At 46.2% G+C, this 470253-nt stretch overlaps 9 protein-coding genes and 1 long non-coding RNA gene across 22 annotated transcripts; 3 read left to right on the forward strand and 7 right to left on the reverse strand.

The window, feature by feature from the left end:
• Positions 1 to 5546: 5546 nt before the first annotated feature.
• Positions 5547 to 63134, reverse strand: APAF1 (apoptotic peptidase activating factor 1). 2 transcript variants are annotated; one of them, XM_076068112.1, is made up of 27 exons: positions 63070 to 63134; positions 58173 to 58315; positions 56850 to 57045; positions 55593 to 55790; positions 53890 to 54067; positions 52241 to 52353; positions 49827 to 49958; positions 46751 to 46989; positions 45771 to 45938; positions 44362 to 44487; positions 42924 to 43043; positions 39900 to 40084; positions 35882 to 36008; positions 34968 to 35093; positions 32819 to 32950; positions 30951 to 31076; positions 30179 to 30346; positions 28877 to 29005; positions 27820 to 27945; positions 25548 to 25670; positions 24360 to 24482; positions 22955 to 23080; positions 21362 to 21487; positions 13358 to 13489; positions 10198 to 10326; positions 7512 to 7637; positions 5547 to 7310 (listed from the first exon to the last, which is right to left on the reverse strand). In XM_076068112.1, the coding sequence occupies exons 2-27, from the start codon at positions 58308 to 58310 to the stop codon at positions 7041 to 7043; spliced, it is 3882 nt and encodes a 1293-aa protein (XP_075924227.1). In that variant the 5' UTR covers positions 58311 to 58315; positions 63070 to 63134; the 3' UTR covers positions 5547 to 7040. The 2 variants fall into 2 exon arrangements, with proteins under 2 accessions (XP_075924227.1, XP_032812742.1); XM_032956851.2 differs by lacking the exon at positions 63070 to 63134 and adding an exon at positions 62498 to 62602.
• Positions 63135 to 70881: 7747 nt separating this feature from the next.
• On the forward strand, positions 70882 to 108008 carry ODAD2 (outer dynein arm docking complex subunit 2). 2 transcript variants are annotated; one of them, XM_032956854.2, is made up of 20 exons: positions 70882 to 71199; positions 74718 to 74957; positions 75410 to 75567; positions 75889 to 76081; positions 77056 to 77162; positions 80699 to 80835; positions 81471 to 81587; positions 83144 to 83352; positions 85296 to 85433; positions 92194 to 92344; positions 92670 to 92816; positions 94042 to 94251; positions 94648 to 94884; positions 95893 to 96003; positions 97451 to 97605; positions 99731 to 99973; positions 102070 to 102184; positions 104073 to 104261; positions 105324 to 105545; positions 107005 to 108008. In XM_032956854.2, exons 2-20 carry the CDS (start codon positions 74731 to 74733, stop codon positions 107116 to 107118), a joined length of 3180 nt encoding a protein of 1059 aa, XP_032812745.1. In that variant the 5' UTR covers positions 70882 to 71199; positions 74718 to 74730; the 3' UTR covers positions 107119 to 108008. The 2 variants fall into 2 exon arrangements, with proteins under 2 accessions (XP_032812745.1, XP_032812746.1); XM_032956855.2 differs by lacking the exons at positions 105324 to 105545; positions 107005 to 108008 and having other exon boundaries at positions 70883 to 71199; positions 102070 to 102209; positions 104073 to 104203.
• A 1879-nt stretch (positions 108009 to 109887) lies between these two features.
• On the reverse strand, positions 109888 to 189199 carry LOC116943739 (disintegrin and metalloproteinase domain-containing protein 11-like). 4 transcript variants are annotated; one of them, XM_032956860.2, is made up of 26 exons: positions 187714 to 189199; positions 184796 to 184968; positions 174338 to 174414; positions 172339 to 172405; positions 169697 to 169779; positions 164157 to 164220; positions 157584 to 157653; positions 156172 to 156251; positions 154329 to 154397; positions 152368 to 152439; positions 151597 to 151763; positions 148310 to 148394; positions 146245 to 146341; positions 145369 to 145423; positions 143038 to 143137; positions 135033 to 135104; positions 131849 to 131944; positions 127147 to 127227; positions 125386 to 125436; positions 124902 to 124965; positions 121921 to 122026; positions 117950 to 118069; positions 116384 to 116549; positions 112903 to 113014; positions 110525 to 110615; positions 109888 to 110320 (listed from the first exon to the last, which is right to left on the reverse strand). In XM_032956860.2, exons 1-26 carry the CDS (start codon positions 187760 to 187762, stop codon positions 110278 to 110280), a joined length of 2310 nt encoding a protein of 769 aa, XP_032812751.1. In that variant the 5' UTR covers positions 187763 to 189199; the 3' UTR covers positions 109888 to 110277. The 4 variants fall into 4 exon arrangements, with proteins under 4 accessions (XP_032812751.1, XP_032812752.2, XP_032812754.1 ...); XM_032956861.2 differs by lacking the exon at positions 187714 to 189199 and adding an exon at positions 185807 to 187678; XM_076068113.1 differs by lacking the exons at positions 109888 to 110320; positions 187714 to 189199 and adding an exon at positions 185807 to 187679 and having other exon boundaries at positions 112887 to 113014.
• A 5684-nt stretch (positions 189200 to 194883) lies between these two features.
• Positions 194884 to 254721, forward strand: PEX1 (peroxisomal biogenesis factor 1). 2 transcript variants are annotated; one of them, XM_032956852.2, is made up of 24 exons: positions 194884 to 195090; positions 197681 to 197824; positions 202672 to 202755; positions 204900 to 205014; positions 205546 to 206321; positions 208339 to 208458; positions 211621 to 211741; positions 213315 to 213427; positions 218350 to 218444; positions 219958 to 220087; positions 221523 to 221619; positions 225020 to 225190; positions 226313 to 226467; positions 231818 to 232019; positions 239291 to 239457; positions 240195 to 240329; positions 240665 to 240729; positions 243118 to 243260; positions 244869 to 244972; positions 245846 to 246037; positions 247743 to 247979; positions 251263 to 251442; positions 252163 to 252293; positions 252886 to 254721. In XM_032956852.2, the coding sequence occupies exons 1-24, from the start codon at positions 194989 to 194991 to the stop codon at positions 252965 to 252967; spliced, it is 3861 nt and encodes a 1286-aa protein (XP_032812743.1). In that variant the 5' UTR covers positions 194884 to 194988; the 3' UTR covers positions 252968 to 254721. The 2 variants fall into 2 exon arrangements, with proteins under 2 accessions (XP_032812743.1, XP_032812744.1); XM_032956853.2 differs by having other exon boundaries at positions 194885 to 195090; positions 247746 to 247979.
• A 133-nt stretch (positions 254722 to 254854) lies between these two features.
• IFT88 (intraflagellar transport 88) lies at positions 254855 to 314551 on the forward strand. Of its 2 annotated transcripts, none has more exons than XM_032956858.2 (26): positions 254855 to 255616; positions 257346 to 257454; positions 261503 to 261565; positions 262730 to 262786; positions 263608 to 263664; positions 264697 to 264766; positions 265314 to 265383; positions 269439 to 269529; positions 273582 to 273686; positions 275472 to 275574; positions 277546 to 277660; positions 279755 to 279986; positions 281098 to 281168; positions 285820 to 285906; positions 286915 to 287014; positions 287331 to 287417; positions 289684 to 289870; positions 292401 to 292509; positions 295161 to 295311; positions 297421 to 297536; positions 298451 to 298503; positions 301007 to 301072; positions 303387 to 303493; positions 306206 to 306266; positions 308193 to 308303; positions 310876 to 314551. In XM_032956858.2, the coding sequence occupies exons 2-26, from the start codon at positions 257353 to 257355 to the stop codon at positions 311001 to 311003; spliced, it is 2499 nt and encodes an 832-aa protein (XP_032812749.1). In that variant the 5' UTR covers positions 254855 to 255616; positions 257346 to 257352; the 3' UTR covers positions 311004 to 314551. The 2 variants fall into 2 exon arrangements, with proteins under 2 accessions (XP_032812749.1, XP_032812750.1); XM_032956859.2 differs by lacking the exon at positions 254855 to 255616 and adding an exon at positions 255626 to 256506.
• Positions 314552 to 324311: 9760 nt separating this feature from the next.
• On the reverse strand, positions 324312 to 338068 carry LOC116943743 (uncharacterized). Its single transcript, XM_032956874.2, has 3 exons — positions 337900 to 338068; positions 332738 to 333644; positions 324312 to 327369 (listed from the first exon to the last, which is right to left on the reverse strand). The coding sequence occupies exons 1-3, from the start codon at positions 338018 to 338020 to the stop codon at positions 327171 to 327173; spliced, it is 1227 nt and encodes a 408-aa protein (XP_032812765.1). The 5' UTR covers positions 338021 to 338068; the 3' UTR covers positions 324312 to 327170.
• Positions 338069 to 341163: 3095 nt separating this feature from the next.
• On the reverse strand, positions 341164 to 394055 carry LOC116943732 (uncharacterized). 5 transcript variants are annotated; one of them, XM_076068115.1, is made up of 13 exons: positions 393983 to 394055; positions 379607 to 379936; positions 374373 to 374558; positions 365991 to 369353; positions 365062 to 365262; positions 364662 to 364775; positions 363201 to 363259; positions 360089 to 360203; positions 355952 to 356026; positions 354899 to 355254; positions 350787 to 350868; positions 350305 to 350414; positions 341164 to 346391 (listed from the first exon to the last, which is right to left on the reverse strand). In XM_076068115.1, exons 2-13 carry the CDS (start codon positions 379902 to 379904, stop codon positions 346167 to 346169), a joined length of 5184 nt encoding a protein of 1727 aa, XP_075924230.1. In that variant the 5' UTR covers positions 379905 to 379936; positions 393983 to 394055; the 3' UTR covers positions 341164 to 346166. The 5 variants fall into 5 exon arrangements, with proteins under 5 accessions (XP_075924230.1, XP_075924229.1, XP_075924231.1 ...); XM_076068114.1 differs by having other exon boundaries at positions 393780 to 394052; XM_076068116.1 differs by lacking the exon at positions 364662 to 364775 and having other exon boundaries at positions 393780 to 394052.
• A 6334-nt stretch (positions 394056 to 400389) lies between these two features.
• Positions 400390 to 401123, reverse strand: LOC142925148 (uncharacterized). The gene is made up of 2 exons (XR_012942232.1): positions 400970 to 401123; positions 400390 to 400931 (listed from the first exon to the last, which is right to left on the reverse strand). It is a non-coding gene; the product is annotated as an uncharacterized LOC142925148 (long non-coding RNA).
• Positions 401124 to 403122: 1999 nt separating this feature from the next.
• On the reverse strand, positions 403123 to 415260 carry LOC116943785 (myosin light chain 3, skeletal muscle isoform-like). Its single transcript, XM_076068119.1, has 6 exons — positions 415084 to 415260; positions 411896 to 411923; positions 407366 to 407509; positions 406179 to 406352; positions 403913 to 403990; positions 403123 to 403163 (listed from the first exon to the last, which is right to left on the reverse strand). Exons 1-6 carry the CDS (start codon positions 415192 to 415194, stop codon positions 403135 to 403137), a joined length of 564 nt encoding a protein of 187 aa, XP_075924234.1. The 5' UTR covers positions 415195 to 415260; the 3' UTR covers positions 403123 to 403134.
• Positions 415261 to 440439: 25179 nt separating this feature from the next.
• Positions 440440 to 468419, reverse strand: SPAG16 (sperm associated antigen 16). 2 transcript variants are annotated; one of them, XM_032956864.1, is made up of 16 exons: positions 468283 to 468419; positions 463242 to 463288; positions 462396 to 462494; positions 460689 to 460816; positions 460091 to 460228; positions 458788 to 458895; positions 456495 to 456612; positions 453359 to 453428; positions 452305 to 452429; positions 451715 to 451848; positions 450035 to 450178; positions 447456 to 447641; positions 444304 to 444430; positions 443991 to 444056; positions 443754 to 443880; positions 440440 to 441055 (listed from the first exon to the last, which is right to left on the reverse strand). In XM_032956864.1, the coding sequence occupies exons 1-16, from the start codon at positions 468320 to 468322 to the stop codon at positions 440880 to 440882; spliced, it is 1833 nt and encodes a 610-aa protein (XP_032812755.1). In that variant the 5' UTR covers positions 468323 to 468419; the 3' UTR covers positions 440440 to 440879. The 2 variants fall into 2 exon arrangements, with proteins under 2 accessions (XP_032812755.1, XP_075924235.1); XM_076068120.1 differs by lacking the exons at positions 460689 to 460816; positions 468283 to 468419.
• Between the last annotated feature and the right edge of the window lie 1834 nt (positions 468420 to 470253).

Consider the following 470253-nt stretch of genomic DNA (forward strand, 5'->3'; position numbering starts at 1 on the left):
TTCCCCTCCCGCAAGATCTCACAGAAATGCTCAGAAAACCTGGAAACCTGTTCCTGAGGCTCAGAGATCAGATCACATTTCTCCTAAGGATGGTGATAGGTGTGGCGCTGCAAGTTACTTTTTTGATGGATTTAAAGGGATTTGTGATTGATGCAGATTCCATCTCAGGAACCCGCAACCACTCCCTGTTGTTTGGCAGTCTCATGCTCAGAGTGCTGACCACCCCTAATGGTAATTGGAGCCAGAGCCAGTCCACCGGACTTCCTGAATATTGCAGAGATCCAGGTGGTACCGGTCCAGCTCCCGAACAAAGGAGTGGCAGCCTCTCCTCTGTAGTGAGCATTCGAACATTCCATGTGGCCACTCGCAGGTTTTTTTTACCATTTCCAGTGGAACCAGACTTCTGGCTCCACCAAATGGGGTTTGGCCAGGGCCACCAGCACAAGCTTAGATATTTATATTGTGGTTTAGTGGTAATTGAATTTAAGATGGAGGGGTTACCAGCCCCTCAGACCCATCCAGAGACCCCTTTAGCCACTGTGGTGGCTATGAGCACCATGAGGGGAACAGCCGATTGGAATTGGCCTTCACCCCATGGCATTGCTCTCATCTTCAACAACGTTACTGCCCAGCACCACCGAGGAGGTAGGGGTTTTTTTGCTGCAGGTTCACACATACTTTTCACACACACACACTTTCACACACACTCACTTTCACACACACTCACTTTCACACACACACAGTGTGCATGCAAAAGACAAAGATCCCCCGTATATAGCCTATGAAGGCCAGAACGGCACACAAGGAGGTGGGTGGCCAGCACCACGCCCGGCCGCCTTTGTCTCCCCAGTGGCAATGTTTTTACGCACCGCACCAGGTACTAATTTGAGGCTGAGTCGACCTAGAGGAGGCCCAGGATCGGTTCAGATAATCGTCACTGGTGTTGGCCGTTAGCGGGCTGAGTCGACCTAGAGGAGGCCCAGGATCGGTTCAGATAATCGTCACTGGTGTTGGCCGTTAGCGGGAATCAAACTCGGGTCGCCAGGTTCGTAGCGCAGCGCGCTAACCGCTACACCACCGCTCCCCACACATTTACTCCCAGATTAATGCTGGGACTCATTACATCTTGCGAAGGATCTCTCCTGCGAATAAAATAGTTCCATGGTTCGGTTCGCGAGTCGGAAGATTAATTTTTTAGGATGGTTCGTTCATAAGTGCGGATGTTCGTAAGTCGGACGTTCATAAGTTAGGGACTGCTTGCAGTGCTGAAAGTTAATCTGTGATCGGAGCTGATGAAGAAAGTGAAAAAAAAACCCACACTCCTAAACAATGAGACCGTGAGAATAAAAAATGATCACAATATTTAATAATTAAGACCTCACCACACACTTTTTTTCCCTCAAAGTTGTAATGCAATGACTCAATATTGCGTCTTTGACCGTCCAAGATGGGAACAACGACTCAGCTGCGGAGAAGTCCAAGCGTCGGGATATGACAATGGAATTTCATTGCCTGCCATTAAGTGTTGTGCCTCCGGTCATTTCAGATGCATCACCATCAGCCTGCGATAGTGCAGGATCACCACGATTTCCTGGCCCGACCTCTTTGTTGAAGGATGACGTCGTTCACCCGTGATGAGTCAGGACTCTAACAGTTTATCAGCTGTTGCAAGGGATAAACACTGTGACAACGCATGTGTAGAGACGTAAATAGCGTCTCTACGGCGTATAAGCCGACTACAACCACAACTGGTGAATGAGCGCGCACGTGCCTCTCGATGGGGCCGACGGAGACGTGGCGGGGAACCAGGCCCTACAGAGCAGGGTCCCGTCGCAGAGAGAGGGGACGTGCCGATATGTAGTAGCGGTAACGGGGGCCCCGGAGGGACATGTGACGCTGGCTCCGGTTCCGTCGCGAGAGACCAAGGAAGGGGCGTGGCCGGAGGCGGAGTGAGGTGACGTTTGAGGGGATAAGAGGGACGGGGGCGGAGCCATCGTGGATGGCTAACCGTGCGGCGTTGCTTCAGGGGTCTTGGAGCAACGGTCGACGGGGACTCAGTTTATGCAGAGACCCCTTTTGGGGGTCTAGAATAACCCCGAGTGTTGTTAACCCGTAGCCCTGTTCGGTTAATAAATCGTGGTGCCTCCAGACTTCTGTGTGTGCCTCGTGAGACACACACACACACTACACATGGAACTATAGCACAAGGGTTGGTAGATTTGTAAGACCTGTGATGTGAAGTTAATCACGAACATTGTTTATGATTCAAGGTGAACGTGATAGTTCCGTGGGGTGAGGGCTCAATCACCGTTTGACGCGAGTGTGCATTAAATTAATGGTGGACAATCATTTGATTCAAAGGGACTCATTCAACCAGTTTTGTGTGGGACTCGGCACAGGAGTTCTGGGAGTGTAGTTGGGCGAGTTGCGAACAAAAAGAGGATAAGGTGGTTGGCCACTCGCGGTGTTCTTCAAATCTGTTGATACAGGGAGCTGTTACGAAGCTTAGTCGTTCCGCGTACAATTTTGAGCCCGGGTGCAAGGTTGTCGTAAAATAACGCAGGGTCGTCTCCCGTTTTGTTTAGTTTATGGTGGAGATGTTTTGCCAATTGAGGGTAATGCGGTCTAAGTACAATTCAGTGGGGGGGCTGATTGTAACAGGTGGTGTATACAATATGTACGTGACGAATTTATTAATGGGATCACACCCCCTCGTGGTATGATGGAATCGCGTAACTTCAGCGTGTGCGACTTGCTTACGGAGAGGTTGAATGGGGGGGGGGGGTGCTCCAGATTAAGCTTCACACCTTCCGGCATATGAAGCAGACACATTACTTCCAGTTCACGAGTCACGTTCACACGGAGCTCTAGCATTCATATTGAATCAAAGTAATTCTTAGTCAATGTAACATAATTCATACACATTAAGGGTACAGGACTATTAATTATTCGAGTTAAATTACCATATATTTGTGACGATTCATGTTTGATACTTTGTAATGTGGAATTAAAGTCAACACGGGATGGGTTACTTGTTTGCGATTGGGTTACTTGTGTTATGAGAGAGCACACCGACGGGTGACGGAGGACTGCATACCTATTGGCTCATCGGTGATAGCCAATCAGGGCTATGGGTTCCATCTGGGCCGAAGTTCATGGGCGGAGCTCAGGGGGGTATGCGGGAACCATCGGGAAGGTTCTGAGGGGGGGGGGGGGCGTGGTTAGAGGGGGGGGCTTCGCTCCGCCGAGGCGGATATAAGGAGAGGCAGGAGAGGGACTCGGTGTGGAAGCCTGGGTTCGGACCGCGTCTCCTCCACCCTCGTCAGCCATCGACCACGTGGCATCCTCGAGGGCAGCGATCTCCGACGCTGTCAACCAGCGGGGTGCGGGGAACGCGAGAGAAGCCACGCGCAGAGCAGAGAAGCCGTGAGCGCGTGCCCCGGTGTGAGAGAGAGCGAGAGAGAGACCATCTGGGGAGAGAGTGTGAAGCCGAGCAGTCGTAACCAATAAAGACGCAAGTCCCAAGAAGTAGTGGAAGTCGTTTATTACACTTGTTTGGGATTGGGTTACTTGTTTGGGATTGGGTTACTTGTTTGGGATTGGGTTACTTGTTTGGGATTGGAGCAAGGCATGTTGTCTCTGCAGGCTGAGTCGTAAGCCTTGTCTGATAACATTGCAGTCTTTTGTGGGTGCTTGAATAAAGGATGTCTTGGCTGTTCAACACTGGCTCCTGGATCACTCTCTCTGAGCACCGTAGTTGCGAGCAGAGCACAATGCAGAGTAATATAACAAGCTCCCAAGTAAAAAAAAACACTGTGTGGTCTGAGCAAGATACACAACTAAAACAACTTTATTTACCAGGCAAGGCCCCACTGAGCTATTCGCCCCTTTTCAGAGGTGGCCTGGCCACAAATGATAGCTCAACAAAGTGGCTTATAATGTGGAAAATGTAAAAGCAGCCAAATACTATAAACGTCTGACTAAATGTTGTGGGAAAAACCGGAGGACCCAGATAAAAATCCACGCGACCACGGCGAGAACGCGCAAACTCCAAATTTGCAGGCATCAGGGTTGGGCTTGAACCCACGACCTCTTGAAAACTAGGTGAGGGAGATAACATCTCCTAGCCACTACGGTACCCTAGATCACGGTAAGACGCAGGGACTGCTGGTCCAACGAGTGTAAACATTCCTGTTGATGGTTGAGTTTATCTCCCATTTTCCTTTGGGTATGTTGTCGAAGAGTTGAAACTGGGTAAGGCATAGGAGATAACAGTAATCCCTTGCCAACCGCGAATTTACCAACCGCGAGATTTGAGAGCACGCGGATTTACTTGTGTATACAGGACCTAAATTTTGATTTAAAGCTTTCGTGACTGCAGTAATTCATATTCTTAGCTCTTTCGGTAAAGTCACGTTGAAGGGAAACAATAAAATAATAAAATATGCATAAAACAATAAAAATTCTCACGTTTCGACCATAAAACGCTCATCATGATGACCATTTGTGTTATGGTCGAAACGTGAGAATTTTTATTGTTTTATATATATTTTGTTATTTTATTGTTTCCCTTCAACGTGACTTTACCGAAAGAGCCAAGAATATACAGGACCTCTTTACCAACCACGAGCATCTCGGTTTGGTTATGCACGCGCATCTTGAGTCATTGCACCAAGGCGTGAAATCAAATTTGACGTAGCCACAGAGCATCCGCCCCATGTCTCGCAGACAAGCTGGCATCATGAAAGGGGGCCACACTGGTGGGGGTTGATCTAATTACCTTATCAATATCCCCGCAACTCCTATTAGCACGGTTGGAAGGTCAACATATATACATAAACCGCGGTTCAGATGGTGAAATATGGCAATGCCAGAGAAGGAGACATCACAGCTGAGACCTCACATTTGAACAGGGCAGAAAGCATAAGTGATGCTGTTTTGTTGTAACATCTCCATTTATATAAAAGGTAAAGTTGTGATTGTGTGTCTGTTAAAAATGTTTAGCGTACTTCCCGACATGCAACAAACTTGAAATTTGCCATGTGGGTACTTTCCAGACTGTTCACCATGCAAAAAATATAAAAATACACTTTTGTTTTTAGGGGAGGGGGGGCTCAATAATGCATTTTTTTTGCACGGCAAGTGAGCTGTGACGTCAAATCTGTCACGTGACCCTCGCATGTGGAAGCGTAACGCATTGTAGTGTAGTGGTTAGCGCTACGCTGCGCTAAGAACCCGGCGACCCGAGTTCGATTCCCGCTCACGGCCACCACCGGTGACGATTATTTGAACCAGTCCTGGGCCTTCACCTAGGTCGACTCAGCCTCAAACGAGTAACTGGTGTGGTGTTTGAACATCGCCACTGGGGAGACAAAGGCGGCCGGGCGTGGTGAATCAAAATCCCGGGCGAAGCCGGGTAGTAAAGCTAGTACTGTAATAAGATAAGAGATGCTTAGACACATGTAAAGTTATTGGAAAGGGACGTGGTTAATTACCTCAGTGTTAATAGCCAACATCATCGTAAATATCCACACTGAGAGGATATATTTAGTTAAAAGTGTTGATATTTATTTTCATCAGCCATTTCTGCGGTGGTGACAATTGTCCGGTCCGTAGCGACGTGGACCAAGCTGATGATTGCGTCACAACTACAAAGGCATTTTTCGTGATCACGTGGTTGTCAAATGAGATCAAGCAAGGGTTCAAGGTGTTTGTCGACACGGAGAGACACAAATTTGACTCTTGGTGCTAACAGCGACAAATACACATTTACATTTCATGTGACCTTGTTGAGAGAAGCGTTTTGCCGTATTTTGCTTTGAAGCAAAAACTGTACTGAAAACTGCCAACTTCTTCGGTGTCCAATCTATTCACCAATACAAAAATAAAGTACTCTGCCTCATTACAAATTCTCACAGTGATTTTAATTTCCCCGTACCTAACAATACCTATATCATGTGTGTGTATTCGCCTCATGTGCAAGGAGTGTGTTCTCTCAGCGTTAAGTGTGCTTCGGGTTTTTTACACAGCTTATGCGGACTTATCTTTACATTAGGTAGGTGTGCTCTCTTAAGTGTGGGTAGAGTGTTAAACCATTGCGTGCTTTTTCCCAGCTACCTTGTATACTCATTCTCAGGTTTGGTCTTAAAACCCTTTTGTGTATCTTAGCCAGAACGGTACCAGTCACCCGCTGTTGTGCATCTCCCATAACCAACTCGTGACATTTTCTTCTCTGACCCAGTTTCTATGTTCAGCGAATTCCCCTCGTCGCCAACCCAAACAGCACCATCCCAAAGCTCGACCTGTCCCTGCATCTCCGCTGCTTTGCAACTCCGGTTCGGTCCGTCACTCCAACCCACCTCCCACTCTCCCCCCTCAGTTCCATTTTATCGACCTCGCCAGCCTTCTAGAATTGTCTGTATCCCTTCATATCCCAGTAAACTCTCAGCTCCGGTAGCTCCTACTCATCTGCTTTGCAACATTTTCCTCCTGCACTGTTTTCCTCCTCTACCTCTGCATCACCGCTGCCTGCTGCTTACTGCTTATCTATCACTACGCGAGCATCGGGCTCACAATAGCATTCACTAGAAACAGTGTAAAACAATCCGATAATTGCAAAAATTTGAGCCACTGCAGATACAAAAGTTACACTTTTGGTAAAACTTAAAACACGTACAAAAACATTGGAATGCAAATATGGCAAGAGATAATTGGCCAGCCAGGTAGCTCAGTTGGTAGAGCAATAAGTTCGCAATTAGAAGGCTGCCAGTTCAAATCCTGGCTTGGGGTTCGACTCAAGCCCATGATCCCTCCAAAGTCTATAAAAATACGCACCACTTTGTGCATTAGTCAACAGTGGTTATCTTATTGATAGACCCACCCTTGATATAGGAATGTATCATTTACACTGGCTCAGGGCTGTAAACAGGAGGTGAGCACTGCCTCAACGCTCATTTAAGCAGGAAATAACGTTGAAGAGGTCTTCAGTTTACATGACAAAAGCACACTTCGTGAGACATCAACGTGGACTCAAACCCTCGCTAATTTTCAGAGCCAGGCACTTCGGCTTGCTTGAAATTTGCATAGTCAAGTCGCGGAGGTTCCTTTTGCACGTGATTATTCGCCTTGGCTGGTGGGACGGGTCCTGTCGACGCTGTCGGGGCTAAGGGCAGCAGGGACAGCATGTAAAGCAGCCCAATGGAGTCCACGGTGACCAACCGATTTCCGTCTGGGGAGGTGTGCACACGCTTCAGGAGACTCCCTCGAGGGTAGAACGTCTGTAGCACACGTCCACTCTCCACATCCCAAAACTGGCAGACACGCAGATAAGACACAGACACGTGCACACAGACGCAAAGACGCGCACACAAACGCATCGACGCTTTCAAAATATATACAAATACACGTGTACACACAGACACAAATAGACACAAATGCCCGCACGGTGTTACACAGTGATGAAGGCGCAGAGTGCCACACACCGAAGGAGTTGCACATCAGGAATAGCTCACTTTGATGTTGTCAGCTGCCGAGAGTAATATCCGCCCCTCTCGCACAAAGGACACCTGAGTCACCCAGGCGTGATGGCGAGCCGTCGGCTGGCAGCTCCACTTCTGGCCGCTCTCCACACTCCACAACTGCAGCACAGAGCAAACCCACACACCGTTTCACATACCACATGCACTCAATATCACATTGGCCACACCTAAATGTTTGACATACTACACCGCAACTGTTCACATTCCACACCACACCCACACCAACCACACAATATAATGCCTACCCACACCGTAACGTTTCATATACCACACTCACACACACACCGTAAGGTTCCACGTACGATCCTTATGGCGGTACCGCAGGGTACCAAATAATACAGAATGGCCGAGGCAATTAAATATTTTATTTCTAGGACATTATTTTTTCCAGGGGTGCACTTCACTCCGCGACTGGGGTACCAATCAATCCGAACTCAGTGCTACTCCACGATGTCGAAATGCAGCGAGGACGATTGCGCTGAAACCCTGAACGCTCGTACGCGCCGCAGTGGTGCATCGTGTACAGCTCGTCGAGATGAGTCGATTGCCGAATCGCCGACCATCAACAGATTAAAAATGACTGCATCATGGACATTATGCGAGAGCCGGGGTACTATGGTACCCCGGGGTACTATGGTACCCCGGGGTACCTCCATAAGGTTCATATCACAGCAAAGACAAAGATCCACCGTATAGCCTGAACAGACTGTTGGGGCAAGTGCTGTATGCGAGCATCGATGAAGGCCGGCACGGCACACGAGGGGGTGGATGGCCAACACCACGTCCCGGCTGCCTTTGTCCCTTCAGTGGCGATGTTTACACACCGCACCAGGTACTCATTTCAGGCTGAGTCGACCTACGGGAGGCCCAGGACCGGTTCAGATAATCGTCACTGGTGTTGGCCGTGAGAGTGGGAATCCAACTCGGGTCACTAGGTTCGTAGCACAATGCGCTAACCGCTACACTACCGTTTCCCACGACATCACAGCACGCCCACACAAAGACGCAGTTTCAAGCACACCGCACCAGTGCTTGACAAGGGTGACCCAGGCCAGTCTTGCAAACGGGACTAATCCTCGGTTTCTTGGGTTCTCAACTGGTTAAACAGAATATCAGTTTGAACTTGAACTGACAAAAAACAGGCTGATCACATCACATGGGACGTTGTGAAAACCGGTCAGAGTTTGATTGTGTTGAATCAATGCTGCTGAAGCAACGTATTTCAAGAAAGTCACGTGGTTGCTAGGATGTGTAAAAAAACCCACTTATTTTTGTTACATGACAGATATGTGGAGACGTATATACTTTTGCCATACAAGCTGAAAGATACTGCCATAGATGTTGGCAAACAACTCAACACAAGTTGCTGCTTTTCAAATTAAAATACTGCCCTAAGTGCTCTACGTCAGGTAGAGTCCACGTGCTGTAGGAATGGTCACATCAAGAAGGCGTCTTGTTCGTAACCCAGTGATTCCTGACGCCACTCACACCAACACATGACCTGCCATCATCATGGATGATGAAATCAGTTACAGGGAACCACCATAAATGCGCACCACATTACTAGGCCCAATGCACACGTTAACCAATGTTCGGTCTTGGATAATTTTGGCAACATTTTTACGACTTTTTCTTCTCATCATTAACATCACAAAGCCTCCATCGTCCCCAGTGCCCATCACCAACGTCACCACCATCGTGTCCCAGCAGCAAATGCATTCATCAGTTATTGTTCGCGATTTGAATCCGGCATACCGCCCTGATTAATAGTGCTGCTGTATTAACTGTATTAACCATAACACGGTCTGCTTCAGGGTGGATGTTAAAGATCTGGTGATGTCACATAAAAACTGGTAGGCCATCACGTGCTGACGTCGTGGTCCAAATTAGCCAAATTTGAACAGCCCTCATGAATGACACGGAAATGGTACGGCCCATAATCCACAGCTGTTCACTAGGAGAGGAAAGTTCAAGACTGTAAGAGCCATGTGCAATATCGGCATTAAGGCTTTCCTCAAGGACGAATCATTTTGATATTATGGTTAATACAGTTAATACAGCAGCACTATTAATCAGGGCGGTATGCCGGATTCAAACCGCGAACAATAAGTGGTGAATGCGTTTGCTGCTGACATGTGTTTTTCTGTATTTTCTTGTTGTTATTCTGTCTCTCACTGTTCAAATAAACCTACCATTAAAATTATAGACTGATCATTTCTTTGTCAGTAGGCAAACGTACAAAATCAGCAGGGGATCAAATACTTTTTTCCCTCACTGTACTTTATCCCCCTGCCCCACCTGGGTAAACGCACTGGAAACAAGTCATACTTTCAGAATTTTTTAGACTTCATCATGTCTAAAAAAAATTCAAGATATTATTTCACACATAAAATATTACATACTTTTAATCCGCAAATTTAGATCGGATTAGTACAGCCGCTAGTCACATGCTGTGCTTCCCCTGTTACCTGTGATTTTTTAAATGAAAAATAACACAGCTCTTTCCTCCTGTAATCCGTGGCACACTGTGTCGGCCCGAATTTTTGTTTTTTACGGATTATAGTTGTAACCTCCGTGTTGTGCGCCGTGGATTACAGGTTCTGTGACATGATCCCCTCCCTGCACATTAGCGTGGATTATTCGATTCCTGCTGCATTACCATCACGAAACCTTCATCGTCCCCGGTGGCGAGGATCTTTCCGTCGGGGGAGAAACCGCAGCTGCGAACGCAGTCCGTATGCCCCTGTAGCACGTGCAGCGGCATCGCACCACCGTCCAGCTGCCACACCTGGGTACGGTGCGGTGGAAACAAATCACTGTTCACCGTGACCCATGCTCTCATGATACAGACATGTGACCGACGCTCCACCATCACCACGTCCTCAATTCCATTCAACATGTCCACGGGCGACATGAACACACCGAGAACCTTTATCTGGAGCATGTTGACTTAACTTTGAATCTCTTCCCAAAACCTGAACAAAATGTTAGTGTGACCCAAATATAAAAACATCAAAGCGGAAATTATAATTGAAATGTTTACTTTAAGTCCTAGAACTGACAAATACAAGTATTATTCTTTCGATTTAAAGCTTTCGTGACTGCAATGATTCATCTTCTTTGGTTCTTTCGGTAAAGTCACGTAGAATGAGAATAAAATAATAAATTGATAAAATAAAATAACACAATAATATTCTCACGACGTTTCGGCCACAACACAAGCAGCCTTCATCAGGTGAAGGTACGAGACTGTCTGGTAGGACAGCGCTGGAGTGAAAGAGCCACGTTCAGATCACGACTTTTAAGCTGTGTGAGAGGAAACAAAGCGCCTTGACAAAGGAATTAGCATATAATTTAGCATTGAAATGGCTGAGTGATTAGCTTGTGACTGGTCACAGAAATAGCTATGTTAAAAGTTAAAGCATACACATCCGCAGAGGCACCCCTTGACAAAGGAATTAGCATATAATTTAGCATTGAAATAGCTAAGTTAAAGCATACACATCCGCAGAGGCACCCCTTGACAAAGAAATTAGCATAGAATTTAGCATTGAAATAGCTGAGTGATTAGCTTGTAACTGGTCACAGAAATAGCTACGTTAAAGTCAGAGCATACACATTCACCGAGGCACTTAGTACAAATCAAACAGGAGAATTTAGCATTGAAATAACTAGGCGAATTTAGCATTGAAATAACTGAGTGATTAGCTAGTGACTGGTCACAGAAATGAGTGTGTTGAAGTCAAGGCCTACACATCTGAGCTATTCACAGTACTATATAGTGAACCAATAAAAAACTAAAATATAAATTACCTTAATGTTATCAATAAACTCTATATTCTCCAATCAGCTAAGCTACCAACAATAAGTCGTTATATATCACAATGCTATATGGCGAAAAAATGGGTGGATTCTTACCCTCAACTTCAGCACCACGGATAGCTACGGGCCCCGTTCAGACGGACGAGTTCATCCATGGTCGGAACAGAGGAGGGGGAGAGAGACAGTTGCGAGGCGCTATTATACTCCATGTTGTAAACCATACCATTAACCGTGGTGTGAGAGGTATTAAGAGTCAATGCTGGCGAAAGAGCTGCGGTCTGAAGTTCATTGTAAAATACAATTAATTTAGAACAGAAATGGTTTAAAACATCTTTCCAATGGTTACTAAGCCAGAATCCATCTTCTCGGTTGAAATTGTCTCTGTGCTTGTATATGTGAATGGCCTTATGAACGAATGACATTGACTTCTCCATGACGGAAGTTCTTTGCAAACCAACCGGCTACCATGAGAGATTCGTTCATGAGGCCATCCACATATACAAGCACAGAGACAATTTCAACCGAGAAGATGGATTCTGGCTTAGTAACCATTGGAAAGATGTTTTAAACCATTTCTGTTCTAAATTAATTGTATTTTACGATGACCTTCAGACCGCAGCTCTTTCGCCAGCATTGACTCTTAATACCTCTCACACCACGGTTAATGGTATGGTTTACAACATGGAGTATAATAGCGCCTCGCAGCTGTCTTTCTCCCCCTCCTCTGTTCCGACCATGGATGAACTCGTCCGTCTGAACGGGGCCCGTAGCTATCCGTGGTGCTGAAGTTGAGGGTAAGAATCCACCCATTTTTTCGCCATATAGCATTGTGATATATAACGACTTATTGTTGGTAGCTTAGCTGATTGGAGAATATAGAGTTTATTGATAACATTAAGGTAATTTATATTTTAGTTTTTTATTGGTTCACTATATAGTACTGTGAATAGCTCAGATGTGTAGGCCTTGACTTCAACAGTCATTTCTGTGACTAGTCACTAGCTAATCACTCAGTTATTTCAATGCTAATTTCGTCTAGTTATTTCAATGCTAAATTCTCCTGTTTGATTTGTACTAAGTGCCTCGGTGAATGTGTATGCTCTGACTTTAACGTAGCTATTTCTGTGACCAGTTACAAGCTAATCACTCAGCTATTTCAATGCTAAATTCTATGCTAATTCCTTTGTCAAGGGGTGCCTCTGCGGATGTGTATGCTTTAACTTAGCTATTTCAATGCTAAATTCTATGCTAATTCCTTTGTCAAGGGGTGCCTCTGCGGATGTGTATGCTTTAACTTTTAACTTATTGCTGTGACCAGTCACAAGCTAATCACTCAGCCATTTCAATGCTAAATTATATGCTAATTCCTTTGTCAAGGCGCTTTGTTTCCTCTCACACAGCTTAAAAGTCGTGATCTGAACGTGGCTCTTTCACTCCAGCGCTGTCCTACCAGACAGTCTCGTCCCTTCACCTGATGAAGGCCGCTTGTGTTGTGGCCGAAACGTCGTGAGAATATTATTGTGTTATTTTATTTGATCAATTTATTATTTTATTCTCATTCTACGTGACTTTACCGAAAGAACCAAAGAAGAAGTATTAATCTGGCAATGGGAATGTTTTTAGTTCGGCCAAATTTCAGGATTAAAGTCAGCCCAAAAATAATAGAATCAGAAGGTTGTGAGATCAAATCCTGGTTTGAGGCTGACTCAGCCCATCATCCCTCTGGGTTCGATAAATTGAGAACCACTTTCTGGGGAAATCAACAGTGGCTGTCCTAAGGATCGACTCACCCCATCATATTAATGTGGAATTTCCACCACTGGCTTAGAGCTGTAAAGTTGATATGAGGCACTGCCCTGAATGTTCATGTGAGCCACAGGAGACAACACAGTGAGTGTTTGGTTGACTGAGTCCTCAACACGGGTAGAGATACCAACGAGTGAAGTTCACACGAATAGTATAACAGCGCAAAGGTGAAGTAAGTTGTCTTTGCTCACCTGTGCTGTCTTATCGGTGCAGGTGACGACAAAGAGGCCTAGGCTGGGCATCACCTGGCACGACAAGATGGCGGCGTGTGGCTCCTGGCCACAAAATGTCCGCACTAATGACAGCTCGTTCAGGTCCCACAACTGCAAGTAAAGTGGAAAAATAACAGGATAGTGGCAGACACAGCATAACACAGATAGCACATTCAACTATTTCAACTTTAAATTTTGATTTAAAGCTTTCGTGACTGCAGTAATTCATATTCTTAGTTTTTTTCGGTAAAGTCACGTTGAAGAGAAACAACAAAATAACAAAATATATATAAAACAATAAAAAAAAAATTCTCACGACGTTTCGACCATAACTCAAACGGTCATCATCAGGTGTGTCGGTTTGCATAAATTTATTTAGAAAACGGCATATTTATTTATATATATATATAAAAATAACGTTTGCGTCACGCGCAGCGATTGGCAGTTTGCCCAGGACTAGTCCATCTATTTTTTGAAAAGAGGAGGGGGGAGACGAAATTTGTTTTTATGTATGCTGTCTGAAAGCCACTGTAAGCGTGAACAATCAATCAAGAACTGAAATGATTTATCAAATCTTTCCAATGATTGCTAAGATAGAATCCATCTTCTCGGTTGAAATTGTCTCTGTGCTTGTATATGTGGATAGCCTCATGAACGAATCTCTCATGGAAGCCAGATGGCTTACAAAGAACCTCCGTCTTGGAAAAGTCAATGGCATGTGAGCCTACTGAATTAGAACAATGATCTGCTACGGCCGAGGTGTTGGTCCTACCGTGTTTAAGGTCTGCTTTATGTTCACGAATGCGGTCCGAGATATGGCGTTTGGTTTCTCCAATGTAACTACTACCACAGAGGCAACTTAGTTTGTAGACACCAGGCTATTGTATGTCCGGAATCACATCTTTTACAGACGGAACCAGATCACGGATTTTATGTAATGTGTTGAAACGGACCTGGATCTTGTGTTTATTCAAGATTTTGGAGATCTTTTTTGTGATCCCAGCAATGTAGGGTAAAGTGATGGTTTTGAAAGGCTCCTCAAGAGGGTTCTTCTTCATGGTTTGAGTGATAGCTTTGCGGATTGTATAGTCGGAGTAACCATTAGCCCTAAGAGCTTGGTGTACGTGCTTGAGTTCACTGCTTATGTGTTCCTGGTCGGATATGCATTGGGCTCTATGATACAGAGTCTTGATGAGAGAATTCTTCTGTGATGGATGGTGGTGGGAATCCGGTTTCAGATAAGCATCCGTATGGGTAGCTTTCCTGTAGACAGAGTGGCTCATTGAACCATCAGGTCTCTTTTTAATTAGGACATCCAAAAAAGGTATCTTGCCATCTATTTCGACTTCCATGGTAAATCTGATGGCTGGGTGTATGGAATTGATGTGGTCGAAGAATTGGTCTAGAGCAGGCCGGCCATGTGGCCAGATGACAAAAGTGTCATCCACGTACCTCTTCCATAAGGTTGGGCGCAGAGTGGCAGTCTGGATGGCGTCAGTCTCAAATTTCTCCATGAAAATGTTAGCTATAACTGGAGAAAGGGGGGAGCCCATTGGGGTGCCCTCAGTTTGTTTGTAGAAAGTTCCATTCCAAGTGAAGTATGTATTGGTTAAACAGTGTCTCACCAGGGGGGGTACCTCAGTGTTTAGTCCTTGATGAACCAAGTCTTCAATGATTGCAATGGTGTCAGGTACAGGAACCTTGGTGAATAAGGAAACTACATCAAAACTGACAAGCAGGTCGTCTGGGGACAGGGAAATACCCTTGATTGTTGATACCAGGTGAGTAGAATTTTGTACCGCAGAGGTGGTCTTTCCAGTGAAAGGACGCAGGATTTCAGACAAAAAACGAGCTAGTTTGTAGGTGGGGGAGCTGATAGTAGAGACTATGGGACGAAGAGGTGTATCAACTTTATGTATTTTTGGTAAGCCGTATAATCTTGGTGGCCTGGCAGCAGAAGGTTTCAACGAAAACTGTTTAGATTGATCAATTAATGCGGTTGAATCAGAAATTATTTTGTTGGTTTGTGTGACGAGGCTGTTGGTGGGATCTCTTTTTATTTTTGTATAACTACCATCGTCGAGTAATTCTTTAATTTTGTTGTTGTATTCTATTTTATCCATGATGACAGTAGCATTGCCTTTGTCAGCTGAGAGAACTACAATATCATTCCTCTTTTTTAATTTATATAATTCAAAACGCTCATCTTTGCTGAGGTTGCTAGCTGGCATCTTAGCGTTTTTGAGGGTTGCAGCGATTTCAGATCTTGCTACGTCTGCAGCGATGTGACCCAGGCCCCTGAGAGCAACGTCTACTTGGGCAATTATATCATTAACTGGTATGTGTTTAGGTGTGACTGCAAAGTTTAGACCTTTAGCTAAAACGGATTTCAGACCATCGGAAATAGAACTGTTACTGCGATTAATTACGACTTTATTAACGTCTAACTTTTTGGTGTGTGGGTCCGGTCTTTTGTTGAAGAGGAGGTTAAATTTGGAAATCAGGTTTTCCTTACATTTGGTCGACATAGTAGCAGCTGAAGAGGCAGTCATATTGTCTACATGTTCCCAATCCGATGTGGACATTATTGCCGTCAATGATAAGTGTGATTTGTAGAGTGTCTTGTCTAACTGATCTAGTTCTTATCATTGACGGCAATAATGTCCACATCGGATTGGGAACATGTAGACAATATGACTGCCTCTTCAGCTGCTACTATGTCGACCAAATGTAAGGAAAACCTGATTTCCAAATTTAACCTCCTCTTCAACAAAAGACCGGACCCACACACCAAAAAGTTAGACGTTAATAAAGTCGTAATTAATCGCAGTAACAGTTCTATTTCCGATGGTCTGAAATCCGTTTTAGCTAAAGGTCTAAACTTTGCAGTCACACCTAAACACATACCAGTTAATGATATAATTGCCCAAGTAGACGTTGCTCTCAGGGGCCTGGGTCACATCGCTGCAGACGTAGCAAGATCTGAAATCGCTGCAACCCTCAAAAACGCTAAGATGCCAGCTAGCAACCTCAGCAAAGATGAGCGTTTTGAATTATATAAATTAAAAAAGAGGAATGATATTGTAGTTCTCTCAGCTGACAAAGGCAATGCTACTGTCATCATGGATAAAATAGAATACAACAACAAAATTAAAGAATTACTCGACGATGGTAGTTATACAAAAATAAAAAGAGATCCCACCAACAGCCTCGTCACACAAACCAACAAAATAATTTCTGATTCAACCGCATTAATTGATCAATCTAAACAGTTTTCGTTGAAACCTTCTGCTGCCAGGCCACCAAGATTATACGGCTTACCAAAAATACATAAAGTTGATACACCTCTTCGTCCCATAGTCTCTACTATCAGCTCCCCCACCTACAAACTAGCTCGTTTTTTGTCTGAAATCCTGCGTCCTTTCACTGGAAAGACCACCTCTGCGGTACAAAATTCTACTCACCTGGTATCAACAATCAAGGGTATTTCCCTGTCCCCAGACGACCTGCTTGTCAGTTTTGATGTAGTTTCCTTATTCACCAAGGTTCCTGTACCTGACACCATTGCAATCATTGAAGACTTGGTTCATCAAGGACTAAACACTGAGGTACCCCCCCTGGTGAGACACTGTTTAACCAATACATACTTCACTTGGAATGGAACTTTCTACAAACAAACTGAGGGCACCCCAATGGGCTCCCCCCTTTCTCCAGTTATAGCTAACATTTTCATGGAGAAATTTGAGACTGACGCCATCCAGACTGCCACTCTGCGCCCAACCTTATGGAAGAGGTACGTGGATGACACTTTTGTCATCTGGCCACATGGCCGGCCTGCTCTAGACCAATTCTTCGACCACATCAATTCCATACACCCAGCCATCAGATTTACCATGGAAGTCGAAATAGATGGCAAGATACCTTTTTTGGATGTCCTAATTAAAAAGAGACCTGATGGTTCAATGAGCCACTCTGTCTACAGGAAAGCTACCCATACGGATGCTTATCTGAAACCGGATTCCCACCACCATCCATCACAGAAGAATTCTCTCATCAAGACTCTGTATCATAGAGCCCAATGCATATCCGACCAGGAACACATAAGCAGTGAACTCAAGCACGTACACCAAGCTCTTAGGGCTAATGGTAACTCCGACTATACAATCCGCAAAGCTATCACTCAAACCATGAAGAAGAACCCTCTTGAGGAGCCTTTCAAAACCATCACTTTACCCTACATTGCTGGGATCACAAAAAAGATCTCCAAAATCTTGAATAAACACAAGATCCAGGTCCGTTTCAACACATTACATAAAATCCGTGATCTGGTTCCGTCTGTAAAAGATGTGATTCCGGACATACAATAGCCTGGTGTCTACAAACTAAGTTGCCTCTGTGGTAGTAGTTACATTGGAGAAACCAAACGCCATATCTCGGACCGCATTCGTGAACATAAAGCAGACCTTAAACACGGTAGGACCAACACCTCGGCCGTAGCAGATCATTGTTCTAATTCAGTAGGCTCACATGCCATTGACTTTTCCAAGACGGAGGTTCTTTGTAAGCCATCTGGCTTCCATGAGAGATTCGTTCATGAGGCTATCCACATATACAAGCACAGAGACAATTTCAACCGAGAAGATGGATTCTATCTTAGCAATCATTGGAAAGATTTGATAGATCATTTCAGTTCTTGATTGATTGTTCACGCTTACAGTGGCTTTCAGACAGCATACATAAAAACAAATTTTGTCTCCCCCCTCCTCTTTTCAAAAAATAGATGGACTAGTCCTGGGCAAACTGCCAATCGCTGCGCGTGATGCAAACGTTATTTTTTTATATATATATAAATAAATAAATATGCCGTTTTCTAAATACATTTATGCAAACCGACACACCTGATGATGACCGTTTGAGTTATGGTCGAAACGTCGTGAGAATTTGTTTTTTATTGTTTTATATATATTTTGTTATTTTGTTGTTTCTCTTCAACGTGACTTTACCGAAAAAACTAAGAATATTTCAACTTTTTTTATTTATTTACATAGAACTTACCTCACTAATGAGAGGAGGGCAAAGTTAAACAAATTAATACCCAGACTGCCCTAGGTGCCTGCGGGGAACTATATAGACATACCTGCATGCCATTTGTCTGTGCCTGGATATCACTAGATCTTATCAAGACACTTAACTATTTGAACAAAAAATATTTATGGCCCTCGGCAGAATCCCCTCTTTGGGGTCTGAAACGCTTGGGAGTGTCCAAGCCACAGCACACGCTACTCCAAAATTGTCAACGTCGTAGCGAGAAAAGCTATAATTAGGCAACTGAATAGATCACGAACCCTCATTGTAGTTTGTTACCTACGTGAGGTGAGTCGGCTGGCCATGCTGCCCATAAGGGGGTCGGTGTCTAACGAAGTACACTTTTTTTTTTTAAACCTCCCATCCATATCCCCTTTCTCAGGTACGCCTCTTTCATGGGTAGGTTCTCAACACTTTCGCCGTTTTCTCTGGCAGAGGGAATGCGGTGATGGAAAAGTGAATCACCGAGACACCCGTTGAGGGCAATCCCCGCAATATTTATTTTCTCGTTGAATGGAGCTTATCGCTAAACGACATAGGCCTTCCTGAGTGCATATGCATCTGTTTGAATAACTTGACGAAATTTCATCCACCGATAAAAAGCTCGCTCCCTCGGCCCCCATCGTCTGCCTAGATATATATTTTACCTGGTACACCTCAAGCTGTTCCTGCTCAAGTTAGAAACATACCCAGATGGCACACCCCTGCCTCTGTCATGCTGATTATTACCCTTGTCTATATGTGCCCCCTGTTGTGATCATTGATATTGGGTTAAAAAAAACAAAGTTTATTTTACCAGGTAAGGCTCCACTGAGCTATGTAGTTATTTTTCAAAAGCGACCTGGCCATCACAAATGATAGCTCAATGAAGTGGCTTATCATCACGTGTAAATGTATAGCAGTCAAATACTCAAAACGCATGTGTATTCTAAATGTGGAGGGAAAAACCGGAGGACCACACGACCAGGGGGAGAGAGACATGCAAACTCCAAATATACAGCAGGTGATCCACTTCTGTATAACGTACTTCCCACACCGTTTAGGTCGTGTGAGCTATTCAACCACACGGGTGAGTGCAGGTTTTCTTGAAGGTGGTAAGCACAGACATAGGTGCATAGATTTACACAATACCTGTCAAATTAAATATTTTTTTAAAGCAATAAATCTATCTAATGTGAGAGAAAAATCCACGCAGCCATGGAGAGAACATGCAAACTCCAAATATTCAGGTGTTAGGGTCGGGACCAATCTCACAACCTCCTGCATATCCGGCGAGGGAGATAACATCTCGCTACCATGGCACCCAATTATAATAACATGCCCTGGTGTATTGATTGACAAGTAAAGGAGGAATTTCAGAGATAGATTGAAATTAATGAGGGCCTGAGATGAGGGAGGGACTGATACTATTTTTCACTGAATATACGTGTGGCTAAGAGAATAGGAATTTAAGATGTGGTCATATCAACTTGTTACGGTAACCTGGTAAGAGCAGCCGAGTGGACGGATGAGAAGAGAAAATCACGAACGTCGAAAGTCAAGACACTGACAATGACGTGGTGAGAAGCAGCTGATCATAGTTAGGAAATAAATAATTCTACCATAATTTATTAATCGAAAAAAGCCTTTCCAAGTCTCAAGACTCAGCAGGATCTTGGAGTGATATGTTTGACCAATTCTCGTTTAAGCAGTATTTTGCTTGGGAATTAAAGTGGCCGGAGAAAACCCACATTTGTGAAAGGATAACATTTAAACGTCTGTACGGAACGCGAAGAAATTAATAGGATGGGAAGTATTGGCTTTAGCTAACATACACCGCTATAACCAGTCTCGAATGAAATAATTTATTTTGAACTACTTTTGGTGTTTAGTTTGTTGTCCTTCCCCCCGCACCTACGATTATCATGGTTGGCTATGTACGGTGCAAAAGAAGTTCAACATATACATGCAACACGAGGATTAATGCAGCCAAGATTAAGATTTCTAATTCATAGATTTGGCCAAATATGTGTGGTAAGACCCTCCACCACCGACAGCCAAAAAAATCAATTGTCAGACATGCGTTTGACATGCCGATTATAATTATTGTTGCAGTGTTTGGATAAGTTGAACAATATTCACAAATGTATCACTTTGTACAAAGTTTTGCTTGAAACCGGAGCCAAACTTCTTTCAGACAAGATCCAAGAAGTCAGAATAAAAATCAAAACCTAACCCAAAAATACATCTTTAATCAAAAGGTTTTAAGGTTGCTTGACGAAAGGAAAATAAAGGTTACATGAAATGCAACTGGTGACATTCCAATGCTGAAATACTACCCGCAAATTACTACATTTGGTTACACACAGCAACAATGCCAATCTATAATGTGAAAACCTGTCTGGACCCTCCTGAAAAAGGGTTGAGACTCAGCATGGCTTTCCTGAGTAAACAATAAAAGCCTGTACTTTACCCCTCATACAACACCTGAAATAAGTTTTCAGGATGGAGGGTCGGGAGACAGGGACCGAAGATAAGGGGCAAAACAACGGCAGATTAGACGGGAGCCGGACTCGGAGGGGTGGAAATAAAAAATACTCGTCTTGTCGTCCTTTATGTTTTGCTCTTCTTTATGTCAGCTGTGTTTCGGTTAAATCCCTCTCTCCTTTCATCATCCCTTCCCCTTTACTAAAAAAAAGTCACCCTTTCCCTCTTCGGTGAGACCCCCCCCCCCCCCCGTATGGTCTGGGGCAGCGAGCCCGTTCCGCATCTTTTCGTCCCCTTGATTTTCGTAACCGGTTTGACTTATGTTAACGGTGTGTACACATAACGGGCCCGCACATTGCCTCAATAATAATAAAAAAGGCTGCACTTGAATACATTTTGCGAGTGTGTGCGGCTACCGCGGTGAGGCCTTACCCTGGTGGTTCCGTCAAATGAGCAGGAGAGCAGGAGGCTCTGGGACAGAAGGCAGAAGCACTTCACGTCCTCTGTGTGCTCGTCAAGCACGGAGCACTGCCCCCCCCCTTCCCTCCACCTCCACATCTGAGCACAATGGAAGACAATTCATTCAACGTCCATTTATAAGAGCAGATAATTACAATTTCACTTGGAAGTAAGTTGACATTCTCGTAACAATATTATTTGCATTTATGTGGCATTGCTTAAATGCCTCGACGACTCGAAGAGCCTTAACATCCTCGTGGCACGTCCCCACCTTTGACTGCGACTCCATCATTAGATTTTGATTTAAAGCTTTCGTGACTGCAGGGATTCATATTATTGGTTCTTTCGGTAAAGTCACCACGTAGAAGGGAAACAATAAAATAATAAAAATATAAAACAATAAAAATTCTCACGTTTCGGCTGCAACACAAGCAATCATCATCAGGTGTGAAAAAAACCACAACAAGAACATTTTCTCGTGGTTTTCACACCTGATGATGATTGCTTGTGTTGCAGTCGGAACGTCGTGAGAATTGTATTGTTTTATATTTTTATTATTTTATTGTTTCCCTTCTACGTGACTTTACCGAAAGAACCAAGAATATTCATCATTAGAGTCAAGGTCATCATAGAGAATAATTCCCTTCCAATGTCAATTAAAAGTGAAGCCCCTATCTCATGGCTACAGACGGTGCGAAAGTAGTTCAACATGAAGTACATACATAGGTGACTAAGCACCGGCCTGCAAGCAGTGGGCAATAGTTCACCAGTAAGGGGCAATGATTGCTATGTTTGTAATCAAAATTCGTGAGTCATCTGCAAGTAATTTTTTGCGAATTCGGAAAACTAGGAACACAGCGCACACACAACTGCCTACTCGTTTCGAACGACGTAAGGGGATTTTGACGTACATCCGCAGCATTAACCAGGATGGCCTGCCGGATACGTACCACGAGCCTCTGTGACAAGCGGCGAACACACTATCGCTGGGCCATGGCTTATTTCACACAAAGCCTCCTGCTCACTCTTAACACGTCCCATGGACATGAGAGACCCCATGCCGATGTTCCTGTTTTATTATTTACCACTGTCACGCAGCTCATGCACTGCTATAAATTAAGAGTGGAAACATCTAGTGTCTGTGAATCCTCTTATATGCGGCCTATCTTCCACATCGTCACAGAAGAGAGGCGTTCTCCTCGATGTGAAAAACGTTTCCCCTTTGTGTCACAAAAGTTTGGGTGATGCCCAGTGGGGTTGCTGTCATCCGAATTCAGTAAATTTGCAGGTAACTTTTCAGCATCAGAATTTTTGGCCAATAATGGTTACTTATTTAAAAAAAAATTGATATGGCAGGAAACGGGGGATATCACATACAGAACATGGTGGTGTAAGCTCATACAGAACGTGGTGAGATCATACAAACTGTGCACACAGATAGGCGTCCGAATCAGGAATCGAATTCAGGGGCTTCTTGCTGTGACGCACGGGTGTGTATGCACGTGGGAAGTTGAGTGCATGAGAAGTTGAGTGCATGGGAAGTTGAGTGCATGTGAAATCACGCACCCTCAGAGTTGCATCATCGGAACAGGAGAGGAGAACGTGTCCGTCCATCAGGAACTGGCATTGTCTCACGCACTTTGTATGCCCTTCCAAAACGTGCAGGATGTTGCCACTCTCTGTGTCCACAATCTGGTGCACACACACAACAGATCCCTCAAACTATGGGGCAAGTTAAGTTTATTATATTGAACCGGATGAAAACTCTTTAGAGACAAGGAATAGTCTCATTTGCAAGAGGGACTTAGGTGACCAACGCTATGAGAAACTTACGGGGGCCAGCACGGTGCACGGGGGGTGGGGGAAGTGGTGTGGCCTGAACCACTCCTGGCTACCTTTGTCTTTCCATTGTTGATGGTCATGCATTGCACCAAATGCTCGTGTAAGGCTGAATCGACTTAAGGACGAGCAAGGGCAGGTTCAAACATATCTTTTGATGAACATGCATGGCGAGATATCAAATCCGGGTTTGCTGAAATTACAGAAAAAATACAAAGGTTAATTGTATAACCATTACAGACCGTTGGGACAAGTGCTGTTAAGCAAGCACCTTGAAAACCAACACGGTACACAGAGGGGGTTATTGTGGTCACTCTGCTGTTGTCGACTGCTGCACCAGATAGACTGAGTCAACCTAAGGACGGCCTCCAACAGGTTGAGATATGTGCCCGTCATGTCGGAATCAGAATACATTCAGCATAAGAATATTCATTTTTACTGGAGGAATGCCAAATTTCATTTGTGTTACCACGAAGTGAAATTTTCCAAAACGTCCCTGATTACACATTTAAAATGCTAAGGCTACAGTGTTATTGACGAACGAGTTGACAATTAGCTGACAATTGTGATATTTGTGCAAGTGAACCACCGCCAATGCAACATCACCTAATAATTTGGTTAACATGCATTCGTATGTTTCTTCTCTCATTTCTATTTGCTTATTTTCGCACTCCAATGTCACGTGATTTTTTTGTAATGTTGGTGATCCAAATGAGACTATCCTGGCCTCTTAAATTCTCACTGGGTTAAACAGATTAAACTTTAAACTTGTGGCGCAGCGCACTAACTGCACCACTGCTCCATGCACCTTTCCACCGCTTTACAAAGACAAAGATCCCCCTCCTATATAGCCTAAACAGACTGTTGGGGCAAGTGTTGTTAGCGAGCACCGATGAAGGCCGGCACGGCACACGAGGAGCTAGGTGCCCAGCACCACGCCCGGCCGCCTTTGTCTTACCGCACCAGGTACTCATTTGAGGCTAAGTCAGCCTAGGGGGAGGCCCAGGACCGCTTCAGATATTCGTCTCTTATGTTGGCAGTGAGCGAGAATTGAACGTGGGTCCCCGGGTTCGTAGCGCACCACCACAACCACTACACTGTGCTGCGCAATGAAGTCTGCGTGCGTGTAAACCTGCATGATTCCGCTCTCACAGCCCATCGCCACAATTCTTCCATCCCCGCTCAGGCAGCAGCAGCGAACACGCGATGGCAGTGGGTCGCTCACGCTCACCACCTGCCCCGTCTCGTCAACCACCTACACCCGCCCACACACACACAACAATGCAAGTTTCTCTCTTCCCTGCCTCCCCGCCTCTGTCGACCAAGCGTTATGCATGGCTACACCACAGTTAAATCAATCAGCAGTTCGTGGGTGGTAGGGTAAAGTGTGGGTAAGGCCGACCTCTTATAACATCTGGTCAACGTGGTACAGCAGACCAACACACTCTCGAGCGTTCACGCCGGTGGAGGCCGTTCCACCAGCAGCTGAATGAGCAAGCAAATGCAGGGCTGCCCCTGTGCCTTTGACACACGTGTGTGTGTGTGTGATATGTATCATCCATCGACTAAATTTGAGTATCCACAGGTAAGTACGGTGTTAAGGAAGCCACACGACATGGGTTTTACATCATTGCATTACATCATGACCTCATGTTATTGCATAACGTCATTGTTACAGATTTTGCGGGGCCGAGGCTGAACAGCTGTCCGTCTTATTTGTTGTACATGCCGTACTATAATTCTCGCAGGGCACAGACCGTGTAACATCGCAACCACATTCACGTTGCGTCTGTGGCCTGGAGGAGGGGGGTGGGCTGAGCCCCTCCTCCTTCTAATCAGCCCTTCCTCCATCATCTCATTGTCATCATCGTTAATATCATAGGTTACGTAAACTTAATTTAATGTTCCTTTATTATTTATTATGTTATTGTGTAATGCGCTGTATTTTACTCGGTGTTTAGTTAATAAACAGGCAACTTAGTTAAGCTATGATGAGTATGACGATGGCCGTGGTTCCCCCAACCTATTTTCCATATTCCTTGCACTTCACAAACCGCGGATTTGCCTACCGCGGCATTTTCCAGGAATCTGACCCGCCGCGGTCGTCGAGGGATTACTGTATGTCTAAACAATGTGCAATGAACACCAATTCATGAGCAAATGAAATGCAAATGTACGCAAATCGAACGTGGGGAGGGGAAAGCTTGGATCGACTCGAACTTTCCCTTCCTCCCCCCCCTCAACCTAAAAAAAAAAGGCGGCTAAGCGTGCTGACGAACACAGAACTGCACGCAGATCGAGGCGGTCTACGCTCCCATACCCGCAGGCAGTTGTTGATGTCAGGAGCAGCGATACGGAGAGAGCCGTCCTCCCGGAAGAGCGTGTGCGTGTCACGTTTGAGGTACACGCCGGCCGCACTCTCCTCCCCGTTCACCTGCCACAGCTGTGTACACGCACCTCCGATTAGTGCGGCTGGCCACGTACGGTGCGAAAGAAGTTCAACATACATGCGTACGCAAGGGGCGCACGTTTACTAAACCAAAAAATTATTAATTGCTTTTATTTCACCAAGTTAAGGCCCCACTCTGCGATGTTACAGTAAAACCTTGGATTGCGAGTAACTTGGTCTCCGAGTGTTTTGCAAGACGAGCAAAAATTTTAAATAAATATTAATTTGATAAACGAGCGAGGTCTTGCAATACGAGTGGTACATATACGCTTTGTCTGCCGAGCGTCACGTGATCACAACTGATACACGAGTGCTTTGATATACGAGTGCTTTGGTTTCCGGAACGAATTACGCTCGCAATCCAAGGTTTTACTGTATCTCTTTTTCAGAAGCGACCTGGCTATCACAAATGATAGCTAAACGAAGTGTTTTATCATCACCTGGAAATTTATATCAGCAGAAAAAATAACAAACGAACAATAAGCAGAATAATATAATAAATATATAACCACAAAAATATTGATAACTATAAATAAAAATGAACATATAATAAATACTATATACACTACTACAGCAATATACGATTACTACAGTAGCTATATACGCTACTACAGTAATAAATACTATATACGCTACTACAGAGTTCAGAGCGAAGCGGTCAGGTAGAGTGATGATCCAGCATTCATAATAAAGGTTTTTGGGTTAGATCGTGTTTATTTATAAATGTGTCATAACCCTCCACCACCCGACACGGCCAATCAGCAAAAAAAGTGTCACGTTGACAAAAGACAAATAGTTCACTACTTCAGCCCACCGGTGTGTTGAAGAGTGAATCCACATTTACAGTTTGAGTACGACGTTTCGCTGGTAAATACATCCAGCATCATCGGGCAATTTGCCAGAATGGTAAAGCCCTCGCTTTCTCCCGGTTTTATATAGAGCAGCAGGGTGACGTCATCACTTAACTCATATCAGGTGCAGTGATTAGAGGCGGAGGGGGGGTATTGTAAGTATATAATCGATTAGTAATCAGTCATTGGTTATGATTAGTAATGAGTTGTAGATTAGTAATTCTTTAAATCAAAATGTAATGTGTATTATTTAATAATACGCTTCCAGGCCGCACTAAGTCTGTAGCTGTCAGAGCGATTAAAGTTATTCTTATTCCTCTCAATTTAATCATAACCAATGACTGATTACTAATCGATTATATAATTACAATACCCCCCCCCCCTCTAATCACTGCACCTGATATGAGTTAAGTGATGACGTCACCCTGCTGCTCTATATAAAACCGGGAGCCAGCGAGGGCTTTACCATTCTGGCGAATTGCCCGATGATGCTGGATGTATTTACCAGCGAAACGTCGTACTCAAACTGTAAATGTGGATTCACTCTTCAACACACCGGTGGGCTAAAGTAGTGAATTATTTGTCTTTTGTCAACGTGACACTTTTTTTTGCTGATTGGCCGTGTCGGGTGGTGGAGGGTTACGACACATTTATAAATAAACGCGATCTAACCCAAAAACCTTTATTATGAATAATATTGGTCGCGAAAGCCTACGTGTTAAACTGATGATCCAGCACTCACCGATTCAGTCCAGTCACTCGCAACACTGGCAGCCAGACACCTCCTTGTCACTCCTCTCGCTTCTACCATGGTTACTGTTTCCGTGAACTTCACCGATGCCTTCACACCCATGTTGAGGGCTCGGTTTACCAGACTGACTGTTTTATCTCACCCATACCGTGTTCTACCACCACACTGCAGGTCACAACAATGCATTCACTCACCCACCTACATCACCCACTTCCCCATACACCACCCACTTCCCCATACACTCACCCACCTCACACTCACCAACTCCACCACTCACTCACCACACTGCAGGTCACCTCACTTCTTTGTTTCTTCCCTTCCACTGCTCTACTTTGGAATTCCCTACCATTGTCTCTTTTCCCCACCCTCTCATGAAAACCTTGCTCAGTTCTATAAACATGATAACTCTTTAATCTATTTACAACTTTATTAGTGCCATTTGTTTCTGGGCCGCTTCACGTGTTGATCCCTCGGGGCTGTGCTTAGCAACAGTGTAAAAGATAAAAAGCCTTTCCTTCAAGTTCAGAATGAGGGCACTCACGGAGACTGTGTGGTCCTCCGAGGCGGACAGCAGCCACGAGCCGTCGGCTGAGAAGGCGACGCCATGCACCCAGCCCACGTGACCCCGGTAGTCCGCCGTCTTACGGCAGCTCTTGACGTTCCACATCTGAGAGGACGACGCAGAACAGACAACGCGGGCGCAAGGCGAGGTCGGCCCACTGCGCAATCGACCTGCCCAGTGCTGGCCAACGGCTCGCGCAACGAAAAAAGACTCAAGCGCACCCTGGCTTACACATCCAGGAATCTCCCCCCACCCACACACAGCTGTGGAAATGTCCAGGGTTCTCACGTTTCTAATTCCAAATTGTGGCGGCAGTGTGGCAGCACTTGGGCCTCACGGCAAGAAGGTCCTGTGTTCGATTACAGGCTCGGGTGCCTTTCTGCGTCCTATCTAAGGCGATATATAAAAACAGAATTAACAATGATACATATGACTGTAATGGTGGAGATGAGGTGAATTAAATAGATGAGAGGAAGCAATGGCCAATCTCTGATGTGTGAATTCGGTGAAAGTGAAATTGATGGCAGTAAATGATGATGAATGGACCGGATGAATGGGGAATGAATGAAAGCCATATCATGAGGATATGAAGAGGGAAAAGTAATGGTGGCAGTTATGGGGGGAAATTAAGGGGTCGTGGGGCGAGCTAGGGAACAATAAGCGAGTTTTGAGTGTGGAGCAGAAACTTGGTGACCCGCAGGTGACTGCTTAACAGTAATCAATACAGCCAGGTCGCTCAGCGGTAGTTGCGGCTCGCAAGCGGAAGCTTACGAGTTTAAATCACGGTTGGGGTTCTACTCGGCGCATCATCTCTCTCAGGGATTGATAAAACGAATACCACATTGTGGGGAAGTCAACAGCGGTTGCCCTACGGATAGACTCGCCCTCGCTACAGGAATGTGGAATGTCTGCCGCTGACACAGGGCTGTAATAAACACGGGACAAGCACCAACGCCTCGACGTTCGGTTGAGCAGGAAAATCACCGGATCTTCACGAGCGGCGCGCCGCCTGTTCCAGACGTTGCAGCACCGGTACCTCTAGGGAGTAGGAGGAGAGCCCCACGGCGCAGTGCAGGCTGTCGGGAGCGAAGGCCACCGCCAGGATGGTGCAGTGGGCGTGAGTCCTGAGCACGTTCTCGCACGCGACCGTGAGAGCGTTGAACACCTGGCGAGACAACGACGCCGCCCCACAGGTGAATCCCGGCCACATTGGGGGGCCGGCCCCACCTGCTGCCCAGGGCGCAAGGGCGGCGTTGCCGAGCTCGTTTAGGGCCGCGCGCGAGTAGGGGGATTATCGAGGCGTCATTTGCGACAGAGACCTGGGGAAATTCATTGACCAAGGACGAATCGCAACACGCGCGTACATTACATATGCCGGGTAAAAGGTAGAAATCTGTTCGCACCAGACTGCGTGAAAAATAAAGTAATTGGGTGATGGAAATTAACTTGGTTGAGCCTGATATGCAGCAGGTCGTGGGTTCGCTACCGACCCCGACGCCTATATATTTGGAATCTGCGTGTTGTCCCCATGGTCGCGTGGACTTTTCCCTTTATATTTAGAAACATGCGTTTAGATCAGAGGTGGGAAACCTTTTTTTCTGCCAAGGGCCATTTGGATATTTATAACATCATTCGCGGGCCATACAAAATTATCAACTTAAAAATGAGCCCGTTATATTTGGTCAAACATTTAATTAACTCGACCCTAATGCGACGGCTGGAACTGCTTCTCTTTGGCGAGGCGTGTGATGTTGTTAGCCGGTATTGACGATGTCGCTACTCACAACTGCTTTTCCAGGTTTTCTCTCCTAGATTTATTGAATTTCGAATCTGGCCTGCGGTTTCCTTGGCAGGGCCAGAGACCAAATGATTTCGCGGGCCTCATATGGCCCGCGGGACCGGACATCCCCCACCCCCTGGTTTAGATTATTTGGCTGCTATAAATTTCCACGTGATGACGAGCCACTTCGTTGCGCTATCATTTGTGGCCAGGTCGCTTCTGAAAAAGAGCTGCAGAGCTGGGTGGGCCTTGCCTGGTAAAATAAAAAAAAAAACAGTTTATAGTTTAAGGGTTTCACTTATTTATCTGATGACGTCACACATTTGACCAGCTGGCTCGGCGGTAGAGCGAAACGGCTCGCAATCAGAAGGTCGTGAGTTCAAATCCTGGTCATGGGGGTTTGACTTGGCCCGTCACCCCTCGGGGCTCGAAAAAACTTGTACCACTTTTTGGGGAAGTCAACAGTGATTGTCCTATGGGAAGACTAGTCCCTGCCATAGGAACGTGGAATTTCTGTAAACGAGAGATGAGTGCCGCCTCTGGAAATTGACCACTCACGAAGACGATGTTTTCTGCGACGGCCACGATCCGCCTTCCGTCCGGGGACCACGCGCAACTTCGGAGGGCGAGGGAGCGCTCCCCCTCTTTCGTTGCCCCATCCTCGGAGTCGACGCATTCGCGCACGTCGACAGAGCGCTCCTCCTGCCGCAGCTTCACGCTCCACACCTAGGGCGCGGGCGCGCAGACGCAGACACGCGCAGACGCAGAAGGACAAAGATTCCCCCATGTATAGCCGTGACAGGCTTTTGGAGCAAGTTCTGTTAGCAAGTGGCATTTCCGAAGGCTGGCGTGGCACACCAGGTGGTGGGTGGCTAGCACCACGCCCGGCAACCCTTTGTCTCCGGAGTGGCGACATTTTCAACAGGTACTCATTTAAGGTTGAGTCGACCTAGGGGAGGCCCAGGACCGGTTAAAATTATCGCCACTGGTGTTGGCCGTGAGTGGGAATCGAACTTGGGTCGCAGCGCACACAGTCACATGTACACAGACACACACACACACACACGTATTAAACAGCGCAGATACATGTGCACAAGAGTTGACAGGATGCAGTCATGAGCGAAACACTTATGAATGGAACTGGCCAAACATCCCGATGCAGGAAGCTCCTGTAAAACGTAGTTTTGATACTCAGTGAGGCTTTCTTGGGTAAATAAAGATAATTATTTATAAAGAGCATTATTTATCATTTTTTATCTACGCGAGTGGCTTGAATAACGAATGTGGAATTTTATTTGTATGGAGTGCGATGCCATCTGAGTGGCAGTACCTTGAGTGTGCAGTCAACAGAGCAGCTGACGAGACGCTGGTCATCCGGAGAGAAACAGCAGCAGCGAACCGGCCCAGAGTGGCCGAGAAGGGCCGAGCCCTTCCCCTGTTCCTTCCACTCCCACAGCTACGCACACACACACACAAAAAGATACAGATCTCATATCGTCTTAACAGGCTGTTGGGGCAAATGCTGTTAGTAAGCACTGAGGAAGGCCAGTACGGCACACGAGGAGGTGGCTGGCCAGCACCATGCCCGGCCGCCTTTGTATCCATAGTGGCGATGATTACAAGTTCCTAACAGTGACACAACTTAACACTATATTGGATCATTCTTACAAGAGTTATTGTGACCCCATGTTACAGACAAACGGACCATCACAGATAATGCATAAATGCATGCAGCCTTAGCTGGAAATCATCAGCAAATAAAATGCATTCCCTACCCTTTTGTAAAACAAAAATATCAACATGAATATTCTTGTGAACAAGAATTTTAATATAGAACGATAGAATCATGCACGTAATTAAACATACAATGCAACATAAGTGTATGTATAAAGGAAAATAATGGACAAACGACCCCGAAGTACATTCATAATAATCGTTGCATTTATTATGGCATTTCTTATATGGCTCAGCAACTCAATGTGCCTCACATCTCATCATAAATATTCAAAGGGCATTCCCCAGTGGCTGTTCCAGTGCAGCACCGATCTTTCTCAATCTTGTTTGGCCCGCGGACCACTCGGCCGATAAGAACATATCCGCGGACCACCCAGCCCACAACCCTTTGTGACAAAACGCATTCACTTCTCTCTCTCAAGCAAAATCTTTATTGAGACGAGAGGAATCCAATGAGCCATGAAGCTCTTTTTCACAAATACCAGTCATATAAAATTAGTCATATTACTGGAACTTTTTTTTTACGTAGGTGTAGTAACATCGCGGGATGTCACTGTGTAATGCCGGCCCTAGAGAGGCACGGCGTGCGGTGTAGCGACATCGCAGACACCACCATGATGTGGGTGCAGTACCGGCCCTAGAGGGGCTTGGTAAGCGCTGATCGATAGCGTTGGATGGCACCACGCTCTGGGTGCAGTGCCGGCCCCGACACGACAGGGTGTGGGAGTGCCGGCCATGGAAATAGGGTTACTAAGGGCCGTGGCACTCTGGTTGACCCCAGAGGACAATTGACCGGTTAAGTCTACACAGGGGCCCCCCAAGTCGGGGCTAGGGGTGGTCACGTGTCAGGGTCGAGATCCTGCTCGAAGATTCTGGAAGGCGGTCGTGGCCAAGGGCGGAGCCAGCCACGCCACAGGGGATATAATCCGGGTCCCCCCAGAGGGACCGGCGCTGTTGTTCCTCCTGAAGGAACCTCCGTCTACGTTCTACGTCCTACAGAGTCTCCAACACGGGGTCTGGTCCGTTGTAGCTAGTTACGGTGTGCTTAGTGTAGTTATCCTGGTGGTCACCACCATAGGTTGTTATTCTGTAAAGGGGCAGTTGCCCCGTGTGTTGGTGTTAATAAATGTGTTGCCTCCAAAGAGTACGTCTGCAACTCAGTTGAACTCACTACACAGGTATAAGTGATTTTTTTCCACGTCCGAGACAAAAGGTATAAACGTTTTCATTATTGTCCGGATCAACCGGCGTTTGCATCTCAGCCCCGCGAACCACACAGGTGGTACCGGGGACCGCACTCTGAGAACCACTGCTGCGCTTAACGAGGTGACCGAGCACCTGCCCACAAATGGATACGAGGTTGCAGTCGGAATGCGATGACTGCTGCTCGTGTGTAGTCCCCACTGTGTGACCGAGGTGAGCGCGAGCCGAGATGAAGCCACTGAACCCGCGCGAGCGTCGTACCTTGATGGAGGAGTCCTGAGAGCACGTGGCGAGCAGTGGCTTGTGGAAGGCGTGCGCGAACGTGCAGTGCTGCACCTCGCCGTCGTGAGCCCTGTGCGGGCCCAGCAACCGGCCAGACTGCGCATTCCACAGCTGCAGTGCCACCCGCAGCACACATTCACAATACACCACAGCTGAGTTTCACAGAGGATCATCATCCATGATCAATCCACTGCTGAATGAAGGCCTCCCCGAGATGGTGCCGCCGCCACCTTGCAAGAATCCATCCAGCACCTGCACGTGGACGGAGTTCATCGCTCCGTCTCTCAGAGGATCACCCTACAAAGGGTCACGCACATTTGTCTATGCGGATGACCTTGCCCTGGTAACGCGAGCAAACCACTTTCAACAACATCGAATCCACTCTGAACCAAGACCTAAACACCGTCGGGAAATATTTCCGGAAATGGAGTTTCAAGCCAACAGAAAGTGTGTACCGGATTAATTGCTCTTGTGGCAAATGCTATGTTGGTCAGACAGAATGAATGATCAGCATGGAACTTAATGAACACCAAAGGCATATTGCATACTCCGAAATACAAATGTTGGCAGCGTTAGAACATGCGTGCCAACAAGGACACTCAATTGATTTTGATAATGTTGAAGTCCTGTACAAAACTAGTTACTACTGGCCAAGGCTAATTAGAGAATCCATCGAAATTGAGAGAAGTAAAACATATTTTACTCATTCGGATAGCTAAAGGCTTAGTGCTGCAATACACTGTTTAACTGCATGCCTATATAGGTCACCATAGGTCGATGGTGATTAAATGTGAGCAGACAACAATAGGTACCGCGATTTTCGTGCACACAAAAAACAGGCGTGTGCGTGCATAATGTGCATGTATAACGTATGTTGATTACCCTATGAATAGCCAAACCGGTAATGGATATACATTGTAATTTATATGCATATGTAATAAGAGAGAGCCATCTCCTGTATTATTGTGGGGGGTACATTACCTTATACAGTCTACGTTTATCTATAGTGGTCATTACATCTAGGTGAAAGGTGATGGGGCGGATCCACCAGGGAAGCCTCTGGAACGTTCGCGACGGTTCCAGGAGGGGCGTGGCCAGAGGCGGGGCTTAGCCTCCGGGGAGCGAATAGAAGCCGGGGGGCATGGCAACGTGAGGGGTCGGTGTCTGAAGGTCAAGCGGAGCTCCCCGTCGCTGCTGCCCCGCCATCTCCACCTGCCACGTGGCGGCTCGACCTCCGGCCGCTCAGCCGCTCCCTAGCGCGCCGCCAGCCAGCGGCGTGTTGGTGAGCGGAGTGAGCGCCACGTGGCGCGGAGGCAGTGCAGTCACCGGAGCGGGTGGACATCCGCAGAGAGAGAGAGAGAGACGAGGCTGTACCGAAGATTTATTAGTAAACAACTTGAAGTCCTTACCGTGTCGGAGCCACTCACTACACATATATTAACCCACCCCCCCCCCCCGGCCTTCGCACCTGATTGGTTCACAAGTGACGAAACCACATTTATCCCTCTATTAAAGAACGAAACAGGAGGATTTCTCCATAAATCGGGTTGTTGCCTGATGATGCTAGTTGTAATTACTGGAAAAACATCGTACTCGAATTGTAAATGTCGTGGGCTTAGTCTCTAACACACCGGTGTGCAGTACTAGTAACGAATTGGCACGTTTTGTTTACGTGACAAACCTTACTAATTGGCTGTGTCGGGCGGTGGCGGGTTTAACGACACATTTACGCAAACTCACCCAAAAAAAACCTCTATTATGGATAAGATTACAGCGAGTGGCCAGTGCCTAAGAAGGGAAAGCTTAGCAACAACAAGAAGAAGAGTGAGAGCAGCAGCCGGATGATTCACCACCCTCTTCCACTCTCTTGACTCCACTACTCACTCATCAAACGCATTCCACCAAGCTTCCGAATCGTCGTTGGCGAGAATTATATTCATTTATTTGTTTAAAATTAGTAAAAGCTCATACCTTCATTAAAGCCTCTGTTTCAAATGACGAAAGCAATTATACTGTAAATGTAATGGCCTTGGGCTGGCAGAAAAGATATCTCCCTGGAACCTGGTTCACCGAGGAGCAGCTGCACGGGGAAGCCGGCGATGCGCCCTGGCGGGTTTGGTTGACCCACCTTGACGGTGTGATCGGCGGAGCCCGTGGCGATGACCCTCCCATTTGGCGCGAAGGCGCAGCAGAGGACGGGCTCGTCGTGGGCGTAGGTGGCCATCAGCTCCTCGCCCGTTCGGGAATTCCACTTCTGTGTTCCGTACACACAGCACACACCACAAACACTGACAAATGTGCACAACCATTCAAACTCACAACAACCCTTTTTTTCCGCTGACACCTCGGGGACGAGTCACCGAGGGGCCGCCATGGTACGAGTGGGTACCCCGCCAGCTGCTTCCCGTGCCGATTCTGGCCCGGGGCGTGGATGACGTGCGTTATGCATTTCACATCACACCTTAACAAGCGCAATAAAAACGGCATCCAGACATAGTGGGAGCCTTGCGGTGTCGAAGAAGTGTTTGTGAGAGAGTGTGTGAATGTGCAGTGTAGCGGCTAGCGCTCTGCACTACGAACACGGCGACCTGAGTTCGATTCCCACTCATGGCCAACACCAGTGACAATTATCTGAACCTGTCATGGGCCTCCCCTTGGTTGACACAGCCTCAAATGAGTACCTGGTGTGGTGTGCAAACATTATCACTGGGGAGACAAAGGCGGCCCGTGTGCCACGCTGGCCTTCATTGGTGCTCGCTAACAGCATTTTCCCCAACAGTCTGTTCAGGCTATATGGGGGATCTTTGTCTTTGAGTGTACACCAGTTTGTGCGAGCCAACTCAAACACAGCATCACCGCATTGTCTACACGAGTCTCAACCTAATCATTGACATTGTTTTTCTAAAAAGATGGCACCTTGGGCACAAGACAGTGTGGGGAAGGAAGTGGATGAATGTCATAGACAGCACGATGACCAGAGAGGCTTCCGCAGGGCTAAAAGAGAGCGGGTGATGCGAGGCGGCCGGGCGCCCAGTTGTTTACCTTGAGGTAGCCGTCGCCAGCGCACGACGCCACGTATTCCCCCGAGCGCGAGAAGGCAGCGTGGTACACGGCGCCCGCGTGCGCACGCACCACCAAGCGCTGGGACACCGCCACACACGCCTTGTTCCTGCCGCGTGCCAGCACAAAGGGGTGGAAGATAACGGCCATCTCGCGGTCTCACCCCGTTACGCTTGAAGCCACAACGAATGCCATCAGCATGGCGACCGAACGTCAATCGTCGACCTCTCGGTGGGAAGAGCATCTTTAGAAGCCATCAGGGAGCTCCTGCTCAGGACCAAACCTTCCATCAATCACCGTAGTTGTGTACGGATTCGTCATCTCAACATTGAAGGCTTTTTTTTCCGGGCGAAGTGCGACCATCTAGCAAAGATCCAGAAGACGAACAAAATCGACATCCTCGCAAGGTTCCAGCTAGGAATTAGCGTGCCGTCATCACATACACGGCTAGAAGCCGCTAACAACAAGCCATGCCCACTCATCAACATACAACCAAGCAAACGAGTTCATGTGAGAGCACAACAGGGCCTGCAATGCTACAAAGCCTCCAGGCCGATGTAATGGCCACCAGAAAAACAATCCTGAGAGTGTTACTTTCTTTGGCATTTGAAAATCGACTGAAAAAACATAACCATATGTTGAGCTTGGTGATCAACTTAAATACTTTACCGAGTTTATATATTTATATTTAACGATCTGTTTACCTTTCCTACACTTTGCACTCCTCCCGTTTTCTGTATTGTTTTTTGTTGTAACTTTCTGACTCACCCCTACTGGACATCTGTGAAAAAGAGCTTAATAGCTCATCGGATTCCTTCAGGATAAAGATTCTGATTCTGAATAGAGCTAAGCTAAACAATATTTTGTTTTACCAGGTAAGGCCCACTGAGCTATGTAGCTCTTTTTCAGAAGTGAGCTGGCCACAAATGATAGCTCAACGAAGTGGCTTATCACGTGGAAATGTATAGCAGCCAAATACTCTGAACGCATGATGTTGATTCTAAATGTGGAGGGAACAACCGGAGGACCAGAAGAAAATTCCACGCGACCACAGGGAGAACATCCAAACTGAACAGTATCAAGAGCTGCCCGATTGTAGCATCCGTAGCTCTTGTGTAAGCATGAAACACAATACTCATAGAACACACTACACTACTACAAACTACTGATATAACACTACACACGAATACTACACTACACTAATAGTAGCATCTGTACCCTCCTGTGTAAGCGTATAATTAATCAGTGGTGACGTGACGAACAGATCGAACTTCACCAAGTTCACAAAAGAGGGGCTCTTTCATTTTCACTACCACTGGCGACAAGGGGAAACCCATAGGGGTACCTTCATTTTGTTTGTAGAATGTACCATTCCAGGTGAAGTAAGTATTTGTAAGGCAGTGTGCCTTACCAAACCTGGTACATCCGAATGTTTTCATGGAGAAATTTGAAACAGATGCCATCCTGACATCCACCCTACGTTCTTCCTTGTGGAAAATATACATAGATGACACGTTTGTCATATGGCCACATGGACAGACAGCACTGGACCAATTTTTCAACCACATCAATTCCATACACCCATCCATCAAATTCACCATGGAAGTAGAAAACGATGGCAAGCTACCATTCCTGGATGTCTACAGGAAGGCCACCCACACGGATTCCTATCTAAAACCTGATTCCCACCACCATCCAGCCCAGAAGAACTCCCTCATTAAAACAGCATAGGGCACGTTGTATCTCCGACCAGCGCCACCTAGCCAGTGAGCTGGAGCACGTACACCAAGCCCTCAAGATGAATGGATATTCAAACCGCACAATTCGCAAAGCTGTATCCCCAACCATGGGGAGAGAGCTATCTGAGGACCCAATCAAAACCATCACCTTGCCATACATAGCAGGTGTTACCAAAAATATTTCCATAATCTTGAACAAACACAAGATCCAGGTTCGATTCAACACAGTACACAAAATCCGTGATTTGATCCCTTCTGTGAAGGATGTGATTCCCGACATGCAATACCCTGGTGTCTACAGACTAAGTTGTGTCTGCGGTAGCAGTTACATCGGGGAAACGAAATGACATGTCTCGGACCATGTTCACAAACACAAGGCAGATTTGAAACACGGCAGAACCAATACCTCTGCCGTGGCTGATCACTGTTTTAACGCGGTGGGTTCACACGATATTGTTTTTTCAGAGACCAAGGTACTCTGCAAACCTTCGGGCTACCATCAAAGATGAAGCCATCCAGATATATAAACACAGACACAATTTCAACCGAGAAGATGGGTACAAACTGAGCAATCATTGGAAGGATGTTATTAACTAGTTAAGTCATAACATGCTGTGATGTTTCCATCCTTCCTGCCGTTGTTTATCAGTTATTTCCGACTCTCGCAATGTGCTCGTTTGCATTAGCATGCCAATCCCCCTTTGACGTGGCTGCTGTGCGTGCATGATGACGGTGCTGCTGTGCGACTTACGGGGCGCATTTTTCCATTGTGCTCGTTTGCATTAGCATGCCAATCCTCCTTTGACGCAGCTGTTGTGCGTGCGCACGGCGACGGGACTCCTTTGCATCTCTGACCCCGCCTACTTGCCCTTGGGTGACGCCCACCTCAAACCTCTACATAACCTCTGGTTGCAACAGCCCTTTTCTTGTTCAGCAGTTCTGCTGCTGTGTTTTTCTGCCTGATGACGATTGCTTGTGTTGCGATCGAAACGGCGTGATTTATTATTTACTTTACCGAAAGAACCAAAGAGTATTATAACACATTTATCGTTATGGACACTTCAACCACTGACTATTTGCTTACCAAGGAAAGCCTCACTGAGTCTCAAGACTGCCAGGAGGGTCCTGCCAGGTTTACACAGTGGGCAGCAATGTTACCATTTATAATCCGATTGAGTAATTTGCAGTAAAAATTTTGCATTGGAATGTTTTGGCCAAAACCAGTTACATTGGGGGTGTTTTTTTAGTTTTGGGAGGAAACCGGAGAACCCCAAAGGAAACCCATGCAGAGCAGGAGGAAAGCATACAAAACTCCACGCATAATGTGCCCCAGTCGGGAATCGAACCCAGGTTCAAGTGTTGTCACTGCACCACCCTGCTGCCAAATTTAACACAATTTCTATCTAAATTTGAATGTCATCAATAAATTAAGCTGCTCAATTCCGAATTGCAGTAATATTTTAATCAAATGCCGTTCCATTATGCATCATATATGCACCCTGTAAAGCTTAAACAGCAGTCTGGAGGACACGGAGTAGGAAAATTTAATTTAGATAAAATATGCAAGACATGCAGCTTTGAAGTTCACCTTTAAACACAACATGAAGGATATTTAAATAGCAAGATAGTCATTCTCTGGTTTGGGATGAGGCTTCAATTCAAAAGGTTAAATTCGGAGGATTGCATGTTTTGCGACAAGTGTGGTTAATGCAGACTTGATGCCTTGTAAACGGTATATATTTGGTGTTTGAACATCTTAACACGTGTTTTTTTGCAGGAAAACGTAAAACCTCTTCTTATTTTTTCATATCAAATAAACTTATTGACTGCAAAATAGTGCAAATTTTATCATCTTCGAAAGGATGATGGGCTGAGTCTATACGAAATGGAATGTTAACTCCTCTGATTACGGGTTAAGTGCTCTAACCAGCGCCACCGGCGGCCCCTATATATTAACGCATACATGTTGCAGGTGACGGGTGGCTTGTTGCGTCCCAGGATCATGAAAGGTGGAGGCGGCTTTGGAAAGCCATCACCCAGCAGCGAATTCATCACGGTTGATGACGAGGATGACCGTGTACTTCTCTACGCATACAGACAAAAGTCTAGTACAACATATTCACCGGTCGGGTGTTGTTGAAGGCTGTGCCGGCCGAGAATTACGACCGAGCTTGGTAACGTTGCGCCGAGGATGCAGAGAACCGAGAAGAAAAAAAAATATCTAAAGACTCAATGGGGAATGCGGCACGGCCAGCACTCACAGCCAGTCGAGGTAGACGGTGTTTGGTGGGTGACCGCGGGCAAGGCGCGCGCGAGCCTGAGCACACACCGCCGAGCTGTCGGGCTGGCACAGCGCCAGCTGCAGCACGTCTGGCAGCCGCGTGGGCGTGAAGTGGTGTCCATTCACGGACAAGAACGCAAGGAAGTCCTTCCACATCGACCGCTCCTGCACAGAGATTCAGAGCGTGGGTGCGCAACGCAAAGCCAGCGATAGCGACATTGTAACTTTAAATATATGTTAATTTATTTACGATACAGAACAGATTTTTGGGTTAAGCCACGTAATAATCTAGCTTATTTTTTTGAGATTGAGATTAGGAGCACTCCCTTTAAGAGTGTGCTCCTAATCTCAGCTCGTTACCTGTATAAAAGACACCAGGGAGCCAGAAATCTTTCTGATTGAGAGGGCGTCAAATACTACTTATTTCCCTCATTAAAATGCAAATCAATTTATAACATTTTTGACATGCGTTTTTCTGGATTTTTGTTGTTGTTATTATGTCTCTCACTGTTCAAATAAACCTACCATTAAAATTAGAGACTGATCATTTCTTTGTCAGTGGGCAAACGTACAAAATCAGCAGGGGATCAAATACTTTTTTCCCTCACTGTAACTACCTTGCCTGAGATCATGGGTTCGATCCCGATCCTGACATCTGTATATTTAGAGTTTGCATGTTCTCCCCGTGGTCGCGTGGATTATTCTTTGTGTCCTCCGGTTTTTCCCTCCAAATTTATAAACATGCGTTTAGAGTATTTGGCTGCTATACATTTCCACATAAGCCACTTCTCGATGGCCTACCATTTGTAGCCAGGTTGCTTCTGAAAAAGAGTTATATAGCTGAGTGGGCCTTACTTGGTAAAATAAAGCTATATTCTTTGTTCTTTCGGTAAAGTCACGTAGAATGGAAACAATAAAATAACAAAAAATAAAGCTAGTTTAAATAGTTTTAGATGAAGAGGCAGGTGATCCTGCCCCTTCGCCACATAACTCCAGGTCACACTAAGAGGCCTCGATCAGGAAGTTCTTCAACCATCTCTGGTAAGTTTCATCTAATTATTTGTATTTATTAATACAAAATTATGTTAATTTATAAGAACGTGCATTTTTGTACACTTCATATTTAGTCATGCATTTTTCCCCAGGAAATGTTGGCTCGGAACGCAACCACCGATTTTAACATTATGTCCAAGTAATTTCGAGCTTAGAAGCATTTCCCAGGAACGCATTTCGGATATGTATAGTGGGACAATCTCACAATCGAAAAAATGAAAAATTGATCGGGGCTTTGAAACCAAATCTGTTCTCATCCTCTACAAGGACACATTTGATAGCTCCTGCCTTTATAATTTTACAAGACTGTTCTGAAATATTCAAATTAACCTCTAAAGTATTATTGGATTTTCTAAATCCTGTCTCTCATTCTGCCTTTCACGATATCTAACCACTCCACTCATCACTGTGACCTTTACTCCGAGACCGATTATCACCTCCTCTTTCAACTCGGAGGGAGATCCACTGGGCCAAGTTCATCTTCAATACATGTAGTGACTGTGTATGTCACTGTGTGGTGCCGGGCTTACGAAGCCACGGCGAATAATGTGTTGGCATTACGTGCAGCCCGCTTATTGGGCGTAGTACCAGCCCTAGCGGGGCTTAGGTGAGCGCTGGTCAGCACGGAGGCACCACGTACAGTGTGCGGTGCGGGCTTCCGGTGAGGGAGCGAGAGGAAGTGTCAACCCGCCAGGGTTATGTTGGGGCATGATAGGCTGGTTGACCTGCCGACATGTGACCGGATGATATTGGAAGGGGGCCACCGGTGGACAGGGGCCGCTGGGCGGTCACGTGGTATAAAAGAGCTCTCGGGAGCCCTCGGGAAAGAGCTCGAGAGATCAATAAGGTGGGCGGGGTAAGGGGTTCGGGGTTCTTCGTGTTGCTGGTGATGAAGATCCACGTCGGGTAAAAGAAGCCTCTAGCCACGCGGTCCGGGACCCAGCTCGTGGTCCGGGCCGGGAGAGCGAACCGTGTCTAGTTCTGCCGTAGCGTGGCTAGATGGGCATTCAACATCCAAGCGTAGGTTGTGGTATGTTATGTTGAGTTACTGAAATAGTGTTGCTCCCAAGACAATGTCTGCGACTCAGTTGGACTCACTACACATACACAGGTGACGCAGTCGCTTGCCTATCCAAAGAGTTTATTCAGGACCAAAATTCTCAAAATCTGAGACGTTCCACAGCACAGGAGTGCACTGTACCGAGGAAAAATAAACCTCAGACGATTGTCATTCACGCTCTGTTAATGCCCCAAACACGTGCATCCCATCGCTTCACAAATATCCTCGGTTACTCTCTCATCTAAATCACAATGCGATGCTCAACTTTCAATCTTGATAACTTCGGTTGCGTTTTGACATCCATCCTTGTTTGTGTGGCACACCCTGGCATCCATGCATGATCCAATAATCAGATTACATAAATTTGAAAGCACGTTACGTAACACCGCTCATAATTCTTCAAACGTCAGCACCAGAATATTTATACTGGAGGAATCCGATGAGCTATAAAGCTCTTTTGCACAGCCTCAGTGGTCAACTGAGGTCACTTCACTGTGGCCAAGACATTTTTTTTGTTCATGGGAGCTCATTGGACGAAATAACCAGGCGAGGGGATCAAGCTCTTGGACGTGTATAAGATCATGCTAATGGCAAACTAACGATTGTGTTGAGCAGCAATAGCTTTATAAAATGCATATTTATTCCAATATAACAACTAAACGCGTGCAATTCACTCGGCTCTGCTTGACTCTTTTAAAACTTCACTTGCAAATTCCAGCCTCTGTAGATCTGTTAATAACTATAAATCAATGTTGTACCACAATGAGAAAAAGACCCATCCAAACTACACTGATACGGTTTCATAAACACTCCCGGACATTTCCAAGTTCACGGACCCCCAATTGAAAATAGCGGCGAGTCAAGAGGAGGTTGAAGTGCGTGGGGCAGCACCTGACTCGAGTTCGTGATGAGCTCCTCGTGCTGCAGGTAGTCGTTGATGAGGTGAGCACAGCCCACGACTCGCAGTTTGGCCTCCACCCACTCGAGAGAAAAGAGCAGCTCGCACAGCTCCTGCACGCATGCGCGCGCAAGTTAAAGCGTGCACACAGATTCGCTGTTTTAATGCAATGGGACCCCCTCCCCCGCCCCCCCCGCCGCCCCCTCTCCGAGGACAGAAAATGAACAGAAAATCCAGCAGCGTGTGCTCACAGTCATCTCCGAAATTGGCCAAAACGTAACAAAGTTCGAAGGAGGTATGCGAGTCCCGGTGTGATCGCGAAGCTGTGGGGCGTGGCAGTGGTTGCTAGGGATTATATCGTCACTCCCACTTCACAAACCAATCACCGGCCAGGAAGATAACCCCATGCAACATGGCCACCGTTACATCATCGCTCCATGCACGTCAGCCATTGTGGTCGGGGCAAGTATATACGTGTTATTAATGTTTATTATATTTGTTATTAATGTCAATAATTATGTCATTTTATTAATTATCAGTTAACATTGTTTTACTTTGACAATAGAAGTTCTCGCCTCACATCACACGGTTTTTACTTGCCTTAACTCCCTTATGGAAAGAGTTTACGAGTCTTAGCTTACACAATTTCTATAATTGCGCAAGTTGTTCTGTACTCTGGCCCCAGCATCTGAATTTTACCTGTTGTGATTCAGGGCATGAGTTAGTTTATAATGCGGAAATGCAGTACACAGTGAGCTCAGCAGCAGAGCGAGTGGCTCACAACCATAAGGTTGCAAATTCAAATGCTGTATTGGCCCATCATGCTTCCAGGGTTGATAAAATAGGTACCTTTTTGTGGGGGGTCAACAATGATTGTCATATGGATAGACTCATCCCTACCAGTCACCATCTATTTGGGGGTATTGGAAACCACAATATTAAACAAACCAATTAAAATATTTGGGTCTGTTGATAATTGAAAAAAACTGTCATTTCAACTCCATATCGACAACATCTCAAAGAAGATCCACGTAAAATGAGGGTTTCTGTATAGAAACAAGCACTGCCAACTGGTCCGACTATGTCCTTTAGACTGTGGAAGCCACCGCTCCTCCGCGTTTTGATGATTGTGATGTAGCCTCCAGGTGAGCCGTAAATACAACACTCAATGAACTCAGCCCACTATTTCGCCGTGCACTCACATTTGCGCTGGATTCACCACACAAGGCCGCACTATTGTGACCATTAGATTAGCTCAAATACCACGTCATTTGATTCCAGAGCGATTTCAGTTGGGCTCGATTCAGCTTTAAACATCTTGGGGACAATTCTGCGCTGTATCCAGCCAACTCTTTAACGCCACTAGCAAACCCAAGGCCAATAGTTTTCCTACCCGGCTGCACGGAGATGTCTGTGTATGTGTGCACAAACCCTTTTTTGGCCCGCCTCCGCCATGTGAGTCGCCAGAAAGAAGTGCACGTATCCGTCGTCCGGCAGAGAGGAGAAGTTTTTTCCAGAGTGTACAAAGTAGCGATCGACAAGCTTAGCGTGACGCTTCTGCAAGTGCACAGCATCATCTTGAATTATCACAGTTGCTTTCGCATGGCACTCACTTAAATGCCTCAGCAACTCCATTCGCCTTACATCACATCTCATCTTGTACATTTTCATGGCACCCCCAGTGGCAGCTGTCCGTATGTGGCACAATCTGACAAAGCATCTGGCCTGCAAACAACGCATTGGAACATCTTAACACCTGTTTCATGGCCATAAAGGGTAACACCTATTCTTATTTTTCATAAAGCAGAAATTAGTCTGACAGTAGGAGGCGATGATTGCTGCTGTGTACAATTCAAATTGAGTAATTTGCGGATAATTTATTCAATTTCGGACCCTGACGCTGGCACACAATGTCCTACCCTTGCGAATGACACCAGGGGATCTTAAACGTCCATTGTGAAGCAGACGACACGTAGTATTTTACAGGTAACACACTCATGGTAATAACCAGGGCGGCCTGCCGTATTCGAACCAAGGCGGCTTGCCGTATTCGAACCACGACCTCTGCAACAAGTGGTGAACGAGCTACTACAACAACAATACTGTCATTGGTACAGGTTTGTTGTATATTTATTTGAGGTTATCTGAGCACAGGCTCAAAGGCCCAACACGTCAGGTGGGGAGCAACAAATAGCACAATCAAAGCTGTAATAGATCAAAAGTTAACGCATTTCTTGTGGCTCAGCAGTAGTGAGCGGCTCGCAATCAGAAGGTCGCGATCAGATCCTAGTGACTCGGCCCATCATCTCTATGGGTTCAATAAAATTAGAACTACTGATGAAGGAAGCACACAGCGGTTGTGCTATGGTTCGGCTCGTCCCCACTGTGGGAATGTATAATTTACACCACTGACAGAGAGATGTATACAGGAGATGAGTACCACTTGAATGTTGATTTAAGCAGGAAATAACTTTGACCTTTTAAACCCAGATCTCCTACATCATCAGTTTTTATTCCGATTTTGTTCCGATGACGTACAAGTACTAAAGTAAAATTACTTTGTCGGTACCGAGGTTCCCACGAGGCTACACGAGAGGCCATGTCGCACACTTTGGCCTCAGCTATCATAGACTGTGGTCATGTCGTTATGGTTCTCTGCAGTGAGTACAACGTCTTTAAAAACAACGACGCTACGCCTCTATAAATAAAATTAACGCTCAACCGCTTGCGCGTTCCGAGATTCAGCGGTGAATTGGACTCCACCCCTGCAACTTGCAGATATCTTGGAACGGGAAAGAGTTAAGATCGTCGATCTCTTGGGACAAATGGTCAAGTTTCACCTGCAGCACAGCGTGGTTCTTTTCCACCAGGAAGTCGTGCTGCAAGTCGTGCAAGGAGTACGTGAAGGTGTCAGCGTCCTCTTGCTGAAAGGCCAGGGACTTGTCCACCAGGACCTTCATTGTGTCCTCCACCTCCACCACATCCATATCCCACAGCACACTCAGAACCTGCAGGCACACAGCAGAAACTCTCAATTACAGTCACAGCGAGTCACACACACGAGCGGCTGTTTCTGGGGCTCGCAGCCTCTGCGGGTCCGCATAAATTTCAAGTAGGGGCGACGTATCAAATCATTGTGGCGTACATGGGTGCCCCTGGTGTCTCTTCCAAATGAGACCATCCCGGTTTCATGCGTTCTCATCTGGTTAATAGATTTTGAATGTCTGTGTGTCTTTATGCACCCATATCTCTCCGTCTCTTCTGTCTTTCTGTTTGCCCAAATTTCTCTTGGTATCTCAGTGTAAATCTATTTGCGAGTCCCTCTCTCCATGCTCTTCTCCGTCTCTCTCTCCCTGTGTCCCTCTCTTACATGTACATGTCCCTCTCCATTACCTTGCCCGTGTCTCACTTTATCTGTGTCTGTATCACTGTGTGCCTCTCCATGGCCATCTTTCTGGGATCCTCTTTGCGTGCGTCTCTGCCCGTGTTTCTGTGTCTTTGTCTGTTCCTCTTTCTCCATAGCTTCTCTCCTTCCATCTTCCATTTGTATGACGTGGCACAGTAACTGCTCAGAGGGTGGTCAGGTTTTTCGACCGTGCTACTACAATAATCACAACTCTCTTCTGCTTCTTCCATCGCGCTGCTCCAATTTTGAATTCCCTCCCACCGTCTCTTTTCCAAAGTTTTTATAACATTGCTCAATCAGGGGCACGTGTCAACTCTTATCTGTTACACAACTCTGAGAGGGCTGTTTGTATCCGATCGCTTGATGTGTCAGGCCCTTGTCGGCAAATAAACAAAAATCCTGTGGCCACTGTACCTTGGAGGATATTTTGGTGTCCTTCTGGAAAACGACGAGGTCGTTGTAGTGATCCTGAAGCTCCACCTGGAGGGCGGACACGCTGATCTCCATGGCCTCGTCCAAAGCATCGTAGTCGTATGAGGACGGTTTCCGAATGCGCTTGAATTGCTTTTTCTGGAGCTGTTTCAGGTAATAGCTCCAGCGAGAAGGAAAGTCCTTGAGCAGGGCCCCAATAAGAGTCACCACCAGAGGAGAACCTGGTCAAAAGGAAACAGCATCAGCCACTCCCCACCAATCGAAGTGGCTGGGGACTGCGTTGGGCATAGCGAATTATAATAGATTTTTGGGCTTAGGCCACATGTATGATCTGGCCATATTTTTGTCGTGTAGCCCTTGAACCACCCAACATAGCCAAGCATTAATTTTCCACGTGTAGACGCGTTTTAACGCGCCAATTATTATCGTTTCGGCTCAAAGGTAAATTTGAATAAAAATGTTCCCGACCAAATGTGTCAATTTGATATCCGACATTTCGCTTGAAGCTGTGGCAAGCATCTTCAGGTCATGAAAAAAGGTAATTATGACGTTCTGGTTGGCGTGTTTATGCACCACGTGAAATGACTGGACATGTGACAATTTAATGTGTTTGATTACATCACGAAAAATACATTTCCGCAAGGTTTCTACGTTGCCAAACTCAAAATCAATTACAAATCATATTGGCTGCGAAAAAACTATGACGTGTTAGGAGGTCGTGTTTTGTGTTGTCAGTGTAGAGGGCACTCCAAAACGCCAAGGATATCAGTTTACATCATGTGATGGGAGGTTCTTTTTCCACGAGTTCACTTTAAAAAAAGACACGAAGCTGTTGGCACCCAGGCTGTTCCTTAGAGTTCAAATGAAACGTCATAATTAAAATTCGATTTGGTGGAAAAAAAATTCATACAGCAATTATTGTGGAGCCCCTTTCGTTTGTCGTGGTGTGTGGATTTGCTGTGTGTGATGTGGAACTCTTTGGCATCTACAAGTCACAACCAGATTTGCTGAGAACAATCGTATAAGTTTATAAACATGTCTGCTGCAAGTTAATCGTCAGGCACCGCGGAGGCGAGATGTTATCCCCCTTGCCCGGTACACAAGAGGTCATGAGTTTGATCCCGACACCTGTATATTTGGAGACCGCGTGTTGTCTCCCCATGGTCCTCAGGTCCACCAGTGTTGCCATCCACATTTAAAAACATGCGCCGAGATTATTTGGCTGCTACGATAAATTCACACATATGATGATCAGCCACTTTGATGAGCTATCACCTCTGAAAAAGAGGTAACAGCTCAGTGACCTTTACCTGGTTAATAAAATGTATTTAAATTTAGTGTGTGGCACTAATGGGTGGAGAGAGTGCATTATACTTACATTGCTCTTCTCTCTAGTTTGCTTGGCAATGCCATCAATTATGATTGCCAACCTGCATTTGTTCTGTACAACCATTGTAAACCCTCGCTCCCCAAGCAACAAGTGTGGTGCCATAGCAGCTGTATTGAATGTGGCACCATTGAAAAGAAGCTATTGGCTCAATGGGCAAGCTTCCTACCACTCCCTCACGTTTGTCCAACGACCTTCAAAACATTCCAGTCATTTGTAGTTTTGCCACCTGAAAGCAGCAGCAGGTGTTAACTGGCTCCCAGTTTTCTTTTTGTTTTCTGGCATGTTCAAACTTAATATTTTAAGTCGTGGAAAATATATTCCCTCAGGGACTGCGAGCTGTGTTGTGATTCAAGACATATTTAAATGTGCGAATACAAAATGAGCGTAAATATTTTTGTAACCGTTCCGTAATTTTCCATTTCAGCAACGGCAGGGGGGGGGGGGTGGATCTTGCGTGACCAAAGTTAGCTGAGGCTTTTACCAAGTGAGGTGAGGATCTACGGCTTTAGATATAATTTGAGGCCATTGTGTTTCAGCAATTTGTACCACAGTATATTCTATTCATTCTGATGGCACTTGTAAATTCGGTACAGTCATCATCCTATGTAGCAGCCATGCTCTATCCACCACGGAATTAAGGCCTCCTCAAGTCATGGACTTTTCTTATGGTCTCTGTGATGCAACGATTCATCGAGGTGCTGGACACGAGCTGATGGCATCTCTCCATCTCCATGGTGAAAGCCCCTCTGTCTCGTTCCCTCCGTGGTTACTCTCCCATCTAAACCGCAATTTAGTGCTGAGCTGTCATTTCTTTATGAGAACGTCACTTTGCAATTGCATTTGACATCGTGTAGCGTTGTCCGTTTACATATTAGTACAATACTGACCCTATTTCTGTTTAATGTTTCTGCAACTTAAGTGTAATTGTACTTTGCTCAGCGGAAAAATAATTCTGCCCGAGCTAACTTCCGCTGCAGGGAGTTTATTATTTAACAGCGATTTAAGCGAGTGCTATATTTTCTATGTCTTACGTGACAGCTGATTTTGCCCTGATTTCTATTTGCGTCATCGCTACACGTTATTCGACTGGTTTTGTTTTTGTCATTTTGGTGACCTAGGTGATTCTTGTGAATGAGGCTCATCCTGGTCTCATGAGTTCTCACCCAGTTCAACAACATCAACTTGGAACTTGAAATGACTGCAAATCCATCATTAGTTTCATCTAAAACATTTTTATCGGACACCTCAATGGCAGCCATCACTGTGTGGCAGAAGTTGACTGTGCACTGGCCTGCAAGTGAGAATTAGTCTGCCAGGAGGGGGCGATGATTACTATGTGTAATCCCAAATTTGTAATTTGCAGTGTAATCTGTCAAATGTGGCAAACTTGGACCATGGCGATGGCACACAATGGCCGATTGTTTGTATGCCGAACTTCTCTCGCGCTGTGCCTAGCCAACCGTGGTATTATAGCGATATGAGTTTGAGTATTTCATTCAAATCCAATAACAATTGTGCGTTAACCTGTACGGCAGCGATACGCACGGCACCCATGATGCCACACCTAAATGTATGTTGAACTTCTGTCGCACCGTATGTAGCCGACCGTGCTTTTTGGAGGTGCTCGCAGCGTGGAGCCCACGCGTTTGACTCCACGAGAGCGCTTACCTCGGCACTCCGCCACGATGCCTGCAGCCTCCTCGGGGAGGTCCTTGATTTCTCTGCCCACCCACTGCGCCAGCACCTGCAGACACTGTTCCTCCGACAAGCCCTGGTCCATGAACACTCTGTGCTTGGCCCCTTCAGGGAAGATTCAGATCAGGAGTCATCACTGACAAAGCAGCAAACGGATTAAGTTCTATCTGTACGGGGATTGACCACGAATTTTCACCAGATTCTCTGGTTTCTTCCCACACGTACAAAACAATAATTAATACCTCCGATTAGCACGCTTGGCTATGTACAGTGCAAAATAATTTCAACATACATACATAATAGAGTTGGCCAAACATCCCACGTAAGGACCACAAAGCGTTTACCAATTGTTGTTTTTTAAGCTGTTGTTGTTGTTTTTTAAGCTGGTGAGCATATTGGCAGTCTGTAATGTAGACTGTAGCAATGGTTCTTAACCTGAGTGAGCATACGGGCAGTCTATAATGTAGGCTTATTACTGGTTCTTTCAGTAATCAAAATAACATAAAAACCAGGCGACAGTCTACATTATAGACTGCCAGTACACTCACCCAGCTTAATAACCATTGCTACAGTCTACATTACAGACTACCAGTACACTCACAAAACTTAATAACCAGGCTACAGTCTACATTAGGGTTATTTATTTATTATTTTTATTTGTATTCAGTTTATTATTTTTTTTATCTACGTGACTCTCCCGAAAGAACCAAAGAATATGAATTCCTGCAGTCACGAAAGTTTTAAGTCAAAATTTAACCCTTAACTCTCTTTCTGAGGCTCGGTGCAGAGGGATCTGTGTCTTGAGATGTCTCAAAAAGACATAGCAGCCGTGTCTTACTTAAAAACCACAGATGCCACGGGAATGTACCACATGCGGTTCATCCTCGAGAAAGTCAAGCTGGCACCACAGCGAAGTTGCAACAGACCCCGTTGAAATTGTGGAGCCTGGATCAGACACAGATACCCGCCCTCAAGTCTCACGCACATTGCGTGCTCCGACAATCATCGGGCCCACTCGACTCTCCAAGGAAGTCCTAACAACTCTCATGGCCGAGGTTCCAGCTATCGTCAACGCGAGACCTCTGATTCCCGCGTCTAGTGACTCAAGAGTCGTCTCTCATCCCGACTCCTGCTAACTAAATATGAAATACTCACAAACACAACTGTCGGTCATAATAAAGGTTTTTGGGTTAGATCGCGTTTATTTATAAATGTGTCGTAACCCTCCACCACCCGACACGGCCAATCAGCAAAAAAAAGTGTCACGTTGACAAAAGACAAATAATGCACTACTTTAGCCCACCGGTGTGTTGAAGAGTGAATGTGGATTCACTCTTCAACACACCGGTGGGCTAAAGTAGTGAATTCACTACTTTAGCCCACCGGTGTGTTAAAGTGGTGAATTCACTACTTTAGCCCACCGGTGTGTTGAAGAGTGAATGTGGATTCACTCTTCAACACACCGGTGGGCTAAAGTAGTGAATTATTTGTCTTTTGTCAACGTGACACTTTTTTCACTCTTCAACACACCGGTGGGCTAAAGTAGTGAATTATTTGTCTTTTGTCAACGTGACACTTTTTTTGCTGATTGGCCGTGTCGGGTGGTGGAGGGTTACGACACATTTATAAATAAACGCGATCTAACCCAAAAACCTTTATTATGAATAATATTGGTCGCGAAAGCCTACGTGTTAAACAACTGTCGGTATTTGCAGAACATGCTTGCGAACAGAGGCATTCAATAGGTTTTTATAACGTTGAAGTGTTGTGTAAAACGAATTATTACTGGCCAAGGTTAATGCGAGAATCTATTGAAATTTAGAGAAATAACAAATAACTTTAATCATTCTGACAGCTACAGGCTTAGTGCTGCTTGGAAGCGTATGAAGTAATATACCTTACAATTGTATGCCTTGTAAAAGGCATCACATACTAATTAACTGTGATTAACAATAATTTGTATATAATTACAATAAAACCCCTCTACACTCTGCACCTGTTTGGCCCACAGTGATGACTTTATCTTGCTCTATTCAAGACTGGACGCAGGTAGATCTCGTAATAATTCTGGCAAAATCGGCTGATGAAGCTGGATGTAATTACCAGCGAAACGGCACAGTACTCAAATTTGTAAATGTTGTCGATTTACTCTCCAACACACCGGTGTGCTGAACTCGTAACTAATTGGCACGTTTTGTTTACATGACAAACCTTACTAATTGGCTGTGTCGGGTGGTGGCGGGTTAACGACACGTTTATACTTACGCGATCTAACTCAAAAAACCTTGATTGTGAATAATATTGGGTACGAAAGCCTACATGTCAAACTGCTGTTTGCAAGTCTGTGGGCTTGTCAAGGCTGTGGGATTGTCAGTGCCGTGTCTTACCAGTGGCTAGATCAGTGACGCTGCTGTCTCGCGAGGTAAGCAGGACGCGGCTATGGACATCAAACGCCTTCACCACACGACTATCCCAGACATCATCCAGCAGCAACAGGCACCTGCAGCCACAGCAACAACAACAGTTGCCATTCGCAGCGCTTGACAAGGGGGACTCGGTTATCGGGATCAAGAGGGGGGAAGATAAGATTAAGGGAAGGTGACGAGAGTTGGGAGAGGGCGGGGGGGGAGAGACTGTGGGGAAAAAATAATGAGGGCGCTGCAAGGTTCCCGGGAACCTGGATGGTAACTTAACAGCAGTGGTCAACAACGCAGCCTTTAGCATCTGTAAGAGAAGGAGGAGGGTCAGGGTGTTAACATGATATTGGAACTGTGGGAGGGGGCCAATTTGACAGACAGCGGGAAAGGGAATTTCAGACCAAGGGGACAAAATAATACATTGAGCGACAACTTGCGGGGTTGTAGCTGAAATTTTGGTCTTGATAGATGATGTTAAAAAGCGTAGGGGCCAGGCACAGACAGCATCACACTGTAACACAAGTCTACAGTGCTTCGACTCGAGCAGTGTTTCCCTGTCGCTGGGCTGCCACCCCTCCAGGGCTGCCACCCCCCCACAGGGGTGTCACAAAAGACAGACAGTGGAGCCGCGGGAGGACCGTCTCTCCCTATGTCTCTTCCCTCACCAACTCACTCGCTTTCCCCATGTATCTCTCTTTCCCCGTGTCTCACTCGCCGCGTGCTTCTCGCTCTCTCACTCACTCTCCCCTTGTGTCTCTCTGTCCCCGTCTCACTTCCCATGTGTCTCTCACTCTCTCTCCCCTCGTCTCTCTTTCTCTCTCTCCCTGTGTTTCCCTCTCCGCATGTCTTTTTTCTGCATGCTTCTTGACAAACTCTTCATTCTTCGTGTCTCTCTCTACATCTCTCTATTCATGGCTCTCTTCTGCCCCCACCCCTCTCTTTCCTCTCTTCTCTCCTCCCACGCCTCCCCTCAGGTCTCCAACTTAGGAGAATCTGACTTAGGTTGCCAGGTTCATAGCGCACAGTGGTAACCACCGAACCACCACTAAATAACAAACTATTTTTAGTTTAACACGTAGGCTATCACGACCAATATCATCCATAATAGAGGTCTTTTGGGTTAGATCGCGTACATATATAAACGTGTCGTTAAAACCCGCCACCACCCGACATAGCCAACTAGTATGGGTTGTCACGTAAGCAGAACATGCCAATTCGTTACAATCTGAGTATTCTGATTGTAAATCTCCAACACACCGGTGTGCTGTACTAGTGACGAATTGGCACGTTCTATTTACACGACAACCCTTACCAGTTGACTGTGTCGGGTGGTGGTGGGTTTTAACGACACATTTATATGTTTACGTGACATAACCCAAAAGACCTCCGTTATAAACTGTTTTACCCGGTAAGGCCCACTTGAACTATGTAGCCCTTTTTCAGAAGCTACATGGCCACCAACAATCGCTCAAAAAAGTGGCTTATCAGGTGTAAAATTAAAGCAGCAGCCAAATACTGCAAACGCGTGATGATGATTCTAAACGCGGAGGGAAAAACCGGGACGACCCAGAGGAAAATCCAAACAAAGCCTGGCACTCATGTTGCCGTGTGGCGCTCGCCTGGGGTGGTGTCGCGTCAGTATAAGCCTCAGCGTGTCCTTGGCCTGCTCGAGGTTGTGCAGGTCGAGCCGCTCTCTCTCTGGCTGCAGACGCTGGCACAGGTTCTGCAGCTTGATGAGGAGCGTGGGCTTGTCCACCTGGCCCACGCAAACCCAGAAGACACCTCCTGGGAAGCACTCTGCACACGCGCACACACCGCCACACCACACCACGGCATTGCTACGTGCTCACGGCTAGCACTCAAGCGTTCAGGTGTCATCGTGCCCAGATCCTACAGCTGTTGCAAAGTGGACACGCGCCCTCCTGAGAATAATACCGGCTCCCACCATTTACTCTTAAGTCTTCCCTTGGTCTCCGGACTCGTGGAGACCACTCCAGTGCCTGCCTCTGCAATCGACCCTCCCCCCATCCTTCACACGCTTCCCACCCAGCAAAACCGTGCTTGATTACATCATGGGACCTCCTTTGCCAGTACCAACAAATGAGAATAGGTTTTCCCCTTTTTTCTGGCAACAAAACAGGTGTTAAGATGTTAAAACACCAAACTGAAACCTTTTACAAGGAATCAGGTCTGCATTAACCACAATGCTTGTGGTCAGAATGCAAACATAAAACACTCTGATTTCCACACAACTCTCTCTAAAATTGACCAGGCTTGCTGGGTCTTTCTCTCGCCCGGCCGCCGCGAGGTGGATTTCCACACAGTTCTCTCATTGACGTGCTAATTTCTCTGCTCCAGCAGACCCACCTCTCTTTCTACCCCACCCCTCCCTCTCTCTCTCTATTTAACCTCGGCACAGCGGCGTTGGGTCTCTGTGTGTCTATGTGTGTCTCTCTCTGTGTGTCTCTGTGTTGTCTCTCTCTGCTTGTGTGTCTGTCTGTGTGTCCCCGTGTCTGCGTTTTGTCTCTCTCTCAAATTTAGCAATCTTTGGAAGAACGTAATCAACCAGGTAGGGTGTTGACTGTTGTGTTAGCCGACTCTCTGTGTTGGATTGCATTCACTAGGTTTGTTTCCTGCCTGATGACGATTTTTTGTGATGCAATCGAAACGTCGTATTCTACTATTTAATTTATTTTCTTTCTACGTGACTTTACCGAAAGAACCAAAGAGTAATACTCTGATAGCATAAGCATTGTCTTTGAAACTGATTGGTCCACACCAGAGACAGCTTTCTTTTGAGCCTAGTCTCAAAACCTACTCTCGTGTTTGGTTAATTATCTCTACAACAGTCACCTGCCAAGCTCTCTTCTTGTCCTGGCTTGCCACAGAATTTGCAGCATTCATCTCAGACATCTGTGCTCAAATGCCAACTACTTTTGGAGCCTTTCCATGTGTAGCGCCCTGTGAAGGATTGTGTAAGGGCGCTTTATACATTTTTATTATTATTATAAGATCCAGCTCTGCCTCAAATACTCTTCTTTTTACACTCACTCGCCTCTCTTCTCTTCTAAAGTCGTTTCCAAAGTCCATCAAAAACCTGTCGTGCTAAAGCAATACACCTCCCGGTCTCCTCTTCACACCTCCCTGCATTACGGACATAACTGCCCAAGGATAAAAACTCCTCTACCACCTCAATCTTATCTCCTCCTACTGTGTAGTATTTTATGGTTAATTAATTAACCGAGGGAGGGTGGGGGGGGGGCCTGCCAGACTAGAAACGCGAACCTCTGCAACAAGTGGCACTACCGCTGGGCCCTCGTACCTTTCACAAGCTTTGGGTCCCTCACTGCCTCCGCTGCAATGACCGACTTCCCGCAGCCGGCCATCCCGTGCAGCACAACCCACCCTGGCGCTCCGCGCAGCCCCAGCAGCGCCTCGCGCACGGCGCCCAGCTGCTTCGTGCGCTCCACAAACACCACGGGGCGCTGTGGCACGCCTCCCTCCCGCAGCATCATCTCAACTGGTACGCGCACACACACACGCCGTTACATTGAACGCATTTCACAGCACGTTATTCAGCTACTTCGTTGCAATGTTAGGCAATTGTTTTTTCTCGTATCTGTAGTACCTCTGTGATCGCACGATGCACATGTTGGTGGAATGTGGATGTATACTCTTTGGTTCTATTGGGTAAAGTCACGTAGGTGAAAATAAAATGACAAAAAATCACGACGTTTCGGCCACAACACAAGCGGCCTTCATCAGGTGAAGGGACGAGACTGTCTGGAGGACAGCGCTGGAGTGAGAGTGGGTGTCAAAAACCGGTACATGTGGATGTGTTCGTCTGCGCATCTGACACTGGTCTGCTCCCTGAAATGTTCTCAGCATGAAAGGAGCAGAGTTCATGCTCCATTCACCAAAATTGGGAAATGCGAGTTGAGGCAGGCACAGTGTTGTTTTTGTATCATCACTAAACCATCGCATAACCACCAAAAAGGCCTCAGATCCCACCAGCTTACAGCTGCCAAAGGTTAACTCCTGAAGTTTTAATTCAAGCATAACAAGACGTCATCATGGCCAACAACCGTGGATGCCACCCAGCTTTTAGTTAGGGCAGTGGTGAAAATGTAAATGCGGAAGTACCGCTTTTAAACCTTTTCACCCTTTAGCCCAGGTTCATTTTCGTTTCCCTCTGGAAACATCGCACTATAGAAGTAGGAACTTTTCTGAAGAATGCAAGTGTACAAGTCTGGTGTTCTGAGAAATTCTGTAACGGCGTACTGTCAAAAACCGGTACATTTCCACCATTGATTAAGGACAAATTAAAAATAATGAAGGGTTTCAGTAAATTTCAGCTTGAGAAATGTGTCATGTAATCAGTGCACAAGAGCCACAGCATTTCAACAGTGATTCATTTTCTGGGTAGAGGCATTATACTCAATTTTGTGATGACTAAAAACAAAATGCACCTGTGGAAGATACAGCAAATCTAACAGCGCAGTGATCCCTGGCAGACCCACGTGCCCAATTCTGAGTGCATCCCAACCACGGACCAAAATTGCTGCGATGGGCAACTTACAGGCACTGGAGCCACTTTTTATGTGATGATCAGGTTCTTCGGAAGGAGACATGGGGATGGGCAGGAAATCTTGTAGCAATGCAGCCAGATCAATGTAGTTCTCCTTCACCAGAGCATTGTAGAATGAGATGACTGCGTAGTTGTCCTTATTCAAGAGCAACTTCAATAGTTCTGATGCCTGTACTTGGCGGGCAACCTAGGCAAATAAAAACCACTTAAAAAATCATCAAAATATATTATACTGCCTTGATGAAAAATGGACTACACGAGTTTGCTTGTTTTTATGGACTATCACAAAAATGTAAAACATATATATACAAACTCATTGGTTCTTTCGGTAAAGTCACGTAGGTATAAAATTAAATAAATTAAATTAAATCACAAATCTAGATAAATATACAAGACATGAACAATATATAAATGCCACTCTCCCTGCTCACCTATCTCTGTGAACAAAACCTCAAGATGGTAAAAGGTGAATTTTTAAGCTCAACTCATTCATGAAACTAAAGTATACCGTTTACATTTTAATGGTTTACAAATAAAGTTGAAAGCCTTAATGAGTTATCTCTGACCGTCCATCTGTCTGTAACTGTGCGGCACGATTACTCTTAAAACGATGATTCGATACGAGTGAGAGTTCATTTTAAAGTTGTGTTGCTAATAGGGACCCTGTTCGTGTATCAACCAGGAAATTGTATAATCCTGGTCGGGGATTGACTCGGTCCATCATTCCTACCTCCGGGATCAATAAATGCGTACTACATTGCAGGAATGTCGAATTGTCATCACTGGCTCAGGGCTGCAAATGGGAAATGAACACCGCCTTAATGCTCATTTGAGCAGAAAATTACAGCGGAAAGGAGTCTTAAGAACACAGATTCAGAACTGGTTTGAGATAGCAGCGGTACAGACGGTTCAGAAACGTCACGGACGAACCACGAGATTGCAGATTCACTGAGAAAGTGATTTGTTACATGCAAAGAATAGTGAAGGACTGCAGAACTGTTACGTAGGATTGAGAGCCCTACAGCAGTAAAACAGCTGACGCTCCGTGTCTTTGCTATGCCGGTCAGAGGCAGATATATAAACTTCCCAAGGGGAAGGTCCTGAAATTAATACAGCTTGTTACATAGGACACTACGTTAATATATTTTTTGAATTCAATGAATAATCTCTGGTCAATAGAAATAAAGTAGTAAATCTTAGTAGTCTTAAGGGGGAAATTGCCTCCATCGCTCCCGCCCCCCCTCCTCCTTGACTCAGCCACTGGTGGCTGTGTGGGCTGTGCTTCGTCTCAGGCTGCCGTGTCTGCGTCGTCACCTGCGCTCGCAGTTGCTCCTCTTCCGCGTCGGTGAGCACGCCGTCGCTCACCAGGTGGTCGAACAGCAGCACCGGCTTAACGTCGCGCACGAGGTGCGTGCGGTGCTGCAGCAGGCCGCTTCGAGTCCGCTCGTCCATGGCAGCTGCAGCTCGACACACACAGCCACGCATACGACGCGTCATCATCATCATCACTATCATCAGCCATCCACTGCTGGATGAAGGTCTCCCAGAGCCACTGCCACTTCTCACAATCCTACGATGCAAGAGTTTACCCAGCAACTAAAACACGACTTAATTTCATCGCTCCATCTCCCTGGTGGATGCGCCCTCGGACGCATTCCTTTCCTTGGTTGCCACTCCGTTTTTAAGCTCGACTGTGGTCCATCGTCCCTTTGAGCGACTCATCCTGCCCAAGCCCACTTCTCTTAACTATGTCATTAACCTGCGCATGTTCTCAAATCCACGTGTAGTGAGTCCAACTGAGTCGCAGACGTTGTCTTGGGAGCAACACTATATATTTCACCAACTCAATATAACATAACACAACCTACACTTAGGTGTTGAATGCCCATCTAGCCACACTACGGCAGAACTAGACACGGTTCGCTATCGCGGCCCGGACCACAAGCTGGGTCCCAGACCGCGTGGCTAGAGGCTTCTTTAACCCGACATAGATCTTCTTCACCAGCAACACGAAGAACCCCAAGCCCCTCACGGGGGGGCCCCCGTTATATCTGCCCGGGCTGGGCTGGCTCCACCCCTCGCCCCGCCCACCTTCTAGATCTCTCGAGCTCTTTCCTGAAGGCTCCCGAGAGCTCTGTTATACCACGTGACCGCCAAGCGGCCCCCGTCCACTGGTGGCCCCCCTCCAATATCATCCGGTCACGTGTCGGCAGGTCAACCAGCGTATCATGCCCCAACGTAACCCTGGTTGGCTGACGCTCCCTCTCGCTCCCTCACCGGGAGCCCGCACCGCACACTGTACGTGGTGCTTCTACGCTGACCAGCGCTCACCCAAGCCCCGCTCGGGCTGTACTACGCCCAATAAGCGGGCTACACATAATGACAACACATTATTCGCCGTGGCTTCGTAAGCCCGGCACCACACGGTGACATTCACAGCCACTACACACGTACAGGTATTCCTCGATTTACATAAAAGATGCGTTCTTCAAAAAGATATGCGTTAAATGAGAATTTGTAAATAGGAATGGCTTTTGCCATTCATTTAATACCAAAAATGAGGTATGTGTCATTCCAACTCGACTAACCTAAAAATATACAAAAAATATAAAAATAACAGAAACATTAAAACGATTAAATAATACATTTAAAACCAAAATTATTAACTTTTTCAGGAATCAAAAGAACGGTATGATTGAATTACTGGAAAGGTGATGTGGAGGCGTTATCGTTGCAATGTAGGAATACCATGACACTTTCGCAGATGGATGATGCAGCCTCCCGGGTGGTTCTCATTTGATCTAATGGCACATGCCATATGAAATTTCGTAAACGCGCAAATGAGATTTCGTTAATCGAAAAGTGTCCGTAATCTGCGAATTGCGTTAATGCTACATTTTGTAAACCAAATATTCGTAAATTTAGGGATACCTGTATTGCTGTCTGTGTAATTTCAAGCATTACATCTCTCCATGCTTCTTTACAAAACTCTATGTATTTAATTCCATTTTTGTTATGCCCATGTTTAGGACCTATATGTCATAGCAGGTAGTACACATTGAATAAAATTTTTTTATAGGCACATTGGTATCGAACAGGCAACTGGAGACAAGGCTTAGGCTGCAAGAAAACTAGAAGATGAATTTTTTCGGGGCACAGTGCACAATGGGCCAAACCAATTTATGGAATTATCACCCTCAAGAACGGTTTCGACATTCTGGACAAATCCCGTTTTAATTAATGATATATAATATAGGGTAAAGAAAGCACAGTCCGCGATAACACGTGAGATGCGTACGCAGGCTGAACAAAGACTGAGGTGCGTGGGTAGCACCATCGGAGCATCCAGCAGCATCCCAATGCCTTCTGCGATGCTACGCCGAGGCAGCCGTGAAACCGCTTATTCCCACTCGCGCGACGTAGTTCCGTTCGCTCAATCGCGTTATACACAATTCGGATCCGCGTTATAAAAAAAAAAGTGTTCCCTAACATATTCATCCCGTTACATCCAATTCGCGTTATGAAAACACGCGGCGCTATAGGAGAACGGTCTGTACTGAGCTCATAACAAAAACAAGGAAAATTTTTGATTTAAAGCTTTCGTGACTGCAGGGATTCATATTCTTGGTTCTTTCGGTAAAGTCACCACGTAGAAGGGAAACAATGTGTATGTACACTGTGTGCTTACAATATGTACGTGACTTTACCGAAAGAACCAAGAATAAGAACAAGGAAATCAAGTGGCACGCCAAGATCCGGAGCAAGCCAACTACACGTCAGTGTATTCGTGTCTGTCTGTGCGTGTCTCTCCGTATGTGTCCTCCACCCCCCAGGTCAGTGGGGGTGTCTCCATGTCGTCTCTGTGTGTGTCTCCTGCCTGGGCCGTTGATCAACTCTGCATGCATGGCCATGGGAGTCGAGAGGGCCGGCGGTGGGGACCGAAGGGAATCTGCCGGAAAATAATGCACCGCGGAGTCAAATGTGTTCGTGGAGTCAATGGAGCTGTAGGGCCGAGTGTCGTCGCTTTCGAAGTTGGCAGTCGTCAATTGAAGATGGAGTAGATAGAACCGAGGAAAACGATGCGCCAAACGTTATATTGTGCAATACAACAGCACGGCGAATACCCATGCAGGGAGAACACAAGGGGTACGCACAGTAAACACAGTGCACGTACAGTGCTCGCACAGTAAATACAGTGCACGTACAGTGCTCACACGTGTGTGCTCACACACACACGTGTACACACACACGTGTGCGCGTGCACACACACACGTGTGCGCGTGCACACACACACAGATAAAAACAAGGATCCCCCGTATAGCCTCAACAGACTGTAGGGGCAAGTGCTGTTAGCGAGTAGCACCTTTGAAGGCCGGAACGGTACACGAGGGGGTGGGTGGTCAGCACCACGCCCGACCGCCTTTGTCTCCCCAGTGGCGATGTTTACACACCGCACCAGGTACTCATTTGAGGCTGAGTCGACCTAGGGGAGGCCCGGGACCGGTTCAGATAATCGTCACTGGTGTTGGCCGTGAGCGGGAATCGAACCCGGGTCGCCAGGTTCATAGCGCAGCGTTGCGCTAACCGCTACACTACACACGTGCACACACACGTGTACATACACACACGTGCACACACGAGCACACACACGTGTACACACACAGCACACACAAAGATCCCCCGTATAACCTGAACAGACTGTCAAGTGACCTATGAAGGCCAACGCGGCACACGAGGGGGTGAGTGGCCAGCACCACGCCCGGCCGCCTCGTCTACACAGCACACACACACGTGTACACGCACACACATGTACACACACATATTGTACGCACACACGGTACAGTGTAGACACACAGTACACACGCACATGTACACACAGTGTACGCACACATAGTACACACAGTGCACACACACACAGTACACGCAAGTGTACACACAGTACACACAGCGTACACACAGTGTACACACACACAAGTGTACACAGTACACACAAGTGTACACACAGTACACACAGCGTACACACATTGTAAGCACACACGGTACACACAAGTGTACACACACAGTACACACAGTGTACACACACAGTACACACAGTGTACACACACAGTACACAGTGTACACACACAGTACACAGTGTACACACAGTACAGTGTACACACACAGTACACACAAGTGTACACACAAGTGTACCCACACAGTACACAGTGTACACACACAGTACAGTGTACACACACAGTACAGTGTACACACACAGTACAGTGTACACACACAGTACACACAAGTGTACACACAGTACAGTGTACATACACAGTACACACACAGTACACAGTGTACACACACAGTACACACAGTGTACACACAGTACAGTGTACACACACAGTACACACAAGTGTACACACACAGTACACACAGTGTACCCACACAGTACACAGTGTACACACACAGTACAGTGTACACACACAGTACACAAGTGTACACACAGTACACAAGTGTACACACCGTACACACAAGTGTACACACAGTACACACAGTGTACCCACACAGTACACACAGTGTACCCACACAGTACACACAGTGTACACACACAGTACACACAGTGTACACACACAGTACACAGTGTACACACACACAGTACACACCGGACTCGCTTCCCAGTTGCAATTCCACTTCCCGCTCGCGCCGCGCTCCCAATTGGTTGCTTCACAGAATAACTTTATTGAGTCACTCTCACGTAACTTTATTGCTACCGCCCATGATAACTTTATTGAGTCACGTTACTGGGTTAGGGCGGTCGCGGAAGAGCTCGCTCGCGCCGCCATCTGGTTTAGTTCCTTCATAGCCCTGGCCCTGAAGACATCTTGTTTAGTTCAATTACAGCCCGGCCGTGTTCCTCAAGCCATCTTGTTCAGTTCATTCACAGCCCTGGCCCTGAAGACATCTTGTTTAGTTCAATTACAGCCCGGCCGTGTTCCTGAAGCCATCTTGATTAGTTCATTCACAGCCCCGGCCGTGTTGGCTACGTCAGCACTCAATCGTGGTCGAATGTGTTGGAGAGCCTTGATATGAAAATTGCAAGGCTGGACTATATTTTGCACGTGCTGATCAAACGACATTCTGTTTCAGTATGGTGCCGAGGCTCTTTAGATGTGTAGGAAAAAATTATCCTGGAGTGTGCGACCGCCACGCCTTATCCTCCCACACATTTTTTCACCTGAGCCTCGGTGTGTGGGGGGCCGACGTCCACCCTCTCCACTCCCCCCTCCTCCTCGTCGGCCGCCTCTCGCCCGCGCCAGCGCCCTCTCTGAGGGACATCGCTACTCGGCTGGCACACCACCGCCCGGGGTTACCCTGCCACACGCTCACGCACCCCACCGCAACAGGAAAAGGACGAACGAGGTGTGCACGTGCGCGCCCCTGTAGGCGCGTTTTTCCCTCGCTAAGGTTAGCGCTGAACAAAAGGATCGGCGGCGGTATGAATATGCACACACCGCCCCCCCTCGGGTGGGTAAGCCCTAATACGCGTGCCCGCAATGCTAATGCTAGCGGAAAAGGAACGGCGGGAATAGGTCTATGGGGCACGCCTCACCGTTAACGCTATTTTATTACACACTTTTTTTTATTTAACTCACTGTTGTTGTTGTTGTATCCTCAAATCTTGTAACTCAATTTTTCGACTGCGAAACTTGGTATACTTATGTCATACTGATGACAATACTATATTCTATCATTAAAATATTTTTAAACATTCTTTTTTCTATGTTATGTTTCGGCTTGGGTCTAATTGTCCACGCTCAACAGACATTGGATTAAAACCCGATGTGCCAGGCAACCCCCCGCCAGGACACTACGTGGGTGCGCTGCGTGCGGGTGTTCAGTGCGGGGGCCGGGAGGGGATCGCGGCGTTTGCGGAGTTGCTCCGTTTTCGTGGCACCACATAGCCCCCTGAGGTGTCCGTCCCCGTCCCGGGTTGACTGGAGCACCTTGCCAGGGCCGCTCCAACCAGGTAGCGCCGCGGAGTCCGTGGGACTCGCCCGGCCCTCATTGCCGGTTTCGTGGGCGGTGGCTCCGCTGTCCGAGGCTACGGCGGTGGTCTCCGTCTCCATTCCAGAGGCTCCTCCCGTCCTCCGGTGTCCGCTGGCTGGGGAACAAACTCAGTGGCGGAGGGGTTTAAGTGTCGCTGTGCCCGCCGCCTCCTTGCAAGGCCGGGGCCCGCAATGAACTGGGGCCCAGCGTGGCCCATGTACGGCGCGAAGCCATCGGGTACGGGGGGTGGGTGCCTCCCCCACCGGGGCCTCCCTCCACGGTTTTAGTTGGCGGACATTGACCACCGTCTCTTGGCCCCTCTCCCCGCCCTGGATCAGTACCGTCCAGGGGGAGATCTGCCGCACCAAGGTCCAGGGTCCGCGCCAGTAGGTGGTCAGCTTCCCCACCTGTCCGGCCTCTACGCGTGGGGTATGCAGCCATACCTTAGAGCCCGCCGAGTAGAAGGAGGGCTCCACACGGGGGCGGGCGCCCTGCTCTTGCCGCTGATGTGCGGCCTCCCTCTGTTGGTAGGCCCGGCCACGGGCCCCTCGCAGGGTCCCCATCAGGTGCTCCACGGGCTGGCTCCCCTCCTCTGGTTGTGGTGGAGGAACGCCGAACAACAGATCTGCCGGTAGACGAGACTCACGACCAAACATCATTAGGAAGGGGGTCTGCCCCGTGGAGGTGTGCACCGTGGTGGTGTAGGCAAACAGAGCATAGGGGAGGTGGAGGGGTTACCAGCCCCTCGCACCTGTCCAGAGCCCCCATTTAGCCGCTGTGGTGGCTTCAAACGTCCTGAGGAGAAAAGCCAATCGGAATTGGCCCTCCCCCAACGGCACTGCCCACGACAGGTGGTTGTTTTTCCAGACACAGAGAGAGACACAGAGACCACACAGAGACACAACACAGAGAGACACACAGGAAGACAACCCCCACACAGAGAGAGACACATATAGAGAGACACACAGAGAGAGATGCACACATAGAGACACATACAGAGAGAGATACACACACAGAGAGACAAACAAACAGAGAGACACAAACACAGAGACACATACACAGAAACATCACAGCCAGTTATAGTCTGCTAAAAAAACGAGAGCTCCCGCCACCTCGAGGGAAAGGGGCAACGATAGCTGTGTTAGTGAGACACTTAGCCCGTTAATGTAAAGCCATTTAACCTGGTGATGTACTCAGAGAGTCGGAAATAACAGCTGACATAGGCAGGTAGGATGGAAACATCACAGTCAGTTAAGACTTTACTTGGTTAATAACGCCCTTCCAATGATTGCTCAGTTTGTACCCATCTTCTCGTTTGAAGTTGTGTCTGTGTTTATATATCTGGATGGCTTAATGAACAAATCTCTGATAGCCAGTGGGTTTGCAGAGTACCTTCGTCTTGGAAAAATCTAATTCGTGTGAGCCCACAGCGTTAAAAACAATGATCAGCAACGGCAGAGGTATTGGTCCTACCGTGTTTACTTCTAATTTAGCAATCTTTGGGAAAACGTATTCAACCAGGCTATGTGTTCACTGTGTGTGAGCCGACTCTCTGTGTTGCATTCCATTACACTCTCTAATTTTATTAAATTTGTTGTCAAACTTTCTATTTCTCTCTCTCTACATTTTTCCTTGCTTGTCTGTTTCACACTTAATTTCTAATTTAGTAATCTTTGGAAGAATGTAATCAACCAGGCTATGCGTTAATTGTCTGTTAACCGACTCTCTGTGTTGCATTTCATTACACTTCCTAATTTTACTAAATTTGCTTTCTCAAATTTCCGATTTTCTCGCTCTAATATTGCCGTGCTGGTTTGTTTACAGTCCATTGTCTCTCCTCCAGCCACCATGGTCCGGAATTCCACACAACTCTCTCATTGTCCTCTACCCCAATCCCCCCCTCTCTCTCTCTGCCCTAACCCCTCTCCCTATTTAAGGCCTCGACACAGTGGCACAGTCTTTCTGTTTGTCATTCTTTGTAAGAACGTAATCAACCAGGTGGGATGTTTACTGTTGTGTTAGCTGACTCTTTGTGTTGTATTGCATTATATTTCTAAGTTTACTATGTTTGTTTTTTCTCATTCATTCTTACCTGATGATGGTTGCTTGTGTTGCAATCGAAACGTCGTATTCTATTATTTTATTTTCTACGTAACTTCACCGAAAGAACAAAAGTATAAGACCAGATGGCTCAATGAGACACTCTGTCTACAGGAAAGCCACCCATAGGGATGCCTACCTAAAACCTGACTTTTACCACAATCCATCCCTGAAGAATTCCCTCATCAAAACTCTACACCATAGAGTTCGATGTATTTCTGACCGTCATCACCTAGTCAGTGAACTGGAACACGTACACCAAGCTCTCAAGATGAATGGATATTCAGACCACACAATCCATAAAGCTATCACCCCAACCGTTGGGAAAGAACCATCTGAGGACCCAATCAAAACCATCACCTTGCCATACATAGCAGGGGTCACTAAAAATATTTCCAAAATCATGAGCAAACACAAGATCCAGGTTCGATTTAACACAGTACATAAAATTCGTGATCTGATCCCATCTGTGAAGGATGTGATCCCTGACATGCAATACCTCGGCGTCTACAAACTAAGCTCTTATCTGCGGCGGTAGTTACATTGGGGAAACTATGCGACATGTCTCGGACTGTATTCGTGAACACAAGGCAGATCTAAAAACACGGTAGGATCAATACCTCGGCAGTGGCTGATCATTGTTTTCATGTAGTGGGCTCGCGCGAAATTGATTTCTCTAAGACGAAGGTACTTTGCAAGCCCACTAGCTATCAACAAAGCTTGGTTCATGAAGCCATTCATTTCTATAGACACAGACATTATTTCCACCAATAAGATGGGTACAAACTGAGCAATCATTGGAAGGACGTTATTAACCGGTTTAAGTCATAACTGGCTGTGATGTTTCCATCCGACCTTCCGATGTTAGTAGTTATTTTCGACTCTCTGGTTTTACATTAACAGATTACAGTGAGGGAAAAAAGTATTTGATCCCCTGCTGATTTTGTACGTTTGCCCACTGACAAAGAAATGATCAGTCTATAATTTTAATAGGTTTATTTGAACAGTGAGAGACAGAATAACAAAAAAAATCCAGAAAAAACGAGTATCAAAAATGTTATAAATTGAATTGCATTTTAATGAGGGAAATAAGTATTTGACCCCTCTGCAAAACATGACTTAGTACTTGGTGGCAAAACCCTTGTTGGCAATCACAGAGGGTTAGACGTTTCTTGTAGTTGGCCACCACTTTGCACACATCTCAGGAGGGATTTTGTCCCACTCCTCTTTGCAAATCTTCTCCAAGTCATTAAGGTTTCGAGGCTGACGTTTGGCAACTCGAACCTTCAGCTCCCTCCACAGATTTTCTATCGGATTAAGGTCTGGAGACTGGCTAGGCCACTCCAGGACCTTAATGTGCTTCTTCTTGAGCCAATCCTTTGTTGCCTTGGCCGAGTGTTTTGGGTCATTGTCATGCTGGAATACCCATCCATGACACATTTTCAATGCCATGGCTGAGGGAAGGAGGTTCTCACCCAAGATTTGACGGTACATGGCCCTGTCCATTGTCCTTTTGATGCGGTGAAGTTGTCCTGTCCCCTTAGCAGAAAAACACCCCCAAAGCATAATGTTTCCACCTCCATGTTTGACGGTGGGGATGGTGTTCTTGGGGTCATAGGCAGCATTCCTCCTCCTCCAAACACGGAGAGTTGAGTTGATGCCAAAGAGCTCCATTTTGGTCTCATCTGACCACAACACTTTCACCCAGTTGTCCTCTGAATCATTCAGATGTTCATTGGCAAACTTCAGACGGGCATGTATATGTGCTTTCTTGAGCAGGGGGACCTTGCGGGTGCTGCAGGATTTCAGTCCTTCACGGCGTAGTGTGTTACCAATTGTTTTTTGGTGACTATGGTCCCAGCTGCCTTGAGATCATTGACAAGATCCTCCCGTGTAGTTCTGGGCTGATTCCTCACCATTCTCATGATCATTGCAACTCCACGAGGTGAGACCTTGCATGGAGCCCCAGGCCGAGGGAGATTGACAGTTCTTTTGTGTTTCTTCCATTTGCGAATAAAAGCACCAACTGTTGTCACCTTCTCACCAAGCTGCTTGGCAATGGTCTTGTAGCCCATTCCAGCCTTGTGTAGGTCTACAATCTTGTCACTGACATCCTTGGAGAGCTCTTTGGTCTTGGCCATGGTGGAGAGTTTGGAATCTGATTGATTTATTGCTTCTGTGGACAGGTGTATTTTATACAGGTAACAAGCTGCGATTAGGAGCACTCCCTTTAAGAGTGTGCTCCTATTCTCAGCTCGTTACCTGTATAAAAGACGCCTGGGAGCCAGAAATCTTTCTCATTGAGAGGGGGTCAAATACTTATTTCCCTCATTAAAATGCAAATCAATTTATAACATTTTTGACATGCGTTTTTCTGGATTTTCTTGTTGTTATTCTGTCTCTCACTGTTCAAATAAACCTACCATTAAAATTATAGACTGAACATTTCTTTGTCAGTGGGCAAACGTACAAAATCAGCAGGGGATCAAATACTTTTTTCCTACACTGTAGGTAGCTTTTAGGACTCAAACAACAGGATACATCTGAAAATCTGAGATTTTTCATATTAAGGCCCCGAAATTTCAATTTTAAGTGCCCCATAAACATGTTTGTGCTGCGGAGTCCACTTTCTGCCAGGGCTCTCTCTTTCGAGTCGGATCGGGGGTTCAGCCAGAAACAAGCATTGTCTTCCAAATCGTAGACATTATTGAAGCTAAAGTCATTCCGTTATTTGACAACTCTGATGTAGCAATTCGGGTTGCTTCTTTGGGTACACTTAAACAAACTTAATTCGGTTTACCGTGCTGCATTCATATTCGCAGTGGGTGCTCAATATCGGACGCATCACTGTGACCTCTATGCCGTGGCTGGCAATGTCTTTGGAGATGGGAAGACAGTGCCATTTTCATTTACAAGGCTATATTGTCCGTAGATCTGCCCTTTTTTTGTCTGACCTGTTGTTATTAGTGTAGTGGATTAAATTCAGGCGCACACTGGAACTTTGGAGGCAACACTATGTATTAGCTAACACAACAGGTAACACTTAACATAACGACTTAAGGTGGTAGTCACCGTTCCTAACTTAGCTAACCCACGGAGGTACTACATCACTGGACCAGGACAGCCCAACATGCTGCTTGGTCCACTAGCGGAGACCGGAGAGCTTTATCCCAGAGATGACCCAGCAGAACAGCACCGAACAGCCCAGCTCTCCGTCCACACCCCGCTTATAACCACTCCGGCATGGGTGGCTCCGCCCCAGGCCACGCCCCCGCCCCAGGCCACGCCCCCGCCCCAGGCCACGCCCCCTTCCCGACCCTTCGGGAAGGACCGAGCCCCCAACCACGTGACCCCCCTGGGGCCCCTGGCCGCCCTTTATCCGGTCACGTGTCCTGTTGGGTTCACGCAGAGTGTCACGGCCTGACATGACCTTCATGACACCTGCCTACAGCCCCCATACCGAGCCAACACAATCGTGTCGTTCTACTACACTACATCCTAACATTGGACAATACAAACAAATCTGCAACGCGTGTCTGATAATAGTTTTCAGATTTCCCACACAATTTGGATCAAAAACATTTAATGTAGCTTTCCCAAAGTGCCTGGAACCACCCCGTTTCGTGTCTCGGCATCTCCATTCTCTACCATCTCTGTCATTTAAAATAACTCTTTTGTTTAAAAAAATAAATAAAGTGTAAGTGTCAATGTAATTTTACCATGTAATTACAATTTTTTTTAAAAAATCTATAATTGGGGAATGCTTTGATGTTGTCTGCCGGCCGAATCGCCCTCGAAAAAGTGTCTTAGCTTTTTTTATTTATATTGTACGGCTGATGTAGATGCAGAGCAATAACTACAAGCTCACAATCAGTTGGGTCAAGCCAGATAATCGCGTCAGGAGCAGCGGTCTGTATCATCGCCGTGATGTCTCCTTCGTATTTGTGGATCGGGCATTGCGTCGTTATACGTCGTTATAGTCTGTTCTGGATGACCACAGTCGCACACTACCGGAGAGTTTTTTTTAATTTGACAGGAGATGCGGTTTAGGGTAGACAATGAGCTTCGTGGAAGATCAAACCAAAGGGGCCTTCTGCGTTAGGTTTTTCACATGATGAGCCACTTTGTTGAGCGGCTATCATTTGTGGCCAGGTCGCTTCTGAAAAAAAAATTAGTTAATACCTAAGTGGGCTTTTCCCCGGTAGAATGGGGATAGTTTATTTGTATTTGTATGTTTTTTGGGTGATCTTTTTGGCTTTCATGTACTTTTTATTGTTTGTTGTTGTAACATTCTTACCTGCCCCTTACTGGACACCTGTGAAAAAAAGAGCCTGACAGTCCATCGGATTCCTCCTCCAGTGAAGAACGTCAATCAACCAGGTAGGGTGTTGACTGTTATGTTAGCCTACTCTCTGTGTTGTATTGCATTATATTTCTAAGTTTACGAGGTTTGTTTTCTCATTCATTCGTACCTGATGATGATTGCTTGTGTTGCAATCGAAACGTCGTATGCTATTATTTAATTATTATTTTCATTCTACGTGACTTTATCGAAAGAACCAAAGATTAAATATCCTCTGATCACACTCTTGGTTCTGCTCCGTTTGACCTCCATTCAGATCTCCGGGCTGACCCCCAAATAGACTTCACTCGTCTCGGCCAATCAGAGGCGCCGGCCCGCACGCTACACTCGAAGTCTCCTCGTGCTCTAGGCCCCCCCCCCACCACCGCTGCACACGGCCGCTCCTCCCCCCACTGCACTCGGCGTCTCCCCCCCCCCACTGCACTCGGCCTCTCCCCCCCCCCACTGCACACGGCCTCTCCCCCCCCCCACTGCACACGCCCCCCACTGCGCTCAGGGTCTCCTCCCTCCCCCACTGCGCTCGGGGTCTCCTCCCCCAGCAACGCTTTGACGCCGTCGCCATGGAGACGGCGCAGGCGGCGACTTGCCGGCGAGAGGACGAGAGAGAGGTTCCTGGCCGGCTCCGAGCGAGTTTCCTCTCCGTTCTCCTGGCTTCTCCTCCCTCCCTCCTCCTCCTCCTGCTGCTGCTGCTGCTGCGACCTTCTCGCTCGCCTCCTTCCCCTCCAGCGAGGCGTCTCCAACACGCCGTTTGCTGCTGCTGTCGCCGCTGTAAGCGGCGTTTCTCTGAGGCGGCGCCGGTGGCGTGCGGTGCTGATACTGTACAGCGCGAAGTTCCGTCTCAAGTGAAGCGCAAACGTGAGGCGTCACTGTCACACTCTACACACGTTACACGCTAGCTCTAACTCGACACTACCATAGCGTCGCAAGCTCACGTTCACACAACACGACTCGTTGTTTATCTCACTATCACGAGACACGTCTATCTGTGATATCACACTATCACACTGCAACATCGATAACACTTACATTTTGATTGAAAGCTTTCGTGACTGCAGTGATTCGTATTCTTGGTTCTTTCGGTAAAGTCACGTTGAAGGGAAACAATAAAATATATAAAACAATAAAAAAATTCTCACGACGTTTCGACCATAACACAAACAATCATCATCAGGTGCTTTTTCACACCTGATGATGACCGTTTGTGTGAGAATTTTTATTGTTTTATATATATATTGTATTACTTTATTGTTTCCCTTCAACGTGACTTTACCGAAAGAGCTAAGAATAGTTATGGTATTATTTTTGTTCTATTTATCGTGTTTTGCGCCGAGCCAGACAGCAGCTTCATCGTTTGCGCAACGCAACGCCAGCCTGGAGCGCCGCTAGGCGGCCTCGCAGCCTTCAGCAATGCGCCTCTCCGTCTGTCTTGGCACACCAACACGCGGACAGAGTTGTTGGGGGGCTCGTCCCGTAAGCGTCACCTGTGCCGGCCTTGCTGAGCATGGACCCGTAGGGTCAAACCCACGCGGGCCGATCGCAGGGTTGTTCACGTGTGAACTGACTTTTTTTTTTCGCGCGTGATTAGTTTGCTGTCCTTCCACACACACACACCCCGCCCGCACCTCTGATTAGCGCGATTGGCTACGTGGGGTGCGAAAGAAGTTCAACGTACTTACGAGGAATTTGTTTATTGCTCAGGATGAGAGCCACTCCCTTCCGTCCACGTTGACTCTACTGACACACCTCCAGGGGTAGTATGTGTGTCCAAAGTGGGTGCCGTGATGACGGACGGGCAGTAGGCCGGCTAAAGAGATCGACGTCCATCAGAAGACTTGGGTTTCGATTGAAAGCTTTCGTGACTGCAAGGATTCATCTTCTTTGGTTCTTTCGGTAAAGGCACGTAGAATGAGAATGAAATAATAAAATAAAACAATAAAATTCTCACGACGTTTCGGCCACAACACAAGTGGCCTTCTTCAGGTGAAAGGAACAAACCTGTCGAAGAAGTGGCCTTCTTCACCTGAAGAAGGCCACTTGTGTTGTGGCCGAAACGTCGTGAGAATTTTATTTTATTATTTTATTCTCTTTCCACGTGACTTTACCGAAAGAACCAAAGAAGAAGACTTGGGTTGTTAACCTGCACGGCAGCATGGGGGACAGTCGCAGCATGGGAGACAGTTAAACCTTCCTTTTGACTGAGTGGTAGGTTTTTGATGTGGAGATTGAACAAGGTTCAATAATGATATCGACACCCTGTCACATCACGTTCTAAATTATATTGCCTCATCACATGATATATTTTAAATGTTTGTTACGTGTACTGTACTGGTCGTCGGACAAATACGATCACTGGATCGCGCGTTTTCAGATGCGCTTCTGCGGCCGTCTGGAACGAAACTTCCGTTATTAGAGAGCCACTGGAGCTATGCACTTTGAAATCGAGATTGAAAACTCATAGTTCATAGTTCCATTTATTTGGTATAGCCCTGTGAGCCATTCGGCTCTTGAATCGGGTGCAACCGCAACAAACAAAAAAAACATGAACAAGAAAACATCTTAAAGTGACTATGTGTGACTGCAAACAGAAAATCCAGGAAAAAAACATCAAAATATTCCTGAAATAGCACCGTACACCAACGCTGTGTGCAAATATCCCAGTGGGATGCAAGTCAAACAACAACAACCACAAGACAACTAAGATTAAGGCCATCAGTCTAACTCCGTACTACAATAAACAAAAACATGGCCAAACCAAAAAACGTTTTCTAAATCACCAAAATAAAGCCATAAATGCAATGTAACAGTGATCATAGGGACTGTGACCGATTTTTTTTACAATAAACTACATAAATAACATGTAACACCAAACCCTAGAGCCATAGCTGGCTGCATGAGTCACTCCACAACAACAGGAGCATTAGTCGGAGTATCACATTTTTCAATGCACCTTTAAGATCAGCACACTAAATCAAAATATAGATAATACTTTGCAGCGGTCATCCGGAGCGAAACATTTTATTTTATTTTAGGCCACTGAATAGCAGTGGTAGCTAGAGGTGTACAACTCCTCTAGATCAGTTTTGAGTGAAGATCTCATAGGTAAGTGATTCAAGTTGCAGTTTATTTTCAATAGCATTCCAGACCCTGGGGGCATCAATAGCAAAGGCCCTTCCTCCGGTTTTTGTACGGCAATAGGGAATGTGAAGCTGGTAAATGAACGAAGACCTGAGGTCAAATTTGTTCTTTGAAACAGAGAGGAGATCCAGCAGGTAGTCTGCGGATTATTTTTGTAAGTACATCGTGAATAAATAAGATCTGGTGCACAAGCCGTCGAACATTAAGAGATGTTAAGTTTGTCCCAATGTAGAGATCACAGTGGTGAGTCCTATATGGGCAGTTCAATGCAAATCTTAAGGCCGACTGATAGATGGAATCAAGCTTCTTCAGTACAGTACTTGGGGCTGATTTATACACGATATCACAGTAATCAAGTAAAGGCAGTATGGTAGCTTTTATCAATTCCAAACGGAACATAGGGGGGAAGCAGTACTTGTGTCGATACAGAAAACCAATTTTTATTTTAGTCTTTTTACCAATATAATCAATGTGATCTTCAAAATTCAGTTTTGAATCCAGAATGACCCCAAGATACTTATAGATCTTGACTTGCTCTATTTGATAATTATTTAAGGAATGAAATTGTGGAAAATTTACTTCCTGCTTTAGTCCCGGTGAGAAGCATAGCACCTTGGTTTTGGAGGTATTCAGGACTAGTTTAAGAACAACTAGCTGATGTTGTAGTTTGTTGAAATCACCCTGGAGCTTAGCAATCACGTCATCTAGAGAGCGGCCAGCAGTAATCAGTATCGTGTCATCTGCAAAAAGATTTACCCTGGAATGATCCAGGTCAGTGTCCAAGTCATTGACATAAAGAGAGAACAAGAGGGGGCCGAGGATGGAACCCTGTGGAACCCCTTTTGTTATCTTAACACTGTTTGACCTCCAACCATCTGTGAATACAGTTTGGGTGCGAGAAAAGAGGTAATTTTTTTACCATTTTACTGTGTTTTCGGAAAAACCGAGGCAACTTAGTTTACTAAGCAGGGTGTTGTGGTCTACTGTATCAAAGCTTTGGACAGGTGAAGAAAAAAGACAGGCACAGTACTGCTTATTATCAAGGCTACTGTAAATTTGATTCAGAGAGTCTAATGCAGCAGATGTGGTGCTGTATTTTTTTCGGAACCCAGATTGAGAACTTCTTTTTGTGTTTAGTTGTCATTCCGCCGCACCTCCGATTAACACGGTTGGCTACGTACGGTGTGAAAGAAGTTCAACATACAGTACTGTACTGTGTTGGGTATTTTTCTCAACAGGTGTCTCGCCAACATGGGGGTGTCACTCTCTCGTGCAGCTCAGTGGACCTCCGACAGCGCGAGAGGCAGGGTGACTTTAGAGCCCACACCAATGAATGAAGTATTGCTCAACAGTATTGCAAACTATGCTGAGGAGTTCGGCAACCTCCATATTCATGAGGCAGCACTCGAGTTTTATGAACCATTACAGTGGGAAACTTTGCTACAGCCTTCTGATTTTACACAAGACTACATTCCCAGGTATGGTTGATCGTCTTTCACAGCTTCCTTAACAGTTTGTAAGGCTAATTCTTACCAATGATTATTTTCCCCCATCATTTAAAATAGTGTCCTAAATTCATAATGTGTTGTAATGTGTACCAACCGCCAATTGCTACGTTTTCGTGTTAATGTTATGCCATCCATAATATAGGTTTTTTTTGGGTTAGATCGCGTAAATATATAAATGTGTCGTTAAAACCCCCCACCACCCGACACAGCCAACTAGTAAGGGTTTGTCACATAAACAGAACGTGCCAATTCGCATTGACGAATTGTTTAGGTGACAACCCTTACTAGTTGGCTGTGTCGGGTGGTGGCGGGTTTTAACGACACATATTTACGCGATCTAACCCAAAAAAAACTATTTTTTGAATCAAGGTCGCGAAAGCCTACATGTTAAAATGCTATGACATGTTTGCACACTCTGGCAGCGAGACAACGGTCGCATCCAAGGATACGAAACACGATGGACAGCCTCTCCTTTACCTCTCTGGGCAGACTGTCAGTGTGTCCAACTGGAACCACCTCTCTCGGTTACTGCAAGCTTCTGGGCAGCACAAGCTCAAGGAGGTGCAATCCTGCCTGGAAGGTAACCTATCGTATGCTTTAATGTATTCATGAATCTAATATTGCAGGTAATATCTGTCAGATTCAATGCAGTACACATATAAGTACAATATATAATGAAAGTGAAGCAATAAACCGTAGGCCATTCTTTCTACCCATGTCTCCTGCCCAAGGCCACTTTTACTTAATACCTAATTTTACGTCTTTAATTCTGCATATCTTATCTAAAGAATGTAAAACTTAAGATGACAAGGACATGTTGCATCGCATTTGATGTTTCTGTAATGCACGGATGTGTGGATCTATCAAGTTTGATGGGTGATGTGTGTGTTTTACATTTCAGCTAACCGAGATCCAGTGACAAAGATACTTGGCAAAAGTTTTGCCACAGTGGAAGGGGAAGGCCCAGCAGCATTGCATTTGCCAGAGATAGGAGAAAAAGGGGACCCTGGAACAGAGATCAAGAAGAGGCTTCTGGTACTGTTGCAGCAGTTTGACCTGCAGTTACTACAAAGCTGCCTGAAGCAAGTGGCCGAGTAAGAATGATAAGATTACAATTAATCCCATCAATTACATTTTTATTATACTCCAGCCAAGGATATGAATTCAACCATTGCTTCTGGAAACAAGCCTTTCTACTGTTGACATTAGCCTCAGGATAAGTCTTCTGTCCTTCATTGAATAGGCCCACATCTGATATGTTTCTTGGGACAGAATATTCAATGGTATCACAAAGTCATAAGTTCTTCACTTACATCCTGGACACGTAGCTAAGGTAGATTAACTTCAGATGTGCTGGCACTGATTGGCACAGGCTTATTTAATTACTAAGATTCAATGGAAGTTGTAGTTGCATCAGAAGCCACCCTCACTCGAAGATGAAGCGGACAATTTGCTTTTAGTCATTGGGTACATTTCTAAAAATAAAGACAAAAGGAGACATACAGGAGATAAGTGTATAAATACAAATTATTTGCAGTTACTAGAACTGGATGCGAAGTAAAAAGCAGTGGTCAGATGGGAAGATGTTGGGCCTGAATTGGCTTCTGTACCACGAATAAGGTCAGAATAATAATTGTTTACTGCAATAATGTATTTAAAACCTTTTTGGGATACAAAATAATGCTCCAAACTTATTTATTGTAACATCCTAAGCTGGATACTCTTGAAAAACTATCTTAAAGACCCAACGATTCTTGTTTGGATGACATTACAAATATTTATAAATACAAAATACATCCTATACATGATGTATAGGAAATGTGCATGTCAAATTGTGCAATCACTATCAAAAGCTTATACAGTATTATTATTTGTGTAATTCAACCAATTTATCTCTTACCATTTATTTGGCACTGACATCGCACATATTTAGATGTTAAATATGTACAGTAATTTAAACAATACTCCAGTTGTATTGTAATTTCTATCTAAATGGACAGTGTGAGGAAAGAGTACATGTGTTGTTCTTGTGCAGTAAAGATGCTATTGTGCTTTCACGTGTTGGCAGAAAGGTGTCGATGAGTCCTGAAGCAATAAACCGTGAAGTGGAGCTGTTGCAGCCTTTGTCTGGGGACTCCACCAAATCCTTAATACGCAGCATACAACATATCTCAGGTATTGTAGGGATAAATATTTTCTGAATGTTAAATGTGGGACATGACAAGTCACATATCTCCTATATGTACTGCATGAATAAAACCATACACTGACATGCTTTTTGGGAAACCATTATTGTCCACCAAATATTCGACAAAAGGAGAAGCATGTAAGTACATTGGGTTCATTTAGGGTAACATAAAACAAAAGGAGCGGTGTTGTATTATGAACCGTGAACTAAACCATATTTTTCCCTTATGCTTTTGAGTTTGTGGATCGTGGATTTGCCATTTGCGGCTATTTTCAAGAATGTAACCGCCGTGATGGGCAAGGTTTTTGGTATATATGAGTGATTGTGTATGTCACTGTATGGTGCCGGGCTTACGAAGCCACAGCGGATAATGTGTGTAACCCGCTTACTGAGCGTAGTCCCAGCCCTAGCAGGGCTTGGGTGAGCGCTGGTCAGCACGGAGGCAACACATACAGTGTGCGGTGCGGGCTCCCGGTGAGGGAGCGAGAGGGAATGTCAGCCAGCCAGGGTTACGTTGGGGCATGATACGCTGGTTGACCTACCGACACGTGACTTGATGATATTGGAGGGGGGCCACCGGTGGACGGGGGCCGCTGGGCAGTCACGTGGTATGAAAGAGCTCTCGGGAGCCTTCGGGAAAGAGCTCGAGAGATCTAGAAGGTGAGCGGGGTGAGGGGCGGAGCCAGCCCAGCCCGGGCGGATATAACCGGGGCCCCGTGAGGGGCTCGGGGTTCTTCGTGTTGCAGTGATGAAGATCCACGTCGGGTAAAAGAAGCCTCTAGCCACGCGGTCCGGGACCCAGCTTGTGGTCCGTTCCGGGATAGCGAACCATGTCTAGTTCTGTCGTAGCGTGGCTAGATGGGCATTCAATACCCAAGTGTAGGTTGTGTTATGTTATGTTGAGTTACTGAAATAAATAGTGTTGCTCCCAAGACAACGTCTGCGACTCAGTAGGACTCACTACATATATGATAGTCATTTGTCTTTTCTATTATCTGAGGTAGGTAGGGAGGTAGGTGCAGCCCTGCAATTACTGGCTTATGCTACAGCTGGAGTGCAAGAGAGTCCCTTTAGAGCAGTGGTTCTCAACCTTTTGTTGGCTACTAGTACCCCCCCTTGTTGAATTTAGTTTGAACCAAGTACCCCCTTGCCTCACCCAACATGGCTCTGAGAAATAAATGTATATATAAATGGACATCAATATTTTATATTCTTGGTTCTTTCGGTAAAGTCACGTTGAAGGGAAACAATAAAATTATAAAATGTATATAAAACAATACAATTATCACGACGTTTCGACTGCAACACAAGCAGTCATCATCAGGTGTGAAAAGCAACGGCAAGAACATTTGGAAGAAGTGGCGTTTTTCGCATTTATTTATTTATTTTAAACGTTAGCACCACGGATAGTGATTTGACAGTTTATAGCCAACATTTTCATGGAGAAATTTGAGACTGATGCCATCCAGACTGCCACTCTGCGCCCAACCTTATGGAAGAGGTACGTGGATGACACTTTTGTCATCTGGCCACATGGCCGGCCTGCTCTAGACTAATTCTTCAACCACATCAATTCCATACACCCTGCCATCAGATTTACCATGGAAGTCGAAAAAGATGGCAAGCTACCTTTTTTGGATGTCCTACTAAAAATGAGACCTGATGGTTCAATTAGCAACTATGTCTACAGGAAAGCTACCCATACGGATGCTTATCTGAAACCGGATTCCTACCACTATCCATCACAGAAGAATTCTATCATCAAGACTCTGCACCATAGAGCCCAATGCATATCCGACCAGGAACACATAGGCAGTGAACTCAAGCACGTACACCAAGCTCTTAAGGCTAATGGTTACTCCGACTATACAATCCGCAAAGCTATCACTCAAACCATGAAGAAGTACCCTCTTGAGGAGCCTTTCAAAACCATCACTTTACCCTACATTGCGGGGATCACAAAAATATCTCCAAAATCTTAAATAAACACAAGATCCCGGTCCGTTTAAACACATTACATAAAATCCGTGAACTGGTTCCGTCTGTAAAAGATGTGATTCCGGACATACAGTACCCTGGTGTCTACAAACTAAGTTGCCTCTGTGGTAGTAGTTACATTGGAGAAACCAAACGACATGTCTCAGACCGCATTCGTGAACACAAAGCAGACCTTAAACACGGTAGGACCAACACCTCGGCCGTGGCAGATCACTGTTATAATTCAGTAGGCTCACATGACATTGACTTCTCCAAGACAGAAGTTCTTTGCAAGCCATCTGGCTACCATGAGAGATTCGTTCATGAGGCTATCCACATATACAAGCACAGAGACAATTTCAACCGAGAAGATTGATTCTGGCTTTGCAATCACTGGAAGGATTTGATAAACCATTTCGGGTCTTAATTGGTTGTTCACGCTTACGGTGTCTTTCAGACAGTATACATTAATTTTTTGTCTCCCCCCTCCTCTTTTCTGAACATAGATGGACTCATCCATCTAAACAAACTGTCAAATCGCTATTCGTGGTGCTAATGTTTAAAAATAAATAAATACAAACCGCCACTTCTTTCAAATGTTCTTGTCGTTGGTTTTCACACCTGATGATGACTGCTTGTGTTGCAGTCGAAACGTCGTGAGAATTTTATTATTTTATTGTTTCCCTTCAACGTGACTTTACCGAAAGAACCAAGAATATGAATCACTGCAGTCACGAAAGCTTTAAATGAAAATCAATATTTTAACCAATTGTCTATTTTGTGAGGTGTTCTGACAAGCTTGTAACTGAAAACGAATAGAAATAATAAATTAAACGGACGCTCTGCATGCATGACATAATTTGTTCGCACTTGCTGGCTAATCTTGGAAACCACATTGTTTACGATGAATGAGTTTAGAAAGGTCTTTTATATCGTTCAAGGTTACCATATGGATTTATTTTTTGTTGTAGTTGTTTTATATTGACATTCATACATGATTATTCACCAATGACTCTCATGTGTGATATAATTTCACACATATCACCTCATGTACCCCCTAGGACATTGCTACGTACCCCCAGGGGTCTGCATACCCCTGGTTAAAAACCACTGCTTTAGGGCATACAGGTTTCCCTCTCTTTATGCGGTAGATGCGGTCCAACAAAAGGACGCACAAAGCGAAATGGTACAAGACACAATGTCGTCCCTCGTCTGACTGCATAGCCACATGCAGGCCATATTTAATGTTAGGCAATCAGAAAAAAACTCCTATGATCTACAAAGATCACCCTTATCAACCATGTAAATGTTTTTTGCGTATATCAAGTTGATAGTTTATTTTGTTAAGCCGGGTGAGATTTGAAGAGATGGCTTAATTTGTAATATTGACCTGGGTCACCAAAATGACAAAAGCAATGACAAAAAACAGATAAAACAATGAAGCAAATCCGAGCAAAAACATATACATTATAGTGAAAACTACATTGATTTAATGTCTTGTACTCAAAATACCTTTCCTTCATGTCTTACAATAATGTGTTGTTAGATTATGTGTTCTCCAATGGGTGCCGGGCACCACCTTGGAGGCAAATTGAGGGAGACATCTGTTACTTGATGATCAAGCCCTGTGATACCGAGCTCTTGTCAGTCACGTGCAGCACGGTGGGAGTGTTTCTCAATGGGGTGAGTCTTGCATTTTATGCTCACGTGTTTGCCATGGTTATCCGCTTATCAAGTAATTGCTTATAACCGTAGGCTGTGAAACCAACATTTTTTGGCAATTTTCTGAAAATACATTGAATAACACTTTACATATTTTACACGTAAACAACTTAACATGTTCGAGCGCATTGTATTCTATATTGCAATTTTATATTAAATTACGAGCTCTAAAGTATATAGTCTGGCCAAGCGGCTCAGCGGTAGGGTGAGCGACTCACAATTGAAAGGCTTCGAATTCGGTTCCTGGTTGGGGGGTTGACTCAGCCCATACATTTTCTGGGTTCGATAAAATAGGTACCTGTTTGTGGGGATGTCAACTCAGGATAGGGGCAGTCAACACTCGATGTCCTCGCCCCCGACATAGGAATGTGGAATTTCCATCAATAGGCTCAGGCTGTAAACAGGGGAGATGCACAATACCTCAACGCTCGTTTGTGCAGTAAATTACTGACTTTCACACGATATTATTGAATTTAAAATACATGTTTGATTTTGTTTAATTAACCAACCTGATCCAGCTAATTGTGCATTATGGGTAGCCGAGGTCTAACTACCCGTGGTATCATTGTACTTTAACACATGTTTATCTTGTACAGGGGACTGAAAAGGATGGAGATGAAATCATCTACGAACGTAAAAGTGACATTTACAAAGATCTAATTTCTCTGCTAAAGGACAGGTCCCCAAAATTTGATGAGAACATTAAAAAAAAGGTATCTGTCTGTTATAAACATCATACACATTCTAACATGCACTTTGTCAATAGACCTGACAACTCTGGTGAGTTGAGTCATCTCAGAATGTCCAGTAGGGGTGAGTCAGAATGTTACAACAACAAACATTACAAAAATGAGAGGAGTGCAAACTATCGGGGAGGTAAGCAAGTCACAATAAATAAATAATACCTGCCAAGTTTTCAAACACTAAATGGGGGATTTGGGTGAGGCAGTAAGACAGCAACATAAACAGTCCGAGACCACACTAACACAACACAGTTGCACATTGAAATTGTACTATGGATATGTAGTAAATCTAGATTTGAAGTTTTCGTGACTGCAGGGATCTATACTCTTTGGTTATTTCGGTAAAGTCACGTAGGTATAAAATAAATTAAATCACGTTTCGGGCACAACACAAGCATCCGCCATCAGGTGGGACAACCACAGCAAGAAACAATTGCTGAAGTGGGCAAAAGGGCTGCTGTAACAAGAGGCTAGGCAAGAGAGGGGGGAGGAGCCAGGGAGGAGAGACAGAAAGGGGGGGGGGGGGGGAAGTGGAGCGCTGCCGAGTGAAGAGCAGCTAGAAGGGATTAAAGGGCGAGCAGAGACAACATGTCGGGGGGGTGGGGAGGGGAAGAGAGCGGGGCTGGGAGTGGGGAGCTGAAGCAACGGGAGATGCGGATATGAAGGCAACACCATAAAGCATTTAAGGTTTTACCTGGTTAATAACATCCTTCCAATGATTGCTCAATTTGTATCCATCTTCTCGGTTGAAGTTACGTCTGTTTATATATCTGGATGGCTTCATGAACAAACCTTTGATAGTAGCCCGAAGGTTTGCAGAGCACCTTGGTCTTGGAAAAAACTATCATATAGCTCTCAATATTTTTTTTAGTGGCTCAGAAGAAGTAGTGAATTATTGGATGAAATGAGAGCGCGCCATCTAATGGGCGGCAAGGGGTAACCGCACGGCCAATCCCAAGTGGGGATATATCTGGGCCAAGGGTAATGGGCAGAGTCAAAGGGGAACGTGCGGGAACTATCGTGAAAGTTCCACGAGGGGGCGTAGCTATAGGCGGAGCTTAGCTCCGCCGAGAGGCATATAAGCAGGGACAGGGGAGGACTCGGGTCGGTGTGTGAAGCCTCGAGTCCGGACCGCGTCACTGCAGAAGCCTCTCCTCGCCATCGACCACGTGCCGGAACTCCAGCAAGGCTCGCCTCCCGGCACGCCGCCAGCCAGCGGTGGGATCGGGGAGTGAGAGAGAGGCGGGCCTCAACGGAGGAACAGAGAGAATGGCTCGTCCCCGGCCGTAGAGAGAAGGGAAACATACGGGGAGAGTGGGAGTGGGCTGTGCAAGAATTCTATCAATAAAAGACGCCAGTCAAGATCGTCGTGGAAGACGTTTATTGCACAGGGTTGATCGTACTGTGTTGTGTGCATACATGTATTTAAGTTATGCTTTAGTCTTCTGCATTAACCAGGATTTTAATCAATTTGCATTTTTATTCGATATACTGCAAGAAACATTAAGTTGTATTGTTGTTTCTAGGACTGTGCTTTGCACATGGCCTCGCTGTCCTCCCAGCATGGGAGCTCCCAAAAAGGGAAAAAACACAAGAAAGAAGGAAACAACCAAACAGTGACAAAATCCAAAGTGATTTATCCAGAAGCAGAGAAAAAAGCAGTACATGGGCTGATAAAGAACCACAAACCACAGCCTTCTCTAACATGGAAGAACTTGGGGCTTATCCAACCACAGTAAGTTTGAATTACTTAAGCTTAAAGTACTTAGCAGAGTTTATATAATGTCCATCATAATTATCAGCCGTGTTATATCCACTGCAAGATGACAGCCTCGCCAAGTTTTCACCATATGTCATGATCTTGAAGTGCAACGATCTACCTTGCTCCTGTTTATGAGTCGATCTCATTGTTCCATCACCACGTCAGTTATATTCCTCCTTTGGCTGTCACATCTGTATTAGTCTCGACCATTGGCCGTCATCTCTTACAGCGATGGCTCCTGCTTAACGTTCTATCCGATGTCTCTATTTCATGTTCCCTTTCTGCTTATTAGTATAATTCCCAGCATGCATTTTTCCATGCTTATATACTTACTTTTCAGTTTCTGTTCTAGTTTATTTGTGAATGTCCGCATTTCCACATGTCATAGCAGGTAATACACACTGATTAAAAACTTTCTTCTCTACGCACATTTGTGAGTTGTTTTTCATTATCAAGAAAATACTCCGCTTTTCAACATTTTGTGATCCCAGTTCCCATTCAATAGTCCAATTTTGCTGCCTTCTCTATTAAGTGATTCTAGCATTTCCTGTAGTGTATTACCATTGCGCACTATAATGACTATGCCATAAGCAAATCCGAGATGGTCAATGTTTTTTCCACAAATATACGTCTTTGCTTCTCCAATTTAATTTTTGGAAAATATGCTCATGTTGCTGAATAACCTTGGTTATTTCTAATATGTATCTTGTTACTTTCTTCATGTATGGTTGCTCCATTTCTGTTTAAAGTTGTTTTTAATGAATATTTATTTAGGCCTTGGTTTGTGAGAGCTTCGATGACTGGATAAACTTCCACTGAGCCATAGTCTACAAAGGCTTAAACACTATGGTATTTCATATTCATTGGTCCTTTCAAAATCTGGAATCTGATTGATAGCATGTGGTCAATGGTATAGACACCTTTCCTAAACTCGTATTGCATATATGGTTGGTTTGCGTCAATTCTATTGTTTCAAAAAATCTTCTGAAACAATTTGCATACATTCAAAAGGAGCCCAATGAGTCTCTAGTTGTTCAATTAAACTTTCACCATCCTTTTTGAATAGACGAATTATTGAATCATCATTCCATGATTGAGGTATTTAATTGTTGTGTAAATATTGAACAGGATAGTACATTGAAAGTAGGTGGCAAAGGTTAGAAAGCAAACAGCAAATCAGAAAACAACAAAGGGCACGTTGAGGCAGAGGAGAGATCTACAAATAAATGGAAATGATATACTAACCATTAATAAACATAACTTGTAAAATGATCAGAATAAGAATGTAACATCCTTAGGGAGAAAGATTTAACCATATCTCATGATAGAGATAGCCTTATAAAACTAGTGTATACATATATGTGCAGCTCTCTGTGGCAAAATAATGTATACTATTTCATAGGCATCAGACCATTACTCAGATGAAGAGGATGAAGTTCGAGATGTCGCTCCTCAAAAAGTAAATGTTGCTCTTCGCAGTATGATAGAAGGGGAAAGCTCCTGGACCAAATAGTGTTGTGTTCTTCATTACAAGCCCCACTGGTGGCCCCTTTAGTGCAGTTCCAGACGTGCGGCCCCCGACAATACACAAATGTGAAAACACCCCCACCATCATTGTGCTCTCAAACCCCCCATGATTTCAAATGTGTGGCGGCACTCGCACCGATGATGTCTTTTCGGCAAAAGTGGCCCCCCTCTGAAAATGAGTGAAGAACACTCAGATAGTGTAACAGTGGACATCATCAAAGAAACGGGACCAGTTGCTTGTTCACATCATCTCTACATATTACATACAATGGCCACTGCTGACGTTGGGATTATAAGGTTTGCATTGAAGGGTTATTGTATTTATTTAACATGACTAATATGAACATGCTATTTCTCTATTTTGGTGTATGGTCTTATTGTAAATGAAGGGAAACTGGAAAGTCTGCCAAAACAAAGAATCACCAGCATAGCACAAGCCAACAGCAAGACAATGAAAAACTGGATCATGGGAAAAAGAGACACCCATCCACTGCCTCGCTAAGTAAACGGTGGCCTTCTCACAAGACGTGAGTGTGTTTCTAAGTTTATATTTTATTTTATCAGTGCTTACGTAAGTATTCTAATTGTTCAACCACTATATTTTTGGTGATTATGATTACTGCATATGTGGACGATTCACAGTGAAACTCCATTTATCTGGGGGTAAACGGTGGGGGGGGGGGGGGGGGTGAAAGAAGAAAAGGCAATAATACAGAAGGTGTTAAGATGTTCAAACACCCCACATAGAAATTTGCACTTATCAAGGCGCTCATTCATCGAGCTAAGAAAGTGTCAGATGGTGACAGTCTGAGAAGTGAAATTCAACATGTTAAAGAAGCGCTGCAAATAAACGGCTACAATGATGCACAAATCAACAGGGCATTGAATACCAAAACCAAATCAAATAACAAGAGCATTGAAACTGCCCAAGTAATTAAAATGATCAAATACCGTACATTGCGGGAGTAACTTATAAACTAGCCAGATGTTTGGAAAAACAAACATCCGAGTCAGATTTGGCATGGTACATAAAATACAGAATTTAATATCTGGTACAAAAGATGTAACTCAGAGAATCGGAAATAACTGTTGACAATGGCAGGTATGATGGAAACATCAACAACCAGTTAAGGCTAGTTTAGAAGCTTTCGTGACTGCAGGAATTACTCTTTGGTTCTTTCGGTAAAGTCACGTAGAAAATAAAATCAAATAATAATAGAATACGACGTTTCGGTTGCCACACAAGCAGCCATCAGCAGGTAAGAATTAATGATAAAACACAGATACGGAAACAACATAGGCAGACACACATGCAGAGACACACCAAGTGAGACACACCAAGACAAACAGAAGGACAACGAATCTGTGCCGAGGCCTTAAATGAGAGAGAGGGGAGGCCGGAGCAGAGAGAGGACTGGGGAGGCGGACAAACGAGGGGGTCCAGCAGACAAACGGGGGGACAAGGAGGGAGCAGTGTGGAATTCCGAACCACAATGGCCGGAGGAGAGAAAATGGTTTAGAGCAAGAAAATCTAAAGTTTGAGAAAGCAAATTTAGTAAAATTAAGAAGTGTAATGCAATACAACACAGAGGGTCGGTTAACACACAGTTAACGTATAGCCTGGTTGATTAACGTTCTTCCAAAGATTGCTGAATTAGAAGTTAAGTGTGGAACAGACAAGCAAGGAGAAATTTAGGACGTTTGGCAACACATTTAGTAAAATTAGAGAATTAATGTAATGCAACACAGAGAGTCGGCTAACACACAGTTAACGCATAGCCTGGTTGATTAACGTTCTCCCAAAAATTGCTAAAATTAGAAGTAAAGTGTGAGTTGTGAGTAAACCCTCTCCGTAGAGGTAGTTCAAACTAGATTCAAAGCTTTCGTGACTGCAGGAATTACTCTCTGGTTCTTTCGGTAAAGTCACATAGAAAATCAAATCAAATAATAGAATACGACGTTTCAGTTGCAACACAAGCAGCCATCATCAGTTAAGGCTTTACCTGGTTAATAACTTCCTTCCAATGGTTGCTCAATTTGTACCCTTCTTTTCGGTTGAAGTTATGTCAGTGTTTATATATCTGGATGGCTTCATGAACAAATCTTTGCTGGTAGCCCGAAGGTTTGCAGAGTCCCTTGGTCTCGGAAAAAACAATGTCGTGTGAGCCCACCGCGTTCAAGCAGTGGTCAGCTACGGCAGAGGTATTGGTTCTGCCGTGTTTCAAATCTACCCTGTGTTCACGAACACGGTCCGAGACATGTCGTTTCGTTTCCCCAATGTAACTGCTACCGCAGACACAACTTAGTTTGTAGACACCAGGGTATTGCATTTCAGGAATCACATCTTTCACAGATAGGATCAGGTCACGGATTTTGTGTACTGTGTTGAATCGAACCTGAATCTTGTGTTTGTTCAATATTTTGGGAATCTTTTTGGTAACCCCTGCTATGTATGGCAAGGTGATGGTTTTGACCATCTTTAACAAACACAAGATTCAGGTTCGATTCAACACAGTACACAAAATCCGTGACCTGATCCCATCATGCTAGTTATTCAACTAAGCTGTAGACTATGTCTACACGTCGCGGACTGAGTACCTGGCTGTTGGACGACGAGGACGAGGACTTCGTGCAGCTTGCAGCTCCGGAGGATGCGGGGGAGACGCTATTAGCGTAGCCGGGTGCCGGCTGGGCGCTCGATGCTTCGCTGTCGGGAGGCGCACGAGCGTCTCGCGGAGCTCCTCCACACGGCGACTTCGCTATTGGCGGAGTTTAGCCTTGCGGTCTCGCCAGCGACGGAAGGAGCGGCAAGACCACTCGTGAATGGCGACTCTGCCGCCATTTCACGATGGGCGGGAAAGGCGGTGTCGCAGCCCGTGCGATCGGCTGCCATTTTACCGCCTGCGCAGAGCGTGCAGCCCGCCAAACTTGAAGATGCGCAGACGGCGCCGAGGGACAGCCCGGCTCTCCAATGTCGGCTTCCCTTTGTCGAAGACTTCATGGTTCCCAACGACGACTGGATGGCCTTCAAGCGGCGGTTCCTCATGAACGCCAGCTTAGCGAGATGGTCGGATAAGGAGGCGCTGCGAGCAGTACCTGCCGTCCTTGACGAAGGCACCCATGCAGCGTTTCTCGCCATCCCGCCGCTGGAAAGATCCACCCTTACGCAGGCCTTCGATCAACTGGCGTCCATCTACGGGCCTCCGGCGGACGCGTGCCACAGAGTCGCCAAGTGCGTCCGAGTCCAGCAACTTTTGCATTGGGACGAGGCGCTGGCGATTTGCGCTGTGTCCCGCACGGAGCCGGGGACCACCGCATACAGCGGGGCCCCTTACGGAAGACGAGTCGGCTCGGACGGGTGGCGATCGGGGTGATGGTGGCACGCAGCGGACGGGCAAGCGGGGGCGGTCGAGGTCGTCTTCTCGTTCCAGAGGCTGCCGTGTTACCTGCTACCAGTGCGGCCTATCGGGCCATGTGGCTTCGGGCTGCCGCGTCCCACGTCGACGCCTCCCGGCGTGATCTCCATCCTGCTCTCCTCTATGACCTGAGGCGAGTCACGACGCACTCCACACTCGACCCCTGGCCTCACTTCACTCATCTAGCCAATTTGGTTCGCGTCCCGATCGCGTGTCGGTAGGGGAAAGTCCTACGTGTAGTCGCGAGGTGCATCAGCTCCGACCGGGTCAGTGGTCGGAGCTGGCCCATCGAGTTGTGGCTGCGACCGAGGGTTCGTCTACGGTGCTTGGGTCTATCGAGGGTGTGGAGCTAAGGATGCTGAACGACACGGGTGCATCGGCAACTATCATTACAGTCCAGATTTTTACATTCTGCCCCCTAAGTGTCGGGTTCTCGACCTTGTCGATGCGCCATGTGTCGCTGCTGACGGAGGCTCGTTGGGTATCATCAGTCGGATCACGGCCGAGGTACGCATCGCCAATGTTAGCTTGTCGGGACACGTTTTTGTTTCAACGTCCTTGACTGTTCCTTATTTACTTGGGACCGATTTCCTTGGCAGAATGCCATTGGAAATCTGCATTGACCGCGGCTGTTTGGAATTGCCGTGTGGCATTTTTGCCTTCCCCTACCCGGTTAGGTGCGGCTAACGCGACGGTGCAGATGTCCGTGCGCCAAACGGGAGAAATCAAGCCCGGCAGGCGAACGTCTGTTCCCCTCCGTTTGAGGGAGCCGCTCGATTTGGGTACTGCGGGGTACCGAGCTATAGCTCAGACGTTGGTGTCCGACGACCAGGAACCTTGTGTTCAGGTTCGAAATGCTGGGTTGGACACCACGGTCATTCAGGAAAGTACGTGGTTGGCTCATGCGGCTCTGGCATGTCTGGTAGGGGGCGTTGTCGGGAATGCGAGTGCGGAGCCTTGCACGCGACGATCCCGGGATGTGATTAATTTCTGTGCTGTCTGCCCCTCTCGCCTTGAACCGGTCATCGCGCCGTGCGAATTCATCTGATCTCCATATCGCTAGGGCCGAGTGTTGAGTGCGTCCGGCAATCCGGGGCGAGTGGCCGCTGCGGTTGCTCTTGGGAGGGGTGATTCTGTCTCGTCCCCGGCTGCGGTACACTTGGCGTCCCCTGAACGGTCGCGCATGCTGGTTTTGCGGGCTTCGAGGGGGGTGGACCCGCCGGCCTGGCCTGCTGCTCTTCGTGAGGAGCCGGGTCCAGCGGAACATTAACATTCCCTGCGGGTCCTCCAGTGGTGCGAGCCACCTCCCCTATGGGGAGGGGGGGGGGGGCCCGGCATCACGGACCCGCTCAAAGACTCGTACGCGATCCTCTTGCACACACACTCCCTCGGTTGCTTGTCATGCTCGCTGAGTCGCGGCGGTCATTGGTTTAACCTTGCCGCCATTGCGCTTGCGTCTGTCGTTACACGATGAAGTTGGGAGGTCTGATGCTAATGGGGGATCCCGTGGTTCACGCTCTTCTTTTATATTATTGTTAAGATGGTGTGGTTATTATGGTTTTGTTGGTTTCCACCCTTCTCCCTGTTGGTTTGTACATTTGTACATAGTGTAATTTTTGTACAGGTGGGTTGGGGTATTTATTTCTGTTGAGGCACACTGTGTTTTTTTGCTCGTTGCATTTCACTTATTGTTCGTTGCGGGGGGAGTTGACAGCCGGGCCGGCTGGATGCTACGAAGAGGGGGGGAGGGCGGGGGGGTGATGTAGTGACATCGGTGCCGGCCCGGAAGGGTCGTGCCGTTCGATGTTCCTAAATCGTGGACAGCACCGTGTGGGTGGCTGTGTGTAATACCAGCCTTAGAGGGGCTTGGCGAGCACTGGGATAGTGTGGGCACCACGCACAGCGTGTGGTGGGGGCTCCCCCGAGGAGGAGGGGGTGAGTGTCAGCCCAGGGGCAGGGTTGCCCCGGGCCATGGCACTCTGGTTGACCCCGTAGACACGTGATCCGGAATGTCCACACAGGGGGTCCCAGGTGGGGGGACTAGTGGATGATCACGTGTCCGGAGAGAGCACTTGAGAAGGATCGAGAGGGAACGAGAAGGCGGGCGGGGCCGAGGACGGGGCCGAGGGGCAGAGCGGCCCCGACCAGAGAGGGATATAAGGCGGATCCCTGAGACCAGGGTCGCTGCATTCTACAAGCTGGAAGCTCAACATCTACAAGCGGGAAACTCTACATCTCAAGCTGAAGCCTTCCACCTTACGAGGCAACCACGTGGTCAGAGACCCGAGTGAGGAATCCACCCTTCCAAGCAATAACTCACTGTAGTTATTACGGTGTTACGGTGTTACAAATAAAAGTGTTGCCTCTAAAAGGAACAACGTCTGCAACTCAGTTGGACCCACTACACTTGTGTGGCGATCGAAACGTCGTGATCTATTATTTTTTTACCTACGTGACTTTACCGAAATAACCAAAGTGTATGGATTCCTGCAGCCACGAAAGCTTCAAATCAAGATTGACACGTTTATATATTTACGCGATCTAACCCAAAAACCTCTATTATGGATATATTGGTCGCGAAGCCTATAATTGCTAGTGTACAAACATACATTCATTGTATTACGATTACGTGATTTGTGACACATTACTGCATTGGCAGTAATTAAACAAAAATTACATGAACTAATTTGTATGTGCGGTACATCTCAATCTTCATCTGCGCAGAAAATCGCAGACGCGCTTGCCAACACTACGAAATGTAAGACCCTATCCCCGACCATTGTTACAAAAAACTGAAGACATTCGCTAATATTGCTGTGGCCTTAAAAGAAAAATATACAGTAAGAAACATTTCAGGCGAATTCCTCAATGTATGTGCTATGAAGAAGGGCCATTGCCCAAAACGTCACTTATATATTTTCCCTTTGAAGGCCACAGTGTTATTTATAAATGAGTCAAGTTTACTTTTTGATTCATTATAATAACTAGCGGCCAGAGGGTCTTACACATCCTAAGTATTGACAAGCGCACCTGGAAATGTTATGCTCATGACTAATGTGGAGCTGTGCCCCATATGGAGCTTAGTTACTGTGGTCAGCAATGCAGTCGCAGTGTTTTGGTTTACATTTTATTCGTGTCTCTATTTGTTTAATTCCAGTAACCTTTACAGCTTACCTTCAATTTCGCTCACTACTGGAATGTCGCCTTCGAGAGGTTTTTGTTCTCTTTGTTAACTGTTGATACCAGCTGCAATAACCGCCCTAGTTGTTGAGAGCTGTGCTTTGTTTATTGCTCTCTTCAATTACACAAGTTAAGCCATTATCAAAATACAGCATCTCTCTGCTAACATTCTTCAGTCAAAATATTGAAACTGCTGCTCTGAATAAGCAGCATTTGCCAAAAATTACAACTTATTATATCCATGTTACACTTCAGGATACAGAATTGCTAATGTATGCGGTTGTATATCTTCTGTATGTTCGCTACAGCCAACTCAGGCCTTGTTTTATCTCTCACGCCTCTGTCGAATTCTTGAGTTTCGAGTTTATTTGATTTATTACACAGATGTTGGTCCCATTTAGCCAGTTGCACGACACTTTTACAAAGGAGATCCTTGCTACATAAGCACAGCAACATGAACATAACCAGGACATTCGAAGTGAGTGCTTTGGGATTCTTGATACCAGTGTTGGATCTGTCGGTGGACAATGGCGATAAGTAGCCCCTTCCCTTATTGAAATAAAAAAAATGTAGGGCAGTATTTCAAAAGCTGGACAGTTTTGGACCACATCCCCCCCCCCCCCACGCCATCTGGGAAGTTTCCCAGGTCCGCCTCTGCTTGGTGCGGAGTGCATTTGATCTCTTCTCACAGGGGAATTTCGCTGAGATTGGAGGACGAGGATGAGAGTGACAGCTCTAGTGAGAGCGAGGAGGAGGAGGAGCAGCTTGATCGGCGCCAGGAAGCCAGCATGGATCTACCGTCAGAGTACTGGCAAATCCAGAAGCTCATCAAGTACATCAAGGTGACCTACAGTGTGCATTCTATTTGTTGTTGCAACTTTCAGAGCCTCCCCTCCTGGACATCTGTGAAAAGAGCCTCTTAGCTCATCGGATTCCTCCAAGAAAAATAAAGATTCTGATCCTGTTACAGACTTGTAGATGTTCTTGCTCAGATGCATGAACCATTCATATTCGTGATGTGTTTTTCAATCGTAACTTTTTAAACACAGTTACCGAGCACAGGCCCAAAGGCCCGATACGTCAAGCGGGTTGATAGCACCTCCTTAGATGAATTTACTTCCAGCCACTCCCACCATCCAGTTGAATTCGCTTGCATTATCTTTACAGAGTGGGAATCCAACAGCGACGGTGATTGCGCTGTGCTGTATGAGGGACTTCAACTTGGCTCAGGAGACGTGCCAGCTCGCGATGAAGGACGTCGGAGGGTTGGAAGTCCTAATCAACTTGCTCGACACTGATGACATTAAATGCAAGGTAAACACTTGGATTAAGATTAATTTCTAAAAGCGTATTCTCTGTTATAGGGCAGCTCATTAAAAAATATATTTTAAAAGCAGTTATTTGTATTGCGATATTGGTCGCTCTTCATTTACGTATATAAAATGTAGGGCAGTATTTGCACAAGCAAAGTTAACAAAACCACTCAATACAATGGCCAACAACGCTCCCTTTGAATACCAGAAAAATGCATAAACTATGTAATGGGTGACATTTCTCGCAGTGGCCTTCATAGCGCAGAAATAGCCATTACCTGAAACGGGCAGTGTTGATGATTGTTGTTGAGTGTTTTTTAATTTCCACAGGAGCTGTGTATTAAGCATGTAGCGATTCACCCTCCAGCAATTTGACAAATTGCTTTGGGGAACCGATCTGCTTGAAGAATAAGTTTCTCGTCTCGTTTTGACACTGCTGTTCGCATTTCTCATTTCTCTGCCTTTTTTGTACGCTTGTATCAACGTCATTAGCCTCCGTCGTCTATCAACAGAGCATTCGCTTACCGCTTTCATGATCTATCTCAGGTGCACGATTAAATTAGTTCATTGTGAGAGTTCATGTCCATTGATTAATCAGTGTATCGTTACTTGACTGCTGAAGGTAGTAACTACAATGAGTAAACTATTAATTTCTTTGAATAATTTTCTGGAATTGTAAGCACAGCATTTTTGTGAGCGGTAGTTGTCTCAGTCTAAGTTCACAATAGTGGTTGTGACACTGCCATTCATGCAGCTAGTATGTGGACCCTGTACAAATGCAGCTTCTGTTGTGGTGCATGTTAACGTTCCTCATGCATTGATCAAATATAATGGACATTCGCGGCAACATTCAATTTACATAAAATGTATCGAGACACTTAAAGGCCCTACCACTTCCTTCGCCTGCCCCTCGAGCGACACTGAGGTTGCCTCCATGCCTCAGAGTCACAGTCATTTATGTCTCTGAAATGTTGCGCGTTATAATTTGCATGATTGTTTTTATTGTTACTATCAACTCTTAAATTGAAAGTAAATTGCAATGAATACAGTACAACTCATCTTATTTGGAATAATATTGGAGAATGCTATTGTGAATAGGCAAATTTGTGGATGAGGAGTTTTCATTGGTCTATAAATGATGTTCATCATAAGACAACAGATTAAAGGGTTCATTATTTTTATTTCTGAATTAACTTGCTTTTGTATTGTCAATTTCCTGCTTACAGATTGGATCACTTAAAATACTGAAGGAGATTAGCCACAATTCACAAATCCGCCAATCCATTGTAGACATTGGCGGCCTCCAAACTATGGTAAACATCCTGGATTCCTCTGAAAAGGAACTCAAGTGTTTGGCGGCTGAGACAATCGCCAATGTTGCTAAATTTCGGCGGGCACGAAGGACAGTCCGGAAGCACAATGGTATAAAAAAACTGGTAAGTGTGTAATCACATGATCCACAGTGAAGAGGGAATGTCGGATGAACCAATCACGTCACACCATCTGCACAATAGATGTCCTCATGCATACATTATCTTCTCTAATCCTCTTCTTATCCCAAAACAGCAAAGTCAGCTGCATGATCAAGCAGTGGGTGACCTGGCTTCGTGGCAAACTGTGAATCCACAGTTAGAGAGCATGCACAGTGGGGGTATAATAATCCTCATTATCAATCCATCATCATCGTCGGTAATGATTATACCATTTCTGTGATCAGTAGCCACAGCGATCACTTGTGGGTGCCCTTCTTACCCACAATGCCTCTTATCCACAATCACATCTTACCACGATCGCGTGGTAGTTGAGTTACGAGGTTTTTTTTTATTTTCCAGGTGGGATTAATGGACTGCGTTCCCATGCGCTCCGCCAATTTAAGTCCCGCGCAAGAGAAGGACATCGAGGTCGCTCGCTGTGGGGCCCTAGCGCTGTGGAGCTGCAGTAAAAGCAGAAAAAACAAGCAAGCCATCCGCAAGGCGGGAGGCATCCCGCTGCTGGCGCGGCTGCTCAAGTCGCCCCATGAGAACATGCTCATCCCAGTTGTGGGCACCTTGCAAGAGTGTGCTTCAGAGGTGCGTGCACAGAGGGAACGATCAGTTATGAGGTTATCAGATATTTTCTCTGGAGTATTCTAAAGTCGTCAATTATTTTGCCATACGTATCCTATATGTAGGAATGAATGCTTTTCGTGAGGGTACACGTGGTACAATTGCATGCTGTATGCTTAACATTGGCGACTGCTAGTGATGAATTTAAAATCTAAGTTAAACATTCCACAGGATCATGAATCAGAGAATAGAAATGAAAGACACATTTACTTCTGAGAAAAGTAAACGAGCTTGGTGAAGATACATCACGAGAAGGGATGATGGTCAATTGATGAGACTGGTGATGGAACAACAGATAAAGAAGGAAACATGCCTTCGAGGATGACTAATGAGGAAATGTAACGAGAATAACCTGATAACCTACTGATGACGAACGCTTGTTTTCTTCTTGATGACGAACACTTGTGTTGCGATCGAAATGTCGTAGTTTTTTGTTATTTTCTGTTATTTTCTTTGAACCTATCTAAGTGACTTTACCGAAAGACCCAAAGAATAACCTACTGAAAATCCAATGTTCCAGCAAACATTGCCTCCTTTAGAGTCCAAATATTGATTTAACAGGAAAGCCCATTGGTTAATTGATCAATATGATCTGTTGTAAGGCTTCTGTTTTGCCACTCAACTATGGAAGGTATATTATATAATACCAGCCAGGGAATTATATATTTGTAAGCCAAATACTGTATTAGTCAAACACTGCTGCTATTTGTCGTCTCAAATTCTGAGGCCTGGATCCAGTGCCTTGGAGGTAGCTTTCCCAAACTGAGTTAATTGCAGTGGTTAAATAGATGGCCATCGTCATTGTACATCCTCTTATTGAGAGAGAATATGGAGATGGGAGAGGATCTTGGATTTATGTTTTTTGTTACCTCTATGTAATGTTTATCATGGCTACACATTAACTTAGTGCTGCGTTTTCACAGTATATGCGATCATTAAAAACTAAATATAGAATAATATTTGTTGCTATAGGCAAGCTATCGACTCGCCATCCAGACGGAGAAGATGATTGAGGACTTGGTCAAAAACTTGAACAGTGACAACCAAGAGTTACAAATGCACTGTGCAAGTGCCATATTCAAGGTAATCTGCATTCCCAGACTAAACACATTTCATTCAATGCATGTCAAACACTGGGAGGAACATATATACGTTTTTATAGTCAATGTTTTAAGTTCTTTATCATTAAATGACTTCAGAAAAGACTTTACTCCTATTGCTATTCCTATAATTGAATAAAAAATACATATGTTTAATTGAAGAATTAAAACTGGTATTTGTTACTATTTTATACCTAGATTGTTTTGTTATTACAATAGAGGGGATTAGTCTGCTCATATGATGACCACTGTTAATGTCCAACAAAGTGGTACTAATTTTATTGAGCACAGGTGAACGATGCACTCTTTGACGTATCCCCACAAGAAAAAGTCGCAGGGTGTGATGTCTGGGGATCTTGGGGGCCAAGAGTGTAGCGCCAAGCCTGTGTGTCATTTAGAAAACGTCAAACTTGCAGGTGCCAATGTGGCGGGGTGCTTCGTCTTGCTGAAAAATTAAGTCATCGGAATCTTCATCAAGTTGTAGAAAGAGCCATTTCTGCAGCATTTCGAGATACGCTTGCCCGGAATTGTGTTTCCCTCGAAAAAGAAAGGGCCATAGACCTTTCTTTGAGAAATGGCACAAAACACGTTCACTTTCGGGGAATTACGCTCATGCTCTACAGTTTCGTGTGGATTCTCTAATCCCCATATGGGCACATTGTGACGGTTAACTTTACCGCTTAGATGAAACGTTGCTTCATCACTAAAAATCAAACGCGGTAAGAAGTTGTCATCCTCCATGTTCTGTAACATCGTATCACAAAATTATTCACGCTTTCCTTTGTCACCTGCACGAAGAGCCTGTACCATTTGCAACTGGTATGGCCTCATGATTAAGCGTCGCCTTTACATACGCCAGACAGTTGTATGAGGGATCGCAAGTTCTCGGCTGGCACGACGAGTGGACTTGTGCGGGCTACACAGAAAACTCTCTTGAATTCTTCTCACGTTTTCCTCTGAGGTGGGGTGGTCGCCCCGTGCTCTTCCCCTTACATAAACAGCAGCCCGTTTCCTCAAATTGTCGGTACCAACGACAAATGCTCTTTGACATCGGCGGATCAATGCCAAAACGCCGTTGAAACGCACGCTGCACCGCAATTACGGATTCAGTCTTGCTGAACTGCAGAACGCAAAACGCTCCTTGTGTTGCGGGGGTCACCGTCTTGCAAATGACTGAGACTAGGGGCTGTTTGTGCGCTGGGAGAGGCATCTCGTGGTAATCATTTGAAACTCTATGCCCCGCCCTCTCTATGCCCTGCCCTCTCAAGTGGTAAGAGATTCATTCATGGGTGGTTCGTGGTTGCAGAGATATAGCGATTTCAAATCGGGTACATATTTTTAAAACACCCTGTATATGACTACTGTAGGCTGTCTGGTCACTGGATGATGTGAGATGGTGAGTATTAATAAGCAGACTCTTTTCTTGACAGTGTGCAGAAGATAAAGAGACCCGTGACCTTGTGCGGCAATACGGAGGCTTGCACCCGTTGGACATCCTGCTCGGAAAATCGGAGAACAAGGAGCTGTTGGCTGCAGTGACCGGGGCTATCTGGAAGTGCTCCATCAGCCAAGAGAACGTTGCCATGTAAGGAGACAACATGTGTCCTTCAAATATACTTATCTCCACATAAAAAAGTAATAATTAAACAACCCATCAGCCATACAGCCTTCTGGGAGTGCGTAATTTAAACAGCATTGATTTCAAGATAAGCATACTCTGGAATGGTTTCGAGTGTCTTAGCAGAGTCAGGATTGCTTGAATCAATGCTGGTGAACTGCCGATTAAGGAGACATTGCTTATTTACTTTGTTATTTATAGTCTCCACAAAAATTATGATTTAGTATTTTGAGTTTCCACGTAATGTTTTTGTTTAGCATACATTTTGAATAACTTTTCTAAGTTTAAAATGTAGGTTCGTTTGGAAGGCTTTTTCAGTTTAATGAAGTACTAAAATATAGGATTGATATGTAACCAATGTTTTGATATAAATGTGGCTAATGTGACATGCATCACTCTCTAGTTTAGATCAGCAGAATAAACATGTGCATATGTGGAATGGATGAAGTACCTCTGGTTAGAGAGCTGGAAGACCATAGATTTTATAGTTAAAGATCATGTATCGATAATCACATGGAGCGTAGTTTGCATTGCAACGCAGTTATCAATATACGGTTATACCTCAGCGAAGTCTTGGAATTAAGCCCCTTTATAACAAAGTCGCTCGTGGGGGGCTATTTCACCTCCCATTTTTTGCAAAAAAAATCGACAAAATGTAACAAAAATATCCTCAGATATCATGCAAAGCGATTAACAAAAAGAGTAACATTTTAAACAGGTGTCCTGTCAACGTGACCGATCGTGGAGTTTGTTTACTGAATATTATCAGCAGCCAATGAGCGAAGGGCTTCGTGAGTCTCCCTCACTCGGCCCAAACAGCAGCGCGCTTCCCCATTCTTTCCCCTCCTGCCCGCCATTTTACTCGAGCTCCTCGTTGTTGGTAATGTTTGATATTGTTTTTTGCAGTGATAAAGTGCAGTGTAAATCTATCTCTTTGAAACGAAAAATGCAGATCATAAGGAGAGCAGAAGCAGGAGAGATGAAAGAGAAGTGGCACTTTCGTTCGGGTTAGCGCAGTCCACCTTAAATACATTTTGAAGGCCAGCAGATAAAGTACAGGTTACTATGCAACAATCTAGTGACCTTACTGCTACTAAACTTACACGCACGTGAAACGTTGTTATTGGGGAAATAGAGAAACTGCTAAGTGATTGGGTGGGCGATATCACACAGCACCACATGCCACTCGGTTAGGCGCTGATAATACAGAAGGCACTGAGCCTATTTGATGTTTCTCTGAAGTCCTGGAACGTATCGCCATCCTTCCTCTCTTATATTTACCTCTGATAATGAAGTTTCTAACAATGAGGTGATGTCATGGAATTCATCTACTTTGTTAACCGAGGTATTACTGTACAGTATAAATTGTATCTATGAGAACCTTTTTCCGTTATTAAGGTGATAAAAGATAAGAACAGTCTTTATCCTTCCTACCAATAATACATTTGTTAAGATGTTCAAACATTACTTAACCAGAGGAGCTATTCATGCTTTGGTATTTGCATCGTCCTTGTGTTGTTCACCTTTTGAAATTCTTTGCTCTATAGGACTGGTGAGACAAAGCCATGAAGGAGGCTGTCTCTGGTGCAGGTTAATCAGTTTCAAGGACAATGCATACGTTATCAAATAAAAAATTTCTTTGCACACTATACCATAAATATGTGTGGGTAATGCAGACTTAATGCCTTGGAATAGGTGTCTATTTGGTGTTTGAACATCTTAACACCTGTATGATTGCTTTCTCTTTGATCAGTATAAATTGTACTGCTCGTCTGAGACAAATACCACTTTCTACGTTTGGTTATTGTCCTGTAATATGTCGGTGGGAAAAAAATATTTCACAAACACCTGAATCGGATCCATAGAGTTACACTCATGGTTTTACTACGATCGTTGTTACAAGCCACTAAATAATACTAATGTTACAGGTCACTAAATAATACAAATGTTACAAGTCACTAAATAATACTAATGTTACAGGTCACTAAATAATACTAATGCTACAAGTCACTAAATAATACTAATGTTACAGGTCACTAAATAATACTAATGTTACGAGGGCTTCACGGCTGGTGTCTTTGTGTGCTTGCAGTCTGCAGGAGTTGAGGACCATAGAAACTCTGGTGTCCCTGTTAAGCAATCAACCAGAGGAGGTGCTCATAAACGTGGTGGGAGCGCTGGGTGAATGCTGCCAGGAGCCAGCTAATCGTGCCATAATCCGCAAGACAGGCGGCATCCATCCCTTGGTACAGCTGCTCACGGGCACCAACCAACCGCTCCTCATCAACGTCACCCGAGCAGTGGGTGCGTGCGCCATGGATCCTGAAAACATGGGGTGTGTATGATGGATTACTGCACGCGCAGTCACACCCACCCACGCACAAACAACGATGTGAGACCAAAACAAACGCACAAAAAATGTTATGCCTTAATTGTACTGTGGTTGGTTGGCCTTTATACAGTAGTAAATTGTGCTGTGAACAAGGGCCATTGCCTGAAATGATACCTATTATATATTTTCTCGTTTTATGGTGACAGTGTTATTGACAAAGGTGTTGAGTTTTTATTTATAAAAATCTGAAAATTCTAATACGAATTTGTTTCGTGCCATTATTTTCAATTGGCAATAACATTATAAAATATCATTTTTTAAACCCAAAAAATATATTTGAATAATGACAGTGGTATGAATCACACATTAACAAAAATAGCTCAGACTATGTTTTTTTTATTGAGTGACTCATACAATGTATATTCTAAGGGAGCTCAGGGTTTTCTGCTTCACAGGCCTCCCAGAGAGCCCATTAGGCAACCTCTATTAGGGCAGTGCTCGACCTATGAACGCAATTCGTTCCTGAGATCCGTTCGCGAGTTGAACGTGTCATAAGTCAGAATACAATAATGTACTTTATTTGAAATGCTCATGGGTTCGTGTCATGAAATGTGATATGGTTCAATAAAAATGAAAGCATTGTTAAACTCATAAATAAGAAATATTGTACATTTTCATTTAATGCTGTAATGCATACTGTATCGTAAATAAACAAAATAAAGTCACATAAATAGTAAATAAAACATAAAATAAAGGTACATACATTTAAAAAAATGCACTTGACTTTCTTCCTGATGCTGGCTTTCTTGTCAGAAGGGGCGTGATAAGTCACCGCAATTGCACGCACACATACACATGGGGCACGCGTGCAGGCACACACGCAGACACACACGCGGACACACACCAACAACAACTATCCTCCCTATAGCCTTAACAGACTGTTGGGGCAAGTGTTGTTTGTGAGCAGTGCATATGAAGGCCAGCACGGCATACGAGGGGATGAGTGAGTAGCCCTATGCCCAGCAACTTTTGTTTCTGCATTTGAGGTTGAGTCTAGCAAGGAGAGGCCCAGGACCAGTTCAGATAATCGTCACTGGTGTTGGCCGTGAGCAGGAATTGAACTTGGGTCGCCAGGTTCTGAGTGCAGCGCGCTAACCACGCTCACTCCCCGCGCGAGGCCGACTCATTTGATCTCGTGGAGGATCGCTCCGCTGAACAAAATAGTTCCGCGGTTTAGTTTGCAAGTGCGTGTTCACCTTTTAAGTAATTGTTAAAAAAACATAATTCATGGAAGCTGGTGTGTAAGTGTGCATATTCGTAAGTTGGTTGTTTGTAAGTTGAGGACTGCCTGTAATGAGGACTAATTTAATCTTCTTAAGAGCTCATTACGCATGTAAAAATGCCTAAATAACATGAAAAAAAATGTTCATATTACTTTACATACAATACGCAAACACATATCGGTATTGCCACGATTGTACAGAGTGTCACCTATGCATGCTCATATAGAGTCTACATTATTTTACTTTTAAAGCCTTACCTACTCTGGCATTTATCAAAGACATATTTCTGCATGTAGACATCTTATCTTATATTTATTTAGCGCCTTATATCCAAGGCGCTTTATTAGAGTTATAAATGGTACAATGAGGTTAACAGAAGGTGATATGGTGGCATATAAGAGGAGGAGGGGAAAGAGGGGAGGGGGATAGGGATAGTTAAGGGGAGAGAGGTTAGTGGGAACGGGAATTACAGGGGTACCTAGGGATGGAGTGAAGAATGGGCCAGGGAGAAGAGGTGGGCCTTGAGGGATGAGTGGAAACGAGACAGGGAGGGTGCTTAGCTTCATGGTGAGGAGAAGTTTGTTCCAGTGCAAGGGGGCAAGTAGGGAAAAGGAGCGGAACCAGCATTGTGCACAAGGAAAGGTGGGAACTGTGAGGCGTAGGAGGGATTGAGAGTGGAGCGGGCTGGAGGAGACTTAGTATGATTCAAGAGAAGCAAGGTACAGTACCTCTGTACATGTAATAATGTAATCTCTGCCGTTGTAAAGTTGGCTTTACATGTTTTATAATGTTCTGTATTGCTCGTGCTCTGTCTAGTATTATCGATCATCTGGATGGAGTTCGCCTACTCTGGTCCCTCCTTAAGAACTCCAACTCACAAGTGCAAGCCAGCGCAGCTTGGGCTATTTGCCCTTGCATTGAAAATGTCAAGGTAAAACTAAACTAATTTTTACAAGGTAAGGCACACCGAGCTATATAGCTCTTTTTCAGGAGTGACCTGGCCACAAATGATAGCTCAACGACGTGACTTTTCATCATGTGGATATTTATAGCAGCCAAATACTCCAAACGCATGTTTCTAAATGTGGAGGGAAAAACCAGAGGACCCAGACAAAAATCCACATGACCATGAGGAGAACATGCAAACTCCAAATACGGTGGCGAGACTCATATGTAAATGATTAGTGTACAGTTATACATAATCTGCATACATTACAAAGTATAATTTTCAAACCATAAATATATATATCTCTTAACACAGGGAACTGGTTACCTATCTCTTAACATTGGCCCATAGACTAGGTCGACTCAGCCTCAAATGAATACCTGGTGCAGTGTATAAGCATGGGGCTGGCGATCCACTCTCTCTTATGTCCGTGCCGGCCTCCATAGGTACTCGCTAACAGCACTTGCCCCAACAGTCTGTTAAGGCTATACGGGGGATCTTTGTCTGCTAGATAGACCAGTGAATATTTGGTCCTGCCTGGGCTAGGGTTATTATGCCTTTGCATCACAGTGCTCTAGGATTGACATGAGTTTGTTTGCTGTCCAAGTTGTAAATATTGGCTCTGCTCATTTTTGTCTCATGCAGTGGTGCAACGATTTGTTCTGGAATTGAGCGCAATATATTTTGGACAAAGTTCAAACCACTCCAGCATGCTACATTTAGCCCAATTCATAAATATGGCCCCCTATCTCGATAGGCTTGTCTGGTAATATAAATTCTACTAAGTAGCTGATGATGCGTAAGGAGCAGGTAACTCACTCATACAAGCCCTGCTGTATGGACAGTACTGAGTGTCTACACAAGGCTACATTCTGGTCTGTTACAGGTATAGTGAGTCACTTCTGAGACACTATTTTAGGAGGCAACAGCGTTTATTCTACAATATATATCTTACACACTGTTCACACACGGGATAACTAATTACGGGTCAGAGCAGCCAACATGCTGTCTGACCCACGACGCCGGAGACGTAGCACCTCGGGTTCCATTCCACCTGTAGACTGCCCTGATTCAGCCTCGGGGCTTCCCTTTTATGCCCCTCAGTGTGGCCTGGCTCCGCCCTAGAACCTTGCAAGTGGTCCTGGGCCAACCTCCACGTGCCACCTGCCTGGCTCCGCCCTTAACCACGCCCCCTCCTGGAACCCTCCAGAAGGTCCTGGGCCATGCTCCCTGTGTCCCCTCGGTCATCTTTGCCCTACATCCTGCACCCCGGCCCATCACGTGCTTTGCCAGCCGGCCGGGGTGACGTGTCCCCACATGCCCCTCTCTGCCAGCAGCCAGTGCCACACCTCCTAGTGACCCACTACGTGGTATTACATGCTGTGCTGGCTGCTACACCCATATTTCCTTATTCTATTATACCCAGCGCGACGTGCCGTAGTGATCCATTCTATGTCACTACACAGGTAACTCCCACCAGAGGCCAGAATCACACTGTTTGCTTTAACAGGGACCAAAGCCTAAAACGTTACCCAGTTATATGTTTCCAGTTACCTACTAGTTTGAATGATAGTGGTGGTGAATATTTGATTATTTCCATACTTTAATAACTTGAATTTGATGCTGATTTGTTCCACTATCGCTTTTGGCTGAGTAGTTGTTCTTAACACTTGTACTTTGGTCATAAAACGTGCATGGAAGCATACATTTTCTCTATAAAGTGGCATGAAACTAATTATTTGGAATATGTAACAATATATTTGATATACAGTATCTACGTATAAATCCTATCACTGCAGGTAGCTTATTGTTAGAATACTGCTGGTATTATTTTAAAATAACACTGATATTGTTTTCATTGCATGTTGTCTAGGATGCTGGAGAAATGGTGCGATCGTTTGTGGGTGGGCTGGAGCTAATCGTGAACCTGCTCAAGTCTGATGACAACGAGGTTCTGGCCAGTGTGTGTGCAGCTATTTCCAAAATTGCCAAGGATGAAGAAAACTTGGCAGTGATAACGGACCATGGGGTGGTGCCCCTTCTCGCCAATTTGACGAGCACGGTAGGGATTTCCCACAATGATAACACTTTGTTTTTATTTTAACGTTCATCTTTTTTTGTTACAAGAATAATTATAGAGACAAGCAGTAGGTAACTTGATTGTTCATGATAAAGTGTGATGTGCGGGGCGGTGATGTGGCCCAGCGGTAGCAAATTTTCCGCTTGGCACAGAGGTTCGTGATACGAAGAGCAAGCAAACACAAAGGAAAACACATTTTTGAAATACATGTAATTGCGAGAAAATCAGATGCATGAAGTTCACATCCAGTGGCCACCCTGGTTATTCCTGAGGATGTGTGAATCGTAATTATACGCGCCGTCTTCTGCTTAATGGATGTTAAAGATCCTTCGCCATCATTCATAACGAGAAGTCCATTGTGTGCCGGGGTCATGGCCCATATAAGCCACATTCTAAAATTATCCGCCAATTACTCAGTTGGGATTGCACATAGCAAACATCATCTCCTACTGGCATAATAATGCCTACTCGCAGACTGAATGCTGAATAACATGCTGCTTCTTGGAACGACCTTTAAAATGTTTGGGACGAGATGTGATGTACGTAGCTTATCACATGCAATGCACTCTGAGAGACGTGTGGTGTAAAGCAGGGCGTTCTATCTCAAACAAAGCATCATTATTATTTCTGTCAGGTGCAAAACACTGTCATGTAATGCATATTGTCATCTCACCCTGCAGTTGAAAGAAGTCCTTCATATAGATATAAAAATAGAACAAAATGCATATCCTTAATAAGGATATTTATATATTTTTTTTTAAAGTGTTCTGGCATAAGTCAATTCTATTTGAAACCAGGTGAGGGCTTGATGGTATGATTCAGGATGTGAAATGATACAGTAACGTAGCGTACCCTCATCTCAGTTCTTTGTCCGTCCATGGGATGACTCCAGGCTGATTTTGTGGTGCAAATGTGATTCAGTAACAATTCCTCACTCCTCGCGTTTTTGCTTCACGAGGCACTCTTCAGGAACGCGCCTACCGCGTTAAACAAGGAAATTAAACTGTATATTCCATTTCAAACTTCTGACCTCTCATGCCGCAGACGGACGACAAACTGCGTAAGAACCTGGCGGAAGCGATCGCTTGCTGCTGCACGTGGGGGAGCAACCGAGCGGCATTTGGGGATGCCCAGGCGGTGGCTCCGCTGGTGCGCTACCTCAAATCCAAGGATGCGTTAGTTCACCGTGCCACAGCGCAGGCTCTCTACCAGCTGTCCCTGGCTCCTGAGAACTGCATCACCATGCACAGCAATGGAGTGGTCAAGGTAGGCCAGCCAGCTATTTACATTTCATTCCATTCACGCAGGCTGTATTGGATGTGAGGGTTCTTTTTGACAGGAGAAATTGGTGTTGTATGTATGTTGAACTTCTTTCGCACCGTACGTAGCCAACCGTGCTGTTAAAAATAGGTGACGTCCCTGTGCAATTGCACTTTAGAAGAGAAAAGTACAAGATGATTTTGTTGAACCAGGTGAGAATTCAAGAGACCAGGATTAATCTAATTTGCAAGTGACCTGGGTCATCAAAATGACAAGAGCAATGACATAAACACAAGTACAACAATAAAGCAAATAGAAATCGGTGCAAAAACAAGGAAGCATAAATTAAGGGTCGTGATCCATTCATGGGGGTTTTATTTTCCTTTGAGGATGAAAAGGTAAGTGAATTGTATCGAGGAATGAAGCTTCAACATAGGGACATCTTGACAAATGGCTGTAACAGCTACGCTAACACAACGTGCTTTGCATTCACACGTGACCACTAAAGCTGCATCAATCCATTAAAACAGATTCCTATACTCACGATACGTGCATCGAAAAGTGTGCAGAAGAATCGATTCCAGTTGTATTCCTATACATTGGGTGTAATTGTTTTTGGTAATGGACTTCTATACTTTTTTTGTGACTTACCTTTTCTATACTCTGCACTCCGATCAGTTTTGCATTTGTTGTTGTTGTAACTTTATGACCCAGTGCCCCGACTGGACATGTGAAAATGAGCTTCATAGCTCATCGGATTCCTCCTGCAGTGTCAATATTCCGATTCTGAATAAAGATTCCGAGAATGTATTTGGGTGATGAGTGTTGAAATGTTGCAAAGTCAAAGTTACTTCCTGCTCATTGAGGCATTGGTGCTCATCTTCTGTTTACAACCCTGAGCCAGTGGTGGAAATTCCTTTGGTGGAAGGGGGGGGGGGAATGTTACCCTGCTAACTTCCACAAATGCTTCTTCCGATTTGAATTTAGCCAATGGCATTTTTTGGTTGAAAGAAAAATGTTAATGCTACATTTATGTGTGTGAAGTGTCCTGGTAGTGTAGGGGTTAGCGCGCTGCCCTACGAATCTAGCGACCCGATTTCGATTCCCGCTCACAGCCAACACCAGTGATGATTATCTGAACCGGTGCTAGGCCTCGCCTAGGTCGACTCAGCCTCAAATAAGTACTTGATGCAATGTGTAAACTTTGCCACTGGGGAGAAAAAGGTGGTGGGGAGTGGTGCTGGCCTCTCAGTTTGCATCAAGCATCCCGGCCTTCATAGCCGCTCGCTAAACAGCACTTGCACTAACAGTCTGGTAAAGTTTACTATGTAGGTTTTGCGACTAATATGCATAATACAGGTTTTTTGGGTTAGATCTCATAGATATATTAAAGTCTATACGGGGGATCTGTGTCTTGTTGTTGTGTCCTTGACTGCTATTTTTCTGTTTCTGATTTGCTGCAAAGCCACTGGTGGCCATGGTGGGCTCCACCGACACATTTTTGCAGGTGGCGGCAGCAGGCTGCATAAGCAACATCCGCCAGCTGGCTCTGGCCAATGAAAAGGTGCGGTACGGCTGACGTAGCCCTGACATAGCCCCACATTTTGATGTACATGAAGACTCATCCAATATCAGTTGCTCGTGATGTTGCTTTGTCAGGAATAACACATTTGAAGACACATCGTGAGTAATAGGATATTTTTGGAGTCACCAAGATCGTCAATTTTTTTCATGTACTGTATATGGGTTTAATGATAACATTACTTATTACACACTTAATTACAGCCTGATATTCTTGTTGTCATTCAGGAGGTTTGGTGAATATTTATCTAGTACTTTGTGGACATGTTGCACTGTTCATGTGAAACCCTTATTCTCTACTTATATTGATAGTAAAGTGCTTATCATGAAATTTCATAGTACATTACTCTCGATTATCCACGCTGACGGCGAGGATGGCCACTGATAATTCAAAATCGCGGATAATCCAATAATATCAATTTTCCGCATGCTCAGAGATAACATTCCTGCTCCCACGCAGAAGACTCTGCCCACTAAGTGGAGATCAGCAGAGCCACGCGAATCAACATCAATCAAACTCTGCCCACTGTTGTAAAGATATGCAACTACTGTACTGTAGAGTTGATCGCGTGGATTTCGGATTAAACCGGAGCACACATTTGCTCGGTTTAAGCACGTAACTTGTAATAAACATTTCAAAGAATAACAATGGATAACTCTTTTTAGATTATTAATTTGGGCTTAAGGGAAAATCCACAAGTTATGAATAAATCTCGGGTGCATGGTAAATCTGCAAATCTAAACCGTACGCGGATAATCGAGAGTCTACTGTATTTGCATAGCTAATATGGTGTATCATGTTGGGGGATATTCAAGATATTGCTGTTGAAGGAATAAGTTTGTGTTTTTTTATTGTGAAATAAAAGTTAATTGCAAACCCCTTCTAAAGATGCCTGGTGCCTTTGTTGTGCGTCTAAACTGTCACATGTGCAGTTATTTTGGCCGTCATTCCACCACTTTCCAGTAAAAATTATGGCCATTTCGCATAGAAATTGGCACATTCGGCGTTAAATTCATGTTGGGCCGAATTCCGCACAGAAACGCACCCAATTGCACACGGGAATAATTGTCCGTAGTGGGCAGGGTTAGGGCACAGCCAATGGTGGATGATAAGATTCCTGCCAATTGCAAACTATGTACGCCGTCGCGTGGAATCGTGTTGATTGCGCTTGGGCGCGTGACTCGTGTGGGCCATGGCGAGGGCAGCGCTGCCCCACGCGGAAGCCCGCTTCCGTCCCAATCCAATCCGTGTGCGCGCGCTCATCGCCACTATCTCACAAAATTGTTTGCGGAAGATTGTGACGATATATAGAGCGGGCTTTTGTTTCCCTACATGATGTGGGTGGGTGGGTGGATGGCAACGATGTAGATGAGCACTCACAACAAGAAGATGACGCAGATGAAGACAAGGATGAGAGTTATGATGTTTTATGATTTTGATTTAAAGCTTTCGTGACTGCAGGAATTCATATTCTTGGTTCTTTTCGGTAAAGTCACGTAGAAGGGAAACAATAAAATAATGAAAATATAAAACAATAAAATTCTCGCGACGTTTCGACTGCAACACAAGCAATCATGATTTATTGTTTTATTTTTTATTATTTCTCTTCTACGTGACTTTACCGAAAGAACCAAGAATGTTTTATGATGTTGGACATCATGTGTTGAGCATGACAACGATGCTGACGTTAATAATGAAGTTGCTGCTGCTTCTTCTGATAGAGCTTTTGCTGTTGATTATGTCAGTGATGATGGAGAAGAGGTGTTCTCAGGAAAACTTCACCGAGTCCGGTTATGCGTGCCACTGCGGCCTTTTTTCTGCTGCTACACAAGCCTCTCAGTTTAATGTGTGAGTATTTCATAAATACTCACTGGTAACATTGACCATCCTGGCACATTCCCACTACTGACGCGTGTTTTGCCTCTGGACTACGGAGACTGGGAAGAAGGCGACTTGAGTAACAACTGGTGTTGAGGTCACACACGTAATCACACCCGAATAAAGTTTCAATGAGTTTTAATCAAGGCTTTTGCTTCATTGATATCTAACCCCCTGCTCCCTTCCACGATATGTCACATGTACTCTGGTTTACTGGCAAACAGTGCTTGAAAAAAGGTTGAAATGGTTCAACTTTGGCAGAATTCAACAGGTGCAGAGCTGAACGATGCTACGATGGTCACATATCCTATAGCAAAGCCCTTATTGCCTCCACTTTTCAATCAAATTGCTCAAGACTTCCCTTCCGGACCTGTCCAAAGGTTCAAACATTATACAATAATATTATCCAACCCATCAATGACCTTTTGGGCACTTCCATATCCCCCCCACCCCCATCCACGCTTGCTTTTTGGGCATCCACCTCCCGTTTAATATTGGACTCACGAATCCCTCTTTGGAGAATAATTACAGCACCCTCGGACCGTTTTAGTTGAGGCGATGGGCAATGGAAATCGTGCAATCTCCCCACGATGGAGCACCTGGGGAGTCTGTCTCAGGAACCATTGGCAGTGTTTACAACAATGTGGTTCTCCTCTGTCGACTTGTGTTCTGACTCTTCTCTCCATTACGCACACTTTACCAGGGCACCGATCTCTTTCCCCCCCTTTGCTATCCCCCCCTCCCCCCTGGCTCAGCTCTCCCACCCCTCGTCCATTTTCCTGTATCACGGTCAGGGTTCCCAGAGAAGTATATCCCACTTGTGCTTTACGAATTTGTACTTTTACATGACTGAAAATCCTAAACAATGCACAGACATCAAAGATAATACAATTTTTCAAGTTTGTTTATAATTAAACTTTTAAGAAAGTTTACAGTATATTTGCAAACTTAAAAAAAAAATTATTGCCAAGTACACCATAGTGTATACATAATTCCATGCTCTTTGTCAATGCTAAATATGGTACTTTTTTGGAATAATTCAAAAATGTATGTTGCTTTATACCTCAACCATGCATTTAAAGGCATTAACACTTTAAGCATTCTATTTGTAATATTTCATGATATATTTTTTTCAACCAGCAATTATTCACATTGAATCATGCATAGATAATATACAGTTTCGTATTTCATAGTGCAAGGGCTGTACAAAAGTTACGTATCGATGCAAAGTTTTAAAAATATGGCATCAGCAAATCAATCCAACGGCGTTGAAACGGTTTATATGGGTCCTTGAGCAGCATCCCTTCTTCTTGGCGCAGGCCTTTCCAGACGCAACACATGGCAAACATTACAAGCGTGGTTTTAGACTTGCAAGACAAAAGTCGCCCACTCCATGATACGTGCCGGAGCTTACATTGCGACCGAACCTTTTGATAGCAAAAAGAAAAAAAAAACGATTCCAACTGGTATTAGCTCATTGCTTTTGTGTGTGCGATTTAATATATTTTGCTGTCGTGCATCTTACTTAAAACCCCATCCAGTTCCTCCAATGACAATAGAAGCCACCAGGATGGCGCCTGCAATGGATCCAATGATAATATTTGCAGCACTGGGCCCTGAAAATAAAATGACAGTCAAATGGCATCAATGGCTGAGTAAAAGGGTCCTTCGACATGCGCCGACCAACAGTTTAATCAAGGCCAAGAAACATTTTATAAATAAAAAATACTAAATGATATTCATCATCCATTTAATATCTGGATCCTTGAACATATTAACAACATGGTAAAGGCACAGCCCAGCAATTGCTTTCACCACTGCTGGCAGAAGAGCCCCCACTAGGGAACTCCAGAGATCCTGTCTGGAAGGTATTTTGGTCTGCTCTGCTATATGCTTGTGAGATATCTTGGAAGGGGTGTGAGTATCCCATGCTTTACCCCACCACATGCACCCTGCAGATCCATCCACTTGACGTGGTACCCACTGACACTGCTGGGTGGACAGAGGCCGATATAAGACACTTGCACCAATGTTTCAACTGCCGCAAACCGTAAGACTGAACTGGCGACATCCGTATTGCAAGTCCAGTGGTGCTAACCGTTACACCACAGCAGCATCCAGATATAATAATAATTATTATTAGTAGGATGGTTAAAATATTTTATTCCGGAACTGCTTTTTAGGTTTCCATTGAAAACGAATTTCTTTAGAACTGCTTGTTTTATTGTGTTTAGTTTGTTGTCCTTACCCGCACATCCGACTAGGCACGGTTGGCTACGTACGGTGCAAAAGAAGTTCAACATACATACATACGAACTGGTAACAGCATGAAAAAAAAGTCAAAATCGGGAGCCGCCACATTTGTGTAATAGCACACTGGACGTAACCAGAGGACACCCGTTTGGTTCCATCTCCTGGTGCTCTTGTCACGTAGGACCGGATTCAGGTTCTTGTAGGCCCTAGGCACTTCTGTTTCATCGGTCTTCAGTGATAACTTTCTACAGTTGGTACTGCTGCTGTCACTCGCTTGATTGTGCAACAAACATTTGAAGATGTTATTGGTATGAGAATAAAATAATAAAATAACACAATAAAATTCTCACGACGTTTCGGCCACAGTTCTGTACCTTTCACCTGAAGACGGCCGCTTGCGTTGTGGCCGAAACGTCGTGAGAATTTTATTGTGTTATTTTATTATTTTATTCTCATTCTACGTGACTTTACCGAAAGAACCAAAGAAGATGAATCCTTGCAGTCACGAAAGCTTCAAATCGAAATGTTATTGGTACTTTTGCAATGAAAAAAATATTTTAAAAAGTTAATCTCTGGTGAGAAAAAAAATCACATTGACATGACTCCTGACTCTTTGTATATACACTGTGCCTATCCTTGCTATTGCAATATATATTCAAGAAGATATCGTAGACCCTAGGCACAGTGCCTATTGCATAATACGGCCCTGCTGCCACAGCTGAGGCTATTTGCAGGTCGAGCTGCTGCTGCTGCCCAGCCCAAAAACTGTTTCCTGACCCTATCTCCCGCTCGCTCTGTTTTTCTTTTCTTTTCCCTGCCTTATTTTGTGATAAATTCTGTTCATCTCTGGGCTGTCTCTCACTACCTCCGATTTCTTTCCTAACCTATCCCCTGCCCTGCCTGGCCCTCGGTGTTTCCAGCCACCGCGAAGAGCGCTGCCCTGGGCCTCGTCCGTCAGCTGGGCTCTTGCCTGGTGTCAAAGGCTGTGATGATGATGAGCTTGACATCTCAATGAGCCAGTTGAAACACACCACCTTCATAACTATATTAATTACGACTATATGTAAAGGCAAGTTTATATCAATGTACGCACACCTGTAAGGCTAAGAGATGAACGGTTAAAGTAGAACTCTGCAATTGCTGGCTTACGCCACTGCTGGTGGAAGGGGCCTCCACGAGAGCAAAATGAAGATGGTATTTGGTCTATTCTTCCACGGTGGCCAGACCTGTGGGCATACCCACAGTTGACCCCACCACACGTGACCCACTCATCGACAAACTACGGTGTACCCATTTATACTGCTGGGTGAAAAAGGCTGGGGGGGGCCTTTAAGGAAATTTCCCCAAAGGTTATAAATTAGCACGGTTGGGTATGTACGGTGCAAAAGAAGGTAAACATAAACTTAAGCTTTCGTGACTGCAGGGATTCATATTCTTGGTTCTTTCGGTAAAGTCACGTAGAAGGGAAATAATAAAATAATGAAAATTTACCAATTAAATAAAATTAGATTTTATGGCCCAAACGTCGTGAGAATTTAATTTTGTTTTATTTGTATTACTTCCCTTCTACATGACTTTACCGAAATAACCAAGAATAAGTTAAACGTACATACAAACATAACTTATAAATGTACCATTAAAACAGCAGACCTGGAATTGGTTTTTCAGTTGGAAGCGGTGCCATGATGAGTGGATCATAGATGCTGCAGTCGCTCCCAGCCCACTCGTGATCACAAACACACTTGGCCATGTTGCTGCAAATCTGAGAATTCAGGGGCAGTGTTAAAGAAGCACATTTGATTAAATGTTTAAAACTCAAGTAACTTCATATTTTTTGGCATTCAACACAGACCGCGTTCAACCAGCGTGCTGCAGGATTCTGGCTGCATCTTTCTCCACACTGCTCCACTGTGGAATTCCTTCCCATCGTCTCTTCTCCCACCCCCCAAGCTCTCATGATAATACTACAACATCCTAGAAATGTGTGTAACGCGCGTGACGTCACTCCACATGCCCCCCCCCCCCGTCAATAATAAAAATAAAATAATCATGAGCGGGTGGATTTTTACACTTAGCGGAAGGTCGAGCGGAAAGATATTTTTGTTAAAATATGACGTTTCTTGACAGAAAGTTAAACATTAATATACGCAGCACAGTGCTTAATCCGTACATGACGTCACTGCAACAGAGACCCCCCCCTCCCCTCATTAATAATCATGAGCGGGGGGATTTTTACACTCCCCGCAGGTCGATCCGAACTAAAACATTTTTTTAGGCAAATTCGCTTGAAATTTGACGTTTCTTTATTGAAATGTAATAAAATCAATATTTCTACGCAGCAACAAAGTGTATTTGGTGTCTTAATTTATTTCTTCAGCACTTGAAACTAAAGGTAAGTCTAATTTTTGCTTCTAAATTATGATAAAAGTAGCCTAATAGCCCGTCCAATGACGTGTGTATTGCAGTTAATCTGAAATATTCAAGCGAAAATAATGACCCACTCATGATTATTAATGAGGGGGTGGGGCCGGGGTCCACATGAGTGACGTCATCATGCCATGATTATTGATAAGGGGGGGAGCTCCATGTGGAGTGACGTCATCCGCTCATGATTATTGATGAGAGGGGGGGAGCTCCATGTGGAGTGACGTCATCCGCTCATGATTATTAATGAGGGGGTGGGGCGGAGGTCCATATGAGTGACGTCATCAGCCATGATTATTGATGAGGGGGGAGCTCCATGTGCAGTGACGTCATCCGCTCATAATTATTAATGAGGGGGTGGGGCCGGGGTCCACATGCGTGATGTCATCATGCCATGATTATTGATGAGGGGGGAGCTCCATGTTGAGTGACGTCATCCGCTCTTGATTATTATTGAGGGCGTGGGGGCGGGATTCACATGAGTGACGTCATTAGCTCATGATTATTGATGAGAGGGGGGGAGCTCCATGTGGAGTGACATCATCCGCTCTTGATTATTAATGAGGGATTGGGGCCGGGGTCCACATGAGTGACGTCATCAGCCATGATTATTGATGAGAGGGGGGGGGAGCTCCATGTGGAGTGACAACATCCGCCCTTGATTATTAATGAGGGGGTGGGGGCGGGGTCCACATGAGTGACGTCATCAGGTCATGAGTATTGATGAGGGGGGAGCTCCATGTGGAGTGACGTCATCCGCTCATGATTATTAATGAGGGAGTTTGTGTCCTGCGCGTGACGTCACTCCACATGCCGCACCCCCCGTCAGTAAGAAGGTCGTGCGGAAATAATATTTTTTCGCAAATTCGCTTTAAGTTTCACGTTTCTTTATTGAAAGTGAATCTAATAAATGAAAGTGAATCTAATAAATAATTCTACGCAGCACCAAACTGGATTCTTTCTTCAGCACTTGAGACAAAAGACAAGTCTCATTTATGCTTCTATATTTTGGTTAAATAGACATTTCTCGGTGATTTTCCAGATGTTGTATTGCAATCCAATTTATTTGAACCCCAGCGACCGAAAGCAGAAGCGAATAACGTATCAGAGTAGTGAATTATAACAAATTGAATGTCAGTCATATAAAGTGCTACAGTGAAATGCAGTGAAGTGTTTGATGGCATACTTTCGTGCAAAAAAAATTCACTGCCGTTCAATTTACACAAGATACAATTATACACGACTATTCTTTTTTCCCCCCATAAATACTGTATTACAGCTTCCGTCAGAACGGGCAAAGAGGCCAGTAACAATAATAAAGGGGCTTTGAAGTCGTCACGTTCGTGTCGTGTTGCGCACGACCATGCGGAGGACACATTGACAGATCTGACGACACAAATCAAAGCAATCACTGATTTGGTTGTCAAGTGCGGTGCAGTGGTACATGTAACACTGGTGCCGAACAGCAATGATGCTTGGGTTCGATTTCCGACTAGGGTGCCTTTCTGTATGCAGTTTGTGAGTTCTCCCTAGTTCTACATGGATTTTATTTTTCGATTTAAAGCTTTCGTGACTGCAAGGATTCATGTTCTTAATTTTATTATTTTATTCTCATTCTACATGACTTTACCGAAAGAACCAAAGAAGATATATGGATTTTGTCCAAGTTTTCCGCTTTCCTCCAATCGCTAAAAATAATATACAATGTAAGTGCCATTGGCCAACGCATCTCGATGCTGGAACCTTACCAGCAAAAAATGTTGTCAATTGGGACTAACACACAGCAACGTGACCCCCCCCCCCTACTGCGAAAAACTTGGCAGAACACTCCTGAAACATAGTCTTGAGGATGTCTTGGGTAAACCAGCGAAATCAGTTTAACAGGTATTAGCCTAATTTTGGGAGGTTAGATCGTGTAAATATAAAAGTGTCATTAAACCCGCCACCACCCAACACAGCCAATTATTAAGGTTTGTCACGTAAACAAAACATGCCAATTCGTGACTAGGTCATCACACCGGTGTGTTGGAGAGTAAACACACAACAACATTTATAATTCTAGATTTAAAGCTTTCGAGACTGCAAGGATTCATACTCTTTGCTTTTATTCGGTCAAGTCACGTAGATAAAATAAAATAAAACAAAATAAAAAGAAAATCACGACGTTTCGGAGGCAACACAAGCTTCCGTCTTCAGGTGGAATAGTCACAGCAAAAGATCTGTGTAGAGTGATCTTTTGCTGTGACTATTCCACCTGAAGATGGAAGCTTGTGTTGCCTCCGAAACGTCGTGATTTTCTTTTTATTTTGTTTTATTTTATTTTATCTATGTAACATTTATACATTTGAGTAAGACGTTTCGCCGGTAATTACAACCAGCTTCATCAGGTGACAGCCAGAGCTGTGCAGAAATCATCCTCCTGTTTCGGTCTTAAATTTTGGAAGCATAAATGTGATGTCGTCACTTGTGAGCCAATCAGGTGCGAAGACTAGGGGGGGTTAATGTAATAATATAAATTACAATTAATATCTATTATTGGTTGTGTTATTCATAGTTATTCAACATGACTGTATGAACATCACGCATGCATATTAAGCGTAATAATAAAAAAAACAAATCAAGAGACTAATTTTTAATTCAGTATTGATTGGTGCATTGGTGGCACGTCGCCCGTAAAAGGTGAAGAGCAGATTAAATAAGTTTTTACCCCACGTCCTGAGCAGCTGTCCTCTGTATTCGATGGGCACGCCGTGAGGTTTAGGCTACGGATTGCATTGCACTTTTGTCTCAAGCAGATCATATTGTGTCCACAGGGAGCTCCATCTGGAACATATCCCAGGTCCATTCCATCAGCTAGCATCACATGGCCACCACTGCAACAACAACAAAAACGTAGCACACAATGAGCATTTTACAGAGCAAGCGTGTTGGTTACGTAAGCTGGCACACACTGATCTTGTAATGCCTATTGATAAATGTGGACTGCTTTAGGAGACGCATGATTTGTGTAAAAAATGCAACGCATGCATTATATCAGAACACTTACTGACGCATTAACGTCACCGTGTAAATTTTTATACTCAGAAAAAAATAAACGGTCATTCTGAGAGCACGCACACTGAAAAACACGCACAAATTACTACTCCCGTTTGAGTTACTGCATTTAATTACAAGAAACTGCAGTTAGTGGATGAATTTCTTGCAGATCTCTAAAACAAAAGAGTTCATATACCTCAGGAATCGAACTCTTTTTCAAATGAAAAAGGTCCAAATGTCATACTTCAGTGTCTCATCAATGACGCTAATGATCACTCTGTGTTTTATGTATTACTTGGTTTTGCAACGAACTAGGACCCATATCTAACAGAACGTCCTTGTCTATACAAATGTAATGAGAGAGCACACCGACGGGTGACGGAGGGCTGCATAGGCATTGCCGCATCGGTGATAGCCAATCAGGGCTACGGGTTCGATCTGGGCCAAAGTTCATGGGTGGAGCTCAGGGGGGTATATGCGTGATACCATTGAGAAGGTTCTGAGGGGGGCGTGGTTAGAGGCGGGGCTTCGCTCCGGCAAGGAGGATATAAGGAGAGGCAAGAGGCGGACTCGGGGTTCGGTGTGGAAGCCTGGGTCAGGGCTGTGTCTCCGCCATCTCTTCACCGACCACGTGGCAGCCTCGAGGGCCGAAGCTCTCCCGACTCCCGGCGGAAGCGAGAGCGAGGGAAGCCGCGTGGGAATGGAGGAGCAGTGAGCGCGTGCATGCGGCGAAAGAGAGAGAGAGAGAGAGGGTGACCATCGGGAAGAGAGTGCGGAGCCGAGCAGTCATAACTAAATAAAGAAAGGGCGCAAGTCTCAACCTGTCGTGGAAGTCGTTTATTACACAAACATCTCGCAGTTCATTAGCGTGGGTTTAATCGAGCCTAACTCTGTTGATGAGACACTGAATGTCTAAATCGGTCCGAGTTTGCTTGAAAATTCAACTCCCAGAAGGCCATGTACTTTGACTTTTTTTTACTATTTAATATTTTAATTTGGTTAGGTGAATATAAATATGGGAGGAAGGTGTATCTGTTCATTCATTTTGTTACTTACATTCTCCACAACGACGCTAATGATTGAGCAGCCTCACACCTTTCTGAAGACCTCCGACCTCTCGGCCAATGGGTTGAGTCATATTTTGTCATCGAGTAAAACCTTCCACATTGTTTATCTTGCGATGGTCTAAATGGCGATCCATCAATATCCATCCAAAGCAACGCGTAGAACATTTTACCTGCAATCGATGTATCTTCCTTCCTTGTACATCTCCACCTTGGTAATGTCTCCATCCATCTCCCCTACTCGGGGAGGCCATGCGATGCTGGAACAATGCAAGTATCCGCACAGGATGTCACTGTAATGACAAGACACCAACGGCAGCTGAAGTGAATCCAGAGGCATTCAGTTCATCGACATGAACCACGCAAAGGTCCGTATTGCAGCCTGCAAATCCGCCCTGCAGGCAAAGAGTAAAACACTCGGCCAGGTGGCTCTGTGGCAGACCGAGCGGTTCACAATCTTGCTGTGGTTTTCACACCTGATGATGATTGCTTGTGTCACAGTCGAAACGTCGTGAGAATTTTATTTACTTTTTAATTATTTTATTGTTTCCCTTCTACGTGACTTTACCAAAAGAACCAATAATATAATCTGAGGTTGTGATTTAAAATCCTGGTTGGGGGTTGACTCAGCCCATCATCACCCCCATCATAGAAATGTGTAATTTTCATTACTGGTTTAAGGCTATAAATGGGAGAGAACTCCACCTCAATGCTCGTTTAAGTAGCAACTTAACATTCATCAAGAGCTGGCAATGTTGTTCATTACCAAAGAGAACAGCGACTGCAGCTGGGCCAAGCCAGTGTGAGGGGTCACCCTTCCGTATGACTTACAAGGCGTGGTTTCTGCTGTATGGCGCACAGCATGCAATACCCCCTACAATTGCGACAGAAAGCCCATGGTGGGAGCGTGCATCGCTTCTTCTCAGCTAGACATTCGCTCATCGTCACATGGGGCCCAGACCGTACAGCCATTTCAGTCCTCCGCTAAATTTACCCTCCGCTAAGTTCGCATGGCCTCGCACACATTACGAAGTATTTCTAAGCCCAAAGTAAGCAGATTAGCTGGCCTGAATTTTCATTCAGTCTTCCAACCGACATACATTGGCCAAGAAGATTTGCAGCCTCGCACCGATTAGCACGGTTAGCTACGTATAGTGCGAAAGAAGTTCAACGTACATGGTAGAAGCTGTGAAAGAAGTGAACTGTGGAACACACGCTGGGCATTGTGGGTAACCATGTGGGTCGCAAGACTACAGCCAACCTCGTATATGAACACGAGATGAATAAACATGATCCATCACCGATTCTTGGGTTAGGCAATGTAATAATCTGGCCAAATGTGTGTCTTGAGACAATCCACCACCGGACAGAACCAATCAATTAAATTGTCACTTAGTGCATAAGCATTTATCAACGCATCAATTATTTTTTGTTTCCTCTCACTTGCTGGTGAGTTGAAGGATAATTTTGAAATATAATAATTAGTGCGTTGTTAAACACCCGCACGTGTGACAATTTATTTTGTGTGGCTGTGTGCGGTGGTGGAGTGTTGTATGACACTTATATGGCCAGGTCATTCCCTGGCCAAACCCAATAATCTATTAATAATCATAGCATTGACTGTGAAACCATACGTGTTAAGAAAATAAACATGTATGTAGGTTAGAAAGGCCTTGGTGTGTGTGCATGACCAATCCTAAGCTTAGCTTAAAACGTAGGTTTTTGTATCCAATGCAATGATCCATATTTGTTTTTGGGTCAGGTAACATGATAGCGTTACGCCACCTTTCTTGTCATTAACCCTACACCGCCTGACACGATTGTCACGATTATACAGATATTATTAATATATTTATCAAACTGATCAAATTATGACCAATGAAACCCTTTTCTCGCCAGCGACTTGAGAATTTTCATGACCTTAACGTGAATTTAACGCAACGTATGATGACGTTTCGCTCAAATCGCTTTTGAGCTTCATCGGGCAATGAGCTAGGGCATCGAGGGGGATGCTTCAGCTGACTGTATTGTAATTACCCGCCGTGAAGTCCACAGCTTCAAGTACCCGCCGTGAAGGTCATGGCGGGTACTTGAAGCTGTGGACTTCACTATGTCGGGGACACCGGCAGCAAGGTCGGTGTGCGTATGAAGGAACACCAAAAAAACAAACGCATCAGATACGAACAGCCGAATGCACATTCGCACCTCCGACTGGCACGGTTCGCTACGTGCGGTGCGAAAGAAGTTCAACATCATACATTCTGCTGCGGCAGGACGTGCGTGTCAAGGAGATGGACGCACGGTGGATTTCTATCAAGTGGATGTCCTGTGCAAATCCAGTTATGACTGGTAAAGTGTGATCACACAAGCGATTGAGAGAGAGAGAGAAATAAAAACAACTTCAACAGACCAGAGAGTTATAAACAAAATGTCGCATGGTGCCCCAACATCAGTGGCCAGTAAATATTTAAACTCCATAAGAAATCAACAGAACCAACACAACTAACAACATACACGTAAGCTGACAAACGCACAAATCAGTGCCATGAAGCGCAACAGGTATCCATCTCAGTGAAGTCCTTTGAATAAATGGAAAACATCTTTGAAATAATGAACGTATTTGAAAGTAGCCAGTCCTAAATTACCAAGAAAAAAATATGGAATGATGCATTCGGAGGCAGTTGGCGATGCCACGGCGGGTCCTGAGAGCACTGGGTGAGCTGAAGCCGCCTCAGCTCCATTTCCGAGTTCACTGCCTGCCGAAGCTCACAGCAGTTTGAGCAACACCACGTGTTGCATGAAATTCAGCCGTGAAAAGTCTTCAGCCGCCGGCGAGGAGGAGCTTCGTCGGTCACAATTTGATCGGTTACATCGGCACGCGTAAATAAATACTCTCCAGCGCACCGGTGTGCTGAACTCGTAACTAATTGAAAATCTGATTTAATAAAAATTCGGAAACAAATAGTTGGTCCTCCCCTAAGAGATGTAGACCTGTATTCCTAGCCATGGCTCAGCTCAAGCTTGGCTCTGACCCAAGTGAGGCAGCTCGAAGCCACGCTCAACTTGAGCCGGCTCTAGGCACGGTCCCAGCCATGCTCAGGATTTCAATGAGCCGAACCCTGAGCCAAGCCACGGCTGAGCTGCTCACTCACTCATCTTTTGAGTACGACGTTTCGCTGGTGATTACAACCAGCTTCATCAGGCGATTTTTCCCAGAATTGTGGCAAAACTGCCTATTGAGGCTGGTTTTAATTACCTGCGATACGTCCTACTTAAATTGTAAATGTTGTGGGTTTGCTCTCCAACACACCGGTGTGCTGAACTCGCAACTAATTGGCACGGTTTTTTTTTACATGACAAACCTCACTAATTGGTCGTGTCGGGTGGTGGTGGCGGGTTTAACGACACATTTATATTTACCCCCCCCCCCCCACGAAAACCCTCTATTGTGGGTAAATAACATCTTCGTGAATGTAACAATCTTGTCGGGTGGAAGAGGATCAATAACGAGAGTTGTTTTCATAAAACTAGCACGTGCCTTAACTCAAAAACAAATAGGGATCACCCCGTGCTACGTGGGGTTTACGCGGCGAGGATTTTGTGCCAGGGCAGAACCGCCGCACCGCGCCGGACCCCTCTCGTCCCGGCAGCACCGGTCGTCGCTCACCGCCGTTGTCTGCCCGTGGGACCGTGCGCAAATTACCGCGCTCGTCCAGCGGATGCCAAGCAGTGGAGCGCTTTCTCCGCAGGATACGGAGCCTGCCGTCGCTCTTTCGCCGACGCGGCGATTTTTGGCTTTGCACGGGGGGACACCGAGGAAACGTTTTTTGCCGAGAAGGCTGAATGCGAAATGCTGCCTCAGTGATTGCATAACAACAAATTAGCGGGATAAATAAAAAATAAAAACAGGGTATTTTTCACCGTCAGTGATAGAAAACAGAAATATCACAACAATTAATCTGACTGCCATTCGCCAGTAAATATTGGCTTGAGTTTGTCTAAATACTGAGCCAGATGGCACACTCGGCTGCATGGGAATTGTATCCGGTCAATAAAGGGACAAGGGAGCTGAAATATCGAGGGCCTCCTTTCTTTCGCAGCGGCAGACGAGAGTGAGCGATGGGTAACAAAGTTGCATACTCACTCTTTTTGACACCGTATCCAGCTGCTATCACGTTTGCCACAGTTGCCCTTCTCATTGGCTTCGACGTTGAGTTTTTCATAGCAATGCTTATCGGCCGACACCACGCCTGAAACAAGAGAGGGATCGGCACGTGGGACGCAAAAGCATGTAGCGGCACAACGCTCGACGTTACCGCCATGCTTCGTGATGAACGCAAGCACTGCTTTACGCTTGCCGGCAAGAATATAGTCGTGTTCTCCTGTAACGCGGCGGTAGGTGGATTCCTGAAGAACACCGTGTTATGGAAAAATCGCGTTATCATGAACAATATCGGGTAAAGCGCAGTCCGCGATAACACGTGAGATGCGCACGCAGGCCGAACAAAGACTGTGGCGTGTTGGGTAGCATCTAGAAGCATCCAGCAGCATCCCGCCTTGTGTGATGCTATGCCGAGGCAGCCGTACGACTGCTTATCCCTACTCGCGCGACGTAGTTCTGTTCGCTGAAGCGCGCTATATCCAATTAGCATCCATGTAATAAAAAATGTGTTCCCGAATGCATTAATTGCGTTATATCCAATTCGCATTATGAAAAAATGCGGTGTTTTAGGTGAACAGACTGTACTGGGAAAAAAGGGTCCTGAATATAACTGCTCAACCCAAGCTATTAAGACTTTTATGTTTGCATTGTATTCGTGCTGTTCGCCTTTTGCCATTCTTTGGTCTGGCACTGGTGAGACAGGGCCATAAAGGAGGTTGTCACTGGTGTAGGCCAATCCGTTTCAAGGACAATGAATCTGTTATCGAAGCATTTTTGCATGTTTTACCATAAGCGAGTATGGTTAATGCAGACTTGATGCCTTGTGATGGATGCCTATTTGGTGTTTGGACTTCTTATCATCGCGTCTATTCTTGCCGAAAAGGGTAAAAAAAATGTTTTCCATCATCTTGATACTGGCAAAAAAAGACTGCCATAGATACATGTGTAGCGTCGGAAATACATTGCACACGCCGCCCTATGTATACTTAACTGTAGTTGCGGGCACAGGTCTGTAGGGGTACCACCATGAGATAGAGAGAGGGAGCCGGACCGTTGAGAGGCCGAGTTCCCCCTCCGACCCCAGGTGAGGGGTTGGGGGGTTATTCCAGAGCCCCCTGGAAGGTTCCAGAAAGGGGGCGGAGAGTCTCCGAGGTGGATATAAAAGACGGACCTCAGGACGGCTTGGGGACAGTGCTCTGAAGACGAAGACTGAAGACCAGCTAGGCTAGGACCCTGGGGACCCCCGGCACCCGACGTCCTTGTAAGGACCGGGGCCGAGCGCGGGCCAGTGGTCGAGACCCGCACCTTGGCTGGGTCGGGTCAGCGTAGCCTCCCCGAGGTCACCCTTAGCCGGAGGACTCAGAGCCCGTAGTCCCAGTGATAGGTCACGTCAGCCCGGAGGCCATACCTCCACAGGTAGCGGGGGTAAAGGACCTTGTGTTACGGTATTTGAATAAAACGTGTTGCCTCTAAGCTATGTCTCCGGTTTCCTTGGGGACCCGCTACACATGCACTGTTTCTGTAGCAACGTTACAGCATCCGAGAGGGCGACCGCCTTGAACCCGCCCACACTGCACTCCCCACATGTGATAAGGAGGAGACCTTTATACGTAGCATAAGAATAATTATTACGGCCTTTTGTTTCTGTACACGAAGCATAATTGCAAACGTTGGCACATTGAGCGTTGTAATTAGGTAACCATGATTTTAACTAAGGTCTGTACTGTGTAGTAACAGCTGTACCTTCGCATGACGCCCATGAATTATATCTTAACAATTTATTGAGCTCTTCCTGTTTAAATTATAAACTATGAATACATATAGTGCATCCATCTAATTATCGTGTTTTGTACTAAGCATTGAAATGTGTGTGGGAGTCTCAACAGATTCCAAGGTAATTTTCACGACCAATATCCATAATAGAGGTTGTTTTTTGGTTAGACTCTGGTTGTTGCCTGATTATGCTGGTTGTAATTACCGGCGAAATGTCCTACTCAAATTGTAAATGTTGTGGGTTTACTCTCCAAAACACCGGTGTGCTGAAGTAGTAACTAATTGGCACGTTTTGTTTACATGACAAATCTTACTAATTGGCCGTGTCGGGTGGTGGCGGGTTTAACGACACATTTATATTTATGGAGATTCCAAAGTAGTTAGATGTGTCAGTGTGTGTACCCATATAATCAAAGGAGCTCATGTCAGCAGGTAATCTTGGCCCAGTAATGGGAATTCCGCATTTCTATGGCGGAGGCCAATTTATGTATTAACACAACAAGTTTTAACTGTGTAAAAATGTCAGCAGTTTATATACGGCCAAAACTTTTGAACTTAAGAAACCGATGACGAGTGTGCTGCACGTGTCTAATTGGAATACATCAGCTTGCAGAGAATATTTTTGTACTCGGTAAGCATTACGGTAAACTGTGAAAACAAGGCTGTTTAGAACAAAGATTTGCACATTTTAAAATTCCACCATGTTTACCAGTGCATGGTAAGTATTGCATGAACTATGGACGTTTGTGTCGTGGTGCTTGTACAGTCCTGTGGGTAGCGGGGACACGATTTGGATTCCCGCTCACGATCAACACCAGTGATGATTTTCTAAACCGGTCCTGGACCTCCCCCAGGTCGACTCATCCCAAAATGAGTACTTGGTGCGGTTCGTAAACATCACCACTCGGGCATGGTGCTGGCCACCCACCCTTCTCATGTGCTACAGTGCCGGCCTTCATAGGTGCTACTCGCAAACAGCACTTGCCCCAACAGTCTGTTAAGGGTTATACGGCGAGGGGGGGGGGGGGTGGGTGGGGAATCTTTGTCTTTGCACAGTCCTGTACAGAAACTCACCCTGGACACCACTCATTGAACAAAATCACGGATACACGTGGCAAAGAACTGCGAAGAGTACCACCACAGCAAAGTTGGGATTTGCCAAGCACGAACCAATGAAAATCGCTACTCACGAGGTCCCCATATGTACTTGCAGTGTCCATCTCGTGACTTGCACTCTCCTTGAAAGCAGCGTCCCTGGAGTAGGCACAGCGAGAGTTGGGCTGCGGTCAGTCAAGGTGACGGCGGCGGCTCGGTAGCGCAGCAAGGTCACTCCATCGGAAGCACTCGTTGGCTCACAGCATGAAGTGCCTGGGTCACATTCCCGAACCGGGTGCCTTTCTTTGAGGGATTTGTTTGTTTCACCCCTGTTCTGCGTGGGTTTCCTCCGGGATCTCCAGTTTCCTCCCAAAGCCAACAAAAACCGCCACACAACTGTAACTGGCATTGGCCAAACATCCCAATGCTGGAAAGAAATACCTGCAAATGACTCACTTGATATATATTTAAAAAAAAAATCAGGCCTTCCTGAGAAAATAAGTGTAATACTGGAATAAAATAAGATGAAGCTTGCAGTACAATTATTTTAAAGATGATGGTAGCAAGCAAGGATCGTACCTGCTGGTCGTTGCACCAGTATCCATCTTGCTTGTGCACATTTTCTGGACACTAAAATGAGACGCAGTGAAACGACACGGACACAACCTCATCTACACAGAGGTCACGCGCAAAAAAAAATCCCCAAAGCCGCGACGAGCATTGTCACACTCGCACGATGAAATGCAAAGGGGATGGAGCATGCGCTGATATATTTATGAAGTTAATTTGTACATTCATGCACTGAGTCGGACTACTTTTGCAAATGAGACTATCCTTGCCTCTTGAGGTCCCACCTGGTTAAACAAAATAAACGTTCACCGTGAAAGAGGTTCATGCAGTCATTCAACAGAGACCAGTAAGGCGTTAGTTATCAATGTCCTGTATTTAAAAAAATCACAGCAGATAAATGTGTTCACTGCAGGTACATTAGCCGAGGCACTTGCCACAAGCAGTGTGGCAGACCCAGCCTACTGCATCCCAGCGCACTGCTGTGGAGTTTCCATCGCCAGCTTTATACCCCGTAAAGTAAACTGCACTTGGGTTAAACATTCTCCCGTTGAATTCCTGTTGGCAAAATATCCCCGGGTACAGGGCTTCAATTCGAAGGGAGGTAAAATCAGCAGAGCAGAGAGGATTACCGATACATTTGGCATCAACATTAGAGTCTGCAGCCACCAGGGGCATGGAAATAATGAACAACTTTTTGAAAAGAGACAAAAAATCTCAACAGATTTGTCAAGAACACCTCAAAGAATAAAAACGTTAACACTTTGGCCAAAAAGTGCTTCATGTATCAGCCTGAGCTGTTTGGTGATTGAAGGAGGTGGCTGAGGGGCTTGAGGAGTGAGGAGGAGGAGGTTCCATTGGGATCAGGCGTGGAGGTGGAGTTCGTGAGAGTCACTCTGCTTCTTTGGCCTGTCTCTGCGCCGTAAAGAAGGGCTATTGCCTGAAGCGTGGCTTATCATATACTTTTTTCTCTTTACAAGGCCCAAGTAGTAGTGTTTTTGTTGTTGTTATTGGTGAGTGTGTTGAGTGTTTCTGTTGTTGTTATTGGTGAGTGTGTTGAGTGTTTTTGTTATTATTGTTATTGGTGAGTGTGTTGAGTGTTTTTGTTGTTGTTATTGGTGAGTGTGTTGAGTGTTTTTGTTGTTGTCTGTGCTTGTGCACCACTGCCAACATCATCTTTTTTAAAAAGGTGGCTTGAAAATAGACACGGAGGAACACAGAAAATAGCGAAACTAGAAATGAAATGTCCTATATTGTTAAAGATAAACCCCAGAATTTCAAGATATATTGCTGTAATCGACTACCCTGGGTACACGTTCTGCTGCGTGTGTTTTTCCATTTGTGTCCCTCACGCAAGAATTTTCATTTTGACTTTAAATTTGTATGCCATGGTGGCTAGGAGATGTTTACTACCTCGCCTGGTATACAGGAGGTCATGGCTTCTATTCCGACCCCGACGCTTGCTGTATATTTGGAGTTTGCACCCCCTGGTCGCGTGGATTTTTCTCCGGGTCCTCCGGTTTTTCCCTCCACATTTAGAATCAACATCGCGCGTTTAGAGTATTTGGTTGCTATACATTTCATCATTTGTGATAGCCAAGTGGCTTCTGAAAAAAATGTATATAGTTCAGTGGGCGGGGCCTTACCTGGTAACAAGAAAACATAGTTTTAGTTTCGTTTGTAATTTGTAACCAGGGTGGAGGTGGCTCCCACCACTGGCACCACGCACGCACTCTGGCAAAGGAAGAGAGGAGGACACCGTCTGGGGCTCACCTGGCTGGAATCTCCCGTGCACGTTTCGTTGACGTCACAATCGTTCACCGCCTCCCGACACACTTCTCCCCGAGAAAGCAACTGCAGAAGAGGGATTTTTGGTTACCACCAATGCAGGTAAAGTACATTTTGGCCATTCTTGCGGAACGTGGGAATGCACTTTACGTTGAAGTGATAGAAGCCAGAGCTGTGGAAACAAAATTCATTTCCCACTAAAACACCAGGTTATGCGTACGGAACACAAACACGTCCAGCAGTTCGGATGAGAAAGGTTAGAGAGCTGCCACAGCGATGGAACTGCTAGCAACATGGGGAATTGCGATCCAGAGGTCGCCAGTTTGATTAAATCTCGCAGTGCAACAGTTGAAACAATGAGGCAACGTTACTTTCATTCACCATTAAAATCCCACGGAGATCGGTCACCGGTTTCTGACTTTTGAAACCGGTAACCAATTCTGAAAAGCGCTTACCCATTTACAGGTTGTTCGTTGAGCAACCCCAGTGTGAACTACATAGAACAACAACAACAACAAAAATCACACTTCGGTCCACAAAGCTCACAGTAAATATGTACAGCTTGGGCTTTGACGAGCGTGCAAGCAGTTGCACAATTTCTGGCACATGATGCGTGCACAGGTTTCACAAGATCCAGACCTCATCTGTCACGAGCGTGTGCTTGCACAAAACCACATCGACACATGCATTCGCAAATTGCTCATGCAGTTACACTCGTGCAACAAAGACAGAGATTCCCCCATGTAAGCGAGCACTTATGAAGGCCGGAACGCCACACAAAGGGGGTGGGTGGCCAGCACCAAGCCTAGCCGCCTTTGTCTCCCCGGTGGCGATGTTTACACATTGCACCAGGTACTCATTTGTGGCTGAGTCGATCTAAGGGAGGCCCAGGACCGGTTCAAATAATCGTAACTGGTGTTGGCCATGAGCGGGTTCACAGCGCAGCGCGCTAACCGTTGCACTACCGCTCTCCCGGACATACACACGCACACACACACGTGCAAACGCAAGTCAAATACAATTCACACCGAGACGATTGGATGGTGGAAGCAAATTGTACGCTGTCAGAAAAAAGTTGCTTTTCACTGTGCCGAAAACAAAGAAACCATCACAGGGCTCCCTACTCGCACCCGTGGACAATCTCTGGATGTCGTCTGCTCCACTGGCTTCCCATTGCCGATGCAGGACTATCTGATCACCCTGCACTAATCTTCGAGATGCCCTCACCTTGCTCACTCTCTTCCCGTCGACGCCATATTTCTTATCGCCTGCAAAAATCCATTACTTCCGTATCAATTACTGATGCCTTTGCCCTTTCCTTCCTCTCTGTGAGCCCAGCCTCCCCCTTTGTCGAGGAGATTGCTTTGTTAATTCCACTCTTTTGCACATTTTAGATCACCGAGCTCCTCTCAACTCATTTTCACCACGAAGCTCTCCCCATGGTATTCAGTCGAGCTACGGACGATGAAATAAATGGCTCATAAATCAGAGAGGGTCTGGAGGAAGTGAGGTCTTAACCATCCGTCAAATGCTCTTTAAAACATCACTCCGCAACTGCAAGGATCTCTCAAGGAAAATATGTCCGTCTTGCCGCCATGATTGCCACTGGAACTAATACTCCTAGAGTTATATTTGCCACTGTTAATCACCTTCTGAATCCAGGCCAGCAGGTTAATCTCAAACGATCATTGCAATTTGCTGCAACAGTTTGTTTTTTTCCTGACAAAATCACCACCATCGGCTCTTGATTACTGTCGACACCAATGGTCCTCTCTCCCTCCTAATTTCTACAAACCTCTTTTTACCTCGCCTGGTATACAGGAGGTCGTGGGTTCAATGCCAACCCTGACGCTTGCTCTAAAATTTGAAGTTTGCGTGTTCTCCCCATTGTCGAGTGAATTTTCCTCCGGGTCCTCCGGATTTTCCCTCCACATTAAGAATGAACGTGCATTTACAGTATTTGCCTGCCATACATTTCCACGCAACAAGCCCCTGCGTTGAGCTATCTTTTGCGATAGCCAGGTCACTTCTGAAAAAGAGCTATATTGTTCACTGGTAAAATAAAACTAGTTTATAGCTTTAAGGGCACGGTATTAGCCGCGTTCTCTAATTATCACTCTTTCTAAACTTACCACACTCATTGCCAGGTCTCGTGTCCTACTTGCCGCCCTTCTGGATCCTTTCCCCACCGGACAACATAGGCAGAATCTTTGCTTCTTTGGCCCCCTTTGTTTGAGATCTATCCAGCAGACCCCTCAACACTCGGTACGGTTCCCTCCATTTTCAAGACGGCAACAAGTTTCACCACTTTAGATCTATATTCTTGGTTCTTTCGGTAAAGTCACGTTGAAGGGAAACAATAAAATAATAAAATATAAAACAATAAAATTATCACGACGTTTCGACTGCAACACAAGCAGTCATCATCAGGTGTGAAAACCAACGGCAAGTACATTTGAAAGAAGTGGCGGTTTTTATTTATTTATTTTTAAATGTTAGCACCACGGATAGCGATTTGACAGTTTGTTTAGATGGACGAGTCCATCTATGTTCGGAAAGAGGAGAGGGGAGACGAAAAATTTATGTATGCTGTCTGAAAGCCACCGTAAGCGTGAACAATCAATTAAGACCCGAAATGGTTTATCAAATCCTTTCAATGATTGCGAAGCCAGAATCCATCTTCTCGATTGAAATTGTCTCTGTGTTTGTATGTGGATAGCCTCATGAACGAATCTCTCATGGTAGCCAGATGGCTTGCAAAGAACCTCTGTCTTGGAGAAGTCAATGTCATGTGAGCCTACTGAATTATAACAGTGATCTACCACTCGGTATGGTTCCCTCCATTTTCAAGACGGTAGCAAGTTTCACCACTTTGTGAAGAAAGCTGGCTGAGACCTGGAACTCCCCCAGCAATTTCCGTCCAAGTTAAAAATCTCCCACATTTGTCCAGAATACCTGAGCATGTCGTGGCCGCAGGATTTCATCAGAATGTATCCTTTGTATGGCACCACTGAAAACAGCTCTGGGGAGGGTCGCCAATGATTTTCTAACATGTGCAGACGAAGGTTTCCCTAGCAATTCTTGTTGATGTTATCACAACTTTTGATACAACTGTAAAGGAGTTCCAGCCCCGGTTAAGTCTTGAACCTCGTCTTTATTACGTCTTCCGCACAGCGCTTCACACTTCAGGGAACTACTCCGTTCAGGCTCCTCGAACCCCCTTCTATCCCTCCCTTTATTCTCTTCACTATCCTCTCCGGAACTTTCCATGATTCTCCACCAATCCCATTCATTTCTCCCAACGCTTCCCCGACCGACCCTTCATTTCCATTTAGTTTTCCCTGACGACCAATCGTTTTTTATTCCTGCCCGGTTTACAAACTGGGAAACTGAACTAGGCCCAAGATCCCATGGAAACGGTACCAGGCTGTACTCTTTGGTTCTATTCGGTAAAGTCACGTAGGTAAAAAATAAAACAACAAAAATCACGACGTTTCGGCCACAACACAAGTAGCCTTCTTCAGTAGAAGTAGAAGGCTACGTGACTTTACCGAATAGAACCAAAGAGTATGGATCCTTGCAGTCACGAAAGCTTCAAATCTGGTACCAGGCTGTGTCAGCACTGAGTTATGAGAGATGAAAGTAAGAACAAGTGATCTCTCCACGTCTGTCAACTCTCTCCTTCAAATCCTTTACCCATCTCCCTTAGGACTGCCTCCATTTTGTGTGTGTAGTTTCTGTTTTTATGGTATTCTCTGTTACTTTCCCATGCACGTTAATTTTCTACACAGACACACACAGCTATGTTTCATCCCTGTGTACCATACAATTCCCCCTGCCCCTCTCTCTCTCTATCTCTCTGTTTCCTATACCTCTCTATCCATCTCAATCATTGTATATTGCTAGCATATCTCCATCAATTCCATATCTTCCCAAATCTCTCTCTCTCGTTTCCCCCCCTCATTTATCTCTATTCTTCCCTTTGCATTCCTTGCATCTCTCCCCCTCGCCCAACTCGTCGTACGTTTGCCACATCTCTCTCCCTCCATCACGTGACTTTCCCAGCACCTCTTCTCCTTCCTTGTCCTATACATCTCTGGTCGAGGTCTGGGGGAGGAGTTGGTGACCCCTGGCTGCTTCAGGCTAGCCGGGTGCTGCTGTGCGTGCGAGGAAACGCGAGTGAACAACGCGCGTGAACGCGAGCTCCGCACATGATGCACGTGACTAGACGGCTCTCTGCCTTTCCAATTGCCCCAAAACATCACGCGCATCACCACCATCATCACCTCGTCTTATTCCAGCTGCACCCTGACTCCGAATCCACGTCGACGACACGTCTCATCTCCCCACAGCTCTCTCAATGTTTTCAGGATCTAATCGACCTTTCCTCCTTTAATTGAATCTCTCATCACTGACCAGCTCTCCCCCTCTCCCCCCATCTCTATCCCTCTCAAGTCATCTCCCTAATTGTCACGTCATTTTGTTGTTGTTGTTGTTGTTATAATTGAACTTATTTACGTAAACAACATCACGTGCCCACTGTACACATGTTTACCGTAACAAGTCCCTGGTTGTCAAATGTAGCCGGTCACCGTATGACCGCCACTCGCATCACATGAGAAAGTAACTTTTGGCATCACTGCCATTAACAGCTACTTCGTGGACAATTGCAATGCGGTTTACGAACCTGACATTCTGAGTCGCAGCAGAGACCATTTCCACAGAGGGCTTCGTGTGTCAGGGTGCATTTCTTGCAGCAGTTACCACCCATCTTCTCGCATTCCTGAAAAGAATACAAGGACAACGTGTTAGGTCAGAGGTGTCCAAACTGTGTCTGTGGACCACTCGTGATCTGCAAGGCCGTGGTAAGAAGAAATACTATAATTTTAGGCGTAGTTTTAATTATTTTATGTATTTATGTATAATTGAACTTCTTTCGTAACCGTACATAGCTAATCGGAGGTGCGATTTTAAGCGTGTTATTGGTGCATGGGGGTCCCCGACGAGACCCCTGGGTGAGAAATGTGACTCAGCGTGTTAACATTACGAACACGGCGTCGTTGCCAGGCTGAGAGTATCCCCCCTCTACTACCCTATCAGTGCAGCCAGGATGCTTGCAGGGAACCAATATTGTTTGTGGGCCGAATCTAAGCGTTAGGCCTCATGTAGTCAGTGGTCGTAAGAAATGAAGTCGTGGGCCGTTTCTGGCCTTTAGTTCTTAGATTCCACACCCCTGATCTATGGATGAGACATTGAAATGGACTCTCAATGGAACAATGTTTTTTCCTTACAGTGAGGGAAAAAAGTATTTGATCCCCTGCTGATTTTGTACGTTTGTCCACTGACAAAGAAATGATCAGTCTATAATTTTAATGGTAGGGTTATTTGAACAGTGAGAGACAGAATAACAACAAGAAAATCCAGAAAAACGCATGTCAAAAATGTTATAAATTGATTTGCATTTTAATGAGGGAAATAAGTATTTGACCCCCTCTCAATCAGAAAGATTTCTGGCTCCCAGGTGTCTTTTATACAGGTAACGAGCTGAGATTAGGAGCACACTCTTAAAGGGAGTGCTCCTAATCGCAGCTTGTTACCTGTATAAAAGACACCTGTCCACAGAAGCAATAAATCAATCAGATTCCAAACTCTCCACCATGGCCAAGACCAAAGAGCTCTCCAAGGATGTCAGGGACAAGATTGTAGACCTACACAAGGCTGGAATGGGCTACAAGACCATTGCCAAGCAGCTTGGTGAGAAGGTGACAACAGTTGGTGATTTAAATTCGCAAATGGAAGAAACACAAAAGAACTGTCAATCTCCCTCGGCCTGTGGCTCCATGCAAGATCTCACCTCGTGGAGTTGCAATGATCATGAGAACGGTGAAGAATCAGCCCAGAACTACACGGGAGGATCTTGTCAATGATCTCAAGGCAGCTGGGACCATAGTCACCAAGAAAACAATTAGTAACACACTACGCCGTGAAGGACTGAAATCCTGCAGCACCCGCAAGGTCCCCCTGCTCAAGAAAGCACATATACATGCCCGTCTGAAGTTTGCCAATGAACATCTGAATGATTCAGAGGACAACTGGGTGAAAGTGTTGTGGTCAGATGAGACCAAAATGGAGCTCTTTGGCATCAACTCAACTCTCCGTGTTTGGAGGAGGAGGAGGAATGCTGCCTATGACCCCAAGAACACCATCCCCACCGTCAAACATGGAGGTGGAAACATTATGCTTTGGGGGTGTTTTTCTGCTAAGGGGACGGGACAACTTCACTGCATCAAAGGGACGATGGACGGGGCCATGTACCGTCAAATCTTGGGTGAGAACCTCCTTCCCTCAGCCAGGGAATTGAAAATGGGTCGTGGATGGGTATTCCAGCATGACAATGACCCAAAACACACGGCCAAGGCAACAAATGAGTGGCTCAAGAAGAAGCACATTAAGGTCCTGGAGTGGCCTAGCCAGTCTTCAGACCTTAACCCCATAGAAAATCTGTAGAGGGAGCTGAAGGTTCGAGTTGCCAAACGTCAGCCTCGAAACCTTAATGACTTGGAGAAGATCTGCAAAGAGGAGTGGGACAAAATCCCTCCTGAGATGTGTGCAAACCTGGTGGCCAACTACAAGAAACGTCTGACCTCTGTGATTGCCAACAAGGGTTTTGCCACCAAGTATAAGTCATGTTTTGCAGAGGGGTCAAATACTTATTTCCCTCATTAAAATGCAAATCAATTTTTTACATTTTTGACATGCGCTTTTCTGGATTTTGTTGTTGTTATTCTGTCTCTCACTGTTCAAATAAACCTACCATTAAAATTATAGACTGGCCATTTCTTTGTCAGTGGGCAAACGTACAAAATCAGCGGGGGATGAAATATTTTTTTCCCTCACTGTATATAAACAGTAGATTAGCTTTCATTATCCCATTCTATTTTCCGTTCTGTCTTCACATACATTTGAAAATCTTCCCCATTGTGGAAATGTTTGTAATGGTAATGTGTCAGTAGCGTCAGTAGCAGATCCAAGTATGTATGTAGAACTTATTTCGCACCGTACATCTGCAACCATGCTAAGGGGCCATTCATTTAGTATGTATGCATGGAGGGGGGAGGGGGGGTTAACCCAAATGCGTACGCTTGCGTATGAAGGGTCTACTGACAATGTAAGAAAGCATAGGAAACGGGGGGGGGGGGGGTGAAGCCTCGATAATAATTTGTCTACATTGGCCTTCAAATGAGTTAGATAGTCCGGCGGTGGACTATCTGTTCGCTTAAACACGTTCATATTATTAATCCTTGATCGTTTCTGCGTAGATGAAATATCGGCCGTTCAATAAGATTCGGGGGGGGGGGGGTGCGTCAAGCGTGCGTACACAGGTGGGGGGGGGGGGGGGGTGTAAAAAGTACGCGTGCGTACAGGGAGCGGGGCAGGGGTCAAGTTTTGACAGATTTTTGCGTATGTACTAAATGTACAGCCTTGGGCTGTACATGGACTCCTCTACTCACGAACATTCGACACGAACTTTCAGAGATACGAACAAACCAGTCCGTATGTCCAGTTGCCTGTTCGGACCGAGAGCCGTAAGGTCAACCACCGCACAATAGATGGCGATGGTGGCATCTACATCTACAGAACGTGAAGAACCAGTGGCATCTACAGGAGATTGTACAACTTTGAAAGCCATTGTCCGTGTTTAGTGTACATGCGGTACAACGTGTTTGGAATCGACAGAAGTAAAGTTGGACTTACGAAAAAAATCGACTTAGGAACAGACCTCTGGAACCTATGTCGTTCGCAAGTAGAGGAGTCCCTCTAACAGGGAATCAACACACAGAGCCGTCTTCTGAAAAGCGTGAAACACTCACAGCGGAGGAGCCACAGTCGCATTCTTCTCCATGCTCCACAAATCCGTTCCCACATTCTGGAGGCTGCAAGAGCTACAAAACGGCATTAGAACACTCTTAAGACACATTTATACTTACGCAATCTAACACCTTTATATGGAATATTGGTCGCGAAAGCCTACGTTTAAACTTAGAATATTCACGTTGCCACCATTCCCATGAAAATCACTCAGATTCCTCCACGAGCCATCAACCAGACGACCTACCACCACTGTTTCAAATTATTTACATCGTGTTCATCCATCACAGCGCAGGCCACAACAACTCACTCACCCTCTCGTGCACTCGCCCACCCGCTAACCAACTCACTCACCAACTCATGCACTCACACACCCACACACTCCACTCCTTAACTCAACAACCACTGCCATTCGCCACTAAGTGGCGGTGACGTCACCACGACACTTGTGCCAGGCTATGTGCCCCTTGAGGCCACGAGAAGTGTCGAACGCCCGCTGGCAGGAGGTCACGGGGCAGACCCAGATGCCACGGGTCGACTGACTGAGACGACTGGCTGATGCACCACCTGTGCCCCCTACTGGGCCAACCTGCTGTGCTTTAGCCACCCGGCGCTCCGCTCGTTGTTGTAAGCGTTGCTCCTCCGCCCTCCGTTATTGTTGGAGGATCACTGCCTCCAACTGCCCAGTAGCGTCCTTCACGAGCCTCCTCCACAGAGGACGCTCTTGACACCGCTGGTACCAGTCATCGGAAAGTCCACTCAGCTCCACGTCCTCCTATACCACATCATTCCATCTCTTCTCTAGCCCGTGCCGCGCCCGTTTTCCCTCCTCGATCCGGCCAAACAAAAGCTTTTTAGGCATGCGGTGGCTGGGCATGCGGGCTACATGACCCAGCCAACGCAGCCTTGCCTGCCGGAGGAGCTCACCAATTGGACTTTGTCCAGATCTTTCAAGGATCTGTGAGCTCGTCACACAATCCAGCCTGATTAAACCCAGGATGGATCGTAGGCAGGCCAGCCTAAATATTTGTAAATGGCGAAAATGTTCCATTTTGGGGGTCCACGTTTTGCAAGCCAAGAGAAGGGAGGGAATGACTGTGGCCGAGAAAACCTGAAGCTTCGTGTGGAGCTTCCACACCGCGTTACGCAACCGATGAAAAGATAATGCTGCTCAACTGATTCGGAGTGAGATCTCTGCTGTTAAACTGGAGCCGGTCATAAGCACACTGCCAAGGTATGTGAAACTCTCCACTCTCTCCACAACTGCCCTATCACCAATTGGGAGTTGTGGAGGTGGAGTGTCCGATGGTACAAAATATCCAGACAGGTGCTTAGTTTTGGTGGGGCTGATTGTAAGGCCCCGCCTCTTGGTGGCAAGCTCCAGGTTCAGCAGCAGCACCTCCAACTGCTCCTCTGAGTGAGCAGCAAACACCAGATCATCGGCATACATAACGTGGTTGAGCAATAGGGAGCCATCCCTTGACCGCACCCGGGCATCGATCAGCCTCCTATTGTATCTGTACCAGATGGAAAGTCCTCCGGTACAGCTATTGAAGGCTTCACAAACTACATGGTTAAAATATATGTTAAATAATGTGGGAGCCAGAGGACATCCCTATCGCACCCCAAGGTGTACAGGGAATGGCTCTGACTCCCGGCCACGTAGTTTTACCCTGGCCCGCTCACCATCATGAAGGTCCTTAATGATCGTGAGCAGAGGATCAGGGACTCAGAAAACACGAAGAACAACCCAGAGCCCAGGCCTACTGATGGTTGCATAGGCCTTGACCAGGTCAACAAAGCAGAGATGTAGGTCTTGTTGGAATTCCCTACATCTCTGCTGTAGCAGACGGAGAGAAAATATGGTATCTGTGCAGGACCACCCTTTTCTGAAACCGCATTGGGGTTCCGCAAGCCTCTCCCAGGCGTGCCTAGCAAGGCGATGTTGAATAATCCTTGCCAGGACCTTTCCCGGCACACTGAGGAGTGAGATGCCCCTATAGTTGTTACAGTCTGTGTGGTCCCCCTTCTTAAAGAGGGGGACCACCAGGGCATCCTTCTAATCCTGCAGAACCCGTCCAGTGGTCCAGACTGTTGTTATGATGTCATGTACGGCAGTCTGTGCACAAACGCCACCTTCCCTCAGCATTTCGCTTGGGAGATCATCTCTGCCCGGTGCCTTTCCTGGTCTCAGACTCTGGATTGCCCTCAGTACTCCCTCCACAGATGGCACCTCAACCAGCCACCCACAGGCGGTGACTTCTTCAAATATTTGAGGCACCGCAGCCTCAGGAGGGTCATCCTCACTTTGTTCCACGTTGTTTCCTGGGTGAGGGATTTCCCCTCCCCCAGGACCTCACAGAAATTCTCAGCAAATCTGCCAACCTGTTCCTGAGGGTCGGAGATTGGATCACCATTCTTTTCCCTAATGATGGTAATAGGTGTGGCGCTGCAGGTTACTTTTTAGAAGGAGTTAAGAAGTGATTTGTGATCGCGGGCCACTGAGGGAGACTCCATCTCCTCAGCAACCCGCGACCACCACCCATCCTTGCAGCGCCTCATGACTCTCCGAACCTCCAAGGCGAAGGCTGCGGTAAGCCTCCTCATTCTCCGACATGGGATGCTGTAGCCAATGAGAGTGGGCCTGTCGCTTTTTTTCAGCCAGCTTAAACACCTCCTCTGTCAGCCAGGTTCTCTGGGGAGGTCTGGACCGTGTACCCAAAGCAGCCATAGCAGCTGCATGAGCCACAGTCCTAAACCTCGCCCATTTCCCCTCGACATCAGGAGGAGTGGGGGACGATGCCAACCCCAGCCGCAAGCGATGATTAAATTCTTGCTTGCAACTTTCATCAGCTAGCTGAGACCATGCCACTAAGGGTTTTAATGGGATCCTGGGTGTACACCCACCATCGGAGTGGAAGAGTGGCAGGCGCATGTTACAGATGACAAGTCGATGGTCAGTGGGTATATCAGCTCCACGGTAGGGCCTGGTGTCAAGGAAATGGGCCCGTATCCGCTGTTCCATCACTACGTAGTCCAGCAGATATTCTTGCTTGGACCCGGCATGCATCCATGATGTGGTGTGGATGCACCGATGCCGAAACAGCGTGTTGGTAATTACAAGCCCATGGGCTGCACAAAAATCTAGCAGCCTCCTACCGTTGTTATTGAGCTGATCTGGCCCATGCCTTCCAATCACTCCAGACCAGGTGCCAGCATCATGACCAACTCGGGCATTGAAGTCACCCAACAAGTTGACTCGATCCCGAGGGGCTACTTTAGCTAGCACCTGTGACAGGTGGTCATAGAAGGAATCTGATTCATCGGCCTTGCCTGCATCCCTCCACGGATGTTCGTCTTCAGTGGGGGCATAAGTAACCACGACCGCCACTCCTCGCCTCTAGTTGATGGGAAGGCGAGCCCAAAGTAGCCTGGGGCTTACAGCTTCCCACACCTCACCGCCACGTTCTCACGCCCCCTTCATTCTTTTGTTCATAAGAGCCACACCCTGTTGTTTGGCAGTCTCCTGCCCCGAGTAGAGGAATGTCCACCCCTCATGGTGGCAGGAGCCAGAGCCGGTCCACCGGACCTCCTGAACACCACAGAGATCCAGGCGGTACCGGTCCAGCTTCTGATAGAGGGGTGGCAGCCTCTCCTCCGCAGTGAGTGTTCGAACATTCCACGTGCCCATACGCAGTGATTTTTTGTTGTTTCTGGAGGAGCCCCGAGGGTAAGGATTTAGTCTCCTGGCTCCACCAAATGGGGTTTGGCCAGGAGACGTCATAGACGCCTGACTCCTGGGGCCTCCGGCACAAGCTTAATAAGTTTTTTGCATCGTAGTTTAGTGGCAGTTAATTTAAGGTGGAGGGGTTACCAGCCCCTTGCACCCGTCCAGAGCCCCCATTTGGCCGCTGTGGTGGCTACAAATGCCATGAGGGGAAAGGCCAATCTGAATTGGCCCTCCCCCCATGGCACTGCCCACGACAGCATTGCACATCCGGCACCACGAGGAGGTAGGGGGTTGTTAACTCACCCACTTAGCCACCCACTCACCACACTGTAGACCACACCACTCCTCTACTCTTCTTCCTGCTTCTTCCCTAGCACTGCTCAACTTTGGAACTTCCTCCCATCGTCTCTTTCCCCCATCATCTCTTCCCCCCCCCTTCCCCCAAGCTCTTAATAATAATCCTGCTCAATTCAAGACACATACTACAACACCCTTATCTTTTACAACTTTGACACGTGCCGTTTGTCGCTGACCCATTTGACGTTGTTGGAACTTTGGACCTCTGCTCAGCAACTGAGTAACAAAAATAATAAGAATATGATGCTCAATTATGTATTGCTTTACAAACACGATTAACTGTTTGGATGTTGCACCATTTCTAACATAACGTGTCATTGTTTTGCCAATTCATCGTCACCATAATCACCACCATCAGCTATTGCCTCTCCACTGCTGGATGAAGGCCTGAACCACATCATCGCCATCACTCACAAGCCTGCAATGCCACGATCTATCTCCGGATCCAGATTTGCTTGGGACTGTGGCCCGTGGATTTAGGCTGTAGTAAAAGGGGAACAGTTTGTCCATACTTAACCGATGCGTTCACATTAAATGGGTAAGATAGCGGCAAGCCGTGGCCTTACAGAATTTAACACTAAACAAAGCACACGATACAGTGTGTGTGGGCAATCGGACTGTGTCGTGGTTTAACGTTGAGAGCCTTACAAGGAAAAACAATATAACAGGTGACATCTTGAGCAATGGGCCATTCTTCAAAGCACGTAAAATGGAATGTAGCTTTAAGACGGATGACGGCTGACAAACTTAGCTGTTGTGTGTCAATCAGCTCTTCTTTTGTCGCTTGCTACTGCTGTGTCGTACGTAGGATAGACACCGACTCTTGAGAATATTCGTGGCTTTCTTGAGAGAGGTAATGTTCTCGTCCCGATGCCTCTATACAAATACTTTCACTGTGACAGCAACGCTGCAGGCAGTAAACCGACGTTGTCATGGGATGCCGTTTAACGAGTTACTCTCTTTAATCTACATATTACCAACACCGCCCTGTGTAATAATATCCATAATAGAGGTTTTTGAAAAATATTTGTCGCGAAAGCCTACGTGTTAAACTGTGTAATAGTAATCAAGATGAATATTACTTAAAGGTTTGCATTCTTCTTTACTGACAACTTTGAAGACGAATGCTGTCTTCTGTTTCCCTGGTACCTGTCAGTGCATCGTTGGTGTCGTATTTTCTTGTATAAGCTGCTCAGTGTGCACGTGCAGGTTGTTACGATCGAGCGTTCACACTGACACATCATTACTCGCTTTTACATACATTTTACGTCTTGTGTATTTACGTTTCTGACGGTGTTTCGATGCTTTCCGGTTGTAATTATTGCTGTTGATGCAATAATTGACAATCTTTTCTATTATTACATTTTTACGTAAAGCGCTCTAAGAGACGATCTTTTCGCAGAAGGCGCCGTACAAAATAAAGATTGATCGATTGATTTGATGCGGTTTATTTACTGGTAAACTATATGGACACAACTCGAACCAGCACACTGACGCTCTCGCATCAAAGCCAAGGAGAACGTCTCAATCCTCAGATGGGTGTTGGGGATCCGCAACACGTAAGAATATTGTGAGGACACGCACCTACGGTTGCCAATTCACTTTTGGTATACCGACTGAAAACTCAGCTTTTGCTTTGTCCATTCGTTTGTAATTCGTCCAAGTATTGTCGAGCGTTGTATTGGGAAGCCAACGAGAGAGTAGACGATGTTCTGTCAATATAAGTAGAAATGTTGAACTTCATTCGCACCGTACGTAGCCAACATGCTCACCAGGCCCTCGCTTGCTTCATGAGCTCACAAGAGGATTCTCAATCTCTCTCTTCTTCTTCGTTGTCATACGGCTGACGTCGATGTAGAGCAGGGGTCACCAAACTACGGCCCGCGGGCCGGATGCGGCCCGCGACGTCAGTCCATCAGGCCCGCCGACGGTACTTGAATTTGGTTGATAAAACGTATGGAACACGAGACGTGATAAAATTTAAATTTAAATATTATGTTTAGAATACCAGGAGATCTTCACGCGTGCGGAGACCTCCTTACTGCTATGTGCCTTAAATTTACTATTTTAAATGTTAAATTACTGTATCTAGATGTTCTTGTTTATTGCAATGTTTGCTTATTTCGCGCCATCCCAAGTCCTTCCCCGGCTCGTGGTAGCTCCGCCTACGCTCTGACGTCACCATGGTTTCAATGGCAACGTCATGGCAACACGTTACCATGGTTTCCATGGTAACACACACAAATACGCATCTTTCCCACCCCCCCAAGTATTGAACAAAATGATTATGTGGCCCGCGCTCGTCATTCTATCAGTTATCTGGCCCGCTGTGAAAAAAAGTTTGGTGACCCCTGATGTAGAGCAATAGAGAAATGGCTGCAATTTTACATTGAGGTGGTTGATGAGCCAGATTATTGCGTCAAGGAGTAGCGGAGTGGTGCATCACTGCGAGTCGCTTTACATTCCGTGGTGCTGTTCTGGGTGACCATAGCCTCCGCACACCGGAGAGGTTTGTGTGCATGCGGATTAGAGTTGTGGCCATCAGCTTGGCGGAAGATCGAAGCCAGGAACGGGTCTTTCACACGAGGTGTTTTATAATGGGCACAGAGTTACGAGCTCCTTCGGAGCAGAAATCGACATCTCAACATTCTACGGATTCACGCTGTAAATACTACGTACAGTGATTTACACGCGAAGCAATGCTTTTGTAAATAGCCTTGAAAAGTCTTGATGTTGCTTTTTATTCTTATCTTTGTTTTCTCTCAGACGCCAGGTACCTCACTCCATGAAGCACCTGATTGAGCTCTTTCAATTAAATCTCCTTAGCACACCAGATAGATGACGCTCAAGCGCTCCATTTAAATTGCAATCATTTTCCTCTGGGAGATCCATTGGTTCGAAAAGTTGTTTTAAATAGCTCGGTTGGATACTGGAACAGTGCCCCAGACAACGTGTGAATCATTGACAAGATTTTAAGTAAAAAAAAATAATACTAATTATTCTTCATTGCATAATTGTTTTGACTTGTACACCCTTAAATCCATGTAACTGCTTGTCGTTTATCGTGATACGTGTAAGAAACACCGAAGTCCGTGCCCTGTGGTCGCCTGGGTGAAGAAAAGAGTCGGCGACGTCTCTGCCCCAATACTGGCCCAGCCGCGCTCGACGCAGCGAAGGGAACGCGGCGCGCGCCCGAAGGGGGACGAGCGCTGGCACGGCGAGCACGTGGGCGCGTGGGCGCGTGGGTGCGTGGGTGCGTCCTTCACATCGACAACCCCCCACCCCCTCATTAATTATAATGGGTAGGTGACGTCACTCCACATGGAGCACCCTCGCCCTCATTAATAATCATGAGTAGGTGACGTCACTCCACATCGAACAGCACCCCCCCCCCCTCATTAATCATCATGAACAGGTGACGTCCTCCAAATGGACACCCCCCCCCCTCCACATTCGTCATAATTAGCGGCTGACGTCACTCCACATGGTGGGGGGGGGGCGAGGCGCCTCCTCCCCCCTCCTCGGCGTCAACTGACAACCCTCACGTCATCACGTGATCTCCGTCACGCTGTTGTTGAGACATCAAAGTAAAAAGGACGTCGTGATGAACAAGGGATTATAACCTTAAAATGAAATAGGTCTGTGTCACCGCGCCCTTACAAAGTGCACACGAATGGATGCAATGAATATATCACGTCGCGGTCTGCTGTTCGCTTGCAAGGTTCAGATTTACTGCAATACACCCGTCCTTGGATGGGCAAAAAGGCTAGTAGTACTATAGCAAGAGAGCAAGTGCAGAATCACTGAACCGGAATTGATAGCTTGAAAGCATTTCGCGCGGGGCCCTTGAAAGTGCGGGGCCCGCAGCTACTACATTTGTAGCCACTTTTGCTCCGAGGATAATCCGGCACTGGTGGCACCTGTGTGGGCTTGTTGAAGAGGCAGGCGCCACCACCCTGCTGTAGCAGCTCCTGGTATTCCACGAGGCTGCACTGGGAAAACGTCCGTGGGAGGTGGAACCTGGGGAGACACAAACCGAGGCGTTCGTTTACACCTCGCATCAGTTTCAATGCTCTTCTAGATTTGAAGCTTTCGTGACTGCAAGTATCCATACTCTTTGGTTCTATTCAATGCTCTTGTTATTTGATTTGGTTTTGGTATTCGATGCCTTGTTGATTTGTGCATCACTGTAACCGTTCATTTGCAGCGCTTCTTGAATTTCACTTCTCAGACTGTCACCATCTGACACTTTCTTAGCTCGATGAATGAGCGTCTTGGTAAGAGCAGATTTCTGTGCGGGGTGATGGTGTGACTCTGCATTCAGATAGGCGTCAGTATGCGTTTTCTTTCAGAAAAACATTGTGTGTTATTTTACCATTTCTACCCCGTCCGAGCAGAATACCCAGAAAAAGTAGAGTTCTGTCAGCTTCCACTTCCATGGTGAACTGGATGGATGGGTTTTGTTGTTAATGTTGTTATGGCAAATAACAAGAGCATTGAAACTGCCCAAGTAATTAAAACGATCAAAATACCGTACATTGCGGGAGTAACTGATAAACTAGCCAGATGTTTGGAAAAAGAAAACATCCGAGTCAGATTTGGCACGGTACATAAAATACAGAATTTAATATCTGGTACAAAAGATGTATTACCGAAGCTATCAACAGAAGGTGTGTACAGGATTAACTGCACGTGTGGTAAATGTTACTGTATGTTGGGCAAACAGGACGAATGATCAGCACGAGACTAAAAGAAGATCAGAGAAATATTAAATCCTCCCAAATGCAACTGTTAGCAGTAGCAGAACACGCGTGCCAACAAGGACACTCCTCTCTCTCTATTTAAGGCCTCGACACAGAGGCGTTGTGTCTGTGTGTGTCTCTCTCTCTCTCTGTGTCTGTGTTGTCTCTCTCTGCTTGTGTGTCTGTCTGTGTGTCTCCGTGTCTGTGTTTTGTCTCTCTCTCAAATTTAGCAATCTTTGGAAGAACGTAATAAACCATGTAGGGTGTTGACTGTTGTGTTAGCCGACTCTCTGTGTTGTATTGCATTGTATTTCTAAGTTCGCTTGGTTTGTTTTCTTCCTAATGACGATTGCTTGTGTTGCAATCGAAACGTCGTATTCTAAAATTTAAATTATTTTCTTTCTACGTGACTTTATCGCAAGAACCAAAGAGTAATTCCTGCAGTCACGGAAGCTTCAAATCAAGTTTGATTTTTAGAATGTTGAAGTTTTGTGACAAAACTAGCAACTACTGGCCAAAACTAATTAGAGAATCTATCGAAATTGAAAGAAATCAAAATAACTTTAACCGTTTGGATAGCTACCGTCTTAGTGCTGCGTGGAAGCGAATCATCAAATAATACATTATTTAAATGCATGCCTACAAAGGGCAGCGTACTTCAATAAGGATTGCCGTTGGTAGGGCTATTTTAATAAACACAATAGACAGGAAGGACAAGTTCAGAGGGCTCGCATAATGCACATGCATAATGTACGTAGCCTCAGTAATCCCCCCCCCTCACCCCACATTGTGCAAGAGCGCAGAAGGGTGGTCACCACATCTACGCCTCTATATATAGAACGAAACAGACTTCTCCCCAAATCTGTCTGTCGCCTGATGAAGCTAGTTGTAATTACTGGCGAAACGTCGTAATCAGATTGTAAATGTTGTGGCTTGGCTCTCGAACACACCGGTGTGCTGTACTAGTGACGAATTGGTATGCTCTGTTTACGTGACAACCCTTACTAGTTGGCTGTGTCGGGTGGTGGCGGGTTTTAACGACACATTTATATATTTACGCGATCTAACCCAAAAACCACTATTACGGGTGATATTGGTCATGAAAGCCTCCCACATGTTAAACTCGCTACTAAACTGTTCAGGCAATGGCCCTTCTTCAGAGCAATAAAAAAAAATCTAGTAGACTATTGGTACCAAAACGTCACCTGTTATATTTGTAATATTTTAAGGCCACAATGTTATTTATGAGCGTGTTGAGTTTTTAAGTCTAAATCTCGGCTATGGAACCACCGGACAGATTTCTCCACGGGAAACCTAAGTGCTCTCGTTCGTCTTATTATGTAATCATTTCGATCCCGATCCGCCTCCAATAATCGCCCTGGGAACACATTATGCGTTTCACTGTGCCCATCCAATTTTTTGGGGGAATTTAATTTTTCTCATATTTATCTTGAGCCCAATTAGTTTTTTCTCCTATCAATGTTTGCTTGAAATCTTTCATTTTCTTACCCAGAATCCTCCATCATGATGCATCCGTTCCATTTGTCCGGACACTTGCAGCTCGCTGCGAAACAACCAAACGCCGCGTTTAAGCACAAGAGGAGCTGCCGGGCACCGCTTGGGCGCACGCTCAGTTCACCTGGCGGCCGCCGCCACAGGGTGTGGTGGTAAACTGGAGTTCAATTTAAAATTTCGATGTAAAGCTTTCGTGACTGCAGGGATTCATATTCTTGGTTCGTTCGGTAAAGTCACGTAGAAGGGAAATAATAAAATAATACAACATGTACCCTCCTCAAGTCACGTAGAAGGGAAATAATACAATAATACGATATTTTTTATTTACCGAAAGAACCAAGAATATAGAGTTCGATTGTCGTTGAAAAATAAAGCCACCGGGAATCTGCCCGAATGAGCCATTGTGATCGCAACAATGACGTTTTTTTATGACAGATTCCGGTAGCCGCTGTTACATGTTGTCACGGTTTGATCCGGGAAAACAAGATATTTATTTGATTTAAAAAAATAAATTCGGGGAATACACAGTTAAATCAAGCCTTAAAAGGTTAATATGGTCAAAATACTCTTGAGGAGGGTACATTAAACCGTGCATGAAGGATACATCTTTGTTTTATAAATATCATCAGTCATCATCATCATCATCCACGGTTAATCCACTGCTAAATAAAAGGCTTTCCCAAGCCATCACCATCTCTCGTGAGAGCTAGATAGCAGAGGAATATATTTAGAATGGATAATACACGAACGATAGAGGGGAGGGAGATGTATTTGGAAGAGGGTAGAAAAGCAATAATAGAAGGTGTATGTACTGTGCAAGAGGATCGATGTGTGGAAGGGGTAGATATGTTTACAACATTCTGCAAACACCTGAATCATCTGCTGAATGTCTCGGCTCCCACATCATCCCAAGGTTTTGCGCAATATTTTGAGACAGTGTAACAGCCATACCTTCAGGATTGCTATACTGAGAGAAACAAAAACACAATAAATCATCAACATCACCACCACCAACATAGAGCCACGTGTGTATGTTGAACTGCTTTTCCACCGTACGTAGCCAACCGTGCTGATCAGAGGTGCGGGGGAGTAACAAAAAAACAAACAAAAAAAGCAGTTATAAAGAAATAAGTTTTCAATAAACATTCAAAAATGCATAGTTCCAGTGGCTTCCTAATAACGGAAGGGAGAGCGTTCCAGACAGCAACAGTTAGAACAGCCATTTACATCAGCACCAGTCGCATCGGCGCTGCCTAAAACACAATCCTGTGTGCGCTGCTGTGGCAGACTCGTGATAACACAGAACACACACACACACAAACTACGAATAAAGGGCCTTCTCTCAGCACCACAAACAAAACTAAATGGCATTAGGGTCCATCGGCCAATGGGCCTTCTTGGCAATGTGTGTCCAAACCGGCGTTTGTTTAATAACTAAACAGTGCTGATGCGACTTACAAGATCGAAACTGGTCCAGTGTTTTCCTTTCAGAACAATCCTCCAGAAGGCCCATAGCCAGATAGACCCCCAATGTCATGTTTTTTTGTCCCCCCCCCCCCCATGTCATGTGTTGCTGACGTAATGTCTAGAGAGGAATAATCCATTCAGAGCACTGTCAGGGTAGTGCATTACCCTGTACTCGAGAATGATCTTTGGAAATGAATATCACAGAACTACTTGTGAAATCTGTTCAAGCGACCTCTTATCTGCATGAGAGGTCAGCACTCTTCCACCTGGCCTGCTATGGAGAGAATTGTTTGTGGAATGGCAGTCAACTGAGGCAAGCAATCCCAAGGGATGGAATTCATCCAAATTAAATCAAAGCCACATTGGTGATGAAGTCACCACCTCACTACACCTGGCCGAATCACAGACAGCTCCCTGGGTCTCAGGACTATGTTTATTGGAGTGTTCAGTCAATTCCAACTTCACGAGTGTGTTGCATCTACCCAGAAAAAAACCCACGCATACGAAACGTGTATCAAACACCACACTATGAACTGAAAACAAATACAGTAGTCTCTCGATTATCCTCGTGAGGTTTATCCGATTTGCGTGGCTTTGCTGTCCACTTTGTGAGCGGATTCTTCTGCGTGGTAGCAGGAAGTCTTATCACTGAGTACGCGCATCGATCGTTAGTATTTGTTCTAAATCGAAATGGACTTTTGTAATAAAACATTCCTTACTCGAAATTTTAGTTTTGTTCATTAACAAACTACATTTTCTTAACTTAAACATAATTTATATCTATATTAGTGGCTTTTGGCATAGAGATCCACAGGAAATATATATTTTAGCCACGATTTTGAAATATATCCGCGTCCGCCCTCCCCGTCATATATATAAATAATTGTATCTCTTGTGCTAAAAGACAGCTCCTGCCGCATAACATGAAATACAGCCAAAATACTCTCCACAACACCACAGTGGCTAGGAGATGTTCACTCCCTCGCTTGTATACAGGAGGCCATGGGTTCGATCCCAAGCCTGTTGCCTGTATATTTGGAGTTTGCATTTTCTCTCCCCGTGGTCGGGTGGGATTTTTCTAACCTTTTTTCCCTCCACATTTAGAAACATGCGTTTAAAAGTATTTGGCTGCTGTAAATTTCCAAACGATAAGCCACTTCTTTGAGCTATCATTTGTGGATAGGTCGCTTTTGAAAAAAATAATTGCATGAAAAGGGTTAATATTCTGACTGTGTGGCCATTGTGGACATGGACCAGAGTGAGACGAGCCTGAAAGCCTGGCCTTTTAACATTTCACGGCAGTGGAACAAAAGGAGCGATGTGTAACGGTTTCACTTTCATTAGATACATCAGTCAAGTTTCATCACGGTTCACTTGCCACCTTTACCGCTTTAGCATATATACAATGGGAGCTTTGGGATGCCTGCGATGAAGGCCCCAGATAGCGGAGCATTATCCAAGCTCTTACCTCATTGATGCCTCCTCCTTTTGCATTGGAACAAATGCTTCCAACAAACGCAGCGCCACTTCTGCTGTTCAGAAATGTTCTCCCACTAAAAAGCACAAACACATGTGTAGCGGTATTATTGTTCACTTCCCGTGCCGTTTGCCTGTAGTATCTCACACGTGCCAATAGGGGGCGGAAGAGGGGCTGAGCCCCAGTGTTAATGGGCTATGGGCCACGGGGCCCAACGGTAACCGAGATGCAAACCCCAGACCCCAGGAGAGGGGCTGGGAGATGACATCACCCCCCAGGTCCTGCTCGAAGGTTCAAGAAGAAAGGTGTGGCCGGGGCGGAGCGAGCCACGGCCCTGCATAAAAGCCGGACCGCTGAACGGTCCACCCGAAGATCGAAGGGCCTCCTGAAGTGAAGGGCCCAATGGGCAGAGTCGTACCCCTGGCTAGGGTCGGCTCCAGCTTATATACCAGTGAAGACCCAAGCTTCACCCAAGAAGGGTGTAGATTAGCCATTGAGAGGCGTATTAGCCTGGAGGGGCTACCTCCTCAGTGTATCGGGTGTAGGGGGCCGTTCCCCCTTTGTGTTAAGGGATTATTGTTAAAGAAATTACGTGTTGCCTCAGAGAGACTCTCCTCTAGTCATTTAACCCACTACACATGGTTTTGCATCCCGATCAGGTCTTCAGAGGATCACAGAAGAAATTCACCCAGAGGCCCAAGTCAAAGTGACTTCCTGCTCAAATGAGCATTGAGGCATTGGCACTCATCTCTTGTTTACAGCCCTGAGCCGATGCTCTAAATTCCACATTGTCATGGCGGGGAGGGGGGGCATGTCTATTCCATAAGACAACCACTGTTGACTTCCACACATAGTAGTACTAATTTTATCGACCCCGGTGGGATCATGAGGCTGAGCCAACCCCCAACCACGATATGAACTGGCAACCTTCAGATTGCGAGCTGCCTTGCTCTACCACGGGGCCACCTGGCCCGGAGTTCGGAGTTCACACGGTAAAAATGAACTGTTCATACTACTTTGTTAGAACCGGTAGTTGCTGTGGGTGCATTCACAATACGCTGCTTGTCGTCTGCTCCACGCTCCACGGTGGACGTTAAAGATTCCTGACGCCTTCCGAACCGAGTCGGCCACTGTGTGTCGGTGTCATGCTAACAACAACAAAATTGAAGTTATAAAAATTACCCCCCCCCCCCTCCAAATTACTCAATTTGGATTACACAAAGAAATCATCGCTCCCTACTGGCAGACTAATACCCACTTGCAGGCCAGGTGCTGAGTAACCCTTGTGCCACGCAGGAACAGCTGGCACTGGGGGTGCCCTTTTAAAAGTACTGTGCTGAGATGTGATGTAAGTCGCTTTCGTGGCGTCCACAGCACTCTGAGACGGCCCAGACATAAAGCAGCGAGGCTCTATCGAACACAAACTATCGTGGCTGTGATTCTAGCAACAACGAAAAAAGTCAACCTGACTAAAATCATTCAGAGTCTCGCTACGGGTGACGTCTCGCCACCGTGGGCCTGCACGCAGCACCGCCGCTGACCCTCAAGTCTGACAATGGGTAGGAGGGGGGGTGCAGGCAGAAGGCGCTACGAAACCACGGCACCCTCGTGGAAGCGACTCGCGAATGCCGACCAGAAACGTGGCAAGTATTGATCGCGGACGTAGTCAGGTAGGCGAGATCGCAATGGGTCAGGGGCAGCGTGCAGATTAGAAGGGGGCAGGCTATGGACGCAGCCACTGGAGTGGCACCCAGAGGGCGATGGTGCTGGCGGTGGTGATGAGACGGTGCAGGTTGGGTGTCGACTGTGCAACGGCTGCAGACGGTGTCGTACAACGGGAAGGCAGCAGCGAGCTGTGGTGGCATCGACAGCATTGGCTGCGATGACCTCCTGACCTTGGCTGTGAACACCTATAGAAATTCATCTCAGTAGTGTTGGAATATTGCACAAATGACAAAGCAATGTTGCCCCTGGAGCACTGAGATGTTGAGAAAACAATTCGTTTCCCTGGGAAAGCACAAAGCTGTGATATTGTTGTTTGTGCGTGGAAACTTTGAGACGCAGCTGCACATTATCCTTGGAGATGATGGGGCACCACGGTGGAGAGATGTGAATTACCTCGCCAGGTATACAGGAGGTCGTGGGTTCGATCCCAACCCTAACACCTGTATGTTTGAAGTTTGCATGTTCTCCCTGTGGTCACGTGATTTTTTCTCTGGGTCCTCCGGGTTTTCCCTCCACATTTAGAATCATGTGTTAAGAGTATTGGCTTTTGAAAAATTCCACGCGATAAGCCACCTCGTTGAATTATCATTTGTGGCCAGGTCGCTTCTGAAAAATAGTTTAATAGCTCAGTGGGCTTGAAGTGGTAAGATACAAAAAGTAGTTTAGTTTTAATTGTCAATTTTAAAGTGATTTGTTTAACACGTAGGCTTTGAGAAAATCACTGCACATGAATGAGTTAAATGATGACGTCACCCTGCTGCTCTATTTAAGACCGGGAGCAAGTGAGGGCTTTACCATTCTGGCGAATTGCCCGATGATGCTGGATGTAATTACCAGCGAAACGTCGTACTCAAACTATAAATGATATTGATTCACTCTTCAACACACCGGTGGGCTAAAGTAGTGAACTATTTGTCCTTTGTAAACGTGACACATTTTTTTACTGTTTGGCCGTGTCGGGTGGTGGAGGGTTACGACACATTTATAAATATCGCGATCTCAGCCAAAAGCCTTTATTATTAATTTTAAAGTGATTTGTTTACCTTTCCTGTACTTTGCACCCCTATCGTGTTTTGTTTTTACTATTTGTTGTTGAAACATTCTGGACCCACCCGTATTGGAAATCAGTGAAATAGTGCTATAGAGCTCTCCGGATTCCTCAAGTATAAATACATATTCTGATTCTGAAGACAACGGCTGTTTATGTATGCTGTATCGTATGTATGTTGAACTTCTTTCGCACCGTAGGTAGCCAGCCGTGCCAATCGGAGGTGCGGGGAAAGGACAGCAAACTAAACATAAAAAGCAGTTCTAAAGGAATGAGTTTTCAATCTAGATGATGATTTGGAAGTGCATAGCTCCAGTGGCTTCCTAATATCGGGAGGAAGAGTGTTCCAGACGGCCACAGAAGCGCATCCGAAAGCACACGGTGCGGTGACCACCACCGTCTTTGTTCGATGGTTAGCCTAAAAAAAACAAGTTGCTCACCCAGAGAAGCCAATCGGGCACAGTCGTAGGATCCCGTAGCAAACAGGGAGAGGGAATGGACTCACGTGAACAGATGTACTGTGTCACTCCTGCCCGACATGTTCTGCTGCCGGTACTGCATGAAGAGGTGCAGCATATGGAGAGGATCGTCGCTCTCCACCAGCCGGTTGCGGTCCGTCCACGTTTCCATGGACACCAGAACTATCCGAGTGTTAAGCTGCTCTTTATAGATCTGGAGTGAATGTAAAAAGACCGTAATTTTATTGTGTTGCTCCAGCAATGACTCATGCATACTGGCGCATACTAATGCCCACCCTCAGAGCGCCATCATGCCTACACACAAGATGATGATTGATATGAAGTTGTTACGATCATTTATGATAAACAGCGTACGTATTTCATTAAAAATAATAATTGTTCACAATTATTTTAGTTTTCCAGCTATTTGTCACTGACCAGCAAGCTACTGGGGTTAACAGTTTTGTTATTTAATTAGTTACGTATCCGCACGCTACGTGTGATAGCCATGTTATTTATAGATTATGCTGCACACGTAAAATATAGAAATTAATGTGATATTTCAGTGGCCCTTCACTGACAAAATCAGATACACTACCGAGAATATTGAAAACACATTTCTTAATCTTATGTGCCAATGACTTCAGTGTCAAAATCAGAACACAGCTGGTGACGAAAATGAAACGTGTGAGTTTTGTTCGCTCTTCACATTTGAATATTTCGCTTCTCATTTCAGCAGATTCTGGAACTCGTGAGACTGGCCACCGAGCTCCCTTTACCACCACAACGCGCACGAACAGTGACAGAGCGATACTCACGGCATCCACCAGATTCACCACGGACTTAGCAAAGCTGTTCGTGTGCGTCAGCGACAAATGATGTTTCTTAAACTGCAAAAAAAACATATCCACATGCACAACACCATTTCAACAACTTTCTAACCGTGTAATTTTGTTTTTATAATTCACAAACTTCAATCAACGGTTCAGAAAACTTTGGCTGAACAATACACAGAGCCTGCATTCGGCATTCGAGTGAATAACAATCTTTGAACGCATCACACGCGACGAGCCACTCACACCCACCACACCTCATCTCAAACCTTCGAAGGGCAGTCCCCATTGACAGCGGCCCCTGTGCGACGCACGGGCAGCTCAGCACCTGGCTTGCACGCGTGTGCAATGACTGCTGCCGTCTGTAATCCTTATTGGGTAATGCGTGTTACCACTGTGACGTCGGCACTGACGGGAAACCCCTCCTCCTCTGCTGCTGCTGCTGTTACCGGTGAGGATGCGCGCGCGCGCGCTCGCTCGCCCGCCCGCCCGCCCGCAGATCAATCATCCACGGGCTCCTCCGGGCACATCCTGGGGCCTTGTCACCAACCCCCTGATCTGCGCCGCGTCGGCCCCTACGGCCTACCCCAGCCCCAGGTGGTCTCAGGTCACCCCTTAGCACGGCCCGCTGTCTCCCACGTCCATGACCTCACCCGCCGTAACGTCGCCAACTTTTCCACGAAACTAAAACCAGACGTGCATCTCAATCAGCTCAGACTCAGCCTCGGGCTATCAAAATAAACTTCAACAAAATACCGCGTGCATATAAATGTGTCGTTAACCCACCACCACCCGACACAGCCAAATAGTAAGGGCAATTGGTTACCCACAACATGTGTAATTTAAGTACGACGTTTCGCTGGTGATTACAATCAGCTTCATCGGGCGATATTGCTCATGAAAGCCTACAAAGCAACTGCTGCCACCCGAACACATGCCAACTCTTGGGCTGTCCACGTCCAACCCGGACAGGTGACAACCCTGGCTTGCCGCCGAGTCAGCTCCACCCACGATTCTCACCTTCTTCCAGTGCTGCCCGCACTCTGGTGCAACGTCTCGACACTCTTCTGCATTTGGATACTTACAAAAATCAAACTTGTATTGTACACTGTTGTTGTTCTTCTTCTTTGGTTCTTTCGGTAAAGTCACGTAGAAGAGAAATAATTAAATAATACAATATGTACCCTCCTCAAGTCACGTAGGCGAGGTGATGAAGGCCTTCATCAGGTGATGAAGGCCGCTTGTGTTGTGGCCGAAACGTCGTGAGAATTTAGATTGTGTTATTTTATTTTATCAATTTATTATTTTATTCTCATTCTACGTGACTTTACCGAAAGAACCAAAGAAGATTAATCCTTGCAGTCACGAAAGCTTTAAATCGAAATATACTGTTGTTGTTGTTCTTCTTCTTCTCATAAGCCATGACCCTAAAGTGTTTAAGTTCACTCAACTTAGCATCCTTGCCTCGCCTGCTTGACAGCGCAGTCTGCCACGTCACAGCCGAGTTACCGAGTTCTTGGTATATGAGTAGGCAGTTGCATATCCTAGTACCCCCTCTCCAGAGTGTGGAGATATTCTACAGATCACACTCAATGTTTTCACTAAATGGACTTGACAATGGAATAAACATGAGCACTCGATCACGTTCCAAAAATCCATTCGATGGATTTCACAGGATTTTGTCTGCGTGTCCCTCTGTAATAGTCATTGTCCTCAGGATATAGGGCTCGAAAGATGAAAGTAAACAAAGGTATTTGAGGATGATATTAATAATAATAATGGACGTCTTAGCGTGTGAAATCTGCAAGGACAGTTTGTTCTCCCGAGAGCACTGCACGTCCAACAGACACTTTAATTACGTTGTGTAAGGTTAACAGAGGAAAATGTGCCACCGTTATGCGCCAACAAAAAAAAACGTGTTCACATTCACGAAGTGATCGACTCACCATGAAGTAGTCATTCACTATGGCCAGCTCCACATATTTTGTTTCATCATAAGCACTCTTCGTGTCAATCTAAGAAGGAAAGCTTTCAAACGTCAGTACATTTCTGGTTTGAAGTTGTGACTTTGTGAGTATTTTGATATGGCTCATGGTATATTTGTATATGCAGTACTCTTATCCGGATAAATCACATTTAGAGCGCAGGACACAGAGGCCGCACATGAGGACATTCATGTATGTTGAACTTCTTTGCCACAATTCTGAGAAAAATCGCCTGGTGAGGTTGGTTGTAATTTCCAGCGAAACTTCGTGCTCAAATTTTAAATGTTGTGGCTCTACTCTCTAACACACCGGTCCGCTGAAGTAGTAACAAATTGGCACGTTTTATTTACGTGACAACCCTTACTTATTGGCTGTGTAGGGTGGTAATGGGTTTAACGACACATTCATGCGATCTAACGCAGAACAACCTTTAATATGAATAATATTGGTCGCGAAAGCCTACTACTATGTTTTAAAAAGAACACCTTTTGCGATGTTTCATGGCCGTTATTCGTCGTCGTGGCTCGACTCGACCTTGAGAGTGGCTCAGCGCAGGCCCTGAGCCTCATTGGCTTTCTAATGGTGAGTGAGTGAGCTGCACTGCCGTGTCACAGCTCAGGGTTCGGCTCATTGAAATCCTGAGCGTGGCTGGGACCGTGCCTAGAGCCGGCTCAAGTTAAGCGTGGCTTTGAGCCAGCTCACTTGAGCCAGAGCCAAGCTTGAGCTGAGCCATGGCTAAGAAGGCCTACATCTCTTAGGGGAGGACCAACTATTTGTTTCCAAATTTAATTAAATCAGATTTTATGGAATTTTTTTTATCAAACTGGATAATCAGTTGAACCGCCAAACATGAATTATAATCAATGGACCTCCTTTGCCAGTACCAAAATATGATCATAGGTTTTTCCCCTTTTTTCTGGCAACAAAACAGGTGTTAAGATGTTAAAACACCAAACTGAAACCTTTTACAAGGAATAATGTCTGCATTAACCACAATGCTTGTGGTCAGAATGCAAACAAAAGACACTGATAATATATGCATTGTCCTTGAAGCTGATTGGTCCACACCAGAGACAGCTTTCTTTTGAGCCTCGTCTCAAACGGTGTTAGACCAGAGGACCCCAAAGGCATGTTAGACCAGCAGTCGGCTTTGGCGTCCTCTGGTCTAACACGAGGCTCAAAAGAAAGCTGTCTCTGGTGTGGACCAAACAGTTTAAAGGACAATGCATATATTATCAGAGTATGTTTTTTGTTTGCATTCTGACCACAAGTATTGGGGTTAATGCAGACATGATTCCTTGTAAAAGGTTTCAGTTTGGTGTTTTAACATCTTAATACCTGTTTTGTTGCCAGAAAAAATGGGAAAAGCCTAAAAACCTATTCATCTTCTTTGGTTCTTTCTATCATTAATCATAATTTAAATTGATCAACGTGGACTACATCCTAATCGGCGGTTTCAATATATATTATTGTAATGTCTAACGGTAAATTAATATTTAAACAATGGCCTGGTGTGAATCTAAACAACTAACATTGCCAATAATAGATTTGACCTACAGTGGTGTGAATCTATTGCATCTACGGTCGAGTGAATGAAATAGAAGCGACGGTGGTTTGAACCAATGGAATCTACAGTGGAGTGAATCAATCGTATTCATGTGCCCCAAACGGGGTTAATAAGTTATTTAGTGTCCTTATGCACACACAAGGAGACACAAACTCAGCAAATTGTGCAAGTTAATATGTTATGTAATATTAAGTGATGATATAATTGTCTAACTTCCATATAGAAATGCATACATACCATCCTCTTTATCCTTTTGATAGAAATTGTACGGAGTACATCACTCTTCACGTCAGGATCTTGTTTGAGCGATGTGCGTTCTGTATAAAAAGATATTTGTATCAATAAAACACTGAACCACAGCTACTGCGGGTGACTCGTGAGACGCCATTAAAAATCACAAAATGGACACATACACTTACCGACACTATGAACAGCAGTTTCTTAATTCCTCTTAGTGGCTCATGGCCACGAGACAATGCATATATCAGAGCATGTTTCTTTGTATGTTTTGCCACAAGTACGTGTGGTTAATGTAGACTTGATGCTTTGCAAAAAGGTATATATTTGGTGTTTGAACATCTTAACACCTGTTTTATTGCAAGCAAAGTTAAAACCTATTCTTATTCTGGCTCATGGCTATTTATATGTATTTAATTCAGTTCAACCAAGTAGGCAGAGCCATAACAACGTTGCATCCCTTGATGAATGTAATCATGGCCAAAAGTGTCATTGTTGTGCCAGATGGCCAGTTCATCTCACCCAGTAGCCATTGCAATGAACAGCTACAGCCTAGTGACCTCGTCCCTTGGATGCACTGGGCAGTAAACTTGCTGAGAGCCACGCCACGAATCCCACGACACGCGCTGAGCGCCACGCTGGCGAGATCAAATATATGATAGGTGACATTTAGGGTAATGGCCCGGCATACAGGAGGTCGTGGGTTCGATATATATTTGGAGTTTCATGGTCGCATGGATTTTTGTCTGGTTCCTCCAGTTTTTCCCTCCACATTTAGAAACATGCGTTTATTAACATTTGGTTATTATACATTTCCACGCGATGAGCCGCTTCGTTGAGCTATCAATTGTGATCAGATCACTTGTGAAAAAGGGCTATATAGCGTAGTGGGCCTTACCTGGTCAAACACAAAACAGCAAAATAAGACAACGAACGGTATTTCCTTTGTGAAGCCCACCTCTAACCATAACCCTCGCCACGGTATTCCCATCTGGGTTCAATTGTGAATAACAAGCAGTGTCGATCACACCACTCTTCTTATCGATTTACAAAGGGGACGAATAACATGATCACAATTTGCAGCCATTTGTCAATCCACTGCTGGATGAAGGACTCCCCCGCGCTCTGTGGAGCGTGGGGGTTGCTCTGACTATACTTCACCACCGCTGTACAGCGTGGGCTGGTAAAGGAGGGACATGCAGGACCGGTGTCAGACGTCACTTGCTACAGACGTTTGTCGTCACCGGAGAATCAAACCCAGGTCGCCCGGGTTAATCGCGCAGCGTGATAATCGCCGCGCCACCGCTGAATTGCCAAGGGAGGTACAACGCGCACGCACTCACGAGATGCGCGTCTACATGCGGCGTGAGATGCCAAAACGAGCGGGGGAGATGTTTTTGGTCGTTTCTGACCGTAAGCAAATGGCCTGATCGCGGGGCCCAGTCCCGTGTTTCTGTAGACGGCATGTGGGTGTTCCTTGTCCTGCACACATCAAAAGTGAATCATCGAGGGGTTACTTAATTATTCATAATCGTGTCTGACACGTTGCAGTCCGTCCTTGTAAAGCTATAAAAATATATATAAAAAATAAAATTTACAGCCGTTCGTTAAGTCGCTGCTGGATGAAGGCCTCTTCCATAACTGGGGTTCTTTAACCATACTTCACCGTGCTGGTCAGTGCGGTTTGTTTAAAAGGAGGGAGCATGGATAGGAAAATGGCAATTTAAATCACTCCACTCTTCTTGGCGAAATAACATCAACTGTCACCGGTATTTTGATTTAAAGCTTTCGTGACTGCAGTAATTCATATTCTTAGTTTTTTCGGTAAAGTCACGTTGAAGAGAAACAACAAAATAACAAAATATATATAAAACAATAAAAAATTCTCACGACGTTTCGACCATAACTCAAACGGTCATCATCAGGTGTGTCGGTTTGCATAAATTTATTTTGAAAACGGCATATTTATTTATTTATTTATATATATAAAAATAACGTTTGCGTCACGCGCAACGATTGGCTGTTTGCCAGGACTAGTCCATCTATTTTTTGAAAAGAGGAGGGGGGAGACGAAATTTGTTTTTATGTATGCTGTCTGAAAGCCACTGTAAGCGTGAACAATCAATCAAGAACTGAAATGATTTATCAAATCTTTCCAATGATTGCTAAGATAGAATCCATCTTCTCGGTTGAAATTGTCTCTGTGTTTGTATATGTGGATAGCCTCATGAACGAATCTCTCATGGAAGCCAGATGGCTTACAAAGAACCTCCGTCTTGGAAAAGTCAATGGCATGTGAGCCTACTGAATTAGAACAATGATCTGCTACGGCCGAGGTGTTGGTCCTACCGTGTTTAAGGTCTGCTTTATGTTCACGAATGCGGTCCGAGATATGGCGTTTGGTTTCTCCAATGTAACTACTACCACAGAGGCAACTTAGTTTGTAGACACCAGGGTATTGTATGTCCGGAATCACATCTTTTACAGATGGAACCAGATCACGGATTTTATGTAATGTGTTGAAACGGACCTGGATCTTGTGTTTATTCAAGATTTTGGAGATCTTTTTTGTGATCCCAGCAATGTAGGGTAAAGTGATGGTTTTGAAAGGCTCCTCAAGAGGGTTCTTCTTCATGGTTTGAGTGATAGCTTTGCGGATTGTATAGTCGGAGTAACCATTAGCCCTAAGAGCTTGGTGTACGTGCTTGAGTTCACTGCTTATGTGTTCCTGGTCGGATATGCATTGGGCTCTATGATACAGAGTCTTGATGAGAGAATTCTTCTGTGATGGATGGTGGTGGGAATCCGGTTTCAGATAAGCATCAGTATGGGTAGCTTTCCTGTAGACAGAGTGGCTCATTGAACCATCAGGTCTCTTTTTAATTAGGACATCCAAAAAAGGTATCGTGCCATCTATTTCGACTTCCATGGTAAATCTGATGGCTGGGTGTATGGAATTGATGTGGTCGAAGAATTGGTCTAGAGCAGGCCGGCCATGTGGCCAGATGACAAAAGTGTCATCCACGTACCTCTTCCATAAGGTTGGGCGCAGAGTGGCAGTCTGGATGGCGTCAGTCTCAAATTTCTCCATGAAAATGTTAGCTATAACTGGAGAAAGGGGGGAGCCCATTGGGGTGCCCTCAGTTTGTTTGTAGAAAGTTCCATTCCAAGTGAAGTATGTATTGGTTAAACAGTGTCTCACCAGGGGGGTACCTCAGTGTTTAGTCCTTGATGAACCAAGTCTTCAATGATTGCAATGGTGTCAGGTACAGGAACCTTGGTGAATAAGGAAACTACATCAAAACTGACAAGCAGGTCGTCTGGGGACAGGGAAATACCCTTGATTGTTGATACCAGGTGAGTAGAATTTTGTACCGCAGAGGTGGTCTTTCCAGTGAAAGGACGCAGGATTTCAGACAAAAAACGAGCTAGTTTGTAGGTGGGGGAGCTGATAGTAGAGACTATGGGACGAAGAGGTGTATCAACTTTATGTATTTTTGGTAAGCCGTATAATCTTGGTGGCCTGGCAGCAGAAGGTTTCAACGAAAACTGTTTAGATTGATCAATTAATGCGGTTGAATCAAAAATTATTTTGTTGGTTTGTGTGACGAGGCTGTTGGTGGGATCTCTTTTTATTTTTGTATAACTACCATCGTCGAGTAATTCTTTAATTTTGTTGTTGTATTCTATTTTATCCATGATAACAGTAGCATTGCCTTTGTCAGCTGAGAGAACTACAATATCATTCCTCTTTTTTAATTTATATAATTCAAAACGCTCATCTTTGCTGAGGTTGCTAGCTGGCATCTTAGCGTTTTTGAGGGTTGCAGCGATTTCAGATCTTGCTACGTCTGCAGCGATGTGACCCAGGCCCCTGAGAGCAACGTCTACTTGGGCAATTATATCATTAACTGGTATGTGTTTAGGTGTGACTGCAAAGTTTAGACCTTTAGCTAAAACGGATTTCAGACCATTGGAAATAGAACTGTTACTGCGATTAATTACGACTTTATTAACGTCTAACTTTTTGGTGTGTGGGTCCGGTCTTTTGTTGAAGAGGAGGTTAAATTTGGAAATCAGGTTTTCCTTACATTTGGTCGACATAGTAGCAGCTGAAGAGGCAGTCATATTGTCTACATGTTCCCAATCCGATGTGGACATTATTGCCGTCAATGATAAGTGTGATTTGTAGAGTGTCTTGTCTAACTGATCTAGTTCTGTGCGTATAAGTCTTATACGCACAGAAGACAAGACACTCTACAAATCACACTTATCATTGACGGCAATAATGTCCACATCGGATTGGGAACATGTAGACAATATGACTGCCTCTTCAGCTGCTACTATGTCGACCAAATGTAAGGAAAACCTGATTTCCAAATTTAACCTCCTCTTCAACAAAAGACCGGACCCACACACCAAAAAGTTAGACGTTAATAAAGTCGTAATTAATCGCAGTAACAGTTCTATTTCCAATGGTCTGAAATCCGTTTTAGCTAAAGGTCTAAACTTTGCAGTCACACCTAAACACATACCAGTTAATGATATAATTGCCCAAGTAGACGTTGCTCTCAGGGGCCTGGGTCACATCGCTGCAGACGTAGCAAGATCTGAAATCGCTGCAACCCTCAAAAACGCTAAGATGCCAGCTAGCAACCTCAGCAAAGATGAGCGTTTTAAATTATATAAATTAAAAAAGAGGAATGATATTGTAGTTCTCTCAGCTGACAAAGGCAATGCTACTGTTATCATGGATAAAATAGAATACAACAACAAAATTAAAGAATTACTCGACGATGGTAGTTATACAAAAATAAAAAGAGATCCCACCAACAGCCTCGTCACACAAACCAACAAAATAATTTCTGATTCAACCGCATTAATTGATCAATCTAAACAGTTTTCGTTGAAACCTTCTGCTGCCAGGCCACCAAGATTATACGGCTTACCAAAAATACATAAAGTTGATACACCTCTTCGTCCCATAGTCTCTACTATCAGCTCCCCCACCTACAAACTAGCTCGTTTTTTGTCTGAAATCCTGCGTCCTTTCACTGGAAAGACCACCTCTGCGGTACAAAATTCTACTCACCTGGTATCAACAATCAAGGGTATTTCCCTGTCCCCAGACGACCTGCTTGTCAGTTTTGATGTAGTTTCCTTATTCACCAAGGTTCCTGTACCTGACACCATTGCAATCATTGAAGACTTGGTTCATCAAGGACTAAACACTGAGGTACCCCCCCTGGTGAGACACTGTTTAACCAATACATACTTCACTTGGAATGGAACTTTCTACAAACAAACTGAGGGCACCCCAATGGGCTCCCCCCTTTCTCCAGTTATAGCTAACATTTTCATGGAGAAATTTGAGACTGACGCCATCCAGACTGCCACTCTGCGCCCAACCTTATGGAAGAGGTACGTGGATGACACTTTTGTCATCTGGCCACATGGCCGGCCTGCTCTAGACCAATTCTTCGACCACATCAATTCCATACACCCAGCCATCAGATTTACCATGGAAGTAGAAATAGATGGCAAGATACCTTTTTTGGATGTCCTAATTAAAAAGAGACCTGATGGTTCAATGAGCCACTCTGTCTACAGGAAAGCTACCCATACGGATGCTTATCTGAAACCGGATTCCCACCACCATCCATCACAGAAGAATTCTCTCATCAAGACTCTGTATCATAGAGCCCAATGCATATCCGACCAGGAACACATAAGCAGTGAACTCAAGCACGTACACCAAGCTCTTAGGGCTAATGGTTACTCCGACTATACAATCCGCAAAGCTATCACTCAAACCATGAAGAAGAACCCTCTTGAGGAGCCTTTCAAAACCATCACTTTACCCTAGATTGCAGGGATCACAAAAAGATCTCCAAAATCTTGAATAAACACAAGATCCAGGTCCGTTTCAACACATTACATAAAATCCATAATCTGGTTCCGTCTGTAAAAGATGTGATTCCGGACATACAGTACCCTGGTGTCTACAAACTAAGTTGCCTCTGTGGTAGTAGTTACATTGGAGAAACCAAACGCCATATCTCGGACCGCATTCGTGAACATAAAGCAGACCTTAAACACGGTAGGACCAACACCTCGGCCGTAGCAGATCATTGTTCTAATTCAGTAGGCTCACATGCCATTGACTTTTCCAAGACGGAGGTTCTTTGTAAGCCATCTGGCTTCCATGAGAGATTCGTTCATGAGGCTATCCACATATACAAACACAGAGACAATTTCAACCGAGAAGATGGATTCTATCTTAGCAATCATTGGAAAGATTTGATAAATCATTTCAGTTCTTGATTGATTGTTCACGCTTACAGTGGCTTTCAGACAGCATACATAAAAACAAATTTCGTCTCCCCCCTCCTCTTTTCAAAAAATAGATGGACTAGTCCAGGCAAACAGCCAATCGTTGCGCGTGACGCAAACGTTATTTTTATATATATAAATAAATATGCCGTTTTCAAAATAAATTTATGCAAACCGACACATCTGATGATGACCGTTTGAGTTATGGTCGAAACGTCGTGAGAATTTTTTATTGTTTTATATATATTTTGTTATTTTGTTGTTTCTCTTCAACGTGACTTTACCGAAAAAACTAAGAATATGTCACCGGTATGCCATTGTTGAACAATCGTGGTATGCACAGCAAAAGTCACGTATTGTCCAAAGAGCGTGTCAATGACATTCTTGCACTCACAAACACCCACATATACAAAGAACCCCCATATAGTCTTAATAGACTGTTGAGGAAAGGGGCCGTCCATAAATGACGTCACGCACCTGGGGGGGGGGGGGGTCAGACATTTGTGACGATGTGTGACGAGGGGGGGGGGGTTGAGAAATGTGACGTCACATCAAAATGCGCAACTTTAAATAAATATAGACAACACGTTCTACTTAATTAAATACACGTTTTAATAAATGTTTTGTCCCACAACATCAGAGTGCAGCGCCACATTAAATACGCACTACAATGACAACAGTTTAAAGCGATTTGAAGCATGTTTTATTTTTTGGGGGGGGGGAGGGCAGAGCTTTGTGACGTCATATTTGAGGGGGGGTCTGACTTTTTGTGACGCCGTGTGACGAAGGGGGGGGGGTAAAAAATTGTGCATAATCGCGTGACGTCATTTATGGACGGCCCCAAAGTGTTGTTATGAAATCCTTATGAAGGATGGAACAGTACCGGTGGGGGCCAGCACCACGCCCGATCGCCTTTGTCTCCCTAGTGGCAATGGTTACACACCACACCAGGTGCTCATTTGAGACAGAGTCGACCTAGGAGAGGCCCAGGAGTGGCTCAATTAATCGTCACTGGTGTTGGCCATGAGCGGGAGTCGGACCTCGGGTTTCCGGGTTCATAGCGCAGTGTGCTAACCGCTACACTACCGCGACACCAAGCATCTCTCACACACACACACGTGGCCCCAATTTCCCATGGCACTCCTCCGGCTACCAATTGGCTACAGGGTACTTTGGGGAATGAGGCTCAATTGATCCCTCATTGCAAAATCTGGATGACAAATGTCTCGTGAATTTGGCAGAATCGCTTTTGCAGAACTTGTGTAATTCTGCATGAAGTGTTAAAACCAACTCTACTTGAATCAGGCCCAAAAGATCAACCACCCTCGTTTAATAGATGCTGAGCAGACCTTTGAACTATAACATCATATTCATCTTACCTCTATATAAGGAACGAAACAGTAAGACTTCTCCACAGATATGTCTGTCGCCTGATGAAGCTAGCTGTAATTACTGGCGAAACGTCGTACTCAGATTGTACATGTTGTGACCTGGCTCTCCAACACACCGGCGTGCTGTACTAGTAACGAATTGGCCACGTTCTGTTTACCTGACAACCCTTACTAGTTGGCTGTGTTGGGTGGTGGCGGGTTTTAACGACACATATTTACGTAATCTAATCCAAGAAAACCTCTATCATGGATTCATCTTACCTGTTTACTGCTCTTTCTCAAAGGAAGTATCAGGTAAGTAAAGTTCCCATCACCAAACATTCCACTGCAAAATGGAAAACAACAACATCGATTAGAAATATGGTCGTGCATATCTATAGCTTTATACTTTGCTGTTTTGTTTTACAGGAATATATTCCTGAGAATGTTTCAAGGTACTGCAACAACACATTGTTGATCGTAACAAATTAATATTTGGTGACACCGCATCGGCAGTGGTGCACAAGCACAAAATAAACTCCACACATTTGTCAACAGCACTGTGGCCTTAAAAGGAAAAGTACATAATTAATAGGTGATATATATTCTTGGTTCTTTCGGTAAAGTCACGTAGAAGGGAAACAATAAAATATAAAAAAATATAGAACAATACAATAATTTTTTAAAATTATTTTATTGTTTCCCTTCTACGTGACTTTACCGAAGGAACCAAGAATATGAATCCCTGCAGTCACGAAAGCTTTAAATCAAAATTTAATAGGTGATATCTTTGGAAATGGTTCACTCTCGCACAGCAAAGACATAGAGAGCCCCTCTATATGCTGTGAAGAATTTACTTATTTATTATTATTTATCCAAGAGAGGCACACTGAGCCATCGGACTCTTTGTCAGGTGGGCACCGCATTATGTTTTTTTTATTTTCAGATGCTTTAGTGTTCATATGTGTGAGAGAAAAAAACCGGAACGCCGTGGAGAAAATCCACACGTGCAATGGGGCAACACTTACAGGGGGGAAACAGAATGGCGTCTGGTCCACTTGCTGAACGGCCTTCTCCCGGCGAGAAGGCCGTATGGCACTGTGACGCCCAGGATGGGAAGGGAGTTTCACAACGTCCGTGTGCGATTCGCCAACCCTCGTTGCTGCCTCCGCAGTGCTCAATTACACGCCACCTGCGCAGCCACCGCTGTCCAATGAGGGCCATTACCCGAAATGTCACCCGTCATATATTTGTTCCTTTTTTTGCGGCAGTGTTATCGACGAAAGTCCACAGTTTTTTGTGACAAATGATGTACGGTAAGTCCTCGCTTGACACACTTTCGCACAATTCGTTTTCACAATGGCACACTTCGTCTTTGCACAGTGCGACAACAAGCCCCCCCCCCCCCCCCCCCCCGTTATAACGCGGAGCGCGTCCATTAGGATGCGGAGCGCACCTTTTGCGACGCGGCTTCTGAGCGGTCGACGACAAACTACTTTTTTCAGCTACGCGTCTGAGCGGTTGTGGGAATCTGGGCATATGCGCGGGATGATTCAGTACGCAGCGGCGTGGTCTCGTCTCAGTCCTTTTTTTTTAATTGTTACACAACACGATACGCCAATCGGCATTGGAAGGGAACGGAAACTTCCCGAGCAACAACTCGAATTCGACGCGGCAGGACTGTAGAAAGTGGTGGGGGCGGGTTTGGACTCGCTGCCCCAGCCAAGTGTGGACCACGATTAGGGGACACGAGGATTTATATGGGGGAGATCATCTCAATAAAGAATTAAAGCTTTCGTGACTGCATAAATTACTCATTGGTTTTTTTCGGTAAAGTCAAAGTATGTAGAAATACCATAAAATTACATTAAAATAAATCAATCACGACGTTTCGACCGCAACACAAGCGATCTTCATCAGGTGTAAAAAAACAAATAGCACATAGGGTGACATCAATGCAACACATAGAAGGTGTGAATATTTGTCCTCCACAAATGGAAGATCGAGCCACCGGCAAATTTGTGAGTGCACATCACGAACGACTGCCGAAGACAACGGGCAAATTCTGTTTAACACGTGGCACGCTTTCGCGACCAATATTATTCATAATAAAGGTTTTTGGGTTAGATCGCGTTATTTATAAATGTGTCGTAACCCTCCACCACCCGACACGGCCAAACAGTAAAAAAATGTGTCACGTTGACAAAAGACAAATAGCTCACTACTTTAGCCCGCCGGTGTGTTGAAGAGTGGATCCTACAGCATTTGCAAGTCTGGTGGCACAATCAGGGACTCATACGCTCAGCACGCCCGGATGCCGTGTGTGATGGCTTTGCAAAATAAAACGTTTAGAAGGTTGGGGCGCTGTATTTTCCGACTCTTCCGTTATCCGGATGGGCACGCCACCGTCCCAATTAAGGCGCTCCCCGTGGGTGGGAGAGATTTTGTGGCAAAATTAAACTCGCTTGCAATCACCCAACAAAAAAAACGGTTTCAATCGGCTGCAGTGCTCAATGTGCCTTCCAAAAGTCATTGTACAGTTACGGACGTTTCTTTACAGCAAAGATTTACGGTGGTTGTATATGTTACTTGTCTAAATTTACATATTTTAATCTATTTTTATAGGTTTAAAAAAAACGAATACCCTAGAACTCTTCCAAGCATCACCTCCTCATCTGCAAACCCTATTATCAGCAAGGCACAGTGCAGCCATTATAATTTCCATTGTCAATGGCTTCCCCAAGTAAATTGTTGATATATTACAAATGAAACTTTGTTTACGACTGACACCTTGCCCTCTATCTCCTATTTCTACTCTGAAGCGAAATCAATCGACTGTCAACCCCCCCATGGGACCCAATCCCCACCTACGGAGGGCCCGTGTCGACCAATCACGCTGCGATCTTTGTGACACACGTGCACGGCAGCGTGTGCTCACATACACGTTCAGCCACGCACATTAGGGGAAGCAAGTCCACACTGCTGCAGCTCTCCGATGCCCTCTGCACTCGCAGAGGCTTGGGCAATGTGCGAGAGGCCACAATTCTGCACATTGCCCAGCAGCTACAAACTACAACTGAAAATCACTCAACTATTTTTTTTATTTTTCCCAGGTTAGGCCCATTGAGCTATGTAGCTATTTTTCGGAAGCGACCTGGCTATCTCAAAAGATAGCTCAACGAAGTGGCTTATGGCGTGTAAATGTATCGCAGTCAAATACTCTAAACGCGTGATGTTGATTCTAAATGTGGAGGGAAAAACGGGAGGTCCCGGAGAAAAATCCACGCGACCACGGGCAGAACATGCAAACGTCAGGATTTGGGATCGAACCCACGACCTCCTGCATGCCAGGCGAGGCGGTTAACATCTCGCCACCATGTAACAGGCAATACAATTATTGGCCAAAAATCCGATTGCTGAAAAATTACCTCTGCAAATGATGATACAAATCGGCAACAGCAGCAACATCGCCCCCTACAGCGATCATATCGGAGGACCCTCCTGAGCAACATCATTGAGGCTTTCCTGGGTTAAGAGGCGTGAATAACATAAATAAGTTGGTCCTAGTGCCGCGTTTTCACTCAATCATTTAAAGATAGCTCAGCGTGTGAAGCAAGCCCCATTCAAAATCTTACAACGGACAGGCCATGTGCCATCGGGGAGGGGCTGTGAAGGGAGTGGGGTGCAGGCTGACGAAATCACCGCAAGGCCCTCGAAATAATTTATTACCGTTCAATCTCAAAGGGCTTCCCGCTAGCACGCGCGCACGTGTGTGTACATATAGTAGAAACATATATGACGAGCGGTAGTAGCGGTTAGCGTGCTGCCCTATGAATCCGGTGAACCGAGTTTGATTCCCGTTCTCGGCCAACATCAGTGGCGATCATCTGATCGGGTCTTGGGCCTCCCCTGGGTCGACTCAGCCTTAAATGAATATCTGGTGCGGTGTGTAAGGGGCCGTCCATAAATGACGTCACGCGATTTTGGACGATTTTTGACCCCCCCCCCTTCGTCACACGGCGTCACAAAAAGTCAGACCCACCCTCAAATATGACGTCACAAAGCTCTGCCCCCCCCCCAAATATATAAAACATGCTTCAAATCGCTTTAAACTATTGTCATTGTAGTACGTATTTAATGTGGCGCTGCACTCTGATGTTGTAGGAGAAAACATTTATTAAAAAGTCTATTTAATTAAGTAGAACGTGTTGTCTATATTTATTTAAAGCTGCGCATTTTGATGTGACGTCACATTTCTCAACCCCCCCCCTCCCCCATCGTCACAAATGTCTGACCCCCCCCCAGCGTGACGTCATTTATGGACGACCCCTAAAAACATTGTCACTGGGGGCGTGGTGCTGGCCACCCACCCCCACGTGTCCCGACCTTCATAGGTGCTCGCTAACAACACTTGCCCCAATATTTTTCTAAGGCTACACGAGGGATCTTTGTTTTATATAGAGACAGACTCACGTTTGGAATACGGCATACTTCACAAGGTCGAGACCGCAGCATAGCCAAGGCCACTGAGACCGCTATAACTCGCCTTTCATTCCGTTAGACCCTGCATGTGTTGCGTAACCTCTACCTGTCCTCCAGGCTCAGCTCTCACTCTCATCGCCACCTTGGTTGCAAGCCTCTGGGCGTCTATTTGACGTCCTCCTTTGGTTTGCCACCTGCATCCTGCTCTCGTGCTTCAACCCATCGCAACGTCCGCTTCTTTACGAAGACCGCTGACAAGCTCGTGCCGCTCGCGTTATCGGCCAACGAGAGAGGATGTGCCAAGTCGACACCACCGGACTTTCACTTAAAGACTCGCGACCTTTTTTTTTTTTAATCTAGAGTTGACTATCTCACTATTCCACCACCTCAAGTAAAGATTCCACCTTCTTCACTGTATACCAAACCTGGACATGTTTCTCAGTCAACCTGGGTCTATCAAAACTGTGCAGTAAACTTTGATTTAAAGCTTTCGTGAAATGCAGGGATTCATATTCTTGGTTCTTTCGGTAAAGTCACGTGACTTTACCGAAAGAACCAAGACTGTGCAATGATCTGTAAAACGAAGTTCCACGCACCACCACCACCAGATAGATCCCAGTACCAATCAATTCCTGTCACCTGAACGCAGATGCCAATCCTCATACTGGGAGCTTCTTCAGGAACTGATTCGGTTCGGTTTGATCGGTTGCCGAAGAGACCCCCATCACATGGAGCGAAACCTCGGAACATTGTGCCGAACAATGCGCAATGTGCTACGTAAGGACATGTCAGAAAGTTGTACAGCAGGAAGCACCAAAACCCACGCAGCAGATTTCACATCCACACAGCCGAATGTCTCTACCCCCCTTGCCGACTTGAACCGGTAGCCAGAGCGTGGAAGCTGGCTGACTTGAGCAAGTACCGACTGCACGTGATCTGCTGCTCAAGCGTTCCGCTTGTGGAGCGCCAGGCACATCCTTAAGTTGTAACACACACACACATATATATATTACACGTGACATGGGGTGTTCATGAATTAGCCCCGTACATAGTACAGTCGTTATCTGGCTGTCGCCCGATGAAGCCATTTGTAAATTACTGGCAAAACGTCGCACTCAGATTGTAAACGTTGTGGATTTTTGCTCTTCAACACACCGGTGTGTTGTACGAGTAACGAATTGGCCACGTTCATGTTTACGTGACAAACCTTACTAATCGGTTGTGTCGGGTGGTGGCGGGTTTAACGACACATTTATATCCACGCGATCTAAAATAAAAAAAACCCCTATATTACAGTCGTTATATAAACGCACGCATCAAAGGAGCGTTTCGTCACGTACTGCAATCCCTGGCAAGTGGAGATTGCCACGACGGAGAAGACGACTCCACGTATCTTCCCCTGGTAGTAGCAGTGCTCTCCACCCTGCAGCACACAACGGGGCAATGCGTTTACACCGCGCAGAATAACAGGGAAGAGGAAATCGCACGACATATATTAAACTTAAAAAAAACAAAACCTCTTGGTGGACTTGTATATGTATTTCTACTGACCGTGTACCTCGTATTTTTCATTCTATATATGCTGGTATGTGCAATCCAAAGGTTGAACACGAAATTTAACACTCTTCTGAAATTCGTGGTCCGCCAGGAAGTGTCACACTGTGTTGTTGGCCTGACTGGATGTGGCTTCACATAATGTTTTTTCAGGTTTGTTGAATTCTCGTCTCTCATCTTTTTGTTGTATTTACCTCCGTGATTTGTTCTTGACACCTGATGAAGATCGCTTGCGTTGTGATCGAAACGTCGTGATTGTTTTTTGTTTTAATATAATTTTATTGTATTTCTACATACGTGACTTTACCGAAAAAAACCAATGAGTAAAACAAAACCCGTTAATTGATTAATGTCGGTCATATTAAGAACATAATTCCATGGCACAAACCAACTGACTTCTCCTGGGGATATTAGTTATAATGCGTTACAATACGATTTGGATTCACGTAGCGTTTAAAATGTATCACGTCTCGACTCTACAGAAACAGTGGGCATCTCTTTAAAGTGGCCTACCCTCTTCAGTTTGGTCGGTTGCCCTGGTTATGTTTTTTGTGTGCTGTTTTTAATGCATTGGCGCATTGGGATCCTAGGATGGAATGCGCAATTATACAGTTGAATTATTATTATTATACAGAGAGAGAGAGAGGCGGAAGCACTGATGGCTGGGGGCAGTTCCAGACCATGGGAGCAGCAGAGGGGAATGAGTGACCCCCCCACTGAGTCCCCAAATGTAAACCTTGATGTTGATGTTACAGCAAACGAGACTGTTCCATGTATTTGGTACAGCCCTGTGAGCCATTCGGCTCTTGAATCGGGTGCAACCGCAACAAACAAAAAACAAAAACATGAACAAGAAAACATCTTAAAGTGACTATGTGTGACTGTGCAAACAGAACATCCAGGCAAAAACATCAAAATATTCCTGAAATAGCACCGTACACCAACGCTGTGTGCAAAAATCCCAGTGGGATGCAAGTCAAACAACAACAACAACCACAAGACAACTAAGATTAAGGCTATCAGTCTAACTCCGTACTACAATAAACAAAAACATGGCCAAACCAAAAAACTTTTCGAAATCACCAAAATAAAGCCATAAATGCAATGTAACAGTGATCATAGAGACTGTGACCGAATTTTTTACAATAAACTACATAAATAACATGTAACACCAAACCCTAGAGCCATAGCTGGCTGCATGAGTCACTCCACAACAACAGGAGCATCAGTCGGAGTATCACATTTTTCAATGCACCTTTAAGAGCAGCACACTAAACAAAAATACAGATAATACTTTGCAGCGGTCATCCGGAGCGAAACATTTTATTTTATTTTAGGCCACTGAATAGCAGTGGCAGCTAGGGGTGTACAATGCCTCTAGAGCAGTTAATCACCAAGCAAAGTTGACCCACGTTACAGGCGCAAAATACACTACAAAAGTGATGTTAAGCAGCGCCACAGTTGGAGTGATAGCTCATCTGGCACTGATTCGAGACAGAGCAACAAAAACAAAACCCAATACACACTAAGTGGAAATACGAGGACAAAAAAATTACATATTCTTCAATGGGATCACAACCTTGAATTGTATAGATCATTCATTATTTTTTTTACCGCACACACATACTTCCAAGCAGATTCTAGAAAAAGATAAGTGAATAGCAAACACCGCTGTTCCTCGCATTTGTCAACAATGAAAAGGCATTGCATTGTAAAATGATGCAGACATCCAGGCGCTTACAAACTAAGAGCTTAACAAAAAAAGTACAGTAATCTAAACCATTTGTAAAGACGGAATAGCTACAATGACATGTTGTATGAAGATACTAACAAATTACAAATCTGAAGAGGCCCAGGCGCAGGGATACATGGTCACCAAGGCTTATTCAAGGCGACATAAGAAGATATTGTCCAAAATTCAGATTGGAGAAGGGACAGTATTATTAGATGTTATTTGCCATTGAGTTGCACATTCACACTTCAATAAAAATTGAATTTTTAGGATTAATTTTAAGCCGTGCGACAGTGCGTTTGCATCTGGGGGTTTATGAGGACTGCTTAAACATATTGTAATTTATTTTTAAATGTTAAAAGTTTCGTGGCAATGTTTCTTTATGATCTGCCATCGAGAAACAATCGTGTTCCCACCGTGTCGAAGCTCTCATGTCCGCTCCGGTATCGTTGGTCACTCAACTTCCAAAAAATAATCTTCCAAAGGTCAAGCGTAAACTAAAAAAACCCATCCACATCTGTGACATCACTTTGCGATGTGTGTATTAAAAACATTTTTAAAACATATTTCACTAGAATAATCACGTGGGATGGAACATGTGGTGTCCGAGGTGTCGATTGACACATGCGTAATAGCAAACACGTATTGCGATCTCAATTGAATAAATATACTAACATTGATGACATAGTTTCTTACCTTCGACAGCAATGATCTTCCTTCACCGTTAAAATGTTTTTCCATGTAATTTGACGAAAGCAGATCGCTACAAAACAATAACATTAGATAGACTTGTCATTAACCACTTTAATTCTCATGTGTCCCTACAATGGTTCAGGTTTTCATTATCAAACAAGATGCGTGCAATGCATGAACGCGCGTCACTGATAATTCACGTCTACTGACATAAATTCTTGAGAGAATGCATTTCAGCTGGCTTATCATGAAATGATAATCCATTGGTAGTCATTTCGGCCGGATTTAACACTGTTCTAACATTTAGATTAAAGCCATAATTAAACGCTATTATTAACACAGTTTTTTATTTATGTTGTGAAACTATATTATCTTCCGAGCTGAATTTTTTTACGAGCTGATTGTCACAAGGCATTGCGTGGTACTCATTTTTTGTTCACGGTTTTGAGCAAGTGACTGTACCAGCATTCGTTAAACATGCATCGTGCAGTCCACACAAGATCCGTAAGATCATTTCAAAATGATCTTCTTCTCGACATAAACACACATAGGAGTAACACTTTGATGGCGTTACACATGGGCATCGTCAATTTACTTTGAAGAAGACGCTATTGATAGCTTGCATTGACACTCGTATTAGAGCACAAGGACAGACTAATGCATCGTGTATGCATTATTAATTAAGATCCGAGAAAACTGATTAATGCACATTTTAGAGGTCAACCAACCATAAGAAGAAGTTAAATTAAGAAAAGGTTTCTCTACCATTGACCAAACACATACTGTTATCAAGCAGATTGAATAGAAAAGATCAATGAGTGATGGATATCATTATGGCCGGCTTTTATTGATGATGAGGAGCCACGTTCGATTCAGCAGAAACAGATTGCAGTTATACAGGTTCTCACAGAAAAAAAGCCTTATCATAAATATACTGACATTCGCTATCGTTTACAAAGAAGGAACCGCTGCATTGAGATTGTATGAACAGAGCCAGTCGCGGACTGGGACTAGAAACCGATCCAGGCTTTTGTAAACACACCGGGCCCAAATTTCTGTACGATCTCTAAGGTAACCTTTGGGCTGGTCCAAAAAAAACAAATGGACCGGTGAGGAAGTATCTTTGTGGCTGCCGAATATGGGGAGTTAATGTCAACTGAAAGTGTAAATAGGCCATGAAGCGTACACATTAGAGGTAATGAAATATTAAAATGAAAACAATATATATATATTTTTTACTTTGATTACATTTTCAATTTCACCACACCTAACGACTCACCGGCCCTCGGAGTGAACCGGCCCACTGGGCATTTGCCAGGGCCAGTCTTGGCGTGAACAGAGTAATGCAATACGGGTCCCGAGAGTTGAACAAGGAGTAAGCAGTGGTTGTCCTAACAGCTAAAATTAAACAAAACTATTTTTTTAAATTTTAGCAGGTAGCGCTCTCGGAGCTATATAGCTCTTTTCCACAAAAAAATATCTCAACGAAGTGGCTTATTGCATGGAAATGTATAGCAGCCAAATACTCTAAACGCATTTTGATTCGATATGTTGAGGGGAAAACCAGAGAACCCGGAGAAAAATTCACGCCACCACGGGGAGAACATGCAAATTCAAAATATACAGGCGTCAGGGTCGGGACCGAACCCATGAGCTCCTGTACACCAGGCAAGGTAGTTAACATCTCGCCACCGCGGCACCCAGCGGCTGCCCTGTAGAGAAACTGACCCCTATAGCAATGCAGAATTTCCATCACTGGCTCAGGGCTGACCAATGCTAATTTTGTATCGCAATATTTTACTTTGTAGAGAGAATAAACAAATACAAATAGTTGAGCCATCACTGTGATCTGCGCGATCTTCCAATCGTTCTCCATCATGAGCAGGTACCGAATTGGTTTTAGGATCCAACAGCTAGAATTCGATGTGAATGGTAATAAAATTGCAGTGTGTGTGTGTATAACATGTTGAATAGTGGGTAAAGCAAAGCTGTGAATACTCACTGGTTTAGATGAACGTCCAGGATAAATGATAATCCAAACACATTGATGAGGAAGCTAGCTTGGGCAATGTGGAAGACCTGTAATATAATGACACACACACATTCAAACAATTATATGGGTTAAAATTATACTATACTATTAAAAAGAAGACGTATGCGTATACCAAGCAAAATTATATCGAGGATATTCATTCCAATGTCTGGACTAAACGTGCTTCTTCACAGCCTCTCATACTCAACTTGAGAGATTGCCACGATCATGATGTCGTGGTAGCTAAACGTTCTTAAGCTCTAGCGCAGGAAAACTAGCAAAGGGACCGCGATACCGCCGTGCAGAGCAGCAGCCACTGTGGTATCGTCAGTCTTTCTTAGACTTAGATAGGGCGAAGGTACATGCACAACATCTAACGCCCATGGGCAGCAAACACACACCATCCACACACAAGACATGCATGGTTAGTACAGATACACGTGCACAAATATTCACACAGTTGACACACGCGCACGGCCAAACGCATATTTACACAGTGCACACATCCACACGGTCAGCATACGTACAACAACCGCCGTTCGCCACTAACTGGCGGTGACGACACAACGCCACTGCTGTGCCTTGAGGCCACATGCAGTGTCGAAGGCTCACTGAGAGCAGGTCATGGGACAGACCCAGGTGCCATGGGTTGACTCACTGAAATAACTTACAGATGCACCACCTGTGCTCCCTACTGTGCCAACGTGCTGCGTTGAAGCTGCCCGGCGCACCACTCCGTTGTTGCCGGAGGGTGATTGTCTCCAACTGCCCAGTAGAGTCCCACATGAACCTCCTCCATAGCGGTCTATCTCGACACAGCTGGTAACAGTAATTGACAAGTCCACTCAGTTCAACATCCTGCCTGCAGGAGCTCACCGATGGAAATGTGTTCAGATTTTTCAAGGATCTGTGAGCTCCTCACAGGCGAGCATGAATGTTCCAAACCGGTGCAGATGTTCCTTTAGAGGGATTCAGTTTTCGCAAGCATAGAGAAGAGACGGCATTCCTGTGGCCGAGAAGACCTAGAGCTTCGAATGGGGCCAGGTAGCTTCCACACAGCGTTACACAGCCCATGAAAAGAGAATGCCGCTCGCCTTATTCGGAGTGAAACCTCTTCTGCCAAACCGGAATTAGTAATTTGCACACTGCCCAGGTATGGAAACTCCTCCCACAACTGCATGTATGAATGTTGCACTTCTTTCGCACCGTACGTAGCCAACCGTGCTAATCAGAGATGCGGGAAACTGCCCCATCACCAATGGGGTGTTGAGGGGGTGGAGTGTTTGATGACACAAATACCCAGGCAGGTGCTTAGTTTTGGTGGGGCTGAGGGTAAGACCTCACATAACGAGCTTATTTTGGTGTTTCCAAGGTGGTGCTGGCAGCATACATAAACACAGGTACACATCACACACATATAATTGCATCCAAACATAAACTGCATGGACATGCAGTAATTTAATATGCGGGATATATGACCCAGCTAATGCTTCCTCGTCTGCTGAAGAAGTTAACTAATGGGAACCATATTTACATTTGTCAAGAATCTGAGCTCTACACAACTATCCAGCCTGGTAAGAACCCAGTATGGAGCATAGACCTGTCTGAGTTTTTCAAGCAAGCACAGGTGTTCCGATAAAGGGGTCTACCATTCACAAGTGCACAGATGGCAGGGTTAATCAGTCATCGTTGTTGCTTATTTATCCAGCAAGGCCACGGTAAATTGTAGGACTTTTTTCACGAAGATCCTGCATTTTTTTATGTTTAAATATTTTCTGCTAATTAATGTTCATACATGTGGGAGGAAACCGAAGCACATGGAAAAAAACAACATGTGAGGGGACTACGCTATCCCCACACAAATGGAAATAGATATCAATAAGTCCACTTCCTCTACTCCTTCCTCCTGGCGAGCCAGGGTATGGCACCTCGACACCCACGGGAAGGAAGTTTAGCAACATTTGTGCGATCCACCAACCCCTGCCTCCACAGTATTGGACTACAGGCGTGCAATACCACTGTTGAAAGCCATAGAAATCTCCTCAAACTACGCGGTCAAAAAGAGATGGTTGATAATTTTGAGGCCAGAGAATATCCCTGTCGCATCCCGAGGTCAACAGGGAATGGCTGACTTCCTGGTCACGCAGCTTTACGTGGGCCTGCCCACCGTCACGAAGGTCCTTAATGACCGTGAGCAGAGGGTCAGGCATCCTGAACGTATGAATAACCCAGAGCCCAACAATGATGGCTCAAGCTATGCCATCTTCCAGTAGAGGCCGATTCTTACAATGCATAATCCAAATTGATTAATTCGCGGATGATCTTCTAATTTGGACTATGACAATGGCACACAATGGCCTACTCTTGCGATAGATGTCACAAGATCTTGAACGTCCACTTGAGATGCTCCAGTGGTTGCTACAATCTGTGCGGTCCTCATAAAAGTGGCTACCGGGCATTTCCCTCATTCATTCTCACCATCTTCAGTGCCCAACAGCTGAAAATGCTCAGAGGGTTTGCTCGAAATGCGGAGATGCAGACTTAGCGGTCCATTATCACAAATCACTGTTTATGACCTTACCATCAAAACTCATATGTACATACAAATACACACACAACTATCCATAAACACACAGACTAAACATACTCACAACCATGGAGAAAATGAACACACTCAACCATGGACAAAATCCCGCCAGTTTTCGGACTTGGAATATCACTTGAATTATTTATTACTCGAGGGCCTATGGACAGAGTAATGCTCAGCCAGTTAGCCCGCTCCTGCCCATTCACCCCCGCCCTTTTACTGCTAATCTATAAGTACAATGCTGTACGTTACAAGTACAGTCCTGTATATGAGACGTGTAAAAAGCATACCCTTCTCCCAGCGATTCTACGAGTTACTGATATTCCACCTCACGATTTGATTCAACGTTGTTTTTCACATCGTCAATGTTGTGTCCTGCAGTGGCTGCCAGGGTCACGTAAACGTTACATGCAGGTTATAAAGAACCACACACTGGGGGACACGGGCTTGCACACATCACCTTCAGGGTTCTTCAGCTAAAGTTACACTGTGTAAATTTCACGTACGCAATTTAATTGCATATCGGAAGCTAAGCTGGTTTGAGTCTGGTGTTTAAATGGTTGATCACCAGTGCTTGCCAGGTGTTATAGGCATGGGGCTAATTCGAGACCCAAACATTGCACCCTCTGGCTTTGACCACTGGTCCAACCATCAACCGCATCAGGACATCAACCGGCCAGTGCACACATCTCTCTCTGTTCACGAATGGAAAATTAAAGACAGGCCACAGTGGTGTGGCTGTAGCCATGCAACCCAAACCATTGACCATATAGCATACCCATAGAGACACATCGAGACCCAGTGACACGTAGAAACACATCGAGACCCAGTGACACGTAGAGACACATCGAGACCCAGTGACACGTAGAGACACATCGAGACCCAGTGACACGTAGAGACACATCGAGACCCAGTGACACGTAGAGACACGTCGAGACCCAGTGACACGTAGAGACACGTCGAGACCCAGTGACACATAGAGACACGTCGAGACCCAGTGACACGTAGAGACATGTCGAGACCCAGTGACACGTAGAGACACATCGAGACCCAGTGACACGTAGAGACACATCGAGACCCAGCGACACGTAGAGACACGTCGAGACCCAGTGACACGTAGAGACACATCGAGACCCAGCGACACGTAGAGACACATCGAGACCCATAGACTCATACTCATAAAGATACATTCATGATAAGCCATAGTAGCGCAATTGTGGCCATTCAACCCAAACTACGGACCATATAGTAAACCATTGAATTCCGCGCTCCTTCGAAGGAGGAGGAATATCCACACATTACTCCCCTGAAGCCCTCTCACGGCTAGCAAACCTTGGCATTGGCATTTGACTCCAGCACATACTACTGTATCGCAAGAACAGAAGAGGCATTGGGTCTGTGAGGTGACCAGGAGATGTCATTGCTGGGTGCTACCCCCTCGATTTTCTCCCTTGGAGCTCCAACTTCCTCTCACGTCGTTATTTGGATCTGCCAAAATATTTTTTTACCAATGTAGCAGGACTTCTGCTGCTGAAAGAAAAGCCTGGAAACTCGGCGAGGCTTTCCCGAGTAATTTGGCTTATGATCATAAGTGGTGGTACAGTGGTTAACGCACTGTGCGGTTACAATTCTGACCACGGATATCTGAACCAATACTGTGCTATCCCCCGTGTCATTCGTCAATCCGCACTGACAAACAATCCCCATGACAGAGTCAACATGTTTAAGAATCGTATTTATACTGGAGGAATCCGATGAGCTATAATGCTCTTTTTCACAGATGGGATGGAGGGGCCTTCATCTAGCAAAGGACTGACACATGCTGTACTTAAACAAGATGTATATAATCATAAACAAACCTTAATCATTAGCTTATTTGTGATATGTATTATATGCTGCGTCAAACTGAGATCCTCATCTCGTAAAGATTGATTCAGTTATTGATCCAAGCGAGTCTGCTGATGAGACACTGAATGTCAAAATCGGCCAGGTCTTGCTTGCCCTGAATCAAATGCTGCTACAATTATTGCACTCCCAGAGGGCCGTAAAAGCTGATGGGATGTGTTTAAAAAAAGGCGTTTTAGTTTGTGGAGAGACGGTCACGTGAAGGGGGACATTGTCCGTTTGTTTTGCAACAAACTTGCACATGAGCGAGCTACTGTGACCATAGACACGGCACCGCAAGGCCCAGCCCCGGCCTCCCTCCCTGGGGCCCTGGGTAGCTTGGCCCAGGGGAGCCCTGTAGAGCATTGAGGCAAAATAAAAGGCTTCTATTCGCTAGAAGACAGAAGTAGCATTGATGAGGTTAGCTTAGTAATAGGTTTTACCCTTTTAACTGGCACAAAAAACTGACACCTTTATTCAAGGCATCATGTCTGCAATAACCACAACACAAGCAGTCAAAATGCAAACAAAAATACAACTCTGATAATAATATGCACTGTCCTTGAATTTAATTGGTCCACACCCGAGACGGCTTTCTTTAGAGCCTAGTCTCCACTGGTGTTGGACCAGAAGACGCCAAAAGGCGTATTATTATATTTTTGTTTGCATTTTGACTGCTTGTGTTGTGGTTATTGCAGACATGATGCCTTGAATAAAGGTGTCAGTTTTTTTGTGCCAGTTAAAAGGGTAAAACCTATTACTATATCTTGTTACTGGCAAAGGAGGTCTCATAATGAGGTTAGCTTAATTAAGATGAATTCAGTGTCTAATTAGACACCTGTATATCATCACAAGCACCCAACTAAAGAACTCGGCCACATTTAATTTAGCGTTGCCACGGCAACCGCTTTTCTGGCCAATCAGAGAGCGCGATTCTTCTGGAGAGTTACGATTGGTCAGTGACGGACAATCTAAGTGGACAAAAATTAAACGAGTCATGACATGTCACACGTGTAAAATATTTTTGGGATAGCCCGCACCTCCATATACCCCGCAGGGTCTTGTTTTGTTTGTAAAAAGTGGTATACCCCGCGGGTTATATGCGGGAAAATATGGTAGTCTAAGTGTAATCTAAGTTTAATCTAATCTAAGTGTAATCTAAGTGTAATCTAATCTAAGTGTAATGTAATCTATGTGTAATCTAATCTAAATGTAATCTAAGTGTAATATATATTTCTAAGTGTAATCTAATCCAAGTGTAATATAAGTGTAATTTATATTTCTAAGTGTAATCTAATCTAAGTGCAATCTAAGTGTTATCTATATTTCTCAGTAAACGTTATAACCTCAAAAAACTCTCATGGCATCTATAAGCCTCTTATTATTACAGGTTCACTATGTCATACTACGGTTGGCTACGTACAGTGCAAAAAAAGTTCAACATCCTTACAGTATGTTCTATAACTCGGCAGCTGTGTTCCTGAAGAACACGGCATTATGGAAAAATCGCGTTATAATAAAAAAGGAAGTATGGTAAAGCACAGTCCGCGATAACACGAGAGATGCGTACGCAGGCTGAACAAAGACTCGAGGCGCATGGGTAGCATCTAGAAGCATCCAGCAGCATCCCCAATGCCTCGTGCGATGCTATGCCGAGGCAGCCGCACGACCGCTTATTCCTACTTGCTCGACGTACTTTGTTCACTCAATCGTAGTTCTGTTCACTCAATAATTTTGCATCAGCGTTATATAAAATGTGTTCCCTAATTCATACATTGCGTTATATCCAATTCGTGCAATGGAAATACGTGGCGTTATAGGAGAATACACTGTACTTTAGATTAAAATTTTCATTTTGTTATAATTCGCAATGCGAATGGAGTGATTTGGCATTCAATCAGCCCACAATACATCTATCTCTTTATGGCCTTGCCCCACCTTATCTCGCCGCTCTCGCCTCTTTCCATGTGCTCTCTCATCCTCGTCGCTCCCAGTCTTCTCTCTGTCTTTCTCTCCCTCTCTGTCACTCCACCCTGTGCTCAATCCCGTTTTCAGTTCTCCCTCCTTGCACCACCCTTCCACTGGAATCAACTTCCTCCCGTACGTTAAGCAGTCCTCGCCTCCATAACCACCTTCCGTTCCTCTCGTCAAGCCTGACTCACCTCTTCTGCTCCGCACATTCCCTTCCTCTTCCCTCCCCTCGCCCCTCCACCCCTTACAGTCGCTCCCCTATCGCCCTTTCGTGATCCCCAATTACCCCGTCTATCGCTGTCACTCATTCCTCTACACACCTTGAAGCACCCCCCCTTGCCGACTCCATCACACCATTCTGTGTCGCCGTTTTGTAAACTGTGTCATCAAGAGAGCGCCCTCATCAAGAGAGCGCCCTCGAGCGAGGGCGCTCTCTATAAAGATGACATTTTATGAGATTCTATGGAAATATCCAAAATGTGGAATTAAAGTGCACCAGTTTTGTTTCTATCGAGCACTTGGTTCACGTCGGCGCGGTGAGTAACAACTCTCGTTTGGCTGTCCCATGGTTAACCCTCAGTCCACAGTAACCTCCCCACGTATAGATAACATACACAAACTCAACACGATTAGCACGGTTGGCTACGTACGATAGGAAAGAAGTTTAAACATACATAGAACAATGCCGTGACCTTAAAAAGAAAGAGTATATAATTGCCCGGTAAGCATGCCAACGTTGTGTCAACTTTGACCCGACGTTGTGGTAGTGTGCTAGTAGTGTGCCTAAGAACACGAGGCATGCAATTATTGATTAATATATTTGGTATGATGTTCGGGTCACGTTTCGATTCTACACTATATATATATTCACATTTTTTTATATCCTCATTTTCGCTCTCTCAATCGCATCATTTTGTTATCTCCATTTGCAAATGGAATGCACCCAATAAACATCTCCAACGTTGGACCAACGTTGGACCGACGCTGCACATTTACTGGGTGCCCACTGCAGCAAATCACCTATGATGGATTCGCACGTGTCCTACGCGTCTTCAGTGCATTTATCAAGAGTACAATTAGGGGATGTACGGCTGTAGGTAAGGGCCCCTTGCTCTCTTGCGTGTGCCATCAACGGCCGTCGTCACCGGCAGGGAATCTCCGCTGCTTAACGATGCACGGCTCGCGGAAATCGCTCGCTGTAATTCGGCTGCACTGACCTTCACTTCATCAGACGGGGCGAGTTCCAAGTCAGCATGTTATTAAAAGCTCGCAATGCAGTCGTGCTTACATTGCGTACAAGAGAGAGTGTATATATATACTTTAACTCAATTGTAAAAAGGAACTCACAGTGAATACAGTGTTTATTGATTGTGTTCTGTTTCAAATTCCTCCGAGATGTGTAGCGCCATAGCAACGTCTTTTCACCAACATGTTTCTCGGAACAGATTTTTTTTTTAATGTGCCACTCTGTAATTGGATAGACGCCTCGCACCTTTACTGTTTCAAGAATCAGAACATCAGAATATTTATTTATACTGGAGGAATCCGATGAGCTGTAAAGCTCCTCTTCACGGATACGATACGAGTTCCAACGCCTCAGTTGCTCACAAACACAACAACAACAACCGCCATTCGCCACTAAGTGGCGGTGACGTCACCACGACGCTTGTGCCAGGCTATGTGCACCCTGAGGCCACGTGAAGTGTCGAACGCCCGCTGGCAGGTGGTCACGGGGCAGACCCAGGTGCCACGGGTCGACTGACTGAGATGACTGGCTGATGCACCACCTGTGCCCCCTACTGTGCCAACCTGCTGTGCTTTAGCCACCCGGCGCTCCGCTCGCTGTTGTGAGCGTCGCTCCTCCGCCCTCCGTTGTTGTTGGAGGGCGACTGCCTCCAACTGCCCAGTAGCATCCTTCACGAGCCTCCTCCACAGAGGCCGATCTTGACACCGCTGGTACCAGTCATCGGCAAGTCCACTCAGCTCCACGTCCTCCTGTACCACATCACTCCATCTCTTCTCTAGCCCGTGCCGCGCCCGCTTAGCCCCCTCAATCCGGCCAAACAAAAGCTGTTTCGGCATGCGGTGGCTGGGCATGCGGGCTACATGACCCAGCCATCGCAGCCTTGCCTCCCGGAGGAGCTCACCGATGGGACCCTGCCCAGATCTTTCAAGGATTTGTGAGCTCCTCACACAATCCAGTCTGGTTAAACCCAGGATGGATCGTAGGCAGGCCAGCCTAAATGTTTCTAACCGGCGAAGATGTTCCATTAGGGGGGTCCACGTTTCGCAAGCGTAGAGAAGGGAGGGAATGACCGTGGCCGAGAAGACCTGAAGCTTAGTGCGGAGCGACAGACCAGGTAGCTTCCACACAGCGTTACGCAACCGATGAAAAGATATTGCCGCTCGACTGATTCGGAGTGAGACCTCTGCTGTTAAACTGGAGCCACAAACACACACACACACATACACACACGTGCAAACAAACAAACACACGTGCACACGTGCGCGCGCACACGGAATGACGTGTCTCTGATCAACCACAGTTGGGCACAGGCAAGACATTGGAGCATTACACCGTCGGGGTTCAAGACGGCTGCAATTCAAATGAACACTGTCACGGCACATACCATGCCAGTGACTTTCGTTGAGCTTCCTATTATTATCAGCGCCATTTGACGTGGAGACCACATGTTTATTCTGGAAGTCCGTACACACAAAAGAACACCTTATATCCAGTAAACATTATTTATAGGAACCTTATGTAAAATTGTTTCTCAGAAATACAGCAATACGATTTCCCTTCGTTCGGACCCATGTGTAAAGAACTATGTTTCCTGCTCCATTAACAGTGAAGATGTGCCTTGTGGCTCAATCTTGCCGGTTAGAGCCACAAACCTGGGCCAGACCAGATGACTCTGCGTACAACCATTTTCATGAGATTCTTTGCGCGTGTGTGTGTGTGTTTTTTAATTAGTCACCACTATTGGTGCTAGGAACACAATCACACTCCCTGCAACTGAGATCCCATTTTATCTGCAGTGCGCCGCACTGAGTGCCTGCCACGAAGGAGCTGGGCTGGGAGTGCTGTGTCAGTGTCGAATCGGCCTACTCCTGCCTCTTCACAGGGCCATCGCTTTACCCCTTGCCACACGAGGACATGGAATGTATACGCAACGCATTAAGACGGTTGGGGGTGAAGGGGGGGGGGGCTTTGACACGAGGAGAGGTGACAGCAAAACCTAATGACCTTGCATTTGTGACCAACGTAAAGAGTCCCACTGAAACGCGAGGTCTTGTGCTCGTCTCAGACGTCACACTGCAACGAAAACCCATTGACTTGTTTTAGAACGGGGGACAAACCTGCCACTACGTGCTGTAATGATTAAGGAAGGGCACGATTCCGTCACAGCAGAACACACACAGTGCAGAGAGGAGGTGGAGTCGTGGACCCAGCGAGAGCAGGCGGCGCGCGGCCTCACGCTCGCGACAACATCTGCCGCACATCAATCGATCAGTCATAGGCGCTCGATCAAAATCAGTGGACGCTAAAGGCCCTCTGACGTCGTTGGAAACTAGCAAAGGCCATCGTCGCACCTGCACACCGGCGGCACGGTACAAATTGGCCCCGTTCGAAAATGACCCGCAACTTGGGAGTGCACGTCACAGCGGCTATGGTCGCCCCCCTACCGACAAACTAATGCCGCTTCTCAGGCCAGGTTTGCTCATCGCCAATCAACGTTGTTGCCGCACAGGGGCAGCAGCTGCCACTGGGGGGGGGGGGGGGGCGACGGGCTGGTAGAGTTTTTTTTAAATGTGTTGGAGATGAGTTGCGATATTAATCTCTGACTTATAATGATCACCATCACCATCGTCGTCATCGCGTGTAAAGCGTTCTGAGACACGCGGCCGCAGTGAAGGGAGGGCGGCTGAACCCAAAACGCAGCGTCGCGCCGACCACCCCCCCCCCCCCCCGCTTCGTGTACCTGCTGCTGGGCGCGCGCCGTCCTTTGGCGGATTTTTGTCGACAGCGCAGCCACGGCGGTCTCGTTGCCGTCTTCCATTCGCGTGACGAGCCGAAAGGGAGTGACTATCTCCTTGGAGACGAGGCTCTGGTGTCGGAGCACACCACCGTCCCTGGGGCGCGCGCCGCCCAGACCTGCAGCCAGCAGGCGGTGGGGGTGGGGGGAGACGGGGGTCACCGTGGTCACGGCTAGAGGTCACGGCTAGAGGTCACGGCTAGAGGTCACGGCTCCCCACGCCTCATTGTCAAGGACAAGGCTGGAGGAGGGCACGGCTCGCTCATGGCTTGGGTGGCCGGATGGTGGGGGGGGGGAAGAGTTGACGGTCAGGGGCAGTGATTTTTTCTTAAAAGGGCAAGGCTGCACTCGAGGCTGCTAGGCGCCAGCCTCATTAGGGTCTCCCTTTGGGGTGGGTGGACAAGGCGACTCCTGTGGCGTGCAAACACACGCTCGGCTAATGAGCCCCGACCCAAAGCCGGCAACGGTCTGCAGACATCGCGGTCAATGCTTTTGCCGAGCTTCTCGCTTTATAGAGCAACGATTTTCCGCACGCATCTCGCGAGTGAGCGGAGAGTCGCTGTCCAGGGTGCTGCCCAGCATCTTTACATCGAGACGCGACGAGACTCCGCAGTGCCCAGGATCTGTCTGGACGGCTGCGCGATGGATGGACGGACGGACAGACAGACAGATATACATACATACACCCCCTATGGATCATTCAGTGCCTCGTGTCTGCTGTGTCTGTGAGCTGCTGTGTGTGTGCCGTGTCTGTGAGCTGCTGTGTCTATGAGCGGTGTTTGTGAGCTGCTGTGGCTGTGAGCGGTTTCTATTAGCTGTTGTGTGTATGCTGTGTCTGTGAGCTGCTGTGTGTATGCTGTCTGTGAGCGGTGTTTGTGAGCTGCTGTGTCTGTGAGCGGTATCTATGAGCTGCTGTATGTATGGGGTATCTGTGATCTTTGTCTTTGTATGCTGTACCTGTGAGCTGCTGTGTCTGTGAGCTGCTGTGTGTACGATACGGTTGTGAGCCGCCGTGTCTGTGAACCGCCGTGTCTGTGTACCGCCGTGTCTGTGAGCTGCTGTGTCTGTGAGCTGCTTTGTCTGTGAGCAGATGTGTGTACGATACGTCTGTGAGCTTCTGTGTCTGTGAGCTGCTGCGTCTGTGAGTCGCTGCGTCTGTTAACCGCCGTGTCTGTGAGCGGCTGTGTCTGCGCCGCGTCTCGGTATGTGTGTTGTTGCTGCTGTAGGCGCCGCCGCTGCTGCTGCAGTGGCGCTGAAGCCGAGGAAGAGTCGCAGGGCGGAGCCCAGATTCGCAAAGAAAAGAGAACCACAGAGCGTCGAGAAAACCACACACACACAGACAAACAAAGATCCCCCGTGTCGCCTTGATAGACTGTTGTGTGCCGTGCCGGCCACCGGACATAAAAGGATAGGTGGCAAGCACCACGCCCGGCCGCCTTTGTCTCCCGGGTGGCGATGTTTACACATCGCAGCAGGTACTCATTTGAGGCTGAGTCGACCTTGGAGAGGCCCAGGACCGGTTCAGATAATCGTCACTGGTTTTGGCAATGAGCGGGAATCGAACCCGTGTCGCCAGGTTCAAAGCGCAGCGCGCTAACCGCTACACTATCGCTCACACACTCACTCTCTCAGACAATCACGCTCTCATACTCACGTACCCATTCACTCACGCTCCCAGATGCTGACAATCACCCTCTAAGACACTCACTCGAGCACGATCTCACACTCACTCACCCTCTAAGAATGATCTCACTCACGCTCACGCCCGCAGACACACACTCATGCTCTCAGATACTCTCACTCACTCACTCTCACTGACTCACTGACACTCACTCTCTCAGACAACATAACGACAAAAGATCGCCCATGTAGCCTTAACAGACTGCTTCTAGCGAGCACCCATGAAGACCCACACGACACACGAAGGCTGACACGGCACACGGGTGGCCAGCACCACGCCCGGCTGCCTTTGTCTCCCTAGTGGCGATTTTACACACCGCACTAGTTACTAATTTGAGGCTGAGTCGATCTAGGGAATGCCCAGAACCGGTTCAGTCAATCATCACTGGTGTTGGTAGCCGTGAACGGAAATCGAACTCGGGTCGCCGGGTTCGAAGCGCAGCGCACTAACCACTATGCCACCTCTATCCCACTCTCTCAGAAACTCACTTTCCCAGACACTCACTCTCTCACACACTCTCTCTCTCTCTGAAACACTCACTCTCTCACACACTCTCTCTGAAACACTTACTCTCTCACTCACTCTCTCAGACACTCACTTTCCCAGACACTTTCTCACACACTCACTTTCTCACACACTCACTCTCTCACTCACTCTCTCACACACTCACTCTCTCACTTTCTCACTCTCTCAGACACTCACTCTCTCACTCACTCTCTCAGACACTAACTTTCCCAGACACTTTCTCACACACTCACTCTCTCACACACTCACTCTCTCACACACCCACTCTCACACTCCCTCTCTCACACACTCACTTTCTCACTCACTCTCTCAGACACTCACTCTCTCAGACACTCACTCTCTCACTCACCCTCTCAGACACTCACTTTCCCAGACACTTTCTCACACACTCACTCTCTCACACACTCACTCTCTCACTTACTTTCTCACACACTCACACTCTCACTCACTCTCTCACATACTCACTCTCTCACACACTCACTCTCTCACTCACTTTCCCAGACACTCTCTCACACACTCACTCTCTCACTCACTCACTCTCTCACTCACTCACTCTCTCACTCATTCTCTCAGACACTCACTCTCACACACTCACTCTCTCACACACTCACTCTCTCACACACTCACTCTCTCACACACCCACGCCCTCACAACTCACCGGGCAGAGCGCCGCAGCTCCACGCCGCCAGGAGGAGGAGAAGCGTCATCTCGGCGCGAGTCCCGCACTGAGACCTGCACTGAGGAGTCCCACACTGAGTCCCACGTTGAGACCCACACTGAGACCCACACTGAGGAGTCCCGCACTGAGGCCCACACGGAGTCCCACACCGAGACCCACACTGAGGAGTCCCGCACTGAGACCCACACTGAGGAGTCCCACACCGAGACCCACACTGAGGAGTCCCACACTGAGTCCCACACTGAGACCTGCACTGAGGAGTCCCGCACAGAGTCTCGCGGGGTGGGGGTTGGGGGTGGAGACGGGGTCCGGGAATACGGGGTTTGGGGGGGTACGGGAAAATGGGGTTTGGAGGGTAGGGGGAAGACAGGGGGTTTAAGGGAGACGGGGTTTGAGGGTCCAGGCGGAAGGGGGTCTATGGGAGTGGGGTGAGGGAACGGAGACCGGGGAGAAGGGGTTCTGGGAGAAGGGGGATGAGGGATAACGGGTGCCGGGAGACAGGGTTTAGTGCCACTGGGGTTAGGGAGAAAGGCTTCCGGGAGAAGGGGTTAAGGGAGACAGACGGAAGAGGCCGGGGTGCGGGTTCCGTCCGTGCAGGTGCCGAGCGAGGAGAGGCAGCAGCAGCAGCAGCGGGGCCCGCGCCGTGCCGCAGTCCGCGAGGAGGAGGAGGTGCTGATGCTGATGATGCCGCTGCTGCTGCTGCTGCTGAGATCCACCGTGCACGCGCGGGGCGCAGCTCGAGTCGGCGCGTCCGCGTGTTTTTGCTGAGTAATGCTTTTCCGCAGAATCACAGAGCTTGCAATTCACAGCTCACACAGCCCGTACATCTCACAGCGCTCACGTCTCACAGAGATCACGTCTCACACCTCTCACAGCTCACATCTCACACATCTCACACAGCTCACACGTCTCACACATCTCACACATCCCACACAGCTCTCACAACTCTCACAACTGACATAGCTCACCTTTCTCACAGCTCACATTTCACATCTCACATTTCACGTCTCACACATCTCTCAGGGCTCACATCTCACATCTGACCCATCTCTCACATATCTCACAACTCTCACATCTCAAACAGCCCACATCTCACACATTTGCCATCTCTCACATCTCACACATTTCACATCTCACACAGCCCACATCTCACACATTTGCCATCTCTCACATCTCACACATTTCACATCTCACACAGCCCACATCTCACACATTTCACATCTCGCACATCTCTCGCAGCCCGACAAACATCTCTCACTGTAGCCAGCCTCATGACCGTGTTGCTAAGCGATACGCTGCGGTGCCTCCGTGCCGTGGTAAGCTGCTGCTGTGTAAGCACTCGGCAATACCCCCGCCCCACCCCCGGCCACTATCACCATCATCGTCGTCACAGAGGCGCGAGCAGGTCCACCCTCGCTGCAGTGCATTCCCGGGCCCCGCTCCACGGCGTCCCTGTGATTAGCGCGCAGGGTGAGCGGCAAAAAAAAAAAAACTCCGCTCTCAAACGCCCGCAGTGGAACCGCAGCGACGGCACTCGCCAAGGCATTATTTGCCTGCTCTGAATAAGGGCCGTGCTTCGAAACGTCTTGAATGACAAATACCATCAGCAGCAGCAGCAGCAACAGCAGCCACGGTCAAACGACTGCTGGTGGAGGGCCTACCTAAGCCGGGTCTCGATGTCTCGCGATGTTAATCCACCTTGCAGCTGTACACGGGCTATGTGTTTGTTTGCACGTTCACCACAAGTGCGTGTGGTTAATGCAGACTGTATTCCCTGCAAAAAGGCATCTGTTTGGCGTTTGAACGTCTTAACACCTCTTGTTTAATTTCCAGAAAGGGAAAAAAAACCTATTCTTCTTTTTTTACTTAAAACTTTCGTGACTGCAGTAATTCATATTCTATGGCCCTTTCGGTAAAGTCACGTAGATAGAAATAATAAAAAAAATAAAAAAATTAAGTGACTAAATATATCACGACGTTTCGATCGCAATACAAGCAGTCGTCATCAGGAACAGGAGAGAACCTATTATTATGATTCGTCTTACTTTGATACCGGCAAAAAGGGTCCCATGATATTTGTGTGTTTATTTTGATGTCCTTGCCCCCGCACATCCGAGTATCACGGTTGGCTGAGTACGGTGCGAAGGAAGTTCAACAGCTGATCTCATTGCTCCATCCCCCCCCGCCGCCTCGTCGGTGGACGTCCTCTCGTGCGCGTTGTGTTCCTGCCCGCCACTTTTTTTTGTGTTTGACCACCGGGCCCATATCGCCATCTCTTCTAGCAACGACGTGCCCTTGCCAAGCGGCTTAGACGGTGCCTTTAATCTGCGTGTCTCTCCATCCATGCGTTCCTCGCTGTTTTCCTCAATGTCTTTGACACGCCAATGTATCCCGCTAACTTTTTTTTGCGCACTTTTCAGTTTTCCTTCCATTTGTTGTTGTTGTTGTTGTATTCAGTGATCGTGTTTTTTTTTGTTTGTTTGAGCCACGCTTTCAGCAGGTACTATCGCACGGATACAAAACCTTCCTGCTCAGGCACATCACTCCGTTACCTTTCAGCGCCAGTCAAGTCCAGCTTTCCAAATCATGTATTGTCTGTCTCATGAAACTCCACGCAATCACCACAAGCAATGACGCGCCATCCACATGCAACCACACGCAGTCCCTAACAACCACACGCAACTACGTATGAACCACATGTCAGCACACGCAACCACACGCAATCACAAGTAATTGCGCACCATCGCATGCAACCACACGCAATCTCATGCAACTACACGCAATCACCACAAGCAATGACGCGCCATCCACATGCAACCACAACAAATTGCTCACAACCACACGTAACCACACACAATCACAAGCAATTGCTTACAAGTACACGCAACTATGTATAAACCACATGCCATCACACGTAATTACGAACCACCACATGCAACCACACGAAATCGTTCGCAACCGCATGCAACCACACACAACCACACGCAATAACAATCAATTGCACACCACGCCTTTCGACCACACACAAACGCTCGCAAACCACAAGCAACCAGTCACAGCACACACAACCACAGAGAACGGTTCATTATTGATGTTTCGTAATAATTTGTACTTTAAAAGGTTTAATTTAATGTTGCGCAATGAAACATGTTTTGCGATTAAAAATATATTTATACTCCCACCACAAAAAAGCAACTCTTCCTCCCAGAAAGGAATACAATTGACGGCGAAAATAATTGCGAACGGTTAATTTAGCGGAATGGTTTGTTAATGTTTGATATAAAAAAAAAAACTAAAAATTGTGGGGTATTAAATAAATCCAGCTTTGATGGGCCACCGAAACCCAGGCGACGTCTGTGAATACATTGAGATTAGCCGCATCACTTTAATGCATGCGATCCTTGTGATTATCATTTGCCGTTCACTTTGTAAAAATGTTCAGTGCTTCTTGAAAATTAATACTGTAAATGTGTTTTCAACAAAAGGTGACAACTCATTCCGCGTGTTTAAGATGCTACATGTATATAGGTTGGCGCCACGGTGGCGAAATGTTAACTACCTCGCCTGGTATACAGGAGGTCGTGGGTTCTATCCCAACTCTGACGCCTGTATATTTAGAGTTTTCATGTTCTCCCTGCGGTCGTGTGGATTTTTCTCCGGCTCCTGTTTTTTCCTTCCACATCTAGAAGCATGCGTTTAGATTATTTAGCTGCTATAGATTTCCACGCCATAAGCCACTTAGTTTTTGTGGCCAGATCGCTTCTGAAAAATAGCTAATAGCTCAGTGGGCTTTACCTGGTAAATAAAAGTTTAGTTTTAGTTTAGATCGCTTTCTGTCCACTCGCGTGAAAGGGGCTAGTCTGGTCTCCGATGACTTTATCTCTGTGAATGACGCTCGGACAATTCGCCTGGTCTCTAAGAGGAAGGTCAGATTTAAGAAGTCGATGGGTTTCATCATAAGACAACATCCACGTGTGCTGGGATATATCCTGGCATCGTGGCGGCGTGACACGTGGAGTGTAAGCCGGACCCATGCGTCCGTCCAGCTCGAGATTCTCATTCATATCTCATTCACCCGCACACCGGCCCCTTAACCCTCAACAGCCCACGTGCGGCACGCTCAGCTCCAGCGCAATAATAAATTAAATTTTATTTTGTGCTGTTTTGTTTCCGTGTTGGTTTAGTTTATTTAAAATGTTGTCCACTCGTTTAGCATCAATGGAACACGAGGACAATGCGGCTTAGCGGTAGAGCGAGCGACTCGCAATCAGAAGATTGCAAGTTCAAAGCCTGGTAGGGGGTAGACTCAGCGCATCATCCATCCCAAGGTCGATAAAATATATACCACTTTGTGGGCAAGTCAACAGTGGTTGTCCTATGGATAAATTCGCCCCCGTCAAAGGAATGTTGAATTTCTAGCACAGCCTCAGATGAACACTGATTCAATGTTCATTTGAGCAGGAAATCACTTTCCCTTTTGTCTTTAATGCGATTGCATCTCAAGACGCCGTAGGCAGGCGAGTCTGAATGTTTCGAACCAGCGCAGCTGTTCCTTCAAAGGTGTCGACGTTTCGCAACCCATAGCGAAGGGAGGGTATGACTGTGACAAAGAAATTCTGGAGCTTTGTATGGAGAAGATTCGATGGGTCTCCTTGCCAATATGGATATCCACGTCTATGGAAGAGAGAGAGCGGTAGTCGCTCACAGGCAGAGGGAAATGAAAGTACTTGAGCCTGGACTTCAACAGAGGCAGGGAGTCAACAGCAGGGACGACAGGGGGATAGGACTTTCAAGCATTGAAGCCAGCAGAAGAGAACGAGCGACATCCCAATGCCAGCTGCAGGCTTCTCCGGAAAGCCTTGGTTGCTGGTCAAATGATAAGATGTGGAGGGGCCTTGATCCAGCAGTCGATTGATGAAGGGATGCACATGAAACAAAAGCAACACGATGACCAGTGGTATTCTACATGTAGCCACTTTGAAGATGTGTGTTTGTGCTCTATTGTGTGTACGATCACAAATCAATCTTTAATTAAGTCGAAAGACTAAGTTATAGTGCCGCGCCGATTACCATCTCTTAAAGGAAAGCGTGGTGATCTAGGAACAGGTTTGCATGTTTGGTGACCCTTTATGTGAGGCCTTGGAGGGAGCGGAAACCCCTCAGCTCAGACAAACATCACGGGGCAAGGTGGGGATCGACCCTGCTGGGGCTGCAGTCCCTCGGATATCTGACGAAGTGAAGGGCGATCGGGAGCCAGAGACGAGTTAAAGCACTGGGCCAGAGATGACCTCCCAAGTGAACTGCTGAAGGAGGGTGGTGATTGTGTTCAGGCTAGCCTATGTGACATCATTAGAACTCTCTGGTCCACAGGATGGGTTCTGCAAGTTTGGAAAGAAGGGCGACCACGTTGATTGTAACAACTACCGGGGCATCTCTCTCCTCAGTGTACGTGAAAGTGCCTCGCAAGGATTCACTGTATCACAAAAAAACATTTTTTGTTCCTGGGTAGTAAGTGATATTTCCTTTTTGCTTATGCCTCAAACAGTACAGAAAATGGCTATTATTCCCCACAAACTTTGCTTTTGTGACCAGGACAGTCATATTTTGAAATGTACCTATTTTCAATCAGAAAACGTTTGCATTTGTGTCTTTCGTTCACATAAAGTCCTGGCCACAAAAGCAAAATTTGTGGGGAATAATAGCCATTTTCTATACTTTTTAGGTATAAGAAATTAAAAAACAACACTTAGCACCGGTACCCAGGAACAAAAAGTGTGTTATATTGTGAATTATTCAACATCGCCATGGTAGGCACGCGCACGAGAGGATTGCGGAGCCCCAATGTTGATTTAGACCCGGACGGTCCTGCACGGATGCCATATTCTTCTCTCCGACTGCTACAGCAAAGGTGTAGGGAATTTCAACAAAACCTACAGTACATCTTTGCTTAATTGTTATGGTGAATACCTAAAATGGCATCAATAGGCCACGGCTTTTGGGATTGTTGTTCGTCACGATTTTGGGGTCCCTGAACCTCTGCTCGTAATCATTAAAACACCTTCATGATAATCGACAAGCCCAGGTAATTTGCGTTGCCAGGAGTCAGGGCCATTTCCTGCACAGGTGCGGTCAAGGGATGGCTCCCTACTTGTCAACCGTGCAGTAGATGATCCCAACAAGTTCTGCTTACTATGCCGAGTTAATGACTCTACTGCTGAATCTGCAGCATACTCCTAAGAGACGGGGCTTTAACCATCAGCCCCACAAAAACAAAGCACCTGCCCCGGGTATTTTATGGAATCAAAATACACCCCGAACGCCCCATGATTGATGGAATTGTGAAGTGGAGGCGTTTTCATACGCGAGAGTGGTGCGCTTATGACCAGCTCCGTTTTGGCAGCGGACGTGGCACTTCCACGTCGTCCGAGCGGCATGTCTCATCACCAGTGGCGTAGCGCTGAGTTTGCGCAGAGGCGAGTGTGAGTGAGGTGCAATGTGCAGGGGGCCACGGGGACGGATGACTTGCCAGACCGTCAGTCATCTCAGTAAAGCCACTCGGCACAGCAGTTCACCCGTGACACTCTGTCGCGTCTGCCCCGTGATCTCACGCCAACACTTTCCAGTGACGGCATCACGGTGCACCTAGCCTGGTTAAAATCGCCGGGGTAACATCACCATCGCTGCGGCTGTTTATGTTTAACTGTCGCCGTGTGCCCGGAGCGGTGGCGAAGTGGTCAGCGTGCTGCGCTAAGCACACTTGAGTGTGGCGATGTGCAGTAAACATCACTACTGGGGAGACAAAGGCGGTCCGGCGTGGTGCTGGCCACCCACAGTGCCGTCCTTCGCAGCAACTTGCCCCTTTAATCTGTTCGAGGCTACACGGGGGACCTTTGTCTGTGGCGCGTCGCGTGGCGATGCAGATTCTGGGGCCCCCGCGGGTGGCAATGCAGATTCTGGGGCCACGGCGCGTGGCGATGCAGATTCCGTCCCCCCCCCCCGCGTCTCGATGCAGATTCCGGGGCCCGCGCGTGGGGATGCAGGTTTTGGGGCCACGCGCGTGTCGATGCAGATTTAGGGGGCCCCGTGCACAGCTATGCAGGTTTCGGGGCCGCGCGCGTGTCGATGCAGATTCCGGGGACCCCCCCCCCCCGTGCGTGTCGATGCAGATTCCGGGGGCCCCGTACGCGGCTATGCAGGTTCCGGGGCCACGCGCGTGTCGATGCAGATTCCGGGGGCCGCGTGCGTGTGGCGAGGATGGCGGCAGCGGCTGCTGCGTGCACGCTGAGGCTGGCGCCGCGCAAGGACAGCTTCCTGAGCGTCCCCTCCTGCCTGGCGCACAGCCTGCACCTGCAGCAGGTGCGCCCGCAGCTGCCTGTGGCTGTGTGTTGTGCTGCGCGCACGCGCGTGTGCGCGCCCTATCGGCACTTGCCTCAACAGTCTGTTAAGGTTATACGGGGGATCTTTGTGTGCGGAGCTCGTGTGTGTGTGTGGTTAGCACAGTAAGGGGGGCACAGGTGGTGCATCGGCCAGTCATCTCAGTCGACCCGTGGCACCTGCTGGGTCTGCCCCGTGACCTCCCTGCCAGCGGGCGCGTTCGACACTTCACGTGGTGGCCTCAAGGTGCACGTGGCCTGGCACAAGCGCCGTGGTGACTTCACCGAAACTTAATGGTGAACTGCGATTGTTGTGCATGGAGGGGGCTAAACGAGCACGAACGCGGGCTGGAAAAGAAATGGGAGTGATGGCGGTACTGGAGGATGTGAAGCTGAGTGGACTTGGCCGAAGACTGGGGCGGTTAAGAGGCCTTCGCCCTCCAACCACCCCCAACAGCACACGGGGGAGGGCTAAGAGGAGCGACGCTCACAGCAGCGAGCCGCACGTTGGCACCTACAATTGGCACGTGCTGTGCGAAAGAAGTTCAACATGCATACGTAGGTGCCACAGCCATCTCTGCCAGTCAACCCATAGCGCCTGGGTCTGTCCCCCGGTGACTTTTCAGCGAGCCTTCGACACTTCACGCGACATTGGCGTGCACCTCACCTGGCACTAGGCGCCGTGGCGGCTCTTGTTGTTGTGGAGCTGGGTAACAGTGTGGGGGGCTAACTGGCCCAATCGCTCCATATACGAAGCACCAGCATTGGCGCACCGTGACGCCGCGGTGCCTCGGTATAGACATGCGGATTTATACTGGTAGGAACCTCCTGGTTACACCAGCAGCCCACAGGGGATTCTTGTGTCCGTCCGTCCGTCGTGAATCCAAAAATGGGAGGGGTGGGGCTGGGTGGAGAGGGGCTGGGTGGGGTGGGGCTGGGTGGGGTGGGGCTGGGTGGGGAGGGGCTGGGTGGGGAGGGGCTGGGTGGGGAGGGGCTGGGTGGGGAGGGGCTGGTCACCCCGTGGTGCCCTTATAAAACTCAACGTTTAACCTACTCACGCCGGCTTGTGCCCGCCCTCACAGTCGGTACAATTGGCAAGGTTGAGGTGGGGGGGGCCCTGATCGGAGGTTAGCATGAAGCGCGATTGTCATCGGCGTGGGTGCGATTGTGTTTATGCCGCGACTGTCAAATGAGGCGACCGATTGGGGGAGATGTAGACGGAGAAACATGGAGGACCCCAGGGACTTATCCCTGGGGGACAGCTGCAGCGGACGTGACGACTTGGCTTGAGGACACCATCCAGCCTGGACGTAAGAGACCTGTCGGAGAGAAAGAGTGAGATAAAGACGTGAGCTGCCGAAGGACTCTGGGGCTGAATGCGAAAATCAGGTTTTCCCACCACCGTTCAATCAACATTTTGTGCTTCACAAGTTTCAAAGGCAGCAGATATTCCGAGGGTGATTGGAGTAACTGTGAAAAAAGGAAACGATGAAAGCTAAAACGTTATCAAATTTACTTGACAAGTGCAGTTCTCGGTAGAATGGGCTGGGTGGTAGGCGGACTTGAAAGGGGAGGGAAATATTGGTGGATTAAGTGATGTGATCTTTAATTTTGACAAGTGCGAGGCACTCGAGAAGCTTGGAGATGGTTGATGAGTCAGTGATGGGGGGGGGTGGGGGTGGTAGTTTGAAGGGTCATCGGGGTTGGAGCCAAGGTTTCTTTAGTAGGAGTGTCACTTGGCCCGATTTAAGTGATGGACGGTAACCACCGGACTGGAAGGAGCAATTGGCAATATGAAAAACCAGAATTGCAAATGTATCAGAGCAATGCTTGAAAGTGCTGGCAGGTAAGAGGTCCACGGGAGAGGTTTTAATTGTGGAGATTAGGTTCATTGTTGAGAATCTCTTGGTATGTGACAGGTAAGAGGAGAGTGTAAAGTGAAGGTCAAAAGAATGACAGCCGAAAGAGACATCCCGATGGTGCAGGCAATGCTGGGGAGTTTGTCTCTTAGAAATCTGTTACATTTGAGAGCAAGTGGAGGGTCGGCCTGGCTCTTGCACGTGGTCACCACCGGTTTTTGATGGAAAACAGCATTTAAGTGCAGACCAGAGTTGACGTGGGTGGTTGGCTGCAGGGATGATGCGTTAATTGTTTTGTGAAGCGCATGAGGCCTTGATGACATCGATGGCTTTGCTGAGTGTAGACGCAACGGCTGCAGCCGAGAGTCACATGGTTGCCTATCAAATTACCCTCATGACCAACCAGCTTTGAATGGTTCTCCACCTTCCAATCGGATTGAGCGGCCTGCGTCATCTTCCCATGTGATTGCTCACCAGTGAGAGTCTTGTGTGTGCTATTTGAACTCACAAGCAATCAGATCCTGTGGGCGTTTATTTACTTACTAATAGGGTTTGCCTCTCGGTGAGTGCCTTACACATGTGATACATTTGTTTTATGTGGATTGCTGTTTGCCGCTGGACAATGGTCCATTGTGGACGGAATTTATCGAACTCGCCGAAGCATTTGTTTATTGTGCAGTTTTGTGTTTTTTTTGTATTCTGTACTTTGAGCAGGGCCACGTGGTTGTGATGAGCTGGGGCACAGGACAGGAGGCCTTCCTGGGCTGGCTGTGCCAGGGCCTGGCTGCACAGCACGACCAAATGGTGGAAATTGGTACCACCGTGGCTTTCCACCTGAACCTACGCGACGGTCAAGAGGTAACTCTTCTCGCCCTGAGATCCTAACATTTGCACACATCGTCGACTCCGGGATGAATGAAGACATTGGGCCGGCCAACGCTTTCTAACAACGCCACGCCGCCTCGCCATCACGCCTGTGGGTGTCCCACCCCCGAGTCTACCAACCGTGTGTGGCCATCTTCATGCCTGTGGCTACCACCCCCGAGTCCACCAACCACGTGTGGCCATCCCCACGTGTGTGGGTCCCACCCCCGAGTCCACCAACCGCGTGTGGCCATCTCCACGCATGTCTCTGTAACTTGCCCTCATTTTGATGGCACCTGTACCACAGCCGTCGCAACTCCCCTGCTCTTGATTATACCTACAATGCTTTCCTGCCATGTTTATATTTCAAACGTGCAAAGTTGCTACGTTCTTTGGCCTGCAATTTAATTACAATAAGAAAAATAATCGTAATAAATGAGTACATTTGGTATTCGTGACATTCTTATAGCGCTGCGCTATCAAGAAGGAAGGCGCTATGTTTCACAGACAGTCTGCAGTAAATTTCGATTTAAAGCTTTCGTGACTGCAAGGATTCATCTTCTTTGGTTCTTTCGGTAAAGTCACGTAGAATGAGAGTAAAATAATAAATTGATAAAATAAAATAACACAATAATATTCTCACGACGTTTCGGCCACAACACAAGCGGCCTTCATCAGGTGAAGGGACGAGACTGTCTGGAGGACAGCGCTGGAGTGAGAAAGCCACGCTGAGATCACGCCCTTTAAGCTGTGTGAGAAGAAACAAAGCGCCTTGACAAAGGAATTAGCATATAGAAGTTGCAACAGCAGAGGCTAGTGTAAATGCGGTTGGTATATTACCTTAGAGTCGCGGCATCTCTTCAGAAAAGGTGAGAGACTCGAATAGTTGAGCCTTCTTATCCCGGAGTATGTTGAATGATCTTAAGGTGGTGTGGAATCCCTCTCCATAGAGGCGGTTAAATTTCATCTCGATATTTTGATTTAAAGCTTTCGTGACTGCAGTAATTCATATTCTTAGCTCTTTCGGTAAAGTCACGTTGAAGGGAAACAATAAAATAATAAAATATATATAAAACAATAAAAATTCTCACGACGTTTCGACCATAACACAAACGGTCGTCATCAGGTGCGTTGGTTTGCATAAATTTATGTATTTATAAACGGTGTATTTATTTATTTATAAAAAAACGTCAGCGCCACGCACAGCGATTTGGCAGTTTATTTAGAAGGACTAGTCCATCTATGTTTTGAAAAGAGGAGGGGGGAGATGAAAAATTAATGTATGCTGTCTGAAAGCCACTGTAAGCGTGAACAATCAATTAAGACCTGAAATAGTTTATCAAATCTTTCCAATGATTGCTAAGCCAGAATCCATCTTCTCGGTTGAAATTGTCTCTGTGCTTGTATATGTGGATAGCCTCATGAACGAATCTCTCGTGGTAGCCAGATGGCTTACAAAGAACCTCTGTCTTGGAAAAGTCAATGTCATGTGAGCCTACTGAATTATAACAATGATCTGCCACGGCCGAGGTGTTGGTCCTACCGTGTTTAAGGTCTGCTTTGTGTTCACGAATGCGGTCCGAGACATGGCGTTTGGTTTCTCCAATGTAACTACTACCACAGAGGCAACTTAGTTTGTAGACACCAGGGTACTGTATGTCCGGAATCACATCTTTTACAGACGGAACCAGATCACGGATTTTATGTAATGTGTTGAAACGGACCTGGATCTTGTGTTTATTCAAGATTTTGGAGATCTTTTTTGTGATCCCTGCAATGTAGGGTAAAGTGATGGTTTTGAAAGGCTCCTCAAGAGGGTCCTTCTTCATGGTTTGAGTGATAGCTTTGCGGATTGTATAGTCGGAGTAACCATTAGCCTTAAGAGCTTGGTGTACATGCTTGAGTTCACTGCCTATGTGTTCCTGGTCGGATATGCATTGGGCTCTATGATACAGAGTCTTGATGAGAGAATTCTTCTGTGATGGATGGTGGTGGGAATCCGGTTTCAGATAAGCATCCGTATGGGTAGCTTCCTGTAGACAGAGTGGCTCATTGAACCATCAGGTCTCTTTTTAATTAGGACATCCAAAAAAGGTAGCTTGCCATCTTTTTCGACTTCCATGGTAAATCTGATGGCTGGGTGTATGGAATTGATGTGGTCGAAGAATTGGTCTAGAGCAGGCCGGCCATGTGGCCAGATGACAAAAGTGTCATCCACGTACCTCTTCCATAAGGTTGGGCGCAGAGTGGCAGTCTGGATGGCGTCAGTCTCAGATTTCTCCATGAAAATGTTAGCTATAACCGGAGATAGGGGGGAGCCCATTGGGGTGCCCTCAGTTTGTTTGTAGAAAGTTCCATTCCAAGTGAAGTATGTATTGGTTAAACAGTGTCTCACCAGGGGGGGTACCTCAGTGTTTAGTCCTTGATGAACCGGGTCTTCAATGATTGCGATGGTGTCAGGTACAGGAACTTTGGTGAATAAGGAAACTACATCAAAACTGACAAGCAGGTCGTCTGGGGACAGGGAAATACCCTTGATTGTCGATACCAGGTGAGTAGAATTTTGTACCGCAGAGGTGGTCTTTCCAGTGAAAGGACGCAGGATTTCAGACAAAAAACGAGCCAGTTTGTGGGTGGGGGAGTTGATAGTAGAGACGATGGGACGAAGGGGTGTATCTACTTTATGTATTTTTGGTAAGCCGTATAATCTTGGTGGCCTGGCAGCAGAAGGTTTCAACGAAAACTGTTTAGATTGATCAATTAATGCGGTTGAATCAGAAATTATTTTGTTGGTTTGTGTGACGAGGCTGTTGGTGGGATCTCTTTTTATTTTTGTATAACTACCATCGTCGAGTAATTCTTTAATTTTGTTGTTGTTGTATTCTATTTTATCCATGATGACAGTAGCATTGCCCTTGTCAGCTGAGAGGACTACAATATCATCCCTCTTTTTTATTTATATAATTCAAAACGCTCATCTTTGCTGAGGTTGCTAGCTGGCATCTTAGCGTTTTTGAGGGTTGCAGCGATTTCAGATCTAGCTACGTCTGCAGCGATGTGACCCAGGCCCCTGAGAGCAACGTCTACTTGGGCAATTATATCATTAACTGGTATGTGTTTAGGTGTGACTGCAAAGTTCGATATCTCACTTTCTCTCTGTTTCTATCTGTTTCTCGATTCCTCTGTCCCTCTTCTACCTCTCCCTTCCTGTATATTCCTCTCCTCCCTGCACTATATCTAACCCACTTTCCGCCCCCCATCTCTCTCCCTGTTTCTCTCTCTCACCTTTCACCCTCGCGCTCCTCATTTCCACCTCTCCCTTTCCCGTCTGAATCTCTCTTGCTGTCCCTAATCTTCCCTCCTGCTGTTTGTCACTTTCCTTCGCTGTCCTCGTTCCGTTTTGCTTTCTCGCTTTCCTCGCCGTTACACACTCTTTCACCCTCTTTTCCGCCCCTGTCCGCAATGTTACTCTCGGTTTCTTCTTCCCTCTATCTCCCTCCGATATATATCCTTCCCTCAACTCCCTCCTCTTTTTCCTCTGTCACATCTGTGTGGGTCCGTCTGTGTCCGTCTTTCCTCCCTCCTTGACTCTTGGTGGGCCTGTATATGTATTTCTGCTGACTTTGTACCTCGTATTTGTTCACTCTGTCTATGCTGGTATGTGCAATCCAGAGGTTGAACACGAAATTTAACACTCTTCTGAAATTCGTGGTCTGCCAGGAAGTGTCTAACTGTGTTGTTTGCCTGACTGGTTGTGCTTCACGTAATTTTTTTTAGGTTTGTTGAATTCTCGTCTCACATCTTCTTGTTGTATTTACCTCCGTGATTTGTTCTTGACACCTGATGAAGATCGCTTGCGTTGTGATCGAAACGTCGTGATTGTTTTTTGTTTTAATATAATTTTATTGTATTTCTACATACATGACTTTCCCGAGAAAACCAATGAGTAATTTTATGCAGTCACGAAAGCTTTAATTCTTTATTAGTGCTGTGGTGTTGAAATTGTGTGAAAGAACCATGCACGCTCTTACTTAATATTTAATTCCCAGTGTTGAGTAAAGATAAGACGAGAGAGTTCATAATCTGGGATGCATAAATTTAACAACGCACGCACAGACACGTTCAACATCGCAGTACAATAGCCTTATCAAGACCACCAGCTCAAAAGAGCTGGATGTGTGGCCATTTTCCCACCGTTTAGGCCACCGACTGGAAGAGTTGAGAAAACGTGGCCACCTCAACAAGAGGCAACGGTGAAACAAAGACGGAGCTGTACGTGCAGTGCTGCACACCCTTTGTGTGTATATTTGTTTCCAGCCTGCATTTATGTGATGCGTCTTCTCGTCACTGACAGATTTAAACGACCTAGGACACAGTTGGGAATGCCTCGTGTTTACAAGACGTGCACTTTAAGCACAGTTTACACCACGTGACCCCACAATTCCCACTTGGTCAAGTTGAGTTTATGTTCGCAAAATATACTCACTATCGTTTATGGAGACTCGACGTGCGTTACAGTGCATGTGTATATTGTCACCCGTCTTGGTTTTGCGTTGCTTTTTCTGCGTGGCTCAGCGGCAGAGCGCGTGGGAAGGTTGTTTGTTCAAACCCTCGTTGCGGCGTTGACTCGGCCCATCAATCCCACGGGGTCGTTAAAATGAGTTCCACTTTGTGGGGAAATCAACAGTGGTCATCCTATAGATAATAGGCGCCCCTGCCATAGCAATGTGGACTTTGCACCATTGGCACAGGGCTGTTAAACGCGAGACGATCACCAATGCCTCAATGCACTCGCAAATCGCTGACATGGTGTTGATTTACGTTTCCCGGTGTCTTCCCAGGTACTGCTGACAGTGCTCAGAGACGTCCCCTCCTGCCAGCAGGTTTTACTGGAGCCTTTAACCTTGGACGATTGGGAAATCTTGGTAAGTGAAGTTTAAATTTACAAATCGATTTGAAATGCACATAATGCAATGCAATGAAGTGTTTTTTTTTTACAAACACTCACTTCTTCGCGTGGCTGATGTTGACGTCGAGCAACGGCTGTGATTCTACATTGAGGTGCTTTAATGATCCAGCTGATTGCGTCAGGAGTAGCTTCCCAGTTCATCGGTGTGGCGATGCCTCCCGCTTGGTGTTGGTGAATTGGGCGTTGAGTCGTTGTACGTTCCGCGGTTCTGTTCTGGGTGACCACAGTCTCCGCACACCGCAGAGTTTTTAATTTTCCATTCAGTGCATCGTGTCCGCATCTGCTGCCACGTAGCCATCCTTGCCCCTCCCCCTACTGGCAGATGAATGTCCGATTTCAGGCCTCATAGGGACGGCTGCCCCTTTTACAATGTGTTCAGACGTGATGTATGTCGCCACTTATATTGTGTGGAAAGCGGTCCGAGATGCCCCGGCATTAATTACTATACTGCAATAACGGGGCTCCTGTCTGTCCCAGAATGGGACGTTTCTGTTACTAATTCCACCTTTAACAGATGCTTTGGTGATGCAGCTGAATTTGCAACAATTTACAAAAAGTTGCTCCGTTGCGTTTCCTCTTTAGACCGCACAGTGTGATGGACGACCGTGTTGGCTTAACTTCACCTTTGTTGGCTCGTTGAGCCTTGGACACTTCCAGTGACTCCTCCTTTAGACTCGAAGAACTCTGTCCGTAGAGCAGATGGCCGCCCGCGATTCCGCTTTGTGCACGGCACTGCCACCTGCTCGACGTCGCGACGCCGCTTGTTGTTGTCTTGCTGTCGATCTATACTAGAATCACATTCGAAAACACCAGCATTCTTTTCGGTATTTACTTGTTGCGTGGACATTCCTGTTTGGCCAGTTACCCTGCTAGTTTGCAAGAGACATATGTGGTGAAATCAGCACTGAGCAGGAACAACAACTTCAGAGTGATTATTATGGAGGAACAGGCAACATCGGAACAGAACCATCCTACTCTCCACACTGTCTTCTACTCTCCGCACTCTCCACTAATCCCCACAGCCTCTACTCTCCACACTCTACTCTCCACACTCCCCTCTACACTCCACATTCTACACTCCACAGCCTCCTCTGTTTTCTACACTCTTCTCTACCCTTTGCTGAGAGATGCCACCTCTGCTTTTCGCTCGAGACGAGACGAGGTTGCCGGCCGTGCGTCCCCGTGGGGCGCTGATGGAACGTGGTCGGCTCTCCGCGGTCGGCTCTCCGTGGTCGGCTTTTTGCGGTTGACCCCCCGCTGTCGACTCTCCGTGGTCGGCTCTCCGGGGTTGACCCCCCGCTGTCGACTCTCTGCAGCGGGAGAGCGGCACGGCGACGGGAAATGGCGGCGCGTGGTGGTGGAGGCATTACCTGCACTGGCCCCGAAGGGTTGTTGACCTTCATTTCTCGAGGCTGCACGGAGGTGTTGCGGTTATGGACGGGAGATGAGCGCTCGGGAGGGAGGGGGCGGTGTGTGTAGGGCGAACTACCGCCCCCTCCAACCGTCCTACGGACGCAACTACAGTGCAGCGCTGTACGCAGTACGCGACACGTACAGTACGGTACTTTTTGTGGTCGATGCAGTGAAACGCGCGCGCACTGCGCAAGATGATACGATTAGCACAGTTGGCTACGTACGTTGAAAAATTTGATATATATACATACACACATACACGGCTTTTCTATTTTGTTGTATTGATTTGCAATTTGCGGCAAATTCCAGTTATCCAGACCAAGTTTACCCCCATAGTTAGTCCGTCCAGCCAGGTTTCTATTATAGGTTGGGCCACTAAATGATTTGGCCATTTTTTGTTGTCATGTAACGCTCCACCACCCGACATAGCCTCACAAATGAAATTGTCACGTGTTTTTTAATTAATCTGTGGTGTAGGGTTATGCAGTAGAAACGCCTTTAGCCAGATCGTTACCCTCACCCTAGTCGATTATGAGTTGCAACTTTGGCCGTGAAGATTCGTGTGCCAAGTTTGCTCTGCGGTGATCATATCGATGAAGATGTTGTCCCCCGGAATGTGCACGATCGTTGCTGCGAGAGCGAGACAGTGATGGGGGAAGAGAAGGCCTCTTTGGTTTGTGTTTACAGGAACTACATGCGGCACAGCTGGAGGAACAGCTGCTCAATCAAGTTCGTGTGGTCTACGTCGGAATGACTTTATCCCTGTGGATCAATCAGTCCGTTCTGGTTAACACCCGAGTAGGTTGGTACCATCATTATTAATGTTTAACTTTATACCATGCACAATTAGCGATACGGATCTCCACATGCAGACTGTTCTATGACGCGCGTGGTAGTTGCGTTCCTAAAGAACACGTGTTGTGGAAAAATCGCGTTATAATAAACAATATATGCTATAGGGTAAAGTACAGTCGGCAATAACACGTGAGATACGTACGCAGGGCTGAACAAAGACCGAGGTGCGTGGGTAGCATCTAGAAGCATCCAGCAGCATCCCAATGCCTTGTGCGATGCTACGCCGAGGCAGCCGTACGACCGCTTATCCCTACTCGCACGACGTAGTTCTGTTCACTCAATCGCGTTGCATCCAATTCGCATCCGCGTTATAAAAATATCTTCCCTGATACATTCATCACGTTATATCCAATTCGCGTTATGAAAACATGCGGCGCTATAGCAGAACGGACTAGTACCGTCAGATATATATTTTTGCGCCATCTTGGTTTGAAGTGTAAATTGTGAAGGTGCAGCTTTGTCACCCCGCGTCCGGCAGTGTCACTGATGCCCTTCAGTAACTACGGGAGGCTGGAGGTGGACACGAGGCTTCTGGTGGAGCCCAAGTATCGGCACGATGTGACGGAGCAAGACATGGGGACCTCGGCGATCGCGAACACCGGCGGGGTCGGCGGCGGGGCAGCGAACGTCCGCGACGATACTTCGGCGGGGAGCGACGAAGCACGGTCGGGAAGGAGCTCCGCACACGTGGACTCGGCTTCCAAGAGCAACACGGAGGCAGGAGGTGGCGTGGCGGCAAGGAGCCAGCCGGATCTGTGGAGCTCCATGTGGAGCTGGTTTACGAGTGCGCTCTGGCAGCGAGGTGACGTGTCGACTCTCGCAGGGGCGGTGGCCGAGGATAAAACGGTGTCCCGGTGGAGACCTTCGGACTTCGACGGCGTGTACCGGGTCACGAGGGTAGCGCCGGCGACTCGGGGCGGGCGCGGCCAACCGCAGGCGCCCAACGCGGTCTTTGTGTTTCCCTCCTGGGTGCGCGAGGGAAACGTGGCCACGTGGTTCGCCGAAATATCCAGACTTGCCTCGCCAAAAGAGCGAAAGGAGAAGGCGAAGAAGAGAAGCGCGGCGTCAAAGGGTGACGGGAAAAAGTCGCCGAGCGAGGAGGAGGAGGAGCGAGAGGACCGCGGTGCTGTGCCGTGCGTCGTCAGGGCCACGGTGATACAGCCCGGCAACCGAGCAGGCGACTGTGAAGGATGCGATTCGAATTGGGCGATCGAGCACGGGAGTCGCTCGCAGCTGCACACGGGAATGATATGGGTAAAGATTGCAAATATGATCAGAATCTAAATATTTATTTATATTTATACTGGAGGAATCCGATGAGCTATAAAGCTCTTTTTTCACAGATGTCTAGTTGGGGTGGGTAAGAATGTTACAACAACAAACAGTACAAAAACATGATAGTGCTAAGCACCAGAAAGGTTAACAAATCACCCAAACACATACAAATCAAATGAAACCATCCCCATCCTATCAGGCAAAGTCCACTGAGGTAGTCACTTCTTTTTCAGAAGCGACCTGGCCACAAATGAAAGCTCAATAAAGGGGCTTATAATTAGGACATTTATAGCAGTAAATTAATCTAAATAATCTCAATGCATGTTTCTAAATGCGGAGGAAAAAATCGGAGGACCCGAATAAAAAATCCACGCAAAAAATAATCGTTATTAAGATAGTTTTTCTCAAACTCAGGTCATAAGATGGAGATCTTTTTTGTATTATTTAAGCTCCCTGCGTCGGATGAATTTTGTTGCCTAGACTGTAGTTCTTCATTTTAACAGTGACATCGGTTCCAGTTTTTTCGGTTAACGTTTCGCCTCCCATAGTGACCCCATGGTTTCGACTAACGTTAACATTCTGACTAACGGTTAACGTGTTTACGTTATGCACGCGGCGCCAATTTCGGACAATCTGAGTGCTCGTAATTGGGCCTGAGCCATGCCCTCAGCCAATCAGCAATGCCCATTCATGAACTTTTAGACCACGATTGGCTTTGTTTATATTAGGCTCTCTGTTTTGGCCGTGGAAACAGCTCTCTTGCAGACTCAGTGATTTTTTAAAAGTAATTTTTCAACTTAAGTGAATTCGATTAACAGTTATTTAGTTTTAACAATAGTTTTCGCAGAACGAATTAAAAACATTAACCGAGGGACGACTGTACCAGATTTTTTTGTAAATTCTCCACTGAAATATCCCAGCGGAGGTGGAATTTGAGTGGTTGACACTGCTCGGTGGTCAACTCAGCTGCCATCGGAGGGGGCTTATCCCGTAGCCCCGAAGTGGGCGCGATCCTTCTTGAGTGTTGTAGCGTTTGTGGACACGTACCCCAATTTTGTCAAGCCACTGCTGTTCCCCTCGTGGGGTGTTATTCAGCCATACTTGACCATGCAGGTCAATATTAAACTAAAACTATTAAGCTATATACAGCTCTTTTTCAGAAAGGAACCTGGCCATCACAAATGATCGCTCTACGAAGTGGCTTATTGCGTGTAAATTTATAGCAGCCAATGTCAGGGAGCGTAGATGTTGGAGTAAGGTACAGTACAACGATAGATGTTGTCGAACTTATGCTGACAACATAGCTTCACAGCAGCCCATGGCACCTGTTTTGTTTTTGCGGTGGTCGCCCATCCAAGCACCTTCCGAGCTCAAGCCCTGCTTGGCTTCCGAGGCCTAACGAACTCAGGCGCATTCCGGGTGATTTGTCCATGGGCCGTAGCCTTCATTTGTTCCTTGGTCGAATGTTTTGATTTTGAGTTCTGTCAAATTTACTTACATTAATGGAATAACAAAATATTCAACTTAGTACCCGTGGAAAACCACGGAAGGGGGGGGGGGGGGGTAGAGTCAAGGTTATAATGCAATGGGCAAAGGAGCAGGAAAGAAACGGAAGAGAGAAGAGAAAAAAATGGGGAATTAGAGGAAAAGGAACGGAAAACCGGGACCGAAGGGGAGGAGGGAGGAGAAGGATGCCAGGGATGAGAGTTTGATGATGATGATGAGAGGGGAGGGATGAGAGAGAACAGGAAGGCACACGCAATCGTGAGGAGCGTGGAGCGTGGCCACACACAAGTCACGTGACTTACGGGAGGCTTGAGCTGATTTTGATAGAGAGGTGGAGATATATAAACAAGAGTGGGGGCGGCCACACAGAAGTCACGTGGTCTACAGGAGGCTTGAGCTGATTTCGATAAAGAGATGTTATAGGTCGCATGGGTATAATGCACTTGTATGTTTAGTCGATGGTTTGTGTGATGTGGTTTTTGCACCACAGGTGCCAGAGCTGCTGAGGTCCAGGCTTCAGCTGGAGGCCTCTTCCACAGTCCAACTGAAGGCAGCCACATCCCAACCTGCAGTGGCCTTGGCTGTGGAGTTACAGCCACTTCTGCCTTTGGTAAGCAAAAACCATTTGACTCATTGCTGCAGTATACTCAGACCTGATAATAACAATAATGGTAATTGTAATCACTTATTTAACCAAGGAAAGCCACACTGAGCTTGAACACTTTTTTTTTCAGGAGGGCCCAGCCCCATTGGTCTGTTTGACCGACCAATTACATTGTATTGTTTTTTTCTGTAACTTATGGGAGGAAACCGGTGAAGCTGGAGGAAACACGTGCATAGCAGGGGGAGAACTCATATCTTTAGAACTGTGCTCAGTTTATTGTCCATCCCCCGCACCTCTTGCGAGCACACTTTTCCAAGTACGGTTGTGAAAGAAGTTCAACATACATGCAGAACATAGAGACTCCATACAGAAAGGCGCCAGAGTCAGCCATCGTACTCAGTCACTTCTTGCTGTGAGGCATGAGTGTTATCACCATGCCTCCCTGCTGTCCTATTCACAGCTTGAATGTACGTTTGACTAATACAAGCGTGAAACCACAGAATTCGGATTTTCAAAATGGATATTGGCACATCCACTAATACACTGCGATTTTTCTCACTATCTGAAAATCAGACTTTCATATGTTTTGCCATTTATAGTTGATCATCGGTTATCCGGCGCGCGATTATCCGGCTTCCAACATTATCCGGCGGTCCTGGCCGATCTGGCGAAACCAGCAAAACCGCTCCAAAGGTTGTAACCGCTCCAAAGGCTGTAACCAGTCTGGCGATCGGTACCGTGTTTGTGACAAAAAAAGTAGTTATGTTTGATTTCCGTGTCAATTATTATTATATACAGCACATACACTACATGCAACTTAAACACCGATAATACTGCGTGTATATACTACAGTAATAATAAAAAAAAAGAAAATATACACAGTGCAATCCGGCGAAAAGTATGTAATTCAGTGTTCGCGTCAGTCCGACGATCGTCAAACACATGTCGTTGAAACAAGAGCGTAGTAGTAGTGCTACGTACATCACCCCATGCAGAGTCTTCGAGATTGCAGTGGTAAGTACGGTCCAGTAAATACAGTCACGGGATATTTATTTTTGTCTACTTGTATGTTTATTTATGCCAATTTCATATAGTAAACAATTTTTTTTATTGTTTTATCTTTTTATTATTTTATTGTTTCCCTTCTACGTGACTTTACCGAAAGAACCAAGAGTATAAATTAAAAACACTAAAAAAAAACATGCACAGCACCTAAAAATGTAATGTGATGCAAGAATGTGCGAACACTGGCTATTTTAAATAATGATGATGTAGTGATTATCCAGCGTTTTTGAAATCCGGCGCCCCCTTCCCCCACGAAGCCGCCGGATAATTGACCGATGATCGACTGTGTTTAAAATAAACACATAGCAGGCAGATGTAACGCCGTCGTGCCTGGCCCTTATTTGTAAAACCCATTTGATTTGGTGGAAACTGATGCAGTCATCCCAGCACACAACAACCAAGGCCTTAATAAAATGGTTAAAATCATCAAAGTAATGTTCAAGTGTGGAACTTCTACCCCCGTGAGGGCATAAAGAGCCTGACAAAGTAGAACTTGTGAGGAGAAGTGTCGGGACAACAATGTGCACCTTCATTTGGGCTGTCCACAACAACCTTTAGTGGCCATTTGTGAACATTGGATTGGAGGAATACAGGCACATAGGGAGAAAGTGTTAGTTGTCATAGCTTTGCTGATGACAGTTATAAAAAAAAGAATGAAAATTAATGATAAGTAATGATGGAGATGCTGCGCAAATAAGGCAACACCATTGGACTTGATAATCATGGGCGGTGGTGGCCAGGGGCGGAGTCACAGGGGGGGTTGGGGGGGCTTAGCCCCCCCTGAAATTTTGGGAAAGTCGGTAATTTGGATAACCGGATATCCGGCTGCTGCAAAATGCTGCTGGCTGCCACCTTGTGCTGCCCTGCTGGCTGCCACCTTGTGCTGCCCTGCAAGCTGCCACCTCGTGCTGCCCTGCAGGCTGCCACCTCGTGTGCTGCCCTGCAGGCTGCCACCTTGTGCTGCCCTGCAGGCTGCCACCTCGTGCTGCCCTGCAGGCTGCCACCTCGTGCTGCCCTGCAGGCTGCCACCTTGTGTGCTGCCCTGCAGGCTGCCACCTTGTGCTGCCCTGCAGGCTGCTTGAGCGGCAGCCTTTCGAACTTATCGAACTTATTAGCCACATCAGCGGCTCCGACCTATTAATAAACTCCGCGTTCAAATCCAATAAAATTTGTTTTATACATTTGTGGCGCCCATTGGAAAACATTACACTGGATATCTCAGAATATTGAAGTCAGCCCCCCCAAAGTCAAAATCCTGGCTCCGCCCCTGGTGGTGACTCTATGCACATGGCTGCCTGTAATCCAGCGCTGTGAAGGCCACAGCGAGGGTTGTTGGACCATCATGTTGTGAAACTTCATTCCCCTGGGCGTCGAGGTTGCCATACTGTGGCTCACCAGGACAAAGGCAGTACAGCGGGTGAATTATTCTCCTGTTTCCATCTGGATGGAGATTGAGTGTTGCCTCCACCCCCCACCTCCCCCCCCCTCGATGTCCAGTTTCCTCCCACTTGTGTAATCGCTCACTCATGGCGTTAGCTAAACATCCAAAACGACTAAACTAAAACTATAAACTAAACTAATTCTTTTTTAGTCTTGGTTATTTCGGTAAAGTCACGTAAAAGGGAAATAAAACAATAAAATTCTCACGCCGAAGAACCAAGAATATGAATATGAATCCCTGCAGTCACGAAAGCTTTATTCGAAATTTACTTATTTTTTTATCAGGCAAGGCCCACTGAGCTATATATCTATTTTTCAAAAGTGACCTGGCCACAAATTATAGCGCAACAAAGTGGCTTATCACGTGGAAATTTATAGCAGCCAAATACTCTAAACACACGTTGATTCTAAATGTGGAGGAAAACCCGGAGGACCTGTAAAAAAAATCCACGCGACCACGGGTAGAGACAGACATGCAAACTCCAAATATACAGGCGTGAGGGTGAATTTTTCTCCGGCTGATCGGGTTTCACCCTCCACATTTAGAAACGTACTCTTTGGTTCTTCGGGTGAAGTCACTTAGTTAGGGAAATAATAGATAACGATGTTTCATCCCTCGTTGTCAAGGAGAATCAGGCTGTGACTGTGCCGCCGTGTTTTCAGGACGCGTCCGTGTGTGAAGACACCGTGTACCAGTCCTGGCTGTCCTGGCTTAAACTCTGCTGCACGGACACTCACGGCATTCCCACCGCGAAGTGCAACGAAGTGGAGCTCAACATCTCAGGTTGTTCACCAGATGATTCTTCACAGTTTACCGTATTGCGATTTGGCGGTGACAGCTGTGTCGTTCATAGCGGTGATATGTCTGGTGGTCACTGTTCGTGTATATTAATTATGGTTGTTATCGCGGTCTTGTTCTGCTTCTGTTTTCATCACGCGAATTGGTTATAACGAGATGCATGTATTAGGGACACACTTTTTTTCCATAATGCGGATGCGAACTGGATATAACGCGATTAAGTGAACAGAACTGCGTCACACAAGTAGGGATAAGCAGTTGTACGGCTGCCTTCGGCGAAGCATCGCACGAGGCATCGGGATGCTGCTGGATGCTTCTAGATGCTACCCACGTGCCTCAGTCTTTGTTCAGCCTGCCTACGCATCTCACGTGTTATTGCGTACTTTGCTTTACCCTATATTATGTGTCATTTATTATAACGTGATTTTTCCATAACGCCGTGTTCTTCAGGAATACAATTACTACCGTGCTATTGGAGAACATGACTATTGCGGTTTTTATGCATCACCGGTGACCACACAAACAAAATCGGTGAAACCCGCTTTGCCGGTTTGCAGCAGCAGTGGTGGGGGGAGGGCATTGTGACGCGGCCCAGCCGATGGCGCGTCAGCCGCTCCGTGTAGAGGTTCACGGTTCGAATCCAGCAGCCGCGCTGGTTATTACTGTCAGCGTAAAAGCCGTAACATTCACACCGCCTGCTTCACGTTGGACGTTCAAAATCCCCTGACGTGATTCGCAAGAGGCAGGCCATTGTGTGCCGGTGTCATGGTCCAAATTTGTCAAACTTAGAATGTTTTTTTTGAAAAATTACCCAAGGCACTCAGATTGGATTATACGCAGCAGCAGTCGTCGCCCCCCTGACTGCGAAAACTTGGCAGGACCCTCCTGAAAAGGTCTTGAGACTCCGTGAGGCTTTCCTGGGCAAACAGTCTTAGTAATAATAAAAATAGCGTATAGCAACGTCAAGAGCAATAAACGCGACCTTTTCAACTCAGAAATTAAGGGAGCTGCCAAAGTGTTGTGACGGTTAGAACACTGGACTCATAAAACAGAGGTTGCCGGTTCATGTCCCTCTCCCGGCACAGTGGTTTGATTGAATCAGCAGTGCATTCCTTACTCACATTCACATTGTCCTGGATTTCAGTTCCCGGTTCCCAACGTTTTGGAACGGTAAACGTTTCTGGTTACCGGTTTATCGGTTATCGTTTATCTAACCCTCGTACGGTCTGTACTTTACATCTCAACTGGGACGGATGATTTGCTTGGATCGCTTCTTAACCTCGGCCTTCTGTCTTTCTCAAGGCCATGGTTGCATCTGTACAGCACTGCAAATCGTTCTCATGTTATCACTTTACTTATTGCCGATGTGCGTGCTCAGACATACGATCGTCTACGAGTTCCTTGTCATAATTTAATGAAGACGAGAGCGGGGAAGTGGAGAAGTGCATTATTACAAGCTGAATATTCCAAAGCTGGTTAAAGAAAAATTATCTTAGATCTTGCCGTTGCCATCGATGAAATCGTTGTGTTAAGTAAGTGTTATTCTGTAATGTTTCAGGGCAGCTGAAGACGTTTTCATTGGCTGTGGTGAAACACAAAAGGATATCAAGCGACCACGAGCCATCGTATTTCATTCTGTCGCACAAGTGTCTGTTTAGATCATCAGTCAAGGTGAGTTGTCAGCTTATGCATGTTGATGAAAAATAGGAATGGGCTTTACCCTTTCGTGCAATAAAACAGGAGGTGTTGTGATGTTCAAACACAAAATAGATACCGAAGGCATCAAGTCTGCTTTAACCATGCATACTTGTGGCTAAACATGCAAACAAACATGCTCTGATCAAAACAGGTCCCTGCAGGGTGGGCTGGTAGAATTTCTCAAATGAGATAATGTGACTTCCAAATGTTGGGTGCAATAAGACATATCAAGTCTCTGCGCTGTCTATTGCTGATTTTACACCCAACAGCACGAGATTTCACTTCGTTAAAGTATTGAAAGGGGATGGACGGACGGACACATTAATCTATTGCAGGCTGGTACACTCAGTTTACAACTTCGTTCCTACCAGTATAATCTATGCATTGTCTTGGAAACCGATTTCTCGACAGCAGAGGCAGCCTTCTTTGTGGGCGAGTCTCACCAGTGTCATGCCAGAGAACGCCAAAGGGCGAACAGCATGAAGGCAATGCACGTATCAAAGCATTAATAGCTCGGGTTGGAAAAAATAAGTCTCCGGCAATGAAACAGGTGTTAAGATTTTAAAACATATTTTGTTGTTCATCGTCTCTACAGTGGTGCTGTTGTTGATGTTGTGTTACGTGCAGGAGACTTCTTCTTGTTTGTGGTGTTATTGGGGTGGGACCAAAATCGCAGATCCTATTATCTGCGAGGTGGTCTGTGAGTTGACTTTTCCGCGGGGTAAAAAAAAAATCACGGATTAACCAAACAAATAATAGGGTAAATTTGCCACGCAAACTCCTATTATCAGCAAAAAAATCTCAGATCCATAGGAATCAGCTTCACAGTGCATTATGGGTAGATCACGGAGATAAGAAGAAGAAATCGGGCCATTGATAATAGGAGTTTTCACACACCCTACAGCTGCTATGGGTAATAGGAGTCCTGGATAATAGGGCTGCGGATAATAGGAGTTCTCTATTTGAGTTTCTCTTTTGCCAGCCCAGTAACAGAAATGACACTTTCTCATGACGGGGCCCAGTTTATCCATTTGTTGTGACAGCTCTTGAGTTTTTATTTAACAAAAACATCACTAATTCCCAGGTTTTTTAAATGGACGTAACCTTGAACGTCACTTCCGAGAAATACATCTCGAATGTAAAGAAGAAGTTGGTTTATCTAACGTTTAAAATACCAAACGTGGCATTTGTTTCATTCTTATAAGTCTCTTAAATAATTGCTAATCGGACGGATGACAGCACTTCCTCCAAGTTAACCCTCCCGAGCCTGCAGATGCGTGAGCTCGGGACGTGCGGGCTTGGGAACATCGTCTGGGCATCTGTCCGTCAGCGAGTCGGGTTAACAGCTCCAGTTTGGAGAAGCCACGTCGGCTAGCAGAGGACAAAATTCTCTCCTCCAGATGTCTGCGAGATGTCCAATTGCTTTTGCGTACGTTGGCAGTTGAAATGTTTTCACAAATACGACACACAACGCTGTTTAGTTGCGCACGCGTACTTGTGTGTTCGTGCGACAGCCAGGCAGGCAGGAATCCAGCCAGGCAGCATACAAAACTTTTTCTAAAGTATAACTAAACCCAAACTATTTAAAAATTTCCAGGTAAGGCCAAATGGGCTATAAAGATCTTTTTTTGCAGCGATCTAGCCATAAATTATAGCGCAACGATCATGTGGAAATTTGTTGCAGCCAAATACTCTAAAACACGTGATGTTGATTGTAAATGTGGAGGGAAACCCGGAGGGCCCAGAGAAAAATCCACGCGACCGCAGGGAGAGAAACACGCAAATTCCAAATTTACATCCGTCAGAAGATTCTTCGTATAGCTTTTACAGACTTTTGGGGCAAGTGCTGTTAGCGAGCACCTATGAAGCCAGGCATGGCACATGAGGCGGTGAGTGGCCAGCACCATGCCCGGCCGCCTTTGTCTCCCGAATGGCAATGTTTACACACTGCTCCAGGAACTAATTTGAGGCTGAGTCGACCTAGAGGAGGGCCAGGACTGGTTCATGTAATCGTCACTGGTGTTGACCATAAGCGGGAATCGAACTTGGATTTCTGGGTTCGTAATGCAGTGCGCTGCCTACGGCAACAACAACAGCCACCATTCTCCACGAAGTAGAGATGACATCACCACAGCGCTTGTGCCAGGCTAGGTGCACTTTGAGGCCTCGTACAGTGTGACACCATGGGCACCAGTCATCTTCAAGTCCACTCGGCTGGAGATCCATCTGTGCCGCATCAGTCCATCTCTTCTCTCTCCGCTGCCGTGCCCGTTTAGCCCCTTCTATGAGCAACACAGAAGCTGCTTGGCCATGCGTTGCCTGGGCACGCTTGCTACATGACGCGGCCAACGCAACCTCGCCTGCAGGAGGAGCTCACCAATGGGACAGAAACAGCTGATTGCTGCACTACCGCTCACACACACACACTCAGGAGTGCCCTGGAGTAATAAATAACGAATAATAAGGCTTCTCAGTTGAAGTACGTGCGGTATTTTTACATGGTGGAAAGTCGTCCCTTCAGGGTTACTACGCGCCTGTTCCATCTTATTAATCACTGCCCTGATCGCACCCGTGGGGAATAGCCCTCTGTGTGCTCGAGTCTGTTACCACAGCTGTTAATGAGGACACGAGCCGTTGCGTCAGTAGACAGTAACGCGGTATCGTAGTTGCGTTACTGAAGAACACAGCGTTATGGAAACATCAAACATCGCGTGATAATGAATAATATATAATATAGGGCAAAGCAGTCCGCGGTAACGCGTGGGTAGCATCTAGAATCATCCAGCAGCATCTCAATGCCTTGTGTGATGCTATGCGGAGGCAGCCGCACGACTGCCTATTCCTACTCACGCGATGCAGTCACGTTCACTCGATCGCGTTATATCCAATTCGCATCTTCATAAAAAAAAATGTTGTTTCCCATGAGTACACTTATCGCGGTATGTCCAATTGCCGGTATGAAAACAACACGCGGCGTGATAGGAGAACAGACTGTAAATACCATCGTGGCAGCACACAACCCCCCCCATGGATATGACGTTGATGCCGAAGCCTTTTCAGCGGGCCCGTGTCCAGTCGACACTCGGCGGTGGTGTAGTCCCCTTTGGTTCCTGCCATAGCAACGCTGCCACCACTCCTGCTCTTTGTGTTTTCCCTGCGTCATTTCGAGTGGCGAATTGGCAACGATTTCACTAAAACGCCGGGGTTTGTTTCTTCGTAAGCAGCACCGTGCCAACCGAAATCACTCAGAATGCGCTCAATCTCATCGGAAGCTGAGCAGGTTTTGAGCCCCCGCGTGCTGCCTGGGTGGGTGACCGCCACGCATAAGACGGGCGTTACAGGCTGCCATGGAGATACATTGTGGGCGGCAGAAGGAAGTGCAGCGTAATGTGTTGGATTGTACTTCTATGCTCCCTTATCGGTGTTCCCAAACCTATAGTACAACTATTCAAATGATGATGTTGCAGTGACAGTGGTGCACGAATAAAATAAAAGCCGCAGCACATTCGTCAGTCACACTGGCCTTGAAATGAAAGAAATATACTCGACAAACAAACACATAATAGCACGTGCGCTATAAAGAAGGCCCATTGTCCGAAACGTTGCCCCTTTTTTATTTTTTCCTCAAAAAGTATCCTCCTGAACAAACGATGCGGGTGCACACAGAGGGCACATTTGTGGAGTTGACACCGGTACAGACACAATAAGCACAACAATTATCGCCGACGGATTTATTTATTTTGAACATGCCTTTGTGTTTCAATAGACTCTACATCCCTGCCGTCTACTTCCTTGACTCAGATAACGCCTCTAGGGGAAGGACCATGTGGGGAGGAGAGGGAAGGGAGAGGGGTGGAGGTGCCGTGAATGCCAAACGAACGATTTTACAAATCAGTGGCCACTGGAAGAGAAGCCATACTCTTTGGTTCTTTCGGTAAAGTGACGTAGTGGGTATAAAATAAAATAAATTAAATCACGACGTTTCGGGCGCAACACAAGCGTCCGTCATCAGGTGGGACAGCCACAGCAAGAAACAATTGCTGAAGTGGGCAAAAGGGGAGCTGCTTGTAACAAGAGGCTATATAAGTAAGAGAGGGGGGGGGGAGGAGCCAGGGAGGAGTGATAGAGAGGGTGTGGGGTAGGGGGGGTGGAGAAGTGCAGGCTCCAACACCGAGTACAACACAATGCCTGGGCTGGGAATCGCACACTTCAATCGGTCAATCGTTAGTATGCGTTCTTATTTATACCTATATTCGTGGTTTTAGCATAGAGATGCGCGTAAAATGGATTTCTTTGGATTATCTGCAATTTTGAATTATCCTCGGCCACCCTCTCCCATCATAAGTGCAGATAATCGAGAGTCTACCGTATTTGTAATAATATCTTTGCCTCCCTGAGTAGACCTTGAGGTTTCAGCCCCAGTCGGGATGTTTCCGGGGAGGGTGAGATGTTCGGGTTGTGAAGAATGTGATTAAAGTAGCGACCGATCATCCCGAAAAAAAATACTTGTTTAATATCAGGGCAGTCCCAGAAGGTTCATGTCTGTAAGTTTGAGGGGTATCTGGGCGAACGTTGCCTATTTGCTATTGATGCAATGTTTTGAGTTTTTCGTAATTTATTTTAAAAATGGCCAGGAATAGCATCGACAATATCCTCGTGTTGACAAGCGCCTACACATGATGAACACGACGGCTTCACCGTGTGGTGCTTAATTTACGTGTGAGCGCGGTGTACCACGGGTCAGGGCTTATCCGAGTCCAGCTTCGAAGGCTTTTACTGTAATGTAATGCAGTTCGGTAGCATAATGAAGGCTTATCACAATTACTGTTTTGATGGCTTTATTTACTGTGAATGCTGACTTGAGTTTAATGATTCGCTTGATGCGTGCTTCACAGGTTACCCTGTGTCCAAGTGAGAAGGGCCGGGTTATCCGCAAGCAAACCGAAGACTTTGACCACAGACTGCCTTTCATTCCGCTGGAGCGTTTGGGGTAAATGTTTTTTGTTTAATATAAACGTGAAAACCATTTCAATGAACATTACCCAAGTGTAGTCATGCATGCACATCAGCTTTGGTATCTTTATTATTCATTAGACACCAATGTGTAGTGTGCAGTGGTGTAGTGCCTCCATAGAGTCCAATGTGTCTGCTTACTGACCATTCCCCTGTAAACGACGGGCTGTTGTAGGCACAGTTAATATTAATTAATGCATTGATTAACCATGTTTCTTTTAATATTGTGACCAGTTTCATGGAACCAATTCCCTTGGTTAAAAGGGGTTCCACTGTATTATTATTTCTTGTCATGTCCATCTTAGCTTAGCATCAGTCGGTGACAAATTCCCACCCTAAGCTTTGCGGTCCTCTGTATATGAAGGCGTTTTCTGCCAATTATAAATGAATCTTTACATTTCATCGCTGCTTCTCTGCAGGGGGTGGACTTGCCTGGCCTAGTATGTCCCCACGTATCTCACGTGGCGTGTAGCTGTTAGGCTGTGGCAATTCACCCACCCCCTCGCAACTCATGATCATTGTTTGACTCAAGTATCCACACTATGTTGTCATGTTTGTTTTGTCGGTAGTTTTTCTCGTCTCTTTTGTGCAGTTTTGTTTACTCCGTGACCCTGAATGCAACCTTCGTTTCTAATTTTCAAAAGATTAAATAAATGATTCCTGCACACTTTTTAATGCGTACATTGTAAGCGAAGGCAATTTGTTTTAATCGATGCCTACCACTGCTGTGCAATGCAGGATAGCCTCGTGCTTGGCTGTAATTTTTAGATGCTCCACATTTCATTTTAAAACCCACTCTTTGGCATCATCATTATCATCATCAGCATCATCCCAAGCACCCGTTGGGTGCATTGCTTCCCTCTCTCCCACCACTGAATGCCGAAGCCTTATCAAAGCCAAACAACTCCTGCATCCGCTTGCGCCACTCCTTATAAAGTACTTCGCACCGTTGCTACGAATGAACGAGAGCCCCTAGAAATGGATGCCTTTCCTTTCACCCACCAGCCAAAGGGTGGTAATTTTGTACGGCTATGAAGAAAAGGACCCTCGCCCCAAACGTCCCCTATTTGGGCTTTTCCAAGGGCGCCGCGGTGGATAAGAGCTGTTAACCACCTTGATTGATATACAGGCGGTTGTGGGTTCGATCCCGACCCTGGCGATGCCTGCTATATATTTGGAGTTTGCATGTTCTCTCTCCCTGTTGTATGGATTTTTCTCCAGGTCCTTCCATTTTTTTCCCTCCACGCTTACAAACGTGCATTTAAGAGTATTTGGCCTATCAAATACTATCATTTGCAGCGGCCTGGAAGCTTCTGAAAAAGAGAGCCATACAGATGAGTGGGCCTTACCTGGTAAAAATTAAAAAGTATTTTTTAAAATAGTTTAGCTTTATTGTAGGGCCACGGGTGCTATTGACGAACGTGCTGTGTTTTTTTTCTTTCTGATGCGCGCTTACGGAGCGGTTGTGTGCGTGCATGTGTGCTGCTTAGCGGCGTTGAGCGGGCGGGGAGACGGGGCGAACTGCACGTGCTGCAGAGCCTCGGGTGGGGCCACCTCTTCGGCTGCCTGGGGGCTCCATGGGGACTTCAAAATGGTGGGCTCCTCATCACGGGCCCCAAGGTAATCGCCGGCCACGTTTTCCCCCCCGTCGTTCGTTTCTCACGTAACGAGCGTGTTTGTTAGAATCGTCTGGAAGAATTATGTGTACGTGTGTATATATGTGTGCGTGTTGAACTTCTTTCGCAGCTTACATTAGCCCACCACGGTAATCGGAGGTGCTGAAAAAATTCTGTCCCTGATCGAAGTGTTCGCTCGGAGTTGGCATTCATCTGCAGGTATCACGGTGGCGAGATGTTAAATACCTCGCCTGGTATACAGGAGGTCGTGAGTTTGGTCCAGACCCTAACGCCTGCTGTATATTTGAAGTTTGGTGTTCTCCCTGTGGTTGTGTGGACTTTTCTCATGTGCCGTGCGGGACTTCTTGACAGGTGCTCGCGAACATTTCTTTCCCCAAAAGTCTGTTAAGGATATACGGGGATCTTCTGACGCCTTTATATTTGGAGTTTGCGTGTTCTCCCCGTGGTCCCGTGAATTTTTCTCTGGGTCTTCTAGTTTTTCTATCTACATTTAGCATCAACATGCATTTAGAGTATTTGGCTTCAATATATTTCCACATGATAAGCCACTTCGTTGAGCTATCATAAGTGGCCAGGTCGCTTCTGAAAATAGCTATATAGCTCAGTGGGGCTTACCTCGTAAAATAAAAATAGTTTATTTTTTATTTAGTATTGGTCTCCACTGATTCTGTTTGGCTCCGCCCCCTGTCTTATAGCTCCACTTACTGTTCTGTAGCTCCACCCCCTGGGGAGTCCCAGCCAGGGACAAGCTGTCAGTGTTGCCCGGACTGCTGGAGTGGAGAGCGAGGCGTGGAACGCGACGTGGAGGCTAACTTCTTATGCCTTTTTGCAGCCTCCTAAGTTTGTGAACAAACGCCAGACATTTGATCGCTTCCAGATCCTCTTGTGTAACACTGCATACCCAGATTATTTGAGAGACTGGAGACGGACACAATGCAGAGCATCACAAGGTCTCCATCTGGGTATTCTAACGGGTAGAGCGGTAACAGACTGGCCACACTCATCAGCCTTGATGACTTAATCGGGGCCGTAGCTTTCGCTGTGCTCCACTGCGTTAAAGCTTTTGACAATTCCCACGTTATGTTTTTTTCTCTCCCAATTTTCACTCGCGGCGATTTTCTTCTCAGCGATTCTAGTCGATAGCTGCACCTACCAGCTGATGAAGCAGGGAGAGTAGTTTAGAGACAACACCCTTGGTTTGTCCAAAAGTATCCGTGGGTAATGTTTCAGGTGATGCTTCAAGAGGGGCTCTCCGCCTTCTGGGCCACGCTGCAATAACGACACTGTGCATTGTGATGCGATTTAAACATTATTTTTTGTCAGAGTTACTTTTGCTTACAAGTATTTGACATGTGTACGTGGTAAACGTGATCACGGCCTATCATAGCACGTATGTTTAATACCGATAAAACTTCCAGGGCTCTGGAAAGACAGCCCTGGCGAGGGCCATCTGCAAGCAGGCTGCAGAGAGGCTTGATGGGCACGTGGAGATCATAAACTGCAAGTCCCTGAGAGGTAAAACCATCTCTCGTGACGTCTCTCTTCACCGTTACACACATGCACACACACGTTTAATTTCCTGACCTCGTGTCCGCTGCAATATCTCTTCCTCAAAACGTAAATTGCATGAAATATCGACTATATTTTTCACGTGAATTGTCACAACTCACAAAGTCACCGCGAGTAGCAGCGATGCAACTAAAATGCCCTGTATTGTGTGCAATGCAAATTCTGAAACGAATTTAAGTGTTGTCATTCACTTAATTAACACGTTAGTCTGCGTGTAGTTCTGAAAAAACGCTTAAGCCCCTAAGTCTCTCTGTGTCATCTGAGTTGTCCACCGCAAGGCCCCTGCACAGCCCATGAGCAGAGATGCCCAGAGCCACACCGGGCCCCCTCCGCTTGAGAATCCCCTCCCATCGTCTCTTTCCTATGCCAAGCTCTTACAACTTTGCCCAATTCAAGAGACATATCAGCTGTTATCTATACAATTCTTTGGTGGTGCTTTGTGTCGCTGGCTGCTTGGCATTTTGGGCCCTCGGAGGGCGGGTGGGCGGGGGCCCTTGTTCAGCAACTGCGTTCACCAATAAATAAAATCCGTGCATTGCTACCGACGCCAGGGACGTGGGCCGCAATCGTCCTGCCTCTCAGCTTTCCTGTGCCCCCAGGCCTTTAGACCTTGCTTACATCCATTGCCTCAGACTACGAAGATTTGTTTTCACGCAAGTTACTTGTTGTGGTCTGAATACGCTGGTGCACGACGCTACGCCGCGCCGGCACTTCTCATAACGCTAATCATCATCAGGGCCGTCCATAATGTGGTGGCAGTGCGGGGGCCCGAGTCAAATCCCACCTTGTGGGCCCCCCTGCTGAAGCCTTCAAACTAAACCGGAAGTATTACTACGTCTGACACCAAGGCGTTGAAGCGCGGGGGGCCCCCCAAAGAATGGGGCCCTGGCCAGTTGCCCCAATTCGCTGAAACCCTAGGGGCGGCTCCGCTAAACACGAACACCGGCACTTTTCAGAACAGTTCCTGTACTATGACGGATCTACAGAGGGGAAAAGGAAAGTGAACTTGTGCTACAGGAATGCTTTTTTACGTTTGGTTTGTTGTCCTTCCCTCGCCTCCGCACCTCCAATGAGCACGGTTGGCTACATCCGGCGCGAGAGAAGTTCAACACACGTACGTAAAGGACAAATAGGTTACGCTGGTTACGCTTAATAAAAAAAATATTACAGGCTTTCAGAAATGGTTAGCCTGAAATGATTGGTATTCTTGGTTCTTTCGGTAAAGTCACGTAGAAGGGAAACAATAAAATAAAAAATATATAAAACATTTATTGTTTCCCTTCTACGTGACTTTACAGAAAGAACCAAGAATATGAATCCCTGCAGTCACGAAAGCTTTAAATCAAAATGAAATGATTGGTGTTTTTATTTAGTTCCTTTGATTAAAAATGTATAAAGAAAATAAAGAAAATAACCCTACTCTTTGGTTCTTTCGGTAAAGTCACGTAGAAATAAAATAAATAATAGAATATGACGTTTCGATTGCAACACAAGCAATCATCAGGTGTGAATGCAAGCTCGGAGAGAGACACACATACTGAGAGACAAACACAGACACGGAGAGACACACACACATAGAGACACATAGAGAGACACACACGCACGTAATCAACCAGGTAAAGTGTTAACTGTTGTGTTAGCCGACTTTCTATGTTACATTGCATTACAGTTCTAAGTTTACTAGGTTTGTTTTCTCAAACTTCCAATTTCTCTCCCCCTGCCACTCTCATTGACATGCTAATTTCTCTGCCCCCCCGCCCTCTCTACAGAGGCGTTGTGTCTTTGTGTGTCTGTGTGTGCCTCTCTCTGCGTTGTGTCTCTCTATGTGTGTCTCTCTGTGTGTCTCTCTGTGTCTCTCTCTCTCTGTGGTTGTCTCTCTCTCTCTGTCTCTCTCTGTGTATGTGTCTCTTTCCATGTCTGTTTGTCTCTCTGTGTATGTGTCACTCTCCATGTCTGTGTTTGTCTTTCTCTCTGTGTATGTGTCTGTGTTTGTCTCTCTGTGTATGTGTCTCTCTCCATGTCTGTGTTTGTCTCTCTCTCTGTATATGTGTCTCTTTCCATGTCTGTGTTTGTCTTTCTCTCTGTATATGTGTCTCTCTCCATGTCTGTGTTTGTCTCTCTGTGTATGTGTCTCTCTCCATGTCTGTGTTTGTCTTTCTCTCTGTATATGTGTCTCTCTCCGTGTCTGTGTTTGTCTCTCTGTATATGTGTCTCTCTCCGTGTCTGTGTTTGTCTCTCTGTGTATGTGTCTCTCTCCATGTCTGTGTTTGTCTCTCTCTCTGTATATGTGTCTCTTCACACCTGATGACGGTTGCTTGTGTTGCAATCGAAACGTCGTATTCTATTATTTATTTTAGTTTATTTCTTCGTGACTTTACCGAAAGAACCAAAGAGTGATTCCTGCAGTCACGAAAGCTTCAAATCAAGTTAGGAAAGAACCCTTTACACAGATGGTAGAAGTGTGACTCCATAAACTGGCTCAGCCCAAGCGGAATGAGTCGCGTTCATAATTGACATGTTGCAAGGGAAACACATTGTTGTTCGGTGATACTGTGAGCGGTGCACAAGCACAAATACAAACTCAACATGGTCGTTAATAACACTGCCAATGGCTCTTCATAATTGCACATAATTTACGTGCTATGAAGAAAGGCTTGAAATGTTGCATATTATAAAAAAAAATATTCCCACTTAAGGCCAGATTGAAGAATGTGTCGAGTTTTGTTATTTGTGGTTTTGGAAAGAAAAAAACAACAACGCTTGGTCTATAACACCATTATCCTAAAAAGGGGGGGGGAAATATGCAGTCTATTCTCCTAATGAAACAGAAGTTGCTTTCCTGAAGAACACCGCATTATATAAAAATCGGGTTATAATAAATAATATAGGGCAAAGCACGGTCCGCGATAACACGAGAGATGCGTACGCAGGGCTGAACAAAGACTGAGGTGCGTGGGTAGCATCTAGAAGCATCCAGCAGCATCCCAATGCCTCGTGCGATGCTACGCCGAGGCAGCCGTACGAGCGCTTATTGCTACTCGCGCGACATAGTTCCGTTCACTTAATCGCATTACATCCAATTCGCATCCACGTTTTAAAAAATGCATTCCCTGATACATTCATCACGTTACATCCAATTTGCGTTATGGAAACAACACGCGTTATAGGAGAACAGACTGTAAATATATATCAAGCGACGTTTCAGGCAATGACCCTTGTTCAGAGCTAGGAAACTGAGCGAAACAGAGCGAGTTGGATGCATAACGGACATTGTGCATTGGATGTTTAACTTCGTGATGTTACTTCGGTCTCAGAGGTGAGGCGGGAATTGTCTTCGTGACGACAGGGAAAGCGACGGAGACGATCGCCGGCGTTTTGGAAGGGGCGATGAGAGAGGCGGTGTGGAGGCAGCCGTCGCTGCTGCTCCTGGACGACCTGCACCTCGTGCTGGGCTCGACCTCCAACTTCGGGCCCGAAAACAATCCGGAGGACAACCAGGCCCTGCAGCTGACGGAGGGTAGGTGCGCGCCGACGCGATACGCACGCTTACCCCCTTGGTCATCAACTTCCAGCTGTGTCCGTCATTATTACTGTTATTAATGTTATTGGCCAACACCAAGGGCATTGTACGGTTTTAGCTGATGGGAGGAAAGTAGAGAACCCGCGGGGGAAGAACGTTCAGCCTCCATGCACTCTCTCGCAAAGACAAAGATCCCCCCCCCGTGTAGCCTGTTTATGGACTGTTGGGGCAAGTGTTGTTAGCGAACGTCTATTAAGGCCAGCAAGGCACACGAGGGTTGGTCAAGACCACACCCGGCCACCATTGTCTTCCCGCTGCTGATGTTTTTACATACCGCATCAGGTACTCATTGGAGGCTGAATCGACCTAGGGGAGGCTCATTACCGGTTCAGATATTTGCTGGATGCCCTCACCACTGCACCACCACTCCCCTCCCACACACTCTCACACACAACAACAACAACATCAGCCTCCAATTTGCCACGAAGTCACCAGTGCCTATGCACTTTCAGTCCACATGAAGTTTTGAAGGCTCGCTGACAGGGAGGTTACAGGACAGACCCAGGTGTTATAGCTTGACTGACTGATTTGACTGGCAGATGCAAAGACAGCACTTGCCTCAACAGACTTTTGAAGCAAGTGCTGCTTGCGAGCACCTATGAAGGCCGGAATGGCACACGAAGGGGTGGGTGGCCAGCACCACAACCGGCCCTCTTTGTCTCCCCAGTGGTGACGTTTAAACACCGCACCAGGTACTCATTAGAGGCTGAGTCGACCTAGGGGAGGCCCAGGACCAGTTCACATAATCATCACTAGTGTTGGCCATGCGCGGGAATCGAACTCGGGTCGCCGGGTTCGTAGCGCAGCGCGCTAGCCACGACACTACCGCTACACACACACACCGCACGCTCAGACAACACTGCAGAATCATGGAAGAACATACAAACTCTACACAGAGAGGCACCGCTTGAGGAATCAAACGCAGGCCCCACTTGCAGCGAGGCACGAGTTAATACCACTGGGCCACGCTGCTGCCCTTGATTGGTTAATCAATTCTGTCGCCCCCTCCCCACCCCCTGCCCCCCCCCCTCCTCCTGCCCCCCCCCCCCCCCCCACTAGTGTTCAAACAGCTGTTGTGCGCGGAGATGTCGCAGAGGAGCGTGGTGGCACTGGTGTGCACCGCAGAGTCGGAGGGGGCGCTGCACCGCTCGCTCGTCTCCGCTCAGGGCCTCCACGTGTTCCAGCTGGGGCACGACGTGGCCCCCCTCACGCGGGTAGCCACTGCACTACACCGTTAAGGCCACTGTCACGTGAGAGAACGGAGGAATACCGCCGTCTGGTGTCCAACTGGCACCCGCTGCCCGAGTTAATTTCTATAGTGAGGACGCCCCTTGTACCATGGGTGCTTATCATATCAGCGATGGCACCAGGAAGCCATAGGGATGTCACGGGAATGCCACGGAGATGCCATGGTGGCGAGATGTTAACTACCTCGCCTGGTACATAGGAGGTCGTCGGTTCGATCCTGATCCTGACACCTGTATATTCAGAGTTTGAATGTCTCTCCTGGTCCTGCGGTTTTTCCTTCCACGTTTAGAAACATGCATTTAGAGTATTTGGCTGTGACTATAAATTTGCACGTGATAAGCCACTTAGTTGAGATATCATTTGTGGCCAGGTCACTTCTGTAAAAGAGCTATATAGCTCAGTGGGCCTTACCTGGTAAAAAAAAATTCGAAAAATAGTTTAATGCCATGGGAATGACGTGGGGATGCCACGGAAGGCGTGCTGCAGGTGAGCATGGCTCGTGGCTCCTGGACCTGAGCAAACGCCACATTCCCTCCCCACCTTCCCGCTGTACTAACGTAGTTATGTACTCGCTGCAACGACGAATAGACAAGAGGCCCTGAGTGGTGTATATTTTTCTTATCTCCTGCTTTAGTGCGATAGCGGCCATTCCACTCTTGGCGTTGTATAGTTTGGTTGAGTTTATTTTTGTTCACCCTCCGCCAGGGGGCAGGGCTCATTGAGTTAAAGTGTTTTTTTTCTTCAAGGGTGACCCGGGGGGGGGGTGGGTGAGCGTTGTGGAAAAATGAAACCTCAGAAGGGCACATTTGATAATTGTGACAAATGACAACAGTGCCTTCTGAAAGTTCACTTCTCTACCATCGTGGAGCACTTAGACCAACGACTTGGTGTGATCTATTTACCCGAATTTTATTGTCTTGTATAACACTTTTTATTATTTATGTTTTACTTATGGAGTGATTGAGCAGGTGGGTGGGTGGGTGAGAGAGTTGGTGAATGGGTGAATAAGTCGGTGAGTCAGTGGGTGGGTGTGTGAGTAATTTAGTAAGTAGTTGAGTAGGGGAGTGAGTGAGTAGGTGAGTTAGTGGATGGATGGGTGTGTGAGTGGGTGAGTGAGTAAGTGAATGGGTTCGTGAGTGGGTCAGTAGATGAGTGAGTTAGTGGGTGAGTTAGTGGGTGGATGGGTGAGTGGGTGGGTGTGTGAGTGGGCGAGTGAGTGAGTGGGGCGATTGAGTAGGTCAGTGAGTGGGTGAATAAGTGGGTGAGTGGGTGGGTGTGGGGAGCGGTAGTGTAGCGGTTAGCGCGCTGCGCTATGAATCTGGCGACCCGGGTTCGATTCCCGCTCACGGCCAACACCAGTGACGATTATCTGAACCGGTCCCGGGCCTCCCCTAGGTCGACTCAGCCTAAAATGAGTACCTGGTGCGGTGTGTAAACATTGCCACTAGGGAGACAAAGGCGGTCGGGCGTGGTGCTGGCCACCCACCCCCTCGTGTACCGTTCCGGCCTTCAAAGGTGCTCGCTAACAGCACTTGCCCCTACAGTCTGTTAAGGCTATATGGGGGATCTTTGTCTTTGTCTTTGAGTGGGTGGGTGGGTGGGTGAGTGGGTGGGTGAGCGAGTGAATGTGTGACTGAGTGGGTGATTGAGTGATTGAGCAGGTGGGTGGGTGAGTGAGTTGGTGAATGGGTGAGTAAGTCGGTGAGTCAGTGGGTTTGGTGTGTAATTTAGTAAGTGGGTGAGTAGGGGAGTGAGTGAGTAGGTGAGTTAGTGGATGGATGGGTGAGTGAGTGGGTGTGTGAGTAGGATGTTCGAATGCTCACTGCGGAGGAGAGGCTGCCACTCCTCTGTCGGGAGCTGGACCGGTACCGCCTGGATCTCTGTGGCAATCAGGAGGTCCGGTGGTCCGGCTCTGGCATCTGCCACCATGAGGGGTGGACAGTCCTCTACTCGGGGCAGGAGACTACCAAACAACAGGGAGTGTTTCTTCTTATGAACAAAAGAATGAAGGGGGCGTGGGAGTGTGGCAGTGAGGTGTAGGAAGCTGTAAGCCCCAGGCTACTTTGGGCTCGCCTTCCCATCAACCGGAGGCGAGGAGTGGTGGTCGTGATTACTTATACCCCCACCGAAGACGAACATCCGTGGAGGGATGCAGGCAAGGCCGATGAGTCAGATGCCTTCTATGACCTCCTGTCACAGGTGCTAGCTAAAGTAGCCCCTCGGGATCGAGTCAACTTGTTGGGTGACTTCATTGCCCGAGTTGGTCATGATGCTGGCACCTGGTCTGGAGTGATTGGAAGGCATGGGCCAGATCAGCTCAATAACAACGGTAGGAGGCTGCTAGATTTTTGTGAGCCCATGGGCTTGTAATTACCAACAAGCTGTTACGGCATCGGCGCATCCACACAACATCATGGATGCATGCCGGGTCGAAGCAAGAACATCTGCTGGACTACATAGTGATGGAACAGCGGATGCGGGCCCATGTCCTTGACATCAGGACCTACCGTGGAGCTGATCTGCCCTCTGACCATCGACTTGTCATCTGTAAGATGCGCCTGCCATTCTTCCACTCCGGTGGTGGGTGTACACCCAGGACCCCATTCCAACCTAAGGTGACCTAGTCTCAGCTAGCTGATGAAAGTTGCAAGTGAGAATTTCATCATCGCTTGCGGCTGGGGTTGGTATCGCCCCCCACTCCTCCAGATGTCGAGGGTAAATGGGTGAGGTTTAGAACTGTGACTCGGGCAGCTGCAATGGCTGCTTTGGGTATGTGGTCCAGACCTCCCCAGAGACCCTGGCTGACAGAGGAGGTGTTCAGGATGGCTGAGAAAAAGCGACAGGCCCACTTTAATCGTCTATAGCATCCCATATCAGAGAATGAGGAGGCTTACCGCAGCCTTCGCTCGGAGGTGCGGAGAGCCGTGAGGCGCTGCAAGGATGGGTGGTGGTCGCGGGTTACTGAGGAGATGGAGTCTGCCTCAATGGCCCACGATCACAAATCCATATTTAACTCCATCAAAAAAGTAACCTGCAGCACGACACCTATTACCATCAGGGGAAAAAAACGGTGATCCAATCTCTGACCCTCAGGAACAGACTTGCAGATTTGCTGAGCATTTCTGTGAAGTCCTGGGGGAGGGGAAATCCCTTGACATGGAAAACATTGTGGGACAAAGTGGGGATGACCCTGCTGAGGCTGCGGTGCCTCAAATATTGGAAGAACAAGTCACTCCCTGTGAGTGACTGGCTGAGGAGCCATCTGTTGAGGAAGTACTAAAGGAGATCCAGAGTCTGAGACCAGGAGAGGCACCGGGCAGAGATGATCTCCCAAGCGAAATGCTGAGGTAGGGTGGCGTTTGTGCACAGACTGCCCTACATGACATCATAACAACAGTCTGGACCACTGGACAGGTTCCGCAGGATTGGAAGGATGCCCTTGCAGTCCCCCTCTTTAAGAAGGGGGACCGCACAGACTGTAACAACTACAGGGACATCTCACTCCTCAGTGTGCCGGGAAAGGTCCTGGCAAGGATTATTCAACATCGCCTTGCCAGGCACGCTGAGGAGAGGCTTGCGGAGCCCCAATGCGGTTTCAGGAAAGGGTGGTCCTGCACAGATGCCATATTTTCTGTCCGTTTGCTACAGCAGAGGTATAGGGAATTCCAACAAGACCTACATCTCTGCTTTATTGACCTGGTCAAGGCCTATGATACCATCAGTATGCCTGAGCTCTGGGTTGTTTTTCGTGCTTTCGGAGTCCCTGACGCTCTGCTCACGATCATTAAGGACCTTCATGATGGTGAGCGAGCCCGGGTAAACCTACGTGGCCGGGAATCAGAGCCATTCCCTGTTCACCTTGGAGTGCGACAGGGATGTCCTCTGGCTCCCACATTATTTAACATATTTTTTGACCACATTAGTTCGTGAATCCTTTGATGGCTATACCAGAGGAATTTCCATCTGGTACAGATACAATGGGAGGCTGATCGATGCCCGGGTGCGGTCAAGGGATGGCTTCCTATTGGTCAACCATGTTATATATGCCGATGATCTGGTAATTGCCGCTCACTCAGAGGAGGAGTTGGAGGCGCTGCTGCTGAAACTGGAGCATGCCACTATGAGGTGGGGCCTTACCATCAGCCCCACCAAAACTAAGCACCTGCCTGGGTATTTTGTACTTTCGGGCAACCCACCCCCACAACTCCCAATCGGTGATGGGGCAGTTGTGGAGAGAGTGGAGAGATTCCCATACCCGGGCAGTGTGCTTATGACCGGCTCCGGTTTGACAGCAGAGGTCTCACTCAGAATCAGTCGAGCGGAATTTTTTCATCAGTTGCGTAACGCTGTGTGGAAGCTACCTGGTCTGTCGCTCCGTACGAAGCTTCAAGTCTTCTCGGCCATGGTCATTCCCTCCCTTCTCTACGCTTACGAAACGTGGACCCCCCTAATGGAGCATCTTCGCCAATTGGAAACATTTAGGCTGGCCTGCCTACAATCCATCCTGGGTTTAACCAGGCTGGATTGTGTGAGGAGCTCACAAATCCTTGAAAGATCTGGGCAAAGTCCCATCGGTGAGCTCCTCCGGCAGGCAAGGCTGCGTTGGCTGGGTCATGTAGCCCGCATGCCCAGTCACTGCATGCCTAAACAGCTTTTGTTCGGCCGGATAGAGGGGGCTAAACGGGTGCGGCACGGGCTAGAGACGAGATTGATGTGGTACATGAGGATGTGGAGCTGAGTGGACTTGTCGATGACTGATACCAGTGGTATCAAGATCGGCCTCTGTGGAGGAGACTCGTAAAAGACGCTGTTGAGCAGTTGGAGGCAGTCGCCCTCCAACAACAACGGAGGGCGGAGGAGCGACGCTCACAACAACGAGCGGAGCGCCGGGTGGCTAAAGCACAGCAAGTTGGCAGAGTAGGGGGCACAGGTGGTGCATCAGCCAGTCATCTCAGTCAGTCAACCCGTGGCACCTGGATCTGCCCCGTGACCTGCCAGCGGGCGTTCGACACTTCACGTGGCCTCAAGGTGCACATAGCCTGGCACAAGCGTCGTGGTGATGTCACCGCCACTTAGTGGCGAATGGCGATTGTTGTTGTTGATTGAGTGGGTGAGTGGGTGTGTGTGTGAGTGAGTAAGTGGGTGTGTGAGTGAGTGAGTGGGTGGCTGAGCGAGTGAGTGGGTGGGTGGCTGAGCGAGTGCGTGAGTGATTGGGTGGGTGAGTGGGTGGGTGAGTGAGTGGGTAGATGAGTGAGTGGGTGAGTCGGTGGGTGACTGAGTGGGTGACTGAGTGGGTGAGTGCGGCTGCCTCTGCAGGAGGACGGCCAGGAGCTCCTGGCAGCCGTCGTTCGCAACAAGTCGAGCGTCTCTGAGCGGGGACTGAGTTGCGCAGAGCTGCAAGAGGTGGCCAAGCTCACGGGCGGCTTCCTCGCTCGGGACGTCGTGCAGCTGGTGGAGCGGGCAGTGCACGCCCACCTGCAGGCCAACGCGCCGCCCCACGGGCATGGCACGCCGCAGGGTAACGCTCGGCGTGAGGCCCCCCCCCCCCCCCCGCTTATGGGAATCGCGGCTAGCGAATTGTTGCGTCGAGAGTCTGGCAGGATGGTGGCAGCGTCGGTGGAAGCACTCGTGCCTCAGCGATATAAAGGCCTGAGTTTGATTCCCAACTCAGTCCCCTTTTCTGTCTGGATTTTGTATATTCTCCCGTGCTGCATGGGGTTTCCTCCGGGTTCTCCGGTTTATCATAGATACTAAAAAAAACATTTAATGTTACTGGTATTGGACAAAATATCCCAATGCTGAAAATCTTTCTGTAAATTATTTCGTTGGGATTACACCCAGCAGCAGCAGCGACAACATAGCCCACAACTGCGAAAAACTTGGCAGGACCCTCCTGAAAACGGTTCTTGAAACTCGGTATGGCTTTCCTAGGTAAAGAAGCGCGATATTTTTAAAATTATATTCTTGGTTCTTTCGGTAAAGTCACGTTGAAGGGAAACAATATAAATAATAAAATATATAAACCAATTAAATTCTCACGACGTTTCGACTGTAACACAAACAGTCATCAGGTGTGAAAACCAATGGCAAGAACATTTGAAAGAAGTGGCGGTTTGTATTTATTTTTAAACGTTAGCACCACGGATAGCGATTTGACAGTTTGTTTAGAAGGACGAGTCCATCTATGTTCGGAAAAGAGGAGGGGGGAGACGAAAAATTAATGTATGCTGTCTGAAAGCCACCGTAAGCGTGAACAATCATTTAAGACCCGAAATGGTTTATCAAATCCTTCCAATGATTGCTAAGCCAGAATCCATCTTCTCAGTTTAAATTGTCTTTGTGTTTGTATATGTGGATAGCCTCATGAACGAATCTCTTATGGTAGCCCGATGGCTTGCGTGACTTTACCGAAAGAACCAAGAATATGAATCACTGCAGTCACGAAAGCTTTAAATCAAAATTTGTTTAATTGTTGGATTTGGTTCCACAGAAATTCTATGACCCATCTATAAGTTTACACAAATATTTCAACTCAGATATTCAACCTGACTGTTAGACTAGTGCCCAATCTTTTCACATGAAAGTCGCTGCTACCCCGCAATTAAACTCACTAGGTTAAGACTTTGCTGGGATTGTGAATTGTGTTTGTTGTCCTTCCCCCCCCCCCCCACGGCACCTCCAATTAGCACGGTTGGCTACGTGCGGTGCGAAAGAAGGTCACCGTACGTGCAACCGCCTGAAAAAAAAAAACAGTAAAAACCAGTTATCAGTTGCGACACAGATCTTGAAATATCTTGAGCATTAGACATTAGTTTTCCCTTTTCAATTCAGAATCGAAGGGAGCTTGCCACACTGCAGTGTAAGCGGTATCTCACTGGACTTGCAATCCAGATTATTTTGCTGGTATAAATGTCCAAATAATGAGCCACTTTAAATTTTGATTTAAAGCTTTCGTGACTGCAGGGATTCATATTCTTGGTTCTTTCGGTAAAGTCACGTAGAAGGGAAACAATAAAATAATAAAAATATAAAACAATACAATTATCACGACGTTTCGACTGCAACACAAGCAATCATCATCAGGTGACTTTACCGAAAGAACCAAGAAAATTGAACCACTTTGTTGAGCTATCATTTGTGGCCAGGTCGCTTCTGAAAAATCAGTTAATACCTCAGTGTGCTTTGCCTGGTAGGATGGGGATGGTTTAGTTTAATTTGTATGTGGTTGGGTGATTTGTTTACCGTTCTTGTACTTTGCACTACTACCATGTTTTTGTATTGTCTTTTGTTGTAACGTTTTGACCCTGTGGCCCCTACTGGACAGCTGTGAAAAAGAGCTTAACAGCTCATCGGATTCCTCCTCCAGGGTACATAAATGTTCTGATTCTGTTGCCGGTTTGATCTCCCGGCGTGGCAACGGAATCTATCGGGGCAATTTTCTCAGTCTCCCAACCCACTGCCTCTGTCCACCCAACGGATTAAATGTCTACACCACTGATTGGCAGGTCACGTTGCGGTGGGGTCAAGTGTGGGTACTCCCGCCTCTTCCAATGATGTCGAGCCAACGAGGCAGGGGCATTTGCAGGGCTGCACCTTTTACCGACGATCGATTTCAGAACGGGTTATGAAATCTATTAACGGTGACATGTTACCGTTTATCAACCATAAAATTCGCCGTCAACTGCCCGGGCGGTAGTGTCGCGGATAGTGCTACGCTGCGCTATGAATCCGGCATCCCGAATTCGATTCCCGGTCACAGCCAACACCAGTGCCGATTATATGAACTGGTCCTGGGCCTCCCCTAAGTTGACTCAGCCTCAAATGAGTACCCAGTGCGGTGTGTAAAAATATCGCCACTGGGAAGACAAAGGCGGTTGGGCGTGGTGGGGGTCACCCACCCTCTACGTGTGCTGTACCGGCCTTCATAGGTGCTCACAAACAGCTCTTGCCACGACAGACTATTAAGGCTGCACGGGGGATCTTTGTCTTTGTATGCACACCCGCCCGGGCGGTTGTGTACACACCCACATGCGCGTGCTGCACACACGTGTGATGGATCGCATCGCTCTCCCCGTTACCAGCGGCAACGCACCACGAGTGCTCACTCGCTGCATTATTCACGTTCCTGGGTACTGACGTTGGCTGGCCCCCAACCTCGCTCGCGTGAATTGCAAACACTGCAGGAGGTGGCCCGGCGGCCCCGGGGGGCGGCATATGCAGCAATACAAGCGGCTGAGCGGCACCGCAGCGGCCGCCGTGTACTCATCGTGAGGAAATGGTTGCCGATGTTTCAACAATGCAGTGGTGCCGTGTTAACCCCGGAGTAGTGTTTACCCCACATCGAGATCGGTTAATTGACAAATCAATGTCGGTCGACCCCCGAGTTGTGGGGTATGGGGTGTGGCGGGCTGTACTAATAATTTTACGAAGGGCGCGGTGGTGCAGGGCGGTGGAATTCCGCGAGGCGGGGGAGTGCGCACCATCGGTGAGACAATTAAAGGGAGGATATATTATTTGGGTCTTTCGGTAAAGTCACGTAGATAGGTTGAAAGGAAATAACAAAAAACTACGTTTCGATCACAACACAAGCGATCATGTGTTGTGATCGAAACGTCGTAGTTTTTTGTTATTTCCTTTCAACCTATCTACGTGACTTTACCGAAAGACCCAAGCAATATGAATTCCTGCAGTCACGAAAGCTTTAAGTCAAAAGGGAGGATAGTTTCATTTGGGGTTGTTTTTTTAAACCGGCTTCTAAATGAAAATATGTGCGAGGCTATTTTAGACTTGTACAAATAACCAATATATTTACAGTAAACCCTTGTTAATTCAACACATATTGGGCTCTGGCCTTGCCGAATTATCCAATATTCCGAATTATGTACAATGATACTCCCCAGCGCCTCCTGCTCCAAAAATGTTTTTCTCCAAATTTGTTTGCAAACTCTTCACACACCATACGCATTGACACACCTGCATAATTTTTTTTCCCAAAAACTTTGGATTTGTCTAGCAGACGAAGGGATTTATACTTCAGTCCATTTCTATTATTTCTTGATGTGGGTGTAGACGATATCTCTGAGAAGGTTGGCTTGCGCAGAGTGCATAAGCAAGGTGAAGTTCAAAGCGACGGGTCTGCTGTTAACGCTCACCACGCGCGCTGCCACCAGACTGAGTCGTTGTGTTGGTCGTGGCGCATGGCGTCGCTCCACGTGCATGCAGTAATTGGAACATTCGGTACGGTCAGCTTATGGCGAATGACTAATACACCGTTTTTCTGCCGAAAGAGCAGCCGTGCCAAATTATCCCCAATTACCAATTTACAAATACCGATATAACGAGGTTTTACTGTAAGCAGAAAATATTCCTCAACATATCTGTGTGTCTCGACGTAATAAACACAAGTACAATTTTTTTTACAAATCTCACCAGCACCACGGCCTCCTGGTGGTATGTAATTTCACCAGCATTGGTTTCGACACGAGCAAAAACTCTGGAACCGTTTTGTACATTCTGTGTGTCATCAGCATGCGTACAATTTCCCTGGGACAGATTGGCCGATTCTTGATTTTGTTCTCATACTTTTCAAACATTAATGGACTCGTCCGTCTGAACAAAGCTCGTCGCTCTCCGTGGTGATAATCCCTCACACCAACATCATGCTAATCCCCCAGTTACATGTTAATTTATATGTAAACTCCTCTCCCCCCTCCTCCGTTCCCACACCAACATCATGCTAATCCCCCAGTTACATGCTAATTTATATGTAAACTCCTTTGTCAAGGCGCTCTGTTCCTCCCACACAGCTTAAAAGACGCTGCCATGCTTGGCAGGGTTCACTCAAGCGCTGTCTTCCGGACAGTCCTGTTTCTTCACCTGAGGAAGGCTACTTGTGTTGTGGCCGAAACGTCGTGAGAATTTTATTCTGTTATTATTTTTATTATTTTATCCCCATTCTACGTGACTTTACCGAAAGAACCCAGAAGTTGTTCTCATACTCTTAGGTTATTTCGGTAAAGTCGCGTAGATAGGGAACTAAATAAATAATATTTCACGGCGTTTCGATCGCAACAAGAAGCGGCCGTCCTCAGGTGAAAGAGAGAAACGTGCCTCTGTGACGAGGCATTATAAAGAGGGGGGGGAGGGGAGGGGGGGAGGCCGCAAAGGGGCGAGAGGGTGGGGATAAAATTCGAAGAGGGCTTGGGTGAGAGAGAGGAAAGAAATGCGACAAGGAAGCCTAGATATCAAACTTAACAACATTTAGAAATGTAATGCATCTCAGGAAGTCGGCTAACACAACAGTTAACACCCTACCTGGTTGATTCAGTCCTTCCAAAGATTGCAAAATTTTGCATCATCTTCTCGGTTGAAATTATGTCTGAGTTGTGTGGAAAACCTCCCCGTAGAGGCGGTTCAATCTTGATTAGAAGCTTCCGTGACTGCAGGATTTCATACTCTTTGGTTCTTTCGGTAAAATCACGTAGGTAGACATTTCTTTTCTCTCTCTCACCCAAGCCCTCTTTGAATTGTATCCCCACCCTCTCGCCCCTTTGCGGCCTCCCCTCGCCCCTCTATATAATGCCTCGTCACAGAGGCATGTTTCTCTCTTTCACCTGAGGACGACCGCTTGTTGTTGCGATCGAAACGTCGTGACCTATTATTTTTTTTTCCTACGTGACTTTGCCGAAAGAACCTAAGCATACTGATCCCTTCTGTGAAGGATGTGATTCCTGACATGCAATACCCTGGTGTCTACAAACTAAGTTGTGTCTGCGGCAGCAGTTACATTGGGGAAATGAAACGACATGTCTCGGACCGTGTTCGCGAACACAAGGCAGATTTGAAACACGGCAGAACCAATACCTCTGCCGTGGCTGATCGTTGTTATGACGCAGTGGGCTCGCACGATATTGTTTTTTTTTCTGAGACCAAGGTACTCTGCAAACCTTCGGGCTACCATCAAAGATTTGTTCATGAAGCCATCCAGATATATAAACACAGACATAACTTCAAACGAGAAGATGGGTACAAATTTAGCCAACTCTCTGAGTTGCATTACATTTCTAAATGTTGTTACGTTTGATATCTAGGCTTCCTTGTCACATTTCTTTTCTCTCTCTCTCACCCAAGCCCTCTGAATTGTATCCCCACCCTCTCGCCCCTTTGCGGCCTCCCCTCCTCCCCCTCTTTATAATGCTTCGTCACAGAGGCACGTTTCTCTCTTTCTGTCTTTCACCTGAGGACGACCGCTTGTTGTTGCGATCGAAACGTCGTGATCTATCATTAATTTATTTTCCTACCTACGTGACTTTACCGAAAGAACCCAAGAGTATGAAATCCTGCAGTCACGAAAGCTTCTAATCAAGTTTGTTCTCATATGTTCTGCACAATGACGGGAATTATAATTTTGTAAGAGGTGAATAGTGGCATAGGTTTTCACAGCCAATATTTTGCCCAAAGAAATTAGAATACATTAATTTGCATTGGTTAATATCTAGTCTAAATCTGCTTGGTTTTCCTGCGATATCAGGACACCTGTTTATTGTGACTTCCTGGGTTCTAACCTAACGATGCTTGACACAGTTTTAAATAGAACTTCGCGTATCCAGCAGCTACATTTTGTCATGGGAATTCTTCCACAACTTATCAGTCAGTAGGGTGAAAAAAGTTATAATTGGTACGTTAAACACATTAATTTGTATTGGTTAATATCTAGTCTAAATCTGCTTGGTTTTCCTGCGATGTCAGGACACCTGTTTATTGTGACTTCCTGGGTTCTAACCTAACGATGCTTGACACAGTTTTAAATAGAACTTCGCGTATCAAGCAGCTAAATTTTGTCATGGGAATTCTTCCACAACTTATCAGTCAGTAGGGTGAAAAAAGTTATAATTGGTACGTTAAACACTCGAACACTTGACAATTTAATTTGTCGGGTGGTGGAGGGTTAGATCATTACGTCGCCTAACCCAATGACCAATTACGAAAAGACGTTTATAGCCATGCGAGCGTTTGGCATTATTGATAAGTTGTGAAAAAATTCTCATCACCAAGTTTATCTTTTAGATATGCGACATTTGCCTTTTGTAAGGTTGCACACAAAGTGCTTACCACAAATGAACCACAATACCTTGCTGATCTTCTCAAGGAGCATGAAGCATCGCGCAAACTCCAGTCATCCTCGCAGCGGCTTTTAGCTTGCCATCGAACAAAGCCAGTCACTGCATTTCGTCCTATCGGATGTGCTTCTGCGGCCGTCTGGAACGCTCTTCTGATATTAGGAAGCCACTGGTGCTATACGCTTTTAAATCTAGATTGGAAACTAATTTATTTTAAACTATTTTTTGTGTTTAGTTTGTTGTCCTACCCTGCACCTCCGATTAGCACGGTTGGCTACGTACGCTGCGAAAGAAGTTAAATATTCACAAAAACAAAGATTCCCTGTATAGCCTGTAACAGACTGTTGGGGCAAGTGCTGTTAGTGAGCACCTATGAAGGCCTGCACGGCACACGAGGGGGTGGGTGGCCAACACCACGCCCGGCCGCCTTTGTCTCCTGAGTGGTGATGATAACACACCACACCAGGTACTCATTTGAGGCTGAGTCGATCTAGGGGAGGCCCAGGAAAGATACAGATAGTCATCACTGGTATTAGCCTGAGCGGGAATCGAACTCGGGTTGCCAGGTTCGTAGCGCATCGTGATAACCGCTACTCTACCGCTCCACGCATTCAAACGCACACACGTATACACACACATACACACACACACGTACACACGTGTGGTGCAGGGCTAAACCTGAGCACAGAGGACTTGAGGGCAGCTTTGCGTGGATTCACGCCGTCCTCCCTACGCAATGCGAACCTCCACGAGCCCTCGGGCCTGGGCTGGGACAGCGTGGGCGGCCTGGTCGCCGTCAAGCAGGTCCTCATGGACACTGTGCAACTGCCGGCCAAGGTACGTACGTGTGTGTACGTGTGTGTACGTGTGTGTACGTGTGTGTACGTGTGTGTGTACGTGTGTGTACGTGTGTATACATTTAGAAATGTGCGAAGAGTATTTGGCTTCTACAAATTTCCACGTGATATGCCACTTCGTTGAGCTATCATTTGTGGGAAGCCAGGTCGCTTCCGAAAAAGAGCTATAAAGCTCAGTGGGCCTTACCTGGTAAAATGAAAATAGTTTTAGTTATTTAGTATTGACACTCTCACCAAGGGAAGCCACATTAATCCAGTTGTACACAGAGTCATCGGTGAATGTGTATTGGCCAAATCTCAAATTAACCTTTGGTACCTTACAGAAGAAATGTGATCCACACCTTATATTGTAAGCAATGAAATCTGGAATAAGCAAACAAGTTAAGCTACATCGCCACAGATAATGGAATTTGCCGATTGACTCTATTTATCCACACAAATTTAGAGGATAATATATAGCTGTTACGCAATGCAGGATGGGAAATAAACAGGGATGATCGTGGTTCGTAGTAAGAACAGTGGGGCGGATTATTTTCATTGACCCTTTAGGTCCTGCGGATAACAGTAGTCGCCGGTATAATAGGGTTGCGGATAAGAAGAGTTGTGAATATACTGGAGGAATCTGATGAGCTATGAAGTTATTTTTCACATATGCCCAGTAGAATGACGATCGAGTGGCAGGTCGCTGTTTAAACGACTGCGTGCCGCTGGGTGCAGTACCCTGCGCTGTTCGAGAGGCTGCCGATCAGACAGCAGACGGGGGTCCTGCTGTACGGCGCCCCCGGCACTGGGAAGACCCTCCTGGCCGCGGCGGTTGCTCACGAGAGTGGCATGAACTTCATCAGCATCAAGGTGAGGCGGCGGTACGGGCGCCTTTGAGAACGTATGTTATATTTTACGTTCGCGCAGTCTAACCCAAAAACATCTATCGTGGATGACGTTGGTCGCCAAAGCCTACGCGTTCAACTTTTAGAACGTGTCGCCACGATCGCGTCCCCAGTCGCGGTAAATGCTGGGCGTTATTAAAATCGTGACGTGTGCTGGTTATTTGATGGGTTTTTTTTGCCGGCAAAGACGTAGGCGTTTGCGCGAGATGAGCACAACGTGAGGGCATGCGGTGTTGTCCGGCACTGTGTGGTGTGTGTGGTGTGTGTGGTGTAATCAAGCGGGTGTTGTCTCCCTGGCAGGGCCCGGAGCTGCTGAATAAGTACGTGGGATCGAGCGAGCAGGCCGTCAGGGACGTTTTTAAGAGGTGAACAGAGACGTGTGGCTCTTGTATTTTTGTATTTTTTTTTTAATCAAGTGCACACTTCCTGAGCGCAGGCCCAAAAGTAAAAAAAAAACGTCAAGTGGACAACACCCAACGGGCACTATCGAGGTGGCAAAAAATAATCCGGGTTAACGCATACGTCGCTTGACTGGAGCAACGTCATGGTAACAGCATGATAAAAGGGATAACCAGGGGTAAATCCCAAAGTGGAGCATTGTGAGGGGAGAAGCAGAAAGAGGCAGTGGTAGTGTTTTGACCTGCAGGGTGGTGAGTGAGTGGCTGGGTGGCACACAGTGTGAATGGCACGAAATAGCTCGCCTGGTAGACCCGAGTCCTCCACACTGGTGGAGGATTCAATGAGTAAAGTTCACGGGATCGGTAACCGTGGTAGTAGCGACAGGCGAGTGACAAGGAGGCGACTGGCTGGTGGTGAGTGAGTGGCTGGAGCGAATCGCTGAGTGTTGGATCATCAATCGCTTCGACTGTTCTGCCTTGAATGTTGTTGGCTGTGTGTTTACTTCACTGCCTTCCCATCAACACACGGGGGAAATACAGGGTCCAGGTTAAACGGTGAAAGCTTGACGCTCATTCATAATGCAGCATTGTATAAATCATGTGAACGTGGCACGCAGGGCTGTGTGCTCCGCGCGAAATGAAACCCCCAAATATAAAGGTGAAACACTCCCGGCAATAAAAACAAATGTTACATAACGTAGGGTAAGATACACCCCCCCCTTTAAAAAGTGAACAACGAGGAAAATAGAAAATAAATGCCGATCCATTGGAATAAGCTCACCTTGCACGGTCAGTGCAAGGTGAGCTTGTCTGGCCGCGTGGCTGTATGTGCGTCGATGCGGTGTGCAGCCCGCGGAGCAGCCCAGCGGCGCAGCGTCTCAGCATTGCAGCAGCTCCTCAGCTCGGCAGCTCAGCAGCTCAGCAGCTAAGCAAGCGCAGTATTGCAGCAGCTCGGCAGCTCAGCATTGCAGCAGCTCAGCAGCTCAACAGCTCAACAGCTCAGCAGCCCAGCAGCACAGCATTGCAGCAGCCCAGCAGCGGAGCATTGCAGCAGCCCAGCAGCGCAGCAGCTCAGCAGCTCGGCAACCCAGCAGCTCAGCAGCCCAGCAGCTTAGCAGCCCAGCAGCTCAGCAGCACAGCATTGCAGCAGCTCAACAGCTCAGCAGCACAGCATTGCAGCAGCTCAACAGCTCAGCAGCACAGCATCCCAGCGGCGCAGCAGCTCAACATTGCAGCAGCTCAGCAGCTCAGCATTGCAGCAGCTCAGCAGCTCAGCAGCCCAGCAGCTCAGCATTGCAGCAGCGCAGCAGCTCAACATTGCAGCAGCTCAGCAGCTCAGCATTGCAGCAGCTCAGCAGCTCAGCAGCCCAGCAGCTCAGCATTGCAGCAGCGCAGCAGCTCAACATTGCAGCAGCTCAGCAGCTCAACATTGCAGCAGCTCAGCAGCTCAGCATTGCAGCAGCTCAACAGCTCAGCAGCACAGCATCCCAGCGGCGCAGCAGCTCAACATTGCAGCAGCTCAGCAGCTCAGCATTGCAGCAGCTCAGCAGCTCAGCAGCCCAGCAGCTCAGCATTGCAGCAGCGCAGCAGCTCAACATTGCAGCAGCTCAGCAGCTCAGCATTGCAGCAGCTCAGCAGCGCAGCAGCTCAACATTGCAGCAGCTCAGCAGCTCAGCAGCCCAGCAGCTCAGCATTGCGGCAGCTCAGCAGCTCATCCACGACTCAACGAGCCGAGAGCCCAGGAGCATTGCGCAAGCACTCCGCTGCTCTTGAAGCCATTATCTCTCTCAACCAAGCCGCAATGTTAAATTATAGTTCCAGTCGTGTTTTTGAATCGGGCTTTGAGTCCGTTATACGTACCATGGTTCTGTTCTGGGTGACTGCAGTCGCACGTTGACGGAGAGTTTTACATTTTCCATTAGTGCATCAGGTATCCGTGTCTGCTACCATGGTTTGTGTGCATGTGGTTTTGGGGTTGTGGCCCTGTAAGTTTCACGGACGATCAAAGCCGGAGTCTGTCACGAGATGTTGGTTTGTGACTTTTTGTGAACTCCATTTGGCTTTCCAAGCATCAACCAGGGTTGAAGTTGCATCGCTGAAGGTTAAGCGCGTGTGCCACGTAATGATCTTACGATAGTGATTTGACAAAATCGTTACGCGGTCTAACCCGACACTCAGTGATGAATCTGTGTTCGGCACTGACGCTGTGTGGGTCTCGGAAACAGAAGACCTGGCCACAAATGACAGCTCAACGAAGTGGCTTATCGCGTGGAAATTTGTAGCAGCCAAATGCTTTTACAGTGCCAAGCCGCAGGATTGACGCTCTGCCTCGTCGTTGCATTTCGTCCGTTGCAGGGCCCAGGCCGCGAAGCCGTGCATTCTGTTTTTTGACGAGTTTGATTCGCTTGCTCCGCGCCGCGGTCACGACAACACGGGCGTGACGGACCGCGTGGTGAACCAACTGCTCACCCAGCTGGACGGCGTGGAGGGACTGCACGGTGAGGGGGGTTGGCGGCTCCCTTGTTTCACCCGCTGGACGGCCAGAGATGGAGTTCGTGTCACGGCCTCTTTGCGGCACGCCTCCTTCAGCTGGGCCATTACCCTCGTACAATAAACACTCATCCTCTTCCGGCCAGGGGGAAAGTGGAAACAAATGACGAAATTGGCAGTGGACACCTATGGGCTATGTGCCCATGGATCGTGATGATTATTATTCCATCCTATCAGCAGCCTCGTCTAAAATGCTTAAACGTAGCCATTCTTCTTTTCTGTTTTCTTTGAATCCACATGTAACTTTTTGAAGGCAATAAAATGTGTTGTTTTTTTTTCAAGGTAGTTCTTTTCCCCCAATTGTATGCCATTTGCTATTGGAGTCATGAGATGGAGAAATCCATTCGGATCCCTCGCAGATCAGTGCAACCCTTCGTGTTAGAGAACATTCCATGGATGCAGATATCACCGAGCTACCTCTGAGGTCCGTTTAAGTGACCTTTGGCCCACACAGTTGAGGGAAGCACTTTCCCACCCGCTCTGCAGATGAGAGTAACGTCCATTGCATGACAACCTGATATTTAATTCCAAGATATTCAATTTAGCCAAATGCACTCACTGGTGACCGGGCTGAAACCATTAATTCGCTACATTGAGAACCTGGTTTAATAATAATAGGTGACTGCCTGGGTTCGAACCCGGGATGTATGTATGTACGTTGAACTTCTTTCACACCGTACATAGCCAACCATCTTATCCTTGCCAGCTCAGGGCTCTCAACTCTGAGCTTACCTTGTTTGTTTAGGGCACCAATTATATTCGGAGGTGGATTTGTTATGAGCATTCCTGCTTGATTAAACGTGTTAATGATTTTACTCTAATTCCCACCTTTAGTTCATTCAGGGCCCTCCACAGTCCCCATTGCTTGTCGCCGTGTGGAGAGACTTAATCCTGACACAACGAGTGGTGGTGCTTCACAGACAACAGTTGGAAAATATCGTCGTCAGGCCAGGTAGCACAGCTGTAGAGCGAGAGGCTCAAAATCAGAAGTTTGCAAGTAACCATTCTAGTTGTTGGTTGACTCGGCCCATCATCCTTGCGGGGTCGTTAAAATAAATAACCACTTTGTGTGGGAAGTCAATACTGGGTGCCCTATGAATAGACTCGCCCCACCCACCATAGGGGCTCAGGGCTGTAAAGAGGAGTGCGCACCGCCTCATTGCCGCCTTGAGCAGGAAATCACTTTGATTGGGGCATGACGGTGGCGAGATGTTAACTACCTCACCTGGCATACAGGAAGTCGTGGGTTCAGTCCCGACCCTGACGCTAATATAGTTGGAGTTTGCATGATTCCCCCGTGGTCGCGTGGATTTTTCTAGAGGTTCTCCGGTTTTTCCCTCCACATTTAGAACCAACGTGCATTTGGATTATTTGGCTGCTATAAATTTTCACACGACGATAAGCTACTTCGTTGAGCTATCATTTGTAATTGCCACATCACTTCGTGAAAAGAGGTGTGAAGCTCAGTGGGCCTTACACCTGGTAAAATAAAAAAAATATGTTTTATAGTTTACCTTCGATGTCCGTGTTTGGTGTGGTGAACATTCTTGCCGCAGGAGTGTACGTGCTGGCTGCCTCCAGCCGCCCGGACCTGATTGACCCAGCCCTGCTGCGTCCGGGCCGACTCGACCAAACGCTCTTCTGTCCGCCTCCCTCACTGGTGAGCCATCGGGCCCATTGCGCCTTCGTCGCTGCCAAGAGAGCCGCCGGCCGGATGTTCCGCATAGTTTACGCTATACAGGGACTCCTCTACTTGCGTTATGTTCCAGAGGTCTGTTTGCAAGTCGATTTGTTCGTAGGTCCAACTTTACTGCTGTCAATTCCAAACATGTTGCACGGCACGTTCACTAAACAGGAGGAATGGCTTTAAAAGTTGTTTCATCTCCTGTAGATGTCACTGGTTCTTCACATTCTACAGATGTAGATGCCACCGCCACCATCTATTGCGCGGCGATTGAACTTACGACTCGCAGTCCGAACAAGCAACTGGACATACAGACTGGTTTGTTCGTATCTATAAACTTCATAAGTCGAATTTTCGTAAATAGAGGAGTCCGTGTAGTAATCGTAATAATAATGTCAACTTGTAAACCGCCGCCAACGCACAGTTTTAGTTCATTCACGAACAGCTACAACGACTCAAGAGGCTCGAGGAGGAACCAGAGATAAATGCATAGGCAGCCACACGGTTAATTGTCCAAGCTCTACAGTCCTCTACATATTTAGGCCAATTCATGAGTGTTTACATTTAGAGGAAATCTGAGCACCAGGAAGGAAAAACCCACGTATACACGGGGGCAACACTCTTATCCCGTACAGTTGGAACAGGTGGAGTCCACATTTTTGTTGTGGCGAGCCAGGGCACGGCTCCTCCTCAACGCCCACGGGAAGGGAGTTTCCCAGCAACATCTGTGCGGTGATCCACCAACCTTCGCTGCTGCGTCCACAGCGCTGGATTACAGGCGGCCACGTGCGGTAGCAGCATAGCCACCACCGGCCAGCTAAGATGCCTTCTTTGCCGGTCGCCGTGCAGGAGGAGCGTCTGGAGATCCTTCACGTGCTGAGCCGGCCCCTGGTGTTTGCCGAGGACGCTTGCCTGCAGCAGGTGGCTGAGCAGACGGCGGGGTTCACGGGAGCCGACCTCAAGGCCCTGCTCTACAACGCCCAAATGGAGGCCATCAACAGCCTGCAGGCCGACTCCTTTGTCGTCAACAACAACAACAAGGTGATGGCGTCTCTCTTCCACGCAGATTCTGAAACGATCCATACACACAAGAGATGTGAAAATGTTCATATGTAGGATACTGCAACCGATGTTATGATTCGTAATCGACCTTTGGGTCGGGTCACACGAGTAAAATGTGTGTCGTAAAGCCCTCCTCCACATTTGTGGCAACTGCCTGATGATGCCGATTGTAACTTTCAGAGAAACCTTGAATACAGTTGTTAACCCTTTCCCGTTCTGAGACGTTTGCAAGTTTCAGAGTGGGGTGTCCCGTTCACCGCTGAATCTCGGTACATGCAAGCTGTTAGCGTTAATTTTATTTGGAGAGGCATAGGGCCGTCGTTTTTAAAGACATTGTACTCACCGCAAATAACTGTAGCGACACGACCACTGCTCTCTTTGATAGCTGGCGTCAAACTGCTGCACGCGCTCCTGCATGGCCATGTGGGAGCCTCAGTACCGATAAAGTTATTTTATTTTTTCTTCCGATTCCATACGGATGACGTACACGTACACATACGTCATCGCAATGGGAAAGGGTTAAATGTGTGGATCGCTCTCCAATGTCACACCGGTGGGGGCTGCTGAAGCAGTAATAAATTGCCACGTGTGTTCATGTGACAACTTTATTGATTTGGCTGTCTCACGTGGAGGAGGGTGTACAACACACATTTTACTTGCATGATCTGACCCAAAAATCAATGATGAATCGTGGATGTGCACTTCGCACCGTGCTAGTCGGACTCATATTTGCCACGCATTTTTTAGCAGGTAATACTCATGCTTGCGAGTGTGACCCTGTATAGTAGCGTAGTCGTTTGCATGCTGCGCTACAAACCTGCCCGACACCAGTGACGATTATCTGAACTGGTCCTGGGCCTCCCCTTGGTCGACTCAGCCTCAAAATAAGTATGTGGTGCGATGTGTAACATCAGCACTGGGGAGAAAAAGGCGGCCGGGCGCGGAGCTGGCCACTCACCCTCTCGTGTGATGTGCCGGCCTTCATTGGTGCTCACTAACGGCACTTGCCCCAATATTATTATTATTATCTACATTTCCAGTGCTGCACAGGTTTCTCAAATGCTTCATGCCACACTAAACTGGTGTTTCTCAACTGGGGGTACGCAGACCCCTGGGGGTCCGTGGCAATGTCCCAGGGGGTATGTGAGGCGATTCATAAATATATCATACATGAGAGTGATTGGTGAATAATCATATATGAATCTGTCAATAGAAAATAACTATGATAACATTTTAAGCCATATGGTAGCCTAGAACGATATAAAGACCTTTCTAAACTCATGGATTGTAACAATGCGGGTTTCCAAGGGTAACCAGCGAGCGTAAACAAATGACGCCACGCATGTAGAGCGTCCGTTTACTTTTGTTATTCGAAGCAGGTACTCGCTAGTTGGGAATCCTCACAAAATTGACAATTAGTTAAAATATTGATGTTCATTATTCTTACATGTATTTCTCAGAATCATGTTGGTTCAGGCAAGGGGGTATACTCAGTTGAAACGAAATTCAACAAAGGGTAGGTACAGTAGCCAACTAAAGGTTGAGAACAACTGCACTAAAACGTATCCCAGCACACGGAAGCACGGGGTCTCGCTTCAAACTTAATGACGATGAAGATTATGATGCCGCTGCCGTTGTTTTGGAGTTCACCTGGCGGCTGGAATAATCTGAGTTGTTGCCGCAGCAGGAGGGGGGCGCGGCGGGGAGCGAGACGGACAGCCTCTCCTCCATGCTATTCCCCGCGACGAGCGGCGGGTCTGAAGAGTCTGGGCCCGAGTCGGGCCTGGAGCCGTCGCTCACCTCGCTGGATGCCTGTGAGCTGCTGCCCACTGCCGAGGAGCTGCCCCTCCCCGACGTCTGGAGGCTTTACTTCGGCAGCTCCTACGAGTCCGAGATGGGCAATGGACTCTCCTCGGAGCTGGTGGGTAATGTTTTGCCTTCTCGTGAATGAATAATAACCGAGATCTTTGGCGTCGTACGTAGCATCGTTGTCGACGCTGTCGTTCGTGCACATTGTGTCGCTTGCAATCACTAGGGAACCATTGCCGAGCTGAAAGGCAGCAGCCAGGCGGTTAGCAGGTGCTAGCTCAAGCTGTGCAATCTTCTGTGTATTAAAATGTGTTTAGCCAATTAATGAGTTTTGCCAATTAATGGGGCGCCACGGTGGCGAGATGTTAAATACCTCGTGTTGTACGCTGGAGGTCGTGGATTCGATCCCGACCCTGACGCCTGTATATTTGCAGTTTGCGTGTCTCTTTCCCCGTGGTCGCATGGATTTTTCTCTGGGTCCTCTGGTTTTTCCCTCCACATTTTGAATTGTGCGTTTTTTGCATTTGGCTACTCTAAATTTCCACTTCATTTCTAGATTTGAAGCTTTCGTGACTGCAAGGATCCATACTCTTTGGTTCTATTCGGTAAAGTCACGTAGGTAAAAAATAAAACAACAAAAATCACGACGTTTCGGCCACAACACAAGTGGCCGTCATCAGGTGAAGGGGACCGTACTGTCACGAGGACAGCGATGAAGTGAAGACAGTCCAGCCCAGGTCGCGTCCTTTTAAGCTGTGTGGGAGGAAACAAAACGCTTTGACAAAGGAATTAGCATAAAATGACCGAAAAGCACAAGAGAACCGGCACGGAGGGGGGAGGGGGTGTGAAGTGGAACGTAGAGGACCGGCACGGGGGGGGGGGGGAGTTTACAAATGTAGGTGTGAAGTGAAATAAGCGTCTATGAAAGTTTGGTATGTCACTATTTGGATAAATACTATTGAAAATTAGTTTAATGTTTGGTATGATTTATAATATCTTTCCAATGGTTGCTTAATTTGAAACCATCTTCTTGGTTGAAATTGTGTCTGTGTTTGTAAATCTGAATTGCCTCGTGGATAAATCTCTGATGAAAACCTGTGGGTTTACAAAGGACCTTGGTATCGGAGAAAACTATATCGTGATCACCAACAGCGTTGTAACAGTGGTCAGCTACGGCAGAAGAATTCGTTCTGCCGTGTTTCAAATCTGATTTGTACTCGCGGATTCGGTCAGAGACATGTCGTTTCGTCTCCCCGATATAGCAATCACCACAAGTGCAGCTCAATTTGTAAACCCCGGGGTACTGTAAGTCAGGAATGACATCCTTCACGGATGGGATCAGATCACGAATTTTGTGTACTGTATTGAACCGGACCAGGATCTTGTGTTTGTTTTAGAATTTTGGAGATCTTTTTAGTAACGGCTGCTATATATGGTAGTGTTATGGTTTTGATCGGAGTATCAAGTGGTTGTTTCTGTATGGAGGGAGAAACAGCTTGGCGGATGGTACGGTCAGAGTATCCGTTTCTCTTGAGGGCCAGATGTACATGTTTTAATTCACTGGTCAGGTGGTGTTGATCCGAAATGCAATGAGCCCTGCGGTATAACGTTTTGATGAGAGAATTCTTTTGAGTTGGGTGGTGGTGGGAATCAGGTTTCAAGTAGGAATCTGTGTGGGTGGGTTTCCTGTAGACAGAATGTCCCAATGAGCCATCAGGTCTCCTCTCAAACAAAACATACAAGAATGGCAGCTTACCATTTTTCTCCACTTCCATGGTGAATTTGATGGCGGGATGTCTGGAATTGATGTGGTGTAGGAAAAGGTTTAAAGCTGGGAGGCCATGTGGCCAAATGATGAAAGTGTCGTCTACATATCTCTTCCACAGGGAAGGTCTGAGGGTGGAAGTCTGGATGGCGTCTGATTCATATTTCTCCATGAAAACATTGGCTATCACTGGTGACAAGGGAGAACCCATGGGGGTACCCTCATTTTGTTTGTAGAAGGTGCCATTCCAAGTAAAGTAGGTATCGGTGAGGCATTGCCTAACCAGCGCAGGTGTATCGGGGTCTAGTCCATGTTGTACCAAATTTTCAATTATTTCAACGTTATACCACAGGGCTCATTGCATTTCAGACCAACACCACCTGACCAGTGAATTAAAACATGTACATCTGGCCCTCAAGAGAAATGGATACTCTGACCGTACCATCCGCCAAGCTGTTTCTCCCTCCATACAGAACAACCACTTGATACTCCGATCAAAACCATCACACTACCATATATAGCAGGCGTTACTAAAAAGATCTCTAAAATTCTAAACAAACACAAGATCCTGGTCTGGTTCAATACAGTACACAAAATTCGTGATCTGATCCCATCCGTGAAGGATGTCATTCCTGACTTACAGAACCTCGGGGTTTACAAATTGAGCTGCACTTGTGGTGATTGCTATATCGGGGAGACGAAACGACATGTCTCTGACCGAATCCGCGAGCACAAATCAGATTTGAAACACGGCAGAACGAATTCTTCTGCCGTAGCTGATCACTGTTACAACGCTGTGGGTGATCACGATATAGTTTTCTCCGATACCAAGGTCCTTTGTAAACCCACAGGTTTTCATCAGAGATTTATCCACGAGGCAATTCAGATTTACAAACACAGACACAATTTCAACCGAGAAGATGGTTTAAAATTAAGCAACCATTGGAAAGATGTTCTAAATCATACCAAACATTAAACTAATTTTCAATAGTATTTATCCAAATAGTGACATACCAAACTTTCATAGAAGCTTATTTCACTTCACACCTACATTTGTAAACTCCCCCCCCCCCTCCGTGCCGGTCCTCTACGTTCCACTTCACACCCCCTCCCCCCTCCGTGCCGGTTCTCTTGTGCTTTTCGGTCATTTTATGCTAATTCCTTTGTCAAAGCGTTTTGTTTCCTCCCACACAGCTTAAAAGGACGCGACCTGGGCTGGACTGTCTTCACTCCATCGCTGTCCTCGTGACAGTACGGTCCCCTTCATCTGATGAAGGCCACTTGTGTTGTGGCCGAAACGTCGCGATTTTTGTTGTTTTATTTTTTACCTACGTGACTTTACCGAATAGAACCAAAGAGTAAGCCACTTCATTGATTATATTATCATTTCTGTCCACGTCACTTTTGAAATAGAGCTACATAACTCAGTGGGCCTTGCCTGAGTGTTTCTAAACCTTGAGAGGAAACCGGAGCACCTGGAGAAAACCCATGCATGCGAGGGGGCAACACTCTATCCCATGCAGAAGGGTCGAGATAAAATTTGTCCGCCTTCTGGTAAACCAGAGTATGGTGCCTTGATGCTCACGGGATAGGATTTTCATAACATTGTTGTGATCCATCGTTGACTCAGGCCACGCAGGAAGCATCCCTGAAGCAGCAGCTGCAGTGGGCGCTGGGCCAGTCGGTGCTGTACATGCCGTCCCTGCAGCAAGGCTTCTGTGAGCTGAGTCCAACGGAGACCGATTCCCGCCGCGCTGAGCTCTCTCTCATCATCGAGAACGGACGCGCTGTCCACGGTGTGGACATAAAGGTGCGGTATGGCCACCCACATTCGTGTTTTTTGCAATTTGAGCAGATTACCGTGCATCTTTTTTATCTCTTTTTTCACGGCAGGGGGTAACATGGTACCTCGCCTGGTATACAGGAGGTCGTTGGTTCGATCCTGACCCTGACGCCTGTATATTTGGAGTTGACATGTTCTCCCAGTAGTCGCTTGGATTTTGATCCGGGTCCTCTGGTTTTTCCGTCACATTTAGGATCAACGTGCTTTTGGTTTATTTGGCTGCTATAAATATTTCTACGTGATACGCCACTTGGTTGAGCTCTCATTTGTGTCCAGATCACTTCTCAAAAAAAGCTTTTAAAGCTCAGCGGGCCTTACACCTGATAAAATAAACAAATAGTTCAGTTAAACACTCGTGCCTCACAGCAAGACGATACCTGGGTTCGATTCCCGACACGGGGCGCCCTTCTGTGTTGAATTTGTGTGGACTCCCTCTGTTCTGCGTGGGTTTCCTCTGGGTTCTCCGGTTTCCTGCCATAGCTAAACAAAACCTGTTTCGCCCAAACATCCCAATTCTGAAAAATTACCTGCAAATAACTCAACTGGGCTTACAGACAGCAATATCACCCCCTGCAGTAGAAACCTGGCAGAACCGTCCTGTGAGACTTTCCTAGATAAATAAGCATACATAAAACAAATACAAAATTTAATTAATGAGTATCCATGAATGTGTATATGTGTGTTTAGAACGGTGAAACACAAGCTGATAATGAGAAGACAATGAAGAGACTGCAGATCAAGCAATCCCATCTGCTGGCTGCGTTGGCGAGCACATGTCCTTCGATCTCCAGTGAAGACTGGGCAGTATTTAACAAGTTGTGAGTGCCCCTGCTCGCAGTGCTGCTTCTGCTGCCCTTCAACTAGCCGTGGTGGCGGAGTTGCTGCCATCACATCATTCGGCTGAGCGGTCGAGTGAGCGGCTCGCAATCGGAGGGTTGTGAGTTCAGATTCCGGTTTGGGGGGGGTTGACTCAGCCCATCATCCATCCAAGGTTGATAAAATAAGCTCCATATTTTGGGGAAGGCAACAGTGGCTGTTCTATGGATAAACTCGCCCCCGTCATAGGAATGTAGAATGTACACCACTGGCTTATGGCAGTACATTGGAGACACGAGCACTGCCTCATTGCTCATTTGAGCAGCAGGAAGTCACTTGGCTTTCACTTGAGCGTGTGCCAGTTACGCACGGTGGTGTATTTCGGTGCGTGTGGTGGTGCACTCCGTTGCGTGTGATGTTTTTTGTATTGTTGTAACTTTCTGACCCGCCCCTACTGTACATCTGTGAAAAAGAGCTTAACAGCTCATCGGATTCCTCCAGGCTAAATAAATATTCTGATTCCGACTTGTTTGGAGTCTATTGCGACACTCGTGCGGCCTCATTCTCACTGGGTGCCTTCTCTTCTCATTCCAGATACAAAAACATCAGAGGCTGCCAAGAGAACAGTGAAGGCGACAGGACTCGTTCCCCTCTCCAAAGAGTCACCCTCGCTTAACCGATGATGCTTCACACTCGAGCGGTTGCATTGACGGTGGTGTCGGCACACAGGGCAAAGCACCCGTTACGACAGCCATCAGATTCTAAATTGAGAACTCATTTCTTTAGAGCCACTTTTTGTGTTTAGTGTTGTTTTCCTTTCCCCGCACCTCTGATTAGCACGTTTGGCTACGTACGGTGCGAAAGAAGTTCCGTGTACATACGTATTAACACTGACGGATAACAAAAATATCGTGACACAGGCCACGTAATGATCAACGTCGGATCTAATTGATTCATTTGGTTGTGAGAAATGTTCTTCCAACTCATCGTTGGCATGTCGTCAAACGCTTGACCACCACGTGAAAATTCCTTAGGCTGTGTCAGGTGGCGGAGGGTGCTGTGGTAGAAACTTGGCCAGATCATCACACAGCCCCAAATCCAATAATCAATTTTGAAAAATATCTTGGCTGCTGTTGGCTTTTTATGAGCGCAGAGGGGAAAGCGGCGCATTTTTAGTTGTAGTGTTGAAACTGCGCTTTACAAGGTATTGAATACATTTTGGATAATTGCTGACAGTTTTCTATTGTCAGATACCGGGTATCAGAAAAAGATTAAGTTTATTGTTTTAAAATAAGGATATATAACACTCTACGATGTAATAATTTTGCTATCGAAGGTGCAGTAGGTGATGACAGTAGTGTGTTGGCTGGCAGAATTTGGGGCTACTGATTGGTCTGCTATCGCAGTTAGCCTTATTGTAATCGATTATTGATAGGGATGTGATGCGTGGAGCTCTTTCAGCTATGATTGTGCCTCTATTTAGCAGAATGACGGGTCTTTTAATATATCAGTTGTTTAAAATTGTGCTCTCGTGTTTAAAACATAATTTAATCACTGCTCACGTTTCCCTTTCAATCTGCTCAATAAGAGCCATTACTTGAAACGGTGCTACAAGGTAGTATTAATGACAACGTTCAAAACAAAACAGACAAGCTAGGAAGGCTGCCAGGCGGTGAGCCGGCACCAACAATTGCTCTGTAGTTCTCTATTAAGATAATTTTCAGCCAATATGTGGTGTTTATTATACATGTGGCAGAAATATGGAGCATTTGGAGAAAACCCACACATGTTGTGAAGGGGCAACACCCTATTTCCATACAACTCCGATTTGCACGGTTGGCTACGTACGGCGCGAAAGAAGTTCAGCATAAATGCATTCAATGTACAGATTATATCAGTGTGCACGTTGCTGTTCTGCATCCTGCTGGCGGGCCCCAGGGTACTTGCACCTTGATACCCACGGGAAGGGAGTCTCGCTCCGTTTTGTCATTCGTGAGATCCACCAAACCCTAGCGGCATCCACAGTGCTGGATGACAAGCCACGTGGCTAGCCACCGCTGCCAGGCGGTGTTGAGGTTGCTCTTAGTTTCGCTGACAAAACTCTCACACCCAAACTGCCTCGGTGAGGAGTATATGAAAAATAGGCTGCCCGTGCCGCGCAAGCAAATACGCCAATATAGCATGGGTCCTATGTAATGTTTTTAAAATGATCTTTTAAAGTTTAACTGCAAGACCGGGTAATTATTTTCAGAATTGTAAATAGTAAAACTCTGACTTGTACATTGTATTTAGTAATTTGCAGACGATATGATGTATCTGATAACTTAATTATAACAAAAAAACACGTCTTCAGATTTACAGATAATTTAAACGTTACGTTTACAATTTCATCTTCTGGAATGCACTGATAATAAATAATTTTCAATGATGGCTCATCTTACATTCGGTGTATTTTACTGTGAATGTTAGCAGTGGATGCTTGTGCGCTCCCACTGCTAACGCAGTAGCAGCATCAGCAGACCATTTGACTTGGAGGTAAAAACCTCGGATGTGGAGGGAGGTAAAATCTCTGATCTGAAAGTAAAAAAGCCTCGGACGTGGAGGTAAAACCTCTGATCTGAAAGTAAAAAAGCCTCAGACGTGGAGGTAAAAACCTCTGATCTGAAAGTAAAAACCCCAGACGTGGAGGTAAAACCTCTGATCTGAAAGTAATCTCACGCGGAGGTAAAACCTCTGATCTGAAAGTAAAAACCTTAGACGTGGAGGTAAAAATCTCTGATCTGACAGTAAAAACAACAGACGTGGAGATAAAAAAAACCTCTGATCTGAAAGTAGAAACCCTCAGACGTGGAGGTAAAACCTCTGATCTGAAAGTAAAAACCTGAGACGTGGATGTAAAAACCTCTGATCTGAAAGTAAAATTCTCACGTGGAGGTAAAACCTCTGATCTGAAAGTAAAAACCCCACGTGGAGGTAAAACTTCCGATCTAAAAGTAAAAACCTGTGATATGAAAGTAAAAACCTTAGACGTGGAGGTAAAATCTCTGATCTGAAAGTAAAAACAACAGACGTGGAGGTAAAAAAAACCTCTGATCTGAAGAAACCCTCAGACGTGGAGGTAAAACCTCTGATCTGAAAGTAAAAACCTCAGACGTGGAGGTAAAAATCTCTGATCTGAAAGTAAAAACCTCAGACGTGAAGGTAAAAACCTCTGATCTGGCAAGGGCGCTTCACGGCCCCATTGCAGGCCCCGTCCCTATGGCGACGCGACGCGCGCGCGGGGTACGCCGGGAGCTCGGGGCCTGGGCGAGGTGAACGCGGCGCGGTGAGAGGCTCGGCGTGAGACGGAGAGAGAGAGCGTGAGAGAGATAGAGAGAGCGTGAGAGAGATAGAGAGAGAGCGTGAGAGAGAGAGACGGAGAGAGAGAGCGTGAGAGAGAGTGAGAGAGCGTGAGATAGAGAGAGATAGAGCGTGAGAGAGAGAGGGAGAGCGTGAGAGAGAGTGAGAGAGATAGAGAGCGTGAGATAGAGCGTGAGATAGAGAGAGAGCGTGAGACGGAGAGAGTGAGAGAGAGAGAGCGTGAGATAGAGAGAGTGAGAGAGAGCGTGAGACGGAGAGAGCGTGAGAGAGGGAGATAGATAGAGAGGGAGAGCGAGAGAGAAAGAGCGTGAGAGAGCGTGAGAAAAAGCGTGAGAGACGGAGAGAGCGTGAGAGAGTGAGATAGAGCGTGAGAGTGAGATAGAGAGCGTGAGAGAGAGTGAGATAGAGAGAGAGCGTGAGAGAATCGATGCTGCCGAAATTTTGCATGCGCAGAAGATCTTGTGGTTGATGGGAAGTGTCGCTATTCCACTTTTTGTTCCGTGGAGGGGACAGATGTGTAAAGGAGATGTATTGTCAGCTTATCTAACTTGTTAAGATGGAATGATAACAGCGGATATCCACGAAACTGACCATATACATGTACTTTGTTAACTTTAATATTAATCTCAAATAGAAGAATGCCAGCGAACCCAGTGGGACAGCGCGGACGTCTGTAATAAATACCCAAACATCACGCCTCCTGGCTTTGACGTTCCCTGAAGACACGGGTGTCTTCAGAACATCATCAGGCCGAATGTAGAAATACAATACAATTATATTAAAACAAAAAACAATCACGACGTTTCGATCACAACGCAAGCGATCTTCATCAGGTGTCAAGAACAAATCACGGAGGTAAATACAACTTTGTTATCATGAGGCCGATTCGCGCACGTCTTCGCGCGTGTAAAATTAAAGACGAACCACAGTCGCGCGATTGTGGCCATGAAATCCAAACTGCAGACGGTGGAGTAAACCATTGGGGTGTCTGGACTCCTTTTCAATGGGAGGAATAGGAAAACTACACAAAGTCTCTGCTCTTCTTCTTTGGTTCTTTCGGTAAAGTCACGTAGAATGAGAATAAAATAATAAATTGATAAAATAAAATAACAATAATATTCTGTGACCAGTAACAAGCTAATCACTCAGCTATTTCAATGCTAAATTCTATGCTAATTTCCTTTGTCAAGGGGTGCCTCTGCGGATGTGTATGCTTTGACTTTAACATAGCCATTTCTGTGACCAGTCACAAGCTAATCACTCAGCTATTTCAATGCTAAATTCTTTGCTAATTCCTTTGTCAAGGCGCTTTGTTTCTTCTCACACAGCTTAAAGGTCGCGATCTGAGCGTGGCTTTGTTCGCTCCAGCGCTGTCCTCCAGACAGCCTCGTCCCTTCACCTGATGAAGGCCGCTTGTGTTGTGGCCGAAACGTCGTGAGAATTTTATTGTGTTATTTTATTTTATCAATTTATTATTTTATTCTCATTCTACGTGACTTTACCGAAAGAACCAAACAAGATGAATCCTTGCAGTCACCAAAGCTTTAAATCGAAAGTCTCTGCTGAAGCCCTCTTGCGGCGAGCAGACCTCGGCATTGGCATTTAGCTCCCGCACGTATTGCCACGGGCAAGAATATGAATTACAAAGAATTGGTAAAAAAAACAAAACGTAAACTTTGAATTGCATGTTTCAGCTCAGGTATGGCGGGAATGCGGGGTGAGCACATCATGCTGGTGCCCGAGGAGGAAGAGGAGGACCTCTACTCGGGCTACAATGAGTACAACCCCACCTACGACATTGAGGTGCAGCGTTGCAATACGTGCACAGTGGCGTGTGAGTGCGTGTTGTGGCGAGACGTTAACTTGCCATCGTCTGGAACGCAGGAGTTCGTGGGTTCGATCCCGTAACAGACGCCGGGATATTTGGAGTTTGCATGTCTCTCTCCCCGTGACCGTGTGGATTTTCTCCGGGTCCTCTGGTGTTTTCGTCTACATTTGGAATCAACATCACGCGTTTAAGAGTATTCGGCTGCTATACATTTCAACATGATAAGCAACTTCGTTGAACTCTACAGTGTATGGTACTCCTTAAGGGGATCCTCTTCTCATTCTCTGCAATTTTGATGTATTTGTTGTTGCTGATGCTGCTGTGATTTTTTTGTTTTATTTTTGACCTAGGTGACTTTACCGAATAGATCCAAAGAGTATGGATGCTGCTGTGCCCACGCACCACGGATTCCCCTTGTAAAACAGTCGTGCAACTGGCCAATTGGGACCATCCGTGTAACAAATCAAATAAACTCAAACATATGTTAGTGTGTGCAGTGTACAGTCCAAATGATCAAAATTGCAGTATCTGTGCAGTACGGTACTGTAGTTATGTCCTGGGTCACCGCAGTGGCGAGATGTTAACTCTCTCACTTGATATGCAGGAGGTCGTACGGATCGATCCTGACCCTGACACATGTATATTTGGAGTTTGCATGTCTCCCTGTGGTCACGTGGATGTTTTTTCCGGGTCCTCCGGTTTTTCCCTCCACATTTAAAAATATGCGTTTGGAGCATTTGGCTGCTGTAAATTCGCATATGATAAGCCACTTCGTTGAGCTATTGTTTATGGCCAGGTCGCTTCTGAAAAATAGCTATATAGCTCAGTGGGCCTTACATGGTAAAATAAAATAAGTAAATAGCTGTTGAATGTGGGTGCCTCAAATATTTGAGGAAATACCCACTCCCTGTGAATCTGATGTGCCATGTGTTGAGGATGTGCTAACGGCAATCCGGAGCTTGAAACCAGGTAAAGTGCTGGGTAGAGGTGATTTCTCAAGCAAGCTGCTGAGGGAGAGTGGTGTATGTGTGCACATTGCCCTATGTGATAAATGGTCCCCATTTTTGGCTGTACCAGAGGAATTTTCATCTGGTACAGATACAATGGTAGGCTGATTGATGCCTGGATGCAATCGAGGGATGGCCCCCTATTGGTAAACCATTTTACGTAATCTGAGAACGAGGACTCTGAGAAGGAGTTGGAGGCTCTACTGCAGTTGGAGACATGCCCTCCAGTAACAACGGACAGTGGAGGAATGAAGCTGACAACAATGATCTGTGGTGGGCAAGGCTACGTTGGCTGGTCATATAGCCACAATGCCCAGCCACCGCATGCCCAAGCAGCTTCTGTTTGGCCAGATAGAGGGGACTAAATGAGCACAACACAGACTGGAAAAGAGATGGACTCATGCGATACAGGAGGATGTGGAGCTGAGTGGACTTGCTGAAGACTAGTACCAACAGTTTCAAGTTCGGCCTCTATGGAGGAGGCTCGTGAAGGAAGCTACTGGGCAGGTGGAGATAGTCGCCCTTCAACAACAATGGAGGATAGAGGAGTGACACTCACAACAATGAGCAGAGCACCGGCTGGCTAAAACAAAGCAAGTTGGCACAGTGGGGAGCATAGTTGGTAAATGGTCTGTCCCATGACCTACCAGCGAGCCTTCGACACCTCACATCGCCTCAAAATGCACCTAGCCTGGCACAAGCGCCATGATGATGCCACTGCCACTTAGCGGTGAACGGTGGTTGTGTCTGTGGGGAGTGGTGGTGCATTGGTTTGGTGTGCTACGCTATAAACCTTGCGAACGGAGTTTGAGTCCTGCTCACGGTCATTATCAGTTACAAATATTTGAACTGGTCCTGCACCAGTTCAGTCTTAAATGAGTACCTGTGTGATGTATAAACATGATCAGGAGGGAGACAAACGTGGCCGGGAGTGGCTCTGACCACCTGCCCTGTCGTGCGCTGTGCCTGCCTTCATAGGTGCTTGCTAATAGTACTTGCCCCTACAGTCTGTAAAAGGCTATAGGGGGATCTTTGTCTTTTAGTTTGTGTGAGAGTACAGGAGGGTCTGAGTGTGTGGGAATGTGTGGTGTTTGCATCTTCTGCATGGGTTTCCTCCAGTGTCCTTCCATCGTAAACAAAAACAACAACAACATCACTCCCTACTGTGAAGACTGTGCAAGGTCCTCCTGAAAAATGGTCTTGATACTCGTTGAGGCTTTCCTGGTTAAACAAAGGGCATAATAATTACATGCTAAAGCACCAGCTTGAAATGCACAGCACGTGCCCATCTGTTGGAGAAAGCTGTGAAGAAGTCGGTGCATTCCAGTTCATTCACCTCTGCATGTCACCTGAGACACGGAAAACTCAAGGCAGAGTTTGCAGTTTCCGCAGACTGGCAGTGGCGCAAATGTGATGAGTGTAACTAGTAGCCCTGTGCTGATGTGGTTACAAAACTGATATCATGGTAATAAAAAATTGTAAGTCGACAGTAAAACCTCGTTATTTTGGTATTTGATCATTCGTGATTGGGGATAACTCGGCACGGCTGCGCTTTCTGCATATATACGGTATATTAGTAATTCGCCATGAGCCGAATTGCCGTACCGAATGGTTCAATTCCGGCATACACGTGGAGCGACGCCACGTGCCACAACCAAAACAACGGCTCAGTCTGGTGGCGGTGCGCGTGGTGAGCGTCAGTCCAGACCTGTCGCTTTGGACTTTACCTTGCTTATGCACTCTGTGCAAGCCAACCCTCTCAGAAATGTCGTCTACACCTACATCAAGAAGTAATAGAAAGGGACGGAAGTATAAATCCCTCAGTCTGCGAGACAAATGCAAGTTGTTGGATGGAATTAATGCAGGTGTGTTAATGCGTATGGTGTGTGAAGAGTTTGGAAAACACATTTGGAAAAAAATATTTTGTTGGGGCAGGAGGGACTGGGGAGTACCATTGTACAGTGAGGGAAAAAAAGTATTTGATCCCCTGCTGATTTTGTACGTTTGCCCACTGACAAAGAAATGATCAGTCTATTATTTTAATGGTTGGTTTATTTGAACAGTGAGAGACAGAATAACAACAAAAAAATCCGGAGAGGCTTTCCTGCATACACAAATGCCATTGTTATTATTAATATTACAGATGCATTTTTTTAAAATCAATATACAACATAAGTCTACAGAGCATTGTAAGCCAATTACCAGGATCCATGCACACATGTGTCATGCAGTCATTCCTCATCATATGGCAACTCAATATACGGAATTTCTCGATAATGTGCAATAAAAAAACATAAAGCAATTTCCTTGAATGTAAGTGCTGTGTGGTATTTTTCGTTTTGCAACTTATTTTGGGTACACAGTATTAATATTTAATCAAATGATCTATTTTTCATGAAATATGTGCTTCATTTTTTTTTACATTATTAAGTTTAATTAAATTATGCATTGGGGCCGGAATTGTGTCAGTAAGAACTCATAAAATGGAAGTCGATGGGAAAATAGGTATCGATTTACAATATTACAATATTACAGGAACGTATCTGTTCGCCATTTTGAGGGATGCGTGGATTCTCTGGTGTCCCATGTGCAGCTGCGTTTCCCTTGTTTACAGAGCTGAGCTGTGGATCTTCAGCTACTCGTATAGTTGCTTTATTGATTACAAAGGGGCCACTGAAACTTAATGTGAATCATTGAGGTTTATGACGCTCTGTGCATGTGTTCATGAGCGTTAGTGTAGCGGTTAGTGCGCTGCACTACGAACCCGGCGAGCCAAGTTCGATTGTGACAATTATCTGAACCCATCCTGGGCATCCCCTAGGTCGACTCCGCCTCAAATGACTTCCCGGTGCCGTGTGTAAATATCGCCGCTGGGGAAACAAAGGCGGCCGGGCGTGGTGCTTGCCACCCACCCCCTCGTGTGCCATGCCAGCCTTCATAGGTGGTGCTCGCTAACAGCACTTGCCCCAACATTCTGTTAAGGCTACACGGGTGATCTTTGTCTTTGTGTGTCCAGGAGCTGGAGAATGACCCAGGCTTTCAGCAAGCCGTTAAAACAAGTCATGGCCGCAGACCACCGGTGAGTCAGAACCACTCGTGCTGCAAGTTTTATAATGTAGCCTGCGGTGGAAACATACACAGTATTCACCTTGATGCATACTTACAGCTCTGCCTTGTGTTTCATTTGCATGCAACGAAAGTACTTTCAAATGTAACAAGAGACCTACAAAAGGGTCGGAAATAACAGTAAGATCTTGAGCTAAGTGGGTAAATGGCGAGGAACAGAGCCGATAGTTTGAGAGAGCTGCAGCGAAGAGAGCGCAAATAAAATCCGGTCACACTCCTGTGCAGCCCCTTGGGTTTCGATGCGTGAGATGAGTACACGGAGTAATACCCCAGCTACCTGATCCCTGGCTACCTGGAATTCGCACTCAGCCGATGTGGCAGAGGACGACGGGGAATGCATGCCACCAAATATATTTCATTTTTGTACCATTTATATAAAAGACTTCTCCAAGTATGACAATGTTTTCATGACACAACACTGTTAAATTAAGGTCTCCGACAGTGTAAGCGAAGGTGATCTGTCCCCCCCCCCCCCACTCTCTTAGTCTACTGTGTACATTTATCTTATAGCATTGATAATGATGGCAATATCAAGTCATTTAAGTCTGCTCATACCACAGCCAAATGGTTGCGTCAGTTTTGAACACTCATACACACGTATTTATACAGGGTGTTTATAAAAGATGGACCCGATTTGAAATCGCTATGTCTTTGAAATGGTGTCAATCTTTTTGAAACACCCTGTATATAGATGTACACATAAGTATACATGTGTATTCCATGCCGCAGTCACACGTGTATTTCCCATGTACAATGTAACTGAGCTGCCATTGTTCCCTGATGATCCCATTTCCTCATGACCTCATCCCTCCATGACACTGTTTACATTTTCAGTTTTCAGTTTTTTCATTTATTTGGTATAGCCCTGTGAGCCATTCGGCTCTTGAATCGGGTGCAACCGCAACAAACAAAAAACAAAAACATGAACAAGAAAACATCTTAAAGTAACTATGTGACTGTGCAAACAGAAAATCCAGGAAAAAAACAGCAAAATATTCCTGAAAAAGCACCGTACATCAACACTGTGTGCAAAAATCCCATGACTGTTAGTACCATGCTAATGGTGCCGGTTGATATTAGTGGTGATCTAACTGTGTGTGTGTATCTGGTTCTGCAGATGACAGCCAAGGTTCCAGGCACAGCAGCAGTGAGAGCTCCCGGAACTGCCATGATGGTGAGGGCAATGTGGACATTGATGAAACTGATGATAAGATGAGGTGGCTCAGAGGTCAGAGCACTGAGCTGGCACCTCTGGGATCCTCCGATCGAATCTGGGTGTCTGCCCGTAACTAAACTGCGCTCTCAAATTTAGCCAGTTTGTGGTCTCAACTCGGTTACCAATGACTACATGAAAACCATCCGATAAAATGTAGTTTTGTTTTTAATTTTCCTGAATAAGGAAAATTGATTTGACTATAGTGCAATGAGCATTTCTGTCTGTAGCATAGCATGGATAAGACATCACCTGATATTTCAGAAGCACTTGATTGATAGCACCTTCCTTGGTCCATTCCATAACACAGGGTGATGCATTGCTGTGAGATTCATGGAAAGACAAAATAGGCACAAGATTGTGGTAAAATATTAAAATGAATACTTAAAATAATATAATACTGGAGATGTGTCTTTGTAATGAGTGACTGTTGGTGGTACCCGTTCGAAAGTGCATTTATTAGGAATTATAATAAAATCTGTATTGGCCACAAGTCAGAAATTACATTTTAAAGGTGTACCTACCTTTAAAATGTCTAAATCTTGGTTTTGTTGCCTGTTTTTATATACTGTATATTGAACGTATCTGTTGCACTTGATTGAATTCTATACATTTCATAAACCATCATTAAATATGTCCAACATTTTTTAAGTAGAATGTGTGAACCTTGACCAGTTTAAATGTGTTCTGCTGTGTTCTGTAACCCACTTTAAACATTCTCATTAATAACAAATAGGACACGTCCTAGCTTTGTGAATATTTTTTTTCTCTTGTGTGTGAAGATGAGAAATCGTCTGGTTTCATCCATAGGAGGACGACCCATTACTGGGGCTGTGCAGGTAACCACAGACACTGGAAGCGCACACACACATTAAACACACAGACTTTGTGAGGTTGCTGGGTGTTTCAAAAGGCTTACGCTCTGTGTTAAGAGCATTGATCAAGCATCATCATGGGCCCATGGTACAAATAATTCAAAGCTCCGACCTACTTTGTTGCAAACGTTTGAAGTATGGTGAATTTGATGGTTCTCCATGGTCACCAATTACCCCACAAAAAAACAAGTGCATGTTATTAGGGGCACTGCAGTGGCGAGATGTTAACTCCCTCACATGGTATACAGGAAGTCGTAGGTTTGATCCCGATCCTGACGTCTATATATTTGGAGTTTGCATTTTCTCCCCGTGATCGCGTGGATTTTTCTCCGGGTCCCCCGGTTTTTCCCTCCACATTTAGAAAAATGCCTTAAGAGTATTTGGCTGAATCTTGATTTGAAGCTTTATAGCAGCCAGTATTTGGCTGCTATAAATTTCCACTTTATAAGCCACTTTGTTAAGCTATCATTTGCGGCCAGGTCGCTTCTGCAAAAGAGCTATACAGCTCAGTGCACCTTACATGGTAAAATTAAAATGTTTAGTTGAAATAGTTTAGTTTATTAGTCCATCACTGTGCAGGATAAGTTTGCGGATCATTCTTTTATCACTACGTGCTGTGGAACTCCCAACCTGATGAGCTGCAAGGTGGTGAGGAGGTGGTGGCGGCACATTCGATGGACCTGCGACCCGTTTGTCTCAGGCATTTCCGTTTTATTGCCCCACGAGCAAAACAGTCCTGGGGGCGACAAAAGCAGGCTTGGCATGGCGCTACTGGTCACTCCGCTTCAGCATGGGTTGTGGTGGCCAATATAGGGTGCTCGCTAACATTCTCTGATGGATTTGTAAGACTTAAGAGTCGAGGATCTGTGTGCCTGTGACAATGTGTGCCTGTGACGATATGTGCCTGTGACAATGTGTGCCTGTGACAATGTGTGCCTGTGTGCCCGTGTGCCTGTGACAATGTGTGCCTGTGTGCCCGTGTGTGCCTGTGTGCAGGATGGTAGCCCCGGAGCCCGACCCTTGACAGCTGTACGAGCTGCTGGGTACAGCTCCATGGGCTCGAGAGGTAACTCGCTTCACCACCGTTATTTCCTGCTACCCTCTCACTTTGAGATGTATTCCCCCCTGCTAGCGTTGCTCGTTTTAGGCGGTACAGGAAGCTGTGTCTATCTTTTATTTGGATGGCATCATGTTAAAAGTTGCTTTCATTTCTGTTACATGTGAATTCAAAATGATATCCATAGGATTTTGATGGGTGTTTCCAAAATGGTCAGCAGTTTTTTTTTTAAAGGTGTGTTTACATTTCAGACTAAAATGAGTAGCAGAAGATTTTAGGTGTTCTTCATTACGAACTTATGTGGTTGATCTAGCAGACAGACATCAGCTCGTCCACTTGCGCTCGATTCGTAACAAACATACTCATGAACGGCACCTGTTTGGCTGACAGCTTTGGTACTCGAAAGGTTGATCCTGAACGGATTCGGTGTTTGCTGATGAGCAGGTTAATACGCATCAACTGAGTTACTTTGAAACATCTGTAAGATAACACCGATGTGATGTGTGTGAGTCTACGTGTGAGTTATGAGTTGCACGTATTGTTATGTTTTGGTCAGGCGCTGCGTTTGACCCAATGGGCCAGTCCCGAGGACCAGCACCTCCACTGGAGACAAAAGGAGAGGACACGTGAGTTTGTGTGGCAAGTGACCTGTGCATGCATGACTTGCAGTGGTTGGCTGTAACTATGTGTATTTTTTATATCTGAATATTAAATGTCTACAGCTTAGACCAGGGGTGGCCAACCTGTAACAGACTAAGAGCCAAAAAGTACCCATGAGTTCTGCAAAAGAGCCTATATTGCCAATTTTTTGGTAGAGCACAGGAGACATTCTTTCCTACTGTAATTATACGTTCTACATTATGCCCCTTTGATAGAACCACATTTGGCCACCGCTGGTTTAGATGGTCAAACCATTGCTTCTTTTCTGCAACATCAGACTTTATTTCAGCTCATAATGCCCTTTGAGCTCAGCAGCTCTGTTACAAGGACAACCACAGCGCAAGACCGTCGGCAGTGGCAGCAGTTATGGACATTGCAGGGTGGGAATGTGTAAAATAACCAAAACAAAAACAACAAATCTATATCTATAAAAGTAAAAAATTGTGTGTGGGTTTGTGGCGGGGTTTGTGTGGTCGCGCGCTTGGCTCTCCAAACATGAGGTTTACCTAAAACAAAAAATAGCCAGGTACCACGCCGTAAGCCCCGCGGTGAGAAAGCGCTATTCCTTTTTCACATCTGTCAACTTTAAATTAGTTTAATTAGCGATTTAGTGCGATGTTAGTGGGCTTCCCATTTACTTATTTATGACGCGTGCACGACCATGCCAATTCACGCGCCGTTTGTGGGGGGGACGGCCCATGCCAAGTCGTACACCTTCGGTGGGAGTGAGGGGGACATTTTTTTTGCGTTAAAAATGCTATAAAAATACACTAAACGCTCAGGTAAATTCTTCACTGTGCGATGTCCCCCCCCACCCCGATGCGTGCAGTTATTACCACTATACAGTCACTAGTTGCTACCACTATAGGCCGTAGATATTACTGCAGAGCGGCCGGGGAGATCGTGGCTAGTGGCGGGGGGGGGGGGGTTAGGGGTAGCAGCCCAGCCCCAGCCTGCCAAGGTGCCAGCTCGGCCGGCTGGACAATCTAGGCGAGGCCGGAGGCTCTGCACAGGACTAGGCCTAACCACGCCACTCTATACAGTCGATAAATACTGCTATAGAGTCAGCATGTACTACTGTAGTGATAGCAGGTACCACCACAGTCGGTATGCACTGCTGTAATCATAGCAGGTACCACCACAGTCAGTATGTACTGCTGTAATCATAGCAGGTACAACCACAGTCAGTACGCACTGCTGTTAGATTTTTAAGAGTAGTTTTGAATTATTTTTAAGACCCGGGCAACGCCGGGTACTTCCCGCTAGTTATTTATAAATGAAACCCATGCCAAAACGTATTGAAAACAAGATGATCAGCAATGTACAGTGAGGGAAAAAAGTATTTGATCCCCTGCTGATTTTGTACATTTGCCCACTGACACAGAAATGATCAGACTATAATTTTAATGGTAGGTTTATACTGGTAGGAACGAAGTTGTAAACTGAGTGTACCAGCCTGCAATAGATTAATGTGTCCGTCCGTCCGTCCGTCCCCTTTCAATACTTTAACGAAGTGAAATCTCGTGCTGTTGGGTGTAATAAAATTGCGCAAAATTCCAATGTTCCTACCAGCCCACCCTGCAGGGACCTGTTTTGAACAGTGAGAGACAGAATAACAACAACAAAATCCAGAAAAACGCATGTCAAAAATTTTATGAATTGATTTGCATTTTAATGAGGGAAATAAGTATTTGACCCCTCTGCAAAACATGACTTAGTACTTGGTGGCAAAACCCTTGTTGGCAATCACAGAGGTCAGACGTTTCTTGTAGTTGGCCACCAGGTTTGCACACATCTCAGGAGGGATTTTGTCCCACTCCTCTTTGCAGATCTTCTCCAAGTCATTAAGGTTTTGAGGCTGACATTTGGCAACTCGAACCTTCAGCTCCCTCCACAGATTTTCTATGGGATTAAGGTCTGGAGACTGGCTAGGCCATTCCAGGACCTTAATGTGCTTCTTCTTCTTCTTGAGCCACTCCTTTGTTGCCTTGGCCGTGTGTTTTGGGTCATTGTAATGCTGGAATACCCATCCACGACCCATTTTCAATGTCCTGGCTGAGGGAAGGAGGTTCTCACCCAAGATTTGACGGTACATGGCCCCGTCCATCATCCCTTTGATGTGGTGAAGTTGTCCTGTCCTCTTAGCAGAAAAACACCCCCAAAGCATAATGTTTCCACCTCCATGTTTGACGGTGGGGATGGTGTTCTTGGGGTCATAGGCAGCATCCTCCTCCTTCAAACACGGCGAGTTGAGTTGATGCCAAAGAGCTCCATTTAGGTCTCATCTGACCACAACACTTTCACCCAGTTGTCCTCTGAATCATTCAGATGTTCATTGGCAAACTTCAGACGGGCATGTATATGTGCTTTCTTGAGCAGGGGGACCTTGCGGGCGCTGCATGATTTCAGTCCTTCACAGCGTAGTGTGTTACCAATTATTTTCTTGGTGACTATGGTCCCAGCTGCCTTGAGATCATTGACAAGATCCTCCCGTGTAGTTCTGGGCTGATTCCTCACCGTTCTCATGATCATTGCAACTCCACGAGGTGAGATCTTGCATGGAGCCCCAGGCCGAGGGAGATTGACAGTTATTCTAGATTTGAAGCTTTCGTGACTGCAAGGATCCATACTCTTTGGTTCTATTCGGTAAAGTCACGTAGGTAAAAAAATAAAACAACAATAATCACGATGTTTCGGCCACAACACAAGAGGCCTTCATCAGGCCAAGGGGCCAGACTGTCTACGTGACTTTACCGAATAGAACCAAAGAGTATTGACAGTTATTTTGTGTTTCTTCCATTTGCGTATAATCGCACCAACTGTTGTCACCTTCTCACCAAGCTGCTTGGCAATGGTCTTGTAGCCCATTCCAGCCTTGTGTACGTCTACAATCTTGTCCCTGACATCCTCGAAGAGCTCTTTGGTCTTGGCCATGGTGGAGAGTTTTGAATCTGATTGATTGCTTCTGTCGACAGGTGTCTTTTATACAGGTAACAAGCTGAGATTAGGAGCACTCCCTTTAAGAGTGTGCTCCTAATCTCAGCTCGTTACCTGTATAAAAGACACCTGGGAGCCAGAAATCTTTCTGATTGAGAGGGGGTCAAATACTTATTTCCCTCATTGAAATGCAAATCAATTTATAACATTTTTGACATGCGTTTTTCTGGATTTTGTTGTTGTTATCCTCTCTCTCACTGTTCAAATAAACCTACCATTAAAATTATAGACTGATCATTTCTTTGTCAGTGGGCAAACGTACAAAATCAGCAGAGGATCAAATACTTTTTTCCCTCACTGTACCTGGCCTGTCACTCTATACAAAGCTCCAGGTCTTCTCAGCCACAGTTATTCCCTCCCTTCTCTATGCTTGGGAAACGTGGAGGCCCCCTATAAAGGAACATTGGCACTGGTTTGAAACATTCAGGCCAGCCTGTGTACGATCCATCCTGGGTTTAACCAGACTGGATTGTGTGAGGAGTTCACAGAGCCTTGACAAATTGGACACATTTCCATCAGTGAGGTCCTACGGCAAGGCGAGGCTGCATTGGGTGGGTCATGTTGCCCGCATGCCCAGCCACTGCATGCCCAGCCACCGCATGCTGAAGCAGTTTCTGTTTGGCTGGATGGGGCTAAATGGAGCGGCACGGGCTCGAGAAGAGATAGACTAATGTGGTACAGAAGGCTGTGCAGCTGATTGGACTTACCGATGACTGGTACCAGCAGTGTCAAGATCAGCCTCTGTGGTGGAGGTTAGTGAAGGACCCTGCTGGGGAGTTGGAGGCAGAGGAGCGATGCTCACAACAACCGAGCATAGTGCCGGGTGGAAAGTTGATAGTGGGGAGCATAGTTGGTGCATCTTTAAGTCATCTCAGTCAGTCAACCCATGGCACCTGGGTCTGTTCCATGATCTCCTGCCAGCGGTCCTTTGACACTTTACGTGGCCTCAAAGTGCACCTGGCCTTGCACGGGCGCAGTGAGGACGTCATTTCCACTTGATGGCGAACGGTGGTTGTTGTTGCAGGCCGGAGGAGAAGCTGAAGCAAATGGAGAAGAAGGTGATGCAGCTGGTGGAGGAGAGCGTAATGGCAGGCAGCCGTGGGGATCTGACGCTGGTTAGCACCGTACATGCATTTACACTGCACACTTTATGATGGCGAAATTACTCTTTACCATTAATCTCTCATCAACACTGCACAACGATACCACAATGTTCACTTGCTGGAGGTGGCACATCCCTTTGTACACAGCTATTGAACTGTATACACATTGCATAATTTTTGTTTGGAATGTAATTCATTGTTTGCATTTTTCCAAAAAAATATTCATGCATTCGCAATTATTTTATTCATATGTGCAGTACGTTAATGGTTCCAATGGAATGGAACTAAGTTGTCACGAACATACAAGCATGCTTGTTTCTGTGACGTGCAAACCAGAGTAAGCTTGCGGGAGGTGGCTAGGCAGCTCAGATAGTATGTGTTGGAGCAGGAAGTCAGGATCGTTAAATTCAAGGGGTTCGAATCCACACAACGACCCAGGTTCACAAGTGCAGCATGTGGATTGAACTCGGCTTGGTAGCAAATATTTATTTCACAACTAATTTGGCTTAAGCCAGTGCCAGGGATGCAATTTTACTTAACGCAACCCAGCTCACAGATGTCCAGTAGTTTTCACAGATGTGTCTCAACAAGGTTATATAATTCAGCTCCTGGTTGAACAAAGCATATTTACTGACTGTGTAAAAGTGTGTAATGTGGTATTGATTACGTTCTGGGAAACACTCAATATAGCATGAAAGTGCTCATCTGGTGCTGGATGAAGTGCCTCTTGAAGTGATACTATGAGTAGAGTACGTCTGTGATATCATCTGCCAGAACTGTATGCTAGCATCTTGCTTTGTCAGCTAGGCACATTTAAGTCCTGATAAAATGTTATTTTCACTCATGACATAGCTATTGGAACAATTGTGATACTATCGGTGTAAAAACACACGTGCTTGGTGCCGCACATGTAAACTTTAGTCTTTGGGTACGATTGCGCATTTGTAAAAACACACACAGACCTGTACACGTAGGGTACAGAAAACGGAACGCGTGCACCTGCAAGCTGGAAAGTTCTGCAGATTGTGTGGCATCACAGCGCGTATGACTTAACGACCTTGCCATTAGGAAACTTGACAGTGGGTGTTGGTGAGAATCGGCACCAATATGTCACTCTCTTGGTGAAAGCAAACATCATACTTGAGCCATTACTGCAGGCTGGTAACTGCACTGGTGGAGTTTGTCACCGTGGTGTCGATGTGCATTGTGGCCAGGGCAGCTTGGGGCTTACCGACGTGCGTTTGCACCTCTTAACAGATTCACATGCGCACTGCACCCTCTCTGTAAACGTATGGAAAGTCCCAGTAGTCTGGTACTGGCAGAAAATAATACTGGTGGGCAACAGACTAAACTAAACTATTTTTTTGATGTTACCAGTTAAGGCCCACTGAGCTATACAGCTCTTTTTCAGAAATTATATCTCAGCGAAGTGGCTTATCACGTGGAAATTTGTAGCAGCCAAATACTTGTAAGCGCATGTTTCTTAATGTGGAGGGAAAAAAATCGGAGGACTTGGAGAAAAATGCACGCGACCACAGGGAGAGAGCCATGAAAGCTCCAAATATACAGCAGGCGTCAGGTGTCAGGATCGAACCCATGCTTTCCTGGTCGTGGGTTCGATGACGTAGCACCGGCACGGCTATCAAGCTCAGCGTACGTGCCATTGAGCGTACCCAATGGACACGGCCTCTCCTAAGGGGGTGACTGCCTGACTTCTATTTTTAGACTTAAAACTTTCGTTACTGCAGGAATTCATATTCTTGGTTCTTTTGGTAAAGTCACGTAGATAGAAAACAAAAATCAATATTAAAAGCAAAAAACCCACGACGTTTCGATCGCAACACAAGCGGTCTTCTTCAGGTGCTCCAGAGTGAGTGGGCGGGGGGAAAGGGCTGCGCAAGAGACAGGGGAAGAGAGAGGGGGTGGGGCAGAGATAGAGGAGAGGGGAGGAGAGAGGGGTAGAGATGGGAGGAGGGAGGAATTGCACCTCGGTACACCCATCAGACATTGGGGGGGGGGGGGGTTAGGCATAGGGCAGAGACAGGGGGAGAGAGAGGGGGGTTTGAGCAGAGATGGGGGGGTAGGAATGGGAGGGGGGTAATTGACAGGGGTAGAAAGAGGGGTGGGGCAGAGATTGGGGGGGGGGGTAGAGATGGGAGGAGGAGGGAATTGCACCTCAGTACACCCATCAGACCATGGTGGGGGGAAGGAATGAGGATGAACAAATTCAAGTGCTCCACTTCCAATATGATTTCGCTGCTAGGTCCCTCCATCAGTGGACGGCAGCAATAATCAGTGGGATGCATTGAGGGAAACATAAAGTATACTCTGTGGATCTTTCGGTAAAGTCACGTAGGTAAAAAATAATAACGTTAATCAAATCACGACGTTTCGGAGGCAACACAAGCTTCCGTCATCAGATGTAACTAGCACAGCAAAATTACTGTAAAGAGAGCTATTTTTGTAATAAGAGATTATTATATAGGGTAAGAGGAGGGGGGGAGCCAGGGAGGATGGATGCAGGGTGGGGGGGTGTTGGGAAACGGGGATGATAAAGCATAAAGCTGCACGCTTCCATCAGCCAATCACACGTGGCTTTGGCCAAGACGGGCAATCGCTGGCACTTGTATCGGTTCCCCCTTATGTAATTGGCTTATCATGTAATTAACAGCATAGCTCTACCGGCTTAATCATACATTCTATATTTACCTGACCTGAATGCGATGGTGAGCAATCGCTGGTGGTCACAGCCAACTCGTCTTGTTTTGGACAATGTGTCTCAGCAGTGCTTGGATTCTCAGTCACTGTGCCTGAACTTCAGTGTTGCAGACCGTGGAATGCTTTTATTACATCCCCTTAATAACTCTTGCATCACTAGGGAAGTTTGTTTCTTTCTGAGAATAATTGTAAGCCTCGAACATGTACTAAATCAACAGCTTTAATTATGAAACTATTTAAAATATACAATGATTACAAGGGTATTAAAATATTTTTTTTGTAAATTTAAAGTATTATTAATATATTTAATTTTCGATTTAAAGCTTTCGTGACTGCAATGATTCATCTTCTTTGGTTCTTTCGGTAAAGTCACGTAGAATGAGAATAAAATAATAAATTGATAAAATAAAATAACACAATAATATTCTCACGACGTTTCGGCCACAACACAAGCAGCCTTCATCAGGTGAAGGGACGAGACTGTCTGGTAGGACAGCGCTGTCCTACCAGACAGTCTCGTCCCTTCACTTGATGAAGGCCACTTGTGTTGTGGCCGAAACGTCGTGAGAATATTATTGTGTTATTTTATTTTATCAATTTATTATTTTATTCTCATTCTACGTGACTTTACCGAAAGAACCAAAGAAGATTAATATATTTGTTTTAATGTAGACCACAGACAACATATTTAATAACATTGCACAAATACACGAACATTATCAGAATGGGAAAGGGTTACTAGTCAATGTGATATCTTTAACTAATATGTTCTATGATCAAAGTGTTCCCCTTCCTGTCTCTCAGTGTAAGCATGCACCTCTTCACGATTGTTGATGTGCTTTTTCAACGTCTGTTCCATCTTATTTGTCAACGACCACGTTTGTGATACATTGTATTTTTTTGTTTAAAGCTTTCGTGACTGCAGGGATTCATCTTCTTGGTTCTTTCGGTAAAGTCACGTAGAAGGGAAACAATAAAATAATAAAAATATAAAACAATAAAATTCTCACGACGTTTAGACTGCAACACAAGCAATCATCATCACACCTGATGATGACACACCTGATGATGATTGCTTGTGTTGCAGTCGAAACGTCGTGATAATTGTATTGTTTTATATTTTTATTATTTTATTGTTTCCCTTCTACGTGACTTTACCGAAAGAACCAAGAATATATATTGTATTGTTTTTTGTTGTTGTAACGTTCTGACCTGCCCCTCCTTGACATCTGTGAAAAAAGAGCTTTATAGCTCATCAGATTCCCCGAGTATAGATACAATTGAATGATTCTGCCCTCCCGAGTTACAGAAACGAGTATCGGTGGTGGGCGTTGTCACGAGTGCAGGCGCTGGAGAAAGCGAAGGATGCGGGGCGCAAGGAGAGGACGCTGGTTAGAGAGCGTGAGCAGGCGGCAGCCAGCGACAACACCAACCTCGACCTCACCTACGCCGTGAGCGCCGCACGCAGCACGTTCAGTGGGCAGCCTTCAAACCCTGCAGAAAAGGGCATGGATGGTAGATGTGATCGCTCTCCTTTCATCGATGGATAATGAAGAACAGTCAGCTACGTGACTGCTGCAGCCACTAGAGCCCACACTGCCTATTCACATACCGTGGATCACGTGATCCAACACTGCCCGCACTGCCTATTCGTAGACCACGGATCACATGATCCATCACTGCCCCCACCGCCTGTTCACAGACCATGAAACACATGATCCAGCACTGCCCACACTACCGATTCATGGGTAATATCGCCGATATCCACCAAGCCTCCTCAGAGCCTATTGAATGGCTAATATCATCGATGTTCACGTCATGTTACTAGTTTCACCTTGCCATACAAAAAAAGAAGTACGTTCGCTTGACACAGCTTGCTCACCATCCCGCACACACAACCGACACCCACGTCATCATCAATCTTATTAACATCGATGTCAGTCTATTAACAATCATCAACTCGGTTTGTTTTTGATGACCAAGTCGTGTCTATATTTGGGTGACCTCACTCAATCACTTTTGGCAGCCAGCGCTTTGAACAAATGACCAAAATAACTTTTGGTTGGGTCACGCTTCAAATGTGGAGATCTTATAGAAGAAGCTGACAATCAGTTACGATTGGGATCAGATCCAGTAAGATTTTTGTCAGTGAATTGGGTGATCAATCCATTCGTGGATGGTAGATGGTAGATGATGATGATGGAAATCAAAAGCAGATTACATTATGATTGGCTTATTAGCTTATATTCTTTCCTTTAAAATTGAGAGGTCATAACAGTCATTGCCATTGATAATTTCCATTACTTTATTTTTTCAGATTCCAGACACGTTACACAATTGACGCTCGACCTCTGTTATGCACATTACTCCCCACGTACGAAAAAATAATCTACCCTCCTCCACATTGTCATCTCACAATCTTACTCGTGATGAAGGTGTAGGCACACCGCTCTCCGCTTAGCTTTGGGAAATCTCCAGTGTGCAGTCCCGCCACGTATAAAATTGCCAAATGCAGCAGTTTTCCAGCCAAGGTCTTGGTTAAAAAAACCTGCATTTTCTGCATAATCCAAATATATCAAGGTGATGTTTTAAAATGTATTATTTTTGGATGTGGTCGTCACTGGTGTTACAGCGTTGGGTTTTCCCATCCCTCATTGTGCCGAGAAGGCGGTGGTGCTGCCCTGTCTCCTTGAACTGATTGTTTTCGATTGTCCACTTGAAGGTTTTATTTTTTTAAGGACAACTTGTGAAAATTCGCAATTGTCAAATCAGTTCTACCTGCTTCTGCTCAAGATGTCCTCGATTATGAGGCTGCTTCTCTTGAAATTTGAATTGAGGGTATTTCGGCCAATATATTTGGTGCGTCCGCTCATTCTCCACTTTGCTATCGGCAGCTAGAAATGTGGATGTGGTAATGACAGTGACACCCTGATTGATAGACTTAAGTCGAGGAAACAATACATGTCTTTAAATTTTGATTTAAAGCTTTCGTGACTGCACTAATTCATATTCTTAGCTCTTTCGGTAAAGTCACATTGAAGGGAAACAATAATATATATAAAACAATACATATAATACATTTCTTTGTCGATATGTTAGGTCTTCTATTTGGTAATATATTCACTCAAGTGCACTGTTGTGAATCGTTCTTGCCGGACATTCATTTGTCACATCATCACTTGCTGGCGATTGACTCGTGATGTTTGTGTCATTGTGAACTGTTTGTTAATGTACAGGTGATGTTTAACTTGGGTAACCAGTACGCTGCTAATGAAATGTACTCAGAGGCACTGAGTACCTACCAAGTAATCATCAAGAACAAGATGTTCAGTAGTGCAGGTGAGTGCCCCATGCCTTTTAGGTGTTTTGCCTAATAATCATTCATTGGTTAAACATCGCTGACTTCGAGTTAACTTGCTGTCAAATGCGGTAAGTCCTCACTTAACGCGTGTGCACAGAGCGTGTTTTCACTATAACGCGGTTTATCTATTGGGGAACGCCTTTCGCGCAACGTGGAATGCGTCTCTTATAACGCAGAATGCGCCCCGTTATGAACACGGTTTCTGAGCTGATCGACGACACAACTACTTTCTTGAGCTGCTAGGCTGAGCGGTAAGGGCATTACTGGGTATTCGCGTGGAATGACGCCGTACTTAGCGGCGTACCCTCATCTCAGTATTTTTTTGTTTGTTAATTATTTGTATTGATCTAACCAGGGGAAGGGGGGGGGGTGTTGTACAACTTCCGCGACAGGTGAGTGGTGCATAGCGGCATATTTGGCTCGGACAGACAACCAACGTGGACGTGTAGGACCGTAGGATTATGTAGTCTGGGAAGGAAGGGGGGAAAGAGGGGGGCGGGGAGTCAGTCTCATTTCAGGTTGAGCCGAGTAAACTCAGGGCCTCTGGAGTGGCAGTCACGAGGGGGCCCCAGATCTGGGTGAACTCCCCTTCCCAATTCCTCAGTTTCAGACTCAGGTGTTCTAACGCTGTTAGGGCGAATAGGGAGTTATGCCAGAGGGTTAATGAGGTGGCCTCATGATTTTTCCAGGGGCTCAGGATGGTTTTTCTCACTGGAATGTTGAATGCTTAGAGAAGAGGGTGTTGGTGCCTGGTGATGCCTTGGAGTTTAAGGTCTAGGAGGGGGGATTCACCTCATATCAAGTCTTTTGTCCTGCCATAGGAGGACTGCACGCTAATTTTATTGTGCAAATGTGATTCACAATGTGTGATTCACATTTGCATTGACTTATTTATGCTCCGCAATGTATTTACAGTAATTCCTCGCTGAACACATTTATTCGCTTAATGCAATAGGAACGCATCTATTGCATTAAATAAGGAACTACTGTAAATGTATTTTGTGGTCATCAGGTAAAATTTTGTCTTGAAATTTTGGTTAACGACAATCAACGCATGTAGTTAACTAGGTGAGAGATTTTTTGGGTTTATCTTTTGCAAGACGCCACATGGGCTTTCATAGCTACATAGGCTTCTTTTAAAGTTGTCTGCAGATAAGTTTCAATGTGGTTTTAATCCACGACTGACACATAATTGACTAGTTTTGGCATTTATGTTATAGGCATTTCCAGCAGCCGGTTAGGAGGTCATGAACAAATTTATAACATTAATTTCCATGAACATCATACTACCATAAACCATCAACACCCCTGAATTATACACAATGAAAAACTGTAAATTATAAACGGTCATTCAAAATGAATAACGCTAATCCATGAACAACTCCAAACTATATGCCACACTAAACCATTCGCAATTCGAAACCATTAACGATCATAAACTATTGACAGCTAAACATCTTGGAAACCACTTTGTTGTATATCAGGATGTGAAATAGCATTGTGTTGCTATGCTGTACTCATTCCTTAGAAGGGATGAAGTCACTATGGAGTTGTCAAGTTTTATAGCCATGAAAATGTTAAAGGCCACCCTAATGATTTTTTTTATTGGTGGCTGGATGAGGATGCTGATGGATCAGGGTACTGAAAATAAATAATATATAGCCTCTTCTGGGCGAGCGAGTTATTGTAGAAATTCGCACAATACCATGCAGATTCCGTTTCAATCGTTAGTATTTGGATTTTACACGTGAGTGTCTACTCATAATAAGTATAGTATTATAAAATAACAGTCTCCTGGGTAACATCTCATGATTAAATGGTACTTCAATTGCTATTGTGGTATGATTAACTAGCTCTGCATATTACTTGCTCATACCTTCACTAATTTTTTCGTAATTACAGATTTATTTTGTCACGGTGTTTTAAAAACTCTTGTGTCTGTGCATCAGGTCGGTTGAAGGTGAACATGGCCAATGTTTACCTCAAGCAAAAGAACTTCCCAAAGGCAATCAAGTTCTATCGCATGGCCCTGGACCAGGTGCCGTCCAGCCAGCGAGAGATGAGGTGATGCTAACTTATAAATACAATCGGTTATTGTTATTATTATTGCTACGTTCAGCCTTTGCTCTTGGCTGAGATTACTTATTATTATTTCACACGGTTTCTGAGCTCAGAGCCAAGGGACTCCCCAAAATCAAACGGCCGGTGCAAATAGCGCCGTCAAAGATATGAGAGTTAAAACATTTCTTAAAATGAGCAAGGTTTTTATGAGAGCTTTGAAAAAAGACGATGGAGAGAATTCTAACGTGGAGCAGTGAGAGGGAAGAAGCAGAAAGAGAAGTCTTTTGACCTGCAGTGTTGTGATTGAGTTGCCGAGTGGGTGGGTGACTGAGTTACTGGCTAAGTAAACGATTGGATAGCTGAGTGAGTGAGTTGGTGAGTGGGTGGGTGAGTGGCTGGGTCAGTGGATGGGTGGGTGAGCGTCTGTGTGTTTGTGACCTGCACTGTGATGGTTGAACATAGTGTGGATGAGATGCAACGGGCAGTCTGGTATACCGAGTTGTCAGTGTACGTGGAGCAAGCAATGAGTGAAGTTCACGGGAACAGTAACCATGGTTGTAGTAGCGATAGAAGAGTGTTAAGGAGGTGACTGACTACCAGTGTACGAGTGACTGAATTGAATCGGTGACTGCCGGCTTTATTTGCATTGAATGCTATTGAGTGCAGCAAGGTAAGAACTGTCTGCTCCGTCTGAGCTAAGCATGATGGCACACACCACTAGTTTAGAACTTTGGAGGCAAAGGTTGGTGGAACGCACAAGCTTGTAGACTACGAAAACCCACTGCGCTACAAAGGGTGTTCGTCCGTGCGGATCTTTGAGTATTACACCTCGTATAGGCTTCCTCTCATATTGTTTAAAAAACAAATTTATTCGCCTATTGCCGCAATAAAAAGAAACATCATTTTATGTTTTTAATATAATTTAGATGTATAATTATTATTGTAATCTTAACAGGCTAGACGTAATGGTATTATGCTATCATTTCCAGAATCTGATTGAAAGCATTTAATATGGTTGAGGGTAGAGGAACCTTTTCTAAACCCAGCCTTCACATATGGTTAGTTGGCCTATACAATTATATGTATGTACATGTGTTGAACTTCTTTCGCACTCTATGTAGCCAACCGTGCTAATCGGAGGTGTGGGTGAAGAACAACAAACTAAACACAAAAAGCAATTCTAAAGAAATGACTTTCCAATCTAGATTATTTAAAAGTGCATAGCTCCAGTGGCTTCCTAATATTGGAAGGAAGAGCATTCCAGATGGCCGCAGAAGCGCATCTGAAAGCGCGCGATGCAGTGACCATATTAGCAAAGGCCGCTGCAATGGTTTATGTTCCTTGACAAGATCAGCAAGGTGTTGTGATTTATTTGTGACAAGCACTTTGTGTGTAATAAACGTGACCTGTTCCAATAATTTTCAAGGACAATTTGTATTCATCTGATGAGTGGCTAATGGGTCTATAAAGCCAGTTTTATAATCCCGTATGAACAGAAGAACGATTCTGTGATCAAGGTATTTGATTTCAGTGTAAACATTTAGTAAATAGGTCCACTCATTTTGTTCCAACAACTGGTGCCACTTCTCTGATAATGTCTGCACTTACACCATCTGGTTACACCAGGAGCTTTCCCCCATTATATAACTGCGAAGGGCAGCATTTACTTTCTCATCGTGCTTCAAATACTTTTTTCTGCCAAATCTGTGACTTGCCCATGCTTATTAACCCTTTTCCCATTGCGAGATGACTGCAAGTTGCAGGCTGGGGTGCCGTTCACCGCTGAATCTCGGGAATGCGCAAGCGGTTCAGAGTTAATTTTATTAAGAGAGGCATAGCGCCGCTGTTTTTAAAAGCATTCTACTCGCAGCAAAGAACTGTAGCGACACGACCACCGCAATCTATGATAGCTGGCGCCAAACTGCCGCACGCCCTCACGCATGGCTTTGTGGGATCCTCGGTACCGATAAAGTTATTCTATTTGAGTTTTTCTTCCGATTCCGTTACATTTAAAGTTGTGCATATTAACTTTACTCCTGTTAAAAAAAAAATAACACGGTGTTGCTGCCTCGCTCTCAACCTCTGCGCCTCCCGCAGGATGAAGATAATGCAGAACATTGGCGTGGCGTTCTTGCGCGTGGGCCATTACACCGAGGCGGTGTCGGCTTTCGAGCACATCATGAGCGAGAGCCCCGATCTACGCGCTGCCTTCAACCTGACGCTCTGCTACTTTGCGCTGGGCGAGCATGAGCGCATCAAGCGAGCCTTCCAGCGCCTCGTCGCCGTGCCCCTTGGTGTCGGGGATGAGGACCGCTACACGCCGCACAACGTGAGCTCGGCGCTCGCGTCGTCACTCGCTCTTATAACTATGATCGTCGTCGTCGTTGTTGTTGTTGTTACGCTTGCTTAGCGAGGAAGGCCTCAATTCCCCCGAAACTCTGCCTCGAGTTTTCTTAGTTTTAGGTGACATGCGCAGGTGAATGAACTGCAAAGTGTGGCTCAAGATAATTTGACCAAAACTAAAATTAATAAATACAATAATGCACAAGGACACAACTGGAAAGCACAATGGAGTAAGCTGAAAATAAAAAATCTAGAAAAATATACAATGCAACTGGTATTTGCCAGACATACCTATGCTGAAAAAATACTTAGCAAATTGCTCAATTTGGATTACACAGAGTAGGCTACTCCTACAAAAGAGTATTCAGATCATTGAGGCTTTTCTGGGCAAACAAGCGTGATAAAATAATGACAGTAATAATAACATGTATGCCTAGGGCAGTTATTGAAGGCACGAGAAGGGACACCGTTCGTTGGTAAACGCAATGTCAAGAGTATCAGCCAATGGAGGGAAGATGTGCAGGAGGAGGTTCACTGTGGAGATGGAGCGATTAAATTTGCTCATGTGCAAGTTCTTGTTGTATTGATGTATGGCAGTAACGTGAGGGATGGAGATGACTTGAGAAGGCTTTTATCCAGCAGTGGATTGATCATGGCTAATGATGATAATGAAGTGTACACAGCTTACTTGCACATGGTATTTTCTCGCGTGTGTTTGTGGGTTCTTGTATGCATGTCACATGAGGAGCGGTAGTTGTAGCGGTTAGTGCACTTCACCACAAACCCGGCAACCCGGGTTCAACTCCTGCTCACGGCCGACACTAGTGTCGATTATCTGAACTGGTCCTGGACTTCCCTGAAATGGACTCAGCATAAAATGGGTACCTGGTGCAGTGTGTAAACATTTCTACTAGGGAGACAATGGCCGTCTGGCATGGGGCTGGCCACCCATCATCTTGTGTGCCGGCCTTCATAGGTGCTACTCGCGAACAGCACTTGCCCCAAAAGTCTGTCAAGGCTATATGGGGAATCTTTATTTTTTGTTTGTTTTTTGTGTTTTTTTTATGTGCGTGTGTCCATATCTGTGTGGACTGCAGGATGATCCGCATACTAACTTGGTGATAGACGCCATCAAGAATGATATGCTGCGGCAAATGGAGAGGGAGAGGTGAGGTCGGAAAAATATTGAGAGGGAAACCCCCATGAAGCACGAATGACCTAAAACTAATATTTTGAGAGGTCGTGAGTGAGTAGTCAACCCTCGATTACTCGCAATAATCAGGGGGAGGAGTGGCATGGCTTAAACAAAAATATGTCCATGGGACCATTTTACCAGTATTCAAAATAATGAAAAATAAGGATAGGTTTTACCCTTTCTGGCAATAAAACCGGAGATGTTCAAACACAAAATAGATATCGCAGCTTCTGCGATTTGCTAATCGTATTGTTTCAAGTTGCGATTTCGATTTAAAATCGATTAATCGTTCAGCCCTAGTTTGTACCCATCTTCTCGGTTGAAATTGTGTCTATGTCTGTATATATGGACGGCTTCATGAACGAATCTTTGTTGATAGCCAGTGGGTTTGCAAAGTACCTTCAATTTCGTGTGAGCCAGCCGCATTTAAATAATGATCAGCCATGGCAGAAGTATTGGTCCTACCGTGTTTCAAATCTGCCTTATGCTCATGAACACGGTCCGAGACATTTCGCTTAGTTTCCCCATTGTAACTGCTGCTGCAGATACAGCTTAGTTTGTAGATGCCGGCATATTGCATGTCAGGTATCTTGTCCTTCACAGATGGGATCAGATCACGAATTTTAACATACTTTTTAAAATCGGACCTGGATCTTGTATTTGTTCATGATTTTGGAAATCTTTTTGGTTACCCCTGCTATGTATGGCAGATGGCTCCTTCCTCACGGTTGGGGTGATGGCTTTGCGGATTGTGTAGTCAGAGTATCCATTCGCCTTGAGAGCTTGGTGTACGTGTTTGAGTACACTGGTTAGGTGTTCATGGTCAGAGATACATTTAGCTCTATGGTGTAGAGTTTTGATGAGGGAAGTCTTCTGGGATGGATGGTGGTGGGAGTCAGGTTTTGGGTAGGCATCAGTATGGGTTACTTCCCTGTAGACAGAATGGCTCATTGAGCCATCTGGTCTCTTTTTGATTAGGACATCCAAAAAAGGTAGCTTGCCATCCGTTTCTACCTCCATGGTCAATTTGATGGCTGAGTGTATGGAATTGATGTTGTTGAGGAATTGGTTCAGAGCCGGTCGGCATGTGGTCAGATGACAAACGTCTCATCTACGTACCTCTTCCACAAGGACGGGCGTAGAGTGGATGCCTGGATGGTGTCCGTCTCAAATTTTTCCATGAAAACATTGGCTACAACTGGAGATAAGGGAGAACCCATTGGGGTGCCTTCAGTTTGTTTGTAGAATGTTCCATTCCAGGTGAAGTATGTATTGGTGAGGCAATGTCTCACCAGGGCCGGTACATCAGCATTCAATCCTTTTTGGACCAAATCTTCAGTGATTGCAATAGTATCGGGCACAGGAACTTTGGTGAACAAAGAGACTACATCGAAACTAATGAGCAAATCACCTGGGGACGGTGAGATGTCATTAATTCATGATACCAGGTGAGATGAGTTAAGAACAGAAGAGGTGGTCTTACCAGTGAATGGCTGTAAGGTCTCAGAAAGATATCGGGCCAGTTTTTAGGTGGGTGGGCCAATGGTGGAGACGATGGGACAAAGAGGTGTTCCTTCTATATGGATTTTTGGTAAGCCATATAATCTGGGTGGTCTAGCAGCAGAAGGTTTTCAGGAAAACCGTTTGGTCTGTCCCATTAATGAAGCTGAATCAGTGATGATACTGTTTGTTTTTGTTACGAGGCTGTTGGTGAGGGTCTCTTTTAAATATATAACGTAATTTAGGCGATGAAACATTCATATAGTAATACGTTTTTACCCTTTTATCTGGCACAAAAACTGACACCTTTATACAAGGAATCATGTTTGCAATAACCACAACACAAGCAGTCGAAATGCAAACAAAAAAAGACAACTCTGATAATGATATGTACTGTCCTTGAATTTGATTGGTCCACACCCGAGACGGCTTTTCTTAGAGCCATTTGGCGTCATCTGGTCCAACACCAGTGGAGACTAGGCTCTAAGAAAAGCCGTCTCGGGTGTGGACCAATCAAATTCAAGGACAGTACATATTATCAGAGTTGTCTTTTTTTGTTTGCATTTCGACTGCTTGTGTTGTGGTTATTGCAAACATGATTCCTTGTATGAAGGTGTCACTTTTTGTGCCAGATAAAAGGGTAAAAACCTATTACTATATCTTGTTACTGGCAAAGGAGGTCTCATAATGAAACATTCATATTTCATATTTATACCATGTTGGCAGTGGTGCACAAATAACAAAATAACTCAACACAATTGTCAATAATGCTGCCTTAAAAAATAAAAGTGTATAATAATGGTAATTATACCTCTCTGGCCCATCAGTGGGCTGTGAGGAAGGGCCATTGCCCAGATTGTCTCCTGTTTTTATTTCTGGCGTAATAAGTTTACTCGCTGATGTGTTTGCAGTCATGGTCACAAGCGCACTAAATTGTGGAGCAAATAATAATTTAACCAGAGCATGCTTGGGGATATTCTAATTATTCTTACCACAGGCATGGTTAATCCACAACCACGGATAATCCACCTGCTGAGAATCGAGCGTTAACTAGTAACATTCAAAATAATCATATGTAAAACAGCAACGTACAGCAACAGTCCAATAGTTAGCATAACATTAATAGGGCAATGTTTTATATAACAGTGGTTGGGGTCACCTGAGTAAGTGAGTAGTGTGCCCCCCATGTTATGTGGGCATCTTCCTCCTCCATTGACCAGCGTGGTGAATAACAGTTGAATATCTCCCCTTCCCACAGTAGTGTAGCCTGAAACAATAGTCACTCATAACTGTGTTTTCATCAATTGTGACAGCGGTAGGGGTGGTGTAGGAGCGGTTTGAGGGTCGGCAACCTGCGGCTCCGGAACCGCATGCAGTGGCTCTTCATCTTCCTCCTTGTGGGCAGCCATTTTTTTCACTTAAACCTAATTGAACATAGAGATAATTGATTAAATATGGCAGGGAATGGGTGCACTATAAAATATCTTGGTGACAACAAACTGTACAACAGTCAAACTGTATTGATAAAGAATAACTCGGGGGGGGGGGGGGGGACGAAATAGATGTAGTTTATCCCGTCATCTCTTTTGTTGATTTAAGTCAGAATGTGTGTTGTTATCTGTGGTATACCTGCTGCTGCTGCAGTGTTTGTGTACAAGTAGCTTGTGCGTGTGATGCGGCTCTCCAGCTATTTTGGTTTAAAAAAATGTCTCTTATTCTTTGAAAAGTTTCCTACCCCCTGGAGTGGATGATATTGCTAAATACTGGGTACGAACAGCACACCCTTGATTTGACCATTGCTGCATAAAATGTGCAGACCATCTGAAGAATTAAGCCTTGCCAATACTTATTTTACACATAGGCTTTCACAACCAATTTGATTTATAACCTGGATCAGGAGGTCCTTTCACGCCAGAGCTGAGCCCTGTTTGAATCCAGTAACGTTGGATTTAATCTCCAGCTAGGCTGAGACGACAATTTTACTTGCTTTTCAAAATTCCGGTTTGCTAAACAACCAATCAATTGGAATATATTTGACTACGTGACAACTTGAATTGTTTGCCTCTGTCGAGTGGTAGAGGGTTATAGTTGACAATAAAAAGCAACTAAATTATTAATCTTGCCAAATTGCTGACAGAATTGAGGAAACATACATTTAGACATTGTTGGCATTTATAAGTATATATAGTCTCAGTGTGTGACTTCTAAATGGCACTATGTCGTGGGGATGACAGTGTAATTGGACAATAAAGACGAAGTTGACGAGGAGAAACAGCTGCACAAAAGTGGTAGCAGACAGAAGCAAATGAGCAGCAAGGGGTGAGTCAGTCTTATGAGGGAGTAGTTTCAAGTTTATGTCAACCCACCAGGTGTTGAGAACTCAAGAGGCCAGGATGAGTCTCATATGCAAGAGTGACGACCTGGGTGACAATGAGCAAAAACAGAAGAAAACAAAGTACAGCAATGAAGTAAAGCAATTGGAACAAGAAGCAAAAGATTCACCGTGTGACACGAATTGCACATGTTGCACAAATATGAATCAAAAGTTAAATCGAAGCTAATTATTACATTCCTTGGAGTGCAAATTTTCCTGGCCAGTTTACCTTTAGATTGATCTCAGCACATATTACAAAACTATAGAAACGTAAATATTAAACAGATATAGGCTGACTATAATGCTCTTATGTGCATAAACTAGGAGTTATGTCAATAGCAGGCATGTCTCTCGAGTGTGGATTTTGACTTGAAATCAGGGCACAACTTTTACGTGTTTGTGTGTGTGTACTGCTTTGTGAGCAGTGGTAGTGCAGAGGTTAGCACACTGCTGTATGAACCCAGCGACCCGAGTTCAATTCCTGCTTACGGCCAACATAGGTCACGATTATTTGAACTAATCATGAGCCTCCCCTAGGTCGACTCAGCCTCAAATTAGTACCTGGTGCTGTGTGTAAACATCACCGCTGGGGAGACAAAGGCGGCCGTGCCGTCCTTTATAGGCCCTATTCGCTAACAGCACTTGCCCCAACAGTCTGTTAAGGCTCTGTGGAGGATCTTTGTATTTTGATTGTGTTGGCGATGGTGGCCACGGTGCAGCATTGACGCATTCACTGCTCGGGGTATGCAGGCGCACCATGGCAGAGCGTTTCATCATGACGGCGGCCAAGCTGATCGCCCCCGCTATCGAAGAGACCTTTGTGGCGGGATACGACTGGTACTGTTAACCAATTTGTTAACTGGCTTTTACGAGCAAAGCTGTTAACTTACAATTTCAGATACAGTCACGTCTGAATAAAAACATGCAATGCATCTTTTCGCACAGTGATACACGAAAGACTTTATTGTTTTTTTTAAACAATCAAATAAACATCAACCTCAATTAAGTTAAACACATTTTTACATGAAATCGTGTTGCCTTTTTAAGGCTGGACCCTGCCATAGGATTGTTGCATTTGTACTATTCACTCAGGACCGTTGCTGATGTTTAAGTTTAGTTTCATTTGTTTACCCAAGTGAGAACTCAAGAGACCAGGATAGTCTCAATGGCATGAGTGGCCAGGGGTTTTAGTCTGTCAGTAGAGGGCAATAATTGCTGTGTATAGTCCTGATTTATTAGCACGGTGGTTGCTAATCAAACCACCGTGCTAATCAATCAGGAGTAGCATGTTTGGTACCTCTGATTAGTACGGTTGGCTACGTACGGTGTGAATGAAGTTCAACCTACATACATTTAGTAATTTGCGGGATATCTTAGAATTTGTAAAATGGCCTACTCTTGTGAATGACGTCATGGGTTGTTTAACCTCCACTGTGAGTGACGGCAAGTAGCGTTATGGTGGTTAATCCACACCGCAATAATAATCAGGGCGACCGCTGGATTTTAACCGTGACGCACTGCAACGAGCGGTGAATGCACTACCGCTGGGCCATGTCACCACCAGTGGAGACGAGCATCTTACGTTTATATGTATGTGTTTATGTTGGACTTCTTTCGCACTGTACGTTGCACACCGTGCTAATTGGAGGTGCGGGGAAAGGACAACAAACTAAACACAAAAAGTAGTTCTAAAGAAATGAGTTTTCATTCTATATGATTTAAAAGTGCATCGTTCCAGTAGCTTCCTAATATCAGAAGAGCATTCCAGACGGCCGCCGAAGCGCATCTGAAAGCGCGCGATGCAGTGACACTCTTTGTCCGATGGTGTTTACACACGTGCTGCAGGTGTGTGGAGACGGTGAAGGCATCCCAGTATGTGGAACTGGCCAATGACCTGGAGATTAACAAGGCCATCATGTACCTCAAGCTGAAAGACTTTGATCAGGTAGGAGCTGTGAGAGTGATGGAAGAACAACAATTAATCGTGATGCTGATTGGTGCTTGAATGTTTTTTGTTATGTTTTTTTGGTATGTTCACCAATTAAATCTAGCTTTTTAGATAAAAAAAAACAACTAAATATCAGATACTCAAGTAAACATTTGGTTTTTAAGTTAAGGGTGCAATGCCATTCAAGTAACGCAAGGATTGTATAGTACCGCTTATGGTTTGTGTAAATGGGTGTCAGTATGCCAGTGGACTGCACTGTTGCTGTTGGACTGTCCAAGCCCGTGCACGGGTTGTGTCGGTGTCTTGTGTGCAGGCTGTTGAGGCGTTGAAGATGTTTGAAAAAAAAGACACACGTGTGAAGAGTGCAGCCGCCACGAACTTGGCGTTTCTCTTCTTCCTGGTACATACTCTGTGGGGTCACGACCTTTCTTCGAGGCCAGCGCAGGGTGGTTACGTGAGCAGCATGAACGTTAATCAAGTAGCCTCTTGCATAATGTAAGATCGAAGCCATAACAAACCATCACAAGCTCTTTGTGTTGTTGCAGAGGTTACATTTACATGCAAATTATAGATTGATATGCTAATCTCTAGCAATACAATGGCCGCCTCTTTAGCACCGTAGTCGTGAGGTATAGCAGGCTCTCCGATCTTACATTTACATGCAAATTCCATCTCTAGCCCCGCCCATTTACCCTTGGGTTGCACCCATCTCAAACCTATATAACCTCTTGCTGCAGTAGTTCTCCCGCTATATTTCTCCTGCCTCAGCAGTTCGCCTGCTGTATTTTTTCACCTGAAGACGATTGCTCGTGTTGCGATCGAAACGTCGTGATTTTTTATTATTATTTTTCTTCTATCAATGTGACTTTACCGAAAGACCCAACGAGTATTAAGTCCTGCAGTCACGAAAACTTTAAGTCAAGATTTTACAAATTGATCATCAAACCCTGCTGCAAAAACTTGGCAGGACCCTCCAGAAAATCAATCAATCTTTATTAGATGTGTTAATATCGCCCTCAATAAAGTAGGCATCCGTGCACATTACAGCATAATGGGAACAATAACAGGGGGCACAGAGCAACAGGGATGAAAGAAACCCATCATGATCTCAGTGGCTAACACCGACTGAGCAAAGTAAATTGTAACCACGCGCAAAAAATAAAGTGCAACCGTGCCCAGAAAATAGCATAAGAAAGGTGACTAGTAAATACAAATGAATAAAATAAATGAGAAGTAAAGAGTTTTTATTTTAGATTTTATGAGAAGGCAAGTCTTGCACAGACCACGGAATTCTAGTTATGAGACTAACTGTGGCTTTGCTGTAATGATAATAATATAAGTAATATCATCAACGTCATAGCCAAGTCACGTGCTGCCTCCAGACCTGTTCGACAGCCATGTGCTATATCATGCTACAGTCCGCTTTCAGTTTAACTTCATCTAATTCAGATAAACATCCTGAAAAACACAACACAAGTGGTGTGATCCTCAAGGTCACTCTGCTCATTGTTATTCCGACCGCTGTTGCAAACCCCTGATGTGAACATTGTGTGCCGAGTCAGAGTAACCCACAGACAGTGTCTGAACAGCTGCTCACCATTTACTGCCTGCCTCTGTCTATAAGGGTATTTCAATAAGTCAATGTCAAAGTAATTTCCGCTCAAATGAGCATAAAGGTGGTGCTAATCCTCCTTTTACAGTGCTGAGAAAGTGGTTTAGGTTTGACATTCCTTTGATGGTGGCGAGACTATCCATGGAATGGCCGTTATCGACTTACACGCATTATACTGAGGGATGATGGGCTGAGATAACCCCAAACAAAGATTTGACTTTACAGCATTCAAATTGCGTGCCACTTGCTCTACTCCTAAGGAAAGAGACGTCTACTAATCCAGTGTCCTTTGGTGGTGCCATTTCAGTCAAAATTGCACAGTGAATGGTAATATTTTCTTTATGTAGATTTTACCACGAGGTCATAACTTCAATTTGGAAGAGCAGCGAATCATTACATATGTTTTTTTATCCTCTGAGGGAGTAAATGCAGTATGTCCTCCTATAATGCCGCATGTTTTCATAACGCGAATTGGATATAACAGAATGAATGTATTAGGGAACACATTTTTTAGAATGCAGATGGGAAGTGGATATAACGCAATTGAGTGAATAGAGCTACGTCGCACGAGTAGGAATAAGCAGTTCTACGGCTGCCTCGGTGTAGCATCATAGAAGGTGGGATGCTGCGGGATGCTTCTAGATGCTACCCACGCGCCTCAGTCTTTGATCAGCCTGGGTACGCATCTCACGTGTTACTGAGGACTGTGCTTTAGCCTATATTATAATTTATTATGACACGATTTTTCCATAACGTGGTGTTCTTCAGGAACGCAACTGTCGCGTTATCGGAGGGCAGACTATATGCGTGAAATGTATTGAAAAGTGAAGCTGATGAACGGTGGAAACTGTACGGATCGTGTGGCATGTCGTTTACATTTCCCCTGGCACATGAGTGAGAGGGGGTAATGCCCCCGTTCGCTGTGATTCTAATTATACAGTGTGACCCTAGATCACGGAATAAATAGGGGGGCCGGCTTTGCTTATTGAAACATCCTCCTGTACCTTCTCTTCCCCCACGCCCCTCCCTCCTCCCCCACTGCTCTGCCCAACAGAGGAACGACGTGGCCCAGGCGGAGAGATATGCCGATGCGGCCATGGCGGCCGATCGCTACAACCCGCAGGCGCTCGTTAACAAGGGCAACTGCTTGTTCCTCGGGGGCTCCGCGGAGCAGGCGGCCGACTACTACCGCGAGGCGCTCCGCAACGACGCCTCGTGCACCGAGGCTCTCTACAACCTGGGTAGCTCGACGCCCGCTCGCACGGGAGGGGGGGTGGGGGGTGGGGGAGACACAAAACAAGCAAAGCGGGAGAGAGAGAGAGACCGGCGTGCAAGTTAGCACACGAGGGCATGCGAAAAGATATAAATTCACGTGTGCAGTATGTGGACGCGTTACTGTTATTAACGGCTGATGTTTTATTTTAGCAGGTAAAACCAAATGAGATATGAGCTCCTTTTTCAGAGGCGAGCTGGCCACACCTATGTATGTATGTTGAACTTCTTTCGCACAGTACGTATCCAACTGAGCGAGTCGGAGGTGCAGGGAAAGGACAACAAACTAAACACAAGAATAAGTTTTTAAGAAATGAGTTTTCAATCTAGATTTAAAAGTGCATCGCTCCGTGGCTTCCTAATATCAGAAGGGAGAGAGTTCCAGACTTCCGCAGAAGCGCATTTGAACACGCGAGATGCAGGGACCGGATGATAGCTCATCGAAGTGGCTTATATGTGGGGATTTATAGATGGAGCTAAATAATCGAAATGCATGTTTCTAAATATGGAGGGCAAAAACCCGGGGAAAATACACACGACCATGGCGAGAGAGCCATGCAAACTCCAAATATACAGGGGTTAGGCTCCGCATGGAACCCAAGACCTCCTGCGTACCAGGCGAGGGAAGTAGTACTTCGTCACCACGGCGACATTCATTGGGAAATGGGGGGGGGGGGGCAAACAGATTGTGGATAATTGAATAATAATTAAAATGTTAATGTATATAATGTATGAGTAAAAGAAAAACACAGCTGACTATAACAAAGTTAAGTATCAACCTTATCAAAATCATCATTGAGAATCTTTATCATGATTTCCAGATGCCTGTATTTCAGCACTGCGGTGCCGAGGTTGCCATACCTAACTTGACCACAAGAGATGGGGCAGTACAACAAGTGTGGTCTAATCCCCCATCTCTCTTACATCTGTATGGGATAGAGTATTGTGCCTTTGCACACGTGTTTTTTGTTCGGGTGCTCCGGTCTCCTCCCAAGACGTAAACACTCGCGAATTGGCCGATAACACCTACCATGGTATACAGGATTGCGTGGGTTCGATCCCGACCCTGACGCCTGCTGTATATTTGGAGTTTGCCTGTTCCTCTCCCCGTGGTCGCGTGGATTTTTCTCCGAGTCCTCCAGTTTTTCCCTCCAGATTTAGAAACACGCGTTTAGAGTATTTGGCTGCGATACATTTCCACGTGATAAGCCACTTCGTTGAGCTATATTTTGTTATAGCCAGGTCGCTTTTGAAAAAGAGCTATACAGCTCAGTGGGCCTTACATTGTAAAATAAAAAAATAGTTTCAATTTTTTTTTTTATGTAGAGGACCACAGAGCTTGGGGGAATTTGGTGCCGGTTCACCACCTGGCTGCCTTTACCGCATGTCTGTAGTTCCTTGAACCTCCGAGTTATTCTCTGTCTTTCAGAGTGAGCAAATACTGTGCAAATTACAAGTTGAAAGTAATTGAATGCTCGATTCAGGTCTCACCACATAATCACGGGGGCACCATGGTGGCGAGATGTTAATGAACTCGCTTGGTATGCAGGAGGTCGTGGGTTCGATCTTGACCCTGACGCCTGTTGTATATTTAGAGTTTGCATGTCTGTCTCTCTGCCCGTGGTCACGTGGTTTTTTTCCTCCATGTCCTCCGGTTTTTCCCTAAACATTTATATTATGCATTTAGAGTATTTGGCTTTTATAAATTTCCACTTGATAAGAAGCCATTTTGTGATCCACAGGTCACTTCTGAAAAAGTGCTATGAAGCTCAGTGGGCCTTACCTGGTTAAAAATAAAAATAGTTTAATCAAGAAAAAAACACCATCCCTTTTGGTCTGATGATGCCATCATCCTAACTCCTGAAGATAAGCTAATCTTATCGCTCCATCTCCTCCTTTGTTGTTTTGTTTCAGCTGTGCTCCTCCAACACTTGTTTACTTTTGCTCGTTGAACTCTTTGTATGCTACTTTTGTTTCACTCATGTTTCTTGGATAACACAACACTGGTCGTGTTAGCTGACTCCATATTTCCCTAGTTGTTTCAGTGGAGCAGATTGCAAAATGCTGTCTCCTACCCTTAATAAAAATATGTATTTTTTCTCTCTATTCTGACAACGGTGAAGTGTTTTTAGCTTTTGATATAGAAATCAGTGGGGCACATTCATATACAGTGGAATGCACCCTCCACATAAAGCATGTTGGGTTGAACAATCAACCTCCTTCCCAGTAATTCAATGAATTGTTACAATTCTACATGTCACTTCTATTCAAGAATCAGGTCACCACGCTGCCCGCTTCGCTATGCCACACTGGTGGTTCTATGGAGAGGCCAGCACGTACCATGGAAATGTGTACTTTCCACCTGTAGCTCAGGAACACGGCCACCCTCAGAGATGAACATAACCCACTGGTTTTGTGTGCAACAATGTTCTGTGAAGTTGTTTGTGATGTGGCATTGCTGCCGTGTGTGAAGACGCTGTGCTGTATTGTATTGTGCAGGCCTGGTGCACAAGCATCTTGGACGTCTCCAGGATGCGCTCGATTGCTTTCTCAAGTTGCACTCCATCCTGCGCAACCACCCTCCAGTGATGCACCACATCGCCAGCATGTAACAAAACACAAAGAACCCCATCTCGCCTTTTTAACGCACTGTTGGGGCAAGTGTGGTTAGCTAGCAAACCATGAAGGCCGAAACAGTGGGCAATAAGGGTGGTGGGCTCACACCACACCCGGTTGCGATTGTCTCCACAATGTTCATGTTTACACACTGCACCAGGTACTCATTTAAGGCTGAGTCGACCTAGGGGAGCCCCATGACTGGTTCAGATAGTCTTCACCGATGTATGTATGTATGTTGACTTCTTTCGCACCGTACGTAGGCAACCGTGCTAATCAGAGGTGCGAGGGAAAGACAACAAACTAAACACAAAAAGCAGTTCTTCAGAAATGAGTGTTCAATCTAGATGATTTAAAAGTGCATCGCTCTAGTGGCTTCCTAATATCGGAAGGGAGAGCATTCCATATGGCCACAGAAGCACACTTGAAGGTGCGCAAGGCGATGACCATCTTTGTTCGATGCTAGCCAAAAGCTACTGCGAGGATGACTGGAGTTCACGTGATGGTTTATGCTCCTTGATGAGATCAGCAAAGTATTGTGGTTCATTTGTGGCATGTTGTCGTGTTGAGTGGAAATCGAACTCGGGACATTCGGTTCACAGTGCAGTGGGGTAACCACTGCACTCCCACTCCCATAGAACACGCACACCTTCAGCCACATCCACCCACACAATGTGACTAAAATGAATAACCCCAACTTAGACTCATACTTTTGAAACACTAAGTTTAACACGTAGGCTTTCGCGACCAATATTATTCATAACAAAGGTTTTTGGGTTAGATCGCATTATTTATAAATGTGTCGTAACCCTCCACCACCCGACACGGCCAAACAGTAATCAATGTGTCACAACTGTAAATGTTGTGGATTCACTCTTCAACACACCGGTGGGCTAAAGTAGTGAACTATTTGTCTTTTGTCAACGTGACACATTTTTTACTGTTTGGCCGTGTCGGGTGGTGGAGGGTTACGACACATTTATAAATAACGCGATCTAACCCAAAACACGTTAATTTTGAAACGCCGTTTTTGAGGATGAGTACAACATTACCAGTACAACATACAAGAAGGTAGCGTGTTGGCTCTTGTCTACCGAGTGCTTAAGTTGTGACAGCAAAAATATATGGCTAATTTGTCTGAAGCATTGAGATCGCCCAGCCAACACCTCGGGCATCACTTGGGTAAGAAGGTAATATAAAGGCCATACCCATCAACATTGTGCCCTGGTTGATAACATTAAACCCTCCACAACAACTTTCCCAAGAGAATAGGGAAAGATGAAAAGTGAGCGTGTAATGATCTTTTCTTCTGGGCAAACCCCATGTTGTAGGAGGACTTCCCCAGAGACATTAGGCGTTTTGCTGCAGGCATTCTTGCAGAATGTCTGAATGCTTTCTGGAGAATATAGGCTGCCTCTCCTTTGTAGAAAGCTTAGAACAGCACTGTCTTGACCTCCAGGTGGTGTACAGGAGGTCTGATGGATGCTTTCGGGCTGCTGTATGTCATAGCAAGTTTTTTTTTTGGGTTAGATCGTGTAAATAGATAGCTCGTTAAACCTGCCACCACCCGACACAGCCAATTAGTAACATAAACAAAACGTGCAAATTAGTTACTACTTCAGCACACCGGTGTGTTGGAGAGTAAACCCACAACATTTACAATTCGAGTACTGTGAAATTTTGCTGGTGATTACAACAACCAGCTTCATCAGGCAATAGCCAGAATTGTGAAGAAGTCCTCCTGTTTCGGTCTTAAATAGGGGAGTAAAGGTGATGTCATCACTCTGGGCCTATCAGGTGCGAAAGCCTGCATTTTAAACCTTATGTCACAGGTTGTTGTAGAATCACCTTCCAAACAAAACAAACACAATTTAATGCATGTACAGTATTGTGAGCAGAGCAATTGATTTGATTCATTTGAAAAAATTGTTACATTTCTAGTGTTGGTTAAAAATATCAGTGGGGTCACCATCCTTGGACTAAAGTAGAGGCTCCGCTGTCCTTTCCTGCCATGTATGTATGTTGAACTTCTTTCGCACCATATGTAGCCAGCCGTGATAATTGGCGGTATCGGAGGACAACAAACTAAACACACAAAGCAGTTCTCAAGAAATTAGTTTTCAAATTAGTTTTCATGTAAATCTACAATGTAGAATTGTGGGAGCTGGATTGTACCCTGACAGATTAGCTCTTTTAGGCCCCAATGCCATATATATACTGGTGTAATTACCAGTCATGTGATGGGTTTATACAAACAAATATTTAATGAAAATAGACTAAAATGTAAAGATTGTAATTGACAATCATCTCCCAAAAGTTTTTCCTTGAGATGAATTTTGTTGAATCAGCACTTCGATGTTGGTTGGGTTTTTGCATCTTGACAAAGCAACATAACAAAGTTGTCTGTGGGAAAAAAAAAAACAGGTTCGTTGAGATCAAGTGCAACATGCTAAAAAAACTGTCCTTGTGACTTATTGACAGTGATAGCAAATGCAGGAATGATTGGAAACTGTCTTCGCGTCACGTAGCCTGCACCAGCGTTGCACACAGCATACAGAGTGTCAGGCGTTAGGCACAGATCGCCAAAACTACAGGTATAATGGAGAGCAGAAAAGTTGAATTTATTGATGAACGCTTTTGCAGATATGAAGCACTGGAGGAAGCAGGACAAGCAGCGGAGTGGCTGCTGCAGCTGGTGACAGTGGTGCCCACAGACCCGCACGCCCTCGCCCGCCTCGGAGACGTCTACGACGCTGACGGGGACAAGTCTCAGGCCCTGCAGTACCACTATGAGGTGTGCACACTCGCCACCGCTACCAGACATTTGTGTGTCCAGTCAACACCCTGGACAGCCAGACAATAGGGGGTGGGGGGGGGCATGGTCTGGATATATGAAAGGTCTGCTCGCAGACACAATTTCAATGGAAATGTAATAAAAACAACAGCAAAACCACATGTACTCTGCAGTTTATGGCACACTACAGTACAGTATATTGTGCTCGACAGTACTGATACTCTACAGTGAATTGTACTCGTGCTGGAATACCCAAAACACACGGCCAAGGCAACAAAGGATTGGCTCAAGAAGAAGCACATTAAGGTCCTGGAGTGGCCTAGCCAGTCTCCAGACCTTAATCCCGTAGAAAATCTGTGGAGGGAGCTGAAGGTTCGAGTTGCCAAACATCAGCCTCGATACCTTAGACTTGTAGAAGATCTGCAAAGAGGAGTGGGACAAAATCCCTCCTGAGATGTGTGCAAACCTGGTGGCCAACTACAAGAAACGTCTGACCTCTGTGATTGCCAACAAGGGTTTTGCCACCGAGTACTAAGTCATGTTTTGCAGAGGAGTCAAATACTTATTTCCCTCATTAAAATGCAAATCAATTTATAACATTTTTGACATGCGTTTTTCTGGATTTTGTTGTTGTTATTCTGTCTCTCACTGTTCAAATAAACCTACCATTAAAATTATAGACTGATCATTTCTTTGATCAGTGGGCAAACGTACAAAATCAGCAGGGGATCAAATACTTTTTTCCCTCACTGTAGGTTAATAGCAGTACCTTAAGAACCACTCAAAATTTGACCGGTAGCCAATGAAGAGATAAGAGGACTGCTGTAATGTGCTCATGGAATTGTGTACATGTAAGCACTAGCAGCTGCATTCTGAACAAGATGGAGTCTTCCCAGTACTTTGCTCGGTAATAAGGGCTATTTATTGCAAGCCGGTAATGTAACATGTAACACACAGAGTCCCCAGAGAGCCCCGAACACATTCCCTTTTATACCCCCTTGTTCCTCTCACTCCACAGTTCTTGAAAATTCTCACCCTGAACCTTCCCCTTTAAGCCAATCAGAGCCTCATCTTCCCCAATGGTTATGTCACTCAAGTGTCCTGGCCTTCTTGCCATTCAAATTCAAATTTTGCACACTTCATAACATTTAGTCACGCATTTTTCTTTTTGCATGTCAGATAGGAACGCAACCCCTGACTTTAACATCATGTCTACGGGAAATTATAGTTCGCTTTAAGTGATTTCGAGTAAAGTGGCATTTCCCAGAAACGCATCCCTTATGCATCGCGGGTGATTCATAGTTTCTAGCATCAGAACTGAAAGGTATAAAAATCAGAATACAAGTCAGAATCCTAATATTTATTTATTCTGGAGGAATCCGATGAGCTTTAAAGCTCTTTTTTCACAGATGTCCAGTATGGGCGAGTAAGTACGTCACAACGACAAACAGTACAACACATGATAGTCGTGCAAAGTACAGGAAAGGTAAATAAATCACCCAAACACATACAAATAAAACGAAACCATCCCCATCTTTCCTAGCGCAAAGCCCACTGAGATGTTAACTTATTTTTCAGAAGCGACCTGGCCACAAATGACAGCTCAACAAAGTGTCTTATCATTTGGACATTTACAGCAGCAAAATTATTTAAATAATCTCAATGCGTGTTTCTAAACACAGGATAACTTCTTAAGTGCGTGATGAAGCAAGAGAGCCACATTTATTATTCAACTGGATGCATGACCACCTAGCGCGAGGTGCTCGCACACAATTGCCCACTGCTAGTACGTGCTTATGCCTCCATCACAACGATGAGGAGCCAATATGAACCAAGTGTTAAGAAAAGCTTTCACAACTCACTTTCGTTATTCTTCTTTGGTTCTTTCGGTAATGTCACGTACAATGAGAATAAAATAACACAATAAAATTCTCACGACGTTTCGGCCACAACGCAAGCGGCCGTCTCAAAGACACGTTACTTAACTGCACTCGCATGCGGCACCACTACCACTGTGCACGTATCAGTTTAAACATAACGTACGTATATAACCACATTTTTTGCAATCCGTGACGTCAATCCCCTTTCCCGTGTGTGCCTTGTGTGCAGTCGTACCGTCATTACCCATGTGACATTGAGGTGATCGAGTGGCTTGGAGCTTATTACATCGACTCCCAGTTCTGTGAGAAGGCCATACAATACTTTGAGAGGGCGGCACTAATACAGTAAGTACACACACAGGCATGCATCTTACCACCACCGTGAACATATGTCTAACAGAGGCTACTTGTGACACATTAGGCCATGGGGTAACCTAATAGATCCCAAGAGAGTATTGCCATTGTCTCTGCTTGTTACTACCGATTGCTGCTCAGGATCAGTCATTTTCCAGCATCCATTAACTGTCCTGCGTAAATGCCTATGACTTATGGGGCAGTGGCCAACAACCACCAGAAGCAACAGTTTGTAGTCGCATATAATTGTTAATTAATGCCATTTCGGTACATGTGTTGCATGTACTGTTTATTCATCTGCCGTGTCTTTGAGGGTTCCTGAGTGCTGTTGGTGAGTGTTAATGAGCACTGGTGATGTTTCGGCAAGTGCTGTGAACCTTCCATACCAAACCAGGCACTCTAATCTGCGTGTAGCAGTGTACGTTTTGATAAGGGGCAGAACAGGGCTGTGAGTAGTGCGTGAACATTTCACTATAACTTTAATATGGCAGTCCCAAGTAAACCCAGATGATGGCATGTTTAACTTGACATTGTTTGGGATCACGCAATCGTCTGGCTGCACTTGGAAGTTTGTTTCTACATTGTAGATAGTACAGACAGATACGGAACAAGTAATGTAACTCTGCCCGCCAGCTTTGTCGATGAATTAAAGCGACTAAACACAAAATACTCAATCACTTCAGAAACATTTAGCGATATGAGATCATAACTATCAAGCCTAAAGTGGTCAGAATTAACTTTAAGTTGGAAATGCCATGCTCTAATTTTTATGCATAGTGACGAATACCATAATTCTTAATGCGAATCCCGATTGGATTAAGGATACTTCTTTCAGACTTTATAGAATAGACCCACAGGACCCGCCAGCGTGTTCATTAAGATGATTCTGCGTTGCCCAACTCTAGGCCCACGCAGGTGAAGTGGCGCCTCATGGTGGCAAGCTGCTATCGGCGGAGCGGTGAGTACAGCCCGTTATGTTTTCATAACGCGACAAATATATCAGGGAACACGTTTTTTATAATGCGGATTAGATATAACGCGATTGATTGAACAGAACTACGTCATGCCAGTAGTAATAATGGTTTGTATGTCATCACACAATGCGGGTTGCCCCTGGATGCTTCTCGATGCTATCCACGCGCCTCAGTCTTTGTGCAGCCTGTGTTACGCATCTTACGTGTTATCGCGGACTGTGCTTTACCCTATATTATATATTATTTATTATCACGCGATTTTCACTTAACGCGGTGTTGTTCAGGAACGCAGCTACTCCCACTTTAGGGGAAAACAAACTGTACTGCGAGGTTAGATCAGAGTTCTTTCAAAAAGCCATTACAGCCAATCTCGTCTGTGCCACCATATCTCTTCATAGTGTTCTTGTACGCAATCCTACCGCTATTGTATATGTATTTAAGTATGTTGAACTTCTTTCACACTGTATGTAGCCAACCATGCTAATCTAGGGTTCTGGGGGAAGGACAACAAACGAAATACAAAAGAAACGAGTTTTCAATCTAGATTTCATCGTGCATAGCTCCAGTATAGCCAACACCTGACCTCCAATATCTTCTCTCAGCGTTCTACCATTCGGTTTTAGGTTTTTCCCTTGATCTCTTCTTTTTTCATACGGCGCTACTGTCGTTGCTGTTCCAACCGAGAGGCTCTTTACCAGTGCATCAGTCCAACTTGGTGATGGTGTCGGTGGTGAAGGCTGTGTGAAGGTTGCCATCTTCTCCTACCCCTTGGTATCTGACCTCTGGGTTCCCATGACTGTTTCGGTAGCCGACCCTTTTCCATCCTGTCTGCTTTTATTATGCCATGCTCGCCTCACACACGTGCACATTTATCGTACAATACCTGCTTATGCATTGGAATCTCCTAAAATCAGAATAACGTGGTGCTGTACTTGCTTATCGTATCAAAAGACGTAGCATTTTATAAAAAAATATCTTGAACTAAGGCTTCTGCACCTCAAATAAAACAATATTACAAATTCTAAACCTCATTTTAACACGTAGGCTTTCGCGACCAATATCATCCATAATGTTTTTTTTGGGTTAAATCGCGTAAATATAAATCTGTCGTTAAACCCGGCACCACCCGACACAGCCAATTAGTAAGGTTTGTCATGTAAGCAAAACATGCCAATTTGTTGCTAGCATAGTGGGTTCCACGGAGGCACACGCTTGAACTTGGAGGGAACACGTTTATTATATTACCCCAACAGGGTTTCTACATAAACGTACACAGTTACTAGACCCCAACAGGGTAACTGCATAAACGGGTCAGTTCAGCAACACACTGCCTGATCCACGATGCCGAGCGTAACGACTGAAGACCGACGACCGATGACTGAAGAGACGTAGCACCGAGGGTTCCATTCAAGCAGACAGCCGCGATTGCTCTCGGGACCTCCCTTTTATTATGCTCCCGAGCGTGGCCTCGCTCCTTCCTCGGGCACTCCCCCCTTCTGGATCTCACCAGAAGGTTCTTGACCGAGCACCACGTGTCCTTCAAGCCACCCTTTGGGTCCCCTGGCCACCCTGTCCCGGTCACGTGGCCTCTCGGGTTCACCCAGACTGTCACGTCCTTACTTGCCCTCTCTCTGACCGTCACCAGAACCATTCCCCCTAGGGCCCGCTTCCATACCATACATACTTTGGTGCCAAAGAGAGGCTCAAGATGCACAGTTCCACTCTTGTGACAGTAGCTGGGGCTAAACGCCATAGTGACTCCATTTACGTCACTACACTAGTACAGCACACCAATTTTTTGGACAGCAAATCCACAACATTTACAATCTGAGCATGACGTTTCGCCAGTAATTACAACTAGCATCATGTTTTTTTACATGACAAACCTTACTAATTGGCTGTGTCGGGTGGTGGCGGGTTTAACGACACATAATTATGCGATCTATCCCAAAAAACCTATATTATGGATGATATTGGTAGCAAAAGCCTATGTTTTGATTTAAAGCTTTCGTGACTGCAGTAATTCATATTTTATTGTTTCCCTTCAACGTGACTTTACCGAAAGAGCTAAGAATATGAAAGCCTATGTGTTAAACTGACGAACCTCTTTGGGGAGGATACTTTTCTTCCTAATGATGCTAGTTGTAATTACGGGATGAAACGTCATACTCAGATTGTAATTGTGTGTGGCGTGTTACAAGTTGAAATTATTATCATTATTATTGACAAATGTCCAACAGTAGTTATCAAGTTGTATATTACTTCTACTCCATGGTTTTTAATCTTGTAAACGTGCTTATCAATCACGATGCATTCTTGACATGCATCAAACTACTCTAAAGGATATTTAACAGATAATCTATATATAAAATGCATGTTCATATCGTTATTGTTTGCTGTTATTTCATTTAGCTTGGTCTCTATTTTTTATGGATGGTTATCGATCTGTGTAGCCTAATATAGATTTTGTGTTTTCTCTCTTAACAGGAAATTACCAGAAGGCTTTAGAAACCTATAAGATGGTGCATGTGAAGTTTCCAGAAAACGTGGAGTGTAAGTATGATGCACTGTGCCATGCTTACCGTTATATCCATTGCCAGGGTTTCACATTCGTGGGGTTTTTTTCATCTTCAGTTATCCTGTGCATTAACCATGTCCATTGATATTGAAAGGTCTCCACATTTCATATAAGTCAGTCAGTTTAAATCTTGATTTAAAGCTTTCGTGACTGCAGGAATTCATATTCTAGGGTCTTTCTGTAAAGTCAAGTAGATAGGTTGAAAGAAAATATTTCTTTGAACCTATCTACCCAAGAATATAAGCAGTCAGTTGATTTAGGTTAAGGCCTGTTGAGCTAAGAACTTTTTCAATGACGACCCAGTCAAACCATGTTTCAAAATGGCTGAGCACGTTACATAGGATGGGAGGATTTACAGGGGCTGTATAGTGCGGGATTTACAGGGGCTGTATAGTGCGGATGATGTGACGGCAGCTAGCACATTACACGGGAAGGGAGGGTTTACAGGGGCTTCATAGCATGGCTGGTACGACGGTAGCAAGCACACTACATGGGAAGGGAGGGTTTACAGGGGCTACATAGAACAAAAGCAGGACATTTTTTTATAAACATGGCCACTAATAAGTAATATTAAATCAGAACTATATACAATGTACATACAATTTACATGGATATCACCTAAGCAGACGGTATCTAGGTCAAACCTTAGGAAAAGCCTTGTCAGGCTCCCACCGACATTTTTATAATCCACTTACATTTTTTCCTTTCCAATTTCTATCGAAAATAACACAGCAGCTGCATGCACACCTGTTTGCTGATTACAAGGGAAATGTAGATTTACAGGGACTTTGAATCTTCCTTCTCTTTCAATAGAAGTGGAAGAATATGAGTAAATATAGATAATGCATCAAACTTTATTTGTATGAATTTGTGTTTAAAAATAAATTATATTTTATATTTTAAGGCCCCACACTGTACCGGTAAAACGTCCATACACACTTTGTTAAATGTGTTTCGATCGATCTCCAACACACTCAATCAGACTCAAAATCTTTATACTGCAGGAGGAATCTGATGAGCTCTGAAGCTCTTTTTCACAAATGTCCAGTCGGGGCACGAGGTCAGAAAATAACAAAAACACGATAGTGCAAAGTACACCAAAGGTGAGCCAGTCACGAGAATAAATTTAAAAAAATACAAATAAATCAAGTTCATAAGTAGAAATTGGAAAAGTCTATTAATTCCGGCCGATTTTTCCAACAATAAATGCAAGCTTGGACAAGGCAGCAAAACAACAACAACAAACAACAGTCCCAGGCCACAGCAAGACAAAACACGGTCCCTCAATAAACTTGCACGCTATAATTTAACTTTTGAATACTGGTGTGCTGAAGCATGAATACAGTGTCACGTTTGTTACTCACGTGACAACTTTGTTTATTTGGTTGAGTCGGGTGGCGGAGGGTGCACGACACACTTTGGCATTTTATTCACACGAGGATCTGAACCCAATAACCAATTATGAATCGAGATTATAAAGGATTTGTTAAATAATAGCGGAATTTCAAATGAGTGCTGCCCAATAAACATTTGTTTAAGCAAGTCTATCTTTGGTTTCATTGAGTGCCATTAAAATATACGTATATAGTGAACTTCCCAACAGTTTAACAAGTAGTCTTTCATGACCATTATTATTCATAATAAAGGGTTATTTGGATTAGATCGCGTAAATATAAATGTGTCGGTAACTAACCCATCACCACTCGACACAGCCAATTATTAAGGTTTTCTCATTCTCTTTTCCATGAATCCTATTATCTGCAAGGCCATGGGAACAATATACCCCATACGTATCAACTGTGATGATCCAGTGGAAACGTGGCCATTATTAATTTGCGTAGAAGTGGTAGTGCATCCCCACATTGTTGCTCTTAAGAAGAGTCACACTGTGTCTGTTACATTGTTAATTATCCCTTCTTACATTTCATCCCATCATGCCTGTATTGTCAAAACTGCACTGTCTTGGAAATGTGTTGCAATTCCACCCTGTATAAAATCAAACTGCTTTGTTTAAAAGACCCATTTCATTGATTGTCAATAGAACCGTGAGGTAGAAATTCCGTGAAGCATTTTAATGGCGAGCTTTTGTAAAGCATCTAATTTTTGGGAAATGTTATTGTCTTATGTTAATATCTGTGTACGTGAGCACGAACACATGCACACAGAAAGTGCACTAAGCTTGGCGCAAGCGCCGCAGTGACGTCACCTCCACTTGGTTGCGAACGGCGGTTGTGGTTGTTGCACACACATGTACTTGTGCACGTGTGCACTTACGTGGCAACGTCCTAGGCCTGAAGTTCCTGGTGCGGTTGTGTAACGACATGGGACTGAAGGAGGCCCAGGAGTACGCCACTAAGTTGAAGCGTGCTGAGAAGGCTCGGGACGTCAAGGAACAGGCAAGGGCATGCGTTTGCAGGGTTGCGTGCCCGCACGTTTTTATGCACCCGAGCACACTCAGAAGTTGCTATAATTTTCATCTGCGTGGGAGTGATGTTGCCACAGTGTCTGCTGTGGACTCGATACACCCTAAGATTATGTAGCGTAGTGAGAGGTAAATGTTGTTGACAGTAGGTCATGGGACAGACTTCGGTGTTGCGGGTTTTCAGGTTGGGTGGAGCGATGGGCAAGCAACCCTGCTGAATCCCTACTGCATCATCTCAGTTGTCATTGCAATGCCAAATTACCATCTTTTCTGAGAGTAATTTCTTTCACTTTTAATCTTGGAATCGTGGCTTCCACTATTTCTCCAATTACATTATTCACAAATCTCTGCGTAGAAGGCATTCTTGACACCACAGGTATAAGTGTTAGTCATCTTGCATTATACTGCCTTGTCACTTTCTCAAGCTCATGAAGCACACATTTTGCCAGGCCACTCCAGTCGTATTACAGATGCTCTGGCATATCTCCACAGCCAAACTTACCTTAAAGGATCAAGTATGGGTATATTTACAAATTTACAGATCTCTTTCCCTGTGATTTGTTCAGAAACGCATGCAAAACATTATTCGGTGATACTGCATTGGCAGTGGTGCACAAGCACAAACAACAACAAAAACGCATTCGTCAACAATACTGCCCCAAAAGGAATAGTTGATCATTGGTGATGCCTCAGGCAGTGGCCCTTCTTCATGGCAAAAACGCACGTGGACTCATTGTGCAATATGCCCCGGAAATCTATGAGATGTTGCATAGGCATCCAAGTCTTGACTACTGCCAGCGTGTCTCATTGTGAATGGGCCTTCCAATTTCCAAGTTTAGCGCAGCAATGACCTAAGCTGCTCCAAATGTCTACGACTTTATGCCAATGTAAATCAGAATGAACATCTGCACATTAAGCAATGCATAGAAGTGATGCTACTAATCCGCAGTGGGAGAGTTGCATTGACGGCGTGGAGCTGCCATGAGCCAATACCAATACCCGCCATTTGCCACTAAGTGACATCACCATGGTGCCTGTGCCAGGCCAGGTGTACTTTGAGGCTCTCACGTGAAATGTCGAAGGCTCGCTGACAGGAGGTCATGGGGACAGAGCCAGGTGCCATGGGTTGACTGACTGAGATGACTGCCATGAGCACAACATGTATGTGTCGCGACTCTCACCTTACCCTGTCTCACAGTCTCAAGTGTAGAACGATAATGTTCAAGTTAAATGTGTTTAACCAGGTGGGATCTCAAGAGACAACAGGATAGTCTCAATTGCAAATGCGACTATGTAAAGCTATGATAAATATTTTTTGGCTAACCGTTGAACAAAGACCGTCACTGCATCGCACGCTTTCAGTTGCGGTTCTGTGGCCGTCCGGAATGCTCTTCCGATAGTAGTAAGCCACTGGAGCTATGCACTTTTAACTCAGGAGTGAAAACTCATTTTATTTATAACTGCTTTTTGTATTTAGTTGTCCTCCCGCACCTCCGATGAGCACAGTTGACTACGTACAGTGCGAAGTAAGTTCAGCATAAATACATACTTACATTGTTTTAATGGGAATGACAGAGAGGACCCACATTTTGTATATTTTCAAACGAAATGCATCTAAATATTGTAGCGATTTTGTGAAATCGTAATAAATATATTATGAATATTATAAACATTTTGGTTCAATGTAAACACCTGTTTTGTTCGGGCCTGTCGGAGGAGAGGTTGAGAAGTAATTTGTGTGGTCACGTGCACACCTCTAAACTATTACTTTGGAGTCAGGATTGGTGTAGCATCCAGATTTCATTCTGTTCAACCATACTACTAGACTTGCTGAGCTGCTCGATGACCAGGAGATGGCAGCACAGAAAATGGGTTTGTGCCAATTCAGTGTAAGGCTTTGGCATGTATGTACGTCGAATTTCTTTCGCATCGTACGTCGCCAACCATATTAATCGAAGGTGCGGGGGAAGGACGACAAACTAAACACAAAAAGCAGTTTTAAAGATATTAGTTTTCAATCTAGAGTTAAAAGTGCAGAGCTCCAGTGGCTTCCTAATATCGAAAGTAAGCGCTTTCCAGACGGCCGCAGAAGCACATCATGTGCATTGGTTTTCTTCTTGTGTCCCGATTTTATCTGGCATCAAAACACACATCAATATATAGGAATTGGACAAATAAAACAAATCACAAATTGCGGACCAGTGCAGTCTCTTCCTTAAACAGTCTTGAGATTCAGCGAGGCTTCCCTGCATCTGTATAAATCAAGGATAAAAAATGTATATTATTATTCTTTTGGCTGTACGCTTATAAACATGTCCTGTTTAGGTTTGCAAGTTCAACGTATTTATGGAGCAATTAGAAGTGCGAGATGTTCATTTGTATTATTATGGCCCTGAAGGTCATTGGGAAAATTCCACATTCCTCTGATGGGGGCCAGTCGCCTTCCCATAGGACAATGTTTTGTCTCGTAAGTTTGGCCATGTCTTTAGTGATTTACTGCAGCATGGCGGTCATGTTAATGACCACAAATGGATGGCACACTGTTGACCCACAAACCAGAATTTGAACTCACAGGCTTTCTGTTTGAATGAGCATCCTTGCCACAGTGACGCACAGTCAGGTTCTATTACCGTAATTATTTCGCGCGTGCGTGCGTGCTGTGCTGTGTTGTGTGTGCGCTTTACAGAGAGTGAAGTCTGGGCGTGTTGGGAGTGGTCGGACGCTGAGGGAGGGCAGTGCAGGGAGTGGTGAGTATTCTGACAAACCCCACTGTTGATTCATTGAACGATCTTTGCTATCCCACATACAACTCAAGAATAAACAGCAGCGCAATGATGAGCGCTTAAACAAAAATCGGCAAGCAATCCTCTTTCCCGAATGCAAGTTTATTCATTGAGAGGGCGTTGTGACCTTTCATTGAAAGTAGGCAAAGCATTTTAGTTTGAGGGAACTAATAAATCGGTGACCACTTCCACATCGCCACGCAGGCGTTACAAAGCGGTGGGTATTGAGCGGATATGAGAGATCGCGCAGCAGTGTGGGGTTTGAACCCGGAGAAGGACTGGGGACTGCACACCAGCATCCACCCATTGCGGTGAACAAATGGCTGTGCACACAGATGTATGTAGTCACGAGATAGTGCCATCAAACCGATTGCACTGCACACATAACAGTTGAATATAAGATAAACTAAACTATCTTTATTTTATCAGGTAAGGCCCACTGAGCTATCAAGCTCTTTTTCAGAAGCAACCTGGCCACAAATGGTAGCTCAACGAAGTGGCTTATCAAGTAGAAGTTTATAGCAGTCATATACTCTAAATGTATGTTTCTAAATGTGGAGGGAAAAACCGGGGAAAAATCCCTGTGACCACGGGGAGAACACACATACGCCAAATATACAGGCATCAGGGTTAGAATCGAACTCACGACCTCCTATATACAAGGCGATGTAGTTAACACCTCGCCACCGTAGCGCCCCGTAACAAGTACAGAGAATACACTCAAGACAAATGCATGTGTCAGAGGCCACACACTTGTAATGGTGATTACAATTATGGCTGTTGTTTGACTCTGGAAGCCAGACATATACACTGAGAGTACAAGTGCAACAACAACACCCACAAAATGACATCACCATGGTGCTTGTGCCAGGATAGGTGCAAGTTGAGTCTACGTGAAGTGTGGGAGGCTCGCTGGTAGGAAGTCACGGGACAGACCCAGGTGTTATGGGTTCATTGACTTAGATGATTGGCAGCGTTATAAAGCAAAAATATCTGTCAGTCATCTAAGTCAGTAAACCCATACCGATATTCAGGCAGGAGAGAATGCACACGAGTAGAACGTTTGTGTATGGCAGCCATCAGCATGGTCCAATTAATACTAAACAATGCCACGTAATGCCCATCACCAATTAGGAGTTTACAAAACTAAACTCTTTAAAAGTGTCAGCAACCTACACTACTTCATAATTTCCACACCCTCTCTCGTGTTCCAAAGTGCCTATTTCACACAGAAATCTGCAGTTTTCACAACCCCTATGTGTAATTAGCTTTTCTGCTAGAGTCTTATGTAGATTTTTGTTACGGGCGAATATAACTATTGTCAAGAGTTGCTTTGAGTTCTGTATGATTGTTATTCTCCTGAACCTGGTTCTCAGTTTGCGCCAACAGAATTCTTTTCATTATTGCCGCTAAAGTAGGTATTACGTTAACATGAATTGCGCACCTATAATTCTAAGTCAGAATTCCGTGTAACACACCCGCACTCATCGTTATCAAACCGTACTACTTCCTGCTGCGTGCTTAAGTTGCTTGTCTTGTGGTAACTAGTTGCAGTGTAGACACCTGTAAGCTGCACACCCCGTACACTGGACCAGGAGACAGAGCACCGTACAACAGCAGTAGAAGAGGGTCATCAAGTTCGTACACGGCTTAGCAGAAAAGCTGCTTTCCCGAGATGAGCGTCTCTGACCTTCTTTGTCAGAGACGTTGGTCTCGTTGGGCTGTCACCTGGTTCTAAATAAAGCTCCGATTATTGCCTCCACATTTGCTACGGGGAATCTTGTGTGACTGTGAATGCTCATCAGTATAATCAGCAGTGTTCGATGTTGATTCCATTTCCATGTAATGATGTTTGCGAATGTGCTCGTGTGCGCTTGTGTGTGCCCCTAGACAGGGGAGGAAGTGTCCAGGACGTGCGCGCGGAAAGGCTGAGTGGAAAGTTGCGTTCCGTCGCCCCCGGTGGGCAAGGTTATGATAGCAGCAACCCTGGCAAGCCCATCGGTAAGTCACTTTACAATATAACAATACTAAGTAATGCAATTTACGAAAGCGCACAATATTTGAGAGACGTCAATGACTGTGACTCTTGAGTCATGGAGGTAACCCTCGGCGTCGCTCGAGAGCTGCCCGAAGGAGGTGATGGGCCCATGAAGTGTCTGTATAGTCGGTGAGGCCTGAATGCTGCTGCGTGCATGCATCATAATGGTTTTACAGACGCCGTAGGCTACCGGCTATTACTTTCAATAAGCCCTCCGCTATTGTAATAGCAATTAAAAGCTCCTCATATATCACTTTCTTATACGGGTTTTTGTTATTTGCCAGGGGTGAGCTGGCATGCAGTAATTGCAATTACATGAGGAGCCCCAAGAATATGCATGAGATTTTGTAGATTGAGTTACAAACTTCAGTCATGGCCACGCAAGGGGTGAGGCCGCCCAAAATAAATAAAGATGGATTTTTTTTTTAATTAACTAAACATTTGCAGCCGGAACCCTTTGTCGCACGCAGGGTAATTATAGCCATTGGTAGGATACACCATTTTGCAGTCATTACGCATGTTGAACATTTCCTGCTGATCATGTGTAGGAAATTCACGTGTTGCTTATCGACACTGGAAGATGCACGGTGCCAGATGCCATCTGCGAATGTTGCAATGAATTCAAAACTCAACGCATTCGTCAGTAACACTGTGTGGGCGACGTTTTGGGTAATGGTCCTTTTTCATAGCACATCCAAAGAATTCGGGCAATTGCCTGAATCGTTGCCTGTCGTATATGTATCCCTTGAAGGCCACAGTGTTGTTGACAATTGTGTCGAGGCTACTTTAGATTTGTGCTTGTGTGCACCACTGCTAATGCAGCATCACCGCATCATTTGTAACAAATACAATTCACCCCGTGTTCATGCACTTAGCAACTTTGTACCCTGTGTTTTTTTCTCTAGGTCCTCCCACATTAAAAACAACACCCATCATTAATTGACTCTGGATCATAGTAAAATAATAAAAATACAAACTCACTGCAGGACCCTCCTGGATAAATACGTAAAGATTATGGCCGCAAACGTATCTGCTGTACGAAATTTGGTGAACCCGTGGACTTGTACTCCTCATTAATCTTGTGTTCTGCCTCGGTTATCTCTCTCTTGGGTTTGACATTTATTTTCAAACCAAACTGAAAATCTCTTTGAGCCCTCCAAATCCAGGGAACCTCACCATTCCACCCCTCCACGGTGACGACAGTCGTTCAGATTAAATTGTAAAATAGTAACTTAAAACTTTCGAGACTGCAGGAACTCATATTCTTTGGTTCTTTCGGTAAAAGTCGCGTAGATAAAAAAAAGAAAGTGAAGTTTTCTTGATTTTTATTCTTGGTTCTTTTTTCTATCTACGTGGCTTTACCGAAATAACCAAAGAATATATCAAATAGTATTTTTTGGTGTTTTATTTGTCAAGTGTTAATTTAATGAGTTAGGTGCGAATTACGTGGCCTACACCAGAGAAATCATCAAAGCATTACGAATAAGACTGTGTTTTACCCTTTCTGGCAATAAAACAGGTGTTAAAAATTTCAAACACCAAATAGATTATACCTTTTGCAAGGAATCACGTCTGCATTAGCCGCACAGAGTAATCTTGATTTGAAGCGTTCGCGACTGCAGGGATCCATACTCTTTGGTTCTTTCGGTAAAGTCACGTGGGTAGAAAGAACCAAAGACCACACAGAGTCCTTGTGGTGAACATGCAAATAAAACATGCTCTTGTAATATATGCATTGTCTTTTAAACTGATTGACCTACACCAGAGACAGTCTTCTTTAAATAGCTGCTCATCCCAAGCTATAAATGCTCTCAGTGCATTGTCTTTTTGCTGTTCTGGTCTGACACTGGTGAGACAAGGCCATACAGAAGGCTGTCTCTGGTGTAGGCCAATCAGTTTAAAAGACAATGCATATATTACCAGAGCATGTTTGCATGTTCACCATGAGGACGTGTGGTCAATGCAGACTTGATTCCTTGAAAAATGTTTCTATTTGGACACCTTAACACCTCCTGTTTTATTGCCAGAAAGGGTAAAACCTATTCTTATTTTCTATGCATAGAATTAAACGTAAGTAATTATGCATCATTACCAGTATGATACCAGATATCTCCACCAACACTGGAAATTATCTCTCTCCAATTGGTCCAGCTTGAAGAGGTTTTATTAATAATTCACTGTGGAACAATTTTTTCTTTTTTTTGGTAGTAAGTGTTATTTTCTAATTGCTTATGCCTCAAAATGTACAGAAAATGGCTATTGTTCCCCACAAACTTTGCTTTTGTGACCAAGGCAGTGATATTTTGAAATTTGCCTATTTTCAATGAGAAAACGTGGTGTGCATTTATGTCATTCCTTCACACAAAGCAAAGGTTTTTGGGGACTAATAGCCATTTTCTATACTTTTTACGCATAAGCAATTAAAAAATAACACTTATTACCCAGGAAAAAAAATTGTGTTAAACAAAAATAGATTTGAAACTCAATGTTGTGCATAGCGTGCCATACTGCTGCTGCCGCTGCTGTTGTGTGCAGACGCTTCGTACAGCGACCCCCTGGGCCCGCAGGCCGAGCGGCCCCGCACGGCCGCAGCAAGGAGGCGACCCCAGGAAGATGACGACTTTGGGGATGATGAGATCACCGATGAGCTGCTGCCGGACTAGACCCGGCACAGGGCCCCCCCGTGTGTGAAGAGACTCGGTGAATGCCACCCCCCACACACTGCACACACGGCTAGACTCAGTGACCCCCCCCCACACTGCACACACGACTAGACTCAGTGTCCCCCCCTACTGCACACATGGCTAGACTCAGTGACCCCCCCCCCCCACTGCACACACGACTAGACTCAGTGACCCCCCCCCCCACTGCACACACGACTAGACTCAGTGACCCCCCCCCCCCCCACTGCACACACGACTAGACTCAGTGACCCCCCCCCCCACTGCACACACGACTAGACTCAGTGACCCCCACACTGCACACACGACTAGACTCAGTGACCCCCCCCCCCACACTGCACACACGACTAGACTCAGTGACCCCCACACTGCACACACGACTAGACTCAGTGACCCCCCCCCACACTGCACACACGACTAGACTCAGTGACCCCCCCCCACACTGCACACACGACTAGACTCAGTGACCCCCCCCCCCACTGCACACACGACTAGACTCAGTGACCCCCACACTGCACACACGACTAGACTCAGTGACCCCCCCCCCACACTGCACACACGACTACACTCAGTGACCCCCCCCCCCACACTGCACACATGACTAGGCTCAGTGACCCCCCCCCACTACACACATGATTAGACTCAGTGACCCCCCCCCCACTACACACACGACTAGACTCTGTGACCCCCCCACTACACACATGATTAGACTCAGTGACCCCCCAGCCCATTCTGCAGCTCATGTTGATCAGGACAGATTGGAACGACTCTAACTTAAAACAAACCAACCATAGGCAAGGCACTTATACACTGTGTGTGTGTATATATACACACACACACTGTATATATACACACAGTGTATATATACACACACACAGTGTATATATACACACACACACACAGTGTATATATACACACACACAGTGTGTGTATATATACACACACAGTGTATAACTGTGTGTGTATATATACACACACACACAGTGTGTATATACACACACACACAGTGTGTATGTATGTATATACACAGTAAAAGCTCTGTTATCCGGCATCCATGGGGAATGGTGGGTGCCGGTTAATAAAATTTGCCGGTTATCTGGGCGTTATACGTACTCATGGTTCACCAAATTTTCTAAGTATGTACAACTTTTAAAGAAAGAAACTAAGCCCACATGTTAACTCTGATATAAGAAATAATAATCTACCCTTTTACAGAGGTACTCATCGGTCAGTTTTGGAGCATCATTTTAAGTTGATTGTAGAGAAGCAGTGGGCCGTTTAGAGTAGTACAACATACAAAGTCACGATACAGCACAAGCACAATGCCATCGCTACGGCGGATGGCGGATGTTTACAATTGAGACTTCCGCTAGCGTCACCACTCGAAAAGTGTCTTGAAGCTCGTGTAAACACCAACGGATCTTTGAGAAGCGCACGGCAAGATGCCGGATGGCTGTCGCAGTGTTTCGGGATACGTGACGGAAGATTTGTATTGCCGTCTATGACAGATACCGGTTCAGAATCAGAATCTTTTATTTATCCTGGAGAAATTCGATGAGCTATTAAGCTTCTTAATAGAACATTCCGGATGGCAAAATGCCAGATAACAGAGCTTTTCGTGTATATACATTCATCATAATAGTATGTTTTTTGTTGATTATTATTCTCTTGATTGTTGGTAAACTGTCTGCCTTGTGGAGTTTGTCACTACATTTTTAAAAGGGCATCTTAATAAATAAATGCATCTTACTGCTTAACAGATATCTTTTCCTCTTACGTTCCAAAAAATTCAAAAGTAATGCTGACCTTCATTAAGTTATCGGTGACCTGGATGTTCAGCCCAAACTATATTGGACTTGGCGGCGCTGGATTTGATTATTTAATACAGCCGTCTATACTAATGCCAGCTAAAGCTGCATTGAAAGCCTCAGCCACATAACTCAGTTAAGTGGCTGAGGCTTTGGATGCCGTGGTGGCGAGATGTTAACTACCTCGCCTGGTATGTAGGAGGCCGCGGGTTCGATCTCGACCCTGACCCCTTCTGTATATTTGGAGTTTGCCTGTCTGTTTTCCGGTGGTCGTGTGGATTTTGCTCCAGTTTTTCCCTCCACATTTAGAATCAACATCACTCGTTTAGAATATTTGGCTGCTAAAAATGTCCACACGATAAGCCAACTTCTTGGGCTATTATTTGTGACAGGTCGCTTTTGAAAAAGAGCTATCCAGCTCAGTGGGCCTTACCTGGTAAAATAAAAACATTGTTTAGTTTAGTTTGTGTGCTGTGACCCAAGTCAACCAACACGAGCCGACTGCGAAGACCCAGCGGGGTTGGCATGGATGAGGCTCTCATGGCAATTTCGGATTGGATCTGTGGTAATGTTCACATTGTATATGTTCATGCTTGAGATGGTTTACAAAATAGCACCTTTTACCACATGGCACACCAAGGGGAAGGGAAGTCGAGTCAAGAAAATAATGTGTGGGAAAAAATAAAGGGGAAGAGAAATTCCGGGACGCAAATGCCCCCAAGATAAAGAGGGCATGGGATCAAGGCGAGCAGCAGCAGGGAGGAGCACCGGGCAGGAAGGAGAGGAGGGGAGAACGAAATTACTTGGCCAAGATGGATGTCGGGGTTGAGACGGTGAAGATGATGAGAGGAGAGGGAGAGAGAAGGAAGATGCAAGCTGAAGTGAGCCACACAGAGGGGCAGCGTGTGTTTTTACAGCGGGCAGACAGCAGAGAGGGATTCAGAGTGGGGGTTGCCACAAATATATCAAGGGATTAACGGGGGGACTTGAGCTGATTTAGAGATGTATAGATTTCTTAAATTCATAATACAGGTTTTTTTTGGGTTCGATCGTGTAAATATGTCATTAAACCGGCCACCATTTATGACATTAAATTTACACAAACATTTCCTTCCATCGAAAAATCTCAATTTGTAAGGCTGTTTCCGTAAAGTAAAAACATAATTTGAGTTACCTCAATGTGAGGTCTGATGTTCCAATCTGAGTGCTGATGATCGTGCTGAGAAAGGAAAGTGGCAAATGTTGATCATTGAAAGCTCTACTTAATCCAGCCTGGTGCTGCTGCAGTCAGAGCTCCTGACGAACCAGGTAAGTGTTAGTCTAGAGTACATAAAATAAGTACCAGTTTGTGCAAAGTCAACAGCAGTCATCCTCTTATTCGTTTTATATTCATGTGTTAGGCTTGTTTAGATCCGCATTTCACTGTTGACTCGGGACAGCTCTTAAAAGAGATGTTAAGTCTTCATGGGCTCTCACCTTATACAATACAATCTGTCAATCCTATGCCAAAAGAATTTGTAATTGTAGCTTCTGGCTGACGGCCACCAGTGGAGATGAGTGTTGCCCCATGGTTGTTTGAGCAGGACGATACTGTTGTATAATACGGTCACGTGTCTTCTTTTCCTCTCTGTAATTGTCTCAATTGTTATGCTGCGTTTTGCTTTATCTGACGATTGAATTTGTACACCAAAAAAAATATATTATAAAATCTTTAATACGGAATACCGGACCATTCTTCTTTGTGTTGTGCACTTAATTGCCGGGATCTTGGGAAGATGGTTGGTGGACTGCTGGGACCACGAGGTGGCCAGGAGATGGCAGTACTGCTCATGGGGTTGTCACTCATCCGTGCAGAACTTCCAGCGTCTCTCCTCGTGTGCGTGGGTTTTCTATCGGTGCTCGATTTCCTCCCGTGTACACATTTCTGTATACGAATAAAGTATTTCAATGCAAAACTCTCCAGAAAACGAGCTTGTGGGAAGGCCTTTCGAGATAAAATGTGTGAACAATGTCCTAATTGCAATAAATCGGCATCAACAAAACTACACATGCAATGCCACCATCGCTCAGCTAATACACGTGTCGCACACGAAATGTGTGACACTTCACACAGCCTTTCAATCCATATTTGGTCTGAGAATCTGCGGAGAAGTGGAGGTCATCTCGAATTGGCAATTTGTACGTTTGCATGCAAGTGGAAATGACACCGAGGGTGAAATGCAATTACAGCAGCAGGAGCCGAAATAAAATCCAGTTCATTTTATCCCTCCTGGACCTTTACTCCGCCTTGGGTGTTTTTTTACTTGGTGTCACAGCTGACAATCTGACTAAAAGAAGAGAGGCAGGCCAAGATTCAGGTACATTTATCATGAAAATTGTTAAATTATTAAAATTGGGGTTTAAGTATTTATAAATATATTCGTGACTTTTGTGTTTTGTAGGTCGGGCTACTTGTTTGGCCCAGATTGGACAATTTTGCAAGGATTTTACTCCCAAACTTTTAAAGATATGTTAATTTGGGCAGTTATTTTATTATTTAGTGGAAAAAGTAAGGCATTCCGCCCTGCAAGAGATCTTCCCGACGATCAATTGCAAACGTACGGAGGAGCTGCGATTTATGGGGGAGATGCCCATCAGGCATAATTAGTGCAGACTTCTAACACGAGACGGGAGCGTGGGCACGGGGGGAAAATGCCGCAGTAGGCATGAAACAACAGAGGTGGGCCTTTTCACGTTTGTGCAGAGGTGAGTTTATTGAATGAAAATGGCAGGCCTTTCACACCGTGGATATATTTTTTCGGTCTTCCTACGAGGCTCTTTGCTCGCGTTATAAAAAACGAGCAGCAGCACTAAAAATCATTATTTTAAAGGTGCAAATACAATGAGCACCGATTATCACGGTTGCCCCACGTACGGTGCGAAGGGAGTTCAACATACGTACGAGCTCGTGACAGATTCAAACGTTACAAGTTAAACAAAACATGGGCTAGGAGGATTCCGTGGGTAGAAAATGAAATGTTGAAAAATATCGGCAGGTCCCTTCAGCCAATTAAAAAAAAGACTCTGACTACATTCATGACTCGATAGCAACACTGCAGCTCTGATATTTACAACGTAAGCATTTGAAATGGCATAGAACAGAGATTCGCTCGCAAGTCACGGAGCCTCCTTCGTTTTCGAGGTTTTTTTTTTGTTGTGGACCGTTCCACCATTTTCGAAGCGGGAAATCGACGGCTTCTCATTGATGTTCCAGGCCGCATAACAACAAAAACAAGGCTCATCGATGCGGCCACATGGCCGCTCTGGTTGCACGCGTTACTTCACAAACGGCAGGCTGTGAATGAGCAAAAAACGCGTGAAGTCTCGCCTACAGCCAACATCATCAAATGTCCATGTCAGTGACAGTGAGTGCTGCTGAGAACCAAATGACAGTGCAGAACGCGGGTGTCATTTGTTTTTTCTTGACAGCATGGAGGTATAACAACAAAACTAAACGAAATTAATTTTTATTTTACCAGGTAAGGCCCACTGAGCTATGTAGCTCTTTTTTCAAGAAGCGACCTGGCGATAAATAATAGTTCAACGAAGTGGCTTATTAAGTGGAAATGTTAATCAGCCAAATATTTAAGAAACACACGTTGATTCTAAATGTGAAGGGAAAACCCGGAGGACCCGGAGAAAAATCCACTCGACCACGGGGAGAGAGACACGCAAACTCCACGTGTATATGTGTCAGGGTCGGGATCGAACCCCCTGACCTGCAAAATTCATAATTGATTTTAAGCTCAGAACACCGAAGTAAAATGTATGTCATACACCCTCCTCCACCCGACACAGACAAAATTGTCGCGTGAACCAACGTGCCATCACCGGTGTTTATGATGGACAGAGATCCACGACCCATTTAACAATTGGGTACTAACGTTTCACTTGTTTACCAGCGTAATCAGGGATTCGACAGAACTGTGAATACGTCCTCCAGTCTTAGGCCTTAAATAGATGGTGAATACAGCATCACTGCCGACTATGTAATTTAAACCTTAATTATATATAGCTGCCAACTGTGTGCAAAATTGAGCCTTTGAAACAATGGGAATATGCACCACTTTAAATCACTTCATTTTGATTGTCTCCTATATTGTTAGGTTGGGCATTAATATTTATAACGCTTGGGGCTGTGAGAATGAGGCCAAGAGGAGTGTTTCTTTAGCAGTGCAGGGGTTACGGTGGCATATGGAGACTGCTTTGAAAGGGAAGTGAGATACAAGTCTGAGTGTAAAGTATTTGAGGCAGGAGTGCGATCTGAATTTCTGTACGGAGCAGAGAGCTGGACACGAAACTGTGCAGCTGACGTAGCCAGGATTTTGACTTTGGGGGGGGGGGGGGGGGGCTGACTTCAATATTCTGAGATATCCAGTGTAAAGTTTTCCAATGGGCGCCACAAATGTATAAAACAAATTTTATTGGATTTGAACGCGGAGTTTATTAATAGGTCGGAGCCGCTGATGTGGCTAATAAGTTCGACAAGTTCGAAAGGCTGCCGCTCAAGCAGCCTGCAGGGCAGCACAAGGTGGCAGCCTGCAGGGCAGCACAAGGTGGCAGCCTGCAGGGCAGCACACAAGGTGGCAGCCTGCAGCATTTTGCAGCAGCCGGATATCAGGTTATCCCGATTACCGATTTTCCCAAAATTTCAGGGGGGGGGGCTGAGCCCCCCAGTCCCCCCACCCTGTGGCTCCGCCCCTGCTGCTATCCGAGATGATGGAGGCTGGGAACTGTGCGCCAAGACAGGTTGAGAAGTGAACGTGGCCCAGGTCAGTTTTGAAGATGCAACAAAAACAGTTTTGTTTTAATGCTGGGTGGGACGTGTGCAGGATGTGGCGCGGGCCCATTAGCCGAGAGAGACGCTGGAGTGGTTCTCCACGTGGCGGCCGACCAGGGGAGAAGCCCCTTAAAGAGCGCGCGGCCGGGTGACTTGTCAGGGCAATTCGGGTGTGGAGGCCGCCGGGCAATCTGTGGCGCCTCCTCGCGTCCGTCCGACGTCGTCGTAGTAAGCGAGAGCGTCACGGGGGGAGGGGGGACGGGCCGCGGTCTCCCTGCGGGACGCTCGCGGCCTCGGCCAGGTGGGAAAAGCTCGGCCAGACGACTTCCCGCGCGAGATCTGCGGCGGCCACAGCAGCTGGGGGCTCCTGCAACACACAGGGACGAGGGGGGGCAGGGAGGGGGTGGAGGAGCAGGGGGAGGGTGGAGCAGGGGGGGGGGAGTGGAGGAGCAGGGGGGGGGTGGAGGAGCAGGGGGGGGGTGGAGGAGCAGGGGGGGGGTGTGGAGGAGCAGGGGGGGGTGGAGGAGCAGGGGGGGTGTGGAGGAGCAGGGGGGTGGAGGAGCAGGGGAGGGGTGTGGAGGAGCAGGGGGGGTGGAGGAGCAGGGGGGGGGTGGAGGAGCAGGGGGGGGTGGAGGAGCAGGGGGGGGTGTGGAGGAGCAGGGGGGGGGGCAGGGAGGGGGATCAGGGAGGGGGTGGAGGAGCAGGGAGGGGGTGAGGATGGCGACGACACGCTGAGCTGCTACATCGTGCGCACTCCGCGAGGGAGCCCCACGCAGCCTTTGCCAACTCCTCCTCCGCGTCGTCGCCGTCTCGATCCCTGCACGTCAGATAATCTCGTCGCTCCATCTCCGGCAGAGTTCATCCTCGTGAGCCGGTTGTCTCCTTGGCCGGCTGTCCGCCTCTGGCCTCCACCTCGTGGCGAACTCCGCTGCGAAACCGATATGCCGTGGATTCAACCTCGCCATTCTAGAAGCATCCACCACTCATTCATTCGTCCCGCATGGTCAGCGAAGGAGCGTTGCGCCAAATGTGACCTCTTGCGACAGCGCTCGCATGAACTGCTCTCGCTGCTGCACGTCAACATCTCTCGATGATTTGTTTGATCCACGGATCACGGCGGCGGGGGGTGGGGAGCGACCACTGGGAGCGGCGCACGTTTCTTTGAGGGTCGCAATCCGCTTCAAACGCGCACTGCCGGATTATCCTCTTAGCAAAAGTAGCTACAGTGAGGGGAAAAACGTATTTGATCCCCTGCTGATTTTGTACGTTTGCCCACTGACAAAGAAATGATGAGTCTATAATTTTAATGGTAGGTTTATTTGAACAGTGAGAGACAGAATAACAACAACACAAAATCCAGAAAAACGCATGTCAAAAATGTTATGAATTGAATTGCATTTTAATGAGGGAAATAAGTATTTGACCCCCTCTGCAAAACATGACTTAGTACTTGGTGGCAAAACCCTTGTTGGCAATCACAGAGGTCAGACGTTTCTTGTAGTTGGCCACCAGGTTTGCACACATCTCAGGAGGGATTTTGTCCCACTCCTCTTTGCAGATCTTCTCCAAGTCATTATGGTTTCGAGGCTGACGTTTGGCAACTCGAACCTTCAGCTCCCTCCACAGATTTTCTATGGGATTAAGGTCTGGAGACTGGCTAGGCCACTCCAGGACCTTGATGTGCTTCTTCTTGAGCCACTCCTTTGTTGCCTTGGCCGTGTGTTTTGGGTCATTGTCATGCTGGAATACCCATCCACGACCCATTTTCAATGCCCTGGCTGAGGGAAGGAGGTTCTCACCCAAGATTTGATTGTACAAGGCCCTGTCCATCGTCCCTTTGATGCGGTGAAGTTGTCCTGTCCCCTTAGCAGAAAAACATCCCCAAAGCATAATGTTTCCACCTCCATGTTTGACGGTGGGGATGGTGTTCTTGGGGTCATAGGCAGCATTCCTCCAAACACGGCAAGTTGAGTTGATGCCAAAGAGCTCCATTTTGGTCTCATCTGACCACAACACTTTCACCCAGTTGTCCTCTGAATTATTCAGATGTTCATTGGCAAACTTCAGACGGGCATGTATATGTGCTTTCTTGAGCAAGGGGACCTTGCGGGCGCTGCAGGATTTTAGTCCTTCACGGCGTAGTGTGTTACCAATTGTTTTCTTGGTGACTATGGTCCCAGCTGCCTTGAGATCATTGACAAGATCCTCCCTTGTCGTTCTGGGCTGATTCCTCACCGTTCTCATGATCATTGCAACTCCACGAGATCTTGCATGGAGCCCCAGGCCGAGGGAGATTGACAGTTCTTTTGTGTTTCTTCCATTTGCGAATAATCGCACCAACTGTTGTCACCTTCTCACCAAGCTGCTTGGCAATGGTCTTGTAGCCCATTCCAGCCTTGTGTAGGTCTACAATCTTGTCCCTGACATCCTTGGAGAGCTATTTGGTCTTGGCCATGGTGGAGAGTTTGGAATCCGATTGATTGATTGCTTCTGTGGACAGGCGTCTTTTATACAGGTAACAAGCTGAGATTAGGAGCAGTCCCTTTAAGAATGTGCTCCTAATCTCAGCTCGTTTTCTGTATAAAAGACACCTGGGAGCCAAAAATCTTTCTGATTGAGAGGGGGTCAAATACTTATTTCCCTCATTAAAATGCAAATCGATTTATAACATTTTTGACATGCGTTTTTCTGGATTTTGTTGTTCTGTCTCTCACTGTTCAAATAAACCTACCATTAAAATTATAGACTGATCATTTCTTTGTCAGTGGGCAAACGTATGAAATCAGCAGGGGATCAAATACTTTTTCCCTCACTGTACATATGCTACAGGCCTCGCACTTTCAAGGGCCCCACGCTAAATGCTTTAAAGCTATCCATTCCGGTTCAGTGATTCTGCACTTACTCTATTACTATAGTACTTTACCGCCTTTAACTTTTATGAACGACTGGGTATTTAAGATTAGCGATTTGTCGTATTATCTGGCTGTATAGCAAATGAAAAAACAATTACTTTACTATGCAAGTTAAAAATTTGTTTTTATATTTGTTTTAATTTGATTCAGGGCCCCTTTGTAACATATGCTACAGGCCCCACACTAGCTTCATCCGGCACTGTTCAAACGTCGACCGCCAGCTGAAGTTTCGCAATTCGCTGCTGGAGTTTGCGCATCAAGACGGGGCCCCGTGTCCACAGAGTGACAGAGCCGTCTCTCTCCAACTGAGCTCTCGATCCCGAGGAGACCGGTTGCAGATGCTGACTGACATTTCTGACGCCGCCGGATGCCAAGGAGGCATCTCTGGCATCGCGTGTGGAAGGACTGGACCCGATCCAAATCAGCTTGAAGCAATGTCCAGGCCTCTGCAGCTATCGTACAACAATGACACTGACAAAACGCAATCCATCCCTCCTGAAAGGAAAACCTCTCTCGTACACCCCCGCCACAGATTTTGTGGTGCCACGACCACTGAGCCACTCCGCAAGCGCCGCAACTCCCCCCCCTACCTCCGCCCTGAACGCACACACGCCGCGCACACAGACACGTAGTGTCCCGGCGGGGGATCGCCTGGCACCACGGGTTTTCATCCGAAGGGTCCCTAGGTGGGAAGTCCCATGGTTTCCCGGTGCCAGGAGATTGGCCGACCCCCCCAGGACAAATTGCATTGCGGCCCCCCTAAATTGGCTTAAAATTGTATGGGCGCACAGAAGTTCACCGGGCGAGCCGCAATGAGTCACTCACCGCACCGGGGAGGGGCCAGGGTGAAATATTAAGTGAACCGCGCAGACGATGAGGTCAGAGGGAAATGCTAGTGCACACTGGCAGGTGTGTATTCGCCAGCCGGGCGGCCTCCCAGATTAAACCAGCTGAGTCAGGGGTAAGGAATGCGAGCGCAGAGATAATGGGCCGGGAAAAAATGCGTAACGTAATGCTCTAGTTAACGGCAGCAAAACGTTTGAAAATCAAAAGGTAAGCGCACGATTGGCTGCGCAGGATGATGTAATGTAACCCTGGATTTTCGAAATCACAGGGCATGAAAAAGGGAACCAGAAACGATTCAAGGGTCTTCTTATCTCCGACCGCCTGGCTGCCCAGACCGACGTCCTGCCTGCCTCCTCGAGCCACTCGCAGCGTCCGTGCGACGCCGCGAGTGCGGCCGCGAGGTACGTGACAGGGCGCGTAAGTATTTGGGGAATTAGATCGTGGTAGGATAAGCTCTGCTCGCAGAATATTTCCTCCGGGCAGTGCAGAGTTTTTTACGCTGCGAATAAAGACATTAGCACAGAGCTTCGTCGCAGTGTTTGTGATTCGAGTGCGTGTTTTCGCGCGGCCACTTTAGAGCGAGTCTTAGCGTGGGGTGCGGGGCAGCGATTAACCACCCGCCGGCACGCGTATTCGCGCAGCCGTTTAACGCGAGCCCTTGTGTGGAGTGGCTGCGTGGGCGGCCGCAGCACGAGCGCTTGTTAAAATAATCGCCTGCAGGTGCACGCGTGTTTGCGCCGCCGCTATCGCGTTGGCCATAGTGCGTGCGCGGGTTAGGGTATAAACCACCCGCAGAAGCGCGCGCGTTCGCGCTGCCGCTATAGCGCTGGCCGTGGCATGGGCACGTATTAGAATACAAGCGCCAGCAGGGATGAACGCGCGTTCGCGCAGCCGCCTTCACATTAATGGTGGTGTACGTGGGTGTGTGTGGAGTAACCCCGTGCGGCGGTGAGAGGGCGCTCGCGCAGTAGGACAGATCACCCGATCGGCGGTGGCTCAGCGGGAGCTGAGCGATGCGGTGGAGGAGGGAGTGGAGGGGGTGAAAGTAGCAAACCACCCGCCCAGCGAGGGCGGTGGGGCGGACGTCGGCCCCCACAATGTGATGGTACAGACGACCCTACCAATTACCTACGGCCCTATCTCAATCATCTCCCCTCTCATCAAGATATTTGAGGCGTTTGATGACGAAAAAGTTCCTCGGAGCTCTGCTTGGCCATATCCTGTTTTCCCTGCATGTCAACAACCTACACACCTATAATCTGCACTCTGACATTAATATTTTTTTGCTGGTGACACAGCCCTGATAGCGTCCAGAAATTGCATGGAGGAGTTAGAACAGCATCTACAATAAGACTTCCATAATCTTCAACATAATGCCCTGAAACTGGTCCTCAATGCTAAAAAAGACAAAAGTTTTGTCTCCTGACTGCACCAAACCTGTCTCTCCACTCATGAACATTGCGGCTCTGGACTCATTGTAGGTCGACAACTTCAAATATCGAGGCATTATCCTGGATTCGAACTTTCAATAAGATGAAGAAAAAAAGATTCCTACTCGGTTTTCCACCTCGATGCTGGTCTGTATAGTTAATACCACCATCCTGCCCTGATTTGATGATTTTAATATCGTCAAACACCCAGCTTCTGAATCTACCTAAAAACGTCTCATTCCATTCTACCACTGCTGTCCATGTTGCTCTTGACGCCTCCTATAGAGTTCATCATTGAAACCTGTACGTTATTTCACTGGGCCGTCTTCATCTTAAAGGTCCTCTTAAACAAATCCACCAATTACCTAAAGGACCACTCAGTTCCTCGAACTCCTCCCATGACCTCAGAGATGTCTCCTTATTACTACTAAAAATACCATTTACTAATACCTTGGTAAAAAGTCTTTCCACGTTGCTGCTCAACGTTTCTGAAATACTCTTGATCAGGGGCGGAGCCAGGATTTTGACTTTGGGGGGGCTGACTTCAATATTCTGAGATATCCAGTGTTTATGTTTTCCAATGGGCGCCACAAATGTATAAAACAAATTTTATTGGATTTGAACGCGGAGTTTATTAATAGGTCGGACCTGCTGATGTGGCTGATAAGTTCGATAAGTTTGAAAGGCTGCCGCTCAAGCAGCCTGCAGGGCAGCACGAGGTGGCAGCCTGCAGGGCAGCACACGGTAGCAGCCTGCAGGGCAGCACAAGGTGGCAGCCTGCAGGGCAGCACAAGGTGGCAGCACAAGGTGGCAGCCGGCAGCACAAGGTGGCAGCCTGCAGCATTTTGCAGCAGCCGGATATCAGGTTATCCCGATTACTGACTTTCCCAAAATGTCAGGGGGGGGGGGCTTAGCCCCCCCCCCCAACCCCCCCTGTGGCTCCGCCCCTGCTCTTGACGCTCATTTAGAACTTGGTTCCTTTCCTCTTCAGGCTTTATCTCTGCCATTGGGCCGAAACTCAGAGCTCACTAGCACCTGTACCTTGCTATCTTTTGGCGCCTCTTGCTCCCACACGTTTGCAATCTCTTTTTTGACATGCGTGTGTTTATGCCACTGTCAGACTAAAGTATAGCGCTTACTTCCACATGGTCCTAGATTGTTCTAGCGCCTATTGCTCTCGTATTATATTATCACAGTTGTTTTTAGTTTACTATTCACGTATTTCATTTATGACCTCGTTTTTTGTGCAACATTCCTCAAGGACCCTGTTCTCTGCAATATTGATGTTTTGTCCTCGTTTCTGTTGTTTCTGTGCTCAGGCACCACGAATCTCCCTTGCAAAAGAGCCAGGCAACTATCCGTCTAACAAATCAAATCAAGTTAATTTGAAAGGGATGGAATAACCGGCCTAGAGTTTGCCCACCTTAATGCTTCTGAAAAACAATGGCCCAGAAGGCAATGAAACAGACCCCATATTGATTTCATGTCACTTTATTATTAAGAAACCGTCAAGACAGCACCTGAATACGTACAGCACGGTGTGTTAGACAAGCGTATAATATATGCTTGGGTTGTGTTCTTAAAAACCTGAACGTATAGTGAAATATTATATCGAAACCTATTGTCCCATAGGGTCCCATTATATTATCTAAGATCTGTTCCTAAGAAAAGGGTTTCTTACCCAAAACCTGCTAAAATAACACTTTCCAACACAACTAAGATATTTTCACGCACAAATATGGAGAATAATAACTAGACAGGTAATTACTACTATATATTTTTTTACCAGCTAAGGCCCACTGAGCTATGTAGCTCTTTTTCAGAAGCGACCTGGCCATCAAAAACGATTGCTGAACGAAGTGGCTTATCACGTGGAAATTTATAGCGGTCAAATGCTCTAAACACGTGTTGATTCTAAATGTGGAGAGAAAAACCGGAGAACTCGGAGAAAAATCAACGCGACCACGGAGAGAGAGAAAGAGAGACACACACAAACTCCAAATATACGGCAGGCATCAGGGTCGGGATCAAAGCCACAACCTCCTGCATACCAGGCGAGGTAGTTAACATCTCGCCACCCTGGCACCCCCAATTAAAAAAAAAACCGTGCACTGTAATTTACAAACCAAAAACTGTTGTGCACACCGTGTGAGGCGCTGCTGCTGCGAGGTGATGAGGGGTGGAGGGGAGGGTGAGGGAAGGGCCAGGAGGAGCGGTGTACGACCCACGGGGAGGTGGAGCGTGGTTTTAACCACGTGGCTTTGGTGTAAACAGAATGCAGCGGGCAGGCAAAACTGACTGGAACCGTGTAAAATGCACGCACGGACAAATGACACGACGTGCATTTACTCTGCGGTTTTATTTACACCAAAAAATATGAGTTACAATAAACAAACAAAACAAACCCCGTAAAAACGAGACGTAAGCCGAAAAGAAGCGTTAATTTATGACGAACGTAATAACATTAACGTATATATCGGCATACGGTACTTTTGAGTGAACGTCACCTTTTGTCATTGCCTCTCGTGTGCACTCGATCAGATTTCTGCGTATTTTTTTTTATTTTGCTTATTCGGTGATAACCTTCGTCTCTGGGTGCCACTTAAACCTCTGTGGGGGCCACCTTGGCCAGGCCTCTAGCACAGTCTGGCTCAGACCTTGACACAGGTTTTTTTTAAATCATAAGAAGAGTGTCAAGTTGGAAAGAGCCGCTGCCACCGCACAGTACTCACTCCTCACTCTCAAAGACAGAGAGCGAGAAGACGACTCGGAAGCACGAGGAGGAACCACAGCTACTATTAACTATATATATTTTTTTACCAGGTTAAGTCCTACTGAGCAATGTAGCTCTTTTGCAGGAACGACCTGGCCACAAATGATCGCTCAACGAAGTGGCTTATCGTCACGTGGAAATTTACAGCGGTCAACCAACTCGAATAAACGCGTGACGTTGATTCTAAATGTGGAGGTGAAAAACCTGAGGACCCAAAGAAAAAAATCCACTCGACCATGAGGAGGACACGCAAACTCCAAATATACAGCAGGTGTCAGGGTCGGGATCGAAGCCACGACCTCCTGTATACCAAGCGATGTAGTTTACAACCGGCCACAGACACGCGGGAATGGTTGCAGCAGCCAGGCAGCGAGTCGGTGCCAAATCTCCCCCCCTCCACCACCCCAAGCTCTGCGGTCCTCTATATGAAGGTGTCGCCGACCAATCACTGAGCGTTTACGTGTGAGAGGAAACCGTAGCACGAGCAGAAATCCCATGCGTGCGCGGGGGGGAAAACACTCGAGTCCATACACACAGAAGAGGTGGGAGCCCACGTCGCTGACGTTACCGCTTCTCCCGGCGAGCCAGGGTACGGGCTCCTCCTCCTCCTCGACTCCCACGGGAAGGCAATCCGTCGACATTTGCGCGATCCAACAACCCTCGCTGCCTCCGCAGTGCTGGCAAAACGGCTCCTGCCTGCGCGAGCACCCCCAGCCACGGCTGTTGCGACAGCCCCGGCGTCAGCGGCCCTGCGAGCGGCGCTCGTGCGGCTGGACGCTTGTTGCACGCGGCGGTGCGCAACTCCCGCACGCGCGCGAGGCATCTCTCGTTTCAACTCCGTTCCGTTTCTCGCACACGCTGGCGGCAGCAATACGCTCGGGGGAGCTAAATGCCAACGCCCGCGGTCCGTTCGCCACGACGAGAGGGCTTCGGTGGAAGGAGTTAGCGATTCCTCCTCCGTTGAAGGAGCGCGGGACTTGCAGGTGCTTGACTGCGTGGTCCACAGTTTGAGTTGCATGGCCACAATCGCACGGCCCTGGCTCGTGTCTTTAATTTGCCACCGATGAAGATTGTGCGCTTCTCTTTTCAACACAAATACATATTTTAGCAAGGCAGGCTCGCACCTAAAATTGCCCAGCGTCCAATAGGGGTTCTTCCTCGGCTCAATATTATTAACCTTTAGTATTATTATTATGATGACATAACGGTGGAGCAGTAGCGCAGTGGTTAGCGCTATACACCTGGTGACCCGAGCTCAATTTCCCACGCACGGCTAAAATCACTGGCGAACGATAGCTGAACCAGTCCTTCACGAACTTGCGCTGAGTATAGAACCAAATCAAGCACGATGAATAAAAAGTGGAGTGTTCTTTGCACACACCTTTTAGGTGAGGGCGCTGGTGAGGTGGGAGAGCTGGTGGGGTGAGGGCACCGGCGAGTCGGAAGCGCTGGTGGGGTGAGTTTGGTGAAAGCTGGTGGGGTGACGGTGCCAGTGAGGTGAGGGCACCGGTGAGGTGAGGGCACCGGTGAGGTAAGGGAGCCCCGGTGTGAGTGTGGGTGCTCACCTGAGCCGGCCTCCCCGCAGGCGCTCGTTGTGCTCGTGGACTCTCCGCGCCCGCTTGGCGAGGCACACGACGAGCAGCAGCCCCAGCGCGAGGGCGCCTCCACCGGCTCCCAGCGCCCCGCCCAGCACCGCGGTGTGCGGCGCGGCCCCCTCGCAGCGCAGCCCCCTGTACCACACGTGCTCCTGCAGCCTGCACCTGCGAGGCCGTGCGAAAAAAACACGGAGGCACCGCACAGCGAACGTCGGCCGCCGATCGCCGCCAAGCGGTTGGCCGCGGCGCTCGTGCCAGGCTTGGTGCGCATTGGGGCCCACGCGAAGTGTCGGAGGCTCGCTACTGGCAGGAGGTCAAGGGACATGCTCAGGTGCCATGGGTCGACTAACCGAGATGAATGACAAAAGCACCACCTGTGCCAACTCACTGATTTTTTTTTACCTGACTGGCGCTCCGCTTGTTATTGTGAGCCTCGCTCGTCTGCCCTTCGCTATTGTTGGAGAACAACTGCCTCCTACTGCCCAGGAGTGTCCTTCACGGTCATCCTCCATACAGGCCCATCTTGACACCACTGGTACCAGTCATTGGCAAGTCCACTCAGCGTTGGCTGGGTATGTGGGCGCCAACATTACCCAGCCAACGTAGTCTTACCTGTTGGAGGAGCTCACCGATGGGACTGTGTCCAGATCTTTCAAGGATATGTGAGCTCCTCAATCAAGTATGATTAAACCCAGGATGGATCATAGGCAGGCCAGCCTGAACTTTTGAAAATGGTACACAAACGTTTCGCTTAGAATACCCGAAGATTCGTATGGAGTAACAAGTCAGGTAGCGTCTACACAGTATTACACAGCAGCTGATGAAAAGACAATGCCACTCGACTGATTCAGAGTGAGATATCTGCCGAAACTGGAGCTGGGAATAGGCACGCTGTGCAGGTGTGGAGACGTCTCCACTCTCTCCAGACCTGCCCTAGGCAGGTGCTTTGTTTTTGTGGGAGTCATCTTCAGCTCCTCAAAGTGAGCAGCAATGAGCAAATCATCAGGATGCATAGCATGGTTGACCAATCTGGAACCATTCCTTGACAGCACCCCATACATCGATTAGTTTCACATTGTATCTGTCCCAGATGGAAATTCCTCTGGTACAGCCATGGAAATATTATCGAACTACGTGGTCAAAGAAGAAGTTAAATAGTGTTGGGGTCAGAGGACATCCCTGTCACACCCAAAGGTGAACAGGGAATGGCTCTGACTCCCGGCAACGCAGCTTTACCCGGGCCTGCCCACCATCGTGAAGGTCCCAAATGATTGTGAGCAGAGAGCACAAATAATAACCCAGAGCCGTGGCATATTTATGGTTTCATATGCCTTGACCAGGTCAATGAAGCAGAGATGTAGGTCCTGTTGAAATTCCTTACACCTCTGCTGTAGGAGACGCACAGAGAATATGGCATCCGTGCAGGACTGCCCTGGTCTGAAACCACTGTGGGGGTTCTGCAAGTCTCTCCACACACCACCAGACAGCAAGCCTAATATACCACCATACATGTCCACATGGCAAAGACAACACACCAAACAATAAACACCACACCACGCAGTCATAATTTCAACTTGTGACACCCTGCACAGTATTCGCTCACTCTTGAGAGAGAGAGAGAGTTCGACTCAAGAGGCGCGAGGAAACACAGACAAGCAGCAAGGGAGCAGCCTAACAATGAGCCGGCGCCAACAAGTGCCCAAGCTCTGCTGTCTTCTATATATGAAGGTGTCATCAGCCAATTAATGAGTGTTTGCACGTGGGAGAAAACCAGAGAAGCAGGAGAAACCCACACGCGTGTGAGGGGGCAACACTATATCCCATACAGACAAGAGGTGGTCGACATTTTTGCTGTACTTCTCTTGGCGGGAAGGCATTTTTATTATTTTACTTTACATGTGCGTGATCCACCAACCCTCGCCTCTACAAGTGCTGGATTACATGCCACGTGTGCAACCACTACCGCCCCGGATAAAGTGTGACACACCGCCCACACACCACCCAGCAAGCACGACCACACCGCATGTGAGCTGCTGCAGGCTCCAGCTGCACACAGCAAACACAGCACACGACCATCGTACAGCACACGCCACTTCTGTCCTACACGCTACTTCCACCTCTCCACTATGTACGTTGAACTTCTTTTGCACCGTACGTAGTCAACTGTGCTCATCAGAGGTGCGGGGCAAGGACAACAAACTAAATACAATAACCAGTTCTAAAGACAAATAGTTGTCAATCTCGATTTAAAAGTGCATAGCTCCAGTGGCTTCCTAATATCGGAAGAGAATTCCAGACGGCCGCAGAAGCGCATCTGAAAACGGTGACCACCGCCGTCTTTGTTCGTTGGTGAGCCAAAAATCCGCCGCTGCGAGGATGACCGGAGTTTGCGTGATGATGGTTTATGCTCGAGATGAGCAGGATATTGTGGTTCATTTGTGGCAAGCACTTTGGCACCCAGCAACAACAGTGCCGCATTGCCCTCATCTCATTCCCGTTCGCAGAATTGCATCCGAATGTATCACGTTACTGGCCTGGTGTGAATTTGTGGTGATTCTTGTGGAAAATTGGTCAGAAATGAATTGTTAAAATGTCCAGACTTGGCCATGATATTTCCACACTCTGTGCTGAATTATCCCACGCCGGCTAATAGAATGGAGGCGGCTTCCCCACTGATTCAGTTTTTGTGTGGGGGGATCAATACTATTTCACCAGCACCTGGCCAGAACACAAATCTGGCATAATTTTTTCCCTTCATGATTGAACAAACCGGTTCTTCAAAGGCCATTCCCAGTGCATTTCGATGTGAACGTCGTGCAGAGTTTTAAGACATTTGTGGCATTCTGCTTTGTTGAACTCTTGAACCTGTCAATAAAATGTGGTTACTCGTGTTAAAGGTAAATAGGAATGCCGTTCATCATAATAATTTGAATGAGTCTCGTGACATTTGATCTCGTAATGGTTATGATTATTAATTCACACACCTCCCAAATAATGTAACTTGTGTTTCGATTTAAAGATTTCGTGACTGCAGGGATTCATCTTCTTGGTTCTGTCGGTAAAGTCACGTAGAATGGAAATAAAATAATAAAAATAAAACATAATGTTTGGCCATGATATTTCCACACTCTGTGCTATTTACATCTGAATTATCCCACTCCGGCTAAAAAATAAAACATAATTTTATTTCCATTCTTCGTGACTTTACCGAAAGAACCAAGAAAATTTCATTCATTTTGGAAATACAACTTAAGCAATGTCCTGCCGCAAGAGGAAATGACGTAAAGTAACGGTGCTTTTTGCGTGTTCAGTTTGTTGTTCCTTTACTCCCCGCACCTCCCATTAGCACGGTTGGCTACGTACGGTGCGAAAGAAGTTCAACGTACATGCCGTACACAGTATAACTGCATTTGCACCACAGTTCTGCACAATTTACTGCCTGTACGGTCATCCTTCGTTCTACGGCAACGAAATATACGGAATTAGGCTAGAACGTAACTCATACATTTTGGAGTTAATTCAATATGTGTTACGTGAAATCACATTTACGGAGTTTGGAATCTCTTAAATTATTCATTTTGGGGGGAGAAAAAAGTATGCCACATTGACATTTGTGTCTGGGACACTATTCATTCTTTACTGGTGTCCCACGACTTACGTTGAGTATTATATTTTGTATCATAAGATTATCGATTTTCCATTAAATGTGTTTAAAAATGGTTTTCTGCATTCTTAACCCTTTCCCGTTCCGAGACGTCTGCAAGTTGCAGAGTGAGTCCCATTCACCGCTGAATCTCGGAATGCGCAGGCAGTTCAGCGTTAATTTTATTTAAAGAGGTGTAGTAGCGCCGCTGTTTTTAAAGATATTGTACTCACCGCAGAAAACTAGCGACACGACCACCGCACTCTACGATAGCTGGCTCCAAACTGTGCCATACGCTCTCTCGTATGGCCGTTTATTTCCGATTACGTTCCGATGACGTACATCATTGGAACAGAATCAGAATACAAACTGATGGGAAAGGAAAAAAGTATTTGATCCCCTGCTGATTTTGTACGTTTGGCCACTGACAAAGAAATGATGAGTCTATAATTTTAATGGTAGGTTTATTTGAACAGTGAGAGACAGAATAACAACAACAAAATCCAGAAAAACGCATGTCAAAAATGTTATAAATTGATTTGCATTTTAATGAGGGAAATAAGTATTTGACCCCCTCTCAATCAGAAAGATTTCTGGCTCCCAGGTGTCTTTTATACAGATAACGAGCTGAGTTTAGGAGCACACTCTTAAAGGGAATGGGCTGCAAGGCCATTGCCAAGCAGCTCGGTGAGAAGGTGATAACAGTTGGTGCGATTATTCGCAAATGGAAGAAACACAAAAGAACTGTCAATCTCCCTCAGCCTGGGGCTCCATGCAAGTTCTCACTTCGTGGAGTTGCAATGATCATGAGAACGGTGAGGAATCAGCCCAGAACTACACGGCAGGATCTTGTCAATGATCCCAAGGCAGCTGGGACCATAGTCACCAAGAAAACAATTGGTAACACACTACACCGTGAAGGACTGAAATCCTGCAGCGCCCACAAGGTCCCCCTGCTCAAAAAAGCACATATACATGCCCGTCTGAAGTTTGCCAATGAACATCTGAATGATTCAGAGGACAACTGGGTGAAAGTGTTGTGGTCAGATGAGACCAAAATGGAGCTCTTTGGCATCAACTAAACTCGCCGTGTTTGGAGGAGGAGGAATGCTGCCTATGATCCCAAGAACACCATCCCCACCGTCAAACATGGAGGTGGAAACATTATGCTTTGGGGGTGTTTTTCTGCTAAGGGGACAGGACAACTTCACCGCATCAAAGGGACGATGGACGGGGCCATGTACCGTCAGATCTTGGGTCAGAACCTCCTTCCCTCAGCCAGGGCATTGAAAATGGGTCGTGGATGCGTATTACAGCATGACAATGACCCAAAACACACAAAGGAGGGGTCAAATACTTATTTCCCTCATTAAAATGCAAATCATTTTATAACATTTTGGACATGCGTTTTTCTGGAGTTTTTTGTTGTTATTCTGTCTCTCACGGTTCAAACAAACCTACCATTAAAATTATAGACTGATTATTTCTTTGTCAGTGGGCAAACGTACAAAATCAGCAGGGGATCAAATACTTTTTCCCCTCACTGTAAAGTGTGATTTTATTACCCTCTTGGGGCCAACATCTTTTCTGAAGGATTGCATCTCCTATTCTATAATGGAAGTTAATAGGAACACAAGAATCGATATACGTAAATTAACTTTACGAACTTTTCAGGAACGTATCCGTTCCATATATCGGAGGGATGCCTGTACGGTACTTCATCTGAAGTGTAACATTTGGCGCCAGTCAATAGAGCGGCCAGGGAATCGTACTTAAGAGCTGTTGGTGGATTTCACGGCGCAGTCCATCCCGAAGCCCCCTAAAGATGTTCAAATGCGTCCGCCCGCGATGTAAATCTCGAGGGGTGCCGCGGAGGTCGTGTGCTCACACCTGCAGAACGCTCCGATTCCCTCGATGAGGTGGCACGTGCCCCCGTTGTAGCAGAAGGCGGGCACGCTCTGGCAAAGGGACACGCAGCCCCCACGCCTGTGCGTATATCCCGGGCCGCAGGTCACCGGGGGAACGGCCGTGGGAAGCGGGAGAGGCGGTGGGGGAGGCGGGAGAGGCGGCGGCGGGGGCGGCAGGAGGAGGGGGGTCCTCGCCGTCCCAGACGCGGAGCCCCTGCGCCTGAGTTCACCGAGCAACTCGTTGATCTGGTGGTGCAGGTATCTCGGGGAGGACGCGAAGAGCTGCATCTCGGTGCGCTGGGTGCGCACGTCGACGGACGGACGGTCGGCCGCGGCTTGCGTCCGCGTGACGTTGTAGAGCGAGGGATCGAGGGCCGTCGCCGCCGCCGCGTCGGCGTCGCCGCCCCAGGCAAGGGCCGTGGCGACGCGTGGGACGCCGCTCGCTGGAGATTCACCACCCCAGTAGGCGCCGCTCGCCCGGCTGCTGTCCTCCGCCGCCGTGCCCGCCGCATCGCCTCCCACGGCCGCCGCCACCGTCGAAGGCAGCTGCGCCCCCGTGAGCGTTCTTCCGTCGTACGCGGGGGGGCCGAGTCTCTGCGACGGCGGCGCGGACGTGAGCGTCATGCTCCCTTCTCCACGAGCGCCGCGGTCCGGCGCACGCGCTTCACCAGGTCCGAGTTCGGAGGGACGGGGAGTCCGGATGGACTCCTCTCCGGCCAGGCTACCATCCCAGGCAGTGATCTCACGCTGGACCCGTGCCGGGCTCCGTGTCGTCTCCCCAACTTCGGCACGTCTCTGGGTTGATTCGACCTGGACTGTGTCGTATGCTGCCGAGGGGGCTCTGACCTCCGCGCGTCCTTCCGCGCCGAGGTTGCGTACCGCCACTGCGTCTGGGAATGTGCGAGATTACCGACAGGAGAGTTAAAACCGTTTCAGATTTATTGCCATTGAAAATAAAATGCTTACGCTGGTTTCTGATCCAGCCGCAGGTCGCTCAGAAGTTGAGCAAGTGGCTCACAATCGGAAGGTTGTGAATTAAACTCCTGGTTGGGGTTGACTCAACCTATCTTCCCTCTGGAATGGGTAAAGTCAGTGTCACTTTAATGAGAAAGTCAGCCATTGTGTGTTTTTGTATTTGTCTCATAAATACTCCTGCCATGCATGAGAATAAGAGTTGGCATCTGCACTAATGCATCATTACATTGAAAATGACATTTTTAAATGTTTCCTGATGAACAGTTTTTAAACTGGCCTTTTAATAGTTACACTTTTAGTAGCCCTTGAGTAAAAAAACACACCCCTCAATAAACAGAAAGTATTCCTCCTGAATAAACTCGTTGGTATTAGAAGTAAAATTATAAAATGATATTGGCACATTGCATTATGGGAAGACTTGGTTTTATTATCAGGTCGAAGCACAATCCACTAAGTGATGACTTGTGGCCAAATATGCCAGTTGATTTTGTTTTTCAGCAAACAGACATGTTGAAAGGCAAGCAAAATGTTGACCGGTTGCAAGTTACATTTTTTTCATTAACTGACATATCTACACAATCTGAGCCAAAATCAAAAATGCATCATTACATTGGTCGTGAGAGCCTGCTCATAACATTTATGGTCTCTGTTATTAAAGGTGATACTCCATGTGGCTGAGTATGATGTTTTGTGTGTTTAGTTTGTCGTCCTTCCCCCGCACCTGATTAGCACGGTTGGCTACGTACGGTGCGAAACAAGTTCAACATACATATACATACAATAACAGCCACCAACAGGCACGGCATGGGTATGCCCCATCATCCAGCAGCGGTTTGACAAAAGGTCCTGTGCACGTTAGTGAAACTGCACGCCGAAAGGATGCCGAGTTACGGATTTGCATCCATATTTGCGCTCGAATATCTCCACGCATTGAAAGCGCCTTGCGTCAACATCTCAACTTCAAACCGTCCCACTGCGTCGTCGGTCACGACGGCGAAGTGGGACGAATTGCGGCAACTGTTGCAAATAGTGGCAACCACCCCGAGTGGGGGGCAATTGTGCCCCCCTTTCGCAGCTCGAGATTGCGTGCGGGATCATCCTGCAAGGATGGCCTCAGGGGCTTCTTTTACGAGCTCAGCGATTGGGTGGGCGATTTTATTTTGTCCTTAGGTATTTTATTAACAGAACGACATCAGATACACAACACAGAGGATATGAACGGGGGTTGACACCAGCACAGACACAGTACGGATTACAGTGCAATGTAAACCCGTCTCCGCCGCATGTTTCGATTGACTGTTTCAGTAAACTCCATAACCCCTGGTGTCTTCCTGACTAAGCTCTTATACCCCTGTAGGAGAAGGGGTAAAAAGGGAGGGGAGTTGGAAGGGGCAGTGCCGAAACGCCCTGACGCAGTGGTTCTTAAATTTTACAGCAGCCTTGCACCCCTTTGCTTCTCATTCGTAAAACAAAATGCGTGTTAATAAACACGCACGGTTTGATGAAACACAGTCGTTGCACTCTACTTACGTGCCCGTGCTTAATTTGTGTTTTCGATTATTTACCTTGTAAAAAAACAAATCTGGCCGTGTCTCGCACCCCCAGAAAGGGCATCTCGCACCCCCCAGGTGGTGCGTGCACCCCCAGGTTGAGAACCACTGCCCTCATGAATGCTCTTAAGAATCAAATTCCCACTGGAGGAGAGGTAGTGAAGGGGTTCCATGTTTGGTGGTAAGCGTCCTCCCTGCCCCTTAGTCTTGCACTCGGATGCTCAAGAGGGGCATTGTGGGCGATGTTTACAAGAAGACGCGGGCGCATTGGCACCACGACGCCGGCACGCGTGGCGTGACTCCCACAACGTCACGGGATCTCGCAACGTTCGCTGTGTGGAGCGGGACGGCGCGACGTTATTGTGTGCTTGGTTCATACAGACACACACGCGAACCCCAGCCCCCCCCCCCCTCGAGTATTAATCAGGGCGGCTGTGGGGCTCTAAGGTCCGAACCTCTGCCAACGGACGTGGAAAAACACGCGATACCCGCTTGGCCAAGTCACACGCTTGGTGGGGGCATCACCCGCTTGGCCGCGTTGTCAATTGAAGGTCTCGGTGAACCGAGTTTGAGAAGCGCACATCGGGCCAATGGAAACACAACCCAGACAGCATTCACGGATGGTTGTCAATGATTTTCGCCGTCACCTTCCCCGGCGAAATAACGCGTTGGGGAAATTACACAAATGAAGCAACCACGATCATCACTCAAAACTCGCCCAGCTGATGAATATAAATGGAGTGTCACTTTCAAGGCAATGACAGATTGGTGAAATGTGGCTTGACACATACTCCTGCGTGTCCAAGTAAGAAGGGTGATGATCGCACACGGGCTCATGAGACTTCACGCGTCCACTGTGGAGCGCCACGGTGGAGGGCCACGGTGGAGGGATGTGAATGAACTCGCCTGATATGCAGGAGGTCTTGGGTTCGATCCCGACCCTGACGCCTGCCTGCTTTACATTTGGAGTTTGCGGTGTCTCTCTGTCATCATCATCATCACAGTGGCTAGGAGATATAAGAATAGGGTTTTTCCCCTTTTTTCTGGCAACAAAACTGAAACCTTTTTACAAGGATTCATGTCTGCATTAACCACAATACCTGCAGTCAAAATGCAAACAAAAAACATACTATGATAATATATGCATTGTCCTTGAAACTTTCTTTTGAGCCTCGGCCCAATTGGTGCTCGAGCATCAATTGGGTCGAGGCTCAAAAGAAAGCCGTCCCTTGGTGTGGACCAATCAGTTTCAAGGACAATGCATATATTATCATAGTATGTATTTTGTTTGCATTTTGACTGCAGGTATTGTGGTTAATGCAGACATGAATCCTCGTAAAAAAGTTTCAGTTTTGTTGCCAGAAAAAAGGGGAAAAACCCTATTCTCATATTTTGGTACTGGCAAAGGAGGTCTAATGATGGATAGGAGATGTTAACTACCTCGCCGGGTATGCAGGAGGTCGTGGGTTCGATCCCGACCCTGACGCCTGCCTGACGCCTGCTGTATATTTGGAGTTTGCGTGTCTCTCTCTCTCTCATCATCACGGTGGCTAAGAGATGTTAACTACCTCGCCTGGTATGCAGGAGGTCGTGGGTTCCATCCTGATCATGTTTGGAGTTTGTCTGTGTGAGCCGTGCCCCCTGTGCCTCGATCTTTCCTGGCCGTGATCGTTATCGAGGACGCAGGGCGGTCATCAATTAATGATGAAAGATACGTTTTGGTAGCACTCTGCGTTATTTTCCTTGTTCCGCTGAGTGATCCTCCTTCTTGTCAACCGTGACACAACTCTCGCTCTCGCTCCCAACACCGGCCACGTACACCCAAGGACTTTCCGCGAGGTTGACGAGGGTCCAATATGGCATCGGTTTATTCGTCCGGCTCACAGCACACAGGTACGCCAACGGACCCTCTGCCGGCGTCACGATCCCCCCCGATACAGGTATCCCTTTCTTCAAAATGCTTAGGAAATACATCTCGTCCAGTGGCTACGTGACTCTGGCGATTGAATCACGCGCCTGCCCATTCTAAGAGATTAACGAAGAGCGCGGCCGAATGAACCACGCGTGTATCATAAGCCAACCGTGACCCAGCAACATTCACAAGGTTTAACAACGACTACTTATATCGTAGTGCACCGCTTTATCAGTAACACAACCACACTGGTTACACACCTGTCTCTCTCCCCGCGGTCACGCGGATTTTCACTCCTCGGTCCTCCGGATGTTCCCCTCCACATTTTAGACTAAACATCACCACGCGTTTAGAGTATTTGGCAACTGCTATAAATGTGCACGTGATGACGATGAGCCACTTGGTCGAGCTATCATTTGTGACAGCCAGAGAGCTGCATCGCTCGGTGGGGGCCTTACCTTTGTTGAATAAAAATGAGCTTAGTCGATGGTTTAGATGCGCCGCGTCTCACAAGGCGTGGGAACTCATCCCCGGTGCCCACGTGGCGTGGTGTCCCGGCGAGTCTCGAGGACGCACGCGCCTGTACTCAGACTCACTCACACTCGTGTGTTTAGACTCACGCGTCCACTCACGCGTGTACTCACACATCCACGCAAGTGTACTCACGCGTCTACTCACGCGAGTACTCACACTCACGCGTGTACTCACACTCACGCGTGTCTCCGTGTAGGCGACCGGCGAGCAGCAGCAGCAGGAGGAGGGGGAGGAGGGGGAGGAGGGGGAGCTGCGCTCTCCACGCGAGACGCAGCAGCCGCCGTGGCCGCCGCATCTCGTTGAGTCGCGGCGGCCACGGCGGCTTCGTGGCGCTGATTGCCAATTAGCGCGTGTGGTGTGGGTGGTGGGGGGCAGGCTGAGGGTGCGGGGGGAGGGCACGGATTAGGGTCGGGGTTGGAGCCCCCGGGCCGGCCTTCTGGGGGGAGGGGGTTGGGGGTCCGGAGTGGGCCGCTTCTGCTGCTGCTGCGCGGTGACCCTCGCGACCCCCCCCCCAGGCAGTGGCCGTGCGGCGCCAAGCGCGAGTGGGTGGCGGCGGTGGTGGTGGTGGCGGTGGTGGTGGCGGTGGTGGTGGTGGTGGCGGTGGTGGTGGTGGTGGCGGTGGTGCGAGGCGTCCCGTGGGCTGCGGGGTCGCCGTGCGCCCTCCCAGGCCGCCTCGCACCACCGCTGCCACACCCTCGCGCTTCGTGAGCCACTGTGGGGAGTTGTGGGTGGTTGCGGTGGTTGGGGGTGGGTGGGGGGGTAATCCTGATAAAACGCCGAGGTTTGTTTTTGATTTTGGTTTAGTAAACATGCGACGTTGCCCCAACGTTGGCACGTGGTTATCCTGACGTTGGGCGAATGTTGGCACGTGGCTCTTCCAACGTTGCCCCAACGTTGGCATCGTGGTTATACCTACAACGTTTATCAGGTAGCCGGGTGAAATTTACAGAATGGGTTTTGTTGGCGATTCGCAATGTAATCCTCATTTGCGCACGACGTGTCAAATCCACGTGCAGCGAGAATCGGATTGACTCACACGCAAAGCTGCTTAAGAGGCATGTGCGCGGTTCGTTGGAAGTGGTGGCGGTGTGCGCCAGAGGTCAGGGCGTCTTTGACAAACCGTGAGTCCGTTTCAGGTTTGCATTCGCGTGGCGATGCCACGGGTCGTTCCGAGCTGGCAACGTTTCTGACGTGCCCGTTAAAGGAGGGATGATGATTGCATTACTGTCAACCCCCTATCAGTGCATACCTTGTTACAGACCAATTCAGACCTTATTGATCACCTCTTGCCCCTTATAAGATCTCAACGTTCATCCTACAAAGTCCCATCACAAGGGAAAAACACAAACAAATATAAACAAAAATGTGCCCGTATTGAAACGTCTGTACGCCGTTTGGACCTGAAAACTCAACTTCCCTGTATAAGAATACGGGTATGTGATTGGCTTAAAGGTGGTCAAGCCTAAAGATGGAGTGGCGACCAAAGGAGGCAACACGCCCGAGAGTCCAATCCGCCGTGCGGGTGCGAGGGATGGATTTGTTGGTTGAATCGCGTGGCCGTGAGAGATGGCGACGATGGCTTTTTGGCAAAGGCATTCATCCAACGGTGGACAGAGCGCAGCTGATGAAGAAAATGTTTTGAGATTATTAAGACGCTAATTTCAAAAGCATAATTTACAAAGAGGCTAAGAAGGCCACTGGATTCGGCCCCTTAGACACATTGCCACTGTTGTTGTCTCGCTACAGTAGTAGACGTTAATTTAGTTTAACCAGGTGGGAAGTCAAGAGACCAGGATGAGTTATTTGCGATGATCGCTATGCATAATGGCAATGGAGTACTTTGGTCACAATTTTATTTCAATTTGGCAAATTTGGACCATGACACCGGCACAGAATGGCCTACTCTTGTCAATGATGCCAGAGGATAACGTCCGCTGAGTGAAGCAGCCAGTGCATGGTATCATAATTGTGTCTGTTAACACACCGCGGTATTGATCAGGGCGGCCACCGGATTCGAAACAGTGCACCTCTGAAACCAGGCGGCGAACGAACTACCGCGTGGCCACGTCTCTCCGCCATAGAGTGATTGGCAGCTGATGTACATCTCGGCACAGCTCACCGCAAGGTGCGGGTAGGTCAGCTGTGGCTCTTGCCAGGATGGGGGGGGGGGGGGGCACGACGGGGAGATGTTAACTACATCGCCTGGTGTACAAGAGGTCGTGGGTTCAATATAGACCCTGACGCCTGTATATTGGGAATTTGCATGTTCTCCCCGTGGTCGTGTGGATTTTTCTCCGATTTTTCCCTCCACATTTAGAAACATCGTGCGTTCAGAGTGTTTGCCTGCTATACACGTCCACGTGATAAGCCATTTGTGGCCAGGTCGCTTCTGAAAAAGAGCTATATGGCTTCGTGGGCCTTACCTGGTAAAAAAACAAATTTGGATTAATTTTAATAAAAAATTTGAGTTTTAGTTTGGGATGGGCCTCGAGTGGGACAGCGTCATCCCCACGCCCTACTGGGGGACAGAACAACCATTTCCTACCTCGACCCCATCCCATAGCGTCCATGGGCCCCGGACCAGATATCTCACTTGTCGGTGCTTCCTGGGGTTGCATAACTTTGGTGGTCCCAATGTCTTTGTGTGTCCAACATAACGGCGAGTTGTGCACAGGCTGCTAAGGGGCCTGTGCGGTCACGTGAGTTGAGGCGACGTTCGTGCGCAAAAATCATTGCAAATGGGTGCATTGGCGGTACACTGGTGCAGCATAACACACCGGTCCTCATAAAAAGTCTAACATTCAAATTTTAATCAGCGAATCTGTTTTAATCAGTCTTTAGTTCACCCTGTGGCTAAGTTTTTGACGCCATTCGAATCTGTATTCAGTCGACTGAGACTTGCTAAAAAAGGTCAACATTGACCGTTGATTTTGGGCACGAGTCAAATCTGTCGAGGGCACGAGGAGTCAAAACACGGAGCAGCCGATCGTCATCAGGCTGGGTGCTGCTGTACGGCAACACTGTGAAGCTTCCTGTTTGGACACTCATAAAAAAACAACACTCGTCTTCCAACTGCTTCGACATCACGAGAACTGATTTTGACGCGCCACCACCACCCCGCAAATATTTTCTGAGATTCTTCCACACCAGCTGTGGCGTCAGTAGCAGCTACAGCATTGCATCGTTACCTTGTCAACGATAAATGAGGGCAGACGTACCACGCGGTGACTCAGGCATGCCGCCGTGCCGTTTGTACCTGCCAATCAATGGCGCATTCATAAAAGTTTCACTGGCAACGGCGACCGGGTTCCTGACTCTCCGAACCAGGGAATCGATTCTGAAAACGGTTACCGGTTACCATTTACCGGTTATCACTCAGCATACGCGGTCTGAAGCCAACCCAGTCGCGATCATGAGCCACGGAGACCAGGCTTGTGGTGGTGTGTGTGTTTGAGTTTATTTACAACGCGGGTGTGTGCAGGTGTGAGCCGGGTTATCACCCACACGTAAGCAGCCTAACGGTTTGCTGGATTCATTTGAAGCATGCAGAGCAGTGACTTGTGAAGCTCACTCAAGACTCGCGGGTGATTTTTTTTATTTAAAGAACACAAACCTAATAACGCATTGCCTTGTTAAATCCAGTCATGTGACGTGGGTCACCAACGCAGCCGTAGCACTTTGCAACCATTGAAACACTGAGCGGACTTCACGCACGCGTGCACCACCGACTAGAACGGAGATATAAATACCAGTAGAATATTTTTGCCATACCGAGATGAAGGAGGCTGATGTGCGACCAGAATGGCTGTTGCTTCGTTGAGATTTACGAGGGAGCGCAATGACACCGATGCAAGGGGGTGAACAATCGAGTAATAGTTTGGTGTTCGACGGTGCACACTCTACTGTCTATGTGACGAGGGGGTTGGGACCCGCGAGACCCCAGATAAGCTCAAACATCAACTCACAACACGACGTAACTGCAACAAAACGGGCCCGGTCACGTGTGGCCAGTGGTGTGTTTATGGTTTGCCACCTGTCCGAGTTTGACCAGGGCAGTCCGGGAAACTGGCATCTGCTGTTCTGAGTGGCAGCGCTCGATCTGTACCGAGATCTGGCGCCGGCATTGCGCTGAAACCTGATCACGGTTTTCATAATTGGCCCCAGGCTGAATGAGAAACACGTCCCACGGTTCGTCTGCGGAAAGGGTGGCCACCCTCGCTGCGGCGCTTCTGGAGACTGTCGCATCACTCACTGCCATCGAACAGATAAGATGCGCTTCAGCGGACACATGCCTTCGTCCGCCCGGTTGAAGGGGCGCCTTGACAGCGCCGATTGCCGAGTCTGTGCCCTACAAAGCGAAGCCGTTTGAGTGCCGGGCACAATATATCATCAACTCCATAGTCAGCGGGAGTACGAGGCAACCGCAGCAGCAGCAGCAACAACAGTGACAGCAGCAGCGGCAGCAGCAGCAGAAGCATTTCACCGACGGGCGGTGGGGTTTGGCAGGTGGCCTGCCCCGTGGAGAGGATCAGCTGTGGCTCTGATAATACACAAACTCATTTCTTTTGAACTGCTTTTTGCGTGAAGTCCGTTGTCCGTCACCTCGCATCTCCGATTAGCAGGGTTGGCTACGTTCGGCTGTGCGAATGAAGTTCAAAGTAAACACGTGATGGGGCCCTGTGTGGGACAGCGCCATTCACACGCCCTGCCGGGAGTCGGAACGACCATGGCCTACCTCGGCCCCATCCATAGAGTCCATGGGCCCTGGACCAGATATCTCACTTGTCGGTGCCACCTGGGGTTGCATAACTCTAGTGGTGCCAATGTCTTTAATGTGGCCAATATAACGGCGAATTGTGAGATAATCATTTGAAACGAGTGGGGGGGGGGATAACAAGTATTTCAGTCTTATTAGCCGTATACATTGGTACAAACTAGAGCACAGTGTTTTTCATTAATTTTACAGTGGTGCCACTTTGGCTGCCGATACGACATCGTCAGTGCGAGGGCCGCCACACATTTGAAACCATTGGGGGTTTGACAGCAGCACGGTGATGATTGGGGGGGTGTTTTCACATTTGTTGTACTGTCAGGGGCCGCACTAAAGGGCACCAGTGGCCCGCAGGCCGTGCAATGAAGAACACTTGACCAGAGGTTTGTTACCCTAAAGTCGTACCAACTTCTTCTCTGGTCCGTGGGACTAGTACAAAAAATGACTGAGTTATCAATGTGGGGACGAGTGTGGGCAGTGACAACTCTCGAAGAATACGGTTGCGGTATACGCAAATACGGAGGAGTTGTGAATAAAGAAGGAGCTTTATATATGTGAGGCTGGTTGACTCTTGAGCCTACGATTCTCTTTGAAGAGAAGGAACACGGAAACTTCTGGTTGGTGACATTTCAGGAAAGTTTAAGAGCTGGCGTCATGGGACTTGGTACAATGTAGAGGCTCTCTCTGCCAGAAAGACTTCCTCAGATGTCTCGACTTTTATGTGCTGGCGGCACATTTCAAGTTGAATTCTTTTCACCAGGTGTAGAACTTCACGAGGCGAGGGTGAGTTCTCGTTGACGAAGGAGAGAGGGTCGCCAAAGTTAACCGCGGCTCAGCGGGCGTGCCGTCGACCCTCGGGCCGAGAAGCGGCACTGGGATTTCTCCCGAGGTGTCATCCCGACGTTACCAGAGTTCGGTAAGCAAAGGGGGGGGGGGGGGCTCGGAGGCGAGATACACTTGCGGTGCTGCAGGGGCTGAACATTGACACCAGTGGGCACTCATCGTGGACAGTCGCACGATCTGGCACAGAGGCGCCGCTCAATCGCCCGATGCCAAATCACAGACACCGCACACACACCACGCTGCACCCGAGCACCTCTGCACCCTCAGACTGTGAACTCATTGCTGTTACGGTGTTGCGACTCAAATATTAAGTGCCCTCCAAAGTTGTCACTGTAAGCAATATCACTTTTCAGCCACTCTAAATGTACTGGTTTAAAAAAAAAAACTATTAATTTAACGCATAGGTTTTCACAGTCAATGTTGCGATGAGCGATTGTTTTTTTTTTTCTGGGTCGGTCAAGTAATGATGTTGCCGAATGTATGTCGTGAAACCCTCTACCTCAGTGATGGGCAACCCAGACGAGTTGGTGGGCCACATGAGCAGCCCTCCTTCACCTTAGCGGGCCGCATGCTTGCTAATCGTGCTTCTGCACGAATCATGACCCCCCTTCCCCCCCCCCCCCCGCATCAGCCTCGACACTAGACCAGGCCACCATGAGGGGCTTGCACGGACTATACAACTATATATTTTTTGTCATTTTATTTTACCAGGCAAGGCCCACTGAGCTATTCGTTCTTTTTTCAGAAGCGACCTGGCCACAAATGATCTCTCAACAAAGTGGCTCATCACATGGTAATTTATAGCAGCCAAATACAGTAAAACCTTGGATTGCGAGCACAATTCGTTCCAGAAACGTGTTTGTAATCCAAAACACTCGTATATCAGTTGTGATCACGTGACGCTCGGCAGACAAAGCGTATACGTACACTGCTAGTATTGCAAGACCTCGCTCGTTTATCAAATTAATATTAACTTACAATTTTTGCTCGTCTTGCAAAACACTCGCAGACCAAGTTACTCGCAATCCAAGGTTTTACTGAACTCTTAAACGTGGAGGGAAAAATCGGAGGACCCGGAGACAAATCCATGCGACCATGGGGAGAGAGATGTGCAAGCTACAAATATACAGCAGGCGCCAGGGTCAGGATCGAACCCACGACCTCCTGTATACAAGGCGAGGTAGTTAACATCTCACCATCATGGCACCCCCATCCCCCCTGCATGCGACCCGCAGGCTGCAGGTTGCCCATCACTGCTCTACCACCTGGCATTGCAAATCAAACGAAATCGTGACGTGTACAACGCAACCAAGTATTGTTTCAGCTCACCGTGGGCGAGTTGTAGAAAGATTTCTCACAATCGCATTCAGAATTAAAACACGACGTGTCACTCGACGACGCGCCAAGCATCCTCAGGACAGAAGCCATCAAAGTGATTCCAGCTTTGGACTTATTCTGGCCTCATCCAAAACATTATGAATCGTAAAACTATTAATGCTGGAATACGGTATAATACACACATAGTTTGCATTTATGCCGCAGTACATTGTTACACGCAGCAATCAATAGCTCTTGCAATGAGCAATGAAGACTAGTAGCATAGAAATGTCACGTGATATCACATTACAGTGGTCCCTCAGTTAACGATATTAGTTGGTTCCACGAAAACCCTCGTTAATTGAAATGATCGTTAATCGAATATAATAAATACATGTTAAAGGGGCTTAATTTGTTCCAAGATGATCAGAATTGAATAATTTTCACCCTAAAAACATAGTTTATAATATTTAAACACGCAATTTTATAAATAAGTAGAAGAACATATTCAAGCATGAATGTTGATCCAAACATGCATAAATAATTAATAAAACAGCATAAAATAAGAATTCTCACCTTAGGCTCTCAAAACGCTCATCAAAGAGTGGGTCACTGATTGGCTGAGGTCTGCCGAGTCCACTTAGGAAGCGCTCCGATTGGCCGAAATTGGCGGCTGCGTGATATCGTACACACATACCGTTGATCGAAAATGTATCGCTAAGAGAAACAATGGGGGAATCCCTATGGGAGGCAGATCGTTAATCTAAATATCGTTAATCGATGGCATCATAAACCAAGGGACCACTGTACGTGCATCTGCAATGGAAAAAAAAAACCCGGAAAAATGCAACCCACTGTTCCGAAATCAGAATGCCCCTCTCGTGTTCAAACTGCGCGCTAACGATGAGCAGCTCGCTGGCGTGGCTCGTGATCTATCACGAGGAACCCGGTGCTTGTGACCGTGTAACACGGGAGCGGGGTGAAATGCATCACCGTTGCAATGACTTGGGTCGACTAGGCCGCCCTCAACTAAGGGTTTGGTTCGCATTGTCCTCTAAACCAGCGGCAAGGAAGCGTCTCTCTACGGCACCGGAAGGGTTTTATTTTAAGGTCTTTGGAGTTTTGGTGAAGGGTGGTATTCCTATCGTTCGCTCGTAAACTGAAACGGCGCGGTGTTACGGCGCTTTTCCAAGCGCGTCCGGTGCGCTTCGATGGCGAAACTTATATCGACCGGCTCTTTAAAAGCGTGACGGAAAATAGATGGTGCTCAGTAGTGGAGATTCCACATTTCTATGGCGGAGGGAAGCGAGTCTATCCATAGGACAACCGCCGTTGGTTCCCTCGCAAAGCGGCGCTCCATTCCGAGCCGAGTTTCAACCGACGGAACTTTGCATCATTAACGCGAAAGTCGACGGAGTGTTCCCGTCATAAGCCAGGCCGGGCAGGTACAACGACGCGGCAAGGGGGAGGCGCTCGTCGGCCACGGCGGAGTGCGCGGAGCGGGCCGCGGCTAGAGGCCCTGCTTGGCGAGGGCGGCCGCCACGTCGTGAGCGAGCGAGTGCAGGCGCGGGGGGGCGTGCGCCGTGCCGCGGGCGCTGGCCGGGGAGAGCGGCGCGGAGGGGCGGCTCCGCGGCGAGCCCTCCAGGGAGAGTTGGGGCGACACGAGCACGATCTCGGCCCCGTGGTCCGTGCGGGCCTTGGCGTTCTCGCGGAACGTCAGCTTGCGGCTCTCGATCTGCGAGGCCGGGCAAGATGGGGGGGGCGGGGGGGGGGGGTGTAGTGAGGGGCGGCGTTACAACATTGTGACCTGTCGAGCCCTTGCGGATAACGACGATTTATAACATTTTTTGACATGCGTTTTTCTGGATTTTTTGTTGTTGTTATTCTGCCTCTCACTGTTCAAATAAACCTACCATTAAAATTATAGACTGATCATTTCTTTGTCAGTGGGCCAACATACAAAATCAGCAGGGGATCAAATACTTTTTTCCCTCACTGTATGTACGACATCATAGGTGTTATTCAGACCCATGCTAGGTAACTATATAAGAAGAGAGCAAGCCACTGGGTGACCAGATATTTGAAGTGGTCAGCCGGTGCTAGAGTTGGGTGCCAGACACTCGGCCCAGCCGCAATTGTCCGCTGCCGTTGAGATTAAATTTGTCCAAAGTGTGTGATGGCCGACTTTATGAGCGGATTACCGGGTAAATGCCCAAGTTGTCTATTAGCTCAATAAAGCCCTGGTGGAAAGAAGCTTTGCGGTTAATGCGGCATGAAAGATTTAGTAGAAGGAGGCATGCAGGTGGATGTCTGGCAGTCGTAATAACTTCCCGTCTCAACAAATGCACGGCTCCACCTGGCACCGTATCGCAACCCCTGCCTTCATCGCGTTTTTATTTTTTTCGAGGTTTCCACTATTTATGATGTTGACAATGTTCCATTAATTTTATTGATAATTTTAATTGAAACACACAGGAATCCCCCTCTATGCACAAGGGTTGCATTCCTGAGAAAATGCTACTTAACTCGAAATTTCTTAAAGCGAACTCTATTTTCCCACAGACGTAATGTTAAAATCAGGGGTTGCGATCCTAGCCGACATTGCAGGGTGAAAAAGGCGCATGACTAAATGTCATGAAGTGTTCAAAACTGCATGCAATTATAAGTGAACATACATTTAAACTCATGATGAATACAAAATAATTAGATAAAACTTGCAAGAGATGAAGGGCTACGCTAATTTTAATATTCAATCCAAATACCTAAAGTATTTTTATGTTTTCTAGAATATAAAACTACATGACTAATTTTAGTGGTAGTTAAAGGTGCAACATCTTGAGCACATTATATATATTCTTGGTTCTTTCGGTAACGTCACGTAGATGGGAAACAATAAAATAATAAAAATATAAAACAATAACATTTTCACGACGTTTAGACTGCAACACAAGCGATCATCATCAGGTGTGAAAACCACAGCATGAAAATTTGAAAAAAGTGGCGTTTTTTTTAACGTTAGCACCAGGGAGAGCGATTTGGCAGTTATTTAAATGGACGAGTCCATCTATGTTCGAAAAAGAGGAGGGGGGAGACGAAAATAATGGATGCGGTCTGAAAGCCACCCTAAGCGTGAACAATCAATTAAGACCCGAAATGGTTTATCAAATCCTTCCAATGATTGCTAAGCCAGAATCCATCTTCTCGGTTGAAATTGTCTCTGTGTTTGTATGTGGATAGCCTCATGAACGAATCTTTCATGGTAGCCAGATGGCTTGCAAAGAACCTCTGTCTTGGAGAAGTCAATGTCATGTGAGCCTACTGAATTATAACAGTGATCAGCCACGGCCGAGGTGTTGGTCCTACCGTGTTTTAGGTCTGCTTTGTGTTCACGAATGCGGTCCGAGACATGTCGTTTGGTTTCTCCAATGTAACTACTACCATAGAGGCAACTTAGTTTGTAGACACCAGGGTATTGTATGTCCGGAATCACATAATTATATATTGTTAATTCGCATTGCTCAAATAGTTCCTACTGAGGTCGTGGGTAGGCCGAGATTCCTGGCAACATCGACTGCTTTATCACCTGCTTCAAAACACCTTCATAACTTATAATTTAACCTCCAGATTAATCCCTTTCCTTTTCTTGCCAGATACACTATCATCATTTACTGTGCGTTTTGCACTCATCTTTCTGAGCGCCTACACTATTTCTACCTAACATGTACGCAATGACCACCTTGGATGGTTGGCTGGCAGATGGAGGCCGAAGACGTGGCAGAAGGATTTTCGGCGGTGCGTGCTATATGCATGCGTACGCTATTAAAGAAACGTCGCTAAATAGTCTGTTTTCACCGCGTGCGTTCCTAATTAACAACAATTGCGAGAAAAAAAATATTTCGCGCAAATTTTTTAAAAGGACGCAAAAGCGAAATATTCCACTTGTGAGGAAATATGTTCCCTGATTAATCAGCAACATATATGCAAAACAATGCATAATGCAGCAACTTATATAGTGGAAGATACATGTACATTCCTCACAAAGCGTCTATTCAGTTTGGTGCCATCATAAACTTTCTTTTTACCTGGAAAAGAAGACTTTTTCAGGAGGATTCTGAAATTGGGAAGTTTGGACATTGCATTTTTTTGTTTAGCTTTAGAAGGAAACCATAAAACCTGGAAGAAACCCATCGAGAAGAGGGGGGAGAGTATACAAACTCCACACAGAAAGGCACCCGAGTGAGGCGCGAGTGTTACCACAGCGCCACCCTGCCACCCATAGCCCTGGGACCTGCGTGGTTCGTTCACATGGCTCAGGGGCCGCCGCCAGTTCCACTTCATCTCTTCTTCTCTTCACATGGCCGGATCCTTCTCCCAGGGGGTGGGAGCGGCGCGTACTCCAGGTCTCGTGATGACTGTCCTTCGACTCATGCCCTAGGAGGAGTGGCCATGTCTGCATCAAACCTGAACATGACGGTTTATGTTCCTTGTCAAGGAGCATAAACCATCAACACGCCAAATCCGGTCATCCTCGCAGCGGCTTTTGGAAAGCCATCGAACAAAGACGGTCGCCACATCGCGCCCTTTCAGATGGGCTTCTGCGGCCGTCTGGAATGCTGTTCCTCCCGATATTAGGAAGACACTGGAGCTATCTACTTTTAAATCATTTAAATTGAAAACTCATTTTTTTATAACTACTTTTTGTATTTAGTTTGCTGTCCTTCCTCACACCTCCGATTAGCGTGGTTGGCTACGCACGGTGCGAAAGAAGTCAGCATACATACATACATCGGTGAAGACTATCTGAACCAGTCATGGGGCTCCCCTAGGTCGACTCAGCCTTAAATGAGTACCTGGTGCAGTGTGTAAACATGAACATTGTGGAGACAATCTACAACTGAACCCTAGAACTTTCACGAAGTATATGTGTGTGTGGGCATTCATTTGAAGATGGGAATGCAGATGGGAATGGTAGTGTAGCAGTTTGGCGTCCCGAGTTAAATTCCTGTTCATGGTCTACACCGGAATGATGATTATCTGAACTGGTCCTGAGCCCTTCTCCCGTTTGACTCAGCCTCAAATGAGCACCTGGTGTGATGTGTAGTAAACATCGCCACTGGGGAGGATGGCAAAACTTATATCGACCGGCTCTTTCAAAGCGTGACGGAAAATAGATCTTTAACAGCACTTGCCACAACAGTCTGTTTATGGCTATTCGGGGGAATCTTTGTCTTTGTTTATTGATTTGTAGAAAAACAAATATTGTGCACCAGTCGTGCCCCAATCACTGTGATAGTTTTTAAGTAACATTGCACTGACACAGAGCACAACAAATATTTGCTGTGTTGATATAAAACGGGGTGCATTATAACATATCAGCAATCCTGCTGTTGCGTAAACCGCACACCGATATGGCTGCCTGTCAAAAATGGCGCCCGATTACTTGCTCCCTTTTTGTGGCGGCGGGGTGAGGCCTGCGGCTTATTTGTTTGAGGGGAGATTATTTGAAGTTTATTCGTGGCACGATTCACAATGGTGGAGGGGAATCGTGTGCCTCCTGCGTATTAAGTGTTTAGATCGTGGCTTTAAAAGGGCGTGGAATGAAACGTCTTGCGGCGAATGTCGAAGCATCCCTGTGGTCGTTTTCTGACCTTCACGTTGCCGCCACTGGGCGTGTGGTCCAAGTTGGCCAGAGAGCCGATCTTGGACTTGATGTTCTCGAACTCCAGCTTGGCCGTTTCGATCTTCACGTGCCCTCCACCTGCCGTTTGCGAGTTTAAAATATTGCAAACAAAAAAGTGAAAGAAAATTTTACAAAAATACTAAATATTACACGAACTAACCCAAAACAAACCGAGTATGACTGGTTCCTAGGTCGGTGTATCACTTTCATTGAACATATTGTTAAAGATTATGAATAATTATATTATTGTGCGTGGCAATATGTTCAGAAGTCGAATGTCAATGTGGAAGTCTGCTAGCCACAACGAGAGGGCTCTAGGAGAGAGTTTGTGTAGTTGTGCTACTCGTCCGTTGAAGGAGCGCAGACTAATTCATGTTCGCCGTGAAAGCCGACGTATATAAAATTAGCAACCAGTGTTACACATATAGATCACCAACTCCTAATACTTGCCGGGTTTGTAACCGATATTGTCCATCGACCGACATTTGGAGGTAACGTGGCTGAGATCCAACTTCTTTGAGATGATGTGCACCTGTGGAAACACGGACAGCTGTGTCTTTTAGATGATGTGCACCTGTAGAAACACAGACAGCTGTGTCTGTTAGATGATGTGCAGCTGTAGAAACACAGACAGCTATGTGTGTGAGATGATGTGCAGCTGTAGTAACACAGACAGCTGTGTTAGATGATGTGCAGCTGTAGTAACACAGACAGCTGTGTGTGAGATGATGTGCACCTGTGGAAACACAGACAGCTGTGTGTTTTAGATGATGTGCAACTGTAGAAACACGGACAGCTGTGTGTGTGAGATGATGTGCAGCTGTAGAAACACAGACAGCTGTGTATGTTAGATGATGTGCAGCTGTAGAAACACAGACAGCTGTGTGGGAGATGATGTGCACCTGTGGAAACACAGACAGCTGTGTGTTTTAGATGATGTGCACCTGTAGAAACACGGACAGCTGTGTGGGTGAGATGATGTGCAGCTGTAGTAACACAGACAGCTGTGTTAGATGATGTGCAGCTGTAGTAACACAGACAGCTGTGTGTTAGATGTTGTGCACCTGTGGAAACACAGACAGCTGTGTGTTTTAGATGATGTGCACCTGTAGAAACACGGACAGCTGTGTGTGTGAGATGATGTGCAGCTGTAGAAACACAGACAGCTGTGTATGTTAGATGATGTGCAGCTGTAGAAACACAGACAGCTGTGTGGGAGATGATGTGCAGCTGTAGTAACACAGACAGCTGTGTGTGAGATGATGTGCACCTGTAGAAACACGAACAGCTGTGTGTGTAAGATGATGTGCAGCTGTAGAAACACAGACAGCTGTGTATGTTAGATGATGTGCAGCTGTAGAAACACAGACAGCTGTGTGTGAGATGATGTGCACCTGTGGAAACACAGACAGCTGTGTGTGAGATTATGTGCAGCTGTAGAAACACAGACAGCTGTGTGTTTTAGATGATATGCACCTGTAGAAACACGGACAGCTGTGTGTGTGAGATGATGTGCAGCTGTAGAAACACAGACAGCTGTGTATGTTAGATGATGTGCAGCTGTAGAAACACAGACAGCTGTGTGTGTGAGATGATGTGCAGCTGTAGAAACACGGACAGCTGTGTGTGTTAGATGATGTGCAGCTGTATAAACACAGACAGCTGTGTGTGAGATGATGTGCAGCTGTACAAACACAGACAGCTGTGTGTGTGAGATGATGTGCAGCTGTAGTAGCACAGAGAGCTGTGTTAGATGATGTGCAGCTGTAGTAACACAGACAGCTGTGTGTGTTAGATGATGTGCACCTGTGGAAACACAGACAGCTGTGTGTGTGAGATGATGTGCAGCTGTAGAAAAACAGACAGCTGTGTGTGTGAGATGATGTGCAGCTGTAGAAACACAGACAGCTGTGTGTTAGATGATGTGCAGCTGTAGAAACACAGACAGCTGTGTGTGTTAGATGTGTAGCTGTAGAAACACAGACAGCTGTGTGTGTTAGATGTTGTGCAGCTGTAGAAACACAGACAGCTATGTGTGTTAGATGATGTGCAGCTGCAGAAACACAGACAGTTGTGTGTTAGATGTGCAGCTGTAGTAACACAGGCAGCTGTGTCTGTGAGATGATGTGTAGCTGTAGAAACACAGACAGCTGTGTGTGTGAGATGATGTGCAGCTGTAGAAACACAGACAGCTGTGTGTGAGATGATGTGCAGCTGTCGAAACACAGGCAGCAGTGTGCCAAAGAAAACCAGAAGTGGTTTAATCAATCAACATATATTATCATCATCACAATCCAAGGGCAGATAGTCCGTAGGTGTCTGCTGAACATTTTGTCATTGGTTTCCACTTTCCTCTGTATTGTGCAAATATGCTCAAGTAGTGCCACATCTTTCTGGTACCAATGTCTTATGATGTCATTGTCAATCCACTCTCTGTGAGGTCTTCCTCTCTTTCCTGTTCCTTCCACTTTTCCGATTAACACACTTTTAATGTCCTTGTTGTTGTCCATCCTACACATGTGTCCAAATGGTGCCAGCTTCCTTCTCATCACTGCCTGCATAAACAGGTCTTCTTCTATGCACAAACATATCTAGACAACTTAAACCAATCACATTTCTATCTAGACATTTGTAGAAATGCTTATATTAAAAATATTGTTGGAATTATATATTTTTAAGGGCATGTATAACTTGTTGCGCTGCCGCCTCTGTTGTCTGTTGGCCTCGTCGCCCTTCAAGAAGAGCCGTGTGGCCCCTTCGCTCAAGAAATTAACTTCTGAACTTCTTCTAAACTTCAATCGGATTGGCCGGAATATGACGCGAGCAACGTCAGATCGTGTTCCAATTGGCCCATTGGACATTTCAATTGGAGTCCGAATAACATACTCTTTGGCTATTTCGGGAAAGTCACGTAGTTAGAAATAAAATAAAACAAATCACGACGTTTCGGTCGCAACACAAGCGGTCGTCATCAGGCAAAGGAGTAAGCCTCTAAAGGTAAACTGTTTCTAAAGGTTTGGAGATGGGTGTAGCCCAAGTGTATCAACAGCACCAGGAGCATGGGCGGTGCACGAGTGCCAATGCAGCAACAATGCCAATGTAGCAGTAATACCAATGCAGCAACAATGCCAATGTAGCAGCAATGCCAATACAGCAACAATGCCAATGCAGTGGGCGAGAGAGCTGCTGTGGCAAGAGGTTGTATAGGTAAGAAATGGGGGGGAGGAGCAAGGGGGGAGAGAGGGGGGGGGGATGGGGGGATGGGCGCTGCGTGAGCGCTAGGGGGAGAGAGAACGTGAAGCTGGGGGGGGAAGGTAAGGCGGGGCCAGAAGTGGGAGGCTGGGAAAGCTGGGGATGCAGGGGGAAATTAACTCGGAAAAAGAGACTAGTACCCGGCAGATATGATGGAACAACCATAAACAGTTAAGGTTTTACCTGGTTAATAACATCCTTCCAATGATTGCTCAATTTGTATCCATCTTCTCGGTTCAAGTTATGTCTATGTTTATATATCTGGATGGCTTCATGAACAAACCTTTGATAGTAGTACTACAAGCCGAGACTAATTAGAGAATCTATCGAAATTGAGAAAATAATGGTTTTAACCATTCGGATAGCTACAGACGTAGTGCTGCTTAGAAGTGTATCATCAAATAATACATTATGTTGGATGGTGGTGGGTTTAATGACACATTTATATATTTACGCGATCTAACCCAAAAAACCTGTATTATGCATCATGTATTAGGTTAATATGACAATGTGCTGCACATATTATGCAGAACCCAAAACCTTTATGACTCTACTCCCCATCACGTGGTGTTTTCACGGGTAAACAGCTTCATATATGCAACACACATCAATGCGCCAACACACAATCAGTCATATCTGAAATGGGTCCCCATTGAAAAAGACCTTCTGAGCTCAACAGACCTTGCCCGAAACAAGCTGTTCCGTTGCACTCTTGCGTATGATGACAATATGTTCAGGAGCTAAATGCCAATGTCGACGTCCACTAGCCACGACGAGAGGATTTCAGGAGAGAGCGTTCATGTAGTTTTGCTATCCCTCCCCCTTTGAAGGAGTGCACACTACAGTGGTTTACTATACGGCACCCAGTCTGCGCTGTATGGCCACAATCGCACTACTGTTGATAAAGGTTTCGTGGGTTAGATCACGTGAATATAAATAAATGCGTCATTAACCCACCACCAGAGTAAACCCACAACACTTACAAGTGGGTTTACTCTCCAACACACCGGTGTGCTGAAGTAGTACCGAAGAGGCAGGTACTGTTTACGTGACAAACCTTACTAATTGGCTGTGGCTGGTGGTGTCAGTGGGTTAACGACGCATTTACATTCACGCGATCTAACCCCCAAAACCATTCGTACGAATTAACACTGCGTCGCGAAAGCCCTGCTACGTGCTCAAACGCACACTGCTGTTGCCTGTCTTAAATTTTCGCATCCGAATAATATCGACTGAAATTTGTAGCCACGGAGGAGGTGCTGGCGGTAATGGCAGCAGCAGATCCCCTTCCCCCCTGAGCCGACGGTTACCTTGCCGCCCCCGGGCTGGTGTTTGAGATTTTCAGTCGAGTGGACCTTGGACTTGATGTTTTTGAGGTCGGGCAGCGGAGCGGAGAGGGGCCGGCTCTGACCACGTGAGAGGCACGGAGACTTGGGCGGCGTGCGCACGACAGCGATGGCGCGCCTCTCCAGCGGCAGCGAGAGGCTCGACTGCTGCGAGCGGAGGCCGGTCGGGGTGCGCGAGCGGGGCGGCAGTGCCCGCGGGGTGCCCGGGGCCATCGGGGGGAAGGCCCTCGGCGTGCCCGGGGTGTTCGGTGCCGTGGCCGTCCCCAGTTTTTCGTCACACGCGCTGGGGGTCGTGGGCTTGCTGCGGATCGCGAGCGCTCCTTGAACGGGGAAGGAAATGGCTCTCAGTAAAATAGAATTACAATATTAATGTAAACTCACTTACAGCCGGTGAAGACCCGACGCAGGAATGGGGAAGGCGATGGCGCTGTGAGCTAATCGCGTTCGAGAAGCACACAGCAGGGTGCGGTTATCTCGCTCGCACATGGAGGATGAGAGAGTGGCCGGATTGCGATCGTGGTGGAGTTGTGATATGCTCATCACAGAACTGACCACTGGCCTCTTTACACCCTTACACAGGAGGTATATACGAATGCTATCGAACGGATTACCAGACTCGACGCAAAAGTTAAGTTTAGTTTTAGTTTGTCCAGGCCGTGCTCGGCGAGGAGGACATTTCGCTTAGATTCAAGCTTTCGGGCAGCCTTGATTAATATCCACATTCTAACCGTATTCGGGTTTGACTTGAACAGCGGTTGTTGCTCAAGACGCCACTCGTACCACCCCAGTCTCCGTTGCCCACAGAGGCAAATGGTGAATCACGAGTGGAAATGTAGCAGGATGGTGGATGTTACCAGCAAGTATAGACGTGATGCTCACCGAACGATGTAGCCTCAGTGGCTTGTGTAGCAGCAATAATGTAGCAGTGGCACGCACAGCAACACCATCAGCAGCAACAAAAATGCAAACAGTGGAATTGTCCTAGAGCTCACGTATGCTGTGTGTGTGTGTGATTACCTGCTGCGGAAGAGGAGCGGTAGAGGCTCACTGCAACCTTGCGGGGTTCACTCATTTTCCCATCAATTCTAAAACCTAGAACGAGAGGATACAAAGAAAATGTATATACATTACTGTTTGGCTACGGAATAAATATCTGGTTTCTTTTTTAATTCCCATGAGCTAAGTTTTCCAGTCAACATGGTCTACATGGCTGCCCTGCATCTGGAGTAGTCCTAGACTAGTAAATGAAACACATCACAACAGATGTCTAATAGTGGATTTTTGTTTGCCAGTCAAAATAAGCGTACGATACAGTTTTGTTTAAAAATCTAATTAAGTCAATGGGTTGCCATTGAAAACGAGCTTCTAAGATCAATGGACCTTAACCGAAATAAACTGACTATTCTATTCATTCATATTGCAGAAATATGCTCAGGAGCTAAGTGCCAATGTTGAGGTCTGCTGCTAGCCACGAGAGGGCTTCTGGGGAGAGTTTGTGAATGTTTGCTTTTCTTCCATTGAAGGAGCGCAGACTACAGTGGTTCACTATACGGTTCGTAGTTTCAGATGTATGGCCACAATCGCACTCCCGTGTCTTTCGTTTTTAATTCATGAATAGATGATGTGCGCATCGGCCAGTTGATGTTGTGATGCGGGTTGATGGTTACACCGTTGGTGTCTTCGAGCGATGTCAAAGCCAGGAGGTGCGATGTTTGGATCTCGAATGAGGTGGTGTTTATTTTGCACTTCGTCGTAAATGGAAATGAACGATGAGGATGGAAGGTTTGGACAAGGTCCGGTGTGTGAGCCACGTGGAGTTGCTGGCAATGTCACGGACCTTCAATAGTCACTCCGCTTACTTTTGGAATATAATTAGAATCCCATATGTGCCTTTATGATTGTGCTGTGATGCAGTGTTCAGGCCGGAATGGATAAGGCACGCACGTTGAGCCGATGCTGTAAGGACAAGACGATAGTGAAATTAGAGACTGAGTATAGCTCTTGTAAACAAACCAAAAAATGAAACACACTCGCCAACAACACTGTGGCTCTAAAAGTAATATAATGGACGACGTTTTGGGCACTGGTAGTCGCTCAACCACTCCGGCTTCTCGTCGTGCTATTGTCAGGGATACCGAGGGGCGCTCTCCACTGCCGTACAGGCAGACCTCACTTAGCACTCCCTGGTAGAACTCTTGATTCGTTATAGCGCTCTTTGTCCTGGAGAAGAATAAATCAATCTAGAAAGCGCTCACGGGTGAGAACACGCAGCGGCGTTGAGGAAACGCACCGGCTGCCCGCTTTGTTTACATTCTCTCGGCCATTGAGAGGGACGCACGCTCCCTGAGCCAAGCAGCGCCCATTTAATCTGCCTCGGTCTCTCCCTCTCAGCCTTAGTACCGCGTGTTTTTTTTTGTGTGGGCCCATAATGTCTGAAAAAAGAAGGCCTTCACAGTGTCAGTGCTGGAAATGTGACCAAAGTGTCAAGGAAAAGTATCACCTTGGATGCTAAAATGCGAGCTATGAGGCAGGTCGAGGCGTATGAGCGTCAGGTGGATGCACTGGTGAGTACAATGCATATTCATTATAGAGGTTTTTGGGTTAGATCGCATACATTTACGCGATCTAACCCAAAAACCTCTATTATGGATGATATTGGTCGCGAAAGCCTACGTGTTAAACAATGCATATTACTTACGTATGTAGCCAACTGACTAGCACGCTTGGATATGTACGGTGCTAAAGAAGTTCCAACATAAATATATAATTCTAATTAAAATATATTATTTAAAAATACAAAATAATGCTTACCGTGTGTATTATTAGCGCTACACTCCAATGAAATCCACGTATATTTCTGATATGTAAGAAATGTACGCGGTCCAGAACGCATCCCCTTTTAGCGCTGATTCGATTAGCGCTCACTTTTTCAGGAGCGCATCTCGAGCACTAAACGAGGTCAAGGAAGTTTAATTTTGGGATCTATCTCGTTGTTTAGAGTGGAGGAAAATTTCGACTGGAGGAATCCACCGGGCTGAAGGGCCACGAGAGGAGTTACCGACGCTGGGAGGCACGAGGCGGTGCCAGCAGCACGCAAAGGCGGAGAGCCCCCGATTGGCCGCTCGGACAGCCACTCGGGAAAGTGCGGGGATGGGTCAAGCGCCAGGGGATTGGCCAGGAAATTCGAAATGAAAAGAGCGGGAGAGGAAGAACGGGAAATGGAGAGGATTAGAGGTCAAGAGAGAGAGAGAGAGAAGGGGCGGGGGATGAGTGATGGAGGGAACTTGGGGTGAAGGTGAGGAGAGATTCTAGAAGTTTCGGGAGGAGAGGAGACATAAGGCTGCGTAACGTAGAGCACTGCTCAAGGCTGAGACGGGTGGACCTCCATTACACTGTGGAGAAGGGCCATGGCCCGAAACGTCACCTTTTGTATGTATATTTTTAAGGTTACGGTGTTATGAACGAATGTGTTGAGTTTACCTGCAATTTGTCCTTGTGCAAACGCAGCGTCAGCAATTAATTTTCTGAATCTTATAAGCACAAACATGTTTTTGTCGTTGCTTAATTTTTCTGAAGGTTTGCGAGTGAATCGGCATGAAAGGTGACCAAGTATGCATGTTTTGAATGAGGCGTCATTTGTTCTCGTGCGTAATTTTATTGCAAACAAGGTCAAGAGAATGAGAAAGCAAAGAAAAAAACAATTTGGCTAAGTCGGCTTATCGACCCAGGGGCTGAAAAACTCCGCTCAGCAAATTGCCATCGGCCCAGCGCATGCCAAAGCTCCGTTTCAAAAGTCGTACAACGGATGTGGCGCGCGTTGCTGTGAGGGACGGCGGGAGCCGACAAATCCCAGCGGGCTACCCGCTGCGCCGGTCATTGTCGTGTTCAGTCTCTAACTCGGCTCAAGCCTCCCGCAAGTCACGTGACTCATACCTGCCAACCCCTTAACAGGTATGAGTCATACCTTATTACAGACCAATTCAGACCTTATTGGTCACCCCTTGGGCTTATAAATCTCAAAGTTCATCCCTCTCTGTGTAAAAAAATCACAAACGCTGCTCCGTCCGTGCAGCTGCTACATTTCTGCTCGCTCCTCTCCCTTTTTCACCCCTCCTCATCATCGTCCCCGACGTCTTGGACCGCTCATTCCTTCTCTCACTGCCCCTCCTCCTCCCCTTCGTTATTCCTGCTGCTCACCATGACCCGGCATCCCTTCACTTTACCGGTCACCTTGCCCCCCCCCCCCCATCTGCCTTATTGCAACAACTGACTCTACTCCGTTCAACACGTAGTAATCGGCTTTCGCGACCAATATTATTCATAATAAGGGTTTTATGGTTTAGATCGTGTTAATACAAATGTGTCGTTAAACCCGCCACAATCCGACACAGCCGATTGGTAAGGGTTTGTCATGCAAACAAAAAACGTCACAATTCGAGTAAACCCAGAATATTTACATTTTGAGGACTGTAACGTTTCGGCTGGTGATCACGACCGGGTTCATCAGGCAATTTCCCAGAATTGTGAGAAAGTCTTCCCACTTCTGGTCTTAAATAGAGCAAGATGATGTGATCAATGTGTGCCTATCAGGTGCAAAGATCATAGGGGGCAGGGGGGTTAATGTAATCATAAATTATAATGGGTTACGCGGATATGGTAATACGCAGTACACATTATGCAGTATCCAAAAACCTTTATTATGACTCTACTCCCCTGTGGTGTGCCTTGAGAATACAACCTTCTATATTCAACAAAGACAAAGATCCCCTGTATAGCCTGAACAGACTGTTGGGGCAAGTGCTGTTAGCGAGCGCCTATGAAGGCCGGGCACGGCACACCAGGGGGTGTGTCGCCAGCACCACGCCCGGCTGTCTTTGTCTCTCAAGTGGTGATCTTTACACACCATGCCAGGTACTCGATTGAGGCTGAATTGTTCCCATTTGGATAATCGTCACAGGTGTTGGCCGTCGGCCGGAATCGAACTCGGGTCGCCGGTTTCGTAGCGCAGCGTAGCGCTAACCGCCACACTGCGGCTCCGCCGCGTGATAGATTCAACTCGCACCAATGCACTGACGCACGATTCAACGCGCTTCACCCCAGGGCGCGAGCCGTGAGCGAGGGGGCGCTGGCGGAGCGTCACGGGCCGTCACTCACTCGTCGGTCTCTTGGGGGTGACCGAGAAGGACCTGGCGCTGGCTCTGTAGGCTGGCGGGGATATGCTGGACGGCTGTCCTGGGTGATTTTTGGATGATGCTTCCAGGGCCCCTGCCTGCGGAGGGCGTGCGAACAAAAAAAAAAAAAGAAGACGTGTCTGTTTCACATCTGCAAAAAAATTATTTCAATGCATTTTGTTTTTTTTTAACGTGAAAGAAAGGAAGGCGCGCGCGGCGCACGGGCAGGCAACAACAACGGGAGAACGTCGTCCGTGTTACATCGCAGGGTTGTCTGAAGACACATTTCAATCTGTTCCCAGCTTTAGGCTCTGCCCCGCTGCCTTTTGCAGCCAACTCGAGATTTGTCCGGTGTCATGGGAACCTGGAGGGTGGGAGGGAGGGCAGCGGTGGCCCGGATAATCGGAATCAGGATTAGAATATTTATTTAGACTGCAGGAGGAATCCGATGAGCTATGAAGCTCTTTTTTCACAGATGTCCAGTCGGGGCGTGAGGTCAGAACGTTACAACAATCAAATACTAGATTTGAAGCTTTCGTGACTCCAAGGATCCATACTCTTTGGTTCTATTCGGTAAAGTCACTTAGGTAAAAAATAAAATAACACAAATCACGACGTTTCGGCCACAACACAACCTGATGAAGGCCACTTGTGTTGTGGCCGAAACGTCGTGATTTTTGTTATTTTATTTTTTTACCTACGTGACTTTACCGAATAGAACCAAAGAGTAACAATCAAATAATACAAAAATATTATCGGAGTGAAAAGTCTAGGAAAGGTAAGCAAATCACCCAAAAAAATGTACACATGAAGACTAAACTATTTTATTTTACCAGGTAAAGCCCACTGAGGTATCAGCTTCTATTTAACCAGCGACCTGGCCGCAAATGATAGCTCAACGAAGTGGCTTGTCACGTGGAAATGTAGAGCAGCCAAATACTCTAAATAATCGAATAAACTCGCGGAGAAATCCAAAGCATATGTGAATTTGGTTGCAGCGCGTATTTATTGTCTAGCTCGCGAGACTGGGGGGTGAAGATGTAGAATACGCCATCTGTTTTCATTGCTTCATCAAAGTAACCAGTTTACTTGCAGACGTTTCTGCAGTCACATGGGCACCCTCGAGTGAGGAACAGCTGGTCAATTAACCAGGGCGTGTGAAAGGTGCGAATGAGCGAGGTTCATCCACAACCCGGAATTTCAGCATCCTATCGAATGCCATTAGCCTATCACTTGATTATCAAAGGTGCGATTAGCATGCTTGGCTACGTACGGCGCGAAGGAAGTTCAACATACGCACTTACATATGAAAATGAGTGTGATCTCATCAGGGTTGCCACCTGTCCAGGTTTCGGGTGGCAGGAACTGATTTTTAGAGAGATCTACTGCAATAAACTGCACACTTCTCTGATAGTCCTAGGCTGACTGAGAAATATATCTGGGTTTACTCTCACTCTAGTTAACATGTAATGGTGGTTTCTATGATACAGTATAAAAAACTAAAATAAACTATTTTTATTATACCAGGTAAGGCCCACTGAGCTACAAAGCTCTTTTTCAGAAGCAACCTGGCCACAAGTGATAGCTCAAAGAAGTGGCTTATCATCATATGGAAATTTATAGCAGCCAAATACTTTAAACGCACGTTTCTAAATGTGGAGGGCCCGGACAAAAATCCACACGACCACGGGGAGAGAGACACACACAAATTCCAAATATACAGCTGGCGTCAGGGTCGGGATCGAGATCGAACCCACGACCTCCTGTACACCAGGTGAGGTAGTTAACATCTCGCAAACCACGGTGCCCCTGACATGGGGGTTGGGAGTCTTGCATGAGGAGGCCTCATTTTGAGTTTGAAGATGCAGGGGCTGAGACAGAAAGAAGAAGAAGCGTGGAGCAAGCGCCCAGAGGGAGAACAGCACTGGGCGAAGAGCACTGTTCACAAACCACTGTGTTCATTCCCTTCTCGGGCTACAGCTGCACCAACGCGATTAAGTATGATTGTTCAGCCTAAGCTGTGACCCCCCCCCCCTCCTCTCCTAGTCTGCAGCAGGTATGGCTCTACCAGCCATGGCGTTGGCTGGGAAGGCGAAGGAGCAGGAGGCGGAGTGAATCACAGGGTACAAGCAGGACACCTGCATTTGACTTGCTGACTTGCCGTTTACAATATGTGGATGTTATCTGGTATATCCGATCATGATCGTGGCTGTTGATGTTGATGATGACAATGCTGTATTACACAAGGCCCGTGTTGTACAACTCATACTGAGCTCGTCAAGGAGCATAAACCACGACGCAAACTCCGGTTATCCCCGCTGCAGCGGCTTTTGGCTCGACGATCGAACAAAGACGGTCACCACATCACGCGCTTTCAGATGCGCTTCTGTGGCCGTCTGGACCACTCTTTCTTCCAATATTAGGAAGCCACTGGAGCTTCGCTCTTTTAAATCTAGATTGAAAACTATCTTCTTGAGAACTGCTTGTGTTTAGCTTGTTGTCCTTCCCACACATCTTCGGTTAAGACGGTTGGCTACGTACGGTGCATAAGAAGTTCGACATAGAGTACATGCTCTCAATGCTATTGGCTGGAAGTGTACCGCAATGTTTTGCCCCTATCTTCTCATTATCACAGCCATTGCACAACCCCACTCATGGGAGAGCCACAGCGAGCCTCTCTCTCCCCTCATTCCTCGTCCCTCGTTGGGGCCCCGCGTGGTGAGATTTCAACTACCTCGCCTTGTATGCAGGAGGTCGTGGGTTCGATCCCGACCTTGATGCCTGCTGTATATTTAGAGTTTGCGTGTCTATCTCCGCGTGGCCACGTGTATTTTTCTCTCTGTCCCTCCGTTTTCTCCCCTCCACATTTAGTAATCAACATCACGTGTTTAGAGTATTTGGCTACTCATGTAAATTTTCACATGACAAGCCACTTCGTTGAGCTTTCCATTTATGATCGCCAGGTCGATTCTGAAAAGAAGCTATGTAGCTCAGTGGGGCCTTACACGGTACAAGAGAAAAGAATTATGTTTAATTTCTCTCGTTGGATGGAAGAGGAGCGTGTGCAGCTGATGAGACTCCCGCAGAGAGGTTACCTTGCGGTGTTTTGTGGGACTGCTTGTTCCGGACGAATGCCAGTTTTCCGTTCTTGTAACTTTCCAAAAGTGACAAAATATAAAGGTTACAGATAGACCACACATTTAATTAATAAATACAAACAGATACCATCGCGCGGATGAATAGTGCAGCTTCTCTTGCTTGAAATAACAAAGCACCCGTTACGTAATATTTAGATGCTGCTAGGTGACATCAACGACGAAGAGGATTCACCTATAAATGTTTTGCTTCAACACACAGCCCAGCCAGGTAGCTCACAGTCGAATAGGTTAAGAGTTAAATTCCTAGTTGGGGGTTGACTCAGCCCACTGGGGTCGATGAAATAAGTACCACTTTTGTGAGGAAGTCCACAGTGGTTGTCCAATAGATATACTACTGTAGATATACCACATCGCTGCTATAGTAATAGGGAATGTCCCCACTGGCTCTGGGCTGTAAACAGGAGGTAAGCACTGCCTTTATGCTCATTTGAGTAGAACATTAACTAAACATCGTCTATTTAGTAAATTAGTAGTAAATGAAAGCTGGACAATTACAAAGATCCTATCAGCAAACTAAAAGCAACAGTAATGTGTTTTTTTAAGGATGTACAACTTTTCATGGACACACGATGAGTAACACACATGCATTACCGATAGCAGCAGATACACAACCAGAAAAAGTACGAGAATGATTGGAGACAGGCCAGTTAGATTTCTATGGCATGTAGTAATGAGAAAACAAGAGACGGAATGTAATGTTTTGACCGAGAAAACGATCGGTAAAAGAAGCCGGGAAAGACAGCGACTTGAGTGCATAGGGAAATTGAACAATTGGCTGCAACTGGGAGTATTATGCAACATTTCTTGAGTATATAACATAATGGACAGAACTAATTTGAAAGTTCATGATTTCCGACTTCTTTTAGAAAGGACATGGCACATACCGAAAGAGAGAGAAATTAGCAAATGGCAAAATGAGTGAATGGCAAAATAAGTAAATGCAAAATTTGTGAATGGCAAAATTAGTGAATTGCAAAATTAGCGAATGGCAAAATTAACGAATGAGCACAGCAAACGTCAACCCAAATAACCCCCCAAACACACCAGCAAAAAAACACACACACTCGGAACACGGCAAATGAAAATATCGTGCAAAAGCGCAAACTCGTGGCGACTGTTTGTGAATTGTCACATCAACGTTTGCTGCAACTTAAAGACAGGAGCTGCAGGGTTGATGATAAACAAAGCCACGGCAGGGCATGTGGGTCATGGTGAAACCTGCGGGGAGAGGTAAATTGAACGTAAGAAGGCGCACGGTATAAAACGGAGGGTTGACAGAACACAGATTTCGTGAGATGCAAGAAATAAAAGCGAAAGGACGCGACGACGACGTTTTTGGACCCGATGTTGGGGGGGGGGGGGGGGGTGGGGACCCCCACCCCACGCGCCGTCGATCACCTTTCGATCTCCGTCTACCGTGCGACACTTCGGCGTCACCCGCGCCGTTCCTCCGGGCGGGCGCTCTAAGACGAATGACGGCTCGTTTCGTGGGCTCTGCGCTCCTACCTGATGCTTGTGTCGGCAACACGGAGAGACACGCGCACGCAGGCTTTCAATCGCACAACGAAACCCCCCGTCAACGACTCAACTGACGCACGATAATATCGACGCGCGGCGAACGTTGCTGGATTGAAAACTCATTTCTTTAAAATTGCTTTTTGTGTGTTTAGTTTGTTGTTGTTCCTCCGCTACACCTCCGATTAGCGCGGTTGGCTGCGAACGGCGTGAAAGAAGTTCAACACACATGCATGCATATGTGCTGTGAATGTGCAATTATATTTATGATGGTAAGGAGAACCTTTCTTCTTATTCTTGTCCTGTGGGTCAGGCCTGGGGTCTTGACTTTTACGCGAGCTCTGGATTTTCGATGTATTGTTTCTTCTATCGAGGGCTTTGACCGGCTTCCTCTGATCGTGTTGCCAAGCTGTGAATTCGCGATCGGGCATCGAACGGGAATCCCCTCGCGCAGCCTCTGTTATAGCATCTCTGGCATTTTCACCTGCCAGGCAATTAAGACATTCATTAAGTGTCACACATTTAATTGAAAACTAATTTTGTATGTTACAATACAAGCAGAAGCATGGAAAAAGACATATATAAAAATATGTATGTGTACGGTAAGGCCCACTGAACTACCTGGCCATCACAAATGATAGCTCAACCAAGTGGCTTATGATGTGGAAATTTATAGAATCAACATGACGTTGATTCTAGATGGGGAGAGAAAAACCGGAGGTCCTGGAAGAAAATCCACGCGACCACGGGGGAGAGGAACATGCTACTCCAAATATACAGCAGGCGTCAGGGTCGGGATCGAGCCCACGACTTCCTGTCTACCAGGCGAGGTAGTTAACGCCAACGTGGTGGTGTAATTATTAATCAATTAACATCGATTTTTAATTGTCTAAGCTGATGAGACATGCAAAGACTCGGTGTGTATGAAGCAATACATTTGATTTATATACAGTATATTGTATGTAACGGGCTCACGTTAAAGCTGTAGCGGCTAGAAGCTGCTAAATTCCGATAATTTCACTACAATTTCGGCAACTCAGTGGTTCTTGAATCGAATCGCCATGACATCAAGTCGTGAAAATGCTGCGCTAGACGGCCAGGGGGGTCGCGATTAATGGCTATGCCCCCTCCCACCCCCCCACCCTCCCCCCCCCCCCCCCCCCAGGGTACGTGCATTTGCGCGTGCACGTGGCCGGGCGGGCGCCCAATTACCTCGGTCGGCACGGCGCGCAGTCTTTTCAGTTAGTGACAGATCTGAGAATATGACGTCGGTGGCCACGCTGAGGTCCTCCGTGTCCACGTCCACCTCCGTCGCATTGTCGGCCCCGCCGTCGGCTCGCCGCTCTGCCACGTCCCGCTCGGACGGCTCGTCGAGTGCCTCGGACAGGCTGAAGTCTGCCTCGTCTGCCGTGAGCTCCTCCGTCTCCACCGTGGTCGTCTGGATGACAGTGAGGATGTCCTCCTCGATCATGATCACGGACTCCACCACTTCCGTTGCCATGGGGACCTGTTGGTCTTGCATAGGTGGGTCCTGTGGAAATTCAATTTTCACCTCTGCGCCGACCGCTTCTGGCCGGTCGTCGGTAATCGCACGCTCCCGCTGAAGTGACTCGGCAGCTGTGGTTTTACGTTCTGATTCAACGTCGTTGTCGTCATCGCTGCTGCTGGAGGAGGAGATGAGATGTCCCGCATCTCCTCCACGCGCTTCAGAAGTGACCGACGTGCCGATGATATTGGTCGAAGCAGCCTCGTCATTGACTCCGTCCTGTATGATTGCATTTTCGTTTTTTTCAAAGTCTTCCAATTCAGATGTGTCGTTTGTGATGTCAGCAACGCACGCAGGCATCGATTCTCGCTCGCACTTGAATTCTCCCTCATCCAGGTCACTACTACTACCTTCACCAAATTCTGTCGCAGTCTCAGTCAAACCACGTCTGCCGTCGTTCCGTTCATCCGGCAGGACCCCGGCCATCGTTTCTGAGGGTCTATCAAGCTCATCGTCTCTGCCCTCGCTTTGTGAGATGCAGACCCTGCCCCCCCGTAGATTGCGTGAACTGTCAATGCCATCGGCTAAACTGGTGATGGGCACTTCGAGGGGCCTTTTCTGCCAAGTCGTCTTGGGCACCGCCGCAGTGCATTCCACTTGACTGAGCGCCACCGGACTGGCCACCGTGCCCGGATGCTCATGCCTGCCGAGGTGTTCCACGGCAGGCGGCCCCCCCTGAGGACCGCGTGCTTCCGACGGAATCGCCGCTGCCACTGTGGCCACCGCTTGCCCTTTTGTCTCCGGGTCCGTCTCGCCTTCGGCTTCGCGCCCGCTGGAGGACAAGGCCGATCCCCCCGAGCATTCTGCGCGCTCGTGGGGTGCCAGGGTAATGTCATCGGGCGGCGTCACGCGCGCCCCTTCCGCAGGACTCCCCTTGGCCTGGATTTTTAAATGAACGCTGTCTTCAGTTCCCTCTGCAGTTGCATGACTGCATTCTTGCTTTGGTAGATCTTCATGCTTGTCTGCTTCATGTTCAGGCCCGGGCACATCAAAGTGAACTAAAAACGAATCAACTGTAGACACTTCAGGGCCAATGTTTTTTGGAGGTGACAGCGGAGGGCAGGTGGCCGAGTAGTTGCTGCCGACGGAGCATTTGGGAGAGGCTCCTGCGGGATACTCGGTGATAAAGTGGTCAGAGTAAGTGCTGTTTTCTGAAAGCTTCTCATCGCCGGCACTCGTGACTTCGGGTAGGAACCTGTGTTCTTCCTTGGCGTCGCTATCTGGGGGGTAAGAGGATGGAGGTGACTGTGGGACGTACTCCTCACGACTCAGTTCAAGTATTTCTGGTATATCCTGAGAAGACTGCCGACTGTACTCCTGGTGGAATGACAGGTACTCGTCATCACGCTTGGTTCCATCGCCAGCTGCAGAGCATGGAGGCGAGGTGTGATGTTGGGGCGAGAGTGCCGCCGGTCCGTCCGCTGCGTGATGGGCGTCCTCTGAGGCGTCGTGCGACGCTTCACAATCGTCGGGCAATTTGTCCGCAGCCGGAGCGTTCCCATGGCATTCGCTCTCAGAGTCAGGACCCTCAAACTGCTCTTCACGGAAGCCATCAGAGCGCACTGGAGATTCAACAACACAAGCAGCATCCTCCTCTTCCTCCTCGTTTGGAACTTCTGTTAAGTTGCTCACAATGATGTTAGGAGGAGCCTTTTTGTTGTTTATTTCTGCGTCCGGTTGTTCCAGGAATCGATGTAATTCGTCACGATTCTCAACCTTAGTATTCAGACATAATTTATCTTGAAAGACTTTGTTCGATTCCCTACGAACAGAATGCACCTGATGCTCAGCAAACGACACGTTGGAGTCGATGCAAGTGTTTGTGGACAGTTCTGGGTCATGCGTGGACGTGTCGTCGTCGCATACGAATCCAGTCGACGCAGGACCCTGGCCTTCATCCACCGAGCTCTGACCTTTCGTTGGGTTCAGGATCTCAGTGGGGTTGAGCATCTCAGTGGGGTTCAGGATCTCAGTGGGGTTCAGGATCTCAGTGAGGTTCGGGATCTCAGTGGGGTTGAGCATCTCAGTGGGGTTCAGGATCTCAGTGAGGTTCGGGATCTCAGTGGGGTTGTGCATCTCAGTGGGGTTCAGGATCTCAGTGGGGTTGTGCATCTCAGTGGGGTTCAGGATCTCAGTGGGGTTCAGGATCTCAGTGGGGTTCAGGATCTCAGTGGGGTTGAGCATCTCAGTGGGGTTCAGGATCTCAGTGGGGTTCAGGATCTCAGTGGGGTTCAGGATCTCAGTGGGGTTCAGGATCTCAGTGAGGTTCGGGATCTCAGTGGGGTTGAGCATCTCAGTGGGGTTCAGGATCTCAGTGGGGTTCAGGATCTCAGTGAGGTTCGGGATCTCAGTGGGGTTCAGGATCTCAGTGGGGTTCAGGATCTCAGTGAGGTTCGGGATCTCAGTGGAGTTCAGGATCTCAGTGGGGTTGAGCATCTCAGTGGGGTTCAGGATCTCAGTGGGGTTCAGTATCTCAGAGGGGTTCAGGATCTCAGTGGGGTTCAGGATCTCAGTGGGGTTCAGGATCTCAGAGGGGTTCATTATCTCAGTGGGGTTCAGGATCTCAGTCGCTTCGACTCGTTCCATGGTTGGCAGCAATTTGAGGTCCTCTGCATTTTCTGCGCTTCCGCCTTTGCGATCCGGAATCGTAATTTCTTTAGCGACCTCGGGCTCACGAATGATAACGCCATCCCCTGCTACAGCGCCCTCTGCTTTAGAGGAAGCGGTTTCACTGGAGAATGCCGCTCCTTCGAGGTCACCGCCGTCACGGGCGTCTACTTTAATGCCTGTGAAGGGAGACATCTCAAATCCACGCTTGGCGTCTTGTTCCATCGCGAACTTATGCTCTTCTTCTTCTCCACCGGAAGGCACTTCAGCATATGAACAAGTTTCGCTTTTCTTTGGGATAGGGTTTCCCTCCTTTCCCTCGCTCGAAGTGACATCTGCTTCCAAAGGGTGGGCGGCATTCATCTCAATGTCATGTCCTGGCTTAACACCGGCATCTGCAGGAGTTTCTGTGGGTGGTGTCTCTGTTAAACGACACGAGGCCTGCTCACTTCAGGATGTCGTGATGTATTTATGATAATTATTTTCAATTTATCCTGGTCCAGATAAACTGTGTCATCAGCATGCATGCTTGGTTGTATCTTAAAACGATTACTCTATTACTCAGAGCATAATGATTCATATATATTTAAACAGGAAACCAATAAAGATGCAACGTTGCACCAACATCGGCATGTGATTTGAACCGTTGGCCCAACGTTGGACCAACGATGGATCAACAATGGGAAAACGTTGCATGTTTACCACCAAAGCATACATTTCACATGCACATAGTGTTTACTGTACAACGGCAGCTGTAAATACTTATTGCCATCTAGGAATTTGTTTTCGTTGTAAAGCTGCCCAATATGTAGCACACAAACGTTTGTTAAAATGTGCAGCGCTTCTGTCGATCCGTAGGACTTTCAAGTATTGCGAGATTAGTGGGATGCATTCAAATACTGTATACGGCACAGCAGACGGGTCGACGGGAGAGCACAATGCTGAGGTGTGTGCACCGAGGTCTCAGTGAACTTGGAACGTTAGGCCAACGTTGGCCTGTTTACTCTACTCTTAAAAGTCATTTGATACATTTCAAAACAATTAACCAATAAAGTATATGCAAATACAATGGTAACTTGCAGGTTGTCTCTGTAATGTATTTTTTTGCTAAATTTTACAATGAAATCCAGATAATTTCCAACGTTTGTTTGTGCCTTTAACAATGTACTTACGAATACTCGCAGTGCATTTGATTTGCTTATAAGGGTCATCCAGCACACGTGCCAACGTTGGGGCAACGTTGGGGCAACGTTGGGGCAACGTTGGCACGTTTAGTTGGACCAACGTTGGTCCAATGTTGGGCCTACGTTAGTCCAATGTAAGCCCAACGTTGGACCAACGTTGAACCAACCTAGGCCCAACGTTGGCCCAACGTTGGCCCAGCATTCCGAATTTACTGGGCATGGGCACCACCGTTGCACAGTGGAATATTGTGATTTAAAATACTGCACAGCGCACACAGCGGATGTTTGCAGCAAGTATCTCGTTAAAGATACTCGCAGTGCATTTGATTTCCTTATAAGGGTCATCCAACGTTGGGGCAACGTTGGCACGTTTGGTTGGACCAACGTTGGGCCTACGTTGAGACAGCGTTCCGAGTTTACTGGGCATGGGCACCACCGTTGCACAGTGGAATGATTTAAAATACTGCACAGCGCACACAGCGGATGTTTGCAGCAAGTATCTCGTTAAAGTTAGAAAGAAAAGAACAGCGCGTGCTGTGCGTCAAAGGCTCGTGAATCCACGAGCAGCACAACTGCAAGAGTGGTTGCCCAAAGCACACCCCCGTTCCCCCCGCTCAATCGTCAGAGAGGGAGCGCACAACCCCGTTGCGTAAGACGCGGCAGGCTGGAAGCTCAGGCAAAGCCGTGGGTGAATGCCAGGGGGCAGCGGTTTCCAATAATTGTCTCTGCAGATGCCCTGGAAGTGTTTTCAACATTCTAAATACTTAAATGTATGAGTGCTTTTTTGTTGTTGTTGCAAATGTAGTTAATGTGAACTGCTTTATTGCAGTTTTCTCATAATTGTTAAACAAGGATTGTCGGGCCCTTTGTCAACCACACCGGTCATGGGGATTCTTTAACCGTACTTCAACGCTGAGGGTCGCTAAAGGGGGCGGGTGTGGAGGGACTGGTTCAGACGTCACTCGCACAATGGTGTTGGCCACGGCCGGCGAATCGAATTTAGCTCACCGGGTTCACAGCGCAACTCGCTCAACCAATGCACCACACCCCCTACCTCCCCAATATAGTTTGTAAAAAAAAAATAATGCAGTGGATGGGATGAGGGCATGCGGAAAAATTTGTATTGCTGCTGTGGCTGTGTATCGTTAAGTCATTCACAGTGTCTTTCTAGAACGGACAATGAGTACGTTCAAATCCAAGAGCGTGGTGACTTTGCTTTGGCGAGCAGAAACACTGTCGCACAGAATTATGGAGATGGGGTGGGACGAAGCCATTGCATGCAGGGCCACACGAAAAGGACATCCTCCTGTCATTTGTAACGGTGGTGCGCGTTTGCCCATGTAAAGTTTCCATCAAGCCGGCCAGCAGCGCGCGTTGGTGAAGGGGGTGGTGAGCGTCCTGGATCGGTTTAGATATCGCTCGCCACTGATCTTAGCCACGGTCATTGAATCGAAGTTGGTCATTTGTATGAGAACATCAAATTGGCAAGTCGCTGGACATTTACATCACGATCCACACAAATCGCAGTAACAGCGATGTACCCACCATGGCCCTATAGACGCGGCTCTCGTTCGCCACTTTAGAAAGCCCATGGGGGCTGGTAGGCATTCACACGAGCAGCAAAGAGTCATAATCCTCAGACCTCCTTTGCAAACCCAATGACCGGGCGTCACCTGCAGGACCCTCATTGGAAACCGATACTCCCTAAACGTGTGGACGAAATGAGTGCACGTCCCCAATTCCATGAGTGCAAAGACCCGAGGAGCATACACAGACCTTTGAAGCGGCACTGAAATGATAATCTGAAGGGGCTGAGAGGAAACACACAAGATGTGAATTCACTTGGGCATGTGAGTCGAGGACACCGCGACACACGAAATAATGAATCGAGACAACTCCACAAAGTAAAGGCTACCTATTCTTTGGTTCTTTCGGTAAAGTCTAAGTGACTTTACCGAAAGAACCAAATCATATTTATTCCTAACAATCACGAAAGTTTTAAGTCAAAATTTAAAGTCTACCTCACAGGAGCAGAGACATTCATAGTATGGGGGGGGGGGGCGGGAAAAATGGGCGCAGGTAATGTAGTTTAACATTTTTATAACGTGACATCAAGTTACACAATCAATACGTAACTTGTGAAGTACACGGGAGCTGGATTGTATTTTTGTCCCCTGACTCATGTGGAAGTCAACACAGTTCGCGTCTGGTTACATTCACCACGGCACATCTTCAAAGACCTGGTGAAGGCCTAGAAGAGTGTTCACAGGCCAGGGCTTTTGGATTGGTGAAGTCACTTGGTTGGAAGTAAGAACTGTTTGTGCACTTGTAGGTACATTAAGGGACGTTCTTTTTGCTTCGACACTTATTCACAACTGCGTTTGACCATGGGGTTCGAGAAGCTGCGCATGACTGTACCATGTTTTTTCTCTTCTGGTACAGAATCAATGGAAGACTGCTCGATGGCTAGCTGTGGTCAATGGACGATGTCTCCAGAATGGTTAATCACATGATGCGTCACGGGTGATCTGGCAATTGCTGCCTATTCTGATAAGGAGTTGGAGACCCCCTTGCCGCTGAACTTGCAGCTTGCCGCGATGATGTGGAAACCTTGCCATCGGTCCCACCGAAAACGCGGCAGCTAACCTGGTGGTGCCATCAATGAGCTCCCCCCTCGCTTCATGAGTAATGGTGAGGCTGTGAAGAGGGTGGAGGAATTGACATACTTGGGCTCCCAGTTGGTGGCAGAGGTCTCAATCCGAATTAGGCCAGGCCCATTATCGTGACATCACCTGCCATGATACCTGCGTGGACGCCTGGAAGGCCGCCCCACACAAAATATTTGCATCTTCTTCACCGCAATCATTGCCCTGTCTTCTCTACGCTTGGGAAACCACAGGAGCCACCTTCGAAACTCCGGTTTGTATGAGGCGTCCTGACACTTATACCAATCGCAGTCGCCTTCGTAGGAGCTATCTCGGGTTTACACAGGTCGGTGTGAGGAGCTAACAGTTGCGTTCGCCATAAATACACGGGGCGGGCACATCAATAGGCGGCACATCAATAGGCAAACCGGCCATGTGGCTCAGCGGTAGAGTGAGTGGCTCGCAAATTAAAAGGTGAATTCAAATCCTGGTTGTTCAGGTTGATTCAAGCCATCAATTCTTTCCTGGGCCGATAAAATAGGTACCCCTTTGTGGGGAATCCAATTAGTGGTTTTCTTAAGGATACTCACCCCCGCCATAGGAATGTGTAATTTCCACAACTGGCTCAGGGCCGTAAAAACCAAGATGAGCTCACCTCCTCAATGCTCATTTGAGCAGAAAATCACTTTGACGTATGGTAAACACCAAGACGTAAATTGGATTACGAAAAAAAAACACTTAACATGTGATAGTGTGATCACGTTTGTTATGCGATATTATAAGAAAGAAATAATTAAACATCACTCATGTGTGACGTGTGGTGCTAGAATAATAATCAGCACTTTAAGGGTCCTCTGTACAACACAGTGGTGGATTGTGAATAGACTGAGGTCTTGGGCTGTGGCTATGAAAGGAGGGGTGGGTGAGTGGCTTACCGCTAGACTGCTTCTGAATGTTAATGCACGCTGCAGAAGCTGCTTATAAATATCCACATTCGCAATCGCGCGCTCTCCCCAGATTTGGGCTCAAGGATGCCGGTGTGCGCTTCTCCGCTCTTGTGCACAGCGCCTGGCACGGTCCGAGGAGCCGGGAGGCGTCGTGCCACCACCATTGTTGAACACTCGCAGATCAGAATCATACCCTTGGCGAATTTTAAAATGTATCCTCTTGTAATTTTTTTATTTTTTGTAACCTAGCCAATGCAGTTTTCACTGGTGTGTTTTTTTTTTCCGCTACGCCTCTCACCGCTTCCTATCTGAGAAGTGAGTTAATCGCGCAGGGAATCAGCTGCGGTATCGCGTCGCGCTCACAGCAAAGTGTCTCTTGGTTTGGCCCTGTTTAATCATTTCCAGACACGCGATGAACAGTGACAAGCGTAATGGAGCAGCAGAAGCAACGGCTGCAATGCGCAATGAACGCCGCAAGCGCCAGAAGAAAAAAAAAGCCACCGCCTTAATCTTGCTCTGAAAACAACACGCCATGCCGTACATAACGTCTTCTTCACCTTGACGTACGCCGCTTTGTAATCGAGACGTTCTTTTTCAAAACACAGACCGCCGAAGAGCCCGAAAGCAAACGAGTCATCGCGCAAACGGTTTGGGTCACGACGCACCCTTCTGCAGGGAAATCTTCTGGTAGGCGGCGACCGCCGTCGCCGCCGCCGCCCCCGCCGCCGCCCCGGCACCCGTGTCGGCGTCCTCAGCCGAGCCGCCCGCCTGCAGCGCCGGCTCCGTGGGTCCCGCGTCGGGATCGCCGCCACCCGCCGTGGCTCGCGGCCGCGTCGCTCCCGCGCCACGCTCTGCAGACGCAGAAAGCGAGCGCGGCGGGGAATCGTGAACGGCCGGCCGGCGGGTGGGCGCACGGGAAACGGTCGACGCGCTGCCATCGGCGGAGTGCGTTGTTACAACACACGGCAGTTGCCGTGGCGGTTTGCGAAAAGCCGAAAGCGCAATATCGCGAGCACGAGTCTTCTTGAAGTAGCGCGGGTAACGTAGCGTGCGCAGTAAATTCTACGTTAAACCGCGAGCGTGGAAACTGCGACTCATACGTCGTAAATTTGCGTGAAGCCATCACGTCGGTACAATGCCAATTTTGCAGCTATAATCCTCCGCCATATGGCGGAGCGAATGAAATCAACTTGTTCACGTCAGCAAACTATGCCCACTGATTGTTGTTTCACCTCAGCTCTCGTGACAGCTGAGGTTTTGACATCCAATGGCACTGGCGGTGATCTCCGGCGGAAACGTCGCAGCAGAACATTCTCGACGGTCCGAGGAGCCGGGAGGCGTCGTGCAACCGCCATTGTTGAACACTCGCAGATCAAAATCATACCCACGGCGAACTGTCACATTTATCCTCTTGTAAGTGTGATTTTATTTTGGTAACCTAGCCAATGCAGTGTTTACTGGTGTGTTTTTTTCCGCTACGCCTCTCACCACTTCCCATCTGAGAGTGAGTTAATCACGCAGGGCATCAGCCATCGTGTCGCGCTCACTGCAGAGTGTCTCTTGGTTTGGCCCTGTTTAATCATTTTCAGACGCGCAATGAACAGTGACAAGGGTAATGGAGCAGCAAAAACACCTATATTATTGATTCTCAAAATGTCACTTTGCTTTTCAAAATTCTCCGGTTTGCTTCAATTGGCAAAGTTGACCATGTGATAACTTGAATGTGTTGGCTTTAGGGCGATGGAGGTTCAAAATAATATTTTAAAAACATTATACCTAAAGAACCTCACCAAAAATACATGAATTATGAATCTTAACATTAAATTTTGATTTAAAGCTTTCGTGACTGCAGTGATTCATATTCTTGGTTCTTTCGGTAAAGTCACGTTGAAGGGAAACAATAAAATAATATATATTTATTCATATTCTTGGTTCTTTCGGTAAAGTCACATTGTAGGGAAACAATAAAATAATAAATATATGATAAATAATAAATATATTATATATTATTTTATTGTTTCCCTTCAATGTGACTTTACCGAAAGAACCAAGAATATGAATCTTAACATTCTTCATGAAAGCCTACTATAACATGTTATTCTGTATTTGATATTTTATACTCATGTGACATGTTGTTTGTCGTTTATTGTGAAATTTCGGTCACAGTTCCTATGATCACTGTTACATTGCTTTTATGGCTTTATTTTGGTGATTTCGAAACGTTTTTTGGTTTGGCCATGTTTGTTTGTTGTAGTACGGAGTTAAACTGATGGCTTTAATCTAAGTTGTCTTGTGGTTGTTGTTGTTTGACTTGCATCCCACTGGGATTTTTGCACACAGCGTTGGTGTACGGTGCTTTTTCTGGAAGATTTTGCTGGTTTTTTTCCTGGATTTTTCTGTTTGCGCATAGTCACTTTAAGATGTTTTTTTGTTCATGTTTTTTTGTTTGTTGCAGTTGCACCCGATTCAAGAGCCGAATGGCTCACAGGGCTATACCAAATAAATGAAACTGAAAACTGAACTCCCGTACATAGCCAAACGCGCTAATAGGAGGTGCAGGGGAATGACAACAACACTAAACACACAAAAAGCAGCAAATCGTTCATCTGCCAGACTTTGACAAATACAACTTAAGTTGATGATTACTAAACTCAATGATTCTCTACAAAGTACAATATCCTGCATTGTATATATACATACTGTGCACAGTGTATGCATCGTATATTGTTTTATATATTTAGTATTGTTAAGGCTGTCGTGTGCAATGCAGTAGCAAGGCTAAGATTAACCAGAGCTTTGCACGCTTTGTCATTGCAAGGATTTTTATCTGTGCATTCAACTGTTCTCGATGCGCTGCATTATTAGAATGCGCCACCTGCCATACACGTGACTCAACCATCCTATGGAAAAATAAGAATAGGTTTAACCCTTTCTGGCAAAATAAAACAGGAGGTGTTAAGATGTTCAAACACCAAATAGATAACTTTTAGCAAGGAATCTAGTGTGCAGTAACCACGCGGACGTTGGGTGAACATGCAAACGAACAAACTGTGATAATTAGATGGCATCGTCTTTGAAACTGATTGGCCTACACCAGAGGCAGCCTTCTTTATAACGCCAAAGGCGAACAGTACAAAGACAATGCACGTATCGGCATTTATCGCTCGGGGTGAGCTCCACCAAAGAAGCACGTGCAGTTGTGCTAGAGTCACGGCGATGCCGTCAATTACTCCAGCAGAAACCCCCCAAAAAGCATTGTACAAACCATTACATGAATAAATACAGTGACGGATATTGCGATTTTTATGATTGAGTTTTGTTTTCGTAAATATATTTATGGGGGGGGGGGCAAACATAAAAATGTGGAAGCAAAATTAAATGAGCCAGGATAATTACGATATTTTAAAATATGGACGGTAGGAGGGGCGTGGAGGTTTATATCGTACGACACTGAACAATCTGAGTTTCGCCTCAACACGGCTGCCCCCGTAACGGGGGAGGGACGGCAGCACCCCGTGGAACCAATTCTCACACCTGGAACGCAAGCATGTCATGGTTATTGCATTCAGCCCAAAGGCAATCACCCACTAAACGTGGAACGTTGGCCCAACGTTCCATATTTACTGGGAGGGTATCTTAAATGGGGGGGACTTGCCAAGAATGTGCATACCAGACATGGTTGGAGACAATATAAACAATCCTTGAGGTTCATATTCTTGGCTCTTTCGGTAAAGTCACGTAGAAGGGAAACAATACAATAATAAAAATATAAAACAATGCAATTCTCACGACGTTTCGACTGCAACGCATGCAATCATCATCAGGTGTGAAAACCACAGCAAGAATTTTTTTTAAAAAGTGGCGGTTATTTTTAACGTTAGCACCACGGAGAGCGATTTGACAGTTTATTCAGATGGACGAGTCCATCTATGTTCGGAAAAGAGGAGGGGGGGGACGAAAATAATAGATGCGGTCTGAAAGCCACCGTAAGCGTGAATATGTGGATAGCCTCATGAACGAATCTGTCATGGTAGCCAGATGGCTTGCAGAGAACCTCTGTCTTGGAGAAGTCAATGTCATGTGAACCTACTGAATTATAACAGCGATCTGCCACGGCCGAGGTGTTGGTCCTACCGTGTTTCCCTTCTACGTGACTTTACCGAAAGAACCAAGAATATGAATCCCTGCAGTCACGAAAGCTTTAAATCAAAATTTAATCCTTGAGGTATTTAAATTTGAACCCAACCATGTTGAAGTAACCTATATTTCCCCATGCCCTATGTGTATTACAAACTTCAATTTGAACTGGAGTTGAACGTCTGCACATTAATTTACCTATTGCAACAGTGTAGCACTCTATACGTGTCCATTTCATCTCACTCCACTGCTGGTTGTGCAGTCACAACCACAGTTAAATATACACAGTATCATAGTATACATTACTGTACTACACCCAGCCGGTGGCTTCATGGCTCGGAGCTGGCATTGCCGAGATCATGTGTTTGATTCTAGATTTCACCCGCCTGTGATTAAGCTGGGTTCTCAAGTGCAGTGAGTTGATGGTCTCAGCCTGGTCACCAATAACTTGCGCGCAAAAAATGGAGTTACGTAATGAAAATGTGTTGCGCAATCACCGACGGTGTGGTTTATTAGGCTCATGAAGGGACCTCGGAGGTAGCTCCGTGATATCCACTTCCGTGAGCTGCCCTTTAGCACAGTGGTTGCACTGCTGTGAGAGACCGATATCACAATGAGCACGGTTGGCACATCCGATTAGCACGGTTAGCTACGTATGGTGCAAAAAAAGTGCAACATACGTGCTGTGCGCACAATTGGGATAACATTGGCGAGAAAGACAAAGTAAATAAACCAACGGTATTATTATTATTATGCTTTTGTGGACGAGAGATCCGCCATGGATATAGATTTCTGTTGCGTCATCTGTAATTGTTGCCTGTAGCTTCCTAACAAAAGTGTCAATTAAAATGTTATCAATTTATTATTGTTATCAATTTATTATTTTATTCTCATTCTACGTGACTTTACCGAAAGAACCAAAGAATATCATTCAAACCTACGAATAAGTGTGAATAGTCAGATGCATTTCTCCCGGACTTCTAGTTCACTGCTGTTATCCACGCAAAAGCACGGATAAAATAACGGACAATGGGATAAGAGGAAAATTCATGGATACACTTGGGGTGGAGGATAATATAATCATCATAGACGAGAATAAAATATGTTTATTTTACCAGGTAAGACTCACTGAGCTATGTAGCTTTTTTTCAGAAGCGACCTGGCCACCAATGAAAGCTCAACGAAGTGGCTTATAACGTGGAAATTTATAGCAGCCAAATACTCTAAATGCACTTTCATTCTAAATTTGTAGGGAAAAACCCGATGACCGGGAGAATAATCCATGCGAGCACGGGGAGAACACGCAAACTCCAAATATACAGCAGTCGTCAGGGTCGGGATCGAACCTACGACCTCCATACCAGGCGAGGTAGTTAACATCTCGCCACCGTGGCACCGAGGAAGAGGAGGTCAAAGGAGGGAGGATAATAGGAGTTTCACTACTGTGTATCATCAAGCATTGAATAGCTGATAATTATTACAGCTGATTTCAGGATCTATTTCTGTCATATATACGAAAAAAACTATGAGTATATGGGTATCAGCATTATATATATTTTTTATTAATCAACGACTATCTTAGCTTTCGAACGTTGCCTTCAAACGTTGCCTGCGGTATAATTGCCACCGTATGACTGCCACAGTATATTGCGACGGCAATAGAAACGATACGAGGCAAAGCAAGGCGACCTCCGCGTGCCTTGCGCCACGTTTGCTGACATTTTAGAGCAACCCCCTCTCCCCTGTAGACACAGAAACTCACGTCTTTGATCTGTTGCAGCAACGGCAGCAGTGGCGGTGGCGGCGGCGGCGGTGGCAGCGTCAGATTGCGGGGTCACGTTCCATGGCAATCCGTTCTCTCTGCCTGCCCGGTTCTGCTCCGTTTCCTGCTCTTTGGCTTGCCGGTCGTCGTGTGAGTCGCTGCTGCTGCTGCCCCTGCCGCTGCTGCTGCTGCTGCTCCACGTCCCCTCACCACCACCGCCGCCGCCTTCCGCTGTCTCCTCTTCCATCGCGTTCGTTGCCGGCGCGTGCAACGGGTCTGGCTGCTGTTGGTCGCACATGCCTCGTCGCTAGATTTCCATAGGGAAGTTTTCTGCAAGCACAGCAACAAAAACGGATAACAACGCGTAGGTTCAACGCCAGCGAGCCGGGTAAGTGGCCGCAGAGCAGTAGGTTTCTGATGGAGGGCCGCATTTTTTGAGAATGATGTCTCTTCACAAAGGGCGTCTCAACAATTCTGAAAGAGACGTACCGAAACGTAATCAACGCTAACCTGGGCTAGGAGGCAGCTGTCGAGGACTGGTTTAAGGCAATCGACCTTACAAACAAGTGGAGCAGAATGGAGTGTGGTAACTCCAGAGAAGGGTTCTTCAACAATATATTTGTTTTCCCGGTGAGCCAGACAAATAAAGTTGGGTGTGCTGGCTAGGCGCGTGGACCCTAATAGCCATTTTCTATACTTTTGAGGCATAATAAATGATAAAAGAACACTTACGACCCAGGAACAACAATCGTGTTACATAGTTGGCAACAAAAGGCATGGATGAAGCGGTCAACATCACAATAGGCAAGATAGGTCATACATCGAGAAATGTTACACAACGTGAACAGGGGGCAACCTTCACAGTACGGTAAACCATCTCTCTCTCTCTCTCTGTGTGTCCCGTGAGGGTTATGTTCTTGAAAACGCACGCGAATGCACAAAACTTGGTTTCAATGGGGGGAAACGTGGTCCCGTTGGAATGAGTGAACATGGGGTGGGGGGGGGGGGATGGTAAATGTTTAATCGCAATGACTACGATAAATAAATTATACATTATGAAGAACAATGTAGTTTTTTTTAATTACCTTTGATGATGATGATTTGACGACGATGGAGGTGGTAGTGGTGGTGATGGTGAGGAATTCAGGAGGGTGAATGCGTGGTAGATGCACGGTGTTTGATAACAACGCCGCACAGCGCTGTTATCATTCTATCACTCTGGGGGGGGCAGCGCTAGCCTGCAACACTTTCCCTCATTAAAAATAAGACATTTGCCTTCTTTTTAATCATGGACCTCACACAGTCGACTCATTTGCACCAAAAATGTAGGCCGACCACAGACGCACTCTTACCGGTATCTGGCCTACGTCTAACACGTTCACTTTTTCACCAAAAACTCATCATCACTTTCTTTTTTTTCAGCAGACGCAATTGCCACTCTCACCGGCCGCTTGCGAACCACGCTTAATGGCAATTAACAAGCAAGTATGTACTGCGTAAAAGTACAAAAAATGCACAATAGCGAGTTTCGGGCGTGATGACTGCGAAACTTTGTCTCCCTCGTAGCGAAGTGAGCACATCGCACCAGGTACTCATTTGATGCCGAGTCGACCTAGGAGGGCAGGCTCAAGACCGGTTCAGATCATCGTTACTCGTGTTGGCAGTGAGCGGGAATCGAACGCGGGTCGCCGGGTTTTGTAGCGCAGCGCGCTAACCGCGACTCTGCAGTGACTCTTCACTCAACATGCACTGCACACACACAGACACACGTGACACGCGGCTTGCATTAACACAGTCTAGATGGTGATGCTGCCACGTTGGCGTATATCTACAAACAGTCAACACGTCGCCGTGCTGTCAATGACAGCACGGCTTGTGGTGCGCGCAACGTTCCGAGCCATGGCCCTTCATCACGAAGCTACACTTCTCAACAACAACAACAAACAGCAGCAGCAGCCGCTGCCATTCGCCACTCGGAGTCTGTGAAGTCACCTCGTGCCGGGCAGGGGCGTAATGAGGTCGCGAGGCGACCGCAAGACCCAAGGTTGGGGTCGACCGCACTCGAGATGACCGTCAGACGCACCCCAGACGTGCGCCCACCAAAACTGTGTGTCCACTTGCCGCGGCTTATCCGCCCGGTTTTCCGCTTTGCGCACGCTGTCTGCTGTATGTATTTACGGTAGCCGTGTTGACGACAAACAGCAAAAACAATAAGCGTTGCGCGCGCGCACACGCAAACAATTCTTCCGTTACCCTTTTGGAGTCTGTTGCAGCCGGGACGTAAAGACTCGGAGCCGTCGGCGATAGCTCGCACGAGCCGTGGCACCAGCGGCTGCCCTTTCAACTAAACGACTAAACTTTATTTTTTATTTTACCAGGTAAGGCCCACTGAGCTATATAGCTCCCCCTTTTTTTAAATCAGAAGCGATAGGATACGCGGGCAGATGGTGAAAACGTGAAACTCAAGGGGACCCCCCCCCCCCAGTGTGAGTTCGGAACTGGGGGGGGGGCGGCTAAAGCTGCGACGACGTGGTGAAGAGAGCTGTGAAGTTAAAGTTCATTGAGTCGACGATTTAGAGAAAAACGGCCATGGAAATGTCGGCTTTTGTGGCACGTAAGCCAACTCTGCTTATTAGCTTGTACGACGGGATAAGAACTTGTGTTTAGCAAGGCACGACAATGTTTTTGTTCGATGCCAAACTCGAACTGCGGTCCATACAGCAGTTGTGTGTGTTTTTTTATTTGCAGCCATCAATCCCGCCATCGTTTCTCAAGCGCCGTTAACCACCCCCGCTTATCAAAGCCACTGGCCCAGTGTTCGGCCCAACCCTCGTGAAATATCTTAAGAGCCTCGTAAAATATCTCAGAGCTTCGTGAAATATCTTAGAGCCTCGTGAAATATCTTAGAGTCTCGTTAAATATCTTAAAGCCTCGTGAAATATCTGAGAGCTTCGTCAAATATCTTAGAGCCTCGTGAAATATCAGAGCCTCGTGAAATATCTTAGAGCCTCGTGAAATATCTTAGAGTCTCGTGAAATATCTTAGAGCCTCGTGAAATATCTTAGAGCTTCGTGAAATATCTTAGAGCCTCGTGAAATATCTTAAAGCCTCGTGAAATATCCTAGAGCCTCGTGAAATATCTTAGAGCCTCGTGAAATATCTCAGAGCCTCGTGAAATATCTTAGAGCCTCGTGAAATATCTTAGAGCCTCGTGAAATATCTCACAGCCTCGTGAAATATCTCAGAGCCTCGTGAAATATCTTAGAGCCTCGTCCAATCCGGCTGGCATCCTACCTGGACATTCAGGCGGTTACCAGGTGAGGAGAAGTGTAACCGAGTGCGCTGCGGTGCCTAGGAGATGTTAACTCCCTCGCCTGGTGCACAGGAGGTCGTGGGTTTGATCCCAACCTTGACGCTCGCTGTATATTCGGAGTTTGATTCTACGTTATATTGAAAACAAAAATAAATAAAGTTAGATGAGTTAATAAAACCCCATGTATGAATGTGAAATGACTCCTATCGTGACTATGAATACCGTATACGTCGTGGTGGAAATGCACAGGGAGATTCGAGCTTGCGTTATAACAATCATTGATTCAACGTGCCAGTAAACGACGGGTATGCCGTACCAGCGCTCCACAGAACACCAGCCGTGAACAGCGGCGCTTTTCAGAACGGTTCCCTATTCCTACGCTACAAAGTTGCCACAGAGGGAAGTCACAGCAGTGACCATGGGCTGTGCAGCGCTGGCACATGCTGGCACTTCTGCATTTACATTGACCACTACGATGTCTGTGTACGTCCGCCGTACGGGGCAGACGCGCTAGGTAACGGCAGAACCGTCTCTTACAGAATTTAATATTCACGCCCCGGAGCCACCCTTATCGCTCAGAGTGGCCCGTGTTTATAAATAACAAAAAATAAGTCGAGGCGGGCCATGTGTTCATCGGACCTGTCTTCGACCTCTGCGACAGTTTGGAAGTCAATGTCTCGTTTTTCGTTAAATTTCACTTTATTTTGGTGTTAAACTCCAGTCCGTTCTCCTGTCACGCCGCGTGTTGTTGCCAATTGGGTGCAACGTCGATGAATGCATCCGTGAAGACATTTTAGAACGCGGTTTCGAATCGGATATAACGCGATTGAGTGAACGGAACTGCGTCGCGCGAGTAGGGGATAAGCGCTCGTACGGCTGCCTCGGCGTAGCATCGCACGAGGCATTGGGATGCTGCTGGATGCTTCTAGATGCTACCCACGCACCTCAGTCTTTGCTTAGCCTGCGTACGCACCTCACGTGTTATCGCGGGCCGTGCTGTACTTGATTAAAAAGCGATTTTTCCATAACGTGGTGTTTCTCAGGAATGCAACTACCGCGTTTATAGGAGAGAACACACTGCTGTTGTCTGACACAGTTAAATTACCAACAAGCACTCCTCCACGATGCTTTGAGCATTTTTATTTTTTTGGTTAAAAGCTGTTAACCGAGTCATTTCACATCCTTCACCGTTTCTCTTTCCACCCTCGTCCACGGCTACGTTTAATATCGCTTAGCGACTAACAATGCAAGGCGAAATTTTCACTCATTTTCATGTTTTTACGTCATAAATCAATTATATTGTCAAACTAAAACACAGTAATTATAAAAGAACAAGTAAAAATCAACAATATAAAAAATTATGATGAAAAATGCCTGTCACGTTGCTGTTTTCGAAACCTTCTAACCTCGAAGCCATTAATATTGTGTTTCAATAGGCTCTTTCTCTCTTTGTTAACAACACAAATATCCATTTATTTATCTCACAAGGCTTGCCTCCAGAGACTTTGCGGACGCCTACTGCTTGACATGTTTGACCATTTGGGGAGTATTCTTACATCGCGATTTTTCCATAACGCGGTGTTCTTCAGAACCACAACTACCACGTTATAGTAGAACACGACTGTATTAATATTTTACCAGGTAAGTCTCACTGAGCTAAATAGATATTTTTTAGAAGTGACCTGGCCGCAAATGATAGCTCAACGAAGTGGCTTATCACGTGGACATTTACAGCAGCTACAGATACTCTAAACGCGTGTTTCTAGATGTGGAGGGAAAAACCGGAGGACCCGGAGAAAAGTCCACGCGACTACAGGGAGAACATTCAAACTCCGGAAATGCAAATTGTCAGGGTCGAACCCACGACCTCCTGCATACCAGGCGACCGTGTCTCATACCGAAGCTGCCAGAATCCTGCCATGCCCTCGAACGCTGCTGCTGATCTGTAATATCCTCAGCTACCGACGGTTGGGTGTCTATCTGGGCGAACAAGTCAGTTCATCTCGCACCCCGAATAACGGGATTCCCCAGGGATCTGTGTTCCAACAACTAATCAACCGACACACGCGTGACACGCCACGGACATCGTTCACGCAAGTCCACGCACATCGTCCCACCGTGTACGCGGACGACGTGGTCCTGGCCACGCAAGCTCACAGCCTCGGTGCGGTGGAAGCCACTCTCAACTCGAACCCCCAACATCATGGCGGAGCCCTTCCGACGGTGGCGCCTGAGACCAGACCCAGGTAAATAGACCGTCTCGGCGTTTCATCTCCGACGACGGCGCCAACACCACCACCACACCGTGCGTGCTCTCAACATGACCCGAGGTTCACCAATCTTGGCGTGAAAACTCGAGCACACGCTGGCTTTTAACGAACACCTGAAACATTCCGACGGGTACAACCAAGGCGAGCTGGGGGTGGATGCCTTAGTGCTGTGGACATCGGCCACTGCCCTTGGCGGACTCAGCTGCAGACAACTGTGACCCAGAGTGAACAAAAAGCCGCCACTGTCGACTCGTCGACACGCGATTTAACGTCACAATGCGCACCATTGTGGCAAATTAAAACGATAGATACACGCCAATGCAATTGGTTTTCTTGTGCTGTCAGACATCGCACCATCGTACGTCCATTGTAACGCTGCGACGATTCACGAACTGCACCGATCAGAAGCTGGACCGATGCCCCGCCGATCGTCGACGATGTGACCAACATCCCGAGTGGCGCGAACTCGGTGCAACGCGAAGCTCGCCATCGAAACGACGTGGACCAGCTCGTGAGCTTTAAGCGAAGTGGCCCAGCGTAGCCGGTGTGAGCTCGCCAGTGATGAATCAAATGTATAATTGTGCACTCTGCTAATAGCTACGGGTAGCCAGGTGCGTTTTAAACATTATTATTTAAGTGAATGCAATGGTGATAAAGGATTGGACCCCGAGCCCGACGTGCATATTAGAGTACTGGGCATGCGCCCAATTTAGATTTTGGGCGGATTTTGTACTGATAAATTGAGCTGCGGTGTTGTGACGTGGAGGGTGTTTGCCGTTCCACAAACCCCTGGTGATCAGCTGTTGTGGAGCCGTCCACTTCTCCGGAGGACAGAACACAACTCAGAGTCCCTACTCATCGTCTCCTAACTTTATTATGTTTTTATTGTTTGCTGTTGTTGTTGTTGTTTATTTAGCTGAACTGTCCCCCTCGCAAGAGTTCAGGACGGGAGGAGAGGGGATAGAGCGGACCGGCTACTCCCACAAACAACCTGCTCAGCGTGCCCACTACCACGCACTGCATGGCTACGATCTTCCACGGAAGCATTGGTCAGCACTTAACCGTATCCGCACAAACCGCAGAAGCATGCGGTGGAAACCTCGCTCGCAGGTGAAATAACTGAGGCCGCTCTCCTGTGCGCAACTGCGGGGCTACGAACTCCAAACGATTGACCGCGCAACTTCGCACCGACCCAAATGTAAACTTGAAGGCGGTGCATTTGCGGGTATCTGCAATTCACCAGCTCCAAGACAAAGCAGTAGAATGTCTAAAGCACTTGCAAGTGGACCTCTAATAGTTGCCCTTCGTATAGGTCATGCTAAAGAATGCATGGTCACGTGTGCGCGGTGAAGAGCCATGCTCCCTAATTACGTTTTTATTCCACTTTACCTTGGCACGAGTAAAACAGCATTGTCGATGGGAAACCTGGTTACGCAATCAAAGCCTGCTTTTTACACTTCTGACCTGATGCAGGGCAGCGATGTGGCTCCCCGTGTGGTGCGAATGGCCGCTGTTGAATCATTAACGGCGGCGAGAAGCAACAGAGGCTGCGATCCCGCATCCTGTAACCCCTTTTTGGGGAACGCGTTTTTTTCTTCTTCTTCTTCTTCAGATTTTTGTTTCACAATGAGAATAAAAATAACGATGACAATGTAATGTAGGGTTTGTAAGACGCACAGTTGTCGTTCGAGCAGAGAATGATTCAGAGGCGCAGAGAACCACTGACAATGTAGGAGCGCTGCCCGATTGGGCGTGATCATTTCTTGTTCCCAAGCTTTTGTAGTCCTCATTTTGAGACGTTTGGCCAACTCCGTGAGCAAGTGTTCATACATGGGGGAGGAAAATGCTGTGCCCGAAGGTGTGCGGAGGGACACCACGCAATCCCCATACACGTGGCACCTCGGTGGCGAGATATTAACTCCGTCGTCTTTCATGCAGGAGGTCGTGGCTTCGATTCCTCGACCCTGACGCCTGTATATTTGCAGTTTGCATGTCTCTCTCTCTCCCCGTGGTCGCGTGGATTTTTCTCCGGGTCCTCCGGTTTTTCCCTCCACATTTAGAATCAACATGCGCTTCGAGTATTTGGCTGCTAGAAATTTCCACGTGATAAGCCACTTCGTTGGACTAGCTATCATTTGTGGCCAGGTTGCTTCTGAAAAAAGAGCTGTAAAGCTCAGTGGGCTTTAACTGGTAAAATAAAATAAAACGTTGAGTAAATACTTTTCAGTAAAATTGAACACCTTTTCCGTATTGCCATCATGCCCCTCTCACGTAAATCACCGCAACTACTCCTGTGTGTAGCGCATTGTAAACCATACTCTCTATACATCAGTTGTACACTAATAAATAGAGGACTTCGCTATTTCAGAATCACCAGAATCTGTATTGAGGCTGCAGGAGGGATCTGATGAGCTATGAAGATCTTTTTCACCGGGGCCGAACGTATCACAGTGCACTTTTCTTTCACACGTTTCTCGGACGCGTCGCACGGTGACATTTCAACAAATGAAACTGACCCAAATCACCCATGCCATTGTACCGTGCTGTATTAATAATTAAAGAAAACATTTAATATTTATACGCCAGAAAAAAATACCTGCCTTGTTATTACTCACACACGGCGTGTACAGACATTGTTTATGTTTTGTTCCGTAGTAATATAACAATAATTAACTTTTATCACGAAAGGACACATTTTATTTTGGTTGCAACACACCATCACGGCTTCCTGTTATATGCGAGTGTGCAGGTAGGATAATCCACAGGCACACCGTTGCTTGCTTAAGCAAATACGCCGGTCAGCTTAGCTCAAAATCCAACGCTTTAGCCACTGAGTTTCCGCTCGATGCACAAAAGTCAAGATTTAGCCCTTCAATCCTCGCACTGAAAATCAATTTATGCACCATCTGTGACGCGATTTTAAATCTCAAGCCCTTTTGTCCAACCGCTGCTGGATGAAGGTCTCCCCCATGCCTCGTCCGTCACGGGAGTCGGTGACTATACTTCACCGCGTTCGTCAGTGCAGGTCGGTGAAGTGGAGGGGGGGGGGGTGTGGAGGTGGCCCGGGACTCGTTCCTATGTCACTCGGCGCCACTGATGGTCAGCCGTGACTGGGAATCACGCTCAGGTCTCCCGAGTAGATTGTGTAGAGGGCGATCCACTTGCTCCACCGCTCCGCCCCGACACCCTCGTGTGTTATTATTGTATTGACGGTAGAGTCCCTTCTCCAGTAACGCCGCGTGTTGTTTTCAGACGCGAATTGGATGTAACGCCATGACTGTATCAGGGAACACATTTTTTTATAACGCGGATGCGAATTGGATATAACGCTATTGAGCAAACAGAACTACGTCGAGCGAGTAGGAATAAGCGGTCGTGCGGCTGCCTCGGCGTAGCATCGCACGAGGCATTGGGATGCTGCTGGATGCTTCTAGATGCTACCCACGCACCTCGGTCTTTCTTTCGCCTGCGTACGTATCTCACGTGTTATCGCGGGCCGAGCTTTACTTTATTAAAATGCGATTTTTCCATAACGTGGTGTTCTTCAGGAATGCAACTACCACGTGGCTTTTTATGACCAAATAGAGCAGTCCAACCTTCTTTCCTCACCTGTATATTTAAGATTCATGATCATCGTCCACCTTCAATAATTTCCCTTGCTGTGTTTTACAGCTGTATCCTTCCGACAAATATCTTTGTTAGTTTAGCGAGCCTGTTGTACATTCACTTGGTTCTACAGCAGAACTCCAGCAATCCACGTTGATATGGGGGGACCATATCAAAGTGGATTCTGTAATCCGCGGCAGACTGTGGAAGTTGGACCCAAATAAGCCATTTAAAAAAATTTGATTTGAAGCTTTCGTGACTGCAAGAATTCATACTCTTTGGTTTCTTCAGTAAAGTCACGTAGAAAAATAACGAATAAATCACGATGTTTCGATAGCAACACAAGCCATCGTCTTCAGGTGAAACAACACAGCAGGCGGACTGCTGAGGCAGGAGGACATGTAGCGAGAGAGCCACTGCAACCAGAGGCCACACGCGCCTGTGGTGGGCACAACCCAAGGGCAAGTGGGCGGGGCTAGGGATGGAATTTGCAAGTAGATGCAGGATCGTAGAGCTCGCACACCTTGGCCAAGGTGACTTCAACCGAGCAGATGGATGCAAAATTTAGCAAACTTTGGAAGGACGGTGATCAACCGGGTATAGTGTTAACTGTTGTGTTGGCCGACTCTCTGGATGGCATTACATTTCTAAGTTTGCTAAGTTTGATATCCTTTTTCTTTTTTTTTCTCTCTATCACCTTGTTCGCTCTGTATATTTCACGGCGTAAGTCAGCCAGTGCCAATGTAGGAGTAGGCAATGGGGGAGCTGGGAGGACGAAAGATGCATGGCATAAGTCAGCCAGTGCTAATTTATTTTGGGATCGATTGTCGTGTAGGTATTTATATATCTGGATAGCTTCATGAACGAATCTTTGATGGTAGCCCGATGGTTTGCAGAGTACCTTGGTCTCGGGAAAAAACAATGTCGTGTGAGCCTACCATGGGTAGAGAACCATCTGAGGACCCAATCAAAACCATCACCTTGCCATACATAGCAGGGGTTACCAATTTTTTTTCCAAAATCTTGAACAAACACAAGATTCAGGTTCGATTCAACACAGTACACAAAATCCATGACCTGATGCCATCTGTGAAAGATGTGATTCCTGACATGTAATATCGATCCCTGCAGTCACGAAAGCTTCAAATCAAGATTGATTTATGTAATACCGGATGTGGAGATACATGTGCTGCTTGTCCCAATTATCTGGTCCAGACTGCACAGCTGGAATGCAACTCTCCTGGCCAAAATAACAACAACATCCAGGAGCTGTTGAGATTGCCAATTAAATGTAACAAAAGTCGACAGTGTGGGGTGAGCTTATTGTTTACATAGGCAAAACGTTCTCACGGATTTACGGTCACAAGTGCTGCATCAGCATGATTATTCATGCCAACATCTGGCGCCAACATCGACTAATCCTCACGACCAAGCTGAGCATTCAACAGACGGTGTGTAATCCTTCATTGCTGTGACACAGCTCCAAGACTTCAGTGGAGAGAGATAAAGAGAGAGAAACTAAAAACGTTTTCTTCTCTCAATATTTCTCCGTTGGGATGTGGGCACTGCCGGTGGGCCACGATATATTCGCCAATCTAATAGTTGGCCCTGAAAACGCTGGGTGGTGTTGAGGCCTTCTCTTTGGAATTACTGGCGGGGGGGGGGGGGTGGTTCTGAACCCTGGCAACGGTAAAAGCACAGCGATATGGAATCGTCTCAAATCAGGACGGTGTGCAGCGACTTGCAGGGGGAACTCGGGAGGCGGTGGAAACCGGCACATAGCAGCAGCTGCTGCTGCCCCTTGTCCTTCTGAGAGTGGTGGAGGTCGCGGGTTTGGGTGGGCGCTGACGAATTAGCCTAGGCGAGTTCCTGCAGTGCACCCTATGCACTGGCTACAGTGCGCCGGTGGGTGGGGAGGACATTCGCACGATTGGGTGCCCGGTCGGAGCTTCTTGAGTGTTTGTGGAAGCTGTGCGCGTAACTGGCGAGCAATGAGTAAAAACTCAATTTCGTTCCTGACTGATTGATGCCTCGTGGATGGCTGAGAGGCTTTTGGGAGGGAGAAGCTGGGGGCCCATTCGCCACAAGATACCCAGCCTCTGACCAGCTTTTGTGGTCAGGGAAAGTTGGTATGGGTGTCTTGCTGGGTTGTGTTTTGTTGCGTGTGAATGGTGACCTCCAAGATGCTGATGGTGGGGAACTTGGCAACGATCGTGCCGTTGCGTGTCTGGGGGAGGTGGTTGGGCTCTCTCTTGTTAGATGTGGTCATCGCCTGCCACTTGTGTTGCATTAAGGTTACTTATCACTTATCAGCCCACGTGACAGTGCATACAGGACTTTTATATGTGCAGCTAGTATAAGGCACGTTCAGAACAGCCACAGACCTTGTGCAGAATTCAACAGCGATGAATAGAAATGATCTTGACATCACCATCGCAATTGGTGCATAACACAAAGCAATCGTTCACGTCATTGTGCATAATATAAATAACAACATAAACAAGCAGACAGTTCACCTCCTTTACACGTCCCATGAGCTACACCGCCTTTTGCGATTGCATTATTTTAGCAGGATTGGCCTCGTCAGCCAACCGCGTACTCATAAACTCTGACCCTCATCGTTGTCCATGGACCATCATCATACTCGACCTCAAGGGATCTCAGATGATGATTGAAGCAATATTGGTTCAACACAAGCAAATTGAACCGGTTTCGATATTTACTGTCTCATCAGCAGCCACGCTTTGCTTGAACCAACGCTGATGAACTGCCAGATATATATTTGTTTTATCTGGGCTAAGGCCTCTCTCTGTGTTAGACACAGGTCCCAGATCCACACAAAAAACACAGCACAAAATAGTGAGCCGGTGACTGCGGAGTAATAATCCGATCGAAATCCTTAATTTCGATCGGGTCATTGGGGTTTATTAGTAATAAATCGGCATTTTGCGAACCCAACTGCCACTGTGTAGCATATTATTACGTACCAGGGACTCTATGAGTCTATAATTGGCAATAAGTAACGCCAAAGCAGTTATAAGTGACTCAGAATTGTGCGCAGTTGCGTATACAGAGTACACGACTTCCCTGAAGGCATTCACCTTCAGCGAGCGCGATGCCGATCACACAACGCGGTTCGAATTCGACCCTCGATCGATGGCCGCGCCATCGCCGCACATGCGTCGACGAAAAAGGTAAGGGACAAGTCCTTACTTACTAACAACTCCTTACTCACTAACAACTCCTTACTTACTAACAACTCCTCACTTACTAACAACTCCTCTATAATTTTTCATTGCTGCAAGGGTTGCCCTCCCTACCTGAAAATATTGGCTCCGCCATTGTTGGTAGCCTATCCATTTAAAATGGTGATCGTACAATTCACCGTTATGGGCCACATTCAAGGAATTGGAAGCAGTAAAGTGATGCCACCTCTGGTGGTACTGGTTAAGTGCGCTATCTGGGCCTGGCTCATGGGCTGTGTATGGCTAAACTTTGCGTGGCTTATACGAACAACGTAACGTGGTAGCCAGGATCTGCGATAGGAATGTGATGGAACTGTCTGTGAAGAATTCGATCGCCCATGTATTCCCATGTGTGTGAGTCTATTCACAATCCCACGTATGAGTCTATTCACAATCCCAAGTGTGAGTATATTCACAATCCTACGTGTGAGTCTATTCACAATCCCAAATGTGAGTCCATTCACAATCCCACGTGTGAATCTATTCACAATCACACACGTGAGTATTCACAATCCCACTTGTGAGTCTGTTCACAATCCCACGTGTGAGTCTATTCACAATCCCACGTGTGAGTCTATTCACAATCACACAGTGAGTATTAACAATCCCACGTGTGAGTTTATTTACAATCCCACGTGAGTCTATTCACAAGCCCACGTGGAGTTTATTCACAATCCCAGATCTGAGTCTATTCACAACCCCATGCACGTGAGTTTATTCACATTCACAATCCCACGTTTGTGCGAGCCTCTTCACAATCCCACACGTGTACTGTATTTACAATCCCATGTGTGCGTGTGTCTATTCACAATCTAACGTGTATGTGCGTCAGCCTATTCAGTCGCAGTGAGTGGGAGGGGGGGTGAGTCTATCCACAATCCCATGGGTCAGTTAAAAAATCCCACGTATGTGTGTGTGTGTCAGCCTATTCAAAGTCCCGGTGGGTGGGAGGGGGGTGAATCTATTCACAATCCCATGGGTCAGTTCACAATCCCACGTATGTATGTGTGTATGTGTGTCAGCCTATTCAAAGTCCCGGTGGGTGGGAGGGGGGGTGAGTCTATTCACAATCCCATGGGTCAGTTCACAATCACACGGATCGTGACCAGGCTCGTTGCACGCTGCGCCACGGCCGATGCGCCAACTGCTCCGCACGCACGCGCACGCACGCACGCGCACATCCTCCCTCCGTCACCTGCGTCGCTCGGCACTGCAGTTGCTTCTTCTTCTGCTGCTGCTGCTGCAGCATCCGATAGGGACCCTCGTTCAAATTATCGGGGCTATTTTTAACGCGCGCCAGCAATCAATCGCGTGCGATGATGTACAAGAGAGCTGAGCCTCGACTCCACTCTCGACCTCTTTCTTTCTCCGTCACTCATCGTCGCCGTCGTATTCACAATCACACCGCCAGCATTATCGCCATCATACTCTCGACGCGTTACGATGCGGGGCCTGAGCCGAGCCCTCCTCGCCACGCACGCAGCGCGGATGATTGTCGCAGTGGCGTGCGTTAGGCAAATGCGATGATGACGACGATGGTGATGTGTGGGATGATGAATGGGATGAAGATGAGCTGCATGATGAGTGGATGATGATCATGGGTGGGATGGTAATGATCAGTGGTATGATGAATTGGGTGATGATGATCATGGGTGGCATGATGAGTGAGATGATGATTGCGATGATGAATGGAACGATGATGATCATGGGTGGGATAATGAGAGGGATGATGCACGCACCTCGATGTTGTGTCGCAAGCACCAGCACAGAGGGTCTCGGACGCCGCGTGACCAGCGAGCGGGACGAGGCGACTGTGATTCGCCGCGGCGATAGTATTCGCTGCTGCTGCTGCTGGTGGTGGCGGTGATTTTGTGATGATTGCGAGGATGGCGAGGGTGCTGGTGGCGCTGGGAGAGACGGCGACTCTCTCCCTCCCTCTCACCTGGGACAGCGCTGCCAGAGAGACTCGCGTCGCAGCGAGCAGTAGCGACGTCACGGCTCTCCTAACCCCCTCCCCTCTCCCCTCACTCCATCCCCTCATCTCCACCCCTCCCCTCATCCTCACCCCTCCCCTCTCCCCTCACTCCATCCCCTCATCTCCACCCCTCCCCTCATCCTCACCCCTCCCCTCATCCCTCCCCTCTCCCCTCACTCCATCCCCTCATCTCCACCCCTCCCCTCATCCTCACCCCTCCCCTCATCCCTTCCCTCTCCCCTCACTCCATCCCCTCATCCCCACCCCTCCCCTCATATTAACCCCTCCCCTCATCCCTTCCCTCACTCCATCCCCTCATCCTCACCCCTCCCCTCACTCCATCCCCACCCCTCCCCTCTTCCCTCACTCCATCCCCTCATCCCCACCCCTCACTCCATCCTCACCCCTCCCCTCACCCCTCCCCTCCCCTCATCCCTCCCCTCCCCTCACCCCTCCCCTCACTCCACCCCCTCATCCTCACCCCTCACCCCTCCCCTCACCCCTCCCCTCACTCCACCCCCTCATCCTCACCCCTCCCCTCATCCTCACCCCTCCCCTCACTCCATCCTCACCCCTCCCCTCACCCTTCCTCTCATCCTCACCCCTCCCCTTCGAACTCCGTCCTTGATTCTCTCACCCCTTTTCCTCTCCTCCGTGAGGACTCATCCAGGTCACCACATTTGTCGAACGCTGCCACTGCCACTCGGTCACGTTCACTATAAACATTTATTATAAACGGTGACCCCAACGCACTTCTTTGAGAAAATGTTGTTTAGCGCAATGCACAGATGCTCCGTACACATTTCTGTGCTGTCGTTTGTAACCTGCGCATTTCCATCCTGCACTACTCTTCTGCTATGAAGACAATGGTGGAGTACTCTGATCTGTTACAGATTTGAGTGATGTAATGTAGCAACGATGCGGTCCACGTCCCATGATATACGAAGGGTTTCTCAACCCTGTGGCCATCACAAACCACCACGGCCCGCCTCTCCTCGTTAACTATGTCTTGGGCAATCATCAGGCGCGTGCAGCGCGTAATGACTGGCTCTGTAGCGTATTTGAGAAGCTTGGTTAAACGTGGATGAGGGGAATCGGGAAGGACTAGAAGATGTTGGAACCCTGGCACGGAGTCTGGCAGGGACAGACACTAAGAGACAGTGTGAGACAGAGTGTGACAGTGAGGCAGAGTGAGACAGAGTGAGACACATTTGTGGGCCACTATTCCACAGACCACAAACCCAGACTAAACTATTTGATCAGTCACCCGAGGTCAGAGGGCAACCCGCAGCTTCGGAGGCGCATGCGGTGGCTCTTCAAGGACGGCTGCTTCGTGACCGTTCTTTATGAAGGTCCACCACCGTCTCGTATTCTCATTGCATAGCGCCTCTTGACATAATAAGGTTGATTTTCTTTTTGACATAGCGAACTCGATTTTTTTGTATCTTCTTGTTATTTTGGTTGCCACGGTGGCGAGATGTTAACTACCTCGCCTGGTATACAGGAGGTCGTGGGTTCGATCCCGACCCTGATGTATGTTGTATGTCTTGGAGTTTGTGTGTTCTCCCCGTGGTCGCGTGGATTTTTCTTCGGTTTAGAATCAACGTGTGTTTCGAGTATTTGGCTGCTACCAATTTCCAAATGATGATAAGCCGCATCGTTGAGCTATCATATGTGGCCAGGTCACTTCTGAAAAAGAGCTACACAGCTCAGTTTTTTTTAATATATATCACTTGCTGATTATGTCTGATTATGTGCGCCTTACCTGGTAAAATAAAAATAGTAATAGTAAGACTCCTGATCTAGGTCGATCACAAACCTGTCAACCCATACGGCTTATCCGTATTCTTGAACAAGGAAAATGGGTTTTCAGGTCCATACGGCCTACAGCCGTTTCAATACGGACACAACTTTTTTTGACTATTTGTTCGTGTGTTCTCCCTTGTGATGGGACTTTGTAAGATGAACGTTGAGATGTATAAGGTCACGTGGTGACCAATAACATCTGAACTGGTAAGCACTGATAAGGTATACTCTCAATACTTTGCAGTACCCTTGTGATAAAGTTAAACACAATACAGTAAGCACAAAAGCAGTACCCGTTATTTGTACAAATCAATTCCTGCCACCAAGACTATCCCCCGTGATTCCCATGATTCCAAGGGCGGTCACGATTTGGGTTTAATTCGCAGCTTGTGATGTTAATCATCAGCCAGCCATTCTGGAGGGGGTGGGAGGGTGGCTGTCCACGTGGACGATCCCTGCAGCAGCGTTGCCCGGCAGAGAGACCACAGCGAAGTGCTGTAGCGTCCCCTAGTGGCTGCGTTGTGACATCTGTCTCTGTGTCCCCTCTTATCTGACAATCTGTTGATGCTGCGTTGGCCGCGGTGGGTGCCACAGAGCACAATAAACCCAAAAAAATAACTCAACACACCCTGTCGATAACAAAAAAAATGTGCGGATTTGAAAGGAAAAAAATATATATACGTGATAGGCGACGATTCGTGCAATGGCTCTATTGTTTATGTATGTGTTGCTGTGAAGATGATGAGATACTGAATGTTGAAACAGGCCCAGTTTCCTTGTGTTGAACCAGTGCTGTTGACGGGATGTTTAAAACAAAAACAAAAACATTTTTATAGCACGTACATAAAAAAGGAGCAATGCCCGAAACGTCACCTGTGTTAAAATATGTCATTATTTTAAAGCTACGGTTTTGTTGGTGAATGTGTTTGGTTCATCGGACTCGCCCGCTACGACATGCGCCAGTGGTGGCTACGCTGCTGCACGTGGCTGCCTCTACTCCAGCACTGTGGAGGCAGCAGCCATGGTTGGTGAATCACCGCACGGATGTTGCGAAACTCCCTTCCCGTGGGCGTCGTTGACACCATACCCTGGTTCGCCATCAGGCAGTTCAGCAAGTGGACTAATCTCCATCCGTCTCCATTTGTACGGGGACAGAGTGCTGCCAACTCACGTAAGGTGTGGATTTTTTTCCGGGTGCTCCGGTTTTTTCTCACACACGTACCTACATGGCCGAACTGTGACCGACCATGTAGGTATGACTCAATCCACCCCAGTGCCGTGTCCGATACAGCGAACCTTGACCTTAGCTGCCCGATGAGTATTCCATGGTCAATGGTGTCGAAGGCGGCTGAGAGATCGAAGCCAACCAGCTTTGCGGCGCACTGGTCATCCATGATTTTGTAGAGGTCATCAGTGATCTGAACATACCTGTCAATTCATACGGCTTATCCCGTCTTCTTGTTCAGGGAAATTGAGTTTTCAGGTCCGTTTCAATACGGGCAAAAAAAATGTTTTGTCTATTTGTTAGTGTTTCTCCCTTGTGATGGGACTTTGTCGGATGAACGTTGAGATTTATAAGGCTACGGGGTGACAAATGAGGTCTGAATTGGTCTGCAATAATGTAGGCACTGACAAGGGGTTGACAGGTTTGTCTTCAGTAGAGCCATCTCAGTGCTTCAGGGGCTCTGTAACCTCTGAAATCGTAATCAGGTTTGAGGTCGGGCGATAGTTTGCGGGGTCACCATGGCTCAAGCCAATTTTTTTCCAGGAAGGGTGTTGCCTGCGCCATTTTAAACCGTTCTGCGAAACGAAAGATTTGCCAGGTGGACAATCAGCGGCAAGCAAGCGATGTCCGAGCACGATTTGAGTTTGGACGTGTGGATGTAGTCGAGTGGCGACGTCTGATTTGGCAGCCGTGCGATGAACATCGACACCTCTGCCACTGACGTTGGTGCCAGGGTCTCGAGTTTGGCATTGGTTCCAGGTTGATCAAGATGGCAGCCCGAGAGAATGCGTTGCCTTCATGTTAGAAACTGCTGTCTTGATCATCACTATTTTATTGGTAAAGAGCGTCGCAAGTACTGTGCACAGACCGGGTTGACTTCTTGATGGGTGCTTAGGGAACATGAACAGAATTTCCTCTCTCACTTACCAGCATCTTCTTTGGTTCTTTCGGTAAAGTCACGTAGAATGAGAATAAAATAATAAAATAAAACAATAAAATTCTCACGACGTTTCGGCCACGACACAAGTGGCCTTCTTCAGGTGAAAGGAACAAACCTGTCGTGGCCGAAACGTCGTGAGAATGTTATTGTTTTATTTTATTATTTTATTCTCATTCTACGTGACTTTACCGAAAGAACCAAAGAAGACGAAAGCTTTAAATCGAATTTTACCAGCATCTGTTAAATAGTATTTGTACTCTAAGCTTATATCCTTTCCTGGGTAAACTAGTGCCATGATAATAAAGTGAATCAAACGTGTCACGTAACTCAATTTATAATCTAAAAGTGAGGTGTATTGATATTGACCTAAACGGCCAAAGAGATGTATAAAGACAGTAGAACTGCCTGATGTGCACCACTGCAAAGACTTTGGCTGCTGCACCGCTCTATATCGCATTGTACGCGAGCCTGGCTTTCTCACTAAACCTCGTTGCTATGGAAACTGCAGAAATTGGTACCTTGACATTCATTAATATTGCAATTCAGAGGGCCTACCCTTTAAGAAGCGAGCGGAACCAAAGTGCTATCGCAAAAACACAAACCTATGGACAAGGTTACAGTTGTTGCACGAAATTGTATTTAATCAAATCCTAGCTGTGATGAAACCAGGATAACCGAACTTTCGTTGGGTTCACACCCAAATATTTCAGAGATACGGGACTACAGCCTGTCGAGGTCTGGCATCTCATACATTTGGATTATATCATACTTTGTTTTTGCAAAAACATGTGCGCAACAATGTTGCACGGTTTGAGGTCAGCTCGAGCGACTTCGTCGAGCCTAGCTCAGAGGCCCAGCTCAGAGACCAAAGTGCTGTCTGGTACAACGGGATGTGGAGCGCGTACGTACTAGGGACCTCGTGGCAAAGTGAATACTGAGTGCACACAATGGCCAGGTGAGATCCAGGCCAACACCGCAACACAAATGCGAACCTGCGCAGCGATGGTTATGCACGTGGCCTGCAATCGAGCACTGTGGAGGCAGCGAGGGTTTAGGCGGGGACCACACGAATATCCTGAAATCCCTTCCCGTGGGCGTTGAGGAGGTTTCCCATAAACACTGGCTTGCCAAGAGAAGGCGGTACACCATAATGTGGACGAGTATCATCTGTTCTTTCTGTACGGGATAGAGTGTTGCTCTCTTGCACGTGTGTTTACTCCGGATGCCCCGGTTTCCTCTCACGTGTATCAGCGCGAATTAATTGTCCGAAAGCATTTTAATACATAGAGGACCACAGAACTTGGGCAATTGTCGGCGCCAACTCACCGCGTGGCCGCTGAACTTCCCGCTCGTCTGCGGTTCTTCCTCGCACCTCTGAGTCACTCTTGTCTCTATCTTCGAGAGCGAGCGAGCATTGCGAGGCGCGTTACAAGTTGAGATTATTATTGTTGAAAGAGATCCGGACGACCGTCCCGACTCCCACCACACCTGAGGCAGCTGCGTGTTACCTGCGCAGCCCGCAACCCGAGGCCCACCTGAATTGGTGCCAGGGTGCTTTGTGGCTGATATGGTTCTGAAGTTTTCCGCGTAATAATTTGCCTCGCATTGAGCCCCATGAGCCAGGGACAGATATTTCACCTGTCGGTACCGCTCGTGGTGGCATAACTTTGTAACTCACCGAAATAAAATTGAATTACGCAATAACCGATTGAAATGAGTAGTAGGGGTTACCAAGGCATGCACTGGTGTTGGCCGTATACATGAATCGCTACGGTTAAATTGTTGCTACCGAGGGCGGCTGTCGATCTCTGCTCTGGTCCATGGACTATCTGTAACAGTTTTTTTCGAGGTACATTTAAATAATCCCAGTGGCACCGATAGCGAGGCAACTGCTGGCCCTTCCACTGGGCAGGAAAGATTTCCGTCATGGGAGCTTCCCTGTACTCCCCGTCCATTTGCTTTACAGCTGTACATGAGGTTTTTTTTCGTGGTGTTTGCTGGGCATTTGCTGTCGGCCGAAGTCGGGAGGATACGTATGTTTGTTGCACTTCTTCTGCCACCGTACGTAGCCAACCGCATTAATCAGACGTTGTTGCAGTGTTAGCGCGCGTTTCTCCCAGTGTTGGTGTGGCGTGTTGAGAGGTTGTGAGGATCCACGTCGCGTGAACACAACAGCTGCGGTGTTTTTTTATAGTCCCGAGCCCGCATGGGATTTAGGAGGACGGCTCGTGACGTCGTTGCCCCTACGCACTGATTGAAAACGAATTGTTTACAACCACTTACAACCACTACGTACGGTGGGAAAGAAGTTCAACATACATAGAGTACATACAACACACACGGCTGACAAAACCGGGAGAAGGCAGAGGAAGGGACTCGCATGATTGTTTCCGTTTCACGTAGTGGAGTTCAGCTATTTTTATTTGACTAAGTAAGGCCAACTGAGCTATGTAGCTCTTTTTCAGAAGCGACCTGTCCACAAATGAGATATCAACGAAGTGGCTCATCACGTGGAAATGTATAGCAGCCAAATACTCTAAACGCACGTCGATTCTAAATGTGCAGGGAAAAACTGGAGATCCCGGATAAAAATCCACACAATTATGGGGAGGACATGCAAACTCAAATTATACAGCAGGTGTCAGGGTCGTAATCGAACCCACGACCTCCTGCATACCAGGCTAGGGAGATAACATCTCGAGTTGCTGGTCACACCAAAGAACAAAAATGTGTGAGCATACGTCACATCAGCTCCCTTTCAATTTCCAAGTCACAATGAAACACTTTCTTGTTTGCTGCTGCTGCTGCCTATGGCTGTGTGCTGTGGCCAAGGGCGGAGCCACAGGGGGGGCTGGGGGGGGGTTCAGCCCCCCCTGAAATTTTGGGAAAATCGGTAATCGGGATAACCGGATATCCGGCTGCTGCAAAATGCTGCAGGCTGCCACCTTGTGCTGCCCTGCAGGCTGCCACCTCGTGCTGCCACCTTGTGCTGCCCTGCAGGCTGCCACCTCGTGCTGCCCTGCAGGCTGCCACCTTGTGCTGCCCTGCAGGCTGCCACCTCATGCTGCCCTGCAGGCTGCCACCTTGTGCTGCTGCCCTGCAGGCTGCCACCTTGTGCTGCCCTGCAGGCTGCCACCTTGTGTGCTGCCCTGCAGGCTGCCACCTTGTGCTGCCACCTTGTGCTGCCCTGCAGGCTGCCACCTCGTGCTGCCCTGCAGGCTGCCACCTTGTGCTGCTGCCCTGCAGGCTGCCACCTCGTGCTGCCCTGCAGGCTGCCACCTTGTGTGCTGCCCTGCAGGCTGCTTGAGCGGCAGCCTTTCGAACTTATCAAACTTATTAGCCACATCAGCGGCTCCGACCTACTAATAAACTCCGCGTTCAAATCCAATAAAATTTGTTTTATACATTTGTGGCGCCCATTGGAAAACATTAACACTGGATATCTCAGAATATTGAAGATGATGATGGGGGGTGTTTTCCCCCCAAAGTCAAATTCCTGGCTCCGCCCCTGGCTGTGGCATCGCGATGTTCAGCATTCTGGGCGCTGTTTGCATGGATGACGCTGTGTGGGATAGAACTATTGTTGTTATTATTATTCACTAGATTTTTGCTAATGTGAGGAGCTTAAGTTTATACTGTCGCCCTACCTGCATAAACACGAAACGCGTTTTTACACTTGGTTTGTTTCTCTGTGGTATTCTCGTACCATTTTTTTTAGTTTAGGTGACTTTTGATGTTCAACATTTTTAGATGAAAATTTACATGACGCTATATGAAATATATTTTTATTAGAAAATTAGAATATAAATTGTCACTGAATTAAAAACAAATGTAGGAAGCACTAGTTCGTGCATATTAATTATGATTGCATATAGTTACAGTATTTAATCTGTTTAACTATTTGTTTTTAACAGAGCGAGTGCGCTGTACGCCAGGGCATCTCAGAGCGACCTACGTTACATATCGTCATCTCAACACATTTGAAAGGGCACCCTTAGTGGCAGCTGCCTCTGTGGACACAAGGAAAAAAACAACACCTGGCCTGCATACACGCAGGGAGAGATGACTGCTGTAAATCAGTGTTCTTCACGATTTTTCAGAGGGGGGCCCAATTTCGCCAATAAGACGTCATCAGTGTGAGGGCCGCCACACATTTGAAACCATTGGGGGTTTGACAGCAGCACGATGATGATGGGGGGTGTTTTCACACTTTGTGTATTATCGGGGGCCACACGTTAGGGGCCGCACTGGTGGGTCCTGGTGGCCTTGCAACGAAGAACATTGCTGTGTGATCCCAATTGAGTCCGCGTTTATTACGTTTCGAATTTGCCACATTTGGACCCTGACACCGGTGTACGGTGGCCTGCTCTTGCAAATGACATCATTGGTTCTTGAACAGCCACTGTGAAGGCAAACGGCGTGTATTTTTTGGTGCGATTAACACACCCGCAGCCCTGACCAGGGCCAGCCGTCCAGGATGCACATTTCTCCCTTCGTGTCAACTTCTACAGCTTCGTATTCTGTTGGTGCACATTGTGTTTCACGTAAATTTGCTCAGACATGACATTTCTATTTTATAAAAGAGGTTCTTGAACGTTTTTTTTTAAGATAATTTATTACAATTGAAGAACATTTTATCGTCACATAAGCGACACAAATTTTGACATTCGGTGGAGGTTTTTCCTTAGCTCATTTGCCGTTTCAAAATTGGTGGTGGGGGGGGGTTGTCTGTCAGTCAAGGTGAATGGTTTCTGGAAGAGAAAAACAAAACACGTAATTCAAGAGAGGAAGCTGTCCGCACACGAAGCGTACATTTTTTTTAAATTTTGTATTCTAGATTTAAAGCTTTCGTGACTGCTAGGAATCCATACTCTTTGGTTCTATTGGGTAAAGTCACGTAGGTGAAAATAAAATAACATAAAAAATTAACAAAAAATCACGACGTTTCGGCCACAACACAAGCGGCCTTCACACAAGCGGCCTTCATGAAGGCCGCTTGTGTTGTGGCCGAAACGTCGTGATTTTTTGTTAATTTTTTGGGTTATTTTATTTTCACCTACGTGACTTTATTTTGTATTGTTTCACGCACAGTACGGTAGAGTGCGGTGTTCTTTGGCCCAGCTGACCTTTGCTCACCTGAGGCAGCCCTCAGCCCGCCATGATATGCTTGATGAACGCTGCAATCCCGGATACACGGAATAAAAATCAAGGCGTCGGCATAATAGCTAACAACTCACCGTATAAATGTATCAATGTATACAAATGTAATAGTGAAATACTTTCCATAACAGAGTTTGTTTTGGGGTTAGATCACGTAAATATAAATGCGACTATATGGGTGGCCGCTCAATTGATCCCGAGCATTTTTTTTCTCCCATTTGCACGATCATTTATGTTTGAAATAACCCTTAATTAAGAAAAAAATATTACGGTTTAGAAAATTAAATCGGGGTCACAAGACATCTGGTCCGCCGTGTAGGTTCCACTCAGACCGCCATTTCCACGAAAACAAAGCTATCGCGCCTTCACAGGCAACAGTAAAATTTAGATTTAAAGCTTTCATGACTGCAGGGATTCATATTCTTGGTTCTTTCGGTAAAGTCACGTAGAAGGGAAACAATAAAATAATACAAATATAAAACAAAATTCTCACGCCGTTTCGACTGCAACACTAGCAGTCATCATCAGGTGTGAAAACCACAGCAAGAAAATTTGAAAAAAGTTGAAAAAAACTTTACCGAAAGAACCAAGAAACCAAGAATAGGCAACAGTAAGGCATACTTTATACCTTGTGAATTCATCGACGCGCGCTTCTACCAAAGTAGACTTTGTCGGTTACAAGTGACATCTCCCTATCGTGTTTTGAACGGCAGCGTTTGACAAGTAAAGGGAAATTGGTTGGCGATGCGAAGGGAAGTAATTTTACCTTCATAGTTAATGTCTCCATTGCTGTCCTCCTGTCCAGACATCAGCTGTTCTACTTCATCCTCAGTCATCTTCTCCCCTGCACACACAATCCGCACGTGTCACTCAAATATCCTTCATGCCCCATATCGCGGGACGTTGACTTCCCATAGAAATCACAATTTTAACGCGACACTGTCGATTCTTTAGAAATTCGCCCTGCAATTGCTTTTGACGAACATCCGTGCGGTATTTGTTTAAATATCAGTGACTATAGTTAAACCGATACACTGCATCTGTTTAATGTTTAGTGCTTCGGTAGCTCAGTTTTGGAAATGTGTCTTTGTTATCAATCTGCAGGTGATCTGCTTAGAGCCTATTTTTGCTGCAGGGAATTTGTATTTTCAGCTTTGATTTAACTTAATGAATGTCTGTGCAATAACTTTGATTCATCATGTGATGCGGTGGCTTTGTTGTACAGTATTTGCTTTTGTTCTGATTGCTTTACTATTGCCGAATTTTATTTTGTCTTTGTCATGTTGGGGATCCAGGTCACTTTTGCAAATGAGACTCATCCCGGACTCTAAATTTATCGGATGGTTAAAACAAAATAAAATTGCACCTCGTCTTCCCGCCCGACTGCGACATTTCAGTCTTTTAAATGTACAGTCAATGGCTCACCACTTTCTCAGATTCTGCATTGCTCACTCATTGGATTCCACTGCAGATTGAGACCTCTCATTGAAAACGTAATTACACGAGACCCCCCAATTTGTAATACTCATACAAATGACACAAACATGCACAGCCTGAGCACGAGTAAACAAAGATCCCCGTTATAGACTCTAACATACTGTTAGAGCAAGTGCTGTTAGCAAGCACCTATAGAGCGCCCTGAGAATGATTGTTAAAGGGAGCTTTATACATTTAAATTACGATTAAGGCCGGCACAGCACACGAAGAGGGTGGGTGGCCAACACCACGCCTGGCCGCCTTTGCCTCCCTAGTGGTGATGTTTACACACCGCACCAGGTATTCAATTGAGGCTGAGTCGACCTAGGGGAAGCCCAAGACCGGTTCAGGTAATTGTCACTGGTGTCGACCATGAGTGGATTCATGGCGCAGTGCACTATATTCTCAGATAAACGTAAAAGCATTCCACTCTATGTTGATTAACTGTGAGAAACCAATAGTGGCAACTGCATATTCTCTGTATATTCTCAGGTTAACATAATGTATGTACAACAAACTGAACATAAGAGCATTCCACTGTATGTTACTTAACTGTACATAACCAAACTCGTAATACTGTAGGTACTGAATATTTTCAGATTAACATGATCCATTGTAATGAATATGATAACATTAACCCCGCTTGGTCTTCGCACCAGATAGGCTCACAGCGATGACATCACCGTTGCTCTATTTAAGACCGAAACAGGAGAACTTTTTCACATTTCTGGCTAATCGCTGGTTGCAATCACCGGCGAAACATCACAGTACAGTAAAACCTTGGATTGCGAGCATAGTTCGTTCCAGAAATGTGTTTGTAATCCAAAGCACTCGTATATCAAAGCGCTCGTATATCAAAGCACTCGTATATCAGTTGTGATCACGTGACGCTCGGCAGTACAAAGCGTATACGTACTACTACTCGTATTGCAACACCCTCTCGCTCGTTTATCAAATTAATATTTATTTAAAAAAAATTGCTCGTCTTGTAAAACACTCGCAGACCAAGTTACTCGCAATCCAAGATTTTACTGTACTCGAATTGTAAATGTTGCGTGTTTACTCTCCGACACACCATTGTGAACTGAAATAGTGACGAATTGTCACCTCTGTTTACGTGACAAACCTTACGAGTTGGCTGCATCGGTTGGTGTCGGGTTTAATGACACATTTATACTTACGCGATCCTCCACAAAAAAAATCCTACGACTGTACAAATTTTTATTTTACCAGGTAAAGCCCACTGAGCTATAAAGCTATTTTTCAGCAGTGACCATGGCCACAAATGAAAGCTCAACAAAGTGGCTCATCACGTGGAAATGTATCGCAGCCAAATAATATAAATGCGTGATGTTGATTCTAAACGAAAAGGAAAAACCGGAGGACCCGAAGGAAAATCCACACGACCACGGAAAGAAACACGCAAACTCCAAATAAATAATAATCGCCAGGGTTGGAATCTAACATCACTACCTCCTGCATACCAGGCGAAGGTGGCTAACATCTCGCCGCCTCTATTGCCGACGGCGATGGTGGTGTCTACTCGCTCCTCTCACCGAGCGTCGCAAGGACGTGACGAAGCTCAGCGCCCATCACGGTGCCATTGCCTTCCTTGTCGAACACGCGCAGGCCCTCCACAAAGTCCTCCAGAGTGCCGCGGTCCTTGGAGTTGGCGACGTGTTGCAGCGTGGGCAAGAAGGTCTCAAAGTCCATGTCCTTGATCAGCATCTCTGCAATTCAGCATCGGTGGGGGGGGGGTGGGCGGACACTGGGGGTCAGTCCATTTCATGCGCTGGAAAAACTGACGGGAAATTGACGTATGCCACCGTTGAACGTTTAGAAGCCTCTCGTTAAACGACGAATCAATGTCAATGTCACGTTGTGACATTGATTCGCCCCCATCTCCGGAAGCCAAGGCGCCACAAAGTCTGGCTTTGACCGGAGTTGGTAGGACTCGGTGTTCTGTGATTTGCCGACGTGCGGGGAGCGCTATGGAGCATTTTGAAAAAGTCGGTGTGGTACGTGGTGTTTTGAAGTTGTTGGCGCACGATGGCGCTGCGTAGATGTGAGAAGTTATTATCCGCCACTGTTTGATTCGTGTCCTTGGACAAAGTGTCTCAAGGCATAGTTAATAAATTCTAAATCTCGTTAAGACTCGCTGTATATCCGGATCGAGCTATTTGTCCATCTTTCTATTGCCGATGAAGCACGTCCCGAAGTCTGCATTGGTGCCTGATAATATTGAGGGAATTGCATGGGAGAGTAAATGAAGGCAAACTCCTCTTTCTCCAATGTTAATAGAAAAAGCAACCCTACATTGCCGATAACAAAGCATAGTAATGTATAGAGCCGTGGACCATACAATATCCGCTGTTAATAGAAGTAGCGGGTAATCGGGTCACGGATAAGAGGAGTTCTATATTTGAAACACGTGTAGACAACTTACATTTGGGCGTTATGGTAAAAGAGATGGAGCCATTTTCTTCCCGCCGTTTTGAACAGTGAGGGTGGAGCTATGGTATGAGTTGTGTTTTTTTTGGTTGTTCCCGTTTTTTTCATGATTATTAAAGAGTTGTATTGTCATTAGACCGTCCTGAGTGCGAAAATCTTCAACGACGCAAGTGAGTGAGGTGCCGAATAAGGAAACGGACTGCACGTGGCATAGACAAACAGGTGCCACCGCGTTTTAGAGCAAAGCAAACCACCGGTGGTGGTGGCGATGGTGGTGCTGCGGTCCCCTCACCCTCTGGCTTGGGCTTGTTGAGCACTTTCAGGACCTCTGCGTTGGTCGGGTTCTGGCCGAGGGCTCGCATGACATCGCCACACTGGGAGTACGTGATCTTGACGTCGCCCGTGCGGTCAAACAGGGAGAAGGCTTCCTTAAACTCTGCATGTGAGAAAGAGATTAGAATCACAACGTGTTTTCCGAATCGTGCCATTGTTAAAGCTTGAGTAATAATAGGGGTTTTCCTCTTTTTTCTGGCAACAAAACTGAAACCTTTTTACAAGGATTCATGTCTGCATTAACCACAATACCTGCAGTCAAAATGCAAACAAAAAACATACTATGATAATATATGCATTGTCCTTGATACTGATTGGTCCACACCAAGGGACGGCTTTCTTTTGAGCCTCGACCCAATTGGTGCTCGACCAGATGACGCCAAAATGCGTTACACAGCTCAAAGTAATGAGGGCTCGGGGTGAGCATCTACATCATTAGACTTCCTTTGCCAGTACCAAAATATAATAATAGGGTTTTTCCCCTTTTTCTGGTAACAAAACTGAAACCTTTTAATAAGGATTCATGTCTGCATTAACCACAATACCTGCAGTCAAAATGCAAACAAAAGACATACTATGATAATATATGCATTGTCCTTGAAAATGATTGGTCCACACCAAGGGACGGAAAAAAGGGGAAAAACCCTATTATTATATTTTGGTACTTGCAAAGGAGGTCTAATGCTGTATAAAGCTTGAGTACTCCATCTGTTTACTACTGTGCTACGGTATATATGTAAAGCGTACGCAACTTTTTTTTTTTTACCCATGGCACACCACGGCAGGAGGAGTTGAGCCGGTTGCGCAAAAGGGGAACAGTTAGGCGGGCGAGGTGACCGGGAAAGGGAAGGGATGGCGGGACGGAAGTCCCCAAGACGGACAAAGAGGGCACGGTTCAAGATGAGCAGCAGGAAGACAGAAAGAGCACCGGGCAGGAAGGGAAGGAGGGCGAGAAGGAATGAACGGGCCAAGATGTCGGGGATGAGAGGGTGGTGATGATGATGATGAGAGGGGAGGTAAGAGAGGGAGAGAGGAAGGAGCGTGCAGAAGTGAGCTTCACAGAGCAACAGCGTTTTAAAGGGGGCGGGGAGAGGGGAGGGATTTAGGGTGGGAGTGGCTATACACAAGTCACGTGATTCACGGGAGGCTTGAGCAGATTTAGATAGCAAAGACAGATGAGAGGGTAGAGATTCAGAGTGGGGTTGGCCACACAAATATTAGGTGATTTACGGGAACCCTGACCAGATCTACATAGATTTGAAATGCATAAAGATTTTCGCATTGTATTTTGGAAGAAGTCATGTTATTTTTTTACATCCGCTGAAGATATTCCTTCTAATAAACACGTCATTTTTTGTTTACATTACTAATGTACACAATGTGCAATTATGTGTTCATGTGATATGCAAACAATTTTGGTTACGTTAAACTTGAAATTTGATGGTCATGCAGTCTGAACATTGCTTAACGGGACGTGATCTATCAATGGAAGTGACGTTGAGCAGTTATATTTGCCCATGCCCTCTGAGAGTAATGAAACCTCTTTTAACTTAAGTTGATCTCTTTGTCCATGAATGTTCCTACACTAATAATAGTGCACTGCTCTCTACATGCCCATTTAAGCTCACTCCACTGCTGGTTGTGCAATCGCACGGACAGTAAATATATCCGCAGTAAACACTGCATACAGTACAAAATAAAACGATAGATTTTTGTTCGATATCTGTTCCACCGTAAAAATGTGAAATAATATCTAGGAACCGAGGGGAGGAGCTGCGGGGGACAGCTCTAGAGGGCGGTGCCACACAGGGTGTCACGGTGGCTAGGAGATGTTAACTACCTCGCCTGCTGTACAGGAGGTTGTGGCTTCGATCCCGACCCTGTATATTTGCAGTTTGCATGTCTCTCTCCCCGCGGTCGAGTGGATTTTCCTCTGGGCCCTGCGGGTTTTGCCTCCAAATTTAGAAAGCACGCGTTTAGAGTATTTGGCTGCTATACATTTCCGCTTCGTTGAGCTATCATTCGTGATGGCCAGGTCGCTTCTGAAAAACAGCTACATACGTAGCTCGGTGAGGCCTTACCTGGTAAAATAAAAAATAATAGTTAAGTTTAGTTTGATCCTTCTTTGGAAACTCGTCTTTCGCTGCCTGTGTCCGCGCATGTTTCACTTGTGTGCACCATTCTCACGTGGCTGCATGAAGTACAGCATACCTCTTCGATGCAGATTCTTAATCTGCTCCATAAAACAGTGCTACGTGCTACCAAAGAAGGGCCATCACCCGAAACGTCGCCTATTACATATTACATTTGTATTATTGTTTAAGGGCACAGACAGTGTTTATTGACGATTGCATCGAGTTTGTATTCTTTCGCGACATAAAGTTTGGCATGGAGAGAGCGTGAGATTGGGGAGGAACCCGTGCAGACAACTCACAACTGGAACGTTACAATAAGAGCCACCACCACGTGAGACACTGAGCAGGCGGCGGTGGTGGTGGTGGTGGTGGGAGTCCAACGCAGACAATGTGGAAGCGAGACGGAGGGAGGAGGAGGAAGGAGGGAGCAGGTGATGGGGGAGTGGGTCCGGTGTTGGCAGAGGTGGTGGTGGGGGAGTCCAACGCAGAGAATGTGGAAGCGAGACGGAGGGAGGGAGCAGGTGATGGGGGAGTGGGTCCGGTGTTGGCACATTTGCGGTCCCTCGGTGCGCCTGCCGGTGACTTAATCACGGATACATTAAGCGGGGCCCTAACACTCACCCTTAAAATTAGATTAAGCAGTTGTCTAGCTGGCTGGCGGCGACTGTTGCGAAGTTGCTCCCTTTGATTGTGGGTGTTGTCTATCATGCCCCTCGATGTTTAACTCTGACGGTCGCGATTGGCTGCGGCTCCCTCGCGCGTGTAAGCGACACCGCGACTGCGGCTGCCGGTTCTTATTATTCTTGTTTGTTTGTTTGTTTTCGCCACAATCTGCCCGTCCAACCGTCGACAATTTTAATTCTGCTAATTGAATCGCTCGAGCGGAGATGAATGTTGAGTGAGTGTGGTGTGTGTGGTGTGTGTGGGAGCGAGACGGGCAAAACAGCGAGCGCTGCCAATGATTTTGTTTTGATTATCGATGTGCCAAATTACACTATGGAAAAGATTTTTGTTCCTGGGTAGAAAGTGTTCTTTTATAATTTCTGATGCCTCAAAAGTATAGAAAATGGCTATTATTCCCCACAAACTTTGTTTTTGTGACCAGGACTTTATGTGATGGAATGACACAAATGCACACCACGTGTTCTCATTGAAAATGCGTAAATTTCAAAATATCACTGTCCTGGTCACAAAAGTAAAATTTGTGGGGAATAATAACCATTTTTTTAATATATACTTTTGAGGCATAAGCAATTAGAAAATAACACTGACTACCCAGGAACAAAAAACATATTTTTGTTACACAGTGTCACACACGGATATGCCGGTGTCGCGTCAGCGGCGTAAGTTGGCGGCGGACAGCTGCAGAGACACACAATCCAAGGGGGGTGGCCGGCTCCATTCGATCCCCAGACGCGGCAGTTGCCACGGCGGTTTCGAATTTAATTTTAATTCGCACGCGTCTCTGCCCGTCCGCCCGGCCAGTAACACAATGGGTGCGCCCCGCGCTCGATAATCTAGATTTGAAGTATTCGTGACTGCAGGGATTCATACTCTTTGGTTCTTTCGGTAAAGTCACGTAGGTATAAAATAAAATAAATTAAATCACGACGTTTCGGGTGCAACACAAGCGTCCGTCATCAATTGTTTCTTGCTGTGGTGTAGTTTAAGATAACAGGAGAACAGGTGGAAGTGGTTAAGGAGCGGTTTGGGTATTAGGGGTAGTGATAGAGGTTGGGATAGCGATAGGGGTTGGGGTATTAGGGGTAGTGATAGGGGTTGGGGTCGTGATAGGGGTTGGGGTATTAGGGGTAGTGATAGGGGTTGGGGTAGTGATAGGGGTTGGGGTATTAGGGGTAGTGATAGGGGTAGTGATAGGGGTTGGCGTCGTGATAGGGGTTGGGGTATTAGGGGTAGTGATAGGGGTTGGGGTAGTGATAGGGGTTGGGGTAGTGATAGGGGTTGGGGTAGTGATAGGGGTTGGGCTAGAGGTAGTGATAGGGGTTCGGGTAGTGATAGGGGTTGGGGTAGTGATAGGGGTTGGGGTAGTGATAGGGGTTGGGGTAGTGATAGGGGTTGGGGTATTAGGGGTAGTGATAGGGGTTGGGGTAGTGATAGGGGTTGGGGTAGTGATAGGGGTTGGGGTAGTGATAGGGGTTGGGCTAGAGGTAGTGACAGAGGTTGGGGTAGTGATAGGAGGAGTTAGGCTAGGCCTGGTTGCAGCAGGGAAACGCTTACAGAGCCACTGACTGCTAACACAGCCCGGCCAATGTGAATGTGTTATTCAAAGTGATAGTTGACACGGGATGTTAGAAATCCATCCAAGAACCACGGGATTATTTGTTTACACTCACCCTCGATCTGGTCTGGTGAAAACTCGACCTGAAAATGTAAATGAAAATAGTTCAATGTTAGGCACTTTACATCACTTTATAAAACGGACTCCAGCGCTGTCCTACCAGACAGTCTCGCCCCCCTTCACCTGATGAAGGCCGCTTGTGTTGTGGCCGAAACGTCGTGAGAATATTATTGTGTTATTTTATTTTATCAATTTATTATTTTATTATCATTCTACGTGACTTTACCGAAAGAACCAAAGAAGATGAATCATTGCAGTCACGAAAGCTTTAAATCGAAATTTCAAACGTTGCTTCTGTCAACTCTTGAGTTTCTAAATCACATCTTTAATATTGTAATTTAGTCTAGATATACGGTTATTATAAAACACATTTAAGTAATATAAACCATGTCAATATTTAACAGCAAAAACTAAAATATATCAATTACTTTAAAAACGACTTCACGCATCATTATCCATTTCATATAACTGGTGAAATATCCGTGACCTAAATTCATGGACAATGTATTCACGTACTCATTGAATTTCAACCGCTTTAAATGACCCCATTGCGGTTATCAGCACGCATGACTTTAATGTCAGCAGCAGCACCTGGATGACAAGCAGCTGCGGAGATTCTCACGTGACATTCACCTGAGATTCTCACGTGACATTCACCTGAGATTCTCACGTGACATTCACCTGAAACTCTCGCGTGACATTCACCTGAGACTCTCACGTGACATTCACCTGACATTCTCACGTGACATTCACCTGAGAGTCTCACGTGACATTCACCTGAGACTCTCGCGTGACATTCACCTGAGACTCTCGCGTGACATTCACCTGAGACTCTCACGTGACATTCACCTGAGATTATCACGTGCCATTCACCTGAGAGTCTCGCGTGACATTCACCTGAGACTCTCGCGTGACATTCACCTGAGATTATCACGTGACATTCACCTGAGATTATCACGTAACATTCACCTGAGACTCTCACGTGACATTCACCTGAGACTCTCGCGTGACATTCACCTGAGATTATCACGTGACATTCACCTGAGATTCTCACGTAAAATTCACCTGAGACTCTCGCGTGACATTCACCTGAGATTATCACGTGACATTCACCTGAGACTCTCACGTGACATTCACCTGAGACTCTCACGTGACATTCACCTGAGACTCTCACGTGACATTCACCTGAGATTATCACGTGACATTCACCTGAGACTCTCACGTGACATTCACCTGAGACTCTCACGTGACATTCACCTGAGACTCTCACGTGACATTCACCTGAGATTATCACGTAAAATTACGTATTCATTACGTATTCATTTTTACGCGGAACCTTTCATGGACAGATCACAGAAGCGTCCTTCATTCGAACATTTCAACGCTCCGTTACAGACTAAAATATAATAGTGTAATACAAGACAATGCCATCGAGTCTTCATTGGTCTCGTGACGGGGTCACAAGTATTACCGCTCTTGAAATATTGAGGGGGTTTTCATTGAACAGAATTCGCGACAATCTAGATTTGAAGTTTTCGTGACTGCAGGGATCCATACGCTTTGGTTCTTTCGGTAAAGTCACGTAGGTAGAAAATAAAACAAATTAAATCACGACGTTTCGGGCGCAACACAAGCGTCCGTCATCAGGTGGGACAACCACAGCAAGAAACAAATTGCTAAAGTGGGCAAAAGGGGGGCTGCTTGTATCAAGAGGCTATATAGGTAAGAGAGGGGGGGGGGGGTGCGGAGCCAGGGAGGAGGGATAGAGAGGGTGGGGGTGTGGGGTAGGGGGAACGGGGGGTGCTGCACAGCGACAAAGCCAGGGCAGGGCAGCGAGCGGGGCTGGGGGTAGGAGGCTGAAGAAAACTGGAGATGCGGATTTGATGGCAAACTATGAAGCGGTTAAGGTTTCACCTGGTTAATAACATCCTTCCAAGGATTGCTCAATTTGTATCCATCTTCTCGGTTGAAGTTATGTCTGTGTTTATATGTACGTGACTTTACCGAAAGAACCACAGAGTATGGAATTCGAGATCATAATAAAAAAAATTGTCTTCTCTTGTTATTTATTTTAGCTGCGCGTCTCCTGGCCTCGTGCCTCGAAAGCCGTGGCACAGGAGGAGGTGCTGGGTGATGATGACCCTTGTGGAACGTGTTTGTGTGTGTGCTACTGCTTCTGTGTGTGTGCTACTGCTTCTGTGTGTGTGCTACTGCTTCTGTGTGTGTGTGCTACTGCTTCTGTGTGTGTGTGCTACTGCTTCTGTGTGTGTGTGCTACTGCTTCTGTGTTTGTGTGTGTGCTACTGCTTCTGTGTGTGTGTGCTACTGCTTCTGTGTGTGTGCTACTGCTTCTGTGTTTGTGTGTGTGCTACTGCTTCTGTGTTTGTGTGTGCTACTGCTTCTGTGTTTGTGTGTGTGCTACTGCTTCTGTGTGTGTGTGCTACTGCTTCTGTGTGTGTGCTACTGCTTCTGTGTTTGTGTGTGTGCTACTGCTTCTGTGTGTGTGCTACTGCTTCTGTGTGTGTGTGCTACTGCTTCTGTGTGTGTGCTACTGCTTCTGTGTGTGTGTGTGCTACTGCTTCTGTGTGTGTGCTACTGCTTCTGTGTGTGTGTGCTACTGCTTCTGTGTGTGTGCTACTGCTTCGGTGTGTGTGCTACTGCTTCTGTGTGTGTGCTACTGCTTCTGTGTGTGTGTGCTACTGCTTCTGTGTGTGTGTGCTACTGCTTCTGTGTTTGTGTGTGTGCTACTGCTTCTGTGTGTGTGTGCTACTGCTTCTGTGTGTGTGCTACTGCTTCTGTGTGTGTGCTACTGCTTCTGTGTGTGTGCTACTGCTTCTGTGTGTGTGTGCTACTGCTTCTGTGTTTGTGTGTGTGCTACTGCTTCTGTGTGTGTGCTACTGCTTCTGTGTGTGTGTGCTACTGCTTCTGTGTGTGTGCTACTGCTTCTGTGTGTGTGCTACTGCTTCTGTGTGTGCTACTGCTTCTGTGTGTGTGTGTAATGCTGTGTGTGTGCTGCCGCTGCTGTGTGTGTGTAATGCTGTGTGTGTGCTGCTGTGTGTGTGTGTAATGCTGTGTGTGTAATGCTGTGTGTGTAATGCTGTGTGTGTAATGCTGTGTGTGTAATGCTGTGTGTGTGTGCTGCTGTGTGTGTGTGTGCTGCTATGTGTGTGTGTGCGCTGGGTACCTTGACCGTAGCGGGGTCGAAGCTGGCCTCCTTGGGCGGCTCGGGGGGAGGTGGCTTGGGAGCGACGGCGGCGGGCTCGGCCGCTTTCTTAGCCGGGGGCTTCGGTGCCATCTCTCTCTCTCTCTCTTCTTGATGTCCTGGGACCCTCCTTGTGTGCCGCGACAAGAAGGTGGCGGAGCGAGCGAAAAGTCCCGGAGTCTTATAGGGGTCCTCTGCGAGCGGGGGGGGGGGGCTGGGCGGAGCGAGGCCGTGCACCCACTGCACGTGTTGATTATTTTATTACGACACCGGCGCAGTGAGCGAAGGGTGAGTGTCAATCTCCCCGTGGTTGACACCGGCATCACCCTGGCTCAGTGTCCTTCATTGCAAGGCCACCGCGGGGGGGGGGGGGGGGGGCACCGGCGGCCCCCCCAACAATACACAACACGTGACACCCCCCCCTCCACCGTTTTAAATGTGTGGCGGCCCTCACACTGATGATGTCATATCGGCGAAAGTCCCCCCCCCCCCTCTGAAAATGAGTGAAGGATTCTGCTCTGGCTAGAGGCACGATGCACGCGGATTTCACATCGCGTGTTTGTACGCACTCAATGTTGGACTTACTTCGCACCGAGCTCATCGGAGGTGCGGGAGAAGGACGGAAAACTGAGCACACACACACACAAAAACACTGCTCTAAAGAAACGTTGACGATGATGTGTGTGTTCTAGTATCTCATGTTCAAGGAAAAATCTGAAGATGTCGTGTGGTCAAATATTACTTTAATATTTTACTTTATTTGCATTTTAGCATTGTGGCGTACGCGGCCACCGTGGAGATGACAAGTTCCAAAATAATCTGTGTATGAGCCATGTGTCCTTTCTCAATGACATTGGCCATCATGACCTTCTTCCATTTAGCTCTGTCCATGACATTTACTCAAGAACTCTACATCGGATACTTCTCCCAGTTGCATCAGATTGTTCCAATTGCTTATACTACTTAATTCGTTGTCTTCCCTGACTTCTTGCTACTATTATTTTCCCAGTCAAACCTTTATATTGAGTCTCTTGTTTTCTCATTACATGTCCGAGAAATGTTACTTGCCTTTCTCTAAATTATTCGTATGCATTTTCTTTTTGTACTTACTAAATATGCTGACAATTCGGTTCCTATTCTTAGTTTTTTTTCGGTAAAGTCACGTTGAAGAGAAACAACAAAATAATAAAATATATATAAAACAATAAAAAAATTATCACGACGTTTCGACCATAACTCAAACGGTCATCTTCAGGTGTGTTGGTTTAAAAATAAATTTATGCAAACCAACACACCTGAAGATGACCGTTTGAGTTATGGTCGAAACGTCGTGAGAATTTTTTTATTGTTTTATATATATTTTATTATTTTGTTGTTTCTCTTCAACGTGAATTTACCGAAAAAAAACTAAGAATATGAATTACTGCAGTCACGAAAGCTTTAAATCAAAATTCGGTTCCTCTTTCATAATATTGAAATATGATGTTAATAAACATAACGTCCCAAAATGTTGGCAATATTACTCTTTTAAACTACTGTTACATTTTATGTTGAGGGACTGATGTGTGAAGGAGGGCACATTACCTGCTCATTAAAACAAAAAAACATTAAGGAGATGTTCACGGAACGTAACTGCGAAATCCAATGCAAGTTTTGTGTGGTCGCTTTGCGATTTGCGCCACTGGATGGAGGGTTGCGTCGCAAAGTTGATGGTTAAATTCTGACTTTCCCCTTCGCCTGCCAGGGATAATAACCCGCCGGTTTGAAAATGCCTTCAGTTTGTGGGTGCTCTTGAAAGTTGCCACTGTCGTACCATATTAGCAACAACACCAACAAAAGTTTCGTTGGCTGGCTGACTTGGGAGGCCACACGCCGCCCAGCACGCAGATGCGAAGGGGCACGCGGGTGGCCGGTACGGGGGGGGGGGGGGGTGGGGGGCGCCCGGTGAGGGATGCGTGGGGGGGGGCACCGAGGGAAAGCGAGGGTGGGGGGTGTGTGGGGTGGAGTGTGCGTGGGGGTGCGTGGTTGTGGGGGGTGCGTGGAGGGTGCGTAGGGTGGTGGGATGCGTGGGAGTGGGAGAGCGTGGGGGGGGGGGGTCCCGTGGGGGTGGGGGGTGGGTAGGGGATGCGTGGGGGTGGGGGGTGCGTGCGGGTGTAAGGGGGCGACTGGGGGGATATGCGAGTTGTGGAGCGGGGGGCACTGGGGGTTGTAACGCGCAAGAGGGGGGCACCCAGAGGTGCTGGAGAGGGGAGGGCGTTGAGAGTCGGGGGACGACTGTCGTTCTAACGAGGGGTACTTTCAATTTATGTTTAAACAAAATCAAGTTTTGCTGGCCGGTTGAAGGTGGGGAGAGTCTGACGGTCCAAGTGATGTGCGGGTTGCAAGTACTGCACAATATTATACACAAATTGTGCAACTTAAAAAAAAAACTGGGGTATTATGGCCGTGGTTATAATTAGGCCATGGCTGAATTATTACGGGGTATCATGTGCGTGAGAAAACGTGCGTCTGTCTTCAATCAACATCGGCATCCCTCACGACAAATATTATTGAATGCGAGCACGCCGTGAACTATACTGGGAACACAAGAAGAGTGCCCGATATAGACATCTGAAATAACGGACGCCAGTCCACTCTTCCCTATAAACCAGGTGTTTTGGTTCCAGCGATATTTTTATTTTCATCTGCACAGTTGCTGGGTGCACAGGCCCGAAGGCCCCCGAAACGCGCAGGCAAATCGGCAATAAACATCGCCAAGGTCATCGCAATAGGTAAGAGTTTCTCTGGAATGGATCGAGGTTTATATTGTTGGAGCTCGGCAAAGAGAGACGATGGGAGGGCATTCCAAAGTCTTGTCTAGAGAGGCAGATTGAAAACTAATTTATTTTTCCGTTTAGTTGTGTTTGTTCTTCCGATTAGCACGGTTGGTTACGTACCGTGCGAAAAACGTTATACATACATAGAACGTAATTTCCAAGTCTATTGACCACATAGATGAGTCCTCAATTACACGCATTATGTGTTGACACTGCTGCTGATGCGTTGGGCGGTGGTGCACAAGCACAATTAACAACCGCAACAAACTCAACACACTCGTCAATGACCCACACGCGGTGTGCCCTTTCAAGAGCAGGTGACTTGGAGGGCCCAGAAAGTCAGCTCGAGTCGCTCGGCAGAGTCGTGAAATCATCGCTTGCCACTTCAACGTCGCCCGATTCCAGTGGTGGACACTCGACAGTCTGATACCTTCATGCTCCCCCCCCCCCCGCTGATCTAAACATTGCGCTCAGTACAGCGATGTCCTGTGAAAAATGTAAATACTTTACAAGTGCGGAATTTTGATTTAAAGCTTTCGTGACTGCAAGGATTCATCTTCTTTGGTTCTTTCGGTAAAGTCACGTAGATTGAGTATAAAATAATAAAATAACTCGATAAAATTCTCACGACGTTTCGGCCACAACGGCCGCTTGCGTTGTGGCCGAAACGTCGTGAGAATTGTATTGTGTTATTTTATTATTTTATTCTCATTCTACGTGACTTTACCGAAAGAACCAAAGAAGAAGTGCGGAATTACACATTAATGACGGCTTTGTCAAACCATCCTCACAAACGCCTTCCCAGCTCTGCCCGTACTTGATTGGTGATTGGTTTGACGAGTGGATTCTGCGTCTTGTTTTGGCGCAAGGCTTGTGTACTTGACACCCACATGGCTTGACGTGTCACGTGTGAGGGGAGACGAGGCGACACGTTGCGATAAACCAACGACACCGCCATGTTAGGGTTCTTAACACTTCCCACAGCTTTACAAGTGGTATGCGTTTCCCCGGCCGCCCATCTCCTTGTCTCCTCTCTCTCTCCCTGTGTCTCCTTGTCTCTCCCTGTGTGTCTCTCTCTCTCCCTGTGTCTCCTCTCTCTCTCCCTGTGTCTCGCTGTCTCTCCCTGTGTCTCCTCTCTCTCTCTCCCTGTGTCTCCTCTCTGTGTCTCCGTGTCTCTCTCTCTCCATGTGTCTCCGTGTCTCCTCTCTCCCTGTGTCTCCCTGTCTCTCTGTATCTCCTTGTCTCCTCTCTCTCCCCCTGTGTCTCCCTGTCTCTCTCTCTCTCTCCCTGTGTATCTCTCTGCGTCTCCTTGTCTCTCTCTCTCTCTCCCTGTGTCTCTCTCTGCGTCTCCTTGTCTCCTCTCTCTCCCTGTGTCTCTCTCTGCGTCTCCTTGTCTCTCTCTCCCTGTGTCTCTCTCTGCGTCTCCTTGTCTCCTCTCTCTCTCCCTGTGTCTCCGTGTCTCTCTCTGTATCTCCTTGTCTCCTCTCTCTCTCCCTGTGCCTCTCTCTGCGTCTCCTTGTCTCTCTCTCTCTCCCTGTGTCTCTCTCTGCGTCTCCTGTCTCTCTGTATCTCCTCGTCTCCTCTCTCCCTGTGTCTCCCTGTCTCTCTCTGTATCTGCCTGTCTCTCTCTACATCTCCTCGTCTCCTCTCTGTCCCTGTGTCTCTCTCTGCGTCTCCTTGTCTCCTCTCTCTCCCTGTGTCTCCCTGTCTCTCTGTATCTCCTTGTCTCCTCTCTGTCCCCGTTTCTCCGTGTCTCTCCCTGTGTCTCCTTGTCTACCCTCTCTCCCTGTCTCCTCTCTCCCTGTGTCTCCCTGTCTCTCCGTGTCTCCCTGTGTCTCCGTGTATCTCTCTGTATCTGCCTGTCTCCCTGTCTCTCTCTGTATCTGCCTGTCTCTCTCTGTATCTCCTTGTCTCCTCTCTCTCCCTGTGTCTCCGTGTCTCCCTGTATCTCCGTGTCTCTCTCTGTGTGTGTCTCTCTCTCTGTGTCTGCCTGTCTCTCTCTGTATCTCCGTGTCTCTCTCTGCATCTCCTTGTCTCCTCTCTCTCCCTGTGTCTCCGTGTCTCCCTGTGTCTCCCTGTATCTCCGTGTCTCTCTCTGCATCTGCCTGTCTCTTGCTGTATCTCCGTGTCTCTCTCTGCATCTCATTGTCTCCTCTCTCTCCCTGTGTCTCCCTGTGTCTCCCTGTATCTCCGTGTCTCTCTCTGCATCTGCCTGTCTCTTGCTGTATCACCACGGGGCCGAGTCCTCGTGGTTGCCCAAGGCCGGGTTTCTCCCCGCTGAAGCCGATCCCTGGGGGCGCCGCCGAATCTCGCCGCTTTTCTACCTCCACTCCCGGGGCTTCCCTTTCGACCTTCGCTCAATTTCTCGAGTTTCCGCGAGCACCCTGTGACCTCTGTGACCTTCACCGTGGCCTCAATGTTGACCCAATTGCCTCCTCCCGATCGCATGGGGAAAAAAAACCCGCGTTGCGCGTTGCACCTCGCAAGGGAACATAAGTCGGCAACCAAAATCACGAGAAAAGTTATTTTTTTCTTTTTTCGAATTCGGTAGCAAACCTCCCCCCACCCCCCCCCCCCCTCAATATTTCAAGAGCCGCACATGCATGTCGAATACGAGACGGGTGGTCCCTTAATATGGAGGAGGCTCGTGAAGGACGCTGCTGCTGCTACTGCGTAGTTGCAGGGAGTCGCCCTCCAGCAACAACGGAGGGCAGAGGAGCAACGCTCACAACAACGAGCGGAATGCCGGGCGGCTAAAATACAGCAAGTTTGCACAGTAGGGGGTTCAACTGGGCGCATCTACCGGTCATCTCAGTCAGCCAACCCATGGCACCTGGGTCTGTCCCGATACCTCCTGTGAGCGAGCTTTAGACACTTCACGTGGCCTCAAGGTGCACCTGGCCTGGCACAGGCGCCGTGGTGACGTTACCGTCGCTTCGTGGCGAATGGCGGCTGTTGTTATTGGTCCTTAAACACTAAACGGCCACGAAGCCAGTTTCCTTGATGAGCCGCACGTGGCTCCGGAGCCGCAGGTTGCCAAGCCCCTGTGCCACGGGGATACCACGCCAAGTGTCACGTTGCATCTTGGAGGCAACGTTGTAAAGGGGGCAGCTGGGGAGAGGTGGGCAACTGGAGACTTCGCACCGTGGACCGCCGAGAGATGCGTGTTTGTGCGTCTGTGTGTGAGTGAGAGAGAGAGCGAAAGTGTTATCCGTGCCTGTCGCGACCTCGGGCACTGATCTCCGCCGCTCACGATATTATAAATATTCTAAACAAGCGTTGACATCCAGCTAAGAAAAATGTAAACTGCAAGCATTATGTAATCGAGCAATGATGGACCGCTCACCCCCCAGGGAAAAGTAGTTGTCTGTAATATAAGCCCTGTGCGTTGAAATCCCACGATCTAGGCGTCAAAGAGCCGATTGGTAAAACGTTATATCATGTGACCTTTTGCCAGTATCAAAGTACGACAAAAAAGAAAACTGGCAATTTATTATTTTTCATACTTTAATATTGGCAAAAAGTTCCCATGATATAGCTGCTCACCCCGAGCTAGAAATACTCTGATACGTGCATTGTCTTTGTACTGTTCGCCTTTGGGGTTCTCTGGTCTGACACTGGTGAGACAAGGCCAGATAGAAGGCTGTATGGCCTTTTCTCTCATCGGGCAATGCATATATTAATTATGAGAGCATGTGTTTGCGTGTTCACCATAAGTACGTGTGGTTAATGCAGACTTGATGATTTGCAAAAGCTTTCTATTTGATGTTTGAACATCTTAACACATCCTGTTTTATTGCCAGAAAGTGTAAGCGCCTATTAATAATTAAGGTAAAACGTCGTTTTAACTCACCGTCAGTGCTGACCCCTCATTGTCCATACATTGCTACGTTACTTTAAACGATTGCGTTCACATTTTATAAAAGCACGGAAAGCTGCTCTTGCCTGCCTCTTCATATCATCATTTAAATTCTGGTCCGCCTTTAATAACTGCAATAGTTATAGAGACTCAAATGCAGAGACCAATTGTCGAGCGAATTTGTATGAAAAAAATGTGGTTGGATTTATGCCGATAATTATTAATTTCCTGTAGGGGAGTTCAATTGTTTTGTTAAAATTTACTTTGCCACTGCACTGTGGCGTAAGAAAATTAGAAATGGTTGATATTGTCTTCACGTACGAGGTAGGTGGTTGGCGGAGTTGTGGGTCTTAGTGAAGAAAATGAGGAATGCTCTTGAGTCGAGACACAGCTTTTCCTGCGCAAGGCAAGTCGCTCGCTCCTGGTATTGCTGAACAGAACTCTGGCTATGAGCAGATACGGAGCACTCGGTCATCGATGGGCAACAGCATCAGTGTGCGTGAGGGCATGTAGTTGTGTATGCATGTGGGCATGTAGTTGTGTATTGATGTGGGGTAGAGCCGTAGTGTAGCGGTTAGTGCGCTAAGAACCCCGGCGACCCGAGTTCAATTCCCGCTTGCGGCCACCAACACCAGTGTCGATTATCTGAACCGGTCCTGGGCCTTCCCCCTATTAGGTCGACTCAGCCTCAAATGCGTACCTGGTACGGTGTGTAAAAACATCGCCACTGGAGAGACAAAGGCGGTCGGGCGTGATGCTGGCCACCCACCCACCCCCTCATGTGCTGTGCCGGCCTTCATATGTGCTCGCTAACAGCACTTGTCCCAACAGTGCGTTAAGGCTATACTGGGGAATCTTTGTCTTTGTAGGGTGTGTGTGTGTGTGTGGCACTCATCAGGGGAGGTGAAGGCCTCTGGCAGGGTTAACGTTTTCAAGCAGCAACTGCACCCCATCCCGCCAGGTGGCTTGCCCTGGAGTTCCCTCGCGTTCGCCGTGGCAGGAACGACGTGGGGGTCACGCTGGGAGCTGTGCCACCGCGTCCACTCCTAACCGTGTCAGGGTCACGTGCCCTTCTGAGCTCTGGTCTCGTTCTCTCCTCCTGCCATCTGAGGCAGGGGTACGGGAACAGCCATTTGTTATTATGCAGTCCGTTCTCCTATAACGCAAGTAGTTGCGTTCTTGAAGAACACCGCGCTATGGAAAAAATCGCGTTCGAAAGCACAGCCTGCGATTGCACGTGAGATGCGCACGCAGGGCTGAACAAAGACCGAGGCGCGTGGAGTAGCATCTAGAAGCATCCAGCAGCATCCCGATGCCTCGTGCGATGCTTCGCCGAGGCAGCCGTACGAGCACTTATTTACTACTCGCGCCACGTAGTTCCGTTCACTCAATCGCGTTATATCCAATTCGCATCCGCGTTGTAATCAAATGTGTGCCCCTAATACATTCATCACGTTACATCTAATTAGCGTTTTGAAAAACACGCGGCGCTATCGCAGGATAGACTAATTACGCTTGCGTACCAAGGAAAGACGATATGTTAGGAGGCTCCTGCTACGTTTTTTCCAGTAGAGGGCGAAGATTGCGGTGTGTTTCCCAACAGTGGCGCATCTACCGACTTCAACGCTGTTGACAAAGCAACATCCGACTGTGGGCCCCCCTCGTTTTATCCCAACTCACTTTTTACTGATGTAGCTACTGCGGATGTTTTTAGTCCGCATACAATAATGTTAGGCTACCACTATATATATGTTTATTTTAGTTGCACCGTGTATTTAGTTTCGAAGAAGACAGTCCCACAGTGACAGTTATTAATTTAAACAAAAATGTTTAAAGGTGCAATGCGACTCGCAATTAAGTTACCGTGCGTCTTGCTTTCATGCCGGCCGCATCGGTCTAGGATATCCTCAAAGGGGGTGGATCGCGCAACTTCACACGTTGCTCTGTTAGCACGATAGCCGGATGCGTTAGTCGGGCTTGGTCCATGGATGACCGCAGGTCATTTTTTTATGAATCAATTTTTCTTAACATGTGTTCACTCGTTTATCTGTTGATTCGGGGGCCCCTTGTGGCCGACTGGGCCCCTATGCGTCGCAGGCCTTCACCTCCTCTGAGGAGTGCCACACACACCCTTTAAATACAAAGATTCAAAGATTCCTACGTATAGCCCCATAAATGACGTCACGCACCTGGGGGGGGGGGGGGGAGTCAGACATTTGTGACGATGTGTGACGAGGGGGGGGGGGGTGTTTGAGACATGTGACGTCACATCAAAATGCGCAACTTTAAATAAATATAGACAACGTTTTACTTAATTAAACAGACTTTTTATTAAATGTTTCTCCTACAGAAACAGAGTGCAGCACTACAATGACAATAGTTTAAAGCGATTTTGGGGGGGGGGGGGGCAGAGCTTTGTGACGTCATATTTGAGGGGGCCGGGGTCTGACTTTTTGTGACGCCGTGACGAGGGAGGGGGGATCAAAAATCGTCCAAAATCGCGTGACGTCATTTATGGACGGCCCCTTAACAGACTGTTGGGGGCAAGTGCTGTTAGCGAGCAGCACCTAATGAAGGCCGGCACGGCACACGAGGGGGTGTGTGGCCAGCACCACGCCCGACCGCCTTTGTCTCCCCAGTGGCCACATACCACGCAACCATAACTGTGTCGCTGTTTACCAACTTAGCGAAGGCGTCCCTCGTAGCACGCTGAAGAACAGCGCGGAAGTCGAATCGCTCCGCATGAAGTCTATTTTCCTGCAGGAATTCTACATGTTACATACCGTGTCGACCCATACGGTTTACCTGTATTCTTGTACAAGGGAAATTGAATTTTCAGGTCCACACGGCTTACAGCCGTTCCAATACGGGTTAAAAAAAAATGTCTCTTTGTGTTTCTCCCTTGTGATGGGACTTTGTAGGATGAATGTTGAGATTTATAAGAGCACGGGGTGACCAATAAGGTCTCAATTGGTCTGTAATAAGGTAGCCACTGATAAGGGGTTGATAGGTATGGTGTTATAAGGGGACATGCGCTACGGAAGAAAAATTAAGTATAATTTCAAGTGTCAAATTAAGTATAATTTCATTTCATTATCTTCGCCCTGGATTTACAAAATACGTATACATGTAACACTTAATTATAATATCAAGAACATTACAAAAAAGGAGCTTCATCGCAAGTAATAATAATTCAGATGAAAAAGATTACTTAATAAGGAGTAACTTCAGGGCTTCTTGAGCGCTTCTGTGGGCTGCTTGCAGCAGCAGCATCATCAGGCGTGATGCAGACAAAGTGGACATGTAGTGGGTCCAACTGAGTCGCAGACATTGTTCCTTTTAGAGGCAACACTACCGTAACACCGTAACACAAAGGGGTAACTGCCCTTTACCAGACTACAGCGAGTTACTGCTACGAAGGGTCGATCGCTCACTCGGGTCTCCGACCACGTGGTTGCCTCGTAAGACGGAGAGCTTCAGCTTGAGACGTGGAGCTTCCCGCTTGTAGATTTTGAGCTTCCCGCTTGTAGAATGCAGCGACCCCGGTCCCTCTCAGGGACCCGCCTTATATCCCTCTCTGGTCGGGGCCGCTCCGCCCTTGGCCCCGCCCGCCTTCCCGAACATTCTCGTTCCTTCTCGAACCTTCTCAAGAGCTCTCGTCGGACACGTGATCACCCACCAGTCCCCCCACCTGGGGCCCCCTGTGTGGACATTCCGGATCACGTGTCGACGGGGTCAACCAGAGTGCTATGGCCCGGGGCAACCCTGCCCCTGGGGTGTCACTCACCCCCTCCCCTTCCCCCTCGGGGGAGCCCCCACCACACGCTGTGCGTGGCGTCCGCACTATCCCAGTGCTCGCCAAGCCCCGCTAGGGCTGGTATTACACACAGCCACCCACACGGTGCTGTCCCCGCTAGGGCTGGTGTTACACACAGCCACCCACACGGTGCTGTCCACGCTAGGGCTGGTGTTACACACAGCCACCCACACGGTGCTGTCCCCGCTAGGGCTGGTGTTACACACAGCCACCCACACGGTGCTGTCCCCGCCAGGGCTGGTGTTACACACAGCCACCCACACGGTGCTGTCCCCGCTAGGGCTGGTGTTACACACAGCCACCCACACGGTGCTGTCCCCGCTAGGGCTGGTGTTACACACAGCCACCCACACGGTGCTGTCCACGCTAGGGCTGGTGTTACACACAGCCACCCACACGGTGCTGTCCCCGCTAGGGCTGGTGTTACACACAGCCACCCACACGGTGCTGTCCCCGCTAGGGCTGGTGTTACACACAGCCACCCACACGGTGCTGTCCCCGCTAGGGCTGGTGTTACACACAGCCACCCACACGGTGCTGTCCACGATGTAGGAACATCGAACGGCACGACCCTTCCGGGCCGGCACCGTATGGTGATATCCCCGATGTCACTACAGACAGATCTAAGACGGCAAAGCCCCTGCAACTGGTGCGCTGGAACGACGCGGTGATGCCATCAGACGTATCAGGGTTTTTTTTACTTTTAATTTTTATCATTGACAAATATTTTTTTGTATTTTGTTCGTTCGTTTCTCAATCTGCTTGTCCTGGTGAGGGTCGCGGCTGTATTTGTATTTTGGAAAAGTGAAATTTGACGAAAAAAAATTCGTTTCTCGTGGGCGCATAACTTTGCAACGACACACGTGCGTCCCTTAAAAGATGAATCGCGTAACTGTACATTCACGGTATGGGGGGTGGGTGGTGGGGGGGCGTTACATGAGCCACGCTTGTAATTGGCGAGTCACTTTAACACATTTGGCCAAGATGGAACCTGACGCTTTGCACACAATTGGGTGACTCTTCTTCGACTGACGTCACGGATTCCTTGACATCCACAGGGGGACTTTGAAGCAGTTGGTGCGCAGTGTACAGTTGCATAAACCCCAGCGTGATTAACCAGGGTAGCCTGCCGGTTTCGAACAGCCGTTCGTGAATAGCGAATGGGGTGGTGGTGGGGGGGGATTGGACCATCATTTGTCTGTCCTCAGACAATCTCGAACGATGGGCGTTGACAAACATATGCCGTTAAACGCACATGAATCACTCGCCTGGGCTCGTTAAAAAAAAGCAGCTGCAAATTTACCCTCTGCCATTTCACGGCATGACCGTGATCACAAACTTTGAAGGTCAGGCTATAACTTGCCAAGAAAATGGTGTAGATTCCATTCGGAAGAGGACGTTTCCATGGGTGGGACACACGTGCATGAGGGAGGACACTCGGAGGTCAGTGGCACTCAGGGATCAGATGCCAAGGGTCATTTGTAATCCGTGTGATGGGATAATGGAAGAACATACTTTGGATGATGGGTTTCGACTTTTAAATGGCTCTGAGACTCAGCAGTGAAAATGCAGCGATTGCAAGGCACAGTGACATAATTGGCAGTCTTTAATGACCTCGTGACCTTGAACATTTGGATCCTCAACATTTGTATGCCGACTGATTAATTCAGCATGGCATTTGGCAATGAAACACCCATGCTGAATTCTTTATTACTGCTTTAAGTCTTTAGTTTATTGTCCTTCCTCGCTCCTCCGATAAGCATGGTTGGCTACGTACGGTGCGACAGAAGTTCAACATACATTACGATCTACAGAGGCTGTTTGTACACCTCTGCAGCACTCTGCTGAACGTGACCAGAGGCTTCACCCCGTGTGTTAATTGCTCTTGTCTGTAAGACCGAGCCACTGCGAGGTAATATTTGTGGAATGGCCGACCCCATGTTGATTAGACTTAAAAGAAAAAGCTGTTTGTAAACATTTGTCCGGAAGGTCCATTCGTCAATGGAACTAAATATTATTATACATTGTCAGTTAAAATGTTGATGTCATGCTGCACCGGTGTACCCCCAATACGTCCATTTGTAAAAATAAACAAAGTAACCAAATGTGATTTGTTAAAATAAATATGACAATGTCCTGACTTTTGGGCCACGCTCTATGTTGATAATTGCACGGTTGCTTTCCAAATTGTTTTGTAAAACCTCTTAATGGGATGGCGGATGATCAAATCCAGTGTGATCTGAATCGTGCACCCGCATTTATTATTTATCTTCAGGACGATTGCTGAGCACAAAGACCCCAAAAATGTCAAGCGGCCATTAACAAACAGCACTAATTGCTTGGAGGGAATTCCAAAGTCGAGGAAATAACTGGAACACAACGAATGTAATAGCTGGTATTGTAACGCGAGTGCATTGTATTGAACACACAGTGTGTGTTACGTAATGCTTCCTGCTTCTGGAGGGGGGTGCTGGGAGGTGGATGGGGTGAAATTGAGCTGTGGGAGAGAGAGACGTGCGGCTCCACAGTGCCAGGTGGGACATCCATAGGCAGCCTTCCCAATGTACGTGTGTGTGTGTGTGTTGAACTTCGGATACTCCATCTGAGCTGGACCCAATAAACAAAATTAATGACGAGTGTGTTGAGGACAATAAACGAAACAGAAAAAGCAGTTCTAAAGAAATACGTTTTCAATTTAGGACGACTCGGAATCTCAAGGAGGAACCGTAGACAAGCAGGGAAGCAGCTACGTAGTGAGCCAATGCCAACAATTAATTGCCCTGGCTCTGCGGTTCTCTATATATTAAGATATCGGTCAGTTATTTAGTGTGAATGTGTTTGGTAGCTCTTTCACTCGAATATACTCGACATGTTTCAAATGCCCCATGTCGACAATTGCTCAGTTTTCACAGCGATATTTGATATTTCTAATGCTATGGCAATATAGTATCTAATATCAGTCTAGCACAGCAATTGCAACTGCACGAGTGAATCGCCTATTATATTTTGTTCTCACTACACAAGCAATGGAGAGACTCATTCTCTCACACACGCAGAAAATTATGACATTTCGCCAACCACGATTTCATATTTGAAAGAAGTTCAACACACACATACATACACGTCCTGAGTAAAGCGATTGTAAATTGACACATTAGAATGGTTACAACGTAGTAAAATAAAAAAAAGTCCGTTGCATATTCAAACGCAGCGATATAATAAATTGTAATGACGAGGTGAGAGTCATTGCGCGCTGTTCATCGCGGCGCTTAACCCGCGACCGGAATTCTCCGCGGCGTTCGCATTTTCTGACGTCAACAGCTGGCGGATTCCCGCAGTATTATTTATGGCACTACACCCACTTTGCTGGCCTCCCAAACAAAGGCACGTGGAACAAAGTGGTCCTTGCTTGGTCCCGCGGGGAGCCAGGCACGTGTTTCGGTCACTCAACGCTTTTTTTTAAGGGAGGGCTGGCGAGGCACCCCCCCACCACCCCCCACCGCAGAGACAATGCGAGGAGGGCGGCTTATGCTCCGGTAAATTTATAGTGAGCCAACCTTCCCGAGCATGTGTTAGGTTAATTTTGTATGCGCGCCCTTCATAGGGGTCACCGTGCTCAATGGGCACTCGTATTCGCGGTGCGTTGGTACAAAGGGGATACTCGTTATCGAGTTTGTACGTACGTACGTACGAACGGTCGTACGTTGAACTTCCTAAATTGACTATGATTGCAGAAACTTTGCTCAGCAAAATTCACTTGTCACCAATATGCGTGTTGTGTATCGACTTTGATCGTAATGGCGACCGCAGCGCTTGAATGTTGATTGAAATTATTAAAATTGGTCATAATTGAGTGAACTTATCATTTGGAGGTCGCATATGGAATCATGCACTGATTGAAAACCGTTCTCTTCACACACATCGCTATCGTCTGTCTCATGATCAAGATGACTTTTCCAAATAGATTACAACCTCTTCCTTGTGGTATCTTTATTTTATCGTGCTGTTGGTCTGCCTTCAATAATTGCATCGTACATAGCCAACTCTGTGAATCGGAGGTGCGGGGGAAGGACAACAAACTATGGGTCTCTGCTGTGTGAGTCTATGGGTCTCTGTGTGAGTCTATGTATGTTGAACTTCTTTCGCACCGTACGTAGTCAACCGTGCGAATCGGAGGTGCGAGGGGAAGACAACAACACATATCCATGGATGCTGCCGTGTTCTCTCGTGTCCCTCCCAGAATGTAATTTTGCATGGCAGATTATTTCTTGATGCTGCTGCATTGGCAGTGGCGCTCGAGAGCAATGCACGCAAAATCTCAACACACAGCGCGGACTTTAAAATAGGAAAAAGAGACACAACAGGTAACATTTCAGGCAAATCAGCCGTCTTCATAGCACACGGAGAGGCTGGAGAGAGCGCGTGAATAAGAGTTGGAGATTGCACTGTAGGCTTATTTTACCTTGAATACAAATTAAGTTCATGTCGTAATACAACGTTAAGGATTTATCAGCATGTAAATATCTATCTATAGATAACTCTTCATATGCCAATGTAAAACTGTTGATCGGAGAAACATCTTTAATTCAATTCTTTACAGACCCCATGGTGTATAGTGCAGTCCCCAACTCTTGTTCATTATATCTCTTTAGCCGTTCTATCTATATGCTGAAAAGAATGAGCATTGTCCTAAACATCACCGATTATACATATGTAGTGACAGGGTGACACCTGCCGCCCTGAAGGGGTAACTACGGTTATGGCTGCATTACATAATGCCTTATTGTTAAGGACCGTATCGGGGGTAAAGGTGAAGGGAGGAGTCAGTCGAGAAGCTCCGGAAACCATCCTGAAGGTTCTAGAAAGGGGGCGTGGCCAGCGGTGGAGCTTGGCCGAGCCAGTCAGATATAAGGAGCACCGAACCAGAGTTTCGTGGCTGTTAGTGTGGGGTCTGGGTCCTGGTTGCGTCGCTGCCGTCGTTATCTCTTCGTCTTTGACCACGTGGCTGTTCTTCTGCAAGATCAGCTCCGTCGCCGCCGCTACGCTCGTCACCCATCCAACGTGGCGCAGGACGGAGATGGGCTGCGTGTTTGGACAGCCTGGGTGTAGCCACGTTACGCAGTGTATCGCCCTGTGTGCTCTTAATAAATAAGAAGCCTTCTACTAGACGCGTGTCGGAAGTCGCTCACTACACATATAGATATTGTTTATAGCCAGTGTTATTGATGAAAGTGCGTATTCTTTTAGTCATTTTGAATACCAAACGCTTCGGACATACGTCGCTTGTTCATATCTATCTTGAGACCAACTTTGACATAGCGTGGAATAAAAACGGAAAATTGTGCAAAAAAAGTCAGTGATGTCCTGCTCCAATGAGCGTCGAGGCGGTGCTCACCTTTTGCTTCCAGCGAAGATTCAGTGAAAATTCATCTCTTTACAACTGCCTTTTGTGTTTTGTTGTCCTTCCCCCGCACCTCCTATTAGCGCAGTTGGCTACGTAAGGTGTGAAAGAAGTTCAACATAGTTTTACACCTATGCTTTCGCGACCAATATCATCCATAATAGAGGTTTTTGGGTTCGATCACGTAAATATATAAATGTGTCGTTAAAACCCGTCACTAGTACAGCACACCGGTGTGTTGGGGAGCCATGCCATAACATTTACAAACTGAGTACGACGTTTTGCCAGTAATTACAGCTAACTTCATCAGGCGACAGACAGATTTGTGGAGAAGTCTTACTGTTTCGTTCCTTGCTAATGTTTTACGTTCCAAGGTGCTGGTTGACTTGGCAATGATTGCTGTTGTTTTACGTTCCAAGGTGCTGGCTGGAATGTAAAACAACGGAAATCATTGCCAAGTCATCATTTCCCAAGGAAGAGCAATACCTGATCAAACCAAGGGCATCAAAACCAGTAATACTTTATGGGCTACCAAAAATTCACAAACCTGATGTCCCATTAAGACCCATAGTACAAACAGGCCCTGCCACTTACAAATGAGCACAATACATAACGAAACAAATAAAACCCTACATCGGTAGGACTTCTTCATTCATCAAAAACCCTGAACATCTCGAAAATATCATTAAAGATATTAAGCTTAACCCTAATGATGTTCTCGTAAGTATTTATGTGACCTCTCTGTTCACGAGGGTTCCGGTCAACGAGTCAATTAACTTACTCGATACTCTGGTAACGAACAAAGGTTTAGCCAAGGACATCTCAAGACTAGCTGAACACTGTCTAAAGAACACCTACTTCTTGTGGCAAGGTGATGTCTATAAATAAAAGGAAGGAGCAGCAATGGGCTCTCCTTTGTCTCCTGTGATTACGAATTTGTACGTGGAAGATTTTGAAACAAAAGCAATAGCTTCAAGCACACTAAAACCATCGGCTTGGTTTAGATATGTAGACGACACATTGGTGGTCTGGCCACACGGCAAAGATTCAATGAACGCATTTCTAAATCATCTCAACTCGCAAAACCCATCCATCCAGTTCGCCATGGAAGTGGAAGTTGACAGAACTCTACCATTTCTGGATATATTCTGCTCGGACGGGGTAGAAATGGTAAAATAACACTCAATGTTTACCGAAAGAAAACGCATACTGACCCATATTTGAATGCAGAGTTACACCATCACCCCACACAGAAATCTGCTCTTATCAAGACGCCCATTTATCGAGCTAGAAAAGTGTCAGATGGTGACAGTCTGAGAAGTGAAATTCAACATGTTAAAGAAGCGCTGCAAATGAAAGGTTACAATGATGCACAAATCAACAGGGCATTGAATACCAAAACCAAATCAAATAACAAGAGCATTGAAACTGCCCAAGTAATTAAAACGATCAAAATACCGTTCATTGCGAGGGTAATTGATAAACTAGCCAGATGTTTGGAAAAACAAAACATCCGAGTCAGATTTGGCACGGTACATAAAATACAGAATTTAATATCTGGTACAAAAGATGTATTACCGAAGCTATCAACATAAGGTGTGTACAGTATTAACTGCATGTGTGGTACATGTTATGTTGGGCAAATAGGACGAATGATCAGCACGAGACTAAAAGACCATCAGATAAATATTAAATTCTCCCAAATGCAACTGTCAGCAGTAGAAGAACACTTGTGCCAACAAGGACACTCAATTGATTTTGATAATGTTGAAGTTTTGTGCAAAACTAGGCCAAGACCTAATTAGAGAATCTATCGAAATCGAAATAAATAGAAATAACTTTAACAGTTTGGATAGCTACCGTCTTAGTGCTGCATGTAAGCGAATCATCAAATAATACATTATTTAAATGCATGCCTACAAACGGCATGCCGTTGTTAGGGTTATTTTAATAAACACAATGGACAGGAAGGACAAATTCAAAGGGCTCGCATAATGCACATGCATAATGTACGTTGCCTCAGTAATTCCCCCCCCACCCCCCATCATTGTGCAAGAGCGCAGAAGGGTGGTCAATACATCTACGCCTCTATATAAGGAACGAAACAGTAATACTACTCTAAATCTGACTGTTGCCTGATGAAGCTAGTTGTAATTACTGGCGAAATGTCGTATTCAGCTTGTAAATGTTGTGGCTTGGCTTTCCAACACAGCGGTGTGCTGTACTAGTTACGAATTGGCATGTTCTGTTTACGTGACAACCCTTACTAGTTGGCTGTGTCAGGTGGTGGCGAGTTTTAATGACACATTTATATATTTACACGATCTAAACCAAAAACCTCTATAATGAAGTTAAGCATACTTACATAAATGTTCATATGGCAGGGGTGAGTATAACCATAGGACCACTGTTGACTTCTTCACAAAGTGTATTTATTTGATCAATCCCAGAAGCATGATGGGCTGAGTGAACCCCCACCCGCAATCTCAACTCGCAACTCTACCACCAAGGCACCTGGCTGGATCAGAAAAATGAACAAGTGTAATTTATCGATAGTATGGACAATACATTTATAGATAGTACGTGGGCCGATGACTAAAAACAAGAATGTTTTACCCTTTCCGGCAAGAATACAGGAGTGTTTTAACATGTTCAACCAGCAAATAGACACACATTGCAAGGCATCAAGTCTGCATTCACCACATCACGCTTGTGGTAAAAAAAGCAGACACATGAGCTTTAATAATGTGTGCATTGTCCTTGAAACTGATTGGCCTACACCAGAGACAGCCTTCTTTATAGCCCTGTCTCTTCTCTGAACAGCCCATGTATATACGATACGTGGATATAACGCATGGTGCATGAGCAACTATACTGTACATGTTCAGAAAAAGGCCTATTTTGGCAGGACACGTGACTAGATTACCGAGGAATGAGACTGATGCAGAAATGGCAGCCAGAGGATTGGACATTCCCTTCAGGACGACTACCAGAGATGGAGCAATCAAATCAGCTGATGGGCAGGAGCGAGATGGATTGACCCGGGGCAGGGCTACGAGGGATGACTCCGGCATGGGGAGGCCTTCATCCAGTAGCGTAGAGACAATGGCTGCTGATGAAAATGAAGATGTCCATGTGCATCTTCTACTCGGTGGCTATATTTATAGTTGCTCATGCACTAATATGGTCCGATCTAAGTTGTGTACGCAATACCCAGGAGAACAAAAAGTCAGAGGGTTTGCGTCGTATAAATAGGCAATTTACGCATGCCCCCTTGTCGAGACAGGCATGGCAGCTCAATGTTGGATGGTCTTAAATGATTTATTTTTCATCTGCACACACCTGTCATCTCGCTCTCCCAGTGCTACATGATCCCCTCTGAGAACAATAGAGAATGACCTGCCACTGCAGCTGTGGGTGAATATTTTTTTAAATGTTATTAATGTATTATGTATTTTCGGTTTCGGACGCAGTGCAGACAATCATTTTGTAACACGAATCGGGTGTACATTTTTAACTATTTAAAAGAAAGCCCCGTTAGAACGCAATATATATGACTGCGTCGTGCTACCGATAGCCAACGAGTTGGCAATCAGAATATTCACGTTTGCAATGGCAGTACATTTCCACACACTGGACCTACACGGAGCATTTTCGGTGCGTGTAGTGATAGCAGGACTGCGTCTGGAAGACCAGGTCAAAGGGACACATCACTTGGCAGCAACGATCTTACTTAATCGCATTCGTTTGACGTCAATGCTGGAACAGTCCTTTTGTAAATGGAAAGTGTAAATGCGAACCGAGGTGGACTGGGTGAGGGCAAGCCAAGGTAAGTGTAACTGTCTGGAGAGTGTAAAGTTACACCCGATACATGCCCAATTGCCCCCACCTCATTCATTCCACTCATGCCCCCAACGTACATGCCATCCTGCCTCACTTCGACACCTCTCGGCCCCTCTCACCCACATGTAGCGTGGAGGGCAAATGCATAAATCCCGTCGATTTTAAGTTTGTAAGACATGAAAAAAACAAATCCAGGTTTAATTGTAATGTGAACCATCGCACATTGTTTCTCGTGGAAATAAAAGGTTTGGCAGCAATGGTGGAGCCAGGATTTTCAAGTCGGGGGGGGGGGGCAACCCCTCCATAAATGAAAAATGATAGAGGAGTTGTTGGTAAGGAGTTGTTAGTTAGTAAGGACTTGTCCCTTGCTTTTTGTTCGACGCGTGTGCGGCGATGGCGCGGCCATCGATCGAGGGTCGAATTCGAACCGCGTTGTGTGATCGACATCGCGCTCGCTGAAGGTGTTAATGCCTTCAGGGAAGTCGTGTACCCTATACGCAACTGCGCACAATTCTGTGAGTCACTTATAACTGCTTTGCCGTTACTTATTGCCAATTATGGACTATTGTCCTATCATCTCATAGAGTCCCTGGCACAAAATAATATGCTACAAAGTGGCAGTGGGGGTCGCAAAATGCCGATTTATTATTAATAAACCCCAATGATCCGATCGAAATTAGGGATTTCGATCAGATCATTGGGGGGGCACGTGCCTCCCCCACCCCACTGGCTCCACCAGTGGTTGGCAGCAGTGCGTGAAACAATATAAAGTACACAAAGTGAAACTTTCGTTATCAGCGGCGGAAAGGCTGGCAGATAAGAGAACTCGCAAACAAGTTGCCCACTCGTGGCACAACTGGTGTAGTTGGAGGGGCTTTGCTGCCAGGAGAGCAGCGTGTTTGGGTTGCCCTGCGCGACATCATGCATCTACCACCGCACAGAACGACCAAACAACTACATGCATTACCCCGAATTATGTAGGTATGTTAAACTCGTTTTGCACCATATGTATCCAACCGTGCTCATCGGAGGTGCGGGTGAAGGACAAATTAAACACAAAGCAGTTCTAAATAAATTCGTTGTCAATCTATATTTAAAAGTGCACAGCTGCAGTGGCTTTCTAATATCGGGAGAGCTTTCCAGACGGCCGCAAGAGCGCTTCTGAATGCGCGCGATGCGGTACTCGTCTTTGTTCGTTGGCCAGCCAGACGTCGCTGCGAGGATTATCGGAGGTCGCGTGATGATTTATGCTCCTTGGCGAGGTATTGTGGTTTATCTGTGGAAAGCCCTTTGTGTGTAATGAGTGTGACTGCTCATTTAGGTATAGGCATCAGTACGTCTTCTCACGTCCAACATTGTGTGCCATTTTGATTTAAAGCTTTCGTGACTGCAGTAATTCATATTCTTAGTTTTTTCGGTAAAGTCACGTTGAAGAGAAACAACAAAATAATATAATATATATAAAACAATAAAAATTCTCACGACGTTTCGACCATAACTCAAACGGTCATCTTCAGGTGTGAAGATGACCGTGAGAATTTTTATTGTTTTATATATATATTATATTATTTTGTTGTTTCTCTTCAACGTGACTTTACCGAAAAAACTAAGAATATTGTGTGCCATCTTGACCTTATATTCTTAGCTCTTTCGGTAAAGTCACGTTGAAGGGAAACAATAAAATAATAAAATATATAAAACAATTTTTATATATAAAACTATTTTTATTGTTTTATATATATTATTATTTTATTGTTTCCCTTCAACCTGACTTTACCGAAAGAGCTAAGAATATGAATTACTGCAGTCACGAAAGCTTTAAATCAAAATTTATCTTGACCTTGTGGATTATGTCCAAGCAGATACTGATAATTACCAGTGATTTCTGTCATGTGGACGAGGCGGTTCATGCTCTGGAAAATGTGTGCGCTCCTTGGCGTGAGACTTAAAATAATATGCAATGTATTAATTGTGCATTTTTCTCGTGGGAGTTACAAATAATAAAAACGAAGCATGGATAAAGTGTAGGGCTCTAGTCGTATTATCTCTCCACTTTGTCGCCCATGAGATAACGCAAGTATTGTTACAGCAGTTGCAAAACTTCACGAGTTGACATCCAACTTGTGGGCCACCGCCTAGCACACGAGGTAGCACTCGCATAGGCGTCCCTCGCAGGTACGTGGGGAGACATCGAGTGAGCGAGCCCCAGTGACCACAGGCACCCAGATAATTACCACGTGTCCTTTGTTTCAACGCACACTCTTCATCCGCAAGAGGTTGTTCTTGTTGTTGTTGCGTGAGATCGCGTAAATATAAATGTGTTGTGAAACCCGCCACCACCCGACACAGCTAATGAGTGACGTTTGTCACGTAAACAAAACGTGCCAATTAGTTACTAGTTCGGGTGGTGGCGGGTTTAACGACATATTTACATTTACGCGATCTAACAGAAAAAAAACTATTATGGATATTGGTCGCGAAAGCCCACGACGTGTTAAACACGCTTTTCATCGTTTGCATTTCCCTTCTACAATTTGTGGCATTTTTGCGAACATTGTTTTGACTGCCAATTGCATGGGGGCTGCCACAGTCGAGGATCGTCATGCACTGAAACACTCAGCAAGCAATCCATCACGGTAGCTGCCCGCTTGCAGGCACCATCCGTTATGTATTTTGAACTACTTTTGCACCGTACGCATCCATTGTCTACATCACTGCTGTGCTGCCGAGCTCCCTGTCAAGGTCTCCCATCGTAGATCTCCACGCTTCTCGCTCCACTGACCACAACAAACCGCCGCTTCCCGTGGAGCACGTCTAATAATAATAACAGCGCCGCTCGTCGTACCCACTGCAGTTGGCAGTCGACGTTCGAAGCGGACTGCAACCCTCAAAATGAAAGGCGCCGCCCCCCGTGGTGCCCCCCCTCGTGCCCCCCTTGTGGTCGCCCCCATCCACCCCCTATGATTAACCCCCCCCCCCGTGGTTTCCCCCCCTGTGGTCGCCCCTCTCGACCACCTGTGCTTGCTCCCCCCATGATCGTCCCCCCTTCCCCCCCACTGAAGTCGCTCCCCTCTACCCCCCGTGGTTGGCCCACGTGGTCGCCCCTCCCCCCGTAGTCGCCCCCCCCTCCCATGATCGCCCCCCGTGCCCCCCCCTTTGTTCACCCTCCTCCACCCCCCGTGGTTGCCCCCCCTACCTTACGCCCGTACCACCCCCTCCCTACGCCCGTGCCAACCCCACACCGTGGTCGCCCCCCCCCCCACCCGTGATCCGTGGATCAAACAAATCACTCGAGACGCCGTTTTACGGAATCAAGAAGTCGCACGTTTGGTGCAACGTTCCTTCGTCGATGGTGTGCGATGAATGAATGTGTAGTGACGTAGAATAGTAATGTAGCAGCATAGCGCTGGCTGCTGGCAGGGAAGGGGATCTGTGGCTCACGGCAGCCCTGACGTGAGCAGGCCAGGATATACACCAGAGGGGGATCTAAGGGAAAGGTCACAGAAGGGGCACACCAAGAATCCGCTGGTAGGTTCTAGAAAGGGGGCGTGGCCGGGGGCAGAGCCCGGCCACGCTGAGAGTATAAGAGGGGCCCCTGTAGGTGACCTCGGGGCTGTTGTGTGGAGTGGGATCCCCGTCCTGCTGATGAAGTCTTCGTCACCATTCTTCCCGTCGTCTTCACCCTCATCGTCTTTACCATCTCGGGGCGTCAACAGTCAGGCAGCCTACCAACTGTCCTGAGTAACATCGCCGACAATAGACGGACCAATTATAAAGTGTTAACCCCCGATGGTGCTTGTTAATAAAGAAGTGCCTCCAACTCTTATCGTGTCTGAGTTAGTCACTACAAACGAATGGTACCCAGAGCCTAGACGGTCTTGGCTGAGCGGCGTTTCTCCATAGGTGCACCACTGCACATTGGCTGAATACGAGCATCATCTAACTTCAAGCAGCTTCTCAAGACTTATCTCTTCAGGCTCCGCTTTCACCTGTTCAGGCCGTCGCTTGTCCAGTTTCTCACCCGTCAAGGCTCTCGCCAGTTCAGGCTCTCACCTGTTCACTCTCACCAATTCAGGGTCTCGCCAGTTCAGGGTCTCGCCAGTTCAGGGTCTCACCAGTTCAGGCTCTCACCAGTTGAGACTCTCACCAGTTGAGACTCTTGCCCATTCAGGCTCTCACCAGTTGAGGCTCTCACCAGTTGAGGCTCTCACCAGTTCAGGGTCTCGCCAGTTCAGGCTCACACCAGTTAAGACTCTCACCAGTTGAGGCTCTCACCAGTTGAGGCTCTCACCAGTTGAGGCTCTCACCAGTTGAGGCTCTCACCAGTTCAAGCTCTCACCCGTTCACTCTCACCAGTTCAGGCTCTCGCCAGTTCAGGGTCTCACCAGTTCAGGCTCTCGCCAGTTCAGGGTCTCACCAGTTCAGGCTCTCACCAGTTCAGGCTCTCGCCAGTTCAGGGTCTCACCAGTTCAGGCTCTCACCAGTTGAGACTCTCACCAGTTGAGACTCTTGCCCATTCAGGCTCTCACCAGTTGAGGTTACACCAGTTGAGGCTCTCACCAGTTCAGGCTCTCACCAGTTGAGACTCACCAGTTCAGGCTCTCACCAGTTCAGACTCTTACCAGTTGAGACTCACCAGTTGAGACTCTCACCAGTTCAAGCTCTCACCAGTTCAAACTCTCATCCATGCAGGCTCTCACCTGTTCAGGCAAGCTTATGAGGGACTTTGAGCTCTTTTTCTCCACGCCTCCGAATTCTCGATCGAATTATGCTTCTAAAACGTTAAATATGCGTGTGTAATAATGGTCATTTATTGTCCACTGCTGCACCTCCACGCTGTGAGGCAGAACGCACAGGTAGAAGTGTAATAGGGATGTGCTCTCCATTTTCAGATTAATCCGAAAATCTAGTACATATAATGAATTTTGGAAAACCAGATTTTTTTTTTCAAAATAATAAGTTCTACGTCACTGATGATGGAGTCACGTGACGTCGAATGGTGTCAGGAGGTGACGTCTTGTGATGCCACTTTTGTGAGCCCGAAGACACCGAAATATGCAGCGTAAAAGATCGGAAAGTACGACTTTTTAAGATCCAAAACTCATCCCACCATTTCGTAAAAAGCACATTAACTATAAATCACTTTCCGGTAAAGCCACGATGAAATAAAAAAACTCTTTTCTTGAAGACACCTGATACTATGCTATGTGTCCAGGGCGAGTTAGAACCTACATACGTAGTACAAATAATTAAAAGCAACAATCACATAATTGTCAGGAATGCCACGGTAGTTTTCTTATGCAACATCAGTGAATTATGACCGCTGGACCTTACACTACATCATTACATGTGCATGCTAGGAACCGCCCATGTTAAGTCCACGGAGGACCTCATGTACCAGGAAAACGTGGATCTGTGATGGTAGTGCTGCATCATCGTGGTTCAATGTTGTCGAGGCAATGACATAAAATAGCACCCGTTATTTTGGGACTGTCTTTTTAGAGTAATGTTTAAAGTTATTTTCTTAAATGATAAAACTATAGTTTGCTTAAATTACAAAGTCAATGTTTAATTTAACTTATGTATAAACTTCCAGAGACCGTTTTACCCTTAAAAAATGTTTATTACATTGTAATAAGAATGACAATTTCCACAAAAGACAAATGTTATACGTTTCAATTTAAGTAGTCAATAAAACCATAACTGTGATCAGGGAATATTTAACTGCAATGTAGTCGTTTGAGGCTTCCTTCAAATATAGTTGGATTGTCAAGAGATGCCATGAATAAAACACAAAAATCAACAAATTCACTTATGATGGCACCAGCATGTTTGGTTCAGTAAGAGGACTTGTATGAATTACACCTAGTCGTGTCCAATTTGTATTGGTGCATCTCCTCCCTGTTAAGTGTTTTACACAATTAATATAAAGTGGTTTTAGTTGGAAATGGACACCAAGCACACATATATAAAGAAATCGAATAATCGTGGTCTTGAAATGAACCTACCTACCCTCAATGCATCACCATGAATTATGTCGGGCTACTCCCACATTCGTATGGTACCATCTGAACCTCCTGAGAAGAGTGTGTCCCCATCTGGCGAGAAGACGACGGCCTGGACAGCGTCTTCATGGCCACTGAGTGTTTCCACGTGTCCCGTTAACAGATCCACTATCCGTACACAGCCGTCATCGCTGGCCACTGCCATTACGTGTCCTGTGTAAAGTGAGGACAAAGCGCACAAGGTAAGCAAGGGACACACTGGCAATACAAGCAAGGGAAGGAGGTGGTTAGGATGCTCAGGGGTCAGAGCACTGAGTTGGTACCACTGAGATCCTGCGTTTGAATCTGAGCAGCAATCAATAATATTTAGTCGGTTCTGAAATGGACTCGGATCTGATCAGTCCCAATGTGACCAGGCCCCATTAGACCCGACCCACGCACCCCGAGTGTATTTTCCTTCAATGTGCGGTTTAGAACTACACCTTCACATATAAACCATGAACAACTGTAAAAATGTTATCGGTTGCTAAATGTTAATATATTTTCCATTATAAATATTTACAATGGCACTGTTATTGGAAACAGCAGAGTAGCTGGCTAGGTGTCACACATGGCTAACGTTGAATTATCCAGCTATATGGTTTCAGTCCTGTCTAAAGGTCTTAACTTTGCTGTTGCCCCACGTACACTACTTGTCGATGAAATCATTGCTGAAATAGAATCAGCAGTTAGACATCTCCCTCATAATCAAGCTGAGATGACTAGGCACAAGGTTGCCAAAATTATTGAGAACAGCAAAGTACCAAAAACAAATATTCACTTCAGTGAAGCAAAATCCTTAATGAGAATTGAGAGCAAATAAAGATATCCAAATTCTTGCTGCTGATAAGGACCGATTGACTGTTGTGATTCCCCATGAGGACTATGATAATAAAATAAAATATTTACTCGATGAAGGTACCTTTAAATTAAACGAGACCCAACCAGCACCTTGGAATGTAAAACAACGGCAATCATTAACAAGTCATCAATTTCCAAGGAAGAGCAATACTTGATCAAACCAAGGGCATTAAAACCACCAAGACTTTATGGGCTACCAAAAATTCACAAACCTGATGTCCCATTAAGACTAATAGCACAATAGGCTCTGCCATGTACAAATTAGCACAATACGTAACGAAAAAAATACAGCCCTACATCGGTAGGACCTCTTCGTTCATCAAAAACTCTGAACATCTCGTAAATGTAATTAAAGATATCAAGCTTAATCCTAATGATATTCTCGTAAGTTTTGATGTGACCTCTCTGTTCACGAGGGTTCCGGTCAACGAGTCAATTAAATTACTCGACACTCCAGTGATAGCGAATTTGTACATGTAAGATTTTGAAATAAAAGCAATAGCTTCAAGCACACTAAAACCATCTGCTTGGTTTAGATATGTGGATGACACATTGGTGGTCTGGCCACAGGGAAAATATACACTGAACGCATTTCTAAATCATCTCAACTCGCAAAACCCATCCATCCAGTTCACCATGGAAGTGGAAGCTGACAGAACGCTACCATTTCTGGATATTCTGCTCGGACGGGGTAGAAATGGTAAAATAACACACAGTGTTTACCGAAAGAAAACGCATACTGACGCCTATCTGAATGCAGAGTCACACCATCACCCCGCACAGAAATCTGCTCTTATCAAGACGCTCATTCATCGAGCTAAGAAAGTGTCAGATGATGACAGTCTGAGAAGTCAAATTCAACATGTTAAAGAAGTGCTGCAAAAGAACGGTTACAATGATGCACAAATCAACAGGGCATTGAATACCAAAACCAAATCAAATAACAAGATCATTGAAACTGCGCAAGTAATTAAAACGAGCAAAATACCGTAAATTGTGGGAGTAACTGATAAACTAGCAAGATGTTTGGAAAAACAAAACATCTGAGTCAGATTTGGCATAGTACATGAAATACAGAATTTAATATCTGGTACAAAAGATGTATTACCGAAGCTATCAACAGAAGGCGTGTACAGGATGAACTGCACGTGTGGTAAATGTTATTTTGGGCAAACAGGACCAATGATCAGCACGAGACTAAAAGAACATCAGATAAATATTAAATTCTCCCAAATGCAACTGTCAGCAGTAGCAGAACACGCGTGCCAACAAGGACACTCAATTGATTTTGATAATGTTGAAGTTTTGTGACAAAACTAGCAACTACTGGCCAAGACTAATTAGAGAATCTATCGAAATTGAAAGAAATCAAAATAACTTTACCGTTCGGATAGCTACCGCCTTAGTGCTGCGTGTAAGCGGGTAATCAAATAATACATTATTTAAATGCATGCCTACAAACGGCAGCGTACTTCAATAAGAATTACCGTTGGTAGGGCTATTTTAATAAACACAATAGACAGGATGGACAAGTTCAAAGGGCTCGCATAATGCACATGCATAATGTACGTTGCCTCAGTAATCTCCCCCCCCCCCCCCACATTGTGCAAGAGCGCAGAAGGGTGGTCACCACATCTACGCCTCTATATAAGGAACGAAACAGCAAGACTTCTCCACAAATCTGGCTGTCGCCTGATGAAGCTAGTTGTAATTACTGGCGAAACGTCGTACTCAGATTGTAAATGTTGTGGCTTGGCTCTCCAACACACCGGTGTGCTGTACTAGTGACGAATTGGCCACGTTCTGTTTACGTGACAACCCTTACTAGTTGGCTGTGTCGGGTGGTGGCGGATTTTAACGACACATTTATATATTTACGCGTTCTAACCCAAAACCCTCTATTATGGATATATACATAAGTGTTGGATATGATGGTGTGATCTTTTTACACAAACAAACGGATGGAGATTATATGCGAACTGCTATGTCCAGTCTGAAAAATGCATCTTACCAGATGGATGGAAGGAAAGACGGTTGGCTGGATGTGGTCCCAGGTTCAGTGTCATGGTCGCAGTACCTTTACGCACATCCCATACTTTGATCACTCCGTATGAATCGCAGGATACTACGGTGTCGCCCTACAAAACAATGTACTTCCTATTAAAAAAAGACACTGAAAGAGGGCTCTCACATGGACCCAACTTGCAGCACTGATATTGCCATGCCATGTGCAGGCCATGAATATTACCTTAAGGTTGAAAGTGCCATGGTTGCAGGAGTGCAAATGTCCATAAAATATCTGTGCACATCTTCCCTGGAATAAAAGTTGCACATTATCACACGTTACTGTATGATACATAAATGGTTTGTGATTATAACAAATGCTATGCCCTCTCCATGATCGTTAATATTTATGTGCAATGTGCTTCTCAGTAAAAAGTCCATCCAGAAACACAAAGTACATCGATTACATTGCCACATCTTTTGAACAATACTAGAACAATAAAGTCTTTAAAAATAAAGTAAAATGCTGATTGTGAATGCATTACATATAACTTTACCGTTCGAGCATCCCACAAAGACAGGGTTTTGTCAGCTGAGCTGGTGAGCAGCGTGCTGGAGTAAGGGAGGAACTCCACGCTGTTGACAGAGTCGGTGTGGCCTCGGAGCGTCTGGCGACATCGCTCGCTGATACAACACAAACGACGGAATTTACAATCGTGAGGAAAATGCAGCGATTGCAGAAGAATTCGCCTTTTATGCTCCACTAATTGTACAGGGTTTACATGATCGGAACGATAAACATCCGATTCATACAAGAGTGGACAACTAGTAAATGAAAGAGGCGTTCTTCTTTCGCATTGGCCGATGTAGGTGCAGAGTAACAACTACAATTTCACACTCAGGTGGTCAAGCTAGATAACCGTGTAAGGAGCAGTGGAGTTTATCGCTGTGATGTCTCCTTCGTATTTGTAGATTGGGCATTGCATCGTTATATGTTGTATGGTCTGTTTTGGATGACCACAGTCGCACACTGGATAATTTAGTTTTCCATTTGTGCATCAGTTATCTGCATCTGCCATGTTTTGTGAGGATGCAGTTCAGGGTGGACCATGAGCTTCGTGGAAGATCAAAACCCAGGGATCGCATGTGTATCGCTGCAATGTCTAAAGAGGTGATTAAGTTGGCTAACAAATAACTACACAAGAATAGCCGAAGAAGCTAGAGTGTCCCCATAAAAAAAACATTGTACTTCCCATGTAATAAGACACTGAAAGAGGGCTCAATTTGATCTATTTAGCAGCATTACTACAGTTGTGTCATGTGCAGACCATGAATACTACCTTGAATATTACCATAAGTCTAGACCGACAATTGGGGCTGTGGAATATTTCCCAAATTGTGATTTAACCAAATCCATAAGTAAATGTATCAGACTATAATATGCATATTATTTTTCTTTGTATATGTTAGTCATGTTCGAAAATGTGTCCTTTGTTAACGAGTCAAAGTGATTTTCTGCTCAAATGAGCATCGAAGCATTTATTCTTACCTCCAGTTGACAGCTCTGAGTCATTGATGGATATTACACATTCCTATAACAGGGTAACCTCTCTCCAAAGGACAACTACAGTTGTGGTTGGCCATAAAAACCCAAATTTACAATTATATTAAATATCTATATATTTTGTCTCATGCAAATGTGAAGCACTTGATTTTTTTTCCATATTTGATTTCAACATTGTTATAATAAAAATACTGAATTGACATTTACACGTAAAATATACATATCTAAACTTTCAAAAGTTAAATTCTTATTTTCTTCATAATTGTGTTATCTTTTAAACTGAAAAAAATTGGAAGCACTTTTTTGTGAAATAAAACAAGCACCACGTTGCACAATTGCCTGTCTTAATTTTGCCAAAAAACAGTGGAACCCTGCCAAAGCAAACTCTGGCTAGACAGAACTTGGCTACCTGGATCGCACGAGGTCGGCCAAATAATGAAACAACTTCACAGCCTCCTTGCACCTTTGCTCAAATTTATTTTGATGGCCACTTTAGAGGAATAATCTCCACTGCCTCTCTCTGCGCCTCCCTCGCCCTGCGCCCAGTACCGCTTTCGTTCCTGTTCCTTTCTTGTTCCCCTTCAGTGGAACCAACTCCCACTGCACCACACAGAGCGATCATCTTCACCATAACTCGCAGCTTCCGTTTTTCCCTTAAAACAACCCCCAGTGGCAGCAGCATTGGTGACTATCCTGTTCTGATGAGCCCAAATAAAAAAAACTAAAGCAGTCCACAGTTGTCTGTATTACTGCCTTCCTCTCAGTTGGTCACATTTTATCAAATTTATTTTGATGGTGAACTAGCACAAGAGGTCCACAATGCACTTCTGCTGCTGGAGCTGCTGACGTTTTTTTTGGATAATGCATAGAGGTCGAGTGCATTTTACACTTGTATGCATATCGTTTGAAACCTATGGGCCACAGTGTTTGATGTCCGTACTCCACTATGATTCCACAAGTGGTGGGACAATCTCTGCTGGTGGGACAAAGTAGCCAATATTCTAAGTGCTCACCAGTTGACAGTGGACTTGACAGGCCTACCCTCACCGTGAAGTGTTTCTCACAATGTGTGTATATAGAGGGCCTCCTGGGGAACTAGGTAGGACAATTAGGTAATTCAGCACAGGGGTTGGGTCGGTGCATGTTGTTATCCATTGAACTTACCTGGAATTTCAAAGCAACTTAAGAGTTCCTGAAAGGTTTTCTCTCCAAAAATCAATCATATTTCCACGTTTACCTAATAACAAAACAAGCCCAAGGCTCTTGACTATATTCTCCTCACTTTATTCCCAGCTCTGTATTCGTTATTCTCTATCTCCTGACCACTATAGACGACTAAATATCAACAAAAACTAGAACTTTGCGGACAACTGATTAAAACAACTTCATATATTTACCTAACTTTACACTAATATACAGGTAGTCCCCGACTTACGATGGCCCGACTTACGATATTTCGATTTTACGATGGCGATAGCGATATGACAAAATTGTAAAATATTTTTAATTTCGCGCGGCAGGCAAATGCAGCAGTGTACGAGGTACGATACTGTACTTTATCATTGCCATCCTCCTCTTCCGACAACTAAGTTAATGTATCCATCAACAACCTAACATCGTTCAAATATGCAGACGATGGACAGAATCTTGGTGAGTACAATAGAATATGATACGTTACGATACGTTCAATGCATGTATGATACATAGCTTTAGCGATTTCATTTTAGAGTTACCACGATACGATACATACGTTCAATGCATGTTAAAAGTTTTTATAGCAGAGAGGATTGTTTCCTGTAAAATCTTTCTATGAAATTGCAGTTCATATAGGTAGGCTAAGAATGTACCTTGTTTTTTACTTTCAATTTTACTGTGCAATACAGTATTTTAATTAATAAATACATACAGTATATCGTTTATACAGTACGGTACTGTAAATTGCTCTGTTTTGCTAAATTATCACCATTCTTTAAGACTCCTGGGTAGGCAAGGCCATTTTTGACTTACGATACTTTCGACTTACGATGGGGTCGTCATAATGCATCTCCATCGCAAGTCGGGGACTACCTGTATATTGGTTTGAGCTCATCACCAACATGACCAGCTGTGATCAAATCAGAATATTTCCACACGCGAAGGCCTCACCTGTTGACATCCCAGACCTTGCTGGAGTTGTCCATGGAGCTGGAAGCGATGAAGTCCCCGCACGAATGCCAGGAGCAGCCCCACACGGCGTGACCGTGACCCTCCAGCGTCAGTACGCACGCGCCTTGCGAGAAGTCCCACACCTTCACTGTCGAGTCGCCGCCACCTGTTGCCAAGTTGGTTCCACTGAAGCGTGCACAAGTGCGCACGTGAACCGTCAAATTACACAAAGTAATTTTTTTTTTTACAATTCTTATACGAGCACGTGCTGAATATTTTTCATAAAAGGACTATACACAGATACGTAGTTTCATCCGAAGTAAAATCACATTTATTCCATCTGCCAATCGGTAGATCAGAGTATTTGTTTAATCAAGGCACCTTTAGGACCGCTTTAACCTCCCCGAGTCTCATCAGTAGGGTGCAACTTATTGAATAAAAACACTACTGGGATGCCTGATGTTACAGGCGAGAGACGTGAGCAGAGTGTAGCCCAAAGACTACCTTGCAAAACAACGGTGTGCTTAGACAGATTATGAGTATTTGATTAATTAACAATATAGTTATTTGCTTCATTGCCAATGTATGCGTTAACTGTTCACGTATTAAAAAAAAACAAATTAGGAAATGTTCTAGTTTCTTAAAGGGGATATATGTAACTAATTACAACTGCCTTAGAACTTCCACAGTGAGCAGTCCATCACCTTGCGTCTGAAGGGGACTCCTGAGAGATGATACCGACATATCTACTTGAGAGGACACGTTAACATAACTCTTATCCACACGAGGTGAAACACCATCATATGGCCTTCTAAGTCTCACACATTACTATATTGTCTTACTTCTTGGAGCATAATTAGGTGAAAATGTTACGTGTCGAGTCTTACTGTGCAGTCATTGAAGATTATCTCCCTCTATGTACCATGTCCTTTTTCAAACACATCGTGGCCTTCTGCTTAGCTGTCCATAATATTATGTAATTAATTTGCCACCTTTCCCCACATATTATACCTATAATTTTCCCAGTCAAAATTTAAGATATTGAGAATAATACCAAGGGCAGCTGCCCTAAATTGAACCCAGGATCTTGGCAATGCTGATGTAGTTCCTTTGGGAAAGCGAGCAACAGTGCAAAGTTCATTTTTTTGATTTAAAGCTTTCGTGACTGCAGTAATTCATATTCTTAGTTTTTTCGGTAAAGTCACGTTGAAGAGAAACAACAAAATAACAAAATATATATAAAACAATAAAAAATTCTCACGACGTTTCAACCATAACTCAAACGGTCATCATCAGGTGTGTCGGTTTGCATAAATTTATTTTGAAAACGGCATATTTATTTATATATATAAAAATAACGTTTGCGTCACGCGCAACGATTGGCTGTTTGCCAGGACTAGTCCATCTATTTTTTGAAAAGAGGAGGGGGGAGACGAAATTTGTTTTTATGTATGCTGTCTGAAAGCCACTGTAAGCGTGAACAATCAATCAAGAACTGAAATGATTTATCAAATCTTTCCAATGATTGCTAAGATAGAATCCATCTTCTCGGTTGAAATTGTCTCTGTGTTTGAGGAGCCTTTCAAAACCATCACTTTACCCTACATTGCTGGGATCACAAAAAAGATCTCCAAAATCTTGAATAAACACAAGATCCAGGTCCGTTTCAACACATTACATAAAATCCGTGATCTGGTTCCGTCTGTAAAAGATGTGATTCCGGACATACAATACCCTGGTGTCTACAAACTAAGTTGCCTCTGTGGTAGTAGTTACATTGGAGAAACCAAACGCCATATCTCGGACCGCATTCGTGAACATGAAGCAGACCTTAAACACGGTAGGACCAACACCTCGGCCGTAGCAGATCATTGTTCTAATTCAGTAGGCTCACAAGCCATTGACTTTTCCAAGACGGAGGTTCTTTGTAAGCCATCTGGCTTCCATGAGAGATTCGTTCATGAGGCTATCCACATATACAAACACAAAGACAATTTCAACCGAGAAGATGGATTCTATCTTAGCAATCATTGGAAAGATTTGATAAATCATTTCAGTTCTTGATTGATTGTTCACGCTTACAGTGGCTTTCAGACAGCATACATAAAAACAAATTTCGTCTCCCCCCTCCTCTTTTCAAAAAATAGATGGACTAGTCCTGGCAAACAGCCAATCGTTGTGCGTGACGCAAACGTTATTTTTATATATATAAATAAATATGCCGTTTTCAAAATAAATTTATGCAAACCGACACACCTGATGATGACCGTTTGAGTTATGGTCGAAACGTCGTGAGAATTTTTTTTTATTGTTTTATATATATTTTGTTATTTTGTTGTTTCTCTTCAACGTGACTTTACCGAAAAAACTAAGAATATAGTGCAAAGTTCATCCATAAGACGACGATTGGCATTTTAAATCTCAAAATGCATTTTAAGTTGATGATCAACTTATCACTTCAGTTTTAAAATAAAAAAACATCCATGGCAAGGATCTAAAACATTTACTCATAACAAATTATGCAAAGATAACCTCAAGTGATTCAACGATGTTGCGAAATGCTGGGATGTTTTACGTACGTTGGATTGAAATCGCAATCTCCAATCCAATCAGTGTGCCCCTGGCCAGTCATGATGATGTCCCCATTAGGAATGGACCACATCTTCCAAAGTTGATCATCACTGGCTGTCACGATAATCTCTTTACGAGGGTGTAGCGCCATGCTAGAGGAGAGAAAGAGATGGCATTTTGTGAGTCCAGGAATCATTTGGCAAAACACAAACTATCTACCATATAATGTTGCCATTTATATAAAATATATCTATTTTTATGCTATGTCAGTAAAATCTGCTTACATTTAATGTGAACTCAAATTGTGTGAACAATGTGATATGGCATGTGCTGGGGTGATTTTTACACTGAAATTTAAAGTTATTCAAAGCGAACGTCACAAACCTAACACTACGTGCAATGTCTTCACACCACTTAAAATGTAACGTTACTTTCCGGTAGGATCACGTGGTGTGTGACGATTGCTTGATCGTCACGTGATTGCTACCATACATTTTTCATAATCGTTGGCCCAGCCCCCATTGCACCACCTTGACTTCGATTAGCTGCCGCTTCACTTAAAGTTTACTTCTTTGCTATAAAGTTATACCTGGCTTATATAGCTACGTGTTAACTTTACATCCCCGTGACGTTACTTAAGTGTGGTTCAAGTAGTCTTTTGTGTTAAATTGCGTGGGTTAAGTGACCCACTGTGGGCCCACCCTGTCCATGTCAGAGCGAATAAACTTTGTGGAGCTCTTGTTTAAGGGCATATAATTCTGAAACCATACGGTCTAGCATACAATTACGACTCATGAAATTGGGTCACTTCGTAACAGGGACGTCGCAATATCGCATCTCCAAACCCCTCGCCTCCACATTTAACTTGCAATTTTTCAGTCAGATCTCAGGTTCCAGTTTTTTGTAATGCACAAGAATTCTGATAAATGTTCCATGAATCCTGAGTGCATGCCGTTTGAAATTTTTTGCACAGTGCACGACAATAAAATTATTTTATTATGAAAGAAGCTGTGTAATTAAATTCTTCCAATTACAATGCGTCATTCAGAAAAGGCATTATGGTTCTAAACTGTAATAGATTCTAAACTGTAAAAGGAAAAAATTGCATAAGCACGCATCCCTACCAGGTCACTTGCATTATGTACTATTACAATAAAGTTATGTTAGGGTTAGAATTCGTTGTATTAATTGCACTTCCAGCTGGTATTGAAAAAAACATATGTAGTTTTAACACAAAGACTTTTGTGACCAATATCATTCAGAATAAAGGTTTTTGGGTTAGATCGCATAAGTAAAAATGTATCGAAACCCTCCACCACCCGACACAGCCAGTAAGGTTTGCTACGTAAACAAAACGTGCCAATTAGTTACTGCTTCAGCCCACCGGTGTGTTGGAGAGTAAATCCACAATATTTACAATTTGAGTACGACGTTTCGCTGGTAATTACTATTCTGGCAGATCGCCGGATGACGCTGGATGTAATTACCAGCAAAACATCGTACTTCAGATAATCGTTTCAGATAATCGTCACTGGTGTTGGCCGTGAACGGGAATCGAACACGGGTCGGCGATTTTGTAGCACAGCGCGCTGACCGCTACACTACCATTCGCCACTTTATACCCACACAGACATACAGTAAGTAAAAAGGCTGTGTAATGTGCAACGGTTGATGTGAATGCCCAGCACCTGCTAACAGGCATCTCGTGTGCCTTGAGTGTCTGGGAAATCCGCAGCGAGCCACTGCGCATCGCGTCACTCGGCTGCTTTTGCACCTGGCCCAGGAGTGGATTGACCCGGGTATCCACGGGGAATTCTGAGTCCTGCAATGTGGGAAATATGCACCGCAAAAGGAGGCTTATTAATCACGTCTCTAAAGTTATAGTCTTTATTTAACATTTGTTACAGAGACTGTGTTGCCATTAGAGTCACTATACTCTGGGAATGGATGGCTTATAGTAGACCAACGTTTCGTGTTTCGCTTAAAAACAAACAAACATAAAATGGCCAGCCCCTCTTGATTACACTAAAAGTGGACTGCAGCACTGTGAATAGATTGAGCAATATGGCAGGTCATGTAATGTAACAGAGAATGACTTGATGGCGACATAAGAGATTGGTGCCAGAAAGATGTGGCCACGACTTGAGCATATTGGCACAAGACCCAAGAAAGTGGAAACAAATGAGGAAATGTGCAGTGGACACCTACGCGGGCTATCTGCCGACGGATCGTGATGACGATGATGATGAGTGGCAACGGTTTCACCGCGTAGTTTTACCTTGGGATGCCTCGCTGCAGAGCTCTTCGCCGGCTCGTCGGCTGGTGCGACGCCCTGCTGCCGGGCTTCTCGGAGACGGCGCTGAGACGGGCCTTCCACACCAGTCTCTGTTGCGTCGTGAAAGCCTAGCGCGCGAGGACACGGCAGCCTACGGTTACACGGAACATGCAGTGCCGCGCTAAAGCTATGAGTACAGGTTCTGGATGGCAATGCCGTCTCCTATTTGTTGGGTGTGTTAACAATGATGCACTCATGCAATATGGGAACTCGAGCGTAGGGATGGTGAATCGCAGATGTGCAGCCGTCGCACGTGTGATACCCATCTGCAGTGAGACGTGGTGTCAGGGATATCAAATACAAAATACGGAAAGAATGTGCACGATTTGGGTGTGGAGTTGAGGTGTTCTGTACATGTGTGCAATGCATTTAGTCTTGCCAGATTGAGTATTTTTTGTATGGGAAAAACCAAAGGATCTGGCAGGAAGGAATCACCTGAAAAAATATGAAGACTTAGGGGATTTTCAAGGTAAATAAGTAACCATGAATATCTATCTATGGTGGTTCATGATTGCATTTTTAGCCAGCACAACATTCAGTCTTGCTTTACATTTGTGAGCAGAAAAAGCAGCCAGTGCAGTTAAGCTCACAAAATAAGTTAATTGCATGAAATTAATGTAATAAATAGGCAAGTATTTCAATAGCATTGAGATAAAAGATGGGACAGGTTGAGAGTCAAGCAGCTCACCTGGTGAGCAAGTGGAAATAGTACAACGCATGTACATTACACTAAAATATACTTCCAACTGGGAATTGACTTCAAATTCTTTTGATGAAAACGGGAAAAATCCCAACATGCAATTATCTCATCCAGCTGGTATATACAGTTGGCGATGAATGCTGCAGCCACATTTCGCAGAAATTCTAATTCACGTACAATGCACCTACTTCACTCGTGTTTTTTGTTGTTATTATCTGTAGTTTACAAGTGCGTAAAAGTTACCCTTTGTCAAAATTGTAGAGGCGGTAAAAGATAATTTAAAAAGTAGTAACACACCTGCAATTATTGGTGTTGGCTCCTCAAGCCCAGACTCTAGACTGTGTAGAGTGGCTTGCAGACCAGCAATCTAAATTGGACAAAAGCAGTATTCAGAAGTTCAATGATCATTGTTCACAGCAGTCATTTATGAAGTCAGATCAGTGTCCACTGAGAACAAAGACAAACGGATCAATACAATGATGTGGGTATATACAAAAATATATTATTTTAAATCATCTCAATACAAATTTATAAATATAATTTAGTCCAGAAAAACTAAGTATTATACTCAAGAGACACATTTGTATTGTCTGAGTAAAGAACCGAAAAGGGTCATAGAAGACTGACTGGGGTCAAATCATTCCTAAATGTCATGCCGATAAAATATTGTCCCAAGTGTGAGGGACGTCAACCGCGAAAGGGACTTATTTTTTTTTACTTTATTAGGGACTTGGCATACGTAAAGATTTTGATTTAAAGCCTTCGTGACTGCAGGGATTCATATTCTTGGTTCTTTCGGTAAAGTCACGTAGAAGGGAAACAATAAAATAATAAAAAATATATAAAACAATAAAATTCTCACGACGTTTCGACTGCAACACAAGCGATCATCATCAGGTGTGAAAACCACAATAAAAAATTGAAAAAAGTGGCGGTTATTTTTAACGTTAGCACCACGGAGAGAGATTTGACAGTTTGTTCAGATGGGCGAGTCCATCTATGTTCGGAAAAGAGGAGGGGGGACATACAATACCCTGGCGTCTACAAACTAAGTTGCCTCTGTGGTAGTAGTTACATTGGAGAAACCAAACGACATGTCTCGGACCGCATTCGTGAACACAAAGCAGACCTGAAACACGGTAGGACCAACACCTCGGCCATGGCAGATCACTGTTATAATTCAGTAGGTTCACATGACATTGACTTCTCCAAGACAGAGGTTCTTTGCAAGCCATCTGGCTACCATGAGAGATTCGTTCATGAGGCTATCCACATATACAAACACGGATACAATTTCAACCGAGAAGATGGATTCTGGCTTAGCAATCATTGGAAGGATTTGATAAACTAGTTCGGGTCTTAATTGATTGATCACGCTTAAGGTGGCTTTCAGACCGCATCCATTATTTTTCGTCTCCCCCCTCCTCTTTTCCGAACATAGATGGACTCGTCCATCTGAACAAACTGTCAAATCGTTCTCCGTGGTGCTAACGTTAAAAATAACCGCCACTTTTTTCAAATTTTCTTGTTGTGGTTTTCACACCTGATGATGATTGCTTGTGTTGCAGTCGAAACGTCGTGAGAATTTTATTGTTTTATATTTTTTTATTTTATTGTTTCCCTTCTACGTGACTTTACCGAAAGAACCAATAATATATACGTAAAGATGTAACATTTGCCGAAGTGCGAGTCGCCAACGAACTTTGTCATACTGACACACAAACAACTACCACATCATACTAGCTAAACGACGCATTAGACACCGATTGAATATCAACAGTAAATTATTTTAGAATCTTTGTTTACAGCATTACACTGGGGGGAGGAAGTGGCAGTGTCTGATGTGCTGCCACGATCATTATGTATAGTAGAACCCCTCTTAATGGTGGTAATTGGTTCAATGAAACAGGTCGTTAAGTGGTTTGGTCGTTAAGCGAGTATGGGAAATACATGTTAATGACTTCATTATTTCCGATAGGATCGAAAGTTACCCTTTTTCATCAAAAAAACGTACCTTATAAGATTTAAACAATGGATATTATAAAGATACTAACACCATTATAAACAATTAATATTCAAATACACATGGTTAATAAATGCATGAATTAATAATTACTGTACCTACAACAGCCCGTCGTTAACAGGGGAATGATCGGTAAGTGAACACATTGGGCTCTATGGAGGCACTACACTACAATACACTACTCTACACTATACACTACACATTGGGCTGTATGGAGGTCCGTCATTACGCAATTAGTTGTTAACAGGGGAGGTCGTCAAGAGGGGTTCTACTGTAGCGTAATGTAACATCTCTGGTGGCATAGTATAAAAGCGTGTCTCAACTCTTGAGGGTTTGCTTGTGGAATCACTGAATGACTCGAATGTGTTGTTACATTTTTGGTAAATGTCAATATCCAATTCTTACTTCAAAATACGAAAATGTTAATAATGAATAGCTGTTACAAAACCCAATAAATAACAACCCAAGATTAATAGTAATGCATCACAATTTAAGAGGCATAACATTGGTAAAAGTGACTTACTAGAAACATAGGCACAACCAACTCACATTACATTTAACATCAATGGGCTGTCTGATGACCATAAATTAAAGTGTTTTTTTTCTAATGAACCAGAGGTAAAGAATCAAAATCAGAATATTAATTTAGACTGGAGGAATCCGATGAGCTATGAAGCTCTTTTTTCACAAATGTCCAGTTGGGGTGTGTCAGAAGGTTACAATAACAAACAATGCTAAAACACGATCAGAGTGCAAAGTACAAGAAAAGTAAGCAAATCGCTAAACACACAAAAATAAAAGCCACTGAGCTTTTAGCTTATTTTTTATAAGCGACCCGGCCACAGAATATTCAAAGTGGCTTATTACGTGGCAGTGGCTCATCACTCGGAAATGTATAGCAGCCAAATAATATAAACGCATGTTTCTAAATGTGGAGGGAAAAACGGGAGGACCTGGAGAAAACAATCCATGCGACCACGGGGAGAACATGTAAACTCCAAATAAACAGGCGTCAGGGTTGTCATACGGGCATCAGGGTCAGGATAGATGAGTGCTATCACACGGTGTATGGACGTATGTATGTTGAACTTTAACACCGTATGTAGGCAACGGTGCTAATGAGAGGTGCCGGGAAGGACAACAAACTAAATGCAAGGAGCATTTTGTTTAAGAAAATCAGTTCTGAAGTTCAAAAAGAAATGAGTTTCCAATCTAGATTTACAAGTGCATAGCTCCAGTGACTCCTTAATATCGTAAGGAAGATGGTTCCAGACGGCCGCAGAAACGCATGTGAAAGCGCGCGATGCGGTAACCCTCTTTGTTCAATGGGGCTAGCCAAAAGCCACCGCTGCGAGGATGACTGCAGTTCGCGTGATGACAGCTTACGCTCCTTGAATGTGTTAGCCTGACCTGTCCCACTGCTCGGTCCCGCTCGAGCTTGGTGAGCATCTTCTCCTTGAGGGCAGCTTCATACTTCTCTCTCAGTGACCGGAGAGCTGGCTCGTACGAGGCATAATGCTTTTGCAATCTGAAGGAACAGATAACGAGCATGTTCACGGATTGCTACATTTGGCTGTGAGAATAATTTCTTAAGCTTTCCGGTGAGCTCAAACAACGATAGTTTGCGCCTTAAAATGCTCGTACACGTGGGAATTTTTTAATGTGTTTGGCTATGTCGGGTGAAGGAGGGTTTCACGCCATGAATTGTGCCAGAGAAGTTACACGACCCAAACATAAAAATCAATGATGTATCATAATACTGGCTGAGAAACTAGCATGTTTAGAAGATTGCTATGAATTAAGAAAACCAGCAAGCACATTATAAAATAACTTGTGAATGAATGGATAACTTAGAAGCATGATGACTGTCCTGATCATTTATTTTTACAGGCACTTAGGGGGACGACATTCAAAATTATTGTCATCGTTGTTTACCGAGGAAAGCCTGCCAAGTTTTTTGCAGTCGTGGCAATGTTTTCCATCTATATTCAAATTGAGTAATTTAGCAAAAGACATTAAGTGATTATAATAAATTAAAAGTGTGTGTTATTACATATAACTCGCTATCACGCAGTCGATCAGGGCAGCATATATTGGAATAAAGTGAGTAGTGAAAAATAATTGTATTAAGTTCAACATGTTATATATATATTTAGATAGGGGGTGAAAATGTAATTGGCAATTTTTTTTTTATAGACGCGTGGGAAGATTCTGCTGACACAGTAATGAGTTGTCATGGGTTTTTTTGGCCAGTGATAATTTTTTTTTCATAATCTTCATATATTTTTGGTTAAATTCAGAGCTACCTATTTTGAAAATGTACAGGGGTCGGAAGTCCTGGGTGAAAAGGGTGAGAGTCAAAACGTTTAAACAAGAGGTAGATGCGGGAAGTGAAACACAAAAGGAACCAAGTAGCCAAACAGCATCCACGTAGAGGCAGGGAAGAATCAGAAAGTTATATGTCTAGCTTAACCAGGAAGATGGGAATCGGCAGCTCGAATGACTAAAGAAAAATAATCACATAAACAAATGGAAATATGAATATAACATGCACATGAAACAATAAAAGGTTTTACCCTTCATGGTAAAGATGTTCAAACAACAAATATATACCTATTATATTCTTAGCTCTTTCGGTAAAGTCACGTTGAAGGGAAACAATAAAATAATAAAATATATATTTATTGTTTTATATATATTTTATTTTTTCCCTTCAACGTGACTTCACCGAAACAGCTAAGAATATGAATTACTGCAGTCACGAAAGCTTTAAATCAAAATATATACCTTTTGCATGGCATCAAGTCTGCATTAACCACACATACGTTGACCACAAGTTCATGTTTTGCCACAACTACTTGTGGTTAATGCAGACCTGATGCCTTGCAAAAGGTATATATTTGGTGTTTGAACATCTTAACATGTCATATTTTATTGCCAGAAAGGGTAAAAACCTATTCTCATTGTTTTATCTTCATCCACATGTCCTGCTCAACATAATGACCCACGGGGTAGATAATGTCCATTTCACAAGATATTTTGGTAACAGGAGACAAAATGAAAGTGCCCTGCTCAAGTGAGTGTGGGGGGGAACGCTTGTCTCGAGTGGGAACCCTCAGACAAATGGGGAAATACCACATTTACATGGATGGGGCTATTCTCCTGAATAGAACATTTCCTGAAACAATTATGCAGCAATGGCAGGAATGCAGCTGTTGATTCAATGCACATTGGTTCAGTGACTCAGTGCTCCTACCAATACCAGTGGTTAGGAGCATGACCTATAATGTGGATTATTAAAATTATACATAGGCCCGTGTATAAGCACATTTTAACTATTGATCTTGTCTAATTTGTAATGCCAATCGTGTTTGTTATTTTAGTCTCAAGAGCATATACTTTGCAAATTATAGTAATGCCTTCTTACAATCAGATATCAAAAATTTGTGAAAAAAGAATTATTCTAATCAAAAGAGTATGTTCTTAACTATAACTCAATATTAGGCAGATTAATCGTTACATACCTATTCCACACTCGGAAAGCTAAGGTTACCTACGAGATATTGCTCCGCTACTGGACTACATGACTGCCGCACAGGGAGTGTAAACATAAAACGTGAGTGGGGTGTGCCATCACTTTTTTCAACCACTGATTTTCCAAATATAGGGAAATCAAGTTTTTTGTTTGTTTGTTGTAGTTTACCTCTTGAGGTCGTTCAGCAGCCTGTTCTTTTCTTGCAGCACCCTCTGGTGGTGCATGCGGTGGTGATCCCTCTCTTTACGAAGGGTCACCAACATGTCTTGCGTTTGTCTGTAACGCGCTCAATCCGAGTGATTTGTTAAAGCAAAGATCATACGTACCACGCCGTAGACCAGCGAGTGTTTACATTTACTAACAGGGTGGCCCAAAAACGTCAGGATGTCATAGGGTTATGCTTATTTGAACAAATGTTCAAACTGACTCCAATTAACATTAATTATCTTTCGAAATTAATTTAGGACTTGTTTTTGAAGGTCACAGCTGCCTTCTTTAGCATACCTAAAAATGCAACTCATTCGTCTTTTATACAAGTTTCTTTCCATTTTAAAAATTCATCTAAAAATGAAAAATACAATTTTAAATAATGAAAAGAGATAAAATATTAACTTAAAGTATAAACAATAAAAAATAGTTTAATGCCAGTGTTAAAACAAATGCAACACCCTATGTGCCATGACTTTTAGGCCACATTGTAAGTTGGAGAATTGTATTTTTCCATATTAAAATGAATACATTGTAAGTCGTACTTTAAAACGAAATACAGTGAAAGCCATCTCATTCACGAGACCAAAATTGTTTAACTTAATTTTGACATATGAAACTAACAAATGTGCAAGCAGAACTGCAGCATCCCCAGAGCACTTGATGACAATTCATCAATGTGCTGCTACTCACTAGGGCAGGGGTCGGCAACCTTTTAAAGAAGAAGAGATCTTTTTTTGTTTTTGTATTTGACCAAAATAGCTCGAGAGCTGCATCACACACAGAGCTACTTGTACACAAACACAGCAGCAGCAAGTATACTGCAGATGACAAACACATTCTAAATTAAATAAACGAAATTGGTGATGGAATAAACTGAGTCTATTTAGTGTTTTTTTCCCACCAAGTTATACTTTATCAATGCAGTTTGACTGTTGGTCACTATGATCCCATTCCCTGCCATATTTAGTTTGCTTCACGTCAAATTACGTTTAAGATATAAGTAACAAAAAACTATGGCTGTCACAAGGGGGCCGCTAAAGAGCTGCATGCGGCTCCGGAGCTGCAGGTTGCCGACCCCTGAACTCGGGTCAGCCGTAAAATATTTAGCGATTTCCAGATACAGAATAAGTCGTACAACCCATCGAACCTGCGGATAACAACGATTTTAATATCAGAGAGTTGATGCATATGAGGCATTTCACTGCATAGTATAAACCCTCATAAGCCAGCAATGTTCATGGTGTTGAAGAGATCGGAGGACCTGGTGGCATCCTGGAACTTGGCGAGGTCTCTGTGTAAGGACGTGAGTTTGTCGTGTAGCTCCTGGTTCTGAATGTAGACATCGGACACCGTTCCTTGCTCAGCCTTGCCAAGCTGCTCCTTTTCCTGCAACTCGTACCTGTCCAGGGGTTAAACACCACAGCGAGGAAACAGACACTGGTGTCACAACCTCACAATGGTTAATGTAACAACAAATGGATAATAATACCCGAATACGACGCCACCATGAAAATGCTTCCAGGATTGAAAACAGTTCAAAACATTCCCTGCAGGTGCACAATACAGCACACCACAGGTTGGAGTCGTATAGCATGTAAAGTATATGCAACCACATCTTAAGATTATGTACAGAGCAATAGAATGTGGGTATCCTGGGGAAAGGAGGGTTAATAATTTGTTAATAAAGAAAAAGATGGACAGGCAGGCGCAAAGAGAAAGGTTTTGAACCTGGACTTAAACAGGGGTAGGGAATCGATAGTTGGGGGAAGGACGTTTCTGACAATAAGGTTAACAATTCACAGTACCAAAAACACTGGAATAAAGAAGAAAATGTAATAAATATAGGATTTTTTTTTTACCATTCGCTCTGAAAGCAGTCAAGGGTACGGCTCATGCCCATCCGAAACAGAAAATTGCGTACAAAGTCATCAATGGCCTCAAGTTGTCTTGTCACTGGGGGCTTTTCCCCCACGCCCTGCCGACGCACCTGTTGGAGAAACCCCCCCCCCCCCCACCATAAAAGTCAGACGTGTCACAAATTCAATCCCATTATTTAAAAGCAGGGGGTAGTGGTAATGTTCATGTCCAAAATGTAATTCTGACCTGCTGTCACAGCGCCCTCGAGTGGCATCACTGGGGTATGGCTTTCCTACCTTAACTAGATTAAGGACTCGGTACACATCAATCAATCCAAGATGGTTTACGCGTCACATTGACCATGAAGCTGGAACAGAAGCATGTATCGCACTCAATTAAACTAAACAGAAGCTAAAATAAATGTATTTCAGCCGCTCTTGAAAGAACCGGTTATCAGGGCGAACTCGACTTCAATTGGCAGACTGTTCCAGACCACCAGGGCTGCAGATGAAATCTCCGTTTTGCTGTCCTAAGCCGAGTGGATTTCACACACAGCAGGTCAATGGCAAACCGGGCGTAGGTTTGGTGACGGTAGATATGGGCGCACGGCATTGCTCAGATAAATTGGTTGACCAGTTGTCTTTGCTATCGGAGTGAGCACTGCGACATTGAGCTGGACTCTCACATGCAATTGTAACCAGCGCAGCTCCTTCAAGAGGTGTTAAGAGCTTGAGAGGTGGAGCCAGGCAAATGACTCCAGCGAGGGTGTTTTTCAGACGATGGAGACGTTGTTGAGGCCATCAGCTTTGAGGGGTTGAATTGTAGGCTTTCGAGCATCAGCCAGTGGCGTGCAGGTGTCGTACATTCTAAGACCACGTTTATTGTATTAGGACCAAAAGTTTTCAAAGAAATGTGGAGCTGGGTATATATATATTTACGTATGTATAATTGATGTATGGATACCCAGAAACTCTGTATGAGCTTAGCTACTGGAGACATGTAAGCTGCAATGATAATGGGGCCCAGAATGGATTCTTGTGGGATCACGGAAAAATATTCGCGCCAATGCGGTGATCGGCAGATTATGGGAAGAGCCGCGCAATTCCATTAATCCGCGAAAAATGCGGCGAATTACAGGGGAATTGCGGCACGTGACTCACGGCTAAATTAACACGCAATAAATTTGCGGATTACAATGTTGAGATTCAAGTCTAGAAACGTAAAAAAATCTTACCTCTGCATATCTCTGCCGCTTTGCTCCTGTAGCTCCAAATTAGCCCCACTCAATTCTATATAAACTAAAATAAATAAGGGATGTCTATTGAACTCCTTTGACACCATACATAGACAACCGTGCTTATCGTATGTGTATATATATCTGCATAAAGACTTATAAAACCAGTTTTCTTACTAAATTAATGCATATTGCACACAAAGTTAGGTCATAGTTTATCTTTGCTTTATTACGATGACCCACATGATCCCATCCGCAAGTCATGGTAACGTTGCATGTGCAAGACGTAAAATAAAAAGGCATTGAAAAATATTAATTTTGTAGAGCTACATGCAACTGGAGTTAGGAAGGTTTCATCATTTATCCTCAGATTTCGATGTGTGAAAGTAGATGTTGTGATACTCGAAAATCCCTCTTGTATCTCTTTCAATATGTAAAATAGAATTGAGTAATAAATATGGGAAAAAATCCTTACAGTAGCTTGCACATCTTCACTCAGCTCCTGAAGGCTCCTTACGGCAAAGTCAAGGTCTTCATCAGCGTCCTGTGCACTGCCTTCATCAGCAATGGAGACCTATGGACGATTGTAATTGAGGCAAAATATCATTCACATTTTAGCATGCTTAAACAAAAATGAACGCAAAAAACACTCAGATGTCCCTAAAGAACTGTATTGTGGTCCAATTGTTCAGAAACTGGTGGTTTCTCTATGACGCACAAATTCCAAGTGCTTTTTGTACTCGTGTTTGTGTTGTTTGAAGCTTGCGGTTTGACACCCTGCACTATTTCTCTATTATGGTGGGTTTTTTTTCCCATTTGCAGGTTTCATAACAGTTATCATACTTTTTAATAAACTTCATGCACAAAATTTTTCTTCCATGAAAATTAAGTATTTGATGCTACTTACAGCTAAATAAAAATTCTAATTGCAATTTAACATGTTTTTATTGTCATTGGTGATTTTGTCCAGGCCATGGACACGTTGTGCATGATTTATTGAATTATCTAACAGAGTATAATCCACGTTCTCACTTTTGTAAAATAAAAAAAACTGGGTCACTGTATATTGATATGGATAATTACTTTTGGAAAGATGTAAACGTGCAATGTTTGCACAATTAATCGATGTTTTCCTTTAAAATATTTGTAAGGACACTCATAACATACGGAAGGGTAACTCATTTTAGGATGCATAGGTGGACTGTATCAAATGTAAACAATATTCACTTTTAAACTTTAAAGAGTGCATGTCGCAGTTATGGATTGTTTTATACTGAATTGATACCCTAAAATTACGTACAATCCAGTGATATACACCCACCTCTTCATAGCGGTATTGATCTTCAGCATCATCAATGATTGTAACCTCTGTAATAAGGAGTCAAGGTAATAGAGAAAGCATATCCCATCTCTGTACACGGCACTCTTTCTCTGTTGGTAAACTTGTTAGAAAGATATTCTTGGTTCTTTCGGTAAAGTCACGTAGAATGGGAAACAATAAAATAATAGAAATATAAAACAATAAAAATAAAATCGCATAGCAGGTTTAATATCAGCTTCAGGGTAGGATAGCCACGCTATCTAAAAAAAAACTCTTTAAAACCTTCTACATTGGTCAGTTTTACTTGACAAGGTGGGGTTACGTACATTACCTAGCACCATATACATCGTAATGCATAATATTTACATCTAACCAAGGAGGCAGGTACAGAGCCTCAAGGTTCAAGTCCCACAAGGCTCCTTGGTTAATACTGCGGGATATTAACTGTAACACAATTTCCGTCTGTTTCAGTCGACCTTCAAGATTCCACAATGTCGTTCAAAGAACAGGAGGTGGGTGGCCAGTACCACGCCCGACTGTCTTTGTCTCCCTAGTGGGGTGGTTTACTCACCACACCAGGTACTCATTTGAGATCGAGTCAATCTAGGGGAGCCCAGGACCAGTTCAGATAATCGTCACTGGTGTTGGTCGTGAACGGGAATCAAACTCCGACAAGAGCAAATAGCAGCGACTAGACCACGTGTGTATGGCCGTACAATCTGTGCACTTAGAACACTAGTTGACTTGTGGAGGTATAAATAATAAAAAAAAATCTCATACATTAATTAACAACACTGCCTTAAAAGTTCATCTATGTGCTATGAGGAAGAGCCAATGTCTGAAACGTCACCTATATATATTTATATTTCCATTTTCAGGCCAATGTAATTGAGGTTTTTTTATTTTGGGACTTTTTTGCCAGTATCTAAATTATTAAAAATAAGAAATGTTTTACCCTTTCTGGCAATAAAACAGGTATTACCATGTTCAAACACCAAATAGATGCCTTTTGCAAGGCATCAAGTCAGCATGAACAACACGTACTTGTGGTAAAACATATTCAGTTCCAATAAAACTGGGTAACTTTCCCCTTAACAGAATAACAACATATGGTGGTGACCACCAGGCTAATTACAATAGTTACAACGTAACTGCTACTACGGACCGGGACCAACAGCTTCGGCCCGGGTCCACGTGTTTGAGACTCGTTGAACGGAGAATGTAGACGAAAGTTTCTTCCAGGATGAACAACAACCCTGGTCCCTCTCGGGAGCCGGCTTATAGTCTCTGTGGCGTGGCCGGCTCTGCCCCTGGCCACGTCCTCCTTCCAGAATCCTCGGGAAGGATCTGGGTCCCAATCACATGACCACCCCTAGCCCCCACTTGGGGCCCCTTTGTCAACTTAACCGGTCACGTGTCCTCCCGGGTCAACCAGAGTGCCATGGCCTCACATAACCTCATCCTTCGCTCGGCACCCACACACCCTGTCCTGTAGGGTCGGCACTGCAAGTCAACCGTGGTGCCATCTAGCGCTGTTATTCAGCGCTCACCGGGCCCCTCTAGGGCCGGTACTACACCCACACCATTGTGAAAATCCGCGATGTCGCTACACCGCACGCCGTGCCCCTCTAGGGCCGGCAATGAACTCAGAATTTTGACATCCAGCGACGTCACTACACATGCAAAAAAACATGCTCTGATAATATATACATTGTCTTTGAATTGCATTGCCTTTGAACCTATTCTTATTTTTCATCATTTTGACACTGGTAAAAAGGTCCCAAAGATATAACTGCTAGACCGAGCTATACGTGCTCTGCTACTTGCATTGTCTTTGTACTGTTCGTCTTTTGACCTTCTCTGGTCTGACACTGGTGAGACAAGGGCATAAATAAGACTGTCTCTGGTGTAGGCCAATCAGTGTAAAAGACAATGCATATTTTATCAGAGCATGTGTTTGCACATTCACCACAAGTATGTGTGATTAATGCAGACATGATTCCTTGCAAAATGTATCTATTTGGTGTTTAAACATCTCTGCACCTCCTGTTTTATTGCTAGAAAGGGTAAAACCTATTCTTATTTTTCATTACGTGTTTTTATTTGTGCACCACTACCAACGCAGTATCACTAAATCGTAGTACCAACGCAGTATCACCAAATCGTTTACTTTTGCAGAAGGTATGAAGATGCGGCGATTAAGCCTGCGATAAATGCAGATTCACGTTAACAATGATCTAGTCATATGTCGCCCAAACCATCATTAGCGTTGTGGAAAATAAAGAAAATAAGCAGTCTCTCCACATGAAAAATAGTTACTTCTTAAACAACGCATCAGCCGCACACATGGTCTTCTGGGAGTATATAAGTTCAGCAGCATTGACTCAAGACAAACAAACTCTGGACCTGCGTCAACACGCAGTGTCTCAACAGCAGTCAGGCTTGCTTGAATCAATGGACGTACACCTGTACATTGTGGCTACGGTGCACGTGACACCCGCAGCCACAAGAGGTCGCTAGATTCAATGCGATAGTAAATATTGTTCACATAGAGCAGTGGTTCTATTAGTCTGGTTCCCGGCCCACCGGTGGTCCGCGACGGTCCTCCAGGTGATCCGCGGGACTGTGATGCAAACGCAGGTTGATCCGGACAATAATGACGTTTATACATTTTGTTCAGACATTCATTAAAATTTTACTTCTAGATGTGAAGCTTTCGTGACTGCAGGCATCCATTCGCTTGGGTTCTTTCAGTAAAGTCACGTAGGTAGAAAAATTAAATAAAAAATAATTTATCACGACGTTTCGATCGCAACACAAGCGGTCGTCCTCAGACGGAAAAAAAATCCAGAAGTGGAACTGCTGAACCAGCGAAAGAGCTGTTACAAGGTTATATATGTGGCACGGGGCAAGCAGTCGGGATCTGAGGTGTAAAGGAAATTGGTTGAATCACATCAATTCCATACACCCATCCATCAAATTCACCATGGAAGTGGAAAATGATGGCAAGCTACCATTCCTGAATGTTTTGATCAAGAGGCCTGATGGCTCGTTGGGACATTCCGTCTACAGGAAAGCCACCCACACGGATTCCTATCTAAAGCCCGACTCCCACCACCTTCTGGCCCAGAAGAACTCCCTCATCAAAACACTACACCATAGGGCCCGCTGCATCTCCGACCAGCGCCACCTAGCCAGTGAACTGGAGCACATACACCAAGCCCTCAAGATGAATGGATACTCACACCGCACATTCTGCAAAGCTGTAGCCCCAACCATGGGGAGACAACCATCTGAGGGCCCAATGAAAACCATCACCTTGCCATACAAAGCAGGTGTTACCAAAAGGATTTCCAAATTCTTAAACAAACACAAGATCCAGGTCTGATTCAATACAGTACCCAAAATCTGTGATTTGATCCCATCTGTGAAGGATGTCATTCTTAACATGCAATACCCTGGTGTCTACAAACTAAATTGTGTCTGCGGCAGCAGTTACATTGGAGAAACGAAACGACATGTCTCGGACCGTGTTCGCGAACACAAGGCAGATTTGAAACACGGCAGAACCAATACCTCTGCCATGGCTGATCATTGTTATAATGCAGTGGGCTCACACGATATTGTTTTTTTCCGAGACCAAGGTACTCTGCAAACCTTCGGGCTACCATCAAAGATTTGTCCATGAAGCAATCCAGATTTATAAACACAGAGACAATTTCAACCGAGAAGATGGGTATAAGATAAGCAATCATTGGAAGGACGTTATTAACCAAGCAAAGTCGTAACTTGCTGTGGTGCTTCCATCCTTCCTGCCGTTTGGCTGTTATCTCCGACTCTCTGAGTTGCATTGCGCTGTGAGGTGCCTCTGCATTAACGGGCTGGGGTCTCACTAACATGGCCACCTCTGCTCCCTTAGCCTCGATGTATCGATGGTTCTAGCTGTGTGAAGGGCTGTGTGTCTTACGCATATACTCAAATAGTTATATCAACTTGTATCGCGCCAATCATTTTGGGAGAGAGGACGACTCAAAAGGGCAAGAAGAACTGTAGACAAGCAGGGAAGGAGGTGATGCAATGAGCCGACGCCATCAATTAATTGCCCAGGCTCTGCGTTCCTCTATATATAAGGATAGGTATATATGTCGAACTTCGGTCAATGAATGACTGTTTACATGTGGAAGGAAACCGGCACACACGGCGAATACCCAAGCGTGCGAGGGGGAAACACTCTATCCCATACAGATGTACCAGACCCGAGTCCACATTTTTTTCTGTACAGTACTGCATTCTGCTGGCGAGCCAGGAGAAAGCAGTACCAGGGGAAGGGAGTTTCATACCGTGTCAACCCATACGGTTCACCCGTATTCTTGTACAGTGAAATTTAGTTTGCAGGTCCATACGGCGTACAGCCGTTTCAATACGGGGGGGGGGGGGAAACACATTTATTTTGTCTATATGGGACTTTGTAGGATGAACATTGAGATTTATAAGCGGCAAGGGACTGGCCAATAAGTTATGCATTGGTCTGTAATAAGGTAGGGCAATGATAAGGGGTTGACAGGTATGGAGTTTCGCAATATTTGCGTGGATCCACCAACCCTTTTTGCTGATGCCCGCTGCAGGAAACCACGCGCACAACACAATCGCGTCGACCAAAAAACCCCACAAAGTAAACAAATTATCTGGTGATGCTGCCGCCTGGCGCGTTGGCAGCGGTGCACAAAACACAACTGACACGAAGGGCCCATTGCCCGAAACGTCGCCCGTTATACATTCCACGTTGAGACCGCACGCACACGCACACGCGCGGCGTTGTGTACGAACGAGTTCGCTATCGAGGATCGCTGGGGACCTCCCAGCAACAGCTTTTGTTTAGTGACGGTCAAGCGCCGCCGGCGTGTCCAGGGAGGCCGCGGACTAGGAGGATCAGGGGGATGGGATCAGGGGGACGGAGAGTATCAGGGATCAGGGAAGAATCAGGAGGATCTGGGGGTACGAGGGGGATCAGGGAGGAAGAGGAGGAGGATCAGGAGGATACGCTCCAGGTAGAAGGCGCCGTTCGCCGCGTCCGCGTCCATCGTCACCGCCAGGCAGAGCGAGCCGAGCGCGGTTACCACGGAGACCGCGTCCAGCGCCAGTCTCGCGAGATTTTCCTGCAACCAACTCTCCAATGTAGACGAATCAAGTCTCGCGAGATCTTCGTCAGCCCGCTCCAAAGTGTGAAAGAAAAAAAATTCCTTTATTCTAAAATGTATTTTTTTTATTGTACCAGGTAAGCCCCACTGAGCTATGTAGCTTATTTTTTCAGAAGCGACCTGGCCACAAATGATAGCTCAACGAAGTTGGCCTATAACGTGGACATTTACAGCAGTCGTGTACTCTAAACGCGTGACGTTGATTCTAAATGTGAAGGAAAACCCGCAGGACCCACAGAGAGAGAGACACACACAGACACCGCAAACTCTAAATATACAATATACATCGTGGTGGGGGATCGAATCCACGACCTCCTGTACACCAGGCGAGGTAGTTAACATATCATAGCCACCGCAGCGCTTCAACACGTTCGTCAGTAACAACGCCACGTGTGTGTGTGCCCCCTTAACGGATACAAAATAAATAATAATGCAACCTTTCGGGCAATGTTTTTTTTTTATTGAAGGCACACAGGCCAGAGAGATAACATGAATATAGTACGAGTTCAAGACTGCACTTCAGAATCCGAATATTTATCTATGCGGGAGGAGAAATCCGATGAGCTGTAAAGCTCTATTTCACAGGTTGGGGGGTCACGTAAGAACGTAACAACAAAAAAACAATACAAAAACATGATAGTAGTGAAACCAATCACCCCAAAACATACACATATAACTAAGTCATCCCCATTCTACCAGGCAGAGCACACTGAGCTATTAATTTATTTTTACACCATGGGTTCTGATGAGAATTACATCAAAATTTTTTTCTGATGACCACTGTTTAAACTGCCATATGAATTACTAGTTACACTAACAGACAAGCAATCGTCTTCAAATTAAAACATACTAGAAGACGATTGCTTGCGTTGCGATCGAAACGTCGTGATTTTTTAAAAATAATTTTTCGATCTACGTGATTTTACCGAAGGACCCCAAACAGTATGAATTCCTGCAGTCACGAAAGCTTTAAGTCAAGACTAATAGTAGTTCGTGAGTAACAAACCCTGCCATAATCACAATGGTAGACGAGTTACGTCTCGCGAGATCAGATTCACCCACTGGTGGTCTGCTATTGACACTTTTTCTCCTGTAGACCAGTGCGTCTTAACCTTTACCGCAGCCTCGCACCCCTTTGATTCTCAACCGTTAAAACATGTAACAGGTCCCTGCAGGGTGGGCTGGTAGGACAAGTCTCTGCGCTGTCTATTGCTGATTTTACACCCAACAGCACGAGATTTCACTTCGTTAAAGTATTGAAAGGGGACGGACGGACACATTAATCTATTGCAGGCTGGTACACTCAGTTTACAACTCCGTTCCTACCAGTATAACAGATCCCTGCAGGGTGGGCTGGTAGGAACATTGGAATTTTGCGCAATTTTATGACATTGTTACGTAAAATTGTGCAAATTGAGAGCGTCTTCCCACCTTTTTGCCCTCAAAATCGTTGAGGGTTCTTCGGACAAATTAACCTCTTTAGAGGAATGGAATGGTGAAATCCTTATTGACTGAAATCTGCTCATTTTGGAGCAATGTATCATAAAATCGTTAAGGGCTGGGCCGAAAAATGACAACAATTGCATTTTAAAATGAGGAATTGTTTCCCGGTATACGGTAGTATGGGGCTTTTGAAAGGGGACGGACGGACGGACACATTAATCTATTGCAGGCTGGTACACTCAGTTTACAACTTCGTTCCTACCAGTATAATGTTAATACATACATAGGGTTTGATGACACAATGCAGTTGTACTTACCAGCCCGTGTTTAATTCGTTTCGATGGTTTACCTTCAAAAAGAAGTATGGCCAT

The sequence above is a fragment of the Petromyzon marinus genome, chromosome 19 (assembly GCF_048934315.1).
Source record: "Petromyzon marinus isolate PM22_M1 ecotype Great Lakes invasive population chromosome 19, UKy_Petmar_22M1.pri1.0, whole genome shotgun sequence".
Classification (NCBI taxonomy): domain Eukaryota; kingdom Metazoa; phylum Chordata; class Hyperoartia; order Petromyzontiformes; family Petromyzontidae; genus Petromyzon; species Petromyzon marinus.

Bases quoted from the DNA above. Each gene is read 5' to 3' on its own strand.
- SPAG16 (XM_032956864.1), bottom strand. From the start codon at position 468,322: ATGGACGCGGACGCGGCGAACGGCGCCTTCTACCTGGAGC. The intron at 460,229-460,688 runs GTAAAAAAAAAA...ACCCCTGGACAG, and splicing joins GACTGCTTTCAGAGCGAATG to GTACGAGTTGCAGGAAAAGG. The intron at 456,613-458,787 runs GTAAACTACAAC...CTGTTCCTTCAG, and splicing joins CTGCTGAACGACCTCAAGAG to ATTGCAAAAGCATTATGCCT.
- LOC116943732 (XM_076068115.1), bottom strand. From the start codon at position 379,904: ATGTGCGACCAACAGCAGCCAGACCCGTTGCACGCGCCGGCAACGAAC. The intron at 364,776-365,061 runs GTTCTCCTTACC...TGCCGACACAAG, and splicing joins GGACAAGAATAAGAAGAAAG to CATCAGGTAGGAGCGCAGAG. The intron at 350,415-350,786 runs GCAAGTATTAGG...CGCAAACGGCAG, and splicing joins CAATATCGGTTACAAACCCG to GTGGAGGGCACGTGAAGATC.
- LOC116943743 (XM_032956874.2), bottom strand. From the start codon at position 338,020: ATGCGGCGGCCACGGCGGCTGCTGCGTCTCGCGTGGAGAGCGCAGCTC. The intron at 333,645-337,899 runs GTGAGTACACGC...GCACATTCCCAG, and splicing joins ACACGGAGACACGCGTGAGT to ACGCAGTGGCGGTACGCAAC. The intron at 327,370-332,737 runs GTGTGAGCACAC...ACGGCCTCGCAG, and splicing joins GGAATCGGAGCGTTCTGCAG to GTGCAGGCTGCAGGAGCACG.
- LOC116943739 (XM_032956861.2), bottom strand. From the start codon at position 186,251: ATGTCCGGTGGCCGGCACGGCACACAACAGTCTATCAAGGCGACACGG. The intron at 148,395-151,596 runs GTGAGTCCATTC...TGTGCTTTTTAG, and splicing joins GACACAGTACATCTGTTCAC to TGGGAGAACATTTCTGAACA. The intron at 143,138-145,368 runs GTAAGAAAATGA...GTGTCTCCCCAG, and splicing joins ATCATGATGGAGGATTCTGG to GTTCCACCTCCCACGGACGT.
- ODAD2 (XM_032956854.2), top strand. From the start codon at position 74,731: ATGGGGGTGTCACTCTCTCGTGCAGCTCAGTGGACCTCCGACAGCGCG. The intron at 92,817-94,041 runs GTAAACACTTGG...TCCTGCTTACAG, and splicing joins CTGATGACATTAAATGCAAG to ATTGGATCACTTAAAATACT. The intron at 96,004-97,450 runs GTAATCTGCATT...TTTTCTTGACAG, and splicing joins GTGCAAGTGCCATATTCAAG to TGTGCAGAAGATAAAGAGAC.
- IFT88 (XM_032956858.2), top strand. From the start codon at position 257,353: ATGGCGGGAATGCGGGGTGAGCACATCATGCTGGTGCCCGAGGAGGAA. The intron at 257,455-261,502 runs GTGCAGCGTTGC...TTGTGTGTCCAG, and splicing joins ACCCCACCTACGACATTGAG to GAGCTGGAGAATGACCCAGG. The intron at 262,787-263,607 runs GTGAGGGCAATG...TTGTGTGTGAAG, and splicing joins CTCCCGGAACTGCCATGATG to ATGAGAAATCGTCTGGTTTC.
- APAF1 (XM_076068112.1), bottom strand. From the start codon at position 58,310: ATGGACGAGCGGACTCGAAGCGGCCTGCTGCAGCACCGCACGCACCTC. The intron at 55,791-56,849 runs GTAAGTTGCCCA...TGCGCGTACCAG, and splicing joins AAAAAGTGGCTCCAGTGCCT to TTGAGATGATGCTGCGGGAG. The intron at 36,009-39,899 runs GTGAGTGCTGGC...GGCACGCGGCAG, and splicing joins ACCGTCTACCTCGACTGGCT to GAACAAGGCGTGTGTGGCGG.
- LOC116943785 (XM_076068119.1), bottom strand. From the start codon at position 415,194: ATGGCACCGAAGCCCCCGGCTAAGAAAGCGGCCGAGCCCGCCGCCGTC. The intron at 407,510-411,895 runs GTGAGTGTAAAC...TCTCACATGCAG, and splicing joins TTCACCAGACCAGATCGAGG to AGTTTAAGGAAGCCTTCTCC. The intron at 406,353-407,365 runs GTGAGGGGACCG...GCTGAATTGCAG, and splicing joins CAACAAGCCCAAGCCAGAGG to AGATGCTGATCAAGGACATG.
- PEX1 (XM_032956852.2), top strand. From the start codon at position 194,989: ATGGCGGCAGCGGCTGCTGCGTGCACGCTGAGGCTGGCGCCGCGCAAG. The intron at 202,756-204,899 runs GTAAGTGAAGTT...TTGTGTTTACAG, and splicing joins TGGACGATTGGGAAATCTTG to GAACTACATGCGGCACAGCT. The intron at 225,191-226,312 runs GTAGGTGCGCGC...CCCCCCCACTAG, and splicing joins GGCCCTGCAGCTGACGGAGG to TGTTCAAACAGCTGTTGTGC.